Consider the following 491,838-nt stretch of genomic DNA (forward strand, 5'->3'; position numbering starts at 1 on the left):
CTTAAAATAAGTAAATAAATAAGTAAAATAAAAACTCTAGAAATAAACTTTTTATTCCTCTTATTTAGTATAAATAGTAGTAATAGTATTAATAAACTAAAAAGAGTTAGAATACTAAAAATAAGAGTAAAATAGAGGTATAATAGACTTTATAGAAAACCTTAGCTATATCTAAATAAGCCTAAATAAGATAGTATAGCTAAGCTTTATTAAGCTTAATTAAGAGAGATATTAAAATAAAAGTAGTAGTAAAAGTGCTAAGGATAAGAGTAGTTAAAGAACTAATAAAAAGTATAAGAGAAGTATTAATACTAATAATAGCCTTAGTAGTAACTTTAGTAGTATATTTCTCTTTAACTTTAATATAGATTTTATAGCTTTAAATAGAAGTAGTATAAAAGAGCTTTATATAAACTTTAACTTATATAGAGAGCTAATAAAAAAGTTAATAACTTTATTAGAATAATAAAGTAATAAAGACTTATTAAGGTCTCCTTATTAATATTATAATAAATAAGATAGTTATAACTAAAAAAAGTAAACTCCTCTTAATAATAAACTATACTTTTATTACTTTAGTAGATTATTAGCTTTATAGTATTAAAATAATAAAAAATAAATATTTATATTAATATAAGCTAATTTAATAGATTTATTAAAGTAGTAAATATATTAAGTAATATTATTTAAAGAAATAATTAGTTTTAAAATAAACTTAAAATATAAAGATAATATACTTTACTTAAGAATATTATAGTAAGCTATAATATTACTAAACCTCTTAGCCTTAGCTATAGTAGATATATATTTTAAATAAAAAACTTTATAAAGAGGTTTTTAAGTATTATTTAAGAAGATACTACTAAAGATAAGCTAATATAAATAAAAGCTTTAATAGAATATTAAGAAAGTAATAGAAGAATAAGATAGAAATATATAAAAATAGGTATTTTAATAATAAAGTAGAGGGAGAGAAACTAATTAAAGAAAATATATAAACTTTAACTTTCTAAAGTATAGAAGAGGTTATTAAAGAAATTAAACTCTTTAAGAATAAGCTCTTTATAGTTAGAGAAATTAGTAAAACTTAAAACACTTAGAAAATAAAATATTACTAATAATAATAGAAAGAGACTCTATCTCTATATTAAAGTCTAATAGAGTAAGCTATATTAAGTTAATTATAGTAAAATAATAGAGAAAAAGTAGGTATTTTTATATAAGTAATATTATTATAGAAGTAGAAAGAGTAGATTAATTAGATCTAAATAAGTTAGTAATTAATAAAAATTAGAGGCTAATTAACTTATATAAATAATAAGCTAAAAATATATTAGAAATATTATTAGAATAATAAAAAGTTAGCTAAAATAATATTATAATTAATTAATTAACTTATTACTATATAGGTTAATAAAAGAAAGAAAAATAAAAAGTAAACTAAATATAAAAAAAATCCTATTATTATATTATTTACTTATAAAGTATAAGGTAGTTAGTAGCTTAAATTAATATAGCGTTAGCCTTATTTATAGCCTATACTAACTACCTTTAGCTTATACTATAATTATACTTATATAAAGGCTAGAGGGGGGGGTATATATTATAGGCTATACTTATTATTAACGTCTAAGTAGTGCTATAAACCTAAGAGAATTTTACTCTTAGTAACTATATTTACTTAACTACTACCTTATACCTATTTTTCCTCTATATAAAGGGCTTCCTAAAACCCTCCCCTCTTTAGCTTAGATTCCTATAATTAAGGCACCCCTAAGTTAAACAAACTAAGGGCTAGCCCCTTATAATTAGTAACTAACTTATATAAGTTTGCTAGCTTTAATATAAGCTGAATTATTAATACTAAATTAATATAATACCTATAAGTAAAAAAGAATAAACTTATTCTTATTATAGCTATATTATAACTATTAATTACTAATTAAATAAATAGTAAGTAAACTTCTTAGTTATTTTAAGTAAAGTTAACTATTATTTATAGAACTACTTAGATCTCTTAGTTAAAATATTTAGTTACTCTATCTATCTATAAATAAAAAGTAGTACTTAAATATTATTTAATCTTAATAAGTATATAAAATTATCACTAGAACTAACTTATTTAGTTACTACCTCTATTACTAATAATTAACTTTAGTATACTATAAAACTAATAATAATAGTTTATAAAGCGTTCTATATATACTTTTATATCTATTAATATTATCCTTTTTAGTATTATTATCTTTAAAAGTTTATTAACTATTACTTAGAGGTATTTAGATCTTATTTTTATTATATATAAGAGGTTTATTATAAAGTTTATAATAAAGTTATAGTATAGCTATTTTACTATTAATAATAGCTAAAGGAGTTTATATTTCACTTATTACTATATTATTCCCTAGTTATAGCTATTATAGTTCTTTATAAAATAATAAATAGCTATAAACTACTTTAATTAGAAGTATTATTAAGCTAAGATAGCTAATATATTATTTTAGCTAAAATAGCTTATTATTACTAAGTTATAGTATTTCTAAATTAACTATATTTAAAAGATATTTTATAAGTAGTTTTTATTTATTAATCTTAATACCTAAATTTAATCTCTAAATATTAATTAGTTAAAAATATTTATACTATATTTAGTAATTTATAGTTTTAAGCTTAACTAAGAGGGAAAACTTTAATCCCCCCTTTTTATTATAAAGTAAGCTTTTTAATATTAATTATTACTTATTTATACTTTATTCTAAGTATACTAAAAAGCTAGATCTTTAAATATTAATATTTTAGGAGCTTCTATAAGTATTAATCTATATATTTTTCTTAAAGTAAAGTTAGAGATTATTTATATTACCTTTTTTTTTTTTATTTATCCTCTTAACTTTTTAAAGTATTTTATTTATAGTATAAAAGTATATTAAGTATAGCTATAAAGTAATTTAGTTAGTATTCTAAGAAGAAGTTATATCTTAAAAACTATTCTATTTAATAACTTTAGTATTCTATTAAATATTACTTTTATATAAAATATTTAAAGCTTTTATAATTAGTTAAAACCTTAAATTTAAAGTAACTTCTTAACTCTATATTTTATATATTTAAGTATATAATTACTACTAATAGCTCTTTATTATAGATTAAGTAGTTATATTAAGCTAGAGTTAGCTTTTATAAATAAAAAGTAATAAGATATTATTACTTTTATAAATCTTCTTAAGTTAATACTTCTCTTAGTATAAACCTTAAGTAGTCTATCTTAATAGTTATTAAAGCTTATAAATTAAAGTAGTATAATATTAGTATAGTTTAAAAGTAGTATTTAAATATTTAGAATATATCTTCTTATTTCTTATTTTAGATAAATAGGACTTCTTTTTTTATAAAGAGGGTAAGAGGCTTAATAACTCCTAAATACTTTAATATAAAGATTTAGTAATAATTAGTAAACTTAAGGAAATTTTATAGCTTTTTTATAAAAATAAATACTTTTTATTTAATAATTACTTATACTTTCTTTATATTATAAGTAATACTTTTTTTTATTTTAAGGATAAATTTTATATATTTTATTATTTTTATAGAGAATTTATATTTTATTAAGTTAAGGTTAAGGCTAGCTTCTTTAAGCACTTAAAAAACCTTATAAACTTTCTATTTATAGTCTACTTAAGAGCTACTACTATAAATTAATATATTATTAATATATATTATTATAAAGTTATTAAAGAACTTTTAGAATATGCTATTAATATATTATTAGAATATTACTAAGGTTTTATTTAGTTTAAATAAGTAGACTAACTATTTAAAAAGCTTATATTATATATAAAAAGTAGTTTTCTCTTAATACTTTTCTATTATATAAATCTTATAGAAAACTATTATAATATTTAGTTTAATATATTATTTTATTATACTAACTCTTTAGAAGGTTTCTTAGATTAAAAATAGAGAGTAATAGTCTTATTTTATAATTATATTTAATACTTTATAATTATAATAAAACTATAATCCCCTACTTAGTTTTTAGATAAAAAGGACTAATATACTTATAGGTAACTTATTAGCTTAAATAAACCTCTTATTAAGTAAGTTAGTAAGTATCTTTTTAAGTATTAATAACTTTTCCCTTAATATACTATAGAGGGAGCTTTAAAGTAAGGGTACCTTTTAGCTAGAGATATTATAATTAAAGTAGATTTTATAATCTATATTAAAGTAACTTAAAAGTAGAAGATATAATTTAGTAGCTTTAAAGAGCTCTATAAATTCTTTATAAATATATTATAGTAGTTTCTTAGAATAATTTTTTAGTTTTTTTATTTTAAGTACTTTTTTAATATCTTTTAAGCTTATAGTTTATATCTTTACTACTACTTTAAATAGCTTATTCCTATTAACTTTTTAGTAGATTATTATAAATAAGGTAATATTTAACTAATAAGCTTCTTAGATTTCCTTTACTTTTTAGAGCTTTTTCTATTCTTATAAAGTAACTATAACTCCTACTTTCTTATAAAATATATACTTCTCTATTATATTATAAATAATATTATTTTATTCTATTTATAGTTTCTTTAAGAAGAGGTTAGTATTTAACCTTCCTATTATATAAGTAAAAAGTTACTATATATAGTCCCTAATTTTAAGGTATAATATAGCTACTCTTTTTATAATAGTTTAAGCTAAATTATTAGTAAAGCCTTATAATTATTATACTTAGTAGTTAATATATAGTAAATAGAGGTAATAAGTATACTAATAGTCTATTATTATATAAATATTATAATTATAGTTTATTAAAGCGTTAATAGGAGTACTTTTATTAACTCTAACTGCTAATATTATAGAAAGCCTATTTATATTATATTCTAATTAAAACTATTTCTAACTAGCTTATTCTTCCTCTATTATCCTTAATATTTAATTTTATATTAAGGTTATTTATTTCTTAAGTTAAAAATATCTTCTTCTTTTTTAGTTTTTTTTAAGTCTAAATATATTATTTCCTTAATAGCTTTTACTACTCTAAAGCTATCTCTTAACTTCTTAGTCTTTTAGTAGTCCTTTTATAAATAGCTAACTTAATTATATTTAAAATAATAATATATTTCCTTATTAAGGTTTTTATCTATTTTTTTATATAAAGTATATATTAAACCTATTATTTTAATATCCTTATTTATATTTACTTTTAGAGGTAATAACTTTATTCTAAAGGTTTTAAGCTAGTATAAAATATTATAAATATAGTATAATCCCTCTAATTTTTATATAATATCCTATATAAAGCTTATATACTTAGTATATTTATAGGGGGTTAAGTAGTTAACTAAATAATTAAGGAGCTTATATAATAATACTTTATATAAGTAATTAATCTAAATATTATCTAGCTAAGTTATACTACTTACCTCTATAATAGTATATTTAAAGTAAGGAAGGAATAAAGTAAAAGCTTTATTATATTTTATTTTAAGTTCTAATAGTTTTCTAAAAGCTTTACTTTTTATATTTAGGTTACTATAAGTATAGTTTAGATATACTAAAAAGGCGTTTAGTTTAAATAAGCTATTACTACTTCTTAAACTATAGAAAGCTATAACTACTAGCTATACTTTAAGTTTTAAGTAGAAGTTAATAAGATATTATACCTCTTAGTTATTTAAGTAGAAGGCTTAATTTATTTTAATTTTATTATATATCTATTACGCTTATATAATATATTTATTATAGCTTCCCTTAAACTTAGGGGGGTTAAGGAGAGGCTTTAAACGCTAAATACTACTTATTTCTTAAGTAATATTTAGTTTAAAGAGTAATAGTAGTATTAATAGTAATACTAATAAAGTTATTATAAGGTTTAATATTATTAATACTAATATATTATTAGCTACTATTATTTATATTAAATTTATAGCTAGTTTATTATTAATCTATTATAGGATTATTAAGTTATTAAGCTAGTTACTAAGTTTATTAATAGCTATATAAATTATTTTAAATACTTCTTTATTTACTAATATTAGTTTTAAGCTAGCTACTTTTAGTTTAATTAGCTTTATTTTCTACTTACTATTTATTACTCTATATAATTAGTAAAATAAATATTTAAATTAAGTTTAGATATATAAAAAGCTAGCCTTTAGTTTATTTAACTTAGAGGTACTTTAATTATAGGAATCTAAGCTAAAGAGGGGAGGGTTCTAAGAAGCTCCTTATATAGAGGAAAAATAGGTATAAGGTAGTAGTTAAGTAAACGTAGTTACTAAGGGCAGAATTCTCCTAGGTTTATAGCACTGCCTAGACGTTAATAATAGGCGTAGCCTATAATAATAATATTATAATCTCTCTATTTATTAATAATAATACTAAAGATTAATTATAATAGTTATAAAGATATTTAAGCTAAGGTTAATATAGCTAATTTTATATATAAGCTTTTTTAACTTATATTTATAAAGATTAAGTATTACTAGCTTTATAATTAGCTTTATAATTTAACTTTTTTAATAAGAAGTAATAGTTCTTTTTTTATATTAATATTAAACTAATATAGTAGAAGCTTTTTTTATATTATAATAAGATAAAAGAGTTACTACTATTTTCTATAATATTAATCTTATATCTATTATTAAGTATTTTATACTTATAAGATATATAGTATTATAAATATTAAGAAAAATAAATTAATAAAGCTCTTAAAAGCTTTAAAAACTTCTTTAATAAGTAGTATTATTAATTTAAACTGAAAATAGTAATATTAGTATTAGATAAGTAGTTAGTAGTTATCCCTATTAATATTAAAACTTAAGATAATAATAATAATTACTATTAATAATAAATTAATAACTAGTATTACTATATATTACTTTAAATTAATAAACTTAATTTTTACTTCTAAAGTTCCTCTAAAGTTACTAATAATCCTCTTAAGTAGTAGATAAACTATTTAGAAATATACTTAGTACTTTTTAAACTAGTAATTAATATCTTTATTATCCTTATAATATTTATTAATTATAAGAAGGCTTTTAGTTAAACTAAGTTAACCTTTATATTATAGAAGTTTTTAATAAAGCTTAGTATTATAGAGAGTCTCTAGCTAATAAAGAACTAGCTAAAGAGGGGGGTTATACTACTTAGTAATAACTTTAAGCTATTAAGAATAATATAAATAGCTTTAAATAGGTATAATATAGTTTTATATAGTAATTAATTTGTTTTATTTATAAATTAGCTATAATTAAAAACACTAAAAAAAAGAGCTAAGTTAATAAGTATAGGGGTCAAAATTGCTTTAATTGCCCTTGTGGAGGCGCTGGTCCTAGATCGTGCTACGTTCTTTCTAAGGGACAGTCCACACGTGAATGTGGCTCAGCGGAACTCACTGGAAGACGGAATCAGTCAGGTTAAAAGGACGAAAAGCCTCCGTGTTTGTGTTGGCGATATCAGGCCTACGGAAGAAACTGGCTATGTCACATTCGGAACAGTTGGAGAGGCCATGCCTTTGAGTTGGCAGGAAAAGGAGAGGCGTTATGCGTGAGACTTGGGCTAGGCATCTTGAATTGGTATTCAAATGAGAGGTGTATTACTTGTCCATCACAAATGTTTGAGAGTACAGTTAGAATCTATCCAATCAGCTTAATGATGAGGAACGAGGCTTGCTAGGCGGCTATTGCCCTCTATAAGCGCAATGGAATTGTACCTAGTACTTCTATAAGGACGACAATAGTAAAGAAAACGAAAGGGTCAGTGATAATGATAACAACGATGAACGACGACGACGACAACGACGAAAGCGAGCACATAGGAAATATAAGACAGTCGCTTTAGCTCAGGATATGCGGATTACACGCGCGTGTGTGGAAACGGCCCGGACTGCAAAGCTCTGAGGATTGCAGTGTCTACTTGAGGCTTCTTATGTTCGCCATGACCCGTTCAAAATCTTCCACCGCCCTTCCTTTCCTCAACATGAAGTCCTGGGTAACAACCACTCCGCTGGGCGTCCTGAACTCCATGTAGTCCACCGGCTCAAACCCGTACCTCTCATAAACCGCCTTTGCCTTGGACATAGACTCCAGAAACGCAATCGATTCCCCCTCATCGGCCTTCTCACATCCCCATCGCAGCAACGGCGTCGCCGCACCCTTCCCTTGGTATTCCTTGCGGCAGACAATAAGTTCGAGATACCAGTGCCTCACGTCGCCAAGGATAGCCGCATGCTTCCTCCCAATACCGCCAAAGAACTCGTTCGCAAAGGCCGGGTTGCCCTCCTGTGGCCAAACGTCTTGCGGCGGCGGCGGCTCAACATTCACTTCGCCGTCCTGAGCCGGGTGCACCCATTTCGCCCAGGCAATGACAAGATCCGGGTCGTCCACGTTATCAGAGTCCGTGACGACGAACACGCTACAGCGCGGGTCTGTCGCTTCATCAGCGAAGGCTTTGAGGAGAAAGTCGCGACACTCTTGCGAGCTTGCTGGAAAACATATTGCGGCAACGGGGTTGTCGCTGAAAGCGGAGAGATAGACGGCGGTTAGGGCCGGTCCGTCCGCGGTTGTTGCGGGGCGCATTTTCAGCGGCATTTTGGGCGGTAGTGACTGGCGGTTGAAAATGGCGGTGGTTATGACAACTTTAGGTTCTTGTCCCGGCCTGGATCCTGAAAAAGACACGGCTGATTGAGCTACAGGATGGTGAAGTTGAATGAGAGTTTGATGCTGTGATGATGTGGACAATGCGCTTCTTTGTCCACGTACGACTTCGCCCTCGGCGCAAGGAGCTGCTGCTTTTGGTTTGGACCGCGGGTACTGCAGCCATTTTGGAAAGTTTAGTGCCGGGCAGCTTCATGCTCTGCTGGAGCGGTCAAACAATCCGATTACGGGTGCATCGCGTGAGTCAACCAGGCAGTCAATAGGTAGGTAAGAAACAAGCACGCACATACTGCGCGATTAGAAGGCCATTGCCCTGAAATATGCTCTCAAAATGCGCTGAAGCCTCTGGTGCGGGGTTTCAAATGTAACACGCAAAAGAAAACACAAGAACGGCAGACAACCTTGGAACCCAACAGAGATGCATGCCATCTGACCTCCGGCAAAACAAAGCTGTAGGACTGCGTACTGAACTTGAATGAGGTTCATTTAGTTCATGATTATTTGCGTGTGTGCGTCGCTCCGAGAGATTGTCACGTTGTTGTGTGGCCGTCTAATCTAGGGTGTACCAAAATGGACCCCTCGGCTACATGCGGTTCACAACAATGCAGGATTATTATTCTGCAATAAGATGGACAGAAAACACGGCGAAGTGCCAGAGTGGTTAATGGGATTGACTCGAATTACCACCGATATCAATTGGCTTCGGCCGCGCAAGTTCGAATCTTGTCTTCGTCGACTTCTTTTTTGTTTTTACTTCGTTTTGATAGCAAAAGACCCAGCAGCCACCTGCAACAAACCACAGTCAGTAGACAACTCTGGAGCTCTGCCATCATTGGACTTTTGTGAAAAGCAAGCAGCTGCAAGCTTAGGTTGTGTGGCAAGCATCATGACTCAGTTGTGGAGCGTGGCGTGGATCAGGATGTCTACCGCGGGCTGACAACCACGATGACCTCGCCGCCACTCCAGGTGAAGAGATCTTCTTGACCAAATGATAGACTGCCTGGCAATTAGTTGCTGGGTTGTCCAGACTTGCCGAGAAGAAACTTTGAATGAAGAGCAATTCCGGACGGTATCGCAAAACACGAAGCACAACAGCACTCAATTAACTAATCTTGAGCGCCGCTTGATGTTTCAACGACACTTCTAAATTGAAAATACCAACTTGAGAAGAGAAAGGCCGTATCCATGTTTCGTATAGTTCTTGTAGGGTGCTAATAAGACCACAGCCAACAGAGTAAGGCCCTCTTCTTCCTATATTGAAAGCTTAGGAAACTTGCAACTCCTAAATTATCATCACTCCTCGCTGTACCTGCTGTTGTAAAATTCACCCATAGGATGGTTTCGCTCGAACCAAGTCTCTCGTGGCGACGGTGGCGTCCGCGGCCGGCGGTATCCTTGCAGTCGTTGCCTTTCGATTTGGTTCTCCCTATCTCGTTCCGGAGTACGCCTGACTCCATAAAAGGTCAGATATTCACGCGGACCAGATTTCCCATCGGCGGGGTCGCCTTTTTGATACTGTCCGGTATCGCGATACAAGCCTCCTTCGCTTTCAGGTAAACATTTTCGATACTGGCGGACAGCACCGGCCGGAACCTTGACCTCCATGTAGTCCACGCTGTGGAACGTGACCTCCAAGTCGTGGTATTTATTCATTGGAACTGTCATCTTGCCCGCCTCATCTGGACCAGGGAAAGTCTTGTCTGGCGTACCAGACATGACCATGTTGCCCAGCACCAATCAGGGATCCAGTGTCGGGATGTGCGTCCGTTTCTTAGGGCTACCTCTTTCTAGACTGAGAGAACTGCCGAACATGGTCATGGAAAGATGCTCGTTCGGAAGCGCGATGACGGAGATGAGGTCGTAGCTGTTATCTCTGAGGCTCTTGACGGTTAGAGTCTCCCGAGGCTGACCCGAGGGCTGGCTGTGAATGTCCCTGATAGCTGTTTCGATCTGAGATAGCTTCTTTCGGCGGGCCTTCTCGTATTCCTGTTCGAGGATCGTCCTCTCACGCTCGCGGGCCGGCTCGATCGGTTTTTCCTCGTCGCGCAGCTCGCGCGTGCGGTCGGCGTGCTGCCTGATGATCTCCTTGTAATCCTCTTCTGCGGAGCTGTGCCCGCCGTCCAACGCCACTTCGGCATTATCTGGGTCCGGTGGAGAGGGCATATTGTGATGTGGGATTTGCTGGCCAAGTTGTTTTTGGCGGTCTGTCCTTTTCAACAGTATAATGCAGCTGCAATTTTTACAACTCTAGGCGTAAGTTGTTTCTCCTGATATTTATTGGAGTGCTGGTTGAAGTAGAAGCACCAAAGTAGGGAAGCAAGACCACTGGGTGAGTGAGCACTTTTGAACCTTAAGAGCTAACGACCCCCGCAGCGGTTGCTTCAATGACGCAAGCCGTTCAGGGATGCTGGGGTGCATTCAGACCACCCCGTTGTCCCAATGGAATTTTTTTTCCAGCTCATTTCTTTTCTGTGTATTGATCAAATGCTTTGCGCTCCGTCACAAGACCACCCTCAAGACACTGGATCCACTCCATAGCACCGCCAGACCCAGGGGATCGAAGAACTGCAAGCCAAAGCCAGGACCAGTTTGACCGGCTACGATACTGAAGAAGAGGAGAGTCTCGATGGGCAATACGACGCACTGCGAGATCCATATAGGTTTTATGTTCACAGCTAAGAACTGATCACTGAGCTAGAAGCTATAAAGTCCCCGCGAGAGTATGATCATGCATTGGTAAGCCCCTTGGGCTTCTTTCAAAAGTCCGAGTGCGACTCTAAAATAAATTGACTCGTCAAATAGATATTTTCCTAACGACCGTCCATATCCAAGTAGATACTAAACTTTTCGGTCCTAAAACCCTGCTCTGGGCTCTTTGTAGACCTCTCCAAAGACTGAAAACACGTCTAGCAGCGAATGTTGAAGTGGTCAAAGTTGATCTGTTTCACAGCACCAATGTTGTGACAAGACAACTGCCCAACTGAAGTCCTATTGCAGTCGCCACCAGAGAAGAAGTTGATTGTGCAGTTGCAGCCGCCTTCCTGGTCTGCGACGATTCCGCAAGCCCCGTTCGTTGCTGGAAAACAGCGGCTGGTTCCAGGTTGTGTCTGGTTTGCCCTACTTAAATGTTGACCGGTGCATCTGCCGACTTGACCTGTGCCGAGGTACGCCGATGCTTCGCAGTAAACAGCCAATGCTCTATGCGCGAGTGACGCAACTGACATAAACAAAGAGGCCTTCATAGCTGACGACAGTGATTACTTTGATTTCGTTGGACTGGGAACGATTAACTACTAGATTGTCACAGAGTTCGGGACAACGCTTGCATACCTCACGAGAGCAGACGATCCACGGGAGGAAATTACTCCTGTCTTCCAATTCGAAGACTGACGTATTTTCGTATGATTCAGTGGCCCCAAAATTCTTCAGGTCTTAGCGGATGATCTGCCTCTTGCCTAAAAATGTTCAAGCCAACCACCCATGTCTTTATAATCGCGAACGTGTTGAAACTCGACTTTTGTGTTTGCCTCGTGTTGTGTGCGACTGACGGGATGCCCGATCTCAAGTTACAATGCGTCCGACATAGTCTGCAAGTCGCCTATAACAGCCTTTCGACAAGCCCACATGATCTGGAAAGCCGGGTACGTGGTAGCACTCACATCCATGGTTATGGCCGCATCTTTAGGCTTTGAGGGTGGCGAAAATTTGCTTCCCTAAGTTGTCGGCTGTACTCTTCGAAAAGCAGCGTCGCTGGCAGCCACCAAAGACTCATCCCGGGAAGTTTAGTATACCACTGCTGCCGTAACATCTTACACATAAATAGTACTCGTCGCCCTGAGTATCAGACCACGTTTTGTGCGTAGGGCTGGAGTTCGAGTCTAGATGCTTGATTTGTTTGCCCCATCGGCCCACGACACGGATGCAAGGAACTGTGTGACTCCACACTTGAGACCATGTGTTGTTTACATGGAGAGCCTGGTGTGGGAATTCATATCACATTGCACAAGGACACAAATGGGCTTGATTGACGCATGATGTCACCACCACGTTCTTCTGTGCAACTGCTACTATCTCTACGTGGCTACGGAAGCTACCAGCTCCTATCACATTCTATTTGTCCTCATTCATCTGGCTGTACCTGGCTCTGGCAGCACCGGCCATCCCGGAGGAGGGGTCTTCATTTTCTGGAATACTTCCGGGTCCATTGAGTTATCGTTCACCCAGTCCAACAACACATCAAAGTTTCGGCAGACTTTGTGGTTCATGAAATCCGGGAACGGCTGGTTCCAGCTCTCTACCCAGTTGAACGTGATCATGTCAACACTACCCGTGCACTTGATTGCCTGAGCAAGTATATCGAAGCAGTGGCCGATATGTGCTTGATGCTGTGCTCCTCCTGGCTTCGGCCCTTCCTTTTCCTCGTAGTAGTGCTCGTAGGAAACCTCCCTCCTTAGCATGTCGAGACAGTGCAGGTGATGAAAAACCTCTGTCTGAGCAATGTAGGCGTCCGAGCCGTAGCCGAGATCGTCTGGGATCTTTACCGCAACGGCCGGGTCTTTCCCCAAGAGCCGGACGTCTTCCGCTCCAATGACCAGTGGCCATACGTGATCACCGATTCGGTGCCATTCATCGTCCACTTCCTTTCCGATACGTTGGCGAAGGATAGACGGCGGACTTGGGTCGTACAGCGTGCCGTTCGTGACTCGTGTAACTTTGGGAATTTCGAATCTTTCCAGAATGGGAGCTTTTTCTTCATCAACAAAATAACATCTCGAGTTGAAGGCTCATGATCATCAGCTTACAATAGAATGATGTTGCTTTCCAGAAGTCCTGATCCTTGAGGGTTTGCTTTGATAATGCACCTGACCAAACGATGCATGACGCGACAAATACCCCAATATTGAAGACTGTCAGCCATGTCGACGGCCGTACCAGGAGATGAGCTCTGCTTTGGCTGACGTCTCTCTTTGAAGACTCTTCCACTGAAAGCAGAGCCTTTTCCAGGTCGCCCGAGTCGTCATGGCTACTCAAAGGGGACTCGTCGTCTACCATCCCTCGAGAATCTGTCGACGGCCTCACGTGATGTTCCATCATTGATAAAATGTGTTAAATATAAAGTGGCATGTATGAAGAGAGGAGTTGGATGAGACATGAGCGTAGGCACAAGAAAGAGTTACGGGGCGTGGCTTCCTACCCGAAGGAAGCACATACTGTCATGAATACAAATGAAGATGCACAGAAGAGCTCTCCTCCGCTTCTGAACGATCTACGCAACAGGTAAGGCCCCAACGTTGATGCGTTCATTCTCGATGATGCTTAGCCGCGATAATCCGGATCCTGCTGCCCCACCACTCAATCCTTTGCTCCCGTTCTGGAAGCCCGGCACAATGGGCAAACCCAGTGGGTGTTGTTTACGCCGTCGAGCTCCATGAAGCTGCATGTTTTCCATTGCAACCTTCTACTTCTAGTATGCGTGCGGAGTCTTGCGGAATTGAACGCCCGCCTGGTCTTGATGTCGGGGTGTAAGCGGTGATGATGCCTGTCGAATCGCAATTCTGCAGGAATCCTTCGTGGCGTTTAGATACGCGATAGCGATTGGTGGCGGTAAGATAGCGCTGCATACCGCCATTGAGACCGTTAGGAAGATGGTGATGCAAGTGTCGGCGTCAAATCTCTTATGTAGTAGACTACGTCTCCGCCCTCGATGTCGAGTTGTCAACTTTTCGTTTCCCATCTCAATTTGCGATCACAACAGCTCAACCCTTCCTCTTGATCATCAATCACATTAACATCCACCTTGGAAAGAATCCGAAAGCTTTCAAAATGCGCGCTCAGTATCTTATCCTGGCCGCTATTGGTTTTGCTACCGCTGCTCCTCTTGGTATGATGCTGCTCTCGCTCACTATGTACATCTTGGACTGGAAGAAGACTAACTGATATGATGTTTGAAGATGTGAGAGGAGCTGACGCCGAGGCCGAAGCCATTCCCTTCTACCCCAAGAGGGGCGCTGATGCTGAAGCTGAGGGGATCCCCTTTTACCCCAAGCGCGGGGCTGATGCCGAAGCAGAGGCAATTCCGTTTTATCCCAAGAGAGGGGCGGATGCTGAGGCTGAAGCTATCCCTTTCTACCCTAAAAGAGATGCCGATGCCGAGGCAGAGGCCATCCCTTTTTACCCCAAGAGAGGCGCGAACGCAGAAGCTGAGGCCAAACCCTTCTATCCTAAGAGGGGCGCCGACGCTGAGGCGGAGGCCATTCCGTTTTACCCGAAGCGCGCTGCTGATGCCGAAGCTGAGGCTATCCCCTTTTACCCCAAGAGGAACGCCCATGCTAAGGCATAAGTCATTTTATTCAAGTTGCGTATGGAACGCAGGTTGAACTGGTGTTTGAAAGAAGGTCTGGGATGGAAGGTCTGGTCTGTAGTTCTCTAATACGCTCATTCATATCAACTATCACTCATTTCAGAGCCATGAATCAAAATGAAGCTCTCGCAATTGAATTGTGACAAAAGAAGTGTCGATTTCCGTTAAACTCTAGTAATTAATATAATATCTAATAATATGTACAGTAAAAGCTCCTCTTCCAGTTCTACACCTCCAAAATTCCCGTCCGGATGAAATAGAGAGAACGCCAAAACTAGCAATAATTCCCATTCCATCATCCAGGAACCATCATAGGCTAGTGATCCTAAGCACCGCAAGCATGATCATATCAAACTATGATCAAGCATCTTCTTGCCTAAAACAGGCAGCAACGTTTCTTTGCATGCAGATGGATCAACGACAAAAGTGCGCGTGCAACCATGCCGCGTCATATCAGCCGTAGCACTCATCGGCAACATTGCGTGCTAGATCCGACCCGCGAGGCGGGCCGAAGGCTGGTAGATCTTGCGATGCGAGCTTCTTCCTTTGGTTTAGGGCGCGGGGGTCCGCCTTTCGCTCTGGACAAGAGGTTGTCAGATTTGAGGAGTTGGCAAGTTTGCCGAATCCTTCAACCCGAACCGGCGTCTTGGCGGAATCCTGGCGTTAGGCGAGGTCTGCAGATGCTTATCTTAACGGAGGGAAACGACCTGAACGGGACCAATCGGAAGAGATTGAAGGCAATGATCTCTTATGACCTTGATTGTCCTCCCGATACCGAATACAGATTTCGTTCATTTCGCACTTTGAATGAAAATGCGTACTTCGTTGCATTCTCTCTCACCCACCAAAGAAGCCTGGGACAGTGGAAGTCGAGCGAGTACTCACCATGTCGGAATTGTAAGTGGATAATAACGATGATAAGATGGTTGCGCCTTTTAATCACTTTTGTTTGCAGGTTTCGAGGGATCGTCCAGCCGTGGAGAAGAGCAAGGAATGTGGCGTACGTCCAACTATCCGCGGATGAAGAAGCGAAGCCAACCTCCGAGGGAGAAGACATAGAAACTCTACCTACGCCTCCATTTTCAAAACGTCTTTGGGTCGTCGCAATACGCGCCATCATCATTATTCTGGCTGGTTATGGCCTCTTCTCCCTCCTAATACCCCACCTACCCTCAACCCAAAAACAACACTCTCTATCATGCAACTGCGGCGAGACCATCGAAGAAGCACGCGCCAACGGCTGTGTCTATGATTCTCTCGCCGCAGCATGGCTTCCACCACACTGCCGCTCCGCCAAGCTCACGGCAGAGTTTGAATCACTGGGCCCGAATAAGCCAGATTCCACGGGAAACACCTGGGGATACTGGCACGACCAGAACCAGACGCATCCCATGACGCTCGAGGAAGTCAGCCAGCTACCCGAGGCGGCGAGACGCGGACAGCATGCGCGATTCTTCACCACTCACGAATGGCACCTTGTCCATTGCGTCTTCTACTGGCGCAAGATGTGGGAGGCGGCGCGGTGTGGGCGGGGGATGGATGGGGCTTCGTGTGGGGAAGATGGGATGCTGGTGATTGAGAAGCGTTACGACACGTTGATGCATATTAACCACTGCATGACGATGATGTTGATGCGGGATCCGTTGGATAGTATTGCGGCTGAGGCTGGTGTTGCGCTGCATTCTGATGAGTTGCATGTTGCCAAGCCGCACAAGCATCAGGAGAGCGGGCATCACGGAGGCGGTGGGCACAAGTCGGGGGACCCGTACGACAAGATGGGAATGGAGCACCAGCATGGGAAGGGTGATCCGGATGATGAATGAAGCACGAAAGAAGGTAGCCTCCTTGAAAATGTTAGGGATACTTGATTCAATCCAGTCGTTGAGTGTTTCCGTGTAAGTGCACCGGTTTCGCAGCGGCTTGTATCGGGAAAGTGAAGCGCGCCCTTCGTTTGTCACTAGCGTGTTGTGAGGGGCTCCCCATGAAGAGTCATCACCACGATCCAACCTTCAATCATTGCACGACTTTGTACTACTCATCCTTCCGTCAACTAATAGGCACTTATTTTGAAGCCAAACATTCGCCAAAACCCATGACCAACCATCCAGCAAAGGAGCTGAAGGAGCTCCATGCCCCCTCAAAGCCACTCGTCCTTTCAAATGTGTGGGACCTCGCCTCCCTCAATGCCATTCTCTCCCTCAACACCAGCGACTCGAAGCCCGTGAAAGCGATCGCGACAGCCTCCTGGGCCATTGCGGCGATTCTGGGAATCAAAGACGAGGACCTCACGCTGGAGCAAAACCTAGCCGCTATCGCACAAATCGCCCCCGCCGTCAAGGCTGCAGGGCTTCCACTCACCGTCGACATCCAAGACGGCTACGGCGAAAACATCGAAGACGTTGTGAAGAGGGTCATTGAACTCGGAGCTGCGGGCGCGAATATCGAGGACAGCATCCCGTCGGCTGGGTTTGGACAGGGCATTGAGGGGTCGTTGTACGATGCCGACATCCAGGTCAAGCGTCTCAACAGGGCTTTTGCAGCGGCAAGGGAGGCCGGATGCCCTGACTTTGTGATCAATGCGAGATGCGACATCTTCAGGCTGGAACCGCACTACTCCAATGACGATGAGAGTGCATTGGAGGAGGCTGTTGAGAGAGGCAGGAAGTACCTCGAAGCGGGAGCGACGACGGTCTTCTACTGGGGCGGCATGGGCCGGGGATTGCGGACGTCGGAGGTTAAGGTGCTTGTGCGGGAGCTATCGGGTCGGGTTGCGGTGAAGTTGGGTGATCAACCTGATTCATTGTCAACGGACGAACTTGCGAAGATTGGGGTGGTTAGAATTAGCGTTGGCCCCAGTTTGTACCTTGTTGCGATGAATGCAATGAAGTATACGGCGAGAAGAATACTGTCAGGAGGCAAGCTAGCGGCATGAGGCTGAGTGCTGAATTAAGGTGTATCACAGGCACGCCATGCGTTTGATAAGTTCCAATAAAATTGCTTAATATGTTGTGGTTGGACTCATAATAGTCTCAAACCTGAAGTATATACATCAAATTTCTGATAATTCAACACGCCGGCTTAGTTGATCGCGGCAGGGGGCTCCTGGCCAGGAAGAGGAATGCTCTGAGGATGAGCAGTGAACATGCCCTCAGGGTCATAGACGGTCTTCAGCTGCTGCAGCTTGGCATAGTTCTTGCCGTACAGACGCTCGCTCCACTGGTCGACAGACAAGGCGGTGTCGCGGTAGTTGACGAAACCGCGCAGGGGCACTCCCTCGGTGGTCAACTGCTGGCGGAAGGGCTCAAGGCCGTTCTGCATGTACGTCAGGCCGTCGGCGGGGAAGTCGGTGAGGCCGGTGGCGAGACGGCCCTCCCAGCGGATGAGCCAGAGACTGTTGGCGTGGGCGAAGGAGGTGTCCTCGTCCTTTAGGGCGCGCGCGGGCTTGCCGCCCCAGAGGTCAATGAAGCCGAATTTGGTCAGGTCAGTGCGGTTGAAGGCGAGGGTGGTGTGCTCGTAGAGCGCGCTGGCGGACTCCTTGGTGAAGGGCTGGTCGGCGCGGAGGACGAGGGCCTGGAGGTAGAAGCTGCGCGGAGGGTAGGTGTCGACGGGGGTGTCGATGGACGGGGTGGCGACGTTCTCGGTGGCCCAGAAGTCGTTGATGTTGCGGGTGAGGTTGGTGCCGGCGGGGAGCTTGGCCATGAGGGGCGCCATCAGCGCGTCGAAGTCGTCGGGGTTGCCCCAGTAGAAGCCGGAGCCGGTGAAGGGCGGCGCGGTGAGGGACCAGCGGAGGGTCAGCTCATCGGGCCACTCGCCGGCGATGACGTGGTCCTGGATGGCGAGGAGGGCGTCAACGCCAGCGGTGAGCGAGGTGTCGTTGAGAGTGATGGTGTAGTCGATGGCCTTCTCGAAGGTAGGCTTCCAGGTCTTGGTGGTCAGGTCAAGGATGATGCCGTAGGAGCTGCCGGCGCCCTGGAGAGCCCAGAAGAGGTCGGGGTTCTTGGTCCGAGAGCACTCGGCAATGGTACCGTTGTACAGCATGTACGTGGCACCCTCGAGGTAGTCCATGGGAGTTCCGAGCATGCGGGAGAGGGAGCCGAAGCCACCTCCGATGGAGGAGCCGGCGAGACCGACCATGTTGGCGCGGACGTGGGGGAAACGGGCGCCGTGCTCCTTCCAGAGCCAGCTGACGACCGGGCTCACCAAGCCGCCGCCGCCGTAGGTAAGCAGACCAGTGGCATCGTCATAGCTGACGTTCTGGAAATGGGTCATATTGATGGTGAGGCCGGCAGTAGGCAAGCTGTAAGAGCCGTAGCAGTGGCCACCATCACGAGCGGCGACGAGCACCTTGGCCTCCCGGGCACAGGCAAGGGCGGCGGCCACCTCAGGTGTGGTGCGTGGCCAGGCGACACCGGCAGGGGTGGGGGTGATGCGGCGCTGCCATGAGCGGATGTCGTTAGGGAACGAGGCGTTGGTCTCGGGGAACGAGGTGATGAGACCCGCCGTCTCGAGACATGTCTCCAGGTCTTGGGCCTGGGTGAAAGGGACGAGGGATGCCGCGGCGAAGGCGACGAAGCTGGAAAGACGGACCATGATGTCGGAGGTCAGACGAATGAGAGACTGGAGTTGGAATTCCGTGCTTGGAAAGCTTCACCGAGCAGTCAGTGATGCCAGAGCGTCATGCTACTCTTTATACGCATCTCATAGAGCCCCCCTAATTCCCATGGTGATTTCTTGGCATCGACCACAATCATCACTCCCACCGGGTTACTCGCACCATACGGAGGTATTCGCCGGTCGGTCTCGTCAACCGGGACTGCCGGACTCTGGATGAACCATCAGTAAGGTTGTAATGGAAAGGGGCAGCTTGACTGTAGCAATTCCCCCATCGTCCCAACTTCAATCAAGATGCAGAAAGTTTCTTAGATTGTTTCCTCACTCTATTGAGATAGAGTTTGGCCCCCGCCAGGGATGTACCAAGCGGGCGGGCATGTCAAAAGTCCGCCCACAGGCGCTCGAGTCATTGTTCCCCCGAGATTTCTGGGGATCTCTGTGTTCATAACGCGCCGTAAAGCGCCCTAGAGGCCTCTGCAGGACCATTGAAAGTCGGCGCACTGCCACTCTGGAGCATCAGGCTGCCAAGACCTACCATCTCCTGAGAGATATTGCGGATGGCATTATAGGTTCTGGATGGGGAGAATTCGCACCAAACAGATGACGCAGGGCGCATTTCAGGCGTGTCCCGGCTGCTTGGTTTCAGGGCGCAGCGTGTCTTGAGAATATTCCAGTGCCCCGTCAAGGTGAGTGCCAAGACAACTCTGCGAGATGAGGTTGCAGTGCTTGCGGTCGCGGGCCCCAAGAGCCTCAACATGAATTGAGGGAGTTGTGGAGAGTGATTTTCCTTGAGCAGATTTTCGGCGAGGTTTCCGCCGCTGACAAGGAGAGGCGCGCCGATCACGTCGGCTTTACGCCAGTCGCAAGGCTTCATGGGCTGCTCTGTTCTCCGGCCAATCACGGAACAGGGACTCCGCCTGTTCAGCAGCAATTCTCGGTTGTGTAGTGTAGTGGTTATCACTCCGGATTTTGATCGTATCAAAACTTCCGGCAACCCCGGTTCGAACCCGGGCTCGACCTCATCTTTTGCCTTTTGAATTATCACCCCAAAGACCTTTATGTTCCACGATAGTTACGATAGCGTTGTGCGTTGATTTAGACCGGCTGGTGGCAGCTGCATGTTGTTTTCCCATTTTTTTGTTCGTTTCCTTTTTTACCTTTGTTAACGTGCCGCGCCTAGATACGGTATGGGCTCTTACCCCACGCTTAACACGAACCGAAGTCTAATTTTTGGTTGCGGGCCGTTGAGTTCATCCCGCCCATTTCCTTTTCTGCCCGTTCCAGTTTTCCAGCGCCCTGCTTGGCATGTATTTGGTTTGAAAGCTATATTGGCGCTCTATTAACCACCGCAACTAATGTTGTACCGTGTGTTTGAGAATTCTAAGGTCTCTGAAACCGAGTGAACACCGACTCAGTCGGATTGCCTCTTCCAGCATTTATGTGACAGACAGGCGCCATTCTCACAATTGTCATCATGTTGGTCCCGTCTTCCATCACAGCGCGCAATCCCCAAGTTTGCCGTATCAGAGTTTCGCTTGCCATGGGTATCAAGACCCGTCGCGTAGGATCGGTGCAAGCATCCCGAGCTTCGCCGTCCGCTCTGCGACGCCATCTGCCAGAGAACCCCTGCAACTCCCCCACGCACGTCCTCCCAACACCACTTTTCGACGACCAGTTTCCACCTGCCATTCATGCATCACGATGTTTGTCGATAAGGTGCGGTGGGATTCACGGACCAACAGCTCAAATCGACCAATGCCTGCCCCGACACTCTGGAGCCGACCTGTAGCAGCTCCATGTCGTCGTTGAGTCTAATACGGCAAGGCAGACTTGACAAGAGCGTACCATTCGTTCATTCTTGTGATGCGGGGAGATCCGTTTTGGAGTATGCATGTTTGCTTGATTCAAGACAGTGTGGTGGGACGAGAACGACCTCCCCCGCGTGGGTGACGAGGGTGCGGCTGGTCGAGGTTGGTTATGCTTATGTATAACCATGGCCGTCCTCGGAGTATTGGAGATGATGGCAGCTGTCTGTTGCTTGGTGTCATCTGAGCTCCATCCAATCTTCACATGTGCACAGCTTCGAGCTGAGCATGCGCTAGGAGTATGGGGTACTCGTTCTTCCCTCAGGCGGAGGCGTCTGTACAGCCTACTCCGAAGGTGACGTTTGCGAAGTCTCCAAAAGCAACGTTCAAATCCGAAATCGACGAGACGAAAGATTATTCTAAAAGCTACCTGCACCGGCTGCAGTATGGATTGGGGCAATACGGCATGATAATCATTGGGGGTGGAACGACACTCATACTAGGAATTCTCGGCTTTCTTCTCTTCCTGTGGTCCGGCGAAGGCTTCGAAGATGGGAGGACTGCCTCCGTCGCCTGGAGGCGGATCATGCTCGACCAATACATCACACAAGCAATCACCCTGTCAACCGTTCTTCTTCGAAGCGCAGTCACTGCACAATCAGCCATCTACACAAGCCTCGTCGCCGGCATCGTCTTGGAAAGACACGGAGTACCTCTGTACAGGGTTGCCGAAATCTCCATGATCCGCTGCGCGAACGACGGGCCTTTGAGACTGGCATGGCTGCTTGTGTCCTCTGCCCGCAAGTCTGTCTTGCAGGCAGCGCTCGTGATCATGCTTCTCCTGACTACTCTGGCCGTCCAGTTCTCTTCGACACTCCTGGTTTCAGACTTGGGGCTAGCCTCTTTGGTTGGAGATGCCCGCGATAGTACTTTGAGACTACACATGAGTCAAGAGGTGATTTCGCTGAATCGGCAAACGAATGACTGGATTTTGCGGCCCAGAGCGTACGTTCCCTTTGGTGAGGTGCCGTCATCAGGCAACTCTACGCCGAACAACCTGGGAGTAAGCGACACGGGGGTCGTAAACAGAGTATTCCTGCCCATTTCTTCGGAGAGAATGTCGGCACTGCGCGCCTACGAAGGCAAAGGATACGGGTTCGACTCCCGGTTCGTCTGCATGCGCCCCTCAGTCTCCGCCTCTTTGTCTATGACAGTGCCCCCTTCTTCAACCAGTCTGCTGTCTTTCTACCTCGCACTTGTTGGAAACATATCAATCCAGGCAACGTTTCGGGAAGCGGGATTGCAATTGCCACCAGGTTGTGAGGACGGGACGTGTTTCCCGTCGTCCTTGAATTGCTCCCTCCCACAATTCCAATATACCGAAGCACAAGTCAAGCAGGGTCTGACAAACGGGCTGTGCCTGCCGGATGGCAGCAACGCCAGAGCAAGCGCCCAAAACTTCACAATTTCGGGTGAACCCGTGACAGCTTGGTCGGAGGCATTCTTGTTCTTCCGCACGAATGGAACACACGATCTATGGAGGAGCTCTGACGGACGCTTCTTGAGCGTCAACCTCGCTTTGCCAAACATTTCATACACCGACGGAGAGTGGATCACATACGAACGCCCCATCGCCGAACTTACACCTGAGGGCAGACGGATTAATAAGGGTGTCCTGAGGCTGGACATGACCATCTGCTTCCAACAAGTCGCAATCAACTTTGCCGACGTCAAGGTCTCGAGTGAGAAGGACTTGACAGAACCGAAGGTGACCTGGGACGCCGACGGAAAGGTATGGGATACTCGCAAAGTACAGCGCCAGCTGGGCATTGGGCCTCGATCCAATACGACAACCCGGCGTGGCATATACAGCGTCGACTTCATCCAAAATCGGCAGCATCTCAACGCCACGCAATATCTCACCAACAAGCTCATCAACGATCTCTACAATTCGCCGCGTGATAATATCTCCATTTTCATGGACCCGCTCGGAAGCGGAATCTCCCACGTAAAACCTAATGTGGAATACCAAGCCATCTTCTCCGACATTCTCAACGCGACCAACAGGCCTGGTGTGGCGATGCAGTCCACCTTGACGGCGCTGTCAGGCTCGATCATCAACGACGCGCTCCCGCAGTTCGATGTCAAAGGAAACGCAGTGTTGACTTCGTCTCTTAATGTCCTGACGCCGCAGAGCTTTCGAGGTCTGATGATTGTTTTCGGCGTGGTTGCTCTGAACATGGCGGTCGGCCTGGCTGTGATCCTCATCTTCATGGTGCAGTGCAGGTACTCTAGCCAGGGTAACTACTGGCAGGGGATTGCCCAGATTGTGTCGGATGAAACCGCGTGGGTATTGGAGGGTGCGACGCAGTCGTCTGACTCACATGTTGAAAGTCAATTGAGCGATCAAGATGCTCATGTGCGAGTTGTCAGGTCGAGCCGGAGTGGACGGGTCAGGGCAGTTACTGTTGAGTCTATAAGCTAGACAAAGTAATGACTATTTTAACGCTTGTTCACACGAACTACCTATAGCAAACTATCTTGACGTTCGAAGTTTGATGCTTTCTTTCTAGTCAACAAATATTGTCCCTTAGAAGTATCTCTCATATGCCTTTGCAGCATCCAGCAGCGTCTTTTCAAATGGTATCCAGCTCTGGCCTGATGTCTTCACTGCCTTGCTCGCATCGACTTTCCTAGAGTCAGGGGGCTCGCTATAGTCTTCAAGATAGCCTTTCCCTGGTTCGCCTTCAACAATGATATCCCGCCTCTCCGGGTAAGCCTTACGAAGGACATCGCTGTAGGCTTGGACGTTGGCGAAGTTGCCACTACCGCCGGCAATGTATCGCTGCCCATCGGTAACGTCTGGGTGATCCACCGCAAATGTGATCAGCCGGGCAACGTCCCGGACGTCGACGTGAGTTCCATTGCCAGGTCCCGTTGACGGTACAGTCTGGCCGGCCATGATCTGGTAGGCAATAATCGCGGTGTCGCTTAGCTTGTTGGGGTCTTCCGGCAAAATCAGAGGCGGCCCCGCAACCCAGACTGGGTTGATTGCCGTCATGGTGAACTTGATCTTGTCTGCATTCTTAGTCCGGAATTCCCAGAATGCGCGTTCGGCTCTGATTTTGCTGACGACGTAGAGATTGTGGCCGGTGGCAGCGTCACCTAGTCTCGCGAGCGTGTCTTCTGCTTCGTCGTTCCAGTCTTCTTCGGTGACGCTGCGGCCTTGGTACTTTTCTCCCTGACCCCGCACAGCCACGATCGATGACATGTAGACAAATGACTTCAGACTCGGTTCTCGTAGTGCGGACTCCAGAATACCGGTTGTGCCTTTGACGGCCGAGCTGATGATGAGATCTGCGTCTGTGATTTTGAAGTTGACGGGGCTTGCAAGGTGGGCGATGGCCGTGACTCCCTTGACAGCCTCGTTGAAGGCACCTGGGACGGTGATATCGGGTACAAGAGAAATTGATAGCTGACCGGACTCGGAAAATTGCGGGAGTGCGTCGAGCAGACCAGAAGCCGACGATTGCGATCGGGTTACTGCCCTGACAGAGTATCCAGCATGAAGGAATGCCTCGACAGTTCGAGCACCGATGAATCCATTCGAGCCCGTAACAAGGACAAGACCTTTCGTGGATGACATCCTGAAGTTGCTGTGTGCGGTCTCTATTGGTGTTTCAGTAGGTATTATTCTCAGCATGACTAACATAATTGAGCTGCTGCAGTTGTGTTCTTGGTTTGATCCGCGAGTTGCAAGATCCAGGTGCTCTTATCAACGCCTGCATCTTCGTAAACCCGCCATTGCATCAACGGAGCGGCGGAACTAAGCTGTATCAAACACGGGCTTAACACGCGGTACGTACATTGAATCCGGGTTAACACCATTTTATCGCCGGTTCTTTGTCACTGAAGAATGCCACGGAACGCGACCGGCAATCCTAGACGCGAATCGGCATTCCGGCAAGCCATAAGCGCTAAAACTACGGCGAAGGATTCGATGTTCCGCGTCAAAGCTCCCTGCAGCTTGCATTCAGGGTCCTGCCATGACATCACCACTATTGCAGTCGAAGTACCTACGTTGATTGGTGTTCGCGGATGACCTACCGCATATTCCAGCAGTCTTGCTGCATTAACTTCCCGTCTCTCATCCCTGTACCGGTGCCGCCTTAATGCGCACCCGTCCCTTTCAATTCTCCCGGCTCCGGGCCCGGCCGGTCTTTGGGCGCAAACTCATTCGGCCAGGGCTCTCGTGAAATCCACTTCGCCATACCCCACAACACCAACTTCGAAAATTCTGCAGGCTAGGGCTCGTCAAAGTCCCCGGAATCCTCCTGGAACACCATCACAGATCCAAGGATCACGACACGGAAGGGTGGCCGAGTTGGTTATGGCGCCAGGTTAAGGTCAGCTTAACATCTGTTTCCTGGTGGGGCAACCCGCGCGAGTTCGAGTCTCGTCCCTTTCATTTTTCATTTTTGTTTCAAAATCAAAAGACGATGCACTCATTTTCTTTTAGTTAGATTGGCCCGCGGTCGGCCCGCAACCCTCCTGTCTCTATTAAGCAGATACCTTACCACGGTAATATGTAGAAGTTTTCTCTCAATGTGAGTTAATGGAACAGAGATCATGATGAGAACGACTATCGAGGCAGAAGTTCATCACGTGGGGCCTCGGAGATCGGATTCCTTAGGATCATGGAGCTTTGCTCGATATGGATATGTAAACGCCAAGCTCCCAAGATCAAAGCTTGGTCACCCTTGAAATTGACAGCGGCAGTGCGTTGATGGGTCTGGATAAAACTTCCCGAACGAGCTAGTGGATGGCTGGGCGTTACTCATTCCAACTACCATGATGAGTGGAGAGGCGATTACTGGTCAAACGGATCAGACAATACTGATAGAATATATGCTTATTGTTCTGCTGTGTTTTTTTGCACTCCCTTTTTGCGCTCTGAAATGCCCTGTGGCCTCCGTAGTTCATCCCATCCCATCCATGTTTGGATATTGAAAGGCTCGGCGGGAACGTCGGTGGGAGCAGCAGTCGATACTTGTCACACTGTCGGTGTTTTAGTCCGTCTGGAGAGTAACGCCTGGAAAAACAATGGCTGCTGATTTGAGTCGAAACGCTGTCGAACGAGAAACAGATTTGCTGGGCGTAGGGATCTGGCCAAAAGCTTGTTGCCAATTAGCTCCCGTCGGATGCATTTTGACTCCGTAGGGCTGAACAACCACCTCATCAAGTTTTCTCCTATTCTACATCCCTAAGCACGAGTCAACTTTACACTGCCGTAACGGGCTACACCCATGATTGCGGGTCCTCGTTCTCCCCGTTAGGAGCCATTGTAGCATTACGAGAAATGAGATTGACGCGCATGCCTACTAATGTCGAGAATTTGTAAGTGACCTGCCATTTGTAAGTAGACAGGAGAGAACCGGAAGTCTTCGCGCCCGAGACTTGAAGTAAGTACATAAGTTGCGCGATGTCCTCCTTCAAAGATCCATGAATAACAGGTGTCTCAAACCACAATTACCGGAGGTTTCTAACTGTCTTTTATCCACATCATCTCAGTCAAGATGGCCGCTTTTTTCACCTATCTACTGCCCCTACTGGCATTGCCAGCTGTCCAAGCATGCCCGACAAAACATCAAAACACGACATGTGAATCGGTGTCAGGAAACAAGACAGTCAACGCGTTTCAGCTCTACCCCGAGAACGCTGACTTTGACGAGAAGCGTTGCCTAGCTTATTTTAGGTAAGAATTCTTCTAACAATTTTCAAACAACCATTCGTTTCTCACGTGCTTTACCTAGCGTCCTCTACAACGCAAGCGTCGCGACTTGGAACCCCTACACCTCCGAGATCAAGACCATCGAGCTGCCCGGACTCAGTTTCGACGGCGAGCTCCACTCCAGCGGCGTCCGCGTCGATCCTCTTGACCGGCTGTCCATCATTATCGACGCCGGTTCCGCTTTCGATACGGCAGGACAGAACATCACCGGCGACAACATTCTCGTAAAGTACGACCTCACGGAGGAGAAGGTCCTCTGGCAGCGCAATTTGACCGAGGTCACCGGCGGCGTTTACGGCGGCTTCCAAGACACGGCTCACGGTCCCGATGGCACCACATATGCTCTCGGCACCTTCCCCAGCAGTATCATCCGCGTCAGCCCCGACGGCTCCGAGGCGACTGCGTGGTACCTCAAGACACCTGCGGATCACACCATTCACGGTTTCTCTGGCCTCGTAGCAGCGCCCAACGGCAAGTCGATCCTCATCGCGGACAGCTCCGATGGACAGCTCTACCGATTCAACCTCGACACCGCTTCTAACGCCACTGCTCCGACACCGACCCGGGTCCCATTGACCTTGGCGAGCACCATCGGCTCGGCGCTTGACGGCGCGTCGATCCCGTCGCGGTACAAGGGCACCGTCATCCTTGTCTCCGATAATGTCGATGGCACGGCCGTGCTTCACTCGGCGGATGCCAAGTGGGACTCGGCTGCGGTCATCGGTACCGTCCCCAATGCATACCTGGCTGAGGGTGGCTCGACTACGGCGACGGTGCAGATTGGTGGCAGTGTGTACTCGGTGACTGAGTGGTTCGGCGACGACAAGGTTGCGGGCACACTGGCCGGAAACCGTACGGAGTGGCCGCTGGTTGACATCACCGCCGACATTGACGCGTTCCTGGCAGCTCAGTGAGTGAAACCTCAACGTTCTGTTCCCGCGTCCTGTCTGAGGCGAACCCTACAGATGATGTAATTATCCCAAATAAGGACAACTTGTGTTCAATGTAAATATTGTATCCATTGTTATCTTTCTCTTAACCGGCGTCCTTCAAGATTGTGATCTTTGCCGATGCCTTTCCACTCAAGGCCGTGGCTCATGCCTTTGCAGTGACATTGACGCGAAATTTGCGACAAGAGAGCGGACCTTTCCCGACGGGCTGAAGCACGCCATCTTGAATATGGTCCCGTGGTTGGAACAATCTCGCGTCATCTTCCCGGCTGCAGATTGCCCTTGCCAAAAACCAACATCACTGATAACCGACGATCGCTAAGGTTGTCAAGTAAGGCATAGACGATAAAGTCTGGCTGTAAATGTCAGCAATGATTGATTTTGAATGATTAGCAGACATGCCTGACCATGAGCTGACGATGCCCTGGACTGAAGTCTGGCCACTCATCGCGCGATGTCGCCATGAGACCCGCTGAAGGCGACACTGGATTCGAACCCCAACCTACCGGTCCCCAGAGTAGGAGCCCATGAATGTGGCTATTGGCGTGACAGATAAGATCAGTGCTCAGTCTCGATCAACAGGCAAATGTCTCCATCAGGCGCAGTGCGTACACGTCCAAGGCTGTTGCAATCATGTCACTGCCTCAAGAAAAAGACGTGAAGAACGTTTCCGTCGTCCGGCATAGCAACGAAGAATCGCCAGTTCGTTCCAAGGACTCCGATCATGACACCACCAATGGCGCAAATTATACGGAGTCCAAGAGGACATGGAAGTCCTTCTTCTGGTCAAGTACGTCTCTCAACCAGATATCTTCTCATGTATCATCGTGCTGATCATTGCAGCCCTGGATGTCCCTAAAGAGGAGGCCAGATTTCTCACCAAGCTCGACTTGACGCTCATCTCTTCCTCTGCTCTGGGAGTGATGTGTCGCTACTTGGACCAAGTCAACATCACCAACGCGTTCAGTATGTGCAACAGTCAGAACTAGTCATGCGAAACGATAAGCTAAGACACCAATCAGATAGCGGTATGAAAGAAGACCTCGCACTCTATGGAAAAGAGCTCAACTACGCCAACGCTATCTGGAGTGCGGCCTATGTGTTTGGTCAAATTCCATCCAACTTGCTTCTCACCCGTGTAAGCAATCCTCAGAGCACCCGTAGATGACCACAATGACTAACGAGGGGCTTGCAGGTCAATGCGCCTCTTTACATCGCCTTCCTTGAGTTATCATGGACCGTCTTCACCTTCGCTACCGCTGGTGTCAAGGATGTCAACCAGCTCTATGTCTTCCGCTTCTTGTAAGCTGAACCCCTCATTTCTAACTCTAATTGTTTGCAAAGCTCACTATCGTACTCTTTTCTCAGCGTTGGTCTGTTTGAAGCGGGCCATTTCCCTGCGGTTATGTATGTCTGCTCAAGCTACTACAAACCTCATGAGCTAGCTCGGCGAAACACCTTGATCCAAGTTTTCACTTCTGTTGGGCCCCTCTTCTCGGGATTCCTGATGGCTGCTGTCTATGCCGGACTAGATGGAGTCAGCGGTCTGCCTGGTTGGAGATGGATGTACATGTGAGTTCTCCAACTAAACCGATGTTGCGGACCCACGAAGGTGGCGGCGAAGCTGACAACCTCTCAGCGTGTGCGGTTGCATTTCCTTTCCTTGTGCCGTGTGGACAGCCTTTGCGATGCCTCAGCTACCGGCCCGTGCGAAGCCAAATTGGTTCGTATCTGCGTCCTCCCCGGCCATGAAGGAAAAGTTCTCACACCTTGTAGGATATTCACCGAGAAGGAGGTCGCGTTAGCTCGTGCCAGAATGCCCAGCGAGGTTCGGCCAATGACTGGACTTTTCAAATGGAAGGACGTCAAACGATGGCATACCACCTGGCACGTCTATCTATGTAGGAGCACTCAGTTCATTCGTGAAAGTCTCATCCGCTGATACCAAAAGTCCCCATATTCTTCGCGTTCCTAGCACAACTTGGCCAATCTGGAGGATCCAGTAAGTGTCAAAGGAATTGGCATTCCCCTCATCCCGAATTAACAAATTCCAGTGATTTTCTGGGTGAAGAGCTACAATGTTTCCGGAAAACCTCCAGTGTTTTCAGTTGCCGAAATCAACATCATTCCTCTCGGCGTGAGTCCGACTATATGTAGTTGATATTGTGCTTGGCTGAGATCTGATTCAGATAAACATCATCTCAATCGTTTGCACCCTCATCAATTCATGGGTTTCCGACAGTCTTCCCGGATCAGCTCGATGGCCGGGCATGGTGTTTGCCAGCGTCATGGCTATCATTTTCCCCATCGCCCTTGCCGCGACTCCCGTGCATCCACCGAATATTGGCAGTCGCTGGGCTCTTTACTGTAAGGCCTTAGATTCATACTAATTCTTCACTACCGAAAATGATTGCTAACTATCATTCTCAGATCTAACCGCTCTCTCCGGCACGTGTGCCGGAATCACCTGGACCTGGGTGAACGAGACCAGCAGACATGATCCAGAAAAGCGAGCGTACACCTCTGCCTTGGTGAGTGATTCTACCTAACATCAACTCATCCCCTCTTCTCAGTGGGCCGAAGCTAACACGTGGATGTTCGTTGTCAGATGAACGCTTTCGCCTACATCTTTACGGCATGGGTCCCAATCTTCACATTTCCAGCAAACCTCCAGCCTTACATCGTGACCGGAAACTACATTACCGCTGGTTTCGGGGCATGCGCGGCCCTGACAGCGCTCCTGATTCGGCATTTCTACAACCGAGATCTCGCTAGGCAAAAGCCTGTTGGTGGAGGAGTGTAGACACTTGGTGCTGCATTTTGCGATGAATATTAGCGGATTCCAGACATCAGACAACAGATGTTTTTGAGGTGTGATGAGTACCTAATTATCGAATGGATGGGTCGATCAAAGTATGACCAGCTATCAGAACCTGGAAGTCTTCAACTCATTTCGGTCACTGAGTTCCAGGTCAAGGTTAGTTCTGGGACAACGCAGTGATGTAGAAATTATCAGCCTAGAGAGACACGACAAAAATATGATCTCCCTGACAAAACATTTTTGGCTTGAGCTCGACAGTCCATGTGTAAGCGCCATTGTTGTTCTTGGTCATGAGACGTCGAGTTGCTGTCGGGTGTTCTGACCGCAACGTGCCCCCTGTAACTAGGCCCTGCAATGCGTGTGCTTTAGCTGTGCGCTACGCTAGCCCAATCCATCACAGCGCATCGGCGTAGGTATCTCATAACTGTGCGGAGGAACACAACACCGTAGTCAACAGCGCGTGTCTTGCCAACTGGATTGGATATACTTCCATTTGAGGAGCCCAACAAAAGCCTCTGAACTTCACTAACCAACAGAAATTCAGCCGCTGCTTTGGTGGAGACGATCAATTGGTTTTATTACCCAATAAGGAAATTCGGCCAGCTGTCCCCTCCAGACAACAACAACATCATCACCATCACCGTTTGCTCCGTTCCCATCCATTCAATCTATATAAAGAAGCCCATCGCTCATCGCATTTCATCTTGATTTGTTGTTTCTTCATCTTTCTCCCTCTTAACCACATATCCAACCACCATGGTTCCCCCGGTTCGCACAGAGAAGAATGAAAAGGCGGTGGCCTATGCCAAATCCCTGACCCACGTCCCCTGGTGCGATGACTACGAGAAGATGATCTCCGGAATGCTCTACAGCTGCATGGCACCCGAGCTGGTTCACGCCCGGAACCGAGCACGTCGCATGGCTCAGAAGTTCAACACCTATGTCCCCGATGAGGAGGCCACGGCGGAACAAGTCGCCGACAAGAGGGTTGCCATGATCAAGGAGCTGTTCGGCAAGGTGGGCGAAGACATTTACCTTGAGCCGAGCTTGCAAGTAGACTACGGCTGCAACATCACCATAGGAGACCGGTTCTATGCCAACTTCAAGTAAGATCTCGCGTCCTCCCGAATTAGCCGCAGTGCTTTTCCCTGACATTGTTTAGCACTGTCATCCTGGACTGCGCACACGTCACCATTGGCGATCGCGTTATGTTCGCTACCGGCGTGAGCTTAATCACGGCAACGCATGAGACTAGCCTGCAGTCCCGGAGAGACAACATTGAGTATGCGGAGCCGATCACCATCGAGGATGACTGTTGGCTGGGAGCCAATGTTACGGTGCTTCCTGGAGTTACGATTGGCAAGGGCTGTACCATCGGTGCCGGAGCGGTTGTGAATAAGGATGTTCCTCCTTATTCAGTTGCTGTTGGAGTGCCAGCCAAGGTGGTCGGTAAAGTAGATCCGATAGATTAATTGTTCATTAGAGAGACGAAGATGTACATAACAATAGCATTGGTTTACTCACAAACTCATTTGACCTGGTGATCTGATGCTCTCTGCCGGATTCACGTGATTGAACTCCAGTAGGGACGGTCTCTTTGAAACTCGAATAGACACTACTGAAGGCCTTGTACTATCGTCACATTGCCTTGAATAGAGGATGAGCCTTCAGCGGCTTACCTAGCTTGCAATATTTTAGATCAGAGATCATCTCGATCAGTCCTTCTTATATGGCAACAGCGATTCCCATCTCTCGTGATGTCTCAAGGACCCTGCCCGCCTTCAGTGGCACGAGGCTTTTGTCCAGTCCATGAGTAGTAAGTTCCGTACGCATGAACCTCGGGGTCCCTGATCGCTTTGCGGACCAAGGCAAGGAAGACCTCAATCTCCGTCCGCTCCATGCCCAAAGCCGCCAAAGGCTTACTCGCCGCCGCACCCAGGAAGTCCTCAGTCACGGTTCGCATGTACATGCCCACCAAGCGCAAGGTCTTGTCCTTGGGCCAAGTCCCGACAGGGACCTTGTACGACTTCTTCTGCACATTGACGAAGCCTGCCTCCTCCATGATTTTACCTATGCGAGGTCCCACCTGTATATCGATGTTGAGCTTCGACATGGCCTGGCGGATCTTCTCCCAGAACTGCAAGAGGTACCAGTCCTCAGGCATTGTGCCGTCATCACAGGCGACGTTGGCGCTGAAATCCTGAGTCTCGACCCACGCACCAGGCTTGAGATTGCTATGAGGGAGCATTTAGCATCATAGAAAGGCGTGGGGAGCTAGGACTTTTGCATGCTTACGCATAGACACGTTCAAGTAGCTTGGGCAGGTCATGGACTAGAGATGCGAGGTTCCGCATATGGATGAAGTCAAAGTTGTCGCCAGACTGAGCACAATCAGCAACAGAGACTTGGACAGTTTGTATAGGAATCTTACAAGCCATTCGTCCTCGACGTCATCGACGATGAAGTGGACATTTGGGGGTACCCTTGAGAATGTTAGAGGGAGGGCTGACGCAGAGATTGAATTCATGTACATACCAGTCCGATTGAATGGGAGACAAGTCTAAGCCTGCAACTGGGCGAAAAAAAAGAGTGCACACCCCTCGTACCTCAACAGCCTGTTTAGCCAGAGTGACCACGACTCTATTGAGAGAAATATTATAATAGAGGATTCAAATTAATCCTAAAAATAAGAGCTACTTTCTAATTATTTTTTCGTTTATTTCAGTTAATTAAGGATCGAATAAGCGCTCTAGGAAGCTTAGTGTAAATGGTAGGGTATGCGCAGAATTTCTTCGCCCAGTTGGCCTGTCACTTCTGCGGAGGGATAGAGATCTCCAACTAGATAGCAGAGAGCCTATCAATTTATGCCTGTCTTATGGCACATTATATGACAGAGTTGCCCGTAAGACGTACCTTCTATCGCCCAGGTACCTATAAATCTGTAAATACACGTTCGTATTCTCAAGACAAGTTTTATGGGGTCGGGCTCACCAACTCCGGTTCCTAGATCCAGAATCTTCCCAGGTGTTTCTCCAATCGGTGCATGGAAGAGTTTCCCGTCGGTTAATTCCATGACCATGGCGTGCTTCATGTCCTCACGGTTCTGTTCAACATCGTCGTTTGGGATGGGATACTTCCCGTCCCGATAGTAGTGGTACCTAAACCTTGTGAACAAAGCCACGATGGTGTTTTTTCGGTATCCATTTCTTACCGTCTTCCGTTGGCGTAAGCATGCTGCAAGATGGATGACGTAACAGAAGCCGATCCAGAGGAGGACGATTCCCATTCCTGGGGTTCGAACTCGTCCTCACTCTGGCCAGCATCACCCGCCTCGATCGGTTCCGGGGGAGCTTGTTCGGTGGTGTCTGCCATTTTCGAAATTCAATACTGTGATATCAGAACTGCTTGACTTGATCAGCTGCGTCATGCATCGTGCTGGAGCCTCTGCGCGTGGATCTTGGGTGGGAGCAACGCTAGCAATCGAGGGGCGGGGAAGTTGAAAACGTCCAGCCAGTCCGTCGCTGTCACCGCGATGGGGCGCGCTGTGATTGGTGGAGACTGAAATAATATGCCTCAAAGAGTCGTCCGAATCATATCTCGTGGCGATAAGAGTCTAGACATTTATCCCTATCTTAGTGTCTTCGATCGAGAGAGAAGCCAATGATAGTCTCCCTTGCGCAATCACCCACGGGACCGCCCTTGATCCATACCTACCTTGAATGACCTAGAATGATGATCAAGCAAAAATGCCTTCCCGCCGAGCTGGCTGTATGCAGTTGCTCGGACTTGTCAAATGATACAGGATGCGGTCAAGGATGATTAATTGGGTAGATAGGATTGGTATTTGGTGATGATCGCCTCCAGTCTAATGCCTAAAATTACACGAGGGACAAATCCCTGGTCATGACACGCTCAACTATGCTGCCCGGTTCTTCGTGCCCAAACTTTACAATTGCCCAGAATATCAAGCTTACTCCTTGCCAAGTGCACGCAGACGGACGTAACAATCTTTGGGCTTAAACGTGAGGCCCTCCTTTGCGGCATACCCAGACAGCTCATCTGAACAACGCAGGAGCTCAAAGTTCCACACAATCAGCGTCACGATAATCCTCAGCTCCAGGTATGCGAGCCTGCGTCCAAAACATCCGCGCGTGCCGAGGCCGAAAGCAAGCTGAGGGCCAGCCTGCTGGTCAAACTCGCCGTCGACAAGCCAGCGGTCAGGCTTGAACTGGTCGACGTCGTCATCGTCCCAGACGCGCGCCTTCGCGGCGAGACTGGATTTGCTGCGCTTGGAGTCGTCGACCGGGATCGCGGGCTTCATCATGCTGGGTCCCTTGCCGAGCATCATCACGACGGTGCCTTTCGGGATGTGGTGCCCCAGGAGCTCGGTGTCGCAGGTGGCTTCGCGGTCGATCAGCGGGGCGGCGCCGCCGCAGCGGAGGATCTCTTCCATCGTGGCGTCCAGGTAGTGGATCTTGGTGCTCGTGATCTCCTTGATGCTGGGGCTGCGGCTCTCAGCTGCGGCGTCGGCGAAGCCGGCTCGGAGAGCGTCGCGGAGCTTTGTCTGCCAGTCGGGGTTGTCTGCTAGGAGCTTGACGCCCCAGCACATGGTGGTGCTAGTTGTATCGTGGCCTGCGATGACTACGCCGAAAACCTGTGGAGAGGTTAGCACGTGAACGGAGGTAGTGATCGTGAAAGAAGGGAGTACTCACCTCGTCAATCATTATAGGGCTGAAGTAGTCGGGCTGTCTGCCCTCGTTCTCTGCCATCTTCTTCTCTCTGAGCACAACCAGCTCGACAGCGGACAAAACCTTCGTCTCCTCCACGTTGCCACTCTCCTTGAGGCGTTGCAGCGCTTTGGCTATCTCCTCCTTGACGTACGCCTGCTTGATAGCCATACCCTTAACAATCTCTGGTCTCCTCTTGACAAACCACCACTTGATCCTGGGAATCGGTGATCCCAACAGATGCTCGATGGCGCCGGCCAAATCCAAAGTTCCCGTGATCTTCTCGTCACATTCTCCGTAAGGGAAGTCCATGGGCTTGTTGCCGGAGGTGGAAGCGTTTCGAAGTCGTTCAATATCTTCGGCCTTGAGACTCTCCACGGCTTCCAGCGAGGGCTGGATGGCGCTGATGGGGAAGTTGCCGCCAAAGGTGAAGGCATTCACGGCGTCCAGGGCTCCATAGTAGATGTCCAACTCAGCGGGGAAGGGCCGTCCGTCAGCCATCCGAGTCTTGTCGTTCCAGAGGTCGATGAGTCTCTGCACGCCCGCATACACAGCAGGGCCGGCAACTTCGTTGAGGAAACCCGGGGACATGAGGTCCTGCAAAAGCCTTCGGTGCCGCTTCCATTCGCTGTCCGTCTTCAGATGGATGTGGTGGTCCGGCGCACTGCTCTCCAAGAGATCGGCCGTCGCACGCGATCTGTCGAATTCTTTGCGCCGCATGAGGATGTCCTGCGCCTCTCGGAAGTCGCACAGGACCAACGTGGGCCGGTCAAGAGGACGGATGAAGACCTGGAAGAGCGGCGAGCCGAACTTTGCCGCCTGCTCCTGCAGCCAGAGGTTGAACTCTCCGGTGCGCTTGATGCCTTCCATCAGGGAGGGGATGTCTCCCAAGACGCTTTTTGTGGCGCTCACATTGTGCGGGATGTTGGATATCGGCTTGGGCAGGGCCCATCGGTAAAAGGCGTAGATGAGCACTACGGCCGCGATAGAGAGAAGGGCGTATGGCTTTGCGAGAAGGCTCGCGTCGGTTGAGCCAGAAGGCACGCTGATGCCTGGCATCGTGATGTCTGTGTGAGGTCGAAATTCCCGCGATGCGTGACGTCAAAGAGGGTTTCGGACTCTGCCAGCGAGCGGCACGGTGCTTTTTAAATCATCAACACGCGCGAGGGTTTGAGAGGTAGTCGGACATCTAGACGGAGCATCGGGCTGGACCATTCGTCCGTTTTCTAGATGAAGTTTAAGGGTCCGGTGGGAGAAGCATGGGGCAGTTCGCAGCTCGTCAGGCTCTCCGCGGGCGGGCAACCGGCAGAAACCCACAAGAGTTTGGTGAAGCCGCCACGGGAGCAGAGTGGGACACGAACGTCTTACCAGACGCGGCAATTCACTCGTCGCAGAAAATTGATGTGAGTAGGGATGACCCCCGTATGTGAGCCGTGTGGCCCCCGCGAGGCCCCGCCTGCGTCTACCAGGCTTTATTGTGCCATATTCACTGGGGAGCAAAATCTCTAAGAATGGACGAATGATATCGATCGAAACGGAAGGCTCCAGATTGTGTGCTCTATCTGCCATGAGCGGGCGTCCGCCGGACTGATGTTTGGTCTCGGTTCCGTTTGTACGGGAGAGCGGCTGAACACCGGACTCTTCTTGGTTCATCCTGTTAGATTGGAAACGGGCCAATCAGAGTCACTGGAAATGCGTAACTAGTCAGTTCTTTGAAGCGCGATGAATGAGGTGGGTTTGTTCCGACCGGATTTGTGTCTCTGCCACTCTGGTAGCTGAGAGTGATTATCGCGGTTTCGTCAAGAAGCCCAGGCCCCATGTGCCTGATGTCACCTAGTCCACTCCCGGCAGAGGCCCTTGCTTTTTGTGAGATGCCAGGCGATACACAAGCAAACAAGCGGTCAGCCCAGTGCCAAACGTGGCGACGGCGTCGAGGCCGTATCCAGTTTGAGGTGCATTCGCGATGCAAAACCGGACGCTTATGCAGACCTCACGCGATGTCATCTCTGAAATCTTGAGCTAAATGAGATCCGCAGATAGACACGATGTTAAGCGATCGGCAACATAGAGTGAGACGCCGGAGACATTTGTTCGTATTTGGTTAGTCTTGGGTTGGCTAGCAGGGGCCACGGCAGATTTGAATTGCGGCAAAAAATGAGACGAGTCACGGTGCACAACTTTCGGCAAGCGACATCAGATGGAAAAAAAACAAAAAAATATCAAAAGATAGAACCCATGGTGGATTTAAACCACTGAATCTCCCCGAGGTGGGCTCGAACCACCAACCTCCAGATTAACAGTCTGACGCGCTAGCCAATTGTGCCATCGGGGATGAGCTCCGAATGAGCTGAACAGGTTGTTGACGTCGCAGCGACTGAGAACATGTTATGAACCTTTGGGTTCCTTTTGGGCGGCTGTGCGGCAATCATGAACCCTAGAGTGTGGGCCGCAGACGTCGGTAGTGAATGTGGATGTGACTGTTTCTGACCAAAGAACGCGAGTAATTCGTCACCAAACTCCTGACAGGCGGACACCACAGGGGCTTTGCTCCGCTGTATTTCGAACCGAGGACTCAACCCCTTCTGCAATCTCGATTGATTTCTGCAGGAAGATGTGCACTGGAGGGTTTGGTTGAAGTCTACGTCTTGACTATTCACCATATATGTTTTCAAACGAGTCTGCAGTAGACAACTATGGTGATTTTAATCGTGCCTTGGAGATAAGCCTCGGTATCCAATGTCCAAGAATATGGTTTATTTCAACGCTTAGGCACGGACTTGGCAGTGAGAATTCTACACAGCAGCAGCCCATGATAAGTATTCCGTTAAAACTTCTCACCGCCCAATCCCTTCAAGTCATCTTCAGCGTTCTGAACTTCCGGTACAATAGTCTTTGCAAAAGCAGAAGACTTGATCCGTGATTCAAACAGAAAGTCAAGATCGGCGTGGGTTCTTCCCTTGGTCTCAGGAATCTCCAGCCACGACACAAAGAGCACCAAGATGCTTGTACCCGCAAAGAAGAACCCAATCTTACCTCCCCAATTCGCCTCGTCTGGATTGTAAAGATACGGCGTAAAGAAGCTGAAGATCCAGGCTGCAATAGATTGCGCGGCAAGGCCGATGCCGGCGGACTTGGACCGGAGCCGGACGCAGGAGACCTCGGAAGCAATAACCGGAACTGCGCTGGCGACGCCGAAGCTGTTGAAGAACCCGAAAAGAAGAAGGGCGACTCCAACGAACCTACAAATGGTATTAGTCACGAGCTAACGTCAAGAGAATATCCTCCAAAACTCACCATCCAGCCGCAGAGGTGTTGAAACAGGCGGCAATACCCATAGCAGCCCAAGAAAAGATATCGAGGACGATGCTGATCAGAATCATTGTTCTTCTGCCAAACCTCGGCACTGTGTACCACGAGATCATGTTCGCAACCATATTCGAGGCGACGCCGATGAGGTTGACCATGAGTGAGTACTTGGCGGACATGCCAGCCATGGTAAGGAAATAAGCCCCGTTCTGCAGCAGCGCCATGCCGACGAACTGCTGGAGGATGTTGAGGAAGATTATGATGCGTGTACGGCGCAGATTGACGCCCTGGAAGCATTCGCGATAGGTTGGGGGACCTCTGCCCTGGGCCGTGTCATCGTCCTCGTGCGCTAGTGTAGCTTGAATTCTCTGGAGCATATTCTGGCCGCCGGCGGTTCCAAGCTTTTGCAATGACTTGTCCGCTTTCTCTATGTTGTCCTGGGAGATCAACCATACCGGGCTTTCCGGCAGCAACAGAGCGGCGATGACGGCTACTCCGCCAAATGCCCATTGTGTAGCGAATGGGATCTGATAAGACTCAGAGCTCAGGTTGCCGACTTCATTGTAAACGATTGTGATTGCGAGGAGGTGTCCGAAAGACTGTTCAAAAATAACGTTAGCATCTCTCTTTACGGATCAACTTGGAGATTCGCTTGCTTACAACGTTGAAGGCATAAAAGCCCAGGACGACACCACGAAGATTCTTGGGTGCAATCTCAGAGATGTACGTCTGACAAGCAGACATGAGCACGCCGCAGCCCATTCCAATGATGATCTTGGCGAACAGGAACAAGACCCTTCTGTCAGTTGTACCGGAAGGCATGCCCGATGTGAAAGCTGCAGCTGTCCCTGCTAGTCCCAAGATGCCCCCGAGGAAGAACGTTGCCCGCCGACCGAAGCGGTCTTGGAACCAACCAGCAAGAATGGAACCTCCCGCAGCGCCGGCTTGGACAAGACCGTTCCACAAGCCGAGCCACAGCGCTGGGAGGATTGATGTTCTGCCGTAACCATCCCCAAAGTCTTCACTATTTCAAGGTATCAGCTCTATCTGATTACAAATAAGTTAGAGGTGAAAACTAGTCGCACTGGGCTATACCGGAACTTTGGAAGAGCTGAGATGGCCCCAACAACCACAAGATCGTATCCGAACATCAGCGGCCCGATGTTGGCAAGGATCGCGTACAAGACCACCTTGCGGTGGCGGAGAATGGCTCCCCATGGACGTTCAACGGGTGCCGACTCTTGCTGAACTTCGCTCTGGCCTGGCCTTTCGACCATTTCGACATTTGACTTGGGATCTGTGTCGCCAGCCATGATTATCGAAGAGCAGCTCGAAGATAATGGAAGCAGGGTCTGGCTCGCTCGACTCAAACTGAATTCTGCCCGCTTGTGTGAACCTTGCCTTTATAGTGCGTTCAAGCTATCAAACTCAATCTTGGAGAGACGCGGCCACCTGACATGCACCCCAGAGTTTTCGATCTGTTCCCCAGACTATCCCCCACGCTTTCACAATCCTCCCCGAATCCATCCCCCACTCCCCGCACGAACCCCAGAAATGCGGTCGCGTGTCCCTTGAACTGGGTCGCGCTACGTGTAATGCTCTAGGCGGATTACTCCGTCTCTTTCTTTTGTCTCTAGTTATGGCAAATGGCATTGGCAGTCAGGGCTTGTGAGTCCAACGGAACGGAAGCATGGTTGGCAGGCGAAGTGGGGGCTTCCGAGGTGGCGGGTGATCCTGGCCGGGAAAGCCGGCAGTGAGGGACGGCAACGGCAGATCGGAGCCCGACCGGCCGATACTTTGGCGGATGACCCGAAGTTTGTGTATGCCGTGTTTCGACAAATAGGGTGCGACATTTGACATGTCAAAAGTGCTTGCTCATCATCAGATAGAAGTTCACGATCGGGCGCAACCACATCTATAACCGACAAACCAGCCAAGACTTCTTCAACAAATATCATGCTCAAGCCCCAGGCCAACTCCACCAGGGAGCTGGTGTCTCTCGATGGCATCTGGAACTTTGCCATCGCTGACTCGGTCGAGATTGAAACGGATGCACCCTGGGCCAAAACCATTCCATCAACACTGCAGGTGCCAGTCCCAGCCAGCTACAACGACATCTTCGTGGACGAGAAAATCCGCAGTCATGTTGGCTGGGTCTACTACCAGCGCCAAGTCACGGTCCCCCGGAGCTGGGCTGCACAGCGTTACCTCCTACGTTTCGACGCTGCGACACACCACGGCCGCGTTTACGTCGATGAGAAGCTAGTCGCTGATCATTCAGGTGGCTACACCCCGTTCGAGGCGGACATCACCGACGTCGTCAAACCAGGACAGAAGTTTCGGCTCACCGTGGCTGTGAGCAACGAACTTACTTGGGAGACGATACCGCCCGGGCGGATTGAGACTCTTGCCAATGGAAAACGAAAGCAGCATTATCAGCATGACTTTTTCAACTATGCCGGGCTTGCAAGATCTGTGTACCTCTATTCAGTGCCTCAGAACCGCATTAAAGACATCACTGTGGTAACAGAGATTGGCGGTAACAGCCAAGGAGTCGTCGATTTCGAGATTGAAACGACGCATCCTGCAACAGATGACGTGGTTGAGGTCCTGGTCTTTGACGAACAAGGGTCTCTTGTGGCGTCTGCAAACACCTCCAAAGGCCGGATCGAAATTGAGTCGGCGCATCTTTGGCAACCCGGGGCTGCCTACCTGTACCAACTGCATGCCAGAGTTCTCTCCGCGCCTGGATCAGCCGATGTGCTAGATACCTATGAGCTCTCCTTCGGAATTCGAACAATCAAAGTCGAAGGAAACCGCTTCCTCATCAACGGCAACCCCTTCTACTTCACCGGCTTCGGCAAACACGAGGACAGCCCCATCCGCGGAAAGGGCTTCGACCCAGCCTACATGATCCACGACTTCAACCTCATGTCCTGGATGGGCGCCAACTCCTTCCGCACATCTCACTACCCGTACGCCGAAGAAGTCCTGGACTACGCCGACCGCCACGGCATCGTGGTCATCAACGAGACGGCCGCGGTGGGTCTGAATCTTGGCATTATCGCGGGCATGTTCGGCATCAAGCCGCCGCCGACCTTCTGCCCGGAGGCATGCAGCGACAAAACGCAGGCCGCCCACGAGCAAGCGCTCCGGGAGCTGGTAGCGCGCGACAAGAACCACCCGTCCGTGGTGATGTGGACCGTCACCAACGAGCCGGCCTCCGCTGAGCCCGGCGCGCGGGAGTACCTGGAGCCGCTCGTGTCGTTGACCCGCAAGCTGGACCCGACGCGGCCGGTGTGCTTTGCGAACATGGGCTTTGCCACGTTTGAGAAGGACCGCGTGACGGACCTTTTCGATGTTATTTGCTTGAACCGCTACTACGGGTGGTATTCGCAGACTGGAGACCTGGAAGCAGCGGAGAAGGTGCTGGAAGATGACCTCTTGGGATGGCAGGGGAAGTACGGGAAGCCTATTATTATGACGGAGTACGGCGCGGAGGCGTTATCTGGGCTGCATTCTGTGACCGACTTGCCGTGGAGTGAGGAGTACCAGGCTAGGTTCTTGGAAATGTTCCACCGCGTGTTTGACCGGATTGATAGCGTGGTAGGTGAGCATGTCTGGAATTTTGCGGATTTCCATACCACATCTGGTATCCACCGAGTAGACGGAAACAAAAAGGGGGTCTTTACGCGTGATAGAAAGCCTAAGAGCTCCGTTCATGTATTGAAAAAGAGATGGACAGAAATGCCAAAGAAGGCTGTCTTGAACCATGCTCAGTTAATAGAACCGTCGAATTAAGCATGCACTTCAAACAGGCAACATGGGTTTTAAGGGTTTTTAATCTCTTTTTAAGGTTATTAGAGCGTATACTGGTATCCATACAACCCCCAATAACATTACAATGGCCAGCACTTGATCGAATCATCCGAGTCCGGCACACAGCGCCCTTTTCATCTCGTGAGTTTCTCATGATCGACTCTTTGTCTCATCCCCTTTCATCCAATCATGCTAGTGTTGGTGGGCTCTCACACCCGAACACCCATGCCTTCCCGGTAATTAAGCCGATTATGCGGTGGAGGCGTTGAAGTCGAGGGCGGTGGAGGCGTTGCCAGCCTCATCCTCGTCCTGCTTGATGTTGTTGTCGAGCTTCTTCTGCTCAGTGGCCATCTTGTCGGCGACGTCCTCGCCCTGGGCCTGCTGAGCCTGCAGCTTCAGCATGGTGGCGGTGAGCTTGAGGACCTTGTTCTTGATCTTGCCGCGCTGTTGAATTGCATTATTAGTCTCGTCCTTGGAAAACTTGGCTGCTGGAAGATATGGCTGAAGTTCTTACCTGGAGAGCATCGGCCTCCTCGCCGGTGGCGGCCTCAATGGCAGGGTTGAAAGCCTCCTTCTCGGCGTCGTTGGCGATCTGGTTGACGCTGTTGAGGAAGTCCAGATCGGCCTTGCTGACGGTGCTCAGGTCGGTGGGGAGACCGGAGAGCTTGTCGAGAGCCTCCTGCTTGGCGGTGCCAGCGGTGCCGCCGCTGATGGAGAGGTCGTTGAAGGTCTGGGTGGAGAAGACGTTGTTCTGGCGGGCGGCCAGGGGAGCGGCGGCGGCGAAGGCAGCGAAGCCGACAGCGACGAGAGAGAACTTCATTTTGAAAGGTTGGAAAGGGGGGTTTGGTAACTTTGAGAAAGTTGTCGAAAGTTGAGAAGAGACGAAAAAGAGGGACACGGACCCAAGAAGAATGAATGATCAAGTGCGTTAGGAAGAGATTGAAGACAGCACAGCTGTTTTGAAGAGAAGAAGAAAACAAACAAGGTTGTAATGATTGTAGAGCGTGATGAGGAAAGGAAAGAAGAGGCGGATTAGAGGAAGATCGAGCTGATCTTTATAGATTCGTTCTTCAGACGATCGTCTTGTCCGTTCACACTTACGTGCCTGATTAAGCTGCATGGTTGCATTGGATCATTGGATGTTTGCCTCCCATCTTTCCCACTTTTGGCAGGCCCCCTCGTTCTCGTGATGGGGACACGAACGAGCAAGTGCTTCCATTCGGCCCCTCTCCCCTTGGATCTGATGTGCCCCAGCTGTCGCAGTCACCATGGTCGTAGCGGCCGCTGAACGCGCACCATTCAGACAATAGACTCAAGATGGGATGGCAGGGTTCGGAAGGGCGGTTGAGACGTCAAGGTCGCGAACATGTCATCTCAGAGGCTGCAGGTCAGCCCGCCAGCCTCGAAGGAGGTTCCAGAGTACGTGACGCATGGGTGCGATGAAGCTGCCAAGATGTTGCGGCTGCCTCTGCTAGACCTGATCGGGAAGCTAACTGACGACCGGATCTGGCGTGCGCGACAGGGAATGCCCTGCCTGAGCGCCTGTCGTTACAACTTTGAGGCTCGTGAGGCTCCGTGGAGTTGTGTTAAGGTGCAAAAGGGGTCTCTGAGTGGCTGACATGGACGACAGAGGGGGGGATGGATCATGGACGAGGAGAAAGATTGGGCCCGGGGTTGAGACGGAGGCGCTGCTACGAGAAACTGGGGCCCTTTCGAGGGACGGTCTTGGCGATAAGCCAAGCCAAGTCGGCCTCGAGCTCCGACACTTAGCGGTATTGTCCCATCCCAGGGTCCCGGGTCTCCTACTATCTGATCCGGCTGTATTACCCAATGGGAGATGCACTCGCAGACCGTCAATAATAGAGAAGAGTTCCGGAAGTCGACTGTTGGTTGATTGAGTTGGCGGGAAGGCTCCGAGCTTCCCCACCACCAGGGGGGTTTCACGACCCTTGCCTCATACTGCCAAGCTTAACCTTCAGACGCTGTGGAGGACAATATTGGGACGGCATCAGCTTCGTCCGTGCACACATCTGTCATGCCCATTCTTTTTTTTCTTCTTTCCTCGTCACAAGAGCCTCGGAGACGTCGGTCTGGCGCGGTTGGCTTAGCACCAGCTTTCGTCACCGCCTGGATGATGCGAGAGATGCGTGTTGAAGTGGGCTCTCTACCCTGTGTCGGTGATCCCACGGAGATCCCAAACACGACGACCGAAAGACGAGATTCCTTGGGCCTGCTGATGCGCGTTTGGCTGGGCAGAATATTCTTACATTTCGTCCCATCTTGCGCCAATGTCGCGAAACTTTCTTTGACGTCAGCTCTGACAACTTGTCAACTGAATCAACTGACACTCAGGTGAACACCTCATCCCGACGGCATCCGCGCACGGCATAAGCCCAATCTTAGATGTTTGGACGGGAACACGTCCTCCCGAGCACGGTGGACGAGTCGCCGGTGACGAAGACTGTCATTCGAAGACGCCCGCAGGTCCGGTCAGTAAGAGGAACAAGGGTGCCTCTGGCGATTCAGGAACCAACCTCGCATTTGCCCCCAACAGACTTTCGGGAAGCCAGGAGACTAAGAAAACAAGGTAGACGCGCTAGGTGCTTAACTGTCGCTAGTGCAGCCTGAGCCTACCGTAAATACTGGATCCCCTGTGCTGGCCTGCTTTTCCGGTCCTTTTGCGTATTTTTCCCACCACATCCAACGGCCCAAATGCCTGTCAAAACCCGCCCAGGGGCCGAGGGACACTGAAACGGCTCGTCGCCCCCTCAAAGGTTAAGCGCTGCGGGGTGGCATATTTTTGGGGCCAGGCGGATTGTCATATGTGTGTCATTATTGTTTGAATCGTGCGAATCCCTGATGTGGGTGCTGAGAAAGGCAACATCCCTAGGGCATACATACATACATACTCTCGTTCGACATACAAACGCGTAGTCTGGTCGTCGTACTCGCTTCTGAAACCATGCCTATATCGACCACCAAAAGTCATCCGCAAACGCAACATGAACCGGATATATCCTCCAAAGAAGCGACAGACTCGTGACCACGGGCCAGAAGACGGAAATGATCAGGGACGGATGTCCATCAATAACAGCTCGCTGTTATCTGCATGGTTATCTCATTCCCCGTCGCTTTTTCTGCCCATGATCATCTCAACAACTGAGAAAACTCTTTCGCATCTTTATTCTCTGTTCATTGCCATTTCTCACTGATCTTTGCGTGTCATTTTTCTTCCATTACAAGTAGACAGTTACGGCGACGCCGACAACCAGTGCAACACCGGCCATGATCGTTGGTAGCCCAGCGAAATTGCTGTTAGCGCCAGAACAACCATCATCGCCATTGTTGTGGTTAGTCTTGGGCTTCGTCGCGCTGTTGGTGCCGTCGTCAACATCGCCCGTCGTCGCGCGCTTGCACACGCTATTGGCTGTTGATGTCGCCGCCGATGCAGGCGTCGTCGACGTCGACGATGTCTTGCTCTTCGCGCTGTTCAACTTGTCGTGGCCGCCAATGATGGTGATCGCCGTCGACCACGAGGCAGACTCAGAGCTCGAGAGAACTGTCTCGGCGGCAGCGGCGTTGTTAGCGCCACCAACAGAACATCTTGCCGTTGAGCCTCGCGTGCAGTCGAATGTTTCAGATCTTTTCAGGTAATGTTAGTCCTTGCTGCCTTGAGAAACCCGCTGCTGCCTAGAACGGAGTTGGCGGCGTATTACCTGAACCCGATCTTCATGGTGCTGTTGCCGTAGGTCAGCGTCACGCCGCTGAACTGCGAGCACGACGCCGCTGATCGAAAGTTTGACGTGCATGCCAACAGGAACTCGGTCGAGGACGGAGCCGCCGTGATGACGGACGCGTAAATGTTTTCGCCGGCGCGTGTGGAGCGCGGCGGCAGCCACACGGTCGACTTCTCCGTCTTTGTCGACGACTGGGCTGCGACCGGGCTGACGAGGCCAACGGCGGCGGCAGGGAGTACAAGTTGTTGCAGAAACATCATTTTGTACAGCCACAGCAGTTTCAGTTTCTGTCTCTATCTTTTGCGCTGGGCGTTTCGACATTCACAGCTTGGAACGTGCTACCAGACGGTGATGCCGTTATATCTTATGCTTATCTCTAGGTACTTTGGCATCAGATGAGCGCCCGGGACAGTAGCGTTTTCGGTCCTCTGCCCTCTCTGATAGTCCTCCCGCCCGGGGCGGAATGGAGGCCTCGTGCTCCGCCCCGATCTGTCAGACGGCGAGGACGTTGATTGGCGCTGTTCATCCAGGCAGGCACGGTTGGTTGGCTCTATGCAGTTAGTTATGATGCAGTAAGAAAAGTCGCGTTGAAGACCGAACATCCTGGGCTGTGTTGCCGCCCGGTGTTGGTGTTGTTGGAAGACTGCAGCGGTGTTGGCGCTCTGCAGTAGGTGCAGCATGTTGGTCCAACGCGCTGAACAAACAACAAAACAGGCTGCATGCCAAGGAAGTTCCCCTCTGTAATTCTGAGGTTGGAGCAATCTCGCCAAAGCTGCGCCACGAGAGACTATTGGCCAGGGGGCCAGAAATGACTCTTCGCGTCACATTTCAGCGAGCTGTGCCGCTTATAGGCTACCGGGATTAAATGTTGAAGAAAACTCTGGCGATGGCGGTGAAACTGGTGCCAGACGTTGGACCCTTCCTTTGAGCACACCATACGGATAGCCGTGACGGTGGTTTGTCCGGACCCTCGGTGCATAAGCCCGGCGACTTCGGCGGCCCACGGAGACCGTCCGCCGCGGCGGGGCCACCGTCCCGGCCCCGAGGAAATCGGCGCTTGGTCCCGCTCGTGGGCTACACTAGAGTAGAGCGTGCTTCTATCTCTGCAATCGGTTCGTTCGGGAGTGTCAAGCATGGGTGAATGCGGCCAACGGAAGGGCCCGTTGCAATTTGAAATTGACAGGCCAGACACGTTGCAACTACAGCAAACCCCCATACATTTGTCACGACAAGATTGCTACACCACCTTTCCGTATCCACACCGGGGTGGTATGCTCCCACCCACATTGGCACCAACACGAATTGTGCGTGTTTGCGCGTCAAAAAAAGGGAGCACCGCCAGTGACGGAATGTCGGCTCGCGCCACCCACCGGGACCAACATGCGGCGAGCAGCCTTGGGAAAAACTGGCAGGCGTGAGGAGGCGAGTGGGCTATGCCCCATCAGATAGATGAGGCATAACCAATCAGGGCTGCAGGTCGCGTGACATTTCTCTTGTTGGGCCCGAAGCGCTTAGCAGTGGAGAGGCTCGGCGCGTCCCGTCCTCCCGACTCAATGATGAAAGCTTGCCTCTCCGTCGCATTTGCCCGCTCTCCTCTAGAAGCTCCACCGCCGCCCCAACTTCGTCAAACCACTCTTCTTCCCCGGGGCCCTGGGCTCTTTACTTTTTTTTCGTACTGTTTTCTGGCTAGCCTCAAACTCGCGACGAGAGCATGTCCTCCTCTGCCGTCAATCAGAGACACCACTCGCCACATCACGCTACTGCAAATAACTCACCCGCCGACGACGAGGGCATCGGCGACGATGACGACTACCTCCTGTTCAGCGCGGAGCCGGATGGGTGGAAGTCTATGACTTCGTCAATAAAGAACCATGTTCATTACGGAGGCAGACGGTACGAATATTCCCATTCGGCGCATGTTCAGACTTCACCGCCTGTTGCCTGGAGTCTTCAAGCTGATGGAAACCAACAGATATCACCGCTACAGAGATGGGAAATACCCCTTTCCGAACGACATGATTGAGCAAGGAAGAGAATATCTGAAGCATGATATGATTACGCGTGTGACCGAGGGCCGGCGTTTCCATGCGCCGATCGGGAGTCACCCGCAGAAGATTCTCGATTTAGGCACCGGCGTAGGTAAGTGAGAGCAAGGTGTGTGAAGTGTTTGCGACATGAGCTGACATTCAATATCACTGCAGGCGTCTGGGCTATTGAAGGTAACAAGAGTCTTCGTTAATGGCCTGTTGCATCTTGGGACTAAATTCTGTCCAATCTAGTCGCAGACACATATCCTGGGGCGCAGGTCGTCGCCGTAGATTTGTCTCCAATACAGCCAGATATGTAAGCAATGTCTGGATATTGCTTGCATGAGGACAGCCACTCACACAATTCAGGATTCCAGGAAACGTGGACTTTTTAATAGACGACATTGGAGACGAGTGGGTAGATCCTGTGAGTACCTGAAACCCTCATGAGATTTTACCAATTTCATACCGGAGGCCGTCTCTCATACTATGCTTTATCAGATAAGCAATGACTTCGACTTCATACATGCTCGAGACTTCCTCCCATACATAGCCAACGCTTCAATGATACTAGATAAGGCGTACAAGTTAGTTTATTCTGGTTCTTTTGTATCCAATCATATTATCAACCCCCACATCTAACAATTGTCATCAGTCATTTAAAGCCAGGGGGCTGGATAGAAACCCAAGACTTTAATGCCGTCTTGTCATGTGACGATGGCACAATGCCGGAAGATTTCCCCGTAACCGAATTTTGGGCGCATCTGCAGACGGCCCAACAGCGAGCTGCATGCGATCTTCGAATAGCAGCAAGGACGGGGGAACTCCTGCACCAAGCTGGGTTTATAAATGTGCAGTGCCGGACGTACAAGATACCAATCGGCCCCTGGGCTCATGACAACGAATTACAGCAGCACGTGGGAGGGCAAATGCGCCAGGTGTGCGCAGATTTTCTGGGGGCAGCAGGTGTGAAACCGTTCTCGAGCTTGGGAATGACGGAGACTCAGATTCAAGGGTTCTTGGCACAAGTGAGAGAGGCATTGAATGATGATAGCGTGCATACATATATGGTGTTTTGTTCTTGGGTTGGGCAAAAGGCGGCATAGCGATGGAATATTCATTTATCGATATCAATATCACGGGCACTTCCGTTCGTTTTTCCACATCATGGGGTCTGATCTTCAGGTTCTAAGATTGAACATGGTCACAAGTCTGACATTTTCAACCGCAAGGCTGGACGATAGTCGAATTATTCCGTTGTCTTCATCTTCGTAGGGAAGCTATCGCCACTTGCCCTGGAAATATGGAGAGACCTGTGATGTTCCCCGCATGACAAGGGGTATGTGGTCTTGTAGGGCAAATGTCTTGAAGCCACAGGCAGCCTTACAGGGCGCACGTTGTTAGAACGTGACTGTCGAGGTCCATTCACAAACCCACAACATGTTTTCTGCTCTGCGGAATTGCGCTTGGGATAATTGAGCTGGTACCTGTGGAACCCAGTCCTCGCCACGAAAGTGCCCATCTATAACCTATTCTGGCCTTATTTTTCTTGCATACCGACAACATATCCATGAGTTTCAGAAGCAGCGCGTTCGATTAGTTTGTTGGATGCGGCAGGTTCACTTCCTCGGCTGCCTTCTCTGGCATTAGGGAAGCCTTGAGATGCGTAACCGAATTTCGAACCTTCAATAATGGGTGGTGTGGCATCGCATAGGTCTCTGAACAGCGTCAGGAAAGCGTCGAAGAATGTAAACTCGACCGATGCTGACGGGGCCAAGACTAGGAGGTGCTGTCAGCCGCCCCCTTAGAAAGCCACATCTCGCATCACGAAACTCAGTGATTCACCTAGAGTCCTATGTGTGAGGTCATGTTTAAGGTTATTCGGCTCGCTCCGCTAGATTGACGTGACCACCAGCATGTGTCGATTATCCTGACATCGGGGTTCGGAGGGCTGCAACCTACACGCATTTTTTACTCCTCTTGGGCGCGTAGCTCTACTTGAAGTTTCCGAAAAGAGTACAAACCAATTCCTTGGGACAAATCTAACCACCACTCCCCAGCTAGCTCTAGGCCAAGATGAATCTTTCTTCCCTTCTAAGTTTTCTTCTTCGCAGTTTGCCGCCTGGAGGCGCACCTTGTTGACTGCCGTATGACTCTCACGGGGAAATAATCGAGGGCCAGGATGGCCTGGGCTAGAGAAACCTCTATGGCCACCTATGGGGGTATATGAAGAGAGCGCGAATCGCCAGGGGGCAGGCCAAGATGATTCGGGGGCAGCGCGGCACATGTCGATTCAGCCGTAAGGCTCAAGCATTCTGTTGTGTTGTTCAAAGTGTCTATCCCTGGAGCAGGAGAGCCAGCCAAAAGATCACGGTCAATGAGTGTTTCCATGGTATAAACTATTTAAAGGGAGAATATTTCGCCCCTTTCCCTCCCTTCATCAATCCATCTATACGCAGTCTTTAGCCTCACTCGTTCACCTATCAACTTAAAGTTCGTTACACCTTGACATTCATCCATCCGTTTGCACCATCATGAAGACATTTTCGGTCATCGTAGCCGTTATTGGCGCTCCCTCGCTTGTTTCCGCAGCCATCTGTAACAACAACTGTGGTCGCGCCGTCGCTGGCACAGCCCGGCAGAACCCTCCCTTCGCAGCCCGACAGTCTCTGTGCGAGGCTTTCGTGTCCGCCACAGTCACGGTTACTCCAGGGTAAGTCATGTCGGTCAAATCCCGCTCCACGAACCATTTTGCGTTGCTATGACAGAAGCTCATGATATGTAAAGGGCTGTGACTGTCACTGCGAACCCCGTTGCCCGCAGGAACGTTCACGCGCCCCGACAGGCAGCTCCCATCATCACCGGTGCTGTCCCCGCCTACGCGAGCGCTTGCGCTGATGCATCCGCGTACTGGTCGGCTTGTCAGTGTTTCTCCGGTGTCTTGCCTACCACCGTCACCGTCACGGCGGCGACTCCGGCTGTTACAGTTACCCGCGGTGCTCAGAGCTCCACCGACGCCGCCAGCTCTTCGGTTGTAGAGAGTTCTTCGGCCGTAGAGAGCTCTTCGTCGTTCGTCACGATCACACAAGTGTCTTCGTCAACTCGAACATCCACAGTCACGTCTGCAGTGGTGTCGTCTGTAGAGTCATCTGCGGAAGCTTCCTCTACTGAGGCGTCTTCCACAGAGGCATCATCCGCAGACACGCCGACTAGTACAGACCTTTCAACCACCGAGACCCCATCTTCCAGTTCCGCTACACCTGTCGAGTCCTCGTCCTCTACTACTCCTTCCGCGGACGGGACTACGGTCAGTGTCGGCAGCACCTGCACTCCTACTCCCATCTTGCCCAGTCCCACCTCTCTGATATCTAGCGGCGATGATACTTTCGGAAGCGCCTTACTGCCCTTTCCCGTCGGCGTTTTCGGATCCAATGCTACGACCGTCTATGCCAGCAGCAACGGATTTCTTTCGCTTTACGAGGGCTCTACGGCCTACGACAACGAGCCGCTTCCCTCCGATGAAATTCCGCCCGTTTCCATTCTGCCATTCTGGGATGACCTGCGCATCCAGTCTCCGAGCCAAGCCGTTCAATACCAGGTCTTTGGTTCCGATGCTGGCAGCCGGAACGTCACCTTCGAGTGGGTGACCGTGCACCTCGGCCGGCCGAGTCAATTCTACCACTTCACCGCCACCTTTGAGGAGGCCCAGCCTGGCATTGTCACTTACCGTTACTACACTACGTACGATCAGGGTGAGAGCGCGACTGTCGGTGTTCAAAACTTGCGGAACGGTAACAACTTCTCCGTTCAAGTTGGGTACAACTCGCTGGGGTCCGTGCCGGATAGAACATTCCTTCGCCTGGACACCACTGGTGCGGGCACTTTCACCACAGGAGCATTTGAGACCACTGAGTGCTAAGGCAACTATGCACCCGAGGAGGGCTTTTTTCATTTGTTCTCCTTTTGTCGGGTGTTGCTGAATCTCATTGTCAAAAAGCCTGCATAGAGTTTCCAACTATTGTTACGTTACTCAATCACAGAACCTAAAGAAGACGCTGTCCTCAATTCTGCTTGTAATCGGTGAAATAAATAATAATGCCACAACGACATGGAAACTCGGCAATCGAAGCGGCGCAATATAAGACCGCCATAATTTGCAGGGGCGCGCACAAATTCCGCTACGATCATGAGACTTGCGTCGGCCAATCCGCACATAATCTTGGCGAAGAGGGGAAGTTGCGCAGTCGAGCGGACATGTTGCCCAAATCGACGTTCTGGTTGAAAGCAACTTGCAGGAAAACCCTTTCTCATTGGTCCCAAACGGAAATCCCGGCTCTGTTGGTGCAGCGGCAGCAAAGCTGGGTGCAGGCAGATTGTTTTGTGTTTGTTCAGGTTTTATGCCGTTCCAACAGCGGGTTTGTTAGTTGATGCGTTGGTTAAGAAACTTACATGCTCAAAAGAACGTTCTCTCCCGTTTCTGATCACTTGCTTTCTTCTCTCTTTCTCATTGCCGTTCAATCCTCCACTAAAGAAGTGGCATCTTTCAAATCCAGAACTGCAACGTTAGGCCTCAAGTATGGGAATCACCAACGAACCTCCCGGCCATAGCGCTCCAACGCCTGTGCAGAATCCGGTATCAGCCGCCAACCCCCCTACTTCTGAGATAGAGGCAGCCTCGGTGCCGAACGAACCTTCGACAGTTGAATCAGCACCGCTCGAGGTTGATGATGCCACCGTAAATGCACCCACCCATGCAGTCGGAGCTGTAAGTCAAAATTCTGACGGCAATAGGATGACGACGGCTCTTCAATCGACGAGCGAATGTAAACGCGCTTGGTTTATAGATGCTTTCTTTCGCTGACCATCTCAGCACCACATACACGAAATCGCTTTCATCAAGCATCGTTGACTATCCAGTAGACTACGGACGAAGATATCATGCTTTTCGCCGAGGAGGTGAGTCTCGGTTTTGAGACGTGATCACTGCGTATTTCTCTAACCTCAAAGTAGCTTACCTACTTCCGAATGACGATGTAAGTTATCATTACAAAAAGGACTCGCACGTTGCTGATAATTGCAGCTGGAGATGGAGCGCTTGGAAGTGACCCATGCCATGGCAGTGAAGGCAATCGGAAACAGACTCTATCTAGCACCGCTTGAGAAAGACAAGATTCAGAGGATACTTGACATTGGCACAGGGATCGGTATTTGTGAGTATTGACCGCTATTTCGGTCGAAGTGATGGCAAGAGGTTGAATTGAAGTGCATAGGGGCGATTGAAATGGCCGACGTTTTCCCTAACGCCGAGGTAAAGTGCCCCAGGGGCTAGGCTCATGGCATTAATGCTAACAAAATTAGATTATCGGCAACGACTTGAGTGCTATTCAGCCCGGATGGTAATGCATTACGACTGGAAACTAGTATGAGTTCACAACTAAGACTGATATACTTAGGGTCCCCTCCAATGTCAAGTTCGAGATCGATGATGTCGAGAGTTCGTGGGCTGGAGTCGAAAAATACGACTACATATTCGTCCGACACATGCTTGTGTCCATCGCTGATTGGCCCAAGTTGGTTCGCAACGTCTTCAAGTAAGCTTTGACTCTCCCTGCGGATTCAGAAACAAGGTTTTATCTAAGTGTGGTGAACTTTTAGATATCTCAACCCTGGGGGTTGGGCCGAGTTCCAAGATCTGAATTCGGAGTATTATTCCGACGACGGAACCTACACCGAGGAGCATATCACACGCAAGTGGAATAAGCAGTTCGTGGACGCTTGTGAGTCTATGGGTCGGACTGGCTGTCCCGGACTAAAGCTGGAAGACTGGGTCAAGGACGCTGGATTCCAGAACGTGAAGCACTACAAATTCAAGTGCCCCATCGGGCCCTGGGCCAAGGACCCCCAACACAGAGAGGTCGGCATGCTGAACTTGATACAAACCCTTGATGGGCTGGAGGCCTTTTCTCTCAAGCTCTTTTGCGATGTCTTAGGGCAGACGAAGGAGGAGGTCCTTGTAATGCTGGCGAAGGTCCGACAAGAGATCAAGAGCAATGCGCTCCACGCTATGTTCGATCAGTATGTATACCTGCTAGGGATCGTCAAGAATCATGTCACTTGTGGTAAAGGCGCTAATACATCGATAGCCACGTTGTCTACGGACAAAAGCCGGAAGGTCAGTCCGAAGAGTCAGACGAAGAGTGAGAATGCACAGACATAGGGGTCTTCCTGGTGCGTCTGAAAGCTTCCTATGTGTACGGAACACCCGGAAGATATGACCCACCGTTGCTATGGTACGGGAAGCATTACATGTACCCAACTCGAATGGAAGCCTTCAGACCACGCCTGAGTACAAATGATGATATCCAATTTGCCTTTCGCTCTTGCGCTCGGTAAGGGTATTCATTTGCCTACAAATACAGACGGCTATCTGTACTCCTTTAATGCATCATTGGTTTCTTAGTCGGACGATGTCTTAACCACCACCAGATCAACGGTTCTTGAGGTGACCCTTTTGAAGTGCAAACGGTACAAGATTCATGACCCAAAGCTAGTGGAATGGGCGCCCACAGGTTGGATTTGATTTGTGTAAATAGGCCTACAATTTCAATCCTATATCTGAATAGGTTCATGAACAAAATTTCTTCTTCTGTTGCGCGCCAAGGGAAACATACTACAATTGGATACCGGTCAAATATCCTTTAAATCGAAGGACTATCACACAATTCCGATGTACCATTTCCTTGCGCTTTGTTTTAGACAGCCAACCAATCAGGTGTTGATGGGATCGAAGTGAGGCAGGCAGACACGCCCTCCATAATGACTGCGGAACACCGGGCTCACTCTTCGGCATAGTTCCGCTTTAGTGAGTCCAGAGATTTGCCGGTTTAACTACAGCGATCACGGGACAAGCGCGCGGGGCAGTCAAAGAACTCGACTACTACCATGCCCGGATCCGGACATCTTTGCCACGAGGTTAGTAATCGTAAGTTTGGTGCAATAACTTAGTCATTACTGTAGGCAATGCCGGAAATCTAGACCAGGGTCATGCATCTCGATGTCCTCAGGCCATCTTTATCGCGGCGGCGTGATGTCGTGTAGTGCTTCCATGTATAGAACGGCTCGGAGCATTAAGCTTAAAATAATCCAACGAGACCCAGCAACATGTTGAACGGTATGGCAACACCATAGAACCTATCTCCAGAGGTGTTGGCGAGGTTGTAAGACCTCCAGAATACCTATCGAGCCCCAACTATGTTCCTAGTGTCATCGCCGCCTGTCGACCTACAGTGCCGCCGGCGGTTCGCCGGCAGTTGGGTATCATCTCGGTCAACCCCCCGGGAATCAGTCGCTTTTATGGAACCTTCCGTCTCCATGTGTCCGGCGAATGTACTAAGGGTCCTTCAGGGCGTCACGCATGTATGGGCGCGTCGGTACGGCGTTGTGTGAATGCTGATATCCACGTTTTTGCGTGGTCCAGATCAGAAGGGGCGGCAAATTCCATCGCAAGCGCTCCGAGAAGTCTGGGCCTCCTGGTGCCGAATGCAAAGGGTGAATAACGTGGCAAAACGTTGTGCTGACAGTGCCCAGAATTTGCCTGCCTTGGCACTCCATGGAAGAATCGGCGGGATGACGGCCAGCTTTTGACTCTTGGCGAGATTCTTCAAGTCATTGACGTTACACGAAACCGGTCTACCTTGCTGCTCCAACCGTTCCATAGAATAGTCAATGAGGCATTGCCGAGGGTTTGGTACTGCTCGGGTAATCCGCCAAGAGACCTCTCACGTTTTCGTGCGAGGCAGTGACTGGAATCAGCCGTGTTCGTTGAAAATAGCCGGTGGGCACTTCGAGACACTGCCAGCAGTTGCTACTGTTTCGTCGAAGATTGGCGTGTCTCTGCCGAGATTGCTTCCAATTCCGGTGGAATGGCATCATACAGGCAGCCGAAAGCACTTGGCAACGTAATGATAGGAGCCTGGCAGCAGCAGAAAGTCGGATGCATCGTGTTGCTCCGGCGTTGAAACAACATGATACCTTGGACGATTGTCAGGGTCCAAAATGCTCGAGTTGGTAAACAAGACGTTTTTTCGAAATACGCCGTGTCTGAAAAATGATTCGGACCCTGAAAGGTTCGAAGCGCTTCGCATTCCGCGATTTACGCATTTGCCCGATGCCATTATGATCGATAATCATCTAAGGCGTGCCTTGTGTCCCAGCATCTTGGTTCTCAACGGGAGTTCGACTCCTATTTCGACGCCGTCTTCGCCAAGGTGCACCGCCGTCCTCGCGAAGTTCGTAAAGCAAAGAAAAACCCCCGAGCATCACGATTGCCAATGGCTGAGTTCCCAAAGATAAGTGAAACCATGTCTTAAAACGAAAAATGCTGCCGACCCCAACGCATTCCTTTCAGGAACACTCAAGACCATCTCTCCACGCTTAGATCAAATATGTACGCCACCAAAGCCCCCATCGAAGCTAGCCCCGCGACTAAGCCCTGGCTGTGTCCTCGGCGCCTCAAGCGGTCTTGAAGGGGGCTTGCGGTAAAAGAGGCACGCCGTATTCCGGTGACGCATTCAGTTAAAACATCTTGTCCGGAACTCCCATACGGTCGAGCCAGCCCTCTAACTCGGTGGTCCTGCCCGGTTTGTATGATACTGCCGACTGTCGAAAGAGGCTCGTAGCTTCAAAGCAGAACTCCCGACCAATCTCTGTCCCGCATTTGGATTTCACCACCTGGAATCAAGACTTCCAGCCAGTTCAAGGGCGCAAACATGCTTCGGCGGGTCGGAGCGAGGCTCGCCGAGAGGGCTCATCGCCGAACACACCCTCTCTGATCAATATGCTGGTGTCGTGACCGCTGTCATCTGAGACCCGTTCCTGATGCCCAAAAGATGTTCCAGGATCTCGGTCGCGTAACCAGTCTCCTGGTGCTCGCGGATAACGTGGGCCTACGTCCTTTCTTCTGTAGTCAAGTAATCCCACATGCACGTCCGGGCTTCCCAGCTGGCATTGCTCACACTAGGGTTGTCATGAACGGTAGCTTGAACTTGAATGACTTTGACAGCCCCAGTGGTCTGGGCCGGGTCTTCCGCACCCGGTCAGCCACCTCGCCATCGCTCCCGTGGCTTACACGACGTCGCCCCGTACGCCACGGCTGATCCGGACCTTGTCTGCTATCCACATATGTGGTCTACATACCCCATCCCGCCCTTGTCTGAAATGTGCTCTCGTCTTCTCTTTTCTTGCCCCGCGATCTAACAGCAAATTTGGTGTCTGCCAGAGCACCCTCGAGCCACAGCGCCCTGCCCTTTCGTCATGCTCTGATCGACATCACCGAACGACACGCCTCTATTATCGCTGCAATGAAGGCCTCGCTCTGTGCCCTGCCCATTCTCGCTTGCCTACCACTCGTGTATGGCCTTTACGATAACGTTCCCGACTGCGCTGTAGGTCTTTTCTCTGGGGGGTTCATTGGTGAAAATGAAGTTTGTGAGGGGTTCTCTGTTAACATCACGTCATAGTTGCCCTGCGTATTCGAACCCCTCGATTATACACCATGCGAATTCACGAATTCGACATGTCTCTGCGGAGACATGAACTACAACATGGCTGTCATTCACTGTGTTAGGATTCAATGCAGTGTACAGCAGGCGCTCAGTAGGCTGCCTTTCAGAATTTGTGTCACGGAAGGAGAAACTAACGGGGGAATTAGTCACGAAAAACCAGACCTGGGCATATTGCCACTTCACCTACCACGACGAGGGAGCCACTGCAACATGGGTTCCGGCTTTCCTATTCGGGACCGTCACAATATTCTTTGCAATGAGACTGTTGACGAAGTGGTTGCGGATGGGGACCTGGGGATGGGATGACTGGACAATATCATTCGCATATGTAAGTCATGAAAGTTGATTCTCGATACGACTGGTTTGACTGACGGTTGGGCTCGCAGCTTATGATGGTTGCGTTCTTGGTTGCAACGACTCTTGCAAAGCAAGCGGGGATTGGTCGAGATATTTGGACTCTGACCGTGGATCAAATTACAACATTCATTCGGGTAAGGTTGCACTTATTTTCGTATTGATCATCACTAGTGCTGACGAGAACACAGGGTTTTTTTGCATTCGAGATTGTCTACTCGGTTACACTCGCCTCGATCAAGGCATCGATCCTGTTTCTTTATCTTCGCATTTTCGGATCGATCACCGAAACGTTCCGTCAGATCTTATGGGGCACTCAGATTTTCAACGTCGCGGTCTGCATCACCTTCGTCATTGTTAATCTGAACCAATGCAAGCCTCTGAGCTACTTCTGGTATGGGTGGGACGGCAGGCATCCCGGATACTGCATCGACCTATCAGCCATGGCGCTATCGCATGCTGCTCTGAATATCGCGATTGATGTGTGGATGCTCGTGCTTCCAGCGACTCAAATCTACAGGCTCAACCTTCAGAAGAGGCAGAAGGCAGGAATCATGTCGATGTTTGGTGTTGGAATCTTCATCACGATCGTCAGCGCTGTTCGGCTGAAGAGCGTCGCCACCTTCAGCCACTCCTGGAACCCAACGTGTAGGTTGTATTTGTTCTCACTGCTTCCTTCTCTTACTGACCAGGGTTTCAGATGACTTCTACGGTCTTGCGATGTGGTCTCACACTGAGCTTTGCGTCGGCCTGATCGTGGCATGCATGCCCGCTGCTCGATCCCTTGCCCGGCGCCTATTTCCCGAACTTCTTTACGTCACCAAAGTCAGCACCACCCGGCAGTCCACGAGAGCCTCGGGGAACGTCAAGATTGTTTCTCAAGACATCGGCACCATTGCGACAGACGACGTACCCGAGAGCTCGACTATGTCTTCCCCGTCAAACGCGTCGAAGAAAGACTCGCTGGCTACCCTGACGCCGGACAGAGTACCACTTAAACGCCTGACCACCAGCGATAGCTTGATGGATATTTCGCCCAGCGAGCGAGGTACGTCGTTTTACAGCGATTCACAGAAAGGAGGCGGCAAACTCAGTGATCCCTGGGAATAAGGCAACGCAGGAGTATGAGAGGTGTGCAAAAGTGACTGACATAAATACCCCCTTTATAACGCAAGATTGATTAGATTACCATTAGCATGCCTGTTAGAAGCAACTGTTGTTCTCAATCTCTGTAATAATAACATCCCCAATGTTTTAATCAATGCCTTAGCTTCCTAGATATGCAAGATCTCTGCTGCGCGGGACACTGCCGATGCACTCTTCTCAACCCACTCACGTGCCTGCTCTTCGTTCTCGGAACTGAGACTGTCTTGAACGGCAGGGAAAACGTCAGCACCGTAGCCGTTGTCCAGGCCCGGCGCGCTGACCACGTTGTGGAATGTCGGCCGCCCGGGGAGTCCTCCTGCACTTGCGAACCCGCGGGAGAAGTCGCGGTACTTGCTGTTCACCACGTCGATAAGGACGGTGTCGTTGAAGGCCAGTGCTTGCTTGGCGACTGTAGCGATCCGCGCCGCTGCTGTCTCAAACTTCACGATCGCATCGTCGATAGGAGACAAGTCCAGGTCGAGGTCGGGGTAAGTCTCAGTGATGGTCTCGTTGAGGTCCTCGTAGTAGGTGCGGAGGACTCTCCCTGCGTTTGGAAGGTCCCAAGGGATAATCACATCGTCGGCAATGTGGTAAGCAATGAGAGTAAGCCATTGTCCCATGACTCGGTGGATCTTAAAGCCGGGATCTCCAAACTTGGCCATCCAGGCATAGGAGTCGTAGTGCCTATATGTATTAGCTGCCTGACGAACGAAGAATAGGAAAGTCATAATTACATACCCATGGTAGTGATACACTGGGTCAGTCTTGCCTCCATCTGAGCCAATGTCTATCTGAACTATTGCTTAGCAACCGATTTAATCATCGCATGGTAAGGAGACTTACTGCGCTGATTCCGTTGTGATAGAAAGCTGCGTAATCACTTCCGCTACCAAGAGGAGGAATCTCGCCTTCGGTGGTGTTGAACCACATGTCGTACAAAGTCGGGCCAACATCCCAATCCTCAGGGAACAGAACCTTCTTCATCATGTCAATTGCCAAAGTTTGAATCTCCCCAGACCCAGATAAAGCTGTACGTGGGCCAGATACCGCAACGTCCAGGTTTAGATAAGCCACAGCGTTGGTGACGAGCCAGGGCAAATGAGTCTCAACCCATTCAGTCGAGCCCTGAAGACCAAACTCTTCGGCGTCCCAAGATCCAAGGATTCTTGGAGACATACTAGTCAGTACATCATGCGATCTAGGTCAGACTTTGAGACCACTCACATCGTCCGTCGAGGCTTCCACCCGTTGTCAACAAGTTTCCCAAAAGCCTTCGCGAGCTCGATCAGAACAGCCGATCCCGAGTTCGGGTCGGCCGCGCCTCCGATGACCCATGCGTCACGATGGTTGCCGATGACCAGGACCTCGTCTTCTTTGGTTCCGTTAATGACACCAATTACATCCCAGGTGGGGGCAACTGTCTGATTCATGAAGTGAACCATGTCCAAAGTGGCGCCAGGTGTTGGCCCACTGCTGTAAGTGATGTCTGGCAAAGCACCAACCCAGCTGCTACGGTTGACCTGTTCGGCAGACAGACCATTTCCGTCAAGAGCTGCAAGAAGGGGGGCAGCATCTTTCATGCTGATGGGCACTGATGGAATGGTTGGGTTGTAGGGAGTAACATCGTTCCGTGGACCGTCTTTCTCTGAGGCGTAGCCGACAGTTGAGGGGTCACCTGAATAAAGCGACGAGAATCGAACGCTGCCTCGTTGGATCATTGACGGGTTGCGGGCAGGCCCATCTTGGCATCTGGGTTAGCTCAGACTAAGAGGTCCTGTCGACAAAATCAACGTACCTGGGTAGGCTGCGTAACCATTTGCGACAGTGATTTCGCCGTCGTCGAGGGGATCGGTAAACAGAACAGCGCCAATCATGCCATTGTCCTGTGCATTTTTGACTTTGGTGCCTCTGTAAATTGCGCCATACATTGAGAGGGCAATCTTCCCCTCCAGCTCGATACCCTGATCCTTGAGGGCTTCGAAGTCGGCTCGCTGGCCGCGACTAAAAATCCGATTAGTACTATTCTGTGGAAAGCGCAAGACCAAGTAAGAACATACCCCACATAGACATATTCCGCACTGATGTTTCCACTGCCACTCATCGCGTGGTAAGCTGGAATGCGGTTGGGATAGCTCGTGGTTGAGTCTTCTTCAAGCATGTCCTCGATCAAGCTAACCTCATGAACACTGCCGTCTGGTCTATTCAACTTCAACGTCGTTTCGAGAGGCGCCGTGTACCAGATCCAATACTCCTCGATGTGAGCATCCCACCCAGCATTCGTCCACTGCTCCTGCGTCCACTCAGCCATCGTGCGGTTGTGACCTCCGAGATGGTCTCCATGAGTGTAGTAGTAAGACCAGTCATCCAGAGCTTTACTGTCAAAGGAGTTCACGAGAATACTTTCGTGTTCAGTCAGCGATGGCGGGTACTCGACTGCAAGATCCCGTTTCTTGTGACCATGGTCGTGGTGCTTGTGATCGCTGATGCGCTTGTGGAGGGCCGCCCAATCACGCTGGCAAGCATAAACACCAGTCAACACGGCACCGGCTGCCAAAAAAGTTCTTCGCATAATGAGGAGGCTATGGTTTCACTCAATTGAAGAGACGGGTGGTTCCAACATCTCGGAACTTCACGAAGTGTGTTACCATCCCGGAGATTTTATGTGTAGATTGCTTACTAGCCTCAATTGCAACCATGAACCCCTCATCTTGGCCTTCAACGAATCTTTACCAGGGTCAAAATCCGGGCAGAACTCAACCGAAGGTCGTTGAGCGTTAGGCAATGGGCTTTCCGGGCGGGAGTCAAAAGATGACAGTTTTTCCGGCTTATCATGCTTGCGTGACGTGTTTTCAGCTTCCTATCTTGTATAGCGTTCATGTAATGTAACGAGAAAGAGCGGAGAATCGTCCCAGTCTCTGTTGTACTAACAGCAGATGATATCGTCAAAGGATTGGTTGTAAGTGAGGGGTATTCCGGTCGTGATCATGTCCAGCGTGGGGTAAAGCTTGGCGTACGTCTTCACGCACCAAAGCGACATTCGTCCTTCATCAAGACATGACATCTTACATTTTATTCACCAACATTTAGACCCAGAAGAACACACGAAGATTGCGCCGTTATCGGAGCTGACGATTTGCGGATTATCGGCTTTTGAACTGACGCCGAGATCGCGGACGTCCAGATAATGTCACATATTACCATGGAAATACCCGGCCTGAGAAGCCTACAAAGATACCGGAACGTTAGATGACCCTTTCAATCTTTCCGATATGATTAGATCAGAGCCAGCCAGCATGACATACTTTAGCCGCTTCTTGTTACATATGCTAAGATAGTGTCTGAGTGAGGCTCTGAGCTAGAAACGATTACGAGTATGTTCTCTACTCAAAGTTGCGGATCAGACACTTTTACACACATACAACAAAGCTACTGCAGGAACAGGCTCAACCTGAGCATGAGAAACATGTGATGTTCAGTGAGGTGCGTAAGGGTGACGGATGGTGATCATTTTAAAGAGTCATTACTCTCTTGTTCTTTTGCCAGATATATGTCCATCTTATGGAACCTTTTCACTCCCTTGTAAACCCTGCTCATTTGAGGCACTGAGGCCAATAGTCGATATTTGAGCATTTTCGACAAGCCGTTCCTTCACAAATTTGACTTCAACGTCTTCCAACGTCAAACAACTCGGACCAGACTCGAGCCCAAGACGAAGGTTCGGCGGAGCAGCGGCACTTGGGCGGAATTTCCCCGGTGCACAGGCCCGTCAGAGCTATGAAGTTGTATAAGTCGCAGTACAAGCATCGTGGCACAAATTGTGCACGACACAAAGTCTCGGATACCAAAGTCCCCCCGCCAACCCGCAGCTCCAACGCTGCACTGCACAGCACAAGCAGGCAGCTGCTTCTCCGCATCAAAGCGTCATCGCCTCCGCAGGGTCACAGTCTTGGGTCCTCTCCCCTTTTTGGTTTTGTTACCCAGTTTTTTTTTTAGTGTTCTAGAAAGAGATTTTATTATTATTAATAAGCTTTAAGGTATTGATAGATATACTACTATTTAGCCTTATCTCTTAAGATTATAGAGAACTTTAAAGGTAAGAATTAGTATAGCTATAAAACTAGCTAGATTAGTTATAAAGATTATAATATTATATTAACTTCTCTATAATATCCTTATTAATCTCTTTTAAAATAGTTTAATTTAATTTTATTAATATTTATAATACAGAGATAGTTATAGCTAGCTATTTAAATAATCCTAATTTCTAATAATATTCTCGCTTTTATATAAATCTTATTAAAAATATTAGTTTTAAGAGAATAGATAAACTAATCTTAGTAAATAGTAAAATAAACTATTATTAAAGAATTTAGTTTAGTTTATTAAGTTATATATAGTTTCTAAGGAGTTTAATAATAAACTAACTATATATTACTTATATATAAAAAACTTTTAAATATATATTAATAATAATTAATAATAGTACTTTATATTAACTTTTAGAGATCGCGTTATTAGAGATATTAGTAATATTAGTATAGTAAATAGCTCTATTAGCTAAGATATAGTAGTATTAAGCGTAGGAGGATTTATAGTAGTATAGCTATAAGTACCCTATTAATTAGTCCCAAAAAGTCTCTTTTTTTTTAAACCACGTAGCTTATATAACGCAGTTACCTGGGGCCTAGGCCCGCAGGTATTGGGTCCTCTCCCCCAGCTTTCCAAGCTCAAGCTCCCCCAAAGCAAAGCTCCAAGCTCCGAGCTCCGTTAGCTGCATCGGCCCACTCCCATTTCTCCCTCCCTCCATCCACCCGCATGCAAGCCGGCCCCATCGATCCAATCTCTCTCCTCCATCATATCTCGATGCTCAGCTGGCTGGGTTCGTCCATCGTCTTATCGCTCTACTAGCTTATCTACAATCAAACAAAGGTCCTGTCTCCCGATAGCGCCATCATGTCGGAGAAGGCGCCTCTCGTCTCCCACGAGCCCGTGAGGCCGAAGCAGCGCTGCCCGTATGCCGGACGCTGCTCAGCCGGCAAACGCGCCGTGAAGGTCCTCGTTCTCGGCGCCGTTGCCGGTCTTCTGTACTATGGCGTTCCGCATGGTGGGTATTTTCCACGGCGTTGTTTGACATGGCGTGCTGACAGAATCCCCCTAGCTCAGCAGCACTTCGCTGCCGACAAGGCGGACAAGATGTGCATGACACCCGCCTGTGTTCACGCAGCGTCCGAGATCTTATACAACCTGTCTCCCGACTACAAGGAGCTGGACCCGTGCAACGACTTCGAAGAGCTTGTTTGCGGCGGATGGCGCGATCGCCACGACCTCCGCTCCGATCAGGGCGATGCCTTCACCGGCACAATCATGTCGGAGAACTCGGAGCTTCTCCTCCGCCACATCCTTGAGGCGCCGTACCCCAAGGACTCCAAGGTAAGGGAGAAAACCAGTTCAAGCAGGGCGGCGATGTTAACAATGCCAATAGCACTCCTCCTTCTCTCCGATGCGGTTGTTTTCCAGCGACAAGGATGCCGATGAGGAGAACTTTGACAAGATGAAGGCCGTCTACGACGCCTGCATCAACGAGGACAAGATCAAGGAAGTTGGCTTGGAGCCTCTGACCCAGATCCTGGACCAGATCAAGCAGGCCTACCCTCTTGCGAACGCTAAGGACGACGAATCCAAGCCGACGAAGGACGCTATCTTGCTCCTCGCCAAATACGGCGTAGATGCCTTCATTGCAAGTGGCACTGGTGCTGATGATAGAGATCCCGACACGGTTGTGGTTTCCATCGCTGCGCCAGGCAGCCTTGGTCTCCCATCCAAGGAGCGCTACGAGGACGACAAGCTTGTCGAGAAGTACCGCAGCGTTGCCGTCGAGGTTCTCGGAAACCTGTACCCCGACAACAACAAGGACAACTTCGCCAAGGTCATTGATCTTGAGAAGTTGCTGGCTGCTGCCTCGCCAAGCACCGAAGAGAGAGAAGATGTCACGGTAAGTATTCCACGTCTCATAAACAGAACATGTTTGCTAACTTCAATAGAAATACTACAACCCCATGCTGATTGACGAGGCTGCTGCCCTCACTCCCGAGATCGAACTTGCGGCTCTCATCGCCGGCCTGGCTCCTGAGGGCTTCGTAGTTGAGCGTGTCATTGTGATGGCCCCTAAGTACATGTCCGAGCTCACCACCATTCTCGCCGAGACCGACAAGGAGGTTATCCAGAACTACTTCGTCTGGAAGGCTGTCCAGTCCCTCTCCCGCTACGTAGACGCCGACGCCGTTAAGCCGTACCGTCGCTTCGTCAATGAGCTCGCCGGAAAGGACCCCGAGTCTGCCCCTGAGAGATGGCGCACCTGCGTTGGCCAGGTCGATGATGGCGTCGGTTGGATTCTCAGCCGCTTCTTCGTTGAGAAGGCATTCTCCGAGAAGGCTAAGAAGTTTGGTGACACCATCATCACCGATATCAAGACCGAGTTCGCCAAGAAGCTCAAGGCTACCAAGTGGATGGACAAGGAGACCACCAAGAAGGCTATCAACAAGGTCCACAACATCATCCAGAAGATTGGCTACCCGACCAAGAGCCCTGATATCATGGACCCTCCCAGCCTGAACAAGTTCTACGAATCAGTCAACGTCAACCCCGACACTTTCTTCCAGAACGCTCTGGAGGTTCGCAGCTTTGCCGTAAGCGACGAGTGGTCTGCCCTCGGCAAGCCCGTCGACAGGGAGTCGTGGGGCATGACAGTTCCGACCGTCAATGCCTACTACAACCCTCCGGGTAACGAGATTGTATTCCCCGCCGGCATCATGCAGTTCCCCGTCTTTGACGTTGAGGTCCCCGCCTATATGTCCTACGGCGCCTTTGGCTCTGTCGCTGGTCACGAGCTTTCTCATGCCTTCGACTCCACTGGCCGTCACTACGACCAGAATGGCAACTACACTGACTGGTGGACCGACGACACTGTCAATGCCTTCCAGGAGCGTGCCGAGTGCTTCATCGAGCAGTACTCCAACTTCACCGTCCCGGGCCCCGACGACGAGCCCCTCCACGTCAACGGACGTCTTACCCTTGGTGAAAACATTGCCGACGCCGGCGGCCTCTCCGCCTCTTTCCAGGCCTGGAAGCGCCGTGCGCACGAGAAGCCCAACAAGAACCTGCCTGGTCTCGAGCACTTCACTCAAGACCAGCTCTTCTTCGTCACCTACTCCAACTGGTGGTGCGGAAAGTCCCGCAAGGACACAGCCATCAACCGCATTTACACCGACCCTCACGCGCCCAAGTGGGCCCGTATTCTTGGCACTATGGCCAACAGCCGCGAGTTTAGGGACAGCTTCCAGTGCAAGAGCAAGAAGCCCACTTGTGAATTGTGGTAATATGTCAAGGCGGGCCGCTGTGTATGAACGGTGTGAGGTTTATTAGTTAGGTTATATAGTATGTATGGTATATCACAGAATGGAAATCGTTGCTTGGGCCCCTTTATCTTTGCTTTGTGATACTGTGATATGGATAAGCGACGCCGGGCAAGGCACTAGTGTCAGCATACGGAGAGATATTCAGCCTTCGGAACGCACCGGATCGTGACGCAGGCCGAGAGCCCAGAGAGGCTTGATTGCGCAGCGTGAAGGCCGTCTCTGAGTGCCGAGCTGTAGTGATCGTCGGTACTATTGCTTATTCTCCAGTCTCAACGGCTTGTTCAAGACCTCTTCAGTCCCCCGGACTAGGGGCTCAGGTGTCAGAAGAAATCTATCACACTCCTCTTACAGATGGTTCTAAAGAAAGAGGCGTTGGTGTATCAGCCAGTGCGGATGCTACTGACAGGCGGCTAGGCCGTCGAACGCCAAGAGGTTCAACAAAGGGGACGAAAAATGTGAGGCGTACAATCGGAGCCACAACGAGATCGAGAGCCTAAAAAAGATGGGCAAAGTGATTCAGGGGTAGGTTTAATACTGTATTGTACAGAAGCTTCATCGCTACCAGACTTTACCCTCGATACCAATATATTCGGAGCTGAATGATCAAATGGATCGCCAAGTCCATCTGGGCCTTAAGGCGTGTACAGTTTACTCTAACCGCGACCAAATCAGAGAAGCTTATACAGAATTTCTCCTGGATAGTTGATGGCGAAGCAAACTATAATCTGTAGATGTATTCGCAAGCACCCGAAAAATTTTCGTGATGTTCACAGCCAGGCCAAAAAAGACACACCGGTGTCCTTCATCCTCCGTCCACTATTATCTAGATATCTTGAAATAGCTGCGACTTACAAAGTCACAACTGGACATCGAAACTACGAGATATCATTGGATACCACCAAAAAGCAACGCTGCTTACATGTACACGAACCAAAAGGAACGGTAGGCCTCTCTCGCTGCGTGCTGAGCCAATAATAAGTTTGAAACGTCTGCAACCTCTGCAGACAGGTTGCTGGATAGTGGGGACCGCGGATCTGAGTTGTCAACTCCTTGAGACAGGCCGGCCCGGGGTCTGCCGTTTCGGATTGTCGGGGCGCGGACGGTGGGGGTTCGCTTCTTGTTCCCACTGTTGCGGTTTTGTTTCTATTCTAGCTTATCGCGAAGAAAAATTTCGTTCTTTGGTGTAGTGTTGGCTCCTTTTTTGCTGTCTCCTTCCTTTTTGTGACGGCGTTTTGGTGTGTTCTAGTCTCTATCGTGGGGTCCCGGCCGGTTTTGTGATGAACTAGCGCCGGGCGTTTGCACTCTGTCCAATGGGTCCGGAGTCTGGAGTTCCCCGGACTGTCTTCTGAGACGAGCAGAGTCCGCGGTCGGGGAAAATAGAACGGGCGGTGATTTGGCCGGGCAGATTTTGTGGTTATGGATTTTCACATGTCGCTATTTTTGACTGAGTCAATGCTGCACCAAGCGCATTTTTTGGCGGTGAGGCTCAAGCACCGAACACCCAATATCACAACTCCAGGGCCACAAGACTTACAATTACGAACACGATAGCCTCGAGAAGAAAATTTTTTACATCAAGTTTTTTGATATTACAAGACCGCGATTCCATGGGTCGTTGGGCATCTTCCAAATGGCTGCGGTGCAATCGCCAGAGACAAGCACTTGCCAAGTTCTTATCGGTGTGCATCTAACACTCTTGGCTTGCCAGGTACCGGGTCTGCCGAAATTGGTTACACTGCAGGCCTCCCGTCGATTGGACACATTGAGGCTCTCAGCGGTTGCATCATGATAGATTCCCATGTCGCGATAGATTGTTCGCAAAAGAAGAGACCAGATTAAGCCCAGAGATGAAGATTTTTGCTGGACGTTCAGGGGCGGCCACGATGAACCCAACCCAACCAAACCCAAAAGTCTTTTCGTCCTGTTCGTGATTTATCTGAGGCCCCGGCGCTCCGAAGACAGCGGGCCGCTGTTCTTGGGACGACGGAGGTGCCAACCGGACCAGCGCCCCGGTGCCTTTTGGTGCGTGCGCCGTTGGAAAACCCATGGATTTACGCTGATGTTGACTCATGGGCTTGTGTCGGGCATCAAGGTTGTGTGGATTGCGACATGTGCTTCTTCTTCCAGGCCCATTGACAAGGTGTCGCGACAGCAGTTAGCAACAACCCGGTTTGTGGCCGTGTCGGAGGTTTTCGGGCTGTCTTTCGGTCCAACGTTCGCTGTCTCGAGCACTGCATGTTTTTGAAATAGCGGATACCCTCTTTTTTTCCTCAACCAAACGTTCGACGCAGCTAGCCTGCCGGGAATGTCGATGTCGATGCTTTGGAGGCTCCATGCGTTGAACAAAGGCATTGTACGAGTAAGTCGGAGGAGAAGGCGTCAAACACGATCACTTAGCGTCTTGTCCCGGTATCCCGCGGGACGCCCTACGGCCAAGACTTTCTAGCTATCTCTCTCACGAAAACGAGTGACGATGAATGGGAGTGGGAAAAGGGAAGGTAGGGAAATCGAATTCTGGGCAAATGTCACTTGGACGGCTGATCTGCAACTGTGCATGTCTTGCGCTGGTCCATAGCAATACCACTATCCCGTACTAAAGGTATCCCCACTGAGAATGCCACGGTGTAGACACAGCACGCGTCACAGCGTTTAGGGGTGGGCGGTGATGAATCAAGAAAGACATCGCCGGGGAGGTGTGCTATGTAGCCTGTAGGGGAGGACGACAAGGCAGGTTTGACGAATCGACCAGCCAACCGCCCACGTTGTCGTCAAATGAGGTCGCGGCGGTGGACATGGCGATGTCTTGGCGATAATGCCCATCGCCATCACGATCAACAGGGGGCGGTGCTCTTTGGCTCTTGGACCTAGTCGATAGTTCAATACTCTGGTTGTATGCGCTCACACGTGTGCGCACTCATTTCCACAGAGAAACCTTCCCTCACTAGATGGGAACGGAAGAGAGGGTCTCGCCAAGAGGTGGTGTCCACGGCCGCGACGGGCAGGTAATAGCTGCGTGATGTGTGTGATGTGTGTGCTGGCTTGCCCATCACCGGTGTAGATGCAGACGGACGGACAATCGTTGTGGGTGATGGCCGGCGGCGGTGCATTGCACGGCAGTGGATGCAGCCGGACGGGCTGGACCCATAGCAGCAAGACGCTTATCGTCGACGGGCTTTTGTCATGCTGCTCGCGCGTTTCGAGGGACGCTTGGCGATTGCGGCGCAGATGCCAGGAGCCGGATCTCATCTTGCGAAAGGCGGTATCCGTCCGGTAGGCCGCAGATTTTTGATGGGGATTTTCCCTCGGCGGTAGATCATGTCACCCAATCTGGCCAAGACTCGCCCGTAGAGCAGAGTTCCCACCGGGTCCCGGGATGATGCGGACTGCTCTCACCGGCGCCCTATTGAAAGCCAAGTCAGCAAGCGATGCAAATCGACATGTTGCTGTAGCGTAGCATAGTTCACTTTCTTGCGTCTCCCCTTTGGCCTCTCCCGGCTGGGCGTTTTGAAATTGTGGTTTCCCAGCCTAGTGTTGAGCTAAACAACATAGAAAGCTGTGATGCATCACCTTGGCTTTCCTGAAGAGGAACCTCTTTGATTGGGTCGTGATGGGAGGCCTAGTAGAAACGTGGAAACGCCGCGCAATTAGTTTGGTGGGGGAGTATCCAGTAGGAGATGCAGAACGCCAAGTTGTTCGAGGCGGGAAGAGATGGGTTCAAACAGAGGGGACGGTTGCATCATCATTGAGGCTTCGTTCGCGATAGGACTGTGGGCACGTTCTTTGGATAAGGGACAAAAAAGCCAAGAGTTCACGAGAATAGAAACGGGCGGTGATGGGATTTTGTACGTTTAGCATTCTCGACGTAGCGTCTGCAGGTCCAACACAGAGCGGCAGTGAGCCTTTTCGTCCCAAATTCGCAGTTGTGTTGTTGGTCAACTGGCTGGCGGTGCTCCCGGCATCGTGTGGTGGTATTCTAGTCTAGCCTCTCACAACGAGTGCATAGGAAAGCCACCACCTTCTGTTTTTAAAGGGTCAGATATGATTTGCGGTCGCACGTACACACACATACACACATACGCAAAGCGAAGATCTGATGGCGGGTGGCTTAACGGAAGGACGGATGGACGGCCCAAGGGCCAAGACAGCCAGACCACGTTTTGTGGCGGCCGTCTGTGTGTGTGTGATTGCGACTGTCAGCATCGACCATCTTACTCAGTCATCCGCGATGTGGTCGAAGAGCTGATGACAATTCATTGAAATAGGCTCGAACGGCACGGGTTTTTGGAGATTCCAGGCGTCGATCAGTGGACGAGGGAGGGCACATCAGACCAAGACCTGTGACGACAGACTGCAGCGAGACAAAGTGAACCCAGCTTTGTTCTAGTCCTCATCAACAAAGCCGAAGAGGGCTGCTGCTGTCCACCACAATGCAACTGGGAAGACTGGAACCAGCAGCTCGGCCAAGCGACCACAGGGCCTGCGAGACAGCCCAACCCAAGCCATCAGCGACCGGGAGGCTACCTGAAGAGGCAATTAGGGGGAACAACGGGATGCACGGGACCCTCTTTTTTGACTTCTATTTCGACGGGTGGGACAGCCGAGCCGTCAACGGGAAGCGAAGGATGTGTGTAGATGTGTGTGAAAGACGGGATGTAGACGGTAAGAAACAGGGCGTGGGACTCTTGCTCAAGTGGCGGCGTCCCTGGTTCCTTATCGCAGTACCTGGTCGTTTTCTTCACATGTCCGGCCAGAGCGGTGTTTCGTCCCGGTGGGCACAGGTCCCCTGAACCGTCCATCGACGGCGCACGCAAGAGATCGTTACCACCGAAGAGAGGCCTTCTACGGGCTGAATGCTACGCCCCGGCGGCACTCTGGCGCAGTAGCTGTCTGTACTGTATCTTTTTCTGTGTTTTCCGACACATTATCGTGCCCAGCGCAAGTGGATCGAGGCCAGTGTTTGGTTGTGTGTTTTGCTGGCATGCTGCTGCTGCTGCTACTGCTGCGGCTACGCCTATCAATGGATACACGATGTGCGTCTTTGACGTCTTCTCAGCTGCAACCTGCCCGTCTGTCTCGCGGCTGCAATGTTGAAGCGTGCGTGCGTGCGCGTCGTCGTGGCAGGACGAGGCGGACAGTCTGAATCGACAGCCCGGATGAATGTATAGACGACATGGTGACAGCACACAGCGTACGCAGTAAAGACTGAAGATCCATGGGAACACGAACGAACGACTGGCTGAGCGCGGTCTTGGCGGCGTGCGCAGTTCATTACGAATATCTGCAAAAGACGTGAAGCCAAGGCCAGGAACACGAGCTGGCAGATATCCAATATTGTTGAGGCGCGGCTTGGCTCTTGTCTATCCTCTGCACGACCTGCCACGATGCCGGGGGGCGTGTGCAGGAACAGCATCAGCAACAGAGAGTCAAGAGTCAGCGATCCAGAGAAAATGCCATTCATTGCCTCATTCTCACCAGCGTGTTTCGAGGTCCAAGGCGGGTCCTCCCATCTCTTGGCGGCCAGAGCTCCGATCGTGAAACGAATGTCCCGACTCGGACAGCCGGGGGTCCCCCGTGCGCCTTTTGGCTCTCGCCTTTCCATACAGAGTGCGTCGGTCTGGCTGTTCTTCACACAGGCTTGACGAAGCAGCAGTGTGTGGCGTTGACACAGGCATACATCACACACACGGGAGGGAGGCAGCGGTCCGCAGCGTGCGTTAGTCGAGGCTAAGAGACAAGACACGCGCGCGCAGGCGCCTTTCCGCCAGGATCCGAAGTCTTTGATGTTCCTAGACCTGCTTCATCTTCTTCACCTTACACTAGCTCAGAACATCCTGCAGCAGGCCTCTACCCTTCTGTCGTATCTCGACGATTCGATCAGTCGCAGCGATGCAGAACAGAACCAGGCGCGCAGAGTGTTCCAGCCAGCCGCCTGAAGCAAGCTTTGAACAGGCATATGCATGGGCGGGCTATTAATATTTCCCGATTCATAACAATGACAGGGCCCTGCCTGCCCCTGCACCCCTGAAGCCCCGAACACTGAGCGTCCAGCAGCAGCAGCGTCACCCCCCATCACCATGACCGATTCTCAAATCCATGCAGTGCTCCGGCCTACCGTGCGTGGGTGATCGACGTCGAGATGGCCCCCATGGACCATTGTTCAGATAAGGAAGCCCAAAAGAATGAATGAAGGAAGGAAAATCTCTTCCCAGCACGGCCCTCTCGAGACCGCGAGGGATGCGCGGCCCTGGTGTCCCTGGCGGCCCCCCGATTGGCCTTTTGGACCGTCTCCTGTCTTGAAGTCTTCAACTTTCCTTGCCTTTCTTCCTCCTTGGCACATATTCACTTCTTGGCATCTTGGCACGGCTGCGCCCGAACTGCTGTCTTCGCCCAAGGCCGTGACGGTCTTGATCCAGGAGTACCCCTCGGGCCCCAAAATACCTCGCGGCTTGTATCACATCACACTGATGGGACTGCCCCTTGACACCGTCGTGAGGTCTCTCGCCCGCGGCCGTGTACAATCATTGCCGGAATCGTCACTATCGCGACCTTCTGGCCTGCAGATGCGTCTACACTCAGCAGCAAGCCCCGGTGGACTGAGACGGTAGACGCCCTCAACCTGCTCTTCAACCGCCATCTTGCTGCATCTTGCCTGCCATCGCGCCGCCGTCTGCCGGGGCCCAGAGACAGGCCGGGCCCCTGGCACGAGTATCCAAAAGCCCCCTTCCTCTTCTGGCGAACCGTCGTCGCCCAACTGGGTCACCCTGTGCAGGGCCGTGGGGGTATCTTCCTTGGGCCGCCACCCAAACGCCAGCCCGCCCACGTTCTTCCTTCTTCCCAAAGAGCCTCAACGGGTACGTAGCGCTGGGCAAGGCATGGCAGTCTTGGTATTCCTACAGCCATGTATTTCTGCCCACAGCCAACTCACGGCCTGCCGCCAAAGAGTCGACGTAACCATATGTTACCCGCTGTGCGCGGTATCGCCGCCGCATTGGATCTTCATATCAGTGGATCCCGTCCGCCCATCCCTCTCACACTACGCGGCTATCCAAAACTCTACAACCCTTGGTGTGTGTCTATGGTGTCGTGAAGCGGGTCTCCCGTCTTAACTTTTGCCTCAAGCCCAAATTTGGTATCTGAAGAGGCGCTGAGTGTTGCTGCTGTCTCGTACGCACAGAAGCTGGCTGACGCAACAGAGGGCCCTACATTCGTGCAAACGCCTGGGGAGGGGGAGGGAGTGCACACCTCACGCACCCACATCACCCATCCACGCAAGCAGTAGGAAGAACAGAGTTGGGAGGAAGAGAGACAAGGCTCCAGTCGGCTCCAGTCGGGCTCTCCACCCCCTCAAACAAGGGTGCCCAGAACCACACATCTCCATCTACCGGACCTGTCTCGTCTCATACGCACACACTTTGGTGTATTTTTGTTTTCCCTCTACGTCTCTCATCTTCACTCACAGACGGACTGGCTCCACCGGACTGATACCCCGTTTTGCTAACCAAGTCAAGTGTAGCTATTCTAAGAAGCCCTTGCTTAGTCTGATTTCCTCCCAAGACTTGGGACCTCTCGAGCCACCGAGATATATCATCCCGTCCAAGACCTAATTTCACAGACAACCCACCGGAGCTGGAATCCCCTTGTCAGCGACATCAAGTTCTTTTCTTCCGTTGTATTTCTGTTTGCATTTATCTTGCCTCCCCCGTCACCGTCATCGTCAACTTCTCTTTTCGTCATCTCTACCCGGTTTCTTTACATCTCACACCAACTCTCGACACTCACTCTCGAGCGAACGACTTATTCTCTGCGAGATTCGGCGTGCGTCTTTCAACCTGTTTCCTGCTTCGACCGGTCCGATTTGAAATCACACTGCGAGCGAGCATCCACCAACCGTAAAACAACAAAAAAACAACACCCTTAAAAACATCAACACATTTTCACACACAATGGATCGAAGGGATCCAGTCCACCCGGGCCAACACTCGGCCTGGACCGAATCAGAGGTGTCGACGCGCAAGAACTCAGCGGAGTGGCAAACATCAAGGCCAAACTCCCCCAAGCTGGCACCACTGGACCTGACATTCAACGACGAGAAGCGCGGCCATGGTAAGGAGAAGGATGAGGCTTATAGCAACTCAATCACACCGGTGGTCGAGAAGGGCGCCTCCCACGGCCACGGCGAGCATGGTCACATCGACATCAACGACCCCAACAGGCCACGGATGGCTTTCAAGGCTCGCCTGCACCACTTCACCTGGGCATGGTACACCCTCACGATGAGCACGGGCGGTCTCTCGCTGCTCATCTTCGCCCAGCCTCACCAGTTCCCCGGCCTGAGGCAAATAGGCACGGTCGTCTACGTTATCAACATCATCCTCTTCGTCCTTGTCTGCTCGGCCATGCTGGCGAGATTCTTCCTGTACCCCGGCGACATGAAGAAGTCGTTGACTCATGAGCGTGAGGGCTTCTTCTTCCCCACGTTCTTCCTCTCCATCGCGACGCTCATCACGAGTACAAACCGATACGCGATCCCCGAGAACGACGAGACCCTCGTCTGGGCCATCCAAGTCGCCTTCTGGGGCTATGTCATCGTCACCCTCATGTTGGCTATTGGCCAGTACAGCTTCGTCTTCGCCAGGCACAACTTCGGTCTGCAGACCATGATGCCCACGTGGATTCTTCCCATCTTCCCCATCATGCTTTCAGGCACCATCGCCTCCGTCATTGCCGATACTCAACCTGAGATCGCGGCTGTCCCCATCGTCGTCGCCGGTCTCACCTGCCAGGGTCTCGGTCTGTCCGTTGCCGTCCTCATGTACGCCCACATGGTCGGCCGCCTCATGTCCGCCGGCCTGCCCAACCGCGAGCACCGCCCCGGTCTGTTCATGAACGTGGGCCCGCCGGCTTTCACCGCCCTCGCCCTCATCGGCATGGCTAACGGACTCCCCAACAACCTCGACCCCGACCGTGATGGCATCCTTATCGATGTCGGCATCATCAGGACCATCGCCCTCATGAGCGCCATCTTCCTCTGGGCTCTCGCCGCCTGGTGGTTCGGCATCGCCATCATCGCGGTCGTCTCGTCCCCTCCTGTCTACTTCCACTTGGGATGGTGGGCCATGGTCTTCCCCAACACCGGCTTCACGCTCGCGACAATCACGATCGGCAACCAGCTGGGCAACGAAGCCGTTCTATGGTTCGCCACCGCCATGTCCCTCGTCCTCCTCGGCACCTACTTCTTCGTCCTCTACCACCACGTCAGAGCCGTCGTCATCCAAGACATCATGTACACCATGAGAGACGAGGACTACAACGACCACTAAATTCACACTGTATTCATCACATCTTTTTTCATCACTGGGAAAGGAGGAAACAGCGGTGGGAAGCGGTTTGTTTGGCTGGACAGCTCACCGAGCGTTCACCGAGGAGAAAAGAAAAAACACGAGGTTTGGAACGAAAAAAAGGTTACCAGGATAATCGCGGCACGGATCTACGGATGTGTGCCTGCGCAGTCGTGGGCCAGGGTGGCTCACTGTTCATGCTTCAAATGTTCATAGCGCCAGAACTGACTCTGGGAGGTTTTGCAAATTATTTCCGCTCTGGCCAAAAACGAGCGAGAGGCGGCGTCATTTTTAATCATGTGTGTGTTTATCTTTGGTTTTTTTTAGGGGCATATTCCAGCGTGGAACGAACAACAATAGCGCGCGCGCTCATATCAAGCGTAGTCTCATTTTTTTCAAAGAATGGATTCTCTTTTCCTTGAATACCCTTTACGGTCTTTACTCCCGTTTGTTCGATACTCATCTTTGTAACTTTTGCGCACGAGGCATTGGATCATCATCATTCATACCAATTTTGGGGCTTCTTTGATAGACTTTGGGCACACATAGACTGGGGGAGCGAGAGGTTTAGGGCTGGGCCAGATTGGACGGCTGAACAGGACACCTTTAGAGGAAACACTTGACGAACAAGAATGCAAGTCATCCCCGCTAAAACACTTTGCTCTGACCCCTTTTTGTCCCCCTCCCAGTGTGTGTGTGTGTGTGTGTTTTGTGTTTTGTGAAATTGTAAGCCAGAATCAGACCACGAAGAAGGTGGTCTTTGGCACCCGCTTAGTAACTAACACCTCGCCATACATCACACCATCGCAGTACGCTTCCCCGACGAAATGATACGTGTTCTCCTGCCTCGTAGTCGTCCCATCTCCGGACGGTCTCAGGACGTACGGGATCCGAGAACCGAGCAGTATCACCACCACATCGCCCGGACGTGCGTCGGCCGGGCCCATGCCCACGTAACCCTGCCGCCGCGTCGTGAAGGGACGTTTGCCCGTCATCTTGTCCATGTTTTCGCCGTACATGGCCTGGCCAGGGCTTCGAGCGAAAAATTCCTCGAGGCGCTCCTGCCGGTCTTCTGGCGTGAGCGTCTCGTACTCGGTAAGGATTGTCAAGACGCTTATGCAGTCTTCATAGTCGCTCTTGTCGGTCAAGTTGGCTATGTGGTACGTTCTTGTTGGGGTCCAATACAGGTCACCAACAGGCACTCGCCACACTGCTTCACTTTGCCTTCCGGGGCTTTCGTATACGCCATGCTGCAGGCTCTTTGCGGCTGATTTCTCGCAAAAGGCCTTGATCGTCTGGAGATGCGCCGCGCGAGCCGCGTGACCTGCTTCCCACTCCCATACCTCACCCGTCTCTTCGATTATGTCGACTGCATAACCGCATATCCCGAGCATAGACGAGCCGTCCGTGTACACGATCTCAACCGTGCTGTCTCCCGCCGCAGCCGTGAGGAACTTCTCCGCATCGTCGTAGATGGCCGTGAAGGAGCGAGTCAGTCCGGGTCGCCAATCCGGGACCCAGGACGGCAGGCCGTCAATGTCCTTTGGCATCTGCGAGAAGGAGAGGATCTCGACGCGACCTGCCTGGATGAGAGCGCGGGCTGTCTCGACGAAGGTGGGATGGCAGTCTGGGCGTTTGTAGTCCGGGGTAATGCCAAGGCGATCTGCGTCCACGGCGATGCTTAGGAGACCATAGATCCTGTCTCTGGGGAGGGTCGCCTGGGCGTTGCCGTCAATGTATGTCTTTCTAAGGAGGTGAAAGAGATCGTCTCCGGGCCCCGCGCCTTTGACGTAGTTGCGCTGTCTACGGCGGATGGCTGATAGGGGGCCAACACGGCGATCTTGAGCAGTGAGAAGGAGTTGGTGCTGTTGTCGAGGAAGCTCATTCTGCTCAGCAACTCTACCGAAGCAGTGGTCGAATACCATTCCAGCCAGAAAGAACAGGTCAACATCCACTACCTTTGAGCCGCACACAAACACTGTGTCGGGGCATAAGGCCTGCTCCTGAATGATCCATACTCGGCCAAACCAAAGCCTCTCATTCCAGGCTATGACGGCCTGAAGAAGGTTAGTGGCCATGGGCAAAGCTTTGGCAATCAGAGCCTGGAATCTCCTCGTCAGTTCATCCTCCGGGTTACGATTCTCCAGCAGAGGTCTTAGTAGCGGCAAGCGCTCTTTGTTGAAGTAACTCTCAATATCCAGCTCGCGCGCACCTCGCCCGATCTCCTCCCAACAATCCATGAGGGCGTCAGACTCGTCCTGCGCTGGCCCGAGCCACACGAGGACCTGCTGCGCTTTGCTGTAGATCTGCGTCATCAGCGGAACCTGGTCAGTCTTCTCCGCGGCATCGTCTTGGTTGATGCATATCTGATCGATCCAAAGCGTGACCTTCTCGTCTCTACTTCGAAGGTGTCGCAGAGCCGCATCGAGCGAGGCCGTGATGCCGAGGCGCGACCCTAAGATTTCGATGGTGTGCGTCTTGTCTGGGCGCCCCCAGCTGTACGAGAGTGCCTTGAATAGCCGCGGCGTGGCAACCGGGGTGCTGGAGATTTCGCACACGAGCGGGCTCGAGAAGTGGGCGTCGCTGTCGCCTTCGTCTGTTCGGATTGCAGCAGCAGATGCAGGTTCAGGTCCTATTCCTGAGGAGGGATAGAGTTCGAGAAGTCTGATGTGTGTCGATGCCGACGGCAGGATCGCCAGGTGGTCGTTGTAGCTGAAAGGGACAGGGGCATGCGGCTCCGGAAAAGACGGCACGGAAGACATGGTTGCCGTGTGCGCTGGGACCAGACTGCGCGGCTATTCGAGACAAGGAACGCCCATGCACGATTGTTTGATAGCGTTTAGGTGGCAAAGTCGTTCTTTTAAAGTACTCGAGGAATCCTGCCCCGGTAATGGGCTGGGGCTGGGTATCCTGGGCTTCCAGATTGGGTGCGGAGATGGAGACTATTGATGGCGCTACTGCAGCTGTCATGCATCATCAAGCAACTCCTGCGGGCCCGACTAGTTACGATATACATAGCCATGCCTTTGAATCTGTCACAGTAAACAATGCAAGAGATCCTTTCTTACGAACAGTTCACGGTTCTCGCCAAATGAAAGGTATCATTTTGTGGTTTATGTGGGTTGCAGTCTTCAGATCAAGACCGCATAACCCATAGACTGCAAACTCATGAATGGGACAAATCGTGCCAGGAAGTTGTCTCACTTGAAGAAAAGCGACAGTGATTCATACTCAATGGCGTATGAATCAATATGACTATGTGTTATCCATCTTGCCCAAGGCAGTAAAATGTTTGAATTTGAAGTGGAAGTGAACGTTAAGAAGACAATCTCACACATTTTCAACGACACTTAAGTGATAATAAAAAGTCTGGACCTATTTCCCTAGTATTAATACTTCATATAACGGAACCGGCTGCTTGAGTGTTTGAGTGTTTAATGTTAGAAGAGAAGAGAGGCCCGATTTTCCATACATCACAAGACTTAGTGAACGAAGTTCTAATTATTCAAGAGAACGGAGCAAGCCAGAGGCCCTGACGTAAAGCAAGAACATACTGGGACACCTTCTCTGCAATAGATATGACGTCAGTGACAAACAGTTCGGTTTCATAGTCTATCTAGCTTTGGAAAGTATGGAGAACTATCAAAGTCGCTTTTGTGTTAGCTGGTAGTTGCTGACGATAGACCATGATTCTCGTTATTGTGAGACATGGTAAGATCACCTCTCAGGTGGTTGTCACGGAAGCTACCCATTGGTTTACCTCAGAAACTATCTTACCTGCGGGAGCTTCCCGTCTGCCGTTCGACATTCGACATGGCATCTCGCCAGAGAGTCGGTGAATTAAGATCTACGTGCAACACCAGGAGTGATTCAAATAGCAGTCGACAGGAACAAACGATACGTGGACTCTGTGTCTACCCATTGTGAGAGGATATTTATCCGACATGTCCACTATTCAAGCCTTGATCGCTCTGTCTACTCGATGAAGGAGCTCTTTAGCACTGAAGCCCTCACAATTATCATTTGTGTTGCTCATGATTTCGATGCTCGATAGTCCCCATGTCTTGGAGGCAACGAAACCAAAATGTGGGAGACTTGAGAACTTCTAGCTCGATGAAAAGCATCGGATAGTCGTACGTTATGTGAGACAGACGGATCCAGACCCGTGCCAGGGTTCGCTTTAGGATGTGTGCCGCGGAGCTGAACCTCATGTTCCACGGAGCTGAATTTCGTGGCTGGCTCAAACACATTCATGAGTCTACCGGCATGAGACATGGGGAACGGTCCCCCGCAAAAGCTCAACGTGGTATAAATCACCTACATAAACCTATCGAGAACGACTGAATTATGTCTATGTTTGGCCAAAGGTTCATTTCACACTCGGTCAATTCTTCTGTCAACTGCTTCTCATCATCATGAATACCTCCAACAACGTGCATACGAACCCTTCTTATGGGGGATCGAGCTTCCACTGCCGTGTGGGGAAGCCGCTTCTGTCGCCAAAGCCAACGAAGTCATGGGGGTATCCAACTCCAGGCGTACAATCTCCAACGGCGGCTATGGTCATGACCAAGGACTATTTCATTGAGTATGTAGAAACTGATCGAAACAATGACACAGAATGCCGATGGATGTTGTTTCAGCAATAACAAGTTCGACGGGATTCTCGACGATGGTGCATACGACTACGTCGTCGTCGGCTCGGGCTGTACTGCTCTGGCTTTCATCCAGGAGGCGCTCACGATTAACCCGCACGCACGTATTCTTTGCCTGGAGCGAGGAGGTTTGTGATTACTCCCGACAACTTTACAAGTTCTCATGCTGAACAATGGTAGAATTCTGGCTTCCTGCGCATTTCCAAAATCTTCCTCTCCCATTCAAGACGGTGCTGGGTGGGCCATCAGAGACCTTCCCATGGACGCTGTCCAAGAAGACTTTCAGCGATCCACTGCTCAAATACTGCCATGGATCTTGCCCCTTCTTCGGGGGAAGATCACTGTTCTGGTCGGCTTGGTCTCCTCAACCTAAGGTCGAGGACATGCGGGCCTTTCCAAAAAGTATGATCAATTCAACCAAAGAGCCAGAATTCTGGGACCATGCCAGAGACCTCCTTCACGTTACGAGCGCCGACAAGATTGGAGATTCCGTATATTCGGGTCTTCAGCGAGAAATTGACCAGAGATTGAAGGACCGCCTACGAGAGGTCAAGACCGCCGAATACAGCGAGCCTGCTCAGCTTGCAGTCGGTCGAGCCTCGGTCACCTCCAACCTCCGATTCAACAAGTTTTCTACGCCAGCGCCGTTGATGAAAATCTACGAGGAGCAAAAGTCCAAGAATGCGGCGTCTCTCGACATTCTTCTGAATTGCACTGTCAAAACGCTTGGCGCGGTGGACGATGATGGAGGCCATGTCCATGCAATCGAAACCACTCGAGGAACGATCACATGGCAAGGCGACAATACGAAAGTGATTCTGTGTGCGGGCGTAAGCAACTCAAGCCGATGCTGGTCCGCGTTCTGAGCTTGAGCTAACACTTGTTCAAAGGCTTTCCCTGCTGCCACCATACTCCTCAATAGCTTCTCGGAATGTCGCAAAACCGTCGGCAAGCGTGTGTCGGGCCATTTCTTGACGCACATTGTTGCGCGAGCACCGCTATCTGCATTCGAATGGCATCCCGTGGGCAGCAAGCCTAAGGATCGCAGGCTGGAGATCGCTGCCCACTATCTGGCCGGCAAGGATTCGACCAGCGGACAGCAGTATCATGTTCAGATTACAGCCATCCAGAGTCCGCACCCGAAAGAGGATGCAGAAGATGCGGCTCGCGAATGCCCGGATTATGCTGCTGCCGCTACTTACGAGCAGCTGTCACACTCAACGGAGCATGTCGTCATTGTGTGTGCCACTCTCGGCGAGTTTTCCGAGCTCAACGAGGAGAACTGGTTTAAGATGGACCCTAGCAACCCGGATGTGACTACGAACATGAAGCTGCAATACACCCTCACCAAGTCCGACCGACAGCTTTGGGATACTATGGATGAAGCGACCTACCAAACAATTGAGCAGATGGCCGCCACGGTTGGGTCCGAACCGCCCTCTGAGGGTCTCGAGTACTGGCATATCGACGAACATGAGCCCAGCAAAGGATCGTGGAAGCCGGCTCATCCGAAACAATCAGAGATCCGATTCCCAGGCATTGTTCATGAGACGAGCACCGCTTTCGTAGGACCAGCCTCGGAAGGCGGTTCGGTCAATCCAGACTACAGCGTCCATGGTGTTCCAAATGTGTTTCTTACTGGCGGTGCTCTGTTCCCGACCGCAGGTAGTTGGAACCCGACCTTGACGATGTGTGGGTTTGCTCAGGATCTGGCGAGGCAGCTGGAGAAGGGACGCCACTAAAATTGGCATCAAGAGGCTAAGATGGCTCAAAATTGTTTGTAGTCTTCAAGAGAAACTACCGTGAATGAAATTGGAGGGTTTGAATCATGTTCTAAGCCACATGGTATGGAGGACGTGAGCTCATTATGAGGAGTCAGTCCCACATCGAAATGGCGAGACCCTGAATTCCCCGCGACGAATCCCTGCAACTTGGCTTGCATGCCGCGTGGATACCGCACCCGTAGGTAGCCACACCAAGATGGATATTCTGTGGGCCATGGCATTTTAGTGAGTCCAACCAGCAGCCTCAGTGACACATTGTCGGAACGAGCTCAGGTGAGGACACGAGGACGGTTGAGTTGAATGATGATGGGTGGGCGATGAGGGGGTGGTTTGTGACCATGCATAAAAAGGGATTAGGGAAAATTGTGCAACATGCAATGATATGAATGCAGTCTGCTTTATGAACAAAAGTCATCGGCAGCAGGGCATGTCACTGTAGGATGCAAAACCCAGCGACAGCTCACAGCAGTGACAGACCACAGTGACGGCAGTGACAGGCGGCGGAGCGACTCGTCCCTGAACAAAGCTGAAAATGCCATGTTTTGAAAGATGGAGCTTTGGCCCCACTGCGGACACAGCTCCGTGATGTCTGATTCGGCAATCTGAGCTGCTAGCGCGAGCATGAAAAAAATTCAGACTGGCCCCGGTGGATTGGCCGATTAACGAGATTAGTCATCCGCCCAGGTTCACGCTTGCTTTTTCTCTTGTTTGTCACCACCAACCACCAGCAAAAATTCAGCAGGCCCTGTTTTTTTTTTTTTTTTCTTCTTCCTGGTTGCTGCTGTTGCTTCCTCGCCCATCGCCAGGTTCTTCCCTCACACCGCCCTGCGGATGTTCGTCACCATCTTCATCCTCTCCCGGGAATCTCGGACGGTATAGGAAACCACCCGCCATCTGGATAGGCCGACACACGAGGTGCCAATGTCGTCGGAGCAGGATTACCAGGACCTCTTCGGTCCGCAGGCCAAAAAGGCGAAACGGGGACGGGTAAGTCATGTCACCACCATCTTTTCTGTTCCTTGTCGTTGGTTCCATCTCCAACTCGTCTTTGCCGTCCGATAACATCTAAACATCGCCACGATTCAGCCGTCTCTCGCGCCATCAGCTGACGTTTCCTTCGAGGAACAGCTCCAGACCGACAAATCGGCCAATGCCATCCGGATCCGCGACAACCAGCGACGGTCACGCGCCCGGCATAAAGAGTTTGTCGACGAGCTGCAGCGAAAGGTCCAGGAATACGAGAAGCGGGGGATCGAGGCCTCGGTGCAGATGCAGAAGGCCGCCCGCGACGTGTCCATCGAGAACGCGCGCTTAAAATCTTTGCTGGCCAGCAGAGGTGTCTCCGGCGAACAGGTGGAGGCGTACTTGAGGTCCTTTGACGACGACAACAAAGGCTCACCAGCGGCACCGCCCGGGGTTCCTCTCCCGACGGGCATCCAGGGCGAACAGGCGGACGCTTTCATCAGGAATTTCGACGACGATACCAAAGCATCGCCTGCTGCACCCCTGCCAGCGACGCTGCCACCCATCCTCAGCAACCCCGTCACCCTCGAACCGTCGACGCAACTCCCGCCTCTGCAGGAGCATTTCAGCAAGGCGAGATTCCCGCCCGAACCTGAGCCCGAGACGAACGGCACCAAGAGGAAATACGGCGAGGCTTTGATGCCACCCGTTCTTACCCTGACGCCCACCCCGGACGTGCAGCAAAGCTCCCCGCTCGACAAGCTGACCATGCTTGCCAATGCGAGCCTCAATAGGGTCACGCAGCTGGCCCCGAAGCAGAAATTCCAAGAGTCTGCAAGGAGCCCCCATTACTACGACAGGAGGAGCCAGACGCCTCCCCGTCCGTCAGAATCACATCATCCCCCGCAGGCATCTCCACATGAAATGTCATGCAACGCCGCAGCGCAAATTATCGCCGACATGCAGGGCTACGGCGACCAGCGCACCGCCCGTATAGCTCTGGGATGCCGTTCCCAGGAGGACGAGTGCTTCGTCAAGAACACGGCCGTCTTTCGCGCCCTCGACCATCGGTGACGCGATTTCGTACAATCGTGATCCGCTTTTTTCGATGCGGGATCGATCAAAAATATCGTGCCGACTTGACCGGGATCACTTCAGCTCTCTCCACTCCGCGGATGCCGGCTCACTAATCCCGTCCGGAGCCGCCCGCGGCAATCACGACATCCCCGAGCAGCGCACGGCGCCGGGGGCAGGGATGCCCGTGACCGTGTCCACCGAATCGGCGATGAACACCCCCGCCCATACCCCGGAAGGATCCGGCTTTTGTCTCCATTGACATTCGTTGGAAGGCATCATGGAGACCGGAAATGCTTTCGAAAACCCCAATGTTGCCTACCCACACAGCTTGAGAGAGGTCAGAAATGACCAAAGAGAATTGTGTCTCGCCACGTCGTCCACTGGAGATGGATGGATCTCATGGGTACCTATTGTCATGGATCGCTGCTGTGTAATGCTTCGGTCAACCTCGCTGGCGCGGCTTCTCGCAACTGCTTAGCCGATCCATGGTCACGCCGCGCATCGAATGCAATGGGCTCATCGTGCTTTGCGCAATTGTACTATCAAAAACAAAATAATGATGTAATGTAAATAGCTTCGCTGAGTCGGCCGCCGTGTCGGGGCCAGCGTCGTCAATCAAAAAGCGTGTATACTTGTTCAGCCCTGCTCTCTGCCATTTGATGTCCGACCTTTCGATCCCCTTGCTGCTACTTTGCCTGTCCAATGAGAGCAACGGTCTGAAGACTGCGACCTCTCCAACGCAGCAAGCTTTGCCGCCTAGGCATACTGTTGGGCTTCCATAGCCTGCCTGTGCCCACAGGCAGTCGGCTCCCAACAGCTGCGCAAAGCTATAAAAGGCTTGCTCAGTGATGCTCCATTTAGCAAAGGCATGATTTGAACCACAGACGATTGAACCATGGCTGAACTTGCACAACCTCCACAACCTCTCCGCGCTCCTGCCCGCGCGCAGAGGTGGAGACACCACCAGGATGACCGCGAGCCAGACCGCACTGGCGATGGATGGAATCTTGCACTCATGAGCCACATTCAAAGACGCCAACGCGAGACTACCTTGCTTAACGTCATCAAAGATCTCACCGGTCTTCTGTGGACTAGGGATCGACGACGGCCGGAGTTGCTGCCGTCCTTCGCTCAAGATGCATTTGGCAGTCTTTCTGAGATGGCCTTTGCCGACCGGCTCTTAGGACCTTCAGACCCAGCGTTACAGCGCCCTCTTCATCCTCCTTCCCCGCCTCCCCCACGGGCCGAAGAGCCTTTTCGGGGGACGCTACGAGAGATAGGCGACTCAACTGCTGAGGATGACACAGCGAGTCAACCGCAAACGGCTGGGGTGAGACGAAGGAATGGGCAGGCCGGAGATGCAGCTGATGATTCAGCGGAAACGACAGCAACTAGCAACACAGGTCTCCCAAGAAAACTTGTGAAGATGAAGATCTGTTCTTCAGAGCAAAATTTGAGACTGCATCTGGACGCAACAATTTGGGGCGAAATCAATGCATCGCTTAAGCCCGTGGTTGACAGTTTCGACAAAGACTCTTCTTGTCTCCTGCTTTGCTCCGGGAAGTCAGACTTTTGCCGAATAGCACCGGTGTCTTTGGGCAACGATAAAGGGTCGGTTGATCACTGGAGGTCTATACAAAGAAAGGCGTGGTCCTTGCGGGGGGGATGGAGACGGCCTTACTGGGCTGGGAAACCGCATCTTGAGCTCGTACAGGTAGGTTGTCTCCTATCGCTAATGCTGGGTCGAAGCAGACTATTTACTAACCTTTCTTCTGCATAGATCCGAATTTTGGCGCTTCATCCTACTCACTCGGGAGATCTGTGTGGTCTCTACGAAGTCGTGGACCTCGAGACGAGGATCCGGGAACTGAGAGACCAAGTAAGTCACTTTGGCGCGATCGCTTCCAAACAGGACCACGAAGATGATGGCGACGATTATATAAATATAATAAGATGCTGCTACGATGAAGACAGATGGCAGTGCTGGCATGGCGTAGGCTGTGACGGCTTCTGGGGAGATGAAAATGCTGACTACTACGAATATTCTGGCTGTTCTTACGCGAGGTATTGTGGCATGGAGGAGCAAATGAGAAGGCTGGAAGAGATATCGAAACTGGAAGCCGCTGCCCTGTGGTCAGCCACCTTGGAAAACCCGATCCTGGCCGCTGGGAACTCCCTCTTCCCTGCAGGATTGGTGAAATCGCCCAAGTTCGTCGCAGCCCTTCTCTCTCCTCACCTGAGAGCGCGTTTTGCTCCATGTGCTGTGATCGCTAACCAACCTACTCTAGGGCTTTCTACGAAGATCTTCATAGGGCGCGTGGGACTGGCCACGTTCGTGGACTAGCACACATGAAATTCACAGGCTTTCGCGTCGTATGGCCTGAGGAAGAGCCAGAGTTCATCTTCGCTATGAGATGCTGCGGCGGTATTGTGCTTTTGTGTCTGGGGATTCTTGGAGCTCGCATCGCTTATGAGGATTGGGGAATAGCGTATACTGCTGGAGCATTTTTCGTGGCACTGATCGGGATAGTTCTGATCTGGCCTCGGCAGCCTGGGGCTCCTGCCGCCACTAAGAGCAAGACGGCGTGATTGTCGTTGGTGGCCAATACATTTTGGCTGCCTTTCATGTAGTTGTGGGTTCTAGCACAATTCAGAAATAGAAAACGACTGCATTGTCAGACGTAAAGCAATTTTCGTTTGCGAAAGTCGACTAAATACGTCCATCTAGAAAGGCCCCGTGTGTACGTTAACTTGTTAGAAGTTGAAGCTTATGCTTGAAATTTGGCCAGAGTGGTTGCGAACTGAAGATAGAGGAAAGCCACGAACGTATCTGTTTCTTGAAGCCAGGCTGGATAAGAATCCTTTGGAAACTGGCGCAGCCTGGTCAGCAACGTGCCAACACGCTTCGGGTCGCAATGCATGCGACCGCACCAACCTGCATGTAGGCAGATTGTGAGGCGTTCTACCCCTCAGTAGCCGAGATCCAGCGGCTAAAGGTATTACGGATACCTTTGATTATTAAAGTGAACCTTTGGGGATTCCCGTCCCTGAGTATCCCAGCCTTCTTTTCATTTTGTTCCTATCGTTTTCTTCTCAGCGTCAAGCTCCTATCGTCCTAAAACCTCACTCTTTAAACGTTGAGTCATGAGCGATTCTATCGTGGGTATGGCAAATCCGCCAGCAGTTCATCTAGAGAATCGCCGTTATGCATGGGAAAATAATGGTGATCTTCTGTTCGGGCCTCAAAGAAAAGTGTTTGAGGAAGAACAGAGTGGCCAAAGGGTCTTCGCCAGACTGGTGCCCGCGATGCTTGCCTGGGTGCCCGGTCTGTCCCTTCAGCCAAGTGCGAGACTTGAGCTCCCAATATCCGAAAGAACTGGTTCAGAGGCCTTCGACAAAGAGTCTGGACATAATCGCGGCAGCTCTCAGTGTATTGAGCCGCCTGTTCTCCCAAAGCGGGACGGAACAAAGGAATCTGCAGACGACATTCCCTCGTTACTTGAGGCCGACATCTCTCAGTTGGCTTCAACCGACGTTCAAGCTACAAATGAGGAAGGAAAGCGAGGAAGTCCAGGGATTCGAAAACGGCAAGCTCCTCCTGACCCGCCAGGTAAAACAGCTGAGCCTTTCCCCATGGAGCTGAGGGCTGCCCGTGTGGAGAAAATCAAAGAGATTCTTGACCCTCTGTTCACATCGGCCCCCTGCATTCTACTATGTACTGGGAAGAAGGAGAGTTGCCAAATCGACCCGATACATGTCGGAGAGACGGATGATGCCGTCGACCACTGGAGGGCAATCCAGCAAGCCGTGAAACAACGTCAACCCCGATGGCGGCGTTACTTTGGCTTGCCCAAACTTCACTTCGCAATGGTAAGTTTCAACTGACTCGAACATGAGTTTTGACTAATTGTAAATGATCAACCAAGCTTCGGATAGACGGCCGTCATCCGTCTGCTCCGAAATCTCTTTGGGGGGAACTACGACTCGTGGACCCTCAGAATGTCGCTGCGAACTTGGAAGACAACCTTCAGGGCCGGGAATCCAACGATATTCCACCGAGAAACTACGATCGTGGATATCACAGGATGAATGTGTTGGATAAAAAACGCAAAAAGCTGTCTCAATTCAAGATGGCGGGCATATGGCCCAAGGTACTAAAACACCCCGAACTGGCCTTTGCAAACGACTGCTTAATAGAAGGTTCTATATATTCTTCCAAGTATGTGAGCCCCTATTTTCAAGCAGTATCTCAAGTCATTTCTAACAGTGCTTTAGAGACATCATGCCTCGAACCTCTGTAGGCCATCACGTCGGGGAGCCGTATTACGAGTCCTTCTCCGATCTGCATAGTGTAAGAGAGATTCAGTATGCCGGATATTGGATGACAGAAGCACCGAATCTCAGCGACAGGCTCAGTTTATTATTGCCCGGGAACACCAAGATTATCATCTTCTTCTGCCTGGTAGTCTGGCTCTGGGGACTCATGCATGGCGGGGATTGGGGCACAGCGTATACTGCTGGTGCCTTTTTTGTGGCCTTGGCCGGATACGCATCGAAGTCTTTACAAGAGGCGCATTGACTCTGTATACCTGAGATCTATTAATATGGCAATTGGCGACATGACTTTCAAACCATCCCACAAGAATTACCCAATATAGCAATGATACAAAAGCCACCACATTTGCAAGCCCTGGAGTCCCGTAACATGTATGAAGATCCACCAAATGGATTTGAACTTCTCCTCTAACATCTATCCAACTTTTCAATCAGCCATGTCGATCGAGGGCTGGTCTGATGTAGCCCGCGTCTAAATTGGGCACGTATCAACTTTTTGAGCTCCAGTATCTTACAGTGAAGATCTGATACATGCAGAAGCCGAGTTTTCCTTTAAGTGATGTGACGGCGCATTAGTTCATATATTGATCGTGTCTAAATCTTTCGGCGTATTTGACCGGCTAGCATCTTTGACAAGATGCAGCTCGGTCTTGCGAATTAACAATGGCTGAGAGTATATGCCTGAAGATCTCCACGAAGCTTACAAAGTACGATTCATATTATTGTACGCCTGACGATTGAGATATATCAACTAAATTTCTCTTTTTGTTTTAGTAAGGCAGCTAGCTACCTTGACGCCAGCCTGACAGTGGTGAGTTGTCACACGGGGCCAAATCTGTATTTCAAAACCCACAAATATCTCGGCAAAAATGAACTCGATCCAACTGGTGTCCAGACTTCACGGAGACGGCTGCGACTTCCGGTGTCTATGGAGTTTCTTTAGCTTGGCAAAGAGGGGTAATCGATGCAAACATGCGTTTTCCCAACTTGTCCACAGCGACCAACAGATGAGGAAGTAGGCCCGAGCCGACAACGCCAATTGGCCTTGACAAAATAACCCTGGCCGATACACGACGAATCCCTACTGCAGAAATGCTGTCAATGATGGGAACAGTTCCACACACGGCTCCGCCTACCCATGTTCCCCGAGGAGTGGAAAGGTGATTGCACCGGCGGCTTACGCTGCCATAACCGATCATTCCCAACAGCTAAAAAAGGGCCTTTGCCCCAGCTCTGTTGGTTGCTTTCCATGTTTCTCACATTTTCTCCCAGCAAACTTAATGAGAAGCGGTGCGTTCCCTAGACAAAGAAGATCAACGCCCATCGAGAAGTGGCCACAGATAAGATGACTGGTCCCGCTACCAACCCACCGGCCAGGGAGCCTGGAAACTTGGATGCAGCCACAGCAACTTCAACCGCCGCTGCAAGCTCAACCAACACAGCCGCTCCAAGGGAGTCGCTGCCAACTGCCGCCCCAGCTGATGCCTCTCAAGCCATCTCCGAGCTTACTGTACCTGAATCTAACGAGATCGAACCTGCTGAAGAAGCTCCTGTCAGTTAAATCAGACATAAGTTTGCCTATTCTTGAGGGAAATAGCGCTGACCTGCACTTGCTAGACTGACGATGATGGTAACTCTGTTTATGAGAGGGTGTAAGAATCGACGACGTGTATGCAATGTCTAGCACCTACTGATGCTGCTATCGATTGCAGTTCTTCTTACAGTGCATCGCTGGTGTCCAGCGCAATCAACTACCCCATTGAATACGGCCGTAGATTCCATTCCTTCAGGGAAGGAGGTGAGTGTGCAGCCTCATCAATATGCTAGGAAGCCCCACTGATCTGACAGTCTATGTGCTTCCCAACGACAACGTAAGACATTCCCTCAACTGTCAGGCCATAGATTTAGATGCTAAATCTAGCATCTGCAGCTGGAGATAGAGAGACTGAACGTCGCCCACAACATGGTGGTCAGAGCCATCGGAGATAGACTCTATCTGGCTCCGTTGGAGAAGGAAAAGATTCACAAGATCCTGGACGTAGGAACTGGCACCGGAATTTGTATGTGCTAAGAGACAACACCATATCGTCGACCTTCTTGCTGATCTCCGTCATCATGCAGGGGCTATTGAAATGGGGGACTTTTTCCCCAACGCGGAGGTCAGTCTATCTCTCAATACGTCAAAAGTTATTTCCTTCAGCTACTGACTTCAAATAGGTCTTCGGAAACGACCTGAGCCCTATACAGCCCGAATGGTAACGGAAAGACCTAGTCATGATATAAAATATGTGACTAACAAGTGGCTTCCAAGGGTCCCTCCAAACGTCAAGTTCTTTGTTGAAGATGTGGAGAGTCCGTGGATCGACGACGAGATGTATGATTTCATATTCATACGACACATGTTGGTCTCAATTGCAGACTGGCCGAAGCTCGTCAAGAACGTTTATGAGTAAGTCAGTGTCAGATGCTTTCCCGCTAAATTCGTCTCTGAAACATGCTGGCTCTGCAGTCATCTCAACCCCGGCGGCTGGGCTGAATTTCAAGATCTGGATATTCAGTATTACTCTGACGACGGCACTCTCACTGAGGAACACGAAACTCGTAAGTGGAACAAGCAAATCGTGGCAGCCTGCGAAGGGATAGGTAGAACCGGTCGGCCAGGACCACAGCTCAAAGGCTGGGTTACGGATGCAGGATTCCAGCGCATTGCCCACCAAAGATTCAAACTCCCTATGGGGCCATGGCCTGTCGATCCTCACTATCGGGATGTTGGAACTCTCAACTTGTACCAGCTCTTGGATGGCTTAGAAGGGTTCACTTTGAAGCTCTTCTGTGACCACCTGGGCCGAACTAAAGAAGAGGTCTTTGTCACGATGGCGAAGGTCCGTAAGGAGTTGCATGATCCCTCCCTTCATGGGATCTTTGACCAGTGAGTTGCATTTTCCCTGGGGTACATGATATCACACGTTACTCACCCGTCCCAAGTCATGTGGTCTTCGCACAAAAGCCTGAGGTCAGCGACGAGGACAAAGGCGATGCGTAATTTGACCGGGCTGGCGTTGCAACTTAATCGACCAGAATGCGCTGCTTTCTGTCATATTCTTGTGGTTTATCGCGAGTTAATCAGATTGATCCCTAAAAAGACCACAAGATTCCACTTTGTCCACATTGATCTCGTGATATACCACTGGCCATTTGAGCTTCAACTCCCTCCCAGGGACCATTTTGATATTACTTGAATTCAAGACATATCAAGATTACGTGCAAAATCGGTGTACGCGTGAAGAGAATTATGTTCTGGTCATGAGGCTTCAGCATTCCACTTCAAGCTTTGCCATGAACCACGAGCAGATGCACTCAGAAATGGGACATTGTCATTTGTTGAGTAGAAGTCTTCAGGTACAAACCATTTAATCCTCCAAGGACAGTTTGACTCAATGAAACAGACTCAAGCATTTCGATTACTAACCTCGTGGCAATAATTTCCAGACCCGGGTGTAGTCACAGTCATGTTCTTTGATCACTTTCAGGAGGTTTCCCGTGATCGTTACTACTAAATGGGCGAATGTCTAGACCTACTAGAGCGGAAATAGACCGAAAATTGATCTCGAAATATCGTATGAAGTATTGAAAGGCTTTTGCGCTAGGCCCTGTTTCTGATTAGGCGACGCGACATGTTGCAAGTTCCATTGATTTGGAGTCATGATATGTCGAGTTACAGCGCGACTTCGCCCATAGCTATCGATGACACAAGTAGTTTTATTGATCCGCAGAATCCAACGAAGTGTTGTTGCCCCCTCTAGAAGAGCGAAATTGTGATCTTCTGGCCCTTGTTGGTGTTGATTGGATCAAACCCTGCAATCACCCCATCAGCTATAAATGTTGACCCTTCACCTATGCGAACTTTCAATGGGTTGCCCAAAAAAGAGGTAATCTCGGCTTGAACCACGACCCCGTTTGACCAGGTCATGTCGACCTCGAAGCCACCACGAGCAATCCACCCTCTGAAGCTACCGCTAGATAAGCCTTGACCCGCAGGGGGGATGGCCGGTCCGAGGTGGACGACGCCAGCATGGCTCTGTAGAAACATCTCCACGATGGCTGCCGTGAAGCCAGAATTGCCATCGATCTGAAAGTAGCTGCCGTTCCGGCTGAACAAGTTGTTGTGGACCCATCGGGATAAGAGTTCAATGGCGTATTTCAACGCATTCGTCGCATCGAAAAGGCGTGCGTGGAGCAAGCTTGCCCAAGTCACCGCCCAGCTGTTGCCTCCTCCGCCATTATTCATTCGGTGGCGAAGTAGCTTGTATGCCATATCTGCATAGTCTGGTGTCTCGAGGGGCGTGACCCAGGTTCCCGGGTGGGCGCAGACAAGGGGTGAGAAGTGACGATGGCCCGGTTGGTTCTCCCGGTACTCCCGGGAGTACTCGAGCAATTGACCGAACGAGCCTGCAACAGGAGGTTTAATATTCTCTCGAAAGGATCTGGCGCGATCAACTCCTTCATCAGAGCCAAGAGCTTCAGATATCTCGAGAAAGCCGGACATGACTTCCCACATGATTGCTCGATCGTTCATGGCCCCTGCATCAATCCCCGTAGTCTCTCCAGCCACAGTCATATTCTCAGGTATGTAGTAAGAGTTCTCCGGCGAGCAGCTAGGATTCGTGATCCACCAGCCGTCTGGCTGCGTGGCCCAGCTATAGATGAAGTCCATTGCGCCCTTCAAGATCGGCAAGATGCGCTCACGCGCGTAAGTCGTGTCTCCAGTAAATCTGAAGTATTCAATAGCTTCAAATGCGAGCCAGGCACCGCCAAGCGGATAAGGTGCTGCGATTGTGATGGCATGGAACGGCGTGCAGTCGCCCGTGATGTCAGTGTTGTGATGACAGCACCACCCGTCGGCTCCATACATCCCTTTTGCAACTTCACTGCCAGTCACAGCCAGTCGATCGAGAAAGTCAACAACCGGCTCCGCAATCTCTGGCAAGTTCAGGGGCTGCGCAGGCCAGTAGTTCATCTCCAGGTTGACGTTGATGGTGAACTTGCTGTCCCAGGGCGGTCCAAAGTCCCTGTTCCAGATGCCTTGAAGGTTGGCCGGGAGAGATCCAGGACGCGATGATTGGATTAGGAGGTATTTTCCAACATTGAATTGAAGCGCCATAAGTTCGGGGTCAGTAGTAATGTTACTTCCTCGCTTCCAGTTGTCAAGTCGGGCAATTGTGTCTTTGGTGCCAATCTCTTGTGATGTGCCGAAGTCGATGGAGGTACGGCCGTAATATTGCTTATAGTCCTCCACGGCTTCGTGTTGGATTGCTTCGTAGCCAGCCTCCTGGGCTGTTTCCAGTTGGCTGTTGACTATAGTCTCCAACTGTTCCATTGTTGCATCGGGGTGTCTGAAGGTGGTCTCGGCTGTGTAAATGATACAGACGTCCGTGGCATTCCTGATGTGCAAAGCCGTCCCATTGCTGACGATATCGCCAACTCCTGGCAAAAGAGATTAGTCACGCTCAGAACATGTTCTTGATATTATCAAAGCTTACCGTCAGAAAGAAATACCTGGGCCTGAGACACAAAGCGGTAAGTGTCGTCTTCCTCCCCAGTCCCATGTAGTTTGAGAATTCTTCCAGCAGCATCCGCCGTCAACTCAGTGACGTTTCTATCTCTTGACAGAGAGACGTCGAGGCTAAGAGACCCGGAACTGTTGCAAGAAAACCTAAAAGCCAAAATATTCTTTGGGGTATTTCCAAACGCCTCTCTGGTATACTCCACTCCGCCGAAGACGTAGCTCAGAGACGAAAGTCCGTTAGAAACGTCCAGGGAATGTACGTAACCTAATGTCTCGTTCAGAGTATGATTGAAGTCAAGTCTTAGTTCACCTGCCGGCTGGTATCGTCGCATGTCATCGTATTTAGGGGTGAAGTTGGCAACCCAATTCTGGTCAGCTTCTGTTAGGCGTCCATCAAGAATCTGCTCTCGAAGAGGCTCAAGTGCATCGAGAGCAGTAAGTGGTGTTTTATTCATCGGTCCTCCACTCCAGATGGATTCTTCATTGAGACGGATGAGCTCCTTGTCGGTATAGCCATGAATCATGGCTCCCAAGCGACCGTTGCCGATGGGGAGGGCCTCATAGAAGTCTCGAAGGGCCGGTTGGCTATACCATAGTGTGTGCGATGCTTCAGACGAGGCACTAACCAGAAAGCTCAGAGCTAGCAGCATGCAAGCAGCGACTGGCGAGATTGAATTCATGATGCCCCACCAAAATTGGAGTGAAGAAGCAACTGATACAACTCAACATATCATGCCTCCAATTGAAGTATCCTCGATACTTGCGTAATTTATTCTCCACTGAGGATTGGCACCAAATCATCCTCGGGGTATCATTAGAGCAATCTCTGCATGATTATTCCGCCGCAGATGACCCCGCTGACCTGCCCGCTTCTTGGCATCGAGGCGGCGCATATCTCTTTCCTCTTTGAGGACGGAGTCCAGCTTCCTCGCAACCATTGTGGCATCTCCTCTTGGGCTCTGTGAATCATAGAACCATTGTGGCCGGTTGGTCTGCCCAACTTGGGTCGACCACACATGCGTCAAGATCTGCGCCACACCTTACTGCACCCGCACAAAGACGAACATGATTTGCACCACAGTCGGCCCTGGATAGCAGTTTTCAACAACCTGTAGCTCTTTGCTTATACAACCTGCCTAAAGCAGGTGCACCAGACCCCCGGGTAGGTACACTGCGATACTGGATAGAGCCGACCGAGGTGGTTTACTGCTTCTTCTCCTTCTGCAAAACTTGAATGTGACAAAACCTTCGTGGGCGTGGCTTTTCAAATGCCATAATGATGATCTCAAACCTCATCGAAACTTTTTCTTATGGCTTACACGCCATAAGAACTCCCTGTAGTCTCCAGATGAGCTGTCATTCCACTTTTAGGCCGAAGGTAGCTGAACATGCGACCTGTTCTATGAAAAGCCTTTGGTCTCCGAGCGGACTGGAAGGATTTGCCCGTATAGCAAAACCCTTTTGAGAAGGCTTTGATACGGGTTCTTGTGCTAAGCCACGGCAGTCCTGCCCATAAGGTTTCAAGCCGTCCAGGTGTCTCAACGAAGTGGGCTTGACCATTCGGAGATACCTCAATCGTCGTCACCTATGTAGTTGTTTCAACTTGTACGTCGGCTCTTGGTTTTCGGTTAGTAACTCGCTGACCTGCAAAAGCCAACCTCTTCCCGTTTTTTCCCTCCTCTGTTTTTCAGTTCTCCTACCTACAAACAGCAGACAGTACCGCCGCTGCTAACACTGACCTCTGATACTGAGTGATACTATGCTCAGAATCAATACTCAATTACGACCTACTACGGAATGACCCGACTCAAGAAAACAACATGGACTGAGCCGACAAAAACATGACGAAGACTGCTGGTGATCAAAAAGCCAAGATTCTACAACTTCCTGTAGAGTTGGTGCTGATGATCACAGGGGAACTGCCGCTGCACGCGAGGTTTCTTCTATCGAGAACGTGTATCGCTTTAAGGGTGTTGACTGCCAGAGACTGTAACGAAGCAATAGTCCGGCTTAACTTTCAAAAGCGTTGTGACTTTTGGTTCGGGGTTGCGTACAGCCTTCCGGACTACTGGCCATGTAAAGTGTGCTGCAGGCTCCATAGGTTGGGCACATCTGACTTGCCTCAGCATGGGTCAGTCCCTCCATGTCAAAAGGGCGAAGCCGAGAGTTTGATTGCCTGTATAAGCTGCGACTGACTCACGTGCTGCTTGCCCTGAAGCTCTCTCGGCGAGGGGGTGGAAACCAGGAGTACCTCAGGAAGATGATGGCTCCTTTCACATTGAAGAAGGGTGCGCTGATGAATCGGTCCCTGCACCGCTACCAAGCCACGCCAAAGGTTGTCAACGGCCGGTTCCTCCTCAAGACGGAGTGGACGTTCCAACGCCACAATTACGAACGTGTCGTCCTCGACGTACTGGACGAATTCTGCGCGGGAGGCATCTGTTCTCATTTGTTTGTCAGCCCAAATTGGTCGTGGATGAAGCGGATTTGCCGCGGAAATCGGCTCAACTACAGTTACTTCTCGGACATTTCGTTCGAACGCAATATTCGCAAGGCTGAAAATGCGCGAATGAAGACACGAAGCTACTGTCGGGACTGTCACACATACTATACGATTCGTATCGAAAAAGACGCGGCTATCGTTTGTGCGTACTGCGACCTGGGCGGAAGTGGCAATGTCAGAAGCTTGTGGGAAGCGCACTCTAAGGAATACCGATGGGTGCGAAAATCTGGTCCGCCAAGGGCTACCAAAGATTTGTTTGAGCTTTGAGGAAGGCGTTGGAATGGTAAAAGTGTCATCTGAGGGGTGGATGTGAGGTCATGTCTTTCGAATAAGTCCTCGACTGGCCATGGAGGTTTCTCTCTGTGAGTCATCCTGGCCCTCGATATTTCACTGTCAGAGTCATACGGCAGTCAAAAAGGTGCACCCACAGGCGGCAAACTGTGAAAGAAAAAGTAAGAAGGGAAGAAGGAAGAAGGCCGTCCTGGAGTTCTGGCTGTTGTTTAGGCAAACTATCGTTGGGGATAGCATTTCATGCAGCGCTCAAGGAGTTCCACCTTGTTTTCAACGTGTTGCGCTAGACGCCGGAACATCTCTAGTTAGTTCAACGTCATGAGTGATTCGGTCCTGCTAACGCAAAGATAAATAGCTTTAAAAGTGTTAACACGTATTGGAGGTTTTGTCTCGCGTAAAGATGAGCTACAGATTCCATGTAAGTCGAATAAGTTTTGGCAAAATTCATTGAAGTTTGCTAGCGTTATCGTCGGGCTAAGCCCATCAATAAGCACTGACTGTAAGTACTCATGGCAATGTAAGGAGATGACTTTGTCGAGTATTTCTCCCACTAACGTACTTCGAAGGCAATGTTTTAGACCCCAAACTCACGTTTCCAAATACTACAAAAGAACAACAGCTTAGCAAAGAAGTTTATGCCCAGACACATTCTATCTTATTGCGCAGTTACCAAGTGGAACGTGGCTTCAAGCGATTGGAGACTGAGACACCGGTAACGAGTCGTATTGCGGTAGTTATGTTCCCGTTTAAGAAGAACCCCGAAAATTGTAAACCGTAGTTCAAGAGTTCGGGCGGTCTTCGGTGCAAGGAAACCCCCGATGCGGCGGCCTGCAACCGGCGGACAGCCCCGGAAGACCCACGCGCCCCGCGGTAGAGCTGCCGCACTGACACTCGCTGAAAATACCCCGCATCCCGTCATCACCCGCGTCCACTTTCTTCAGCACCTTTACCAAGCTCTACTTAACTCCCGCGGGACTTGCATATAATAGCTGCGACCTTATCTCAAAGCCGCATCATAGTTCACCTGTTTCCCAAACTGAAGACTGGTCTCACCCAACAAGATGGCATCCGAAGGTCTCAGAATCGGCTTCGTGCCGGAGCACTTCTCCACGCCCCTCTACTTCGCCAAAGAGCACTTTGGTCTCAACGCCACCCTGGTCCCGTTCCCCTCCGGTACAGGCCACATGATCACCGCTCTCCGCGGAGGCGAGATTGACATCGGTATTGGTTTGACGGAGGGCTGGATCGCTGGTCTGGGCAAGAAGGATGCTCCCGGTGACGGAGGCTACCGCCTCGTGGGCACCTACGTCGACACGCCTCTCTGTAAGTCACCCCATCTCACACAAATATGTATGCAATCACTGACACGAAACTTAGGCTGGGCCATCTCAACCGGCGCCAAACGCCCCGAGATCACCTCCGTCGCCTCCCTCAAGGGCGGCAAGATCGGCGTCTCGCGCATCGGCTCCGGCAGCCAGATTATGGGCTTCGTGCTCGCGGACCAGCACGGCTGGCTGACGCCCGCGACGCCGCAGCCCTTCTCGGACACGGTGATTCTCAACAACTTTGAGAACCTGCGCAACGCCGTCAACTCGGGCGCCGCGGACTTCTTCATGTGGGAGCACTTCACGTCCAAGCGGTACTACGACTCGGGCGAGATCCGCCGCGTCGGCGAGATCTACACGCCGTGGAGCAGCTGGAAGATTGTCGCGTCGACGGCGCTTGCGAAGGAGGGCGGGAAGCTGGACCCCCGGATCAAGGACCTGTTTGCGAAGCTCGACAAGGGCGTGAAGCACTTTAACGAGAACCAGGACGAGGCGGTCAAGTATATCAGCACGCATCTGGATTATTCTGAGGAGGATGCGAGGGAGTGGTTGAAGACTGTCAAATTCACGGACGGCGTTGAGGGGGTTAAGCCTGAGGTGGTGAATAACTGCGTGGACATCTTGAGGAAGGCTGGTGTTCTTGCTGAGGGCAAGGGAAGACAGCCAGACGCTATGGTTGTGAGAGATTAGGAGCTGCAAGGCACACAATAAAGATTACCTACCACTCAAACTTAAGTGCGGATTCATCTCAACGGATCGTTGGGCCATTGTAGTTGCAGCATGATGGATTCCTTAAAAGCAGTAACCGTCATGAAGAGCGAGCGTACTTGGGCTCAATTGAAATCCTGACTCTGATGATGCTAGGGTATCTACCACTTCCATCGTATGATTCTTCCACCATTATCATGCCCCTGAACTTTCCACGCGGGTCCCCACTCAAGCCTTGTTCTTTCTTCTCCTGCCCTTGCCCTGCAACAACTCGCGTTTCTCCTGCTTGCGCGTCTCCTTATCCTTCGTTCCGATAACGCCCTTCTCAGAGCCACAAGGCCACTTCGCGAGCGCAGCAGCTTCGTCTTCTTCGCTCCACTCGCGGGGCAAGACGGCAAAGACGAGGTATGAGGTGTGCGTCTTCAGCTCGGGCTCCGCGCGGTGGATGACGCGGCCTTGGAGCCACGGCTTGACGTTGCTCGCCTCCTCGGGTGTGGCATTTCCGTTCGTGGTGTTCGCCGACCGGTCAACGTCCATCGCTGGCGAGTCTTCGGCCGAGTTGGGGTCCGCCGGGTTGTGGAATTCTCTCGTGCGCTTCTCGATCTCGCGCAGCTTGCCCACTGCTTCGGTGACGTCGCGCGCTTGTGGGGGAATGCCTCTCTCGGGCTGACCCAGGCCGGCGCGGTCTCGGATGACGTTGAACTTCTTGTTAGAGATTTCAATCATGTCGATGTCCACCCAGCCAAGGGTTCGCATGGTGGTAACCGTTCTCGTGACCTGCTCAATGCAAGGGGAGAATGTGCAGATGTAGACGGACTTCTTGGGGTTTAACGGCGACACCCACTCGGCTGTGTCTGCCTCGCCCTCCTTCGTGGGCGCCGGTTTCCTCCGCGACAGGTGAGGGAGTGCCTCCCAGGGCGCGGGCAAGTCGAGGAAGACGGCGTCGGCCTCGGGACTCTGTCCGTCGACCAGGAATCCACCGTTGTAGACGTCGCGATGTGTAAGTTGCACGATACCCTCCAAGCCGTGCTCGACAATCTCCTCCTGCATCTTCTCGTACCGGTCCTTGTTGAACTCGAAGCTGTAAACCTTGCCCTTGCGCTGGGTCTCGTTCTCGGGGTAGCCGCTGTAGACGGCGCGGGCTGAGGCGTGGGAGAAGGAACCGCTTCCCGCACCAGCTTCGATCAATCGGCTGCCGGGACGGGCACGTATGCGCTGAAGGATGTAGCTATAGTCGGGGGTGTAGACGACCTGCGTGCGGTGCGGCAGGCCCGCGGTCCAGAGTTCGGCGGTGGGTTGAAGGATGTGAACGAAGCCACTTGCTGCGGCAACGGCCTTCTTCACGGGCGCGGCGGAGTCTTCGTCGGCCGCGTCGGCCGCGTCGGCAGCAGGCGTCGATGCGCCATCGGTCTCGTCTTCCTTTCTCTTGCGCTTGCGACCGCGCGAGCCAGTATCGACATTCGAAGCGCGGATCTGGGAGCCCCAGGGGACATTGATTAGGGTTGAATGAGGGAAGGAGCCGAATCGTGTGTTGAGAACTGCGCCCTCAGCGTAGCCATCGACGGCGCCGGTGGAGTCCTGGAGGATCAAGGGAACGAGGTTGTCGCGGGAAAGCTGGACGATGGCGATGGAGTTGGCCGATGTCCGCGCGCCAGGCTCGAGAAATGGTGATGGCTTCGCCATTGTGACAGGTAAGCACCGCAAGGCTGGTTGGCTTTGGATGGCCTGGTCTTGGATTGCGGCGGTTGGGGAGAAAAGCAGGCCGACGTTGGTGCAGGGAGACGGCACCAAAGAAAAACTTCGCGCGAGGCTGATAAGCCGATAAAAAAAAGAAAAAAGGAAAAATCAATTGGAGAATGTCAGGTGTGGCTTGACGCGGGGCAGATGTGGCTGGTGCTGTTTTTAGCCAGTCAGACAGTGACTCACCGCCCGGGGTCCTGCAAGGCTGAGGATGGTGTCACACTCTTTTTTCCAAATAGGCGACTTGGCTTTCTTACACCCCGCCCTGCGACCATCCCTTCCCTTTTCTAAGTGACTCAACCCCAGCCCTCCGCCCTCCCGCATCCCGCATCCCGAACCGCACCCTCGACTGCACCTCAGCTGGTGTCCCTTCACATGACCCTCCTTCTTCTTTAAACCCCCCTGTTCTGCGTTTAGTCCTGGATGAATCGCTTCCTTAGACTCACCAGACTTTCTTTTCGACTCTCCACTCAGATACCCAGATTTCGATTCTCCAGGTCCTGCGCAACCATCGCGACAATGGAGGCGTTGAAGTTGCACAACTCTCTGAGGCCCGGCCAGCCGGTGCCCTTCGTTCCGATCAAGCCAGGAAAGGTCTCCTGGTACGCTTGCGGTCCTACAGTTTACGACAAGAGCCATCTGGGCCATGCTCGCAACTATGTTTCCACCGACATTATCCGGCGCATCATGATGCACTACTTTGGTGCTGATGTGCAGTTCGTCATGAACATCACTGACGTTGACGACAAGGCAAGCTCTCAGCATGCATTCATCCCTGCTATTATACATGTTTACTGACAATTGCGCATGCAGATTATTATCAAGGCCCGTAGACAACGCCTGCTCGAGCTCGAGAAGCAAAAGAAGTACACGGAGGAGGAGCTTTACAACCTGGCCCTGACTGCCTTCCGTGCCTATGCGGAAAAGAGCTTGCCTCTCCTTGCCACATCCGACGGCCAACCCCTCGACGAGAACAACTACCTCGAGCGAAGAGATAGCGCATACGGCAAGGTTTTGGCGGGCGGCACGCTCACTGGGGAGGGCAAGCCTGGCGACGACGAGGCCAAGACGAAGATGCACATCAGCAACATGGATGCTGCGGCGTTCGCGATCAAAGACAAGAAGTTCTACCCGGGCATTGACGAAATTCTGCTGCCGTACCTTGACTCGCTATACAAGGAGACAATCGACACCAGTGATCAGACCATCTTCACCGACCTGACCCAGAGCATGGAGAAGCTCTTCTTCGACGACATGGATGCGCTCAACTGCTTGCGCCCCGACGTTATCACGAGAGTCACCGAGTACGTACCTCAGATTGCGGCCTTTGTAGAGCGCATTGCGGACAAGGGCTTCGCCTACGAGTCTGACGGTTCCGTCTACTTCGATATTACGGCTTTCGAGAAGGCAGGCAACACCTACGCGAGGTTGCGCCCTGGAAACCGGAACGACAAGTCATTGCAGGAGGACGGAGAGGGAGCGCTGTCAAAGAACCTGGGCGAGAAGCGCAACGAGGGCGACTTTGCGCTCTGGAAGAAATCGAAGAAGGGAGAGCCGTACTGGCCCAGCAGGTGGGGTCAGGGTCGTCCCGGCTGGCACATTGAGTGCTCCGTGATGGCCTCTGATATCCTCGGCGCGCAGATGGATATTCACTCTGGTGGTATCGATCTGGCCTTCCCCCACCACGACAACGAGTTGGCTCAGTCCGAGGCTTTCTACTGCGAGAAGGAGAAGGGCGAGCACACCTGGGTCAACAACTTCCTGCATATGGGTCACCTTTCCATCTCTGGATCCAAGATGTCCAAATCCCTGAAGAACTTCCAGACCATCCAAGACGCACTTGCGACAACGTACTCTGCCCGAGGAATGCGCATTGTGTTCCTCATGGGCAAGTGGAACGACGGTGTCGAAATTTCTCCCGACATGAGAGCGCAGGCATCAAGTTGGGAGGCCACCGTGAACGTGAGTATCTTTCCCTCATCAGCACCCAAGTGATACTAATTATCGGCAGAACTTCTTCTCCAACGTCAAGGCGCTCGTTGCCGATGTCAACGCATCGAAGGAAGGCGTCGAGTCCCTTTCCATTGCCGAGAAGCCCACCGACGAGTTGCTGGCCGAGCTCGAGAAGGCCAAGACCGATCTGCACACCGCCCTTACAAACTCTTTTGATACCCCCCAGGCGATGCGCGTCATCCAGGAATTGGTTAGCGAGGCAAACAAGGTCATTGTTGCTCAGGACGCCGAGGCGAAGCTGCCCGAGCTTGTGGCTATTGGCCGGTGGATCACCAAGATCCTGGGCATCTTTGGTCTGGACGAGAACGCCAAGGCGCCTTATGACGGCCTTGGATGGGCTCCTTCCGCCAAGAAGAACGTCGACCCCGAAGCTGCGGTGCAGCCGTATGCCGCCGTCTGGAAGAAGGTCAAGGCGGACATTGAAGCGTTGAAGGTGTCGTCAGACTCCGTTTCCAGCCTGCTCAGCCAGGACCCTGATGCCGAATTCGCATCCATTTCACAGAAGGGCGTTCGCGACCCCGAACAGCTCGCGCTTCCATACCTGCGTGCTGTCTCAAGGTTGCGTGACGAGCTGCGCCGTATTGTCTCATCGGTCTCGCCCGACATCAAGAAGGCCATTCTCTCGCTGACGGATCGCATTCGTGACGAGGACCTGACCGTGCTTGGCGTCTCACTGGACGACAGGCCGGACGGCAAGTCGTCTCTGATCAAGTTCATCGACGCCAGCGAGTTGATTGCTGCCAGAAACGAGAAGCTGGCCCGGGAGGCCGAGAAGGCACGGGCCAAGGAGGAAGCCAAGCGCGCGCGCGAGCAAGCGGAGAAGGAGAAGTGGGAGAAGGCCAAGCTCCCCCACACGGAGATGTTCAAGGGAGATGAGAAGTACTCGGAGTGGGACGCCGAGGGGCTTCCCACCAAGATCAAGGACGGCAGTGACGTGCCCAAGAGCCAGCTGAAGAAGCTGCAGAAGGAGTGGCAGAGGCAGAAGAAGGCCCACGAAGAGTGGCAGGCCAAGTTTGGCGGAGCAAAAGCATAGAGGGGTTGGCGCTGTTACTGCGATCGTGTTGCATCTTTTGCCAGAGGGCAGTTAACGATACACCTAGGGGAACATGTTCAAAGCGGACGGGGCAGAAGAAATGCCCATCGCAAAGTAGAGTTCGCGGATAGGCGCACCATGAGATCATCACAGTCTTACTCTTCTGCGGATGGAATAAAGGATGCATACCATTGACACGCCGTTATCCTGGCGTTGGAGCCATTGCCCGTGGGCAAGGTGAGATGATTTGAGTGTGATCAAGCCACGGTGAGCCGGCGTGGTAGATGAGCTGCGCTACCTGTGATGGTGGTGGTGGCTGTTGGAGTGTGGGAGTGTGAGTGGACACCAAGACCCCTGACCGTCTGGACCCTGCCAAGACGGGGGGCTTCCGATGATGCACGATCCCGCCCATCGCCAAGACAGACGATCAGCCTGACAGGTCTCGTCTCGGCCACCACGCAGGGCGATCGGAATCTTGAATAGACCTCATCGCTTGCTGTTCTGAGATGTGTCCTTTTGAACGCTCCTCATCATGTCATGAGGTCCAGCTTATGGAGCAGTATTCGTAAGATCAGCAGAGAGAGAGCATTGAGCAAGATGATAAGCTAGACAAGCGGTCAAAAGGAAAGGCGGGGATTGAGAGAGGTAGGAGGGAGGGAACCTGCGCGCGGCATGGCTGAGCTTGTCTACTGCCGAAGATACATGCAAGTTCCAAGGCAAAGACTCCAAACCTTGGGAAGACGAAAAGGAGGCGGGAGGGAGAACATGCCTCGGATGGAGCCGTCAAGGTTCGGTCCCCTCCTTCACTGGGGCGGTCTGGATCCCACGGTCCCCGACGTCTGGAATCGCTGTCGTCGTGGTGAGGGGATTTGGAAAGGCTAGAGAAAGGGCCGCGTTCCAATAGTACGGCATAATGAAGCACAAACACCACCCACCTCCCGAGGCCAGGAAGAGAGATGGGGGGGATCTAGCTACCCCTCACGATGACGCCACCCCCGGTTAGGTTCTTCTCTTGTTTTTCATCGCATCAAAGAAACTCGTCGGATGGTTTTTGAGACACCCGCTGCACGAGCCATCTTTGACACGTCATGTTGGCGAGAAGAATAACGGGTACGAAGGAGAAGGGGGATGGAGCTGGGAGCTTGGTCACCGCCGTCGTCTAAAATGCAGGGTATCGAACAAGCTTCTGTATCTCATCGAATGCCATCGATCGATTGGAGGGGGACCTGGGCTTTGTGGTCCAATTGACTGGCCCGAGTCTGTCTGGACGGCGGTTACTGGGCCCCAGATCAGATGCCTGGGAAAAGGGGTTTTGTTGTTTCTGCGTTACACGGCATGGAGCTTTGTTTGCCGATGTGCCGGTTTGCCGCGTCCGCAACAAGCTTTCTTCGCAGCTCTTTGCGTGGGTCCTTTTTTCTTTGGTTCAGCCCGGCAGGGGGTAGGCAGGGTCGCTGACGCATTGAAGATGCCGAATTCCCCGGGAAAGGCGGGGCTTCGTGCTGCTTTAGCTGCTGGCGGCTTAACCGGATGGCGACAAGCTTCGCTACTCCCGAACATCTCAAATTCCTCCCAGAGCCAACTTTTGGTAGGTATTACCTCTACCTTAGGCTTTCAGCTGTGTTCGTCCAGTGAGGTACGTAAACAGGACTGTCTCAGCCAATCGCGCCGTTTCAACAGCCGTAGCCTCTGCTTGTTTTCAATCTGAAATCCGGGTGTGAGGGGTGGTGTCATACTCATCGCATTGATGGTTTCGCTCGCTTGCTTGCTTCTCCTCTGGCAGCTGAGTTTGATCTTCCCAGCTTCATGTCGGATTACTCTGCGAATCACGGATCCTCGTCCGAGGACAAGTGTCAAAGGTAAGGCGAGAAAGCCCACTCGAAAAGCTCGGGTTCGTTCGTTCGTTCGTCCATGTAATGCGGCCTCCGTCTCCTCTCCACATCGAGAGCTGCCGATATCCCGAGCGACCCCGCCAAAACTTCCAAGCTGAACGGGCTTTTTACGTCAGGCCATGTTTGGGCAAGGTGCACTCTTCGTCAGCCCGCAACGGAACTCGACGTCAGTGAGTATCAAGTAAAGCTCCAATCGGGCTAGACAGCCACCAGTGACAAGCAAGACAAGACACCGCCTCCTTTGACGTCGTCCCTCCCCGCAAGGGCTTAGTAGGCGGACGGCGTTTAGTTCAGGCCTCCCGTCTGTTTCTCCCCAGGGACGCGGGCCGGGCGTGGGATATGCCATTTTGCATGGACGACGGGGGAGCTAGACCAGACGGGGGCGGGGGTTGCCGTACACACTTGCGGTGACCTTTGAGACGGTGGAGAGCTAGCTAGCTACCTTGTTGTCTACGTCGAGGAAGATCGGACCCTCCACCCCCTTGCTACGTACAATACATGTCATTGAGGCGTGGGCAACGGGATAGGGTGGGATGTTGAAGATCAGGGGCTTTTGGGTTTAGGCTCTCTCTCGCGCTCTCGCTTTGCTCGAAATAGAGCACCCCATAGCTTTGTAGCTGGGACCCCTCCTCATACCCATGACGATCACATGAGAAGCTTGGGGGGATAAGAACCCCTCGAGCTGCCCCTCCTTCTTGTGTCTTGGAGGTAGCAACATCCAACGCAACTCAATTGACTCCAACAACTTCACTCTATTTCCCACACATCACCAATCACCCTCAACACATTCAAAATGTTCGGATTCGGCGAGGCCAAGGAACACCGCGATGCCGTCTACGGCGAGCACGAGGCCAAGCTCTCCCACGAGGTTGTCGCCGGCGGCGCTGCCTTTGAGGCCATAAAGCTGTTCGAGGACCGCCAGCGCAAGAACGGTATGTCCTCCCCAAGGCTCTCTCCCCTCAGCTATGACCAGTATGCTAACGCGGATGTATTCACAGGCGAGCCCGTCAAGCACCAGTTCGCCAAGGAGATGCTCGCCGGCATTGCTGGGGCCGAGGTCGACAAGCTCTTCGAGACCAAGGGCCTCGACTACCTCGACCGCGAGAAGGCCAAGAGACACGCCGAGAAGCAGGCCGAGCACCTGTACCAGGAGCAGTACGGCGACATGGACGAGTACAACCCGTGAGTTGAGCCACCAAGCATTAGAATTTTGAGATGGTGAATACTGACGAGACGATAGTGAGCGCCGTGGACGCCATCAGCACATGGAGTACTAAGAAGCATGATGTAACGGCCGGATGGATTATATAGTATGACGAAATGAAACTATTTGGAACAAACATCTTACCATTGTGATGAGTGTCCCTTCAACTTGATCTATCCGTCTCACACGTAGTTATTGTTGAAGCTATCACCGTACCCCACGACGAGCACGTGAGCATATCGACAAAAACGACTCGTCTAGCACTGCGAAGTTCTAGGGCTTGAGTGTTCAACTCTTCTGACCGGACTTGCACTCATGATGCCATCGTCAAAAGATTCAGGGATATCAAACTGTCCTCGCCATCACTAAAAATGGAAGCAATAGCCACCGGTGCCGATCTTATCATTGATTCAAAACGCGAAAGCATAGTTCGATCAGTCTGCTCAGACATGCAAATAGGTATCAATAAGCTAAAAACACAAGTGTACAGCTACACACCGATACTCAGTTATCCCACGGTTTCGCCATAGACCCAGAAGCGGTAGCTATCCCGCCATAAGAACCCTTCCCTTCAGCCGCATTGCCAGCAACAATCTCGAACAGCCTCTCACGCTCCTTCTGGAGCGCCTCCCGAGTTTCGTCAAGCCGTCTCTCCCGCTCCCTGCCGTCCCTCATCAACCTCTCGTGCCGGTCCCGCGTCTCATGGAGGAATCGGCTCAGCACCTGCGTACTCTTTTCCACCGACATCCTCGACTTCTTGATCTCGTCGTGGAAAGCCATATCCGAGAAGATGTTATCAAACAACACATCCCCCATGAGATTCCCATGGTTGATGTTCACAGGCGGCAGATCCCCGATGTAAGGCGTCATCCGCTGCGCCTGCATCACCAGCATCCTCGCCTCCTGCGTCGCCGACTCAGCACGCTGCAGCGCGCTCCGCTCCATCATATCCGACATCGTCCCGCCCCCAAACATATCCATCCGCGAATGGCTCAGCGCATCGTCTATATTCCTCAGCGCGTCCCCCATCCGCTTCATCGCGTCCATCAACAGCTTGATCGCATGCTGCTCCGCCTCCGCCTTGCTCCTCGTGTCCTGGTACGCCCGCATCGCCCGCGAGGCCTCCTGCTCCCTGGCGTCCTCTTCGGGGTACCCGCTCGTCGGGCCCGCGAAGATAGCCTCGTACAGACTGTCCAGCTCCCGCTGCGCCTCCTCGTGCGTCTGCGCGGCAACCTCCAGCGGCTGTCGCGCGCGCGTCGCCTCGTCGAGCTGCGTGCGCAGGTTCTTGTTGATCTCCTTCTCGCGGTGCTCCTCCTGCAGCACGTCAAAGTACTCGCGCTCCTCGCGCGCGGCCTTCTCGTCGAACTTGTCGCGCTTGCCGACGGCCTTGTGCACGAAGCGCCGCATCACGCTGTCGCGGTACTTTTCGTGGTCCTTGAGCTCCTTGCGCCGCCGCGTGTCGAGCTCCTTGACGTGCTTGTCGGAGGCGGCGAGCTGGTGCTCGAGGTCGGCGATGAGGCGGCGCTGCTGGGCCAGGTCCGGCACGGCGTGGTTGGTGGAGGAGAGGGTGGAGAGGAGCTCGCGGTTTTTGACGGCCGCTTGGCGGATTTTGGATTCGAGGTCGGCGGTGGACATCATGCCGGTGGCCATCCTGATGGGAACGTGTTGGTTGATGAATTTGATTGGCGGTGTCGTAGATGATGATGCCGTGATGTGGTTGAGTGTCGTAGGTGTTGAGCGGTGTAAATGAGGGTGTTGTGAGATTACGGAGGATGTATTAGATCTAGGTCAGGGGTATCGTTAAATTTGACAAGAAAATCACATGGGCAATTGAGGGTATCTTCGAGATGTTAAAAGAGGATTTTGCCTCGTCGTAATTCTTTATGGTGAGATGCTAAACACGAATGACTCTTCCATCGTGAGGGGGGATGGCGTCCTTATGAGAACCACGAGAACCCAGGAACAAGACGGTCGCCCGTCGCCCAGCAATCCTTGGTGGCGCATATCCAAATGGCGTGCCAAGATCAAATCAACGGCACGAAGGATTGGAGCAAAACATCAAGAGTGTAATAGCATGAGAACACAAGGTCGGACCATGACATCAGACACCACACGCGCCAAGGGTCCGGCTGCCTCTGCGGCGCGGCACACGGAATACTACACCCAAATGCGGGACGCCTACACCTTTTTCTCACTGTAAGGCGTGGACCGGACGCTGGACTTTCTCCCTGATTGACGGGGATCATCGGTGCTTGTAGGGCTGCGCCACGGACCGAGACGGCGGGACAAGACACTTAGGCGCCCAGGCGCTGTGGACTGTGTGACTGAGCAGCAAATCATTACGGATACAACAAGTTCGCCTTATTTCTGCCTGTTTGTCCACTTTCTCACAGGCAAACGCGGATGATCTCCGTGTAATCTGCATCACCGCGGAGGTTTATGAGTGGCTCGATACGGGCGGACTGGACTGCCAAGGCTAAAGGATTCGCCCGGGTAAGCTTGCTAAGGAAGCCTAGTTTGTTCGATATCGCGGATCATGATGAAAGGGCTTGTGGCTGGTGAGGCGATCGGGGGCAAGCAGGGATCTTCGTTCCTGACGGTGAAGCAGACACGGCATAGTGCCAGGGGTTGGGCCTGGGAGTGAGGGCATCGTGGCTTTTGCAGCTACATCGGATTTTTCTTTTTTAATCATTGAGGTGAAAGATGCCTTCGTAATTCTGTGAGTTACTGGGTTACTCAGAATATCCGATGAACAATAGCATTATGGATGGTAACATTGGCCAAGTGAGGCATTTCAATGTCTCTTTTCTTCCGCGCTAGAAATACAACCAACGCAACCATTTTTCGAGCCCGAAAATGCCCAATTTCATGCGCGCTTGAACGGTCAACACCACGGTAACCCACCGCGACCGCCTTATTTCACTCTCCTAACGACCTCAGACAATCAAAGTGGACGGCAACGCTTCAGGGCAGCCTCGTTGGCCCGCCAATAGTGCAAACGTCGCCGCCACGTGGGCGAATGACAGCTGGCGCTGGCGATGCCAGCGAGGCTCACGATATCCACCATCCCTGACGTCTCACAAGGGTCAACCTCGTTGGCTTCATCATGCCATAGGCGCCAATCATGAATGTTGGCCCTGCCCAACACACCATGATAACGAAACAATGGCAGCAAGAGACATTGGGTCATTGGACGTTAAATTGAGGCCATCGCCGGAGGGGGGAATTGTTCTGGCGTTGCCAAGAGTCATGCGAAAAAACATTCGCGCCGTCGCCGGCTTGCGATACCTTTAATTCCTGTCTACTAATGCTAAACCAACCCTGCCTGCTGCCAATCCCTCGTCTATAACAAGAACGCCAATTACCTACTAATACAGTGACCTGAAGAACCAAAACAAGACTTTTTCACCGCCCTTCTACCGCCTCGGGGTCATAGTTGCGCCCACTCACGTCCTCATCATGGCTCTCCAGCTGAATCGGCCCCTTCTTCCTCGGCTCACTGACTAGTGACAACGCAGCCCACGTCAGCCCAGCAAGCAGCGAGACATAGAACCACGGCAACCCCCTCCAGGCCCCCTTCTTCTCCAGCCCGACCGTGAACGTCCACGCCAGAGCCGGGCCGCCGAGCGGGGAGCCCAGCGTGTCGACCATGCTGATGAGTGCGTACAGCCGCGACGTGTGCTCCTGGTCGACGAACTCTGTGATCATCGCGCGCACCAGCGGCCAGCTCGCCGAGCCGAAGGTCGTGACCGACAGGCCCGCCAGGAACACCACAATCTCCCAGCTGCAGCCCTCGATGAAGCCGCCGAGCGCGATCATCAGGTACGAGCCCTTGGCGAGCAGCGCGTCCTTGCCGAAGCCCGTGCAGCGGAAGCGGCCGCGCGGGTTCGTCAGCACCTTGGACAGCCAGGGGAGGATGAAGAGGATGCCGAGGTGGAGGAAGCTGAGCGGCGACAGCAGGAAGGACGTCTGCGCGAGGGTCCAGCCGAAGTGCTTGCTGACGTACTGCGAGAGCGTGCTGGAGTGCGAGGCGTGCAGCGCGCTGGCGAGCAGGGAGGGCACCAGGCAGAGGAGGATGTTGCGGTTGCGGAGGATGCTCATGGACTGCTGCAGCTCGCGCAGGCCGTTGGCGAAGGAGTCGCGGACGGCGTGGGCGAGAGGGACCTGGGGTTTGGGGGGGCTGTCGGTCTTGACGCGGAGGGTCTCGGGGAGGAGGGCGCAGATGAGGAAGATGGGCGGGGTGAAGAGGAAGACGAGCTTGATGGGCAGCCAGGGGCCGTACTGCTCCATGAGATAGCCGGCAGTGACGGGGCCGATGAGGCCGCCGAGGACGGCGCCGACGGAGAGGTACACGAAGTTGGAGGCGCGGTCCTTCTCGGTGCTGATGTCGGCGGCGATGGCGTACACGTTGTTGAACATGACGACGATGCCGCCGCCGATGACGCCGAAGACCATGCCGACGAAGAGGAAGTAGATGTTGGCCTCTGGGAAGAAGGAGAGCATAAGAGGGGCCCAGCTGAAGGTGAGGACGGTGCCGAAGTAGGCGAGCAGGAGCACTGCTTTGCGTCCGATTCTGAAATGTGTTGGCATGCTTGTGATCTTTCACACATGGGGGTGCAACAACTCACCTATCCGAAAGAATGCCGTAGGGAAACGCGACGAGCATGTTGATGATAGCGCCAAGCAGCGACTGCCACCCAAACAGCCACGCCATATCCTTCTGCACCGGGTCCACCTTACACTTCATCTCGGGGATATTCTCCGAGTGCGGCAGCCGGTAATGCTTGTGGCAGATGTCGTCCTCGATGAGCCGCAGCATCGGGATCATGAGCAGCGTCCCGCTCGTCGTGATGGAGAACTTTAGCAGCGCCAGCATGAGGATCACAGCGCGCGGCGAGCGCACCTGGAACCGCAGCAGCGCGTCGTTGATGCGCACCCCGACGGCCCAGAGCGCGCTTCCCACGGCGCTGCTGCCGTTGCCGCCGCCGGCCCAGCCGCCGAGCCCCGGGGGCGACCTGCTCCATTTCGACCGCGTCTGGTCAAAGGCCCGGACCGGCGCGGCGTCGGCGGGCAGGCCTTCTAGGTCGGCGAACTCGGCACCCATGAGGTGTGCGGCCTCCACTTCGTCTGACAAACGTGGCATTCTCACTTTTTGAGAAGGCCGGGTTGCTGGAATAGCAAACCCTAAGCCACTGGGATTAGAATAAGAATATAGAAGAAAGGGGAAAGGGAAAGTGATGATCTTGAGCGTACAAAGGAAAAATGTCAAAGGGAGCGGATGGGAGGAAAGGGGGAACGAGTGCAAGCTGACGACGCATCTGGAGATTCAAATTCCATCGCCAAGGTCTCTCTCCAGTTTCAGCTGCGCCCGCGGCGCGCGGGTGCCAGCTTTGGCCCCGAAGCTTGCCGGAGCAGGCCTCGCAGGGCGATCTGGGTCATCTCCAGGATGTTGGTCGGCGACCCCTGAGTTGCGATATGGCGATACTTCCATCGTGGTGTAGAATGACCCGATATGAGAGTATCTCACTAACACAAGCTTCCACAAGCCAATCTGCAAGCTCCGCTGATCCCCCAAATTCGCGCGTATTCGCCTAAGCAATGACAGCTTATTTTAGCACTGGTCAGCTCCCTAGCAGGGGCCTACCGTGCTGCCGGGCTCGCTGAACGCGCCGGACCGACACTTTTAAGCAGCCGGTCCGCAGCGGAGGTTAAAGCTTGCTGCTCCGTTCTCTCCGATGCACTCCAACAGCCCGCATGGTGCTCTTTGAAGCTTCCGTGGAAGTGATGCGGTATTTAATAGACATGAAGCTTTTCGATTTCCATCTGTCCAAAACCCAGTGTCATGAAAGAGCGCATGGAAGCGGAAAGGATGCTATTGAGATGAGATGTCTGGGCAGTGTTCACCACACCCGGACATTTACACCATTTGCTTTCATAATGGTAGCTTTGCCTGGCTAACGGCGATACATTGCGCTGCACTTGTAGCGGGATAATGAGCGCGCGAGAAGAGATAAGAAACCGACTATTGATTAAGCGTGCGGCGATAAACATGAGATTCTAAGATTTAAGGTCACAGTAGGTAGTGATTTCGGTAAGTCCATGTAGGGAACGCGTTGAGATTGTCCAGGTGCCAGCCGAAAGCCTGCCAAATTAGAGAGAGAAAAAAGAGGGAAAAAGCCCCTTATGAATATTCTCACCGATTCTCAAACATAGGGAAACACATCGCTACTATCACCAAGTGATGTAAAACATTCTGATATTGCTTTTCATATTACAATTTTAGACTAATCTCTTTTATCATTACCCTAGCTGGACAGATAAGCTCAGCCGCCTTTGACCGTTTGACGTGAATTAAGATCCAGTCGACCCATGAAACTGGATGGGTGTTTCATTCGTTAAAAATCTCCTGGATTGACCGTGAGGAGGCTCCTCTCCAAGGCATTCTTTCCAGACATCCCGAGATTGATGCCCAGTCATCATGCGTCTCAGTTCCATAGTCGTACCAAGCACGGATGACCATCGTGTACTTATCCGGGCACAAGATTGAGTACTCTGTTCTGTGGGAACAGCCCGCACACTTTCCTTTGAACTCCGTCCCAACGTTACATACCGCGTCCCAGAAGCCCCTATCAAAGGTTGTGCTTGTGCTTGAACTTGTGTTCTGTGGACGATGTTTCTCCAAGAGATCCCACGCTTTCAAGGAACTGAAACCGAAAGCTATGCCCATGTGATAGCAAGCTAGCGTCGCGTATTTAATTTGCCAATGTACGTCTTCAAAGTGGCGCCTGCCGCCACTTTTGAATATCCATTCTTTCCTCAGAAAATACCCGGCAGAAATGATCTTTGGTATGGCTGCGTAGTACTGAAGGTGATCATGTTCGTCGGGCTGACGGTTCCAGATGAATGGAGTCATGAGCTTCTCGAGATACCCCTGGTGAATGTTCCCGAGCCGAGATAATTTCAAAGCTGTTTGGACGTGTTGAGAACGTACTCTATACTGATTAAGCCTTACGTCTGGCCACAAATCGAGCGGCCTTACGACACAAGAAGGCCCAGTCTGATTCTGTGGCACGTCGTCCTGGCTGATACGATGCATTATCCAGCAATCTTGGCACACTGAATGGTTCGGCGAGTCGAAAGCAAGCTTGGCCCAGAACACGAGCTTGTCTTCGAAAAACAGTTGGCGAAGGAAAGGTTCCCAGTCCCGGTGTGCGAGGGCTCGAAAACGGGCGCAGGTCCTTGAGAAAATCACCACAGTGACATCATCAAGGTAGCCGATGATGTCCAGAAGTAGCTCTGAGGGTAGTCGAAGGAGATGCGCTCGTGCGGCTGTCTTGTGTGAATGCGTGTTGCCGAGATCGAATCCGTGGGGGGCTATGGTGTCGTCGATATCTGCCATGATGGGCGTGGACTTGAGTTGTTCTTTGGTAAATCATCAACCTGCTTTCGAAAAGAAACTGGAATCTAGTATGCATACAACGCAATTTCTGAGATCAATCTCCTATTTCCGAATAGAGTTTATTGTATATTTGCGGGCCTACAGTGCAAAAGTTGGAAGCATTTGTGTAAAACAGCACCAACCTTGAGAACCAATAGACTATCCACCTATGCGTCTTTGGTCGGGTGATGTGGCGCAAAATTTGATGCGTACGCTTCAGGTTGGATAGACACACAGGTAATCGTTCTGGTTGTGAACATCACAGCCGAGCAGAACCTAGCATGGTTGGCATTGGGATCCAAGTTGAAGAATTCGAGGTTCATGTTAAGATTTGACAGAATCAGTGACCTGGGCAGGCAAGTACCCTCTTTTTCACCAGCACCACAATATCTGTGATATTCTAATGGCAAAACCAGAAGCATAACCTAGGTTTCGTTACTGTCTTTTACTGTTCGATAAAGTGCAACAACAGTCCTCAAAGAGTCAAAGTCTCTTACGAACACTCGAACTATGGGGTGAAGGGGTCAAGTGAGCTTCTTCTGAAACAAATCATTATTATTGACACTGCTAGTATCAAACTTCACATAAGGTAGTGTGCAGTCAGAAGACAACTATCTTATTTATTGTAAAGTCTCCTAATCGAGGGGAAAGCCGGCCTTTCAAAATATTCCCGATATAGAAACCACTTATCACCCTCGAATCCATAATCGTACCAAGATCTGATGATTACCGTGTACCAATTTGGACACCATATCGCGTACTCCACCTTGCATTTATAGCATCTGTTACTGAACTTCTGAAGCCATGCCCGATACGACTGATAGCAGACCGGAAGTCGGCCTCAAAGTCGGGGTCCCGTAATTTGTTTGGTCTATGCCAGTCGATATAATGTCTCTCATTCAAACTGTGCGCAATGCCCAAGTGTGGGCAGACGAGCGGAACTCCCTCCAGTTGCTTATTGATGGCAAATATTTCCTTGTTCCAGGAATACTCGCAACCGCGGCTATCGAAGATGCTCTGGAATGTCCATTGCTTCTGCAAAAGGAAACTTCCATTGACGATCTTTGGCACGGCGCGGTAGTGCCTGAGACAGTTGCCCTTGAGGGCGCGGTGATATATGCTGTACGGCGCCATGTTCTTCTTGAGGTATCCTTGGTTGATATTCCCAAGTCGAGAAAGCTTCAAGGCCATTTGCACATGCTCCGAGCGCATCTGATACGGATCAAGTGAACTACGGCTAGCCCCACGACCGTTTCTTTGGCAAGATGGTGTCCATTTTTTATATGGCAAATACCTTTGGTTGATGGGTTCTATTCTGTGACATGAGTGGCAGAACCAGTGGTTTGGCATATCGTGGACGATTCTTAACGAGAAATACTCCTTCTGGTACTCCCACCATCCTCGAAATATGGGTACCCAATCCGTATCGAGAACGATGCGGAAAGAGGCGCAAGTTCTTGACAGAATCGCTTTGTCGAAGACTCCGAGGGGTTCGATTATTTGCAGCATAAGCTCCACAGGTAGTTGTAAAATAGCCGAGTTAATGTTGCTTGTTCTGCTTGTTACTTTGTGGTGAGCCTGACGCAGGCCTATGTTGGTCTCGGCGTCCGCCATTGTTGATTGGGACAAAGATTGTTCGAAACGAGATTTGATCAACTTGTAGGGTAGTGAGGAAAAGAAGAAGAACTGAAGTCCTGGAGCAGCGTTCGGGTTCCTTTTCTTTGTTCGAATAGGATGAAAGAGATAACCTCTGTGGATCATGGGTCTGTCTCCGATTCCATCATTCTGATTTTTTCCTCATAAGAAGCTTTAGAAATCTGACGGACTTTTGCGTTCTTTGGGTCTGTGAGCGTATTCTGTCAACTTTTACCTGTATGAATCTGCCGGAGACATACACGAGGACCAGGATGGATTGCAGAAACCTGTATAGCTATGCTGTGGAGGATATAAAGGGTTTCCAGCCGCCTTTTGAAGTTTTATCATATCGAGACAACTGATCCTTCCGTTAACTCAACACCAAGATGTGCATGTCATCCTCACTGAGCTACATCACAAACTTTTCCAACCGCCTCAGGGGCGGTTCCAGCCCCAACGTCACCGCCCAGAAGCACGATGCGGAAGTCAGCATGTCTCTTAGCGGAAGACGTAGCCCTCATACGGCAGGTTTGGCTCATTCCGGAACGCTAAATTCAAAGGACTCTAGGCAGTTATCAGCAAGCAGGGTAACAGGGGACGATCTACCGCCCGAACTAGCCACACAAATTCTTGAGTGTGTGGTAGCCCAGAAGGATGGCTACCCGTTGGCTCATCTTGCGGCAGTCTGCAAACTATGGAATCGGATACTAGAGCCTCATCTGTTTGCAGAGGTGACCTTCCGTCTGACGAATGCTAGCATTTTATCAGGTGATGTCACCCCTGACACCCTGGCCAGCACCATTCGAGGCTCGCGACTGCTATGTTTGAAAAAGCTGCGCCTTGTGATAGACGTGATAGACGTGGATGTATCGAACTTCACTACTATTGCCGATTACCCACGGCGTCGAATAAGACTGGGGGCTGACTTCGCCGATGTGATGGACGGTTTCTTCGACACAATGGCCGGTTGGGGGCGCGACGCATCGTTCGACTTGGATATCCACGAGGAGCAATCATGCGGCCATCATCTCAATCATTTGGGGAGCAAACTCGCTCAGGGCACTCTGCGGACAGTTCACTGCGTCCGCTCCATCCGACATCTGGAATTCAATTGCGACAGATGTCGGTGTTGTTCCTATCGAGGACTTTTGTCATATCTATGCTCGGCCATGAAAGGATCAAGCCACTTGAAAGAGATATCGTACGGGTACCAAGAGAGGGTTCGTCGCAATCGCTCGATACAATACGAGCGCTGGGACTTCCTTCCGCCTGCCGTCGAATCACTCACCGTTCGTGACATGGACGAGCAAGGATACTGGCGTCTCCCGTCAACAGTTTTCAGAACATCTCTTCTCAGCGCCAGGCATCAACTCAGGACCTTTCGTTGCTCAAACGCTATGGACGCAAGTCGTCTTAAGGGTCCACGATTGGTCTTATTAAGGTGGCCATTCCTTCAACATCTTTCGATGACCTTTTTTGGCCTAGGACTTGGCGCAGACGAAGGTCTTTTCGACCATCTGATGGTAATGATGGCTGAAGTCGCTCGAGGAATGCCTGAGATTAAGCAGTTTGAACTCTGGTTTACAGGACAAGATACAGGAGCACGAGATGCGGGCCACTTTTGCTACACCGTCGACAACAAGAAAGCTCATGCTGTATGGAGCATGAATCGGGACTTTGAGCTCTCTAACATTCTCGAGAGCGAATGGAACATTACGGCCAGACAACACACGTCGCGAGGTCTCACAACAGAGATTCTCAGGACGAATTTTACTCCTGGCGATGTAGCAGTAGCTCTGCCACCGGCTCGAGAGGCGGCAGCTTTCTTCGGCGAACGTTCTTACGCTGCAGATCCCTCTCAGAAGCAAAAGTTCGAAATGTCATACGGGCATCGCTTTGAGTATAGACGAGAGTATGAAATCTGGGGAGGTGACCAGTTTCATAGATGGGAAGAAGACGACAATTATCCATGGCCAGGAGACGAATCGGAGGACAATTAACCAATCGAAATCAAGTACACGCCTAGATGTAGACGAGAGTCATTTGGGTCTTTCCGAGAGGCCCGAAGGAACTGCAAGCGGGCTCTTTTGAACGGATCTGGTAATTCAATACTGAACTAGCTCAAATCATTTGTACATGTATCAACTGATGGTTTAACAGAGTTTCACAGGGCTGAATACGCTGTTCAGTGCATCTCTCTCACCAGTGCAACGTATCGTGACTCGTAGTTTCTGACCCGCTTCTTAGAACTGACCATACGTCTATGTGTTGCGACTCATGCTCCAAGCCTAGGTCGTTTTGTAATTTCCCCGGCCTAGGGTTGTACGGCGAAGGCTGATTGGTGTCACAAGCTTTAAAACCGTCCGGAGTCCAGACGGACTCCGGATGAACAGTTTCAGGTTGATGTTAAGTTGTAGATCTACCTAGTTCCGGACCATCATAAAGTCGCCGGTGGGTTGGTGCAATAGCCCGCCGGCAGACTGCGGACAGCTCCGTCAAAGGCACATCAGAGCAATTGAAGGCGACAATAAAAGGCAGAGCATGAGAACCTCAGTGACTCAAAGTTTTCATCTCATTTTCGTCTCATCACCCTGTCGCTTACCACCTAAAGTTTTATTATTCAATAACTATCGTTAACCTTCTTCCTTTTCACGAAGATCAATATGCACGTCAAATCCGTCGCTATTACCCTTCTGGCTTACGCCGCCGCAGCGTACGCGGCGTCGTGCAGCGGAGACTTTTGCGGCACCGTTGACTGCAGGAAGCAACCCGGAGAACCTAGCTGCATCAACATTTCTAGCGGTTGCACATGTCTTCTGCCTTGAGAGCATATCATTTCCTATGGTAAGTGTTGTGCTTACTGTTTGCCTTATTTGAACTGACTTAAGCTCGTGCCCAGGACTGCCGCATTGAGGCTGGAAGAAATACCTCGTCGCAGTATTGAGAACTTAGAACAATCAACTATTTTAACAACAGTGTGCCGCGCAACCCTGTGCTGACGTGTATGGTGTGCTCATCAAAATTCCACAATCAAAGTCTACTCCTATGTGGTTCTTTCTGTTTTTCTTGTCGTCGTAACTGGCGTCGTTCCCACCGTTCCTAGTGTCGTCCATGGCAGAGATGTCGCTGACTACGACATGCGGAATCCCGAAGTCCCTAATTTTAGATGACGGAGTACCGCTAAACGAATTAGATGATGAGCGCAAAACATCTGTTTTCCGGCTAAACGTGGCGATTCGATGCGCGTGTCCGAGGGCTCGGTGTGAGTCACCGGGCACGGGCTTTAAGCCTCCTCAACGCAGGGCAGCTTACTTGGTGAGATGGTGAGATATAATGGATATCAGGATTCCTGCAAAAGTCCAACGACAGTCTCTCTCGTTTTCTCTTGTGTATCATCGGATTACAGAGAGATTAATCACTTAATTTTGTAGCCATGGCGAATTTCAAACCCCGTCTTCTCTCGGAGTCCCAGCTACGGCGTCATGAAGAGTGTGCCGTCGAAAACGCCAAAATGGCCGACTGCTGGAGTGGCGAGCATGTGGTGTTTCTTACCTTCAACTTTTCGGAGGAATACAAAGGTCGTCAATACACGCTCATGCCATCGCTGCAGCTGGATATTATCGCACCCGTCGACAAGCCCACCTGGCCGTCATCGATCGGTGATGACAAGAAGCCCGTGCGACAACACTGTCGGCGAACAATTCGAATGCTGGAAGGGACAAAAAGCACCAAGAAAGTGAAACCAGATCCGTGGTGGTATATGCGGGTTGACTCGAACCAGACGTTTGAGCTGTACAGCGACGATGCGATGAAGAAGGCGCAGGGGATTATTGATGAGCTGTCGGCGGACTATGCGGCCATGTGTGTTGTGACGCATGACATCCGACACACGACGAGAGCGCTAGAAATCTTTGATATGAAGCTGCCGGCGAAAGCTGCACTGGTCGACTTGATCAAGGTGTTGGAACATCAGACTAGGGATGATGGGGTGCCGGAGGAGTTGGCGGCGTACACGGACGACAACATTGCGGTGCGGAACGGGCGGTATGATCGCAAGGCCGGAGTGTCAGGTGGACGGCTCGGGATGCCGTATATTCGGTTGCTGGAGATTGTCGGGCCAGCCGCCGAGGGTCATCGGCGTGATTTCCAAAAGGCCGAAAAGGAGGATACTGCGTTGAAGAGGATCGCTGGTCGACTGAGGAATGGGTAGATACCATGAAGGTCCTATCATTCTAGCTGAATGGCATTGGTTTTTGGGCTTCATCGAGTCTATCACATTATGAAAGAGCTGCGTCAAACTGTGATGGCATGACTTCGGCGGTTAAACGGATGAGATGCATCTGGGGTGAGAGTACGTAAGTGAGTGAGAGGGAGAATTGTGAGTGAGAGAAGAATCCCCCGCTCAGTTGAAAACGCCAATGGACCGTGCGGCACATTCATTTTTCGCTGCAGGAGCGACGCGTGGGGGTCCACTTTCCTCGTTCCAGTTGGCCGATTTTGTGTCTTCCCCCATCATTCTTTCAGGGAAAGGACGGCCGAGATGTGTGGGGAAGGGGGGCCTTTTTGGGGGAGCTCGCCCATTCCCCGCGTTGACCCAGCCGCCTGAGGCGGAACTTTGCCAATCTCATCCCCAATTTCAACGATTTCCATCGACACATCTTCAACTTCGCGGCGCACCTCACCGTGTCCTCACCGATGCCGACTCCACCGTGTGCGACGTCCACCGCCCATTGATACGGTGATAGTTCCTAAGCGAAGGCTGCCTCAGCCACGACGAGCAGCCCGCTGCCGCCGACCATGTCCCCATAGCCACCGTTCATGGCGAGCCACCCTTCTCCAACCCAGCATGGCGTTGCTGGCAACTACAAACGCGCCAGTCGAAAGGGCGCACCTCGACGCTTCGTGTGCGACCATCCGGGATGCGAGAAGCTGTACTCAAGGGCGGAGCATCTGCAGAGACATCAACTGAACCGTAAGAAGCTTTGAAGCCTATGCGCGGTCTCACCTGCGCGTCTTAGATGTGCCAAGGACACAACGATTGACGCGACTCGCAGACAACCCCAAAGAGATCTTCATTTGCGACGTGCCGGGATGCGACCAAAAGTTCGTTCGAGCTGACTTATTGAGCCGACACAAGAAGCGACACTCATCTTCTTACATCCCCCGTAACCGAGCACCAAGTTTCAGCACTTCCGCTGCCTCTAACGGCCTGTCTGGCGTCGCCGTGTCGTCGCCAACGGCTGCTGTCCCCGCCCGACCGGTATTCCCTCAGCCAGTCCAGCCATCGTCGTCGTCGGCCGGTCCGCACGATGCGGCCATCCTGCTGACTCCCGACTCTAACGCCACCCCAACGCCTACAACAGGCGCACCTAATGCATCATTAACAGCCAGAGTTGGCCAACCATCAACATGGCCATCAATAGACGATATCTCCGTCAACATGATGCGCCCGAAATCCGATCTATTCGGCCGGGATCAGCCGCCGATACCCGCAGAATCATCAATCATGCCGTCTTTCAATGCAATGGACTTTCAATCGGACGAAGCACTATCCCGAGAGAACTTTGCCGTCTGGTTGTTCGATCCTCAAGCAAGTTTCAGCGACTTCAATGGCGTCGCAAACCTCCCTTTCCTCGAGGGAGGCTTGGAATCGACCTTCAACAACAATATCCACTATGACTATGAGTCTTTGACCAGCCGTTCACAGCTAGACCCGACACCGCCAAGGCAAGCCGATGTCAGCGATGAACTCATTGGTGAATACCGACGCCAAGAAGTTTTGAGATGGCTGCAGGTCTTTCGTCAGAAGCAACCGAAATACGAGCACCGCATTATCAACTTGGTGCAAGAAAGTGGTGGAGATCTGCCCGCACTAAACCTCGACATGATGCGCGACTGTTTACAAGAGTACTGGAAGAACGTTTCGCCAAGGCTACCCATCGTCCATCAACCGACATTTGCAGCAAATCGATGTTCCATCTTCCTACTCATGGTCATGATTGCGTTAGGAGCTGCATCTTTGAGCAGCAGAGACTCGACGGGAAACCTGGAGCAATACGGAGGGTTCGCCGATGTCGTCATATCCAGTGTTCGTTGGGAGATTCTCACAGCAGAAGAGGCATCACCACCGGTCGGTCTGGCAATTGCGCAATCACTGCTACTCCTGGAGTTCTACGAGAAGATGTTCTCGTCAAGGCGATTCCATGAGCGAGCTCACATCTATCACTCCGCCACCTTGACCCTCCTCAGGAGAGGTAGTCCTCTTATTGGAAGAGCGGGGAGTGAATCGCCGCCGGAAGAACAGGCCCCCACCTCCAACGATGCAGCATCATTGGATTCTAGGACGTGGTGGGTGCGATGGGCTGAGTCCGAGGCGATGCATCGGGTCGTGTTTGCGGCTTTCATGTTGGACATTATCCATGCAGCCATGTTTGGCCACACAGCGGACATGGCACCCCATGAGATCCGACTTCCTCTGCCTTGTGATGATGCTCTTTGGACAGCTGCCACTCCTGACGTATTCCGCCAGCTCGATGGCAACTACCGCATGTACGGCATCAAACAGGTTTCCTTCCTCGATGGACTGAAGAGCGCTCTACATGGCCAGGAGGTTAAGACACATACCTTCGGGCGGATGATCATCATGTCAGGCCTGCTGAGCGTTGGATGGCACCTGTCCCATCGAGAATCCCACCTCAAGTGGCTTGACCTGCGTACACCGAGTACTGAGACGCACGACGGCTGGAAAAAGATCTTGCTGCGGGCTTTTGACGAATGGAAGGAGAGCTTCGACAAGGCCGTCGGTGCGAACGACACACCTGAAGCACCAGGTCAACCATCGAGCCCCAATGGTCCGATTCACTCAGCCGCTGCACTCTATCACTTAGCATACATCAGCCTTCACGTTGACATTGTCGACTGCCAGGTATACGCCGGTGCCAAGCGTTTGGTTGGACGTAAGGTGTCCACACGAGATCATTCAAATGCCGTTGCGCGGATGAGGACCTGGTCCAACGCAGCCTCAACACGGCAGGCCGTCCTCCACTCTTTCAAACTGCTCTACCGCGTCCTCGTGGACCAGAGAGGACCTAAACGACGAACGAGTAGTTTTGGCTCACTCCCTGAACCGGTTTCAGTCTTCTACTCATGCCGCACAGAGCCCGATCCACATCGGCCGTGGATCATGTACTATGCGGCGTTGACGATCTGGTCATTTGTGCAAGCACTTGGCATCCCAAATAAGAACGCCCCACCTGGACGGTACAGCGAGATCGCCAGGTACCTAGCCCACTTTGCCACCCTGGACGAGTTGAACGATGAGTCAGCGATGGACCTGAATGAGAGACTGCCAGAACTCCTCGACTTGTTGAAGACGAGCCTCGAGCAGTCCCATTCGGAGTTGCTGCGGGAAGCTAGTGACCGACTGAAGCTCTGCCGAGAAATGCTGCGGTAGTTCACGCCGACAAGATACTTATGCACAGGAAGTCAGTTGATGACGCACGCGATATGTACTTATTGATCACATCGTCTTATTTGTGTGGCAAACCTTATCATTGGTGGGGGACCTTGCGGGACGAACTTTACGTGATTACTGCGGCGGGGCTTACCCATACTTGAGAACCTCACTGGTTGCTCATATCTCGGGACTGGGTGGCCATGGAAGAGCATAGAAATTCGGGAGTTGGCTTCATCAATAATACCCTACCTAGTTCAAAACAATATGATAAAGGAGTCTTTGCTCACCTCTTTTATCGAACAAGCGGAGAGCATCTGGTAATGACAAGAGACGCCTTCAACTGTCTATAGCCGGGTCAGCTCTGCGACTAAGTGTCCAACTTGACCGTCTGATTATTACGTCGAGGCGCGATTTGGTCTCAGGGGCTTCATCATGAAAAGTGCGTATTCATCCCATGGATTTCATTGTTCAGTTCAACAGCTGAGTCACTGTAGACTGCATGAAAGTTTAGTGTTGCTATCTGGGCGGGTGCATGATATAGACGATGATAGGGACAACGACGACAGGGACGACAACGAGGGACGACAACGAGGGACGACAACGAGGGACGACAACGAGGGACGACAACGAGGATAACAATAGCGAAAACAACAATAGTAACAATAATGACAACAATAACGACGATTCCGGGTCATGAACTAGAGTTTTCAGACACCTCTCTGAGCTCGAGCTAGTACTCAATACCCACTTCCTTCCCATTCCCATTCGTTACCTCCTTTTTTCTTGTCAACTTCATTCTCATCATGGCGCCGTCTGAATCTGCGCACGCGATTGTCAAATACCGCAAACATACGACGTCTCCGGAAAAGGGGCGTTTCTGCACCGGATGCAGCACAATCTACGAGGCTAAATGTGACGAAAACAAGGAAAACTCCATCATCTATCAACTACCACCCGAGATTCTTCTCTCCGTTATGAAATGCCTGGATGCGCCTAGCATGTATATGGCACGGCAGGCATGTTCTCTGATGCGGTCTTTTTATAACGACTTCTCCTTCAGATATTTTCATTACGTGCTCAGAGACAAGCAAGACCACATCGTACCCGGAGCCCCCCTCGGTTTCCAACATTGTGTGCTCGTTGAGCATAGATCGAATATCATCAAACTTTTGCAATCTGACGAGAAATGTCGGCGCCGCCACGTATCCATAGTCTCCGAGACCTGTCGTCTGCCGGGCAATTCCCACCGTGGCGATGCGCGTCAGGTCGTCTTTCGAAGTGACGAGTGCTGGGACATCTTGGGGATTAGAGAAGGAGAGGAACAGCCGGCTATATATCAGAGATGGCCGCCGATGAACAACGAATGGACGATAAAGGTCGCGACTTTGACAGAGGGACAGGTCGTAACCATGGACCTGCTCCGACAGGGCCTGAGGAGGATCGATAGCTTGTTGTGTCCGCACACTCGGTCGCCACAGGAGATCCTGATGAAGCCGTTTTGCAGGCGCCGTTGCGTGTGCTTCCGCGAGTCGACCGGTGCAGTGCAGCGGTGCTACGGACACCCGCGCCCACGTCAAAGAACCGACTGCTGCGCTTGCCTGCAGGTGCTATCCAAGGACGAGGCTGCTGTTGGAATGTTCATGGCTAATAGCACGGCGTCGCATGGTGTTCGGTGTGCCAGCTGCAATATTCATTATGACTGGACTTTGGATGAGGGTCATGTCCTTCTGAGAGTGAAGGGACCTGTCGAGCGGTTTCCCGCCATGCTGTGCACACGGTATGTCAGGAGTTCTGTATGCCGGAGAATGCTTCGTGCCAGGATATTTTGGTGGGCCCTGATTCTTCTTCTGTTCTTATTCTATTTTTCGACGCCAGATCGCTCATGGGGCCGTACGTCGCGTAGGGCCACACCTACGTCGTGGCGGGCAACACCTACATATCCGAGCTAAAAGTATTTTACACTGTTACCACCCCTCAGATCAGGCGTTATTGGGTCTCACCTCCGGCATGTAGTATTTCTAGGAGATCACCTAATGTTTCTGTGTCTGCGGCGATATATTTCCTGTGTTCTTGGCTACCCCTAAAGTACCTTGTTAAAGACGATAGTCGCGACGACGACGATAACCAAAACGACGATAATGATCATATGACGAAAGAAACAATGGTAGCGACGGCGACGAAGGTGAGGTACAGTATAGCTACAGGAAAAGAAGTTGTCCTACCACCGAAAAAATAGGCAGCCTCATTTCTAGGCCCGGAAGCTGCCCACGCTACAGTGGACATCCTCTATTCCCGTCATAAGTCTCCCGAAACGCCGGGGTTGCGGAGGTTTAGGCCCCACTGATGCCGAGGCCCGCGTTATCGCAGACATCGGGGCGGGGGCATCGTCGTTGAATCACGGCGAGTTGAAGTTTCACGGTTGAGCAAGGGTGGTTGGAATTCATTCATACACACATAGAAATCCCCGAAATAATGTTCGTGCCATTAATTCGAACAATTACTATCCTTCCCTTTATCCTTCCATCCTCTTCTTTCACAGTAGGCCAGAGTATTCTTTCCAAAGTCCGGCCTAGGTGTTTCTTTGTTCTCCGGACTCTATTCGCACGCAGCCAAATATACCCAAGCCCAACTTCGCCACAAGCAAGAAATCCAACACTGCGACATCAAGGGTCACCTTGGGGCCTACCCGTCTAGGGAAGGCGGAGCACGACAGGAACCGGTGACACTTGAATGATAACGCGCGACGGATCCTCTGGAACCCCACTTCCCTCGGCCGGAGAGACGAAGCGCGCAGAGACGATTGGTTCACGACATGCAGGGACGGAGAATGCGACGCTGCTAGCGACAAAAGAGCGAATCCAGAACTCGAGGTCCTCCATGGGTTCCGGTCGTTGGAGAACCAGAGTCTTCAGCGAGGATCCTTGCTCAGGCGCGGGAAAAAAAGAATGGGGTGGTGTTTTGCTACAAATCCCACCCCGCCGCGAATCTGTCGAGAAAGAACACTCAACCCCGACAACCCGCGCGCCCGCCACAGACGACACAATTCGGAGAATTTTCGTGATATTTACATTTGATTTTTAATTTTGTGAAAAATGGCCCAGGAGTCTGAGACGGGACAGGTCGCTGCACCTCCGCCTGCGCCTGCACCCGCCGCAGCCCCGCCAGCGCCGCGACCAGAGCCGGCGGAAGCGGTCGAGATCGCCGACGAGGCATATGTCAGTCCCCGCTGCGACCCCGTCGTACCAGCCCCTTGGGAACAGCAGATCGCTGACAACACCAGGCTACGGACGACACGTCGTCCATGGACGAAAGAATGTGCGAATCCTTTTACTTTCTCCCTCTGATTGCCTTCTCATCATGCTAAATCTATCAGCTCATCCTATACTGCGTCACTCACGTCCAGCGTCGTCGACTATCCCATCGAGTATGGTCGCCGCTACCATGCGTATCGTCCCGGATGTATGTACACCTAAGCGTAACCTTAACTGCCAGTTGAGGGCCTTAGAAATCGCGTTTTGCTGACACCCTGTCTTCACATAAAATAGCTTACAAGTTCCCCAACGATGAGGTATGACTTTCACCAAAGAGGGAAACAATGCGGATATGACGCTGATTTTGGAGTCCCACAGTTCGAGATGGACAGACTAGACCTTGCTCACGCCATGATGGTCAAGGCGATGGGCAGCGTTCTCTTCCGCGCCCCGCTCAAGAAGGATAAGGTGCATCGTATCCTGGACATCGGGACGGGAACTGGAATCTGTAAGTCCGAGTACACTATGGTCTACGCCTGAGAGGGTCCGTATGCTCACCGTCCAATCTGTCAGGGGCTGTCGAGATGGGAGACATTTTCGAGAATGCCGAGGTAATTCGCACCCCGTCGTCACTCACCGATGAGACACGAGACTCAAGCAATGGCAGGTTCTTGGTATTGATTTGAGCGCTATAACGCCCGAATGGCACTCCCCAAACGTCAAGTTCGAGATCGACGACATCGAGGAGTCCTGGGTCGGCCACAAGAAGTACGACTTCATCTTCTGCCGATACATGGGCGCCTCGATCAAAGACTGGCCGAACTTGATGAAGAACATTTACGAGTGAGTAACCATGAGTAACACTCATGCCTCATTCACCTCACCACAGCGGAAACAAAACACTAATAACAACTTTAGCAACCTTGCCCCAGGAGGCTGGGCCGAGTTCCAAGACGTCAACACCACCTTCTACTCCCAGGACGACACCTACTCCTCGGAAACCGCGACGGCCAAGTGGATGAACGGCTTCATGGAGGCCTGCTGCGCGACGGGGCGCGACCCCAGCGTCGGGCCGAAGCTCGAGGGCTGGGTGCGCGACGCGCAGTTCGCCAACGTCGTCGCGGACCGCATCCGCGCGCCGCTCGGGCCCTGGCCCAAGGACAAGTGGTACAGCGAGCTTGGCATGATGAACCTGATCCTGACGCTCAACGGGCTGGAGGCGCTGTCGGTGAAGCTGTTCTCGGAGATGCTGGGCAAGACGCAGACGGAGATTGCGGTGCAGCTGGCGCTTGTGCGCAAGGAGCTGAAGAGCAACTCGTTTCATGCGATGTTTGATATGTAAGTTGCGTTGGTCATGATTCTTGAGTATGTTGCTGATTTTGATTTAGTCATGTTGTTTATGGCCAGAAGCCGGCTCAACCCTAGCAATAGGGGGCATGTATTCAATCGGCGAAGGAGCCTATCGCTGCATTATAAAGTTTGCGATTGAATTCAAGTCATACTACTGCTTAAATCTAGGCAATAAACATAAGAACGAAATGTGTAGTTAAAGCTGATGTCAAGCTGAACCATCAATAGCATCCTCCACGCTTTAATACCAGCTCAGTTACCACCGTACGTCTGCAGCCAAAACCCAAGGAAAGCATAACCCCCAGCGCAGCGCACATTGGAGTTGTTCGGGATCATGTACACAAACCCGCCCTGGTTCGGGCAGTACCCAAAGCCGTAGGTGACGGGGTTTCCGCTAGGCGAACCACTCGACTGGCAGTTGCCGTAGTAAGCGCCGTTCGTGCGGCCAGTGTAGGTGCATGTGATGGGATACCCTCCGGCGCCCTGTTCGGCGCTAAACACCCTGTCATTAGCCGTCGGGGGATCCGGGAGGTAGAAGTCCATGAGTAGCTTGGACGGGCTGTTGTAGTTGCGCAGCAGGCCGGCGTTGTCGACGTAGAAGGGCGTGGCGACCGAGGCGTCGCGGACGAGGCGGAGGGCGCCGTCGCTGTCGGAAGTGACGTAGAGGCTCCTGTCGCCACTGCCTTGCAGGATGAAGGGTGTAGGCGTGTTCGTGGGCGTGTAGGCGGCGAGGACGGTGCTGGTGGTCGTTACGGTTGTGGTTGCGGCGGGAAGTGTGGTTGTTGCGGCGGTGATGCCGTTGCAGGAGCAGGCGGAGGAGTAGCGCGCCGTGGGGCCAAGGGTGCCGATGGTGGACTGGCAGGCGGTCTGGATGTAGGAGGGCATGCTGCTTGGCTTGTTCTGCGAGGGCGCGCAAGACGGGCTGGCAGCAGAGGTGGTGACGGCCTGCCGGGCCTCAATCTCCTCGCGCCTGAGCTTGCGGAGCCCCGGGTAGGGGTTGCTCAGGGTGGTGGTGAAGGAGGTGATGGTGGCGGTCTCGGTGACGGTGGAGGGGCACGGCGTCTGGGTGATCTGCATGAAGGAAGAGCAGTCTGCGGAGGCGGAGGCTGGGCCTGGCTTCAAGCCGAGGAGTGCGCGGAAGCAGTTGTCGCGGGCGCAGGTTGCCTGACGGCCGAGAAGCTCGTCCATGGGGGAGGCGGCTACATGGCTGGCGATGATGCCGCTGACGAGCGCATTGAGGAGAGTGGACTTCATGGTGGTCAAGACTTTCCAAGGTTAGAAGCAAGAGAAGTGGTAGAGTCTCTGGAGTTTTGGGAAGGCCTTGTTTGTTCTGACTGTCGAGAGAGTGAGGACCAATGTCATTCTCCTCAGGGTGGGCTGACTTTATAGACTGTCATCGGGTATGAAGTTGAAGCAACAGAGCCCAATTTGAATACGATATCGCCAGAAGTGGATCGGAATGGTCCAGCTGACAGGAAGAGAGGTTCACCAAGCCTATCCGTCTTGAACATAGGGTCTCCCAGCTGAACATCGTGAAAGCTAAGGAAGCCCCATCACCTCGCTTCGCTGAATCCCATGCCTCGCGTAAATCCATTTTCGTGGAACTCTCCATTCGGCGGTTCCAGAAGCATGCAAAGAAAAGATAGTCATGGTGAAGTGGAGTTGCTGAGTTGCAGAGGTCTCGCCAAGCCCGAGTTCCTCTAAACCGCTTTTCAACACAAGCCTTGTATGTTCCCAATTAGACATGCCCATAGCTGAAAAGGGTAATGGGAAGAAGCATCTTCTGAGACTGAATCCCGTAGCTGAATGGCATGGGTATTTCAGCGGACAGGGGCATCTCACTTCCTCCGCATTCCAGACTCTGCCCAAATCCACTTTGCCATGTGTACCACCGGGGCAGACGGGACCCCGGACACGGTCTGGCCACCATTTCGAACGGTTGAGGCAGAGCGGGCCGCATGCTTTTTGACAGGCGTGGCGCTCGGTACCTAACTTCTCCGGCACTAGGTCACTCGTGCAGCTGTGTAATAGTGTGGGCGCTATGCCGTTAGTCTCCGACTAGCTGGCTTTGGTGGCGGGCTGAGTGCCGGGGTATCAAGAACTCCAACAAGTCCTTCTCCCGAATCGGAGTTGTCTAGGCTCAAGTCATCCAAATTGGGATATCAACGCGGGTCAGAAATACTTTCCAGAGGGCAATTTGTGCAGTTTACCTTCGTTTAATGGACATGTTCTGTTCAGAATTCTAGACTTTGTGCGAATTCACCCTGCACTTCATTGGTACACCGAACAGCTTTGCACCAAATGCATTCTCGGCGCGTCGTGTCTTGAATCCTCGCGAGGTCATCATTCAAGCCCAACGACACATCACGTGGTCAAAGCCGGCGAAGAGACTTCCTCGAGAACGGAATTGCCGTCTCGGAGCATCTTATCCTTCCAGCTTATAACCTCTGTTAAGGCAACCTACAACGGTCTTAGCCCCTTCAATCATAAGGTATTCAGCGTCGGAATGAGTCTCTCTCATCATGCCTCCACGAAAAGCCTCTCAAGTTCCGCATATGAAAACGACACGTCCCTATTTACACGGCATCACAACACACCTCGTTGGAGAATGCCCATTATTTCAGCTCACTAAGCTCCTTCCTCGGCCACGCGCTGTGAGTCGGCGGAACGAGCGTCTTATCCCACGCCCACTTCTTGGCCAACTTATCCTCCAAAGTCCCCTGGAGCATCTGCACCACATACTTGCCGAGGACGGGCAGGAACTTCCACCCGTGGAACGAGCCGATCGTGGCCACGTAGAGGTTCTTGCTCCCGGAGTGCGGCGAGATGATGAAGTCCTCACTGGGCGAGACGGCCTCCCTGGTTACAAACACAAATGTCAGCATCGTGGTCTTCCGCAGCATCACGATGTTGACAAGTCTTACCAGCAAATACGGTAGTTCTCCACCTTCCAATCGTCGCTCAGCTTGCCGTAGATGCTCTTCCCAGCAAAGTCGACATCCTCTTTCAGAGACTTGGGAACATCGAGCTGGGCGTAGTCGGGCCCAGACGGCGGCCTGGAGATTTGCGACCCGTTCGCGTGGGGCTGCGTGTTCCTGAAGATGATCTGCCCCCAGAATTTGAGCGTCTTGTCGCCCGAGTGAGGAACGCTGCCGTTGCTCGCACCTGTCGTGAACACCATCGTCAGTCACACACAACTCCCAAACACCATCATACTCGAAACTCACCCCGATCAGGGGGCACCATCGAAATCCCAACCGGGCCCCCGTAAAGCTTCTCGTCCTCCACAGGCGCAAACCCCTCCGTCACAGCCGCAGCCACAAACCTCTCCCCAGCCAGCACCTCCTCCCTCCCGCTATCAGCCAACAACTGCGCCGTGTACGCCCCCGTGCTCAACACCACCTTCCCCGCCGTGATCCTCTCCCCCTCCGCGGTAACAACCCCCGTCGTCGCCCCATCGCCATCAAACTCCAACCTCTCAACCTCCGCCTGGACATACCGCACCCCCAACCTCACCGCCTCCGCAATCGTCGCCTCAAGCGCCTCCTTCGCCTCCCCCCAGCCACTCTTCCGATTCACAAACACCTCCCTCACGCCCGTGAAATCCCCGCCCTCAAACACGCCTCCAAACTCCCTCCGCGCCTGCTCCACACTCAGCGCCTCCAAGCCTGACTCCACGCCCAGGATCTTATAATTCTCCCGCACGACCTGCGAAAAGTCCGACGGCGAGACCCAGCTGGCGCCGCTCTCGTGGTAAAACGGCGCCCATAGCGGGTCGGCCGCCCAGAGCTCCTTCGCCTCGAGCGCGAGCCGCATGTACTCTATGTCGGCGTAGTCGGCGCGCACGACCTTGTTCCAGTCCCAGGAGGCGGCGACGCGGATGGGCGCGGCGGCGGCGTTGCGGTCGACGAGGGTGATGCGCGCGCGGGGCGAGGCGCGGATGAGGTGGAGTGCGGTTGAGGCGCCGAAGACGCCTGCGCCGAGGATGAGGTAGTCTGATGGCTCGGCCATTGTTGTGAGATTTGGAAAGAAGCAAAAAATTAAGTGTTGCTGAGTCCTAGCAGATCAGTTGTCTACAAGCAAAGTGAGTTTTCTGAGTTTAGTGTTTGGTATAGGATGAGATAACGTTGTCTTCAATGTTGCCCGCGGGGCCGCTCGAGGTTCCCCATCTTATCATGTGACGTCATGTGATGAGACGGGCACGCAATCAGCAGACGGTGCATGTTATCCATTATTCCCGCGATCACAGAGTGATATTGCAAGTGGAGGAGAATATCGCGATTCGTGCAGATAAACAGTTGGTGATAGTACTTGTACTCTACCACATGGAAACGCCGAGCTATGCAGACTAAATCAACATGGCTAGAACAAACCGGGCTGAAATGACAATGGAATGATGACATGCTTCGTTCGCTCTCAAATGCATAAAAACCAAAAACACAGCTCATACATCTGTATCAAAGAGGCTCAATGCCATCTGTACATAAACAAAACAATCGAGCTTGCAGGACCTCACTTTGAGCCACCACTCAGAACCCACTTCTCCACCAAGGCCCAGAGCTCGGCGCCGCTGCCCTCGTTCGGCCCAGCGACGGCTCGATCGCTCTCGGCCAGCAGCTGCTTGATCTCGTCCCTGTCGGGCACCGAGTAGCTCGGCGGCTTCGTCGTTTCGCTCTCCTGGATCGCGAGCTTGACCCATGGCTCGAGGTACGGCTTCGCGGCCTCGGGAATGTCCTGCTTCATCGCCCACGCCATGGCCTGCGCGGCCTGCAGCAGGTGGACGGTCATGCGGACGACGCGCGCGGTGAGGCCGCCCATCATGCAGAGGCGGGTGAATAGGTCGTTCGTGGCGGCGTGGCCGTCGTTGAGGAAGGGGATGAGGGCCTGCATCGTGACGAAGAGCTGGCGCGTGGTGTAGGAGCTGACGGTGTACTTTTGGAGGTAGGCCTCGGCGAGGGTTGTGTCGGAGAGGCAGTGCTGTAGGGTAAGGGATTTGACGGTGGTGGCCGTGTCTGTGAATGGGGTGTCGAATTTGGTAGAGGGATGGAGGGAGGTGAGGAGGACGTAGGCGATTTCGTTTTCGTGCATCCTGCGTGTGTGGTTAGCTCTGAAAAATATGAGATAGGCACAACAGCGGCTCACCTGAGGAAGGCGGTGGAGGGAGTGAAGTTGAACTCCATGCGAAACCGCTTAGGGAGATCCGCCCTGAACTGTTGGAGCTTGCAATAGAGGCTCTTCCTCCGTTTTAGATCTTCTTTACTGCCTTTGATGTTGTCTCCTGATGTTATGTATTGCATGATTTCATACTGAAGGCATGCAATATTGCTGTTGATGGTGGCTATCCCAGGGACCAGGGGGATCTGTGTTGTCGATCCCAGATATGGCCGTCCCAGCACGTCTAGATTGCCTCTGTTCTCGAGTGCATCCGCTCCATTGTTGTCAAATAGTTTGGGTATCGGTGGAGGCGGTATATATGATACTTGGTGGTAAAAGTATGAAATGCGACTGCCAGTCATTGTTAGAGGGATCTCCCATAAGAGAGCCGAGAACAAAGAGCGGCCTACCTTTCCATGAAGAAAATCGCCCAGACTGCCTTTGATATAGCAAGTCTCTCGCTCCTTTCCTGGGGATCGTCCTCTTTCAGCTGAGAGAACCTCCTCTCTGGCCTGAAGCGCTTATACCGCTCCCACGCCATGTAGCGATACATCTTCGCCGTCGGCTCATCGCCGGCAATGCTGGCTGACCAGTCAATGAGCACAAGCGCGATGATGGTCGGCAGCGTCGCGCGGCCTTGGCTCTTCTCGACTAGCTGCATGACTTCGTCTCTGAACCGCTTTGCCAAGTCTTGCCCCGTAATGGCGCCAAACTGCTTGGCTCGTTCTACAAACGGCTTGAAAAAGCACATCGTCAGTCCCGCCATGGTAATGATACCGCCGCACTGGATCTCGAGCAGTGGGCACACTTACACTTCGCAGGGCGCATATGGCGTTGACGAGGATGGGGGAGCAGTACTTTGCCTTCTTGACGTTGCCGGCCCGCATATCCGCCACAAAGAGGTCGCGGTCGACGGCGGGAAAGGCGCTAGCGTTCTCCCAGCTGAAGAAGTCGGTAATGAGCTCAGATACGAGCCCGTCGTCTGCGATGGCTGTCCAGGGTTTCGCGGGGACGCGGATCAGACTATTTTCCATGGCCTTGTCGTTGAGCTTGGCTAACCTTGAATCGCTCACGCGCTCGTTGGCGGCGGGCGAGGGGAGCAGGATCTCGGCCTGGCGGATGGACTCGAGGACCTTGAGCGGGTCCCCGGAGACGCGGATGCGGCGGAAGATCTCCTGGGCCTCGTCCTCGGTCTTGCTGCAGACCATGCGGAAGAGGTCGCGGTACTGGGCGTTCTCGTTCTCGAGGACGTTGGCCTTGCGCTTGAGGGCGAGACTGACGGTCTCGCCCTGGTTCGCCTCATAGTGGCACTCGACGTTGCGTTTTGTGCAGTGCTGGCATTTTGGCCTGCTGCCGTCGCACTGGGATGAAGTGTCAATATTCGAGTCTTGGATGGTGGTGGTGGATGAGGCTCTCTCACCTTGGCTTTCCTCCGCCGACAGTTGTCGCAGGCGACGGCAATGACCTGCCTCTTTGACCCCGAAGTACCCGACCGAGGCTTGGCTTCGCCGGATGACTCGGTACTCGGACTCCTTGCTTCACTGCTATCGGACCCCTTCCTCGAAGGCTCAATCGGGAAGCCGTCTGGGCCGTGGGCGGAATGTGAGTGTGTTGTTGTCGTTACCGTTGCCGTTGTTTGCGGCGCCGGCACGATCCCGGCCTGCGTGGTCGTGGCACCTGGAGCAGGCAGGATCACACGGCGACGTTTGGAAGGGAGCGACATTACAACCGCGAGAGGGGCTTTCGTCGCGCAAAGCCTCGCTGTTTCTTCCGTGTCTTCTGAATCAGAACGAGCGTGATGACGGGTGAGTAGTGATGGGGACGTGAATCGAACGAAGGGGGAAAATTGGCTTCCGAGGTTCGCAAAGTGAGCCCGAGCCCGGTGGTCGTTCGAGTTTCCAGTAACAGTAACAGCAACAGCGCTGAATCTCGATCACTGATCAGTGGGACTGCCCCCTGGGACGCTGGAAACCGCTATGGGTGGGTCCGTCGGAGCAATGCTCCTATTGGCTGCGGCGCTGGCTCCGACCAATAGGAGGCCGTCGGAGCAAGCTCCTGCGCTCTTATGACGCCCCTCTGCCGCCGCCAGGGTAAAGGCACCTAAAAGTAAATAGGACAGGGGATGCCCAAGATGGGGCCGGAGGGCGACGTGCAAGTCCACGATCTGATTAGAGAATAATTAGAAAATAAACAAGTGTGTTCAACCGATCACGTGGACGCATGTGTCTGGCCAAAATCACGTTGGGCACCTTGAGCATTCTTCAGTTCAGATGCATCCAAAGTTGGGGCACTGTCTCCCTTCATTGGCTGGTTGGTGCGTGTGTGGCTGTCAGGTGTCATGATTCTCCGGGGCCCCAGGGGTAAAAGTCTAGACCAAGTCTGGAAGGACCAGTCAGAAGCCTGCCCACTCCCCTTTTGCCTTGTGTCCCAATCATCATTGACGCCTAACTTCATCGGCTATGTCTGGGCCAAGGAAAGGGGGCGTCGGAAGAGTGCACTTGGCTACGCGCGTGGCATGCATGTCTTGCCGTGTGCCGTGTTCCACATACACGCGTGCTTCTTTGAGAGACTGACGTAACTCCACCAAAGGCATCCAACTCGTCTGGGTTCTGATAGCCCTTAAGTAGACTTACTACTGTCTCGGGAGTTTACGGCACTGCGTCAAGTTGTCTTGCGTTTGGTGCTCTCACAAATGTCTTCATTCTCTGATAATGTTGATACAGCATGCAACACATTCTCAAGTAAATCATACTCTGGGTTTGTTGCTGGAAGCAATGACCCCCACTATCTCTATCAGGCTGACAATTCAGGGGGGCATTTAAGGTTGCCCCAGATTCCTCATGAGATCTCTTATTCAGAAGAGATGATATCATCTTATTACGAGCCTTTTCCTAACCCTTGGAATCCGAGGAAACAAGCTCTTAACACGTTCTCGATGGAAAACCATGTTAACGGTGTAATCCCCATAATCATCCGAATCAGCTTCTGAGGAGCTCGCGGTGTCTGCCGACCCACTTCCGTCATCCAAATCATCAGTGTCTTCGTTTTGTGGCACCTGTGCCTCAACCTCCTGGCCGCCGGTCGTTGTGTCGGGATTCTGTATTCCTTCTTTGCCCAAGACATCTTCCTCAGGGGCTTGGTAACTTTCTGCCCCCCTCTTGGGCATCTTTTCTAATCGAAGCCCTTTGATGTGACCAATTCGTTCATAGACCTCGTCATCTGGCTTCTCGGGGTCGTCAACCCTCATGAAAGTGATGATGAATGGCTGGACTGCGCACTCGTAGTCTTCAGGCGAGTAAAACACAACAACGGCCTCCCACCCATCTTTTGCCACCATGAGATCATGAATCGGCTTTTGATCCTTGTCATCAGGCAGAGTCTCTAGGTCAATCTTTCCCGTCAGGTGGTATTTGTAATCGCCAACGTCTATCGTAACCCTCCCTTCGTCAGGATGGAACGTCAAGCCGCTGCGAACTGACCATGCTTCCAGGTGTAGGTAACGAGAGAGTTGAGCGGAGGAATTCTGCGACATGTACTCTGACAAAGATACAATCTGACCGTCACAATATTCGAGCCGAACGTCGATTTCCGGGTCTGGCATCAACACAATATTCGAAGTACGGTCAGGTACATTCAGGAATCCAACATTGGCCCTACAGGAAGACCAAGACCATGTAGGAAACCCATGCCGTCTTCGAAGATCGGGGCTTGCCGAATACCATGCTAAGCTGAATCCAAAGATGGCATTTTCTGACGCGAAAGTGACGTGACTCAGGGGCCCAGGAGACAAGCCATCTAACACATTAAGGTTGGCCGCAAATGGCATTCCCCATGCATGGAAAGCTCCGTCCTTGGACTTATCCTTATAGTCATTGAGAGTGGCGGTGATGGCGTTGAGTGCGTCACTTTCGAACGTGAGATTTCGTTTTGAGTAGTGTGAGATGTGCTCCCACGCAGAACGATTTCGGACACCAAAAAGACGCTGTGAAGATGTGTTGACTTCCGACGGATGGGTAAGACTTTCACACTTCTGGCTCTCTGCACATACGAACGTGACCTGGTGGGTGTCGAATATAAGCTGCCTGACTGAGAACACACCCTCTTGGTATCTGTAGTTAGGATAGAGTTAGATTGAATTTGAGGAGCATTTCAGCGGTGCAGGAATTCGGGATGCAACACTCACGTCCACGCTCTAGTGTTCCACTTGATACTCTTTGAGGCGTTTGTGAAGGGCTCAAGAGCGGAGACCAGCAGACGTCCTCCAACGTTTGCATGAGCCTGTGCTTGCCGCCTTCTTATCGAGACACCCGGCAGCCCAAACGCTGAATCACTCCCCGCGGCCGCGATTATGGTGAAAATAGCCTTCCGGTAGATGACATGCATCTTGGATAAATGGTCGCCGAGGATTTCGCAGTCATCTTGCTTGATACAGTATCTAAGTTGTCAGCATCTAATCTTGTATCCCACCAACATTGAGCCTCTAGCTTACCTATCAACCCAGAGATACACGAGACCCATTTTCCTCACTGCGTCCATCGCATCTTCGATTACCAATGGCATGCTGGGGAGGCCGTCTGAAGGCTCCAATGATGCTTGGAAGTCATTCGATTTATCCGGCTGGCCCCAGACATAGCTCAGCGCCACGTATGACGCCTCAGCTGTCGCAGGCTCAAGACTCCTAGTGATGCAATTGATCAAACAAAACCCGGCTATGCTGAGGTCCTCTTTAGCTAACCGGCAGGCCTCGTGAGAGTCTCTACAGGTTCGCACGAAAGATCGCAGCAAATTCCAGTCGATAACGGGCGGCACGAGCCGGCCTGCTCCCGTCTTTGGTCCAGAGCTTGACACTGGGTAAATACTTCCCAGATAACTTGCAACACCACTCTTTTCATCTTTCAATCTCCCAACCTTCAGAGCAATGAAGCCTACATCGGGTATATCCATGTCGGCCGTCGTCGGGGGGCACCGGTCGTCGGCTGCGGCGGTGACGGCGTTAGCATTGCTGACATCGGACTTGAAAAACATCCCCTCGTTATGCATTGCGCCATTCAGGATGAAGCCGAGATAGCGCGCGTAGTCTGAATGGCCGATGCCCTCCCACCTGCTACTGTTCACTCGGTCTGCAAATAAGAAGTACCCGTGGACAAAGGGGTCGTCGGCCTTGGCATGATTGCACAAGAGGTCGCAAGTATCGTGGTATGATGTGAGTGATTCATCTGAGAAAGGTCTGTGAACTGCCTCAGCTAATAAACGACACAACGGGCATTCGCTTGAGAGCATGTCATGCGGCACGGCGCCCAGTTTTGCGACAATCTGTGGAGTCTCGTAGTTTCCAGCAAATACTTTGTCCAGATCAAGACTATCACATCTTCGGCAAAGCGTCTGAGCTACTTGGACATCCATCGTCGGATAGCTGGTAGCAGCTGCTTGGTTGGGCGGTGTTATAATTTCATGAAACCACGTGGTGTGAGACAGAGCAAGCATTAAAATGAGCGGGGTAAATTCTCGTGGTGGTGCTTGATTTGAATTACAGCCAATGACTGGGACCAGAGTCCCATAATGTTGACGCCTGCCTAACTCACTCTGAGTACGCAGTGAGGGCTCCACTCGGCGATGAAAATGATGACTTCGGCCAGCTACTACTAGGCCCGTATCAAGAACTCATTCTCAAGCAACTGGCCCGATTCATGGATATCAGTAGCATGAAAAATTGTGAATCAGTTTGAAGCCTAGTCTAGCGGGTTCTCCTGTCGTTTCGTGAATAAAATGAGTGAATAGCCAGAGATACTCTGAAGACCTAGCTCAACGATTCTGTAAGCCTGCCGACAGCCCAGCTTACGGATATACGAGAACGCTAAATGAACCTTCTTATGAGCGTCATGAAAATTTAAATGATAATCAATGCAAATCGAAAAGTCTATTGAAGCGTTTCTTTGGAAATCTTCACCTCGCTGTTATCTGCGCCTAGATGGTGGTGTTGCATGAGAAGAGCCAAAGAACTGAGAACGAGCCAATTGGGAGAAAAACGAAGAGCAAGCAGTATGCCGTATCAAAAGACTCCAGCTACGAATTATTCTCGGCTACACGCTACAAGGGAAAGAGATTTCGCACATCCGGCCTCTTACGAAGCGGGTCGAAGCGGGTTTACCCTATTGTCTCAGTCTCAGATTACTCGTGTCTTGTATCCCGCCCCCTCTCAACGCAGGAGGCTCCTGGACTCGCTCAACTCCACGAATAAACACACGACCAGATATTAACCAAGGGCTTGTCCGTAGTACGGACTCATGCTGACCGCAAGGCGGTCTGCGGCTCGGCAGAGTCCAGACCCCAACGAACCGGTGGCTCCTCCAGGATGAGGCACTGAGACCTCAGCCACGTGCTCAGATCATCGCGGGGTTCCTGCATACAAGTAAGCCTCTCAAACGTCCGTGGCTAGGAAATGACACACAGACTAGAAGGCCGTCTGAGCACAACCTGGGAGTACCCGGCCGTTGCTTGCCTTGCCAGGGTGGCCAATGGGATGTACTTCCCCTCGCAAAAGTCTTGGAGAAACTCAAGGCCGTTCGACGAGGCGTCAGCCAAGCCACACAACGCTGCTCGCCATATCAACCGCCAAGACAGAACACAGCATAACAAGCGTCCGGCGGTCGGCGAAGGGACGCTAGCGCGAGGCATTCTATTGGCTAGCGCCCATCGTCTCTTGTCAATTGATGCCTGTCCATCTCGTCTTTGCACCAACTCTGTGAGCCTGGCCTGTGGCCACCCCATTATGTAATACGCCCTCAGGGCAGTACTTAGATATATTAACCCTATTAGGTCCCATACTAGCAATCCATCTATCTACAACCACACTTTATAGTACTATACCTCATAGTAGTAGCATAACAAAAGTCGCTCTACAGCTTTAATTAAGTATTAATTTTTTCTTGCTGTATTAGCAGAAAAAACTAGATGTGAATATTATTAGATCGTAAGATCTACTATATTAGTAATTTTGCTCTAATTAATTCTATAATTATATTATTAAGGGAGTTCTTATTACTAACTGAAGTTTATACTATTTACTTTACTTTTAATACTACCTAATAACCTCTTTTAACCTCCTAATTATACCTCTCTACCTTTCTACTTACTCTATCTCCTACACCCTCTAGATTTTAGATTTTATTAATCTTAATCTATTTCTATCTTCTTCTCTATATTAGATTACTTTATATAATCTCTAATCTTTAGAAAATCTTAGATTTTATTACTAAGTAGCTACTACTAATCTGGACTTAAAACCTTATAATATTAGATCTTAATCTTAGATAAGATTTAGAATAGCTACTATAATTTATAGAAGCTTCTAGATTAGATTAGATTATAGTTAATAACCTAATTACTACTTATAAGATTATAACTATTATCCTTATTAACTTACTAGCTTTTGCTACTATAATCTACTTAGTAGATTAGAATAATAAGTATACCCTTAAAGCTTTCTTTTATAACTAACGCTATTAAGTATCTATTTTTAATAAGTTATAAACCTAAAGAGTAGCTTAGTAAGCCTTATTACTAGCCTTACTACTATTAGCCTTAATAAAAACTATATCTATGCTATTTTTACTAGAAGATATTAGTCAGCTAACTAACAGCCTTAATAAACTTAATCTCTATAAAAACCTAACTAGTCTATCTAATAAGCTATATATTAGACCTCTTAACTTCAGTTCTAAAGGTAAAACTATCTATTCTCATACTAAATTAAAATCTATTTTTAAATAGAAACCTACCTCTAATATTAAAGAACCCTATTAAGATCCACATTAATTTAGATCTAAATAGAATAAGGATAAGATACCTAAATCTAATAACCTAAGAGGAACTATACCTTAAATACTTACTATAGAAGCTGTAGTTATAATAATAAACGCTATAATACAGAATCAGCAGTACACTATTAACTAAGATTTCACTACTATAATAGCTAAAATATTTAGATAGAACTAAGCCTAAAACCTACTATTAACCCTAAATTTTTATTATAGTAGTAATAGTAATAATAACTAAAACTAATCTCTTAAATCTATAGATATCAGTATATTTAATCTAGAATTTAAAGATCTACATTAATTAAGTATAGTATTAAATAGTAAGATAACTATCTATATTAATATCTATACCTTTATAGATTATATTAAAGATCTAGCTATAATAAGATCTAATACCTAAGTTTATAAGATTTAAACTTAATATTTATAGGGATCTATATTAATATAATACTTATAAGTTCTAACTGAGGTTAATTAAGAACTTCTTTAATCTACACTTATATCTACTATCTTAGCTAAGCTGCTTAAGTAGTTTAAGCCTTATTATAGTGATATTATATTCTATTAGAAGTCCTTATCTTATAGATTAACTAACGTTAGTATTAAGGATATTATAGTCTATTTATAACTTATAATCTATAATATAAAAGCTTATAGTATAAATAATATTACTTCCTAACTCTACGTAATTCATAAATCTTTTAATAAAGCTATTAAATTAGTTATCCCTCCTCTAGATAATATAACTACCCTCAAAATATTTCTCTAATCTATTTGCTAATAAGAATCTATAATAAAGATATTAATATCTAAATAGTTATTATAGACCTACTGTTACAGCCCTAACTATAACTTAGTAGGTAAAAATATTAACATATATATTTTATATAACTAGATAGGTTAACTTATTACTTTTAACTAAAACTTTAATACTAATTAACCTTAAAATTCGCCTAATAGTAGATTTAGTTAGAATAATAAGCCTTAGATTAAGAACTAACTTATTAGCCTATATTAGCAGTAGTAAAACTAGAATCTAACCAGCTTCTAACCCTAATAAAACTAGCTAAATTAATATACTTAGTTCCTAATATTATATTAGTTCTATAATAGATAATCTAATCCTAATCTACAGCTAGACGTAGCATAATCTAGATTAATACTAAAGAATTACTATCTTAAGTAGAATTTAAGTGTTAAAGCTAATCTAGCATAATCTGCTTATTATAGTAATATAAATCCTATAATCTTAGGAACCTTAATGTCTCTAGATAGATTAGCCTTATACTTACTTTTTAAGCTAGATAATTACTACCCCCTATTAGTTACTAATAATATAGATAAGCCCTAAGTATTATTTTATAATAACTAGATTATAGATACTGCTAATCTAAAATAGATTAAGCCTAATAGAGATTTTAACTTTATATAGTTTAAAGATAGCTATAAGGATACCTACTTTATAGCTATAATACCTCTAGAGAAACTATACTTAATAACTTATAGAAAGTATTAGTTTTATAAGTAACTATTCCCTAGTAATAACTAACTCTATAAGTATATCTATAAAGATTATAATATTACTACCTCTAATCTAAATCTAACTACTATAGCTTTCTTTAGTAAATTATCCTCACATTATAGTAGTTCTTATAACTTACTAATTACCACCCTAAGTAAGCTAATCTAGCTTATCTAAGTGAGATTATCTATAAACTTATTAACCTAAGTTAGTATTAGATTTAGATTCTACTTATAGTTTTACCTATAATATTAGATCACTCCTAACCTAAATTAAGATCTATCTATACAGCTTAACATCTATAGAGATATAGGTTATTCCTTATTATTACTTAATAGAACTATACTTAAATAGTATTAACCTACAGCTAAGATTTATATTAGATTAGTTCCTCTTATAGTTAAAAGTATTAGTAAATCCTCTTATTGTATAGATTAATATGTTATTCTGGATCTATATTTTCATAGTACCTTAATCTCTACTAAATAAGAAGCTATTGCTATAATTTAATATAAGCTATTTATTATAGATAATCTATTTATAAATATGCTGATTAGTATAAATTATTTAGGTCTAAAATAATTTAATATTATTAATAGCAAAAGTTTTATAACTATTAGGTCTTATAGTGTTAAGATCCTTATAGCAATATAATGTAATAAGAACTGCTATAAAGTAAGAGTTACAGCTAAGTTTAAGATAATTATCTTAGCTTACTTAACTGTATTAGTCCTAGTTTACTATTTAATCTTAAATATTAATATTAGATAGGATATATTCTTTAAACCTATAGATCTCCTTATTATAACTTATACTATAATAACTGATATCTCTCTATTAGACATCCTAGTTCATAATAATATAGATTCTAATTAAGTCCTTAATTAGAACTAATTTATTAGCTACCTTATCTCTATTAATCTATCTGCCTAAGTATAGTATATTAATAAATCTAAATCTGCTGCTATATTAGAATTTATACTTAAAGAACTATACTAGCTTAAGAAGTATATAATTAAAGCCACCCTAATCTAAAATAAGTAAACTTATACCTATATAACTAGCGTTAAAGTTTATAACTGCTAACTTAATACTAATAGTATTAAGGCTATCCTTATAGAATTTAAACATATCTTTAAGGAATTTAGCTTTATTATTATTCCAGAAGATTAATAGATATAGGTCTATTTTAAATTAGATTAAGATAAATAGATACTATATAAATATAAGATCTACCTGCTTAGAGGTTTAGAATAAGGTATTATTAATTATATTATTAATAAACTAGGTGAAAAGCTCTATTATACTCTTATATAAGTTCCCTTTATGTTTCTAGTTTTTATTATCTAGTGAGAAAAGGAGATTAAAGTAGATCTTAAAGTTAAACTAGATTTAAATAGAAATAGCTCTAAGATAATTACTAGAACTATACCTATAAAACCTATATAATTAAAAGATCTAGCTAAAGATTATAAAAGCTAAATAGTTATTAATATCCACCCTCTTAATAATATAACTCTAACTAATACCTATCCTATAAAAACCTAAGATAAGATTATCATAAGGTGCGCAGATATAACCCATATCTTAATATTTAATACTATAGCGTTTTACTACTAATAGTATATATACCTAAGCTTATAATAAGTATTTATAATTATCACCTATAAAGGCTAATTTACCTTTTAATATCTAATAATAAGATATAAGAATTATAATACTTATATATAACGCTAAATAGACTTAATTCTAATAGATACTAATAAGGTGTTATATTATAATAATATTATCATCACTTCAAAAAGCATTAAAAACTATATCTATAATCTTTATAATATCTTCTAAGCCCTCTCTGAGGTTAATATCTCTTTAGGACTAAATAAGTTCTTTACTAGATTCCCTATAGCTATTATTCTTAGTAAGCTAGTTAATTCTTTTAGATTAAGCATACTTATAACTAAGTTATAAGCTATTAAGGCTATTAAGTTTCTAACTATTCTACGCTCCCTTAAGCACTTCCTAGGACTTAGATCTAGTTTGTATTACTATATCCCCTACTATACTATAATTATAGAACTATTAGAAGATTAGAAGATAATACTGCTTTATACCTATTAACGCCTTAATCCTAATAGATCTATAAAAACTAGCAAGATATTAAAACTAGCCTATAAGTCTTAAGTAACTATAATTAATATACTAATACTAACCGCTAAGGAATCTAATACTTTTATAGTATTAAAGTTAGCTCTTATATTATATATAATCCTAACCTACTTCTCACCTAAGTAATAGTTATATATTAAGTTTAATACCTCTAGAGATAGTATTAAAGTATAGGTTTTCTATATTAAAAACTTAGTTACTATAACCCTTATAGATAGGTAATACCTACCTAGGAATACTATAGAACTAATCTTATTTATTTTACACACCTTAAGTATTATAGAAAAAAGATATTAGTTAATAGAACTTAAAGTTATAAGATATATCTAGACTATTTTAAAAACCTAATATTAAATCTAATTAATATAACTAGCTCTAATGATCCTATTTACTAATTATAAAGCTATTATTAATATCTAATCCTATTAGGTTAATAATATTACTAATTTAATAGCATATATAACTATAAATAAGAAGCTAGTCTGCATAATAGAATATATATCATAATTTGATCTCTATATTATCTATAAGCCTAGAAAAAATTATTTAGTACCTAATACGCTTAGTAGACTCCCTACTAATAATGCTACTATACTTAATACGCTTAACGCCTTAGATATCCTTCTAGATAATCACCTAACTAATCTCACCTTTACAGCTAAAGCTAATTAATACCTATCTATTTATAATCTAATCTATATTAATATTAATCTAATCTAACTTCTACTTATTAGTAAATTTAACTACCTACTTTTAGAGCTAATTAAGGTTATTAGCATCTTATTAAGACTAAACCTAGTTATATAACTAGCTTCTATAATAGTAGAGATTTCACTAGCCTTTAAAACTAAGATCTAATCTAGCTATAAGACTAATTTAGTCTAACAAAAGATCCTTAATATAATCTAATAGAACATAAAGCTTAATCTAAATAACTACGCTAAGTTGCTATTCTAAATTAGATATAATCTCCTCTAGAAGATAGATTCTAATTATATCCCTTAACTTTATATCCCTTAATCCTACTTTAGCGATATATTTAACTTAATCTATAATAGTAACTACCTCAGTTATAATAAACTATTAGAATTTATATCTTAATACTATATTTATAATAGTTTTAAAGAATTATAAAAATACCTACTTAACTACCTATAATATTAAGTCTTCTAGATCTAACACTATAAAGCTTATAGTAACTTATAACTTATCCTACTACTACCTTACCCCTACTATATAATCTTAATTAACTTTATACTAATATTACTACTATCTAAAGAAGGTTTTAATATAGCTCTAGTTATAATCTATAAGATATCTAAAGAGATCTTTATTATCCTAGGTAAAATAATAGATACTATAGAGAAATAAGGTATATAACTTAGATACTAATTAATATCCTCTAACTAAGGCTTTCCTAAGGTGATTATATTAGATTAAGATCTAAAGTTCCTATCTATAATATAGAAATTAATCTAAAATAAAGCTAGAATAACTCTATTTTATATAACTACTTACTACCTTTAGATAGATAGCTAAACAGAACATATAATCTAAATAATTAAATCTATATTCTAGCACTATCTCTATTCCCTATTAAGTCCTAAATTATAGCCTACTTATTTACCTTAATTAAAGTTTAAATTTAACTATATAAGATCTATATTAACCTAATTATTACTTAATAAGATTATTAAGAGCTTTATACTTAATAATATCTTACTATTAATATCTTATAATTTATAACTATATACTATTTAGCTCTTATTAGCTTAGATCTCAGCTTATAATACTATTATAATATCTATGCTCATAATAAAATAGCATTATAATTATAGATATATAACTAAGTTCTTTAATATCTATAATAAGGTCTACTTATAATTATATAAAGGATATAATATCCCTAAAGCTACAATTCTAAGCCTAAAGTATAGATAATACTATGCAAACCTATTTGCTATTATATAATATATTAGCTATGCTACTTATAGACTTATATTCTTACCCTATTTTAAGATCTATAACGTTATATCTATTAACTACTTAGAACCTATAACCTATATAAATCCTTATAGTTATTAGTTACTACTAATTCTACTAATCTTAGCTAAAGATAAATCCCTTATTATTAATATAATCCTATAGGAATATAATCTGAAATCTAATAAGTAGTACCTTATCTCTTATAAATATCTAGGTTTAGATTATTACTAATAGATATATTAATCTAATCTCACTAAGCTTCTTACTTATAATAAGCTAATCTTAGTATAGAACTAAAATTACTAAACCTAATACTACTAAAGATATTAAGAACTAATTAATAGAAACTATAGATTAGCAAAAACTATAAATCATAATAGATTGAGGAGGAAACCTAGGATTTAGATATCTAGAAATAGCTTTAGATTAGATTTAGTAGAGAAATTAGTAACTAATGAGGGTATTAGTATTTTAGAGGGGGGTATACTATAAGCTTAGCTTATAGCTACCCTATTATATAATACGCCCTTAGGGCAGTACTTAGATATATCAACCCTATCAGGTCCCATACTAGCAATCCATCTATCTACAACCACACCTTATAGTACTATACCTCACAGACTCTGTGGCTCATTATTTCGCGAAAGAAAGTTCACTTCCGCTTCCAACAGCAAAATTTAGCTTTATAATTCAAGTGATAATGAGGGGTTCGCCTCGAGTGGCGGCAAAATTCCAACACAAAGTTTCCTGCCAGAATATTGCTCAGCGTCTGCTGTACTGCCATCCGGTGTTCCAGCGCAGAATGCTGTCCCAGTCCGCCGGTCCAGCACCCTAATTCCTGCGCCAAGCATCATGGGAAGAGAAACGCGGTGTCAAGGGTTCAGAATCTGACGATGGCTATGCCCTCTTTCCTTCCTTACTTCGCTAGCAGGTCTTGGCCGGCCGACTGCAGCATTTGCCCAACCATGCGTCGGGATCTCGCCGACCGTTTAGGAGGCTGCAAGCCACCCACCTCGGAGAAATGAACTTTCGTGAGATGCAGCTATCCATGGACCCCGAAAGCGCATGGAAGAAGTTTATAAGCCTGCTGCGAACCCTCAAGAAGTGGAATTATTCACCAATTCAACCTCATCTACCATCTGTTGCGCTGTCGCGATTGAGAGGCGAATGTTCTCTACACAGTCTGCGACCATGTTAATCTTGTCGTCTTTCGTCGGTGCCTTGCTGCTGGCATCTGAAGCATTGGCCTGCGCGGGCCATGAGAATTACCATGCCATGGGGATAAAACGACAAACTGCTCCTGTCCCTCCCAAACCGGCAGACTGGGCCTATGAGGCTTCATTCAATTGGGGTCGCATCAACCCGAGTAAGCGAGCAAGACTGATCTCATTTCTGAGCCTCACTCTAACCAGCCTCAGACTACAGTCTCTGCCAGACAGGCACTCAACAGTCACCAATCGCGCTTTCATTCGGTCTCGGCCTTGCTCTAAGCCACGTCTTAAAGTTCAACTACCCAAACAAAACCACTGGCAATTTCTACAACTGGAACTATGGGCCAGCGTTCACCGTCACGCACCCTGAAGGGGTCTACACGAATAACCCATCGTTTACTTACGATGACATGACGCTCTATCTGAAAGGCTGGCACATCCATTCCCCAGCAGACCACACCGTAAACGGCATGCGGTCCAAGGCTGAGTTGCACCTCGTACACGTGGACGAGGAGGGCCATGAGAAGGCTGTGCTGGCTATCCGCCTCGATCCGGGCAACGCCAACAGCACCTTTTTCAACCAGCTTCCAAAGATGATTGGGTTCAATGATGTGGGCATGCAGCAGGAGATTACAATCAATCACATGCCCGCTCTTGAGAGCGTCCTCCTCTTCAACGAGTTCTGGACCTATCAAGGTAGTCTGACGAGCCCGCCTTGCCACGAGGGGATCCGCTGGTTTGTGTCTCGTCAGGTCATGTTCACTGGTGTCGAGCAAATGCGTGATATTTTGGGCGCAAGCACGTACAGCGCGAGAGCTGAGCAGGAAGTCTGGCAGCATCGCATCAACGACTAGAGGGAATAATTGGATGCGCCTTGGGCTGAGGCAAGCAATGTGGCAATGAAGGCGGCGCAAATGGAGCAGGTGACGACAGGGGTGGAAGAGCAGTTGCAGTCGGTCGCGATGTCTCGCCTGTCGTGATGATCGACGCTTTTTCCTTGTGTTCTCTCAATATCTCCGCTAGCATCAGATACCATCTAGATCTCCTATCTCAAGTTGAACACAAAAGGACGTTTCAAAACAGACTGTCGGTATTGACGTGCGGTCAATTTGAGCTTAATTTCTCCTCCAGATGCTAAAACTTCTCCACTACCTTAGCGGAAACAGGCGGAATCGCCTTTCCCCTGGGCGGTGTCCACCTCGGCCGCTCCCTCGAGACCGGAGCTGAGGCTGACCCCGAAACAGCGAGAAGATCACTGCCGGTCATGAGTCGCGGCGACCCCGACAATTCATCTCGTCGTGAACCTTCTTGGATGCCAAGACCACAGTCTCATTTCTTCCTTTTTGCCCAGCCCCAGTCACACCACTCCACCCCTCGTAACGTCATGATGGTGTGAATCCGCGCAACTGTCTCCGGCCCAACCTTCTTCTCCCAATCTGCCGTTCGTCGGCCGGGCTTCCACGGCAGGGTTGAGCTTCGTAACACCAGCGAACCCCGCCCGTGTCGAAGAGCTACCAACCCGGCCGGCAGCAGATAAGTCTAAAAGCTTGCGCGTGCGTGTAAGCCGGTGTATCCCCCCATCACACACCACCGAGCCAATCCCCAACAGCCGATAAACCGAACGCGGATAAGCGTCTTGTTTCAAGTTGAGCAGACTTCTGCGGATTGGGCGAATTGGAAAGAAACGCATCTCCCCACAGGTCGGGTGGTGATCATTTCAACACAGCCCTGCTCAGCGCAATCACCGTGGCTGAGATCCCGGGCCGGGGTTGCTTGGCCGTTGGGACGAACCATCGCTGTTGGCTCGTTCCCTGATCCGCCCTGGCTTGGCAGATGCAGCTCTATATAATTAGCCCTGCCCAGCAATGATAGACCCATCAACTGGTGGATTTCGAGCGATAAGGTGGAGTTGTGATGGCGCAGAATTTTGCAGACGAGTTGGGAGTGAATTGATTGACACGGGACAGGACGGGAATTGTTGTTGACGTAGGTATTTCGTTGAATAGATCGGCAGGGCCGCGTGGTCTCCTCCGCGGCGGCTCTTGTCTTCCCCGCGTGATCTTCTCCGTTTCTCGACCACAAATGTGAGCGATCCTGCTCTTCTCCAGTCCGTTCCGGCGCGTGAGATTTTGATCCCAGTAAGAGGAAAACCCAATTCGGACGTCCGCTGCCAATCTCGATGCGTTCCGACACCGCTTACGCTGTCGGCCTTTTGGCCGGCCTCATCACCACTGCCGCCGCCCGGCCCGACCTTAGGTACCAACAGATTCGACGACAGAACGCTCAGGATTGTTTGGAGGACTTGGAGGATATCTTGGATGACGCGCCGACAACATCGCTATGGCCTGCGACAGCATGCGACTTCACATCGACCCTCTCAGGGGCTGAGCTCACAACCAGCTATGCGTCGTTCAGGAGTAAGATGGCCTCCTGGTACAGCAATGACTTGGACGACATTACCAAGCTTGAGAGTAGCTGCACGCAATATGTATCGGTATTCGACTCGATTCGATATTGTTATGTGACGGGGCCGTATCCAACAGAGTCCTCGTCAACAACATCGGCATCGGCAACGGCAACGGCGGCAACCACCACAGCAGGATCGTCGACGGCTAGCAGGACCTCAACAGGAGCTACGAACACATCAACAACAAGTGCGACATCAACTTCAACGCCGGATGATGGGGGAGGTCTAGATCCTGGCGCGAAAGCTGGTCTTGCCATTGGCATCGTCCTAGCCGTCGTCCTCATACTCTTCATCTGCTGGAAGTTCTTCCAGAGATACCGATCAAGCAGGTTAGATGGAGCCGGGGAGCATCCCATGAAGGGGGACGTCGAACCTCAGATGCATTCGGCCGCAGCGATTGGCACGGCTGGCGCAGCTGGGGCCGGTGCCGGCGCTGCTATGGCGGCGGCGGCAGCCCGGACGAAATTGGCACCGCCGGAAAACTCAGTATATGCGTTCAAGTCGGAGCTGAGCGGCGACTCGCGGCCGGTCTCGGAGCTTGACCCGGCGGCTGCCGTGTCTGCTAGACCATCCGACCCGCCCCGGCACATCGCCGAGCTCGATCCGGAGCCACCTACTCAATTAAGTGAGCTACCGGCCGATAACTACGACCCGACGGCGAACAATTCGCCCCCGCCAGCATACGTCTCTCCAATGCCCGACGGCTCCAACCGAAACACCCTCGACACAGCTGTATCGCCGCTTTCTCCAGACTCGAGCACAATTCAGGGACAGGGATTGGGAATAACAACTGGCGAAGAGATATCTCAAGGGTCCAGCAATAGCTCTGGAAACGCCCCCTTGGTGCCACAGACACAAAATGACACAGTACAACATGGATGGGGTCGAGGTTGGCTTCGCAGGGAATGAGAAGAAGAGGGACAGTAAAGAATAATGCCCAGTGGATGCAGTAAAAATGATTTGAGGACAACACACGATTTGAGAAGGGCTTGTCGGCCATCGCTCACAGAATGCCTTCCGCGCGGTTGACCAGGAGTAATCCGAGATGGAAGAAGCTGAAGCCATTCCAACATTGGAGATGGATGGGACTTGCCATGATGTGTCGCTGCGACACCAACCACTATTAGTAGATACCCTTCGAACAGTTGAAACTTCAAGAGCCATCCGCTCAATGTATACTTATCTGGCTTTGATCAAGATGTGTGCGTTTCACAAACTGGTCTGGCTCATGCACAATATTGCTTGGTTTCATTGCCCTTTTCACAGTAGCGATTGTTCTTGCATCGGGCCATGAGATAACTTAAAGAGTGCTGCACGAGGTGAGAGGATACGACCCTACATGCGACAAATCGCATGGTCAATCTGGGTCGAAAGGCCATCCGCCTTTTGGGGACTTTCAGCGCTGTGCAATCTCATTGGCTCTTTGTTTTGATTCCAAACATGTCCGAACTATGAGAGATTGGGGGCCATTCCTAACAACGTCCGTCTGCGAGCAATGCTAGACAGGTCTCACCTAAATGCTCTGCCTCATCGCCAAGACACATTCTCTTCCCAAAAGAACGCGCCAACATGTCATTCACGAATGCCCAGCAACAGTCTGTCTAATTTACTCTTGGTAGGGAGATAAGCTAGTTCGTAGCTGCCTCTTGGCTCTCCAAGGAACTACTTCGGATGCGAAGGCCTCCGTTATTTGCCCAGTACGCCAGCGAAAGTATTTGCAGCTTGCAGCATCATAGTCCGGAGAAAAGAAGACATGATCATCTACCCGGCCTAACGTTTGTTTCTTCTTTTCCATCCAATGGGCCATGTTCAATGTGCCCATTTTTGTTAATCAGGCTTCGGCACATCACCGTTGGACTGGGGGCCAAGCAACCGCCAAGGAGCTTGTCCAATATTTGGCGCTACCGGACAAACCTAGACAAGACACAACAACTCCCAATTTTTCTCGGTACAAGTCGCTTCCGCTGCCGAACCCCAACTGATCGGCGGTGTCATGACCGTAACCCCAGCACGGCGACGCGCGCGTCCCCGGATCGGGGGACCAGCAATGTTGCCAAGGGGCCCCGAACCATTGCCGGCCAGATTTCCAAGCAAGGTAGGAACTTCGCAAGCCTCTTGGCCCATTCATCACGACGGTTTCTCAAGGCCACAGCACCGGAGTTCAGTCCTGGATGATGTCGACCCGTTCCATAGCCCCTTGGCTCAACCAACATATCATCAGAGGCGGCATGTTTAGCTTGTGACGATCTTGGAATTTGGCGGAGGTATGGGATTCCGAGATGCGGTTGTTGCGGACTTCACCAACATCGAAACCGAGTATATAGAGTACAATTGTCTCCATCGTTGAATCAGGTTTCAATTGGAATCACACAGCATCACACTCTAATACCTTATTGTACCTTAATCCCATCACTTATCATTTATCTGCATTTCCCACCGAACATTCAATCCCAATTTCGTCACTCTCTGTACTCGAGTTCTTACAAATATCAACAAAATGAAGTTCGCTCTTGTTCCCGTGGTCCTGGCTGCCGCCGTTGCCGCCACCCCGATCAAGATCATTGAGGATGTCACCCACATCATCGGCTGGCACAAGAAGGGTTCTGGAAACAAGCAGGGCTGGGGCTCCTCCGGTCCCTTCCACTTCACCTCAACCTACCACATCGTCGCTACCCCCGACCAGGTCGTCGACAACAACAACACCGCTACCGGCGGTCTGGCCGGCGCCATCGGCTACTTCAACTACGGCATCAACTCCCAGGAGGATGTCATCTGCTACAACATCACCCTGGTGAACTTCCAGGGCGAGTACCAATCGCCTGCCTTGACAGCCACCCACATCCACGAGGCTGCAAAGGGCCGTGCCGGTCCTCCTCGGTAAGCTTGACGCCAGGACTGGTCCTTAGGGGTTAGTGACTGACTAGGATGTTTTAGTATCTCATTCCCCAACCCTCAGCCTGTTGAGGGCACCGAGAATGTCCGCCGCAGCATCGGCTGCTTGTCCGGACCCTTCCGCACTGGCGTCAACGCCACCGGTACCCAGACCGACAACGGTGAAGGGTTTGAGGTCCGCCAGATCGAAGAGAACCCGGCCATGTTCTTCACCGATGTCCACTCTAGCCTTGCTGTCCCGGGTGCTGTTCGTGGCCAGCTCAGCGACGGTGCCTACCGCAACTGCGACTAAGCTGCTGCGATGTAGTAAAGAGTCTTGGATCCTTTGTTTTCTTCGTATCGTGTTGATATAGACCCTTGGCATGATATCTTTTATTAATATACCACTACACATATTTCCGACAATCCGGTACCGTATTTTGAAAGAATCGTGAAGGCAATCACATAGTTGTTTGCGAGAGGACCAGACCATTGCGACGATCGTCTAATCGAATGGCGATTGAAAGGTTGCAAGGCAAGCTTCTTAGCTTCAATTACCGATCCAAGCCATATTCGACTCTAGATCTTGACCAGTTGGGATTGGACTCGCCCCGACATAGGTCGTCGTCTTACATGTATTTGTTCTTGTCTGCACTAAGCTACCGAATCCAATACAGTTAAGCAGGAGTATTACACTGACACCAGCCCTCCTAATAATCCTACGCTGAGCACCGCAGAGCACAGGTCTGTCACAGTTTCTCAAATCACACGCCAGAGATCTCCTCGTTGAGGTGGACACGGCCCTTCGAAATTAAACCAACCAGACATGGGATTTCACGCAAAGGATTATTCAGCGATGAAATTCGATATCCGAAATGAAGTATTAACAAAAACCTGGACTCATTTCTCAGTTGATTCTGAGTCGCTGTTCGCAAGGCATTTGGCAGTCCTGCTGTCATTACAGATATTGCCTTTCATGGACTAAGGTTGATAATTATAGCTTCCCCTCCCTTCTTCTCCCCATTCCACAAACGCTCCAAACACAACGCCTCTATGCACGTCCGGCAGCGCCGCCATTTGCTTGAGGAAGAAATACTGCGAACTCCCCATTCATGTTCGCCACCTTGAGTGTCAACTCATTTTCTTCGGCCTCAAATTCCAGCTCTCCCAGTGCTGGGTCGATGATGAACGCGTTTGCCTCAGGGAACAGGCGGCCGATCTGGCCTTTGCTAATGTCCAGCTTGTCTAAAGCTGTGTCAGCTTCGCTTATTGCAGACATCCAAGGCCTTCAAAAGCTTACTCCCGGGATTCAAAATGTAGTCAATCTTGGATAATGTCATGCCTTGTGCTCCCTCTGCCAGGTTCACTTTGAATGATACTGCTTCCACTGCCGTGAACCCTGCCGGAGGGGGTGCGGGCGCTCGGTTCTCGGTGACTGTGAGGGTTCGTCCGATGGCGTTTTGGAACTCGACTTCGAAGCGACCGTTTTTCTTATTTGTACATCAGCTTGTGTGTTTTCATTCTCATATTAAGGCGCAACTCACTCCTGGTGGGAAGAGGACGTCTTGCTTTACGCCTGCGCCGCCCAATCGAACTGGGACATTGAACGCTCCTTCAATTTCCTTCTCGTTTTCCTTTTTCTCGCCCTCGCCTCCTGCCCCGGCTTCCCCACCGGCTGCAGTTTCGTTCTCTGCAGCCCCTTTAGGAGTCTTCGCTGAGCCTGCTGCAGGTATCCTCTTGAAAAGGTTTCCTTCTGTTGTAGCCTCCTCGCCTCGGGATAGAACACTGATGGTCGACGTCGTTGAGATTGGCAATGATGTGGCGACAAGAAGTTGTGTCGAGAAGAGAAATGCCCGTGATAACCTCATGTTGGAATCCTAGATGAGATTGCTGCAGAAAAGAATTTGGGTGTACAAAACACCGACGCTGTTGGTTGAGTTGGCTTAGAAAGGGCGGGGAGCTTCTGCAATTACAAAGGAAATCGTACAAAGTAAGGATAAAATGGGCAACAATGAAATGTGGCTAAGTGAAAGATGCAGCGTGTTATATGCCCAGACGAACGCTTTTCCAGCAAAGTCCGCGTGGACAACTTTGTGAAAGCGTAGCTGGGAGGGAACAGCCCGCCAAGAGCAACGGCATCATGAAACCCACATGGGACTACAAGGATGAGGCCCTTTCCCCACCATCCGTGGCGCCAAGCGCGCCAAGAACCACTGAGGAGAGAACAAGCGCTTCGAGAGCCTCATCGAGCGCCTAATGTGGAAATTCGGGGCTTGATATGACTGCAGGAGGCGGCTGGTCAGGTCAGTTTTACTCGAGATCCGGCATTGGCACAGCTTGGCGGTATGGCAACTCGTCTCTACTTGACATTTCCGGACGCGGCTCATCATGCGGAGAAGTTTGTCACCAGATTTGGAAGACATGAGTGTTTTTCTTGCGAACTCGCATCCGTACGCAGTCCAGCGCGGCGACGATGTCATTCAAGATTGTGGTCTTCCCATTTCGCTGACTACCTATGTCGCAGTCGCGGATAGCGGAGGCACAATAGAGATTTAAGCTTAACGTTATTCGTCACCTGTCATCAGTGATGTCGCTGGTCGCCGTTATCTGATCCAGCCAGCGGCTGCACCTCCTTGGAAAACTTTTCCCCGCGAACCAGCACCAAATTTCGGTTGAATTTGAGAAGGGGAATCCGATCCCTCCTGTGAGTCTCAGATGACAGCTGTCGTAGGCTAAACTTAGACTCTCAAACGTGGTTCCTCAGACTGTCAAATCAGCACTCAGGTAATCCCTGTGCTCCGAACCCTTGTCACCACCTCCACAAGCCTTCCGAGCTCATGGGCCTCGAGCATGCGACCAATTGCTCCGTTCGGGGGCCGTTCTGGCCAACACCTGTCGGTTCAACCTTCTCTTTGCTGAAACACGGACCACATCGCCATGAGCAGCCGAGCCAACCCCGTAGTTGATTCACGCAGGGGTTTGGACTTCACTTCCCTCGTCTACAAAGAGTATCACACAGCAAAAAGAGGTTTACGTCAATCTCAAGTGATTGAGGGCCCTGTCTGTACCTTGCTCAGCAATCCGGTGGCTACTCAAGTCTCCGTGTCGCAATTGCAAAATTGATGTCATGAATCATGACCTCGACGACGGCCGGCGGCATTGCGTTCGCCTTGGCAATCAGCCCAGTTTGACTCGCCCCTCACATTCGGCGAAATCATCAGCAGCAAAGCTCCGGCAATCTGAACAGGCTTGTACCCAGACCAAAAGGGCGGAAAGCACGCCCTTTCCGCATTGTCCCATGAGGCTTTTCAGCGCTCGTGCTAGCATCTTCCTTGACATCAGAGCAAAGCTGTATTTTTGGCTCAGAATTAACACGATGACGATTGCGATTGATAAGAACGGAAGAATACCCATATTCACGTAAGTCGGTGGAGCAGTTTCGGAGCCGACGACTCCGGCCCTATGGGATTTAGCGGGGCGCGGACGGCAAACCCGGAGCGAAGTGCGGGGTCTCGGACCCGCTTACAGTGAACCAAGTACCCTATTCTCCTTCCTTATCAGTCAGTCCGACTTCGTCCAACGTCATCTAGTGCCCCTCACTTGTCTCACGCGAAGGTGAGTCACAGTCTTTTCAAGTCGCGGAAATATCTCCGAACTTTCTTTCCAAGCGTTCAAGCACCGCCATTGCGTACAGTTCTCAGAAATGGTGACCAAAAGAGTGGCGCGATACGGTGACTGGGACAGCCCCATCACGGCCGATACAGTCACCTCCAAGAGCTGGTCCGTCACCTCGCCCCGTGTTCATGTAAGCCTCGTGAATCAATGGCCATCGCCCTTTCTGACGTTATCTGTAGCGTGCATCCGGTCGCGCGTACTTCAACGAGTCCAAGGAAGATGGTCGCAATGGCGTTGTCGAAATCACCAGCGACGGACCCAAGGACGTGCTCCCAGCACCCTGGAGCGCCCACAACTCCGTCTACGAGTACGGTGGCTCTCCATACGATGTACTCTTCGACGGACGTATCATCTTCTCCAATAGTGGTGGTGATACCACCGGTGTTAACGTGCTGGATCCGGATTCTGGGGAAGTGAAACTAGTCACAGCGGGTCCTAACCTCCGATATTCCAACTTCAGCGCGAGCCCGACGACCTCTTGGGTGGTGGCCATTGAGGAAGACCACACGATAAACACGCCACGAGAAGTGAAGAACTACATCGTCGCCATCAATGCAGACACCGGAGAGACAAGGAGAATCGTGCAGGGCGCCGACTTCTACTATACACCTCAGTTTAGCGAGGACGGTGCAAGGCTGGTTTGGATGGAGTGGGACCAACCCAATCTTCCATTTTCTGCAAGCAAAGTTTTTGTAGCTGACTGGAGCCCGTCTGCTACCGTCGAGAACGTGACCCAAGTTGCAGGCAAGAACCGCGAGGGCGCTGCCGAGCCCAGATGGGGTTTGGATGGAAGCTTGTTTGTGTGCATTGAGACTGGTGGATTCCGTCAACTTCACCGCATTGCCCCTGGTCAAGTACAGCCCTCGCAGGTCAAGCTTAAAGACCTCGAGAATGCCGAATTTGGTGAGATTCGATGGTTTCAAGGAAGGTTCGTTACAGAAGAGCATCCATGAGAAAATGGGTATCGTCTAACAAGCTTTTAGTCACACATATGCCCCATTGTCTGATCGATATGTTGTAGCAGCAGGCATCTTATTTGGCGAGGCAAAGCTCATTCTCATTGATCTCGAGACGAATGACTGGAAGCCTATCGGGCCACCCGGCCTCTGTGCCATTGCGTTCGATTCAGTCGCAAGGTTGAATGATAACACAGTGCTGGTTATCGGAGAACAGAAAGCCTCCCCTTCGGCTCTCTACAAGGTTGATGCGTTGAGTGGAGAGGTTACCGCCGTAAGACGAACTTCTGATGCCGATCTGGACGAAGGGCTCTTCTCGAAGCCCGAACTTGTCCAGTTTCGTTCGAAAGGCTCTCCTTCCCGAATGATCTACAGCGCTCTGTGGATGCCGCGCAACCCAAAGTTCACGGCCCCAGATGACACCCTACCGCCGCTGATCATTTCGTCTCACGGCGGTCCGACCGGATATACGGGCTCTGGGCTGAAACTGCGCACTCAATACTTCACGGCTCGAGGCTATGCACTCCTTGCTCTGAACTACACCGGCTCGACTGGACACGGACGGGACTACCGTGAGGCACTCTTCCACAATTGGGGCATTGTTGACGCAGACGATGCTGCTGAGGTCGCCGACCATCTCGTGGCCGCAGGCAGAGTTGGTAAGGTCGGTATCGTCGGCGCAAGTGCGGGAGGCTACAACGTGCTGCAGGCCCTTGTGCGCCATCCACGGACCTTTGATGCGGGATTTTGTGTTTGTGGCGTCAGCGACGTCAAGAAACTTGACGAGTCTACTCACAAGCTGGAGTCAGAGTACATGGGTGCTCTAGTCCTCAATCCTGGCATGACAGATGAGCAAAAGGAAGAGAGATACAAGGAGCGAAGTCCTCTGTTTAATGCGGATAAAATCGAGTCGCCTTTGTTTCTGCTGCATGGAATCGAGGACACAGTGGTACCCATTGAGCAAGCACGTCTCATCTACCAGGCTGTCAAGGACAAGGGTGGAGATGTTCGCATCAGGGAGGTGTCTGGAGAGGGCCATATGTTTGGCAAACCGGGGAGCCCGCAAATTTGGCTGGCCGAAGAGGAGGCTTGGTGGCAGAAATACTTGTTGTAATTCTCTGGGAAGCCACTTCCGATATTGACAAGCTCGCCAAGTAGGTTTCTTCAATGTTTCAATTCTACTGGGCTCGTGACTCTAATTACTACTAGCTGATCAGAGCAATTGAAGAAAAAAGTGTGCATCCGCCTAAATATCTATCTTGACTAGATAGGTAAATGTAAAATTTGACTGAGACACGTTCCCACCAGCAAACTTTGGATTATTGGTGGTCGGTGATGAAAGTGGCAAGGCAGGCGAATGCCCCTGCCATAATCCTGAGATGATTGGCTCTATGCACTACGGAGGGTCACAGGTCTACCTTGCCATCGCTGCGCTGGCGCTTACACATCCCTTGGCTATTGAACTCACGAGTTCAGCCTGGTTCTCCTCCCACACAAACCCCCTCTTCTTTTCAAGCGTCCCTTGTCTTTGGGCTCACCCATCTGCTGTCTACAACGCCCGATATCTGACTTCGCTCTCATATCACAAACCACGAGATTTGCACGGCAAACTACCGTTAGCGTTGGGGATCGCCGCGAGAACACCTTCGTACTGTCATGAATTCCGAAAAAAGAAAACGAGACCAAGATGAAGCGGCCATCGAAAAGGAGGCGAAGCAGGCAGCACTATCGCACGAGGCCTACTCTGTAGGCTGGGTATGCGCCCTCTCCAAGGAGCAAACTGCCGCGATTGCAATGCTCGACCAACGCCATCCTAATATTCCCAACATGCAGCCCCCGACCGACACAAATGCGTACACCCTTGGATCGATAGGTGGTCACAACATCGTGATAGCCTGCTTGCCCAAAGGCCAAATTGGCGTTGTCTCGGCAGCGACTGTAGCCACGAACATGGTGTCGACTTTCCCGTCCATCAAGATTGGGCTCATGGTGGGGATTGGTGGCGGCATTCCATCCAACAAGGTCAGACTCGGCGATGTTGTTGTAAGCACTCCTACAGGAACACACCCAGGGGTGGTGCAGTGGGATCTTGGGAAGGCGAAAGAGGGCGGCAATTTCGAACGAACAGGATCTCTCAATAACCCGCCCACTTTCCTACTGACAGCATTGACGAAGTTGGAAACTGCGCACGAAATGCAAGAATCAAAATTCGACGAATATTTAGAAGAGCTCGGGAGCAAATTTCCCAAATTGGCTTCGAGATACTTGCGGTCTGAAGCTCTCCGAGATGTTCTATTCAAGGCAGACTGCGTTCATGTGGATATGGACGATACATCCTCCTCCGACGAAGATGAAGCCGATGCCTGTCGGCGTTGCGACAAGACGATGGCTAAGGAGAGAAAGTTGAGAGACCCCCGTATTCATTACGGATTGATTGCGTCTGGGAACCAAGTTATCAAGGACGGTATGTTCCGGGATAAGCTCAATAAGGATTTCGGTAATCATGTTCTCTGTGTAGAGATGGAAGCAGCCGGGCTGATGACGAACTTTCCTTGTATTGTCATACGAGGAATTTGTGACTACGCGGACAGTCACAAGGACAGACAGTGGCAGGAGCATGCGGCTGCCGTGGCAGCGGCATGTGCCAAGGAGCTTCTGGCTCAAATAGAGCCCGGGTCGGTTCAAGCAGAACGATCGGCGCGACATATCCTCAACGATAGTAAGTAGATAACGTACAGCTTTTCATGAAACTATTCATTGGACGAATCACTCATACTTCCAATAGTTCGACACAACGTCCTATCAACTGCGTCTCATGTAGAAGGCATTCACAGGCATTTACTTAAGGAGGAAGATATTAAGATACTCGACTGGCTCACACCTACCGATTACGGAAAACAAAACAGCGATTTCTTTTCGAGACGCCATCCAGGGACCGGCCAGTGGTTTCTCAACTCCAAGCCTTTTAAGACCTGGCTGGCTTCTCAGGGCAAAACGCTCTTCTGCCCAGGCATCCCTGGGTCTGGTAAAACAATAATCGCATCTGTTGTGGTGAATTTTCTCAGGGATGTGTATCAAAGTCAAACCATTGGTTTGGCTTACATCTACTGCAACTATCAAAGACAGAATGAGCAGGATCTGCGTTCATTCTTGGCCAGCATTCTAAAACAGCTTTCCCAGACGCTCTCTACCCTGCCTCAGTGTATCAGAAGACTCTACGACGAGCATGCAGACTCTAAAGAAGACCCACCCATTGGGAAGTTGATTGATGCTATAGTTATGGTTTCAAAATCAATTCTCAACGTCTTTGTCGTCGTCGACGCACTTGACGAGTGTCGAACATCGGATGACTGTAGGTCATGTTTCACATCCCATCTCTCGAGAATCCAGGTGGAGGCAGACATCAATATTATGTACACGTCACGACATGTGTTTGAAATTGAGACCTTATTCGATACCTGTCTGCGACAGAGGATAAGCGCGAAGAGCGACGATGTTGGCATGTTCATCGACAGTCGGTTACAAAATCTCCTGGAACGCGTACAAGGGGGCAGTCAGCTCGGAAAGACCATAAAGTCTGCAGTAATAGGGCTTGTGGACGGAATGTACGTATTCCCACCTTGATCCAACCCTTGATTGTGTCAACTAACCCAGCTTCCCAGGTTTCTCCTCGCACACCTTTATTTGGATGTTCTGCACGACACAACAAGCGTGGCAGAAGTGCGCAAGGCGTTGAAGCAGCTACAATATCGAAACTCAAAGTCAGACAGAGATGATGAGAAACGCCATATCCTGGAGCAAGCATACGACCAAGCTATGGAAAGAATCAAGATGCAGAAACCAAACTTCCGGAATCTAGGTATAAGAACTCTTGCCTGGGTAACATTCGCAGAGCGACCTCTTACCAAGAATGAACTCCAGCATGCCCTTGCTATAGAGGAAACAGACACCAAATTCGACCATGAAAACGTGAGGACGATTGAACTGATTCTGTCTGCATGTGCTGGACTAGTCACAATTGACGAACAAAGCAACGCAGTTCGTTTAGCCCATTTCACCACACAAGAGTATTTCGTGGCAAAGCAGAACGAACACTTTACAAGTGCTCAACGGGATATCACGTCCATTTGCGTGACTTATTTGCGTTTTGAAGGGCTCTGGAGGCACTTATTTGACAAATATGCAGAGAATGTTATAAAACTCTTCGACCACCTAGCCAACCACTCAGAAGGTTCTGTCAAAAGTCGATGGGAGGACTTACTCGGAAACCACTCAAAGACGTGTGCGGCTCCAATTTGTCAGTTGTGGCCGTATGCTGTCAGTAAATGGGGCTACCATGCATGCAAATCTTTGCATGTATTGCCGCATTTCATCGACCCCTCTACCAAAGGCAAATGTGTTACTTACATATGGGCATCTAGCAAAGGTTACAGATATGGATCAACCTGGAAATCTTTGCCTGAACATGTCCTCGGTGCTTTGGAATTGCACACAACGGATCGTCCAAGACCAACAGCCCAAGGTCCTGAGTTCAAGAATTTCCGGACTCCCCGAATGACCAGACGCGACCAAATGGAATATGGCATTCATGAGACCATTGAGTTCATCGAAGACAGAGCAAACATGAATGTTTGCAAGTTGAACGAGAGTGGAAAGTGTGCATTGACACGTGGGAGCTACATTGACAACGTAACTTGGGCAGCAGAACTCTCGAAGAAATGGCCGCCGAGGGAGAAGGACAATTTCTGCCCTAATATCCAAACAATAAGCGTTACATTTGCAATGGAGGATTCTCCAGTCGTTCTTCGATTTGGCGACTCGAAAAGTAATTGCGAAAGTGTTTCGGCTTTTCCAGTGTCAACAGCGAGGATGCACCAGCAGCTGCAACAGTGGCCTTGAAGGTTGTGGCACAAGACATAATCCATGTACATCAGAAGAAGAGGAAACGGCCACTCAGACAGGGTACCTGTTATCTTCAGATATCGTCTAAGCAAAACAGCATCAGAAAGAAGCAACATCATCTCTGCGCATCATAAGTCAAATCATTCGGGAACTTACGATTCATACAACGTTGTCGTTAACTCATGCAATTCAACTAGCCCTATGAAGCCTTGCTGCTCTCACCCTTCTCACCACCCTTGACCTTCTCATCATCTCCGTCATCCTCAATCTCAACCGTCGCCGCCGCTCCCTCCAAACCCTCCTGATTGCCGCTCTCCAGACCTCCAGACTGCGCCAGGAACCAATCCGCAACCTCCCTCTTGCCGTTGAAAAGCGCCGAGTCAAGCGGAATCTGGTCCTTGTCGTTCGCAATCGCAGGCGACGCGCCGTTCTCAACAAGCAGCTTGACTACCTCGAGGTGGCCGCCCAGACACGCCCAGTGCAGGCCCGTGTTGCCAAACTCGTTGGCGGCGTCGACGTACGCCTTCTTCTCGTCAGCGGGGCGGGGCTCGAAGGCCTCGATCAGCGCCTTAACGACGTCTGCAACGTATGTTAGCAACCGTATCGGAATCTTCGGCGTCAAAAATGGTGAGCGCAGGGGTTTTCGGGGGCGAAAGCTACCGATGTGGCCGTTGCCCGCGGCCATGTGTAGGCAGGTGTTCTTGCCCTCATCCTTGGCGGCTGTGATGACCTCGCCGACGGACGCGGCCTCGCGCTCCGACAGGGCCTTGAGGGTCTCCTGCAGGTCGGCGAGCTCGCCGGCGCGGGAGAAGTAGATCAGGTCGTCGATCTCCTCTTCTGATAGTTTTGGCGCCATTTTTGATTGAGATTGTCCGGGGTCTGGGCTTCTGGCGTCGCAAAGTGAGTCTTGAGAGGTGAAGTAGAAATTTTTGAGTGATGGTGGGTGGAAACACGGTGCGTAAATCATAGTGCGTACTCTACACTGTGCGCTGCCGCCTCCTCGGCGGGATGAACCATGCGCCAGTCTAAATGACGACCATCAACATTGAAAACAAAAGCAAAACCCCCAGAAAACCAGACGCCGCGCTGCCGAAGTCAAACTCTCGCCATATGTACATCCAGCCAGTTTGAAATGTCACCGGCATCATCCACCGCTTGTATCTCTGCCTTGACGTTCAAAAATAGCATGATCTGCAGTTCCCTTCGACACTCGATGTTGTACTCGTCAAAGTCGGCAGATATATTTCTCAGCAAGGTTTTCGCAATCTTTCGGTCTCTTTCTTTGAGTGCATCGGTTGCATCGAAGCTGCTTTCAGATTGCTGTTGCCTGGAAAAGGCAGAATCGTCGTCGACCTCCAGATCCCGGCGACCAAGAAGATCATCGCTCTTGATTCCAAGCCACTGCATGCTTGGAACAGTGACTCCGACTTCATGAGCATGGCCTCGGGATCCATGGCTGTAACAGCGCATGATATTGACGCCATACGGATCAAAGTCAACAAGGCCGTAGATGGGGATTTCTGGCTTGGCCGAGTGAAGTAGGTGAAGGAATTGCTTCGTTTGTAGATCGGGAACGCCCTTTCCCTGATAATGATGTTAGAATGGCATCAAATACCACGAATCAAAGCGAACATGCCGTAATTAGAATACCTTGCCCGGCAGATGACGTGTCCTAGTAGCGTGCAGCAGCGAGAGTTCGGAAGGTGGCCTACGCTGGTCAGCATGCCATCTTGACCAGGGATCTTGCAAGGACTTGCATCTTTCTCGACTACGAGCACCCACTCAGCATGCTGAAAATCGATTTTCGAGATGTTTCTCGTCGTCGGGATTGTGACTCCCTGGCTTGCATTAGATGGATTACGGTCCATGACGAGGATGAGACTTACAGTATCGCTCGCAGAGGCGCTCACACTAGACGAGTCTCTCATATGCAAAGTAATTGGTCCTGACAAAAGCCCTTTGGCACTGGCAACCTAAGAGGGGGTAAGCCTTGGTTAGGTATGGGGAGGGGGGTACTGACAATATTCAAGTCATCCCGCCCCATTCCCAAGGTGTGACTAATGTCGTCGACCAGGCCATCGACAATTGCTTGAGTCTTGAAGAGATCGGGACATTGGTAGAACAAGTTCCTGTGATCTCTCGCCTTCAGCAACCAGGCCTTGAGACAAGGGAGGCTAGATAATTACAGACCTCTTGGTGACCGGATTCCCAGACAGGAGGGAGCTGTGAGATAGGTGGATGATCTTCAACACCTGGGCTGGTAGGGCTCGTCAGCCAAAGACCCAACAGTGGAGATTCAGACTCGGATACCGAATTTGATGCTCTCGTTCTCAGTCCGGCCAGGAAATTGGAGGACGGAAGGCGCGGATCGAGAGCGGGTTGCGCGGGCTGCGCTAGGAGGGTTCCTCCGAGACCCTGGACGGGTTTTGTAGGGCACACGGAGGACTTCCTTGTTCTCGAGTGATTGGTAGACAGAGATGAGTATCTCCTGCAGCTTTGCGATGGCTATGCCGACAACATTGTTGTCTGGGTCTGGATCCGGTATGTCGACGATGGGGCTGGACTGGTAAGCAGGCTGTCGGGTTAGTTGGCCACGACGACCAGTCATGTGGAGTGTAGCATTGTCCATTTGGTCAACGAAGACTGCCTGACTTGAGCTGTACCTCAACGAACCTCCCGCAACTTTGAGGGCGGACGCCAGACCGTCATGGATGTTGGTGCATCACGATACGAATTCCCCCAAATGGCGGGGAGCCCATCGCAGCTGAAAGACAACGAAACCCGCCCCACCTCTTCAGCGATTGGCCAATGGGATGACGCCCGCCGGCACCCTCACCGTCACAGAAGGAAGGCACCGCACACCGAAGGGCCTGAGCATCGGTGGCTTCCTTCCCTGGTGGTGTGAAGTCAACCGGCAGATCGCCCCGACGAAACAAAAAAACGACACTGGACGGGACCGTGGGCTGGTTCGTGCCCACAGAGGCTTCAGGCACCCGAAGCCGCTGAAGCTTATCCCAAAGGGCCCCCTGGTGCCGCCCGCAACATGGCACCTGTCAAAAACGCTTAAGCGTAGCCGTTTACGTTAGGTTGGAGTTGCATGTGTCCATGATCTGCAAATTGGCGATGTACATGATCAAAAGTCAATTGCAGAGACGAACAGATCGAATTTTTTTGAATTGGATATTGCCTTGGCGTCCCCCTAGAAGCAGTTGATTGAGTGCTGACCTGCTTTCCCAGTGATCCAATGGGGGGAATACCCCTGAGCGCTCTGGTAGGTGCCCCCTGTGCTGATTAAATCATGATTGGAGCAGGGGTGTCGTACGAGGATGTGGTGGGTTATCGCCGAGCACATGCATCTTATCGTCTGGTCACTTTTTTTCTGGACACCGCCTCAGAGAGACACGCAGGGGACCGCGCTCTGTGTGCTGACTGGGCCGCTGTTTAATAAGTGCATGAACGCCCACCGTCACCAAGGTGCCTCTCGCCTTCCGCCCCCCTTCCGTGCTCACGACACCTTTCTCTCGACCCTCGGACCTTCACACTGCTTTCCCAGAGGTTCGAATCACCGCCAAAATGGTCGTCGAGAAGAAAGCGCCCTCTGTGGCCTCGAGCAACGGCACCAGCCTCAAGCCTATCCAGTCCCGCAAGCGTGTCGCGGAGGCCATCGCAGAGCAGGAATGGCCCAAGAGACCCCGCATCGAGGCCAAGACGGATCGCACTAAGTGGCGCATGAAGGACGAGGACGGTCGCCATATCTGGAAGTATCTCGAGGACGACGAAGCCTCCAAGGAGTGGCCGCAGACTGCCGCCGACAAGTACTTCTTGGGTCTCCCCACTGTCAGTAGAGCCCCTCACGCGACATGCGCCAAGTGCACCACTAACCTGTTGTACTTGTATAGGACCTCCCAGTCCTCCCCGAACCCAAAAATCCCCTCGAAGCTACCCTCAATGGTCTTGAATACGTCGAAAAGCTCCAACTGCCCTTTGGCGACTGGGGTTGTGAATACGGTGGCCCCATGTTCCTCCTCCCGAGTACCGTCATTGCGCTCTACGTCACCAAGTCGCCCATCTCTTCTGCGAAGGCGACCGAGATCAAGAACTACCTCTTTGCGCGCGCGCACCCTGAGTTGGGCGGATGGGGTCTTCACACCGAAGGCATCAGCACTGTGTTTGGTACCTCCCTGAACTACACCACTTTGCGACTACTTGGAGTTGACGCGGAGGAACCTGTCATGGTGAAGGCTAGAGCGAGACTCCACGAGCTCGGCGGCGCGACCCAAGGACCTCACTGGTCCAAGTGGTGGCTTGCCGTCCTCGGTGTCGTCGACTGGGAGATTGTCAACCCCGTACCCCCCGAGATCTGGCTGTTGCCCAACTGGGTGCCCATTCACCCCTGGAGGTGGTGGGTCCACATCCGTCAGGTCTTCCTGCCCATGTCGTACATCTACTCGCGACGCTGGAGTGTCGAAGAGACGGACGTCATCCGCTCTCTCAAGAAGGAGCTGTTTGTGGAGCCCTGGGCAGCGATCAACTGGAAGACTCACCGAAACGACATCGCCCCTGTGGATAACTACCACCCCAAGTCTTGGCTCCTCAACACCGTCAACTGGCTCCTGGTCAAGGTCTGGAACCCCTATCTGCGCACCAACTACATCAAGGAGCGGGCCGAGGCGTGGACCAGTGATTTGGTCGACATGGAGGACGCCAACACCGACTACCTCGGCCTGGCGCCTGTCAACGGCCCCATGAACCATGTCGTCTGCTATATCCGCGACGGCCCCGGTGCTTACACTGTTCGCCGACACACCGAGAGACTCGAGGACTCTCTCTGGGTCAACGCCGAGGGTATGCTTGGCAACGGTACCAACGGTGTGCAATGCTGGGACACTGCATTTATGATCCAGGGCGTTGTCGCAGCCGGTCTCGAGAAGGAGGCTAGGTGGCGCCCGATGCTTGAGAAGGCTCTGGGTTTCCTCGACCGTCAGCAAATCCGCGAGAACTGCAAGGACTCGGACAAGTGCTACCGTCAGCAGCGTAAGGGTGGCTGGCCCTTCAGCAACCGTGAGCAGGGCTACGCTGTGAGTGACTGTATCTCAGAGGCACTCAAATCTGTCATCATGCTCCAGAAGACCGAGGGCTTTCCTCAGCTTCTGGACGATCAGCGCATTTTTGACGCGATTGACTGCATCTTGGTGTACCAGAACGAGACGGGTGGCGTTGGCTCTTACGAGCAGCGCCGCGGCGGTGAGTACATGGAGATGCTCAACGCCGCCGAGGTTTTCGGCCGTATCATGATCGAGTACGACTACCCCGAGTGCACGACTGCTTGCGTCACTGCGCTCTCGCTCTTCCAGAAGTACTGGCCCGATTACCGCAAGGAAGACATTAGAGTTTTCATCCACCGTGCCGTCAACTGGATTCGGTCCCACCAGAAGTTCGACGGTTCCTGGTACGGCAGCTGGGGTATCTGCTTCACGTATGCCGGCATGTTTGCGTTAGAAAGTCTGGCCAGTGTGGGCGATATCTATGAGACGAGCAAGGTATCGAGGAGGGGCTGCGACTTCCTTGTCTCGAAGCAGAGAGAGGACGGCGGTTGGTCCGAGAGCTACAAGGTAAGGATTCCACCCCGTGTGGATTAGGACTGTCGACTGACATGACTAGGCCTGCGAGACTTCGGAGTACCACGAGCACCCCAGCGGTTCTCTGGTTGTGCAGACCGCCTGGGCCTTGATCGGACTCATGGAGGCCGAGTATCCCAATATCGAACCCCTTCGCAAGGGCATCCAATTCCTCATGGACCGTCAGCAGGCCAATGGCGAGTGGCTGCAAGAGTCCATGGAGGGCGTCTTCAACAAGAGTTGCACTATCATCTACCCTAACTACAAGTTCAGCTTCTCCATCAAAGCGCTCGGCATGTTTGCGCGCAAATATCCCGACGAGAAGATTACGCCTGGCATCAGCGGCAAGGAGTAAGGGCATAAAGCATATTGCCATTTCAAGCATACCTATCTTAGAGTATTTTTAATCTTAATGAGATATATGATGACGTAGGGTTATGATGAACAAAGTTCAGGAGTTGCGATTCGCTTCTTGCTATGCAATGAGGCTGATTTTGTTGGGAGCTTTGCAGCAGTGAGTTGTGCTGTCACAGTGGCTACCGATCCATTGAAGGAGCAGTCGGTGAGGGGCAACGGCTTCGGTGAGCAAGCCACCAACGGTCTCGGTCAGAAAAAGGCGGTCGCAGCCCAGAATGCGGGGTGGCCCAAGCTTGCCGGCAGAATCGCACAGTCGGCCCCACCACAGCTTCCAGAACAGTCTGACCCCTCCGCAAGGCAACCTCACCGTTTGCTTCATCTAGCACCCTTTGGGCCCGTACCCGTTTGCTTTACCACACTTCCATTGACCCTTTTTTGTTTACACTTTTTGCCGTCGATCAAGGGACTCGTAGGCATTTAAAATCACCACGAGCCGCTTGCAATCTCTGTTTTTTTCCACACCACACATTATCCATCCGCATCCGCATCCACGAAGCAAAGCCAACCCGAACCCCGCCAAGCATGTCTGGAAGCACAGCCGCCAGCGCAGGCATGGCCGCCCTCGAAAAGCGCGACTACGACACGGCCATCGCCAAACTCACAGACGCCCTCAAGACCTCCCGCTCCCCTCTCTGGCTCGCCGCCAGATCCAAGGCCCACATTGGCAAAGGCGACTTCGCCCGCGCCCTCCGCGACGCAGACTTCTCCTACGCCGCCGCCGCTGCTCGAGGCAAGCGCGACCTCATGCGCGATGCTCAACACCGCCGTGCCGTTGCCTACATGCGCCTCGGCCGCCTCGCCGATGCCGACGCCTGCGCGATGTGGGTGCAGCGCATGGCCGAGCAGGCCGGCGTCTCGCTGTCCGACCCGGCCCTTAGGAAGCCCGAGACCGACGAGAGAGGCTTCTCCACCGCCACAAAGCAGACCATCTTGGATTACAGAACGGCTATAGAACAGAAGAAGTTGGCCCAGGGGAACAGCTACCTCGCGGATACGGCGCCTGCTGGCCTTAATGCGGCGGTTGCGTTGCGTATGCAGATTCTGGGGCAGATGGACAAGCTCCCTGCGGACGATGAGAGGAGGAAGGTGACGGCCTCTTTTGCGCCTAATGTTTCGATCGATGACTTTGAGAAGGAGGAGGCGGCGGCTGCGACCGCCAAGACTGACAAGGCTGCGGACACGGAGGCCGCAAAGGAGGATAAGGACGAGATCAAGGCCGCTGCGGCTGAGTCGGTCAGAAAGCCTGCCGTCCAGACTGACGTGCGTACGGACTTCTACCAGACCAACACCGATGTCATGGCATCCGTCTATGTCAAGAATGTCCCTAAGGACGAGTTCAAGGTTGAGTATGGAGAGAAGGAGGTGAGCAGACACTCTGGCATCCGCATCCAAACGAGAACTAACGTTTCACAGATTCGTATGAGCCACATCCCAGGCCACGAACCTTGGTACACCATCCCTCTCTACGGCCCTATCGACCCCGCCGGCAGCAAGCACAGCGTCAAGTCTGTCAAGGTCGAGTTCCAGCTGAAGAAAGCTGCCGTCCTTAAGTGGCCCAAGCTCAAAGCCGACCCCTCCGATGTGAACACCACAACCACGACGCCGGCCCCTGCCGCTCCTGCGAAGCCTGTCGAGCCCGCCCCTGCTCCCGCTGCGGGCCCATCCTACCCAACTTCATCCAAGTCCGGCGCCAAGAACTGGGACACGGTGCTGGCTGACGAGAAGGACGATGATGAGGACAAGGACATCAACCTGTTCTTCAAGAGCCTGTACAAGGGCGCGACCCCGGAGCAGCAGCGCGCTATGATGAAGAGCTTCACCGAGAGCAACGGCACCGCTCTGAGCACGGATTGGAACGACGTCAAGGACCGTACCGTTGAGACGCAGCCCCCTGAAGGAGTCGAAGCCAAGAAGTGGGAGGCTTAGGAGATGGTCTAGTGTATTGAGTGTTGGTCGGTTGTCGGGTTATTTTTCATGAAAGGGATCACGGAACGTTATCTATCAAGGCATCAGAGCTCCAAGCTCAAGGCGTGGCGTTGGTATCATCGGGTAGTCAAAAAGTAGCTTCTCTTCAGTTGAGAGTGTTTTAACATGCAAGAGACAGAATGCCATCTGTCGTTAGTCTACTTAAATATGGTATCTGGATATATCGTGATATGCTCTTAGTATGCAACTACGTTCGGCTCTCTGCATAGCGAAACTCATGCAACTTGTTCAACGTGCTTAGGAAATCCTCGTTGGCGACGTACGTGCCCTTCAACCAACGACGGCCACTCCCGGCGTCGAACTCGCGGCGCCCGTGCAGCACCCTCTGGTTGTCGAACAGGACGCACTCGCCGGGCTGCAGCTTGCGCTGGAACATGTGCGCCTCGTCCTCGAGGATTTTCTGGAACATGCGCGCGCCGCTGTGCCACTCGCGAAAGCGTGCGCGCTCCTTGTTGTTCTTGGGGATGTGGAAGGGCGCCTGGAAGGGCGGGGACCACCAGACGTCCTGGACGTGCTTCTCATCATCGGCCCACTTGAAGACGGGGCGCTCCTGGCGGTAGAAGAAGCCGTTCTTGGAGTAGTGGTAGGGGACCTTGACCTCGCCGAGGGCCCTGAGCTGCGTGGCTTGGCGCTTGCGCATCTCGCGGGCGGCGAAGAAGGCGTCGCTGAAGATGGACTCGCCGCCGGAGCACGAGTTCTCGAGGCAGTGCAGCAGCTGGATGCGGGGCGGGGACTCGAGGTAGAGCATGTCGGAGTGCAGGCCGAGGTAGGAGGAGGTGTAGGCGACGTTCTCGGCGTCGGGCTTGGAGATGACGTCCCAGGTGCGGCCGTAGAAGGTCTCCTTGAGGGCGCCGAAGGTGAGGCCGATGTCCGCGACGGCGGTTTCCGAGTGCGGCACGCCGGTGAGGAAGACGAGGCCCGTGGCGGCGAGTTCCTGGGCGCCGGCGCGGAAGGCGTCGCCGCCGGCCATCCAGTCGGCGTAGGGGATGGTGCGCAGGCGCGGGGCGAGGATGGCGTTGTCCCAGAGGAGGCGCTTGACGGGGTCCTTGGTGAAGTAGACGCGTGTCGGGGCGAAGGGGAGGGAGTGTTCGGTGGCGATGCGGGACATGCTCTGCGGGCCGGCGGCGGGGAAGACGGAGACGTGGTTTGCGGCGGCGGCGCGGGGGATGTCGTGCTGCCAGGTGATGTGGAGGGAGCCGTCGGGGTGCTTGGTGACGGTGTCGAACTTGAGGGCCTCGGGGATCTCGGCGGAGGAGAAGGACTTGTTGCCGGAGGAGGGGCTGACGCACTGCGGGCAGGGGCAGCGGTCGCGCAGGTAGATTGCGCTGAGGAGCCTGGGCTTGTTGTCGTAGTCGAAGGGGCGTTGGATCTGCATGAGGTCGTCGGAGATGAGCTCGTAGGTCCATCGTTGCGCGATGCGGCTACGCTCGCGGCGGATTGCTGTCGTGAGGGTGTTGGCGTTGCGGAGGTATGTGCGGAGGGAGCGGTCGAGGTCGGCGAGGGTGGAGGACGTTGTGAGGGGTTCGTAGGGCTCGAGGAGGTCGGATTCGGAGGAGGTGGTGGTCTCGGGAGACTCTGAAGCTTCGGAGGCGGGGGGTTCTGGCTTTTGGCGACCGAAGACCTGGCGAAGAGAAGCGACTGCGCCCTCAGCACCTTGAAGTCTCGGGGAGGTTGTGTGAATGCGCGCGGTGGGGGCGTAGGTGTAAGGACTACTGCGTGAGCTGAAGGACAGCGCAGAGGCCGGCCTCGTCGCATTGAGGGCTCGCGATGCGCGCGCCGCGGAGGAGATTGAGGTCCTCATGGCGGGTCGTCGTCACTGGTGCGTTCGAGGGAGGATGGAGGGGGGAGAGACGAGGCGAACAGCGAGCACGACGCTGCAGCTGATGAAGGATGTTGGACCTGGAGACGTTTGCACTCTAGCTGGAGGGAGATTCCATGGTCTGCTGCTGTGTCGAGAACCGAGGCGGGGTGGATGGGCGACGGGAAGAAGAAATAAGTGGACAGTGGCACGATCTGAAGAGCTACGAGCGGGCACTGGGCAGGGGTTCGCGCTGGTTCGCCCAATGTCTTGCCGAAAAGCTGCCCCGCGACGGGAGCAGCAAGTGAGACCTCAGGGGAGCTACGGGCTTTTCCAGGGAAGCTAGTTGCCGTAAGGAGGGGACGAACCTCGGTCGGAGGGCAATTCTGGGGAAACAAAGAGGCGGGGGAATGAGGCACTGTGCCATATCGAGGAGCGAGTCGCTCTGTTTTTCACATGAATTTTTACCACCTGGGCAGCGCAAGATCTAATCTTATCTTTTTCATCAGCACCGCAACTTCAGATACATACTCACCTTTTTTTCCCGCAACATTTCCCATCAACTTGTTCATTACAACTGTTCAAAGATTCACAATCAATAACACTACATAAACTAATTACACCTACAAGCTTAAATACTACTTAATGCAAATTTTCACATGCTAAAGATGTGTTTAGCTTATTAGCGACCTCATGACCTCCACTGCTCCTTCAAGCGCCACAACCGGACGACGGGAATAACATGCGGCGCAACTTAGCCTCCTTCACATGACCGCCGCTATCAATCTCTCTGTGGGAAGAAAGCGTCTGGAACGTAGAGGGCCTCAGTTTTGTTTCTCTTTGATTTCCAACTCCACTTTACGATTTCCCGTTTCATCTCTGTGAATATTTGTTTAGCGACTGTCGCGGCTACACCTCATCTAACGTGCAGGGATGACAAACACACTATATAAACAGGTCTTTCTGGTGCTTTTGTGTCTACGCGGTTTCATTCCGTCTACTCAATGATGAGCACAATTCCAGTGTCCGATTGAAGACAACAGTGGATAGACGTAGCGATGATGGTGATGCTAATAAACCTAACAACGGCAGTAATGACGACGCTAATAGAAATAACGACGACGGCGATGACAATGATGACGACGACGACTATAGTATGATAACTACAGCGAAGCATGCCTGAGCTAACAGGAAGAATAGTTGGTCTAGCGCATAAAAGATAGGTGGTAAGCCTCTAAGAAATATAGGGACTGTGTTAGAAGAAACAGGTGAATAAGGCTCTTAATAAAGACTTATTATAGTATTAGGCTACTACTAAGCAGAGACTACTTCTATTAGACAGAATTCTTAATGCTTGCGTATCTTGCACCTAGGTAACGTCTTTAAGTCGTATAAAACTATTAAGTTTCTATTAGTCCTCCTATATAAGCTTAAACTATTAATAGATTCTTTTAGAAACGTTAGTATATAGTCTCTATTAGAGGTTATTATACTTATTAAGTATTAAATGTTATTATAAAAGTGCTTCCTATAAAGAAAATTCTAGTAATGCTAGCTAGCTTTGTTAGTCTAAGGTATTTGCTCTGTTTCTTGTGACCAACAGGCGATTCCGAATCTTGGATGGAACCAGGCGGCCTATTAATTTGACAAGCCTGTCTCGAGTTCTGTTCTCCCCATGTGCCACCGTCCTATTCGCACCGGAAGACTTCTGCGTTCCTCTGGTACTACCGTCAGAGGTTTGACTGTTTTGTTGCTCATGATTGTCCGACCTGTCAACGACAACAAGCTGTGATTGGGGTGATGCTTGGGGATTCTCTTCGTTATCTTGCGGATGGACACCACCTCTCATGGAGGGAAGATTCATATCCTCGAACGCTCTCTGGTCTATGCTCGAATTTGACAAGGTAACCAGGGAATAGCTTGGATCCCCAGTGGCAGGTCTTTTGTACCTATCATGCTCTTTGAAAATTGGCGGGAATGGGCTCAATGGTTCGGGAGGGAAGAAGTCGAGATCTTGGCGCTCATCAAGAAGGCTTTCCAACTCCCTCCGCACCGTCTTCATGGAGCAGCGATTGTCGGGGGAAATCACCATCATACGCCCCAGAATGAACGTGAGGAAGGCTTTCGATGCCGGAGAAGCATTGGGGTGTTGTTTCAAGAAGTCGACCCACTACAAATGGTTAGGTGAGTTAGATGAAGGTGTTAGTGCGAGATCCCACTTACTCGTCTGACAGAATTCTTCACCATGGCCTTGGGATTGTTCTGGAGGCTTTCATCGCGGTTGAAGAATTTGTCGTCAGGGTGGCCATACGGCTCGTCGTCGTCCCTAAGCCGCACTTCACTGAAGCTCTCATAGTCCAAACCGTTCGATTGCCGGAAACATCGCTCATAGAGCGCATCGTAACCAACATGATGCCATGTTACAAACTCCAGGAAAACGCAGCCCAATGTCCAGATGTCATATTTCTGGCTCAGTGAAATCCCCTCTTTACAATCCAGCTCAGGCGGGCGGTATGTCCTCGAAAAGCCCTTAACATCCTTCGCGTCGGTATGCTCAGTATTAGGGGCATGGAAGCGCATGAGTGTGAAGTCTGCAACAACTAGACGCCCGCGTTGACTTTGTGAATTGAAGAAGAGTATGTTCCTCGGCTTGATATCTCCGTGACGACCTAGCCTTTTACTGTCGAGGTCGCCTTCATTGACATCGTCCTTTTCGTGGTACCGATGGACCTCGCATAAACCATCAGCAAGTCCACGGCATTGCTTGATGAGCCAGATCAAGTCGTCCTGCTCCGAAGGTCGACTCTTATATTTCCTCCAGAACTCTAGTAGATTGCACTCTGCCCATGGAAAGATCATGAACTGGTCTGCTCCTATCTCGTAGGAGAACAGCAGTTCAATTAGGTTGTCATGAGTCACATTCGGCCGGCTGAATCTCTCCAACGCGTCTCTTTCCATCCGAAAGTCTTCGTTATCATTACGGTGGAAAGACTTGATGGCATAGACTTCTCGGCAATCCTGCGTCAAAGTTCTTTAGAAACATCTCTCGTGTAAACTTTCCAAATAAGCGAACTCACTGCTTGTGATTTCCAGATTTGATGATCCCGATGAATTCTGATTTTGGACACACTTCCGTGTGCTCCTGATTTCTTGAAGTCCAGGGCATCCAGGAATGGCATAATATGACTGCAGCTGAATTTGCAATGCAGCGTTGTGGTGAAGTCGAATACGGGCGCGAGGACCTTATATTGCCACTGGCAAAAGGTCCATACATGGCGAGACTCCCAGCTCTTGAAACAACCCTTATGTGTCGCAGCATCAAGCGGAAGTTTGTCGTCAGAAATGCCGTTTCGAATAAAGCTGACGATGTAACAGGGTCTGTCGATGAACATAAGAATCGCGAATATCTTGATGCGTTGGTTGTGCCCTCCCTCTCCGCAGATGTGTTTTTTGGCGTTAATGGGATCATGCTTGCATCCGGCGGTTTTTCGAACCGAGTCTAGTATCTCATGAATATTCTTGCCTCCGAATATCTTTGTGAGTTCGCTTTGAGGCAGGAAAGAATTTGAGTTCTGTCCCGACGAATCTTTGTCCGGTTTGATAAGCCTCTGGTCAATTAGTTTCACGACTGGGTGATCTCCTTGACCAGCTGAAGCTCTGGCCGCACAAACACTAGAAACGTCTACGGGAGCACCAAGATGTCCAGTCGCAGATTCAGGACCCATGCTGAAGTGATTATGTCGCCCGAAGGACCCACTGGTTGCAATGAAGTTGATGGCCCGCTCCTAGTCCAACGATAAGAGTAGACCTTCGAAAGTATTCGAGGGCAAGATGTGGCGAGGTGCGAGTTACAGGCTGAGCCGTAGATATGTTACCAAACCCAATATCAAGGCTTCGACAGCTTGGGAGAAAAGGAGAATGCAGCATTTGATAAAAACCAAACGTTTATAAGTTATACCCAGAGAGGGCTGTAGCTAGTCTTTGATTTTCTGCGGCAGGTCAACCGATATCTGCCGTCATTCTCAAGAGCTGAACATATCCAGTCTCATAGTCCTGGCTTCCATGGGCCGCGGCCCACTCAGGTGCTTATCATCCTCGAGGGTAGCTACTTTCCCACCTTTCTTTTCACAACGGCGCCTTTGTATTCGCTCTAGTTTCTGCAGAAAGGTGCTATTAAATCGCCCATAAGGGAATGTGGGTGAGATAAATGCAGTTTCCTGTTGAAGCTTGCATCTTGCTGCAGACCGGTCTGCACTGAATGGGATAACGATATGCACGGTCGAGGCAGGCTCTGTGAGGCAGAACTTGGCGCATAGTAAGCATACGTCGTTGTATTGCGGGGTCGCCGTACAGGCTCGGTTATCAGGTGAGCCTGATTGGTAAGGGTGATGGTCTTCAAGGCTATCTCTTGGTGCTGGAGGGCTCGCTTCAGTCTCCGCCATCAAGCTTACTGGCGCTGCAAAGTGAGGCGACTGAGTTCTACTTGTAGAGAAGAAGCCCGGGGCTGTGACACATGCATCCTGCATGTACCTAGCAACCAACTCGACGGGCGTGGCCCCCCACCAGGCTTCGAGTATTTTCGGTTTATACATTTTAAGCTCATTGGTGAATTTCATATCATTTTGTTGCCCACGGAAGAACTTTCGGCATTCAATTCTAAGGAGTACGGAAGGATATAAGTAGCAGTTTTTGGGCAGCCCTTCAAAATAAAAGATCATCGCAGACTCAAACATCCTCAAAACCCTGATTCTGATTGCTGGCTCTGCATTGTTCGGCACCAGCTTTCATTACTCGCCATGGACTCCACACGCATCGAACGCCGTATACAGTCCAGCTCTATCAAGAAGCCAGAACATCTCGCATCGAATCTCCGAATCTTTTGTAGGGACAAAGGCTTTCAGATGGAGAGTTTGGAGCTGCGCAACGACGTCTATGTAATTTCCATGCGACCTCTGTCGCTGGAGCAAACCCCGGAAGCTAGTTGTGTCTGCTAGCACGAGAGCAAGTTATGCCGAAGCCACGTTTCTTACTGACTACTGACGATGTTTCCAGACTTTGCTGGAAGTAACAATGGGAATTACACATTTCAGAACCATGTGGGCGCAAGATTGGTTTGTGGACTGCATATTGCATATGCAATGCAGAAGGGATACTCATTGTCTGGAAAATATTTGTTTACTGCTCATGTACGATATGTCTTGATTTCTTTGATAGGACACCTCGATTGGTGTTTTCTCTGGGCGAAGATGGAAAGCATTTCATGATCATCGTCTTCATTCGCAAAAGTGAGGGGTCATCTCGGGCACGCCGACATGTTCACATTTAAGTACTCTGCATTTGGTTGGCAGCTTGGAAAGTCATGTCATTTCTCACCCGCAGATTTCCACATGCCGCATGATACACGTCAGAGGGATCCGGCTAGTCGCGGGGATAAGAGGGCAACCTCCTGATGGGCCAGTCCACTGAGGCCTGCAGGCTGCGACATGAAGCAACCTACAGCTTCATTGGTGGAGGTTCGAGTATCCACACAACCAACTGCTTACATCTGGGCTGATTTGCAAAGAAGCCTACTACTGCGGCGTGCTGCGCCTTGTCAGAAGCTGCCCGCATGTGTGGCAATAAGGCGACGAGGCGCATTTCCCGGTTAGGTAGTCATCTGCCATAAGTTCATCAAGTTTTGCTCCCTCTCACCCTCGCAGTGCTAACATTTCTGTCGACTCAACGCACAAAAGCGAATCATCCTTCCCGATGTCGACGTGGCGAATCGATGTGGTCGGCACCTTGGAACACATCACTTGATACTAAACCTTGCAGGTCCTACGTTGATGACCCCTTTCCTTCCATTCACACACACGGGATACTCGCCATTGTTCTCAGACAGGCCGTCGCCTTGGTTTCAGCAAGATGCCAACGGAGCACACGCTAGACATGGTCGATTTCGACTGCATCAAGAATCTGTTGACTCAGGTACCAGAAGGTACCGACACCAGCATGCGCGATCATTGCAAGCCGTTTTTGCCGAAGAGGGCAGCTCGGGGATTGGTCCAAAGACGCCTGGTAGAAGCTACGTTGAAGGAAGAGCTCAGGTTCGGGGAGGAAGACAAAAGCATTATAGCGAACTATGTTACAGATAAGGCAAAAAAAGTGTTCTTGATACTTGTGTACATAGAAGCTGACAAGAAGTGCTGGGAAATTCTCAAGGACACCGCCTTTAGCTTTTCAGACAAGTGTCTCCCGATCCCTGGGAAGAAAGTTGGCTCGCAAGGAGACCCGACGACAGGGTCACTTGCGTTGTCTTCAAGAAAAAAGGCAGAGTTCTTGCGGGACCAGTGGCTATTCTTGGCGCCGACGTTCCAGAAACGTTATTTCACGTACGAATTCGACCATGACCTCATACTTCCCTTTGTTGTCATCCCGAACGCCATGAAGGATGCTGGACTCTTCGGAAAGGTCTATCAGCTGGGGTTAAGAGTGGATCACATAGAAGATTCTGCAGTGTCTGCCACGGTAACGTTCACACCAATTGGACCACAGAAACCGAACGCTAATTTATTTGAAGCCTGATGGAACACCGAAGGATTACATTGAAGTTGCGTTGAAAGTCACTACCGTTCAGCGTACCAGGACGACCGCTACGGATGTGGAAAAGTTCTACGATAAGGAGACGCACACGCTAGAATTGATGAGGCAGCTTGACCACCCTCACTTGATAAGAGCTATAGCTGCTTACAAGAAGGGGCATTACAGATGCTTTGTTTTTCCATGGGCTCAAGGAGGAAACCTCAAGACTCTCTGGAAGCATGAACCACGGACGCTTGACAGGAAGATGGTCACTTGGGCCTTCAATCAGATTCTTGGAATTTCCGAGGGCATCGAGAAGCTTCACGAACGAAACGTACGCCACGGAGACATCAAACCCCTCAACATTCTCTACTTCCCCAAAAGGTCTAATAGTGGCTTTTCGTGGGGGAACTTGGTGATAGCCGACGTAGGCCTTGCGAAAGTCCACGAAGAATACACGAAGGAGCGTGATCCAGGTACCACTACCAGACACAGCACCAACATGTATGAACCACCAGAAATGGCTTTCTTCTTGCCGGAAACGACCACAATCTCTAGAAAGTACGATATATGGAGTTTGGGTTGCGTCTTCCTCGAGTTCATAGTCTGGCTTCGACACGGTCCAAACGGCCATAAAAGGCTACACAACAAGTTCAAAGCTTCGAACACATGGAGATTCTGGGTGTCGGACTCAGCTGGCCGGTTGAAACTTCACCAGGCTGTGAGAATGCAGATTGAAGAGATGAAAGACGAAGCCGGCAACAACAGTGTGGTCGGGAAATTGGCCAATCTGATCTCCGAGAAACTTCTTGTTTTCGAATATGATCGCACCGATGCTGAGGCCTTGGTCAGGGATTTGGAAAGAATTAAATCCGAATGCCGAGTGGGCAGCTTGAGCGATCTAGCTCCTGACATGGAAATCCTGGCTAATCAAGCATCAGGACCTTTTCCCCAATTGAAAGATGACCAAGACCTAGAGTCGCCGTTCAACCAAGTATGTCATGACGGTTGATGGTATACATGCACGAGGTTTGCTGACAGAGGTGGGCCAGTACGTGAGTCAATCGCCTTTTCAATACTCTTGTTGCTTTTGAAACAGACAACCATAACACTAGATTCCTAGAATGTGAGTTGGTTACCCACTTTGGCACATAAATCTTCAACTGACTTTTCTGTAGCCAGTAAGTTCAGATCGAACCGATTAAAAGAGAGTTTGGAAATTGCCATGAGCTCACCAATGAAGCGCACAAGCAAGCTCGATAGCCAATGGCGAACTATACCCGAGAATAGATGGGCGCGCACATTGATCAAGCGTCTCGAATGGGCGACACTGAGACCTGAAACAGAGATGGCGGAGTTTTGCGCTGCTTGCAGGAGCATTGACTTTACGTCATTGCAATTGTCGTTGGGCCGGGGCCTCAACGATTTAGATCGAGGCGCATTGTCATGTCCCATGTGCCGCTTTCTCTACCGCTGTCTTTCGAAGTTTCTGGCCAATCATGATGACATTGTGGCTCTATCCACAGACATTGATAAACATGCATTCGTGCTGTCCCATGATGCTATTCCTGCTATATCCATGTACTTCGACCCGGGTACGTAGTCTTTCGCAAGAACAGGTCAGTTTCTAACATCATTCAGAATTTCCCCCTTCTTCCCTACCTGGAGCACAGCTTGGCCTACCAATTCTTCCCAGGCCGGGTAGTCCACAGCAACTCACTATTCTCAATGAGTGGATCGATATTTGCAACCATTCCCACCATTGCGTATCTGGTCAAGTTGATGTGAGAAAAAGAGACATTCTACCAACGAGGCTTATTGACGTGGGGACAAGTCAAAGCCCCGGCCTGCGGCTCATTGAAACGGCAGATAATAGTAAACTTGGTCGTTACGTTGCTCTTAGCCACTGCTGGGGGGCTTTGAACGACGATGAACGGGTCTGCACATACGCGAACAACATCAAGAGCTTCAAGATAGACATCCCCTTTCACGCTTTACCAAGGACTTTCCGGGATGCAGTCATAGTCACACGCGCGTTGGGAGTGCAGTATTTGTGGATCGATTCACTTTGCATTATCCAAGGTGATGCTAAAGACTGGGAGGTAGAGGCAGGGAAAATGGAGGATGTGTTCAGCTCAGCGTATTTAACAATCGCAGCCACTGCATCTAAGTCGTCCTTGGATGGATTTCTACTCCATCAAACTCGAAGGTCTACCATTGGTATTCAGACCTCACAGGGAATTCTCTATCTGGCCGAAGCCATTGATAATTTCCAGGCAGATGTTGAGAGAGCCATCTTGAACACACGTGGTTGGGTCCTCCAGGAACGAGCGTTATCACGGCGAACCATACACTTTACCGCTACTCAAGTGTATTGGGAGTGCGGAGAGGGTGTCTGTTGCGAGACACTAGCTAAGCTTGGAAAGTGAGTTTCTTCGAAAAGGTCTACCTGCGCAAACGTCCAACTGACTGGTGGCTCTCTCATAGCCGACAATCACAGTTTCTCGGCGACTCCAACTTCCCAACGTACGGACTCCAGCACTACAAAGACGAACGTATCCGACTCGTACAATACCTTTATCGAGTCTACAGTGGACTTATACTCACGAAGTCTTCTGACCGCTCAAGGGCGATCCTCGGACTGCAAACACGCCTAAGCTCCACATTCAAATCGAAAGCCAAGTACGGTATCATCTCGGCATATTTCGAGAGAACCTTTCTCTGGCAAGCGACCATCTCAGGTTCTATGTCAAAAATCAACTACGAACCGAATCATACAGTTCCTTCATGGTCATGGATGGCGGTCATCGGAAGAATCCAATACATGGAAATTCCGTTTGGCGGAGTGGCGTGGACGGGCGATGTTGAGACACCGTTTCAGCCAGGCTTTGATGATGCCAAATGGGATGGACGACTGGTGGCCAAGGCAAGGCGACTTGCGATTGAAGATGCCGAGTTTGATGAGAAGTGCCAGGTCGATTCGAGTCTTTACAAGTTCGACCCAAGTTGTTGGAAGTGCGTGGTTGTTGGGAAGAGTAAGGTTGCCAACGAGGCCGGCGACAAGAACCAGTATGTTCTGCTTATACGCGAGAGGTCATCCGGCGTGACACCTTCTGTTTACGAACGAGTTGGTGTGGGTATACTATTGCAGACTCATGTTGGTGTGGAGACTACCATAGTTCACATTATATGACGCCTTCAGGAATTTGAAGGTTTTCCAAAATGATATACGTTTCAATACTGCTAGGACCATTTGAGCCGACCTTTGCTACTGGAGCGGATGATTGTCTTCTTCTTAATTTCGTTCTTCTTGTTATTACACCCCCTGTTCATTGTCGTTATCCGCATCATCGTTGTCGTCAGGCGTCTACTTGCCCGGATACCTGAGAGTGAACGTATTGGGGAAGAAAGTCATAGGCTCACTAAACTTTTAAGTGAAAGAATGTCATTACACTGAGTCAAATTCGTCTGCCTGAATAGTAAGACTCTCTGGCTTTGGGGCATGAATAAGACGACTTATGCAAATAGAGATATTGCGAACTTTCGTCACTCGGTGGCCCATGCAGAATTACATGGCAGTAATTCACACCGACCTGAAGAAGCACATGAATAATAAAGCTCGCAAAATCCAGGTCTCACAATCAGCGCCCAAAAGCCTCGCGGGTTAGTCCATGTGCTCATCCAGGCAATTCCCAAGTTTGCGTTCAATCTTTGTACATTGTATCTAACAATATTTACATCTAACCACACCCTCAATTACGCCAACTCTAAACCCTCCGCCTCAAACAGTCGAGCTGTTAATCGCCTTCCAAATCTCATCGCTAAGCGTCTTGTTCGCGTTAAAGTACGACGCCAGCTGCGTCTCCTTCTGCAACACCAGGTCCGCCACAAGCCGGCCAAAGACGACGCTGCCCTCGGCGTTGAGGTGCGTATTGTCGTCGGCCTTGAGGTTGTACGAGTGCGCCTTGTCCTCGCCGATCGCCTGCACGAACTTGCGGCTGTTGAGGTTGAGGTCGATGTACGTCGTCTTGGTCTCGGTGGCCGCCGCGATGGTACGCTCGCGCTCGTTGGCGAGGTTGTTCGTCACGACGCCGTTGGAGAAGCTGCGGCGCGTGAGGGGGGTGACGAGGATGGGCGTCGCGCCGAGGGCCTTGATCTCCTTGGCGAGGTTGCCGAGGTTTGCTTGGTACTGGTCGAGGGAGATGTTCTTTTCGGGCTTTTGGTCGTTGTGGCCGAACTAAGAGGCGGTCTTCGTTAACAGCTTGTTCTCTCACACGATGTATCCTGATGAAGCACAAGCAGCAGAAGAGGTCTGGCTTACCTGAATGGTCACGTAGACGTCAAAGTCCTTGACGCTGTCGGTGACGGCCTTCTTGACAGTTGCCCAGTAGCCTCCGCTGACGTAGTCCACCGTCGTGCGGCCGTTGACGCCGTAGTTGGTTCCCTTGGCCGGGCTCTTGAGGAAGCTGAGGAATCCGTTGCCCCAGCCGCCGCCGCCCTCGGACTGCTTCGCCGTCGTCGAGTCACCGGCGAGGTAGAAAGCGGGAGGCTTCGCAGCTCGCTTCTCTGCTGGGGGCGCAGCCATGGCCATGGCCGGCAGCAGGGCGGAAAGGATGGTTTGAGCCTTCATGTTGTGATAGTCTACACGGGGGGGTTGTCCGGGCTGAGAGTCGAATAGCTTCAAGATACACAAAACAACACCGACGGGTACGAGGAACGAGGAGCAGCCATCTCGGCCTCTTATACGAATCCGGTTTCAAGACTCAAGGAAAGAGACACTCCGTAGCTTTCCCCCAGAGCTGCATGACCCTTACAAACCTAACCCTCGTCAACAGCATTGCCAAGCCATGCGACCAACCAGATGTTCGGACGCTCCTTTCTGCTTCTGGTTCGTTTGATCCGATGTGCGGTTGAGCCAGGGTTGCCATTGTAAACAGAACGGTGCAATGCAAGCTGTGGCCAGCTGGTCTCGACACATACATAGCACAGCGGCGTGGAATTCAGCGAAGCAAAAAAAGTTAGACCCCTGACGCGCCGGGGATGATGCTGGGAAACACGGAGATGTGCGGGGGACCCAGGCTTGCCAGGACGGGCATTCGCAGCCTGCAGCTGCACTTTTTTAGAGTTTCTCCGTCAATGGGAAGGGAGAGCTTGTAATGTGGCCCATGGCAAGCTGTGTACTTGGCACATCTCCAATTGGAGCTAAGCTTTTGAGGGGTGTTCAGTGAGGGGGGCACTGACATGGGATGGGTTGAAATGCGACGCTTCGTTCCGACGGAAAAAGCTGGGGGACCATTCTGATCTCGGATCTACGCTAGCTACGTAAACTTGCAGGACGCAGGACGCTGCAGCGGCAGTCTTCTCCCGCTTGGGAAAGGAAGCGCTGCATGCCGGACGAACGGACGGCAGTTTGTAGCTTCTCGCGGGCGAATCCGAAAAGTGAGCGAGAGAGATCGCGGGGAAATCCTTCCAGTGCGGATAGATTAAACGTAGATTGGGAACGCGAGCAGGGGCGAGTACACGAGGAGTGGAGTTCGTTCGGCCCTTGGAACATATTTCACCGTCGCAGTTCGTCCGATTCGGGCGCGAGGTTGGACTAGAACTGGATCGTGGAACTGGGAGCCGCCCGAGGGGCATCCCAAAAGAAGCAAAGTGAAGGGGGGGCTCCGGAGCTGGGATGCCTTGGTCGGTGAGCCGGCCACGATCACGCCGTAGCCCGTGGGATGGCCGTGATTGAATTTGACAGCCGTGACTCGTGGAAATTGTGGGACGACACAATATGTTTTGCAGATTGCCTCATTATCATCATACAGCTCTATACCGCAAACGGGTACGATGTGTTTGTGTTTTGAAGGGGGTATTCTAGTAGGAAGCTTCGAAATGGGCGTGCTGTTGCGCCGAAGATGCCGTCCTTCCCGGATGTCCCGAATTGCATACTCATACTCTTACAACAATGCCCTCTCGTCTCGTCGTCCCAAGTTCCAGATGAGAGGGCATGAATGTCCCTTAATTTTCGTGTTACATCATGTGTCCATGAAAATTCCGTCCATCCCAAAAAAACTCAAGCTGGTTGCTTGGAAACTTTTGTTGCCAGTAGAAAGCCACTTTGGTGTTTTTTTCTTTCCGTCCAATCCGTCCAACGCCCGCCCACACACAACTCATAAACACATACAATCGGGTTTAAATCATCGGTTTCGGTTACTAGACCACCGCTTGACCATGACTTCGCGGATCTTGTACAACTTGAAGACCTCCGCCGGGCCGCCCTTCTGGAGAGCCTCGTCGAACTGGGGTGGGGGAGGGATGTCGACATAGACAAGAACCAGACTCTTCTGCACGTGAGACAGAACGCGCACAACGCCGTGGAGCCATTGCCAAGTCTTGCGAGGGAGCTCGCGATCGCTGTCCTTCCACCACTGGTCTGAGTATGAGGGCAGGATGATGGCACCGAATTCGGCGTGATCAAAGACGGGGCCCTTGGCATACAGCATCCAGTCGACGCCGAACTTGATGCCGGCGCGGGGCACCCAGCCGAGAGAGCGGAAGTGGTGGTAGACTGCATAGTTGACGAGGAAACTGTCGTCGGGGTGCAGGTCGGTGCTCGCGCGAGAGGGGAAGTAAGAGTACTGGCGGAAGAGGTTTAGGAGCTCGGGGGTAGGGATGGGTTGCTTGTTGATTGGGTTGACGACGCGAAGAGCGCCGAGACCGAAGGTGAGGAAGAATGCTTCCTCGGAGGTGAGTTGAAGGTGTTCCTTGTTGACGATCTCAGTTGGTGTAGCCTCCGTCTGTGTAACATGTGTGCCATTCGTCTGCGGCTCTTGATCCGACTCCACGACACTAGGCCCTAGAGATGCCCCATTGAGGGATGGTATCGACTTGCCATTCAGCAAAGCAAAGCTAGGGCTAGGAGGGTCGGACGACAGGTAGGTGGCCGACTCAACCTTTGGAGAGAATCGCACACTCTTACGGCGTTTCATAGGTTTGGTAGGGGTTGAAGGAACATCCGTCGACGTTGTGCTCAGTGCCTTGGTACTCTCGGTGTCGGTGCCGTTGACAATTCTGTCGTGATCCAGAAGATCGTTGATCAGATGCCCAGTTGACGGCTTGGTAGACCCGTCATGCTTGACATCTTCAGGTATCGTCGACAGCTTTGGCGCGATAACCTTGGCCTTGCTGATGCCGTTCGTTGTGTCGTTCGACTCGTGAATAACAGCAACGTGTGCGTTCGGGAGTGACAACAGCTCCAGCGGGCCGACAGGCGCGGCGAAGATCGAGACAGGTGACGAGTGGCTGTTGACCGAGACGCCGGATCCGTTCACACCGTTCAGGGTGACAGACTCTGAGTCGCTATTCACCAGTGTCGACTCCGGACTGTGAATACCGTTCGTCGAGGCGTGGACGTAATCAGCTGCGGCCAACGACGCGTGCGAATTAGGCAGACGGAGGAGTTCGAGAGGGCCGGTAGGAGAGGACGATGCAGTAAGAAGAGGAGACAAGGGTTCGCCGAGGGCCTTGGCAATCTCGGTTGCTCGAAGAGCATCCTCAGGCTCGATGATCGTCGCCGATCCAAGGTTGGCCGTCAAGGGCTCAATGGGCGAAGAGACACCGTTGACTAGTCCAGTTTCGACGGCAGACAGAGAGTCGACAGACGCAGAAGGCACAACACCAGGCTTAAGCTCGGTAGGCGTATTTATGGACGCATCCTTGGTCACATCTTGGGAGAGGGATTCTTGTTCGGTGGCCGGGTCGGCAGGGACAATTGGTTCAGGCAACGAGATCGCATCAGTCAAGGCGGGTTCATGGCCGTTGACGGAACTAACAGTGGCATCGGTGGTCTTGGACGTGGCTTCCTGCGCTTCCTGGAGACGCGTTTGACGGATAGCTTCTTGCTCGGACTTGGCGCGCTCCCACTTCATCTGCCTGCGCTCTTCGCGACGATTGGCCGTCACGAGCTCGCTGACCTGACCAGGAACCAAGCCACGGCGAACCTGCTCGCGCTTCAGCCAGTTGGGCTCGCTTCGACTCAGGTTGCCCTTGCCATAGAATCCCTGCTCCCACAGCGCGCGCATGGACTTCGCGTCGAAGACGTTGACGGACTTGGACTCGGGGGACCAAATGCCTTCGTACACCACGGACGGCTCAGCAGGCGGTGGGAAGAAAGTCTGTTTCGTCCATGCGTACAAAATGTGGAAAAGAGAGATTGGATTACTCGGATAGAAGCTAGGAAGCGGAAAGGTTCGTATGGGCGCGGGCAGCTCGTAGATCTTGTGCAACGGCGGACCTCTCGGCCGCGGCGTCGAGACCGGGGTGCCCTGCTGGCCCGGCGTTCCAGCCGGCGAGGGCTGGGAAGCTGTATCTTTGGTTTGGGACATTGTTCTAGCAAGTCATGTCTGTCTTTTGGTCTGGTTAGCTGGATGTCCCCACGACGACAAGCTTGCAAGATCAAAGTAAAATTGAGTAGTTTGCGATCAGATACCGTTGTAGTCTATATTTGTAGCATTCATCGAGGTTCAATGAAGACGCCTCTTAGCACAAATGGGAAATGGTGTCATCATAGCAAGCGAGGTAGCAAAAAGGCAGCGAGGAGGGACCTGACTCTTTCCTGTGCGAGGATCGCGACGAGAAATAGAAGGCGATGCCCAGCCCTGCTGCCGCCACCATGGACGAAGGGAAGAACGTTGAGAGGGAAAAAAGCTTGCAACTTACTTATTTGAGGTATTCCACCCGTCCTGCCGACAGATCACCCGTCAATTGGGCCATTCAAGCCGAAAAATCACCTCACTTCCCGGAGGCAGCTCGATCCTGTTCGGCAGACGTGTGGTAGGTTGGGAAGAAAGCAGTAGGTCGCAACCGTCGCGCAGAAAATTTCTGAGTAGAAAAAGGACTCCGCCGTATCCATTGTCGCTTGTTTCCGTCCCCACCGTCTGACTCTTTTTTGTCCTCCGGAAAAACTCGGCATTGAGGTGTGGCTTGCTGACATAAGCGGTCAGGGCTATCATCAGCCGCAAGCGGACAGAGCTTGAGCCACACAGGTCTGTGCCACATCTCACCAGCCCCAGCTGAGTTCCTGCCCCAGGCGCCAGGCTTTAACCTGTGGCCCGTGCTCGCCTCCCCAATCTTAGCATTTGGAGATTTTGGTGGAGCTCGTCGAATTTCAATGCCACGCGACGTGGAAGTTGTTGCTCTCCGATAATGCCGATCCTTTGGGACTTTGGGATGCTGCAACCTTGTAACCCGCTTCCTGGCTTTTGCTGACGCTCCTTTGCTTTCCCTCCCGTCAACTTCAGACACGTCTTTGGATCGCCAGATTTTGCAATGACCTTCTGACAAGGGGCCCGCTACATTTTTTGCTTCATGGCGTTTGGTTCTGTCTTGTCTTGATCGCACCACTCTAATAGTCAACCTCTACGTCCTCCGCCTCAACGGCATCATCTTGCGCCATGATTAACCTCTCAATGGCGCCCCAGGCGATTGCTGGCGTATGCGTTGTCTGGAGCACGTTTGTTTACATTGTACAATCCATTGGGATTTTCAGAATGTAAGCTGAGCTCTCTGATGCTATTGCGCCAATGCTAACCATGGCGATAGCTTCAAATCCTACTCCTACCCGCCGAGACCCGCCGTGTCGTCTTCCCTCAAGAAAGAAGATGTCCCGCACATCACCGTTATTCGTCCCGTCAAGGGCCTCGAGCATGGCCTCTACGACTGCATTGCTTCCTCGTTCCGACAAAACTACCCCGCCGACAAGATGACCATCTACCTCTGTGTAGCCGAGAAGAGTGACCCCGCATACCCTGTGCTGAAGAAGGTCGTGGAGGACTTTCCCGGCTTCGATGCCCACGTACTCGTGGAAGATGAGGATCCTTTGCTGCACGGCCAGTCAGGCCACATCGATAACCTCGGACCGAACCCTAAGGTCAGGAACATTAGTCGTGCCTACCGCGAGGCGAAGGGCGACATCATCTGGGTCATGGACTGCAACATTTGGATTAGCAAGGGGGTTGCTGGTCGCATGGTGGATAAGCTTCTAGGCTATGAGGCCGACGGCAAACAAGTCAAGCCCTACAAGTTTGTCCACCTGCTGCCCATCGTTGTCGACACTGTTTCTCCTCGCGATGCTCCTACCCGGGAGACACAGACCCTGCTTTCGTCAGGCCCCGAACCCGACTCTTATCAAAGCCACAACGGATCCTTGTTGGACTACGCGCGAACCCAAGGCGGTGGACGTCTCGACGAGATGTTTATGGCTACGACGCATGCCAAGTTTTACGGCGCAATCAATACCGTTGGTGTCGCCCCTTGTGCTGTGGGCAAGAGCAATATGTTCCGCAAGTCACATCTGGATCAGGTGACGGATCCCGCCCAAAACCCAACTCTCCTCGCGAACAAGAACCTCCCCAAAGGCATCGACTACTTTTCCGAGTACATCTGCGAAGACCATCTCATTGGCGACCTACTATGGAAATCAAACCTGCCCGGGTTCAGGAACCATGGCCTCGTCGTGGGCGACATTGCTGTGCAGCCCATGGCTGGCATGTCTGTTCGAGCATACTTCAACCGCCGTGCCAGGTGGCTCCGGGCGCGCAAGTATACTGTTCTCGCGGCGACCTTGGTCGAACCTGGTGTCGAGTCCCTGCTCTGCTGTGGTTATTTCGCCTTCGCCGTGACCACGCTACCCTGGTTCGGCAAGACATTTGGCACTTCCCAGACTTGGGGTGCCTTCGGTCTTTACTGGTTGGCTTTCGAGTTCATCTGGATGACCTTCGACTGGTTCACCTACAACCGCCTTCATGCGGGACACACTATCGAGATCGATGAGAACACCCCAAAGTTTGCCAGAGGCACCGCAACTCCCGGCGGCGCCCCTGCCAGATCCTTCTTCGAATGGCTGCCTGCTTGGCTTGGCAGAGAATTCCTTGCTCTTCCCATCTGGACCTGGGCCGTTTTCTGCGGATCCACTGTGAATTGGAGAGGTCGGACCTTCAACGTCCGCACCGACATGAGTGTTGTTGAGGTTGATGAGACGCAGACGGGCTCATCAGGAAGCAGCCAGCGTTCAAGAAGTAAAGACCGTTTAGATTAGACGCGCGATGATAGACAATACCCCTACCTAATGTTAAATCCGGCATAGCCACTTTGATATCGAACTTCACCGTTCACCACTCGTGCCGTCCCAAGTCTCCCAGTCAGCTTCAACCATTAAATGTGGTACCCAGACTTTTGCATGTCATCCAACACCTTCTCAACTACCTCCCCGTCCGCCTTAAACGCCATCATCCCGGCTGCTTTCCTCGCATCAACCCACTCCAGCCTCATATTCTCATCCCAGGGCACCCTCTCCACATCCCGAGGAATATCCTCTACATCGACCCTCGCCGCAAACCAGAACACAATCTTCAGCGCACCAGTGAAGACGCACGGGTACACACAAACCGACGACGGCTCACAATTCTCCAGGCCGTCCGTCACATCAGCATTCTCGCCCACAGGAAAGGTCCCCTGAAGCTTGGGATCAGGCGTGGCCCGCGTGGCTACCTTGAGAGGGAGCGCCTCGACCTGCAACCCCGTTTCCTCGCGCGTCTCGCGCAGAGCCGTGGCAAGAAGGTCTTCGCCGATTTCTTTGCGGCCTTTGGGAAGCCAGACGGTGTTGTCTGCGATGTCGCGCAGGACGGCGATTTTGCGCGAGACGGGGTCGATGGGGACGGTGCCGCAGGAGATGAGGATGTGGTGCGAGGGGCACTGGCGCTGAGGAGTTTGGAGGAAGAGAGATCTGGATGCGTTGGGGTTAGCTTCGCAGGCAGCCATGATGGTGGTGTTTGTGCCGTGGGAAGAAGCGTGGACCGGGGTTCGTGTTGTTTATTGCGTTGATAAAGATTCGGCACCAACGGTTGCACATGTGAGGCTTGAGCTGACAGCATAGGATTGGTCCAGGCTTTGGTGAGTCAGACCGGAACCAACCAAGTCGTCGATGATGCGGCACTTTGGGTGTCATCGATTTCATTCTAAGCTGCCTACGGATTACATGTGCCGCTCCTTTCCGGGAGGGATCATTGAAGCTAGCAGACGTGATCAAAATAGTAGCATGAACGTGAAGGACTTCAGGGACAAGGAGGGCGTTATGAATCGATTACAGAAGCAACAGCATACAATCGCTACCTTATAGAAGTCAACCGGAAGTATAAGTCGAAGGCCTTTTACACAACCTATCATTCAACAGCAACTCAGAGACGGGATGGAAGATGGTGTGAAGACCAAGACAGCAAATCCAACAATAAATATTAACATTTAATCATGATCGTGATCGTAGATAACTTTATGTACATGATGAAGCATATCTCGAGGCAGTACAGCTTGACCGTTTCATACCGCCAGCCTGGTGCTCAAAGCCTCGTGTACAGATACTGGAACGAAGCCTAGTTGCCAGGCTTGCGGATCCAGACAAGCAAGTTTCCGTTGCCGTACGCATACTCGGCTCCCTGGACTGTGTTGTCCGCGCGCGTGCAGTAGTCCATCACGAACCCAGCACCACGAGCGACGTCGTTGCTGAAACATTGGGTCAGCTGATTTCTCGAGTAAAAACAAAGACGCAAATAGTGAGTGGACTTACCAAGACGAAGAAGTGGTAGTAGCGCCGCCGCCGGCGACACCAGTAATCTGAGCCCGTCCGGCCACGCAGAAGACGCTGGAGCGGTCAACTTGGCAGGCTTGGCCACCCTTGCGGGCGAGTTCGTTGATGCACGTGACGGCGTCGGGGACCTGGTCATTTGGGTTAGATACGACGCGCTTAGAGATACTCATTGCTTATGATTTATCATTTACTTACATAGGCCTCGGTGTTGGGGATTGTGTTGCAGTAGTACCTCTTCTGGAGCAGCCCGTTCTCGGCAGCAGCGCTGGTCTCGTTGAGGGACGCGTGCCAAGCCTCGACGGCCTCCTCGGGGGTGAGGTTGTCGCCGTCCGGGTTGGCGATGATGCCGTCGACCCACTTGGAGAAGGAGAAGATCTCGACGGACTCGGTCTGGGCGGTTGGGGCGGCGTTGGTAAGGGCTGCCAGGGCCAGAGTAGCGAGGGCGGGGAGGGTGAAGGAGACCATCTTGAACAAATTGGAGCCCTCGCTGGTTGTGGTGGGAGCTGCTGGTGGAGAGAGAGGATGAAGAGGGAAAGATTGGCAGCGAAATTTATTCGTTTATATATTCATTTCTTTGGTCAAGTTCTTGAGATACCTCGTCTTGCTCTGTACGCCGAAAGGTTGCCTGCCTGCCTGGTATCTGTGGAACTGCTCTTCTTCGATAAGGTAGTTCATACAAAAGATCTTTTTGATGCCCCGTATCTATGTCAGCTTCATTTACAACGTGGAAAGAAGTTGCCAGGGTCGGTAAGGCTCAGTTAAGCTATCCGCTTGAGCCGAATCAACGCTCCATGTAAGCTGGACATAACGGTATGTAATGGAAAGGGAATAGCTTCACTCGCTTGGAGGTATCTTATCCACAGAGTGAAGGCCAGTACCCACTGAACGGCCCGCGGCATGCCGTCGCCTAAGCATGATCGTGTTAGTTGTTGCTGGTTTAACCTGAAGGCCACCTCAGGACACCCCTGCCGCGAGGATACCAGTGCGGATCAGCAGCACCTGGCTCGCCGAGTTGAACCCTCGGTTGACGTTCGCTTGACTGCAACGATAGTCTTACCACGCTTACCAACAGGGCGTATTGGAATATCAGGACTCCATTGCCGATTCATTCTCTAAGCAATTGACGGCTTTGAGACTGTGAAGTGATAGAACGCATGGGCAGGCGAGAAGTCAAGTACCAACGGTTCATCGCGTATATGCGGTGTGACATCGTGGGGCGCTCGTTGGCGGCAGCCTAGAGTTAAACCCCGAAGTTCCCGCCCATTTAACCCACTGAAGCCTGGCTTGGCAACGTCGAGCGCTTCACTATTGGCGTGTCCAGTGCTCCAGCGGGTCCCTAATGTGACCTGCATTCGGTTGCTCGTCCGAAAGACGACTCGTATTTCGAGGACCTTGTATGTGGGGAGTGAGTTTAGCAGAGCCTTTCTGGGGCTGGGCAGACGTTCATTAAAGCAAACCAGTGTTCGGAATACCAAAGATCTTTTCATCCTCGCTGGTGGAGTTGACGACCTGAAAGCCCCAACTTTTTTGGTGACCCCTGGCCAAAATCTTCTCCTTCGTCGCTGACATACATAATGTTGGCTGAGGTCGGTGCTTCACAGACGCATGGGTCAAACGCGAGAAAGAATCAAGCATGAATCTGACAAGGAAGTCTTCATTCCAGACGCGAGAGACGATATTCATCATGCCCAAGAAGAAACGACAAATACGTGCAAAAGTCAAGGCCTCACGTTGAAACACTTGCAAGTTGCGAGTGAAAATGGCGTTACGTTTTCTCTATGGTGCATGGCATTCGACCTGGCTTATGGCCAACTCGTCAGCCAATGGACTTAGTAGCATGTGGTACGGAGTTGTACACGGAGCCGCAATGGCTTTTTTTTCGAGTAAGTCAGTGATACCAGGCGGCAGGAGATTGAAAATATATCGAAGCCATGTTGAAGAAATTCGCTGTGCTCATATCTATAATGTCGATCCAAGTCATAATACTGTTAGCCCAGTCAATTATGCATCGATACACCATCCGAGTCCTCGGGAATTTAGTGGGACACATCTAGATTGCGGATTGCTCAGTTAGCTCCTGCTAGACTCAATTCGACTCAATTCAACTCAATTCGACGCTCGCGTCGACACTCGCGTATTCTCGGGTTTACTCATGCAGCCGCGTTCGGTGATCAGGCAGGCTGACAGGCGACAGTGACGGAGCTGCAGGAAAGTTGCGTGTGCTAAGCATATGCTGAGTTACGAAAAGCACACGGTCCTGCTACTGGTGGCCTTCTCTGTCACAACGCTTTAGAAAAGCCCCCGTAAGCGCCAGAGCAACTACTTGGCCACGTACTTCCATTTAGTTGGTTACCTGTTGTGACGCAGCAAGGATAGTACGTCTGCCCCGCATTTTACATCGATGCAGAGCAACCCAATGCAGCCGTCCACAGATGCGGTATTTCTTGTCATTATGCACTTACGAGGGACATTTAAGGTCGAAGTCCTTCTTTTCAGTGTCAATTCCGTCCGGGCAAATGGCTGACACATGCGCATCCCTAATCTTGCTCCCACTCTTGGCAAATCTGTCTCGAGCTGTACCTTAGTTCAAAGCAGGCTTGCAACGGGAATGATAACCACATAGGCGACAAACATTAGCTAGCCGTTCGCAAAAATGGCGGCGGAGGTTCTATTTTTCAATGGTTCGTGGGCTCCAATCACAAGACTTGCGCTTTGAAATTGAATGTATCCCAGAAACAGATGAGATGTGGGAATGGACCCCTGCGCCAGTCAACCTGCTCCATGACAACCTCAGACTTAAGAAGAAATGCTACTTGTAATCCAAATGCCGTTAAAATGAATGGGAAAGTAATTGACCAGTTTGACCAAGGTTTCTCCAAGATGAAGTTTCGTTCAAAGGAGACGCAGACCCACGAGAAGGGAAGAAAGACCAGTCAGACGAGCACCGTCGCAAAGTCTTGCGATGGTTTAATGTCCCGGACTTTGTCAGCAACAAAACTTGCGCTGAACTGAACGGCTACTTCGGATGCAGGAGCTCAGCCAAAGATCCATCTCAGGGAAAATTCAAATCACTGAACAAAAAGCTGGACAGTCTGAGTATGCAGAAACGAGCCCTTCTTTACCCTGTTCTTTTCATATAAACAGTTTAGGAGCGACTAATACTTGATGCATTGCTAGCCACCTGGACTCGTATTCTTACGAAAAAGATTCTCGAAAGCAGCGAAAAATGTAGATACGGAAGTGGTAAGAAATATGAATGGTTTGAAATGGCGTTCTTCACACGGTGGACTTCAAACGGTACAAACCAGATTCTGTGCATCGACACACCCGGAGAATTGAAGGAACGCCTGTTCGAATCTCTGGCCTCCTCAGGCACTCTTGAGTTTCAGGATCCTTTTGCACTGTTCCGGCCGCTTTTAGACGAGATCCTCAAGATCAGTGACCAATACACCTGGCGAATGTCCAAAGAGATTCGAAAACACGAGAAGGTGAGGCACATGAGCCACCTCCAGCCCTCCGTTCATCACACCCGTTGTGGGCGGTCATGACCGTATTGACCTGTGCTGACTACATACAGAGCCGCTCAAAGAGACCTTCATTCGATGAGCTTAATGATCTTCGTAGACATGCGCGGCACATCGAAGAAGTACAAGAAGTTAGTGTCGAGACCTTGGAACGCCTGGCTTCTAGGCAAGAAGACAACTTTAGGCAGCTTGAACTGGAGGAGGACTACCAGTCCGAGGCAATCGAATATTTGAGATTTCAGCTGCAGATAATGAAGAGCCTCAGGCGACGTTCTCAAGCTAACTCCGAAAGATTGGATGGAGAAATGAACTTGGTAGGCTCACTGATTACCATTGGACAAGTATTTCATCGCGTCCAGGCTGCTAAAGTCAACCATTAGGCGTACAATGTGATCGCAAACACGGATAGTCAGATCATGAAATCCATTACTCTCCTAACTATGATATTTTTGCCGGCTACGTTCATATCGGTAAGCAATCTTACGCTAGTCAGGCCATCAAACATACTTCTTAGGCGCCCCCCTAATCATTTTCAAGGCTTTGTTCAGCACAACCTTCTTCGAATTTCACGAGTATGGATGGAACTTTTCCACTCGATTCTGGATATACTGGGTTGTAACGGTTCCTTTGACGCTTTTTGTCCTCGCCGTATGGGGGGCATGGATCGGGGGATCTGCCGGGAAAATCAGAGCAAAGATTCTCGGGGGATCTTCCAAGAACAAGAAAGCGTAGGCATTGATGCAAGACATCACAGAGCACAGAGGACCACTACAAATTCAAAGAGCAACGGTTCGATGGCTTCGGTCCAGTAGAGTGGACGACTATTGAGAACAACAAGACAGCAGGGTGACGGACACTGTGCTTGGTCGTTGAAAGTGACAGTGGTCATTCTGTTCAGTCTTATCGGTAGCATTCGATGATCTTGATATTAGACGGATGACGCTTTTGTTGGTTGTCTACCATGGTATCTGTATTTTGGCAATCGCCTCAGCTAGCAAGTCATATCTGGAAATACCAGCCACAACGCCGTGCCAATCGGCATGATCAAGCTGAGGAACACGAGCAGCCATGACTTTGCCCACCGTAACGTTGCCATAATTGGCATTACCGATCGTCCCAAACCTGCGAGCACGATCGACGTACCGAGGCGCGATAGTTACGCCGCGAGATGAAGTTGATCGCGTCTGGTTCATGGTGGCATTATGAACAACTGCAATCGCGAAATCAGCCGGGCGATCAATGTCCTCCGTCTGAACATAGTTTTCGATAGAGGCCGCGATGACTGATCCGATATTTTCTTTGGAAAATGTCTCGGCGTATTCTGGTGACTGAAGCCTCGCAAGGGCATTCATAATACGATTTCGAGCGCCTTCTGAGCCAGCAATACTGTAGGGCTGCTCTCCAACGCCTGACTCAACTGGGAATGTTATGGTATGTATTTGAGTGCCAGCAGGCGCTCTTCGCATGATGCTCGTTTCAAGGACCTCCTTCTTCTTGGCGTTTTCAGTTGGTATGACCAGAAGAACATTTTTTCCACGGGTCGGGAAATGATATGTAGGTAATGGTTTCGGCTGCTGTGTTGGCCTTGCGGGCACAAAATGCTCTGTGGCTGAAAGAGAGTCTATCGTCAATAGCGAAGAGTCGGTGTCAACTGCCAAATATCGAAGTTCTTTTGCGAGTAGAACCGCATTCTGGAATGATCGTTGATCGATATTGGTGTCGTCAGTCTGTACCGAAAATACGCATACGGCTGTCCCATGATGATACGTTTGAAGAACTTCTGATCACAATTCAGCTAAGGCAGATACACAGGCACCCAGAGGGCTCACGTAGTGCAGCCGATGGAAATGCCGGGGTAGCAGATAGAGATTCTAGAGTTATGTCGTAGTGTAGCTTTGGTTGGTCTCCAAGTGGGCTGCTCAAACCCAAGGAAACTGAGTCAGAAGAAGGGGCGGAATGATGAAGCGAAAGCCATCCCCCGAAGTCCCCGACCTCCGCATGAAGAACACTGACAGCATGTTGTAGCGGTGACACAGCGACTGTCTCCTTCCCAAGGCATGGGCTTAGGAATAAATCTATGGAGTTTGCGTCTAGCAGCGGCAGAGTGGGGATGGTTGTGACAACAATGCATTGAGTCGACGAGAGACTTGTTAATGTGTACTGTAGGTCGCCCGTGCTGAACACCTCATTGGAGGAGCCCAAAATGAGAATTTTCGCCGTTCCCCTGTCTGAGCTTATTGTGTTCGTTTCGGTGACGGGAAGTCCTTCGTCGTCGCTCCCGAGAACAGCCGCCGCGAGTGCCTCTTCCTCATGATCTTGACAGATGCAAATAATAGACGGAGATTCGGTATCCATGGTACGAGTGATATACTGAAGCGACTGCGGTCGTGGACAGGCAACACATCTCGAAAATGAGGAGAGCATGCGTGATCCTGGTGTGACGAAGCACGATGATGACATGAGCGATATAAGGAGCCACGGGCCAATCCAATCGGAATTAAATGGCGATTGGGGTCATGCGGCCCTAAAACTCGCGTGTCTCGTTTAAACGCATAAAAACGTATAGATACAAACCTTTTGAAGAGTCATTTGTGTAAGCCCTCACAGAAGCAGTATTCGACGCTGCGATGGTCGTACGTTCAGGACTTTCACAAGTTTCCTCAACCTCATGATGTTGAACTTTCATCTAGGGATTGATAAAACAAGTGCGAGTCCGATGCCGGGTTGCATAGCGTGGATCCAGCACACAGAATGCCTGGAAAACTTGAGTGAGGGTGATTCGGCGCACAGCCCTTCTTGTCCATGATGGAGGGGTTTTGGTATTGTTAAAAATGTGGCAACTGAGTAATACGATCGGAATCTCTATGCATGTCACGCTAATAATATGTCGCCAGTGCATGTTCGTCACGAGCGTGCTCAGCCACAAGCCGTTGAATTATCTATCCTCAGCTGCGATCCCTGGGCACTCGGGTCCAAGATTATAATATCGGCTCACGAGTGACTTGCTGGATTATGCCTTGACTCAAGTTGCGCGCCCCTATTAGTACTTAGGCAGTCAACAAGTCTTTTGTTGTTGAAACTTTGACTTGAGAGACTTGGTGGTACCGTTGATCTATCTTTCCACCAATGAATGCTACTAGTAAGACCTGGGCTTTGGATATTTTATTTAATCAGAAGACTAAGTGAGGCACCTGGAGTGTTCCGTTAGTCTTTGTGAAAATGCGGTCCATTACTCAGGTTCCCTTGCGGTTCGAACCGAATAAGGTTTTGGTGGCATTTGGCGAGATGAGATTTCATCAATTGCCAAATTATCCTACCGACGATGCCGAGAAGCACTGTTACTGAGAAGAGTAAAGATGGAAAGAATAAATACTCAGGTGATTCAAGGCACCCGGTTATTTCTCCCAGTCACCACGCACTACAGTTTCGGCTTCTCTTCAAGCAAAATAGGTAAGCCTGCATTCTAACAGATCTTAGGTAAATTTGGACTACAGGTTGACAGAATATGACGCACAGTCATCTTTATTTACCCCAGTTGCACTCAGCCAACATGCAAATTTCCTACTTCGCCATCCTGGCTACGGCCCTGCTATCTGGCAAGGCCCTTGCGGCATGCGGCGAGGGCACCTTCAACGGCAAGCCGAATTCATACCAAAGAGTGTCAAACTGCGGGCTCAAACAGAACAACGTCTACTTCTGCGGTGACTCGGGAACCTCCGTCGTTCATAAGCAGAGTCAGCTTGTCCTCCGCGCTGGGAAGGTCGACTCAACGGTCTTAGTCGCTTGTAACGGGTACGGCTTCCTTTACCACTGCTCTGCAGGCGAGACGGGAAGATTCAGAGAGCCTCAGTGCAAAGGCGCAGTGTGGGAGGTGGAGAATGTCAAGGAACTTTAACGGCTTGGTAGGAATAGGGAGGGGTTCTAGTAGGGGGTTGACCGCAAGTGATACCATGATGAGGAGATTATTGATATTATCAGCAAAAGACTTCGAGAAAGCCAAAGGGAATATGCCAAAATTAAGATGAGTTGTCAGGTTCATCGTATTGCTCCAAAAGCATACCCAGGCGTGTTGTGGAGAATTCATGTTTCGCACTTCGTGTGATGGTGAGAACTCCGGTGAATGCGATTGCAAAGTTCCGCAATTCGCCGTTTGCGGCTCATGCCTATGGAAGAAGAAAATGACGATGGATGTGCCGATTTGATATCTTGTCAACAGCTCGGGTAACCTCAAACCCACTCCCGAGGACTCCGTAGCACTTCAAGGAGCTTGCCCTCCCGACTATCCGGCTCCGGCTCCTCATACATGTAGTGCCATTGAGCTGTGACTGGGAGGCTGATGAGAATGCTCTCAACTCTTGAACCAGGCACATTCAATCCAAAAGCCGTTCCGCGATCATAAACGAGGTTGAACTCGACGTATCTTCCCCTGCGAATCTGCTGCCACTCCTTCTCCTGGTCATTGAACGAAAGGCCTTTCCGCTTTTCCACAATCGGTATGTAGGCTGGTATCAACGCATTCATAGTCGCCTGCACGAATGCAAATATCTGCTCGAGGTTCCCAAAGTTCTCATCTAGATCGTCGAAGAAAATCCCCCCAACTCCTCGCCTTTCCCCACGGTGTTTGATGGTGAAGTACTCGTCGCACCACTTCTTGAACTTGGGATAATAACCGACATCGTGTTCATCGCACGCCGACTTGAGTGTTGCATGGAAATGTTTCACATCCTCCTCAATGAGATAGCTTGGGGTAAGGTCACTGCCGCCGCCGAACCAAGCGGTCTGCGCAGAACCATCGCGAACAGTCTCGAAGTAGCGCCCATTCATGTGCACCGTGGGTGCCATCGGATTCTTTGGATGAACGACCATGCTCAGCCCCAGCGCGTAGAAGTCCAGCTCATCTGTATCAGTAGCTATGTTCTTGTGGTTCTGTCGCATCTCCTCGATTGCACTGCGGTTGAGCTTGCCATGGACGATGCTGATATTCACTCCGGCCTTCTCGAGGACGTGACCATCTTGTAGAACGCATGTACGGCCGCCACCGCCACCATTCGGTCGTTCCCATTCATCTGTGCGAAATGTGTTTCCGTCAAGTGACTCCAGGGCTGATATAATTTCTTTCTGCTTCCGCCGGATAAAAGCCTCCATGCGCAGGCGCATCGGATAAGCGTCGGAGGTCTCATGCGCCTTTAGACCCTGGTTAGTATTCAATAGACAAAAAGGAGAGCATCCACCACAGTGGAGACGTATTGCACACCATTTGGAATCACCTAAAAGAAGATACAGATGTCGGTTAATTCGCTGACATGAGAAGTTATGGTCCAAGTAGTTGAGGAAGCATTGACTGACAGGACGATAACCCCACTATGACACTGATATTTGATTGCCAAGCTCACTTGATGTTATCGGCCTATCAAGCGCATTTACTCATACCCTTGCTCATGGTGCTTGAGTGCCCGACACGCCGCGAACACCTTCCTGATTGAAACAAAATATCAGCCACCAGCCACACCAACACCGACTTCATTTTTGGCGGAGAGTATGAAACATAGTGCCAATGGATGATTCAAGAGGCCAAATAGATCACGTTGCACTTCTGCTACTATTGTTAAGAGGGGATGATCAATAAGACGCCTAAAGTGTTAAACCCCAACATCGGCTAAGAGGTTCGAGCCTTTGTGGACTCCATGGATTGGTCCAACTTGATCATCCGGTTTATGTTGTATCGCTCCTTTGTAACGATACAGCATACTTGTATCCAATTACCAGATATCTCTTCTTCTCCATAATAAATTCGCCAACATCAATAATGATGTCAAGAGTTTTGAAAGTCATCCCAACATCCTTACAGGGGTTACCATGTGGCTGGTATCTCCAGGAGTGGCGCAGTTAATTGGGCCTGCACAGTGTCAAAGCACGCGATAGCACCCCGCATGCACGCGATACCGCCGACCGCGGGTCCGAGAGTCTATGACAAATCCAACTTTCAACATCAACCGAGAGTTCACCTTCACTCCGATAAACCACAACTTGACGGTTTTCGGTGGGCTTCCAAGTCAGTAACAATGGCGTCTCAAACGGATCTCGAAAGCCAAAGAAAGGCGACCGACGAGCGCACGCCGCTTCTCGGGGCCTCGGCCGAGGATGAGGAGGCGACTCGTCCACCTCCGGCATACCAGGATCGGAGGACCGGCGATAACGAACACGACGAAGACCAGGATCCAGAGCAGGTCTACCTCATTGCACCGAGTCCTGATGAGGAAGAAAAGCCTAAGCGTACGACTGGATGGTGGCTATGGAGAGGATTTTGGGCTGTTCTAGCCATCTTCGTCTTGGTTGTTTTCATTAAAGGATGGGTTGACGCGAAGGATACGAATGTGAGTGAAACGAACAGCTCAGATCGCGATAAAGCTAGTCCAGCTGACAGTGACGCATAGTTTGATCTTGGAAAGGCACTCAAGAGAGCCCTGGGCGGTGGCTTGAGCGGCGCTGCTGCCATGGTTCTGCAAGTTTTGACGCTTATGGTATGCCCTCATATTTATTGGTTATGAGAATACGCCCTGACATCTTGACAGCCTCTTCGTACAATTATGAACTACCAGTATCGCTTTGGCACTGGATTTCGAACTGCTACGGCGACTCTCTACCATGACGGAGGCTTCGGTCGCTATTACCAGGGACTTGGCGCTGCCCTCATTCAGGGTTTGTCTCCAGATTGAAGCTTTCCATGCGATCACTGTGACTGACAATTACCAGGCCCCGTCTCCCGTTTCGGTGACACGGCAGCTAATGCCGGTATTTTGGCTCTTCTTGAGTCAAACTCATTCTTGAACCAGCTCCCAACGCTCATCAAGACTGTCTTTGCTTCGCTTTGGTAGGCAATTCCCGCTCAAGATTAAACTTTTGATCATGTTATCGTAAAAGTGTACTGACCCTTTATTGAAGCGCCGCCGCTTTCCGCATGATTCTGACTCCTATCGACACTCTCAAGACTACACTCCAAGCGCAGGGAGCGAAGGGTACTGCCATTCTTCGCCAGCGTGTCAAAACCAACGGTATCGGAAGTCTGTGGTGGGGAGCATTCGCGACTGCTGCGGCTACCTTCGTCGGACACTACCCGTGGTTTGGAACTGTGAGTTTCACTGTTGTCAATATCAGCATACCTCGCTGACCTTTGCAGTACAACTATCTCACCGCCAATATCCCCGAGCCTGACAAAAGCGATATCTTCGTTTGGCTTCTTCGTCTCGCCTTCATTGGCTTCTGCGCTTCTATTGTGTCTGACACTGTGTCAAACTCGTTGAGAGTTGTGAAGACGTATCGCCAGGTCAATGACACCAAGATCTCTTACAGTAAGTTTCTTTTCATGTGTCTTCGCAGGACTATGAGGAACATCTACTAACAGAATACTCCACAACAGCGAAAGCAGCGAAGAATGTCATCGAGAGAGACGGCGTTCTCGGCTTCCTCGGCCGTGGCCTCAAGACTCGCATTCTGGCCAATGGCTTGCAGGGTGTTCTGTTCTCAATTCTCTGGAAGCTCTTCCTTGACCTGTGAGTTGCCTTTCACACTGGGTATTGACTTTTATGCATTTACTGATGTTTCGTAGTTGGGAGAAGAAGACTAGCTCTTAAGAGTAGACCAGGGTATTATATAGTGCAACAAGGCCTTGACCAGTGCTACTCAGAGATATGGGGGCTATTTCGATCGCTCTCACCAAACGCCTCGTTCTCGGCATGGAAATTAGTGATCGACTTGTTGCATGGTCTCCTTCCGATCTTCAGAGTCCGACAATACGTAACTGGCTGCTTTGCGATTACCAGCTGGCATGGATTTTGATTGTTACTGGTCGTGGAACATCTTCTAACCTGTAATGGTTACATTCGGGCGCAAAGGCGTTGTTCATCACTATGTCCTCTTTACAGCGAATGAAAAGAAATGCCTAGGTTTTCTTGCGGCATCGTGTTCCTCATCTGAATGTATTCTTTTCGCCAAATCTGTCTAGAAGACTACCCCTCATGTGTACCAAGTAGGCTCAGGAATCTCGCCCAACAGCTGATATCTTCCAAGCTCCCGGTTCTTGTACGCAACAGGGTCATGCAAGGAGTGCGTTCGGATGTCTCTCCAGAATCTGTCCAGACCAATCTTGGACCCAGTAGCCTTCGCGCCAGTAACCTCAAAGATGCCCGATGTTACCCTCAAGCCGGTGTCAGTTGCCGTGATCTTGACACTTGCAACCCACTCAGCAGCCTCTCCTCTCTCTTGTGCGGTGAGCTTTGCTCTGGTCGTAGGGTCTCCAGAGTGCTTGTACACATTGCCAATCTCTTCGCCAGCCTTATCGGCCAGCGCCGTGGCAGCACGAAGATGAGCCAGGAAGTTGCCATACGTAGACAGAATGTAGAATTCATCTTCCGCCTTGTCCTTGTTCTGGATCGGAATCGCATCAGCAACCGTATTTTATCAGCAGGACTCATGGACTTACGTCTCCACCAAAGGGCCAAGCCCGGGTGTTCTTTCTGGTATATGCGGAAGCAAAGTCTAGTGCTCCCCATGCGATACCGATATAGAAGTTGCTGAAGACAAGCTGAATGCTAATTGTAGAGCCTGTCAGCAACTGAATGATGTCCGGCGTAGTAGACTATCTCACGTTGGTAGAAGCAAGGAGGCAAATGGAATCTTGAGAATCGCGGGATCAGGCTTCTTCTCGGCGGCGTTCCATCCCAGAGCATCAGCCCAAGGGGCTTTGACGTTTTCGATCTTGACGCTTCCGGACTCACTGAGTCGCAGACCGACGTTGTCCCAGTTGTGCGAGAAGATGATGCCTGGCTGATCTGTCTTCACAATGGCGTAAAGATGGTCCTCAGTTCCCTCCAAAACACCCTCGAGCACTGTTAAGTCAGAGATGACACCGCCGGTGTTGAAGTTCTTGAAGCCGTTGAAGACGACGGTATCGCCATCTGAAGTGATCTTATGGTCGCTGTCGCGAGGGTTAACAGCGCCCCCCACGAAATAGTTGTTCGAGATGATGAGGTCCTGAGTACGGTCTGCCTGCTCTGGACTTCCGATCACATTTGCGGTCGTTGACCAAAGCAAGTGATAACCAAGAAGCATTCCGATGGATCTAGTCCAGTTGGTTAGATGCTTAGAATGTCTACTTCCCGGGCCATGGCACTTACCCATCGCCTTTGGCAACTTCTCGGATCACCTTGTATCCCACGCTCCATGGTTGCTCGCCACCACCATACTTCTTCCAGCCGAGAACTTTTAACAAGCCGGAGTGCTTCAAAAGGGCGATCTCTGCGCGAGGTGATTTGTTTTCCTTCTCTCGAACGGCTGCATCTTGAGCCAAGACTGATGCGACGTCTTTGGCTCGCTGCAGCCAGCTGCTCTCGTCTGTTGGAAGGCTCGACCACTTCACCTTGAATTCATCGTAGACGCTAGGGTCCGTCGACGGGACGGAACGAGCGTTGCTTGTCATTTTGGGAGTGGAAAAATGCAGGTTCGGACGGATGAAGAATAAAGCGCTCGTATAGCAAAATACGTAGTAAGATCTCACAAAATGTCAATGATATCCCAATGCAATGCGACTTACTTAACGAATATGTACGGTGAGCTTCGAGAATGCGTCTCTTATCACTTCTTGAGTAAATGTTGAACCCCTCATCTTGTCAGTGAATGCGACAGGATAATGAGATGCCGGCTACGACTGACGCTCTCGCGCAACGCTCCACAGCTATGTTGTGATATGTCGCCATCGAATCCAAAGCCGAGCTACCCATAGCTCCCCACACTAGCTCGAAGAAACCCCATGTCAGCGATAACGCTTCATGCACGGACAGAGTTACTGCGGCCGGGAGACTTTCTGAGACCCATGTTCTGAAGCTCCGGCTAAATGGATATGAGCTCATTATGGTGGGTATGGGGCTACCCTTAGAATCTGGTAGGTTCACTTGATCAAGACGAATATGTCGTCATTCACAAAATATTCGAGTGACTAACGAACGATGCGACCGAATTTTATTACAGTTTGGCAGTTATTCCCATCTACGAGACACAAGTCATGCAATCCTACTGTCATTGTGCCCGCCCTCCAGCTGGATGAAACAAGCTCCCCGTCATGCACCGCCCCAGGTTTAGTCTACGTGTTTGCCCATCGGGTTTTCCTGAGGCTTGACATGTCTTAAATTTTACGACTATTCAACCTTCTTTCTTGTCTTAGGGAAATACTGCGATGTGTCTCCCAATGGTAGTTCAACGAGAGAATCCTTCAGCAGCAGGTGAAATGTCAGGTACCTAGAAGCAGCAGCTCATTAGTGGAAGTTGTGTAGATATGATAGAAGTCTTACCATCCGACAAGGCCTGCGAGAAATGCGAACACTCCTCCGGACTTCTTGAGACCGACAGCGGCAGTGGCGTGGCCGTCTGCTAAGGCGAAGTAGCTTGCAGCAACAAGAACGAAACACAACTCGACGAAAATGAAGATGAGGATGTAAACTACGTTGGTTGGAAGAGTCGCAACCAGGTACGCTAAGACGAAGACCGACCAGACTGGAGAAAGACAGATGTCAGATGTGTTCTTCTCAAAAGCGGATTGGCACCTACTGATCATGAAAAGACCAAGAGCATTGTTGAGCTGTTTTGTGTCATTACCGTAGGCTGCAGCAACTCCAAACGAGGGAGTCAGGATGGCACCATATCCCGCGTAAAATAGTCCTTCAGATCGTGTTAGATGATTCGTCAGACGCCCTCACTGCGGATCGCACGTTTCTGTCGATTCCAAATAAACAATAGACCTACCGAAGGCACTGAAAACACTGTAGCCAAAGCCATTTCCGCCCGTAAGCTCCCACTGGGCTGAGATGAAGAGCCCAAAAGCAGCGAGAAAGAAGAAGTTTGCGATGTAGACGTTCGTAGTTGTGACTCCTCTCCACTCCATCAAACTCAGCGAAAGTGTCGTCAATGTCGTCGAAAACGCCCCGATGGGTAGCGAAGTCTGAGTAACGTATCGTTAGCTAGAATAGCTCCATTGAGCTGAGAACCTAGACTTACAGCAGCTGTAGGCAGAGGCCGGGGTGCCGAAAACCTCGGATAGCTCAAATGGACGGTCTGCGATCTTTCCAGAGCCGGCTCAGGCCTGACGGTCTCAATTGCTTTCTCGCTCGTGCCATTTTGAACCGATGAATGAATAGACATGTTGACTAGAAGGAGTAGCAGAAAGCAGGAAGTGGTGAAGCTAAGTTGAAGTCTCGAAAGTGACGAAGACTCCAGATTATTGGATCACTCATACGAAGTCCAACTTGAAGGCATACTTGAACTAGAGCCCGACGGCGCTGTGTCCGAAAAAAATGAAATTGAGTTTATCTGCATATCCCTGTTTGCTGAACGCAACCTTGCGAATTGAACGCATCTTCGGCAGTTGAACTAAAATAAAGTTCGCAGATCTAAGGAGAATCACACCTCGCGCAATCCATTGGAGAAATGGGGTCTTCGAAACGTGGGGAAAGCTCCAATGGGCCGGGATCTGCCAGTCTCGTCATTCTGTCAACAATGATGCAATTGCCTCAGAAGATGGAGTAATTTGTTACACGCACCACACTTCTTACGATCGAATGCGCTGTTATTCGTCGTAGTCCGTCTAAGCTGGGGTTATCTGAGCTTTGACATGCATCGTCTGGTTGCACTGGAGATCACGACATAGCTGCTATGATGTTGACATTCGACTGGACCTTCCAAGATTACGCGGATTTCAACCAATTAATTAAATCGAGCAAACTCTCTCAGACCCGTTGATACATCTCGGCAGAACGGAATGGCAGATCTCTCGTCCCAATTATCGGGGTAAACAGATCGGCCCCCAATGCCCACATCCCATTGCCTTCAAAGCTGCAAGGGCGCACGCACCTTTGTCGCTCATGCAACACATGTTCGTGATTCTTGGATTCCATCTGGCCGGGACACTTAACCTCGAAGACATCTGGTACACCTCTCAACTGCAGCTTCGAGACGTCTTGCGCCTCTTTTGCTGAACATCTCTGGTCTCTACACCCACATTGTGACCTTTTACTTACCTATCAAGACAACATGGCCCAGCCGCATCCTCTCAACACCGACCCTGACCGTCTAAAGTTCGCGTATGTACTGCCTTCTACGAGATCAAGATACATCAGCTGACTAGCCTCTCAGCTATTGGGTACCAAACGTCTCAGGCGGCTTGATTATTAGCAAGATCCCTCAAAGGACAAACTGGGACCTCGCCAGCAATATTAAGTACGCCAAAGCCGCGGAAAATGCAGGCATCGAGTACGGCCTCACTCAAATTCGCTTCACGGCGTCTTACGGAGCCGCGAATCAACATGAGTCTGTCTCATTTTCTCAGGCCATTCTCCAAGGCACAGACACCATCAAGCTCATCGCTGCCATCCTCCCGGGTCCATGGAACCCCACCGTTGCTGCTAAGCAGATCGCCAGTATCGACCACTACAGTAACGGCAGAATCGCCGTGAATCTGGTATCAGGTTGGTTCAAGGTAGGTTTACTCGGGCCGCCATCGAAATGATTGACACTAAAGCCTTTTCAGGGCGAGTTCACGGCCGTGGGTGAGTGGTGGCTTGAGCATGCAGAGCGATACCGCCGCACGAATGAGTTCATCCGCTGCCTGAAGGGTATCTGGACCGCGCCCGAAGACACCGGCTTCACGTTCGCAGGTGACTTCTACCGCTACAGAGACTACAGGCTCAGCCCAAAGCCGGTACAGAAGCCTCACCCGGAGATCTTCCAAGGTGGCAACAGTGACGATGCTCGCAACAACGGCGCCGAGGTCAGCGACTGGTACTTCATGAACGGCAATGACCTAGACGGTTTCCGTGACCAAATTGCAGACGTGAAGGCTCGGGCGGCCAAGGTTGGGCGTGAGAACGAGGTGCGATTCGCTGTTAATGGCTTCGTCATTGTTCGCGAGACGGAGGAGGAGGCCGTTCGGGTGTTGCAAGAGATCCAGGGCAAGGCTGACAAGGAGGCCGTCAATGCCTTCCGCGACGCTGTTCAGCAGGCTGGAGCGAGCACTTCGAACAAGACGGGAATGTGGGCCAACAGCAAGTTTGATGACTTGGTGCAGTACAATGACGGCTTCAAGACTAAGCTTATCGGAACGAAGGAACAAGTTGCAGAGCGTCTGGTGCTGTTGAAGAGTCTGGGAATCAACTTGGTGCTCACTGCGTTCCTCCATTACGACGAAGAGATTGAACAGTTCGGGAGAGACGTTGTCCCATTGGTAAGACAGTATGAGAAGGAAGGTCGGGGAAAGGATGCGAACTTTGAGATCGAGAGAACTGGGGACGTGTACAAGAAAAGGTAAAATGATGACAAGTTTATACTGAACGAATCTGATAGTTAGGTTTCTAATTCTCATTCCCCAAAATTTATCATTCTACGTGAGGGAGGTGTGCATTATGATGACCTTATAGATGAGAAACTTGCTGCTCCAACAAATGTGCTTGAATATGTCCGAGCCAATAAGTAATTAATTGAAAAACACCCTAAACATTCAGCTCATTTCTGATGGCATTGTAGCCTTCCAACAGAGTTTGTGCTCTTTCAGAGCTTCTGACCTTGAACTGCATTGGAAATGGCAATGGTTCTAAGATCACGTTCGAGTTCGTAGCCTCCGTGTCAAAGGTCACGTCTTTACCGGTCACAGGGCATTTCTTCAGACCCATGTCGAAAGCCCAGCAGACAGCAGCTCCCGCGACGAACATCTCATCGTCCACGAGGTTCTGGCCGAGGCAAGTTCTCCGTCCCCAGCCAAATGTGTGCATGCCTACGCCATCCCTGAAATTGGGATAACGACTCAGGGGTTCTTGATACGTCGGGAAGCCCGGTTCTAGGTATCGATCGGGTCGGTAGTGGTCAGGGTCAGGGTACTTTTCGCAGACACGGTTGATATTCCTGAAGAAACGTTCATTAATACATCTCCCCAAAACGGATAGACATTGACTTACCATTCACAAGCAAGAATGATGGTGCCCTTCTCAATTTTGACACCGTTGAATTCTGAATCTTGTTCGCATTGATGTGGAACACCTTCAAATTGGTTAGCAGCTGCTTTGCATGGACACAACCTTAGGAAATCAAATTGCATTACCAAGAGGAACACCGGATCTCCAGCGAAGTGTCTCCTTCAAGCAAGCCCTCACCGTCGGAAGCTCTGCGAAATCGTCCCTGGTCGGCATCCGATCACCGCAAACCCTGTCGATCTCATCTTGGCACTTCTTCAGCCATTCAGGGTGAAGCGCCATGCACATCAAGAAGAACTGCATAGGTCCAGAGATCGTCACTACCCCTACAAGGCATTGGAAGCCAAGCATGCAGGCCGCAAAGTCTTCGTCCTTTTCACTTTGCATTAGGGTCTCATTGCCTGCCTTCTGCAACTGCTCGAAGTATCGGTATGTCCAGGTATCGCTTGGCAGCTCGCTTCTGCGGTATCGTGCCTTGGCAAGGCGGAACGATCGCAGCCACCATGCGCGCTGGTTCTTCTCCCGCGCCACCTCGTGGTTGCGCCAGGGGTTGTACCGTATGAGGTCGCCAAGGTGCCACAGCGGGGTCATGGTGTTGACGACAGGGCCAGACACTGACATTTGTGTCAGGGTTGCGATGGCGCTGTCAGTCTGTCACCGTACGCCTTGCCGAGGGAGGCGTCATCCCAAGCAAGGCGGCTGATGATCCGCCCCGTTAGCTCGCGGGTGTTACCGTGGAACTTCTCAGGGTCCAGTAGCAGTGTGACAAGCCAGCGCTTGACTTCATTTTCGATGTGGCCGTAAAAGTGCTGCTGGTGTGCTGCAGCCATTGCGGCATGGACCCATTTGCGTTGGAATTTCCAAGTGTCTGGTCAGGTGAAGCTCAGTTAGCTTCTAACCTTACCCATTGATAGTGTCGCGACTGATGAAAGCCCACCACTTACCATGCCGATCCATTAATGCGGAGTAGGCAGGTCCCAGTTTGTGGTCAATCAGAGCCCGGATCTGTGGTCTGCCGGCGAAATTGTTACCATTCTTGACGAGAAGCTCTTGAGCCATCGCTTCGTCGGAGATGATAACAAACTTCTGGCCAAGCATGCTGGTCTGGTAGATTGGACCGAACTCATCAGCCCATTCTTTCAGCTTCAGCCACATGGCAAATCTGGGTAAGTCATGAATACGACCGACGATGGGATACTGTTTGGGACCAGGGAACCTGGCAGACTTCTTGGGGCCTTTGGCATCGTGTGTCGACGCTTTGCTAGACCATCCAGATAATCGGCGAAGAGAGGAAAAGAGGAAGCCTGGCACCACGAGGATGCCCAGGTAGAATATGACCAGAGCAAAATTGTCCATCTCTCTGAAGAGAAGTCTTGTGTATGCAGTCTGGGTTGCTAGCGACGATATGAAGAAGCTAGAAGCGACTTTGCGAGACAGAGAGAGCGCGGTCTTGAACCTAGATATACAAGCTGGAGGATCGTCATCCGCAGGGCGAGACCGTTTCCAAGAAGCTGGGTGGGCTATGGAGCCTCCACACGCGCGCGTTTACACAATGTCACCTACCCTGTCTCTCGTCCGATGCATAGCTGCCTGCTGAACCTCTGTGCCGCATCTGGTTTCGTAAGTTGCATCCACTGAACATTGTATACACGACCGGTGGTGTGGTATGGAGTCGCTGATCTTGACTGTACCGGGCATATCTGTTCTGGACCCGTTTTCAGATCCACATGTCCAGCAATACCACCCCCCATTGTTCATGAGCTAGGAATGCCGGGAAACCGCTCGGCCCAATGGTGCATCCTCTGGATGGCTAGATTCTGCGAAGGGGATGATGCCTTGGCCCGAGCTGATGCGAGCATCATAAACGAAAAGCCTTGCAACACACCCCACCAGCTGAGCCGACACGATGGTGCATGTCTCAAAAGCACAGCGGAAGACATTTGGTGACTGATCCGAAGGATGGTGCGCAGGGATGGGAATCCAATATGACATGCGTCTGAGCCAATACAGTAATACTGTCGATTTTAGGATGACGATCTGTGATCATTTTTTCACATCAGGGAACATGTTGTATGAGTCCGCGAGGGCAGAGAAAACATTTTTTCTTATCTTCCGGCATGTTAGTCTCGCTGCCCTAGAGGAAGAAGCTTGTAAGCTTTTGGCAAATTGATTGTAACCAAGATTTGCTATTTGATGGTGAAAAAGCGATTATTCCGCTCACGAGACCAGGCATGAGGAAAAAGGTGCCTGCTCATTCAGGGACTGGTGATGTACGACCTTGCAGATGCCTGCTTCAGACTAGACCTGAATTCATTCAGCGAGAGAGACACCTTCCTGCAGGGAGGCTACGGAACCTGGACATAGACTGGGCCTCCAATCGTCGAATCCGAGGATGGATGGCGAGCTTACATGCATCCCTTTCGCCGCAAGTGGGTCATTCCAACGGTGCTCGTACGAGCTGGTGACTTCATGGTACCTCTACGCCTCTTTGAAATACGGCTCGTCATATTTGAGATTAGATGCTGATTTTGGGGCTAGTTGGTAAGTTAAGCTAGGCAAATGTGTTTCCCTGAGATGGGATGGCAGGTGCAGGCAAAACGAATCGGAGGGCTACTCGCCGAGTATGACATCGGGCGCGATGCCACGGACCGTACTTAGCTGTCACATTCATCTGAAAGCCCAGGGATATATGCGGGGAACGAAAGACCAGTTGAAAAACGTAAGGGCATCCTTTCGGTCTGTGACCCCAACTCCGGACAGATCAGTGGGAAGTCCGGACGGGTGGGGCCGACGCCGGATTTGCATAAGCGTCTTACGGTATAAGTTTCCGTACTGGTTCAACAGATGGTGGCGTTAAACCGGTCAAGCCACCCTCCCATACAACCAACGTCTTTTTCGATGTCGTTGTTCTGAAACTGTAATCGGTCAATGGTGTGGGAGAGAGATGGGATGGCACTCGTTTCCTGATCTCCACTATCCAATGCAGCCACAGTTCGAATGAGGCTCCCCAGTGGCTAGCAAGGGGCAAGCCGGTTGTCAGTGCCGGCCCCCACGGTTGATCATTTCGGGTCCGAGAGATACCTCATTGAAGACAGGAGCTGATTGAGTACATAACACGTTGTCTGCATTTGATCAAGAGAGATGGTGTGATGCTGCAAAACTCGACAACAATCACCAATCGTTCATTCGTCTTTCACTCAAAGAGCCTAAGAACCAATCACGATGATTTGAAATCAGGTAACAGGCATCGTATCGAACGAGGCGCCTCGCAGCTTACTGAAACGACTTTTTGTCTCCGACCTTGATGATTGGATGTCCATGCCTTCTGATATATCTCTCCAGCCCCGATGAGCAGGTTTCGGGGACATATCCTGCAATCGACTGCCCCAAGTTGTCTTGAGTTCGAATGATCGAGACACCATCCGGTACGCTTCGGTCCCGAACGGCGTAATAGTAAGACATGCAGCCAGCAGTCAAGACATTGAGAATCAGCACCCAACACCTAAGGTAAGCGTTGAAGGGCTTCGGCCTCGCTTTTCGCCTTTCAGTCTCATAGTTTTGCCGAGCCCACCATTCTTACAAACGGTGTTGGTGGCGACTGTCTCATAGATAAGCCTTAAGGATGCTTGTTAGTTGTAAGGGCTTGCCGTATTATGCTAGCCAGCCACTTACAATTCTCAGATGCGTCACACTAGGCAGCCAGTAAGCCGAGATAAAATCCACCGAAAAAAGTGGTTTTGTAATTTGTTCTTTCCCTGCATCCACGATTATGACCTTCACTTCCAGTCCAAAACAAGAACAGGAATTGCCACGTGAACTATGAGACTAGACGGATGTTTCTAATCATTGAGCCAGTGATGTTAAGCAACCCTTCGAGGTCGCAATATCAAGCTTGTCTACTGTATTAGATCTTCTCCACGTCCATCAGTAGATATATCGGAACCCCCTCTTCTCGTAATCGGTGAGATCCCCGAGCTGATCGACGACAGTGACGTCTACTTCGGTACCCTCCTTTCTGTCCCTGATTCTGTTTTCAATTATGCATCCAATTGCATATGCTACCATGCACGCGATAGCCACCACCTCAAACGCCATGATGGCGCTGTATCCGGTCGTGTAATTGGGAGCTTCTCTCTCGATAAAGACTTGAGGCCCTACAATGTTGGCAATGCAGTAAGCCAAGAACACGGTGGCATTGATGGTGAGCTTCTTGGTGTGGCCTGACACGTTCGCCATTGGGAGAGATAGTGCTGCATATTCTGTCAGAAAGCGTTGCCCGACTGTGGAATGCATTACTTACCTGTAGCGTATGGACCCCAGAAAAAGTAGAAGAAGTAGTATGCCATCAAACGGCCTACCTTGTTGTCATGTGGTAGCTCTGTCGGCTGTCAGTGACGGCATTCAGGCAACGGAGCGGGTACGGTACCTTTGATGACAATCGAGCAGACCAGGGGAACGAGACAACAAAGTCCTGCCGAAAGGCATCTCTTGTTTGTCAGCCATCTTTGCGGTATGGCTACCATGAAGCCAGCCAAGCTTTGCATCACCCCCGTCGGCATGCCGAGTAGGGTAGTTTCCAACTTTCCGTACCCGAGTCCCGAGACAATCTGGGCTGCGAAGGTCACCAGGCCACCTGTCGGTACGTTCATACTCAAGAAGAATATGAAGAGTATGTAGGTCTTGTAATCGGTAAAGGCTTCTCGAACTTGGTACCACTTTAACTTCTGTGAGGCACAGTCAGTCCCAATGTTCAAAGGTACTGAGGAATTAACTTGCCCTATTCTCAATACCAGTCATATTGTCCTTGACTCGGTCTAGTGCGATATATTTGTCTTTGCCGGTCAGGAAATTGTCGGCAAGTGGCGAGTCAGGAAGCCAGACGAGTAGAATGGCTCCCCAAAACACAGTGAAGCCTCCGATGACGAGAAACAGAAGCCGCCACGACGCAATTCCAGTCTTCGCATGACCTATGCCGTATGAGACTATCCCTGTCACGAGCTGTAAGCATGTTAGCCGCACGCTTCTTTGGTGATACTGGATAAACAAACGCTAGAGAACCCTGTGAACGTGATAGCCATGCGGACAGGCTGTTCTGATTTCTTGTACCACATGGTGTTCAGGATCGTAACAGCGGGAAACAGTGGAGATTCAAGAACACCCATCAGGAACCGAAGAACCATGAGGCCAGCTGCGTTCTGAGCGGCTGCGAGACACATGACGCAGCCGCCCCACGCTACAACCGCCGTGCCAACTGTCTTGCCGACCGGAAGCTTTTGAAGGACGGCATTCGCAGGGTATTCGGCGATCAGCCATCCGAAGTAGAAGATTGACCCAACTATTGAAGAATGAGCAAGCCGATTGGATGAAGGACGCAAGAACTTACCCCAGCTGTATTGTTGTCCCACCAGATGCGTGTCCTCGTTCATGCCGTAGAGTGCGGCATTCGAAATGAGGATTTTCTGGACTCCGAAATCAGTAGGTGTTACTCCTAAAAGGCTCGATGAGCAGGCTGAGATTTTAACGAACATCAACCGCGGCGATGATGGTGGTTCCCACGATGAGAGGCATCAAACGCCAGTCTATCTTCCGTAGAACTCGTTTGGCTTCAGAGGCTTCATAGTTGGCCCATTCAACTTCATGTTCTCGAAGAAAGATGGCTGCTTGATCGTCCAAGTTGTTCGCATCTTTGATGTCGTGCACTGAGCCAGCTGTGGGCTCCTCCTGGCACGGCTCGATACCAGATCCCGTCTTCTTGATGAACATGGTGTTTGCAATGCACGATTTGATGCGACCTCAAATCCTGTAGATGTCATACGAAGCCCCCAAGACTTTGATGATGTCTCTCTAAGAGAAGAGATCTCGAACTACGTGGAATTGGAATGAGATATTTGCCTGGAGGGAAGATCTGATGACTAGCTTCAGGTAGCGTGAAGCGTCCCGAGCTACTAGCAGCTCTCATTTCCCATTCCTTATCTTAGGCACATAATGTCGAGATAATCCGTCCTTTGCGGGCGTCACACCGATCAGGAAGAGGTGTTACGACAACGGCGGCGTACATTCGTCTGTCGGAGTTTTGTCCGACGTTGTGTGCGGGGTTTGCGAGCCATTGCGGGAGGCGGACTGCGGCTTGCCCAGCTCTCGCGACTGGCAATGATGCCAACTAAATCACTGTTTCGTCCTTCAGATATAAAATTCCTTGATTAGAGACTTAGTTTCGCCCTCTTATCATACAGTACCAGCACAAACAATACCCCAGTCGATTCAGACTCTCCTTCATTATGGCTATCCTTGACTATGAGTACGACTCCAACGCCTTGGCACCAGAAGTCAAGCGAGGAATCGATTTTCTCTACGAGGCAGCAGACAGAAAGGAGGCGTGCGCTGCTTGGGCGGGGTGCTTCAGCAAGAATGCCAAGCTCATTAAGGGTGACTATGGGCCTACTGGAGTTCCTGGTGAGACTTCCACTTCTTCACGTCATTAATTCAATGCACTGACACCAGCCTTATGTCAGAGCTTCAGAAGTACCTCGAAGAGAGCTGGAACAACACCGACTCTCGAGTGCATGATGTTAAGAAGGTCTCGATCATGAACGAGTCACCACTTACTCTCAAGATTGAGGGGGTCACCACGTATCAGAGATCCGGGGGAAAGGAACAGCAAGGTGAATGGACGGCAGAGCAGAGCTATGTCGATGAGGATGGATGGAAGAAGATCTCCCAGTACAAGATCAACTTCGTAAGTTTAACGCCATGACATGAATATTGCTTGGTGTCTAACGCTCATGTCACTAAGAACATGCTCTATTAAAGACGTCAAATGCATCCGTAACACAGGTGGAAGAATAGCCCGGCTATTTAAAATAGAAGCTCAGTCAGAAATTGAACAAATCAAAGCCAGCGATTGACATATTTGGCAAAAGACCCAATCCTTCATAATTCAGGTCCTGGTGCTGGGGTCGATCAAGCATTTCCTCCATCAAGCTGATTACCGCCTGATGAACATGCTGTACGCGTAGATCAACGATGTAGCTCTGCATCCGAGTCTTCCTCTCCCCCTCTAGGGCATATGGTGAACACAGTGACTGGGATGACGGCGACTCGAGCATGTTCGAATTACATGCTTGGCCACCGAAGGCAGGGCCATCGAACACCGACTCCGCCAGGAGCTGAAAGGACTGCAGAAATACTAGAGCCCGAGGCCACCTGATCGAGAACTTCTCCATAGTTCTGTGGCAGCATTCAAAGCCGGAGATGGTATCAGGAAGACTGAAGTTTGCCGTCCTAAGGAGCGGTGGCGTCATTGCGTAACAGTAAAGTAAAATGATCCCGAGTCTGAATTGGTACATCAACTGTAATGAAGTCAGCAGAGTAAGACAACCCGTGGAAAAGCTTGGACTTACGGCAGTCCAAGTCCGGTATATCACCGAGTCATTCTCCTGAGATGACAGAAAGGTACGACACGCCTCGCTGCAGCATTCCACTAATTGACCAACCTCTTCGTGGCCCATCATGCACGGCCGCTCTTGCACCAGGATAGATAAGCTGTAGTCGTACAGTTTTGACAGTGAACTAGGTTCATGGTATACCAAGTCGTCTTTCGGGCTTGAACTCGTGACCGCCTCGATTTTTTCTTTCCATAATTGAAGTTCATCTTTCAAGCGCAGTCGGCTAGTTTCTCTGAATGGATCTGAGGGATCCAGCTTCTGAAGCTTCTTGTTGAAGTGACGAATCTTTGATTGGATACACCTGAGTTGGAATATGTGCCTGTAGAATCCCGTCTCCGTTTCACCGGCAGGCATTTGGGAGGCAATTCGAAAGATCTGAAGTCTGTTAGGTTTGAGGTATATGCAATGAAAGGGAGATTATAGGTTACCTTTTCATCTAGTATCTCGAACATGAAGGGCTGGGGATATGTCCAAGCTGACGCCACGACCTCGTTCAAAATGTGGGAGCTCATAATAGTCATGTTACGGGTATGCTCAAAGTCCACGCAAAGATTTCCAGCGTAAAGATCGACCTCATGTTTGTCATCCATCAGATTTGCACAATTCATGAGAACCAACATAACACTTCCAGAAACAGGGTCTGGCGATGGTCCATGAAATGCATACAGAAGCATCAACAAGGAAGCTTGAGTTCTGATCAGTGGTGACGAATGTCCGGTAACATTGCCCAGGTTCTTGTTCATAGCTTCGTCATGAAGTCTGGATGCATGTACAAGGTGCGGACAGTCTGCGCGGAAGGAGCTGCTCACTAGAGCACCAATGGCTAACACCATTTGAATGACAAAATGGTGACATGTCGCAGCCTCAGACAAACTGGACGAGTGAGTCGCATACGCGTCTCGCCAAGCTACTTCGTCAATGAACGTCCATTGAGGCTGTACATGCCGGAAGTAGATGTTCGTATAGTGGTCCAGCCAATCTTTTCCAATCATTGACAAGACAGTTTGGGGAGTGGTCATGGAGCTGCCGGCAAGCGAGTTGCATGAGAACCGACGCGGCGGTTCATCATTCGGGATGTTGATCTCTGGACCCTCCATATCGACTTGACGTTGTTCTGATTGTAGAACTAGACGTGCACCTCGCGAGGTGTCAGAGATGTATCCACCACCATCAAATGGAGAAGCAGAATCATTATCTCCCTCGGAGTCCTCCGCAGCTTCTTGGGTGCCAACAACGTGGGCCATCATGTTGGTAGGAGGCGGAGATCTTTGCGCTTCCGCCGCGTGCGCCTCCAGCTGGCGGAGGTATGCCACCGGAATTGTCGCAAATGAGCCGGACTTTCTTGCGCCATACGGGACGCACTCCGATCCGCTTCTTCTGCATTCGCCGCATGTGGGCACGGCGTGGTCGCAACGTTTCTTCCGTGTCCGGCAACGAATACAAGCGATCCTCCGCGGGTTCTTGCTTGCTGGATGCATTCTCGAATGTCGAGTCATAGCGTGTTGTTAGATTGCGAGCATGAGTTGGAAGTCCGACAGTGAGTCTGAGGAAGAGCCGCGTGAGTGATTGGCTCTTCAGATATCGGCGTCTCAGTCCGAAATGCGGAAATGATAAGCTCAATACTCTCTTGAGAGGAGATAGTGCCTATCAAACGACATGCAGGCGTATCAGACACCCTTGTAATGTCGTGCTGGATTCGCCAATCAATGCCCCAGTATTCGCTGGAGCTCGCGGTGGTTGGGAATAGACCGGACGAACTGCCAGGGAACCGGCGGATAATGACCACGTCGAGATAGGGGTTTGCGATGAACGAACTCGTCACGAAACATCAGACCCAGTTCTGGCAACAGTAGCCTGTTAGTAACTCTCAGTAGGATGTCACCGTGAATACGCCCACTCATTTTGGACACATCGCGTGATCGATATCTCCTCCATGCACCTCCCCCGCACTCTGAGCCCCCGCAGTTCCATGGCTGTTGATCCACGTCGCTGACGTCTGTTGGTGCCGCTGGCCTCCGCCAAGATGGCGGGCGTGGCGGGCCAAGCTGAAGGCTGTCGGACTTTTGTCCGACAATGTTGGAAACGGCAATCATTGGCGGCGACATGGGCTGCTATTTCATGACAAGAATACTAGCAGAATAGAGAGCTATGTGCCATAGCAATCCAAAGTCATAGCTAATCTACCGTTAACATTAAGATACCAAACTAGCAATCACGATGACTTCTCCACAGGAGCCAAAATCATACATCAATCTCCAGCTGGGGTAGGACGAACAAGATAGTTGGATTATTCCAGTACTCAACGGCTAACACCATAAACAGCTGGCCTTCACCATCACTATTCCCTAAGAAGCAATTAGCCGACGCTGCCCAAGCAATCCTTCTCAACGATGACATTGCGGCCAAGGCTTTAGTCTACGGCCCTGATCAGGGCCAAGACTCCCTCAGAGAAGCGCTCGCCAAATGGCTCAGTGATTTCTACCAACCTTCTGCTGGCTCAATATCTCCGCAGCGCCTGTTTATCACCAACGGAGCTTCCGCAACGCTCTCCATGCTTCTCACAAGATTTACCGACCCAGAGTTTACTAGGGGCATCTGGATGATCGAGCCAACTTATTTCCTAGCATGTCCATCATTTCAAGAAGCTGGTTTCGAGGGCCGAATGCGGGGAGTCCCTGAGGATGACGAGGGCATTGATCTTGACTACCTTCGTAAGGGACTGTTGGAGATGGAAACCAGACAACCACCCGACCCCGCTTTCGTTAGCACCGTGGCGTCTCCAAAGGTCTACCGACATGTCATCTACGTCGTCCCAACCTTCAGCAATCCCAGCGCAAAGGTCATGTCTCTCCGCCACCGGAAGCAGCTGGTCGAGCTGGCCCGGCATTTCGACGCCCTGATCATCGCGGACGACGTGTACGACTGGCTCTGCTGGCCCGCAGACCAAGGAGCATCCGGTTCATCTGAGCTTCCCCCACCTCCCCCGAGACTCGTCGATGTGGACCGCGCCTTACCAGGCGGCAGCCCCTGGGGCAACGCCGCGAGCAATGGTTCCTTCTCCAAGATCGTCGCGCCAGGGGTGAGAGTCGGGTGGGTCGAGGGGTCTCCTGAGATGGCGAAGGAGTTGTGCAGACTCGGGTCCGTCAGATCGGGAGGTTGCCAGGGACATCTGTCGTCCATGTTCATGGGCCATCTTCTGAGCAGTGGGGCGTTGGATGAGCATATCCGGGGGAAGCTGATTCCGACGTATCAGGAGCGGTACCATGCTATGATAAAAGCTATTTCGGAATATCTGTCTCCTGTGGGTATCACTGTTGCGCCAAGGCAATCTGAGGTTGACAATGATGAACCCGGCATAGTTGGAGGATTCTTTGTCTATCTCAACTTACCTCGTGGCTCCATCTCGGGCAAACAGTTTGCAGAGTTCGCTCTAGAACGCCACAATGTGCGAGTAGCACATGGTGAAATGATGACTGTGGCAGGTGACCCGGGCAGTCTGGAGCGGGCAATGGCCAGCTTTGGAGTTGGATTTAGGTTATGCTGGGCGTGGCATGACGTGATTGAGATCCAGGATGGCATCATGAGGCTAGCCGCAGCATTCAAAGAGATGCAAGGGAATCCATAGAATAAGGTTGCATAGAGTAGGACAAAGGGTTCCCTTCCCCAGACGAATATCATGCACCTATCCCCAGCTTCCGATTAATACTGACATTCAACTATTTTGTGCTTTCGTCCATGGAATGACGGTTGACTAGTTCCTCAGTCAAATCGTATTTTCATTAGTCCCACGATTAGTTGATCAAGCCCTCCAAGCCCGAAACACACACAATGAAGGACCATCTCTGCTCATCTCAGAAGCAAAGCCATGCTCCCGACTACTAATACTTCGACAAACAACCACCGAACCATATCGCTCATAAACACGACGCCCTCACGATCAGACGGCGGCCACAGGTTGTCGGTCCAGCAGCAGGATCTCGGACCGCTATCCGCTGGCTCTTCTGGCACTCGGTGTGGATCTTTCCAGATTTTATTCCGCACTGGATGGATCATTGTGGACTCGGAACTCCGACCCCCCTGTCCTGATGTCGATCGATTGCAACATAAACCTCCCGCTGCCCCCTCTTTCTCTCGCGATGTGGGCGAGCAGCCCATCAAATCAATCTTATCAATCTAATCAATCAATCTCAATCGATCCTTTCAAGCACGGCGGCCCGGTTTCTCGCGTGCCTCATCAGTAACATGGTGTTTGAGACACACGCGCGTGGAGATCCATCACATTGAAAATTTTTCTCGCCCCATAAGATGGACCAAAAGCCTCATCGGCAGTTCGTTATTCGGAAGGTTCCTGCCTATCTAGGCTATCAACACCGAATAGCCCACCAGGAATGGTGTCACAATACTTTCAGTTGTCATGATACAGTACTGTTCGTTGTGTGATAAAGACTCAGTTGTTCTCACTTTGAGGTTTGAGAGAAGGTTGTGTCTTGATGCCAACCATCTTAGCCAGTAACTGTGCAGAAAAGCGAGCATGTGATGCTCATTGCTCTCACGAACTCGTTCCTACATGATAGGTATATTCAGCAGACCAGCATGCGATGGGACGTAACCGTCCAAGGTAGGTATTCTCGCAGATGTAAATAGACATCGGGCCCCATTTGAGGCCGATCTAATGCCCAAGAGACACCCCAGAGCCAAGGAACGGCTTTCACCCTTGGCTTTAAAGCTTGGCATCGGGTAGTGGGGGAGTTGCGAGAATTCGTCGTATCCATACCGCTTCACAAGCTCACACTCCAACATCACTGGTGGCTGATCGACATGCAGGCCGTGGCTTTCAGCTGTCCACATTCAACATCACGAACCGGGCCGCTACGGTGGGTCGCAACTACAACTACCGAGAGCCGCGACTGGGGGCTTGATATTTACAGTTGAACCCGAAGGAGGGTCGCGGACTCCTCCGAGCCCCATTTAACTACGAAACAGACCAGGAGCACCTTTTGGTATTTTGATCTGATAACTTTGCAGCATCACTACCCAATCATTGGAGTTACCCTCTAAACCCAGGAGAGGAAAGTAGTACTGTGGACCGTGGTGTTCGTCCAGTATTGGCTACAGCCCCCCGGTCACCAGTGTCCAACTCTATCTCGGGAATCGAGGTTGCCTCCGACTCCAGAAGGGATCTCCTCAGTCTCATACGTGATTTCGTAAAAGTGCGGCATGGATCGGAAATTGCAGAGTTTGCTGCAGCGCAGAAACACAACTCCACTGATGTGGCTGCTCTCCGGTCTCGGGTCAGCTCCGAGAACCATTCAGAGATTTGCGCTGAAGATAAATAGACTCCATAAAACATGTAGAATCACAGGCTTCACTGCATGAACAAAAATCTTCCCAACGTCGCTTGAAATCATCATTGCTGTGTTACCTTTGCTTCATTGACCCTTCTACTGCTTCTAGCCCGTATACTACACACACTTGATACCCAACCCACAAAAGAATCTAGAAATACACGCCGGCATCATGGGCTTAACAGCAGGGGGTGCCTCAAGGCCGATCACCGACGTCTTCACAAACGATACAGACATCGACCGCCGCAAACTCACCCGCGTAGTGCCTATGAAGGTACTCTGCCTAGGTCTCGGACGCACAGGAACAGCATGTACGCAGCCCGTCCCCTCTAACCCCCCAACAAGCCTTTCTAACCCCAAACACAGCCCTCCGCGCAGCCCTCAAACAGCTGGGCTACGTCGACACCTACCACATGCTCAACGCCAGCGCCGAGAACCCGCCTGACTGCCTCCTCTGGAGCGAAGCCCTCGCCGCCAAGTTCGACGGCGTCGGCTCCTTCGGCAAGGACAAGTGGGACGCGCTCCTCGGACACTGCCAGGCCGTCTGCGACTGGCCGGCCGCCTCCTTCGCGGAGGAGCTCATCGCCGCGTACCCGGACGCGAAGGTGCTGCTCACCACGCGCGACGTCGACCGCTGGCACCAGTCCGCCCTCGGCACCGTCAACTACCGCGCCAACGACCCCTTTCTGTGGGCGCTGTCGTACGTGGACTGGGCGTCGTCGATGTACTACCCGATGCTGCACAAGTACTGGAGCACTATCTTTAAGGGCGACTTTGAGAAGCACGGCAAGCAGGTGTTCCTCGAGCACAACGAGCACATCCGTAGTATTGTGCCAGAGGAGAACCTGCTCGAGTTCAGGATGAGCGACGGGTGGGAGCCGCTGTGCAAGTTTCTGGGGTGTCCCGTCCCGGACACGCCGTTCCCGTATGTGAACGAGGGGGACTCGTTTATCGGGCGCACGAGGAGGAGGAACTTTATGCAGCTGTGCAATGTGCTCTTTAGGTGGATGACGTGGGGTATGGCTGGATGGGGCATGTTTTCTGTTGCGCAGACGTGGAATGTGCACAAGTACTTAATGTAGATGTTCCATGAAACTTTCAGCGTTTGGATTTGGGTTACGTTCTTGAAGATCTACTTTGTGCTATCCAATGGTGATGAACGCTGCTGCAAGGGTAATCGAGTGCATCTTGAACACCAAACTTGAGGTTGATGAGGTTCTTTTTCGAGGCTCTAATTAAGTGGCATACTTGTGAGTGTAACAATTCAATCGCCATACGAAACTGTCGTCGTCCCCGTCGTCCCCGTCGTCCCTGTTGTTGTCGACGCTTACCATCCGCCCGGAAAGCATAACTAATACCCGACCACCGATCTACGCGCTCCTATTGACTCATTATACATATAATAGCATGGAAGGCATTAAATTATTCAATTCAATTAAGGGGTGGTGAGTTGAGTACTAAGGTGGTGATAATGGCGTCCCTTGCTTAAGTTGGTTGAATAGCCTCTCAAGTAACTTGCCCTTGCCGAAGCGTTGATGGTGATAACCTCAAACCAACTTCCGCCGTTCACCACACATACCGGAAGTGAATATTCTCTCTGTCAGTCAAGTCCTGAAAATCTGTATCCAGATGAACCCTCCGCCCGGCATCCTGGTCAAGTTTCTCCCTCCGTCTGTTTTCGTTCCAGCAGTACAACATGTACAGAACCATCGTAAAGATGCTGAGGGCATACGAAACGAGCATAGCACCCATGCCAAGCGGATACAACGGCGCCTGTGACGACTTGAAAAACTGCGGGCCGATGATGTTGCTGATGCAGTACGCAGCAAATACGATCGCGTTCGTCGTAACCTTCTTCGTGTGGCCGGCGGTGTTGGCGCTGTTGATGCCGAGAGCAACTATCAACAGTGGTCAGCTGCAATCCCTCCACGAGAAGGGACGAAGTATACACACCGATGTATGGCCCGAGGTAGAAATACGACCAATACAAAGCCCACAACCTCCCCGTGTAACTATCCAGCGGCAGAGTATACAACAACACCGTCGCAACCATCCCAACCACAAGCCCCCCAATCACAAACGCCCCCCTCAACTGGCGCCCCTTGAACCGCCTCACGCACACATACACCCCAAAGTTGCACACATAGCTGCTCAGCGTCTGCACCACCCCCGTCGGCATCATCAGCAGCGTGCTCCGCTGCGGCGAGTACCCCAGCCCGTTGACGATCAGCGGCGCGAAGTTGGTCAGCCCGCCGTTCGGGATGCTCACCCAGATATTGAAGAAAAACATCAGCCAGGTCTTGGGGTCGCGCAGCGTCTCGCGCAGCTGGCGCGCGGAGAAGGTCTTGTTCTCGATACCGAGCTGGTCGGCGCGCAGGCGCTCGATCGCGACGAAGCGCTCGCGCGGCGTGATGAACTTGGCGCCGACGGGGTTGTCCGGGAGGAAGACGCCGACGAGGACGCCGTAGAGGATGGAGATGGCGCCGGTGATGTAGAAGAAGGAGGGCCAGGCGTGGGTGGGGAGGAAGCCGACGGCCCAGCCGAGGGTGCCGGTTATGATTGTGGCCAGACCTGGACGGCGTCTAGTGTGAGTACGTGAAGATAGAGATGTCTGCAGTTTCTGGGGCGGCACCTACCGGTGTAGAAGAGGCCGGCTCGGATGGGTTGCTCCTCGCGGGTGTACCACATCGTCATGATGATGAAGTTCCCTGGAGCGACGGGAGCCTCAAGGGCGCCTAGAAGAACGCGCGTGATGACCATTGGGATAAAGCTTCGACAAAACCCAGCGCCAATGAGCACGAAGCCCCATATGATCATGACCGCGCACATGGACTTTGCGATCGGGAGTCGCTGGAGGATCTGTGAGGATGGGAAGCACCAAAGCAAGTATCCAAACTAACCCGTCAAAATCAGCCACTATACTCACCAGTTTCTCGAAAGTCCATGGTTAAGAGAAGGAAAGATGCTCACGTAGAACGCCGACCCGACCCACGCATACTGATCCCCCTTCAACCCCAAGTCCTCCCTCATCCCATACAGCGCCCCCGTCGACGGCGTAATTTTGTCCATGGCAGGCAGCGTGATATTAAGCCACAGGAACGGAATAAGTCGAAAGTCGAGCTTCCAGCGAAGCTTGACCTCTTCCCGGCGATCATAGTCGGTTTCGTTGGCGAACTGGTCCGCCAGGTGGGCGGCAATGTCCCTGCCCCCGCCGTTGTGAGAGCGGTGCCGGATCGTCTTGGAGTCTCCCTGGGAGACATCCGTCGCGTCTTGTGTCGTGTCTTTCTCGACCATCTTGCCGTCTGTGGGTAACATCTTGCTGCCAAAGTCTACCGCGGAGTGGACTTGAAAGGTGATCTAGATGTTCCGGACGATATCGACGGTGGTTTAAAACAGCCACCAAGAAGCCGCTTCCCAGCCAATTGGCATCCTGACGCTCTATCTCAGCGGTTGATGGACCTTATCTTCAGATGCAGGGGATGGTATCAAGAGGAACATCCCATCGGGCCATTTTGTCCCCGATGGTCGTCGGACCGCCAGCGGGGGCCTGCGGAGCGGGCAACGACAACTTATCATACCGTTTACCCCGGATTTGAGTGTGTTGGGGATGGCAGGGGTGATACTCATGCAGGCGACTACGTCACTGTCTAGTTGGTTGATAGGGTGTCGGACAAAAGTCCGACATTCGGGTCATCCGCCGCGGCTACGGACCGCGCCCTATCTTTGAACACAACACCGTGTTGATCTTCACTGAACTGACGAAAGCAGAAGCGACAACGACAATAGAACGCGAGCACCAAGCACATCAGCTCCGTAGGGCGATATCAAAGTATAGTCTCATTGTAACTCCTAACTAAGCAACTCAAGGTGAGCAAAGTAATGACACAACCAACCATTATCGATGATTTATCCACGGTTTCAATCCACCTGACAAGTGTGCGCTCAGAGTCCACATGAACACACAAGACCGCAACATAACATGAATGCTCTCAATCCCTCCCATAGGTACAAACGCGATTACCAGCAAAGAACATCCTGTGTGCATTGGCTCTCGACGATAACCTCGGAGTAGATAGGATGGAGAGCCTGGAAGGCAGATGCGATAGCTGAGTTGTAAGCATCGTTGAACTTGGTATTGTTGCACTCGTTGCAGTGGATTCCGAGACTGCGCTCCGGCCACATCATCTCGTAACCCATATATCCCTTGACCTCGCCACTGATGGTGTCGGTGACGGTGAGGTTGAAAGTTGTAGGGAGGACGACGGTGTCATCAGAAGTGTCGTTGGCAAAAGGGGCCGCTCCGTGGTTGTGGAAGAAGAGACCATCGGAGGCAGGAAGAGAGCCAAGGTTCTTAAAGACGTTGAAGAGGACCGGCAGGATGTTGAGAGGAGTGCCATAAGAGCCCTTGCATCGAGTTATGACCGACGAGTTCATGCGATTGGCGAAGGGGTTCGGGCTGCAGATTCCCTCCGTAGTGAAGATGATGCTGCTGAGGAAGTGATTGATGGTACCATACCAGACAGCAGGACGGGGGCTAACGTCGACCTTGACGCCCAAGATGCCGCCGAAGGACACGTTGGCAGGAGGGGCAGGAGGTACGGTGAACACAGTGCCGTTGTCGGGAGTGGTGCCCACAGACCAAGGCGTCGGGCCATCCTCACGGTGGTTGCAGACGAAGGCAGACTGGCAGCTGGTGGAGCCGGTTGCACTGGCTCCGACAGGTCGCCCACGGTAGGTGTAGCACCAAAGAGTGGTGCTACCATCTTTGGTACTCATGGCTTTGCCAGCACGGAGGGGCTCGGGCGTGCCGTCCTCGATCCAGGCAGACCATGTCTCGCCATTGGAAAAGGTGGCAGATGCACCTTTGAAGTTCCAGGGGTACTCGCCATCGCCGTAAGGCATCTCGACCATCATGTCTGGAGAGAAGAATCCAGTTTCGTCGGAAGAAGGCCAGATGGGACCCTTGTACCAGTTCATCTGGCGGGAGGTGGACCAAGATTCGTTGAGTGGGTTCGTACCAATGCCGCAGTCAGCCAGGACGAGATTCTGATTGGGGTTGGTCATGGCGAAGGACGGTTGGATGATGGAGGACATGGCCGACGCGGCGTGCAGGGTGTTGATGAGAGCCATTTCGAACGAGTTCAACAGGAGCTGAGGGTAAAACGAATGTGTTGGGAGTCCAAAAGGTCCAAAATTGAGGTGATAGGTGACGTGATTCAAGAACGAGAGGTTGAAGGATTGACGTTGTCGAGGTTGGAAAAAGATGGAGGTCAGAGGAAATGGGGAGAAGGGGACTCAAGAAAACCGGAAGCAAAACAGACGTCGAATATCAGTCCTTCCCGTTCGAGTTCGCAGCTTCCCTTCCGAGTCGAGGCTGTGTTTCATACCAAATCACGCCCCCTTGGGTTCCGAATCCAAATGAGGAAGCCATGTGGTTGAAGGTAGAGAAGGAAGCGACGTCGATAGCCACGTCAATCTTGTATGTACAACCCACAGACGGAAGCCACTCCGGCAAGCCTTTCCCCGGAGGGCTTGCTGTATCACGGCGCGGAAGGAACACGGCAACGTCCCGACGTTTTGTTGCACCCGCCTGGCAGGCGCATGATCGAGATGGGCGGCGCCGAAGGGCAGGTGTCACCATGCCATTTCAGATGTGACGAATGGGGGATCTGAGAAATGGACAACCACTCGGCTTTGACTGATATTTAGTACACGGGAATTGTAGAATTGCAGGCAAAGAAATACGAGTCTATTTCTAATGATAGCATCATTCTATAGCTATGTGATATTTATACCTGCGATCGTGGGTGATTTTATGACTCGAGTTGTGGTGGAATTCCACATAATCTAGCCCAGATCGCTAGAAAGTGCGGGCAAACGCGTAAGCTACGAACGCCCAGTAAATTTTGTATTCATCCGCCGGTTTCAACATCATGGGAACATAGTTCTCAACCCATTCTGTGTGCAGAGGCTCCGGGTATTGATTCATTCGCTTGACTTTGCAGTATTACCATTACTCTGGGTACCATCCCGCGTGTTCTCAGTCGATAATGGCTGCAATTCTCGGGAGTGGCCCTGGTGTCAGCATGATATATTTGACGGGAGAAGGTCGGCATTCGTGAACACGATGTCCTTCTTGTCGTTGATCCCAATGCCGCAAGTGATGAGGAATTTCTCGATAGCATCTGGTTCTTCGAATGGCCCTAAGCTTTCGGGAAAATCCCGAAGTATGATGTCGTTCAAGGGCTGCTTCAAGTGTTTCCCTGTGTAGATGAATGCCAGGTCAGACTCGGTTCGTTGTGCTTTTTGCAAGAAATAAATAGAACTCACCGATGCACCTTTCACTCTCATCTTGCTTCCAAGCTCTCCATGCATCCACCATGACCCTCAGCCCCTTACAGACATCCAGCCGTTCGTCTTCAGCCATCTCAATCCACCTTTCCTCCAGAGTATCTCCTTCGACCAAGGACATGTATATAAATCCCTGTCCTCCATCGTCTACCCAACCAAACACCTCAGGGACCGGCACTTTGCCTTGGAGCTTCTCACGAACCATGATTTGAGTCGAGGCCTCGACAATGGTCACGAAGCGACCATATTTGATGAAACGATCAAGATCACGAATGACGACAGGTGGTGGACTGTCGAACTCATCTGCGCAGGGATCGCCCGTTGCAATATTGATGGCTCTGACTTCGGCTGGGCTGGGAAGCGTAGCCCCGGGATGGTCTTTGAAGAAGCTTGAGTCTGTGTAGATTGTCATAGGAAGTGCAGTAGGCGAATCGCTAGAAGCCGTTGCCTCCCGCGAAGAGTCTGTGTTCTCGGTTGCCATTGTAGTTGTGGATGGATCTCAACTGATTGCTCTCATGCCGTCGAATTTTTAGATGTCTATTGGACGTCGTCTTCCTTGGACTGTTGGTCGATTCCAGCCGCCGTTGTCTCTGATGGCGGGGCAGTGCACGCGGATGCCTGCTCGAGGCATGCAAACCAGTTCACCTGATGCTGATAAAACCGATATGTTATTCACCTACAAACCACATGAATTCAGGCATTGAAGTTTGCACTTCACTTCCACACGTGGCTGGCTGGGTTGGTACTCGCAAGAATCGGCGACGTGGTTGATGCTATTTCCGTACGGTCTCGACAGGGACAAACCATGGGGATCATGAGCTTATTCAGAGCGCAGAGTTCAGCGTCACCTGCATCCAGTTGCCAATATTTGACAAAAGGTAAGACCAACGCATCTTACTACATCAAGTCGTGAGTTTTGTTTTAATGAAAGTTTGGCCATGTCATGAAAAAGGAGTCGGGCCGCCATCTGAAGAACTTCACAGTGTTCCGCTGTGATGCAGAAAGAAAGTGGACCTCAAGCTCAGCTCCAGCAGCAAAGGCGGGGCAGATTGCTGGGAACACTGCAAATCAGCGCTGCTCCAGGGCACAGACGTCGGTGAAGCAGCCGGCGGTGCCCCCAAGACCCCTAAAAATAAGAACCAGCCCACATGGGGGAGTGGGGCGCTGCTTGTTCACAGCGCACCACTGTGACCACGCCCGGATCTGAAAGGCTTCCTTCCTCAAGAAACGGGACCAACGAGAGACAGCTTGACGCACCTCAGCCGCACTCGGCCTCAATCGAGACTAGCTGACACCACCAATTCCTTCACTCCTGTGACTATCGGTTGAAACCATGTCGCCAAAAACGCCCTGCGCCACGTTAACTCCGTCGCCCTCCTCCTCGTTGTCGCGACGCGGGCGGCAGCGCTGTCAATCTTGGACCTTCTCTCGCGACGACACGATCATGTCTTCTCGAGAGTGCGACTGACGACTGGAATCTTGACGCAGCCAGCGGACAGATCTCTCTATCCGGATTCAAATTCTGCGGTGCGACGATACGAGCTGCGCAGGAGCTCCGGATCACCAGTCAACCAGCGAGCCCGGGAGCTCGACCTCGCACAATCAGCACCTCGACGACGACGACAACCTCAATCTCGACGAAAGCTTGAAGCCAGCAGCACGCCCAATACTTCAGCAGACAACATTCAGCAGCCATGGCGGCTCTTCCTCCTAACTGGGAATGGGATTATGATGGCACCCGCTGGTTCTACCGCTACAAGCCAAATGGCCATGTCCAATTCCACTTCCCCAAGGAGGGCGACGAGTTTCCCGACTTTTTCGACGCCATGTCCCCAATTCCCGACCTCTCGCCCGAAGAGAAGCTCGAGAGTCAGCAGCAGATGAAGAGACGGACTGGCGGGGACCCTGACCCGAAGTCCCAAATGCGTGCGACTGGAGGACCCCTAGCCGACTTTGGGATGAGCAGGAGCGGTTTCGGGGGGCCGCTTGACGACGACGATGGGGCGGGATTCTTTTACCAACCCGAGAACTTGATGTATCTCGGGCCTGGCGCATATACTGATATCAGCCCTCTAGCTGACGAGGATGAACGCGACGAGATCCCGAGGGATAGGCGCAAAAGCAGGGACAGCGCGAGCCCCAAGAAGGAGAGGACGACGCTGGAGCTGGCTGGAAGCGACAAAACGGGAGTGTCGCCTCTGCAAAGCGAGACAAACACACCATCCGTAAAGAACAGCGTCCCCGTCCGAGAGTCTGCTGCCGTACCAGAGTCAGTGGCAGAGGAGGCTGTGCTGATCATCAACACCCAAGAGCTTCCCGGGCCAAGTCAACCAGTGATCCCATCTCCCGGAGTACCACTGCTCGATTCCGTCGAGAAGCCCCATCCGACAGCCGACCCGGCCGTCCAGTCACCACCTTGGGACCCTGTCGGATTCGTGGCAGAGATGGCGACAGAACATACCGCGCCTGCGCACATTGAGACGCATCCTGACCCAGTCGAGATGGGCGACAACGCTGTCCTGGCACCGATAGAGACGCAGATCATGGATCCTGGCATTGCTGAGCTTCCCGAACGGACAAGTCCATCAGATGCTAAACCACCAGTCCCATCCACTCACGACCTTTTACATCAGACGAGCATGAGTGATCATGCCCTTTATGGAGCTACCTTTGGTACAGGTTCAAGACCTCAGAACTCTTCACCAACGAATTCCGGGAAGGTGAGGACCAGTACGCGGCCTCTTGCTGTGCCACCAAAACTTCCTCTCGACGACTCCCTACCAGAGGTCGTTCCACACCAGGCCCAAAGCTCTACGTCCACGCCGACTACCCAACCATTCAGTATCGAACGGAAACCCTCAAAGACGGGACCCAAACAGGGCACTTTTAAGCCATACGTCCCTGGATCTACGCCGAACCCCATTCCCGGCAAGTCGCAACCCAAAGAACCTGACTTTGTGCGCCGCGACCACCGAAATTCTTTGGCACGAGAGGCATCGTTGATGTTGGGCCCCCGCCAGAGCTACGAGACATCAAACATACCTTCGATCTTGCAGCCTCCGCAGATTCCCCCAAAGCAACCGTTGGAATCCACCCAAACGCTCATTCAACATCCCGTGAACCCTGCGAGGCCCGATGCAACACGAACGCAAACCGAACCGGCTGGGGTTCTCACCAGTGTGACGCAGTCTTCGGGGCCATCCAAGGGTCCCTTGCAATATGTACCATCCGTGCTAAAGCCTGCGAGAGGTCGGCCACAGGAGGCAGCGACAACTCTACCTCCACCACCTAGCACGAAACAAGTACTTTCGGGATGTGCCCAATTCTCAGCCTTCCGACCCGGAGTCCACGCCGCAACGCCGGCGCCGGGGCAAATCCCCCACCCCCTCGCTCCGACCCACGCTCCGGAGTCTCTCTCGGGTGCTCGGCCCTGTGTCCAGCGTGTCGAAACCGCGCCCGCAGATCATCATACGGCTGGAGATCATGCCCCTACGCCCCAATTTGGGACTCGACCTTCTGCGGTGCCGACTTTGCCTGCGTTTTTGCAGCGCCCTACGGGTCAAGGCGATTCGAGTCGTCAACCAGTCAGCCGGCCGCAACAGCATGCTTCGTCGTTTAGTGCACGAGCAAGATCGAGGTCTGATCTTCCCCAACCTCTTCACAATGCTCATAGTACATCTGCATCTATGATCGGCCAAGTTCAACCTCCACCAAGACCTGGCTCGGCGGCGATTCCTAGGGCTGAATCCCCGCCTAAGACTAGTACTGTTACTCGCCCACAATCGGCTATGGACTTTATGCAGGGCCGGCCTGATCCTAGGATAGACAGAGTGATCAACCAGACGACACCTACTCCGCCTCCAGATAGACCAAGACAGACCTCGTATGCGTCTAGCGAGGTGTCGTCATTAGGGCCCCCATCGGGAAGTCAATCGTCAGGGTTACCATTCCAGACACCCTCGCCTTTAGAAAGTAACGGGAGACGACCGTCGTCAGGCTTCTTCAGAAGCGCGGATGCGAACGCAAGCCCCATGGAATCTGCCATAACCCCAGTTCCTCAAAGACAAAACCCGTTTGAGATACAGACTCTTCCTCTTCGATCTCCGGCGTCGAGGCCGGCATCTTTCTCCGGCCCCTCTCCTACCTCGACACAGCCTACGACGCCTGGATCCGCGGGCTTTGACACCACAGCGGGTCCTCCTGAGGTTTCGGGCATGGTTTCGTCAAAGCCTTCAGCTGGTGTCTCGCAACATGCGTCAGGCATGCCAGGTGGTCGCGCAGCCCACAATGTTATTGAGCCTATTCAGTCGCCTACAGACCGTCAACACTCTGTGCCTGCTGAGGGGTTTGCTGTGATGGATTCACAGCCTTTACCTGTGCAATCGACGTCAAATGGGTCGTCTAAGTATGGACCTCAACAGCAACAACCACATCAGCAAGGCCAAGAGATCCCAAGGCCTCACTCTGCCCAGCCAGTCCCGTCCGCCCCAGGTGGTGGCAAGCAGCCAGGAACACATCCGCCGTATCCACTCGAAGAGGGCCAGAACATGCCCAGACCGGGTGACCGTCCACAGCGTCCAACGGTCACGCCACCAACACAGCAGTTCCTTGGCCCTACCAGTCCTCGAACACCTGGGCATATTCTTCATCCAATTCAAGAGCACCATGACTCTGGCGAGACCAACCAAAATGTCTCGGGCACCGCTGCGTTCCAGAACACAGATTCTGCTCCTCGAGCATCCCCTGCAAGTATCCGTCAAATGTCAAGAGGATCATCCCAGTATCCGTCATCAGCGGAGTCGCCCGGTGGGCAGGGCAACATGCTCGGCCGAGGAAATCTCACGAGCATGCCTCAAGCCATGTCACCAGTGGTCGCGACCATGGGTCAGACGTACTCTCCTGTACAGTCCAATCCGTTCCAAGTTTCCCCAACCACTACGAGAATGCAGCCACCGACTCCAGTGATGCGCCCGGGATCCACACCACAGGTCGTGCCACATGGCAAGGACAAGGAGAAAGGAGGCTGGCTTTCCAAGATAATGAAGGGTTCCGGTAAGCCAAACGTGCTGCAAAAGCCACCACCATCCCCGAATATTGGCCCAGCGTCGCCTCACTCGCCAAATACTACTCGACCGGCCCAAGGTCATAACACAGGACGGGTCGCAGCACAGCAATCCAACCAAGCAACCTACAATCAGCAAGCCCCAGCTGCATTTCAGCAAAGACAGCACCCTATTACGTCTGAGCCAGTGTCTAGACCTCAGAACTTCGTTCCACCCCCGGCCGGGCCCATTCTGGCGCCGCCTACCGGTGGCCCAGAGCCCATGATGAAGATGCAACAGGCTCCGGCAGTCGAGGCACCCCAGGTAGCTCCAAGGCTACAAGTCGATCAATCGCAACGAGCTGATGCCACACAAAGCGTGAAGAAAACAGTCTCTAGTTTGCCCCCTCGGGGGCTGTCACCGGCAACCGTGGCACCGAGTGAACACACAGCAGACAACATGTCCGATGCCGCATCCGTATCTGCCATCTCTGTCTCTACAATGGACGTATCCGAGGCTCAGGCGCAGCCTGTGTTGAAGCCCCAACTTGTCACGGTTGAGAAGGCTCCCTCGCTACCCGATAAACACCAGCTACCTTCGCGGGTTGCGGCAGCTTCCGGCTCGTTATCTCAGTCACCACCCAAGACTGCGGATCCGGCGACTAGCTCCCAGCCTTCTATGGACAGTGAGTTCACCGTTGAGCCTCTGTTTTCGAAGAGGAAGAGCATCGCCGCGGCCCCGCCGGTGCCCGTTGTGCCTCCAGCTCCTGCCGCTAACGACAAGTGGGCTAAGAAGCCTGCGGTGGACTATTCTGGTGACGATTGGGGTGATGACCCATGGGATTATGCTTGAGGTCAGAATTAAGAGGCGGGCAACATAGCGATCTCTCCTGTTTTCCATCATTCAGAAGCATACCCCCAAACAAATTGAAGAAATGTTTGCTCAATCGCCTCGGACCCTTTTGGACAATCGTGTTCACCATTATTAGACACTATATTAGCTAAATGTAGACGACCATCAACTGCGTCATCTACTCCTTCACCGGCAACAAATTTAAAATCCCACTCAACAAATCCGTCCTCAACGCCGTCCCGTTCTTTGCCCCGACATATCCCACCCCAGAGCTCGTACACCCCGGCACCAAAGCACACACACTGCTCCCGAGCCCCTCCCTCATAAAGTTCCCGCCCACCAGCACCAGCCCCGCCTGCTGGACATACCCCGCCAAATCGAACGGCGCGCGGGCGACGTCTTCTACCAGGTTCAGCGCCGGCGGCGTATACTCTCCGGGGGGCTGCCGGAAAAGCAGCGAGACGTAGCGGTGCGGCGCGACGGAGAGCGGAGTCAGCGGCATGTAGCGCGCTTGGGTTACGGGCGACTGGGCGAAGACGCAGGAGGGCTGGAGGTTGTAAACTAGGTGGTGGAGGTAGAAGCGCAGGAGCGGCAGGGAGGGGCCCGGGGCGTCGGGGTCGAGTTGGATGTAGGTGTATTTTGTGGAGGGGGGGTAGAGGGCTTCGGGGGGGAAGGAGATTGTTGGTTCTTGGAGGGTTTCTGGTGCGTTCATCATTAGTTGCATGTTTTAGCTTGGAGAGGAGAGACAGGAATGAGAGTAAAGGAGGGTGAGTGGACGTACGCGCAGCGGAGAAGGTGTTGCCGAGGTTCTCTGGGATGTTACCGTAGAGCACCTGTAGTTCGGTCGTGGGGTTGATGGAGGTGAGGATGTCGGGGATTATGCCGGAGGACTGGAATGCGGCGCGGACTTGGGCGGCGCGCGTTGCGGGGAGGCCTACTGTTGGGCATATTGGGGGTAGGAGGATGCTTAGGGGTGAGGCTGAGGAGAGGGATGCTGCGATGAGCGCGAGGAGTGGTGTAATTTGGGACTTCATGATGTCGTGTTGATGTGGAATGGAGGTAAGATAGGCCTGATGATGTTGGGATTCTTCCCGTTCAGCAGCTGGAATGCGCTCCGTTTATATACGTCTTGATATCTCCATCTCCAAGTGGTTGAACTGGACTGACGTCGTTAGGAACAAGTGAGACATCGCAAGCGCTAAGAGAAAGCCGTCCAGCCAAGACGACGTTGTGTCTGGCTCGTCTCCCCGAATGCGTTGCCAAGATAGATTTTGGAGGTTGTTTCTTCCGGGACGAGAAAAGATGATCGGCGGACGGGATGTTGAGGCTGAATCTTTTAGCGGGGGTGGGTAGTGCCGCTGACGGACTTGTGTTAGCGTGGAACCACATTTGAGGCGTCTTGGAGTGTGATATGACATCAAGTGTTACTGTGGCTGTTCATGTGTTGTTTTGGGACTGAAAACCCCGTCTTCTGATCAATTGCATGGATGGCACATTTGAGAAAACCATTTGACTTACGAACTTCATGTGTTGGACATCGAAGCAACTCTGAAAAGGTCTTCAATGTTAACTTCCTTTTGGTTTTCTGTCTTGCTGAAATCACGCTTACTCTATTCAGCACTAGCTCAACCCCTTTCTTCCATAACTAAAGGAACGACTCGCCTCGAACGTTCAAATATCTAGGCCATTTCATAATTCAATCCTCCCGATTACAAGTACAGGTTGACCATACAATTCCCAGAATCATCTGGCTGCCTTTCTAAAAGCTTTGATGCCTCAACCACTGGACCCAGAGTCGGAGTGGTGGATAGGTCGATGGCCCGTCTCAGACGCACGCATGGCATACCCGGACTATCCCGAGGACGTCCCGCCCATTCTTCGCATGGACGCCCTCCGCCGCTTATACTGGCCAGTGTACGAGGACATCTCGAACATCCAGGTCTTTGACGACCCAGAAGAGGACGAGCAGGACTCGCCCAAACGCCCTTTCCTCGGACATCCCTTGGCCGAGGAACACGTCACCAACTACGGCCTGACTGAGCTCCTGATCAGAATCGGCATGCAAGAGGGCAAAGAATGCCATACCCTCGACAACGAAGAATACGAGGACCCCAAGATGGTGGTCAAACGTGACGATGGCGGGGCGATCACGTTTGGGGACTTTGTGACACAGATCCATCCGTTTCTTAATGAACACAAGGAGGAGACTCTGCAGCTTTGGGAGGAGCTTCTGGAGAGAGTGGATGAAGGCGAGGTCATTCTCTTCGATTGTTGTTTGACCGGATATCCCCAAGATTTGGAGAGTCGAGAGGAGACACTGCCGGTGACTATAGAGCTTAAGAAAAGCACCCAGAAGTATGATGAGCGGTATTACCGGTGGAAGGCTGCCAAGGCTGCAGCGCGGCAGAAGGAAACCGTTCAAGAGGGGGAAGACACTGCAGAGGGGTGAGAATTGTGAAGAAGAAAGGACGCATTCTCATTTGATCATTATCTGTAAAGGTTGACGTAAGAAAGGCATATCAAACTATTCGACCTCTTCAACTTTGACCTCTGTCTTCAGCACCTCCCAGAACTCAGGACGAAGCTGTATGAGGTCTGCAGGAGTCATGCCCTTGTCATTCTGCAACTCTTGGTTGGCACCAGCATCGATGAGCGCAGCCACGAGACTTCGTTTGCGCTGTACCACCGCTAGATGCAGGCATGAGTTGCCGTGATCATCTTGCGTGTTAACATCCACTCCAGCTGCGATCAACCAGTTCGCTGCCACCAAACACGTTGATTTGTTTCGATACGCGCAGCACATCAGGGGTGTGGTGCCATCTGCTGCCTGGACATTGAGATCCGCTCCGCTGGACTTGAAACATTCTAGAATCTCTTTTATGTCTGCAATACTTTCCTTCTCATTCCGAAAGCGGTACGGCGCTTTGCCCATACGCCAACCCCTTGCGTCGCCCCATGCCTCCTAATAAAGAAAAAACATGTTAGCTGTGAAAGTAAGCAGATGACATCTCGCTTGCTAATGTTCCCAGGCCTCAAGATCCCTCGAATGCCAAGGTTGTATCGGTAAACTCACAGAGATGTGATAGTCTGCCTTGAATGATAGCGTAAGCACCTGGCTGGTCCAGAAGTTTCCCTCCCGTTCGAAAATTCTGTTCTTAGCAACAGTAAAGCTTTCCTGGTCACCTGCTATGTAGTGCAGTGGTTTAAACCCCCAATAATTCGCTAAGTCAGGGTTTGCGCCCCATTGCAGCACGAGGCGGGTGTGCCTGACGGAGTTCCTTCGAACTGCGATATGCAGCGGCAAGATGCCAAATTGGTCTCCCCGGTTTACGTCACAGCCTGCTTTGAGCAGGAGCTTCATGACTGAATCAGAGTTGAGGGAACAGAAGCCATCGTGGTGGGCACCGTACCCGAGATCAAGTTCGGCTGCCAAGAACAACGGAGTGCGACCGTACAAATCTTGAGCTAAGACTCGAGCCCCAGCCGATAATAGCAACCGTACAACTTCCAAATGGTCCATATACACCGCTCCATGAAGCGGTGTATGACCGTCGTCGTTGATCAGATTAGGATCGGCTCTGTAGTCAAGAAGGGCTTGCACGGAAGGTACAGACCTTCGTAGCACAGCGATATGAAGAGGGGTATTCCCACACCAGTCCCTTGAAGAAACTGACCATTCTCGCGGGAGGTGTCGCTGCTTCTGAAGCAGGAAACGAACCACTTCGCCGTGTTCACGCATTGCTGCATGGTGCAGCGCTTTCGTTCCTCGGAATAATCCGTGAATACCCCAGAAAAGACCCACAGGCTTGTAGTCAAGCATATGCTTCAGAATGGGCATGACTCCAAGCTGCGACGCAACGTGGATAGGATTATACCAACTTTTCAAACCCAGGCCAAATGCCAACGGCTCTAAAAAGAGTAAAGATCTTCTCACTAATTGTGAAAAGTCGCCGCCGCTGTCTTTTGCGTGATCTTCGAAGCAGTCTATTGCGTACCTCTGTACCCTGGACCCCTTTTCTCTGCATTTTCGAATGTCGTCAGCGAGGTCTTTTGAAATCTTCGAAGATTCCAGCATGTCCAGACAAAGACTTGCGAGCTGCAGATGCGCCTTTTGTTGTTCAAAGCGAAACGTCTCCAATCCTTGGCCAGCGTCCGACGACGGGCGATACAGGTAATCTTTCACCGACTGGTGCACCAACCGCATGACTCTCTTCCCAAGTATCGGGTGATCCATAAGAATCAGAAGGCTACCGCATTGGGCGACGAGTGATTCCGTTACTTCAGAGGCCGTTAGGTGAGCAGTAGGCTGGATACTCATAAGGGACTCCATTTCCTTGACATTCATCGGGTTGTAGACCGTTGTCACCACAGAAAGAAGGCGAGACACAGATCTCACGCTTTCAGGGTCTACTTTCCCCAGAATTCGTCTGTAGATGCCATTTAGGCCAGGAGGCAGGCTGTTAAGGCAAGTTTCGACATCAGCTAGTGGCCTCGTTCCGAGCTCCTGTACCGCAAGATCAACCCAGGGAAATGTTCCTTCTGATCTCTTTATGAAGGTATCTTGGAGGACTTGTCGAAGTTCTGGGGGATAGCCACCGTTATCTGACAGCTGTTGCACTCGTTGTTGGATGAAGGTACTGAGATCTGCCTTCACCTCCTCTTCCGCATCGGTATCAAGACGAAGGGGCACATACTTAGAGAGTGCGCTCGTCAATGACGGATGCAGGGTTCGACTTAGAATTATTGGCATTAATCTGGAGGTCCTCACACCCAGAAGGCTGTTAATTAGTTCGCCGCAGGTGTTGTCGCATTCGTCTAGGCCATCGATGACACAATATACACACCCAGCGTCTAGGTCCTCAACCATGTTGTTGAAAGTTCGACAGAGCGATTCAAAACGCACATTGTACGTCTTGAAACCCCGCTCGCGCTTCTCCTCAAATATCCCATGTTTAGACAGACCGGGGTTCAGAACCACGAGTTGGGAAATGAGACCTCGAAGTATCCCTTGGGAACAGCTCATCATCTGTCTTTGACCGTCGCAAAAAAAGTAGATAACGGACTCTGTCGCCGACTTCTTGGCCTTCATCTCAAGATCCTCGGTCAAGAAAATTGACATCATGGATTTGCCCATCCCTGCGCCGCCTGTGATCCACAGGCCTGGACATGGGGTGTCCATCCACGTGTTGTAGGCATCCGTTTCCAGTATCCACGAGCAAGTTCCGTCAACTCTTTTCCCTTTGGCAGAGACCAGGGCGGATCTTTCGTCACTTGAGTCGGTGATGAACACCGCTCCAAGAAACCCATTTACTTCGTCTTCACTAGAACCAACAGTGCTAACAGTGCTGGACTGGGTTTCTACGGCAGCAAGGTCTCCGTCATGCTCTTCGCCCATTTGATACCGGGCATCTCTGCCAAGCTGTCAGTCATCCAGTCATAACATGGTCATGAGATTTCACATACGAGATGGCAGCCGCTATTTGCAACTCCAACGACGCCTTCTCCCTCTGGAGTCTGTTAAAAAGACGGATGATCTCTTCCTCCATATCCTTTGAAACAATTGACTTCCAGGAATCCCTAAAGGTGTGATCCTTCTTGAAGGAGCGGATCTCCTCCAGAAGGACTTGGATATCTGAGACGTTGTCGGTACACCGTTTCAGACTGGCCCCAGTTTCGCGGTCGCGCCCGAGAACGGGATTGAGATCTATTTGGTCGCATATCTCACTGAAGCCTTCTAGCTCCTCCAGGCGCTTCTGAACCCAGTCTCTCTCCCAGTCGCGGCGGAATGTCACCATAAGTAGGGTTCCGGCGTGTTGCGCTGCCGCAATAGCAGCGCGAAGAGCTTCCATGATTGCCGACTGGTTAGGCGCAATTTCCGCGGGAGATGAGACAGAAGAGATCGCGTCTTTTTGATCATAGACGCAAGTCCAAGCCAGAGTCGTCAGAACGACTTCCAAATGGCCCGGAGATGTTTTGTGAAGAAGAAAAGAGATGCCGCCGCCGCAGCCTGATCCAAGATCAGTTATAGATGCACAGTCCCTTTATTGTCCCAATGAGAACGCGTACTCAATATGGGGCCGAATCATCTGCATATTGTAACGTCAGCACAGTTCCTATTGGCTGAGTGTGCGAGCAAACATCCAATGTTGCACAAAGACCCGTATGTGCATGTTATCGGAACCAATTTCGCTACTCAGGCTACACGAACGGCTGCTAACGCCAAGGCGGATAGCGTCATTGTGAAACTCAGAAAATGCACATTAATCGTATCAATTGAAACTTTCTCTAAATGTGTGATTCTAATGATATGGCGTTCCTCGACGTATTTCACTACACTTGTCTTTGAGGGTGAAGTCCGTTTTAAGGCTTGCAGACCTTCACCATCCCTGAGACCCGTCGATCGTTTGCCGTGTGACAGCTCCAGCGCGAGTAAACTTCCAAAGCCAGCTACTGAGTTGTTGAATAGAACTAAGCTACAAATGATCAGACGTACCAAGCTAACCCTTTTCTTCTTGAGCGATGGCAACTATCCTTGTTACACATGTTGTAGTCCCATGTGTCTTCATTGCCCTCGTAAGAGCTTGGATCCAGTGACTTGAGCCACAGCGGCAAGTCCTCAACTTTGGGCGTCAGCCAAGCCTCCTGCTTTCCCTTCGCGTCCAGGACCACTTCCATCTCTGAGACAACTCTTGTTCCAGCCAGCATCACCTTGTTTCCTTGTAAGGTCCAACGATACGTCGCCACGCATTTGTCGCACCTGGCGGTGTGGTAAGTATCAAGCTCACAGTCCACCATGAACTTTCCCGCAAGATTGTCACAATCGCCGCGACATATGCAGCACCTATCCGCCATGGGCAGTGAATGTTCCAGGCATGCATTTGGAGCCGCGGTTGTCCGAAAGCAAAGACAGCGGTTGGCATCGAATGGACGCAACAGAAAGCTGTCTTCGAAATCCGTATGTGGACATAGATAATCGTTGTGTGGCTGTAATTGGGATAGACCCTGTTTCAAGAGATCCTTGGTGACAACTTGGTTCGATTTCAAAGTACAGACCGTAAGCTTCCAGGACGCCATGACTCTATCTTTGGGCGTTCGCAGAAGTCTTGGAGGCACGTCGCCAACATTTACAAGTGCCTTTTTGCAATCTGTGCACTCAAATGTTGTGTTAACTCCGTTCTGCCGCCTCTTGTGGTTGATGGGTTCCGAGAGAGACAAGAATTTGTGGCGGCAAAGCCTGAACTTTCCTTCCCAGGCAATGCACATTGGACGTGACAATGTGTACTGAGTATTCGAAAATAACGTGCATCTATGGTTGATCTTGCAGCCGGTGCAGGGTGTCGGGTGCGGGTAGCCGTTCCCCCCATAAGGTGGGAAATGTGCACCGGGGAGACACTCGCGGCAGACATCAAGGCGAAGAAGATCCCTGATAATACCCTTGTGATGAGCCGAGATAATACTCTGGTTGAACTTAATGATAGGCTCGTGTGCGCCGGGGAGACTGGCGCTGTCGTGACCATTCGGCTCGTCAGCCTGCTGCGCTCGCTGGTATGTTGGGCGGCCACGATTGTGCTTCCCTGCCTTTTGGGGGCTTGCAGTTACGAACAGTCGGTTATGGCTCGTGAAGATGGATGCAAACCGCGAGGAAACTTGTCGAACGCAGTAAAGTTCGACAGGACCAAGATAACAGACTATGTCGAGAAGTACGTGGTCGGAAAGTCGGAAAATCGGGCTGTTCTCCTGGTTCTGGGCGCGCCGAGATAGAAAAGAAGTACAATATCCTGTGCTGTAAAAGGAAAACTGGTGACTATCTTCAGATTGGGGGCGGTATCTGACGGTCTCTTGCGACAGGATGCTCTCAGTTGACTGCTCCATGACTGTGACGGGTCTAGATAAAAATGACACGAACTGATCGATATTGAAGTCGATTAAGCGGTTAGAAAACACTTTTCCAGTTTCACGGGGGAGTTTCGTATCTATATATCAACAGCATTGAGATATCGGAGGAACATGTGGTCGTACGGGTAGTGATTACCCTGTAGTCGCCATATCGACCACTTTACTTCCCACCACACGGGTCCTTTGGTTTCCCTCCTCTGAAAAAAAAAAAAAAAAAAAAAGCAAAAAGGTAGTTCATCAAGGTTGAACTGGATGGCTCGCCTCATTTCACGTAATCTTTGAACCCGTCCTGAGAACAACAAGACAATTTCACGCCCTAGTGGACACATGTAGACAGAGCCGATAATGGACTCAAATCTGGGGGCGCTTTAATATTATCACATGGCACACTGAAATCAAGATTCTTTAGACAAGGAATAGACGTGCATACAGGTAGAAATGCATTGCCTAGACGTACTACCCATATAGCTTCTGAGGGCTATCAAGTTCAGTTGAAAATTTTGAATGCCTCTTCAGCTTCAGCCTTCTCAACCTCATGCTTTCCAGGATATGCTCGTTCGCATGCAATCATGGCCTCCAAAAAGTCATTGTCGAAAAGCCAGTCTCGTACAAACCTTTCGAATATCTCATAGCCCCAGGTTCCCCAGTGTCGGCATGCGCGTTGAATCTGTTTATCGATGACTCGTCTGCGTCTCTTTCGCTGGTCCATCTTTCGCCAGCTGGCTACGGCCATGGAAGCAAGGAAGTTCAAACGAACAAAATTGTCACCAGGGCGAGCTTCTGTCTGAAATTTCAGTTTTCGACCTTCCAGTTGCCTCAAAGAAATTATGTCTTGCTTTATGCTGAGTGTCTTGCCCTGCTTTGCTGATGGGTGAGTGGGATCGATGAGAAGAATTTTGTACTCCTTGATGGGGCTTTCTTGCCAAGCTTTGAGGCACTGTCTATGCTCGTCATCTTCTGCGTCCGAATCGTCGTCTGATTCACTGGCAAACTCATCGGGCTCAACCCCGACGTCCGGAACAATGCAGAGTACGCCATCCTTCAGACCCTGGACAATGTCTTCGTGAAGGAATAGACCCTTCTGAGCACTGAGCCATTGATCAGGTGTGTTTTCATCATATATCCAGTCGTCCAGTAAGTCTCGGTGACGTAGTGTACACAGATGCCTCGCACGAACAACTCGAAAACCTCCCCATTCATGCAGAACAGGATCCCATCGCTGGTTGCATTCGGGCGGGTTGGGACAGTATGCGCCGCACATGATGTGCGCGAAGGCTTCCTCCTGGGACACCCCTTCCACTTGAGTGCCGTCGTAAGTTTCGAAAAGACTGGTAAATTTGTCGAGTTTATCGTACCACCCATCCCTGGATCTTCTTTTTTCGGCGATTATGCTCAACCGCTTGAGAGCGAGCATTCGTGAGTTGAGTTTGTGGTTGTCCTTCCGCGTCATCCAGGCCTCAAGTCCGATGGATTCGCCGGCGGTTTTACTTTTCAGAAGCTCCTTTCGGATTTCTATGGCAATGTCATCTGCCCATGAATGCAGAATTCGGGCGACCATGCCCCAGTCGAGACGTTCGTATTCGTCCACACATACCCGGTCCCTGTCGTCAATCCCTCTTCTGGCTTGTTCGGCAACGATGATTGCTGCAGCTTCATGATTGGCTTTGGTGGTATCGAAGCCATCGTCAATCGTTGGATCAGCATGGTGCCCTGCAATCATGACTAACGACGTCAGAATGCTGTCACTGACAAAGGGCTTTCCGCGGCATGCCTGCCTCCAGAACCTTCCCACATGCATCACGTATTGGGAATGCTTGATAGGGCTCGTCCCGCCCTCATCGTCATCCTCAATGTAGACCCTAATATTGGACTTGTAGTAACCATGGGTATTCTTGGATCTCCAAGCAGCAGCTATAGCTGATCTCATGTAGTTCCATCACATGTATTGTGTCTTAGGTCTGAAACCGTCGCGAAAGGACAGCATGCGGCCTTCAACTTCCCAGAGAAACGTTACACCGAGCTCCGGAGTCGCACGGTCCAATCGTATCTCAAGGCAATCATGCCAGTAGTCGATCACAACGACTTGATAGCCTTTCGCATCGTCAAATTCATCTGGTATGAGAGCCAGAACACCCTCATCAAGAGCTCGACCAATGATAGGATGCGTCAAAAGTCCGTTGTAAGCGCTGGAGATATCTTTCGAGGCTCCTTCGCCAAAGATTCTGTCCATAATATTGACCCAGCGACTTGGAAAGAGACGGACTGGCCGACATCGATCATGTGGGGACCACTTGCCAAGCACATGATCCCAGTATTCACTTTTCTTTTCCGGTTCCTGACCGGCGTGGTATTTTTGTGCCAGCTGCTCCCGAAAAGTCTTCTCGTCTTGGAAGTTTGGCCGATGACTTGAGCCTCGGAAGAACTTCATGAAGTTTTCCTTTAGTTGCCCCTGGTCGGGATCAGACTTGTTAACTTGCTAGTTGCAAATGTCAACGGCTTTTTGGTGTGCTAAGTGGCGAGCTTGCCACCTGTACTGTGTTTCTGTCTCACTCAGCCAGGCTCCAAAGCGCGTGACGTCTATATCCTCGAAGTATCTTTTCTTTGAATCCTTGACGAATTGTTCGTGGGCCTCGAGTGCGATGCCTTGAACCTGAAGCTGTTCGATCTGCGCGTAGGAGAACCAGAAGTCCAAGTCGTAAGAGAAAGGCACTAACTTCTTCTCTAGGCCTTTAATTATGTGCAGTATGCGGCCGTGTTCTGCTTGGATCTCTTTCAGCGACATTGACAGGAGTTTGGACGTGTTCCAGGGAGTTTCCGATGCTGTTGATGGTTGCGTTGGTACGTCATCCTCCTTCTGGAGATCTGATGTCTCGGTTCTGAAGCATGTCTACCAACTGGACACAGATTCGGCATCACAGAGTGAATAACTCAGGGATGGTGACGGGGCACGGTCATCCATTTCTGCTCGTCTTCGTTGGATTTTATGCTTGTTGAGTGTATATGTCGTCCGTGATGTCAACGCTTTTGCTGATGGAAACTGTATCTGGGAATGAGAGGAGGGATATAACACCGATTGTTCCAAACGTGGAATGTGTCTCCTGGTTTATGGCAAGCTGCCTTCAGGTCCAATATTTAGCCACCTTTGTGGCCAACCTGGATGACTGGCCGACTCATTCCCACTTTACGCTATGACTTCGGAGATGCAAGGTCCTCAAAGACACCCTTTCGCCTCCCCCCCCCCCTTTTCCCTGTCTTCCTTTCTAGCAATGTTCGAATTCCGGACTGGTTGAAAGTTTCAAGCCTGTTCTGTGAACGGCTTTCGTGGCTGCATGTCATCTAAATGCACATGCTCTCATTTTTATTTGTTTTCCAAGTTGCTGAAAATGAAATGTTCACGGTTTTTGGGCCTACCTAGGTTATAGAGTGAACATATTAAAAAAAAAAAATAAAAAAAAAAAAAAAAGGCGTTCCGTTTTGGCCAATATTCGGCTGGTCATGCCTATCGTCGCATGCTCTTAGGCCGTTGTTGTGTCTTTCACTGCACATCATGGAGATCCAACCTGCGGTTTTATATACACGGACTTGAATATTTGATACCCCCAGGGAGCCAAACGGTACTGGGTGACTGGGTCTTGAATGCTTCATTACGTAGATCCCTCCACTTCGTGGACCCAAAAAAGCAAGTGTCGGAGACTCTACCCCCACCACCAGGACCCATAACTTGGAGACTTGGAGTCTACACTTACGACTTGGAGACGTGATAGAAGACACGTTTTGGACCGCAAATACGAATTCACATGACAAAAAACATATTGCTCATCCAATTGATTCGCTGCTTGGCGTAAACGTCCTCTGGATGAATGAGATACCTGACAAATCTATCGTGAGCCGAATGACCCTCCCAATCCCACGGCCAAAGCAAGACTTATGCCAAGGACTTTTGGAACAATATTGAGAACAAACAAGAATACGTTGGTAGCTGCAACACGTGTTATTGTTGGACAACGCCCACTTCAGACGTCATCTGACAAATTAGTCTCATCATCGCTACACGTAGAATGTGCTGTGAGGGTTGTAGTACGATAGCAGAGAATGCCACGGGTTATGAATGAGTCCTCTTCGTCTATTGACTATAAAATGAATCGTTGAGCAAAGGAGTTCCCATTCTTTGCGTCAACACACTTCCTTTCAAAATCAATCATCAAGCTCCAACTACAACATGACGTTGCCCGAACATACTTCAGGATGGATAATTCAGGGCACCGCACCTAACGATGGCTCGGCAGCTCTTGTCTGGAAACAAAATTTGAACTTACCGAAGCTCTCTGAGCATGGCGTTCTGGTTCAATTCCACGCGTGGTCTCTGAACTACCCTGAGATCGCAAGTAAGTTCTGGCCCTGGCAAGCCGCGTGACCGACGACATTCATAAGCTGACTGCCATTCAAGTCGCCACTGGAACTTACCCCTGGAAACAAGACGACCCAGCTGGCATTCCGGGTTCTGATGCAGCAGGAGAGGTCGTCTATGTGGGCAGCGGTGTCGAGAACCTTACTGTTGGAGATCGTGTATTCCCCATCTACTACCCAAACTTCGACTTTGGGTCGGCCCCCACTATCGAGACCGGGCGAGGAGTCTTTGGTCTGGATGCCCCGGGCGTCTTCTGCGAGTACGCTGTTTTTGATCAACGCGCTTTGTCAAAGATGCCGAAGAACCTTTCGTACAAGGAAGCAGCAACTCTTCCGTGTTCGGCGCTGACTGCATGGAACGCGTTATACGGATACAACCCGATCAAGCCTGGATCCTGGGTTCTCGTGCAAGGTACGGGTGGCGTGTCGATGTTCGCCATCCAGTTTGCCCTTGCTGCCGGGGCCTCAGTGATTGCCACGACGTCCTCAGAAGCGAAGGCAGGGCTCCTTCGCGAAATGGGAGTCGAACACATCATCAACTACAAAGAAGATCACGAGTGGGGGGAGACGGCCCGCAAGCTCACTCCTGGAGGCCTTGGCTGCGACCACGTCATTGAAGTCTGCGGGCCTGCGACAATCCGTCAGTCTTTCCAGTGCGTTGCCCGTGGCGGTATCATAAATGTTATCGGGTTCCTTGCTGGGCAGACTCAGGGGCCGGAGGATCCGACATTCCTCGAACCCTTGGTTCGGGCTTGTGTGGTTCGCGGCGTGGAAGTTGGAAGCCGACAGCAGCTTGAAGACATGATCAAGGCTATTGAGTGTCAGGATATCAAGCCTGTGCTGGACAGCGTCGAGTTTTCACTGAAAGAGCTTAAGCAGGTATATGAGCGAGTTTGGAAGAGGGAGCACTTTGGAAAAGCCGTGATCACTGGTATTTGAGAAGCTCGTTGTCTTGATACCCAGATTACGGTTGCTCAGTTAGTCATATCATTATGACTTCATGCATCCCTTTCATACAATAGAATTCATCGTCAACCTCTCATGCACCCTTAACTTAGCCATCGAGTGTTCGAGGGGCAAACAGGAGTCGACTGGGTTTTGGGCTCTGTCGCGTCTCCACCATCCAGCTTGGCGTCGGATAATCCGGTGAAGGCACCACCGCCCAGGGGTTCTCCGGGAGTATTGCTAGGGCACCCTTTCTCTGAACATCTGGAAAGACTTAAACCCGTTTTTTCCTGTCATTCAGGAGCAGAAGTAGTGTTTGCAGAGGCTCCCGCTCAATGTAAGCTAGCACAGTTTGACTTTGAACGTACGAAAAATGTGAGATCAACCGTAAGTTTTCACTGTTTTCTTACAATCCGAAGAGACGTCATTGAATAGATCTGAAAAGCATACGACGTCAATAGCTGGTCTTCTGGAATCGCATGGTTATCATCAACTTGATGCATGCGACAGTGTTGCATCGCTGCAGCGCAGCTTTCGAAGTGGGCCATGCTTGTTTAATGGTAACCTTAATTGAGCTTCACAAAAGAGAGGTCTTGGTCTGAAGCAAGTCGCCAAGACCGTGTTTAATCAAGGTACGCCGGGGCAGGCCAATGAAGTGCCCGGAGTGCTGGGTTTACTTGACTAAATTTGCGTGAAAGGGCAAGATTCGGAAACCTTAATTATCTGTAGCTCATTAGTCCAAAGTGCCAAGTCTCGGAGCTGTGTCTGTTTGTAGCGCTTTCAATTATTCAAGGGGGCACTACTAGGCCTAATTGTTTGGGATTGTTCACGATGGTGACACGAATGACCGGGTACAAAACCCAAAGTCCAGTCAGAAAGCGCCTCATGCTACACTGCTGCCGACATTCTTCCCTTCTTAAAATTCTTTTTCACAATTTGCCCCCTGTGGGCGCACCTTTTTGACTATCGTATGTTCCCGCGAATATCCTCGCTTTCCGGTCTCTTGATTGCCGCAGTCCTTGTCGCTCAACCAGCCAGATCCAAGATACGGACTGATCAATCATGGCGAAGCTGCTAGCAACTTTGTCAATAATTCTTGCGGCGTTGCAGATTGCCGCGGCAGCCTGCACTCACCCAAGCGTGCGGAAGCCTTGGTGAGTGATCATCGACCCGTTGATTGCCCTGATCAATGAGCTGACCAGTGACTTACTCAGGACATCATTGACGGAGGAGGAGAGAGCGTCTTACATTAATTCGACATTATGCCTCATGGACCCGGCCCAGGCTCCGGCCCAAGTCGGAAGCTGGGGAGCTAAAAGCCGGTGGGAAGAGCTGCTTGTTGCGCATATTGCCCAAGTCAGATACATCCACACAGTTGTAGGCTGAAATATTACTTTCATGAAGAGTTCTTACTGATGACGGCTTTTTGCACAGGGCGCATTGTTTCCATGGCATCGCTGGTACACTAAGATCCATGAAGACTTGCTTCGAAGCGAATGCGGCTACACCGGCCCCTACCCGTAAGTCTCTTGCTCCTGACATCCTCAGATATACGGGCACCCCTGCTGACATTAAGTCGTAGTTATTGGGACGAGCAAGCAGATCAGGCCATCAACCCTATTCAGAATGCGAGCGTCTGGGATCGCCCTGCCTCGAATACTTCAGCAGTCGTCGGCTTTGGCACTGGACGAACTGACCAGGACAACTGCATTCTCGATGGTGCCTTTGCGGGATACCGTGTAGAAATCTCAACGCAACTGACGCGCAACGAGACCGGAAGCTGTCTCACTCGCGGTCTGAACCAGACTGCCTTCGACACCGTGTCACAAAAGAATGTCGTAGAGCCATGCATGGCAGTGGCGTCTGACGACTATGCCGAGATGATGAACTGTTTGGGAAACACGCCGCACAGCGGTGGGCACCTTGGTGTGGGCGGTATTGTAAGTCGGGTGTTACAGACAACGGCCAATGTCATAGTTAACCAAGCGCTAGATGAGAGACCACGCCAGATCCCCGGCCGACCCTATCTTCTGGCTACATCACACGAACTTCGACCGCCTGTGGTGGAACTGGCAGGCAGCCAACTTGACGTCCCGTCTGTATGCTATGGGTGGCCCGAATGTGGCCAACGGGCAAATTTTCATTGATGCTCAGCCCACCATCCTCCCTATCGAAGCCTTCGTGCCGTACTTTGGAGACGGTGGCAACGTTACGACACTGGATCACGTCATGTGGATGCCTGGTCTGGCTGAGAACATCACAATAAGAGATGCGATGGATATTAGGAGCGACCTTATGTGTTTTGAGTACGTCTAGATACACGTTCGGAAGTATCGTATGGTGGTACATTCTCAACAGCAATAAGAAGAATTCGAAGGGTTCAAATAGTCTCTGGTTTGTGTTCATTCTTCGTATGATATGAGAGAGGCTAGGTTACCTTACTTGTGTCATCGCTGTCCAATCTAACCCAGGCTTATTTTCACGCAGCCATTGCGCCACCTTCTCTCGCTGCGCGTTACATGAGTATCATGTTCTGCTTTTGAATGGAACTGACTGTCGGAATGGTGCGATTACAATAAGAGTCGTCCTCGGGTCAATATGGTAAGGGTGTAGAGAGCTTCGTGCATTGCTTGCACTCAACGCTTTTCACAACCTGCTTGGGTGTTATAAGAAATCCGGATTCTTATTTTAAGCAGAGCACCTTTTATCTATCCCAGTCTATAAAGTCGAAATAAAACCAAACCCAAGTCTATCAGCAATGAAGCAGTACCAAATCTAGTGTAGTCACGGTGGCCATTGAGGATGCATAGTCAAGGATGCGTCTAGGCAGAGGCCTTTCCCTTTCCCTTGCCCTTGTCCTTGCCCTTACCCTTTCCCTTGTCCTCGGCCTTGGGCTTGAGAGCGCAGTTGTGGGGGTTGCCGCTACCATCGGCCTTCTCCTTGGCGCCGATGCCGCAGAACTGGAGGTTCTTGTTGTAAAAGACACGAATGGGGCCGGGAGAGTTGCCGCCCTTCTTGGCGTTGTAGTTGTAGGCCTTGCCGCCAGGCAGGACGGGGAGCTCCCAGACATCGCTGGAGCAGCCTGAAGCGAAGTTCATGACGTTGCCCAGGTTGCCGAAGGGCTTGGGGTAGCCGCTGGAGCCCTTGGTGGTCTTGGCGGCGGCGACGTCGCGCATGGCGTCGGCGAGCTTGATCTCGCCGTACAAGGCGCCGCTGTTGCTGGAGCCGGCCTTGCAGACGTAGACGTCCTGGAGTGGCGAGGTTAGCAATCTCATGGGTGAGTGATGGGCGAAGGCGCTGGGTTCAACTTACATCGCCGGCACGGATCTCAATGATGCCTTCTCCGTTATCAGAGAAGGAGACCGGGGAGGCAACAGCCACGGAGGCGGCGAGGAAAGTAAGAAGCTGAGTGAAGGAAACCATTTTGATTGTTGGAAGGACTGTTGGTGTCGTTGGAGACGAAAGAGTGTGGTGATATTATCGTTAGAGAGTGTATTGAGTGAAGAAAAGGAGTGTGGTGAAGATGTCTGAGTTGTGAGCGAATGATGAGTTGGATGAGTGCATTGAACGGGTGACTTGGAGGCCTATTTATCTTCTTCTTTGATACCTTCGTGATGCCAAAGTCCGCCAGTACGTCTCGTCATGCCATGCCAAGCCGCATGGCTGAGCTTTCGTCTTGGTTCATGGCCCATGTTCAGTCCATTGCGAAACTATTTTCAGATGGAACTATCCTTGTAAGTCGAAGTGATAGAAGTTCAAGTGCCAGCATAAATCAGCGGGCATTATTCCTGGGCCTTTGCACGAACTGGTGGGCCTGTCGGGCAGAATATTCCACTAGGTTGTGTCACATCGCTATCGTTTTGTTTTCTCACCGTGTTGACCGTACATCTTCAGTGAAACACAGAAGTTATCTGACTTGTATGTGTATTTTGCCCCGAATTTGAGCGATTCCCTACAACAGCAGCGTTTCACGGTTAAGGCAATCTTATGCTATATCTAGTCCCTGCATTTAGACGGTTCGCTGAACGGTGCATAAGCATTTTGATTCCAGGCGTGTCTTGACGGGTAGTGGTGGTCATACGACTGGAGTAAGTGAGCAGACTGGAAAAAGAATTTGTGAAATGCAGCGCAATGGTCCTCAATGATGACATTTCTGTTGGACGCTCATCGGGTGCGCCGTAGTTCTCCACAAACCCACTCAGACTGACCGACGGGCGAATTCTCGCGAACCCCTCTCTCGGGCCGCTCCCATTATTCCAGAACAATGTCGTGATGCCCCTCGCCAATCATGTAAGTGCGTTTCAGAAAGATGGCCCGCCGCGGATCGCGGCAGCACCTCCAGGTGCAAGCTGAGCTCTTAAGGTTTGGCGCCAAGTCTGTCAAAGGTCCCCAGTATCTGAACATTTGAACGATGCCGTGGGCCTGGACAGCGGCTGTGCCATACCCCGGACGTATCTGCCGGTCAGGCCGACGGTTGAGAGCCGAAACCTTAAATTGAGGCTTAGAGGTTGTCGAGCGCTGTTTCTTGGGGGCTGATGAATGATCCGCATCATCCGAAGTCAAATGCCAGAAGACGTGATCCCTACTCATTATTCATATTGACGGCCTGGACCTCCAGGCCTCGTCCGATCTCGCTTTATTTCTCGTCGACTGGCAGTTTCCATGTTATCTCGATGTTTCTGGGCTGGTGCTTTCGAGATGTAAGAATGTCACTGACTCACTCGGCGTATCTTGCTCATCTCGACTAGCGGCCTGAGCCAAGGCCCCCAAATGGAGCCGCCTGGTATTAATAGATCCTGACTTTACTGATCACTTCCTCGGCGACAAATACCTTCTTCAGCACATGCTTCGAATACTCCTGACATCAGGAACTATCATCGCTATTTCTCAATTGTTTTCTGTCAAACAAGCAGCCGAACTTTCCGATTTTTCAACGCCGAGACGTGACAATGTCGCCAGTGAAACTACAGCTGGAAGACCCTGGCGCCCCCGACTACGCTGGTGAGGTCATTGATATCCTCAATCCTGCCATTGCCTCAAACAGTCCCTCATTCCAAAAAGAGGCAGCACTGGCGATTGACGCACTCTGCAAACGAGAATGCACAGCAGCGGGTTCAGCAGGCGGTTTCTTGTGGTGGTTCTGGGATCTGGTTCACGACCTCTCACGCCAGCTTCCCTATGACAGCGAGGAGCAAGATCGATTGGCGGCAGTGATCAGGAGTCTCACTGACCTGCCGCCCAGAAAAGTCTCCTTGGGCGAAGAATGGGGCGGTGGTGATACGAGCACTGTTGAGCTGTGGACCAATCTACCCATGTTTGGCAACACCTTTCGTGAGAAGCTTGATGATGGTACGCGATGCTATCACACAATATTGAATGCTCGTTTGCTGACGGTAATCAACACAAAGACGACTCTGCAGCATCCTCAGAAGACCTCAAGAAGAGTCGACGCGTCAATCTCGATGCTTACGCAGCACGGGTTGCAGGGCTTTGCCAGCTGCCCTTCGAAGTCTACGCCATCTGGGCTTTGGTGGGTGCGTTGGAAGACACAACCGCCAACAATACAGGCCCTGCTCTAGAAAATCAGAGGGAAGGGAAAGCTATAGCCCACAACCTCATGAGTGCTGCGGTATGGATCATTCATGCCGGACACCTCCTTTACGGACGGGATGAGCAGATCTCGGGGGCTACTGCAGGGCCTCTGTGGAAGCAAGGGCACATGCTCAAGGGAACGGATGGGTTGAATCCTGAGCGGTGGCAACTATGGAAAGAGACGTTTGCAGTCTTTAGAGATGCTGACGGTTTAGACACAGAGTCTCGCCGTGTTGCTGGAGAGGCGTACGCCATAATGGAGAAACTCGAGAACGAGTCCCCGTGATAGCTCACAGCCGTATCAAATTGGAGTCTCGATGCATAACAGCACTCAGACCAACTTCACTGCAGGCAGGTGCAGTGACTGGCTTGAAGCTCAGCAAGAGCTAGTCTTAGTGACCAGAAAGACCATCTACGAATCTTTCTGACTGAGACTCACGTATAGTTAGACTCATCAAGACCTTTGATCGCGATTGCCATAAGGAGCGGTATGAAAACGAGAATGGCTGGCTCTGGAGTCGCCGACCATCTGTCACTTCGTTTGAGGTTGCTCGAATTTCGGCCACCTATGCCAAGCTTTGCGAACATCAGCCAGCAGCTTGGGATTGGCTGTAGTTGAATCAAAAAGAAGAAGACTTGAGGGAACTCGAGCACCGACTGCTGCCATTTGGGCATGAGAATTTCCCAGAGACCCGGCCCATTGTTGATGAGACGGCCAAGAATGACAAATGCCTCCAAAAATCGGCAACGTAGAAAAAGCAAAGATTGTGGGGCCTATTACACCTGGCCAATGCGCGGCCAGATTTTGCTTACCTAACACGTGATGTGGAGTCGGTGAAACCTTCTGTCGCGGCCCCTTTATCGCGTTCTCATGGTGAGATTCGACGACGACCATCGCACCGCCTACACTCACAGCCATGGTCAAGTTTAAGCCGGCCCGGGATGCGCTGGTCGGAAACCCCCGCCCTGCATCCCAGCAGGCGAGACAGGCCGCGATGGACTACATTGACGACGAGCGCAATCCCGTCGTGCTCGATGATGGGTGGGCCCCCAAATACTACGTGGTCTACAACCTGCGAGGGCCCGATGCGTACGGTAGGAAGTACGGCATCTTCACGAACTGGAACGATACCAAGGTCCAAACTGAAGGCTGCAAGAACAAAAGTACGTGCAGACTGGCTGTGTGGTCCGTCAGCCCCACCATGCTAACATGTGGGAATCAACCCAGACACTACTGCTTCGACTTTCGACCAGGCTGTAAGTGAATACCTCCATATTCGTGAGCTAGGAGACTTACACACATTAGATGAATCTTCTAGTAGAGGGGCTGGCCCTCGAGATCGACGATGGCTGTTTGTTGAATTATCCCCCGGTACATGCAAGTCAATCCACCGTACCCGCCCCTGCACCTGCGTCGGCGCCTGCCCCGGTCAAGCGGCCGAGGGAGGAGGAGCCCGAGCCTCACCCGGAGACTTCAGCTGCCTTTCTTGTTGACTTGCATCGATCTAAAAAGGTCAAACACGAGGAAAACTACCAATCTGGTACACCTCAGTCACCAATCATAGTCGAGGATGATTCCGATCAGGAGGCAACTGAAGAGGGGCAGAATTTCCATGAGGCCGCAATTAAAGGGGAGGGGGCTTTTGAGGACGAGGAAGAAGCAATGAGGGAAGCTGAGGGATTTATACCTCTCAGTGGCTACTCCAGTCAAACGAACGAGTATATCAAACGCGAAAATGATCGCCGGGGAGGCGGGGAAGACCCGCCAGTCGTAGAGGAGGCCCCAGAGCTTCCCCTCTGTCCTGAACAGCAGCACGCCCTGGATCTCGCCATGCAGGGCCACAATCTCTTCATCACTGGGTAGGTCCATTACTACGGAAAAAGAAATCCAGGGCATGACTGACCCTCTCAGATCCGGCGGCTGCGGCAAATCAGTCCTGGTGAAGGCCCTCAGCAAGGCCTTCGACGCCCAGGAGAAGACCGTCTACCTCGTCGCACCCACGGGCCAGGCCGCCACAAACATCAACGGCAGGACAACATATTCCTACGCTGGATGGAGCACCACCGCCCCGGCGGAGACACTCAGGACCCTCATCCAAGAGGCCCGTCGCAGGAGCGTGTGGGAGCGCATCATGAGTACCGACGTCCTCATCATCGACGAGATCAGCATGGTCGAGAGCGAGTTCTTCAACCGCCTCTCTGACGTCCTCATCGCGCTCCGACGGGAAGCGTTTCTCCGCAGCTACCCCAATGTCGTCGAAACCCAGACCGCGGAATCGGTGGAGCGACCATTCGGCGGCATCCAGGTCATCGCCGTCGGCGACTTTTGCCAGCTGCCCCCGGTGCTACCGTTCAGCTACTGCACTGAGGAGGTGGCGTATGACCAATTTGGCGGTACTTCGACGCCGTGTGGGAAGATGGATTTCGACAAGAAAGGCAACCTGCACTTCTGTCCTCGAAACAGGGAGCATCCCAGCTTTCGGGATAACGAAAAATGGGCTTTCAACTCGCGGACCTGGGAACAGTGCAACTTCCAGTAAGTATCATGATCCGTACAGACAGAGGACGTCGACCTGACATACTCGGCAAATAGATACATCCATCTAACCAAGATCCATCGACAAACCGATGAGCGATTCATCACGATGCTCCAGAACATCCGCCTCGGCCATACAACTGACGCCGATCTTGACGTCCTGCTGCAACCTCGCCAATTCAGGGATGGCATAGCCCTGTTCAGCCATAAGCAGAAAGCCAAGGATCACAACAACCGGGAGCTTAACAAGCTTCCCAGCCGACCAGAAAAATTACTTTCCGTGGACTACCCTAGAGACCTTGGCGACAACAACGACAAGCACCGTTTCGACAAACAATTGACCCTCAAGGCCGGCATGCCGGTTGTGCTGCTGGCTAACGTGAGTTCTCCCCCTTCGCCGCGCCATCGCGTACCTCGTCCCAAGGCAAGCTAGAACAACGCACTAACCAATAGGTGGCAGCTCGACGTCGAGAATGGTCTCTGCAATGGCAGCCAGGGCAAGCTCCTCCGCTTCGTACGGACGCTGCACGAACACAACAAACCCAAAATGCCCGAAGAGAAGAGTTACAAGGGAGACCACTACGCCTTCGAGCTCGCATGCGCTAGATACGACCAAATGACCGACTACATCAATGGCGCATCAGGCGTCGAGGGTTGTGAGTCCTCCCCATGTCCCGAATTCCCCAGAAAGCCGTAACCGCGAACCGCTAATCCTCGTCCCCACAGTCCCCGAAGTCATATTCGCAAACGGCCAGCGACGCGTCATCGTGCCTTACTGCAACATGCACGATATCGAAACAGCGATGGAGCAAACCCCCCACGGGTCGAGGAAGGCCCTGACGGGGTACTCGGCGCGAACGCAAATCCCCCTCGTCCCGGGCTGGGCCATGACCATCCACAAGAGCCAGAGCCTGTCGCTCGACCGCGTCATCGTCAACCTGGAGGACGTCTGGGACGGGAGGCAGACGTACGTGGCCCTGAGCCGCGCGCGGTCGCTCGGCGGTCTCAAGGTCATCGGGAACAAGGCCAAGATGAGGAGGACGCTGCCGCTGGACCCCGAGGTGAGGAAGTTCATGAGGGAGGTGGAGCACCGGGCGGCTACGGTGGCTACGGTAGACGAGGCGAGTGGGTAGTCATCTCTTTGAATTGCGGGTGGTGTGGAATGGGCTCTGAAGTGCTGTGGATGAGAGCGGGTGAAGGAGGGTAAAAAACACCCCTTGGGCCCGTTCCGAGCTGAGTTGGCTATAGGGGGCCAGGGGGGCAGGGGGGGGGGCGTATGAACCACCTGACTGGGCACTGGTCTCCAAGCTCGGTGGTGATTTTTGTTCGTGTAAGGAGTATTTGGCAAATTCTGTAGGATACCAGCTAAAGGACTGAGGCGAGGGCCTCGGCGGCAACGAGTATGCGCTGTCCATTCGGCGGTGTTTGGGGGAGGGGGGGTAGGCAAGGCTCATTAATGCGCACGACCGACCATACATGTGAGACTCTCTACGCATTTGAATACCGTGAATCTTCACCGTAGTTCGTGAACCAGTCTTACATGCAACTTCTGAGTTGTCGGCTTTGATGAATGAAACCAACAGCAGCGTTTGGTCACGTGCCCGGTTTCCGGATATTTAATACCCGGATACGATGGCATTTCCATCCATTCGTTTGACAGCCTATGTCGTCACGGCCATGAACCTCCCTCCCTGCCAGATCCGAACCCCAAAACTCACTGCTGCACAGGGCAATTTTCGATGAACATCCAGACTAATCAGAGAAAACGGGTCCTAACAGCCTGCTTGGCCTGCCGGGCGAAAAGAACCAAGGTAGAGCAAGTGCCATCAGCGCCATATTCTCCATCGCTCTAACCACTAGGCTTTCAGTGCGACGGCAACCCTATACAATGCTCAGCATGCAAGTACCGGGAGTCGGATTGTGAATACGTACACGCCCCGAATAATCGCAAGTAAGTCCTTTCCCCGGCTCGGGCGGACCTGATTTGTTGTCAGGTATAGGAGGAGCTGATTAGGTCGTGTGCAGACCCCCGAAGAAAGAATACGTGGCTGCGCTGCAGGCTCGTGTGAAGAGTCTTGAGGCCGAACTCGCCCGAGTGCGGGGCTCCGGTGAGAGTGGTGACTTGGCCCCCGTTGCTGATACCGAATCCCGGGAAGCCGGCGACGAAGATGAACGGATGTCGCCGGAGTCTACGACCAGCCATGGAACATCTAGGACAATGTCAGTGGCAATGGAAGAAGTGACTGATATCCTCGGGCGCTTTGCCATCGGGGACGGGGGAGAGCTCTGCTACTTTGGCTCCCGGAGCAATTTGAACCTCTTGAGGAGCGCGACGATCCGCTCAACGTCGAACATCGAGATGCAGCGCAGAGGCTACGAGGCGGCCAAGGCCCAAGTGGGACTCGTTGTAGCGTCTCAGGACCTTCAGACGCAGCTTTTGGATTTATTTTGGAAGTGGCAGAACTCTTGGCAGTACATCGTTTGCAAGGCGCCGTTTCTACAGGATCTGAGCAGCCATCCGGGCAGCCCCTTTGGGCGATTTTGTTCGCCTGCCCTGTTTTACACCATCTTGGCACTTGCTTCGAGGTACACCGACGATGTACGTGTCAGAACTGATCCGAACGATCCAAACACCGCGGGAGACGCGTTTGCGGCCCAGGCCCGGGTGATGCTGCACTATGAGTGTGAAGCGCCAAACCCGACCACCGTCCAGGCTTTGGCCTTGACGTGCTTGCGCGAGATGGCCGTCGACAAGGAGGCCCTTGGGTGGATGTACTGCGGCATGTGTGTGCGCATGGCTATGAACTTGGGGATGCACCTAGACTGCTCGTCGTGCCTCTCGGAGGGAACACTCAGTGCCGAAGAGGCTGAGGTGAGGAACGTGACATGGTGGGGATGCTACGTGCTTGACAAGTATTTGCTCCCGTTTATTCCTTAGCGATGTAGCCGTCACTGGCTAACCTGGAAGCAGGCTCTTCAACATTGGTCTGGGGAGGCCGTCCATGGTTCAGGCGCGGGATGTCACAGCTGAACTGCCGAGCACCTGCTGCGTGGAGGAGCTGGAACCATGGCAAGGGGTATCAAGTCTAGTCAATCCCATTTCGATCGCTGCGTCTCACAGTATCACAAATGCTATCTTTACCTGCAAACTCTTCGGCGCCATGGGCGACATTCTTGACGCTATGTAAGCCTCAAACCCCTACCTAGCACACTTTCTGGAGATGTGTGCAACATCAGATACTAAAATATATTCACACGTAGCTACACTCCGTTAGACAACAGAACCAGGACTCAAACCGAAAACGTGGTATCGGAAGGTCATGTCAAACTTCTCAGGTTTTTGGACGATTTGCCGCCCTGTCTCAAGATTTCCAAATCTTCACGTCACCCTTCGCCTCCGCATGTGTATCAACTTCAGTAAGCCAAACTTCATACCATGCCGTGTTTTGTAGTTCGAATTACTAACACGACGCATTCTTCAATATCACGTCATAATGATACTGCTTCATCGCCCCTTCCTCAAATCGACTGATTCTTCCCGGGAGTTCGCCTTGTCCGCAGCAGGCCAATCAGATGTCCACACGGTGGCGTGCCGCAAAGCTGCTCAATGGGTAGCTAGGATCTTTCGGATATACAAGAAAAATTTCTCTCTCGTGAGTATGCGGTCTCTCAGGGAGCTTCCCTTGTCGCTGATGTTGCCAGCGCACAATACCGATATCTGCGGTACATTGCGCCTTCACGGCCGCTGTGATATTCCTGGCAGATGCCACGTCTGGGGACAGTGAGCTTCGACAAGAGTCTCTGAAGGACCTCGAGACTTGTTTCGACAGCTTGCAGAGCATGAGTATTGCATGGGGATGGAGCAAGCGTGCCATATCTGCGTTGCAACAGATCGCTAGACGGTGGGACGTCAAGATAACCAGCACAGAGGGAACTTGTGTTTTGGACGAGACAGCCAGCTGTCCGCCCGATGGGGATGACGAAGACTCCTTTCCCCGTCTTCTTTCGGAAGCGACCGCGCAGCAATCGGCGGACAGTTGGTTAGACCTGGGTCCTTGCTTGAATCACCCTGCAGAGTGACTTGATCGCCATTCCATATGGCTTGAGTATCACGAAGTGGGTAACCCTGCAGACTCAGCATTGCGTACTAGCTTTGTTCCATTAGTTGTAGTATGGCAATGGATGGGTTGCTTTACCTTGCTCTCTGACATGATTGACTCATCTTCTTGTTACTGACTTATGTGTGCGATATGTTCAAGCAGCTGGCTTCGTGTCCGTCCAGCACCTAGTAGTCATGTACCCCACAACCCAAGGCAAGAGGAGACTCCAGACCAATGTATCAGGGAAGAACTAGGAATCCAGTCCCATAGCCAGCCGACATACTTTTACCTCAGATTTTCTGAAGCTTCCCCGCAGTGGGCCCTGCATATGCCATCCCCCGCAAATACTATCCGGGCATGCATTACCCGAGCGGTTATCCGGGTCAGCAGCACCCGGATTGAATCATGCATGATATCTCTTCCTATCGATTGTGCCCGCAAGAAGAAGTGGCATCTCTTCCCTGCGCCCGATGTTCCAATTCCCACATGGGTACTATCAGTACAAGGAACCAAAGTACTCTGATAGGGGAATAGGATGAGACAGTATTACTCGCAAATAGGATATTTGATCAATCATGGTATAATAACTGCAAAGATTTCCGGTAACTTAAAGATCGTCTTCCCCAGCCATTTGGAACACTCGCCTGGAATTCTACAGCCAGCATATGCGAAATCCTCCAGCACATTTTTCTCGTTTGATTGTAGCTCTTTGAAACTACCTTCATCATGTCTATTCGTCAATGGAAAGCCGCCATCTGCCAGTCGGAGCCCTGCTGGTTCGACAAGGACGCCACCATCGAGAAATCGCTTAAGCTCATCAGAGAAGCCCGCAGCAACGGCGCCTCCCTGATCGCATTCTCGGAGGTCTGGGTCCCCGGCTACCCTAACTTTCTCTGGTCGGGAAACTACAAGGAGAACATCCCACTCGTCCAGAAGTACATGCAGAACAGCATCACAGCGTATGGAGACGAGATGTTGCAGATCCGCCAGGCCGCGGCCGAGAACAAAATCTACGTGGCCTTTGGATTCAGCGAGCGTGTAGGTGCTAGCCTGTACCTGGCACAGGTGCTTATCAACTCCGAAGGCAATATCCTGCTTCATCGAAGGAAGACGAAGCCGACCCATGTCGAGCGGACGATTTTCGGTGACTCGACGGGCGACTCGCTGACCACTGTCGTCGACACGCCCCTGGGCAAGATTGGAATGCTGAATTGTTGGGGTAAGTCTTTCACGGGTCTCTTATTCAAATTATCATCACGCTGACCCCATACCCAGAGCATCTGCAGCCTCTTCTCAAGTACCACACCTACTCTCAGGGCGAGCAGGTGCACATTGCCGCATGGCCTTTCAACGGCGAATTCAACGGCGGCATCGAGCCGTGGTCGCTGTTCGGCGAGGCCAACGAACTCACCGCGAGCCGCATGTACGCCCTCGAGGGTGCCGTATACGTCCTCTGTACCAACCAGCCGCTGTCTGCCGAAGGCGCCCGCCTCAACAGCGAGGGCCAGGGCAGCGCTGACATGGAAAGCTTCATGCTGAGCGGTGGCGGAGGCCGGGCCGCCGTCTTTGGCCCGGACGGCCGGCAGCTTACCGAGCCCACGAAGCCCACCTACGACGGCCTCATTTACAGCGACATTGACCTTGACAAGATCGACTACGCCAAGACTCTGACGGACTGCGTGGGTCATTACTCCCGGCCCGACCTCCTCCGTCTCGTGGTGGACGACCAGCCCAAGAACTTCGTCACGAGGGTTTCGTCGGACAAGCCTACCAACTCGCCCTACATTTCAACTACAGGGGACGAAACTCTGCTTTCGACTCACAAGACGCTTCGCGAGATTCTTCAGGCTAGAAACAAATTGGAGGATTCTGACGGGTCCGCTGTCGACTTTTCGCAACCTTAGGTATATCATAAAGCTAGCTTAGGACTTCTGCTTCTCAGATTTATACGAAAGAGGAACCGATGTGAACATCCTGACACCAAACTTGAACAGTATTCCGTTCACATGTCGCCTCAACGGACCACCGCGTGGACAAGTCATAACTCTAATACTCTTATTCGTAACTTCAACCTTAGCCTGCGGAAGTAAGCCTAATTAAGTAAATAGAAGTCATTAAGTAGACCACTTCTTAGCAGTCTCAGTTGTCTTGAGGGCTGGGCCGGAAGCATGGCCGTACAGGAGACTGTTGTTTACAGGGTCCTCAGACGATGCGAGTGGCTTTGTCATGAGCTAGGTGTGGCAGCAAACCAGACCCGATGAGAGACCTACTGGCCGAGAGTCGATGCATGTCAGAATGACTGGGATGGATGCTTGTGAGGCGTCCAAGGTGGGTGGGCTTGGTTCAGAATCAGTTCATCTGACAAGCAACTGTCGCTTGAAAAGTAGTCTCTGCCGATGCGATTTGCACGGAAGAGGTGAGGTCGCCTTTCCCAATATGATCGAAAACTCCGGCATTCAATGTCGCGTAACCAGTCCCGGTGACCAACGATGGCCAGCCACTGGTTGATGGAATGTTCTAATCCTTTTTGCGGCAGGGAGAGAGCAGGAGTCAAAAAGCCGTCAATAGCCACGAGTGGCGCGGCCGTCTCCAAGCATTTGTAAGACTCAAGTAAAGGTACGGAGTTAATAAGGAGCTGATCAGGCTACCAGCTTCTATTGAACGCCAAAGGAGACCTTGCCTGTCCTGCCTATGTATAGCTACAATGGCCCTGTCTCGGGCTCTCAGCCTTGAATTGCCAAGGACGGCTATGCTCCATCCTCCGCGCCACACAACCTCTACAGTCTCGTCCCCCAGCCGCATCAGCTTTTCGGCTTTTCTGAGACAGACTGCTGTCAGTTTAAGTAGCAACAACATATTGGCTTCAGCTTTTGGTACACTGTGCTCAATTTTCCATCATGAAGTAGAACCTCGATATGTACTATAGTAATGCAAGTAGGTGGTTCCAGGCTGGCTTCAACTCCTTGATAATCTGGCTTGCTTGGGGCATCTGTGAAGTCAACCCATCCATACTCCATTTGACTCAGGTTGTCTTGCGCTGGAGGCATAAGGAGCGTCGCTGTTATGTGCATTGCATACATGATCTAATTACGGACTTCCCTTGTGAGACACGTCGTATTTCTGACCTCTCATAACCCGTCAACCCGTCGCTGCCGCTTCACTTCACACGCTATCATGTCAGATGGAATCTTACATGACTTACTACAGCAAAGCACTTGATTTTGATCGAAGTTTCCAGCCCGCGTGCTGCGCATTTATAGGCTTGCCTGCTACCCAAGGCCCGCTTTGCCCCCGCGGCACTTCCTGCTACGATAATCCTTCATAAATCGTGGCCAGGCATTTAAAACCATGTGTTCAACGGCATATCAGTCGGTTAACAATGTTGACATCGAACGCCCTCCAGATTTTGACTATGAGGCAATGGCCCGACAGCTACATTCCGACGGAAGACGCGACAACAATTTTGATTCTGAGTGCGGGCTGGTCGATGGCGGTGGTGCATTATCCTCAGAACCTGAGGGTGAAAAGCATGCCAGCTATGTTGAACTCGGCCCTGGCTTCGTCAGTCAAGAATCATGGGTCATCAAGCTGTTGTCGTGGACATGGGAAATTATCCTCACCGTCTTGCCACTATTCTTCATCTGTACGTTCTATTCATCGACCCCAATCTTCGCCCGGGCTTTCGGCTAAAACTGTGAACAGGTGTTTCCATCCTTGCCCTCAAACTTAATGAACAAGTAAAATCAACCTCAACCTACGGCGGCAAGCTTCAAGAGATCATGCGTCTCGGCCCAACAATATACCCAATCCTATTTGCCATGGTTGCAAGCCGGTTCTACAAGAACGTAGCTCGCTGGCGTCTCGAACGACCATACGGTATCACGGTCTCCTCGCTGGAGCAAATCATCGGTAGCCAAAGTTTCGCAAGCGCTTTAGAACGATTTATCATCATCCGCGCGCGGCTCTTGCTGGGAGCTCTGATCTTATGGAGTTGGGCAATGTCTCCTCTTGGGGGCCAAAGCTCGTCGAGACTACTCCGTGTTAATGGAATGAAGTACAGATTCGATAAAGATGTGTATTACGATAACAGGGTCTATCAGGACTCGATATACTACGACATGGACACATACAGGCACAAATACAAAGACATTATCACGACCATCTACTCTGCCAGTCTCCTCTTACCAAAACAACAGCAAAGGTCGTCTATGGATTTGTTAGGACGACCAAAGATTCCACAGTGGCCTTGGGAAATGGAACAAGAGGCTGACGAGTCCTGGCGCAAGGTCGATCAGCATGCTCTTCAGGCCGAGAACGATTACTATACGTCCCTGATAGGAGTCAATATACAAGGCCTGAACCTAAATAACAACTCAACGCAATACGAAATCGACGTGGACTCTGGCTACATTCATTTCAATTGTTCTAAAATTGCAAGAACAGAGTCGAGAGAAGACATGGAAAGGATTTCATTTCCACCTCACAAACAATTTTACCCTGCGGTCGAAAATCTTTGGAAACTTTACGAGAAAGCTATGGACGGCAAAGATAGGGCACAAAGCTTCATGTCTATTCCAGTACACCCTACGCCCATATCCACAAGCGGATACTTGCTCTATGCCAGCCGTGGAAACCTGACAAATCGAGAAGTCCTTACCGTGTTCAACTGCACTACTACTGCTATCAACCTCCGAACCAATTTGATGTGCACGGCTCAGGGTTGCCAGCCCCAACGACAGCATCGAATACCAACTGCTTCACCTACGAACTCAGCGTATTTCCATAGGCGACAAGGATCCCTCCACCAGGTCTTCGAAGAATGGCCCAACATGACAGGAGCAACGGGAAAAACGTCAGCAACTGAGAATTACATTGCCAACGACGAAGCTGTATACGGTGATCAACAAACGCAGAATTGGACGGGAATTGACACCGAAATGTTTTCAAGGAGGCTTACGACGGCTTTCAATACAGTTTGGGATGCAGGAATGGACCCGTATAACTTCACGAAGTCGTCTTTGGCCATGCCTGAAGACCCCAACGCTTTCTGGACCAATCGAACACAGGCAACAATCACCAGAACCGAACAAACATATTATGTGAATAAATTGTGGGCAGTTATTCTCATTCTTACGACAATCTTCCTGCAAACTCTCGCCATTTGCGGTCTGGTCCTAAAATGCTTGATCCGAGGCCCAGACATTCTCGGCTTCACCAGCTCTCTCACTCGAGACAACGCCTTTGTACCAATATCAGGCGGTTCATTCCAGGGCGGCGCAGAGCGGGCTAGGTCTCTCAAAAACATGCGGGTTCAGCTTGCAGATGTCCAGCCCGGAGAAAGTCGTGGCTACATTGCGCTAAGTGCTGTACCCTCCACTGCTTTGGTGGGAGAAGGCAACGATGAGGATGGGGAGAAGAGCCCTAGTATGCGACAGCTGGAAAAGAAAAGGATGTACATGTAGTAGTTGAGCTGATCAACTGATGTGATGCCTAATGAACCACGGGGTTCTTTAAGCATCTGCTCAAGACTTTTAGGCATGATGATGAAGCAATCTTAGGCTCTAGTCTTTGATAAATTGCAGGCCATCCGTCAATAAGACGTCCTCATGCATGCAGCATCATTAACATGCAGAAACTCCGGCACACGGACTGAAATCCCCTCGGAGCTCTGCTAACTGTTACTCGTCACCTCAATCAGCCAGCTCGGCATCCCCGACACCTTGATGATTCCCACCGCCACCACCAACGCCGCACTTACTCCCCCATCAAGCCCCATGGGTTACAATCTGATAGCATCTGACAAACCAAATCAGCTGACCGCGCATTAAACACAAAGGGGCGTTATTCCTGTGTATAACCATGATCATGTGAGCGCAGTCCCGCTTGAAATGCTGTAAGTTGCAGTGTAACAGTCTGCGTCTTGGGAACGGCGTAGTCCGGACTCTCGTCACATCGAAAGTGTAATTTTCCGCGTGATTACAGGGAACAGCTACTTTGAACCTCGGCGTAGAGGGATTATTTAAACCCCTTTGATATCTCCTTATCCTATATCAAATACCACCGTAATCACCAAACGCAACTACCTCAACCAAACCCTCCACGATGAAATTGATCCTACTCCTATCTGCAATCGCTCTCGTCGAGGCCTCCAAACGTCCCGACCCAGCCCCACAACACTCTAACGACACAGTCCCATCTTGGTGTAAGTAAACCCTCCATTCCTGTAGCCCTCACTACGTACCATATCTGACCGAAAATAACACCAGGTCAATGGGGCTGTTAATGCATGGGAAGGATTGAAGAGTGATTATAAATATGGTGAGGGAAAATGGGTGAGGCTTTTGTCAAATCGTTTTTGGGAGAGGATCCATTGCTGACAGAACGTCCTCGGGACAGGCGGTGGCGATGGCTCTTGTTGTGGATGGAAAATACAAGGCTGGTTCATTTCTGATACGGCGACGAAGATGATCACCGAGGCTCGCTATGGAAAATAAGTGAGGCGGGCAGGAGGTAGCACCGGGAAGTCTGACGACGAATTATGAATCGAGATCTCTATTGGGTATTCTACCCCGATTTCTTCTATCTGCTCTAAAGGAAAGGGTCGTCTCTCGCCTCTTTCGTAACTGCGTACCACACTTTTAATCAATTTCTATTCCGACGACAACCTGGGAGACCGGGTCCTAGGTAAATCCTGCGGACCGTCCAATCGTTCTCCGTCGTCTCCCATCGTCCCCCGTCGTCCCTGTCGTCGTCGTCCTTGTTGTTGTTGCTGTTGTTTCGCTTCGCTATGAATGGGTTCGGATTATGAATACCGCATTAAGAATAAACCAGTAAGATGGTATCGAGCCTTGCCGTGTGGAACATGGCTGAAAGGAATGAATGTGGAATGGAGAAGGTCATAACGTTCTGGTGTCGTTTACACGATATCACCTGTCCTCGCCCTGCTGGAACTGCGCGGCCTACCCCAGAATTTACGCCGTTGAGATCCGGTACCGGAATCGATACTCTGTCTTCCGGGGTGCGCTACCGAACTACTGCTCGCAACAGGCTCGAGATCAGCACGCTCTCGAATACTCTGCAGACGAGAAACGTGGGGCTGCTGCGCCTCCCTACGAGATTCGAAGACGTCCTGGAAGTCGCTCCAGTTCTCGTCGACAAAAGGAACGTTGCCGCGCGAATCGGCACGCGAGCGAGTAGCCACGGCGCGGTGCGGAACAGACCTTTGAGAGTGGCCTCCGTCGGGAGTCGCAGGCGGGCCGTCGCTGGGGCCTGCGTTGCTGGCGGAGTTGTAGGATGGAGGAGGGGCACTGCCAGTCCAGAACAAGGGGTACTCGCGGGAACCACCAGGCTGCACCTGCCAAGGACCCTGCATGCCAAGGTCGCGGATCTCGGCCATGAGCTGGGCTGCAAACTTGTTGTGTCTCTGGAGACGGAGCAGTTCGTTCTGGAAGTTGGTCTTGTGGAAGAAAATGAGGTTCATCGTGAAAGACTGGACTTCGTTGAGGGTTCTGACTTCGGTAATAATTCGAGGCTGGTAATCGCGCTTGTTGTCGAGGCAGAAGTTGAGCATGCGGGACTTGAGCTCCTCGATGAGAGCCGGGTCAGTGCCGAAACCAAGCTTCAACTCAATGGGATCGGCGAGACCAGCAGAACGACGTTGGTTGAGAATGAAGAGAGTGTTGAGCACGCTGTTGGGAGCTTGAACGATGTGACCCTCCATCTTCTTGAATTCGGTGTACAGGAGAGAAATCTCAGTAACGTAGTAGTCGTCGCCAGTTCCGAGAGTGCCCGTGTTGCCGTAGATAGTGACACGGTCACCGACATCGAAGGGGTGCTTGACGAAGACAAAGATGATGGACTGGAGAAACTCCTGAGCAGTAGCCTGAAGCATCCAAGCGAGACCAAGGAAACTAGAGCCAGCAGAGGCAAGGCCGGCGGCGGCGGAGCCAGAGAGGATAGAGATAAAGACGATGATGGCAATGATGACAATCATAAAGAGGAAGACCTTGTCAAGCTTCTTGATGACGGAGTCGAGATCCTTCAGGGAGGCAGCAATGGCCTTGCGTTCCAGGTGAATTTCGTTGCAGGTTCCCTCCATCTCGTCCATGGAAATATCACCGTTCAGATCCTTGTCAAAGATGCCGAAAGCGTGCTCAGCCTCCTCCGCGGTCTTGAAAGCAACCTGCATGTCCTCGAGGTAGATAGTGTCTTGGCCTTCCTTGACCAGACTGCGGAAGATGAGACGGGCCAGTGCGTGGGCAGAACCTGTGTTACGCAGCATCTCATAGACGATCTTGCGGGCATGGTTGAAGGCAACCTTTCGTCCTATGAAATCGTTGCCTACACGGGCTGCCACGCCTCCAGCCTTGTTAAAGGCGTAACGGACATTCTTTCCAACGACGCCCATGGGGGTACGGGAGCCTGAAGGACCTCCGGTTTCGGTCGTCTGCCAGATGGAATCCTCGCGGGCGATGCGCATCTTGGAGTGCTCGTAAAGGTGGACTAAGTGGTCGATGTCGCTCTTGTTGGTCTCGATTCTCTGGACGTAGGTACGCTGGTGGAAGGACGTAGCGATCCATTGGATGCAAATCTTCTCGACCCAGTTGAGGGCAGCCAATACCAGCAATGCGATGATAACCTTGCGGACGATGTCGATCCATTGAAGTGTGGGGAGGTCGGACGAATCGCCATCGAAGCCGTCCGGAACGACGCGGTGGTCCTCGATAATAGGGGAGAATGAGCAAAGGATGGCAAGCATCCACATAAAAAGGGCAGTGTGAAGTTCGAGACCCTGTCCGACATCCTTCCACTTCTTGTGGTTAGACGACCCCATTACAATGGCAATGCCGCCGAATATGAGGGGGATGAAACTCGTAATCATGCGGGAAGTCCACAGAGAGCACCAGATAACCTCAAGCCAGATACCGAACCAAGTCAGATAGACACCAGTTGCACCTCCGACGGTGGCGCTATCGGGGTTGACAACAAGAGCACCCATGAGAACGGGGATGAGTAGGAGGGCCGCTCCGGGGATCATGTAAACCGTGTATCTGAAGCATCGGGGAAACTTTCGAAGCCACTTCCAAATGGCGAAGGCAAAGGCGCCGGCCTTCTTCTCTGGTGGTGGTTTCTCTTCCTGTTGATTTGGGTTCAAGTCGCCTGCGAATACGTCTTCGGGTTCGCCCTGGTGGGTTCTTCCTTTGTGAGAGCGACCCTCGTGCTCCTGATTTGACACAAAGCGTTCGGCGCGCAGTAATTCCAGGTCGTCGTTTAAACGAGACGCCTGCTCCCTCGTGCCGGAGGGGGACATGGTCTGGGGGCGCATATCGTCGTCACCCGGCAAGGGCAACAGCTGATCCGTGTTAAGCCTCGACATCTTTTCACCCTGCGGGGGCGGTTGTGAAGGCTCCGTCGCCGTTTGTAAGGAGTCGGACGTGTGGGCGGAGCCCTTCTCGTCGTGCACCTCCGAGTCGGAGCGCTCACGATTTGTTGCCATACTGGGCGGTCTAGCCGCGTTGGCCGTGTCAAAATGAAGACCGGGGACGACAACGGACGACGACAGAGATGGAGGATGAAGACGAAGACGAAGACGATACCAGAGATGAGGGTGGTATTGGGGGCGGAATGGTAATAATAAAAGTTGTGATAAAGCCCAATTGACGTAGGACTAATAGGTTTTCTGGAGAAACCGGTGAAAAGGTTGAATGACGAAATTCAACCTGGATGAGCAGGAGGCGACTGTTTGGTCTGGAACCGTTGCGGTCGCTGTATTTCTCGGTGTGTCGATAACACCGAGCTGGCTGTGCAAGATCTGAGCTTAGATCTGACCTTTTCAGCCAAGAAGAGGTGAAGTTGTCGGTCGGGTATTCGGCAGGAGCAGTCCTCTTTCCCCGTGGGTGAATACCTTGAAAGAGAAGGTGCCGATGGGGAAGGAAGAGGAGGGACAAGACTGGGGAAGGAAGCTCTGAAGCTCTGAAAGGGAAGGGACGTGTTGATGAAATATCTTGGGTAGGCGCGACCGGGATGGCACCAAAAAGGGTAACCACCAGCAAATGTCAATCAGTCGCGGGAAGGAGCACAGGACAGTGGATCCTGGGCTGGGACTGGGACTGGGACTGGCAATGGGACAATGGGAAACCCAGCGCGGAGCGGAAATCTTAGCATCAAGGGCGCGGTGCGGTGGCAGCAGAGGCAGAAAAAGCTCCAGCATCTCCAGTCTTTGCAAGTCCCTGGCCTTCTCGGTCATTTAAGAAACAGGGACTCTACGAGGGAATTATGGAGACCTCATGGAGTCTGGCCGTGGTGTGAACCTACAACCCCAGCAATCCCGTGTTTGAGCTCAATGAACCAAGAGCGCGCGCGCTGGGACGTGGATGGGGGGATCCAGTTTATTCCACGCCTGCATCTCTCTGACTCTTGTCGTCGACGGTCGTCCTATCGACTCGCCTTGCCTCTCTACATCTGCACCCTCCTTGACGGCGGTGCCCAGAAAAAATTGGGTGACAGGATGCTGATCTCTGCTTGGGGTCCGTGGCTCGCTGGTGGCTCGTCATAACATTAAAAAAAAGAGCGGGTCCTCTTTTTAGAAGCACTGCCAAATGTTAAATGGAACCGAGCAGAGAACCGAGTTCGCTTCCATTGCATCAGGGAGCTTGGGCCGATTGCGATGGCTGTGACTGCGGCGGCGGCATGCAATGGATCATGAAGAGTAGCTAAAGTACGTATGATAACGACAACGCCGACTTACGACGACCACGACATCTGCTGCAGCTGCTCATCCGATCTCCCATCCGACGTGAGACGGTCCGGGCCCGTCCATTTGACAGAAACGACTGCGCGGACAGCGACCGGGTTGGACGATGCTTGATGTTTTCTTCTCTCTTCATGCCCATAACCCCCACCAACATGGCACCGGGATGTTGCTTCCATCGTTCCAGAACCACAACCCATCCTTCAGCCCATCCACAGGCCACAGCCCGCGGAAGTCGACAGCCAGGGAGGGAGCTGGAGCTCAGGGGAGGGAGGAGCTTGGGATTTTTTCCTGTGAATTCTGCAATTCTGCGAAAGGGGGGACCCTGAATCCAGATGGAAATATCTCTTTTCCCCGTCAGGTTGATTGCTCGGGGGCACCGCAGTGGGCGATAAGGCGATGGCTGGGAGCCGCGTTGCAACATTGCAATTAACTGAAGCGAGTTTGTATGGGTTCCATTCTCTTCATTCCTGGATCCCGACATCTACACCGAAAGTTTGAGGGAGGGAGGCAAGCTCGCATTCTGCAGCATGTGCAACAGCCGCAACAGACATGCATCCTGAGGCTTGCAGACGCGCATTGAGGGAGGTGCATAGGCTGGCTAGCTGGAGTTGCATGCATTTGATTTGATGCATTGTGTGCGTCCTGCCGTCGATCGACTGCCGCGACTGCCAACTGCCTGCCTCCCTCCCACGGAAAGCAGGTGCACCTTCCCTCAGGCTAAGGCAGGTCGACACCTTCCTTGGCCATCTGCCATCCCGTCGCGCCTTCCGCCGTGTCGCCTCACTGTTTCCTCGCGCTTTCCTCGGTCCACGGCAGGCCTAACCTGCAAACCCTCTAGCGCCTCAATGACCGTCAACGACACACCCATAGCACCCACCCGTCGTCATCTTCGCCATCACCAACACCAACACCACCATCATTGCACATGCACTCTGCGGAGACCATCGTCAGTCACATCCACAGATCCAGATAGAACTCTGCATTATTGGATTCCCGAACGCCAGCAACAATGCCCAAGGCTGGCGACCCACGGTCACCTGGCGGCCGACAGCAAAGCTGAAAAACAGTCCCACTGGGAATGAACCCACGATCTACCATGATCGCGATCCCGTCCGCCATCCCACGCGTCTTGCACAAACACCCGCACACTTTATCCCTGGCACACCCAGACATTGAGACACTGAGGCTCTCGGCCGCGTTGCACTGAACCGTCCCTCCCGCGAACAGACACTCGCCGATCACCAGTGCAACTGCCGCCGGTCTTCCTCCCGAGCAGCGGCAGCCACGAGCATATGAAGGCGTGCCAGAAGCAGTCGAACTACACATGGCCGCCACTACCTCCGGGTGCCAGTGCAAGCCACCTCAACAGAAACCCTAGCGCGATGGCGGCGGCGTGGGTGCTTTAATCACGGCGGAAAACCACCGAAGAGGCCGAGCATAACCACCGACAACGCCAGCCAGTGACGACAGATGTATTTCACAACCTGTCCAAAGAAACAGAATACCTTTGCGAGGATGGGAAAATACAAGAGTCCGAGGCGCGAAAACAACTGTCGAGCAGCACTAATCAAAGACCAAACGGGCCCAAATACGAGAACCGCCGCCAATCCATTCCTGGAGCAGCACCCTTCGCAGAACCGGCGTGTCTTGGCAGCGGCATCCGCTGTCGGGTGGTGCGCGACACTGCTCGACGACTGCTGCTCCATGCTCTCCAATCGCGAGCAATTGCCCACGGAACATTGATCGATCCCGTCCACTGGCAGCAGCCCGCCCCAGGGTTTCCTCCTTCAGAATCAGCGACGCACCCAAGCTGTGAGGGAATTCATTCGGCGCGGGTGAGGGACCCCCACTCCCAGTCGACCCACCCGCCACGGCTGACGTCACTTGGTCCTCCCATGTTCCGCATTCGAAGACGGTAAAACTGGTCCTTTGCCCGTTTTTCTTTCCCCTGCCAAGACTCCAAGGACCCGGCGCTGAGCCCCTAATCATGTTCGGCCCACCGACCCCCGAACCTTCTCGTCCACTGTTTCGATGCTCCGATGCCGTCACTGTCCTCCGTCCCTGCTTTTGGCGCGTCCACAACAGTCCGACGACATCTTCAGGCACGGAGTCGCAGTCTGTCCGACTCTTCGACGCTCCCCCAGATTCTCTGGGCCTGGACTCTCTTCTCCGCGGGTCCAACGCGAATCTCGGAGAACCAGATCCATTGTGAATGCAAGTGTATCACTCACAGATGGCCGACGACCAAGATGACAGCAGCGATCAGATGCAGGGAGCCCAAGGGTCTCATGAACTGCTGATTCATGCTTGATGCCAATGCTGCTGCAGTCGCATTTTCGGCCGTTTCAACCACCACCATTTTCAAGACCAACATCAATCAGTCCGTGAAACAAGACCTTATCACGCCTCACCACCCATCCATTTCCACGAAACGCCTTCTAGCGCCTCCAGAATCCGACCCTCCTGAAAATCTTTCTTTTCGTGCACCTCTAGCTGCCTTAGCGCGTGAGATATTCCGACCCTCACACCCCAAAACCACCACGTCACCGACGGCTTACCATCTTGGGCGTCCCGCTCGTCCGTCGGCCGGCTACTTTGAGATCTTTTGCCACCACTGTCGCGAGTGACATTCCGGCGGTAAGGCACCGTACCACCACCGCCAGGCGTGGAAGGTATGCTGGATGCAGGTACCAAACCTGACTTTGCCTTCTGCGCCGACGAATTTTTCTCTCGCCCGAATTCCCAAAATAGCTCCCAAGAGGTGTGCTAGACAATTGAAGTTGGTTTCGACGGGATAGAAAGGCAACTTGGCCAACATGTGAGCCTCAGTTCATCGCAACTCAACCGTGGCGATGCAGCAAGCCATCTTGGCAACGAACACAAGCCAAGAGTCTCCAATTCAGGTCACCAACCGGCGGAGACGACGACACATCAGCAAATGTCGTCATGGCCGAGCTGCAAAGCAGCGCGCGAAACCACTCAGATGCACCAGAGGCATTCCAGCTCTCATGTCAAGCTTTGTGATCCCAGGCGCGAACTGCGCACATCTCCCGAATAGTCATCCCACGCCCGCCTTCAACTCCCAGCGTAGCGCTGATCGGCGTGAATCCCAACCTGACAACTCAACAGCAAGCAGCTTCCCTGGCCCAAGCGGCCGTCAAGGCAGGGAATCAATCGTCGGCAACCGCCACATTCCCGCCCGCTTTTTTACAGTGCTTTTTTCACAGCCGATCTTCAAGCTCTCGCAACCTTGACCTGACACCCATGGTTTAATTCTCAAAATAAGATGAGAGAACTGAACCAGACCGCCTAAGCCCTGTTCTACTCGCTGAGCTTCCCGGACGAATGAGAAGACGCGGCCCAGGGCCCGTGGTGTCTTGCAATCCCAACATCACGCCTGCGTCCCCGGCGTTCCTTGCCCTACCAAAGCTCCCTGTCGTTCTGTGAAGCCGCCGGGGAACAAGCAGCCGCCCGTCTAGCGCAAGTGGCTAAACAAGCCCAATCGAGAGCCGCGCGACGTTTCTTCACATGCGCAGGGTCACCTAAAACCCCTAAACCAAGAAGCCCACGTACGACCGTGTGCGCGATAACGGGAATGAGAAAGGGGAAGCGAAAAAAAAAAGGGGATCCAATGAAGAGAGTTTCCTTATCTCTGCGTCTGCCCGCAACGAGCACGCTATGCATCATGCTGTCTCGGGTCCATGCCCCCTTGGATCTACTCTAGGTGAGGTAACTAAGCTTGCGCCATACGGACACTTTGTGATACTTTTCACCACAACGACAAGCTGCTCTTGGCGAGATGGTAGTTGTTGCCAGATATGCAATGCAACTTTCACGTGCAGATGCAAGGCATATTTGCACCATGACTCGGGAAAACGAAATGCATATTTGAGAGGGAGATAATTCCGACTCCGAAATTCAGCCAGCATCTCAGGGGTTAGGAGCAGTAAGGCAAACATCTTTGGTGGACATGATGATTGGATCTCCTCGTAGCCAACCTCACTATCCGCACGACGTCGCAGACGAGCGAGGCTGAGCCGCCTCTCGTCGCTCCTCTCGGGGCTCAACAAGTCTCCGGCCGGGGCCCAGCCAGCGGTGGTGGAATCGCTGGCTGTCGTGAATGAGGTTCCACGGGGTGAGCCAGCCCACTTCCGATCTCCAGCGTCCTCCGCTGCGGCGCTGCGCTGCGTGCAAACGAGCAAACGAGCGAACCCACCGACCGACCGTGAGTGACCAGGGATGCCCAACACGCAATTCTCGAAACCCGGTTCTAGATCCCTCCTTGCCCTTTATTTACCGAGATCACACTGGAGAAAGGGCAGTGTGGTCTTCATTTCCTTCAACCAGAGACCACCCAAATTTGACTTCCGTCTGCGCGGCTGCATCTCGTGTTGCTAATTAATTTGGACTTTTACAGCAATGGCGATAGGAGCCGCAACAACAGCAAAATTGAAGACGACGTCCACAGCGAATAGTAGAGTGTAAACAAGTTCACGGGATAGACAGGAGGTTCTCTTTAACAAAGCTTTTTAGTAAATTCTGGTCTGTCTATTGGATGGGCCGTTGTTTATCTGCTGTTTTTCCATCCTGGCAGCGATCCGCGCAAACAACCCCATGTCTACTATTCTTGGGGCCTTTTTGGTCCTTTCCTGTGATGAACACCTTACACCGCCCTTTGCCATGGTCATCTACAATGGTACGATGAAAGCAAAATCTAGAACCGATCCTCGAAAGCGCCATAGGTCTCAGTCACAGTAACTTCCTTGAGATCTGTCTTTTTGACCCAGGTCTTGCTTGCAGGCGCAATGGTTTTGCCACCAAGCTTCATGACCATCGGCCGTGCCATACTCTCTACCCATCGCACCTTCTCGACCCAAAGCTTCTTCTTCTCAACCCGGACCTTCTAGGACAGGTTGATGCTCCAGTCAGCACCGATACGGGCGGCAACCCTGCCGACGAAGGCGTACGCGGCGCGGCCCTCCTCGGCGGCGTGGTACTGCACGGGGACGGACCAGGTCTTGCCCTCCGACTCCACGTTGACCTCCTTGACGTTCCAGCCAGCCGGAGCTCCGACGATGACAATCTTGTCAACGTAGACCTCCTTCATGGCCTTGAGCCAGTTGCCGGGCTTGACAGACTTGGCGTCACGGCCCTCGGCGTCACGGCCCTCGGCGTCGACGGAGGTGAGCGTGCTACCGGAGAGCTTGAACTTGCGGTAGATGTACTGGCCCTTCTCGAACTCGAACGAGTCACCATCGTCGACGTAGAGCTCGCCCTCAGCGTCACCGTTCTTGCCGACGCTGATGACAAGGGTGTAGTCATCGAAGCGCATCAGTTGGGTGGAGCGACGGGGACGGTCGCGGCGGGGGAAGATGTGGCCTCCGCGCATGAGTACAGCAACCTGGTCGATGGCGACAGACTTGGTGATGTACTCGCCCTTCTTGGTGTCGAGCTTCTCGTAGTTGAAGTAGTCGTAGTAGACCTCGTCGTCAGGGATGAAGATGCTGACAACCTCTTGGTCCTTCTCGACAACAGGCTTGTGAAGAAGACCGGTGCTGCCGACGAAGACCTGGTCATCGATGGCAAAGCCGGCCTCGACATCGGGATGGGTCCAGAACATCGGACGGACGATAGGGCTGCCATCGCGGTTGGCGTGGAAGAAAGCAGTGTACCAGGAGGGCATCAGAGTGTAGCGGAGGCGAAGGGCAGAGGTGAGGATGCTCCTGAAAGGCTCCGCGAGCATGTAGGGCTCGCGACGGCGGGCGTCAATGTGGGCGTGGCCACGGAAAAATGGGTAGAAGGCGCCGGCCTGATACCAACGGGCCATCAGATCGGGCTCGGGGTTGCCGAAGAAACCGCCGACATCAGCACCGGCAAAGGGGAAGCCGGAGATACCCTGGTTGAGAATCATGGGAACGGAAGCGGCGAGGTGGTCCCACGAGGCCTGGTTGTCACCGGTCCACATCGCACCAAGTCTCTGAGAGCCGGCGTAGAACGAACGGGTCAAGACGAAAGGACGACGGAGCTCGCCCTTCTTGCGAGTGATGAGGGCCTCGAAGGTGGCATTATGGAAAGTCATACCGTTAATGTTGTGGACGTCACGGTGCTCCCAGTTGCCATAGTGGATGTTGTCCTTGGGCATAGTAACCTCAGGGCCGTTGAAGACGGAAGGCTCGTTCATGTCGTTCCAGATGAAAGTGTTCTCCATGGTGCCGGGGAACTTGTCGTAGTTGTAGAGCTGGCTCCACCACTCCAGGGCCTTGGGGTTGAAGCAGTCGACCCAGTTGGAAGATCCAGGCCAGCACCAGCCCTCGAAAGTGTTGCCGTCCTTGTTCTTGACGGTGAGGCCCTTGTCGTTCATCTCCTTGTTGATGTTGTAGCCACCCTCGTTCTTGATGTGAGGATCAATAATGACAACGAGCTTGCGGCCGTGCTCATCGAGAGCCTTGCCCATGTCGATGGGGTTCTTGAACATGTCGGGGTCCCAGGTGAAGTACTTCTTGCCGTCGGTGTACTCAATGTCGAGCCAGATGACGTCGTACGGAATCTTGAACTTATCAAACTTGCGGTCGACATCCTTGACATCGTCATCGGAGATGTAGTTCCAGCGACACTGGTGGTAGCCGATGGCAAACTCCTGAGGCATAGCAGTGGTGCCGGTCAGCTCGCCGTAGGTCCTTGAGATGTCCTTGGGGGTAGGTCCAAGGAAGACAAAGACGTCCAGGATGCCAGACTCGGAGATCCAGTGGGTGCGGGTGTCGGTCTTGGGACCGGCTCCCAAGGCCTGGGGGTTGGCCTTGGTCTCGCCCTTGGTGATGTCAATCCAGGTCTCGGCACCGTTGAGCCAGAAGACACCAACGGTGGAGTCCTTGCGGTGCGCCTGCATAAGAGGGATGGCGCCGTAGAGTGTCATCGGGCTGTCCAGGACGTACTCGAAGACATCGGAGTTGTACAGCCTGTAGGGCTCGTTGTGGTTGCCCTCGCCGCCACGAGTCTGCTTCAGGGACAGGGGACCAGTGTGCTCAGGGATACCGTAGACGTGGTCATATCCGTGGAAGGTGATGTCGAGGGCGACACTCTCAGGGCCGCGGGGCTTAGAGTCAGTGTTGCCTCCGAAAGTCTCATCCCACCAGGTGCTCTCGTCCTCGGTCTTGACGTCTGTGGTCACGGCCTCCTCGCCCTCCTTCTTCTCCTCGGCGGGCTTGTCGACCTTGGGACGCCAGTGTTCCATGTTGAACAGACCTTGGTCGTTGAACTTGATGTGGGATGAGCCATCGCGCTTGAAGTCGACACCAAATGGCGAGAACTTGATGACGGCCTCGAACTTGGCGTCGGGACCATACTGAATGGTGATCTGCTCCTTGTCTTGGTATGCCACCTTGGCCTCCTTGTCCAGGTTCAATCCGCCAACAATGACGTGCTTCTCGGCCTCATTGTAACGCTCCTTCTTGACGATGCTGTTGTGTCGCAGCTCGATCTCGCCCTTCTGGCGCTTCTCTTCGTCGACGCTCACGCGAGCGGTACCCGACTCGTGGAAAGAGACGGTGATGGGGAGGTTGACGGTGTCCTTCGCATCATTGATCGTCTTAACGATGACGGCCTGCAGCTGGCCATCGGCGAACTTGGCAGACTCGGGAGCGACGTTGTAAGGAGTCGCCCAGTTGGGACCCAGGGCGTCGGCATTATCAGCGTACTCGCGGTTGCGCTTGCAGAAGCCAGACTGGTGGCACTTTTTGAAATCGTTTTCCTTGACCATGACTGCGGTTGTCCATCAGCAAATGGTTTCATCAACAAAGAAGTTGAAGTAGTAAAAGGGTCATGGCGTCACAAAATCATGGCGTCACCGAATTCCTTACCGGCAGGCTGGATCATGCAGCTGAACGCCGCCAGCAGACCAAGGTAAGTTGTCCATTTGCAGGACAGCTTGCCTGTCGACCCCATGGCGAGGGGATCTGTGTCTGGTTGTGCGTATAAAAGATGTAGGGGGAAGTTTAGGGAGAAGGTAGAAAAATCACGAATAGAACATGAGAGCAGAAGAAGCCAGGCCTTCTTTGTTGCGCTCTCTCGTGGATGGATTCGAGTACTTGGGGGTGATGGGACGGAATGTCGTTGACGGACGGCCACTTGCCAATTGTGAGACGGCCGAAGTTCAACAGCTGTCCCCTTGGTAGCTCCCTTTCAGGTTTAGCGCTGTTCCTGGAGCTGCAACGGGGTGGGAACAGGGGTTAGTCGGAAACTCCGCATACTCGAATATGGAGGCACAGTTCTCCTTTGTTGCATATTTCTTTCTGATGTCACCTACCCCGCCATGGGTGTCGAGGACGGGGAGATGCTGCAGTCCATCAGGGTTCAATCCGCCAGACACGTGTGTTTTTCAATGGGACAACCATCGTATCTGTTTCACGATGGATCTGATATCTGTCGATTCTCGTGTTGTTCATGTATTCAATTGGATGCTGCTTGATATGCTAGTCAGGCGGTGAGGGGTCTCCAGATATCAAGGTAGACGGCTGATGCAGCTAAGAGTGGCCAAGCACCGTGTGTGCGTGGACTCGGAGCTCGGCGCACTGTCTCAGTGTCGGGTGCCTTGCATCAGGTCGCATCACCTATCAGTCGGCCGGGAGGGTAAAACGAGGTAAACAAACAAAAAACAACTCTCCGGTCCGGCGTAGACGCCATCAATTGCTCTTCAATTCGGACATCGAAGCATTGCTCTAACGAGAACCTCCGTCCTTGATTCGAATCGTCTCCATCAACGCCATCCCTCCGGTATGTTCCTCCAATGGCTCCTCCACGCCCTCCACCCACAGCTCTGGAAGGTTGCTTTGCTGAGCTGTCCGAATTTAGGCGGTCTGCCACAGTGCCCAGCAACAGTGCACCGCTGTCGTGTCACAAGCTTGATTCACTGTGCGCCTCAGCTGGCTTAGCGCGTCAAGCACCAATCGCAGCCACGCAGCCGCCATGGCCCAACCCGGACCCCACCACATGCCGCAGGACGAAGACCCCGCCTCGAAGCACAAGAAGCAACAGCATAACAATGCAGGCCCAGATGCACATCCCGGTGGCGGTAATGCACGCACAACTGGCGGCAGTCCCTTCCCTGAGTGGGCAGACATTCGCAGGAGCATCGAACAGCTGCCCCCACCAACTTTCATAATTCTCGCTGCCCTCTTCGGCTTGTACATAATTTTTTCCTCTAGCCAACAAAACCAGCGGTCAGCAGCAGACCTTTCTTCTCCCGTCGTCCCCTCCGTTGTCACAACCACAATCTACCAACAACAACCCTCTTCTACACCCGAAGTCGTCGTTGATCACTCGCCCAAGATGTCTACCGAGCAGACGTAAGTGCTTTTTTTTTTTCTGTCTGATGATGCCTTCGCATCGGCTAGCTGCACTGCTATGCCGCCTGTCTTTGTCTCGAAGCCCTGCCGCTACCCTGAAAATTACCCCGCCATGGTGGGAGGTTTCGGGCGGGCAAAGAGGGGCACACACCCAAACTTGAAGAATTTGAGCTGACCTCGAGATAGCTTCATTGCCATCAAGCCTGACGGCGTTCAGGTACGCTTTATCACCATGGCACGCTGCCAATTGACGGCAGCAGAAAGCTAACTCTCCATCAGCGCGGCCTCATCGGCCCCATCGTCTCTCGCTTCGAGAGCCGTGGGTAAGTCAGCACATCAACGCCCTACAATCTCATACGTGGCAACCAGTTCTGACTCGTTTCCTACAGCTTCAAGCTCGTCGCCATCAAGCTTGTCACCCCCGGCAAGGACCACCTCGAGGCTCACTGTTCGTACCCGCCGCTTTCCGCCGTCACCACGCATAGCTAACCGCCATTAGACGCTGACCTCAAGGAGAAGCCCTTCTTCCCCGGTCTGATCAACTACATGCTCTCTGGCCCCATCTGCGCCATGATCTGGGAGGGCCGTGACGCCGTCAAGACCGGCCGCAGTAAGTCCCGCATCACTCTCCTGCTCCTGCAACCTCCTGCTAATCGCTCTCCCCTCCAGCCATCCTCGGTGCCACCAACCCCCTTGCCTCTGCCCCCGGCACCATCCGTGGCGACTTCGCCATTGACGTCGGCCGCAACGTCTGCCACGGCTCCGACTCCGTCGAGAACGCCAAGAAGGAGATTGCCCTCTGGTTCAAGGACGGCGAGGCCGTTCAGTGGAAGACTGCCCAGTTCGACTGGATCTACGAGAAGCCTTAGATTTCTCATCTACCTCCGAACAAGCTCTAGATGTCCCAAACGCTCTCCCATACGGAGGGTGTGTAGGATACATGCCGTCACGTCGATAGGTTGATACAGAAAAGTCTTCAAAGGTCAAAAATATGAACAAAAAGGCACTAAAAAGCCACACCCAACACAATGCTCTCCAATTCTTGATTGATAGTGATATTTTGTTTCTACTTGTTGGACCTAAACAAACCTCTCGCCCTGCCCATCACACCAGCAAACCACGGTGTCGCCCACACACTAACCAGTATCCTCGCCGGCAGAAGCGCCTTCGTGATGCCCCACGCAATCGCAACCTCCACCACAACCTTGTACTTCCCATCCTCCTTCCACCTCTGCAGCACATCCTGCGTGCTCCTCGCGCTCTCCTCCGTCGGTCGGGTCGTCCTGTACTCGAAGCTCCCCGTGACCGGCCCCTCCTCCTTCGCCCATCTCTTCTCTACCTCGCGCGTCTCGAGCAGCCCCGCGCTCGCGTCCAGCTCACCCGTCATCGTGCCGCGGTCCTCCGCCCCGAACCCGAACCAGCCCTTGCGACTGAAGTAGCGCTCCGCCTTGCCGACGCCGTCGCGCACGTAGTCGGCCCAGTGCCCCGTGACGTACTCCAGCGGGAGCGTGTCTGTGTAGTGGAAGAGGCCGAAGAGGCCGAGCAGCGGGACGATGGCGGTGATCTCGTGGAGGATGAGGAAGGCGACGATGTGCGAGAGGGGCGCTTTGCGGAGGCCGGTGGTGTAGCGCTGGAAGCGCGAGGGGACGCGGTCGAGCAGGCGTTCGGCGGCGCGGGAGGTTGACGAGGTTGAGGTGTTGCGGAGGGGTGTGGTTGTGGTGCGTGGTGGGGTGCGGAGGGGTCGGAGGAGGGATGGGCGCGCCCGGGCGATGGCGCGGGAGGCGAGCATTGTTCTCAGCTTGAGGGCGGTTGACGGAGGTGTGAGAGGGAGTGTGCAATGTTGAGCTTCGCGGAGGACGGGATTGGGAGCTGTAGAAGGAAGCTTGGACTTTGGTGCTGGCGGGTGTGGGTCCTGATCGGCATTTGTTCACCGAGATGACCGAGGGCCACCGAGCAAACCAGTGAGAGCTCATACAGGTATCAGAAACAATACCTTCTCTGTTGCTTTAGGGAACCTAGGGGAAGGTGCGGGGAAGAGGATCCCGGTGATCGGATGGTGCACTTGAAACCTTGGGTTAAAACACTTTATTCTTACCATCACAAAGACTAGGTCACCAAAATCCTGCACTTGCGCCCGCTACCGAAATACCTGAGTTCCATTAGATAGTACATACAACCTACTAAGTTCTCTTTCTCCTCAAACCATAGCTTCAATAAGGCTTGCCATGACTCCTAGGAAGTCCTTAACTCCATGCATAATCTTCACCTAAGTGAGAGGATCTGAAATATTGCGAGGTATAGGGAAAGGGTGCTACTGTTAAAAGCTCAGATGATGTATCTTCGCCGACAGATTTCTTAGTCTCAAGCTGTGAAGACTTATTAGACGCACATGGAGGGTCAATACAGACTTGGTTGGAACTCTCGATGAAGACAAATCCTTCTCAGTTCCTTCTGCACTTCGGTAGGCCGCGTCCAATCAACTGGCTTTGGAGGACGATCTCTCCACGAATCGGTATAGGTGTTTCGCGAGTATTTATCCACGCATTCATTGAATGCAAGTATCAATAAGCTGAGAATCCAACAGATGAAACTTTAGTTGAGTCAATCATCCGTGATAGTGCAGTACACTTACCGATTGGCTGGGTCTCTCATCCACACGCTAATTCTACTGTTCTTGATGACCGTTTTAGTGCGTTCGTTGTTCGGATGTTTGGTTTCAATACGATCCTTTGGCAGCGGCAAGGCTTGCTTCTCGTTGAGTTTTGGTTCTGTCTCTTCAACGGTCAAATCTGCCGAAGACCGTTTCTCTACCAATGTGACGCCTTTTCCTGGAAAACGGTGGCTATAGATGAATCGCATACTACCGAAGAGTTTCCGTAATAGGCTTTTTTGGTACCAGGATTCTTGAGAAGATGCCAACGCAAGACCAGGAGTCTTTTCTCCCGCATGCTGAATGCTCATGCAGACTACTGCACCAACACTTGCTCCTACGACAAGGTTACCAGAAGAGATATTGCTTGCGTGGTTGTGAATCACCACCGGCACTGGCGCAGTATTGCCGTTGTGTGAAACAACTCGGTCCCTCGGCGAAAGGGCGCTCTCATCTGGGAGAGGAGAGACTCTCCACAAATCAGTGGAGGGTTGAGGAGCCATGAGCGATCCTCGATCGCTATTGAAGTCTTTCGTGAGCGCTCTTCGGCCCCTGGATGTTTGCCGCGATGGACACAGGAAACCCCGAACAATTGTTTCATCCGATGTCGCAGTTGCAATACGACCATTGTACGTCATGATTGCTCCTTCCTCCTGAGACGATGGACGTTCCTCGCAGCCAGATAGCTCTCTGGTCAAGTTGTATACCATGTCAATCTCATCCATACTCCATAACTTGCTCTCCGCGAAGAAAGGAAGGTCTTTGAGGAACTGGTAAATGGCTGTTAATAACTTCCCTAGGACCACACCGAAAGAGTTTGGAGGAACTTGCCAGAACGTCACAACCCAACTTCTTTGTAGCGTGAAATAGAGACGAAGGTATTGGGATAGCAACCGAGGACATGGAGTCATCTGCGAGGTTTAATGTCGAGCAATTGATGGTGACATATCCGCGTTCTGCGTCGTCGCAACATTTGGCCAAGCATCGACTCCATATCCCCCTACTTGTCGAAACAGCCTCGACTGTCTCATATCGAATGTGACCAGACTCTCTTCCAGCCAAACGATACAGATGATGAGGAATGATCTTATCTTCAGGCCAATACCGGTTCTCGTTTGTGATGTTTAGAAAGAAGATCGAATGGACATGTTTGAGCAGCCGAGCGTATGTAATGTCGGGAGCGGACGGCAGCTTCAGTACATTACATGAAGCCGCCAGAGATATCGCCTGGATCTGAATTAGCAGACTGCTATGTGATGAGGGAATAGACAGATCTTGCTTTTGAGAACACCAAGCCCCCATAAGATGTCGTGATAACAACAAACCGCTCTTGGGGAGACTCTTGCTATTTGTAGCGTTAACAACATTCCACCAAGAACATATGTCGCAGTCTTTTGCGGTCGTGTTTGAACATACTACTATGCGACCGAGAGCATTCAGCAGGTTCACCGCCTCGGTATTGGGGCCATCCTCATTGGCCAAATCTGTCACTTTGCAGACGTATCTGAATATTCCGCTTAGCTCCTGAATGACGTCGTTCCGATTGTCGCTCTCGAGATCTGTCTCGTGTATCAGGAGGAGGCTGCCATCCATCGTCAGTAACTCAAGACCATAGTAACTACAGGAAAGTTTTCACCTTAGATCGGTGGCGTGAGTGCGTCCATGAATCGCGAACGCAATGTTCTCCATATTGTGTATTCTCAATCCAGAGTGTATTACATGCGACAGGTGCCGAAGCGCCGTACAAAGGGTTTGGCAGAGCAGCTCCTGGCGTTATGCTTGAGAAGGAAATCAGGCTGGATGCTGTTGGCAAGTTTTGCTTGAAAAGGAGAAAATATGGCCCGCCGTTGCGTGCCCGTATCATTGGCCACTTTCCTAGGCGCGCGTGGTTTGTTGGACATATTGGCGAATTACATAAAAACCAGGGAGCTGTGCGTTATGACGTTAAATTTGCACTTTCACCCACCCTATCAGACGTTGCCCAGAAGATCAGGGCCAGTGTCATCCTAGCCCAGGCGCACATTTCTCTTTTGCTACTACCATTTTGTTGATGGATTTCAGCAGTTTGGGAAGAACAGCAAATCAGGCTGGAACAGTGGCAGATACCATCGCATCTTCAACAACTTCCCAATGTGAAAAGTGAAAAGTGCAAATAAGACTCCATGGCATTGGACCTGAATCCAGTTATTGCAGAATTGGGTTCAGTCCTCAACTGGAACCAACATGAAAATCACTGCGCTACATACGGGGTATACTCAATGCAAATGAAGTTCATGCCGTTGGAATGACGAAATCGAGAGATCCCAGGATATGTGAGCTCAATTCAGAAGGCCGATGGAAATGTTGAAAATCAAATCGCTTTCTTCGTCTCCTTGAACTATTTTGACTTGCAGACCAATGACAAGGATGGCGCCTAGCTTAATATTGCACGGAATGGCGATGCGAATCTCCTGTCCCCATACGAACTTGACTAGTGCCATTTTCAGCAGTTGCGTGTAATTTTGCTGCAGAGGTTCGCGGAGGAGATGGTTCACACAACGGAAGTGGTGTGGAAGAAAGCAGATATTGGGCTTTAATGCTGCTGGATGTGTCAAGGTAAGTCCGAACCGTTCCTCTTGGGGGCAATACAACATTGCCAGTCTCCTAATGCAGTGCTGAGTAACGTTCCTGGTGACTTCCAGCTGGATGATGAACGTGACTCCGTAAACATGGAAGTGCTACGCACGGCACTTGTTATATACGACCAAGTGACCAAGTGACGCCGTAACCGTTGTGGATGGGGAGTGACGCCCGAAAGGATCACCTCCGGCTACGGGACCGTGAACGTTCTCAACATTCAAGTTCAGAAGCGGGCTACACAAGCCAATCTGTTACCTAAGTCTTACCATGTTCGGCAGCACTGCTTATGCCAACGTCAGATGTCAGCATGGTCCAACATATGACAGGGGCTGATCCAGTGCTACAATCACCGCGTCTGCCTTGTAGAAAAGGCTCAAAAGGTATGTTTGTTACTCTGTACAGCATCATGGAGACAACCATAGGTAACTTGGTATCAAGCCAATAACGATGTGTATTATCGCATGCAAGTCGTTTGTGACAATGAGGAAGAGAGGATTCGCTAGACAGCGTAATTATGTGTTACCATCCTTCGCAAAGTGACTACTGATTCGCTGGCCATCGGATTCAAAGATGTCGAAACTCCTATAAGAGAGGCTCGACGACTGTCTGATTTTGAAAATTCTCAACACCATCGCTTTATCATACGCTTTGAAAACACTTGGCCCCTTAACAATTGTTCATTCTATCTGTCTTTCTGACATTCTCATTCTACACCGCTCATCATGCAGATTGCCAAAGTTGCTTTCTTTCTCTTCGCTGCTATCGGCGTGGCGGCGAACCCCGTTGATGTCGATGGCAGCGGCATAGACGCCGGAGTGTCTGGCGGGGAGGGCATGAACACGTTGATAACGTACACTGGGGTAAGCAAACTTCTTCATACTACACGTTCCTCAATCGCAGCATGGCTTGAGACTGATTCACATCTTTACCTTCTGTAGAAATGCACCAGAGGCAGAAACTACAAGGAGGACACGTGCAAGTTCAAGGGCCAAAAGGGCAAGACTACCATTGTCCGGTGCCCTCGATTTGCCAACCAGAGGGTGAGTTTCGATACACAGTACACAGGTCCGCGAATTGAATTGCCCTGACATACTGACCTTCTCCTCTAGTGCCCTCGGAATGGCAGTAAGTGCACATGGGACAGTTACAAGCGGACTACCAAGTGCAACTACAAATAGCTCCTCTAGGTTGGAAGCAGCTGCACCGATTACCAGGTCTCATTCTGAGGCATTGCTCAAACGACGGATGATTATTCAATCCTCGGATAAAATCTTTGGGGCGACTATGGGACTCGGGTTGTTGTCTGGGAAGCAGTGGCAGTGAATTCCGTACTGTTTTGGGGACTGTGAAGCATAGGATGGAGGGAGAAGAACGGTCTGTCACATTCTTTTAGTTTCTGCGATTCGGTCATTCTCAACAAGTAGTCGTTACCGCATTTGAACACCTCTTAGGTCTGCTCAATCATTTTTATGAATCATGCTCGAAGTTCTACCAGACAAAGAGTTCAGTTTACGTCCATTTGTGCAGGTGCTATTAATTGGCCGAAGAAAGACATTGGCCAGTCGAAGAACTTCAACGCTACAACGGCGTAGATTGTGGAAGACAGAAGAGTAGTCCAAAATACCATGAATTTTCACTGGATTACTTGCAAGAATCTGCTCCAGCATTTACGTTCATCTGCACAAACCAAGCCGGAGATGTTTAATTCAGCGTGTTTTATCATCGCCTTTCACATGCTCCAGGCACCGCAATTTGAGGGTCTCGTGGGAAACCTTGCGAGTTGGAGACATCAAGGGGGAGGTTTCTCAAAACCGCTATGGATCATGATTTTAAACAAAGCCGCTAATACCCCAGAACGTTCGTGCCCTCCAGGTAAGCAACCAAGGTTATCGCATGTCCTGGCGACAACGTTTTCTCAACACCAACTCCAATCGTTATTAAGAAATCTCTGCGACACCGAGATTCGCTGAGCGAATGGTTAAAAAGGTATCATCGAGCCTTTGACTAACTTGGCAGCCGTCTTTGGAATCATCGAACCAGAAAGCTGAAGGTCAGTCACATTCGTATAAGATATATTCCATGGACACCCACGACCGAGTTCATCGCGTCAGTTTCTCAAAGTCTTCCCCGTATAATACTTCTTTGTCTGGTACCCCGTCTAGTGTTCTTCCGTCTCATATCTCTCTGTCCAATACGGCTCACGGATTTCGATCACAATGGGCCGCCCACTCTTCTCAGAGGCTGTTGCTGTCAGACGTACGGTTCCTTGGACGAACGCCGACGAATATTTGTCATGGCCGATGGAAAAGTTGGTCCACGAAGTTAGAGAATACATAAAAGCCCTGGAGGTGAATGCGGATTCCATTGCTTCTTCCGCCGGCCCCTTTCATGGGCGAGACTTCTGGATTCAAAACATACAACGCCAGGAGTTGCGGCAGCGATCCATCGTATTCCTGGCCCACTTTAATGCCTTGCTTGCCGCGAAATATCAATCCCATCAAATCAGCAGCTTTGAGGATTGGATGGTCGACTTCGACACATCCCAGCTTTATCAAACTAGGTTTCTGGCGCACGTGGAGCTTGAGCGCATCGCCAGACGCTGTGCATTTTCAGCCACTGGTCCCACGGCCAGTCTACATAGCGACGGCTTTTCGATATACTCGATACGACTTCATGACCCACACCTTTGGGAGGAGCATTTGCGCGATGATGTTCGGTTCGACTATCAGGAAATGCGTCTGAAAATGGCTGAACTGTACTGTGGCTCCTCTGCTCTGGAGAATAACAACGTCTGGGATCCTGTACTCGGTGGTATGAACCCGGATTTGAGCTACCGCGATTCCATGCTTCTGTTCCCTTACAGGTCCAGAGATACCATGTTAAGAATATTCGGCTGCTTTTCCAACAGGGTATGCAAGGCCGACAACGGACTCTTCCTCCCTCCTTCCGTCTCGAGGGCCATTGAAGAGGGTGTTCTGGCGATCGTCCCTGATCTCGGCATGGAACCTCCGTCAAAGATCAGCCAAACGGAATTGTTTGAAAGCCGCTTCGATGAGTGGATGAACAAGGTCCAGGACTATCAGTTGATCGTCATTAATGAAGCGCACCCGCTAGTCCACGACACGTGTAAGATCACGACAAAATATGGGGATGTTGAACGCGAACTTGGTTCGCTTCACGGCCACAAGCTGAAGTTCAAGACGTCCATGAGACCGCGAGTCTCTTTCGTCGGGTGGTCATTCCTGTCTGCAGCCTTGGTGGCGTCATGGCGATGCCTGAGAAACTATGAGCATACAACCCACGCTGCGCACACCAAAAGCCAGGTGGAAAAGGCCATTCGTTACTGGGGAAAGAGCGCAGTGAATCTGTTAGAGGCAAAGGTTTTTATTGGATTTCTCCTTGCTATGGGGGTGACCGAGAGAGAGTCCTATATGCAGAACCGTGACGACCTCGGTGTCGCTATCGTCGCAATCGAGCGTGCATATCCAATGCAGAATCCTCATTAGCCAACATCCTGGAGACGATCAAGACTACGAATCGGTATGAGATATCAACATGATGGTTGTGGAAGGACTTGGTGATTGTGCGAAAGCTATGGCAGGATCCCTAGCTTAGCGTAGCAGATGCGAAAGCTAAGGCAGGACCATTAGCTTACCTAGCGTAGCAAATAACACACTCCTTGTGTCTCATGAAAACAAAACATCCATTGCATGTTACTGGATGTGAAACGGACATGTAGAGACTTGCAATCAATAGCATAGGACGCTGCATATCATATTTTCTGTCTCTCCATTCCTGGAGGAGAGATGTATGCTAAAATTCCTGTCCCGTCATAGCTGTGAACTTTCTGAACTTTACAACTAATCTTTCTTTGCTAAGGCCGTAGTTGTCCAGATGCACACTCCCCACAAACATCATGGCTCTACCAGACGCTATTCACCTTGCTTCACAAAGCCTTGACTCACCCCGATTCGACACCGGCTATTCATAGTATTCACAAACTCACCTGATATATCAAAAACCTGCCCCCAGAAAAACTCTTCAGGCGCTGACTACACCACACTAACTTGGAGAATTCCATTCTTCCCGCAACCTCGAAAATTGCCCTCACCTTCGACAACACTTGCTAGCGCGCTTCCCTTGGCAAGTCTGTACAATGGCAGACCCAAAGCCTGTCGTCGAGATGACATCCTCCTTCAACGAGATGGAAATCGATCGCGAGAATTCAACCTCTGCACCCTCCCCAGCTCTTCCTGCCGCCGCCCATGCGACCCAGAGCACCGAACCCATCTCGGAACGCGCGGTGCGCAAAGCGAGGGGACGTCGTGGCCTTGCGAAGATGATTCAGAACCGCGAGAAAAGAATCGGTATGTTCACCTCAAGCAAAGCCAGCGGATCGTCACTTCTGCTTGATTTTCAACATGCTGACCGATGCCAGGCGCCGCGGCCATCCGCACTCCTCGCCCCGAAATGAACTCACACGAAAAGCTGGGAAAGGGGCTCGCCCACCTGAGCCAGACGTTCAAACACGCTTTCAACGCCGGCTTCTACTTCGAAAACGCCAGACCCCTCGAAGCAGGTGTTTCCGACAACCTCTGCCGCAGTCTCGGCCTGGATGGCCTGCAGAGCGATCGAGTCAGCCTTGCGAAATTTGCTCGCACTCTGATGAGCGAGGCCAATAACCTCAAGTACAGCTACAGCAGACACAGCCAGAATCTCGACGGACGGCGCAAGGACTTCTTCGTCAAGCTGTCGAAGAGCTTGGTGACCAGAGTTGTCGGCGGCGGAACCTTGCAGAAGAACATTAGGAAGAACCCAATTCATGCCCCGACTTGCGACGTGATGCTGGAGGCGCTGGTTCAGGCAAGGCTCGCCTACCTTCGCATGGATATCAAAGACGACGGGGGAACGTCTGGAAGCGCGGAAGGCACCTACACGAGGAAGGCGACGAACCTTGTTAAGGCCGTGGACGAGTGGATTTCGACGGTTCAATCTGGCGCGACGAAGCCTCAGCCGGAGGTGCTTGATTTGGTCGAGGCTATTGGCCAGGCCGTTATTTGACGGAGGAAAGGTACCTTGTGGTCGCGAGAAAACGAGGGGCGGCAAGGGTTGCCCGAGTTGGGTACCTCACTGGGCTTTAAGTAGTCATACGCATCCCAAAATTGCTGGACAAGTGTAGAGCCTGGATAACGGGTGGATGGGATAACGCGAAGAGTTGTTGAAATAATAAATATGGCTAGATCTCAACAGATTCTAAGCCCTGCCCAGAATACATAGCCCCCCAAAACACAAGGACAAAATGGTTATTCGCTTCAGCATGACATCGACCATGGTTTTGACCAACGCCATCACCATGCAGCGAACAAAGAAGGCGCGGAAGGTCCCAGCAGCTCTCAGGAAGAACAGGCTTTCTCCTAGCTATGTCTCAGGGTGAAGATCCAGCTGAAAGGCCTCTCAAAGAGCGTCTGTGAACCCAAAGAGCTCAAGAACCTGAGAATTGCCTCTCAGTTGTATCGGAGACGTGTCAAATAAACTCTATCAAGGAAGGAAGGTAGGTCCCTTAGGTGATTTCGTCCGCCCACCACGTACCTGCCTGCTCTCCAGACTTAAAATTGGTCGCAGACTTTTCATCTTCGCCTGACGCCTTACCCATTCACCAGATTACAGCCCTCTTCCATTCTCAAACGGCAACCATTATCGCCGTTTTCGTCCGTCGTCTCTGTCCTCCTTCGCCGTCGGTAGACATTCTTTTCGCTGTCTTCGTCCAGCGTCGCTTTCTTCCTTTTCCGGCGCCATGGCAGAAGCATTTAAGGGCAAGGGCCCTGCGCCCAGTGTCCCTTGGTCCGACAGACTTCACATCCTCAACACCGGGACGCAGAAGGAGCTCGACTACCAGCGCCAGCTTCTCACGCATAAGTTAAAGGAGAAGCAAGTCAAGGTCCAGCCCTTGAAGTCGTCCGGTTCCCGCTTCTGGCCCGACAGCGCTGACATCGAGCAAATGCACATGGATGAGGTCGCAATGGAGGCACACGTCAACTTCCTTGAGGCCAAGGACAAAGGTGAAGTCAAGACTCTCGAGGACTGGCTAGCAAAAGACAACAACCACAGGTGGTCCACCAAGTACCTCGCTCATAAGCAGTCCATGGAGATCAACATCGCGGTCAGCAAACGTGATAATAAGGACCAGCTCGCATTCAGAGATCACATGCTGAAGAAGTACTGTCCTGATCGCCGGTACAAAAACTGCTGCTGGGATCCTGTACTTGCGGAATGGAATCGGAGCGAGATATTTCATACTGTACATCTCTTTCCACATCGTTTCAGAGACTCGATGGACACAATTTTCGGCCCGGGCACTGTCAAGGAGTTGTTCAAAGCGCAGAACGGCCTCTTCCTTCATAAGGACATTGAACAAGCCCTGGATGACGGCGTGCTGGCTATCGTGCCGGATATTGATCTGGAGCCCGCTGACCTCGATTTTCCCTTGAATGACACCGAGGGGCGCAAGCAACGCCTGCGCGATTGGGAGAAATCGGAGGTGAAGGAGTACAACATTATCGTTATCGATCCTTCCCATCCGACCCTCACCGAAGAGAAGACACTCAGCTTCAGTCAAGGTATTCATTCTCTTCTTGAGCTTCATGGACGTAAGCTCAAGTTCCTCACCGACTTTCGTCCTCGTGCTCGATATATCTGGTGGGTATTCCTGGTTTCCGTCACTGTCGCTGGCTGGCGGACGAAGACCCAGAACTCCGACGTGGCCAATGCCATCACCAAGGAGATTCGTGCGGGTATTCGCTGCTGGGGTACACCTGGCACATACATCACCCGCAATGTGTTGGAGTCATTCATCATCTCGATTGGACATGACGCCAGGAGCTTTGTCAAGGGCGATGAGGACCAGAAGAAGAAGAAGAAGATCAAGCCCGACTACTGCGCCCTGGGCCTGATTGCCCACGATCATGCCTTTTGCAATATCGACGAAGAGGATGATGAGATGGATGAGGATTGAAGCCCGTGGCCGTACTTTTTGCCGTTATCTTTGTTCTTCCAAGACGCAGTCCAGACACTCGACATCAGGGGGCTCGACCAAAGGATAGGCAAGGTATAATCTAGACAGGTCAGGCGGATAGAAATAGGGCTAGAGGGAGGGCCATTAAGCTTGTGTTTCTCGCCTCTGTGTGTTTCTCGCCTCTGGGCGATACGCAACCCATAGCCCACGATTGCGGAAGTAACGTATGCAGGACTGCGGCACAAAAGGAAATACACCACGCAACGAACAGGCAACAAGTCTTAAATACCACGTCGGTCCACTTTGGGCCGCGTGCATTAATGCCGATCCCCCTCGTACAAAAGATCACGCTCTTCAACGGCGTCCAGCTTTACTGCTTATTATTGCCAACTTCCTGTCTCGTTTCCACCAACGACTTTCTCAACCAAGAGCGAAGAGGCCTCGTTCGTGTTCATTCTCAAATAATTATCGCATACTTCACGCAGTCATGACCGGCCTCCAGGATGAGCCAAGCCACCTCTGCAGTCGTTGCAGCACCGTTCCCTTCGACGCTATCGTCAATGTTCCAACGAAGGCCGTGAACTTGGAGCTCGGTTTATTTCAAGAAATTGTTTCCAAAAGCGAACACTGCTTATTCTGCAGACTGGTTATCCAAGCATTCCATGCTCACCTAGATCCACACTGGCGACCAGGAGAGCATCCTAATCAGATGTGTTACCTACAAGTTGACGAGCAACAAGCTGGATCATCGTCGTCGCTGATCAAGGTATACTGCGATATGACATCCGATTCAATCCCAGAAGGACTGGTTGGAAGTTACAAACTACTAGGGTTCATTGGCGCTCCTTTGGAAGACTGTATTAGCGACGGCAACAAAACTGTGCCAACTGCCACCGCAGGGCAATTGAACTACGCGCTGATCAGCTCCTGGATCGAAGACTGCCAATCTCACGAGGTGTGTAGCATGGGACGAAGCTCGAATTCCGCAGTTGCTACGGATCTTTGGCTGGTCGACGTACAAGATATGTGCCTAGTCCAGCGGTACTGGGATTGTAGCTACGTTGCTCTTAGCTATGTCTGGGGGGGCCTCACAGCATTTCGGAGCCAGAAGGCCAATTTTCCCAGCCTGCAAATCCCTGGCTTTCTGAAAGGCGTCATGGGGGAAATACCACGGGTTATCCAGGACGCCATTGGATTTACCGCCAGCATCAAGCAAAGATATCTTTGGGTAGACTCCTTGTGCATTGTGCAAGACGATGACGCTTTCAAAGAAAAGTACATCCCACAAATGCACCTGATATATCAATCAGCCCTGGCAACCATCATAGCTGCATCAGGAAAGGATGCGAACGATGGTCTGCCGGGCGTCTCTTACCCCCGTAAGGAACCCAACACCCCAATCAAGTTTGGCGCTCGATCGCTGGAAGCCAAGTCTCCCGCTCTCTTGCCGCTCCTGTGGAAATCGAAGTGGAAGTCGAGAGCTTGGACTTTCCAGGAAGGTGTGTTTTCCAGAAATCGCATATACCTCACGGACTACCAAGCATACTGGGTTTGCTCCCATCATGTGGCTTCAGAAAGCAGCACTCAGTATCATTACCACGGAATGGCACTTTGGGACAATGTCTCAACTGGTCTGTTTTCCCGCTCCGTCCTCATGTCCCGACAAAAGTTTTATGAGAGTCTTGTCAACGAATATTCAGACAGAAGACTCTCTTATCATTCCGATTCGCTGAATGCCTTTGCCGGATTGCTTTCAAAGATGGGGGAGGTGTTTGGCTGGTCATTTGTCAGTGCTATCCCAGAGAGCAACTTCGAGTCCTTCCTTTTCTGGGGGCCGCGTCTCGGCAATACGCTTCGACCAAGACATAAAGCGAAGCAAGATTCGGATGCACAGCTCTGCCGCTCGCCTACCTGGTGCTGGACGGCATGGGAGGGGCATGTGTACTGGGATCCCTCGAGAAAAGAAAAATTCATGGGGAAAGCAGTGACTACAAAGTCTGAGGTTGAAGGGTACTGGATCAGCAAGACAATCGGATTTAGGAAGATTGGCGAGGCAGGAAGCCCCAACCATGGTGGCCAAATTCTTGCTTCATCACCGCCCGAGAAGCAGCCAAGTATGCCGGACTCTCATCACCTGGAGATTGATATCCCACCAAACACTCTTATGTTCAAGGCAAAGATCATCAACGCTACAGCCTTTGAGATAAAGTCCCCAGACTTCGACCCAGCTTGCAGTCGTTACTTTCGAGGGAATTTGACCTGCGCAGGTTGGTTGTATGACAGCAATGGCCGACATTGCGGAACCCTTCGTGGAATCAATTTCTCTGAACATCATGACCAGGAGAAATGGGAAATGATTTTGCTGTCGCGCAGCGATCAAGACGAGGTCTTACAAGCTGACATCGACGCCACGCCAAGCACTAACTTGCCTCTGGAGTATCCCTCCGCCAAAGAGTACTACGAAGAAATATTCGATACGACGGCGTACAAATACCGAAGGTGGTGGGCCCTAAACATCATGTTGGTCGAAAGGAAGGGTATGTGGGTGGAACGGGTTGCTGTTGGGCAAATTCATGCTGACGCGTGGGATTCCGCTCTTGGGCAGTCATCTCCGGAAACAATTTTCTTAGCTTGAGGTGCTCTGTCTGTCATGAGGAGTGGTATACAGCCTATTAAAGTACATCATTTGGTTGAAGAGAGTGGTTCACAGACTACTAATGTGCACCGTTCATTAGACAAATGACACCTTGGAATGTTTCTGCAGAAGAATAGCCACCCCACGCTACTGATATCATAGCATAGGCTACGAGAATTTATTGCCTTCCATCTCGTGAATTACTGGTAGGTAGCTTGCGACTCCCAGTTCTTTCTCGCTTGCGCCGCGCCGCGTCCGCAGCTTTTACCAGCTCGCTCCATCGTGCGACAACTCGCTTGCTGTTCGGACCTGTCTCGACCACTTGCAGTGTTTTCTGCGCTGCACGAATGTTGGAGAGCGGTCCAACAATCCAATCCGCCGCTTCATCGTCGCGCAAGAGAAACGGGTAGTCATTGGGGTTGAGAACGACGGTGACCTCCTGAAGGGCAGGCAACAACGCAGCAACAGCCAAACACGCCGGCTCCCAGGGGATGCGTGGAACGGTTGCAAAGAAGCGCCGGGGAAACATCGTTACGCGCAGAATATTCCTTCTTGTTTGCTTAGAGAACCTGCCGAAGAAGTCATTGACAGTTTGTTCGTTTGTATCTGATCCCAGGTCGAAGGTGCAGCTTCTGTAGAGCAACGGCATGGCCTCGGAGTATGTTTGCTTGTTCACTCTCAAGATGACAGTGTCAGGTTTGAAACGAGCTTCTGTTGTGTAAACCAAAATCCCCCAGGGTCTTCTCGAGAGGCTCACGGTTCCGCCGTAGTAGACCAGATAGCAGTATATTTGTTCCCGCAATTCGAGTGGTAGATCGAACAGGGGAAAGGGGTCGCTAGAACGCCGGACCGGATCCGAGAATCCGGTAGACTGGCAATCAACATCGCCCATTATTACTGCGGAAGATATCTTACTTGGTTGTCCGTATTTTGCTTTCCAGCTTCATTTATCTGGAAGAGATAAATATCTCGCCGGAACTGTTGGAAAGGGTGCCTAGAGAATAAAAGTGGTCCGATGTTATTCCTCAACTGAAGTATTGCGCATTCTGGTTACAACGATTTGATAGTCGTTGCGCTCCCTACATTGCATCAGCCAAAAGCGTCCACCATTTATGCACATTGAGTGGCTGAAGACTGTGGCGTCGGAGTGTGGCTTGCAAATCATCAAATAATTTCGATCCATGCTCGTATGCAAGAGCTACCCTAGCTGTGTTAAATCTACAACTCACCTGTCGAGCCCTGCCTCGATGGCCATGCGCCTAATTCGACATTCCTACCGCATCTGCTTCACAGCACATCAATTGACCGTTCGATCTATCACCACCAAAGCCTCTGCTCCCCCGACCGTCAGCACTCCGAGCGCGATTCCGTGTCAGCCGAAGCGCCTTCGGTGCACCGAGGTGGACGAAAATGGCGACGTGACAGTGCGATATATCTCGGCGAAGAAAACCGAGCTCACCACACGGTACGGCCTTGTCCCTCGGGACATTCGCAAGATTGAGCTTTCGACACTCTCCCACATTGGCATCCGGCCCTCGACCGTTCTCATCCACCTCTTCCACCTGAAGGTGTTAGTGCAGCGCGATCGAGCCCTTATTTTCGACGATGCGACGAGTCCCACCTCACGCGAAGCGTTTCTGCGCGACATCGGCGAAGCAATAAAACAGAGGAATGCGGCGTTGGCCGAGGTAGCGTGCGAGCGCAAGGAAGACGAGACATACGCGCAGCCGCAAGCCACCTTCGAGTTCCTGGCCCTAGAGGCTGTGTTGAGCTCTGTTGTAACGGAGCTCGAGGGAGAGCTCGCGGCTGTGCGACTTCCGGCTGATCGTGTTCTCGCATCTCTCGAAGATGATGTGGACCGCCGCGTGTTGCTGAACCTGTTCGGTCTGTCCGGCAGGGCAACCTGGGTTGCGGCGCAAGCGGAGCTGGTCCTCGGCGCTGTCGAAGATGTCCTCGATTGGGATGACAGCCTTGCCGCTCTGTACCTGACAGAGAAGGCAGACCCAAATGCCTTGGCAAAGACTGTGGACGACGACCTCACGGCGGCAGAGTCATTGCTGGGGTCGTACTACAACGCTCTCAATGAGATCGTGCAGGAGGCGCAGAGTCTGGTGTCCAGCATTCGGAACACCCAAGAGAGGTTTGTGTCACACACCATTGCTTCAGATTCTAGAACCCCCTCTGACTGTTTCTTCCGTCTTGGCCTGCCTCCAGCGCTAGCGCCATTCTCGATGCCAACCGCAACTCGTTGATGTTACTCGACCTCAAATACCGCATGGGGACGCTTGGCCTTGCGTCGGGCTCCTTTTTTTCTGCCTTCTACGGCATGAATATATCTAACTACATTGTAGACTACAACTGGGCGTTTCCAGGCGTATGCGGAACCTCGGCTGTTCTAGCTGTGATCGCTACATGTTACGGGTCGTCCGTCCTGCGCAAGCTGATGAGAGTGAGGATGGAAGGGCACCGGGAAGCCCGATCACTTGTCTCTGGGAAATGGAGCAAGACGATGAAATGAAACCAGGACAAATGTAACGACAGGGTCGTTTTCGCAGTCACGTACAAATACACAAGTGACGGTGAGGATGACATAGTTAATGTGTAGTAATACAGACATCAAGGAGCGCTGGAAGTACGCCTAGCGTTCCTTCTGGCAACTGATGAGGCGAACTAGCCCAGACAAATTGTTCGATCACCTGATATCTGCTTCAGTCAAAGATCAGCACTGGATGCGGCCGGTATTGTCTCTTTCGGCCCGTTCACCGGCCGTCTTGCTGCTCGAGCTTCTTGGACCCTAGTCGGAACCTTCGGACGGCATCTTGGCCAAGCCGGGGCCCAGGCGGCAGATTTAGGCTCACTCAGGGGCCCCAGTGCAGTACATCCAGACGTACACGCGGTCATGCAGAGCCTCAGTTTTCATAACAGTCATAGAGCTTTTCTGGAGATTGGGTATATGAATCAAATGATGATGTGTGTATTCCTGCGGACTTCATGTCAGCAAAAGAATCGCTACACAAGTACGCCGCAGTCAGCCGTGAACCCGAGGTTATGGGCGTGGAATTCAGGTACCGACCCGCTTCGTGCTGTCGTCCCTGCATGGCCATCAGGATCGCACCTTGAACTTTCCTCGCAGTCAAGAAACATGTGTAATTCTTGTGTTGCGATGCATACAGCTGGCTACATGTAGTACAAAACATGATTCATCGCACGGAATCGCAAGCCATTTTGCATAAGATCCTTCGGGATTCTGCATGGAACACGACGTGAAAACAGGAGACATTGTGTTGAATCAGAGACACTCCACCGCCATTTTTCAGTTGATGCGCTGCTGGGGTTCCAGTTACCGAGACCAGTTTTCAGGTCTAGAACACACCAAAACAGCGGGAGTAATCACGCGGAAAGGGGATGTCAAATTGGCGGAACGTTTCCCCGGCCGTCGATAATCTCTCTAGAATACCAGAAAGAAGCAATACTCAGGGACCGCAAGGGGCTGAGAGTCCAAGCTGAGGATCGTGCTGTAGGGGGGACCGAACAACACAACCCAGCCAACAGCGGACTGATGGGGCTCAATCAGCGCACATTATCGCCAAGACTGCCCCATTGACGATGAGCTGGACGGGAATGACGAGTTAGGAGGGGCCTAGACTGACGGTGCAAGTGGAGATTGTAGGCTGAGTCTGCCGATCACTACTAGCTGACTGCCAGGTCCAATACCATTCTTTTTTCACCTTTCACCATGTTTACCCCAATGGAAAACCGGTCGGTGACGGCAGTGAGATGCGTCTTGGCTGGCAAGAATACGAGCTCCACGAAGGCACGCGAGCGACGTCATGCACAAAAATTCTCTCGTGTCTGTCGGTAGCTATTTTTGTTGTACATGCTACCGAACATGTGGCGCACTTTAAATACCTTAAAGATGGCCCGACGTAAACAAATAAGGACCCTGAGATGCCCAGCTTCGACCAGACTTCCAGAAGCCCTCATCCATCCCTAATTCTCAATTATTATCTTTAGTTTATAATATCTTCAACATGTATCTGAGAGGAGCTGTCGCGGCCACCTTGGCCACCACCGTCTTGGCCCAGACCCAGCAGGGCTTCAACTACGGAGCCACCAACGAAGACGGCTCTTGCAGAGGCTACGATGACTTCGTGAGCTACTTCAACACCGCGAAGAGCTTGGCCGGAACATCGGGCTTCGCATCTGCCCGCCTCTACACGTCGATCCAGTGCGGCACGGTAAACGACCCGATCTCGGCTTACCAGGCCGCGATCGACACCGATACTCAGATCTTGGTGGGCCTGTGGGCCAGTGCCGGCCGCGGAATCTACGAGAACGAACTCAACTCTCTGCTGCGCGCCGCCGAGCAGTATGGCACCGCCTTCACCGACCGTGTCGTCGGCATCAGCGTCGGCTCTGAGGATCTCTACCGCAGCAGCCCCGATGGCGTTGCCGCCAACGCCGGCGTCGGCGCCACCGGCGCCGAGATTGAGGGATACATCGGCTGGTTGAGGGACTGGATCCGCGGCACCGCGCTCGAGGGCAAGCCCATCGGCCACGTCGACACCTGGACCGCGTGGGTTAGAGGCGAGAACGCCGGTGTCGCCGCCTCTGTTGACTGGCTCGGCCATAACTCCTTCCCCTACTTCGAGTCGACCAAGCCCAACGCCATCGAGCAGGCCGCCGACAACTTCTGGACTGCCGTGGGTAACACCGAGAGTGTTGCAGGAGGAAAGCCTGTGTACATCACCGAGACTGGCTGGCCGCACAGTAAGTTGAACCAGACCCAGCCTCACCGTTACGGTGCTACACGTCTCGAAATGTCTTTGACTAACATGTTTATCGTAGTCGGTCCTCAGTCGGGCGCTGCTGTCGCCTCCGTCGACAATGCTCACACCTACTGGTCTCAGGTCGGCTGCGCTCTGTTTGGCCAGCGCAACGTTTGGTGGTACACCCTTCTTGATGCGAACACTGCGCAGACCGACATCTCCTTCGGCGTGACGCCGGCAGGCAGCTCGACTCCCGTTTTTGATCTTAGCTGTTAAGAGCTTTGAGACTGGGAGAGGCAGCCTCTACGAAGGATATCCGGGGTTGAAATAAGCTATGAATAAGAGCACGGGGCTACGCCAAGATATGCCACGTAATAATGTTAATTTTTACTTTGCCTTCACGATAAGTCCGGGAATCCGGCCCATGGGAAATGGTGAAATTGCCAAGAATGCCTTCAAACTCTATTTTCCAAGCCGACATGCTGACCTGTCTGTTGACAACATGGCGAGAGTTGCATTCTACTCCACAAGCTGGAGCAGCAGAAGGAACTTTGGTCTTAAAAGCAACCATACTATCACACCGATACTCCCAGTTTTCTTCATCCCACTGGCCACTGACCGAGTTCGGTTAGCCGCTGATCTGCTGTCAGATTATTCGCTAAGTCATGCAGCTTTTGAACTGTCCCTTCTGTTGACTGCGACGATAAAAAACATGCACAAGCCCCGCACTTCTCTTGACAAATTATTTACCTATGTGTTGCGACTCACCAGTGGATGAGGGGACAATTTGCAAATAGCTTTCTCATCTCTTGAGCTCAAACTTGATTCTTTGCATATTTGACATGGAGGTACTGACCGCCGGCGTAGCCTGGGCGCTGAACCAGACAGTCTCTACCCAGAAGATCTTGGGCCGCCTCGGTCTCGCTTCACTGCTTGCTCACAACGTCGCGGGGTCTTGGACGGACCTTGCGGCGCAACTTTCGCCCCAAGCATCTATCTTGCTGCCCGATGAGCCATCATTCGAATCGTCTATAAGCAGATGGAGAGAGTGGCATGCGCCTAGCGTGGGTGCTGTCGTGAATGTCTTCAAGGAGAGTGATATCCAAGCCACGGTACGTATACACGAAGTCGAGAACGAGTTCTGGTCGACTGATCGTCAGTGGACTGAAAGACTGATTGATACCGACTTGCACAGATCCGGTACGCTAATGAACATGAAATACCCTTCCTCGCCAGGTCTGGCGGGCATGGCGCGACCGAAGCATTGCAGGATGCTAAAGACGCGATCATGATTGACGTGCGGGGTTGGAATCAAGTTGAGATATCAGAAAATGGAAAGACGGCAACTCTAGGCGGCGGCGCGAGCGTGAAAACGGTTGTCAATGCCCTCTGGGCGGCAGGCAAGCAGACAAGTGAGTCCATTTCCCCAGAATGTCTGACAGGGATCAGATGCTTATCTCCCCAAGCGACCGGCCTCTGCGAATGCGTCGGCTTTTCAGCACCAATCCTCGGAGGCGGCCATGGTTGGCTGCAGGGACAGTACGGCCTAGCCTCAGACCAAGTCATCTCAGCCCGGATTGTCCTTCCCAGCGGCGAAGCGGTGACGGCATCAGAGGAGACCAACCCCGATCTCTTCTGGGCCTTGCAGGGAGCTGGACACAACTTCGGCATTGTGACCGAGTGGAAGTACCGCGTCTACGATATCAAGAACAATGCTTGGGGCTACAGCATTTTCATCTTCCTCGCTGAGCATCTAGAAGAGGTAATGGAAGTGACTAACAAGATGATGGAGACGCAACCGCCTGAGATCGCCCACTGGATTTACTTCATTAACCTTCCCGACATTGATCCGGAGAGAGTACGTTCCCCGAATGCGGATCCACCTCCTTTTCATGGCTAACGTTGCTAGCCAATCATCTGGTACGCCATCATTAACGATGGAAGTGAAAGTGATACCATAGAGTATGCCAAGCCTCTTTTCGACATCGAGCATGTCAGTGTCGAAAATGGCTCTACACCGATGCCCGACTTGGCTGTGAAGGTGTTTACTAGTGAGGACAGCCTCGGCTGTGCCAAAGGCAACACTGGCCTCAGGTATCCTATCGGGCTAAAGAGATACGATCTTCCCGCCATTCGAAAAGTGTTTGATGACATGACTGAGATGTCTCTTACCGTTCCTGAGCTTGCGGGGTCGTTCTTCATGTTGGAGGGCTATTCGACGCAGGGGGTCAAGGCTATTGATGCCGAGAGCTCTGCCTTCCCGCATCGCGATGATGATCTCTTGGTCACTCCCTACGTCGTGTACAAGCCAAACGCATCTCTGGATGCTCTAGCTCAAGACTATGGAGAGAGGTTGCGGGGTCATCTACTGAAAGCGAGCGACGATCCGGAGCGGCTGCGGGCGTATGTCAATTATGCGCATGGAGACGAGTCTTTGGAGTCTGTGTATGGGTGGGAAGAATGGAGACTGGAGAAGTTGAGGGCCTTGAAGAAGAAGTGGGATCCAGAGAACCGGATGAGGTTCTACAATCCCATTGTGTGAGGTTCACAGCACTCAGAAAAATAGCCCCTGTCTCAGGGGCTGTGCTTCCCAGATCGAGGAATATTCCAACAGAAAAGGCAAGGGCAGCCGCACAATCTCGATGAAGGAAGATGAGCGTACCATCACGCACGCATGAGCATGTTTGTGGTTGAACGCGTATTGTATGCGAGGTCTTAGACGCAAGTGATGGAGTACAGACGGTATGACGGACCGCTCAGTCCGGGAACAACCACGATATCCTGGTCCGTAGAAGTTTAGAGCGACGATATGCCGATGATTACCCGTGCCTGACGTTTCGATGCTATTATTTGAACGCGTTGCGGAGTTTGTCGGAGCTGGATGGTGTAAAGCGCGGAGTTTGCCCGACACTCCGCGAGTCGTAGTATCCCCTGCGGTGAGCACTCACCGAATCAAGTCCAGACTCCAGACTGCCTGGCAACCAGCGAGCTATGACCACTCGCGACTCATTATGGACGATGAAGAATCCACCAGGTTGAAGGTGCTGCCGTCTTGGGAACCTGTCTACGCGGCGCAAATGTCCGACGACCCGCTCTTTCCCCCAACCTCTCCTCAAATCCCGATTATTTGTCGTAAGATCATGCGGGGAAGTAGTTCATCTCGCTTTCGGATTCTTTGCGCACGGCATATGAAGAACATAGACTTGCTGATTTACATCTAAAGCTTTCTTATCCATCTGTCAATTGAAGAACTACCTGAAAGCCTTTCAGACTGGAGGCCGATGCTTTGGTTATCGAGCTAGTACCTCTCCCAGGGGAGCTTTACCCCCCTGACCCGCGTACAGAACTCTTTAACGAATTCATGGCTTCAGCATCAGTCCTTAGATGGGAAAGGTGAAATCCGATATCATTTCAGGTTGAATGACGTTGCTATCTGGATCTAACCATGTGATGCGGTGACAAGCGGAGCCTCAACGCGGGAATGTCGAGGATTTAACAACAGCCCCGTTTGCCAAGGAGGTGAACTCTGAACAAGTGCTCGAAGCTCAGACCCCGATATTCCCCGAGGACGCTTCACCTCAACTGCCCCAGACTTACCCCATGTCAGACTGAGTGGTTTCCCCACGGGGGCGCTTGTAGTTCCCTGCCGTTGATGGAGATTCAACCATGAATTGGGACGATTGTATGTCTGTGCATCGACTTAAAAGTCCCGGTTCGGAAGCAATTAAGTAAGTCTTGTCACTACCAACTCTCTTGGCTCTTCTTTTCTCCCCGACCAGACTTCCGGCGCTTTTGGAGTCTTCAATGGTCCCTTTTGTTATTGATTCACGTCCCTTGACACTCTGAGAATATGTTCGGAAAGTCGAAGGGTGCTTCCAACAAGAGCAAGGGCATCAGCCCCGAGCTTGAAGCTGTCCTGCCTAAGGATGGCCTCCCATGGTACAAGAAGTCACATCTGAGATGGCTCAACTACTACTGCGTCTTCTTGGGCCTTTTGTGCGCCGCGAACGGATACGATGGATCGATGATGAACGGGTTGTTGGCTCTGCCTCAATGGATGAATTTCATGGACCAACCGAAAGGCGCCTGGCTGGGTTTCATCAACGCCGTTCAGTCCTTGTCGACTATGCTTGCTTACCCTGCGGTCGCCTATTTCGCCAATCGATGGGGCCGTAAGAAAGGCCTGTTCGTGGGATATGCCTTCTTGGTCCTCGGCTCTATGCTGCAGGCTTTCACTCCCAACAAGACGGGCTTCATTCTCGGACGGCTGTTCATCGGTCAACCTAGTGGTTGGTGGGGTGGTCTTGCACCTGTTCTCATCACTGAGCTGGCGTATCCAACCCACCGTGGAATCCTTACAGCGTAAGTATTACATCGTTCAAGCTTTGCCATGGCATGACTGAAGTGGCTTGACTACAGGCTTTACAACTGTGGTTGGTTCGTCGGTAGCTCGTTCGCTGCTTGGGTAAGTTGATAATAACCATGCTCTTTTGAATGTCGCTTACAGGACCAAGGTAACATACGGCACCCGAAACTACGACAGCACATGGGCTTGGCGCATTCCCTCCCTTCTTCAAATCGCCGTTCCGATCGTCGTTCTCCCAGCCGCCATTTTGGTCCCCGAATCGCCCCGCTTCTTGGTCTCAAAGGGTCGGATTGCGGAAGCGCGCAGGATCCTTGTCAAGCTCCACGGCGGTGGCGACGAACATTCCTTGCTGGTCGACTTCGAGATGGCTGAGATCGAGCGGGCGATCGAAGACGACAAGGCTGCGGGCGAGACTTCTTCTTGGATGGAGATGTTCAAAACCCCTGGAAACAGGCATAGAGCCTTTATTTCAATTACGCTTGGTCTGCTGGCTCAATGGGTAAGAGAAAAAGCGTACAAACATAGTACCATTTCACTGACGATTTCAGGGCGGAAACAACTTGGTCAGCTACTACCTCGCAGACGTCCTCAAAGCAGTCGGAATCACGTCGATTACGGACCAAACCATCATCAACGGCTGCTTGCAGAGTTGGAACCTGGTCATGGCAGTCTCGGCTGCCATGTCCGTCGATAGAGTCGGCCGTCGCTTCTTGTTCCTCACCAGTGTTCTGGGTATGCTCACCAGTTATATCATTCTTTCGGGTTTGAATGGTGGCTTCGCCACAACAGGAAAAGCATCGGTCGGCCTTGCGGTGGTTCCCTTCCTGTACATCTACTACAGCTTTTACGACATTGCATTGTAAGCATCACCCTTCCTGGGACCTCGGAATTTGTTTCTTGTTTAACGCTAACCTTCAAAACACAGTACACCCCTTATTGTATCATACCCCGCCGAGATCTGGCCGTACCAGCTGCGTGCCCGCGGCACCGCCTTGACGCAAATGTCTACGTATTTCGGAATTTTCTTCAATGTTTTCGTCAATCCAATCGCCTTCGACGCAATGGGTTGGAAATATTACCTTGTGTTCGTCGTCATTCTGATCATCGGAACGGTGATCATTTACTTCTTCTACCCCGAGACTAGGGGTCACACGCTGGAGGAAATGGCTGTCATTTTCGACGGAGAGTCAGCAAGGGTTACTGATACCTTTGTATCCGGAGACGACAAGAGAGCCGGAGTTACGCAACATCACGAGAGCGCATGATCAGACGGAAGATATACCAAAGCTGTCAAGAAGTTCTCATGCGGGATTTCATTTTAACTTGGTTCATGGTGTTGGTCATGGGATCTCAATAAACTCGACATTATGCATCCTACTGTTTCTATTGGACCTTTCCTCTTGAGTCCACAGTCCAAATCTCTTCAATAACCCCATTTCTGTGCGCATAGTAGAAGTCGTGAAGGTTGATAGTCGGATCAATGTGGCTAGGAATCATCTCAACCCGATCTCCCACGTTAAGCGCCGGCGTCCCCTCGTCCCACGTCAAGGAGCCATGCTCGTCGCCAAGGTTCGCATGCCTGTACCTAGGATCCTTGCACTCTGCCAGTCCACTGTCAGTCGTCAAGGATTTGAGGCCCGTATCAATCGTGACCTGACGTTCGCCCTGTTTGCTGACTACCGTCGCCAAAAGGGTAAGACTATTCGAGTAAAATGTGCCAACTGCGTTTCGATAATCGGTGTCCATGAAAATGAAAGAGCCGGGCTGTAGCTCGGTTACACCGGGCACCTGCGCACAGAACTCCCCAGTTCCTGTTCCTCCAGTGGTGACAACGTCGATAGTGAACCCTGCTTTTCGCAGTTGCTCTGCCGTGTCGACGAGCGTCTTCATCGACTCAAGGCACTGTTTCTTGCGGTCTTCACGGTCGTGAAGATGTTGAAGATGACCCTCGTAGCCCTGGACACCAATCAACCGCAGATGCGGCAGCGTCGCAATGTGCTTCGCGAGAGCCAAGGCCGGCTCTCCAGGCGCAACTCCGGTTCGGTGCAGTCCCACGTCGAGATCAATGAGGGTAGTTAACGGCTGATCGATGCCAGATTGGGCCAGGGCGTCATTGATTGCGGTTGCACCAACCTCGCTGTCCACCACAATTCTGATGTCCCTGTGCTTCTGGAACAGCTCGACAAGCCTCTTAACTTTGGGAGCACCGATGATTTCGCAAGTGATGAGGATGTCGTCGAAACCAGCCGCGGTGATGGCTTCCGCCTCAGACACTTTCGCCACACAACAGCCCGTTGCGCCGGCGGCCACCAGCTTGCGGGCAAGAACAGCGCTTTTCGTGGTCTTCAGATGAGGTCGTACTTTGCGACCAGTAGGCAGAAAATTGTCGAATAGCTTTTTTATGTTGGATTCCATAAGATCGAGGTTAACGATCATGGAGGGGGTGTCCAGGCTGTCAAGGCCATCGCCGACACGAGGAGAGTACATGGCTGCACGAAGTGAACGGTCGACTTTCAGTGATTGAATTCAAGAGAAACTGTTGACAGTAAATCTGCAAAACAAGAAATGTTGCGGACGCTCAAGAAATGTGTCTTCGGCGGACGGACGGCGAGGGGAGAGCGGAATCGGCGCTCCTTATCAGCGCCGTAATCATCGGGCGGGGTTGAAGCTCCCGGCCGTGCACAACAATCTCGCATTTAATTGGTTGGTGAAGTATCATGTGGACATGACACTACATTGAGGAGTCTCCGTCAACACGGAAAAGAGCAAGGGACATGGCATCGGCCAAGATAGCGCGTCCCGGCCGTTGACTGACACTGAGTAGCCTCCCAAGTGGCACTTCACCACCAACAGACGGCGAGCGCGGCCGTGGAACGTTTTGATCTCCGTTGGGGACTGCCAGGTTCCTCTCCGATGGTCCAGGAGAGGGAACACCCTGGCTCGCATTGCTCCGGCGCAATGTCGACTCGGACCGATTTGGAGTGGGGTTTCCCGAGTCCGGGGTAAGGAATTGCGGAGACGGCGAGGTTGCCCGCGGAGGAAGAAGGGCAGCCCCGCGAGGTGCCTCGAATCGAGATGAACGACCTTGATCGCCGCGGGACGGAGGCTTCTTCTGGGCTTCATCCCGCAATAGGCCCCAGAGCTGTTGAAGCCACCTTTGCTTCTCTTCGGGCTTCATCGAACGAAGGGGCAGGACTTCCGCGCCGCCCATCTCCCTCGTCGGCCACGGGAAGCTGACTGCCATCTCCCTCAATGTCTCAGAGTCAAGTTGTCGAAGAACGATTCGAAGTTGTGGCTCGACATTTGCTACTGGCTGAAACGCCCAGTCTCCTCGTTGCTCCAGACGCTCAGCAATCTGCGACATGGCTCCGACCAACCATTCAATGGCGACGTTGTCGGGTACTGTATTCGCCTTGCTCAAGAGCCATCCAAGCGTTTCCGGTGTTCCGGACTGGTTGAGGATAGGGATGCTGCGCTTATCGTGCTCACGATCCTGGAGTTTCATGATGAATTCGTTGTACTGCTGCATCGCCGTCAGAGGTAGACCAACGAATTTGCCCGCATTGAGAGCGTGGACAATCTCATCTCCTAGGGCGATGCCAGACTTAACACCACTGTTGAGACCACGACCTGGCCAAAAGTGCACCGTCATAGCAGCGTCGCCGGCGACTGCGACAAGGGCATGAGGCCGGTTGATAGAAGCTGAATCTGATGGCGGGAGGTACTGGATGCCTTCGCGCACAGCTTGCACTACAATCGGGATGCGCACGACGTTGATGACCTCGCTCTCCTTGAAGCCGAAAAGCTTCAACCCATCGGATATCGACCTCCACAGCGAACCTCCTCTGTTCTCCGACGGTGCGAAAACTTGGTTTTCGTTAAAGCCAGGCGGGATCGTCCCATCCGGCCGTCGTAGACATCCTGGATACCCAAAAGTGACAGGTTGACCATCCATAGCCAACATCTTGTGCCATTCCTCCTCGGTGAGCTGCATGTTGAGATACCCGCGACCATCGAAGTCACTGGCGTTGAGGAGATAACGGGTTTGGCCCAGCGTTAGAAACACGTTCAGAGGTTGCGACCAAGGAAGCCCAGCTGGCCGATCGAATGCCAAGCCAAGGGCATAACTCCTTCCGCGTTCGTTCTCGTAGCCATGGAAATAAGACTTCCGGGCCCAAGATGCTGCTCCGTCTGCTCCAAGGAGCACATGAAAGTCACCAACTTTGTACAAGTCTTCGCGTGTAACGCCCTCCGCGTGAAGGTGTATCAGGTCGTAAAACTCAGGCGCATGGCATCTTCGAAGCAACCGATCCTCGACCTTCCGGATCTGAATGTTGGCTGAACCAGGCCAAACACACTCGGGGCGCCCTTCGAAAAGTGCTTGCTGCGTTGCCCGGCTCATCAGCGTTGTGACTGACTCTTGCAGCGTGACGACCTGATCGCGTCTCCTTGCGGTCGGCGGATAGTCGACATAAGTACCGTTCGGGCCTGCCATGACCACCCAGCGCCTTTCATATACGTGGACTTGGATCTTGCCAGCACCCTTTTCGGCGAGCGAGATGGCTGACGCCAGAGCCGTGGGACCTCCACCAACTATGGCAACCTTGAGACGTCCTGTGGGGTACTTATATATGACTGCGTCCACAGGCGGAGGTTCGACGTTTCTGAATATCGTTGGGTCGAAGAAGAAGTCCATCACAACTTTGGTTTTGTCGGAGTACATGAAGTCCGGCACCTTGGCTTTGATGAGCATAAATCGGACACATTGAAGCAGTGGCGTAGGGGCAAAACTGGGATGACGATTGCGGAATATCCTCGTTTGAACCGCGAGAGCCAACGCTGTAATGTTGCGGTACTGTTGGTCTGTCGCGATGGCTTGCAGTTCGAAGCTGAAGACCGGGTCTGGGTTCATCTTGGCGAAGCGAAGCAGAAAGATCTTGGCTCTTTCCAGATCAGTGCGGCTGTCGCCGGGTCCGCCGGTACCCCAAGCATCTTCGTACAGTTTCGGGAATAGGACTTCCTCGTGTGAAGTTGTTCGTGTTTGGCCTTTTGAAGGGGGGTGGAACCCCGACGGCGAACGACTTTTGTTCATGATTGGCTCGTATGGATCAGCTTTAAAAAGGTTCAAGAACGAAGGTAAAATTGTGGAAAGACAATATTTCCAGAGCCGGCGAAGGGTCTCCAGGGATTAAATTAGACTTTATAGACTTAAACTGGTTCATCCGGACAACGTTCCAAAGTCCAGATGACTGCCGATAAGGAAGCGCCAATCTAACGTCTAGCCTCATCAAGGATAGAACCACTCCCAAAATACTTAGACTAGTACAGCAAGAAGAACTTTGTAAGAATCCTTCGAAGACAAGCGAAGAACCAAAATCTGAGTAAGATTTAAGCTTTTGGTCTTATTTTTACAACGGCAAAAGGGCATCCGCAATGTATGAACACAGGGAGTAATTGCGATCGGGCTAAGAAGTGCCAAAAATGGATATAAATATTAGACAGCAGCTGAGTTCTAGGGGGGCATCTGTGAAGTTTTCTACGTTACTGTGTTCCGCCTTGCTTCATACACTCCGTTGCGTTGACAGCGTCCGCCCCCCCTTTTTGCCGAAATTACGCACGCATAATCCCTGTATATACATGAAAATTTGCCCAACGCCACGTAGATATTCGTAGTACGGCAATTGACCTATTCTGATGGCTTCAATTGATCTATTTCTATTGAATCTCATTATCTGAGGGCATCGTGATGCCTCCTAAACGCCGCCGCGCGGCTCGGCAGGCGGATGATGACCCTTCTGGGCATCGTCCGTCACCCATCGCCAACGGTACGCGGAAACAACGACGTATACAACAACTGGCACAGGACGCCGCCAGAGATCCTCCTCAACGCTCTGCCTCGCCGTCGATCAGGATCGTTACGCCCGCCGAGAGGGCTCGCCGGGCTGCCGCCGCCGAAGAGGCCGCCGAGGAGGCCGCCGAGGAGGTTATCGTCGCCGAGGCTGGACCCGAGACTAATGATTTGGTGGCGGCTGAGTCTACATCGCGAAGAAAGCGTGTACTTATAGCCCCTCCGTCATCACGAAGAGCTCCAAAAGCGTCCTCTCGCCAAAAAGCAACGACAACGCAGAGGAAGCGAAAGAAGGATCCGCCGCATACGATCCGGCTCCGAAGTACTCTGCCTTCGTCGATGCCACCGTTTCGACCAGACTCGACCCCAGTTAACCCAACCCCTCGTCAAACCACTCGATTTGCGGACGATACGCCTACGGCCCCTCGCCATAGCGCTGATGATACGTTTATGTCGTTCCACGATGTATTTGAAGAGGAGGACGATATGGGTAACGAGGAACCAACTCTGCTACAAATCCAGGTTACCCGTGGCCCAGCGCTCAAGGGTAACGGTTTACCTGTTCTCGATCTAACCATCGAGAGCATCGCGTATAACAGATTCAGTATTGCTCCTGTATTAGATGCGAATAGTAGAGACTGGGAGGCAGACAGCGGCGCCCAACTTGAGGCAGAAGTGGCTCACTCGTATATTGTGAAGAAGGCCAATATCGCTGTTGTCGTTGCTTGGAGGAAGCCCACCAACGCATCTAAACCAACACCAATCTTCACTCGGGTCTATCCGTCTACTGGAGGGGTCACTTGGCCAAGTATTCCATGGGTTGATATTGTCCCCTCTCTTGAACAAGCTGAAGAGAGGGGTGAAGTCCACCTCACCGTCAAGTGGCAATACAGCGCCGTACCAATCTCTGGTGGTATAGTGACTGGCGTACGAACGCCTCGAAAAGGTGGCCGAGCAGGCGTTTCAGCCGGCATGCAAGAGGCGATCGATCGTGAGGCTAACGATCCTGCAAACGTCGAGCGTCGGAAGGAGGGTATGCACAGACAACTTCTCCGTACGCACATCTGCCCAGAGTACCAGAGATGTAAGAATAGTTCGGGCGACGAGAAGTTCAACTGGTGCTATATACTAGGCCAGAAGCACTACAAGATCAAATCTCACCATATAGAGAAGTGGGCGAAGGCTATTATGACTGGACAGGCTGGCGTTGACAATATGGAACCACCTAAAGAACTGCTTGGTGAGATTCTTCACGACCAGTTTATAGAGGATCAGAAACGCCAGGGCAAGAGAAGTAAGAATATCGTGGAGGTTGATGATAACCAGGAGACGACAGTGATGACGGAAGAGAAGGCTGAAAATGCCGCACTTCCATCATCAGGGTCAAGATCTGGCCTAACCAACGCCAACAGCAACGCCATCGTCAATATATACGGCAACGCGGGGGCGCCAGATCGTCATCTTCAATATCCTAACCCATACGTACAGCTGCCGCCGCCGGCGCCGCCGCCGCCGGCATATTGGCCATATGCGAACATCTCACAGTATTCGTTGCCAACTCTTCCGCCATTGAACCTTCCAAGCACTCGTCAACCAAGTATCGCACTCCCGATTCGTTCGTCCTCGCCAGTGGTACCGGATTCGCCTCGAAAAGCTCTAGATCAAGTGGCCAGCTTCATCAAGTGGTTTATATCCGTCCGCGGCAAGCGATATAACGTCGACGAAGGGTTCAGAAAGAAGCTACAGAAACTGCGATCAGTAGACAGTAGCTTGCGGGCAATTCGCAAGTTACCAGATATTTGGTTTACTGAACAGGGTTTTACTCAAGATCTTACCGAAGATGTCAGGAACTCGATCAAATCCTTCATAGACAACAGCGCCTACTACGGAGGGCAGTCTGACGCCCTCTCCGACGTGGTATCTCACTCTGAACTTCATTCAAACCATCGAGAGTCAGAAGGAGATGTTTATACAAGAATATACGCTGGATTGCCAGGAGGGACGGCGGCGGCGCCAGTTGAAAACTCTGCGGCGCTAGTTTCAGGCGAGTTGGGGTCATCCCGACATATCGACGCCCTAGTGCCACGTCAATCCATCGAGCAAGAGATCCGTGGTACGCCAGTTGAAGTTGGTCGACGTGGTGAGTGTATATAGAGCTGTTTACTGTCGAATATGGCTAACTTTGTAGGCGTTTCGGAACTCTTTGGTTTCGTTTCGTCACCACTGCTGTCAGCGTCGCAGATGCTGCCCACGCAGTTACAGATCGAACAAGACGAAATCGAGCAAGGCGATGAGGACAATCAGATTGAAATCTCGAGTGATACGTCGTCAACAGAGACGTATTACTCGGAGGAGGATAACGAAGAAGAGTGATACAGCAAGAGTGGTGTGAAGTTTGACTGTATGCGCGATTTTTTTGCATGACGTGTTCAACCACGGAAAAGTCTACCCATAGCCGTAGATTCAACACTGCCGCTCTATACGTATAAAAGCAATAGAATTACTGTTATTTTGGATCTGCAAACAATACACTTCGGTCCATCCCGATACTGGTTAGGGGCAGTTGAAGTCTCTGACTATGGTTGAAGTCTCTGATCGTGATGACGTGTCATCATCACAAATCATCGTCACAAGCATCAACAACGCGTTTCAGCCGTTATACAGGCAAAATTGATATGTATACGTAGCTACCGACGAAAACAATGGACGACGGTATATTTTTTGTGTTCTGGTGCGCTTGTGGCTAACCTTTTGGCAATCTTGTTGGCTACAATCATGGATTTGATGATTGACCATCATATGACGACACGATTAAGATCTATTGCGCGCGAACGCACGATGAAAATTTGGATTGCTTGCTGATGTTCAATATTGGCAGCAAATCCTCCCTTTTATAGTTCGATATCGTCAAATATATGCTCTGTCCCATCAAAGTTGACGAACGAATGGCGGAAATGGCCCTCGATCTGGGGTAGACGATACCCAATCTCCATAGCGCAGTCACGTAGATATTCCATGAAATCCCGAGTGTCATTCTCATCGTTGTTCCACTTCGAATACGTCTTCCTGATGTATCGCTTTAGATCGCCGAAGTACTCTTCGATGGGGTTGAAGTCTGGTGAATACGGAGGCAGAAACTCGAGATGGACACCTGATACCCGGCATAAACCCTCGATTTCAGGTATACGATGGCAGGAGAGGTTATCCATAACGATGACAGAGTTTGGCTCTGGAAAACGCCCACATTTCGGGATAAGGCACTCCTGTAGCCAACGAAAGAACCCATCGCCGTCAGTCGTACCATAATACGTAGTCAAGTGTAGGATACCGCTCAACGTGAGGGCTGGCAGGATCTGTACGCGAGAGTTCTGAAACCGATCAATCTCTGCAGTTCGAAACGCAGCAAGCCCTTTCGGCGCCCATCCAGTCCTCCGTATCCCAGTATCCTTATTGACGCCGGATTCGTCGACGAATACCAGCTGGTCGGGGCGATATCGTCGTATACGGTACAAGTACTCGTATCGTAGTTCGTCACTTCGCTGAGCAGCAATAATCTTGGACTTCTTGTTCGTCCAGCCAGCTGAGTTTAACTGTCGACTGATTGCAGAACGACTGATCTGGATCTCGAAGGCTTCAAATAGGAAATCTTGCATCTCTTCAAGAGATAGATCGCTGCGGTACTGCAGTAGTTCAAGAAGCTCTGTACGATGCCATATTTCCATCTTTTGTCGACTCTGGCGGCACCTCTTATATCTCTGCACTTCGCCAGTGATATTACGTCGTGATCTATGTCGTCGAATCGTTCGTTCGGTACAGCCAACGATACTTGCCAGCTCGTGGGTCTTTTGGTCTTCGAATGGCAGTATCATCGCGATCGTCGATAGCTGTAGATTCGATATTCTGGGCGCCATTGTATCGTCGTCGTCGCCCGGCGTCTTTCTCGATGTATCTGATATAATAAACCACGGACATGTACTGACCAGCGGCAAACTGTAAGTAACAGGGCACAATCTATACAGCAGTAGACTCTTGCTCAATATCGTGAACAAGCTGAGCTATCAGGAGAGTCATTAATCCTGTTGACTGCCAAAGCATTTGCTCTGAAGAACCGTATCAAGCCCCTTGGTATGCTTATATATTACTCAGAGCCATACAAACCGTATGCTGAGTAGATATATAAAGTCATACAGCAGGTCTCTTCTTCTGTTCCTCAGCAAATGTCATCTTGATCTCTCATGACGAAAATAGACCTTTTGTTGGTCGAATGGTATGGGGATGAGGTGACTAGCTGGGTTGGCAATGCCTCGATGGGTAGATTGACTGCTACGGAAGCATGAAATACACACCTTATGTCTCTATCGTGTAGTTATACGTTTGAATACTACTGGGACTATAGTGATTGACGGCAATTGAGGTGTTGGTGATGACTTTGACGCGTTTTGCGTGCGATGCAGAGAAATGCGCGTCACAGCGTAAAATTGGCTTTTTTTCATGTTTTTGCATAAGCGGGGAAAAAAAAGGGGGGCGGACGCTGTCAACGCAACGGAGTGTAAGCACATTGTCGACCTATCAAGTACACTACTGCACTAACTTATTTAGGATCTCGGGTGAACTTCAGCCACTGCTCTCTCACGTGGTCTTCAATTTCAACGGGTGGGAAAGATGGCATGGCTTGCATGTGGCTGTTGGACTAACGGATATTGTGGGTCTAGAATGTGATCAGGCTGGATCTCGCCTGTAGTTAGCGATAACGTGTATGGTGTGACATACAGAACGGTCAAATATTTCTCTGTTGCTCGGTTTCTGGTGAGGCATCAGGCTGCCCTAAGGTGGTGCAACCTGGGCCACAAATGTGCAGAAAATTCATGTGAGCAGATTCGCCATTGGTTAGGTTATCTATGCCTATGCAGGCGTGCCAATGACGGCCCGGACTAAAGCCATGATCTTCGCATTCCCCGCCAAATCTCATCCTTCTTCTGATCTCATCGTGATTGTCGACATGTGGCATTCGTACCAATTCTTCAACACGAAGCTTGGTTCCTGATACTGCCATGGCTGAGATACTTGGAATTGCTGCAGCTACCATCCAGCTCACAGAACTGACTATTAAGATCTTGTCAGAAGGCTACGCGTTTCTCAATAAGACCATTGGCGCACCGACAGAAATCCGCCAGCTCCTCACGGAAACCGCAGCCTTGGATTGTCTTTTGAGTCGACTGCGAGATCTGAGCCATCCAGCCAACCCAGCCTCGGTTCACGAGAATGCTCTGCTTCGTTTGAAAGATATCGGAGTTTTTGACGAATGCAATCACTTGCCAAATTCGATAAACCAGACCCTGACTTCCTTGAGAAGAGAGGACGGCGAAAGAGTCAGGAATATCGCCAAGAGATTAGCATGGTCTCTACGTGCGTAGAAGGAAGTACAAGAGTCTTTGGATCGTCTCCGGCGTATGAAGGAAACCCTTTCCACTGCTCTGGAGACTAATACCGCGTAAGACATGGTAATTACTTGTAGCATAGCGGCGATGCGACTAATCTTGAACTTCTCAGACTGGCCGTCGACAGAATCGAGGAAACAGTTAACCAGGCAGACTGGCAGAGAGTGTTTTCTTGGGTTTGCCCGGTGGCACATTTGCAAACTCAGCATGCATTGCACGACCTTCTGAGTAGACGGCACCCTGGAAGTGGGCTTTGGCTCATAGAATCCGAGGCATTCGGAAACTGGGTGAATGACCAGTCAGGGGAATTATTATGGATCACCGGACTTCGTAAGCTCTTCGCTACAGCCTAAGCTACATCTGAGAGGAAATAATAACATATCAATCAGCGGGCGCCGGAAAATCCGTCTTATGGTAAGACATGAAGGTTTCCGCCTGCTGCGTTGCTAACACAGACAACAGTGCCACGGCGGTTGAAGCTCTCTCGTCCAGAGTGCATTTGCCTGGTTCAATCATGGTATACTTCTTTTGCAGTTTCGAAGAAAGCGAAAAGGCTGCTCTTCACTTCCTGATGAGTATTGCCGCTCAATTTATATCACGATCGCAGAGGTGTTTTGACATCGCCTCAAAAAGACAGAAGGACAAGAACGGCTTTTCGCTCACGATAGGCGAGTACATAACTCTCGTTGAATCATTTATGAATGAGTACAATCAGGTTTTCATTGTCGTAGATGCTCTTGATGAGGTCGGAGGGATGGAACTGAATGAAAAAGAAGCCTTCGTGGCAGTTTTGAGTCGATTCATGAGGATACAGGCGGAACCAACCATCAGCAGCAATCGAGCGACAGCCCCTGGCCCGCAAGCAGGCAGAGGTAGGAAGGTCCTTCTAACGAGCAGAGAGGACGCATATATCCGGACTCAACTTGCAAACGAGTGTAAGTGTCTATTATGGAAACTAGACTCGCAGCAAGGAAACCGACTCCACGCGGACCTTTCGCACTTTGTCTGGGCCGAGCTGCAGGAAAGATTGAGATCAAAAAGAATTCGTGTCGGGGACCCAGCGTTGGTGTCAACTATCCGAGATCATATCCTTCGCACAGCTGGAACGTAAGTATGCCATAGTTCTCCTTCCCATCAAGCATGAATTTGACAACTTACCTTTATAGATTCCTCCAAGCCAACCTCCAGCTGGACTACATTACAGCGACAAGAACTGACCGAGAGCTACGACAGACTCTACAAAGTCTCCCAAATGGCCTCAATGCTACATATGAGCGAATACTTGTTTCTGCTCTCCAAAAATACCCACAGCGCACGTCCGAGATGAAGCAGGTTTTGCAGTGGCTTGCTGTTGGCTTGATGCCGCTGTCAGGGAAAACCTTAGCGGAGGTTACGTCTATTGACCAAAACGACACCGCCCTCGACTTCGACGCGATCGTCACAGACCCTTACGACGTTGTTGCGCCACTTGTCCAGCTGGTATCCTATTATCAGACGTCACGATATCGTTCGGATGCCGCAACAATCGTACAAATACATCATGCAACGGTCAAGGAATTCCTTACGGGCTCTGACATCCTGGCCACATCGGCATCCATATTTTACTTCAGTGAAGTTGATGCACATGCGTTCACAGCGGAAAGATGTCTTCAGTATCTTGCCTTCTCCGATTTCGATCGCGATGTGCCTGAAGATCCTAGAGACTTCAAGGCCTTTCTCAGCAAGTACTCGTTTCTGTACTACGCGGCCATGAATTGGGCAACGCACATGCGGCTTTGTAGCCTTACGTCTGGCATAAGCGATATTCACAGGTTTCAGCGGCACTTGTACTGGTTTCTGAACCCTGCTGAAAGCCCAAAGAGATACCAACTATGGCAGGCTGTTTTGAGAACAAGCCCGGGCCTGGCTGCCGCCCGCCACAGCGCTGCCCCCATCATTTACGCGATCGCAAACGATCTCCACGTCTTGATTGAAGCACTACTTCCCACATTGGATGACCTCAATGAACACTTTCCCGACGGAAGCACCTGTCTGCTTGTCGCAGCAATCGTGAACAACGTCAAGCTCGCACGCCACCTCCTGAGCCGAGGAGAAGGTGTTGACGTTCCCGACAAGATGAGGCAGCTGACGCCTCTACACGTGGCTGCAGAACATGGAAGTGAAGAAATGGTCGAATTACTATTAGAACACGGGGCATCGCCTTACGCTCGCAGTGATTCGGGCACAACACCGTTTTACCGAGCTGCACGCGACGGATCCACGAAGACTCTGAAATTGCTACGTGCCGCAGGCAGCGAGCTCGATGCAAAGACGTGGGACTTGTGGACTCCTTTGATGGAAGCCGTTGAAAATGGACATCGAGAGGCGGTAAGATTGCTCCTCTCTTGGGGTGCCGATGCTCGAAACATATCGAAATTTGGTACCACGCCCCTGGAACTAGCATCAAACGACCTGACACCTCTGATTACCGAGGCCGGGGGTGGCCCAGGAGTGGATAGAAGTGACGAGCTCCAGGAAGAGATCGATTCTCGTGGGGGAAATATCGACGCGTGGCGGCCGGCTAGGATCGGCTGATTAGATTGTTACAGGCGAGAGAATGGCATTTGCTACAAGATGCGCAGCTGTTAAGGTTGCTTTTCGCAGTACGGAATACTCTAGAATGAGCGAACTAGAAGACAACAGAAGGTTCAATCAAGCACCACAGTGTTAGTAAACTTGGTATCGCGCAGCCTGAAATCACTCCACGCAGTGTTGTGCGTGACCCCGCTGATATCATACATGGAGAGACCAAGCACATTCGAAATGTGACGTCATCATCACGCGAACCCAGCACTCGTCTCGTGTACTTAACAGGAAATGGAAATCCCCCTCAGGAAAATGATCGTGCGTAATTTACTGATTTCACTTGTTTTCAAATCCAAGCCAGTAACGACATATTCATCATGAACATTGACATCCCGGATCTGGTCAAGAAGGCGGTGCCGGAATCAGAAGGTCGCAACGCGCGCATCGTCTCAGATAATTGGACCCGTTCTAATTACAGAGATGTCAACTTTCTATCATCGGGCTTTCCTCGCTCGCGGCCAAAGCTATACATAACTGCAGAGAGTGACGAGTTCGATGAGTTGACCTTAGCTGAATGGCGCGATGAGGGCTTCGAAGTCGAATATCTGCCCATGGGGGACCCGAAGAAGTATCGGGGCAAGCTACGATCTTTGAGTAAAAAGAAGATGGATCCATGCCAGACATTTGGCATCGTCGGTCAGTGAACTAGTATGGCGCATGTTATGAGATAATTATGCTAATAACGAGCAGCTTACGGTGATGCCGCTGCTGTGTGCCTGGAGCATTACCACGTTCTGGACAACAACCCGGAGTTCAAACTCGGGCTGCTGATCGCGTACTATCCGACGGCTATCCCAGATCCCCAAGGGCATTTCCCCAGCAGCATCTCGGCTCTCGTTCATCTTGCCGCAGATGAGGAGATTGGCATCACGAAGCGATCCCAGATGGTTGGGATTCAAGGGAAGAGGCGAACAACGCGGAAGAAAGTGGAGAGCGGCATTGGCACAGGAGGAACCTTGAAACTTGCTTACCCAACCTACACTTACGACGCCGCGCCTGGTTTCGCCGAGCATGACCTTGACGACTTTGACAAAATCTGTGCCGAGCTGGCGTGGAGCCGGAGCTTGACCGCGGCAAGAAAAGCTTTCAACACCTACGCGGATTTGGAGCTTGTGTTGGAGGAGAACGTACAGGGTAAGTATCTAAGAGAGACGGAGGCAATGGGCCAAGCTGACTTGTGCAGGTAAATTCTTCACCCGAAACCTGAACCAAACGCTTTCATCGTACACGACGCATAAGAGCCCGCACGTCACTCATATCCCAACTTTGACGGGAGGAATTGGGTCATCAGAGCTCGAGCGTTTCTACTCCCAGTTTTTCAGCAACCCCCCGTCGATGAGACTGACCTTGATTTCCCGCACTATTGGGGCTGACCGAGTTGTCGACGAGGTTCATGTCCGCTTCAAGCACACCGAGGAGATGCCTTGGATCTTACCCGGTGTTCCTGCTACGAACAAAAGGGTAGAGGTCCTCGTGGTCAGCATAGTGGGATTGAGGGGAGGCAAGCTTTACCACGAGCATGTGTATTGGGACCAGGCTAGTGTTCTGGTGCAAGTTGGCTTGTTAGATCCGAACCTAGTACCCGAAGAAGCGCGCAAGAATGGAGTGCAAAGGCTACCCGTCGTCGGGAGAGATGCGGCAAGACGGGTTCTGAAGGGTTGGGACCCTGAAGAGGAAGGAGAAGCTGATAACGAGCTGATACCTGGTTGGGGTGAGGGAGAATCCGGAGACGAGAAGGATGAAGAGAGGACGGCCGAGGAGAGTGGACAGCTAAAGAATGGCGAACCATCTAAGAGCAGCGAACAGCCAAAAGACAGCGAACAGCCAAAGGACAGCCAACAACCAAATGACACTCAACAGTCTAAGGGCAGCGAAAAGCCGAAGGGTAGCGAGAAACCAAAAGGCAGGAAGAAGCCAAAGGGCGTCGGGCAATCCACGGACGTTGAACAGCCCAAGGATAACGAAGAACCGAAGCATAGTGAAGAACCAAAGGATATCGAACAACCCAAGGACGCTGAAGGACTCAAGGATATTGGACAGCTGAAGGAAAGCGAAAAGTCCACGGACATCGAAGGATCCAAAGACACCGAACGACCCAAGGATGCCGAAGGATCCAAGGCTGACCTAGGAGACACAGCTCTGCCGCAACGAGAAAAGCCTTCCACAACAGATACTACCAGCGCGTAATACTGAATAGCAGAAAAGGGACGATGGATAACGGCAGTTCATGGACATTCGATCTGGACGAAAATCAAATGTAATGCAGACAGCGACCGAGGGAGTCTCCAGAGTGTCATCATTTTCTTATAGTCTGATGAAAATAATCAAAATTCTATTTGACCTTTGCCAGGCAATGTAACCAGAGCGTTCTCGAGAGGCAATGAGTTTGACTTAATCTACCAAACATTTGAACGTGTATACATGCGCTGAAAGCTGGATATACTATTTAAGCAAAGAAACGTTAAGTGGATGGAGGAGCATCCCAACTCGCGATACACTGCCATCATTAAACACTGAACTCATTCCTCAGCCACTCCTCGACCCTCGAGTCTGTATCTGAGTAGATCTTTGTCTTGGACGAGTGCCCATGCTTTCGATCCCAGACAAAGGTAGTGTCTCCAGATCGAAGATTTGGAAGTCGCATCTCAATCTTCTTCGAATCCACATCGATGATTGCCGGAATTGAGAATCCTGCCAGCTTAGCAGCAGCGACGTCAAAGTCTTCAGAGTCAGATGTAGTGTCGGACATGGAAGCGTCGCTAGACTGGACATCATTCGCGGCTACATTGACTGGATATCGAGGCGTGTAGTCGTACGCAGGTTGCATGGGAGAATTTACGACGGGGCGGTAATAGAAGGATGGCGGCTCTGCCGTCAATTGTGGATAGGCGTATGTTTGCAAAGGTGTAGATGTAGCGTATTCCCACTGCATTTGACCTGAAAGTCCTCTGTTAGCTGGTGCCATAAACACGGCATGTAAATGAGACACACCTGTTGCTGTTACGCGATTTCTGAAGTAAAACCCCCTATCTTCACTATCAAGAGTCCAGGCAGACCACGGGCCCGCAACTGGGGCAACGTACGGCGTTGCTGCTGGTGCGGCAGGTTTGGGATTTGCCGGCGGCGGAGGACGCTTTGAAGGAGTATCTTCTTGAGCCTTTTTAATTGCATGCTTTCGATGATGGCTGTGACGTGGCGCCATATTTGCTCAAAGCCAGTGGCAGGCACTGAAGTCTGATCCGGTCAGAGATTGAGGTCGTTCAATTGAATGGCACGAGGAAGACTAAGGTTCTTTTAAGCGCTCACAAATGCAGCGGATCGCGGGGATCAAGTCATTAAATACTGACCACGCTACCACTGCCCGCGTCATTATGCCTTGTTTGGGGGCCGAAGAGTTGGAAAATGTCGCTTTGGAATTGACATGCATGAGACCCCTTCGTTGGCCACGGAGGGTCGCGTTATTGAACGGTAAGGCAGCCATGCCCGAGCCATGGGCAGCAATCAACACTGCCTTGCTAGATCAGATCGACGCTGCCATTGGCAAATCACGCTAGTTTGTCTCAGACCCTGTATTGATCTCAACAATTCCAGACTTCTCATGTGGTTGTGGCTAGCAAAACGCGAACAGGAAGTTGCACATTGGGGTAGGCATCGCAGGCACTGCCTGCCTGATCGTGCATGGCTGGTGTGTTGGAATCATGTTTCATTCGCACCAGCCATTCCGAGTCATTCCAGCCTAAATAGAAATCGTCATATGACCGGAAGTGATAGATGGCACAACACCGGGCCGAGTCGGACGCTGTGCTTATGGGGATTTATAGTTATTGCGGCCTGCAGTTGGGCGTGATCTAGAGCCTTACACCGAGGTAAGCCGGACCCTCGAACCAATGGGGCTTATGCTTACCCGATGGCGGACTACAGACGCCTGGCTGCCCAATTCTGCATGCACACAGTCGCCTGACATGACTGCATAAAGGGCGTATCTTTGGGTCATCGGTTACTACACCCGCGAGTTGTCTGTAGAGTTGTGTCGCACCCATAATTATGCATTTTACATCAGATCTGGGCTTCCCAGGCACCGAGGGTCGTCGATCGCCGCAAGCCGCATCGAAAGTTGAGCACGTGTTCGGAGGTCGGCGCGGTTTCCGGGCATGTCATCATTGAGCAGTGCAGACTTGTTCGGGGTGAAGTTTGGAACCTTATGAACGCTTGGTAGAACGTCTGGTCATGATTTATCACAAAGGGCTTTTTGGACGGAGAACCAATACGAGACCATGTGTCGATAAATCGACCTTCAGGGACCAAATTAGTCTTGAAAGATCACTGAAGGTGTAAGCTAGGCGACGAGCGGGTGTTGTCTTTGAATCGTCTTGTAGAAGGAGCTGATAGGATAACATTGTAGTTAGAGCGAAAAGTCCCGCTTTTCCCTGTCGCTAGAATGGCAACTTCTTCTACGAGGTGGAACTGGCAACTGAGAGGTAGGTTAAGTCAAATTACCGCTGTTGAGTTAGTGTCTTCCTAAATTTTCTAATAGTCGACGATTAAAAAGGAAGCAGCACTTCTGAAGTTCCATAACTCCGCTCAAAGGTTGAAACAAGGATCCTGAAATGACATCTACATGAGTAGGTAGTCAATTTAGGATTTCAACGACGAGGCGTTTGCGAGGGACCTAACGTAGCTTAGACTATGCTTCTCTCTGAAAAGAGTGTGTCTGGGTTAGAATCTCCCTGGCATGGTGGCCTGTCTCCGAGATCGCTCCGGCGTTCCGAATCTGGTCTCCGACGGCTATCGCCATCCCCATGTATTCCCTCCGGCACATGCCTTCGTTTTATGCCTGACAGGCAGCCACGCATATTTTGAAGCAAATCGAGATGAACCCCGCGGTCGAAAAATCATGAGCTGGACGTTGTTGTCATCCCGTGCTATCTTTGCTGATTGCGGCTTATCGACACCCAAAACACTAAGAGTTGGCCCTTCCGCCTCCTCCACCCCCACCCCCATTTTCACACCGTACGCACTCATCCAGTGGCCATGAAGCCTCTTCCCCACCCCACGATAGGTGCAACTACTCGGCTCTGGGATGGCTTACAGTTCCTGGGCCATGGACTTAAAGAAATCTTCAGATCCCAAGACTTGGTGAACAGACAGGATGAACGCTGCGAATCCATAATTCTTGTTCCAATCACGAGCCCAGCATCTGCAACGGCCTACAGAGCCTCCAAAACCTTACCCACTTATTCCAACTTCAACCTTCAACATGTGGCGCTACCTAGGGTTCTCATCAGGGACGGAAAACGCCAAGCCTGAACCTTCCCGAAGCCTCCCAGCTTCTTGGTACCGATCTCCTGAACTGCACCAACTTGAGCGACGAGCCATCATCTCCAAAAAGTGGATCTTAGTCACGCATTCCCTGCGATTCAAGCAAGCCGGCGACTATGTGTCTTTCAACTATGCCGACTTCCCCTTCTTTCTTATTCAAGACCGAGAGGGCAACATCAACGGCTTCCACAATGTTTGCCGACATCGTGCATACCCTGTCATTGAAAACAAGACCGGGAAAGCTAGCATCTTGAGCTGCAAATATCACGGCTGGTCGTATGGGTTCAAAGGCAATCTTGCCAAAGCCCCACGCTTCGACACAGTGAGAGGGTTCGACAAGAATCAGCATGGCCTTCTACCCATACACGTTCGGATTGATCCTGCCGGATTCATCTGGGTGAATCTTCAAGCAGGGGAGCCTGATGTGAAGTGGGAGGATGAATTTGGTGGTGTATACCAGAAGCCGAGGATGCAGAACTTCGACTTTGCGGGTGGCTACAACTACGACCATGTATGGGAAATGGAACTCGACGCAAACTGGAAGACGGTGATCGAGAACTACAACGAATGTTACCACTGTCCAACATCACACCCCCTGATTGCCGGCGTCTCAGACCTGACGAAGTACAAAGTCGAACCCAGCGGAGGCTGCTTGGAGCATGAAATCATCAACAAAAAGGCGCAAGAAGAAGAGGACGAGTTCAGGAGGTCCATTACCTTCTTCTTCCCTTCGACATCAGTAACTATCACGTAAGTGTACTCCCGGGACTTTGACTGCATGAGAATCCATATTGACCTTGACCGTAGTTCGAACTTCTTCTACATCCAACGAATGATTCCCGTCAGCGCCACAAAGACAAGGATCGAGAATGAAGTCTACCGGCACCATAACGCTGGCGAAGAGGAGTTTGCTGCTATTAACGCTTTCTACAAGCAGGTGCTGGAAGAAGACAAGCAACTCTGCATCGGAGCTCAGGAAAACCTCAGTGCAGGGGTGTTCATCAACGGCGAGCTACATCCCGAAAAGGAGAAGGTATGTCGAGAATCATCTTTCTGGGTTTGCGTGGTCTTCTAACAATAGTACAGGGCCCAATTCACTTTCAAAACACCTTGCGAGAAGAGGTCATGGCGCACCGAAAAAAGGAGTTGGACCAAGGAGGAAGGGAGATCTGGCCGGCAACGCCGAAGTTGTTTAGGGAGATGAACACGAACAAGTTGAGTGAAGAAGAGACTTTCTGTTCTGAGCTTGAGAAGGCAGCTTGCGGGGCAAGGCAGGAACTGGCTTGGTGATGGAGGTGGTGGGTCGTGAGCATCATGTAATCACTACGGTATTAGACGGTAGCAACCAGCGTTGGAATTCCTCAAACTTGTACAATCGTAGATTGATCTTATTCATCAAACTATCTATGGGAAGTCTTCTTGTGTTTTTAATTCCGAATAGGGGAATTTTGGAAATGAACTTTCTCCCTTGATGATTTAGTCGTCGTCTTGATTGTACAAAACATTCAAGGTTAGGTTGTGGTGGCATCTCCTGGATATCGCGAGTGTGCCGACAGCCGAAGCGACAGCCGAGTCTTGTCCGGCCGCCGACCATGCCCTCTTGGCAAGTGACAAGCCTTCGCCTTTGATATCGAAATTTACGTGGATGTCATCAACATGCGAGACATGTGGCTTGGGAGCTATTCTGGGTTGCACATGCCATTGTTATCTTGGGCCGCATCTTATCGTTCTCCGGCGTGAGGGGAAAGTGGGTGCCAGGGGGTGACACGGGAGGACCGACAACGGAAGTGAATCCATGCACAACATCGGCCACTCTACGCCACTTATCGTCCCCGCCATTCTGTTGACACATACTTTCCATGTGCCGTTTTCATGAGCGGCAAGTGACGCTATGCTAGTGTCTAGGATGGGTGCTATCTATGAGCCACCCCACTCTTCGAGTCTTCAACATTGATGCTCACGCGAGGGCGAGCTTTGTTCGGAAAGCCGAATAGTCGCGTTGTAGAGCGAACGATGACGGATGCACGAAGATGATGAAGAGTTTCATCTGACATCTCGAACTATATTTTCCGACGTTCATGGCATGGGAGATATGAAATTACTTTGAAAAGACAGACTCAAGCTGAAGAATCTGAAGACACACCACCTACAGCATTAGCTTGATATTTTTCGCAACACCACACCAGCCCTATTCAAGAGCCTAACTCACTGGAACACATCATGGCGCCTCTCGAGATTCCCATCATCGACTTCTCAGGTGAGTTCACCCTCCAGCGCAAGCCTACACATCTAGTGAGCACGTCTTCTTACACCGGTTTCTTCATGCAGCATTCTACTCGGAAGATCCAGCCGAGAAGCAGAAGGTTGTGGACCAGGTCCGCGACAGCTGTCTTTACAATGGCTTCTTCCAAATCATTGGTCACTCCGTGCCCCTGCAACAGCAGAAGGCTGTGATGGAGAACGCTAAGAAGCTTTTCTCGCTTCCCCTCGAGGAAAAGCAAAAGGTCGCCAAGGAGAACAACAGCTGGAACCGCGGCTACGAGATGCTGAGATCGCAGATCCTCGAAGAGGGCACGCAGCCCGAGTTGAAAGAAGGATTCTACATCGGTGCTGAGATCCCCGAGGACCACCCGTATTTCGTCAACAAGAAGCTCAACAGCGGACCTAACCAATGGCCCGAGGGTCTCGGAAGCGAGCTCGAGACCTTCAGATCCGCATCCATGGAGTACTACTCATCAGCTCTATCTCTGGCCTCTGACCTGATGAGAGTACTTGCTCTTTCCCTTGATCTCGAGGAGAGCTACTTCAGCAAGTTCATGGATGGTGCAGTCGCTACAATGAGAATGCTCCACTACCCATCGCAGCCTGCAGATGCGGATGAGAAACTTACTCGCGGCATTGGAGCCCACACGGATTTCGGTGCCATCACCATGCTCCTTCAGGACAAGGTCGATGGTCTCCAGGTCTGGGACCAGAAGAATGAGACATGGATCGATGTAAGTGCCAGCATGTCCCACACACCACTTTTGGTATTAATCAAAATTCAGGTCCCACCTACGGAGGGCGCATTTGTCGTCAACCTGGGCAACCTCATGGCCCGATGGACCAACGAGAAGTACAAGAGCAACATCCACAGGGTCATCAACAAGTCTGGCCAGGAGCGCTACTCTATCCCTGTCTTCGTTTCCGGAAACCCGGATTACCTGGTCGAATGCATCCCCACCTGCAAGTCCGCCACCCAACCAGCGAAGTTCGGCCCTGTCACTGTTGAGCAAGCAGTGTCGGCAGCCTACGCGGAATCATATGGAAGGGCCCAGTTGTACAAGCAGGGTTTGGAGAAGGCCTTGGCTGAGAAGCAGAAGCTTCTCTCACAGCAGCAGGCACAGCCGCCTCAAATTGCTGTGGCGTAACAACTGTATTCAATATCTGTAGTAATTTCATGAGTTTCCTATCGTAAAATGCGTTGAGCCACTCATTTGAAGCTGTCGATTGTGATGTTTGCAGGCCATGGGGGGTAATCCCTGTCTTAGACTCCCATTCTTCGGTTGCGCGCTCCCCCACTCTTGCCAGGTTATGCGGGCGCCCCATGATATCAATGGTACGACCCGATAGTACGGAACTCGTCATGTACAGCCTTCATGCAGCTGTAAGGATTTATACCCCAGACTACTGATTGCATGTGTCCGAAAGGCTTGCGATAGCGGCGTTTATCTCATATCTCCTGGCTTGGCGTGCTCAGTGCACCACAGGATACCCAGCACGAGGCGCCGCGCCCTAGCCTGGGATTGCACCAACCAGCTTGCACTTGGAACTTGACTGATATATATGTAAACATGGATATGCATGACTCTCACCTATGAGGCTCAAGGTCCCTGCAAACCTAATTCTCAAGTCATTCAGAATGAAGTCCACCACAGATGTTCGGACCGACAAGCCATCCGATTGTTCCCAGCAGGGGGATCATGAATATGGGTCACAAGTTGTCATTGATGCTGCTGTGGAGAAGTCATACGGTATGTCTCATCTTCAATAATCTGTGCTAATATGTATGACTTTACTTACGATGTATGCACCGCAGTTCGGAAGATGGACTACTGGCTCTTGCCTTTCATGAGCATTATGTACTTCTTCAATGCCGTCGACCGGGTGAGTTATTTCATGTGATTTAGTATAAGCTGCAAATCCTCTGACTCCATTTGATTAGAGTAATCTTGGCAATGCGGAAACGGATGGCATGAGCAAAGACCTGGGCTTCGTGGGGGAGCAGTACTCTCTTCTTATCCTGCTCTTCTACATCCCAAATGGTCTTTGTGATCTTCCTCTCAATCTTTTGACCAAAAGATTCTCTGGACGCATCATATTGCCGGCTCTAATGGTAGGGTGGGGTGCGATGGCGCTTTTACAAGCAGCCTGCAAGAACTTTGGCGGCATGTTAGCCATCCGCCTTATCCTGGGGTAAGCTTCAGACTCACCGATCAATCATCCGCCGTACTAACCCCGAAAAGGGCCTTTGAGGCAGGTTTCTTCGCCGGTGCCGTTTTCTATTTGACTCTCTTCTACACCCGTGGTGAACTTGGTTTCCGCATTGCCATATTCTTCGGAAGTGCTCTCCTAGCGTCTGCATTCTCTGGATTGATATCGTTTGGAGTCTTTCGCATTCAAGACCCACATGTTCATGGATGGATGTGGCTCTTCATCATCGAAGGTGAGATATTCTGAACACGATTATCTATGGAGGAGATTTCTAACCTCTATCTAGGCGCTTTGACAGTCTTATTCGGGATCGTCGCTTTCTGGTGGCTACCAGCGAATGCTCAAACAGCTTGGTTCTTGAACGATGCTGAGAGAGAAGTCGCAAGCTTGAGGTCTCTTCGTGATGGCACTCGGGAAGTTGAAGAGAAATTCAGCCTCAAGGAGTCTTTTCGCACTTGGAGCGAATGGAAGTTTCCCATTTGGTGCATCATCAGCTTGACCTACCCTGTTGCTTTTGCAACGACAGCCAACTTCCTCCCTCTTATCATCCGGCGCCTGGGCTACAACGCCGTTACCACAAACCTTCTTACGGTACCTCCCAATGTGGTAGGCTTCTTGGTCCTGTTGGCAGTCACGTACTCATCCGATCGCCACCGAGAGAGAACCTTTCATATCATAGGGAGTTTGACCCTTAGCCTGATAGGTCTCATCTTGTTGGCGGCTATCGATGCACAGGCACACGTTGGCGTGGCGTATTTTGCGTGCTTCCTGCTAGCTGGTGGTGCTTACATTCCAAGCTCACTGGTGCATAGCTGGCATAACAACAATAATCTCAGTGAGAACTCCCGGGCTGCCACGACAGGTCTGCTCGTGGGTCTCGGTAATTTGGGAGGAATTCTGTCAGCAGCCACATTCCGCACCACCTATGCGCCTCGTTATGCGCCGACGTTGATTGCCACCGCCGGGTGCAATGCTGTCTGCATCTTCTTCGTGTTGTGTCTCGGTATGTGGATGAGACGAGAGAATGCGAGGAAGAACAAGGAGCAGGGTATGACTTTGACGGCTCAGGATGTGGAGACTCGTGACTTGAGGGACGGGGAGAAAGACCCAAGATGGAGATTCTTCATTTGAGTCAGACTCGAGTCAACAACTGGCCTGCATAAACAGAATTTGTCAAGGGCACTTTAGATAGAAGTAAAGGACAAGGGGTTTCCACACGTGAGGGTGAGACTAGGCTTTGGGGCTGTAGTGAGAAGTTTGAACGCTGTTCACTTCATTTGACACTAGAAGAAAGGGTACGCTGACATAAAGTCATATTCTCCAAGAGGGTCAAAAGTATTTAAACATGCTCACTGATTTATGTATTCATAATAGCATAGATATAGCTCAACTATCGCTACCACTTCGTAACACCACCATCCACCAGAATATCACTGCCCTGGCAGTATCTAGAAAGCTGTTAGCGTGCCTTTCTTCTCACTTGTACCCTCTGGGAAGATGTCAACTTACTTACTAGCATCACTGGCCAAGAAGACGCACGCGCCTTTGATATCGTCTGGCTCAGCAACGCGACCGTTCATGATTTCGTCCTTCCAACTCTCCAGAAGGTGTGGGAAGGGTGCCGTCATCTCAGTCCTTACATATCCAGGACTAATAGAGTTCACACGGATGCCGTACTTGTTGAGCTCTGCAGCAATGGGTGCAACCATCGCTCTGACAGCTCCCTTGGTCCCACAGTAAGCTGTCGATCTCTGTGATCGGATAGCCATGTGAGACGCAATACTAGCGACGAATATAATGCTGCCGCACTTGGTACCATTTGCGATCATGGCCTTTGCAGCAAGCTTAGCCGAAAAGTAGAGACCCTTGACGTTGACTCCGTGTAGCCTGTCAAAATCCTCTTCGGTGGTGTCAAGGAACTCCACATTCTTGTTTACGCCAGCGCATGCGACAAAGATGTCGAGCTTGCCGTCGAAGTCGGCAGCAACGGCAGCGAATCCCTTCTCCAGACTTGTAATGTCTGTGACATCAACGACGTACGCCTTTGCCTTTATCCCATTGGCAGAAGACAGCTGCTCAAAGGCAGTAGGGTCTGGGTTGATCACGTCGAAGATGGCGACGTCCGCACCCGCCTCTGCAAGGCCTTGAGCGAAGGCCAAGCCGCAGCCCCTACCAGCGCCGGTGACGACGGCGACGCGACCCTTCAGCGAGAACTGAGTAGGTTAGCTTCCTGTCGTGGCATAGCTCTATCCACACTCAGCAAGGGTGGCCGTACGAACCTTTGACATTATGTTTTACGTCTTATGAGACTTGGTTAGGTTTGATGGGAGGCAACGAGGTATCTCGATGGTGCAACTGCTTTACGGATCGTTCGAGATGCAAACACCTGTTGAGAATCTAGACAAGGAACAGCAGGGTGATTGCCAATGTTGTGCACGATGTACACAGACGCTATCAGCAGAATTACTTAACATCATGACATTGTGGGCCTGTTTCGAATCTCCTCAGAACCGGACACCACCTCCATCCCACCTACGCGTATCTCTGCAACTGGCCCATTCCATACCTTTGGAGCTAACACAGCTGCGCGCTACTCATTCCCATGCCTTATTGATGCATTCACGAAGCTGTTCCCGACATCCACACACCCCAACTCTCGATGAAAGTGGAAGGATAGCTCAATAGTGGAAGATGATAACCGACTAGCTTCAGCCGTGGATAGCAGCCCGCGGACAAGTAGCGACTGTGAAGCCTATCGCGGGGTGAGTGGGGAGCTTCTGAGGGGTGGCTGATCCTTGTCTATCAAGAGTGAAAGTGGGCGAGCTCGAGAATGGGGGTGGGGTACCGGCCGGGACGGTGCGCCGGAGGTGGGATGAACGCTAGCTGTTGGACGGGAACCCCCTCTTTCACAGATCTGCTTATGATTTCGTGGCTTCTGATAGGCCCTATTAAGCGTTTTGTGACACTCACAAATCTTCAAACTAGAGCAGACAATAGAGGAGGCAGTGCTGGAATGGAGGGGTCCTGCAGATAAGGTGCATCGGAAAGCTGTGGGTAAGGACCCCTGAACGCGGGGAAAGCTCCTGTGGATTCTCGCCCCCAACTCCTCATGGATGGAACATTTCCCTATCACAGCTTGGAAGAGGAGGTTCCCGCTGCCGAATGTAGTCTATGTAATGAAGCAGCATAAAATGCGATAGTCAAGCCACTGTACCAAAGGCTATCTTCCAGACAAGCGACGGAATTTGGATTACAAATCAACATTTCAAACACTTTCGCACTTACAAATCGATACAATGGGCAAGAAGAAGGTTCTCGTATGGTAAGGGAGAATGCAATGCGCGGAGTGATTCATTCGTCTGACACGATCTTGTTAGTTATGGTGTGGATATTGATGCTGTCGCCGGATGGCTAGGCTCTTACGGTGGCGAGGACAGCACTAGCGACATCAGCAGAGGTAGGTCCTCCCATCGTTACTCTTGCCATGGCGGTATCTCCGCCTGGCGGACACTTGTTGACTGTGAATGGTCGTGTAGGATTATGGGCTGGAACCATCGGCACGCGCCGACTGCTATCCCTTTTCGAAAAGTACAACATCAAGGCGTCATGGTTCATCCCCGGTCACACGCTGGAGACGTTCCCAGAGGAGTGCGCCATGGTGCGCGATGCAGGCCATGAGATTGGTCTGCATGGGTACAGCCACGAGAACCCTGTCGACATGACCCTCGAGCAGCAGCGAGACGTCCTTGACAAGACGTGGAAGATGCTGACTGAGTTCTGCGGTGGCAAGCCGCCCAAGGGCAGCGTCGCCCCTTGGTGGGAGACCAGTGAAGAGGGAACCGAGCTGTTGCTCAGCTACGGTATTGAGTATGACCACTCAATGTCCCACCATGACTGCCAGGCGTATTGGCTGCGCACGGGAGACACCTGGACCAAGATCGACTATACCAAGAAGGCCGAGGAGTGGATGAAGCCTCTAGTGAAGGGTAAGGAGACAGGCCTGGTTGAGATCCCAGGATCTTGGTACATCGACGATCTGCCCCCTATGATGTTCATGAAGAACTCGGCCAACTCTCATGGTTGGGTGAACCCGAGGTAAGTCCGAAGCGTCCCTGGAGGTGCTTGACGGCTTGGCTGACCATGCTGTCTAGGGATGTCGAAGACATTTGGCGGGACCACTTCGACTACTTCTACAGAGAATATGGTAAGCTCCACGCCCACTCATGAAAAGCTATGTTGATGCTGATTGGCGGCAAAAGACGAGTTCATCTTCCCGATGACGATCCACCCAGATGTTTCGGGCAGACCGCATGTTCTCTTGATGCACGAGCGCATTATTGAGCACATCAACAAGCACGAGGGTGTTGAGTGGGTCACTATGGGAGAGGTAAGTCGTCCTTGTCAACACCAGCCACAACACCGGGGAAGCGAGAAAGATCTAACTCCACCCCAGATGAGCGACTGGTTCAAGTCTAAGAACCCGGTACCGGAAGGTGGTTTGATGCCAGCGAGCAGGGAAGAAGTCATGAAGAAGTACGAGGAGTGGAAGAAGACACAGGCGTAGACTTCGGTCTCGGCCTGTGGACAATACCAAGTAGTACATACATGCATCTAATGAAATGAATGACACCAAATACGTAATTCAAGTGTCCAAATATGCAGACTGTTCTGACTAATGTTACTGCTCTAAGAAATCTCATTGCCTTGGTCAAGTCTTCCGCTAGAGTCCCAGCCGATTACCGGGATGAGACTTGTAGTCTGGTAGATGAAAACCTTGATATGCGATACATCATAATAGTCCTAGTCTTATTGAAATGTGCATCCAATTCAATTAAGAACATAGCAATTATCCCACCATTCGCCATAGACCCGGGAGTTCTAACAATCATACGTCTATTCAGCGAAACGCAGCAAAGTTCTGAGCCGCTTGTATCAAATCATCTATGACCTTACCAGCAGCCAAGACAGTTTCCTCCTCCAACTTGCGACCAACAATTTGCAGTCCGACCGGGAGTCCTAGACTTACCATCTCCTTCCCATTGTCCTCCCAGAGCTTCTTGTTCCACTCATCTTCCGGCCCCCTGGTCTCATACGTCCATGACTCGCTCAAATCGCCCTGAGAGACATTGCCTCCACGGATCACAAGTGCTGGGTAGTCCAAGAAGTTCCACACCTTGGTGTAGCCAACCCAGCGGCATCCGGCATGGGGCACAGCGCTATGGGGCATCGGAGGCATCAGGAGAATGTCGACCGCGCGACCAGTCGTAGGCGACCGGATGGACCTCCACTTTTCCATGTAAGCCTGCTGCATGTCCCACTTGCGCCTGTTGAGTTGCCAGTAGTCGTAGACGGAGATCGCTTTTCCGCGGTTGATCAGACGCTCAACGTGCGGGATGAAAGGTTCGCCACCGGCGATTACGTCTTTGCGAATGTCCTCGCAGCCGTCGGCAGTGTAGTACAAGTCCTTCATTCCTGTCAGCATCTATCGCAGACAAGAGGCCCTTTAAAGTTTTCCACTTACCATCACTCGAATGCAGTCTTCGTGTAAGTCGGCGTTCCATTCCAAGACTTCATGCCCAGCAGCACGAAGAGACTCAACGGCAGATCGAAGGACACGTGTCAGGGGCGGATGAGGTCTGACGACGTTGTCATCAAACAGCACCCCTATCGTCAGGGGACGAGAGAGGGTTTCCTGATAGACATCTTCCCGCCAAGGAATCGGGACGCAGCGCGAGTCCATTTCCCAGGGCTTCTCGTTGATCAGGTGTTTCATCGTCATTTGTATGGTGCCCAAGCTGCGAGCCATTGGTCCGATAGATGAGGGGACATGTTCCTGGCCCTCTGTCGAGACAGGGACGCCACGGTAAGGCAGTCGGGCGCTCTTGATTGCTGATCAGCTGAGGTTCGCACAGTAACGTGACGTCGAAAGTAACGTGACGTCGAAAGCCCGTCGGTGAGGCTCGACAAGAACAGGGACCGTCGACTTACGCTTGGCTTGAAGCCATAGGTCCCATTCATATGAGACGGAATGCGAATACTTCCTCCAATGTCAGTACCCCATCCCAGCATGGATGCTTGGGTTGCGAGCAGGGCCGCCTCGCCTCCAGTGGAGCCACCTGGGGTGTACTCCTTGCTGAGCGGGTTCGTGGTCAGACCCCAGAGAGGGTTATCTGTCTCACACCACTATTGGACAAAGTCAGCGACCCTTTGCAGCTTGTTTTAGGGTCAAGAAAGCCTCACCATGATGCTCTGAGGCAAGTTGGTCTTCGCAATGACGACAGCGCCCAGGCTTTTCAGCATCTTGACCACAGCTGCGTCATCGGATGCTGGTGAGAAAGATCTGCCCACATATCCCAGTGTTGAATCGAAGCCTTTGACATTGAACTGGTCTTTCAATGTGACAGGAACACCATGCAATGGTCCCACTACTGCTCCGTTCTTCGCGAAGTAAGCATCCAACTCTCTAGCTCGCTCCAGTGCATCTTCAAAGAGAACTTCGGTCAAGCTAGGATGAAGTTTAGCTCGACAAACGTTAACGAGAGACTCTTGAACCATACCTGTTGGTCTGTGAGCATGGTGCATAAAGTTAGCATACGATCTGCACAGCATCTAGGCTGGACTCAGTAGGCGGGTTGTCGCACCTTTTCATGGGTTTCTACGGCTCTATATGTTTCAACTATCAGTACTTGAGAACTCCATGGTCGAGAACACACGCCTGAGAATGACAGCAAACAAGGGACAAGACGCACTTTTTGATATAAGCCTTGATCACGGCCCCGCTGCTTACTTCTCCCCGAGAGATCTTTTCAACTAGAGCCTCGGCATCAGCAATGGCAGTTATGCCTTCATTGCTGCTGCTGGTGTCTGTTGATACTCTCAGAACAGCTGTCGCGATCGCCTCCTGTCTCTGAAGTCTTTTCTTGGCAACTACCTCTTGCCAGGTTTGCGCCGGCTTAGAAGTCGTAACTTGCGTCATTATGCTCTTTCGGCCGATCGCATGCAGTTGACACAACCAAAAAAAGAGCAAAAGGTCGTTCCAAGACTAAGCGTGTCAAAGTTGTGCAGACTCAACACAAGTCAACGTGACTCTATCGTCGCGCCGTTCTACCGGAGAGATCCGGTATCCCGAGGAAAGTCGGGATGCCGACAATGGCCAATCAGACCAATCACTGGCGGGGAATTTGGACTGCTGGCGAGATCGGACAAGAATCGGCAAGCTGCCCCGAGTAGGGCTTATCAGTGGAGACAAGCAATCCCGGGGAGCTCTCTTATCTGCTCGGTAACCCCGCGGGTTTTGTTGCCTTCTCCAAGCCCATCCTGGCCATGCACGGTGTCGCGCAGCGCACCCTTCCGAGAGTGGGGGATGGTGGTGGCCCAGATGCTCGCGATGGGCTTGGAGAGTGGGAGAAGTGGGAGCTCAGCATAGAGGCTCGACTGACGACTTCGCGACTCGCGAGTGCGAGTTTGGAACGACAGGGCATTCTCTCAGTTGGAAAAGAAACTGTTTTTGAATATGTTACCATCGACCCAACATCGAACCATTTCCATGAAATGAGGCGATGAGTTTTCTTGGACGATTTGCGAACTGAGGATTCTGCGACATTCATCTCAGCTCTTAAACACCACAAGAAAGGCAGAGTTTATCTCCCAATCATTCGGATCATTCCCACGCCTCACTTCATCATTACAACCCTCCAACCTACAACTCTTGGATAGAATCAAGGGCGTCTTGCAGAAGCGCTCAAGCAATTCCAAGAGTGTCTTTAACCACATCCACACATTAAACATGACAACGAGCTCAGCAACGCCGCAGACCAATGGCGGCACAAACGGTCACTCGTTACACCCCCAAAACGGCAACTCAGCTGCCGGTGGGAAATCCGATGTTTGCGTTGTCGGAGCCGGCCCCGCCGGCCTGATGCTCGGGTACGTGCCCCACCCAGCCCCGGAATCCGGTCCGCGACTGACATAACCCGTCTAGTTCTTTGCTGGCGAGATTCGGCCAAAAGGTGGAGCTCATTGATGAGAGACCCGATCAGACAACGGTCGGCCGTGCCGATGGCATCCAACCAAAGTCTATTGAGACCTTCCAGATGCTCCGCCTTGGCGACGAACTCCTCCGTGATGGAGTGAAAGTGCACGACATTTGCATGTGGCAAAGTTCCAGCGATGCTGACCTCCATCGCATCAGCCGTTCCATTCACTACCCAGCATCAGTCGTCGACCTTCTTCAGCCGTACATCTTGCTGTGCCATCAGGGCATGATCGAGTCCGTCTTCATCGATGACTTTCGCAAGAGCGGCTTCGAGGTGAAGCGTAGCCACAGTTTCCAGACTTACACGACATTGGAAGATAGCTCCCTGCAGATTGAGGCTGACCACCATGAACATGGCCCAAAGAAGATCCTTACAGACTATGTCGTTGGTTGCGACGGCGCACGCTCTCGTGTTCGTCAGTCCATTCCCGACACCTACGCACAAGGAACACCGCACACATCCGTCTGGGGTGTTCTCGACGGCGAGCTGGAGACCGACTTCCCCGATATCTGGAGCAAGACCGTCGTCTTCTCGGAACAGCACGGTTCCATTCTCATCATTCCCCGTGAGCGTAACATGACACGCTTCTACATCGAGATGAAGGCTTCCACAACATCAAAGAACCTCGGTGAAGAATATGTCATGGAGCAGGCAAAGTTGATTCTCGCCCCGTACAGCGTGAACTGGCGCTCAGTTGAATGGTTTGGCAACTACCAAGTTGCGCAACGTGTCGCCGCCCGCTTCACCGACCCCTCCCAAAGAGCCTTCATTGCAGGAGACGCCAGCCACACGCACAGCCCTAAAGCCGCCCAGGGAATGAACACCAGCATCCACGACTCCTGGAACCTTGGCTGGAAGCTCAACCTCACCCTGCGCGGTCTAGCCAAGGACGGCATCCTGCTGGGCTCGTATGAAGAGGAACGAAAGAAAATCGCCCACGATCTGATCAACTTTGATTTCGAGCATGCCAACGAGATCGCTCGGGGCGATGCGAAGCGTCTTGCCGAGAATTTCAAGACGAATACTCGGTTCATTTCTGGCGTCGGCGTTGAGTATGGTGAGAATCAGCTCAACCGCTCAACCGCTGTTCAAGGCGCTGCGAAGCCCGGTTGCACCTTGCCGCCGGCGAAGGCCACTCGCTACATCGATGCCTGCCCTATTGATGTTCAACTGGATATTCCAATTCTCGGACAGTTCCGCATTTACGCTGTTCTGGACAAGGTTGCCGATGCGCCGGCCACGTCGTTCCTCACTAGCTTCAACGACTCTGTAGCGTCGGAATCTTCCCTGTTCACACAATTATCAAAGGTCGCTGCTCAATCATACAAGGAGAAGCCCAGGGCGAGGAGAGTTGACGATCAGCATGTGCGCCCTGAACGGTACACATCCGTCAGCGAGCTAAGCACGTTTGCTCTGATCAGTACGTAACAAGTTCGTCCTATCCAAATGCCGGTGCTAACTTAATCTCCAGCTTCCACGGATAAGAACGACTTTGAGATCTCGTCTCTGCCGCCGGTCTTCTCAAGGAGTGGCTGGACCGTCTACCTCGACGACGTCGCGCCGCTCGACACGCAAGGCCGCTCATGCACCGACAAGTGGCTCGGGGGACTCGCAGCAGACGAAGCTGCCATCATTATTGTCAGGCCCGATGGCTACGTCGGTTCAATTGGCCGATGGGACACGACGGAATCCACCAGTGGACAGTCCGCCGCCCAATGGCTCGACGACTATTTTGGAGGATTTCTGCAAGTCCCCGCAGCTAACTAATTTGAATTTTCCGAGAAAGCAACCTAAGAACAGCGAGAAAAAAATAAAGCGCATCGCGGGTAGGGCGGTAGGAATCTCAGGGTCTCACAGGCATTACGACACGGGCGCCACATATGCGTGCCCATTTTTAAACAGAGATTTCTCGTAGATCCCAAAGCACGTGCTTGAATCTCGGTCGCAACTGACTCTTTGTGATGGCATTCGGACCCTGAGAAGACCCTGAATTGATCAATGGGGGGCCTCAGAGACTCAATATCTGCATGGTCCCTTAGGTAATTTGATTAAACATGGAACGCGACCCGTTTTGTGCAAGTGGATGCCCCGGTTATGCCTCCATATGGGCCCGCCTCCAGCCAACGAGGGTCCGGGGAACGGCTGCAAGCTGCAAGAGTTCCATGTCTTCCATGTCTTAGTGTCCTACGTCATCAACAATCCCCCTGTTTTCTGCAAGCTCGTCCCCCGGAATGCTGCGCGCCCGACAGGCATGAATCACCAGTGCATGCAAATGGGCGCATTGTTTCAGGACCTTTCCCTGTTTGCCAAAGTCAAAACTCGGGCAATGCCAGAGTTGATTGGAGTCACGGGCTGAGCCATCCCAGCAGCGATACATGGATGAGGGCGAACAGCAAGTTTTGGCAGAGACGGTGCCTCCTAAAGTGGGGGTGGAGACCCGTAATCTTTCAGGCGTAATCCTAGAGCTTCGATTGGATGCGATATTGAACAAGGCCAATCTGGGGTTGCGATAGAGCCCACGAGGTTTTGATCATATCTACAGGGCAGACAAGACACACCGATAACACAACTCTCTCACCTTTATCCGTATCTCTCGGCCTCTCCCTGCTGCCAAGTACCTCCCTCTGCCACCTCAGCCAGACTGCTACACTCAGGTTACCTACTCTTTCCTCATCGGTGAGCCAACGGTGAAGAAGACTCCCCAGACGGCGCCACGGCAGATGCCCCCTGTCGATTGTTTTCCTACCCTAGACAAAGGGCTGTCAAAATCACCGTCGATATGTCAGCTGTCAAGTGATTGTCGAACCAGACCCTTGGCTTGCTGTACCACTCTCAGCTTGGCGTCCTGTACACCCTTGGACCTGTGTCTTCCCGTCCTCAATAAAGCTGAGGTTCGTCCGTCTCCTCGGGACCTAGCTTGTGTCACCAACTCCCAGATTGCAAGTTTCCCGTCTTTGTTTGAGAGAGCAGAGTCGGATCCTTCAGTCTTTCCCTCCCCCCTCTTTCACATCTCATCAACCTCTTCCCCTCCTGTCCCAAGATGGCTTCGGTCAGCGAGAAGAGCACCGGCAAGGGAGCCGCGGAGCAGGGCTTGACGCAGTCCCGCTCCAACTCCCTCCAGCACGGCGACGCAGAGTCGCTCGAGGACGCCGCCGTCGCCGACTTCTACAATGGCGCCGTCAACGAGCAGTTCCGCTTGAAGTCCGAGCTCGTCGCGAAACATCTCGGAGAGATCGGCATGGGAAAGTGAGTTTCTAGCGTCTGAGCGAGCGGATCGCCGTGCTCAATTGAGACTGGCAGTAGTCCCGTTGGCTAACCACAGCGGCTCCGGTCGCATTCCTGCAGATTCCAATGGATCCTCTTCGTCGTCAATGGCTTTGGCTGGATTGTCGACAACTTTTGGTCGCAGGGCATCACCGCCATTCGACCCCCGATCGGCAATGAGTTCACCGACATTGCCCGCCTCAGCTTCAGCTCGGTCGCATACTATGTCGGCCTCATTGTTGGCGCCTCGTTCTGGGGTACGACGGCTGATTTGATCGGTCGCAAGCCCGCCTTCAATGCTACCATTCTGTACGGTGGTATCTTTGGCTGTGCCGTTGCGGGAACCACGAACTTCACGGCCTTCTGCGCTCTCTGGGCCATCATTGGTACCGCGGCCGGCGGCAATGTGCCCGTCGACAGTGTCGTTTTCCTAGAGTTTGTCCCCCAGAGCCACCAGTGGATGCTTGTCACTCTGTCGGCGTGGTGGAACTTGGGCCAGGTCATTGTCTCACTTCTGGCTTGGGTCTTCTTGGCCAACTTTGCCTGCCCTGCGAGCGATGCTCCCTGCAGGATGCAGGACAACATGGGCTGGTGAGTGGAAATTGCCAAGTTTTCAAAGGGATAGCTTTTCTGACTGTGTGATGTTCCAGGCGCTATCTCATGATTACACTCGGCGGTATTGCGATTGCTTTCGCCTTGATCCGCATCTTGGTCTTCAAGATCCCCGAGTCGCCCCGATTCCTCATCTCCAAGGGCCGCGATGCCGAGGCGGTGGAAGCCGTCAACTACATTGCGCGCTACAACGGTCGCCCTGAGCCAATGACCCTCGACATGCTGCAGGCGATTGACAGACGTTTCGCCGAAGTCAGCCAAACAGCCGACGCGCCGGTCGATCCTGATGCCGTCCCCGTCACGTCGAAGCTGTCTTACATGGAGATTCTGAAGGAGAGCTTCCAGGACTACAATGGGGCAAACTACAAGAAGCTGTTTGCCGGTCGCAAGATGGCGCAGCACACCTCTGTCACCTTCCTGATTTGGCTGACCGTCGGTATCGCGTACCCGCTTTATTTCGCCTTCATCCCGTCGTATCTGGCGACCAAGGACACCTACTCCGCCAACTCGTCGCTCGATCACACGTACATGGTGTACTGCATTGTCTCGTCAGCCGGAGTCCTCGGCCCCCTTGCTGCTGGGTTCCTCGTGGAAACGAGGTTCGGCCGCCGATGGATGATGGCTGCGTCTGCTGTGCTGACTGGCGTCTTCCTCTTTGCGTACACTTCTGTCGGCACTGAGGCTGCGGATATCGGCTTCCAATGTGCAACTGCTATTCTTGGAAACTTTGGTAAGTCAAGTTCCTGTCATTGTGATTGAGATATTTGCTAATTGTCGGCCACATAGAATACGCAGTGATGTACGCGTTCACGCCCGAGTCATTCCCCAGTCCCGTCCGTGGAACAGGAACGGGCATCGCCTCGACGCTACTTCGTCTTGGTGGTCTGGTGGCTTCGTTCATTTCAACCTACGCCGGATACACCACTGTACCGATATACGCCAGTGCCGCGTTGTGGATTGTGGTTGGCGTATTCTGCTTCGGCTTACCCTATGAGACTCACGGGCATGCTTCGATTTGATGAATGTATCTTTAGACTTGTTTTCAGCCACATGTCACTTGGCTACTTTGTTGATACTCTCCGCGCGATTCCCGCGCCTGGATGAATATACTGGACCAGATATGAAGATGGCACAGTCAAATTTGCCAATGATTACTCATTTTTACGTGTGTGAAAGCGAAAATGACAGTCCCATGCAGCTAGCTGCATGACCCAGGCATACCTGCCCCTTCAATGTCGAATCTTTCAATGTCTTGTTATTGGGAATATAGTCTGCACAAGACACATTCGAGCATGAACGTTGAATTGGAGGAGCTCCAAACCATGAATAGTGTCCTCAGTCTCTAGCGTTGGCATCATCAGATTTTGCCAGAAGTTGGCTATTTGACACTATCGTGGCGGCACTAATGTCATAAGGTAGGCAAGAATTGAATTCAAGCGAACTGCTAAAGCAATGTCCTACTGGCATAGAAACGGCATCAACCTTGCGGTAGGAAAGGGGAAACAGCGTTTGGTGGGCTCTTCCCGCGTACTCGGTACCCAGCCGGCGGACACTAGTCATTCAGATCAGGTAGTTGACTAACCGAAATTCCTATCTCGTCCCGTTGAAGAGTCCAGAACATGACCTAGCTTAAGCTGCGTCACATCCGTGCCAGCCGCGCCAGAAACGCGGGGTCGGAGAATATCCTGCATATTCCACCTCCTGACAAGCCCCTGGCCAAGCTTATCAAGCGTGGGTTTACTGCTTTCGTCCCATTCCCATTCGTCAATGGCGCGGGAGTGGACTGGCAGTCTGGGGTAGTCGAGATAGGGGTATCGCCCGGTCAAGGTCAAGGGCTGTTGTCCCCCACTCTCGAGATAGATCCACCAGCTACCCCAACGTCGGGTGCTCCCAGCCTCCACTTCCACTCCCGGGGGATGGGGAATCGTGAGCTAGCACGCAATGGATCTACGGAATGATCTCTGGAAGTTGAACAGATTCAATCTTTTGTGGAGTGGTTGTGGCTTTACAGCTTGGATTCAAGCCTCAGCTCAACTGCTCAAAACCCGGCTTCTCCAACGGTCTTGACTGGCTTGATACGGCACAACCATTTCAGGACATCTAACTGAGATTGGTAGAGATAACCATCGTTCGATCTTTCACTCATACCTAGTCATCAACTACCAATATGCCTAAAGCCACCACCCCTCCCCCGGTCTACGCCGCACTCAAGGACACGGCCCTCTTCACCCCCTTGAAGCTTGGAGGCCTGAGCCTCCAGCACCGTATTGTTCAGGTACGTTGACCATCATCATCCTCAATCCTTGGCCATCTGACTGACGTCTTCAAGGCACCATGCACCCGTATGCGCAGCGAGTTTGAGTCTCGCGGAGTTCATGTCCCGGGTTCCCGCGTGGTCCAGTACTACGGTGCGCGCGCCAGTGCCGGCGGTCTCCAGATCACAGAGGCCACCGACATCTGCCTCAATGCCAGTGCCTACCCCGGCGTGGCGGGTGTCTTCACAGACTCTCAGCTGCAAGGATGGAAGAAGGTGACAGACGCCGTCCACGCTAAGGGTGGCTTCATCTATGTTCAGCTGTGGCACACTGGCAGAGCCTCATCCGCTGGCATGCGCGGCGGCGAGACTCCCATCTCATCAGGAACCCAGCCCATGGACGGAAAGTACCTCGACGGCACTGAGTGCAAGGATGGACCTCCCAGGGCAATGACCGTGGAGGAGATCAAGGCTCTCACTGCTGAGTGGGCGGCTGCTTCCAAGCGTGCCGTTGAGGTGGCTGGTTTCGACGGTGTTGAAATTCACGGTATGATACACCGTCTGGTATGAAGTTGAAGATGTACTCATGAGGGCAATAGGTGCGAACGGTTACCTCCTTGAGCAGTTCCTCCACGACAACATCAACACCCGCACGGATGCCTACGGCGGCTCCATCGAGAACCGCTCAAGATTCCTGCTCGAGGTTGTCGAGGCGGTCGCCGCCGCTATCGGCCCTGAGAAGGTCGGCATTCGCCTCTCACCTTACAACTACTTCCAAGGCACCAAGGACAGTGACCCCAACAAGCACTGGACCTACATCTCAGAGCGCCTGGCCGGGCTTCCTGAGAGCCAAAGACCTGCCTACGTCCACATGTGAGCTTCTCGATTGTCACTCATATAAAGCAATCGATGCTGACACCATGCCCAGGATTGAGCCCCGCTTCGATGAGGTTCTCGACGAGGAGCAGAAGCTGGCTTCTCTCGGCAAGCAGAGCAATAACTTGACCCAGTTCAGGGACATCCTCAAGCCTGCCGGTATCCACTTCCTCACTGCGGGCAACTTCAACAGAGACAACGCGCCGACGAAGGTGAAGAGCGGCGAGGCCGACGCGATTGTCTTTGGCAGGCACTTCATCGCCAACCCCGATCTTGTGGAGCGCTTGAAGAGCGGTTACGCCCTCAACCCTTATGACCGGACCACATTCTACGGCGCGGAGCCCCCTGAGAAGGGTTACAATGATTATGAGTTCTACAAGGTCGATAATGCGGAGGTCACGGCGCAGGTATAAAGGGTTTGAAAGTTTACGGGGGGTCAAAAAGACCACACCATTAGTCGTAAAGCGACGCATCATGATGATAGAATATGCATTGAGAAAATACAGAAAAGTTTAAGTTACTTTTAACCACACCGCGGTGTCAATACCACATGCATGTCTTTCTCAAAGGTCTTAGTAGTTGGCCTCAATTTTATCGAGCCAAAACGAGTTGAGGTAGTCAAGAAGGTTGAAGAGCACCCACACGAAGGGAAGAATGTCATCGCCGGCGTATCCCTTGGGTGGTCTTCCACATCTATAAGGCGCGATGAAGATGAAGCTGAAAGGCCATTAGGATATCGTCTGTGAATCATCAGTTCGCTACTTATTTATCAGTGTGATGGAGCACGGTGACGACTCTTAGAGGCAGCTCCACCACCAACAAATAGACGATACATGCATGAGGTGGGAATCAATGTTCGATGAAATTACGTTGTATTCTACAAGTGCAAGACCTTACAGACTCGCTCTAGGTGTATGCTCGCTCTGTGATGCAGCTTCAACTGGAGCGGACGGCCACTTTGACTCAATGTCCTTCCACATGTCATAGGTCAGCAGCCACCTGCCGACACCGTGGTACCTCCAGGGGAACGGGTCCTCCCCTGTCTCCTGAGATTCAGGCAGAACAGGCGACTCTCCGCTCAACCACTCATCATCCATCTCACCAAATTGCGTAAACTTCTCGTCGCGGTCAACCTGTTCCTCTCCGTCATGCAGGTGATACATCCACTGGTTGTATGTGCCGCGGCGCACAACCTTCTCCGTCCTTTCCCGACGGCAATCCTCATAGATCTTCAAAGCTTGCTTCTTTCCCGCGGCTGACTTGTCGGTCAAGCGAGCAAGGCACAGGCCGAGAACACCACCGTCCTCAAGTGCCATACCAGCACCACTGGCAAGGTAGGGGAGGGTAGCGTGGACGGCGTCGCCGAGCATGGTGAATGCGCCAGACGGGTGAGACCACGTTGGGTCGAGACCGGGCCTGATGCAAAGCCTCCACTTGAGAACCTCGTCGCACATCAGCAGCATCTTGCTGATACGGGGGTCCCACCCGTCATAGTGCGCTCGCATCTCCTCGATGTTGCCTTTGAGGGTGTTTCCTCCATCGACGGGCATGTCGTCAGGGACCAGAAGAACCATGTTGAACAGCTTGCCGCCCTTAAGAACGTAGTTGACGGCGTGCTTGTCGGGCCCGACCCAGTAGTTGACTTGAGGGTTCTCGACGAAGTGGCGCAGGTCGGGATCTTTGAGCATGTCGGCGGTGTTCAGAAGAAGCCGATATGCCAAGTCGCCGGTAAGCTGGGGCGGGTCGGACTTGCCGAGGAACTGCTCTCTAAGGTTGGAAGCGATGCCGTCTGCGCCAACAATGAGATCGGCAGTCATGGTCCTTCCGTCCGCCAAGAACACGGTCGGTGACATCTGGTCTTCAGACACAATGAATGTCTCAACCTTGGCGTTTGTGACCAGCTCGGCTCCCAGCTCGACGGCGCGCTCAAGGAGGCATCGGTGGAGATCGGATCGATGAAAGTCCCAAAAAGGGAAGCCACCTGCTGCGGCGGCGTACTTGTGGTAGTCCATGTCACCCAAGAAGTTGCCCTTCCAGCCGATGAAGTTGCACTTCTGGGGCTTGGTCGCATACTTCTCCAGCTTCTCCTCCAAGCCCCAGGAGAAGAGCACACGGGCTGCATTGGGCAGGACTTGGATACCAGCGCCGACCTCGCCGATGGCTGGCGCAGATTCGAGGACAGTCACTTCATGTCCGGCCAGCAATGTTGCGATGGCCGCTCCTAGGCCGCCAAGACCAGCGCCGACGATGACGACCTATTCGCATGGTTAACTATTGTCTACACTCCTAGGATTTCATCAAGCTTGTGCAAAGAAGAGAACAAGGGCATTCTTGACTTACATGTAGCCTGCTACTGACATCTCGCTGGATCTTTTCTTGAATGATGTAACTCCTTGCTGATGCCATGATGTTGACTAGTCTTGAATACAACACCAAACAATTTCAGGCGCAATTCAAAAGATGAGCCCTTGTTTACTCAGCAGATGAACATATGAGAAGATGCGGCTGGTATGGGGGCCCGAGAACTGACCCAATGATTGTTCGCGTGCATAAATATGATCAAGGCCCGGGAGGACCGCTTCCGCAAAGACGCAGAGCGGCGAACATATGGACACTCATGCGCCTCATTCCCTCACACATCAATATCCTAAGAGTGGAATTGATCGCATCATGGACACCACTTCGACTCAATCCGATGGTCGCACATAGCGTTGTCACGAATGCCGAGTCTGCGCCGTGCACAACGTGACCCCTCCTCCGGCTACCCATCTCCGAGTTCTCCTTGGTCTTTCGTAAACTCAACTGGTATCTCCAAACTATCAGACGTCCGCTCCAATAAGATAAGACACGCCCGCATTTGGAGTCTATCATACAAGCGTAGCCCCCGAAGTCGCCTTACCCCACTCTTATCTCTCGGGCGAGCTGTCCTGGGGTGGGATCGCGGAGAACCAATGTCTTATCAGGAGTGGCGTAAGTGGGGGAGGGGCATGCCGGCCATCGCCCTCCGTCAACCTGCGAATATCTCGCACTCCTATCAATACCCTCGTAGCAGATACGGGTTGCAACGCTACACAACATGCAAGATACCGCAACCGCGCAGCGCCGAGAGAGCCAGAATGCGGAGAAGTGGAACCGATCCTACGGCGTCGCACGGCCTATGACCCTCCCCATTCCCCCATCTCCGGCGATATGATCCAATTCACAACCCAGATCGTCCTATGCGCACATCCAGCTTTCTTTCCCAGCCTTCAGCAACCTGGCTGAGACCTCTCTACATCCTGTCAGGGGTGAAGAAATTGCACTGTACTCGGAAGTGGATGACCCCCATTGGACAACCATGAGCGACTCCCAGACCGCTATGGCGGGCAGCGCCAGCTATCGTCACAACAGCGAGAGCTCGGACGGTTACCTAGGTGAAGAGAAGACGTTCACCTGCTCTCACCCGGGCTGTAGCAAACGGTTCACTCGGGCTGAGCATATGCAACGCCATGCTCTCAATCATCAGCCTGGTGGTTTGAGTTGCGACATTTGCAGCGCTCACTTTAAGCGCCCTGACCTGTTGAGTAAGTTGTAGTAAACCCCTGAATCACGCAATAGGCAGCCTGGTTCAGTGAGTCTTATGGCACCATCATAACTAACACGACTAGAACGGCATATGGACCGTCACCGCCAAAAGGATCTCGAAGCAGGTGGACCAGGTTTTGGTGTTTTGGACACTAGGAAAAGATCTTGGAAAGCACCAGACGGCTCTGTTGTTGAAAAGAGACCCTGTCCGTACCCTCCAGGCCGGGGTAGAACCTCAGGACGCGCCCGCCCGCAAACCACTCAAGTACCTTCACCGGAACCGGAGCCTACCGACGGAGACCAAAGTGTTTCTTCTTTTGACGCAACTGGAGAACAAGACTTCTCAGTCGGAAGTATTTCACCGGACATTCACAGGCGTCACACGGTTGATCTACGACCTGCGAGCTTTGACTCAAACCATTCTTACCCCTTTGATCGTGGCAACCTATTCGCCACGTCAGAGACCGTCAACGACTTTGCTGGCTTCCCTCCAGCGCTACAATTTCATAATTTTGGAGCACCCGACAACCAATTCGACCTGGATGCCAATCAGCCCATTAACTGGGGCGACCCGTTCTCCAGCGAGCATCTGGACTATGACCAGATCTTCCAGCCGGATACTGCCAGTTCGTTTAATATGCCTTATACCACCGCCTTAGACTACAACTGGCTTTTTAACATGCAAGAGGCTGCTGGTCCCATGATTACATCCAAAACATCAACTCAAGAGTACAACACTCAACTACCGGAGAACCCGTCAATTGCACGGACACAGACCAACATTGCAATTACGCCTGAGTCTATGAAGAGTGCTCAACTTTGGATCGACCCCATGGACGTTGCACCAACCGACAACAGTGGCCAAGATAAGCCGCCAAGTTATAACACCGTTATACAATCTGCTCCACAAGAGCTACCGCCGAGGGAGCCTCCAAAGAGACCTGCGCCACGCAGCTCTGCGGAGAGAAACTCGGATATGAATTCCGCACGGCGCGCCGCCGAAGCGTCGGGACCGACCCGAAAGCGCTATACAGCAGTCAGTCGACCTGCTCCAATTTTGGAGCCAGAGCGACCTCTGTCATCCCTTAGGAAGCCTCTCAATACTCCAACTATTGATGAGAAGATTCGAGAGAGACTTCTTAATACCGCCGATGCAGCCAAGCCCTGTCTCCCCGATCAGCGTTATACCATCTGGGAGCACCCCCTGTTATCCGTTGACTCTCTCAACTCCTATCTTCACCTGTTCTTTACTCGCTTCAACACGGCTTATCCCCTGATGCACCTCGAAACATTCAACTGTGCAGACACCGAGCCACTTCTACTCCTCTCCATTCTTCTGCTAGGAGCGACTTACTCAAGCAAGGATTGCCACCAGCTAGCCGTCTGCATACATGATGTAATCAGGCCAAGCATATTCGCGCATGCTGGGTTCTCTCCAAGGCCAGAGTTATGGACGTTGCAGACGATCCTGTTGGTGGAGTGCTTCGGAAAGTCTCGTGCAGGTCAGAAGCAGCATGACATGAGCCACCTGTTCCACGGCCTCTTGATCAACCTCATTAGACGTTCTGACTGCCAATCTGTAAGACCGCCGGGGCCGCCACCGGTCGGTGGAGATGAGAGCGCCGGTTCTTTAGATAAGCTGTGGAAGAAGTGGGCCGAGGCCGAACAGAAGAAGAGGTAAGTTCTGCTCAAAGACTGTGTCTAGCGAAGACCACTAACTCAGTAGTAGGCTTGCTCTACTTTGCTTCATGTGGGATACGCAACACGCAGTGCTCTTCTGCCAGAGCCTCTGCATGTCCGCCTTCGAGCTTCGCCTCGAGCTCCCCTGCAACCAGAGCATCTGGGAGGCGAGAGACGCGACAGAGTGGGTATCTGCGTGGCGATCCAGCATTAGCGACCAGAGAACGTTCTACCTACCTGTCCTGAAGGCGTATCTCATGCCATCCGGTCCGAGAACCCATGGTCTCAGTGGCTTCTCTCGCATTCTTGTGCTCCACGGTCTGATGTCCGTTGCCTGGGACATGGGCCGTCGAGATCAGACTGCCCTTGGAGTAATTTCCGGAGAGAGTCCAGGTCCAGGCTCCGGATGGCGCAAGACACTGAGCTCAGGCTATGATGCTTGGAGGAGCGACTTCGATTGGTACTGCAACAACTTCTTTGCCCAAATGCCGCGAGGACCGCCATCGCCAGATGACGATGTTCGGAAGATGGAGTTCGAATCCTTTACGGCGGCATACAAGGCTCTGTATCACTCCGCCCAGGCGCTGTTGAACATGGACTTCTTGGATGTGCAGATTTATGCTGGCGCAAGACATATACTCGGCAGACCAGTCCAGCAGAAGGACTATATGCGGTCCGCGCAGGTCGTTAAGAGATGGGCTTCCGCAACGAATAATGGCCCAAGTGAGGCGCAGGGCTCAAGACCAGTGGAATCCTCTGCAGCAACCCCGTCAGACCAGAGCGTAGGACAAAAGCAGTCTGCCACAGCGGCCGCGTGGCATGCAGCGCAAATGTTGCGAGAGACCAAGAAGACTCTGAGTGGCACGGAGGCGATGAACCTCTTCCACGTTCCATGGTGTCTTTATCTGGCGACGTTGACGTGTTGGGCGTTCCATCATGCGCGGCCGAACAGGAACTACGGCGTGCCTTCGCGCAGAAACTTTGACGCGATGGGGGAGTTTGACGAAGATGAGGACTGCGAGGAAGACGAGATGATTTGGGACCCGCAGGGCGAGATGGATGCGTTGATCTCGAGTATGTCGGAACGGGTGGAGCGTAATGATGCGACGCTGAGAAGGGAGAAGAGACGGACAAATGGCTTGGTGTGGATTATGGCGGATATCCTGACGACTGTTAGATGGGGTATTGTGCATGCGGGCGTTGTTGTATTGCGGGGGCTTGTGCCTCAGCGGTTGATTAACCAGTACGAGGAGGCTATTTAACGATATCAAAATGATGAAATGATCAAATTAGACCTCGTTGAGGGCTTTCATGAAGCAGGCGCCTTTTCATTTCCATGAAGCAATGCATGACAATGATCGCAGATTCGTGATTTGAACCTGATCCCATTCTATATCATTCAGATTGAACTCCTCCCTATATTCTTTGATCTTGTCCTCTATCGACATCTTGTATAAATCCATGCTTTTGAGACTTGTCTCGCCCGGCGTCTCCGAAGATAATGCCGAGAGAAACCTATTAATCAAGCAGTACGCGGTTTTCCAGCATCCTCCGTCTGCTCGACATTGATACCCCTCTCCTTCTTCTCATCCAAGGTAGGTTCCGCACCCACCGCAATGATAACCTTGGTGCTGGCCCTACCGACACGGTACCAAGGCATGTTGAACAACTCCTCCATATGCTCCATCGACAAGCCCTTCGTCTCAGGGTACGCGAAGTACGCATAGACCGTCATACACAGCGTAACGCACGTGAAGAGGCAAAAGGGGCCCCACGAGTGCATCGCGAGGACCATGTTCGGCTGTGCTCGTGACAAGGCAAAGTTGACTAGGTACTGCCAGGCAATACAAATAGCCATACAAGTGGAGCGGATCTTGGTTGGAAAGGCTTCCGCGTTGATCATGTACGGCGCAACGGCCCATGAGAAACTGTAGCCGACGGCGAAAATGTAGATGAAAACCACGGCTACCAAGCCGCCGGCCTTGGATATCTCTCCGGACTTGTCGGACACTGCAAGGAAGACGGTGATGTAGGTGAGGGACACTAGAATGAGACCTGAGCCGACGAAGAGTCCGGTTCGGCGACCGAGTCTGTCGATGATAAAGAGGCAGTATAGAAGAACCGAGAAGAATTTGACCATGCCGTAAATGCCAGCAAAGAGGTAGTTGAAGGAGTTCGAGGTGATGCCGATAGACTCTAAGATCTAGATACGGCTGTCAGAAAAGCTATATAGAACAGTATTCATGTTTTGGGATAGGACATGAACTTACGGATGTCATGTAGTATGTCAAGGTATTGCCGCCAGAAAATTGAAACCCGATCTGCATCATCATGACCAGAGCAAGACGCTTTCGAACATTCGAAGACGCCATTTCCTTGAGGAAGCCCTTGAAGCCAGGAGCAAGAGCAAGTTCGTGTTCGAGTCCAGCACGGATGTCGTACAACTCCTGACGAAGGTACGCGTGATCTCTAGGAAGAGATCTCAAGTTCTCGAGTGCTGCCTCAGCGGCCTCCGACTTACCCTTGCTCAACAGCCATCTCGGCGACTCAGGCACGAAGAAAAGCCCGACGATGAGAATGATGCCGGGCAAGGCCTGAACACCCATGGGAACTTGCCATTGTGCATTGGAGCCGCCGAGGTTAAGCAGCGCGCCGTAGTTGATCCAGTACGCGAGGCCGACAGAGAGCATCGTGTTGGCGTTGTATGATGCGGTCAACCCGCCCCGAATAGCGCTAGGTGCGATCTCGGCCATGTAGTTCGTGCCGACGACGCTTGCTGCTCCGGATCCTGCCCCTGACAGGAACCGGCCGACGAGAAGCTCAGCTCTGCCTCCGGCAACCCCCGGGTTGGCGCTCATCAGTATGGCCGACACGGAGTAGACGAAGGCAGACAGGCCAAGAGACCATTTCCTCCCCAGCTTGTCGTTGATGGGGGCGATGATGAGAGATCCGACGCAGGAGCCGAGGATCAGCATGGAGGTGATCCAAGCCTTCCAATCAGCGAGGGACTCTTCCGACATGCCGCTCAGCTCGAAGTGCTTCTTGAAGGGGGAGAAGGCGAGGACGCCCGATATGTTGGCCGTGTTGAAGCCTGTTGGTGACAGCAACGGTTAGTACGCCAATGCTTGGCATGCGGCTGGTTAAAGCTTGTCTACGCACCATGGGCTGAGCCGGAGAAGGACAGGATGATTGCATAGCAGAGTATCTTCCACGAAATCGCCTCTTTGGGGGTTTGCTCGTAAATCTTCTTGTCGATGATGGCCATTGCAAAGGTTTAGCGAGAGTCCTCTGAAGAGTTGAAACTTCTCCAGACCTCAGAGAAAGATGGAAAGGGTTGGGCTCGGATTTGAACCATGGCATGGGAGGCGGGAAGACTGGGTTCCCCCTCTAGGTCGTGCCATGGGGACTCCGCAAATTCCTAAGTGGAGATCGAGCCACTTGAACCTCTGAGGCATCCCAAAACTGGATCTAGAGCCGTCTGACCCGAGTTCAAGATGGCGTTGCTCGTGGTGGCGTGGACTTACACATGCATGGCCTGTTGAAAGAGCACCAAGCAAGATAGTTTGTCCCCCATTTTCCATCCTACAAAAATGCCGCTGAAACTCGAGAATCATGAAAAGAACCTCTCAGTCAGGGTTCATGTTGGCAACAGGTTGTGTAAGTTGAGACTGGCTGGAGAAGTATTGCGGGAATGATCCGTCGCTGGCGGTGACCGTGCTTACACCCCATGGGCAACGCGTTCCTAGTACGGGGTAGACCCGCAGTCGTTCATTGTTCAAACAATAAGCTTAGCGGGATTGGATGGACTTCTCCGGGTCTCCTTCTGTATTCGGATCATTCCAGGTGCTGGCGTTGGTTCCGGTCGCCGGAGTAGTCCGTTGGGCCGGATGGCTCCGTCTAAACATCCCGGATTTTGGACGTCGACTGAGGCTCAACGCTCACGGACCGATTAGGATCTGACGATTAAAACTGCAATGCCATAAAGTCTAGGAATCATGAAAACAACAAGCTCTGGGGATATGACGGGCACAAGCATCGGTCCGTTGTCCGTCTTGCATTCCACCTATCTCAATGATTGTGGGGCCACCCCGGCTTGAATGCCGTAGCAGATGTCGTATAAAACATTCGATGCCCTGCATCTATAACGACTTTTTCCCTCTATTGATTTATTTCCAATCAATCACTCTGTTGGAGGTCGAGAGTAGGTAGGGTTGATGTGGGTCACGATGCTCCCCGTGGCATGGGGCTTTGACATTTAGCAAGACAAGCACCAGCATAGCGACGCTTTCTCTTCGAGTACCTACTTTCTCATAAATCTGCAAAAATGATTCAATGATACATCTTTGAGATGGCAGGGCTCTCTTATTATTGACCCTCACAACAACAAACCGACCTGGTCATTCTAGCCACGATTCTTCAGCATTGCTAATGTAACATCCTTGTCGAAGGCGTATTTATGGTCTGCACTTGTGTTCTCCGAATTCTCGATGCGAAGGCCATTGAACGTCATTGATGCCGACTTGGCGTCAAGGTTGTTCGTGTGCTCGTCCCCAAGCCTAGTACCCATTCCACCGCTCACTGACACATCGGTGAAGGTATGGCCTTCTGCCCTTGCCCTGTTCAGCAAGGCATCGCGTAGAAGCTGATCATGGTTTCCGAGAACTTCCAAAAGCTGTTGCATCGCCTGTGACTTGAAATGGCCCGCCTCCTCTGCACACAAGGAATTGTGTTGAGGCTGGACCGATGGGAATAGTTTGACAAGGGTATCAACAGCTTCGCAGATTGAGTCGATGAGGCTGTTGAAGTCGGTCTTGCGGTATAGCGCCCATCGCGTTTGACGGCCCGTCTCCTGAACCTTTCTGCGTCTCTTGATGGCAATTGTACGCATGCCATCGATAAGTCCTTTCAAAGGCTTGTCGGATTTCTCAAGTTCCTGAGTTGCATCTAGGACCTCCAAATCCTGTTTCTTGTCCTCGTCATCCAGGTTCAATCCCCTGAACTGCTCGGACTTTCTCCTGGCAGTCTCAAAAGCATCCTGGATTGTCTGGAGCCACATTTTAGCCTTCAAGAGTTCGCTCTCTTTCCAGGAACCCTGTTGAAATCTGGATGATACATCAGCATTCTCGTCCAGAACGCCCATAGCCTCCCCCCATCGCGTGAACTCCATTTTCGCAGCTTGAAGTTTGGCAACGCATAAGGCGAAATCCTGATGGGAGGCTCTTCCAAGCTGGACATACTGAAAACAATCCAGGGATGACTTGAAAAAGCCGGGAATGGCCAGCAGGAAAGCAAGATAAGTCATGGTGAAAACGACAGATTTCGAAGCAATTGCGATCCAATTCAGAAACTAAGTGTGAAGGAGGACCTTTTAATCAATACTGAAGAGGCGAGCTCTGTGTCATTTCAAGACCCAAAGTCTTCTCAAGTTCTGCCGCCGCTCTTGGGTCTGTACACACCCGCAGTTACGCCAAGGCGATCGGCCTCGGGCATCAGTCAATGTGCAGAAAACGCCCCAACAACTGCCTCAACGGAAATGAGATATTCATGCAGACATTGCCTCAAAATCCCGTCAGCTTCAAATTTCTGCTTGCGCTTTGCCGACAGGTACAACCGCTCATGCGCAATTCAAGCAGGCTGGGATGGATGATCTCCAATGAATTGGGTCTTTGCTCTAGCCCTTGGGTTGCGCCCAATGACTAGACCTTGACTCTCAGCCAATAATGCAGCAAATGTTGAAACAATCTTGATAAGCGACACGAGCGCCGACCACGATACGACTTCCGGTAGGAATGGCTGCTCTAGTCATCGCCAAATCTCAACACTGGCTACGTCTGAAACGTATGGCAGAGCAAGATGGCACACCTGCGCCGGCAAACCGTATTTCTTGCCACATGTACGTCCGCAGATTTGGCGAAGATTATTGGATAATGAAAGGTGGCTAGAGAAAGTTTCTCTTGCCAAACGACTGCAAAACTTGCGATCGCGTCGACAATTTGGACAACCTGTCGCGTCGTGTTTTCGGTCAACAGGACCAGAAATAAGTCGTGGTTAATCGAGTTGGACTGCCGTGACTGTATATTTCCGGGCGACGGTCTGGAGATGAAAAGCAATGACCAAGGCTAGACCTGGGCTATGATCTATTTAGTAATTGCGATGGCAACCTTCATCGGTTCGTTGGGCTTCGCCGCCACCCATCAGTAGCATCTGTTCATCAACCCAGAAAGTGGTGGTCAACTGCTTCGTTCGAGCATGTGCCATGAGCGGAGCCACCCCGCTGGCCGAAAGTGCCAAGAAATGGACCCTGATTGTACGCCGGACAATATTTCCGCTGAAGAACTTCTCCTGATTCCTTGGCTGAAGAAATGCCCTGGCTCCGTCAGCTCGGACTGCGCTATGGGACGAAATGGAGCTTGGACTTGCCTAATCAGGCATCTCGGCGCCGTAACCCACAAACTAACTTCAGCATCACCCCACGAAACCTCGGGAAAGGCCATGATGAAAAGGCGAGGTATTGTGTATTTAAGGAATTGAGGTTCATCTGGTCATGTTGCTTCTCCTAATATGTTGTTATCGTCATCGAATTCAGGTATCATCGATTCATCCTCCGTCGGTTCTCAACGCTCAGCACAATGACCGACATCAACTACTATCAGCGCCTCACAGAGGTGTACACCTTAGACAACAAACCATTGCTCATAGCTTCCGCCGTCAGTTATGTCGTCGGCTACCTCCAGTACATGTACGTCATCCGCCTCACTCTTCGTGAAGGCAAGGGTCCAATGCCTTTCTGGATGCACTCTTTCTACCTCGCCCACGACTCCACATGGTCCTACATTCTCGGCAAAGCAGCAATCCAGCACAACGAACATTGGTTTCTCAGAGGAACATCGACGGCACTGTCCGTGTGGACGACGCTGGAGATGTGGACTATCCACAGGGCCGTTACCAAGGAACGCGAAGCCAATTTCGCTTCGGTGCTCGGGAGTAATCCGAGCGTCTTCTCGGCGGTGGTCTACGCGCTGGCACTCCAGCTTGGCATGTACACGGTCGTGCTGCTGGGCATCGCGTTTATGGGCGAGGGCTGCGTGATGCAGTGGTTCTGCTTCACCAATGTTCTCATTGTCTTGGGGCCGACCCACCAGTACCTCAGAAACGGATCGAGGCATGGGCTTTCGCTTGGGTTCTGTTTGGTCAATATTATTGGAACCATTTGGACGTTTGCGCCGTTCAGTTTCTTCGTCTTGACGATTCCAGAGGTATTCGACAACACGCTGTATTATGTTGTGGGATGCATTCTCACGGTCTACTCGATTGGGTGCTATTTCGTGGTTTCGCAGTATCCCGCCAAGACGGCGGACATGAGCAAGCCTGGAAAGGGAGCTCCGATTTGGTAAACACACGGCAGGAGTGTGGTCTTGTTAGAAGAATCAGAAGTTCAGTATCAACTCAGTTTGAATAATTTAAAGTAAATATGACAAAGAGTCTTTGACATCCCGACGTGATGAGGGTGAATGGCTTGGCTTGCTGTGAAAGTGAAAGTGAATTCCAATTGATGATTCAGGGGCTTCGGATAGCTTTAGTGGGGCACATGCCTTATATAAGCCAGCCCGGGCCCATGCATGACGCAGCGCGTCCCGCCGAGGGGTTCAGCTGCTCCGACCGCCTCTCACTGCACCCCGCACTAAGCCCAGCTAAGCTCTCCCACGCGGCGCACAACCACTACTGCAACCACGACCCGACCTCTTTGGACGACCTCGGCCGATCTACTTACGCGACGCATTCCAACCTCGACTCTTCTCCCGCACATCGCGCCTCTCGAGGCCGTCGAGTCCTTCCCTCCCAATGCCGCCCATACCGCGAACCACGCCCCTCCCCCGCGTCATCACCTACTACCAGACACACCACACCCCCGAGGGCAAGCCGATCTCCATCCTCCCTCTCATCACGCAGCCCGACATTAGCGTAACCCACGTGATCCTCGCCGCGATACACATCAACGACGACCCGCAAGCCCTCACCCTCAACGACCACCGACCCGACGACCCGCGCTTCCTGACGCTATGGGCCGAGCTGCGCGTACTGCAGGCGAGCGGGGTGAAGGTGCTGGGCATGCTTGGAGGCGCTGCTCGAGGCTCGTATGAGAGGCTCGACGGCGACGACGAGGCCAAGTTTGAGAAGTACTACATCCCGCTGCGCGACATGGTGCGGAAACACGCTCTCGACGGCATCGATTTGGATGTCGAGGAGGAGATGAGCTTGGGCGGTGTGATTCGCCTGATTGACCGGATACGGCAAGACTTTGGGAAGGACTTCATCATCACGATGGCGCCCGTGGCTATGGCGCTGCTCGACCCGTTCAAGAACCTGAGCGGCTTCGACTACGAGGCACTCGAGGTCATGCGCGGGAAGGAGATCGCGTGGTACAATGCCCAGTTCTACTGCGGCTGGGGCGACTGCAGCAACCCCGTCATGTACGAGATGCTGCTGGCGAAGGGTTGGGCGCCAGAGAAGATCGTCATCGGCCTGGTAACAAATCCGGAGAATGGCGGCGGCTGGGTGCCTTGGGAGATGCTGGGGTCCGTACTCCTTCTGCTCCGAGGCCGTTATGAGCGGTTCGGAGGTGTTATGGGCTGGGAGTACTTCAACAGCTTGCCCGGCGGCAGGGAGAAGCCATGGGAATGGGCACAGTGGATGACAACGATGCTGCGATCAGAAAAGGCTTCATCATGGCCGGCACATGGAGTTTTGCCGGTGGAAACAAGTGAGATTGCCAAGGTGGTCAAGAAGGAGCTCGTCGATGAGGTCGACCCCGATGGACCCAACAGCAAGGATGCGCCGCTGCCAGCGAGCTTTGACTACTATTCAGACACCAACCTCGACGATGATTGAGCGGATCGAAGACAGGCATGGTAAGAAATCAATCTCGGATCCTTGGGCAGGGCGAAAAGTTTGGAGTACAATGCACTCGCAGGGAAAGGCATGACCTATTGACGAATCGAGAATCACGCGAAGACGATTGGGTTTCACGAACTTTTGGGCGTTCAGGTTGTTCCATCCACTTTCAGTTTCAAACTCAATTAGACTTATATAGATGGAAGAAGACGAGCTTGGTCTGTTCAAGCGAACTTTGCTACTCGATTGCCACACAACGAAAACGAACAAACAATTTGTATTCGACTTCGCGACCTTCCCGGAAAAGTTGACTTTAAAAGTGGGGCTTGTACATGTACAAGTCGAAGGTGAGAATATTTTGACCAAACATCGCTGGTCATACTAAAATGGGTGAGCAAAAATGAAAAAAACAATGAGCAGCTTCTGGAGTTATGTAGGGTCACCGAATTTCTCAACTAGCCGAACCCAGGCTTTCACTCAACTCCCACACTAGACCATGTTCACTTGAGCTGCTCCAATTGTTGAGAGGAAGGCAATCTACCTTGCCCATAAAGGCTTGAGCGTTCGAGGAAGGGAGCCGCCTGAATCCCACGCATGCACCTGCCGCACTCAATTCGTCATTTTATGATGCCAGAATTGAAGTTATTCGCAGATGATAGTCGCGCCGACTATTTGCAGCTAGGTTCTTCTAAGCTTTCCATCCTTGCTCATGCGTTTCCCATAACCGTTGTCGCCGCTATTGCTACACTCTGTTGCGTTGACAGCGTCCACCCCGCAGTTTTTAGCCCGAAAAAGGCAAAAAAAGGGGCTTTTTACCGAAAAACCACTAAATCGCCCTAAACTTCGTCTACTAATACCTCTATGCGTACGTAATATGGGTAAATAAAAAATATATTAATTAATAGCCCTTAATTAGGTAATTATAATGATATCTTTTTTATTCTTGCGCATTACGTACGTATAGAGTTATCTAAGTGTGAAGTTAAAGCTAATTTTGAGGGGTTTTTTAAGTAGATAGTTCAATATAATATACTAGGGGTTTCGTTTTTTCTTTTTAGCGTTATATTAAGTATCTACTAACCTAAAAACCCCCTTAAAACCCCTTAAACTTTATATTTAGATAACTCTATATGTATATAATACGTAAGAATAAAAAAGATATTATTATAATCACCTAATTAAGGGCTATTAATTAATATATTTTTATTTACGCGTATTACGTACGTATAGAGTTATTAAAACGTGAAGTTTAGGGGGTTTTAAGGGGTTTCTAAGCTAGCGGAAAATTTTCCTTCTGGGTTAAACTTGGGGGCGGACGCTGTCAACGCAACGGAGTGTATCGCTATCTTTTGCAGGATATTCACATATTATCCCAAAGCGCTGTCTGGGTGAAGTAAATGGCAAGTGCTGCTGGAAGTGAACAAGTCCCGAACTCGTTGTAATGCTCATGGAAACTTGCGATGTGATGCAGGTATCTGATCGCAGCATTCGTGGATATACGATCAATCCCACGCGCCTGGACTTCAGGTGATGCTCACTATTCACTTGCATTGGACAGACCTTGCTCGGAAACTTCTTCGTATTCTTCTATCAAGAAATGTTATTCTGGCACCCGAAGACGTAATGAATCCGTCCTTGAACACGACTCGCGTCGACGATGACCTCATCCCCCTGATCTACTCACCACACCATGTCTCATGTCTCATTTCTCGTCCCAAATGATCAAGGAATCACGCCAGTACACCTATCGCCATACTGCAACAACATGGCCATAATCATAGCTATCTAATCACAACATACCGTAAGCGACATATAGCGGTCCACCAACTTGATCAGAAATCTAGTCTTGGTGGTAGACCCCAAAAGCCCAGCATCCGCCGGTCCATCGGCTTGCAGGTACAGTTGCCGAGAAGCGACGAAGTACTGATGCAGCCTATCACACGCTTCATCCGAGAGAGGGGCCATCGAGAAGGTTTCCAAGGCGCCGCCGGTGACCCCGTCCCGGCGGATGGTCTGCGCAACCTCGGAAAAGTACTTGCTTTGAAGGTCTTCTTCATGATAGTCGATGATGCCGAAGACTCGTGTCTGGTAGTCGATGGCGGCAAAGAGGGCATGCGCGAAGGCGTGGATGCGAGGGATGTCGATGCGGGCCTGTCCGTGGAGACGCAGCGTGCTGCTGATGTTGCTGACTACCGTATCTGTTAGGATGTTTGCGATAGTGTTGTCGTCAGGGTGAGTGAAGCCCTCCGGCAAGGCTAGCTCAAGGGTCTCAATGAAGGTGCTTTTAGACATGACTCTCGTGGACGGTTGGTTGTCTGCGATGTTCAGGTCAGCAACAATTATCCCGGGCATGACAGGATGCGTACATCTTCGATGCTGCTTGTCTTGCTTCTTCGCCTGGGCCTTTTGGATTCCGCCGTATGTCTTGGGCTTCTTGCGTTCCCTAGTGGTCTGAGACCTCCGATGCCCGGGTTTCTTGGTTTCCCTGTTCTTTGGGGTAGGGACATCAGGCTGCGGTTGTGTAATGTTCGGAAGAGCTGCCTCGAGATCGGCCTTCAGATTGAAGAGGGACGCCATGTTTTGTGTCTGAAAGATTGTTCGGTCTTGTTGTTGCAATGAAGAAGTTGAGAGGATGATGGGATGATGGAAGGTCGGAGAGTCCATGGTTTTGTAGAAATAAATGAATCTTTCTCCGACGCGTGGGTCGCGCGATAAGATGGTAAATGTGAGAGTTTGGAAAAGTAAACAGTGACCTTGAGGTGGGTGCGAATATCTCAGCCCAGCAAGGTCAAATCGCCGCACCTTCCCTAGCTTTCTCCGTCAAATCCGTAGCTAAGCACCAAAATTTCAAACGGAGAAAGATTTCAAACTTCCAACACTCAACATGGAATGAATTTGCTTTTCAGTGACATTTTCTTTCGTTATGGTTAACAAAGGGGCTGGCTGCGTTGCATTTATCGTCTACAACCCTGACACTTCTTTGGTGCAACTGCCATTTCCTTGATGCCACTGCCTTGGAATGCTTAGATGCCAACTTCGTTCATATTTTCAACCAAGCCATCCTCCATCTCCTCGTCCTCCTTCGAAAACTCCAGCGGAGAAGGTCTATTGTCTTCGCGGTGTAGGTTCCCTCCTGCGAGTCCTTCGGGAAAGCAACAAAGTAGTCCTTGCGAGCCTTGACGAAACTCTCCAGCATCACCTTGCAGGTGTTCGTAGAAATGGCCTCCATGGAGAAGTCCTTGGCGTTGAGACCGCCGCCGGCAACGCCCTTGGTACGCACATGCTGGGCGATGGCTTCGAAGAACTCGGAGTTGTCGTCGGAGCCCTTCTTGTACTTGCCGCGGCATTCCTTGACGGCCTTCACGAGTGAAAGCATGAAGCCCATGAGGCGGGCGGCGTCGCGAGACTGAGTGCCCTGGAGGTGAAGGACAGCGCACAGGTTCTCAGCCTCCTCATTCTCGATCCAGTTGGCGACGTCGTCGATTGGGAAGTAGAAGCCATTCTCAAAGCCGGTCTGGAGGGTGTGCATGAGGTTGGCCATGGCCTTGACGAGCTTGGCGTCGCCGCGGATGGACTCGGAAGCTTTGTCGGGAAGAGCAGCCTTCGCTATGTCTTTATTAGATATTTACGATCGGATGGAATGAGTAAAAGGGCTGCGAAAACATACTTCCTCTCAGCACGCGCTTGCGCTCGCGGTTCCTCTGCTTTCTGTTGGCGAGACGGTCTGCGAGATACTTGTTCTTGCGCATCATGCTATGAAGCTTGCGCTTGTTGGCGGGTGTGTTATCGTCATTGTAATCACTTGCAGTGCCATTGACCGGACCGGTATCTTGGCTGACGGCGGGCAAGGCAGGCTCGAGATCCTCCTTCAGGTTGAAGGGCGCAGACATCGTGGCTGGAATTCGCAGAGGAATGCAAAGAAGCCGATGGCTAGGAGGGTGGTGATGGCGACAGCGACGAGCAAAGAGTCGGCTGGAGTGAGCTGCAGAAGCAAGGTTTCCTACAAAGGGAAAGAGCGAGGAAATGGAAAATCGGGACGCGTTGTTTACGCGTCTGCTGTATTGTCGGGGGCGAAGGTGAGGTGCTGAGCGAATGCCGAAAGGCAGTGAGCCGCTCCCAGTCACCGAAAAAAGGTTCATGGGTACCGTAATTCCCAGACCTCTCAACAAATCAAGCACTCCAAGTGAACATGGTTTAGTGGTGGAACGTGTAAGCCTGGGTTCGGCTGGAAATTGAAAATGGTGACCCTACATAACTCCAGGAGCTGCGCGATTGTTTTTTGCTTCTTTTTTCATTTTTGATAACGATGAGAAGTTTGTTCTCTATCGAAAACTTGCCTCGAAACTCTTTTCTGGGCGATGGTGGTTGTTTTTGAACTCGCGATCCACGGGAATCATCTTCGTTTTGGGAAAACCACCACCTGTGAAGCTGATGATGTCGGTCACGTTCAACCCCTTTTCCGTTGACAGTAAGAAATCCATTCAGCACACTGTATTGAAATCGAGGGAAATTCGTTGTGACAAGGCCGAAATAATCCAGTTCGGTGAGAATATTATCATTCGATAATAGTAACCCCTTTCTTCCCCGACTCTGCACTATTTCAACTTGTACATCCCACATACCTTCTGGTATGCTTCCCATTCTCCGTCCGACAGGCCAGGGGGCCGTGACTGCGGTAGATTTAGACTAGATCCAGTCCCCTTGCCGCCTCGACCCTTCGTGTTACCACGTCTTTGGTCACTCTCGTCATCCTCACTGTCCGTATCTGATTCTGACTCTTCGGTACTGCTATCTTGGCCAGAGGCAGGCATCTTTCTAGCAGAGGAACGAACATAGACCGGACGCTGCTCAGTAGTCAGAGGAACTGCTTGAGGCGGCATCTGTGCGTATGCAGGTATGGTAGTGTAAGGGTCGGCTCTCCAACGATCTCTATTAGCCCACTCGGCTTCGGAAGCACCCATCGCACTAACGAGATACTCGTCAAACTTCGCGTACCCTTCCGCCACGATCTTGAATTGCTCTTCGCCGAGGACAGGCACCGGTTCTCCGTCGATCCGTTTCTTGGCCTTGTGTTCCGCTAAAGCTATGGCTGTCTGAAAGGCGTTCCGGATTTGCCTGTGATTTCCCGTCAGTTCATTCCAATATCACTCGAAGTGTCTTCTCGGCTGGGGAAAAAATACTTACCTGCCATTCCATGTATCCCGGCCGTTCTTCTCGAGATCTCTGAAATGCTCTTTTGCAAAGTCCATGATTTCAGATTTCTTGATCTCGAATTCAACGTGGCCTCTAGACCTTTGCTCGTCCTTGGCGCGTTTGATGAACTTTCGGTAGAGTTCCTTGGTGACCTTGAGGTTCAGCTTGGGATAGAACAGTGATACCTGGATGCGAGATTTGAATGCGGGATCCATCGTCCCCACACGATTTGTCGTGAGAAACAAGATGCCAGCGTAGTATTCGAGAGTTCGGAGAAAGACGCTTGTAACAGCGTTGTGGCGTAAGTCGCTTCTCGTTCTCTTGGCCAAGAACACGTCGGCTTCGTCGAGGAGAAGCACGCATCCCCACTTGTGAGCCAGCTGAAAGTTGTACTGCAAGTTCTTTTCAACCTCGAGAGCTGTCTCGCCGATGTCACCGCAGGTGATTGGGAAGAGAGGGCGCTTCGTATCATCCGCAACGCACTCGGCCGTTGAGGTTTTGCCGACACCAGGTGGTCCATGGAGTAGAATCACGAGTCCAGCTCCTTTTCCTTTGACGAGATCCAGGCAAGATCCTATACTGAGGGGATTGCCAGTGAGGGACTCCGATGACCTTGTCGCCCGTAAGGATTCATGGGTGTCGACCAGCGCACGCACCGTTTTGCTGTGATTGTCGGGCAGAACTAGGTCGTCGAAGCTGTTGGAGAACTCCACGTCGCTGAGTTTATCGGTCGGCACAGTAACCCATTGCCGTGATCGTAATACGAACGCATGGACATAATGTTGCATCAACATGAGGTCATCCTCAGTCAAATCCTTTTCGTGTCGTGGCCCGAGATACCGAGACATCTCACCCAAGAAGATTTGAGAATTGAATTCATCAGTATCTCCGTCTCTGTGAATAACATCTCCTCCACAACAGCCTTGTGTGGTTCCATGCTTACACCATGAGTCTTGACGGGTCTCTCGTGGGTCTGGCCGGGTGAAGCTGTCCGTCGAAACGGAAGACTTCAGTAGCCAATCAGGATTTTGTGCGACGGCCAAGGCCATGTCAACGATGACCTGCGCCTCCAAGTCGTGTGACAAATCATCCAATGTCCTGCCTTTGAACATCTTGTGGCAAAAGGGACGGTTTGTCAAATTCACAAATCGTTTGCCTCCGTCAATGAACTTCTTTCGTAGCGTGTCATAGTTCTTGTCGAATCTCATGGGATAAACCGGTAGTGAGGTAATCGGCTTCCTTCCGAAAAACTTCTTGATGGACATTCGCTTGATTTTCGGCACGTACATGTGCCCATTGCTAGCCATGCTAATGCAGTCCAGCACGAATCCATCGACACGGATGGGCTTTTCTTCATTGCCGAATTTGCGATAGCTTAGGGGCTCTCTTCCACCGGCAATGCTGAAAATCCGGTAAGCATGGTGTTGCTCTTCCTGAGTAATAACAAAATCCCCTCGCTTGAAAAGATGCCAGAGATCGGCGTATTCAATTTCTGTTGCTGTTCCATCTGCAATCTGCTGTCGCAGGATCATCGTCGGCTTGAGATCCGTGTCGAGGAATTCAACTAGACACTCCAGATCTGGTAGCAGATCCTTGTACAAGTACATCTGCTGCAACTTCTTCCCTTTGTGCCGTTTAGGGAGCTGTTCAAGTACCTGGGAGGGGATGGCCTTCTTTGCTTCCTCAGCTTCTGCAGCTGATTTCACGGCTTGGACGCTGCCCTTGATATCATCTATGTGCCCCACGAAGAATTTAAATGGACGCAGGAAAACAATACTGTTGTAAACCTCAATATTTCCCACGACCTGTGGGGGCGACGTCTGAATCATCAGGGAAGCTCCGACCAGCTTATCGAGGTGCGAAAGAAGAGCGCGAGATCGGATGCGCAGCCGTTCAGGGGAAGATGAATATTCCACACCCGCTGAGGAAACGCTCTCGGAAATTTGAACCTCAAGAGCTGCTTTCTCGTTTGTGGGCAATGCGACATTATTTTTCGTTAGACGAAACTGGTCGAAGGGCACCCTCAGGAGTTGATGGCGGTGGACTGGATACATCTCGTCTGGGGTCGGTGGCTCCCACACGGTGTCAGCGCCGTTGATAATGGCTCTTAAGTCCTTGACTTGCTTTTCAAGCTCTTCGATCCGCATGTGTGTGAAAGTATGGTCCAAGACTGCTTGTTGGGCTCGGACTCCGAAGCGACCCATCTGTTTCTCTCTATCGAAGAGCTGCTTTCCGAGAGTCTTATGCTGTAGATGAGCGACATGTTGACTTAGGACTGCCTTCGACTCCGTAGGTCCATCCGCTGGCTTAGGTTTGCTTGGCTGGCCACGGGACTGAGCAGTCGCCGCATCTTCGCTCGGTTTTGCCGACTCAATCTTTTCAGTACTTGAAGGATGGTCTTCGTTGTCTTTTGTCTCGTCCTTTGAAACCAGTTGGCTCAGAATGGCTTTTTCGCCAGTATTGTCGGTTGTCTGGGGAGTTGGAGGAGTTGGACGGGGCCACAGCAAGATATCTCCCCCGCGGTTGAACGATTGGGGGGCTTCAGGCAGCATGCTGACATTTATGGCTCAATTGTCTGGGCAGAGAATCCGAAGACTGGACAGAATATCCAGAGAGATATTCAAGCGTCAAAGGATGGTGTGAAATGTGCACTTGAAAGCCAGCCAACGGTGCCTGATTGGTTTTAACCGAGGTCGCCCAACCTGGGAAAGCCTGAAATGACCAATGATGTTCTTTTGCGCCGTAACACAGGATACCCGACATGCGCAGGAACTGGGACTGCGCCACCTACGACGATACATAATTACTTGGTTGGTGAGCAATTTTCGCAGTGAATACCCACTCTGGCGCATGGTCTGCCGCAGCACACATCCGCTTCGAGTACCAACAGTGCTTACTGAGGGGCTATTCCCCCTGACCAACATGTGAGGGCCTTCCAACAGCCAACACATGGTCCGTCGTAATTGGGTATTTCCAGCGGCTGGTCCGTATCCAGGTCCACTTGACATGCAGATGTTGCTGCAGTCTTTACCTATCTTGGCGGTTGAGAATCGCAAGCAGATGGCCTGCCCTGTTCACCACACAAACCCCTCATATGAAGCAGAACACTCGCTGAATGTCACCGGACTTCACATAGAAGTATGTCGATGATGTAGAAGAGCACCCTAAGTCAATCCTTCGTCTAGTAAATACTACGCGTCCGTCCCGCAATGGCGAACCTAGACCGATCTACATTTCTGGCCTCAAGGGAGCGACAGCCCTCAAGCTCACCCATTAGATTCATAGAGAACCATGTGTGTATTTCAGGAGAGCCCGACCCGGTACATAGCCCTTGGGCTGGACGACTGGTCTCTCATACCGAAGCTGAGCATGGCGATGATCAAAGGTTTGCAATACAACGCGAATGGACACCAACAGTTCTGATCCGATTGATTACAGAAGTGCGCTGTGGAAGCAAGCCGATGACGAGATAGCGCAGCTCTTCAAGCTGATGTCGGAAGTGAGGTCGAAGCTGGAACGGAAAGAAAGCGGAACCCAGCCAATCACGAGATCATTGAGCCTCCGTGGGTGTACTTGGGATGAGGTCGTAGAGGAAATCCAAGCCACAGCTCAGAGATGGAAACAAAGAACCGGCAAAATAGGGAAGTCAATGGAATTCATCAACAAGATTGGCAATCACTCTGAGGCTCTGACCGCATGGCTTGGTCTTTTGCCAACTGGCGACTATGGATCTAGGTAAGAAAGATGTGACATCTAAACAGGTTGGGGTATGATTTTTACTCACATCTCTGGAATAGTATCTGTGGAGTGTTCAAGTTGATTATAGGGGTAAGGCATCATCTTCAGAGAAATCGCCGTGAATAGAAAGTCACTAAAGAGACATTTGTGCAGGCTACGGCAAACTACAGTAAGGTTGAGGAGGATATTTTCCAGGCGCTTTCGGAGATACCAGATGTGATGGAATCAACGAGACGATACGTCGCAATATGGACGCATCGTAACCAGCATTTTGAGCGACTAGTCTTCAATCTCTATCGCGCCACACTAAAGTCATTGCGCCAAATCATGCAGTTTTTCGCGGACAGCAGACTCAGTGAGATCTCGCAGTGCCCTCTCTCTTGCGCTTCTATTGGAATGCATTGATTGTGCTGATCACAATTAGGCAAGGTCTTCGGTGCCGTTATCAAACAAAAAGACTTCAAAATGGATCTTTCAATGAGCTTGAGAGAAATGCGGCAATGTGCTGAGAACATCGGAAAGGAGGGGCAACTCTACAACGCCGAGGAGACCCACGACACTTTTCTCATGGGAGAGCGAACCGAGCTGGTGGTGAACAAAATATTGCAGTTCCTTGAAACACATCCGCTGCTGCAGGTGAATACTGCAGAGCTGCGTAAGTGATGACCCAAGCATGGCCGCGGGGGCTTTCTTGCCGCCAACAACCCCTTTGCTGGGTACTCTGTCCTTGCTAAAGCCGTGTGATACTTCAGGCACCATGAAGGCCGCCCTCGAGCCCATTAGCCAGTACGATCTAGCGAATGTTCATCGCACATCTTCAGACGATAGCTTGAGAATCTTTGAGCTGCAGCAGCTAGCAGACGAGAAAGCCCAGAAAGACCGCCAGGAGAAGGCGGCCGCGGATAGAGGGGCTTTGCTGCAACTTATTCGATTCGACCCAGGAGTTGTCCAGCAAGACATCCTGAGATGTGCCCAGTCTGGGTACATCATGAATGATGAACAGAAGTCGAGAGCTGCGGCGATGATTCGAAACGAAACGTTCAAGTCATTTCTGCGAGATGCACATTCATCAAGAAGCCTGCTCGTCAACGGCAATGAAGACACTGCTCGCGCGGATGGGATCTCCCCCCTCAGTCTCGTTGCTGCCGAGTTGTCGCGGCTGTGTGATAGTGCAGGCGCTGCGGACGCCCCGGTTTTTGTCCTGAACTACTTCTGCGCAGAGCATTGTTCTAGTCCTCTGTTTCCGTCGTTGGAGACGTCGGCTGCTGGGTTGATGGCTAGTCTGGTAGGCCAGCTTGTCAGCCAAATGAAAGATAAAGGGATGACAGTCGACCTTTCATTTATGGCAGAGAAGAATTGGCGACGGCTGGCAAGATTTGATGTCAAAGCACTTTGCGATCTTTTCAAGAAGCTAACAAAACAGTTGCCGCCCGGGGGAATGCTCCTGTGTATTCTTGACGAGATATACTTGTATGAGTCGAGAGAAAACGTGGAATATGTTGTGTGGTTTCTAGCCGGTCTCGCTGAAAAGCAAAGATACAGTAGGGCGGCTTTCAAGCTGCTGGTAACATGCAGAATCCGAGCTATGGGGTTTGCGAAATATTTTGTCCAGAACACGGTGGATTTGGACGATGATGTTGAAGTAGACGATGCGGCCGACTGGGAGATGCAAAGAATGACAGTTTAAAATGAATTATTTGAGGAGTTATATAATTATGTCTGCCGCTAATACCAGTTGTTATTGTCACTGAATTGGCGTCATTCAACATGTTGGTTCTGTGGTCGAATAACCGGTAAGAGGCCTTTCTCGGTGAGTTCTCTCGGTCAACCTCCTCACCGAGAACCTCGCGTAGAAATAGTGGGTCTGTCTCAACTCGACCCCCGTTCAATCTTCTTGAAACGACCTTCTCCTCGATGTCATCAATATCAGCCACGAGATCCAAAAGCATATCTTAATTGCAAAAATATTGCACTATGATAGCATTCAATATCATGCCGACCAGCCGGATTCATTCACGCCTTACACCTCGGCAGCACGCGCCAATGCCCGGACGCCTGTTGCGCCGATCACCCGAGCTGTCATGTCGATCCCAACTTATGCCTCAGCAAACCGAGCTTCACGAGAGTCTGGCCAGACCAAAAGGAGCCACTGGCATCGCAGCGACTGGTGCGAAATCCGATCAAGGTTTACCGCCAAATGGGCAAGTGCCGACAACCCCTTCGAATACGATGTCGCAGCGACAGGGTTGCGGGAGCGTGGCACCATCTCGTCGGCCTGATCTTCCATTAAGTTCGGACGACCACCGCCTTCCATCCCGGGGTGAGGTTGCTTCGAGCGCCCTCGCTTGCCGCTGGCGCATTTGGCATTGCAGCCCCCTTTAAGGATGACAGCGTGTGACGATGTCGTCAATACGGGAGCAACGGCGTTTACACGGAGGGCATTCTAAGTTTAGCGCCCTGGATCGCCATGGGGGCCCCTGCGTCGGAGTGTTTCGCCTCTTTCCAGAATTGATGTTTCAAGCCAATTGTCGTTGGTGGAAATCCTGCTGGTGTGGAGGTCAGTTCATCTATCTCGAGGGTCTTGCGGGGCATCAGACAGGGTCGTGAGGCCGAGCTAGCTCTGGTCATCAGCCGACTGCCATCAACTCGACGCCCAGACAAGAGCGCGGATAGCTATTTGGGTATTTGAAGTGCGCAATGTCCCGGGTGTTCGTCTGGTCTGTTGGATGCTTCTTCCAACCTCAACCCTCCATTCCATTCTTTCATTTGCCAAGATGGTCTGGTTCAATCAAGCAGCCCTCCTCCTCAGCAGCGCGCTGCTCGTGGCCGACGTGCTCCCCGTCGGGGCCGTGCGGACCATCATCCCCAAGACGAGCTTCGACTCGCAGTCCAACTTCGACGCCGACTGGAACTACCTCTACCCCTGGGGCAGCGACCACAATGGCGGCGCGCGCATGACCAAGGACAACGTCAAGTTCAGCGGCGGCACGCTCACCCTCACCGCGAACAAGGTCAGCGGCCAGAAGCCGGCGACGCACGGCGGCCAGCAGATTGCCATCAATTACCTTAGCGGCGCGATCCACGCTAAGGAGCACTTCAACGTCTCCAAGGGCGGCGGCTACGACTTCAGCGCCGAGCTGAAAGCGACCACGACCAAGGGCACATGGCCCGCCTTCTGGCTGACCGCCGTGCAGGGCTGGCCGCCTGAGATCGACATGGCCGAGTGGAAGGGCAGCGGCAAGATCAGCTTCAACACCTTCAACACGAGCTCGATCGTGACGGCCAAGGACGTCAACTACCCGAGCCCCGGCAACTTCCACAGCATCAAGGTTGAGACGAGGGACCTGAACGGCAAGGACGTGCAGGCCAAGTTCTACATGGACGGCAACCTCATCACGACACAAGTCGGCGCTGGATACTTCGGAAAGCCGATGTACCTGTAAGTTTGACGCCTGATGCCGGATATCCGGTGGGAAAGTTTGAGGGTGATTACTGACTTGAAATGAAGGATTATCAACTTGCAAATGGAGGGCTCTTCCGGCTCGCCCGGCCCAAGTGGAAGTGAGTAGTGGAATAAGCTTTCTGTCAACTTAAATTGCGACGATGCTAACGAGTCGTGTAGGCACCGAGTTCCAGGTGCGCAACCTCGAGGTCCTCAGCTACAACCCGTGATATGACGAAATACGGGCATGAGAGCGTGATTTGAATTGTTCATATATGGATTCCCACTGTATTTACTTCGATACGGGCCCGTCGCGTCCCACGTACATATCTCCCTGCGCCACGGCGCATTGCATGATCAAAGGAAATTTCGACTTCAGACTTCGAATTGGTTCCTGATTAAAGTGCTTTTGATGTGCCTGCCGCCCTACTGACTCGAGTCCCTCGTGAGAACTCTCCTCGCCCAGCCATGATCCTTCCTCGAGGGCCGCTTATCGACAGGGAGCTCCCGCTTCCACGTGTCACGGATGTCTGTAAGCATGGTCTTCTGCTCCTGGCACTCGGATAAGATTAGTTATCACGTGTAGGAAGGTTCAACATACCATACTGAGGGGATGCTCTACTGGCGTTAGGATGATGAATTGCTCGTGAAAGGGGTTCTGTTCAAGTGAAGGTCAGCCCCAGACGACAAATCTTACTCCTCACTCACCCAGCTGACTGTCATGTCTTCTCGGGGACCCTGCTGGCGAACCGTATCTTGAATCTCTGTAACCTTGTTAGCGTAGTCTTGAGGGTTAGTCTTCCCCTTTTCCGAGAATCCCAGACAAAATGTCTCGCAACAGAGTGGTTTTCCCATGGCTGCGACTAATATCCTTGAAAGAGCTGAAATGTCTGCAGATAATCCTGCTTTCAATATCTGATACTTCCGAATTTGTGGTTGGTTTATGATGCTGGGCCACACGCTGGTCATGGATGACTGAAGCTGTTATTAATCGAATGTTCCATGGACTCATGGCATGTTCCACCTTTGAAGACCTCTGAGTGAATGTTTGGATTCTTCATATCTATGTGGTTCTGAATACATGTGGCTGAAAGTGACAGCGGAATTTGACTACAAAGCTGCTGTACTGACATGGCCGACAAGCACCTCGATAAGTCACCAAAAAGGCTCACTTTCAAGGGGTCTTCCATTAGAAAAAACAAGAAGAATCAAAAAGCAAGTTCATTTGTCTGAATGCAGCTCCCTTACATAATGTCAAAGGAGAAGTCTAGGTACAGCAAAGGAAAGGAAAGCAATCATTCACTTCAGTGGCTTGCGTTGCACAAAATAGGCAGCTATGTGTGCTGTGCATAAAGAAGCTCTGTGCACAAGGTGGTGCAGCTTACCTAAGACCTGCAACCTTTCTGAGCACATGACCTGGTGTCTGTTTCGCGTCCAGCCATCTCAGTCGGGTTCTCTCCCCTGTCACTTTTCCACCCGCCCCCGCCAGTCTTTCTCGCGCCTCTTTCTCGTCAGATTCTCTCCCAGCCTTGACCGACGATGCGAAACGACAATGACGCGCTCTAAAACCCTCGCAGCCGCCGAGAAGAAGGCCCTCGAGGGCAAGAACGAATCGCAAGACAGCCAGTACGTCCTGGACCAATACAGGGTCGTGTATGGGATCGGCGTGGTACGTAGGGCCATTTTTGCTTTTTCCTGTGGCGTTCCTCCAAGTGGAGGCGCTTTTTCTGCCTGCCCTGGACGTGTTTTGGGGCATTGCTGCCACTGGATTGATTGCAACATTTGCTAGCACTGCAACGATGCAGGCATTGCTGCGACCATGCGCTAACTGATTCGGGCGCCAATACAGACAAGCAGTTCGCCGCCGAGGCCATCAACATTATCGCGACAAAACAGTCGAGAGAGCAGAAGGCGTCGCGACTCACCTTCGACTTTCCTTCCTGATCCTCCGAGCAGAGCGACCGGTCAGCCTATTTCCCAATCGGTACTGAGCAGCGCGCCTCCAGCGACTGGAACCGGAAACGCGGTGGGTGTTTGTTCCCCCACCTGGGAAACAGGGATTCCTTGCCGGGATGGCACTGACCAAGACAGCTACCCCAGCAGGACTTTATTCGCGAGGGCCTATCGGTCGCGTCACTTCCCGCTGCCGCCGCTACGGATGCCGGAGGCCAAGATCGCGGCCCAGATCCCCAAACAACATCCTTTGTCTCAGCTCCGCCAGGGCCGTCCGACGCGACAAATTTTGTCAAGCCGCCGTTGGCCCCGATCCGCGACGACGATGCGATAGATCCTCAAACCGAACCCACCCCCGCACCATGCGCCCTCGACGAAACATCTCGGCAGCCGAAGAAAGTCAATGTCTCGCCTCGATCATCGCGCTCCGTGTCTCGCAAAAAAGCCAAGATGGACGTGTCACAGCAGTCGCCGACTCAAGATAACGACGAACGAGATTACCAGAACTACTACGATGGCCCGTCCTTCGTCGAGACGAGCCCCATCTCACAAGACGCCGTGACCCAGAGTTGCCCTCCCCACGACGAAGATTCGGGTCCAGTGAACTTTGGCAACCTCAGCCACCTGATCCAGGAAGAGACGCAGCCGGAGGAAGAACCTTCATCGATACCCGACGATGTCAATCTGGCTACGGGCCGAGGGGCCTGGCGCAGGTCCAGCTCCCAACAACACTCCTCCGTCCAACGAACCGATATCGACTCTCCTCTGCCCAACACGGCCCAACCGCCGCAGACACCCGCCAATAACCCCTTCGCGGGCATTAAGAAGCTCGGTGACCCTGCCTTGGTTGGATCGCAGTTATTTGGTCAAACCCAGTTTTCGTCAGCCGTCAAGCGATTCAGCCCTACCTCCTCGAGACCGTCTCCGCACGTGTACGCCCACAACTCCATCTCGCCAAACGTCGCTGAGACGTCACCGCTTAAGAATCGGTATAACATAGCGTCTTCTATGCCTCCGTCGAGCCCGCAAATTACTAGGACTGAGTCGCCGGGTCGTCAGGAACGCAGTCCGAGTGTTGGTCAACCCGATGATGGCACGGTACCCGAATCACCACAGTACGCACCGGCCAACACACGAGTGCGACCGGAGCCCCCAGCAGAATACGAGAGTGCGAAGGAACCGCCAAGAAGAAGGCTCAGCAACGAAGCTGAGGACGTGATGTCTGGGGACGATACGGATGATTTTGGGGATGATTTTGACGATGCCTTGAGGCGCAGAAGACTCGTTGCACAGAAGCAAGAGGCAGCGTCGAAACAGCTTGCCAATATCAGTGTCGGACGTCGCAGTGAGCGTCGTTCCGTCGAGGTGCCTTCAACGACTAAGAGAACAAGAGCCACTCGGGCAGGACGATATCGTGGACGACGTATTGCGACTACATCAGACGACGAAGCGGACGAGTTTACAGTTGCTGATTCTCAGGGACAAGAAGCCCAGCGGCCGCGTTCGCGGGCATCGCCCGATCTTGGAAACGGCAAACCGGCAATCGTGTCGAGTAACGAAAAAGTCCCAGACAGTACCGGTGCTACCCAGAAGTCGAATACTGCAGGCGCAGTCCCGGAAACGGAGAGTTCGGGCAACAGCTCGCGCCCGAAGGACGTTATTCCCGAGACGAGTCCTACCAACACGCAGTCGCATCCTGAGCCTGTGGTTATAGCATCATCTGACCAGCCTTTGGCGAAACGCCATGCTGAGCCTGTCGAAGAACGGGAAGTCCCTGCGGAAACCGCCAGTCAAGACAGAGCGCCCAGGGAGGTGGAGGGCGAGGTCGAGAAAAATACGGAAGAAGTTGTGGCAGAAGTTGAGCCAGCCAAAGAGCCCGACACCGAGCTATCAGAGCCTGCGCCTGTGCAACCGTCGCGCAGGTCCGGCCGCAAACCCCGACCAACACCAAAGGCTCAATCATTGAAGACCACAGCACGTGCAGCTGCATCTGTGGAGTCTGCTAACACGGAGGGTCGCGAGGGTCACAACTCGGGCGAAGGCGCTGCTCAGCATGCCATAGTTCCTGCGGAGGAGCCGATTATGGCGCCAGACGCAGTCACCAAGGAAGAGGCACCTGCCCCAGCAGATGCCCTCCCTGCTGAGGACCAACCTGCCCTTCCATCTTCCCCTCCCATTCCCAAGACTCGGTCCAAGAACAAGACGTCTCCAGCCATCATTAGCCAGAACAAACCAACAGAGAATACTCCCGCAACGCCAGATACCCATCAATCACCGACTGCTGCTGAGCCTCCTGGGTCGACCTCGACGTTGAGTGATCTCACAGCTACGCCAGCACCATCGGACAAGACCTCTCCGGCTACCCAAGAATCCGTCGAGCTTCCGCCGCTTTCCCCCGAAAAGCCGACACGTGGACGCCAGTCCGCAAAGTCCTTGTCGAGAGTCACCACAGGGTCACGCGTGGCCAAGCCCAGCACTCGAAGACAGAGCCGCAGGAGCACGCGTCTTGATAGTGCCTCGACTGACGAGCTGACCCGGTCACCTTCTGTTACGGGCTTCGAGAATAGTATCATCCAACCTCCGAAGCAAAGTGCACGCGGCAGCCGTCTCTCAATGTTGTCGTATACTTCCAAAGATGGCGGTGGTGCTAAGATCTTCGCTGGCATGGCCTTTGCCATATCATTTCAGTCGAAGAAAGACGGCGAGAAGCCGGACCAGTACGAGCACCGTTTGGGACAGAGCCGAGATGTTGAAAAGATGATTTCACAAGCTGGTGGACATCTGCTTACCAACGGCTTCGACGAACTATTCGAAGCAAACGCGTTGAAGAGCAGGTCAACCAGCCCGGCGTCGGATGGAACAGAGGTAACCCCTTTGACATTGACACCCTGGGCACAGTCACTCGGCTTCACAGCCCTGATTGCAGATGGTCACTCTCGAAAGGTTAAGTACATGCAAGCTCTTGCCCTGGGACTACCTTGCATTTCGGATAGATGGGTAGCCACCTGCGTGGCAAAGGGGACAGTGGTAGATTGGCTGCCATACCTTCTTTGTGCAGGACAGTCAACCTTCCTTCGAGACGCCATCCGCTCTCGCTCCCTGGCACCCTACTCGGCCACCGAGGCACGACTTGGCGATGTCATCGAACGCAGGCCAAAGATGTTGGAGGGAAGCAAGATCCTCCTGGTGATGAAGAAGTCCAGAGCGGAGGATAAGAAGATGCCGTATGTTTTCCTAGCACATGTCTTGGGTGCTACGCTGTCGCGAGCCTACAATCTCGAGGAAGCAAAGGAGACGCTCAAGCAACGAGAAGAGCTAGACGACCCTTTCGACTGGGTATATGTCGACGAGCACACCGGAACCGAGGAGGGGCTATTCAGCTCCGCCGCCCCCAACACGAAGCCCTCTAAGAAGAGGAAGCGGCCAGCTGCGCCCGCCAAGGACGAGGCAGACCGAGCCCCGAAGCGGATCAGAACCTTGAGCGACGAGCTGGTCATCCAGAGCCTCATTCTCGGCCGGATGATTGAGGAGGGCGAGCTCGATGCGTGAGCTCTGCATTGGAACAACTGTACTAGTACTGTGTATAAGGATCAAAAGGAGACAATAGGGTTTGTCAAGTTGCATCATTATGGCGTTGGGCGGAAGGGCAATAGGACGATACCTTGTAGGCGGGTTGGCGAACTCGGATAAGACGATACGAGGGCATGTGTACTATAGGCATGAATCAAGAAAGGCTTTAAGCCATTGCATACGTGGATTTTAGTCTCGCTCGGCTGTTATTGTCGCGATTGATAAGTTACTGGCGGTTCGTGACCTTGGTGGGTGGCTGGTCGTCCAGGTCCGCAACCCCTATTCTCTGAGTTCGCCCGTGTCTCCCTTCATTTCTGGTCGTCTGTGATCCTCGCCTGTCGGTCCCGTCCGTCGCACCTGTTTGTCTCCCTCGTCTCCGTCTCCGTCTCCGTCTGTATCTCCTGGCTCTGCATGTCGTCGCTGTCGCTTGGTACCGTCGCTGTCGCTTGGTGTCGCTGGTAGTCCTCGTCTGTTGTCCTCGGCTCTCGCCATCATCTCTCGCTATCGTCTCCCATCCTCGTCCCTCTCTCTCCCTGTTCCCTGGCTCCATGCGTCATCGCTGTCTCCCGATGTCGTCGCTGTTGCTGTTGCTGTTGCTGTCGCTTTCGCTGTCCTTGGTACCGTCTCCGATATGGTTTTGGGCCTTCCATGCCCTCCCTCAATGGAGGAACATGTATGCCCCCCCCCCCCCCCCCCGCAATTTCCCTGCCACAGGACTAAAGCAGCAACTTACTTTTGAATCTATTCGGAATGTGCGCCACCAGCCAACAGGTTGCCCACCCAAGAGTAGCACCGTAGATGGCTGCGTCCCGTATGTCTCGTCGTCAAGTGTATAAAGCCCCAGATCGCCCGCCAAGAAGCTCGTTCTGTTTCTTCTTCTTCTTTTCTTCGTCCGCTTTCAAACAAAACATTTTGCTTCGCTGTTTCGCTTTTTTTGCCACTTTTTCGCTTTCTTGCTTTATACACGCTACCACCGCTCCCAGTACATCACCACAGACAGAAGTCACGATGTCTCCCACTGCTCCTTCCCGCACCGCCCCCCGCCCCTTCTTCAAGTTGGGTAACCCCAACGTAAAGAGCACCATTCGGGTCGAGATCCGCCTCAAGACGGCAGGCTCGGGTGGTGCTCTGGGCAAGCGCTCGAACGCTCCTTCCCGCCCTCCTCACAAGCCCGCCCCGGCTCGTGTCGACAAAAAGACGCAGGTCGGCCAGGCGGGACGCAAGAAGTCGAGCAACCTGCCTCGCAATAAGTCGGGCAGGGCCCGCAAGGGTCCGAAGATCCTCGCCAACCATGGCGACATGCCCATCGCGCAGATGGCAGCGCCTCCTCCCGGTCGTCCCTTCCTCCCCTCTCCCTCGCTCTCTCCTCCTCCTGCTCCTTCCCAGGAGCATCGCCCCCCTGCTCCTTCTACAGCAGGCACGGTCATCAGGAAGAGGAAGGCGCCCCCCACGATGCTCCTTCCCACAAGAAGGCCCAAGCCTTACTCCAGATAAGGGGAGGCGCCTTCCTGCCTTCCTTCCTCTTTTTTCTTCAGCAAGGGAACGAATAAGCACTCGAGAGGGTGCGACAAGGACGACGGACGACGACGAGGACGACAGCGATGACCACCAGCGGTGTTTTTTACAGCGGATATCATTACCTAGCGTTGCTTTTTTTCACTCTTTTTTTCACACTCTTTTTTCACACTCATTTTCTTTCAGCGAGTGTGTTTTTTTCCTTCAGCGACACAAGCGACAAGCGGACCTGGTTTTTCCCCTCGCGGGGTTTTTTCCTTTTTTTTTTTTTTTTTTTTTTTTTAATACATCACCAGCGGGGATACTTCCCACCCCAAAACTGTTCCTGTGCCTTCCGTGAATGGTGATGTGTGATGTGTTGTGTTATGGATGTGCTGTGCGATATGATGTGCGATGTGAGATGTGTGAATTTCCTGACTGACTGTAATCCCTGACTGCTGTGACTGTCGTCGTCCTGCCTCGTCGTCCTGCCTCGTCGTCCTGCTTCCCCGTCGCTAGTCTTCGTCCCTGCCTGCCATCTCTGCCTACTGTCTCTGCTCATTGTCTCCGTCCATATCTGCGTCCCTATCTGCGTCCTCTGTCTGCGTCCTTCCTATTCGCTATGCGGCTCTGCTCCTTGCCTCTGCCTGCCAGCACTGTTGATATTCCAATCTCTATCTCTAGCTCCTGTCTCTGGCTCCTGTCTGTATCTCTGACTCTCATTACTGGCCCCTGCTTCCTCCAGATTCCCGTCCATCCCTGATCGCTATCTCTAGACACAACCACCTCTGCTCATCGCCATCTCTGCTTCCCACTTCTCCTAACCACTTCTGCTCTGCATCACTGTCCTGATCGTCAACTATATCTCTACCTGCACCTTGACCAGCATCTGAAATAGCGTATTTACCAATTGAAAAATGAACAGTGAATGAGAGCAGAGACGACAACGTAAGGATTTGCACGAGTTCATAAGATCGGCCTTATACACACTTCTCCTGAATTTGGAAATATCCCTCCGAGAATACCCAGGCTTGGACTCCTGATTGATGATGTCCCTTTTCCCGGAGGTTGGGGAAACGGCATATCCCCCATGATGAAGAATCGTGGAAAGTTGTTCACTCAGACAGAGGTTCGCAAAGTCATGTTAAGAACATCAGAGGGTTCATAAGACGAACGGAAGTCAAAGTGAGAAAAACCGAAAGGTAATTACCTTTCTCATGGCCCCGTCGCGTTTCAAACGAACCCCCTCCCGGAGTCACCAGAGCATCTACTGACGAGGATTTGTTTAGCTGTTTCTTTTACCAGCTAGACCATTTGGCCCAGCTGAAATGGTTGAAGGTGACTGAGTGAAAGTCGAACAAGTACTTGAATGGGCTTGGTTGAAGACGCAGGCACTGGGTTCAGTGAGTTGCGAGTCGGGATAGAGGCGCAGTTCTTCTCAAAATCATGTGAACTGTTAGCAAATTTCCAACTACTTCAATAAGGCTTCAATAACTGACTCAGGTTGCCCACGTTGCCGATGAGGGCTACGGCCAGCTTGAACTGGCTTGCGTTTTGGCGACAATGATGCCCCTGCTCCGGAGCCCTTCCGACAACGGGCATGCCACCCTTGTCACCATGCTTGGGAAGGCAGTTCGGGACAATATCACAAACGAGGATCGCCTCGCAACGGAAGGCCCCCACGGAACGGCAGCGCAAATCATCCGCCAGTACCTGGATCTTTCGGTTCCCACGAGTATGGACGACCCCATGGCGGTCAAGATCATGTACGCTCTGGACTGCGTCGTCAACCATGATACGGCCATCAAGAGGTACGTCATCTTCGGTGTTCTACGCCTGGGAGTAGTCGAGTGCCCGACACTAGCTTTTGAAGAGCTATTCGAGGAAGGTTGGGATCTTCCAGAAGGCTCATGAAGCCGGAGCTAGAATGAAGAAGGAGCACATTGTCGTGGAGCGGTGGCCGTTCACTTTGTTCCTTCGACCTGGCGAGCCCGGTGCCCGGGAGGAGATCGACCGCAAGATCGGTGGAGGCCTTTCGACTTTGATCGGCTACCTCGAGTGACAGGATTCTGAGGATTGGAAGAAATAGCGAAGCACGGGGAAGTTGAAATCAGCAAAGAGTGAGGCGTAGCTGGTATTGTGTATTGGAATTTGGAGGCAATCTGCCCTCCTTGGTACGGGTCTGAGCATGGCCCTGACAGTTATACGCCGCCACGGCAAATCGATGGTCATTAGATAAACACCCGAATCACCTCCTGCGTGAACACGGTCATCTTCAAGACTTCTCCAAAACACCTACGATCCAGTCCAACGCCTCCTTACTCGCTTTCAACCCATACCTAAATGTCAACGGGAAACAGTGCATCTGCCCATGCCATGATAGCCACTCGCCTGTCACACCATGCTCTTTGCACTTATTTCTGAATGCTACAGCTTCAGGCTCTAACACATCGTAAGACCCAGTCAAACCGTGAACCTTGACCCCGTGGCGAACGAGGTACGTGAGATCAGCCTGAATAGGGGACACGCGAGGATCCTCAAAGCTCCAATCCAATCGACCAGACGATGGCTTCTCGTGCGAACTGCTACCATCGCTCACTGGTCCAGGACACCACGTCTTCGCCGTGTCATGGATACACCCGTGGGTATGTATGGGATCAACCTTATCCGCCTTCTTGATCTCTTCCATCTGGTGTCGTAGATCTGTAGTTGGACTCATCGCGAGGATGGCAACCGGTGGCTTCGCAGTCTCTCCCTCTTGGAACCTTAGCGTCCACGTTACCACACAGAGGGCGATGTTGCCGCCTGAACTGTCGCCGGCCACGATGACCCTCTCCCCAAGCCTCGTCGACTCCATCAACAGCTTCTTGTGGACCCTCTCAATCTGAGGGAAGGCTACTGAGACCGGATGCTTCGGCGCCAAGGGATATGAGATTATCGTGACCCTCGTGTCAGGTAAGCGCCGCACTAGCTCGGCGCAGAAGGCCCAGTGGTGTTCGCTCGGGGGCATCTGCCACCCTCCACCCCCAAAGTAAAGAATTCGTCGCTTATAACCTGTCCCAGCACCTTCCTTTCTTTCTGTTGAGGTCTTCGGTGTTATATCGTAAGTCCAGACTCCTTCTACTTCATTCTCCGTGACGTCGCAGTATCTGCGCGCCCTCTTTGTGGCAGTCAATCGCGTCTTTTCATCTGAACCCTTCTTAGGTTTCATTAATCGGGGCTTGAGGGGCTTCAACACTGCCTGTACGACTCGCGTGAGAAAGTATCGCTCATTTCGCTCGGTCACGGTGAGACCGGCTGCGTGGGCGTGGTTGGAAGCTTCATTGTGATTGGGGAATTGGTCGTCTGATGTTGAAGTCTGCATGATGAGGACTACGAACTGTGTAGTTGATCGGCAGCTCCAACGGAACGGCGAATTTAGGAAGGAGATTTAGATGAAGCCGGAAATATTTAGATTCAACGGCGAGGAATGTTAGCTGTTTTATTAGATCACGCTTGGCTCGGATCCACGACGTCATTAGCTCTGGGCGCCTTGACGTCATTCGTGAGACCTTCAAATCAACACAAATCCTGGAGGCGCAATAAGGCCATTTCAAATATTTCCTAAGGCGAAAAAAAGTCAATTTGTTTTTGTACATATCTACTTATCTCATGGGGTCTCATTTACACAATACATCTTTCGCAACATGTCATGAGTGTCAAGAAAATGGGAGGCGAACACCACACTAGATACATTTCACGGCTTTCTCCACCTTATCCTGATTATAATGCTGGATAAAAGACCTGGATTAGTGTATTAATATAATCAATGAGCGTGTGAATGAGGCCGAACTGCCTCCATTACCACAGATTGCCTTCCCAAAACAAAACATTCCTCTTATTTGACACCATGTTGAATGGGCCAATGCTGTGCCATATGTTCTCTTCGTTGCTTTACATTCGCGCCGGAATGATTTGGCAGAGATACCTCAATGAATTCTGACCTCTTCACCAGTTGATCCAATGAACTTTCCGGGCAAATACCCGGCCCCCACACGTTCGTAGATCAAGTGCCCATCCTTGTGTCTCTTGTTCGTCGACGCCACAATCAAGAGGTAGTGATCTCTCATGCTGTTCGTGTTGTCTCCTAACGGAGCGATTGCCTTCTGCTTTCCTAAGACGACGCACTTTGTTGAAGGCTGGTGAGAACCACCAGGGCGGTCGAAAAAGATTTCACCCTGCCCATCGCGAAGGTTGAGAAGGTTGTAGTCTCTGGCCTCAGCAACCAAAGCCACATCTCCACCGCGATCATCTGTCTGTACCTGGCTTTCGAACCCACCAGTCGCTTTGGACCAAGGCGACCTCATCTTTTCCCAGTCTACGCCACCGAAAGACGGGCTAATGTAGTCGATTCCGCCATGGCATGCCATCCACGACCATGAGGGCACCTTCGCAATGGGATGGTCCTTGGGAAATGTGATGCGGTCTAAAGTAGGAACACCAGCTCCACGGCGCCATAATAAGCTTCGGCGAAGTAACCCCCTGTTTTGGCCATCTTTGTCTCCCTCGTCGAAGATTCCAAAGCCTCCTTGAACTCTGAGCGTCTTGAGAAGCCTGTCCTGTAGGCCGTCGATTGCCATCGTTCGATCGTGATCCTTCGAAAGACCGAGTCGAGAATATGTGCTATACAGATCCTGGTATCGAAGAATTCTTTCTCCTTGGTCAGCCTTCATTATTACTTTTGGGAAGTCCGGATCCCCGAGGAATGTGGCCAGTTCACTGATGTTAGACTATCAGTAAGTGAGGCTTCTCGAGAAACACCTTAGTAGTATGGGACTAGGGGATTTCGTACTTGGTCAACTTCGTCATTGTTTCGCAGCGAACACCTTCCCCACACTCAAAATATGTCTGATGATCAGTGAAATATACCGTTCGACGCGCTAGTGCATGTTCCTGCAGCACCCATCCTCTTTTGTTCAAAGACCCGTCCAGAACGTGAGATCCGAAGTTGTCAATGATCTCGGAGATGTAAAATGGCGCCGGTTTTCCATGCTGTCGCATGATAACAGTATGTCTCTGGTTCCTCTTCTGCAAAAATCCAGCGTAGTGGCCTGGAGATCTGCTCGACGCCAGGACGCAATACGCACCACTGTAGACTTGCTCCATGTTCTTAGCTTCTTGGTTGAAGTCGCCACCCTCGCCTTGTATGATGCAAAGTGAATCGATCCAAAGATATGGCCGCCCAAGAGCACGAGTCACTGTGACTGCGTGTTTGAAAGTAGCAGGTAGCAATTCGAAATCCATACCGTCGATGTGTGCCTTCAGATTAGCCGTGGTGGTGCAGAATTGATTCCCGTTGCCCCATTGATGAGAGAGTGCGATCCATTCTCCACGATCTTGGGGTCGAGATTGTCTAGTCTCCAGAAGATGCACCGTTTTGTCTCCTGGTTTTCCCACAGCAATGACTCGTGTGGGCAGGTAGTCCTGTCGCAATGCAACGTTCGAGTTTTCCCAATCGGATGTGTTTCCCGAGACAGTCCGGTGGCAGTTTCTATGGTGGACGTCACACGTATCCAGCCAATGTCGTATGATCTCAAAGTATGCCTGGCTACCAGCCTCAAAAAGATCTGGATACCCAACCTGAATATCGGCATCGATTCTTGTCATCAGGCCTAGTTCAAAACGTTAGATAACCCATTTCTTCTGTACCAAAGGGTAAAACCCACCCAGGCTTCTGGAGATCGACAGAACTGGCGGCCCTATGCCATTCATCTTGAGGAACGTTCCGGTCCTTTCAAATGTTACAGTTGACAGCTTAACCGTGGCTCGTTGGTAGGCTTTCCAAAGCAGTTGACAGAGATGGCAAGAGTCCTTTGCTGATGTCTCTAATTCGTCGGCTTCGTAGGTAACGCTGAATGCTGGCTGCCAGATATTCTCGGATATCTCTTGACAGTCTCCACAAAGGACTGAAAGAGATAGATCGTGAGGCTTCAGCAAATTCTTGGAACGAATAGAATTCAGAGTAAACTCAGCGAATTTGTTATCGACTTCAAGGTTCCAGTCGGTACCAAGCTTTAGCAGCGAACGTTAGAAGCGATTGAGATATTTCGCTTGACAGGCGGGTACCTACTTGCTATTGGAGAAGCATGTCGTAAGAAACACGTCTAAACTGGCACCTGACTTGGTGTTGTTCCAACTTACAGTCTACCATAGTTTATCAATGACGTGTCAATCTACTTCGTGGGCGTTACGAAACCCGCATGAATCAGGTTTGCTTACATGCTATAATAGATAGCAGTCAGCATGGGTTGTGGCTAACACTGTGGCCCTCGGGAATTATACTTACTCCCTGTTGAGAGTGTGAAGTGTTTTTAGTGAAGTGCAGCGTGAAAGGCCAGCTGAATTGACAACACCTACATACTGTGAACGGTTTGCAAAGTTCAGACTGGAGTTCACGGGCTACTTACGTCCTGGCAGCGATCATTAGCATAATATAACCGGATATAAATGAACATGAGGCAAAGAACGTACAACCTAAGAATCGAAGTTGCTGTTAGCCAATGGACAACCTTGAGCGTCAATACTGGAGGAGAGAGGCCTTGGACTGACTTGTTTCGCTCGCGGTGCAATCAAGCTTGCCGTACGCTGCATAGCTTGGGAAAATTGTCCATCGTTTCTCACTTTGGCTCCTGAGTCCGCCGATCGATATGTATCACCTTGCTTAATGATTCGGACAATATCGTCAAGAAAAGGGCCACGTGGAAGATTGGGGAGACCTGTGAACCAGTAGCTGTCATCCTCATCCTCACCTTCTATTTCAAGCATGGAGTCATAGAACTGATTTGAGCGTGCACGTTCCCGGCCACCTTTGGAGAATGCTCTGTTAGTGCCCGGATCGACTTCCTGCTTTTGTCCTGTCTCCTTGGCTCCCGGACCACTGACGACAATGTCAGGGGGTTCTAGTGCAATGTCTAGTGCAACGACGTGCTGGGCCTCGGTGGCGTTCGCTGGCGAATCAGCCGATCTGTTGACGATTGGCTCGCGAACGACGTCCTGCTGAGGTGCCATGGTGTCATCCGAAGTGATTGCTGATGTACCGAGTCGCTCGGGAAGCTTGACAACAAGCAGTCGAGTCTGGACAACTTCGAGGAGGTTACCCAGAGCAGTTTGGCCCACCTTGAAGATGGGATCTTTTGCCATGTGCTCCATCCATCGCACAGCAACATCGTGGACTGTAGCTATGAGTTGGTTGCTAGAATCACGCTTGACTTGGTAGAAGCGCGGGGCATCGGGGTTACTGAGATAGATTCTGGCGGTGAACTCTTCCAATTGTTCGAGGCCATAGACCAACCAGATCCAGAACTCCAGCGTGATACAACCCATGGCCCAAATGTCGTAAAGGCGGGATCTCTTCTTTCCGGACTGTCCCGGTACCAGGAGCTTCGCTCCCTGACTAGCCGCTTCCTCTGGTGGCTCATAGGCGCGAGTACCCCACCTAGTGGTGGTCTTGTTGCTTCGCAACTCGGTGACGAATCGGTGTTGCTTTGCAAGACCCCAGTCCCCAATCTTGAGCAAGCCAATCCCATCAACATCACCGCCGTCCTTGAACCAAAGGATGTTCTCTGGTTTCAAGTCACCATGTCGAAAGTTCAAGCCGGAGGTAGACACGGGATAATGTGCTTTGCTGATTGCTTCGGCTAGTCCCAGAATCTGGCGCAGTGTTGCCTTTGTCAAATCCCCTGTCAAAGTTGGACGATCAAACTTTCGCCAAAAGTCCCGGAGATTCCCACCGTTTGCCCATTCCATCATCAAAAAGTGTTCCTCTTGTCCGGGGGATCCTCGTCGGAAGGCCGTAAGAAACCGAACAATGTGGGGTTGGTTCAGTTGATTCATCTTCTGCAGGATGTCTGCTTCCCTCTCCCAGCTATGGACCATCTTTTGCCGGTCGGCTTCCTCGTCATTAATTCTTTTCACAGCGACGTACTTGGGGCAGTGAAAATCCTATGCGACTCAATTATTCAAGCTGCTCGTTGTGGCTCTCTTTAGCGACAGGCGAAATACGTACTTTGTCATTCGAATCGACGAGATGCGATGGATGGATTGCATATCCTGATACTTGTCCGAACGCTCCCATTCTACATTCCTGAATCTTGTCTGTGAAAGGTAAGACACAGTGAGGGCTCAGATCATGATTGAGCTTGCTGATGGAGAAGACAGGGGCCAGAAATTGCCACTGCGCGCGACAGAAAAGGTCTATCCTGGCAGGAGACCATATTTCATCTTCGTAGTCTTCGATAAAGGAAGATGTTCCGTCGGAATTGACGTGCTCCCCAGACCAGTATGTTGTATCTATGGGCAAATGCTGATCGGACATCTCTCGTTCCTGGCCTTGTCGCATTCCCTCTCTCAGCTCACTTCCAGGAAGTGCAAGCATTACAGCAATTGCGAAGATTGTTCTGGCATGCTTGAGAATGTAATCTGCGAGCTGCTCATCTGAAATTAGCTTAGGGCCCTCGTTCCTCCATTGCCGTCCTCTCAGAAAGGTGTTGAGAATTGACTCCTTGGTGACAAGCTCTTCCATTGACCCTTGCGACAAGAAGCGATGTTGAGAGTCAAATGCACTGCTTATGAAAGTGCCGAGAATCCTGTCTGAAAGGGTTTCAGTCGGGCGGCCGCGGCTCACAGCCTTAGGGCTTGATGGTGCCATGACAGCCAAGCAAAGACATATCGCGGTCTTGAGGTATGGTAGAACGCGATTGAACACCACGGCTGCGAAGAGAGCATAAGCGATTGAGGACAAGATCATGAGCTTCTTAGGACTCGGGAAGAATGTCGAGAGCGATGCTGTTGTGAGGGTTAGGGACACTTAGCACAGCGTGAGGCCCTGAAATTCCCAGAACCGTTCCGGGGACGATTCTCGCACTTTTGTCATCATACTACTCCGCCGCAATGCCATGACAGCCTCTTGAATACGAACGATTTAGTGGCCAGCCTTGATTCAAAGATACCACCTTTTCATGTATGTCTCAGGTGATCAGAGCACGAAGAATGTCACACTGCAGGCACTCGGAAGCAGGCTACGGCTTGAATTGACGCCTTTCCTATCAAATTCGTTATCATGCCGCAGATCGTCCATGTGGCGTTGGTCTCGATGACCCGTTTCTCTCAGCTGAAGGGGTCTATTGGTAAATTGCATGCCGGCCTAGACCGGACTTAGCCGACCGGCAGCCTCCTCTGAAAACCAAGCCAAGCCTCCTCCTCCTCAGCTGACATGCATGAGCCAACTGCAACCCATCAACGATCCGACCATACGAACATAAATATTGCGCCATGAACTCCTAGTATGTGTTGCATCATATCATACATAGGCAGGATGAACTGCTTGTGTTCCATGCCTAGATGCTACCTGCATTTGGCGATTTCAACCTGAGGGCAACAAGATCTCAGCGTGTGTTCAAGATGAAGAGCAGAGAAATGAGAATGAAAGAAGGTCTTGAACTTACATCTGTGAGATGTCTTTTAGCCTTGATGCTATAAGTATTGTGTATTAACTATAATTTGTCAGTAGGCATAGCTTCTGGTTGGAAGTTGAGATCACTAACGTCAACATCGAAAGGATCGGTTTTGAAGGCTTCTTTTAACATGTTTGCGAGTTTCTGAGGATCTACATCACTAACAGAGATATTTTGAGGAGGCAAAGACTTTGAAGCACGCGAGAAAGGATTCCTCAGTGTCATGATGTGATGAAATCTGGTGGACAGTAGAAGAGCTCAAGAAGAAAGTGGCACAGACAAGCCCAAATGATGGATGAGGGCGAAAAAGACGGTAACATAACTCGAATTTCAATTGAAAGCTAAGAGCATCCGAAGCCTTTATTGTATGTTGCGATAGATAACCCCAAAACCATTCTATTTTGAAATCTGCCCACCCGCTCGGCTAGGATCATTGATCAGGCTGCTCGGAAATTGAGACATGAGGCTGACAAGTGCACATCCTACTGATACACCCCCTCGACAGAAATTGAATCTTGAAACGTGTGATTGGCCGGGCCTGCCATGGGCGGATTGGAATTTCAGCCAGAAGATCCTCCAGCATTTCTGAGGGTGTGAGGGGATTAGTTGGAAATGGTGTGCAGGGCAGGCTGTGCATTCCTATTAGATATAGTGCCGCGGGTACGCGGAATGCCACACTTTCTGGAGGCCTCGAAAGTCCCAGATGAGGCAGTCACCTGTCTCGCGTTGCCTCTCGATAGTCAGGTCAGCCCTTGGCGCCTTAGCATGCGTCGGCAATTCTGTACAGTACTTTCCCCCCAAGCTGGTTTAACAGATATACTCCCCCTTGCCCAAGCCTTTTTCTACTTTGACCGCCAACCAGATGTCTGCATGCGACCATTCCAATGCCGACGAAAGCCACATCGTAGCGCAAGCACTCAGTCATGTCTAACAGCCAGAGAGCCCAAAACGTTGCACCCGAGCCAACGGGGATCACTAGACATGATGCAGCTCCCCCGAGATCGCCTAAAATACCAAGATGGAGCCATTTACAACTAATCCGGATAGTCAGCGGCATTCCTACGGCGACAGAGAACAAAGCTCAAAGCCCAGGTGACCAAGGCGGAGTCACACCTTCAAGCTCATCAAACCCAAGGTATGCCTATTCCGGGCAAGTTCTCCTTGATAATCAGGATGGGTTCTTCGCATCATTCCGACGTTCTAGAGTGAAATCAAACCCTGGCGGGAACTGGACGGCAGTAAGTCGCCAAACGCTCTATGTAAGAAAAGTTCAACACTAAACTATTTTCATCAGTGTGACTCTCAAGGTTCCTCCCCAACCTCTCAACTCAAACACCGTCTTATCGAAATTCGGGATGTGGTAGGATCATCAGCGGCTAAAACACGTCACAAGATCCGAACCAGAAAAGATTCGATTGTTTCGACATTGCCGAGGGATGGTGCTATCTCTGAAGATCATGAAGGAAGATGCAACACGAACCTTTCGGCCTACGACTTTGATTGTCCACCACTACATCATAAGCTCTACCGAGAAATCAGGAACAATCGTTTCGACAACAACAAGACCGGTTTCCTCCCCCAAAGTCAGCTTGTGACACTCTTATCTACAGATGTCGTGGCCAACGAGCTGAAGAGAAGCGACTCTTTCCTCGGGAGAAATCACAAGAAACTGGGGCGTCTTAGATTTCCTTTCCACAACCATCCTGGAGACGGAGCAGATGTTATACTCCAACAGGCGTGCAGAATCCACGGCATCTTCCCAGTACCTTCATCTCCGGGGCGCGAGGAAACCGCGAACTATGATTCTAATTCATCTCGCCAAGAAGCCCCAAAGTCATATCTAAAGATCCTAGCCATCCTGATTCTGATCGAGAGGCCGGCTAGGATCAAGTTGTTTGTCGACGCGGGTGTATCAGACGATGATCTTCCCCTTGTCAAACAGCCTCCTGAAGGTCGCTTTGCACTCCGTCGAAAACACATGCTCGATGACCCATTAGAATGCTTCGAAACGTGGTCTGATACTTCGATTGCTAGATTCGAAGAGTGGCAATGGGCGTTTCTTGCGCCCGTCTTCGAGTCTCCACAAAAGAGGATTGTCCCTCATCGACAATTTGGCCCAGACACGGTGTTACCTTTCAGATTTGCAACGAAACAAAAGGCCAGGACGGGAGGTTTTGGGACCGTTCGAAAAGTGGCTATTCATTGTCACCATCGCGAATTCAACAACGAAGATGTAGGTCTCTCCATTCAAACGCATTCAGTGATTTCGGTCGTTTCAATTGAATTGATCCTTGTACGTTGCAACGTGCTTTCATACTGACTCGCTGACAGCCTGAAAACTGGTACTTTGCCGTCAAGACGTTAAAGAATGGTCAATCTGAGGCCGACTTCAAAAGAGAAGTAGCAACATTGCGAAGGCTGAGTGGGAATATCCATGACCATCTCATCTCCCTTCTGGGAACTTATGAAAAGGATGGTGCATTTCATCTCATTTTCCCTTGGGCAGAAGCTGATCTCTTTGACTTTTGGAAGCGGGATCAGAATGACCCCGCTCCTCCTTGTGACCAAAGGTCTTCAGACGAGAACCTTACTTGGGTTGCTCGACAATGTCTAGGACTCGCAGAAGGACTGGCATTCATTCACCGTTACGAAACCTCTTCAGGAAGGACATTGCGACACCCAACTTCGTTCCCTGTCCAACAGGCTGACAACAACATCACCTCCACCTCAAACACACCTCAAAAGCTCCTAAGTCTTTTTGGACGTCATGGCGACATAAAGCCCGAGAACATTCTTTGGTTTCCTGACGCCAAACCCTCCAGTCGCGAAGGAACGCCTGGAAATGGTATCCTGAAAATTTCCGACTTTGGGTTCGCGGAATTCAGCAGTAAAGAAATGGTTGATAAAGGCAGACGTGGTTTTGTGGCCGAATCACTCACGTATTCACCGCCTGAAAGCGTACTTGACACCGAATTGGTCAGTCCATCATATGACATCTGGTCTCTTGGATGCGTCTATTTAGAGTTCATCACGTGGTTCCTCGGCGGATGGAAGCGTGTTGTCGAGTTTGGTAATTTGCGCCTAGAAAAAAGCCAGATTCCGTCACCCTTTGACGGAGAAAATATCAGAGTCAGGACCGATGTTTTCTATGGCGTAACAATCGATAAGGAGGGGAAACGGGACGCCCACACCAAAGAGTCGGTGATCAAGGTACGAGATCTCGCCAGAACGCAAAATACATCCTAACGTAGTTTCAGTTCATCGGCAGATTGAAACAAGATTCGATCGATTGCCACTTTATTCCAGACTTTCTGGAGCTGATTGAAAAGAGCATGCTCGTAGTCGAGCGATCAACGAAGAATGCGACTGCCTCGCGCAAAAGTTCAAAGAACATTGGGCTTCTCATTGAGGAGATGTGGGGGACAGAATCGACGTCCGAGAAGGATTTAAAGACTATTCCGGAATAGCCATGTTCGCATCGGCATTATGTAATGCATTGGGATGTAATTATGAGGCCTGAAGAATATGTTCCAGCCAAGTCTTCGCACTCGACATACCTAAGTTTTGGGAATTTTGCTATTGCTAAAAGCGGAGTATCTTGGGAACTACATTCAGCTATCATTAGGTCGAAAAGATCTGGCGGGACTCTGTTAAGCGATTTGGGGCTGTGGACACCACGGATATTGCTCCAACATTGTAGATATTTGCTCAGGGCCAACAAGGTTGCGATGTCGCCGCATTGGTACATGGATGTCCCTGTCCCAAAAGGGCATTCGATCACGACGGCAAGCATTCCCAAAAATTTGGACTGAGAATAAGGTTGATCGAGCAATTGCATGCTGTCTCCAACGATGACGCATCTGCCCCTATCCATCCCCGTCACTCCTTTTTCATTCGCACGTTCCGTGACAAGCGATCGCCATTGGTCCCGCGTCTCACGCCCTGTCATCCCCGACAAGAGCCCCGCACCAACTCATCAACGGCCAAAGAGCAAGAAATGGACTTTATGCGTTGTTCTCCCAAGAAAATCCCATCGTCCAATCTTTTCGCCGCTTTCTTTCACGCTTGCTCCCGCCCCACGTCTCCTGGTCCCGCCACAACCTGCCAATTCCAAAAATGTCGTCGGCTAAGCCTGCCCCCGTGCGACTTGGCAGTGCTGGCTGGGCGGGGTGTTCGCCACAGGCGAGTTACAAAAATAACGGGCGTCGCGTTGCGAGTGTTCTCCTGAATAGCCACACCGCGTTTTGTTCTCTGTTTCTTTAATCTTCGTTAAAATTCTTCGGAGCGATCATAATGGCTGTCAAGTCGAGCATATTCATCACGGCAGTTCTGGCTGCCGTTAGCGACGCGGTCAGCCTGGGGAGCTTTGACTACAAGTCACTCAGTCTGAGAGAAGTCGGAGCACGCAACACTGAGGTATGGAATTCTCGAAAAATCAAGAAACCCACTCAAAATGCTAAATCCGATGCTGTACAGGATTGGAGGATATGGCTCACAAAAGACGGCGACCCAATTTCATTTTGGCACGACATTCCAACATGGCCGGATGAGAATGACAGGCAAATCATCAACGTCGTCATTGAGGTTCCTCGGTGGCAAGACGCCAAGATTGAGATGGCGAGGGATGAGCCAATGAGTAAGTCCTAACAAATATTGCATTGACCTCACGCTAATTGTTGTCACCTTCAAGACCCTATTCTTCACGACTCTCGGAATGGAAGCCCCAGATACGTTGAGAACGTGTGGCCTCACAAGTCGTACCCCTTTTTGTACGGTTCTATCCCTCAGACATGGGAAAGCCCCAACTTCAAGCATGAGTTCACCGGCTTGAATGGCGACAACGATCCTGTTGACCTGTTCGAGATTGGCCAAGAGTAAGAGGACACAAAATAAAACGTAGAAGTTGAGCTTGCTGACAGACTGCAGTCCTGGGTACACTGGCCAAGTGAAGCAAGTCAAGATTCTTGGCGGTCTTGCCTTGGCTGATGTAAGTCGCCACGCCCTCGAGCGCTGTCTCATCATATTGCTGACAATTCTCAGGGTAATGAGACTGATTGGAAGATCATGGGCATCGACATCAATGATCCCCTTGCTCCACTTCTCAACTGTAGGTATTGTAGAGTTGGGCTGAAACGTGCAAAGCTGACATTTCAAAGCCTGGGAGGACGTTGAAAAGTACCGCCCGGGGACTATCAAGACCTTCAGAGACTGGTGGACCGTACGTTGAAGCGTCTACATATACTGTTCAGAACACTAACATTAGTCGCAGTACTACAAGGTTGCCCGAGGCGACCCAGTCATCGATATCGTCGGCGACTGGTACCAGAACGTCACCTACATGCAAGATGTTCTCATCGACAGCCATCGCACCTGGGAAGAGTTGATCAATGGCCAAGTCGACTCGAATGAAATCAACTACAACCAGACTGCGGACTCCGATGTCGCCAAAAGCTACGTCAAAAAGAGCAAGACGACAAAGAAGTTCGACATTCCCAAGAAGAGCAAGATCAAGCCTGCAGCCGACAAGCCCGAGAAGTACAAGGGCTGGTGGTACATTGATAGCAACTACACCTTGCTCGAGGTACCTGAAGTGCAGCAATTTTCATTCAACCGGCAGTCGGCTTGACAATGGGAATTTTAAAAGGGTTCTTTGGCTCTGGATCAAACCTGGGCTTTAGGCTAGTCACAGCATTTCTAGGGGCTCAGCGTCTTTTGGGTTGGTAAAGGATAATGAATGGATTTAGACTTAGGCATGATAATGAAAATGAATACACGATATAGTTGGGCTTTACTTGGCATCGGAGGGCGATGAGTGAGGACACCACCTAGAAGTAAATATCGAAAAACCTTCTTTTTAGGAAAGAAGAGGCGGACGGCTCTTTCCTGGGTCCCTGCTTCCGCGTCCCTTCCACTTGACCTTCGGCGCCGGCAAACGGTTGGTGGCCCCACAAATCGGCAGCCCTACCCGCAAGCTTAATTCTGACTTTTTTCTCCCCGATGTAACTGAAACATTCCGAGTCTGTCCATCTCAACGTCGTCCGTCGCTGTCACTCGCTTCCCCACACGATTCCTATCGGCTTCGGTTGACGGCGTCGTTGCTTCTTGGCTCTTTCTTGGCAGGCATTATTTATCGCGGTTGGACCATCCATCGCCTCTCACTTCCGACGAACGGCAGCGCTAACAGCGGAGCAGCAGATCAGCCGTGGTCTGACTCGCCATCCTCATCTCCCCTCACTCCGGGCCGCTCACCTCATCCCGTCACGGCTGCGGTCATCCTCCGGCCTCCGGTAGCCAGCTCCGAAGATGGCGCTGGTGGAGGACCCGGGCGATATGGAGATGCGCATCGACGACGCTACCGTCCAGCTCAGCACCCACCGTCTGACGACGCCCTTCCCTGAATCAGTCATATCTATCACCCGCACCTCATCACCGAACACATCCAAGGAGCATCCTTCATCACCAGAGTTCACCCCGCGAGAGCTCATCGAGCAGGCAAAGGCCCGGAGAGAGCGCCAGAACGCCCGCGATTCCAGATGGGTTGAGCGCGAAAAGGCGAATCGTAGCAAGAGCCCCATCGCGCCCAAGAGAGCATCGACGGGCGGCATCGAGAAGAAGAGATCCAGCGGCAAATGGAAAGCTAGAGCCACCGATGCCAGGCTCTCATCGGAGCTCGATCGCCTCCTCGTCGGCGACAGCGGCTCATCTTCGCCAACCAGAGCCGCGGACCGTCATCCACACCCGCTCCGTGCCGTGCTCCACAGCTTGCCCGGCTTCACCTTCGACACTGAGCTCGACTCCATCAAGTTCCATAAGAGACAGCGCGTAGCGCTCGGGATTGAGGACCTCATGGCAGAGGGTGGCAAAGACGCCGCCAAGGTGTGGCTCGAGGAGTTTCTTCTCCTGACGTTCGAGACGAAGGCGAAGGTGCTGGAGCGCTATCCCATGTGCAAGGAGCTGGACGATGTCCCGCTGGGCTTCACAACAATGGCGAAAGACGTGGAGACAACTATCAACAGACTAGCGTACGACTCGGCACTCAAGGTCCGCCGGGCTATGGAGCGGCGGCTCTGTCAGCCGTACGACATGCGCAAGCTGGTCGAGTGGACCATCAAAGCACGCTGGCGCTTCATCGAAACGAAGCCCAAGATAGTGCCTGGCTTTGGGGCGTTTGGTCAGATGTGCAGCGAAGAAGGAACGCCTCTGGAGAAGCGTCTGTGGGCAGTGATTGATGCTAGAGGAATTGGCATGCCTAGATCGCATGCCGGTTGAGGATGACAGCGGTTGCAACGCGATGATGAACATGCATTACGATTATGGCGTATGGGAGACATAGGTCATGCGAGGTGGCCCGGGGACTTTGGAGTTTAGAGGTTGCAAGTAGACATGAATGTGTATTCCTCAGCGATTCCTTCTACTTCTGAGCAGACTCGTGACTCGGTATTCTCGCCTTCTCGACTTCCCCCAGACCCCCCGAAACCTTCTTGGCAACGCATCGGCCAGGGTGCCACACCGCGAAGAGTATCACAGCCAACACCACTGGCGCAAACTCAAGCACGCCGAAAAAGACCTCGTTCGAGTACAGGTGCCCTCCCAAGCCCTCCGCAGTCTCCGCGAGACGAAAGCAGGTACGCAGGTACACAAGCAGCGTCGCCGCCGAAAATGCCGCCACAAAGACCGTGAGCCGGTGATCCCTGATCACATGCCTGGCCCTGAAGAGGAAAATGCCGGTAGTGACCACAAAGCACCCGATCGAAAACACCTGATACGCCAACCCACCCAACAAAATATTATTCGCCGTCGTCGGGTCCTCGCGGCGCGACTGCTTCACCCCAATCAGCGCAGCGCCCGAGATCTGCGTAATCGTCGCAATCACGTCCGACGTGATGAAGAACCACAACACGACCTTGGGCGGGAGCGGCGAGAAGGCGCGGCCGAGGCGGTGGATGAGCGCCGAGAAGATGGTGTAGATGCCCGCGGCGAGGAAGACCGGCGCGGTGACGATGAAGAAGTAGTTGAGGATGAAGTAAACGAGGTTGTAGGGGTTCTTCTTGGCGGAGAGCGAGCGCGCGACGTAGCCGACGATTTCGAAGAGGAGGCCGACGGGGAAGGTGGCGAAGTACCAGCTGCGATGGCGGACGAGTTGCGCGGTGTGGATGAGGAGGAGGATGAAGAAGAGGGCGGCTGCGAGGCCGGCGAGGGCGATGGATGGGGTGTAGCCGTAAATGATCACGGGCGTGTCCCATTCGCCTGTTGGCGGGGGGAAGTTTGGGTCGGTGTACCCGAAGGATCCTGAAAAGCTATTAGATGGGATGTAGTTGAAGCATTGAAAATTACTTACCTCTTTGTGAACTCATTGCCACTGGATTATCAGGAGCTGCCTAATAGCGCTGGTGCGTTGGTGGTGTGAGCAAGGATGGAGCTTAAAGGTGGTGAAGATGCGGGCAAAGGCTTTGGTATATATCGTGGTCCCGGCCAGAAACCAGGGTCTGCAACACAATCAGACATATCAATGATGAACGATCTTCCCAGAGCGGACACATAGACGCAGATCGAGAAACAGGGTTCGGGGCGGACTTGACAGTTTGGGGGCCACCTCGTCCGCGTGGGTGTTCGTCCCTTGACGCGCGTGGGAGTGGATACCGACGGCCTGGCACTTCGCATGCACCATCGAACCTAGCCCCCAGCCGTTCAGACGCCCAATGAAGCTGCAACTTAATACGGACCACACCTCCATTCTGGATGTCAACAATAATATCCCGAGTGCTATGGGGCGCCGCTCATACTTCCCATCGAGATCCATGCACGAAGCTGTTGTTCAATGGCCCCTGATATGCGTACGGCTGAAGTCTATGATTCATCATTCCACGTGTCTCGACAGTTTCAAGCCACTTCTGCGCTTATTTTGACATGCCTGCATGAGGGCGACCATGCCATGTTGGGAAGTGACAGGTGCAGCAACCCTAGCTGTTCTAACCTGAAGCATTCGTTCTCGGCCGATACCTGTCAATGTCTTTGCGGCTTTATCATCCGTCACCTTCCTCCTATATCAAATTGGAAGTTGGGTCCTAATGAGGCACTGATGCAATGATGGTTTGAGCACCGCGAAAGTCTTGTAGACAATACTCAACGCTTTGTGGAAAGGATGACGACGACAGCATCTGTCTCCGTCTCGTTGCATCCCACTCAATGGCGCTCTCCCGAATTACTTACCGTTTTCGTGCTCCTGTCCGGCCGCTACCTCGCACCTCGGCATTGCCAAGAAGTCCGAGGTCCGGGGTTTTGTGGGGCGGTCGTCCGACACGGCCACGGCAACGTCGATGATAGTACACGGGCTCGATGGCCCGGATGTTTGCTGCAGAATTTGAATATTTTCCAAATGAACAAGTACCGCTCAATCTTTGGATGAATATCGTGGCTAGGTTTGTTGCGAAGAAGATCAGTCGAAATCTTCAGACCCACCTGCTGTTGCTGTGGGTTGTGAGACACCTCGTCCTCAATGGCATACAGCGTCTTTGATATCTTCGTCGGGTTTCATGTTTGCCCAACATAAGCTTCTACCGTCGGATTGGATTATGAGACAAATTGACTTGAATTATACGAGTAAAACGTGCTACGTCTCCCCTTGCAGTCAAAATTGCCCTTCATCTCATTCCATGGTCGAGAACTGTTTGAACATCGCACAGTTGAGATGAACTTTTTAATCTGGCAAGCATTGTTGGCACTAACATCGTCTGCAAAGTCTGCATATTAGACCCATTAAGAGTAAGTAAGCTCAAGTATATATTAATCTTTCGATTGCCACACTCCCTACCTGGGCGCGAAAACGCACGCAGAACTTAGAGAGGATATTGCTGCGTTCCCTGCAGCCCGCTCAGCCACATGTGGCGTCTAAAACTCCTTACCGATGAGAATTATCTTTCATCATTCGGAAGTCAGAACGGTAGTAAGCCCTAAGCCATCTTGGGATTCGGTGGCTTGATAGGCAAAAGCGAAATATCTCAAAGCTTATTTCAGCCAATGAGGTGACTCGCGGGAGTTTACGTGGGGTCGATTTCACAACATCGAGCGCGCTCTGGTGTCTGTGTCGGTAGACATCACAACGTTGTGGTTCAGTTTTGTTTTCATCTCATATGCTCCATGACGATTGATTATCGGCTCCAATTTCAAGGATGTCTCCAAAGCGCAAGGTGCTTATGCTCACCAACTCTGAGTATGGTCAAGCCAACATCTTCCTGGCGACATGCCACGCGTTGATGGGCACAGCCCCAGACGTCGAGATCCATCTGGCGTCCTTCGCACCGATCAGGACTGCAGTAGCTGCTGCCTCTGAAGCCGGCATAAAAGCCCATCCGAACGCCAGCTCGATCGAGTTTCATGAGATTCGCGGTACGCATTATTTCAAGGCCTTGCTCTCACCTGAGGTTGGTGGCAGACGATTACTTGAGATTGCGCCGAGCGTCCGGACAATGCCCACTGTCTTGCAAATCATCGCTCGGGCAGCCATGCCGTACACCGGGCCGGAAATGGTGGAGAACTGCAATGAAATCCGGCGGATCATTGAAGAGGTGGAGCCGGATCTGACTCTGGTGGATAACATGTTTACACCGGGGTTGACGATGGCTCGACATATGGGCATCAAGTGGATGATCCTGTCACCCAACACACTTAAGGACCTTGCATTGCCGTTGCAACCCAAGGCAGCTTTCTTCTGGAAGTATCCATGGTATGAGACAGCCTCGCCCCAATCTGCAAGAAACGCTGTCTGATTGATGATAGTGTTGGGACTGCTCTCCCGTTCCCAATTCCATGGCACCTCATCCCACTGAACGTACTATACGTCTTCATTCTCATATTCTTCATGATATTCAACAGTGATGCGCGCAGGGCACGGGATCATGTGACCGAGAAGATCGGAGCTAGGATCTTTGATCAGCAAGAGTTCGGTAATCCGCAGCCAAAGTTGAAGATGCTTATGGCGAGCAGCCCAGAGTTCGACTTCCCGGTTGAACTCAAGCCGGATAACATCATCCCCTGTGGCCCTATCATGCGACCAGTCCCAGCAGTCGAGGAAGTCGATCCGGAACTGCATACCTGGCTCGCTCGAGGACCGACTGTGTTCATCAATCTCGGGACTTTATCTTGGACCACGGAAGACCAGGCTGTTGAAATGGCACAAGCCTTACGTTCGCTCCTCGCTGGTTGGCGTGAGAAGGGTGAAGACGGAAGGCTTCAGGTCCTATGGAAGTTGAAGCAGACCACAGACGGGCATATCGAGTACGACATACACGAGAAGGGCTGTCGTCTTGAGAGAATCCTGGGGAGCGAGTTTGACAATGACACTGTCAGAGTTGTAAAATGGGTAGAGGCCGAGCCGTATGCAGTTTTGCGAACGGGAAACATCATTTGCTCGGTCAACCACGGCGGAGCGAACTCATTTTGGGAAGCACTTTGGTGAGAGACCGCAAAGATCCAAGTTTTCGCAGAGAGCAGTAAAGCTGACATGTAACGATGAAGCACTGGTGTTCCTCAGGTTGTACTACCTGTGTGGGCGGATACCTATGACTTTGCTCAAAGGGTTGAGTATCTAGGTATCGGAAAATGGGGCAGTCCGACTACAGCGCCGAGATACCGAGCCGAGGAGCTTGGTGATGCGCTGACACAGGTGATCACCGGTCGTAGTGCTAGAAAGTTCCAACTACGATCAAAAGAGCTTGCAAAGCAGAGAATTCAGTTGGGAGAGGGTCGAGACGTGGTTGCGAGGCATATTGTTGAAAACATCTAGGTCTTTTTAAAAGCAGACATAGGTGAGTAATTCATTGTGAGTTTGCTATCTCCAACACATTCGCTTCTCAGTGGCCACGTTTGGTTGATGTGAAAAACAATTTGGTTGGTAGAGTCGAAGTGTAAATCAAATAGCGTTTCAAATTATCTGAAAAGATTCACTGACATTGTGATTTGTCAACCGAAGACACCATACATCGGCCTGCCTTCCTCACGAAGGTGGTTGAGTGTGGTTTCAAGCAACTTGCGCAACATAGAGATTGGAAAGAAATCCCCGCCAAATTCCCATACCATCTCAGCTTCTCTCCCTACTAACCCTGTATTTGTCACTGCTCTGTTCGTTTGCCTTCCCTCTGCACTGGGCGCGTTGATCAGGACGTAAAACCTCGTATCTTGCTGGCTTCTGTTAAGATTGCCTGTTTCCAGTGGGCAATGGCCTGCCTTCATACAAAACCGTCAACAGACGTGAAACGCCTACTAGGACTGAGGTCTTGGCTTCAAACAGCACACCAAGATACGGGCTTGGTAGCACCAGAAGTAGTGACTCCAATTCGCTCCATCTAGAGGTGAATAGAACGAGACAACCGGAAACTCCGATTCCCAGGATTGCGGCGGCTGCTTTCGCGTTGGCCACATGGGAGCGATTTCCAATTAATGGCACAAGTAGGGCCATGAGACACAGAAGGTAGCTGATACTGAGAAATACAATCCCCAAGGTAATAACAAGCATGTTTGCTTGGGCCCATGGGCTGTAATACATGCCGGCAACCCATAGCCAAGATGCCGCTGCGCCAGAGAGGATCATAAGACGCTCCCCAGCTGAGTGCGGCGCGTCCTCAGAAGGAAACATCCTCAGAGTTGAACCGTTCTCCGTGATGTTTGTGATATAGGTGTTGCCGACGCGTTTGGTTGAGTGTTTTGCACCGTTGGGGACGTAAACGCGAAGGATATGGCTGCTATCGAACCCAGACACGTAAAACGTCTACTGTTGAGAGAGAGACCACGCGTTGTAAAGAAGTCAAGGTAATGAGTGCACGGCGAAAGCTCAGAGACTGAGAGGTGGCGGAGATTTTGTATGCATTCTTTTGTGCTCTCCAGGTGCCCAAAGGAGTTTGAAGCTTGGATTAGCCACCATATACCCTGATGTCGAATAAATGGATGCCTAAAGACTGCTTAAGTCAATTCTCCGCAATTTCTCGGTCTGTCCGCGTGGCGCCGTTGTGATGGAGCCGAGCGGAACGCCTCACGTGCAGCCTCACAACTTTATGGGTCTGTCAAATGATACCTTTTATCAAACGTTAGAGAAAACAGCAGTCTCTTTCGTACATTAAAACTTTCAGTGTTGGCCGCGAAGGCAGCATAGTTTTCTCGAATGAATTATATCTATTCCATGGTCGAAGCAAACTTCTCCAGATTGCACTGACTGGGCACACCAATGCCATCTCCCTTTCCGATTTTCTGTCTACTTTCTGTCACCTCTGCCATCATACTCTGTCATTCAACTCCTTTCCTCGCGCCTGCTTTTCCACTGCCTCTATGATCCTTCTACTGTGTGATATCACTGTTCCAGCCGCTAAGGTGGTCAGAAGTGCTCGATGTGGACAGCTTGGAAGCTCCTTAGAAGCATCATCAGCCCCTATGCAGCCTGCAACCCGGATTCTTCTTCGTCCACTCTTAAGGGCAGTACTCTCTCTTCGTCTCTACAACGTGCAACGAGGCCACGAAGCGTGAATTTGACGTGCAGATGCGCGGGCATCACTAAGACTATTGTTAAATGTTCCATTGACGAGTTGGTGTTTTCAAATGCAGTGAAAACTGAGCTGCAAAACCGGGTTTGCTTAGTCCCCCTTTCCCGAGTTGAACATTGATGCACTTACCGAATCTGACTAGAACGAGGGGAACAAAAAAGACGAGCATCAAGGCCTACATGCATCTTTTGATAGAATGTTATCAAAACCGAGGATCTAGGGCGATGTTTCTCTCCGTGTCACGCGATAGCTGTGAACGCGTGGATATCCGTAAGTCCGTAAGTCCGTTAAACCCCTAGGCCCCTGTTCGGGTCACGTCCTGCAAGATCTCATCCACAATGACTGCTCTTACGTTGTCCTCGCCGTTGATGTCACTCATCGTAAGCGCCGTCAACGTTGATGGTAACTCTGAGAGGCCAGAATGTCGGAAGGTGTCACTGGGGTGCTGCGTTGTCGCATTTGGCCTGGTTCAACATGCGTCTTTCACGTTGCGAAAGATTAACTTTACGATAAGATAATTGACTTCTAGTACGTCTTGGCACTATCACATAGTTTAACCTTCTTTTGATTGACATCTCAAAGGTAATATGCATTTTACTTGGCAGGCACGAAGCACGTGCATCAGGAGCCACAATCGCGGCCTTCGAGAGATGCAGATCGCTCTCGTCGAACTCGTTGGGATGGAGACTACGAATCCCATGGAGTCTTCTCTCTTCTAGAAGATGCACTGCGGGATCGGTATTACGGTAGTTCGGACAGGAATTCCGGGAATTCCCGCGCGCCACAGAACATCCCGGTCCGGGACTCTTGGGCGGGTCCGGCGAACTGCCGAAGTGGGTCTTTACCGACCTGATTCCACCCGCATCCACGCCAATACCACGCTTCTCCCGCCGGATGATGACGATGCATTTTGGCCAGCCACGAACCGAGGAACCACTTTCAGTCAGCGCTGACGAGTGTGGGGGCGTTCGCATGTTTCGAGCCACAATTGCAAGCTGCCAAGAAGGAAGAGTAAACATGATCCGAGCCTGCCGGAAAACATCACAAGACGAACCAGGAGCGTGGTGAAAGGAACCAAACCGCCTTACATCCGAGGAGAAGTAATACGGATCTCTGCTTCAGGAATAGGGTTTTTTGTTTGATTGGTCGGATTATGAAAAAACTGACTGTCGAATCCGACAAGCTTACTCTCTCGAGCAGTAAGACGGCGCGTCATCCTAAATCCGAATGGGTGCCTAGAGGTTAAGTTATGCTTTGGCCGCTAATGATAACCAGAAATGATTAGAGGAACCTGTACGCAACCCAGAATAAAGTGCCCGTTCGTCGCATTTCAAATCTCCATTTGTGGAGATACTAGCTAAAGCCTGCCTCCGAGCTACCCACCAAGAAGCATTAGAGCATCGGCGGTCACGATGTCAGGTACCCACCTAAACGTCTTTCTGGGCCCATGGTGGTGTCCTCCCGGGGATTCCATGACCGCATCTTCCGCCTTTCTACAACAATGCTATCCGATGGCATCTCTCTGGATCCCCACATGATGGCAAAAAACGCCGGGCACATGATGGAGCTAGGAAGTGGTTGGCATTTCTCAAGGAATCTCACCCAATGCTGAGCGTTCGCTAGTTCAGGCATGCCGGAAGGCGCCGGATTGGCACGCTCGGATATCCACATAGCTCTACTGCTGCCGAAAGTACCAATCCAGATTCTGAATCTTGATAATACTAGCATCAGCAAACAATTGTGTGGGGATGGCGCTACTCCGAGAAAGTATTTAAACAAGTCAACGGCCCCGTTGATGCTCAGTCACAATCCATCATCCGACTGCAGCGAGAGAAGGCGTTTTTGAAGGAAAACCCGGCAACAGGCTTCACTCAACATGCATACCCTCAACTTGGTAACGTCTCTAGCGGCCTCTGTCGGTCTGGCCAGCGCTTCGTCGGTCCTCCTACAGGGTGGCACTATCGTCGGCTTCGATGACCAGACCAACTCTCTCAACATCGTCCGCAACGGCTCTCTTCTCATCACCGACGACCGTATCACGGCTATCTACACCGCCGAGGAGGCTGCGAGCCAGCCCGTCAGTGGTAACGACACGCAGGTTGTGGACGTGACCAAAAAGATTATCACTCCCGGCTTCGTCGACACTCATCGCCACGGATGGCAGACTGCCTTCAAGACCATTGGTTCTAACACGTCCCTCGCTGAGTACTTCACCCGCTACGGAGAATATGCCGCTGCTGGCCTTCTCAGTGCCGACGATGTCTACATCGGCCAGCTGACAGGGCTTTATGAGGCTCTCAATGCTGGTGTCACTACGACTCTCGACCACGCTCACCATACGTGGTCCAACGCCACAGCAGAGGCCGGACTGAAGGGCAGCATCGACAGCGGTGCAAGAGTCTTCTGGTCTTATGCCTTCCATAACGTTACCAATTACACAGTCTCTGAGCAGCTTGCGAACTTCAGAGACATCGCAACTAGGGCCGAGTTTGATGGGTCTGCCACAAGCCTTGGCGTTGCCTGCGACTTCTTCGGTCCCGACCCGGTCCTTGACCAGGTCAATGCTGTCGTCGACCTTGCCAAGTAAGATTTCTCACCACGAGACTGAAGCCTCGAGGCATTTGCTAACGTGCACTCAGGGAGTTCAACGTCTCGGTCATTACAACTCACAGTCTTCAGGGGCCTTGGGGCAGTAAGTTATCTATCAAACCTCCTCTCAAACAAGTCCAAGTCACTGACATCTCCTCTAGTTACCAACAGCCCTGAAGACCTTCATGCAGTCGGCGCCCTCAACACCAGCATCCCCGTCGTCTTCTCTCACGCTTCATTCTTGACCTACCGCGGCGCCTCTCTCCTCCGCTCCACAAACCAGTACATCTCCATCACCCCAGAATCCGAGATGCACTACGGCCACACCCACCCCAACAGCCACCTGATTCAGGACCAAGCCGCCATCGGCGTCGACACCCACTTCACCTTCTCCACCGACATCCTCACCCAGGCTCGTCTCTGGCTGCAGAGCACCCGCCGCTTGCTCTACCAGCAGGTCCTGGCCCACTGGAAGGTCCCGACCTCCACACCCATGACCGCTAATCAGGCCTTCCTCATGGCCACCCGCAATGGCGGCCTCGCCCTGCGCCGTCCCGACCTGGGCGTCATCGCAAAGGGTGCTAAGGCGGATGTTGTTGTATGGGACGGTGAGAGCCCTGCGCTGCTTGGCTGGATCGACCCTGTCGCTGCAGTCATTCTTCACGCCAGCGTTGGTGACATCCAGCACGTCCTTGTTGACGGAAAGTTTGTGAAGAAGGACCGCGAGCTAGTGGCTGCCAACTACTCTAGTGTCCGTACAGAGTTTCTGAATAGCGCGCGCAAGATCCAGGATACTTGGAGGAACATCCCATTCGAGGCTCTGGACGGGGCGTTCAGCGCGTCTGGCGCTGCTTATGAAGCTCCACTTGAGGTTGATGTTCTCACTGGTGAGCAGTCGGGATACGGAACGACGTTTGTCTAGTTCGTTCGGCAAAAAGAACACCAGCGTGTTATGTGCACGTAGGACATAATGTTTAAATTATAATTAAAATTAATCCAAGATTTTGTAGTGACTCACTGAGGTGACTGCTGGAAGATCATGTATCATAATCATTTGGGGGCATAAGCCAAATTTGTATTTTGAGATTAATGTAATAGGTTTAAATGGTAGTTGTGCTGTTGAAGACACGAGTAGTCAAGGGGGGATGTGTTGAAACACTAATCCGTACCTTGCGAGCTGTACTCGGCATGGTAGAGGAAATCCGATACGCCCTCTCTACTGGTCCTCCTTCTACTCTTCACGAAAAGCCTCTGCCTTCTTTAGTTGCCGTTGACCATGCCAGGCTCCCTGCCGTTGATGTATTTCCAGAGTCTGCTTTCATTGGCCACCTTGTTCTTGTCGCCTTTGCGGAGGCCTCTGCCCTGGACCATGGCGGCATCAAGGAAGTGCTTGTTGCCCCAACCGTCCTTGCTCTCAACGACACCAGTCAAAGTGTCGTTAAGAGGGAGGATTCTGTCCAGGTAGTGCTGGTTAAGCAGGTGGCCCCACTTGCCCTTGTTCTTGAAGAGAAGTCCGCTGAAGTTGTTCTGTCTGGCGGTAACACCGAGAATGCTGCCAATGGCAGTTTCATGCGACTGACGCTTGTGGAGGTGGAACTTCTTGGAGTGGTTCTTGGCCTCCTTGGCCTGCTTGGAAATCAGAGACTTGAAGTGGGTGACACCCCATTCGGCGACAAAGTCACCGTCGTTGGCGTAGTGCTCAATATGTCCGACGACGTACTCGCCCTCGTCGATCTTGGGGTTGTTGAAGTGGTTGGCAGCGTTTCCAAAGGTGTAGATCTCGAGCTTCTTGAGGTCCTTGCGGGCGCAGTGGGAGAGGAGCCAGTCGAGGATGATACTGCCCTCAAGGCCGCCCTGAGAGTGAAGAATGAGAACGACCCGATCCTTGACGGGATTGGTGAGAGCCCCGGCGATGAGAGCGTAGCACTCTCTGGTGTCGGTTGTGCCGAAGTAGAAGCATCTCTCCACGAGGCACTGGATGGTGTCGAAAATGATTCCAGCTCTGTCACAAATGTGTTAGACCGTGGATTTCTGATCGCCGGACTTCAAGTTACTCACGTCTTGTTGTGGACACCAGTGATGGGACGATGGAAGGTTCTCGACAGTCTGTTCAGGTTGCCCTGCAGCCAGTGGGAGCTTGTATCTTGTCAGTACGATCATCGAATTGGTTTCGTTTGAAGATGGACTGCTTACCCAACAGAGACACCGTTAAGGAAGATCCACTCCTCCTTCTCGTACTTGGCCCAGTTGTCGGATTCGGTGGTCCCGTGAGACTTGAGAATACCCTTCGTGACACCAGAGTTGAGAGGAATGCAGGCGAGGTAGTTGATGGTAACGAAGGCGATGGCGTAGGGCAGGACCGCGGTGAAGGGGAAGGTTGCGATGAAAGGGAGAGACAAAAGAAAGGCGAGTTGAGTGGCGATCAGGACGGTGTGAGCAGCCAGACAGATGAGGTTTCCGACGGAGGGGTAGAGCTCGTCCATCTCACCAGAGGGGTAAAAAGGGTCGATGAAATGTTGGAACCTCTTCTGGAAGTAGGTGACGGCGCGGTTGATGGCGCCAAATCGAATCATGTGAGGGACCCAGGCCTGATCCAGAGCCGGGTAATTGGTTTTGAGGCGAGGGGGGTAGGCCAACGGGAACACGACGACAGGGAGCTTGTAAGCCTTCAGGATGAAGAGCTTCAAGTCATCCCACAGAAGCTGCCATGGTGGGGCTGTGTGGTATGCCGGCAGCTCGACTTCGACCTTCTCAACTTGCGTTTCACCATCCTTGTTGACGGAGGTGACCTCGATGGTCTCTTTGATGTTGTTGGTCTCCACGGTCTCGTAGACCTCGACGCTGTACGCCTGTGCTGCGGGTGAGGCCATGGTGATGTTGTCGTGGTCTCGGATCACTGAGAGAACAACTGAAAACTGAATCAGATGAGATTGGGAGCCTGACCGAACACAACTAAACTCCGTGGCAGAATCTCAGCTTATATCATGGACGAGCCGTTGGCATATGCTCCTTCTTCACATGCAGTTTCTTGTTTGTGATTATTGTCGTGAGACCTTTCGATACCGATCCCCGCAAGCAGGATTCCTTCCAACGCCCAACAAGAATTGAGTTCGAGTTGGTGTCTCTCAATCACATGCAAAATGTTACCGTGTATGCGCAGAAAGTTTGTGAAACGTGAGACCAGATACTCGGTGATCGGCCAGTGTCATTTCTGAAGTCTTACCCTGATAGCCCAGTGGCGCCTGGCACAGCTTTCGAACACAGCGTAGTAAATATGCAGAGTCATTGCTATGTTTCTGCCTGTTGTTGTATTTTGATGCTGACAACTTGGCATGGAATTTCTTCTGGAATGTCCTGCCGCTTTGGGGTACTGCTAGTGTGAGAAGCTGATAAGGCAGGCGTGACAGGGGGAGTCGATCATCTGCATTGGGCATCCTTATCGCACAAGATGCGACTTTGTGTCTCGGATTTGGTGTCTCGGGGACTCCCGCCTAGCAATCGTACACATCTCAACCTGCAGCTTACGTGTTGATACCAATTTGATGTTGATGCTGGATACGAGTCCGAACTCGCGGTGGAAGGTAATACGACGAGCTCTGTATCCCTTCCATCGACAGATTTCTCAAGAGTGCCCTTGCTGAGGCCAAATAGTAGATGATTGTCCGAACCTCTGATGGCATTCCATTTCCTTGGGTCTTTCTGTTCTTATTCCCGGCTGCCTCGTAATGTGACACCAACATTCTGCAGTCGATCCCACGTGATCAGTTGTGCGCCATTCCTCGAGCATCACAACTAGTACACGTAAGATTCTCACCAGTGCCACCTACCAGTATCACCAACAAACCCCGCAATTTTGGCCACAACTGGGCAGCAGAAAAAAGTGGCAAGGCTGTTTTTTTCCACTGCAACAATCAAGAGTAATCATGACTCGGATTCCATCGGCTCCGCTCTAACCGGTCGTAGCCGAGTCCGTCCCTCATCCCGCGGCCGCCGCACGCAAAAGCCACGTTAGGGTCTGATTAGTATGATTTTTGTGTTTTAGAGACTCTGCTAAGGGCTACTTCGCTAGCGCTATATATAGCGTATATATCACGCTAGGTTACTATTAACTTAGATTATTACTATAATATAAATAGTAAATATCTTATTAATTTCTTAATACTTCTAAGAAGCTAAGATTATTTAAAAACAGCTTTAGTTTACTTAAATATATTATTTTTAATATTAAAAACTTCTATTTTTTATTATATTAATTATTTACTTTATAATTTACTTTATATTTAAGATAGTAGCTAATAGATAATACTGTTACGGGCTACGCCTATTGTTAACGTCTAGGTGGTGCTATAGACCTAGGAGAATTCTGCCCTCAGCGACCGCATTCGCTTAACTATCGCCCTATACCCGTTTTTCCTCCGCATAAGGGGCTTCTTAGAACCCTCCCCTCTTTAGCTTAGATTCTTATAATTAAGGCACCCCTAAGTTGAATAAACTAAGGGCTAGCCCCTTATATATCTAAGCTTAATTTAAATGCCTACCTTGCTAATTATATAGAGCGATAGATAGTAGGTAGAAAATAGAGCTAACTAGGCTAGAAGTGGCTAGCTTAGAACTAATGTTAGTAAATAAGGAGGTGTTTGAAGCGATCTATGCAGCTATTAATAAGCTTAGTAACCAGCTTAATAACTTAATGATCCTATAGCAGATTAATAATAAGCTAGCTATAGATCTAACATAAATAATAGCGGCTAATAATATATTAGTATTAGTAATGCTGAACCTTGCGGTAACTTTGTTGGCATTGCTGCTAGCGCTGCTGCTGCTCCTTAAACTAGATATTACTTAGGAAATAGGTAGTATTTAGCACTTAAAGCCCCTCCCTAACCCCCCTAAGTTTAGGGGAAGTTATAATAAGTATACTATATAGGCGTAACAGATGCATAATAAGATCAGGATAGATTAAGCTTTCTACTTAAGTAACTAAGAAGTGTGGTATCTTATTAACTCCTACCTAGAACTTAGAGTATAGCTAGTAGTTATAGCTTTTTATAGCTTAAGAGGTAGTAATAGCTTATTTAAGCTGGACGCCTTTTTAGTATACCTAGACTATACTTATAGCGACCTGAATATAGAAAGTAAGGCTCTTAGAAGACTATTAGAGCTTAAGATAAAATATAATAAAGCTTTCACTTTATTCCTTCCCCGCTTTGAATGCGCTATTATAGAGGTAGGCGGTGCGACTTAGCTAGATAGCGTTTAGATTGATTACTTATATAGGGCACTATTATATAAACTTCTTAATCGTCTAGTTAACTACTTAACCTCCTATAAGTATACTAAGTATGTAAGCCTTATATAGGATATTATATGGAAATTAGAGGGATTATGCTGCGTTTATAATGTTTTGCGCTAGCTTAAGACCTTCAGAATAAGGTTGTTACCTCTAAAGGTGGATGTAGATAGGGATATTAGGATGATAGGTTTAGTATGCACCTTACGTAAAAGAATAGGTAAAAACCTTAGTAAGGAAACGTATTATTATTTTAAGTGTAATTAAGTTGGCTACTTATAGAAGGACTACTAAAAGACTAAGAAGTTAAGGGATAGCCTTAAAGCAGCAAAAGCTGTTGAGAAAATAATATACTTAGACTTAGAAGAGACTAAGAAGGAAGAAGATACTTCTAACTTAGGAAATAAGTAACCTTAGTGTGAAATTAGGTATTAGGGATAATAGAGGAAGAGTAAGCTAGTTAGAAATAGTTCTAGTTAGAATATGGTATAAGTAGGCCTTTTATGATATTAGTAGTTAGAGTTAATAAAGGTACTCTTATTAACGCTTTAATAGACTGTAGTTATGATATTTATGTAATAGTAGATTATTAGTATGCCTGCTGCTTCTGTTTATTATATGTTAACTGCTGAGCGTAGTAATTATAAGGCTTTGCTAATAATTTAGCCTAAATTATTATAAAAGGAGTGGCTGTATTATACCTTAAAATTAGGGGCTATATAGTAACTTTTTGCCTATATAATAGGAGGGTTAGATGCTAACTTCTTCTTAGGGAAACTATAGATAGAATAAAATAATATTGTTTATAATATAGCAGAGAAGTGTGTGTTCTATAAGAAGGTAGGGGTTATAGTTACCCTATAGGGATAAGAAGAGCCTTAAAGGGTGAGGGAAATCTAGGAAGCTTACTAGTTAAATACTACCTTATTTGTAGTAATCTGCTGGAGGGTTAATAGGAATAAGCTGTCTAAAGTAGCAGTAGGGATATAGGCTGTAAGCCTGAAAGATATTAAGAAGGCGCTTGAGGTAAAGAAACTAGAAGATTATTCTAGGAGATTATTGCGATATGTTTGCAAAGAATTTATAAAGCTTTTTAAGGCTACTAAATTATATCCCCTGCCCCTAAGTTACCTTAGTGTAGATTATGAAATCTACCTTAATTATAATGCCTCTAGTTAAGAGGCGCTCTTACCTTAGGGCCCCCTCTATAGTATGTTGAGGGAAGAGTTATTAGTACTTAAAAAGATGCTTACTAACTTATTTAATAAGGGGTTTATTTAAGCTAGTAAGTTACCTATAAGTGTATTAGTCCTCTTTGTTTGAAAACTAAGTAGGGGATTATAGTTCTGTTATGATTATAGAGCGTTAAACGTAATTATAAAATAAGATTATTACTCTCTACTTTTAATCTAAGAGACCTTCTAGAGAGTTAGTATGGTAAAGTAGTATATTAAACTAGATGTTATAGCAGCTTTCTATAAGATTTGCGTAGCAGAAGGGTATTAGGAGAAGACTGCTTTTTGCACGTAATATAGGCTTTTTAAGTAGCTAGTCTGCCTGTTTAGGCTAAGTAGAGCTTTAGTAACGTTCTAATAGTATATTAATAGTATGCTTTAGGAGTTCCTTAATAACTTTATGATAGTGTATATTGATAACGTATTAGTCTATAGTAGTAGCTTCTAAGTAGACTATAAGTAGAAGGTTTATAAGGTCCTTTAAGCGTTTAAAGAAGCTAGCTTTAACCTTAACTTAGTAAAGTATAAGTTCTCTGTGAAAATAGTAAAGTATATAGGGTTTATTCTTAAGGTAGGAGAAGGTATTACTTATGATGTAGAGAAAGTGTAGGTAATTATTGAATAGGAAGCGCTTATTTCTGTAAAAGGGCTGTGAAGTTTCCTTAGGTTTACTAATTATTACTAAATCTTTATATTAGAATATTTAGGGGTTATTAAGCTTTTTACCCTCCTTATGAAGAAAGGAGTTCTGTTTGTTTAGGGTAAGGAATAAGAAGATATGTTCTAAACGCTTAAATGCTGCTTTTAGACTGCGCTAGTATTATGCTGCTTTAACCTATAAGCCCTGATAACTATTAAGATAGACTGCTTAGGGTTTGCGCTAGGAGGAGTATTAACCTAAGAAGACTTATAGGGGTAATAGCATCCTATTGCTTTCTACTTATAGAAGCTGACTTTAGCTTAATATAACTATTTAATCTATAATAAGGAGCTATTAGTAGTGATTATATGCTTGGGCGCGTGGGATGTGGAGTTAAGAAGCTGCTTTAGATTTAAGGTCTTAACTAACTATAAAGGTTTTAAATACTTTATGTAAAAGTAACGCTTAATAGAACGCTAAAGTTATTAGGTGGAATAGCTTTTAAGATATAACTTCTTCTTAAAATACTGACTAGGTTGCTTTATAGCTATGCTTAATATGCTCTTATGCTGCGAATAAGACGCCCTAAAAGGTTAGGAAGATAAATAAAAAAAAGGAAGGGTAATATAAATGATCCCTGACTCTGCCTTGGGAAAAGTATGCAGATTAATACCTGTAGAAGCTTCTGAAATGTTAGTATTTGAGGACTTAGCTCTTTAGCGCGCTTAGAATAAAGCATAAGTAGGTAATAATTAATACTAAGGAGCTTACTCTGTAGTAAAAAGGGGGGATTAAAGTTTTTCTTCCTAGTTAGGCCTGAAACTATAAATCGCTAAGTGTGGTGTAGATGTCCTTAACTAATTAATATTTAGGGATTAAATTTAGGTGCTAGGATTAATGGATGAAAACTACTTGTAGAACGCCCTCTGAATATAGTTAATCTAGAAGTGCTATAACTTAGTGATGATAGGCTACCCTAGCTAAAATAACATACTGGCTATCTTAGCTTAGTAATACTTCTAGCTAGGGTAGTTTGTAGCTATTTATTGTTTTGTGAGGAATTATGATGGCTGCAGCTAGGGAATAATATAGCGATAAGTGAAATATAGACTTTTTTAGCTATTGCTAGTAGTAGAATAGCTACATTATAACCTCACTATAGACTTTATAATAGATCTCCTATATATAGTAAAAATAGGATTTAGATACCTTTAGGTAATAGTTAATAGACTCTTAAAGATAATAATACTAAAAGGGATGATATTAATGGATGTAGAAGTGTGCGTAGAACGCTTTATAAACTATTATTATTAGTTCTATAGCGTGCTAAAGTTGATTATTAGTAATAGAGGTAGTAACTAGATAAGCTAGTTCTAGCGATAATTCTATGCGCTTACTAAGATTGAATAATATTTAAGCACTACTTTCTACCTATAGATAGATAGGGTAACTAAACGCTTTAACTAGGAGATCTAAGTAATTCTGCAGATAATAGTTAACTTTACTTAAGATAACTAGGAAGTTTACCTACTATCTGTTTAATTAGTAATTAATAATTATAATGCGGCTGTAATAGGAGTAAGCCTGTTCTTCTTTACTTATAGGTATTATGTTGACTTAGTATTAGTAATTTAGCTTACGCTAAAGCTAGCAAACTTATATAAGTTAGCTGCTAATAAGTTTGTTAGTAAACTGAGGTTAACTATAGAGTTAGCTTAAGCTGCTATTATAGTAGCTTAATAGATAATAGAGTAATTAGTGAACACTAAAAGGATGCTAGTAGAGTGCTATAAAATAGGTAATAAGGTTTAGTTATTATTAGTAAACTTCTATATAAAATAACTCTATAAGAAGTTAGATTAGTTACATCTAAAGTATAAAGTAATTAGAGTAATCTTACTAACTATAGTTAAGTTAAACGTTCTAGGTAAGGTTTATAACTATTTTTATATTAGTTTATTATAATATGCTGTGAATAACCTGCTTTTAGGTTAAAAGGTTAATAATCTCTAACTACTACCTATCTTTAAAGATAGAGAAGATGAATAGGAGGTTAAGTCTATTCTAGTGGCGTGGTGGAAACGCATAGGTAGGGGTAGACGCTATAAGTTACTAGTTAAGTAGTTAGGATATAGCTAGCCTACTTAGGAACCTCTATAATCCTTATAGGATAACTAAGTAGTAAATAAGTTTGAGGAAAAGTATAGCTCTATAAATAAAAATAATAGTAACCCTTAATATATAGCGTTATAGTTAAATAACAGTGGGTGAGCGTAAATAGAATGAGGAGAAGGGTAGTAAGGTGGTTTATAAGTAAAAAGATAAAGAGCAGCAAAAAGACTTTATTGCAGTATAAGGCTGTAGAAGGGTGTAATAAGGCTGAAATAAGCCTAAAATAAGCGAATAAGTAGGCAAAATAAAAACTCTAAAAATAAACCTTTTACTCCTCCTGCTTAGTGTAAGTAGTAGCAGTAGTATTAGTAAGCTAAAAAGAGTTAGAATACTAAAAATAGGAGTAAAATAGGGGTGTAATAAACCTTATAGAGGACCTCAGCTATATTTAGGTAAGCTTAAGTGAGATAGTGCAGTTAAGTCTTATTAGGCTTAACTAGGAGAGATATTAAAGTAGAGGTAGCAGTAAGAGCGCTAAGGATAAGAGCAGCTAGGAAACTAGTAGAAGGCGTAGGGGAAGCGTTAGCACTAGCAACAGCCTTAGCAGTAACCTTAGCAGCATGCTTCTCCTTAGCTTTAGTGTGGATCTTATAGCTTTAAATAGAGGTAGTATAGAGGAGCTCTATATAAGCCTTAACTTATATAGGGAGCTAGCAAAAAAGTTAATAACCTTATTAGAATAGTGAAGTAATGAGGACTTACTGAGGTCTCTTTATTAATATTGCGATAGGTAAGATAGTTATAACTAAGAGAAGTAAACTCCTCTTAGTAGCAGATTATATTTTTATTACTTTAGTAAATTATTAGCTTTATAGTATTAGAATAGTAGAGGATAGGTACCTATATTAATATAAGCTAACTTAATAGACTTATTAGAGTAGTAGATATACTAAGTAATGTTACTTAAGGAAATAGTTAGTTCTAAAATAAGCCTAAAGCGTGAGGATAACATACTTTATTTAAGGATATTATAGTAAGCTATAATATTGCTAGGCCTCTTAGCTTTAGCTATAGTAGATATATATTTTAGGTAAGAGACTTTATAGGGAGGTCTTTAGGTGTTATCTAGGGGGATGCTACTAAAGATAAGCTAGTGTAAGTAAAAGCTTTAGTAGAACGTTAGGAAGGCGATAGAAGAATAAGATAGAAATATATAAAAATAGGCGTCTTAATGATGAGGTGGGGGGAGAGAGGCTAGTTAAGGAAGGTATATAGACCTTAACCTTCTAGAGCGTAGAAGGGGTTATTAAGGAGGTTAAACTCCTTAAGAATAGGCTTTTTATAGTTAGAGAAGCTAGCAAACTTAGAATACTTAGAGGGTGAGGTACTGCTAATAATAGTAGAGGGAGACTCTATCTCTACATTAGAGTCTAATAAGGCAGGCTATATTAAGTTAATTATAGTGAAATAATAGGGAAAGAGTAGGTATTTTTATATAGGTAGCGCTATTATAGAGGTGGAGAGAGTAGATTAATTAGATCTAAATAAGTTAGTAATTAATAAGGATTAGAGGCTGATTAACTTATATAAATAATAGGCTGAGAGCATACTAGAAATACTACTAGAATGATAAAAAGTTAGCTAAAATAATATTATAATTAATTAATTAACTTACTGCTATATAGGTTAATAAGAAAAGGAAAAATAGGAAGCAAACTAAGCGTAAAAAATCCTATTATTATGTTGTTTGCTTATAAGGTATAAGGTAGTTAGCAGCTTAGATTAACATAGCGCTAGCCTTATTTATAGCTTATGCTAACCGCCCTTAGCTTATGCTATAACTGCACTCATGTGAGGGCTAGAGGGGGGGGCATATATTACAGGCTATGCTTATTATTAATATCTAGGTAGTGCTATAGATTTAGGAGAATTCTGCTCTTAGTAACTATATTTATTTAACTATCGCCTTATACCTGTTTTTCCTCTATATAAAGGGCTTCTTAGAACCCTCCCCTTTTTAGCTTAGATTCCTATAATTAAGGCACCTCTAAGTTGAATAAACTAAAGGCTAGCCCCTTATAAATACTTTAATAAAACCTTACTTAGTATATAAATAGAGGAAATAATCTTAAATAAAATTAAGGTTATTATATTATTAAATAACTCTAAAGAGGATTAAAGCTCTTTATTAATATTACTCTTACTTTTAATAAATTAATTAATAATATTTAAGCTTTACTAAAAACTTATAGTATAATAGAGGTTACTCTAGCTTATTCTTAATACTAAGATTAAAAGTTTATTAAGTAATAGTAATAAGATATATATATTAAGCTATATATTTACCTCTATTATATCTATTTTATAGAGAGAGTTCCTTAGAAACCTCTTTATAATTAAAAACCTATTAATAAAGTTTTAAAATATTAATACTTTATACTATAAAGTTAAAACGCTAAAAGATCTATTTAGTATTAGCTATAATAACTATATAAATATAATATTAATATTAGAAGAGAGATAGTTATAATAATATTAAGTTAACCTTAAATATAAGTAGGTAGAAAACTATAGCTTCTTTAGGATAAAGTTATTGATATGCGTCACGTTGGTAACGTGGTTATGGTAATGTATGCATTGAGAAGGTTGACCACGTTTAAGGCCTTAGGCGCGTTGAACACCCTGAAGGCCTTAAGGGCCTTTGCTGCGTTTAACGCGCTAACCGCGTTAATCATGTTGAGCGTGGTTGGGGCGCCTATCATGCTAAAGGTAGTGAACGCCTTCACTACGTTATATATTAATTGCTGCAAATGAAAGGAAAGAACGTCGTCTATGATGATGGGTATGATTTCTATTCATGCCTTATTGCGGCTAATATGACTATATATAACTTGAACCTTGCTTTTATATGTTCTATCCTATAATCTTGCTTTTACTAATGTGGCTTATAGTTGACTTCCTGTTTGCTTATCTGAATGTATGTGTCTTAAAGAAGGCGTTCCTGGTGTTGAATGCTGTTTAGATAGTGCTGCGTTTGTTGAGGGTGAGAACGTCTAAGGCTTCTTCCTCTTTATTGTTGTCCTTAATGGCGATGATGTTGCGGGGAAGGTTGGTAATGCTGACGTCGTAGGTGTTGGCTAGTTTATAATTATTAGTGAACACCTTAAGGTAGGTGGCCTTGGTGTTGGTGGTGACCTTGGGGAAATATTTGATTGCAGAGTCCTTGATTACTGTGATGGAGGCGGTAAGGTTGGCGACCTTGGCGTAGAATGCGTTTAAGTCTATGCCCTCATAGCGCTATATGAGTAGTGCAGCCTTGGCCTTATTGCTGTTAATGTTGATGATGCTGTGGGCTGCTTTTAGGTTAGTGTTTAACGCCTTAACTATATCTGTGGTTAAATGCTTGGCGGTATGAACAGCTGAGAACTTGACCTTTAATATGACTTTTATTACGAACTAGGGGTTGATGGAGCTGAACGTGGTGTTGGTCTTAATGTGATTCTTAATGAACGCCTTGAGCGCCTTGATGAACGCGTAGGGGCTGAATATAACGTAGGTGTTGTAAAGAAGCGTATATATCTTGTTGGTAGTGTGGGGAATAAGGTTGTTGATGGTGATGATGGCGATGTTGTGCTGGTATTTATGGAACACCTCTTGGTTGTTGATGGTGGTGTTGAGCGCTTTAGCTAATTAATAGTAACTATTGGCTTTGAACGTAGCGTTGGGGTCTGAGACGATAGCGTTTATGAATGCGTTGGATGTCTGGCCTGTTCTAGGTGTAGCTAGCGTCTAGGTGTTATCTACGTTTATGGCAGTGGTAACCTTCTTAGAAGGTGTAGTAATGAAGGGGTTGTTGAGGTTGGCAGCAGATGTGGTGTGCTTGCGCTTAAGGAAGGTGTTGGGGCTTATGCGACTAGGCGTTAGGTTGACTGTGGGCTTAGGCATGGATGCCTTTATCGCTTTGTTCTTAGTGTTGATGGTGTTGATAAACTTGGTAACGTTTGCGCTAATTTGGTTAAAGTTGTTGGTGTTGTTGGATATTATTAAGGCGTGAAGCTTGTTGTGGGCCTCGCAAAGGCCTTTAAGTAAGGTGGTAATGGTGTTGATGTGTTTACTGTGCGCCTCTAAGGTCTTGGCTATGGATGTGGGGGGTGTGGTGTTGGCCGTCTTGACTTTGTTGGCGTTCTTTGTAGTGATGGCGGGCTTCGTGGCGCTAGTGACCTTGGCGTTAGTAGGTTTGACTATGTTGGTGTTGATGGGGATGTTGATGAACTTGATGCTGGTGTTGCTGTTGTTGTCCGACTTGTTACCTTTAATGTTGGAGAGGTTGCTGCTAGTAATGTTGCTGTGGTTTTTAATGTTGATGGGTTCTGCAGAGGAAGGATGGTGTTGAGAGTCTTGGGAGGTAGGGTTGATAGCGTGTTGCTTGCGAGGGGAGATGACTAAAGGGAATTTTTAGTGGAACTCACTTGGCTTGGTGGGCTTAGGGCGATTGATGTTTGCTGTGTTAGTGCCTGCGTAGATGATGAAGGGGTGCTGTGAGACGTTCCTGTTGTAACTGCAGCAGTCCTGCTTAAGGTTAATAGTGTGTTGGAAGGCAGTAAGGTTGTGAATGTGGTAAGCAGGCTTAATATGATCTTTCTCTTTGATGTTGGGTGTGTAGTAACGTATAAGATTGAGAGTGTAAAGAAGGTGAGGCTTGTTGTTCTTTGCGTGGTAACTGTTTAGCTGATGCTAAACCCTAGGTATGAATGCGTTCTAATGATGATATGCTTTGAATGAGATGGAGGTGTTAGCTGCGTAGCTGGCGTTGAAGGTATTGAAAGGTGCTAATGGTGATGATTGTGATGAATAGAATGAAGATGATGATGGCGTTGATGGCTAAAGACTGTGCGATATGAGCGTAGAATGTGAAGGTGTTGTGTGTGTGGGAGAGAAGGGCGCTAATACTATGTTGAGAGGGATAGTAGTAATGAGTGTGGTGGTTGCCTAGTAATGTGTTTATTTTTTTGTGTGGGTGATTAGTTGCTTTGATTTTTGCTATTGGCTGATGGTTTAAGGTGGGGAATGACCTTTAGGTGAGGATGGTGGTTGAGGTTATAAAGGTTCTCACTTATGCTTATTATGGTGAGGGTGAATATATTAGGTTATATATGGCTTTAAGGTGAGTGTGAATAACTTATTATTAACTAATAATAGATGTCTTATGCTATATTTTATGGCTGTAAAGACTGAACTACACGTTTTGAATGATGAGCGCTTTATTTTAGATTAATACTTTATTAACTAGGTCTTTGATTTGGATTCTTTTTTGGTCTTCCTCTCTTGCGCGCTGGTTGTTTGGGTCTTTCTCTGGGTTTAAGGGATTATTCTTCCAGATTAGTGGTTAGTCTTTAAGCTTAAGCTTGTTGGCGTAGTAGTTCTATTTTATGCTTGCGTTCTTTAAAGGTGGAAATGAGTTTGTTTGCGTTTATTGCGTTTTTATCTATCTATATAGTGTAAGTAGGTGGATATCCTTTCTATTTGATTAAGTATTAAACTTTTCCTTAAGTAGTTGTTTACCTTTTAAGGATGCTCTTAACTTTAAAGTGTTTGTATGATTTAAGCTAATATGTGTCTTTATCTTCTTATATGTTAATAGGGCTATGGTAATCGTCTTGCTGATTGAAGGGGTTAGTGCTAGGTGTTAGTGCTGCTGTAAGTTGAGTTACTGATATTACTAGATATATGTTTATGTTTGGTGGAATATCTAGATAATAGGCTAATTTGCTGACTTAGTTAATAACTTTGAAAGGGATATGTTAATAGCTATATTTTGATGTTAGGCGTCCTAGTAGAAAATATCCTAATCCTATCTTAAGGTATACTTAATCTCTTAGTTTAAATGTAATAGAATGGCGTTTTTTATTATAGCGTTCCTTTATATAAAGCTGGGCTATAGTAATTGAGATTTTTGCTTCTTCTTGGAATATTTTGCGGTTGAGTTTTGGATTTGAGTCTCCTAAAATATTTAAGGTGTTGTTTGTGTTTATGCTGTAAAGAATCTGATTTAGCGAGTAGCTGATTACTTAGGAGTAGGTGTTATTTAGATTATGCTAGAGATTAGGAAGTAGTTTGCTCTAATTGCTGTCTGTGATGTTTAAAAAATACTTAATGGCTAGTTTAATAGTTTGGTTTTTTCTTTCTGATATTCTGTTAGTTTGTGGATGATATGTAGTTGAAAACTTCAGCTTGGTGTTGAGTTTGGTCTAAAGTGATATCTAAAATTTTGATAAGAATTTGTGATTATAGTCTGAAATGATTGCTTTAGGAATTCCCTAGTTTCTGCGTTAGAGTTCTTAAAGAAGTAAATGTCCTTAGATTTTAGTAGTATATGTTGAGTGTCCTAGGATGAGTAATGTTGCTTTTGAGAATTTGTTGTTAACTGTAAGGATAGTGTTAAGTAATAGGAAGTTTTCCTGTTTATAACTAGAGTATCTTAATGGTATTTTGGGAAGACTAATGATAAAGTCTATTGTAATAGTGTGAAATGGAATGGGTGGTGTTGAGATTGGTTGTATGGTTCCTAATGGTGGTTAATAGTTAGTGCTAAGTGTTTTGTAATAGGGATAGTTTTGAATATATGCTTTTACTTGGCGATATAACCTTTGAATATAAAAGTTATTGTTTAGTGCTTTCTATGTTTGTTGCTTTCTGAAATGATGATGATTGTTGTGAGCCTCTTTGATTAATAGTGTTGCTATTTCTTTTAGTATATAAAGTTATTGCTTAAGGTTATGGCGATTAATGTGATAAAGGAGGCTATTATGTATAATGAAGTTAAGCTTAATATTGTCTTGCTGGTTGCTTAATATATTATATATTTTCTTCCATGATTTTGATTTTTTATATGTTTGGATGAGTTTAGTTTTGAAATTATTATCTAATGAAGCTTTAGTTATGAAATTGACTCCTATTAGCATGTTGTCCTATATTTTATTAAGTTTGCTAATATTTTTTATTAGTACTTTAGTAGTTAGTAAATGTGATAGGGTGTCTGTTATGATGTTGGATGTTCCTGGGATGTAGTAGTATGCTAGTGAGAATTGGCTGAGGTATTTAGATGATAGAGTAAGATGTAGGTTTAACCTTATTTTATCTTTAGTTTATAATGATGTTTGCTTAACTATGTTATAAGTTGCTGAATAGTTGGTGAGAATAATTATAGGTTTATTGTGAGATGATTATATTAACGGTCTGGTTTTCTTAACTGCTTATATTAAATAGGCTACTTTAAGTTTAGTGGGCTAATACTTTTGTTTAGCTGTGTTAAGCGCTTTACTTATATAGGTGATAGGCAGTATATCTATTTGTTTGATAGCGTTGTAGGGTTTCTAAATAATGCTATCCTTAAGTTAGAAAATTAAGGCTGAATATTTGTGTTTTTTTGAGGAATTAAGCTGGATAAATAACTGTTTGTTAGGATTATAGTGAAATACTGTGTTGTTGTCTATTAAGGTATTCTTGATGTTGTTGAAGCTTGTGATTTCTTTTTTGGTTGGAATAAAATGAGTGTTTTAGCAGAATATTTTTCTGGCTGCACTTTTATCTTTGCCTTATGTGTGAGCTTGCGCTAATAATGAGGTTTTTTGTTCTTATAGTGGTTGTATATGATTGCTATATTGTGGTATGATATGTTGAAGAAATCTTGTGGCTCTGATCTAATGTTTAAGTTGATGAAGGTTGTGTGGGTATTTTATTTTTGTAATAGCGTTAATGTGGTTCTGTGTGTTGGATAGGCTAAAGGTGTTAATAGTAAATCCTAATAATTTAATAGATGGATATCTAATGAATGATTTTTGGGCAGATAGCGATAGACTGATGTTTGAAAACAGTTTGAAGATAGCATTAAGATGCTTTAGGTGGCTTTTAAGGTTAGTTGATGTTATTATGATGTTGTTGATGAAAGTATATGCAAACTCCTTGTAGGGCTGCAAAAGCTTGTTTGTAATGTGTTGAGTGTGTGCTGGAGAGTTGTGAAAACCTATAAGTGTGACTTTTGATTGCTTTTGGCCTTAATGACTGATAATTATGAAGCGTTCTCTATGTTCCTTTTTGATGAGAAACTGATAAAAGAATGATTGAGCGTTAATGACTGTAATTTAAGCCTTTCCCTTTAGGCGTTTAATAACGTCTTGCTGGAGGGGTATTGGATATACGTTTGGAACTGCAGCCTTATTTAAGGCATATAAATTAATAACTATTTGGCCTTTGCGTTTGCTATTAATAATATGCTACGTTATAAATATAGGAGCTTTGAATAGAGTAGGTCTAAATTTCCCTTATTCTATTTAGTCTTAAGCGTGTAGCTTATTAAGAATGGTGTCTATTAGTTTCTTGTCTTCTTTGCCTGCTGGGTATGGATGTTATCCTATGTTTATCTTTTGCTAACTATTAATAAGTTTAACGTATAAGTGTTGGTCTTCTGGAAGATTAATTGGACCTTGGTTGATCTAAACCTTAGGATAACGTGAGATCACTTCCTTAAGGCGTTGTATGGCTTCTTTGCTGCAATTATAGATATGAACGCCTTTATTGGTGATGATGGTGGGTAGGCTTTTTGGCTTAGTGATGCCTATCTTGCTGTTTATATTAATGGTTCCCTTGTAAATATCTCCTTATTTTGGCGTAGGATTATCTTTGGTGTTACCTTAAGCTGTAAAAGATTTGCTTGAGTTGGGGGCTAGGAGTTGGCCCTGTTTAGTGGCTGACTGCTTGGGCAATTAGACTAAGGTGGCTAGTTTTTAATCTGTGAGGTGAAAAACAGAATGATGTGTTAAGTATTTGTTTAGTAATATTAATATAGCAGCTTGTAAATAATTATGAGTTTATAGTTTAATAAAACTATTAGATTTAAATAGTGATAATGTTCTAAGTTTTGTTCTGCGTTTGATCTTTAAAGGGTAAGGAGCGTTATTAATAATAGGAATGAATAGTGAAGCGCTTATATATGTAAATATATACCTTTCTTGCTTTAGGCTGAATAGAAGGGATTCTATTTTAATCCTACTGGCGTGGTGATTTAAAGGGTTGCCTGATCGTATGGTGGTATTATTGTGTTAGTGGTGGTGTGTATAGTGAAGGTCTTTGTTAGAACCTTGGAATAAATCTGTAAAGGTATGTGAAGATTGCTGTAGGATAGAATGTGAATATAAGATTTAGAGTTTAGAATGTTGATGCTATTTGGAATATTGAAGTCTTGCTTTATAAGTAAATTAGCGTTAAGGTATGGTATTAGCTAGGCGCCTATTTATAGTTTAGCGGTTGCTATATATCTGCTTAGTAACTAACTGTAAATAAGTATTAAGAAGGTGACCTATATGATGGTCTTTAGGCTTCTTACTCCTTACAGCTTAAAGACCTTAGGGTGCCTAGTAATGATATGAAATTGGTGGAGATAGGCCTTATTGATTATAGATCTGTTGGCGCCTGTGTTAACATAAATCATAATTAGCGGTCTATCTTGAAAACCTCGGATAATAATTTTAGTATATATGTGCTTGTATGAGTGGGTGCTATTATAGTATTAGGGCTTAATAGGGCTGATAATAGTAGCGTTTAGCTATGGCGACGAAAGGGTTTGGTGTGAGAAGATACTATTGAAATCTGGGTATGGCTTTGTATTGTGCAAATAAGTGTCACACGAATAGATTTCTAGGTTAGTTAATATAGAGTTTGAAAATAAAGTAGTGTTAAAGAGAGGGTATTTGTTATTATAATGAGGAAGATATCTTAATATCTTTGAAGTGTAATTTTTATTTGGTTGAAATGAAATGTTGGTGTGATCTATGTGTTTAGCGTTATGATTGTCTTTGCCTTTATTATCTGTGCTAATAACTGAGTCCTTGTTGTAAGCCTCTGAAGTATTGGTAGCCTTATGGTATTGGATGTGATTGTAATTATTGTTGTTAGATGGGTTATTACTGTTGGTATTGTTGATCTGCTGCTTAAGTTTGGAGGCAGTATATGCAGATGGATGTCCTGGCGCTTTTAGATGTTAATTATGTTGATTGTAATAGTTAGGTTGACGTCTGCGTTTAAATTGCACTTGAGGCTTCCTAGGTTGAGCTGACTTATTGTAGGTTGATGGTGGTTTGATTGAGATGTTTGTAGTAGTTCTTATATTTTTTGCTGATGTTAGGCTAGAGACTTTTGGCTTTTTTGGTTTTGAATAGTAAGGATAATAATTTGAAGAGGATTTAGGTGTTGTTCTTGGTGTTAAATATGAAGATATTATCTCTGTACGCCTGCTTCTAGCGGTTAATAGTAAAAGGTTGCGCTATGATCTTTTAGTGACTATTTTGTATTAGCCTGGAACTATGCTTTATAGGCTAGCTATGAATTTATTATGGTTAGTTAATCTATTAGGCCTTAGAATACTTATAATAAGCTTGGCGTCTATCTTATTATATGTTATAGATAATATCTTTGCTTTAGACTCTTCTATGTTATAGTAAAGTTAAGCTACCTTAGTTGTCTAGTGATGGATATTGTGATGATTGCGAATGTCTCCTAAGGTGTATTATTCTTTAGATAACTGCGCTTTAGTAAGTTTACGTGGAAGGTGAAATCTGCTGAGCAATAGTTCCTTCTATTATATAATTCTAACCTGAGGGTCTTTTAAGGCTGACTTCTCTTTAATTATTAAGTTAGTATAATATTAATCTGATGCGTGGCGAAGTAATATTTAGTGGAGGTTTAGGGCTGCTGTGGCTACGTTGCTATTGTTAGATTTGATATAACTATTAATAGCGTTGATAAAGCGATGTATGTTTTGGTAAACTGTTTTAGAACTTCTATTGATATAGATATCATCTACTTCATTATTATATAGGGGTGGATTAAATAAGCTAATTATGTCTGTCTTAAAATGTGGAGGTGAACGTCTTATATTGTTTGTAGGAGAGCTAGATAGCGTATAGATAATATGGTCTCTATCTGAGGTAATAAGCATAGATAGAAAGTTGTGATTAATAGATATTTTATTATTAGACTGTCCTGGCTTAATGGGCCTCTGTTGGGCTTTAGAAGAGTGGCGGTTTGGTTGGTTTCTATTGCTTCCTCTTTTGTTATGATCCTTATCTTTATGGTTCTTCTTATTATTAGGATTACTTCTATTATTGTTGTCACCTAGATCTCTTTGTGGAGTAGAGACCTGTTTTATATCCTTAGTTTGCTCTTAGATGTTATCGTTAAATATAGGCTCTTTTCCTTTTGGTGTAGTTGATGAGGTAGGCTGAGGTTTGGGATAGATAGGCTGAGACTGTCCTTAACTATAATAACTTTGCGTATCACTAGATTCTGGTGTGCTGCTTTAGCTTTGGCTAGAAGGAAGTTTAGTTGTGTAATGGATAGTGTCTGCTATTGTAATAGTTGATTGTTCTAATAATGTAATTAAGGTTTTAGTGGTTAAGTTAGGTGTAGATAGTTAATTACCTAGTGTTTCTAACTTTGGAGGTGGGGATCTTAAAGTATTTAAGAATCTTTATCTGAAGTTAATATATTCCTCTAAAGTTAATAGAACTGCTGTTAATTCTTGATCTTAGGATGGAGTGTTAATTAAATATTAAGGTTTTGAGCTTTTTGGTTTCTCTATATGGCTAGCGTTTAGGGTCTTATAACCTTCTATCTTTTTGTTATTGCTAAAGGGTAAGGTGAGGTTAGGTTTTTGTTTTAAGGCGTTTTTAATCTTAATATATCTTATGCGATATAGTGCATTAAGATGATATTATTATTTAACTGAGTTAGTAAATGTGTTGGGATTATCTCTCTAAGTCTTTGACACTTGGCTTTTGAGTTTTGTGGTGTTAATATAAGCTTCTCTTTTTAGGTCTGCAGTTTAGATTTGTTTATAGCGGTTTGTTATATGGCGTTTAAATCTCTTGTAAGTTATAGCTGAAATTGTAGCTTGTATACTAAGGTTGAGCAGTAAATGTTTAGTTGGAGTAAGTGTTCTATAAAACTTCTCTAGGTAGTTTTTATAAGCAGCTTAGAAGTTAGTAATTATTATATAGCTAATAGGTTTAGGTAATTTAGCTTTAAGGTCTTCTACTACTTTAAGATTAGTTAATATTATTTAAGGTATAATAGTGAGGTTTTACGTCTTTTTAGGATATTCTTAGTTAGAGGAAGAGTTTAATATGATATTATTGTTGTTTAAGCCTTATGGGATTAGCTATGCGCTAGAACTTAATTATTAAACTTAATAGGGTTAACTGTTAATATAGGGTTAGCTATCTTCTTCGATTTAAGGGAGGTAGGCAACTGTTAAGGTTGTGCTACTAATTGATATACGTTATGTTGGTAACGTAGTTATAGTAATATATGTATTGAGAAGGTTGACTACGTTTAAGGCCTTAGGCGTGTTGAACACCTTGAAGGCCTTAAGGGCCTTTGCTGCGTTTAATATGCTAACCGCGTTGATTATGTTGAGCGTGGTTGGGGCGCCTATCGCGCTGAAGGCAGTGAACGCCTTCACTACGTTACATATCAATTATTAATAATATATTTATAGCCTTCTAAAACTACTATAAGTTAGAATATTACTAAACTTAGTCTTAGAGGTTAGTTAATATACTAGTTAAGATTTTTTAAAGAGAAAGTAAGGTCTCTAGTAAAGTAGTTAGCCTTATTACTACTTAATATAAGTAGCTTACCTTTCTTATAAGTTATAATAGTATTAAGAATAGTTAATCTTATAGTAGTATAAGTACTAACTATTACTTTAACTTAAAGGTATAAATATATAATATAATAGTAAGATCCTAATTAAATTAATACTACTAATATAGCTATCTTAGAAGTAGTATTTTTAGGGGAAAATTTAGTAGCTCTATTACTAATATATTAAAATAAGTACCCTTATATTAAAGTAATAAAGACTTAAAGTTATAAGTTATAGAGAATAAGTATTAATAAGCTAGCGCTATATATAGTAGGAGTAGATAATATAAAGTTAGTAGTAGCTAATACTTAGTAGCTATTTAAAGTTAAAGCTAAGTTAAAAAGCTTTACCTTTATATTAAACCTCTTTTTAATAGTATTAAGTAAAGTAATTAGGTTTTTAATATTAGAAAAGAAGGAGTTAAAATAAGAGTTTTTATTAATTAATAGTATATAGATATTAGTATTACTACTACTATTACTATAGTATTAATATAGTTATAAAAGGTTAATATAGTTATAATAAGTAGTTAATAGGTTAAAAAAATAAAGCTTAATAGGTAAGCTAGAGAGGTAATAAGAAGGTCTTTTTTTAGCTTTAGTTAGGATAGTATTTTTTAAATAGATTACTACTTAGATTAATATAATATAAATTTAGCTTATTAATTACTAAAGACCTATTTTTGCAAAATATTAATAGTAAAACTCCTATTATAATATAGTAATATTAAACTATACCTTAAACCTTAGTTATTAACTTACTTATATTATTACCTTTACTTTAGCCCTTTTAAGTATATTAATCTTTTATAATATTAACCCTCTTAATACCTCCTCTTTTTTTACTAAAAAATTCTATAGTATTATTACTATATATACTAACTTTACTTAGATACTAAAGTTATATTTATATATTATACCTCTTATAATTTTAAACTTCCTCTTTAATAACCTAAAAATATACTTAATAATACTATAAAGCTTTATATAGCTAAGATTATATAACTCTTTTTTTATCTATAGCTACTATTAGAGATTAAAATAATTATATAAATAATACTACTTACTAATAAATAGAGTAATAACCTCTAAATACTTCTTACTAAAGCTTATATCGCTTAAGTAAAATCTACTTAGTAGTAAAGTAAATAACCTTACTAAAGTATATAAAAGTAAAGATTTATTATTTATACTACTTTCTATACTAATAAGTATATATATAAAAGTATAGTTAAATCTTACTACTATAAAGACGTTCTATAAGAAATTCCCTTTCTTATTAAAAAACTAATATTACTAACTTTAAAGTATATAAGTAAATAGAAAAGTGCTATTAATTACTCTTATATAGTTATTAAATACCTAATTTTTTAGCTCTAATTTAATCTCTATTAAGATATTATCTTCTATTAATTAAATTACTACTTCTTTATATAGCTCTATAAGTATATTAAGTATAATATAAAAAATACTTAATACTATACTTTAAGTAACTTTAAAATAATAAGAAGTATTCCTCTAAAGCTCTCTAAAGTTTATAATATATAAAAAGATTATTAACTTATACTTTATACTTTAAAACTTTAAGTCTTTAATACTATAAAATTAAAACTATAAAGTTAGTATAAAGAAGGTTAATTTTAATATATAAAAAGTATTAATAAACTTTATATTTAACTTTATTAATAGCTTCTCTATAATTTAAGTTACTATTAGAGGGCTACTTAAGTAGATTAATATTTTATTAAAGATAGTAAGGATCTTATTATTAAAGTTATTATTATTAAAATTATTATTAATATACTTTTTAAAAATAATTAATAAAACTATAATAAGCTATTATTCCTTATTATTATTATTAAATACTTATTTAAAGGTGTTAAAAATATCTATATTAATAATTACTTCTTTTAATAGTTAAGTTAATAGATAGTATACTTTATTAATATATTAATATACTACTATATAAATATCTTAAATTAAAAAAAGCTTTTAGCTAAGCTCTCTCTAGCTATATATAGTATTACTATATTATTAAAAACTAATACTCTTATATAATAATAGTCCTAATATTATTAAATTTATACCTTAGAATTCTTAGTAACTAAGCTTCTTTAAATAAGCTTATTATTAATCTTATTACTTAGTAACTAAATTTTAGTTTAATATAATAACTTAGAGGATTAATAACCCTAAAAACCTTCGTTAAACCTAGTTTTAACTTATATAGACCTAATATAGTAAAGTAGCTTTAAAAACACTATTTTTTGTTATTTTATGCTAACTGTGGCGGTGGTGAGCTAGGGTCAGGAATCATACCGATCATACCCTTAATAGCGTGCTCTAACAGCTGTTTACTCCGCATGTCCAACTTCCGAGGGTAGTCTCAGCCACACCGGAATCTTAACTTCATTCCGAACGCGCCTCCGCCTCCGTAAAGAAGTCGGGGAAGAGCAACAACAACAAAGCTTGAACGTTTGTGGTTTGTTTACTCTCTCAGAATGACCATGGTCACTCAATCCACGCTGCCCGCGCCACAGGACGATTTGAAGACTGTCGTCGAGAGTCGGACTCGGGAGTGGCACTTTCATATCTACTTTCTGCTGCAGTCGCCCACTGAGACTGCCCGGGCGCTTGCGCTTCGTGATGCTGTGCTAAGGCTTCGCCGCGATGGTAACACCGGTCTACCACAATGCTCATGTACAGCCACTGACGTTCATGCACAGGCGCGTTCGTCGCTGTCCCACTGTTCCGAGTGAATGAGTATCCCATCGGACCTCACCCCGCCGGATCATACGAAAGTTTGTAGACCTGAAATTACATCAGCGCATCTGTGTTCAGGCTAACCGGTCGTATCTAGTCTGGGTTCCCGACTCATCATTCTCAGATGTCTTCTACTATTTGGCATCAAATCGGGGCAACCTAAGGTGCGTAGATAACCAGACAAAGAGGCCAATCATCACAATGCCCAAGTCTGTATCTAACACCGTGCTCAGTGTCCTTGTTCACCCTTTGACATCAAAACAACGCCGGGATCATGAGTCCAGTAATGCCTGGATGGGAAATCCGTGGCCCATTTACTTAGATAGTCTGCCCCGCGACGGTGAAATCCCGCTCCAGTACCCCGAATTAGGCCTTGGCTGGTCAACATCGCCTGAGCAAGAGATCTCCCTGGAGGAAAGGCGGAAACGAGGAGCAGAGCTTGAAGCACTTCTAGCCAACGATTCGGAAGCTGCGCCGGCTCCCAAGGACTAGTATGATGTTTGCTCAGATTGACAGTATATTCGGAACGACTTGACTGCATCTCCCGCACGTCCGAATTAGTCCCTCCCAGTACACTCAAATATTCAAATCAATGAAACATCCGTTAAGGAGAAGCTGTCATCGCCATGTAACTTCAAGTCTCTCGAACCACATCCTATTCGCTTAAACTTATTGTGGCCCACTTCCTCGAGAGTGAGAATATCAGTATGCCGTTGCCCCACGACAAGTGCCCAGCAATCCCGTGCCACTGCGCGGTCACGGTCCATGGTAATAGTCCCTCCGTAACGCGTCTCTCCTTCGAAGGCTAGACTGCCTTCGTGAACTGCATCACTACGCTTGGGCCTATTACCAGGAGCATATCGCATCTTAGCGATGAGTCCACGCAGCTTCAAAGCGCCTTCAACCTTTGGGGCCGCGAAGTCGTTCATTGCAACATTCATATCGATCCGCAGGATTTGGATGGAGGCATGCGGCTGCCAGGGTACCTTTCCTACCCTCATAGGGAACAGTATTTCCCCATCAATGCTAGCCCAACTCCAACTTGGAGCCCGCGGCTTCGCTGGTAACCGCAGGTCCGGAGGAAATTCCTTACCATACGCACCAGACGTACGCGCTCGCCACAAAATGCCTTGGAGGATTTCCTCTGCCCAAAGCCCAGCAACATACGAACCGCCAATTTTGGTTGATCCGAAACGACTAGCAACACCTGCCAGCGCTGGCAGCTTGTCTTCGCCAAAAGTCAGACTTCTTTTGCTAAACTCTTCCACAATTGTATACCAATGTTGCAAGCTCGTCGTAGTTCCGAGGGATAGGTTTTTACGCGCTACCTCAAAGCTCATGGGTGTGGCGTAGTAGTATGCGTCATGAGGAATCCCGTCCTCTCGAGCCGTGATGGTCGGACACTCCCAATACATCTGTTCGCGTCCAATGGACAGCGTGAACTTTGATAGTGCCCACTCTTGCATACACCACCCGCGGCTATTGAGGAGGCCCCCGGCGATTGCTTGGCGGTAGTCCAGTGGACGTTCGGAAAAGATGAATCCTTGGCCCAAATTGACCCTTTTATGGGACCTTGGGGCGAGGAAGCCAAGGGTGCTGCCGGCGGAGTCCAGCGCCGATATTGTAACTCTCGCGTTGCTGTAGACATTTGCCATTCTCGCTGCTTCCGTGGCCCAATCTTCGGCCGAGTCTTGTATGATGCACACGGCGTCGATCCACAAATACTGCAGGCCGAGCTCTCTAGCAAGTGTTATAGCATCGAGAAAGTTTTGCGGCAGGACGTGCATTGGAAGAGCATTCTGATAGGCGTTGAGATTGTCCTTTGTCATCTTGCATGGAATATTTCCGCCCCAACAGTGGCTTAGACCTGCGTAGTGCCCAGAAACGCCATTCGTGATGAGTAGGGAGGCAGGAGCTCCGGAGATGGTCCCGACATCAATAATTCTTGTTGGCAATTCGCGTGCTGGTGTTGAGCAGGCCGAGTGATTCTCGACACAATTCTTCATCCAGAATCGTGCGGTCTCGAACGAGTCTGACGACATGGAACTGTCCGGAATAGCTCGCGCAAAGTCAGGCATTTTCCTACTTGCTCGATCTGAAAGACAAAAGGAGGAAATTTCTCCTTCATAAGGACGTGTAATGCTTATATCGAAAGCGCAACCATGACTTGTCTGCCACCGATCGTCCAACGACGTCGCCTGGATGGAGCGTTTCGGTTCCGTTTCTACTGAATAATATCCAGCGAAAAGAGCGAGATGGCGGATCAGCAGCCGATGTTCCGGGCGATGGCCGTCCCAGATGGCGCGGCACATGGCACAGCTCTGAGCGCTATTTTCGAGATCACTGGCAGTCTTGTAGTGAATGAAGCCAGGGCCATATCCGGAAAAGCCATGAGTTTTCCCCGAGATCATTTTCTCTGTCCACATACCATCCTTGGGAAGCTCATAGCGGCGGCCGAAGTCCGAGGCTATGAGATCGTCCGTGAATCTCTGGCAGAGAGCGCAGAGCGGATCTCGTGAATGGTCGCCAGTAGTGTCCATGGCGATGTCCGGATTTTTACAAATTACCCCCAACATCTGCTGTAGGCGAGGCTAGATCTGTGTTGTAAAATGCAAAACAAACAACAACCTGTGTTCTTTGTGATATCAGGATTCAGGAATAAGCATGAGGCTGGCTGGTGGTTTGTGAGTGATATGCCAGCCTGATTCGGCATCCTCAGGGCTTACGGACCGCAATTGCGAAAACCTGTGATTGGTTGCAAAGACCACTTTATGCAATACCCTTGCATCCCACAACCGACTTTGCCGTGGATTGAAGGCTCGAAGTTACACTGAGTCTTGTTGAAAACCGATTGTATTTGAACACGTAATGTAAGTATGGAGGAAGAACGGACGCGGGTGATGTCTCGGCCTAGAACCATCTCCGGCCGTCATCTTTGAGTATCAAATTGATGATCAACTTTCCTTTTTCTTTTGCAGCTTTCTGGACAATTGGAAACGTTCGTCTGTGAGCCCTGTTTCCACGACGGTGAAACGTATTAGGAATGTCCAACCACCGAAGCTGGACCTGATTCTGAGATTTCGGATTCGTTTCCGTACCTGGCGTACCCGAAAAGTACGAGAGATCGGGTAGATACAAATTCTTGTGGGGTTCAATGTCAATACATGTAGATGCAGCTTTTTAACTATCGGTACCTTATCTAGCTAGTCTCTCCTGTGCGTGGGTAAGGCCGCTGCGAGTGAACCCGGCGATCGTCGGGATCGCGGCCCAACAAGGGTGCTAACCAAGATACGCTCAAGAATGGCATTTTTGGACCGGTGCATGTAACGTCGCCATATTCCCTCGACGGGATTCGCAACACTTGATAGGTCAGAGACGCCCAATCAGAGTTGGGCGAAAATTTAAGGAGACAATCTTGGGTCTCGGCCGACAGCACAAGCAGCATCAACGGGGCCTAGCGAGAAGCTTGATTCCGACATATGTGGACCAACATTACGATCATATAGAGAACATGGAGAGGGAATCGCGGCGTACCAAGGCGCACACCCCATCATATCCACGCGGCGCATTCTGAATAGCAAAAGGGGCTTAGTTGGGTTCACGAGGGGTGTGTCGTTTGCGGATAGTGCGGATATGCATCGTGAACCCGCTTCCAGAGGAGGATCACACGGGTATCTGTCTAGCTGAATGGGGGTTTGCGACGACGGCTTCTTGTCGATGTGGGATTATAACGCGTGAGGTTCTCTTCGATCACCTGGATGGAATGGGTACTGTTTGTGGATCTAGGCCTTCGTATCACGCACCTGGCGTGGAAAAGCAAGATCGCGAAGGTTGTGAGGGGCGACTACTGCCTCCTCGCTTAACGCCGGACAAAAGTACCATGAAGCCGAGCAACTCGGATTAGTTCGTGAGGCGTTACATGACATTCAGTCAAGGCTTTGTTGGCTGCAACGTTTCCAACAGAATGGCTTGAGTAACCATAGTTGGGAAATACCGTACATGTGTTAATATTACTAGGTCCCTTGTCTGTGAAGTAACGTATTGGTGGGAGCGTCCTCCACGCATTGCTGCTATTGTTGACCAGCGATATTTCAAACCTATCTAGACGATGTCTTACACGGCCTTCACAGCCGATAGAACACTAAGTACTTCGTGATTCATGGCGACTTGGAACTTCTTTCTAACCAGTGAATTCAGGTGAGGCGTGGGGAAATCAGGGGCACTAGAAAATCGGTAATCATCTTTATTTCAAAAACATCGAACGCTTGTCATATGTATCCAAACAAAACATCACAACCATAATTATACAACGGGGGAGGAAATCAGTCCTCTCCCCAAAACAAGCGAATGCCCGCTCGCTCCGTTGACGCCCTGCTAGTCCAAATCACAAAAAACCTGCTCCTCCCAAAACGCCACAACCTCGTCCAGCTCCGGCCGGTCGTTCGGGTCCCGCTCGATGCAGCGCATCACCATCGCCTTCCACGCCGCCGGCACGTCCTTGGACGCCTCCGTCCACACCGCCGCGTCCGGCGACTGCTCCACCTGCTCCAGCAGCATCCACATCGTCCGCCCCAGGCTGAAAACCTCCGCGAGCTCCGCCGCGCGCGGGCACGTCCGCTTCCACTCGGGGAACACGTTCCAGTCCGGGAACCCCCACTTCTGGTTCTTGCGCGGGGCGCCCTCGTGCGGCGTGTAGATGATGCGCGGCTTGTTCTTGGTGGCGTTCTTGAGGACGGCGGACTCTTCTGCCTCCTGGTCGATGGCCACCTCGGGCGGATGCGTGAACATGGACACCCCGCTCTGCTCCCAGTCGATCAGCCGCACGTTGTCATCCCCGTCGACGAGCATGTTGCCCGGCTTCAGGTCCATGTGGTAGCTCCCCGCGACCTGGTGCGTGTGCTGGATCGCGAGGGCCATCTGGTAGCACCACTTGGCGCGCAGCCCGAGGGGGAGGCGGGTGTTGGCCTTGTTGGCGCGGAGGACCTGCTCGTCGACGCTGTCGCGCGCCATGACGGGCTGCAGGAAGCCGCAGATGCGGTCTACGTCCCCGTCGGGGACGACGACGAGGATCCGCGGGCGCGGCATGATGTTCGGGTGCGGCGGCAGCGTGCAGAGGGTGCGGATCTCGTGGAGGAGGGTCTTCTCGACGTGCTCGCGGAAGTCGTGGCGGGCGACGTCGAAGTTGACGCCCTTGAAGACGAAGGGGGCGGCGAAGGCCGGGTGGGTCACGGTCCGGGCGCCGGTTTTGCCGGGGAGGCGGCCGATGTGGATGAGGTCGGAGAAGTGGACGAGGTCGAAGGCTGCGGCGGGGCAGCCGGCGGCGCGGAGGGCGGCGAGGAAGGCGGTGTAAGGGGTGAGCTGACGGATGTAGTCCTCCCTAATAGGAGACATGCTTTCCGCAGTCATGATGACCGTGGGGGGGGAAGAAAAAGGAGTTGAGAGAATTTGCGTGTAAGTTGGAGGATTTTGGGATATCTCGAGTTGCGGACTTTCTCTGGGTTTTTGTCTTCTTCGTCGTTTGGGGGGCGTGCGTGCGGTGAAGTGGTCAGGGGCGAGGCAAGGATGGAGATACAGATCGGTTGGTTCTCCCCCCTCCTCCCAAGCATTCCACAACTCTTCTCAAATAAGAAAGCTCTTCGTAGGAGGCCCGAATGTAGTTGATTCACTGCAGGACAGAGAGTCTGAGCTTCGAACAGTTCAGTCAGTATGGTGAACCACGTCGAGTGTAACTCGGATCAAAGACTCCGGGAATAAGAGGTGAACTTTGTTTTTTCTTTTCTTTGTGTCTTCTTTGGTTCTCGCCTTACCTTTGACAACTCGGTGAATAGAGAAGCATTAGGCAATCGTCAACTGTGATTGGAAACAATGTAATGTTCCATCCCATGCGGTGGGATCATGGTTGTTGAGGAGGGGTAGTATCCAAGATGCTTTTTCCTTCGATTTGACTGTTCTGTGACAGGCAAGATGTGCTGCTGGATGGGGTTTGACGGGTGCTTGAAGGGTTTAATTTACCAGGCAGACGGAAACTGCGACATTGGCATGCAGACCCGAGGGTTGATAATGGAAAAGGAGGAATACGTTCGGGGGAGGGAAAGGATCTTTGCCCAGGGGGTGGCTAACGTGTTCCTTTCAACTCCCCCCGAGTCCCGGGTGTGAGACTTTGTCGCTCTCGCAACAGAGTCCCAAGAAGGCGCAGTGATGGCATATCGCCAACGACGCTACTACTACCCTTCCTCCCCCTGCCCCCCACGGGGCTAGATCCTCCAGCAACTGTTTCCTTTGGTCCTGGGCTTGTGATGGTATGTCGTCGACTGTCTCACCCTGTCGCCTTGACACCGATCATATGACCGTGGACTGTTGGTTTTGGCTCTTGGGGGGCGTTTGGGGAAATGGCTGGCTGGCTGGCAAAGTGAGGCGGGCGTAAGATGATATCACGAAGCGCCATGGTCAGTGTCGAGGTGTCTGCCAAATCGGTCGGTGGGCAGGATGCATGACACTAGGCGGGAGGTGATTGGTGGTATGGGCACAAGGGCGCGTCGTCTCGTCCCGCAGCTGGTTCTGATTTTGCTCACATCTGATATCTGACAGGATGCGGGATGCTACGGCCCTTAGCGGGATCACCGTGTGATGTTGCCATTTTGTTTGGACTCGTTCTTTTCTTCTTCCTCGCCGTCCTTCTTGTCCTTGCCATGCCTAGATCTTCCCGTATCGGGTATCATTCGGCAGAACCCTGGATTAGCAAGGCTGGCCCGATGCAGAGTTCTTTTGCAAAAATACCCCTATATGCAGGGGATGCCAGCAGAATTCCTCCGTCCGCAGAGCTTGCCCCATCTGATGGCACGGTAGTCTTCTCTTGGATCCTGATCCCCGCCGGAAATATGTGAGCACTCAAGAGATGGTCAAGGCAAGTGCTCCACCCCCAATCGAGAATCCAATCGAGAATGGGCTTGGGGGAATATGCAGGCGGGAGATCGGGTCGTTGCTGTCGATGGCTGTTCAATCCCCCCGGACGGGTTTAGAGCGTGGGTGGGATTGTTGTCACATCTCATCGATGGGCCTTTTTTGTCCTTTCAGTTGGTGACGTAAGACACGGGAATGAGACAACAGGGCCTGGAGTGCTCTACCAGGGGTGAGGGATTGGAGGATCACCAGTGGACGTTCTGTGGTTTTCTGTACGGAGTAAGGTTGTGTTGGTCGTGTCTTTGAGGGGGGCGGGCCCTATGAGGAATTCCGGTGAGTCGCGGGCGATCTCTGATGTTACTCTTCTTCTTGATTTAATTTATTGTTGGGCGGGGGCCCATCTCGGGGACACGCAGGGCCGGCCGGGGGGTACGGGGAGGCGAATGTTGTTGTCGATTTGTGGATGCGCAGCCAGGGTTCACAACTATTGAAGTGTGTGTGGTGATATGAGTGAGGGTAGGTGAACTGCGGGAGATATTCCTACTGCCGCTAGGGCGGTATTTCTTTTGTGGAATGTCCCTTGTCTCTGGGTGGTGGTCCCTGGTTAGCTGAACACCCATCTCTGCATTGATTTTGACAACGTTGAGGGGTGGCTGAGTGTGTCTCAGTTGGTTGAGTGAGGATTGCTCGCATTCTGACGGTTCAGCGACGTTTTGACCCGCGTGGCATGATCAAGTCGAACGGCTGATGAGAGTGGTGGAAAGCATGGCTGCCAGCTGTGAGGAAGCGAGGTGATGCATGGCGTGGTGTGTCTGATGTCGCGCACACCGAAGGTGAGAGGTGAGAGGTGAGAGGTGAGAGGTGAGAGGCGCCAGTACGGGGAAGGGCAGGCGTGAATGAGTTCGGGTAGGTGGGCGGCCAATGACGGGGGCTGCCTTCAAAACCTCAAAAGTCAATGCTGGCGGCTTAAAGAGCCCCGAGGTGCCGAACACGCACCGATCTGACACTAAGTCCGGCGGGCAGGTGGCACGGCACGATACCAGCGGGGGAAACGCTCCATTGGCGGGCCGGGGAGCATCCGCTGGTCTTCCGGCTGGGCGGGGGCCACCGTCCTCACTCACCACACTCACCTACACAAGCATGACAAGGTACCTTGAGGTAAGGCAAAAGGTAAGGTAGGGGGGGACTGAAGACGCTTAGCCTCGGCGGCCGGCGAGAATTCCAAGAACAGACTGTGCCAGCAAACGTGCAAGCAAGCCTCGAGCCAACGATGTCTTAATTCTGGCCACTTATTTCTAAAGAAAGGTGAGATAACATGGGGTACGTTCATTGGATTCCTAAGCTGGGGGGTACATACGGATACTAGGTACTTACATACGCTCATATCAGCTCTCACATCATATCATGGAGTGAGATGAGATGCCCCTCATCTGATGAGAGCACAGCACCTAGTAAGTAGTAAGTAAAGTGTGAGTGAAAAGACTCGGTGTGACTGGAGAGTGAGTGCTTGCATGTCCCCAGTTTCCAGACTCCAGTCACTCAATGGTTGCACCATCTGAAATGCCCGTCGACCACGCGATAAACTCAGTGCCTTGCATCAGCAACCTACATACCTTACTTTGAGTACCCGCAACTCTCCCTCACACTAAGGTTGCTTAGGGTAGTGAAGGTACTGAAGGTAAGGTAGGCAAGATGGAACACTAAATGAAAAGTGCCGCCGGCAGTGCAACACTCGATCGCTCGCTCGGTGGGGGAGACCGGGCTGCCCGCATTCCAATGTGATGCCACTGCCCGCCCTTTGGTATTTCTTATTCCTTTCCTCCCGTATGTAGTGTACGCGTGCACCTTCACTAGCAATACTACGACACACAGTCAGTTCCTCTCACCACTGCAGAGTGAGTACAGAGTACTTGTACGTACCCATTTTGGTATGCAGCGGTCCCCGCCCGTCCGCTCCGTTCGAGGTGCAACCTTCCCGAAGCGGCATCGAACTGGGTCATTTTGCCCACTGCAGCTTCGCGGTGTTTGGTCTTGGCAACTTGGCTCTTCTTCGCGTGCTCGTGTTTTCTGCGTCTTCTTGCCCCGATGCCGCATCCCCAGCAGCGAATGATTGAATCTCCTGCTGTTTACTCTGCGGTACTTCCAAAATCCAATTTACAACAAAGTCTTGGGAGCTGGATTATCAGACCAACTTTGGCAGGTCGTTATGGACGCTGGGAGTAGTCCGCCGGGCCGGGTTCTTTTGCAGCTTGCTTCCATGCCCCCAGCCAACCTTTTCTTGACCAAACGAACCACTCACAGTCGCTGCCGAGACCAACAACCGTCATTGAAGCTGCGAAGCTCCAATCTTAAGTCGTCTTGGCACTCCGAGCACGACATGCATCGCCATGAACCTGTGCTGCTGCGACCGCCAGTTGGACCGCCAAACTCCATTAATCCTCGTGAAGCAGCAGCGGCAGCACCAGCAGCGGGCAATGCGACCTGCCTGATGCGCACCATTGCGAATGCTCCCGTTCAATCGCACGACCGCTGCACCTGCCGTCCGGGTTCTCGTCAATCATCGTCCGGGAAGCTATAAAGCCCCAGGGTTGCTTTTCTACGTGACCCGTCTTCCTTTCGAACTCTTCCGCTTCTCGCTCCCCTTCCCCGCCAACCTCCTCGACCCTATTCGCGCCGCTTCTCCTCCGCACAGAACGAAGCACCGCAGACAGCAATGGCGCGTCTCCTCAACGCCGTCGCGGCAGCCACCGCTCTTCTCGTGGGCGTCGCGACCGCCATTGACCGCGAGCCCCACCAGCCCTCCGGCGGCGGCGACAAGATTGTCACCTGGAACGAGACCGTCGTCTCTCCCCGCTTCGGCGCCAGCGCCCGCTCCGTCAGCTGGCTCTCCGGGACCGACGACGGCCGCTACATTGAACAGGACGACGCCGGCCTTGTTATCGTGGACATCATTTCAGGCGATAACAAAACCTTTGTGTCTGCCGACAAGTTCCCCGCTGGTGTACATGAGTACTGGATCCGCCCGGACCTGAAGAAGGTGCTGTTCGCCACAAACTACACCAAGCAGTACCGCTACTCGTACTTTGCGGACTACTCCATTTTGGACGTCGAGTCCGGCGCCCTCCAGCCTCTGCTGCCCGAAGCGCTCGGAGATGTCCAATACGCTGAATTCGCACCTGTTGGCGACGCCATTGTAAGTTTCGGCCAATTGAGCACGGTCTTGCAACCTCCCAGCTTACACGACTGCAGGCATTTGTTCGCGGCAACAACCTATACCTCAGCAAGAACGGCACCGTCTCTCAAATCACCAACGATGGTGGCCCGGATTTGTTCCACGGAGTCCCCGACTGGGTCTACGAGGAGGAGATCTTCGGTGGTCGCAGCACTCTGTGGTTCTCCCCCGACGGAGAGTACGTTGCCTACCTGAGCTTCAACGAGACCGGCGTCGAGACCTTCACCATCCCCTACTACATGGACAACCAGAAGATTGCTCCCCCGTACCCTAAGGAGCTGGACCTTCGCTACCCCAAGGTCGGCAGCACGAACCCGACCGTCCAGCTGACCGTGCTGGAGGTCGGCAGTGAGAAGTCGACTCCCGTCACCATCGACGCGTTCCCCGCTGACGACCTCGTTGTCGGTGAGTTGAAGTGGGTTACGAAGAACCACACCAGCTTCGTCTACCGCGCCTTCAATCGAGTTCAGGAGCAAGCGAAGGTTGTTCGTGTCGATGTCGATGGCTACGCATCCCAGACTATCCGCGAACGCGACGGTTCCGACGGCTGGCTGGACAACAACCTGGCCATTGAGTACATCGGCCCCCTGCAGAACACCACCGACGCGTACTACCTCGATCTGTCCGACCATACTGGCTGGAATCACCTGTACCTGTACCCCGTCAAGGGCGGCGACGCCATCCCTCTGACCAGCGGCGAGTGGGAGGTCGTGGCTGTGGTCAAGATTGATACCGAGCGACAACTCGTCTACTACCAATCCACCGAGCACCACAGCACCGAGCGTCACCTCTACTCCGTGTCTTATCCTGCGGGCACCAAGAAGGCGCTCGTTGACGACAAGGTCGACGGCATGTGGAGCGCTTCCTTCTCTGCCTCGGGCGGCTACTACATCCTCAGCTACCAGGGTCCCAATGTTCCCTACCAGGAGCTGTACGCCGTCAACTCCACCGAGCCCATCCGCACCATCACCAGCAACGACGCCCTCGTCGCGCGCCTCAAGGAGTATAAGCTGCCCAACATCACCTACTTCGAGCTCACCCACCCCGACGGATACAGCCTGAACGTGATGCAGCGTCTCCCCGCCAACTTTGACCCCTCCAAGAAGTACCCCGTCCTCTTCACCCCCTACGGCGGCCCCGGCTCGCAGCAAGTCACGAAGCGATACCAGACCATCAGCTGGTCGGCCTTTATCTCCTCGGACCCCGAGCTCGAGTACATCACCTACACCGTCGACAACCGCGGCACAGGCTACAAGGGCCGCGCCTACCGGTCCCTCGTCGCCGGCCACCTCGGCCGCCTCGAGCCCCTCGACCAGATCTGGGCCGCCGAGCAGCTGGCATCCAAGAACTCCTTCGTCGACGCCGGCAAGATTGGCATCTTTGGCTGGTCATACGGCGGATACCTCTCGGCAAAGGTGGTCGAGCAAGACTCCGGCGTCTTCTCCCACGCGCTCATCGTCGCGCCCGTCAGCGACTGGCGCTTCTACGACTCGGTCTACACGGAGCGCTACATGAAGAGCCTGGGCGAGAACGAGGAGGGCTACAACGAGACGGCCGTCCGCAACCCTGCCGGCTTCAAGAACATTGCCGGCGAGTTCACCATCCTCCACGGCACCGGCGATGACAACGTGCACTACCAGAACGCCGCAGCGCTGATTGATCTGCTGGTCAGCGCCGGCGTGCCCAACGACAAGATGAACTGGCTCTCCTTCACCGACAGCGACCATAGCATTGCGTACAACGGTGCAAACATCTGGTTGTACAAGTACATGACCGAGGCGTTGTTCCGTGAGAAGAAGCGCTCCGGCGATCGGTTGGTGCACCAGTGGACCAGGAAGTCCGAGACAAGCTTCGACTTTGATCGGGAATAGGCGCGCTTGCACAGCAAGGAATCAGTCATGAAATTCTTCTGTAAATAATTTCTAGCATGATCTAATGAGTAATTATTCTTATCAAATACCTCAAGGCTTATTCGCGTCATTAAATTTTCTGCTCTGAAGCCTTGAAGTACACATCAGGTGGTAATCACTATTTTTTTTTTTTTCCTCGGTCAGCACAGATACACCTTGAACACTTGAGCTACCTGTTGTACCCGGCTGTGACAGTCTACACCGCAGCATTCTGTAAATCCCCCCAAAAAAGTCAGCCACATACGAAATTGAAAGCCCTCGTTCCTTGCAAGGCATCTTCTTGCCGTCAGGTCCATTGATTCGTGTGTAATTATGTTATGGCATTTAATGTCCAGCCAGTAAGGTCACATCGTCAAATTCCGGCCGACTTCTTAGGTCCTCTTACTCTGGCAAGACCATGAGGCCAGATATACCTCTCACACATGAACATCTGTTGAAATATACTATGCAACGACAAAGGTGGATAGAAGAGTAAGCATACGGCGGAAAGAGGGGGAACATCTCGGTGTTGTCTCTACCACACTACGGAGGTCCCGGCAGAACAAGCCGAGCAACCCTCGTTAGAAATCAAAAGTAAAGCAATGCTTATATGTCAAGCTGGCGTCTGCAGCCGACCATGAAACGTGAATCAAATATCCGCCAAAAGGGCCTCATATCAACAGCCCATATTGCCCCCCATAACACCCAAGAATAACGCCAAACCTGAATTTCACACATCGCCAACCGCAGAAGCACTCCACACCTCGTCATCGCCTGGTTGTGTCACTTCATACTCAACCCGCCAAACACCCGATCTAGCTCCGCGCCCTGGTCATTCACCGGCATCTCGCTCGCGCCCGCCTGCCCCGCCGCCATCGTCTGCGCATCCTGCAGCTCCTCGCCGCCCGCGCGCTCCGGCTCGAGCAGCCGCGCGTCGCTGTCAAGCCAGCCCGGCGCCACGCGCCTCTTCTCGGCGAGCTCGCGCGCCTGGATGCGCTCCTCGAGTTCGCGCAGGTCGCGCTCGGCGTCCGCCTGCATCTTCTCGATGTGCGCCTGCAGCGCACGGCAGGAGGCGATGATGTCGTCCGGGTGGGCGGCGTGGCCGGACTGCGAGACGACGTATTTGGGCTTGGTGCTGGCGTCGGCGGGTTGCGGGTTTGGGTTGCCGGAGTCGTCGGGGCCAGCGGCGGGTATGCCGGTTGCGGAGGGCGGCAGGGCGGAGGGCATCGCTTTGTAGTTGTAGGAGAGGGTTGTGGCGGTCGGGAGGGAGATGAAGGGGGAGACTGTCAGGGGGACCTGCTCGAGGAGGGGGTGGGAGCCTGGGGGTTTGTGTTAGTGGTGATGGTGTTGGCGATGGAGGGAGAAGGGTGGCTTACGATTGCTGTACATGATGGGCAATGGGTAGGCAGCTTTCCTTTTGGTTCAGTTGTAGAAGCGAGAGTCCAATTTTTATGAGGAAGAAGCCGTTATGAGGGACGGGGTCAGCTTTGGGAGAGAAGCATGTGGTCTTGCGTCGCGGCTTCTTGTGCCTGAGACCTGCAAGAGATTCGTGGAGTGTCTGTGTGGTGTTGGTGGTTACTGTCGTCCCCGCGACGGCACCGACAAGGCGGAGAGGTCGGTGTGGTGTGGAGAGCTCAGGCCCCTCCGAGCATGGAGAAGAGGTACGTATTCCTCAGCATACCGCACAAGCATCTCACCGCCTTCCCTCTTTCCTCCTTCTAGATTACATCATCTCCGACAAGGTCTCGATACAGTCACGTGCTGATAGCGATAAGAGCTTCCCTCTGCCAGAAAGCTGTGTTTCCCTCCAACGCCAACCCCACCATGTCGCCGTTGAAAGGGTCCAACATCGATTTAACACAAATCCGGAAAGCCGTCAACATGCTGCCGGTCACCATCCGCACGCCGCCTGCGGTCGCGGATTACACCCCGATCGAGGAGTGGGAGTCGCAGACCCCGCAGTCCTTCACACCCGAGAAGGCAGTGTTGCATTCCCACCTTGAGGCCGCCAGGGCGTGGGTTCCCGCGTCGCAAAAGGGCGGCCTGGCCGTCGTGTTCCCGGCGGATGGCTCCACTGCTGCGAGCGCCCCCGAAGGCGCGACGTTGAGGGATGCTGGAGAGGAGCTGGTCGAGCAGACTGTGTCGGTCTTTGTTACTTCAGAGTAAGCTATTCGACTACTTGGGACACTCAATTGAGGTCGGAGGAGAGATGAAGCTGACGTGTGGATGCCAGGCAATTCATCATCTTCTCGTCAGCGGCAGGAGCAGGTGTCGGCATCTCGTACCCCGCCATCTCCATCCACGCCGTCAAGGCGGTCGGCACCATCGCCGACGACAAGCCGCTCCAGGCCATCTGGATGCAGCTCCAGCTCGCGGACGGCGGCGACGGCGACGGCGACGACGACTACGACACGGTCGACCTGACCATCGTCCCGGGCCTGACGGACGGCGCGCAAGCGGACGTGCAAAAATTCTACGAAGCGATCTCGACGTGCTCGGATCTGCACCCGGACCCGGCCGATGAGGACGAGGAGATGGACGACGACGCTGGCGGGCGCATTATCTTCGAGGGCGATCACGAGCCCGTGGAGGGGTACACGGGTGTGCTGCACGGCGCGGCGGATGGCGGGCTGCCGCCTTCGTTCCCGGGCAGCGGGGGCTGGATCACGGCGGAGAACGTGCACTTGCACTTTGACGCGGATGGGAACTGGATCGGCGGGCAGAATGGCGAGGAGGGCGGTGAGCTTGGGGAGGGCGCGGGAAGGGTCAGAGGCCACGATGAGGTCAACGGCGGCGGTGTGAACGGCCACGACGATCCCGAGAACAAGCGGCCGCGCGTGGATGAGCCATAGAGGGAGTGTGTTTGTGCAGTGGAGGTGGTTAGAGGCGGCATGATACCAAAACATCGGGACCTGGACTCAGTATGAGGTAGGAAATTCATTTTCTCAAAGTTCTCTTGCTCCAGCTGTTATGATGATTCCACGGCGTACTGTGAACCGCCGAGGCTAGGTCTCGTTGGGTAATTTGATCAGAGTGATTGTGCCATTTAAATTATACTAATACTTGTGTAGGTATATCTCGTTCCGTAATGTGTCCGATCTCAACACCAGAAACGACGCCCGCTGTCCCTGAAAATGATGGTTACAGTTAGAAAAATACAAAAGAAAGAACGAGGCCATCAAATCCTCAAGTTAGAGCCGCTCCTGCTGGGCCCGGCCAATCCGTCGGATATCTTCCTCGGAGACACCTCCATCACCTTCAGCCTCGATCCTCCGCTGTCCTCTTCATTCTTCTGCTTTCCCTTGTCAACCTTCTCCTCTGCGTCAATCCAGGCCCTCCTCGTGGGACTCTCCAACGTTCCCGTACTCGCCCGCGCTGCTCCCCTTACCGCGCTCCTCGGTGTCGGGTTAAGCGGTCTGGGCCCCCTGATGATACTATTCGGCCGCGCCGCATCCTCCTCCTCGTCGTTCTCATTCTCCTTCTCCTCCACCGCCGCCTTCAGCTCATCCAACCTCCCACTACCGCCAGGCCGGCTCCTAATCACGGCGATGGAGTTCCTCGCGCCCTTGATCGACGCCCCGCGCGGGTTCCGCTTGGCCTTCTGGCTCTGGCTCAGGCCCAGCGACAGGTAGTTCTGCCGCCCAATCTTGCTGATGCGGCTGTTGCTGCGATCCGGGCTGAAGCCGCCCCCGCGGAAGTTGGGCAGCGTCGGGCTGTCTGGATCCGAGACGGAGGAGCCCGCGCTGAGGGTGCTCATCTGGCTGTTCATGCGCCGCAGTTGTGCTACCGTCGACTGCAGCCCCATCACGGCGAAGTCCCGGTGTTGGAAGGAGCCGCGCTTCGGCGAGCTGTTCGCCGAGGAGGAGTTGCTATTGAGCACAATGGACGGGCACGAGGTGCTCGGGATGACCTTGTCGGTACGGTTGTCCCTTGGGTTTGCTGGTTGGCGTGACTGCATGCGCTCTCGGATGGGGCTGCTGGCCATGCCGCGGCGCTTATACCGTCCTGGCGTGGGTGAGCCGTGTCTCGCCTCGCTGGGGAGTTCTGGGCTGGGGAGAGGTCGGCGCGTGGGTGAGTGCGAGCCGCGACTGTCAAGGGAGTCTCTCGCTGTCGAGCGAAGGGTAGGGGATGTACCGGCAATTGTGAAGCCGCCCCCAGCGCTGCCCATCGCCAGCGCGTCGCGATTAGGCGATCCATGACCCGGTCGCAGGTTGAGAGGCGGCGGAAAGACGGGCTTCTGGCCAAAGGTGGCCCTCTTATTCGGCATCTCGGGGCGGCGATTGTTATCTTCAGGAGAGGTTCCGGGGCTAGCCTTCATGCTGGCCACGCTCGTGCTGGAGACCAGGAAGACGGGCTTCATCGACGCGACGCTCTTGGGGCGGATCGTCTCCGGCGACGGGGCGAAGTCGTCCGAGGGCAACATCATCGATAGCCGGCCGCCGTCTCTATCCACCACGCTATTCCGCTTCACAACATCCAACGGTCTGGGTACAGGCGAGTTGCTCGCCGATCTGGAATTGAAAGGGGGCTCGATCAGCACCTTGTCTTCCGGTGGCGACATGCGGCGGAGGGGAGGCAGGCTCGAGGACTGCCGCTTCGGGCTCCTCGGCGGCACAATGGGTGGCGAGATGAACGGATCACAGATGGCCGTGTCAATCGTCAGCCCCTTCGGCTTCCGGCCCCGTATTATGCCGCCGCCCTGGCCGCCCGTCTTGCTGTCGTCCTCCGGCTCGTTGACGCTGTACAGCGTCGACAGCGACGAGGACGCATTGCTCCCGAGTGAGGCCATCGACATGCACCGATCCTCCGCCTTTTCCCCTTTGTTACCGGGAGACTCGTGATCGGACCGTCGACTGGGACTTGACAGCCCCGTGGGCAATACGTGCTCAACCTCTGGCGTCGTCTCTCCGAACAAGCTATCTGCGTCCGAGACTGCTGACGACTGCGAGGTGTTGCGGCGGTGGTTGTGGACCGGTGTCTGTACCAACACCGGCGCAACCATCCTCTTGTGCGGACTCGGGGTGCGCGTCCTCTGCTGTTGGCGTTGCAGTTGCTGCAGTTGTAGCTGTTGCTGCATTTGTTGTTGATGCAAACTCTGCCGGAATTGCTGTTGCTGGATTTGCTGTTGTTGCAATTGATGCTGAAGTTGCTGCTGCGCGCTCGCATCCAACGCCTGTCCGACGTGATGGATTACAACGCTCCTCTCCGGCGACGACTCAAACTTGATCGGCGAAGACGGCTTCGTCGGCGAATGCGGCACCATCCTTATCGGCGACCCCGATACTGACCGCGGCGCCATCCTGACAGGCGAACCCGATGCCATCCTCACAGGAGACCCCGATACCGACCGCGGAACCATCCTGACAGGCGATCCCGTTGTCGACCCCAGCATCTTCACTGGTGACCCCGACTTTGTGGGCGATCCCCCTTTCGTGGGCGACCCCCTCGGCGTCCTGACGCTCGACCCCGCCGACGCCGAATTCGCCCTCTGCCGCGTCGCAGGCCGACTGTTGCTCGGCGTTCCATTCATCAACCTCTCCTCCGTCGACCGCAGGATCTCCGCCAAATCAGACTCGGTCGTCTTATGGCGCAGCCTTGGGAGTGGCGCCGGCCGCGGGCCCTGAGGAGACGGAGCCGGCACAGGGGGACCGCCCCTCGCGGCGGCAGCCAATCTCTCTGCGAGCTCGTACGAGGCCGTCCTCGGCAGCGGGATCCGAGGCGGGTTGCCCCTTGGCGCGGGCAGACTCACTGGCCGCGGCTGCGTGATCGCGTACTGGCCACCGCCGCCGCCGTCGCCGCCCAGCTCGCTCGCAAACGCCTCCTCCTCCTTAAACGTCGAAAAGTCCGGCAGCGTGGGCGTCCGCAAGATGAAGCTGTCCCGAATACTCAGCCGGCGGTCGTCCTTCTGCACCCTCGGCCCGTGGATGGCGTCCTCGTCGATCCAGCTGTTATTCCTCCGCAGATGCCCGCCGCGCTGCTGCCCGCCCTCTGCATCCGACGTCGTCCCGAACACGCTGAACGTCTTGCTCCGCGGGAGGCCGATGATGGACGCCAGGGACCGGTGCTGGTGCTGCCGCCGCTGGTGCTGGATCTCGGCCATGTCCATATACGACCGGCTTCTGCCGTCGCGGCTTCCCGGCTTCGCTTTCGTGAGGCGGCGCGGGCGCGGGCTTGGCGTGCGCGGGGACCGGTCCCCGGCTTCTGAGGCGCCGCATTCTGCGTCTGTACGCGGCGAGCACGAGGCCGAGTTGGGGTTGCTGTTGCTGTTGTCTGAGCGGGCGGCGGCGGCGGCGCGGTGGCGGCGGCCTGCGAGGGCGATGAGGAGGAAGGCGAGGCAGATGAAGAGGAGGACGCCGCCGCCTATTGCTATTGCGAGGAGGAGCGGGAGGGTCATGCCGCTGGTGGCGGTTGAGGAGGCGGTGGGCGCTGCCGGTTGGGTTGTCGTGCCCGGGGCGTCTTCGCGGGGGAGGAGGGATGTCATTGTGCGAACGCCGTTTCGTGGGTATCTGGCGTCAAGGTTTTGTGGTGTTGGAGGCTTTTACGCCCCTTGGCGAGAGAATCCGGAGAGGGTCAGAGTTGGTGAAGAGGTGATGAGGCTGCGAAGAGGATTCTCATGATTCGGCACTGGCTGGTTTGGCGTTCCCCTACTTCTCTCCCACAAGTACAATTTGTTTCTCGGTCGATGTATGATAGAAGTCCAAATTGGAAAAGGATGGGGAAAAACTACAGAGAGAAAGGAAATTCAGATAACGGTGTGTAAACAGAGTCAAAAGAATGGGCAAAACGGTCTAACCCTCCAAGAAGGTCAGGCAGCATAGAGGAGGGGATGCAATCACAAGATGCTGCTGTGTTGTTGTTCGCTTTCCAGGCCGCCCCATGAAATGAAAGATGGCTGGGTTTGCATTTCTCCCAGAGAAAATACACCTTCCAGCACCCGTGACAGGCTGGCTGGTTCGATGGTAGGTCTTTCTTTCCATGTTTTGACATCAGATCCCCAAAAAGAGAGATGAAGTGGTGGTCTCAGTCTAATCAGTCTTGTCTGGAATGCGTTTCCAGTGAGTTGTCCTGGGGAATGCATTCCAATAGAGGGATGGGGACGGGGAGGAGGGCAGAAAAAAAACAGCCTGCCCGCCCCCCCGCAAGACCAGCTACCACAACTTGGAAAAGTCTTAGAACGCTCGGAACCGCGGGAGGCCGACAAGAACGTGATGCAATATGAATTCGCGGTCCGGGCTGGGTGGCGGTCACTGGTTTTGGGAATAGCCTCGCCGGGTGCTGGCATGCGGGCGCGGCTCGATGTCATCTGTGTGAGATGAGCTGACATTGCTCTTGGCTTGGGGCGGTAAACAACGACCTTTCTTGGGCAAGGACGACACACTCTTCGTTTACTATTTATGTTTTGCCGTCTTTCTTCAATGGATTAGACAACCTTTTTGCTTTGATGGTCGGGTTTCTTGGGGGTTTATTACGATCTGGCCTTGCCGCTCCCCCTTGCATCCAGCTCCCGCCCGGCTTCATCTTCGCATGTGATCTCCCACTCTACAACCACTTCATCGCCCGGCCCAAAGACCTCTTCTTGCACTGCACCTCATTGATCCTCAGCGCCGCCGTATCGTGACTGCCAATCTCAACCGTTACCTCGTCCTCGAACACGCCCAGATCCTTGCCCGTCCACATGTCGTGCACCGCGTACTTCTTCCCGGCCTCCAGCCCCGGCACCTCGCCGAACACCACCGTCTTCTCCTCCGTCCCCTCCAGCGTATTGAGCACAAACACATGCGTCCCCTCCACGCTCTCCCCGGCCCAGAACTCCGCCGGGTGCGTGATGTTCCACGTCCCGTCAGGGTTCACCCCCCACTTGTACGGCTGCGCCGCCTGCCCAAACACGCCGTCCTGGTTAAACGCCACCAGCTCCTTGTTGACCAAAATCTCCAGCACCTCGGGCGCGATCCCGTCCAGCCGCGTGCCGATGATCAGCGGGCTCTTCAGCGCCGCCCAGAACGCAAAGTGGCTCCGGCTCTCCGCCAGCGTCAGATTGCCGTTCCCGACCTCGAGCATGTCCCAGTCGCCGTGGCCCCAGAACCCGTTGACCTGCGCCGACGACCAAAACGCCGCGTGGTTCAGGATCGGCATCAGGCCCCACGACCACTGGTGCTGGCCCAGCCACTCCGGGTAGATGTCCCCCCACATGCGCCAGCTGTGGCCCGTCTCGTTGCCCCAGGCCTCGACGTGCGCGTGGCCCCACGCGCAGAGGGAGTACTCGATCGTGCGGTCCTGCGCGAGCAGCGCGTCGCGCATGCGGCGGTAGCGCTCTGCGGTCTGGGAGGTCGACCAGTCGTAGCCGGCCGGCGCGGGCAGGCCCGTCTTGGAGTTGACCGGGTCGCCGTTGTCTTGGTTCTCGTTCGGCGGGCCGCCGAGCCAGAGCTCGGGCACGTATTTCCACTCGTCGAACCAGGATTCGGGGACGTTGCAGTTGTCGTACTTGAGGTCTGTGGGTGTGTTAGAGGTGATGTGTGCGGCTGAAGATTGTCACAGAGTGAGACGTTCTGGGGAGGGAGGATCTGGTGCAAGGGGGGTTGAGATCGTGGGCAGAGGGAGAAGGGGGGTTGTTGGATATGACGGAGGGGGAGAAACTCACAGTCGATGCCCCATTTCGCAAACGTCGCGGCGTCGATTTCCTCGTAGCCTAGCGATCCCTCATACCCTCCACACGTGGACGTCCCTGCAAGGAGTATGTCATCAGCCATCAGCTCGTCGTCACATCCGAAACACTAGCCATCGCAGCATTCCCTCCTTCCCAGAGCCTCACTTACACCCCTCCTCACACCGCGTACCGCGTCAAGACAACCCCTCCAAACTGCCCCTCACCACCTCCGTTGAAAGAGACCGGGGGACAAGAAAAGAACTCACCAGCATCGCTGTAAATCCCAACCTTCAACCCCATGTCATGAATCCGATCAACCATATGCTTCATCCCCAGCGGGAACTTCTCCGCGTCCACCACAATCTCCTTGGTCACGTTATCCCGCCGGAGCTCCTTGTCGCTCCAGCAGTCGTCGATGTTGACGTACTCGTACCCTAGGTCCTTCAGCCCGAGGTCCACCATCAGCTGCGCGACGCCCACGAAGACCGTCTCGTTGATGTCGCACCCGAACTCGTTCCACGAGCTCCAGCCCAGCGCGGGCAGGCGGCCCGTCACGCCGTCGCGCGAGACGAGCGCGCTGGCGGGGCCCGTGGCGGCGAGGGGGAGGATGACCTTTTGGGCGCGCATCCTTAGAGGGGAGGAGGGGCAGGTCTGTGTTATTGGTTTGTAAGTGCTGGTGAACACAGAAGGGCCTCGTCAGGAAGAAGAGAGGACTGCGCCGGTGGGATGAAGGTAGAGGGGAGGGTGAGGATGGGTTCTTCATATAACCCACCGCCAGTCCCCTCATCAAGCGACCTGCGTGAATAGCTTCAATGCCAAGGGAACAGAATGCAACATACCCCAAAACCGTCCCAGTCCCATTGTCGTGCCACCATCCCCGCAATGAACAAGAACACCACCACCCCAGTGACCTTTGACATCACCTCTCGGCCCATTGTGTTGTCTGATTGCTGCTCCCCCCCAGTGTGCTGAACCAGGGTACTGGGATCAAGAAGGGTTACGGTGAGGGGTCCTCGATATCGACGACCGAACTCGCGGGCAGCTCCAGTTCATCCGATGAGGGGAAAGGAAACAAACGTCAATTGTTGGTGGGCGACCCAGGAGAAATGCAACGCCATCAGCGGCCCAAGCCAGATGCGCGGAGGATCGCCGTCCGAGGAAAGATGGGGGGGGTGCGATGCGGGGTTGGAGGCTGCACGTCACGCAACGTAGTTAAAGGCCAAAAAGCGTCAGCCGTCAGATACGTTCACCAAGAAAGCTGCAGCGGGGTTTGCGTCCGACGACGTACAAGATAATAAAACGGCCCGCTCCCATGGCGTCGGGAATGGCGTTGTGTGATTCGATTAGAAGGAAAAACTACTGCAGGCCAAACTGCATGGCCGTTGAGCGATCCGGAAGCGGTCTAGGTCATGGCGGAAAAGCGGCGGAGTAAACGTCCTGATGCTTGGCTCGACGACGTCGCTTGTCGGAATGGCGGGAGAGGGGAATCAAGTGCGGGGAACCATGAGATGGTGTAAAAGTCGGATCATCACAGAGCGGGCATAAGGGGATCAACAGTCTCTACGCGGGTATATGGTCAGGTGGATGCCGTGAATGGGAATATTTTCAAACGACACTGAACAAGAGGTATCTCTCAGACATAAAACGCCTACAGGATGATGATGATGATGATGATGCACTGAGTCGTTACGAAAGCAAAAGCGAAAAGCAAACCACAAACACCGCCAGTCAATGGCTACGACGACGGTCCCCGACTACGCGCAGCTCACGAACGTCCACCGAGAAGAAAAACAGAAAATGCAAGAACCTGAACTTGATGATTTGCCGCCTAATGATCACCATATCTCATGACGCAGGCCATACCATGCCCATACCTTGCTAACTACCTCCAGAAAAAAGATGCGTCTGCTCATAATGTCCAGACAACAACAAAAGGTTTCCATGAGCAAGATACGGGAAAACCAATGGGGAGCCAAATCATTTCCGTGGTAAGGGTTCCTTTTGCTGAGGAGAAACGGACGTTGCATCCTGATGCTTGTCCTGCACAAACGCGATCCCAAACCCTAATTTTTTTCGCAACCCATAACCGAAATGGAGACGAGAGTCCCGGAAAATCGAGAAAGCAACGAAACCACTTAGAAGTGGTGGCGACGGTGGTGGTGAAGGTGACGAGCACGCATGGCAGGAGACGTGGGAGTCGCCGTGACCGTCTGAGTGGTCGTGATGTCGTCGTACTCGGTGACGTAGACAATCTCCTCCTCCCAGTAGATGATCGACACGGTGTGGCCGTTCGTGATGGTCTGAGTGGACACGAACTTGGGGGTCGAGGTGGGAGCCGAGGTGATGGACTCGAAGATGGGAGTGGGCGTCTGCTCGGGGGCGCTGGTAGCGGGAGCCTCCGAGGAAGCAGCCTCGGCAGCGACTCCAGAGGCAGTGCCGTAGCCAGCCTTGCCGCTCTCGTGGAAGACCTGGCCGGGAAGAGGGTTGGCGGTAGCAGTCTTGCCGGGTGTATAAGTGAGGACAGGGACGGTGGGAGTGATGATGGCAGTGGGCTTGATAGAAGAGCTGGCAGAGCCGCCAGAGCCGCCCTCAGAGGAGCCGTCACCGAAGGTGATGGGAACATTGCCGGGAAGGGCAGTGTCGGGGCCAGTGACGTTCTCAGAGGAGAGGATGGAGGGAATGCTCATGTGGCACTGCTTGACCTGAGCCTCAGTCTGAAGGTCAAAGATGGCGCAGTCCTCAATGCGACCAGAGCCGTTGGTGCAGGTGTCAACGGCCTCCTGGAGGAAGTCCTCATCCCAGCCGGACATGAAGTCGCCGTGGTATCCGTAGCCCTGGGTGTCACCGTTGGCAATGACGAAGCGACCGGCACGGTCCTTGAAGGCGTAGGTGTTCCAGATGGTCTCGTACAGCAGGTTGGGGGTGGAGGTCTCGAAGCCCTCGGGGCAAGTGCCGTCAATGACAAGGTCAGGGTAGGCCATGTGGGACTTGTGGTCAGTAGAATCGAGATCCTTGCCGTTCCAGCAAGAAGGGAACATCATCTCGAAACGCACACCGTTGGCGCAGTTGGCATCGAGGTAGGCCTTGTCGGGCAGGAAGTGGCGGTATAGAGTGCCCTCAGGAGCGCGAGCGTAGTTGAGGCAGTTGAAGCCGACAGCGCGCTGCTCGAGGACGGACTGCTTGGTCTGGCCAAGCGCGGCCCACTCAGACTTCTGGGGGTCGGGCTGAGAAGGGTCACCAGCGGTGTAGTTGCGACGGTCAGTGTCGCCAGCAACCATGCGGAAGCCAGGCGGGAATGCCTTGATATTCTTTCCATTAAGAAGATAATACCTGTCCATGTTAGCATGAGGCGCTCAGTTGACAGTTGTAGGATTGCAGGACTTACGCAAGCATTCCGCCGACTTGCTCGACAATCTCGAACTCGCCAGTGGCAGAGTCCTGGAAGTAGAGAGCAGGAGTCCAGTAGGCGGACTTGTCCTGGGTGACACGGCACGAGGTGCAGTCAGCGCCGGTGAGGGCAGCGAAGTCAGCAGAGGGCGAGATGCCTGTCTTTGTGTTAGTCCATGTACCAAGCAAGGCAAAGGGGGAATCATACCGCTGGAGCCGTGAATGGCGTGGACGTGAGTGGCAGCCTCGCCAGGGTTCATGAGAGGGTCAACACGAGCGAGACCGACACGGCCCTGGCACTCCATGCGCCAGAAGGCGTCAACGGAGCTGACGAGCAAGGCGCCAACCGAGACGGAAAGCTGGATTGCGCTGAACTTCATCTTGACTGATTTGAAGTGGTTGATGAAGGGTATCAGAGATAAAGTAAGGGGGGTAAGAAATGATGATACGAAAGATGGGGTATCAAAGTAAGGTATGCCGATGCGACAGAGGGTCGTTGGGTTCCAAAAGGAAAAAGGAGGGTGAGTATGCGATGTGGAAACTTGCCGGTTGGAAAGAGTCTGAAATCGCTACCTGAGCAACCAAAGGTCTCTTAGACAATAAAATATTGAATGAGAGTCCTGGTTCCAAAGTCCAGTTGGAGTGCAGAAAAGAACGAACCTCGCAAAGGTCGAGGCGCGCAAACGATACTTGGTGATCTTTCGGTTGAGGTGTTGTGGGTTGTTTTTGTGAAGGCGGAGGAGAAAGTTGTTGACGCGAGAGAGAGGTGGGAGAGTTGAGAGGCACCAGGTCGGCGTGAGATCGAAGAAGGGCGGGTGTGTGGGGCTAAGCGAGGCGCTAAAGGGCGGTCGTGGTGGTGAATGAAGCTGTTGATGGAAGGAGGTAGGTCGTGGGTGTTCACCGAGCCTTCCTTTTTTGGACCTTCCTCAACGAGTCGACAACACACTTTGTTGCTTCTTTGACACTGTTAGGAGTGAATCAGAACCTTCTTGACGAAAGAGATTCTGATTTTCAGTGACTGATTTTTTTTCCTAGCACGTGACGTGGGTTTGTTGTTTTGATGATGATGGTGGAAGGTGCGTCGTCGGTGAGGTTGGTGATGGCTTGACCTCAATATTGTCCAATAAGAGGCGGTTGACTTCGACGCTACGGAGATGCGACTTTTACGTTCTTGTCTTGCAGGCACAGAACCAAATTGGAATTCCGGCGTTTGATGCCCAGCACCTCAGTCAGAGTCCTAAATTGAGTGGTGGTGAGAGCAAGGAGTCGCTTTTCGGTGAGGCGGGTCGGTGCGGGAGTACGTCTAAGACGGGATGCGCGATGCGTCGTTTTGGCGGTAGAATCTAGCGGAGCGGGTTTACGAGTTCGATGAGTCCTCCTCTTTTACAATCTACGCTTGATACGAGTGACCGTTTTACGCAGTTCGAGGTTGACGTCGGGCGACTTGGCGTGAGGCGGTTTGCGATATGACGCTGTCGGGGGTTCGTGTAAGACGATGTCTGGCGATGACACTGGCCGGGCGGGAATGGAACCTGGGATCGAAGCCGCGCGAGGAACCGGAGGCTGGGAAAAAACCGATAATACCACAAGAAGGTAGTCTCGAAGTCGATCAGCAACGGCTGTCTTTTTTGCAAAAAAGTCGAGTCAAGAAACGAATGCGATCAACACACACACACAAACGGGGTCCAAGAGAAATGAACGTGCAAGACCTGCAAAAGGCAGCAGGGACTTGAAGCCAAGAAAGGAGCGGGATCCGCAAGTCGGTATTTCGGGAGGAGGGAAAAAAAGAATGGCTGAGGGCGACGAGCTGGAGAGCAAGCCACGAGATCAAAAAAGAGAGTGAGAGCGAGCGAGCGGCGGCGAGCGAGTAAGAGAGTGACTGTCAGAGACCCCGTGAAGGTGACGGATGGAGGGGGAGGGAAGGAGGGGAGAAGAGAGACTGGAATGGAAGTGATGCAGAAAGAGCACCGGGAGTGAGGGTCTTAGGTACACTCCGTTGCGTTGACAGCGTCCGCCCCCCCTTTTTGCCGAAATTACGCACGCATAATCCCTGTATATACATGAAAATTTGCCCAACGCCACGTAGATATTCGTAGTACGGCAATTGACCTATTCTGATGGCTTCAATTGATCTATTTCTATTGAATCTCATTATCTGAGGGCATCGTGATGCCTCCTAAACGCCGCCGCGCGGCTCGGCAGGCGGATGATGACCCTTCTGGGCATCGTCCGTCACCCATCGCCAACGGTACGCGGAAACAACGACGTATACAACAACTGGCACAGGACGCCGCCAGAGATCCTCCTCAACGCTCTGCCTCGCCGTCGATCAGGATCGTTACGCCCGCCGAGAGGGCTCGCCGGGCTGCCGCCGCCGAAGAGGCCGCCGAGGAGGCCGCCGAGGAGGTTATCGTCGCCGAGGCTGGACCCGAGACTAATGATTTGGTGGCGGCTGAGTCTACATCGCGAAGAAAGCGTGTACTTATAGCCCCTCCGTCATCACGAAGAGCTCCAAAAGCGTCCTCTCGCCAAAAAGCAACGACAACGCAGAGGAAGCGAAAGAAGGATCCGCCGCATACGATCCGGCTCCGAAGTACTCTGCCTTCGTCGATGCCACCGTTTCGACCAGACTCGACCCCAGTTAACCCAACCCCTCGTCAAACCACTCGATTTGCGGACGATACGCCTACGGCCCCTCGCCATAGCGCTGATGATACGTTTATGTCGTTCCACGATGTATTTGAAGAGGAGGACGATATGGGTAACGAGGAACCAACTCTGCTACAAATCCAGGTTACCCGTGGCCCAGCGCTCAAGGGTAACGGTTTACCTGTTCTCGATCTAACCATCGAGAGCATCGCGTATAACAGATTCAGTATTGCTCCTGTATTAGATGCGAATAGTAGAGACTGGGAGGCAGACAGCGGCGCCCAACTTGAGGCAGAAGTGGCTCACTCGTATATTGTGAAGAAGGCCAATATCGCTGTTGTCGTTGCTTGGAGGAAGCCCACCAACGCATCTAAACCAACACCAATCTTCACTCGGGTCTATCCGTCTACTGGAGGGGTCACTTGGCCAAGTATTCCATGGGTTGATATTGTCCCCTCTCTTGAACAAGCTGAAGAGAGGGGTGAAGTCCACCTCACCGTCAAGTGGCAATACAGCGCCGTACCAATCTCTGGTGGTATAGTGACTGGCGTACGAACGCCTCGAAAAGGTGGCCGAGCAGGCGTTTCAGCCGGCATGCAAGAGGCGATCGATCGTGAGGCTAACGATCCTGCAAACGTCGAGCGTCGGAAGGAGGGTATGCACAGACAACTTCTCCGTACGCACATCTGCCCAGAGTACCAGAGATGTAAGAATAGTTCGGGCGACGAGAAGTTCAACTGGTGCTATATACTAGGCCAGAAGCACTACAAGATCAAATCTCACCATATAGAGAAGTGGGCGAAGGCTATTATGACTGGACAGGCTGGCGTTGACAATATGGAACCACCTAAAGAACTGCTTGGTGAGATTCTTCACGACCAGTTTATAGAGGATCAGAAACGCCAGGGCAAGAGAAGTAAGAATATCGTGGAGGTTGATGATAACCAGGAGACGACAGTGATGACGGAAGAGAAGGCTGAAAATGCCGCACTTCCATCATCAGGGTCAAGATCTGGCCTAACCAACGCCAACAGCAACGCCATCGTCAATATATACGGCAACGCGGGGGCGCCAGATCGTCATCTTCAATATCCTAACCCATACGTACAGCTGCCGCCGCCGGCGCCGCCGCCGCCGGCATATTGGCCATATGCGAACATCTCACAGTATTCGTTGCCAACTCTTCCGCCATTGAACCTTCCAAGCACTCGTCAACCAAGTATCGCACTCCCGATTCGTTCGTCCTCGCCAGTGGTACCGGATTCGCCTCGAAAAGCTCTAGATCAAGTGGCCAGCTTCATCAAGTGGTTTATATCCGTCCGCGGCAAGCGATATAACGTCGACGAAGGGTTCAGAAAGAAGCTACAGAAACTGCGATCAGTAGACAGTAGCTTGCGGGCAATTCGCAAGTTACCAGATATTTGGTTTACTGAACAGGGTTTTACTCAAGATCTTACCGAAGATGTCAGGAACTCGATCAAATCCTTCATAGACAACAGCGCCTACTACGGAGGGCAGTCTGACGCCCTCTCCGACGTGGTATCTCACTCTGAACTTCATTCAAACCATCGAGAGTCAGAAGGAGATGTTTATACAAGAATATACGCTGGATTGCCAGGAGGGACGGCGGCGGCGCCAGTTGAAAACTCTGCGGCGCTAGTTTCAGGCGAGTTGGGGTCATCCCGACATATCGACGCCCTAGTGCCACGTCAATCCATCGAGCAAGAGATCCGTGGTACGCCAGTTGAAGTTGGTCGACGTGGTGAGTGTATATAGAGCTGTTTACTGTCGAATATGGCTAACTTTGTAGGCGTTTCGGAACTCTTTGGTTTCGTTTCGTCACCACTGCTGTCAGCGTCGCAGATGCTGCCCACGCAGTTACAGATCGAACAAGACGAAATCGAGCAAGGCGATGAGGACAATCAGATTGAAATCTCGAGTGATACGTCGTCAACAGAGACGTATTACTCGGAGGAGGATAACGAAGAAGAGTGATACAGCAAGAGTGGTGTGAAGTTTGACTGTATGCGCGATTTTTTTGCATGACGTGTTCAACCACGGAAAAGTCTACCCATAGCCGTAGATTCAACACTGCCGCTCTATACGTATAAAAGCAATAGAATTACTGTTATTTTGGATCTGCAAACAATACACTTCGGTCCATCCCGATACTGGTTAGGGGCAGTTGAAGTCTCTGACTATGGTTGAAGTCTCTGATCGTGATGACGTGTCATCATCACAAATCATCGTCACAAGCATCAACAACGCGTTTCAGCCGTTATACAGGCAAAATTGATATGTATACGTAGCTACCGACGAAAACAATGGACGACGGTATATTTTTTGTGTTCTGGTGCGCTTGTGGCTAACCTTTTGGCAATCTTGTTGGCTACAATCATGGATTTGATGATTGACCATCATATGACGACACGATTAAGATCTATTGCGCGCGAACGCACGATGAAAATTTGGATTGCTTGCTGATGTTCAATATTGGCAGCAAATCCTCCCTTTTATAGTTCGATATCGTCAAATATATGCTCTGTCCCATCAAAGTTGACGAACGAATGGCGGAAATGGCCCTCGATCTGGGGTAGACGATACCCAATCTCCATAGCGCAGTCACGTAGATATTCCATGAAATCCCGAGTGTCATTCTCATCGTTGTTCCACTTCGAATACGTCTTCCTGATGTATCGCTTTAGATCGCCGAAGTACTCTTCGATGGGGTTGAAGTCTGGTGAATACGGAGGCAGAAACTCGAGATGGACACCTGATACCCGGCATAAACCCTCGATTTCAGGTATACGATGGCAGGAGAGGTTATCCATAACGATGACAGAGTTTGGCTCTGGAAAACGCCCACATTTCGGGATAAGGCACTCCTGTAGCCAACGAAAGAACCCATCGCCGTCAGTCGTACCATAATACGTAGTCAAGTGTAGGATACCGCTCAACGTGAGGGCTGGCAGGATCTGTACGCGAGAGTTCTGAAACCGATCAATCTCTGCAGTTCGAAACGCAGCAAGCCCTTTCGGCGCCCATCCAGTCCTCCGTATCCCAGTATCCTTATTGACGCCGGATTCGTCGACGAATACCAGCTGGTCGGGGCGATATCGTCGTATACGGTACAAGTACTCGTATCGTAGTTCGTCACTTCGCTGAGCAGCAATAATCTTGGACTTCTTGTTCGTCCAGCCAGCTGAGTTTAACTGTCGACTGATTGCAGAACGACTGATCTGGATCTCGAAGGCTTCAAATAGGAAATCTTGCATCTCTTCAAGAGATAGATCGCTGCGGTACTGCAGTAGTTCAAGAAGCTCTGTACGATGCCATATTTCCATCTTTTGTCGACTCTGGCGGCACCTCTTATATCTCTGCACTTCGCCAGTGATATTACGTCGTGATCTATGTCGTCGAATCGTTCGTTCGGTACAGCCAACGATACTTGCCAGCTCGTGGGTCTTTTGGTCTTCGAATGGCAGTATCATCGCGATCGTCGATAGCTGTAGATTCGATATTCTGGGCGCCATTGTATCGTCGTCGTCGCCCGGCGTCTTTCTCGATGTATCTGATATAATAAACCACGGACATGTACTGACCAGCGGCAAACTGTAAGTAACAGGGCACAATCTATACAGCAGTAGACTCTTGCTCAATATCGTGAACAAGCTGAGCTATCAGGAGAGTCATTAATCCTGTTGACTGCCAAAGCATTTGCTCTGAAGAACCGTATCAAGCCCCTTGGTATGCTTATATATTACTCAGAGCCATACAAACCGTATGCTGAGTAGATATATAAAGTCATACAGCAGGTCTCTTCTTCTGTTCCTCAGCAAATGTCATCTTGATCTCTCATGACGAAAATAGACCTTTTGTTGGTCGAATGGTATGGGGATGAGGTGACTAGCTGGGTTGGCAATGCCTCGATGGGTAGATTGACTGCTACGGAAGCATGAAATACACACCTTATGTCTCTATCGTGTAGTTATACGTTTGAATACTACTGGGACTATAGTGATTGACGGCAATTGAGGTGTTGGTGATGACTTTGACGCGTTTTGCGTGCGATGCAGAGAAATGCGCGTCACAGCGTAAAATTGGCTTTTTTTCATGTTTTTGCATAAGCGGGGAAAAAAAAGGGGGGCGGACGCTGTCAACGCAACGGAGTGTAGGAATCAGACGGCCGAAGGCCCAGGTGGAGAGACATGGCTAGAGGATATGGGCAATTCGCATTCTGCTGGGGGGATGGGTAAATGGGGGCCGCTGCGCTGCTGCTGGGTCTGCTGGGTGTGGTGAGGGTCACGGTGTGAGGAGGTGGACAAGGTGGACTCCACGAGATGGAAGGTGGCCCACGGTCGGGTGCCGCCTTCCACGCCCCTTGAGTGCCGGGGGTGTGTTAGCCACGGACCACGGTGCTCACCCCCGGCCCCTTCCCTGCCTACCCCCTTCCTAAAAAGGCGACAGGGGGTCGATGGAAGGGAACGAAGGCAGGCACCACTTGCAAGTCAAGTCGCACCCTTCCTTCCTTCGACGACGAGCGACACCGAAGTCTGATTTTCGTGGCTAGCCATGGTGTCTTCGTGGACCATCTCCATCGACAATACTTTGGCGAACTTGGATCGAGGCTTTTCTGGTTGGGCATCATAACAGCATCGCGATGCTTCGCAGACATCCATTGAAGCATAAACATAGTTTTTCATAGTATTGGATGTGGCTGGGTCAAAATGTTGAAGAGCCATCTCCATTGATCACCATTTGACCTACGGAGCAGGTACCTAGGTACCTACCGCATGAGGCACCTGCCTCAGCCACCAGGAGGAACGACCGACGGGAGGCAGGCGGAAGCCCAGAGTTGACCAGTTTGGCCAGACGGGTTTGATTCAATTTGGTTTGGTTTGGTTTGGTTTGGCCTGGTCAGGTCATCAGGACAGACCAGACCAGGAGAGAGTGAATGAGTGACAAGGACAGGCAGACAAATGGCGCATCTCACTATCAATGCTCGTCCTTTTCTTCGCGAGTGACGGGGATCTAGAGACCACAATTGGATCTGTCTGCCAGTGTCGAGCGACTGTCCATTCGTGATTCCCTGTCTTCAATCAATCTGTCGGAGTGTTTCCTGGCGATCGTTGGAAAAAAACAAGCCCACTGTCGTTGATGCAACTTGCTTCTCTCGCCTCCGTTTGAGGGTCCTCGACGCAGGATCAGCAGCCAAACTCTGGCTGACAGCGGGCGACAACCGCCTCCTGTCTCCCAAGGCCCAAGATGCAGCCGCTAGAGTCTGCAAAATGCCGCTACCCTGCCATCTGGCCGCGGCATCTTACGGCGATATGCCCCAGGGCAGCGGTCGGGCGAACCGTGTGGGAGGGATCGCTCTCCATGTGGGCTGGAATAGATTAAGGTACTGCTTCAAGGGGCCGGGCCAGCGCGACGCGACCAGGATCCTGCTGGCTGTGCCACAGGGGCCGCCTTGGTACAAGCCTCAAGTACCTCTCCAGCACTGTGGCAGTTACAGTTTACTGCTCACTCAGTGTTGCAATCAGCCAGTCCAGTCATTCTTCTCACTGGACAGGCTGGCTTGCCGCTGGCCCCCTCATGTCACCAGGCGAGCCAAACATCGTTTCTGTGCTTGTACTCCAAACGACGGCGCTCACGGACGTCGAGGAGAACCAACTGAAATGTGGAGGAGGTGACAGGCGAGGTCAGGCGAGGAACGAAGCGAGAGGCAAAAGGTTAATGCAAAAAAGAAGGCGAAAAAAAGACGCAGAGAATGTGAGAATTCAGGAGTCGGAACTGTTTCCCCCCATGCTCCTCCCATATGGTCCCCATCGGCCGAGCAAGAGTGGGAAAATTCGTCAAAAGTACGCGTACGTCGTCAGGTTCACCGTAAAGGCTACGAGCATTGCAGATTGCTCACTGTGCTAGTGTATCCGTAAGGCCGGCTACCGGTATTCGTAATGCGAGATAAAATGAGATGAGATGTGAGGCTGCGAGTGACGGTATGTTTTTTTATTTGACTGTGCCGTTGAATGATGTGCTGGCCGGGGGGGCACACCCGCTGAATGCGGTGACGATGTGCGCTGAACAGCTGCGATGCGACGATTGCGATATGTTCAAGCAGCTAGCACCAACGGTTTGGCGCGAGTTGTGAGGGACCGGCGTCGTAGCCGTCTCCTCGGGGCGTACACGAATGAGAAGTGAAGAACATAGAAAGTGCCGCGGGTGGCTTCAGAGTGACACACGCGATATGCAGGTACAGGACGCTGCATCCACAGCTAAATGGGCGAAATGTCATTTGGTTGGGGGTCCCTCCATGGCTGCATGCAACTTCACATTGCGACTCCATTGCGACGCCCACTAAAGATGGGGAGAGGCGAGCGCGGCACTCGGCGGACACGAACGAAAAAGGGAAGGGAGCAATGCGAAGCCAAGAGGAGGGAAGGAAGGAAAGAGGGATTCACAAGAGGAAGCCCCTTCTTTCTTTCCAATCCGAAGATCTGCGGCCAATGACACGGTGGGAAGCATTCATCCGGTGTGGGAAGAGCGAAAAGGAGCGCGAAGAAAAGAGGGCAGGAGGGGACTTTGAGGGGCAAGAACTCGCGAAGGCCGTCGCTGAGTGGCCAGTCGCACTTTCCCCCCTCCAGTGTCCCCTCCTTCCAAGACGCAGGAACCACGGTAGGCACGTTGGTGGGTGCCCCTGTGCCCCTTTCGAAGGCGCGGGCCTAAGAGGGGCGGGAGGGGAGATCTTGCACTACCCCTTCGCCCTGATTGGCTGCCAAATCAGATGATCAGGGACGCCCCTGCCCCTGCCCTTTGGAGCCAATGGGGACTGCCACCACTCGACAGAGCAGCAGGTGGGGCCGGACAGGCGGCTGGGATCTGCGCTAAGGTAATGTCAGGCATCTGCACTTGCGCTGGCTGGCACACCGGAAAGTCCCTCGAGCAGCTGCTTCGGCACCAACACCAGACAGACAGGTGCAGGCGCCGGCTCCGAAATCCAGAGACATGGACATGGCCGGGGATGCGCTGGGCAGCGGCAGCGGTCTGCCAAACCCCTGCTGGCGGTGACTTCATTCGCACCAGGGGCACCACTCCGGCTTCACTTCGACCTCTCACGGACATTAGCCACCCCCGGATCATGCCCTCGGCGGCCCTCTTGGCCCTCTTTTAAGATGGAGTTCGAATCAATCCACGGCAGCCACGGCATGGCAATCGCCATTGGTACATGGAGATGGGTTCATCTGAATCCTCCATCTCACCTCCAACAAGCAATCAGAACAAAATTGCGCCGGGCAGAAACAATGGGCAAGACAAGGCGGGAGATCATGTCTCTCCTTGCTATTCGGTCGTCCTACCGAGAACCCTTCGTGTTCCTCCGCCAGGTACGGGTCAATGGATGGGTACACACACGCGCCTTGGCCGTAAATCAGATCAACATCCCGCCGTGCGTTCTCGTCTGCCAGGAACGAGAGACAAAACCCATGAATATTCCGAACGAGCCAGGGAACTACCAAGGAGGGACCGCAGCGAGGCCAAGCGTCATTTCAATTCCGAAGGAAACAGCCCTTTGGATCCTTTACGGCGCGGGGTGCCAACGGCTGAAAAATCGTATCCCGTTCTGCGCATGTCATTGGGAGACGCGGCATGCATAAGCACGGCAGCAACAGCTGGCCCTCGCACGACAGCGCTTAGCTGAGAACGACTCTCGAACCGCTAGCTGTGCGCGCGGATAATCGATAACCAAGAATCCCACGATCCATCGCATCGCACCGTGAAAACTCAGCATGTCCTCCTGCGCACGACAGCCCCTTCTGGAAACACCTCTCCTCTCATCTTACTCGAGGCAGTCGTTGTCACTTGGCACCTTCGTGAGACTGTGCCTTGCGCCCCTCAGTGGCTGGGAGAGCCAAGAGGAAAATCGCACGAGGAGAAGCAAGCATTCCAGCCGTGCCACGATGCCACCGGCTTCTTCCAACAGCTCCCGCGGCGCCACCTTTGCTTCTTCGCCTTCCATTTCAACGGCCGGCAGTCTCGGCAAATCACCATCCCGCCATACCAGCCAGCCCGTCCAATCGTCGATGGTCTGATACCGTTGCTTATACGAAGAGCGTGTCTTACAGGTGCGACAGATATTGTCCCCAGCGAAGCTTTTCTCCATCGTCAGTAATGTCGTCGCCGCTGATCAACCGCGAGTCGCGTTCGGGATTATCACTATCTGGACTATCAGGGGTGCCATTCTTGGATATCCAGACTGACGTGGACACAGCAATTTTAGCAGCGTCCCGCGATTCAGCATTCAGCCTGACAGCTTCGCGCTCAGCCTTTTCCCCTGATCGCCCACCTCCAGGGATGACCCCAGCCCTCGATATTCGAAACGAGTTTCAGCCCTTCGCTAACGGGGGCAATGCGCCAATCATCCGAACTGTTCCAAAAACGATCACAGTAGCCAAGGCCTTTCGTCCCATTGATGTTCAATGCATCTGGCATTCCCCAGAGGGCCTATTGCAAGGAATTCCCGCCGTTTGCGCTGCCAGCCAAACAGCTACGTTTGAACAACCTGCCTCTGAGAGTCAAATATTAACCTTAGAGAGAGTGCTTGTTTCTCTTACATCGAAACAGTTGTTTGCTGTCATGTACCAGACGAAAGCCAAGAAGAGTCCCTTGAGCCTTTCAACGCATATCTCGGATCCCTCTTGATATCACACTCTACGTTGCGGAAGGAAGAGGCATTTGCCCAATACCCAACGCTAGAGTGATTGCACGCTCCCGCCTCTGCTTGGTGCTCATCTCAGACCGGCTTGCCATCAGCAGACAGATAAGTGCTGTGATATTGACTGGCCGTTGTTAATGATGAAACGGACTTTATTCCGCGTGCGACGTCGCTCGTCAAGCCATACCACGTAACACTTCCATCGCGCCCCGTCTGACAGTTAGTCCGACCCGCGTCATTTGAATGACAGTCCGGCCGGCTTCCCACCCGGCAAGCAACATCCGCCCATCGTCGTGCCCACCAGTGAGTGTGCACTATGCCCTTGGCATTCGAGATGACTTTTGGTAATCTTCATCAGCAAGGTCCATTCAGGAGATTCGACAACCGGAGGGGAGTAGCCTTTGGCATTTGCGGAGGAATTGCTTCTCGACAGAGACCCAGATTTGCGCGGCACTTTTCGGCCGATTGTGCCGCAATTCAGTCTTACGGCGGCAATGGCCTGAAGGCCCGGGGTTTCGAAGTGATTGAGCTGCATCATCACCCTTCTGACCGCCGCCAGTCTCAGGCGACCAGCCTGAAGTGAAGTGGCTAGTGCCCGGAGCCACCACTCCATGGGATCATCGTAGCTCAGACATGCATTGTGTGATCTCCATGGCGAACTCGACTGCGCCTTCTGGAATACAAACACCACTAAACAGAAACGATCCGGTGCGCCGTGTTGGGAGTGGCTGTGGTTCGGAGGGCGGATAATGCTTTCATGCGATGGGGCTGACGGCGTCGTTCAGTGTAAAGGGTTTCCCCGCGACTCGCGAGAGATTCTCCAGACAGGTGCTCGGGATGAGCGAGGCAATTTGGGAATCGAGATGTGACAGCAGCGATGATCCCACACGGATGAAATTGTTTACCCCTTTTTTACTTTCGGCGCCAGCCGTACTCTGTGAAATCTCATGGGCCGTGCGAGGGGCAGCATCGAGTCTTAACACCGATGCTGGTAACGCCGAGAGAGATTGGTGCCTGAGAATGTTGCGCCATCTCAGGCCGAAGCTCAAGCCTCCGTAAAGCCACAGTCCCCCAAGCTTCAGCCACAGTGCCACATGCCACCTACGTCCACACGACACCGCAATCAGCCAGGCCCGATCCAGGGGACAAGGGCGAGACAATCGAAGTCTAGAAACAATCCGAAAACGATGCATTGAGCTCTCCTTGACGCCCTCACGACCTCACGAAATTGATGACATGAACGATTGCACCTCGAACACTCCCAGCACGTCAAGATGGATGATCTCTCGGGATTGGACTGGTCGTCGTCGTCGGCCAGCAAGCCTGGCAACAAGGCGCCGCCGATGAACCCCTCAGGCGCCAACTACTTTGGCTCCATGCCCATGCGACAGACGACGGCCTCGACGCCATCCCCGTTCCCCTCCGGCCGCAACACGCCATTGTCCGCCCAAGGTTCCGGAGCTGTCCCCGCCGCAGCTCAACCCCCGGCCGCGAAGCCGGCGGGCGACAGCTTCAGCAACCTGATGAACTTCGCCGGTGGCCCGCCAAAGTCGACCGCCAACCTGAGCTTGCGCGAGCAGCAGCAGCGACTCGAGGCCGAAAAGAGAAAGAAGGAGGAGGAGCGAAGGAAGCAGGCGCAGGCGCAGTTCGGAGGAGGATTCCTGGACACTCTCGGCTCGGGCTCCGTGTCACGGACTACGTCACCGGGCATCCTGTCCCCTGGCTCGTCTACCGGCAAGAAGGCCAGCGACGACGAAGATCTCTTTGCGGCTTTCAACGCGGATACAAAGGTTGACAATGCCAGTCACTACCCACCGCCGCCTCAAAAGAGCCCCTCGCCCGCACTGGCGCAAACGCCTGCGTTGGATCTCAGTAATCCGAGCGCATGGAACAAGCCTGCTGCCCCTGCAAACAATGGTGGCTTCGGAGACGACGATGACCCGTTCGGATTGAACCAGCTCAAACCCAAGGCTTCCTCACCCGCTCCGCCTCTGCCGGCCGACGACGACGATTTCCTCGGTGACCTGGGCCGACCTGTTGAGGAGGTCCGTCGCAAGCAGCCACCACCTCCCGAGCCCAAGCGGCCTGAACCTGGAAAGCCGATTGAGGCGTCTGATTCCAGCTCCGACGACGAGCAGCCCGCCCCGCGCGGCGAGATGGCCGAGTTTGATAAGGCTGTCGCCCAGCTTGTGGACTACGGCTTCACCCCTGAGAACGCGAGGCGGGGTCTGACGGAGAGTGGTGCGGGGTTGAATGTGCAGGCGGCGGCGAACTGGCTTCTGGATGATGCTCATCGTCAGGCCAAGGCCAAGGCTCAGGGCAAGGACCCCGCGGCAGCGTCGAGAAGAGGACGGGAGGATGGAAGGCATGATAGTCAGCGGAGAGCCGACACACGGTCGCCAGCCAGCGGTGAACCAGACTTCTCCAAGACTGCCGCTGCTGTGGGCAGCAGTCTGTTCAAGACTGCCAACTCCCTCTGGAAGACCGGCAAAAAACAGATGCAGCAGGCTGTCGCGGAGTTCAACCAGGAGGGAGGCGACCCGAACCAGCCCAAGTGGATGCGCTCCGCGCAGCAAGACCGTACTCAGGCTCCCGAGAAGCGACGCGTGGAAGCTACGGACGAGGCGATGATGTTGGAGTCCGGTGGCCGTCCACCCAGGAAAGCTGGCCAGTCGTCGCAGTCATCGAGACCGGAGCCCCCTCACCGAACTGCTTCGCCAAGGGACTTCTCCCCCGCAGCCTCGGCACCATCAAGCGGCAGAGGTACTCCAGTTCCGAAGTGGCAGCAGCAGGCTGGTCCGGCGGTGCCCGATTCGAGAACGCGCGCAAGCAAGCTGGCCATGGCAGATGACAGTGCAGCGTCGTATGTTAGTCCGCATAGAAGGAAGAAGGCTACCCCTCAGCCTGAAGAAGCACCGCCAAAGCAGGAGGAGCCGGATCTGCTGTTCAACTCCCAAGCCCCAGCATCAAGACCCGTTCAGTCGCAGCCGAAGCCACAGCAGCAGCGGCCCGCGCAACCCTCGCAGCCTGTCCAAGCACCCAGACGTCCCCCTTCGCCCAAGCCAGCTCCCCGGCCTGCGCGCCAGATCCCACCCATTACCCCAGCAGCCATACAGCAATCCACGAATCACCGCCTCGATGGAACAGCTCACTTCAAGCGTGGTGACTATGCCGCTGCTCATTCCTCATACTCGTCGTCCTTGTCTGCTGTACCAGCATCCCACCCCCTGGCGATCGTCATCCTCACCAACCGTGCCTTGACGGCTCTCAAGACGGGCGAGCCGAAACAAGCCGTCGAAGACGCCGACTCCGCGCTCAAGATCATCGGACCCGGCGGCGGCCAGGGCGAACAGGTGTCCGTCGTGGGCGACAACGGCGGCGACGAGAAGCGCGACATGCGCGACCTCTACGGCAAGGCGCTCAGCCGCAAGGCCGAGGCCCTTGAGCAGATGGAGCGCTGGGGCGACGCGCACGCTGTGTGGTCGACCTGCGTCAAGAACGGCGTCGGCGGCGCCACGGCCATCTCCGGCCGTCAACGATGCCAGAATGCCCTGGCGCCGAAGCCGAAGCCGAAGCCCAGGCCCGCAGCTGCTCCTGCGCGGCCCCGCCCGGCGGCTACCCCGGCCAAGAGCTCTGAGGCAGTTGACCGGTTGCGTAAGCAGAACCAGGCGGCCGCTGCGGAGGACGATGAGAAGTTTGCGCTGTCGGAGAAGGTCGATGCTAAGATTGCGGCGTGGAGGGACGGCAAGAGGGATAACCTGCGCGCTCTCATTGGCAGCCTGGACCAGGTGCTCTGGGAGGGCAGTGGGTGGAAGAAGGTGGGATTACACGAGCTCGTCATGGCGAACAAGGTCAAGATCAACTACATGAAGGCCATTGCCAAGTGCCATCCCGACAAGGTATGTCGTATTCTGTTTCTAGCTTGTTGAGGGGTTGATTTCTAATTGCATGTGCGCAGCTCCCCCAAGACGCCAGCACGGAGGTCAGACTCATCGCCGCAACGGTGTTTGCGACCCTGAACGAGAGCTGGGACAAGTTCAAGTCCGAGAACGGGCTGTAACCATCTTCATCATGATCATCATTATCACATAGCTGTCATCGTTAGCGCGACATTTGCCCACGGCAAAGGAGCGCATGGACTCCTTCTCTCTGCCGTAATTAAAGCATGAAATATAGAAGTGAACAAAGCGAATATTTCGATTTCCCCAAACGCCGTGCTATGCAAAGTAGTAGTAGCGTCTCTCTACCAGATGTCTACAACCTCTGTGACCGGATTAACCCCCTTCTTCTCGGCAGACCAGCTTCTCTCCCCTCCGCGGATTCACTCGTAGTCTTATATTACCCTCGTCATGGATACAGGTCGGTTTTACAAACCCAGAGAGCGCCTGACGCCGTCGCGGACCTTTTGCTCGTATTCGCCGCGGCGCTCGCGCCACATCTTGGCGGCCTCGACGTTGGCGGGGCTTTCGTCGTTGGGCTCGGCGAGCATGCTCATGACGGAGATGAGGATCTTCTCGACGGACTGGATGGGGGACCAGCGCTCGGAGGCGTGCTCGTAGTGGTTCGGGTCGTCGCCGGGCGGGTGGAGGATGGAGATGCAGACGAGGCCGCTGGGGTAGACTTTTGCGGGGTTAGCTTCCATTTATCATTGTATTGCGTCGTGGCTCGGAGAAGGAAGGACGAGGAAGCAGACGAGGATGTGATGCGACTCACTGTTGGGGTGCCACATGTCGACGAGGAACTTCATCGTCGGCGGGGCGAGGGGGTAGTCCTTGGGGAACTTGAGCTCGGCAGGGAAGACGCCGCCCTCGAAGGGGGTGCCCTCGGGGCCCTGGATCAGAGCCTCCCACTGGAGGAGGTCGTCCTCGGAAACGGGGCCGGCGGTGATGCCCTCCGGCGGGTTGTTCGTCAGGGCGCGGTATTCCTGGAGGAGGCGGCGGTGGGCGGTTGATTGGGCCATTGTGTCCGCGGATGAGCCGGGGGAGGGGTAGAGGTATGCGGTGTGCTGTCGCAGCGAGGAATGAAGGGGGAGAGAGAGCCGTTGAGGAAGGGGTCTGGTCGTGTAGAGGTGTGTGTTTGGGTGAAGATTGTGCCGGGCCGTCTTTTGGGTTTGAAGACACCGTTCGACTTACACAATCGTCGGGATGGGTGCTGTTGTCATGGAGTGAGCGATTGTCGGTGCGTCGGCAGCTGGGAGGTTGGCGGGGGTGGGCCCCCGTGGCTCCAGGTTCGGTGCTAGCAGCAGTAGGCACGTAATTCCCCGAGGTTTTGCCCCCCGGTGATGCGCGTGCAAATCGGAGCTTGGGTCGGCAGCCGCTGCTGCGAAGCATTTTTGGAGCTTTGTCCACCACAACCCGACTGCTGCACCTTTTTCTGCCCTGGGCCGACCTCACCCGTTTATCCCGGCAGCAACCTCCCAACGCAACCTCTTTTCTGCGGGAAAAGTTGCACCACACATAGGCAGGGTAAGGACACATCTTCACCCCTTTACCCTATGCCTCCCACGAAATGCCACCACGAGTGTCACTGAGGCCAATCGCCGGCCGGGCGGCTTCCCTCGCCGCAGGCAAGCAGCAACCCTCGGCGCCCGCAGTATGCCTGTTCTGCTCGCTCTCCACAGCTCCTCCGACACCTTCACGACGCACAACCAGCAACACTCGACGGGGACCCTCGAAGCAGCGCCGGTACTTCCAATCCTCCACGCACGCGATCCACTCCTCGGCAAGCAGCAGCGGCGTCGCCGCTCAAAATGCGCGGTCGGAGCTGATCGACGTCCTGCTCGAGCTGCAGAAGCACGCCGTCAACCACGTCAACCTGTCCCGTCTGCAACTCGCGCTGCAGGGCCTGCGCCAGGAACCCGGGCACGAGAACGTGCGCGTCGCGATCCTCGCCCTGGCGGACGGCGCAGGTGAACCCGGGAAGACGGCGAGGGAGCTCTTGAGGGTGCTGCTCGCGGACCCGCTGGGCGACGAGGCGGAGTGGGAGAGGGCCGTGAAGGGCCATGACACGACGCAGCCGCTTGTCGTGCGGGTCGGCGAGGCCAAGGGCGACGAGGGGAAGGGCACTACGCTGACGATATCCAAGACGAATCTGCTGCACGAGCTGGATGTGTCGTCGCCTGCGTTGAATGGGTGCGGGGTGGAGCTGCTGCTGATGGAGGTGAATCCTCTTTCTGCGTCGGCGGCGGCGGCTGGGCAGGCGGCGGCGGTGATGGATGTGGAGCAGGCTGTTTTGGTGCCGACTGTTGACATCCAGTCGAGCTCGGGGCGGTACACCCCTGTGACTACCCCGGTGCACAAGGCTATTGTTGTGTCGGAGGGGATCATGGGCGCCGCGGCTGTGGCGGCGTTGCCGTTGGCGGAGTACCGTGATTCCGTCCTCGCGGCGGTGAACTTACCAAAGTACCCGGTTGAGGAAGGCGAGCAGCTTGCGTTCCAGCCCATTGATGTGAGTGTCGGCAGCAAGGGTCTTGATCGCATCCGAGAGAACATTGGTAATGCGATGGAGTATGAGCGGGCGTGGTACAAGAGCAATGTGCCCGCCTTTGTCGAGTGGCTGAAGGCCGGGGTGGAGAACAACGCAGGGGGAGCTACGAAGCCGGTTGTCAAGACGCACATCGCCTCTCTACTGCGCAACGCACTCGCGGAGATCGAGGCCGAGCAGGCACGCCTTACGTCTGGACGGCTATCAGCAGAGGTTGCTTCGCCCAAGTTGGCAGTCATGAACGAGCGGCTGGCGGAGTGGTCACAATTCGCGCATGAGGAGCTACAGCAACAGCTTGACCTCGCGTTCGCAGGCACAAGATGGCGCAAGCTGGGCTGGTGGAAGCTCTTCTGGCGCGTAGACGACGTTGGCGTCCTCACCTCCGACATGCTCAACCAGCGGTTCCTCCCTGGCGCTGAGCGCGAGCTCGTCTTCCTCGCCGGCCGCATCGCCGAGTCTGGCGTCGTGCCCGCCATCGAGGCGCCCACCTACACCCAACCAACATCCGAGCTGCAGCCGCAGCCAGAGACCAAGACAATCACGAAAATCACGAGCCGCACGCCAAAGTGGCCCACGCACATCTCCTTCACCCGCCGCTACCTCCACGAGGAGACCGTCCCCGCGCTACAGGCCCTCGCACAGAAGCTTGTGCTGCAGGCGTCGAGTACCTCGGCGCTGACGGGCGCGCTCGCGGGCCTCCTCTACGTCTCGCAGTACGCGGGTTCGATCTACGAGGCGGGCGCCGTGGCGGCGCTCGGCATCATGTGGAGCCTTCGCAACCTACAGAAGAAGTGGGAAACGGCACGGACGTACTGGGAGGGCGAGGTGCGCGAGGAGGGCCGCAAGGCGGTCAGGGCGGTCGAGCAGAGTGTTGTGGAATCGCTAGACACGCCGAGGGATACGCCGATCGAGGGCGAGGAGGAGCTGCGCAAGGCCAAGGAGCTGGTGGAGAAGGCCGAGGACGCGCTGAAGCGTCTCGAGTGAGGAGGGGCTCTTGGTTTTGCGATCACGTTGTACCACCATCTGTATAATGTATAAAACACAAAAGTCACCATAGACAAAACACGACAAAAGCTCTTCCAAATTCCATAAAACGACTGTCTGTCAGCAGCACGCGTGGTATGGGCCGCTTTTGGAGGAGAAAGTTGGCCAGAAGTAGTACACGTTGTTAATGCACTTTCACGTTGAGGAAGTTTCATAGCCCATCCACAGAGTTGAAACAGTACGAAGCCCAGTAAGGGCACCTTAGCCGGTGATTTTTGCGTTGCGAGAGGCATCTCTTATTTGGCAATCATATTCCGGCATTGAGTCTCTCATCTTGGCTGGTCTGTCAGCGGATTGTAGCTTGAGTGTATGAACGGCTCAGAGTGAGGCCTACCCTAGCAAACCGCTGTATCCCTCTTCTAGAAAGCCTTTGGTTGAATGGTATCGTTACTTCTCCTCCTGACGTCATCCCCTATATAATCACTCTTGCGTAGCCCCTTGTTCAGAACCCAGAAACCGTAAAACGCCGTGAACTTTTTTCTCTTCGAGATTGGTGTGTTGGAGTTCCGCCCGCTTTTCCTTTGCTCAGACTGCCTTGCCCTTCTTCTGCTCGAATCAAAAAGTTCCTCCGGTACGCGTGTTGTTTCTCATGCTCGTGCGGAAAGTACCGGGCGCCATCGGCAGCGCCAGTTCGTGGCTCGATTCCTCTACACGGACCACCGGGACAGCGCTCTGCACAGAAAATCGGCCACCAGAAAGTCCCGTCAAACCCAAACAGGTTCTGCTGTTTACCTGCCTCCACGACCACTGGCGCGGGCCCTGCTGACAGTCGCGCGACCACGAGCCATACCGACACCGCGGCCGCGGACGTTACGGGAGCGGAACATGGGTGCGTTGCGGAGCATGTCGGGGACGATGAAGAAGCGGACGTGGGAGCCGCGGATGTAGACCTGGTCGAGGTGGGAGACGCGGCCGTCGCGGGCGGTGACGGTGATGTCCTTGAGCTGGACGTTCATGTTGTCCTCGGCTGAATGGCGGTGGGATGTTAGCAATTGGGTTCTGCGCATATAGAGTGGGAATATGGGGGGAGAAACATGCCTTCGAGGAGCTTGCCGCGGTAGGTTTGGCCCGAGGTGATTTCGAGGGTGACGATGTGGCCCTGTTCCGCGCGCTTGGTTAGGTATGTTGTTCCTTCTTTCTGTGGGGGACTTGGATCAATGTACCTGAGCCTCATTGAGGAGCTTGATGGGGATGCCGATTGTGGAAGTCATTATTGCGGTCGGAGAGGGGTGAAGCTGTTGTGGGGGTTGGTGGATTGGGAGGTCGGCTAGGCAGCTTGTCGCGATCGCGCGGGTGTTTGGTGGTGGAAGGACAAAATGTGAGGCCCGCGGTTTGGGGGATAGCTGGCGCTTTGGTTTTTCCGGACCGAGGATTTGGCCTCACCTCAGCTCACCGAGGTGTATGACCTGGTGGAGTTTCGGTGTGGGGCCAGATGGTAGGCAGCTGCAGCCAACGCAACAATCCACAAGCAACCAAAACTGGCAACATGTTGCTTGACATTTCGAAATGATGTAGCGAGGCGTCGTTCTTGGTTCTTGTCACCTTTTGAACAACTATTGGACAAGAAAGACACATCTGATCAGTGCCCACGTCAGCTTGTCAACATGTCGACACCCACAGCAAAGCCACCACGGAGTGTTCTTACATAGATGCATCACTATTCGGGACAAAATGATGCCCGAGATGTCGAGGTTCAAAGTGTATCGCTGACGCGTCTTGCAATCTCGCCGACTATGGACTCCGTTGATCAAGGCAGCAGCTCAGTGGGCAGCATTTACCGGAGAGCACAGTTCCCGAATTCGAACCACTCAACCAATCAACGTCATAAAGGAAGAACACGGCGATAGTTGCCCAAGCGTGCGGTCAAATAAGATGACTCAGCGGTAATGCGGCCCGTAGGATATCATGAGCGGCGTATCGAAACGGCCATCTGATAATGAATCATGCCAAAGTTTGCAGCGGTTCCCTCTGAATACGCGGGGAACACCAACCGACCGGACGAACAAAGCCACAACAAAATCCGTGATCGGCAGACTTTGGCGTGTCAAAATCCAAGGGAACGGTCGGCGGTCGGCAGTCCAGCCCGCCGTGCTACGCCCAAGCCACACACCAAAAACACGGTCGAATTAGGGGGCCGCGGCGCAGGCCTAGCTTCGGGATTTTCTGTGGGCTCGACCTCGGGTCCGATTTCCAGGATGGGAATCCTCATACTACCGAGCCCCTGTCACCGGGCCTCAGCTGGACCAACTCCCGACGAACACGGCAAGTCCAGTAGGATTCAGCTGTTTGTCTGTTTTGTTTGACGGAGGTGGATGCCGCACCGTCTCATATGCTGGCGCCTGCCGGTACATGGGACCAGGCTTCGGCTCGGGTGTCATTTAGGACCCGATTCCACCGTACGGACGGACAGCCCACGCCAACCGATTCTAGTCATAGGGGATCTGCCGCTGTTGAGATGGGAATTGTATTAAAAGAGAAGGTCGTCTGAAGTTGTTTGCTTTCGAATTGGTAGACATCAGTATTCTAGAAATCAACAACCACTTGACATTATACCATTTCATTTTCATCTTATTTTGCATAGCGATTATCACTTCAGAAACTCAACATGGGCTTCAAGGTTATTATTGCTGGAGGCAGTGTCTCTGGACTGTCTCTGGCGAACATGCTGGAAAAGTTCAACATTGACTACGTCCTCCTCGAAGCTTACCCTCAGATCGCGCCCCAGGTCGGCGCAAGTATCGGATTGCTGTCTAACGGCTTCCGCATCCTTGACCAGTTTGGCTGTTACGAGCCTATCCGCGACATTGCGGGAGACTTTTACCTGAAGGCTAGTATTCGCGGATCTGATGGCAGGGTAAAATCAGAAAACTCGCGGGCCTCCACTCACCACCTGGAAAACCGGTATGTTTGATCTGGCAACACGGCGCAAAGCATAGTCGGCACTAACAACATTTCAGACTCGGATACCCCTCCATCTTCATTGATAGACAGATTCTTCTTCAGGTTCTCTACGACAACTTGCAGCACAAGGAGAAGGTCCTCACGAAGAAGAGAGTTTCTCGAGTTGATCTTGTCAAGGGTGGTGTCCAGGTTCACACCGATGACGGATCCGTCTATGAGGGAGACATTATTGTCGGCGCGGATGGAATCCACAGCGCCGTCAGAGAGGAGATGTGGCGCATCGGAAAGGAAGAGACGCCGGGATACTTCCCCGAAGATGAACAGTCTAGTGCGTTGTCCTGAGACTCGTGGTATCCCACTTTCACCTGCTAACGCGTCTACAGGAGTTCCCGTCGACACGAAGTGCATCTTTGGCATCTCCAAGCGCCCCACAGATCTGCCGCCGTACACACAACAAATGGTGCACCAAGGGGGCCGAAGCTACCTAATTGTGCATGCGCCTGGCAACAGGACGTATTGGTTCTTGTTCAAGGGCACCGGCAAGACCATTTACGGAAGGGATATTCCTCGATACTCTGAAGATGACAAGGAGAAGTTGGCGAGTGAGCACAAGGACGACAAGGTCTACGATGACTTGACCTTCGGTGCCATCTACAAGAACCGCATCATGTCGACCCTGGTACCTCTCGAGGAGTACGTGTTTGAGAAGTGGCATTACAAGAGGATCATCACCATCGGTGATGCAAGCCACAAGGTGGGTGGCATTCAAAATCCTATCCATTCGAGACCGAGACTAACGAGTTCAAGATCGACCCCATCTCCGGTCAAGGCGGCAACGGCGCCATCGAAGCCGCAGCCCTCCTCATCAACGCCCTAACCGACATGCTCGAGAAGAACCCCAAGAACCCCACTGAGGAGGACATTAGCAACGCCTTCGCCTACGTCCACGAGAAGCGCCACGCGAGAGCCAAGGCCTTGGTCGCCAGCGCCCACAACCTCCAGATGATCCTGACCGGCAGGTCACCCCTTTCCACCATCGTCGTGAACGTCCTCATGCCCATCCTCGGCGAGGAGAGCTTCCTCAAGACCATTACGCCTATCGCCACAGCTAGCCACCACATTAAGAGACTCCCTCTTCCGAAGAGACCCCGTCTCATCCCTTACAACGACGAGCTCCCTGCCAGGCCTATCGAGAGCAAGGCAACCTGGGCGCCATTCGTTCTGTCTGCGGGAGTCCTGGGTGCCCTGTTGTACCAAGCAGCGTCGCCGGCGCACATCGCGAACGTCGTCCGTTCATTCCAGGCACTGCCGGCTCTGCTGAATGGTGCATCAAGCAACTCCAGCCTTGTTGCTTCATTCGCGGCACCTGCGGCTGAGAACACGGCGCAGACTATCCAGCTCCGAGCCAATCTTCTCTCTGCTCTCACAATGTGGTTCGTAGAGGGAAGCCGTGTTGGTAATAAGATTGCGGTTCTCTCTTGGTATGCACCCCCTTGATCGCTTAATAGCCATCGTATCACTGACAAAGACTGTAGGCCAGCAACCGCCGTCGCCGCGTACACCATCCTCGGACCCAAGGCCGTCATGCCCGCTTTCAGCTTGGCGACGCTCCTCCTGGGCGCCAACAACATCCCCGGCCGCCACGTTCCCACCAATGTCGCCAAGTCCGTTCTGCCCGCCATCGTCACAGGCTACGGCATCCCTATGGTTCTGGCTTCCCTGCCCATCCAGAACCCCCACCTCCGCCAAGCTGCCAACGTAGTCGCCACCGCGGCTCCTCTCCTCAGCGCGGCCCTCCTCAAGCTGATCCCCAACGCCATTAAGACCGTTAAGAACCTCATCAACCCGCCTAAGCCAGACGTCGAGGTCAAGGAGGAAGAGACAGAGGAGTTCTTGGACATGTACCAGAAGAAGGACGTGGCGCCCCTCAAGTCCACCTATGCCTTCACTGCGGGCGTTTGCGCCGTCGCTCATGTTGTTGGTGCCATCTACACCAACTTCGAGAGCCCTTCCGCAGTTGGAGCTGCTGGTCTGCTCACTGGTAGCAGCGCCTTGTTTGGTCTGGCCTCTGTCACCTTGTCTTCTTATTTGACCTGGGACTTGAGGACACAGGGATACCTGACCAATAAGCAAACCCTAGCCGCGGGTCTGGCTAACCTTGCTGGCAACGTCTTACTCGGCCCAGGAGCTGCTTTCTCTAGCTTCTTTTACTGGCGCGAGCACGTCATTTCTAGCTTGGGCGACACATTTCCTTGAGTAAATCAGCAGGAGCATAGACGCATAGAGACGTTGTTGTCATCTCATCATGGGTTTCATCTTCTTTGTTTGTAGCGTGGGCTTAGACTAAACGGTCTCTTCATGTCATAGAATGTAGTTTATATCATAAAATGGGAATTTAAGACGGAGATTATCCACATTTATTAGAACCTTTGCATCTCTGGTAGACATATGTGAAGAAACTCAAATTCTCACCCTGTAGTCAAACCATGACTGGACCAACAGAGATCTAGAAGCAAGGATGCAACCACCCGCCATGCAGAGAACTCCGACGTATAAGCCAGCCAGTGCCATACCGCCAATGCTTTCCAAAATCTGACCTCCGATTGGGACTGTAATCAAGAGAGCAAAGCTGACAGTGAAGTTCATACTCCCAAAGCATCGACCGTAGTCCTTGGTCTGGCATGTCTTGCCCATGCATGCAGGAATCAGGGATGAGAACACCCCCGAGCTGAAGCCCCACAGGACCGCAAACACGTACAAAGCCTGTATATGCGTTGTGCCGAATGGGAGTATCGTAACTGCGACACAAACAATTGTCACACATGTGCTCGTGAACAAAACATTGTAGTGCCCGAGCTTGTCGCCCAGGAACCCGGCCCCGATTCTGCTGATGCAGCCACAGCCGTTGACGATGGCTACGATGTTATATCCCGTGTCAGCAGGATACCCGGCCCAGTTTGCCAATGTGGGAAAGATGCCTGAAATGCCGAAGATGACGAACTCGAGAAGGAAAAAGGCCGCTGCGATGAGTGAGAAGGCGGGGACGCGGAAGGCGGCGAAGTTGATGGTCGCGCTTGCGGCGCGATGTCTCGGGGTGGAGACAGCATAGTCAGCAGATGGCTGTGAGGGAACAACGAGTTGCGTGTGATGATGGGTTCGCGAGAGCTTCGCAAAGGGGATGAAGCATAGCGTCCCTGGGATCATGACGCCTGCGATGGTGAAGCCCACGAACCGCATCGACCAGGCCCAGCCCCATTTGGGGAATAGCTCCCGCAGAAGAAATGGGAAGACTACACCACCGAGCGCGGAACCGGTGAGTGCTAGACCTATGGCGAGGCCGCGCAATCTCGTGAATATCTTGCCGACGACGGACACGGCGACCGTCGAGGCCAACGCGCCGCCGATGCCGCCGTAGATACCAAGGCAGAGCATGAACTGCCAGTAATACTTGCATTCGGCCAGGAGGAAGAAAGTTGGAAGGGTAAGAGCTGTAGAAAGAGGTGCGAGCACTTCGGTCCCATAGCGGTCAACTATGGGCCCTGCTTGGATCCCGAGGAAAAGTGTGAGGGCGGTGTAGAGGCCCGTCACCCAGCCGATGTCGCGGGCCGAGTATCCTGAGAGCTGGTGTTCTTGGAGATAGGCTTGGACTGTACCGATGGCCTGGGGAAATCCTGAAGTGATGTATTTAACAGACTGTTTCTTCGAAGATGGTAGTAATTCAGACTCACCGTATGATGGCAGCAGGAATATGAACGCTCCCAGAACGCATACCCAAGATGAAATCCTGTTCTCAATGTCTGCTGACCTGGTGTTTCGTAGACTTGGGGCATCTGAAGGAGGTGCTTGTTGACCGCTCTCCAGCTCAAAATTGGTTGACGCAGCTTCGCGCGGCATTCCGAGGTCGGAGTTGTTCTGGGCGCTTGGCGATGACATTGCCAACAGAGAGTAGCTTGGCCTCAACCCTTGAAATACGCAGAGTTGTATTGGATCACTTGAGAATGCGGAACAGAGAAGACTCCTCCAGATACACACACGGGGGGACTTGCGGGTTGAGAGAGTAGTGTTGGAAGAAAGGCGGTCGAGAAACTGAGATGATAGTGCGGGGATCGGCGGCGCTACGGTGTGGGATGCCGACTGTGGAGTCTCGCCGGTCCGGCCCGAGGTGGCCCACAGTCGGATCGAGTTCCGGGCGTGGATTGTGGCTCAGGCATCGCTACTGCGACGTGTGTTCAAAGTGGGCTATATCCTTGGGGACATGAGATATCGAAACTGTTGGTAAATGAGCAGACTGACTGGGACATTCAACTCTATGCGCTAATCTCATCTTTTGCCTTCCTTCCTCACCCAGTATCTACACGTTGATGATCTTCTTAATGTAATCTATAAGCTCATCTCCCTTGTGCTGGCCAAATTCGTCTTCAAATGTGCCAACCCGGAGTTGCGATTCGATCTCGTCTGCATCTGGGACCGGATGTCGCTCATAATTGACGGGCCCATCCGAGATGGAGTGGGGGATGAACACCGAGGCATTCGTCGTGATGGGCGTTCTGTCTTCCCGAACACCCATGCCCACGCAGTCGCCATCGACAAACCAAAGTCCCAAGACAGGAAAGTTGGACTGGCCCTGCTCATCCTTGAAGTCAGGAGGCAGCGCCAGCTCCTGCACCACGTAACCCTCGTATCCGTAGTAGCCCATGGACGCGTCCTGAAGCACCTCCCCGTCGGTCTTAAGAACCACGTCGGCTCCTTCGCGGGAGAAGATCGGCTTCCGTGCATACGTTGTTAGTGTAGAAGGCACCTCGTTGTCGAAGTAAGTAGGAAGCAACCACTTGGAGCGCGGGTCATCCTTGAAGAGCTCCCAAAGGACAGCGAAGAGTGCTTTGTTGCTCCACACCAGCTTATATGGTGCCTCGATCCAGATCGTGCCGCCGATGTACTGCCCCGTCGCGTCGCGTTTTCCGATGTTCTCCATGTCCTTGAAACATGCCTCTCCAAACTTCTGCACCACCATGTACTCCCACGGGTACAACTTGAAAATAACGTCAATGTGCTCGCCCTGCTTGTCGTAGAAGCGGCCGTCGACTTTGGACAGGCTGATTTCCTCCACAGTGATGGCTTTGGTCTGCCATCCTGCTTGTTGACATGTGTCCATCAGAAGCATCGTGTTTGATGCGTCCTCGCAAGTTGGCTCGCCTTCTCCCACGGCAAAGTGCACGGTGGGTTTGAAGCCCAGCTGTTCCTCAACGAGCTTCAAATTGCGCTTCCAGCCCTCGATCAGTGACTCGGTAATGTGATTGAATTGGTCGTTACCGTGGCCCGTTTGCTCCAACCAAAGCCACTGGATTGACGCTGCCTCGATTAAGGACGTCGGCGTATCTGCGTTGAATTCGTAGAACTTTGGTACGCGAAGCCGCGGATCAGGATGGTCTAGACCGCCAAAGCAGACGTCGAAGCGACCGTAGATGCTTCCCCAAGCAGGCTCTCGATCCCACGAGTCGACGATTTGTTTGAGGGTGTACGCGGGAACTGCCATCTTGTCTGTAATGATGTCTTTATGTTCAACGAGATAGTCTACCGCCTCGCAGCACATTGCAAAGACATCCTTGGATGCGGCCTCCAACAAGGCCACCTCCTCAGAAGTGAAGGAATAGTAGCGGTCATCGGGCCAGTATGGTTCTGTTCCGCCTGGCGTGACGAGGTCGGCGAAGACGAGACCTTGACTTTGAACGAGGCGTGTGGCGTTTGGCCTCTTCTGTACAGGTACGCGGCGCATGGTTGGTAATGTTGATGGTGATGATTTTAAGCTGATTGACGTTGGTGTACCTGTGAGAGAGCCGGTTGGGAGGACGTTGGTTCGAAGAGAGAATGGCGGGGAGAGTTGGACTGAAAACTACCGATCATGCCAAGATGCAACTGAGTAGACTTTGATATCCAGTGGCGCTGCATTCAATGCAAACTCTCTCTCAAACTCGTTGTAACCGAGCATGAGAATCGCCTGCTATTAAATGATGCCAAGACTTTTTTATGTTGGTTGCAGAGTGGGATGAAGTCGCCTGACTTGTGGCTTTGCTCTTTATCAGGAGACAACGACTCAGTGACATGGCGATCAAACGCAAAGTGGCAGCCGGCTCGACCGGCATCATCCCTACACATGCGATGAACCGCGCCCGCTCTTTCTACGCGCAGAATGCGAATGGCAGTTCGTTTTCGGACCCCGCCGATCTCTGGGCGCTCAATTTTGAGTTTAAAGGTCAGCCTGGGAAGTTTGAAGGCCTGCCGGTAACACCGTTAGGGTCTTGGCGCATTGCACAGAGGGAAGAAGGCCTGCCCTACAGCAAGGATGACTTCATATATTTAAAGCTTCTTTTTTAAGCTTCCAGGAACATGTCACAGAAGCACAGGTTTTGGAAAGATTTGGCGAGCCGAGGCACTGCATAGTAGAAGAAAAAGAAGGTCTTAATTTAGAAAAATCTATCGTCCCATGTATTCCAGTTTACCAACCCCACATGTTCTCAATATTGTTGCACCAATCGGTCGGGATTCCACAGAAGTTTTGGTCGGCCTCCGTCGGGGCCTTGACGCACTTGTTCTCTCCAGCCTTGTTGCGGATGCACACGGCCGTGACGGCCTGCGGGTTGGGCCACGCCTGGCGCATCTGGCAATCCGGGTTAAGTGTGATAGTGGTGCCTTTGTCACGAGAGTACCACTGCCAGGCGCCTAGGCAGTAGCCAGTAGAAAATCGGAATCCTGTGATAGCGTCTCCCATAACCGTTATATCTACGCATAAGCCACTAGCGTGAGCTAAGACAAATAGCGCTACTATAGAGATAAAAGAAGAAAAGTATATCTAGTATTATATTAGTAATTAAAGTTCTTATTTATATAGGAATAGTAACTAATAACTTATATTAAAAGGATTATAGTATAATAAAGATAGTTAGAGTAAATATAGTTAAAAGTTAGTAAAGTATTTAAAAAAGAGTATAGAAATTACTTAGAAATATAGTTTCTATTTAAGTTATTTTAAGTTTAAGTATTTATATTAAGAGAGATTAAAAATTTATTTTATAGAAAAAAATAAAAAATATATTTCTTTTAATTAAGATCTAAAATATTAAAAAATATAAAATTATACTTCTATTAAATATTACTCTTAAAAGTCTTATATATAAGTTATATAAATAATATAATTAAAATATTTATAGAACTTTATTAATAAATATTTAATAAGTATTTAATATAAAGGATATATATAATTAATAGAGAAATAATATATTAAGTTAAGTATTCTTAAAAACTTTATAAAATAATAGGAGTATAAAGTTCTTAAAATATATTAAACTCTAAAAATATAAATATAAACTTTATTTATAATATATCTTATAAATATCTTTATTTAGATAACTAATATTTATTCTCTAAAGTTTATTAAATATAATTTTTATTAACTATATTTTTTTAATTTTTTTTTTAATTATAATAAAAAAAATATTCTTTTATTTAGTTTATAAATTATAATAACTACTTTTTTCTTTATTTATATAGCTAAAAATACTAAAACCTATAAGAATTATTATACTAGCTTAAATAATAAAATTATAAACTTTAAGAATTATAATAGTAAATAACTTAAAAATATTAGCAGTTTAGTTAACCTATATAAGTAAGTATTATAGTTCACTTTATACTTTTTTTTATAGTATTAAAACCTAATAGCAGCACTTTAACTTATATTTAATCTTAATAAAGTAAATAAATAAATCTTAGTATATTAGTTATTAATATTTAGCTTAACTTATCCTTAGTAGAAGAGAGTAAGTAGGTAGATAGCAGAGTAGTAAAATATATTAGTAAGAGCGTTATTTATAATACTGTTATTTATAAGCATATTATTTATAACGCTATAGATAGTAGATTAGCTATAATAATTATAAAGGTGTTATTCTATAATATAGAACGCTAATAGTATTTATAGCTAAAGCTTAATAATAGCTTAAACTTATACTTAAGGGTATAAACTTAATAGTATAACTCTTTATATAGCTAAAAAGGTTCTTATAGCTATAGTATAAAAACTTAACTATTTAAATAAAGCTTTAAGCTTATTCCTTATATCCTCTTATATATATAATAACCTTATATAATATCTTTCCCCCTTATTATACCTATATATAAACTAAATAAAGTTACTTTAAATAACTTAACCTATAAAACTAAAGTAAATAAAATTAAAAGCTCTAAGTATAGTAACTTTCTATATATTAATAAAAAGATTCTATTTAAATTTACTTAGAAGTATTTACTTAAAATAGTTAATAAGTATAATATATTAGAGTTATATAGTCTTAAAATTAATATAGATATAGTTAAAGCTACTAATAATAATCTTAATACTTATAAATACTTTATAAGCTTCCTTAAGATAGCTAAAGTAGCCTAAGTAGTTAGTAAGTTAAGAAGGGTAAATCTAATATTAAGAGTATAGCTAATAGTAGTAAGGCTCTTTATTAAGACTACATAGCAGAGTAGAAGATATTATAATAGCGCGATAGTATAGAGGCCTTAAGGCTTCTATACCTAGTAGAGTAGCATAAATATCTAAATAGTAGAGGAGACTTAGAAGATAGGTATAGATTAAATATAGCGTAAAGATAGAAGCAGCTAGAAGAAGATAGTTAAGGCTTATTATAATAGTTAAAGTTATAATATCTAAGTCTAAAAGTTATATAACCTAAAGGTTATTAGCAGAAGGTAAGGGGATTAGTCTAGCTTTTACAGTTAATATTAGTTAAATTTCATAATATAAGGCTAGCAGCCTAGCTTTTTTAATATTATATTTAATATAATTAAGCTTATTAAAGTTTTAATTAATTTATAAAATACTTTAAATATACTAAAGTTTAAAACTTTTAGAGATTACTTTATACTTATATAAGTATATAAAAGTAAAGATATTATAAATATAATACTAATTAAGTAATAAAGTAATATATTTAAAAAAAATATTAATAATTATTAATAATATAAATAAAGTTAAGAAACTTAAGAGAGATATTCTTTTAAATTTTATAACTTTTTAGGATTTTTTTAGAGATATAACTTTCTTAAAACTAAATATATTAAATTAATTTATAAATTTATTATTAAAGATATTAATAAAAAAAGATATATAAAGATCTATATAATATTTATTTTTTAAATTAGAAATAATATAATAAAAGCTTATAAAAAAGAATAAAACTACTTAAAAAAAAGAGATTTTATTATTTTTATTAAAATTTATAAAATAAATAATTAATTTTTAATTATAATTATTAATTAGAGAAGTAATTTATATTTCTATTTAAATTTTATTTAAAACTTTAAATCTATTTTTAATATTTTAAACTATTTTTAAACTATTTTCTAAAATATAATAAAACCTATTAAAAATCAATATAGAATCTATAAAATATTAATAAAAATATAAAACTTTATTAATTCTATTATTTTTATTATTTTTAATTTTTAATTTAAATTATTAAATAACTTTTAGAAATATAACTTCTATAATATTAATTTTACTTATTATATATTTTATAAAAGAAATTATAGTTTAAAAATAACTTAGTTATAATATATAATTAAAAAATAAATTATAAAAAATAATTATTCTAAACTCCTTTTTAATTATTAAGTTTAGTTTATTATTAATAAATTTAAGTTATAAAGAAATAATAATATTAAAGAACTTTAAACTAAACTTAATTAAACTTTCAATAAATAAATAAATATTATAGATATTATAGCTAGAAATAATAGAAATTAAAAATCTACTAATATAAATTAAATTAAAAAGAGGGTTAAAAGGTTATATTTAGCTTATTTTAATTAGTTTTTAGTTATTTAAGATTTAACTTAAATTACTAAAAAAGATTTAATTACCTTTTTAAATATTTATAATTTAGATAACTTTATGAAAAATAGAGATTTAAACTTTTTAACTTATTAAGATAATATTAAAAAGAGAGATTATTTTATTAAAAATATTAAAAAAGAATAAAATTAATAAATTAAAATAAATTTTTTTAAAAACATATATATTAAATAAAAATTAAAAAATAAAAACTAAAATGTAATTTATTTAAAAAGATTATTAAACTAAATAATTATATTTTAAATAACTTCTTTTTAATATAAAATAACTTAATTAAAGATATTATTTAGAAAATAAAACTTTGAAATTTTTATTTATTTTTAATTATACTAAAAAGATATTTACTATTTAGTATATAATATACTAAAAAACTATAAAAAAAGAAAATATTATTTATATAAAGTAAGAGATAGTTAAAAATTTAATTTAAAGTAAAATTAATAATTTAAAAACTTTAAAAGTTAAATATAATTTTCACTATATAAAATAAAGCTAATTAAATCTTTATTTCTATAATATATAAAAAACTTAGAAAATATATAAAAAGAAGTAGAAAACTTAGAATTTTTAGTAATTTTAACTTAAAAATAAGAAGTTAAATAAATACTTTTATAAGTATTAAGTATTATTATAAAAAGAAATAATTTATATAAATAAATAAAGATTTAGTTAATTTATAATAAAAAAACTAAATAGATAAATAAAAAAATATATTTATTTTTATGTAAAGTTTTATTTTTCTTTAATAACTTTAATAACTACCTCTTTAAAAGAATTTTTAAAATTCTTTAGTTTAATTTATAGAAAAAGTTTATTAATTCTTATTTTTTAAAAATTAAATAAATATAAGTATTTCTAAGCTTTTTTAGCTTTAATTAGTTTTATTTTTAACTTTTATTTTAATTTTTATTATACTTCTTTAATTATTTAAAGTAAAAATAAAGTAAAATACTATAAAGATATTACTATTAAACTTCTTTTTAGTAATTTATTTTTTCTTAAGAAATTATATAATTTAAAGTATAAAAAGAGTAAAATATATAAATAAAGTATAAGTTAGTTAGGTTTATATTTATATATTTACTTTTATATTTTTTTATAGTTATCTAGAAAATTAATATAGAAGTATTTAGGTATTTTTAGAGGTTTTCTGCTTAAAGTAGAGTACTTAGTATAATTAATAAGTTTTCTCTCTTATTTTATTATAATATCTAAAAAGGTTAATAAATAAACTTAAAGGTTAATTACTTAATATTATAAAAAGCTTTTATATTTCTCTTTATTATTATAATTACTTTTTTTAATATAATACTAAGTTAAGTTACTAATAATAAAAAGCTCCTAAAGTTTATATAATTAGTAATATTATTATAAAAAGTTAAGAAATCTTATTATTATTTTAAATATAAGATATAAAATTATAAAGCTTAATACTTCTAATAACTTTAGTATAACTTAGTAATATTATTACTATTATAGGTAGACTAATATTTTAAGTAATTCTATCTATACTTATAAAATTACTACTTTAATTAGAATCTAATTATAAAAAGCTTATTCTTATATTATCCTTAATAGTACTAAAAATTTCAAAACTAATATAAATAATAAAAGTAATATAACTTACTAGAAGCTTTTATATAGAGTAATACTTATACTACTATATCTTAAGTCCTAAATATTAGGCGTTATATGTTCTCTATACGACTATAAATTATTAAAAACCCTGAGAGGCTAATTCTAAGCCCTCATCTGAACGAAATAGTTAGAGTTCTTCTATTGAACCTAGTACCTAGAGGATAGTGTAAATACTTTCCAGACCATCAATCTAGTCTCACATAAGTTCAGAATTAGTTATTAACCTCTCATTCTGAGGACGCATTTCCAGGCGCGCGTGCATTATTTTCCTGTTCTTATTAATCATAGATGAAGCCGTACCTGAAGAGACTAGAGCTGGCGCGATTGCACCTCATGTGAAGGCGATCTGAATGCCTTGGTGGACAATTTCAGGGGTTATTCCGCCCGACGGGATGCTCCGCCACCAGCTTCTCATTCGAATTGACATGAACCTGGCGAAGAGTCGCATCAGAAAGTCTCAAAATAACCCTAAGACACGCGCCAAGACATTGGAGGCATTGATTCTGATCTCTTGTTGCTCTCATGCTTCTGAGAAATTCAGCAGAATCCCCACGCTCTACGTTACCTAGTCAAAGATAGGCAGGAAATTCATTTTCAATTAATCCCGGACCCATCTCCAGTAAACGACCCAAGACTCGTGACATGCAAGTAATAACAGCCATAGAGACATGGTACGATTTATATGGCGGGCTGACATCAGCGAGAAAGATCTCATCGAGCCAACTTTCGGCGTCATCCTCCTCCGAGCTCGCCGAGTCGCATCGTGTGAAATGACTTGGACTAGGCAGAAGGAGCTGATTGTAATCCCTGTGCGGGGATTGGCCCCCAGAGGAAGCGGCACAATTACACTGCCTTGGGGCTTCGGTGTGCAGATAAGCACTTAACGTCACAGGCGATAAAGATCCCGACAAGATGGCTTCATGTCAGCAACCAACAAACCAATCGGCTGTGTGCAAGATGGCCTTTCCTCCATTGGCCCCTGAGACCAAGAAGGCTGAGCATGTTTGCTGCCTGGTGGACATCGATCGGAAAATCCCCCGAAGATCTACTTTCGGCGTAGGGCGTATTACAGGTGACGAGATTCTAGGTTCCAATCAGCCCTACGGAAAGGTATGTTGACCAACATGTTGCGCTAACATGCGTGATTCAGTGGCTGGCTGAAAAGTGGATCGTTTGCACTGCATCATTTGCCTACTTCTGGTATGGCACCATGATGAACCCCGGAAAGCTGATTAGGCACCCAAGACACCATTCTCAGTGGCTAGGCAATGGTGCAGGATGAGAATGCCGTGCCTCTGGCGGCCGTCCTAAACAGGCAAACGATGACTATGTTGGTGGGGGTACACAAGGCGATGCTACCTCGGCACATGGAGCTTCCTGGTGTAAATAGCGTGGCCTGCCTCACTAGCCAGTATATTTTTGCAGGATCGTCCACAGCCAGCCAAATTTTCATCCTCCTAGCCTTCATACATACTATTCCATTTATACAACTACTGTGTGAGGTCTGTAAAAGTCATGGCTTTCACTGAATTGATCGTCGGGTTGGCGACATCACGTCTAATTTGGGTGATCCCGACCATCTATATTTTGTTCAGACTCCGCAATTTTGGTCGCCGAGACAAATTCCTGCCTCCCGGACCCCCTACCGTCCCGATTCTTGGAAATGCACACTTGATGCCGCGGAAGAATTTCTATGCAAAGTTAGAATAATCGAATCAATCATATTTTTAGGTGACTAACTGGTCTTAGACTCAAAGAATGGGCCGACGAATATGGCTCAGTCTACTCACTGAAGGTCGGACGCACGACTATGATCGTCCTTAATGATAGACAGGCCATCCACGAACTGTTGAATCAGCAGGGGGCGCTCTACAATGATAGACCTCGAGACCAACAAGTTTTGGCTTCAACCAGAGATGAAAACCCTGCTCTCATGCATGAGGGCCCTGAGTGGAGAGCTGAGAGGAAGCTCATCGCTCAGTACTACTCGCCCAAGAATCTTGACAGCGATTTAAAGAGCATCCAAGAGGCCGAGTAGGTCCCAGGTTCCACCCCACTAAAGTTTATACTGACGGAGAACCAAGGGTCTGTCAAATGTTGCATGATTTGCTCGAGAAGCCAGAGAGTTTCAAAACACACGTGCAGCGAACCACAGCCTCGATTGGCACTGTCACTCTGTACGGGCAACATGCGCACAACTTTGAAAGCTTCTGGGCTCATGTAAGTCAAGTCTACTAGCTATCTGAACTGATGCTGATTTATCAAGGCTGTCTACATCGCAATGTTGGCAATATCAAAGGCTGTGGAGCCGGGAACTTACCTCCCAGTTGATCAGTTCCCCATCCTGAACCTCATCCCCGACCGCTGGAATAAGCCCAAGCTCCGTGGAATGGAGTATTACAAGACAATCACTGGTATTTGGACCGAAGCGTACGATCGCGTGGAAGCCAGACGTGCAAAGGGCGACAAGCGTGAATCACTGATTGACAGACTGCTTAACGAAGACATCAAGTCCGATGCGCCGCTTTCACATGCACAGTTCAACAACTTTGTTGGAGGTACACAGATGGGTGCGGCTGACACCACGGCTACACAAATTCTTACAAATATCCTCTTCCTGGCGAAGAATCCCGAATTTCAAGAAAAGGCCCGCGTTGAGCTTGATGCGTTGTGCGGGACCGATCGTCTTCCTCAATGGGAAGACTTCAATGACCTGCCGTATATCAACTGCATCATCAAAGAGGCCCTGCGAATCAGACCAGTGTAAGTTCGCCTGAAGCCCGAATAAGCATCCCGTGAGACTAATCTATTCAAGTGTTCCAACCGGCGTACCCCATCTCGCCAAGCAAGACGCCTGGTACAAGGGCATGTTGATCCCAAAGGGTAGCGTCGTGATGATCCCGCCCAGCGCTCTCAATCACGATAGCAAACACTTTGATGACCCTGAGTCATACAACCCAGACCGTTACCTTGCTTCGGCCTCGAAATTAGCTTCCGAGCTCGCTGCATCGCCGGCGTACGATGAGCGCGACCACTACACCTATGGTGCTGGGCGGCGCATGTGTCCTGGTATCCACATGGCCGAGCGGACTCAATGGCGAAGTGTCGCTCAGATGCTTTGGGCTTTCAAAATTGAGAAGGATGGCGAGCTGGATACGAGTTATGAGTTCTACGAAGAAGGCTTCGTGCATGCGACCAAAGATTTCAGAGTGCGCTTTGTCCCACGGAGCGAGAGGCATGCTGAGGTCATCCGGGAGAAGTTTGTTGAGACTCAAGAGTTCCTCAAGCAGTGGGACTAGGTGCACCCAAAGATAGTTACGAGAATTCTTGTATTTTATTGTTTAAATGAGCGGAAGATGCTATGATGTAGCCAGAGGGGTCTTTACAATGGTCATGCCACTGCGTTATGATTGGATGTGAGACCCTTCTCGTCGGGAGTAGCCAGTCTGAATACCAACGCTGCAGTTGCATCTTGGAGAGTCATATCATGTAGTGCCGCATACGCCGGTCATCTCGGTCCGTTTATACAGGATTTCAGTACTCGGAGGGTAGAGTGAAACTTATGTGGCATGTCAATCGGTGGCAGGCGGTGCAGAGTGAATGGAACAGTATTTCATTAGCCAAGATTTAGTTCGTATTATATCGCATCGGAGACCTCGGGTACAACAATAAATGACTTCCAAATTGGATCAGCGTCTTGCCACGTGCATCCTGTCACTATTCTAATTCAAAACTTGTGAATTCGACCCCAATCCGACGGAAGTCATCCTCAATCCCAGACACACCGTGATGCTTTGCTCCTTGTCTGGATCCAAACGACACTTTCTTCAGCAACGGGAATCTTGAATGGCGTTCCGTGAATCTCAGAAGCTGGTCTCGCATGCTGTTCACATGAACCGAAGAGCCATCGAGAAACCAGGAAATCTTTCTAAGAAGGCGTAAACTCTCGATGCTTCCTGGCAGCATGTTGGTCAACCATTTGACTGGCTCAAATGAGGACGTGTCAAGACTCAACATCTTCAACTTTTCGAATCCTGTCAGATCGAGAGCAAGAATAGAGAGGCTATTAGTCTGGGACAGAGAAAATCCCATATGTATAGTGAGCTCTTCTAAAGTTGACTTGTGCGCTGCCAGAGCGTCCAGAATTCCTGGCACTGTCGTTCTCGGCTCCTCCTCGAAATAAGACGTGAAATGTTGCATTTTGAATAGGAAGACCTCATCTGACAGAGCTTCCGTTTTGGGGTCGTATTTGAAGCTCAGAAGGGGCCCGCACAACAATAGGAGTTCCCTCAGCGAACGGTTGTTTATGCTCATGGAGTTCAAGTCTAGCCGTCGAAGGTTTCTCAGACGTAGGTGTCGGAGTCTCATGTTACCTAGTTCGGTCCTTCGTTCCAGATGTACGCTATTGAGATCTAATTCTTGAAGGTTTGGCGCCCAAGAACATATGAAGGGGAGAAGCATGCTGTCATCCGCGCAAGAGACTTGGCGTAACTTTGGCAAATAAGTACCCAAATCCGTCCGACCCAAAATCTTTGCGTCGCTCGAATAAATGCCTTCGTGTACGTGACCTGGCATACAAAGATCAAGTTTCACTAGTTCTACCGTTCTCAGGAGGATGTGCATCAGTGCGAAGAGGAACAACTCTGTCAGAATAGATGCAGTAGTTGATGCCACACCCCAAGGGATGCGAAGTTGACAGTCGGGCATCCCCGCCAGGACGTACACCTCCCATAGCATGTTGGGATCGGGTTTCCTGATGGGTTGTCTTATGGTGTTCCATTCCCACTTTAACGAGATGTTTTTGACGTGGTATGACAGGTCTGGTCGTGAAATAATCGTGCGAAGAAACAGGAATGGCTTGACGATTGCCTCATTATCTTGTCCAGTAATGTCGATCGTGCTGAAACTGCGGTACATCATGGGGGTTATGAGGTCGTTGAACCTTTTGCTGACACGACAGAGGGAGACCGCAACCTGTGAAAGCCTTTGCGAACGTTTTGGATCATCCATGATCATGAACAAAAGTTCGGTCGGCAAGCATGAGAGGCGGTCTGAGCCTTCTTCAGGCTGGGAATTGCAACCTGTGACTCTGTCTCGAGCACTCCCTCCGGATCCTCTGCCAGACTTGCGTTGAGCTGAGCTTTGGACCCTGTCTTGCTTTGGTTTCTGGACTCTGCCTCGGCCTTGCCGGCGTCCCGCGAGCTTCATTTGCGATGTGAAAGGTGAAGGACCGAAAATTCTTAGTAAGTCTCATATCCATGGATGCGTGTGAGGAATATGGGATACGAGAACAAGCCTGTTGGTGGCGCCCAGGAGTACGTAACGAGGCCTAGGGTTGGGTCATCCACGAGAATTCGAATATTGGAGATGGGAGATGTTCAGAAACTGAAAAGGCCGGAAAGAAATTTTATAGCAACCTTTTCTTCAATCTTCGATCCGGGCGTGAAATTAAAATAGAGGGGAGGGAGAAAGCCTAATAGTTTCAGTCACCTTGATGTCTTGGTGGCTTTTGAAACAGAGCATCCGTTCGCCTGACAGGTTGAGTCATAATCCAGACAAGACAAACATCTCCCTTGAATACCTCACCTTTCACAATCTTGAATGCATACACGGGGAAATTCTTTTCTCACATGCTCATAGGTCGACCACCCTTGTTCTTGTTCGTTTGGGCTTGAATTAAGAGACACGTTTCGGTTAGTGAGTTCAATCTCTCGTACATTATGTCGAAGGAATACAGCTTTCAGAGGCTAATAAAGTACAGATTGGATTATACTGTACCGCCAGGCTCCTCGTTGGCAATTAGCAAAGGTTTGAAGTATCCGCAATACTGGAACACGCCTGCTATCAATTCAAAGGAAATCAATAAAGCTTCGATTAAAACTATCAAGTAATTTGCTTATTCGACATCAGGTCATGTTCGTAAAACTTCTATCCATCATTAGAATCAAACTGCCATCCCCTATCATTCCAGAAATTATCCCAGTGATCATTTAGCCAATTGTTTATATCATGATCCAAGTCTTCACTAGAAAGATACGCAAGGTAATGGTCTAGCTCATGCCTGATCCATTTGTTCAGCTCCCCAACTTGTAACTGAGTATGTATGTGGGAGCAGGAGAAAACCACTTCTTTTCGACGAAAAGTGTCCCTGATGCGACTCAGCTTCGTGATATCTGTACAACTCAGAGCAGCGCAAGGCCACGGATAAAGAGTGACACTTCGAAGATGAGGAAGCCGTCGCCTCGAAATAGAATCGGCTAAATCCTGCAGCTCTTCATGCATAGTTCGGTGCATGCCAATCAACTGAAAGGATTTGAGATTTGGCGGTAGGAGTTCTGACAAAGAGTCTGTTGAATGATAGCAACAGGTATCCAGAGTCAGGTGGCTCAGACGCTCGAACACATTCATTGAGATCATTTTCTCTCGAATGGATTTTGGGCCGTGTGGGAGCTTTGCACCCACCATGACAAGGTTAAGATATTCAAGAGTTTTTTGTTGCGACCTCAAAGTTTCGAGTACGTCATTAGGCTGCGCCGTGCGCACGTCATTATGCCAAATATCGTCAAAGTCTGTAAAGCGGCATCCTATTGGCATGAAGTGGAAACTCACGAGCGCTTTGCATGAGAATAAAATCAACTTCAGAGGCTCAGGTGGGATGCGAGACTTTCCAAGATTCAGATGCGTTAGAGCTTGGAAGGAAAGCTCTCGTTGCGGCAGCCCATCCTTTGGGTCCCAAACACCGACGTTGAATGATAGGCGCTTCAGACTTGGTGCCATGAAAGACATCCATTCGAAAAATAAATACGAGGTACTGAAACTGTCATGCCGGGCTGACGAAGGCTGCGTCAGGTTCACCTCCTCTAGTTGAGATAGACGTCGATGGTAGTGAGAATGCAGCAGCGCCCTTCTCTTGAAATTAGCTCTCATGTTGTCCTCCATATCGCTGGCCTCATCAGAATAGTGTAATGACAGCCTTTTCAACAGGGGGGTTTTGAAAAGTATAAGGTCGTAGGCCATATCAAACCACGCAGCTAAAACTCCACAATACCTCCAGGCTTTGGTGTATTCGAGGAAACCACGATGGTGCAGATCTTGAATGACACTTGACGGTAGTCTGTAGTCGTTCCGATCCATGAAAATATTGTAAGGGCTTGGCATAGCGAGATCTAAGCTTTCGGTGTGTACACGGAGACTGTCTCGCTGCTCCAGGGTGGAAGAGAAGCGTTTCAAATTCCTGAACTGGTTCCCGCTA

At 50.6% G+C, this 491,838-nt stretch overlaps 157 protein-coding genes across 157 annotated transcripts; 85 read left to right on the top strand and 72 right to left on the bottom strand.

Annotated features, from left to right (window-relative positions):
* Positions 1–7,916: 7,916 nt before the first annotated feature.
* CGCS363_v005453 (uncharacterized protein) lies at positions 7,917–8,594 on the bottom strand (the record flags this gene model as incomplete). The annotated part of the gene is made up of 1 exon (XM_036637302.1): positions 7,917–8,594. The coding sequence occupies one exon, from the start codon at positions 8,592–8,594 to the stop codon at positions 7,917–7,919; it is 678 nt and encodes a 225-aa protein (XP_036497497.1).
* Positions 8,595–12,784: 4,190 nt separating this feature from the next.
* Positions 12,785–13,754, bottom strand: CGCS363_v005454 (uncharacterized protein; the record flags this gene model as incomplete). Its single annotated transcript, XM_036637303.1, has 2 exons — positions 12,785–13,404; positions 13,463–13,754. The coding sequence occupies 2 exons, from the start codon at positions 13,752–13,754 to the stop codon at positions 12,785–12,787; spliced, it is 912 nt and encodes a 303-aa protein (XP_036497502.1).
* A 729-nt stretch (positions 13,755–14,483) lies between these two features.
* On the top strand, positions 14,484–15,000 carry CGCS363_v005455 (uncharacterized protein; the record flags this gene model as incomplete). Its single annotated transcript, XM_036637304.1, has 2 exons — positions 14,484–14,541; positions 14,612–15,000. 2 exons carry the CDS (start codon positions 14,484–14,486, stop codon positions 14,998–15,000), a joined length of 447 nt encoding a protein of 148 aa, XP_036497503.1.
* A 935-nt stretch (positions 15,001–15,935) lies between these two features.
* On the top strand, positions 15,936–16,844 carry CGCS363_v005456 (uncharacterized protein; the record flags this gene model as incomplete). The annotated part of the gene is made up of 1 exon (XM_036637305.1): positions 15,936–16,844. One exon carries the CDS (start codon positions 15,936–15,938, stop codon positions 16,842–16,844), a length of 909 nt encoding a protein of 302 aa, XP_036497500.1.
* Positions 16,845–17,113: 269 nt separating this feature from the next.
* CGCS363_v005457 (Uncharacterized protein) lies at positions 17,114–17,953 on the top strand (the record flags this gene model as incomplete). The annotated part of the gene is made up of 1 exon (XM_036637306.1): positions 17,114–17,953. The coding sequence occupies one exon, from the start codon at positions 17,114–17,116 to the stop codon at positions 17,951–17,953; it is 840 nt and encodes a 279-aa protein (XP_036497501.1).
* Positions 17,954–18,099: 146 nt separating this feature from the next.
* On the bottom strand, positions 18,100–19,611 carry sorD-5 (FAD-linked oxidoreductase sorD; the record flags this gene model as incomplete). Its single annotated transcript, XM_036637307.1, has 1 exon — positions 18,100–19,611. The coding sequence occupies one exon, from the start codon at positions 19,609–19,611 to the stop codon at positions 18,100–18,102; it is 1,512 nt and encodes a 503-aa protein (XP_036497504.1).
* A 68-nt stretch (positions 19,612–19,679) lies between these two features.
* CGCS363_v005459 (uncharacterized protein) lies at positions 19,680–20,506 on the bottom strand (the record flags this gene model as incomplete). The annotated part of the gene is made up of 2 exons (XM_036637308.1): positions 19,680–19,844; positions 20,168–20,506. 2 exons carry the CDS (start codon positions 20,504–20,506, stop codon positions 19,680–19,682), a joined length of 504 nt encoding a protein of 167 aa, XP_036497505.1.
* A 1,232-nt stretch (positions 20,507–21,738) lies between these two features.
* Positions 21,739–23,922, top strand: CGCS363_v005460 (uncharacterized protein; the record flags this gene model as incomplete). Its single annotated transcript, XM_036637309.1, has 1 exon — positions 21,739–23,922. The coding sequence occupies one exon, from the start codon at positions 21,739–21,741 to the stop codon at positions 23,920–23,922; it is 2,184 nt and encodes a 727-aa protein (XP_036498307.1).
* A 105-nt stretch (positions 23,923–24,027) lies between these two features.
* ARI1 (NADPH-dependent aldehyde reductase ARI1) lies at positions 24,028–25,083 on the bottom strand (the record flags this gene model as incomplete). The annotated part of the gene is made up of 1 exon (XM_036637310.1): positions 24,028–25,083. The coding sequence occupies one exon, from the start codon at positions 25,081–25,083 to the stop codon at positions 24,028–24,030; it is 1,056 nt and encodes a 351-aa protein (XP_036498306.1).
* Positions 25,084–27,013: 1,930 nt separating this feature from the next.
* Positions 27,014–28,142, top strand: CGCS363_v005462 (Core trichothecene cluster (CTC) protein 14; the record flags this gene model as incomplete). Its single annotated transcript, XM_036637311.1, has 2 exons — positions 27,014–27,192; positions 27,251–28,142. 2 exons carry the CDS (start codon positions 27,014–27,016, stop codon positions 28,140–28,142), a joined length of 1,071 nt encoding a protein of 356 aa, XP_036498305.1.
* Positions 28,143–28,811: 669 nt separating this feature from the next.
* Positions 28,812–30,981, top strand: CGCS363_v005463 (Pantothenate transporter liz1; the record flags this gene model as incomplete). Its single annotated transcript, XM_036637312.1, has 12 exons — positions 28,812–28,968; positions 29,022–29,144; positions 29,201–29,316; positions 29,374–29,480; positions 29,547–29,750; positions 29,818–29,901; positions 29,955–30,079; positions 30,130–30,180; positions 30,233–30,315; positions 30,368–30,545; positions 30,609–30,709; positions 30,787–30,981. 12 exons carry the CDS (start codon positions 28,812–28,814, stop codon positions 30,979–30,981), a joined length of 1,524 nt encoding a protein of 507 aa, XP_036498304.1.
* Positions 30,982–31,755: 774 nt separating this feature from the next.
* Positions 31,756–32,471, top strand: at-0 (Sophorolipid acetyltransferase; the record flags this gene model as incomplete). Its single annotated transcript, XM_036637313.1, has 2 exons — positions 31,756–32,105; positions 32,162–32,471. The coding sequence occupies 2 exons, from the start codon at positions 31,756–31,758 to the stop codon at positions 32,469–32,471; spliced, it is 660 nt and encodes a 219-aa protein (XP_036498311.1).
* A 290-nt stretch (positions 32,472–32,761) lies between these two features.
* Positions 32,762–34,371, bottom strand: tdiE-5 (putative methyltransferase tdiE; the record flags this gene model as incomplete). Its single annotated transcript, XM_036637314.1, has 4 exons — positions 32,762–33,233; positions 33,295–33,380; positions 33,431–33,482; positions 34,211–34,371. 4 exons carry the CDS (start codon positions 34,369–34,371, stop codon positions 32,762–32,764), a joined length of 771 nt encoding a protein of 256 aa, XP_036498310.1.
* A 598-nt stretch (positions 34,372–34,969) lies between these two features.
* Positions 34,970–36,785, bottom strand: CGCS363_v005466 (Cytochrome P450 monooxygenase TRI13; the record flags this gene model as incomplete). The annotated part of the gene is made up of 2 exons (XM_036637315.1): positions 34,970–35,653; positions 35,712–36,785. The coding sequence occupies 2 exons, from the start codon at positions 36,783–36,785 to the stop codon at positions 34,970–34,972; spliced, it is 1,758 nt and encodes a 585-aa protein (XP_036498309.1).
* Positions 36,786–38,550: 1,765 nt separating this feature from the next.
* On the bottom strand, positions 38,551–40,345 carry fmqE-2 (MFS transporter fmqE; the record flags this gene model as incomplete). The annotated part of the gene is made up of 4 exons (XM_036637316.1): positions 38,551–38,965; positions 39,021–39,631; positions 39,693–40,056; positions 40,128–40,345. 4 exons carry the CDS (start codon positions 40,343–40,345, stop codon positions 38,551–38,553), a joined length of 1,608 nt encoding a protein of 535 aa, XP_036498308.1.
* A 643-nt stretch (positions 40,346–40,988) lies between these two features.
* uidA-0 (Beta-glucuronidase) lies at positions 40,989–42,833 on the top strand (the record flags this gene model as incomplete). The annotated part of the gene is made up of 1 exon (XM_036637317.1): positions 40,989–42,833. The coding sequence occupies one exon, from the start codon at positions 40,989–40,991 to the stop codon at positions 42,831–42,833; it is 1,845 nt and encodes a 614-aa protein (XP_036498303.1).
* A 267-nt stretch (positions 42,834–43,100) lies between these two features.
* On the bottom strand, positions 43,101–43,671 carry CGCS363_v005469 (uncharacterized protein; the record flags this gene model as incomplete). The annotated part of the gene is made up of 2 exons (XM_036637318.1): positions 43,101–43,295; positions 43,366–43,671. 2 exons carry the CDS (start codon positions 43,669–43,671, stop codon positions 43,101–43,103), a joined length of 501 nt encoding a protein of 166 aa, XP_036498302.1.
* Positions 43,672–46,087: 2,416 nt separating this feature from the next.
* CGCS363_v005470 (uncharacterized protein) lies at positions 46,088–46,848 on the bottom strand (the record flags this gene model as incomplete). The annotated part of the gene is made up of 2 exons (XM_036637319.1): positions 46,088–46,493; positions 46,568–46,848. 2 exons carry the CDS (start codon positions 46,846–46,848, stop codon positions 46,088–46,090), a joined length of 687 nt encoding a protein of 228 aa, XP_036497380.1.
* Positions 46,849–48,299: 1,451 nt separating this feature from the next.
* On the top strand, positions 48,300–48,827 carry laeA-5 (Secondary metabolism regulator laeA; the record flags this gene model as incomplete). Its single annotated transcript, XM_036637320.1, has 3 exons — positions 48,300–48,481; positions 48,561–48,727; positions 48,790–48,827. The coding sequence occupies 3 exons, from the start codon at positions 48,300–48,302 to the stop codon at positions 48,825–48,827; spliced, it is 387 nt and encodes a 128-aa protein (XP_036497381.1).
* A 2,322-nt stretch (positions 48,828–51,149) lies between these two features.
* CGCS363_v005472 (uncharacterized protein) lies at positions 51,150–52,534 on the top strand (the record flags this gene model as incomplete). Its single annotated transcript, XM_036637321.1, has 2 exons — positions 51,150–51,328; positions 51,403–52,534. The coding sequence occupies 2 exons, from the start codon at positions 51,150–51,152 to the stop codon at positions 52,532–52,534; spliced, it is 1,311 nt and encodes a 436-aa protein (XP_036497382.1).
* Positions 52,535–53,191: 657 nt separating this feature from the next.
* CGCS363_v005473 (Secondary metabolism regulator LAE1) lies at positions 53,192–54,816 on the top strand (the record flags this gene model as incomplete). The annotated part of the gene is made up of 11 exons (XM_036637322.1): positions 53,192–53,350; positions 53,407–53,438; positions 53,486–53,571; positions 53,626–53,648; positions 53,696–53,825; positions 53,886–53,923; positions 53,974–54,011; positions 54,069–54,206; positions 54,271–54,392; positions 54,438–54,690; positions 54,759–54,816. The coding sequence occupies 11 exons, from the start codon at positions 53,192–53,194 to the stop codon at positions 54,814–54,816; spliced, it is 1,077 nt and encodes a 358-aa protein (XP_036497383.1).
* A 3,401-nt stretch (positions 54,817–58,217) lies between these two features.
* Positions 58,218–59,642, top strand: CGCS363_v005474 (Satratoxin biosynthesis SC1 cluster protein 4; the record flags this gene model as incomplete). The annotated part of the gene is made up of 5 exons (XM_036637323.1): positions 58,218–58,269; positions 58,325–58,506; positions 58,565–58,669; positions 58,724–59,180; positions 59,233–59,642. 5 exons carry the CDS (start codon positions 58,218–58,220, stop codon positions 59,640–59,642), a joined length of 1,206 nt encoding a protein of 401 aa, XP_036497516.1.
* Positions 59,643–59,806: 164 nt separating this feature from the next.
* On the bottom strand, positions 59,807–62,247 carry CGCS363_v005475 (putative glutamate carboxypeptidase; the record flags this gene model as incomplete). Its single annotated transcript, XM_036637324.1, has 6 exons — positions 59,807–60,362; positions 60,417–60,469; positions 60,522–60,843; positions 60,903–61,419; positions 61,474–61,679; positions 61,736–62,247. The coding sequence occupies 6 exons, from the start codon at positions 62,245–62,247 to the stop codon at positions 59,807–59,809; spliced, it is 2,166 nt and encodes a 721-aa protein (XP_036498522.1).
* Positions 62,248–64,631: 2,384 nt separating this feature from the next.
* Ece1 (Endothelin-converting enzyme 1) lies at positions 64,632–67,054 on the top strand (the record flags this gene model as incomplete). Its single annotated transcript, XM_036637325.1, has 4 exons — positions 64,632–64,782; positions 64,837–65,108; positions 65,161–65,670; positions 65,720–67,054. The coding sequence occupies 4 exons, from the start codon at positions 64,632–64,634 to the stop codon at positions 67,052–67,054; spliced, it is 2,268 nt and encodes a 755-aa protein (XP_036497384.1).
* A 7,982-nt stretch (positions 67,055–75,036) lies between these two features.
* On the top strand, positions 75,037–76,413 carry mae1-2 (Malic acid transport protein; the record flags this gene model as incomplete). The annotated part of the gene is made up of 1 exon (XM_036637326.1): positions 75,037–76,413. One exon carries the CDS (start codon positions 75,037–75,039, stop codon positions 76,411–76,413), a length of 1,377 nt encoding a protein of 458 aa, XP_036497385.1.
* Positions 76,414–77,168: 755 nt separating this feature from the next.
* CGCS363_v005478 (Heterokaryon incompatibility protein 6, OR allele) lies at positions 77,169–79,193 on the bottom strand (the record flags this gene model as incomplete). Its single annotated transcript, XM_036637327.1, has 1 exon — positions 77,169–79,193. One exon carries the CDS (start codon positions 79,191–79,193, stop codon positions 77,169–77,171), a length of 2,025 nt encoding a protein of 674 aa, XP_036497378.1.
* A 1,653-nt stretch (positions 79,194–80,846) lies between these two features.
* On the top strand, positions 80,847–82,828 carry CGCS363_v005479 (uncharacterized protein; the record flags this gene model as incomplete). Its single annotated transcript, XM_036637328.1, has 4 exons — positions 80,847–81,019; positions 81,075–81,214; positions 81,267–81,916; positions 81,977–82,828. The coding sequence occupies 4 exons, from the start codon at positions 80,847–80,849 to the stop codon at positions 82,826–82,828; spliced, it is 1,815 nt and encodes a 604-aa protein (XP_036497379.1).
* Positions 82,829–83,791: 963 nt separating this feature from the next.
* Positions 83,792–84,907, top strand: CGCS363_v005480 (uncharacterized protein; the record flags this gene model as incomplete). The annotated part of the gene is made up of 2 exons (XM_036637329.1): positions 83,792–83,857; positions 83,957–84,907. 2 exons carry the CDS (start codon positions 83,792–83,794, stop codon positions 84,905–84,907), a joined length of 1,017 nt encoding a protein of 338 aa, XP_036497994.1.
* An 898-nt stretch (positions 84,908–85,805) lies between these two features.
* CGCS363_v005481 (uncharacterized protein) lies at positions 85,806–87,499 on the top strand (the record flags this gene model as incomplete). The annotated part of the gene is made up of 5 exons (XM_036637330.1): positions 85,806–86,240; positions 86,494–86,624; positions 86,691–86,779; positions 86,854–87,118; positions 87,199–87,499. 5 exons carry the CDS (start codon positions 85,806–85,808, stop codon positions 87,497–87,499), a joined length of 1,221 nt encoding a protein of 406 aa, XP_036497993.1.
* Positions 87,500–90,590: 3,091 nt separating this feature from the next.
* On the top strand, positions 90,591–92,288 carry CGCS363_v005482 (Secondary metabolism regulator LAE1; the record flags this gene model as incomplete). Its single annotated transcript, XM_036637331.1, has 10 exons — positions 90,591–90,797; positions 90,863–90,897; positions 90,958–91,043; positions 91,094–91,116; positions 91,176–91,305; positions 91,367–91,404; positions 91,463–91,500; positions 91,557–91,694; positions 91,755–92,174; positions 92,231–92,288. The coding sequence occupies 10 exons, from the start codon at positions 90,591–90,593 to the stop codon at positions 92,286–92,288; spliced, it is 1,173 nt and encodes a 390-aa protein (XP_036497996.1).
* Positions 92,289–93,044: 756 nt separating this feature from the next.
* FUC95A-1 (Alpha-L-fucosidase 2) lies at positions 93,045–95,749 on the bottom strand (the record flags this gene model as incomplete). The annotated part of the gene is made up of 3 exons (XM_036637332.1): positions 93,045–94,729; positions 94,786–95,451; positions 95,674–95,749. 3 exons carry the CDS (start codon positions 95,747–95,749, stop codon positions 93,045–93,047), a joined length of 2,427 nt encoding a protein of 808 aa, XP_036497995.1.
* Positions 95,750–98,666: 2,917 nt separating this feature from the next.
* CGCS363_v005484 (uncharacterized protein) lies at positions 98,667–99,620 on the top strand (the record flags this gene model as incomplete). The annotated part of the gene is made up of 2 exons (XM_036637333.1): positions 98,667–98,928; positions 98,983–99,620. 2 exons carry the CDS (start codon positions 98,667–98,669, stop codon positions 99,618–99,620), a joined length of 900 nt encoding a protein of 299 aa, XP_036497998.1.
* Positions 99,621–99,866: 246 nt separating this feature from the next.
* Positions 99,867–101,321, bottom strand: trm61 (tRNA (adenine(58)-N(1))-methyltransferase catalytic subunit trm61; the record flags this gene model as incomplete). Its single annotated transcript, XM_036637334.1, has 1 exon — positions 99,867–101,321. The coding sequence occupies one exon, from the start codon at positions 101,319–101,321 to the stop codon at positions 99,867–99,869; it is 1,455 nt and encodes a 484-aa protein (XP_036497997.1).
* A 576-nt stretch (positions 101,322–101,897) lies between these two features.
* YNL247W (Cysteine--tRNA ligase) lies at positions 101,898–104,424 on the top strand (the record flags this gene model as incomplete). Its single annotated transcript, XM_036637335.1, has 3 exons — positions 101,898–102,116; positions 102,192–103,340; positions 103,390–104,424. The coding sequence occupies 3 exons, from the start codon at positions 101,898–101,900 to the stop codon at positions 104,422–104,424; spliced, it is 2,403 nt and encodes an 800-aa protein (XP_036497101.1).
* Positions 104,425–107,106: 2,682 nt separating this feature from the next.
* On the top strand, positions 107,107–107,590 carry CGCS363_v005487 (uncharacterized protein; the record flags this gene model as incomplete). Its single annotated transcript, XM_036637336.1, has 3 exons — positions 107,107–107,245; positions 107,312–107,495; positions 107,554–107,590. 3 exons carry the CDS (start codon positions 107,107–107,109, stop codon positions 107,588–107,590), a joined length of 360 nt encoding a protein of 119 aa, XP_036497100.1.
* Positions 107,591–108,021: 431 nt separating this feature from the next.
* Positions 108,022–109,167, bottom strand: CGCS363_v005488 (uncharacterized protein; the record flags this gene model as incomplete). Its single annotated transcript, XM_036637337.1, has 1 exon — positions 108,022–109,167. The coding sequence occupies one exon, from the start codon at positions 109,165–109,167 to the stop codon at positions 108,022–108,024; it is 1,146 nt and encodes a 381-aa protein (XP_036497765.1).
* Positions 109,168–110,922: 1,755 nt separating this feature from the next.
* Positions 110,923–112,621, bottom strand: atnC-3 (MFS efflux pump atnC; the record flags this gene model as incomplete). The annotated part of the gene is made up of 2 exons (XM_036637338.1): positions 110,923–112,090; positions 112,146–112,621. The coding sequence occupies 2 exons, from the start codon at positions 112,619–112,621 to the stop codon at positions 110,923–110,925; spliced, it is 1,644 nt and encodes a 547-aa protein (XP_036497764.1).
* A 3,060-nt stretch (positions 112,622–115,681) lies between these two features.
* On the bottom strand, positions 115,682–116,146 carry CGCS363_v005490 (uncharacterized protein; the record flags this gene model as incomplete). Its single annotated transcript, XM_036637339.1, has 1 exon — positions 115,682–116,146. The coding sequence occupies one exon, from the start codon at positions 116,144–116,146 to the stop codon at positions 115,682–115,684; it is 465 nt and encodes a 154-aa protein (XP_036498746.1).
* A 3,955-nt stretch (positions 116,147–120,101) lies between these two features.
* On the top strand, positions 120,102–120,800 carry CGCS363_v005491 (uncharacterized protein; the record flags this gene model as incomplete). The annotated part of the gene is made up of 1 exon (XM_036637340.1): positions 120,102–120,800. One exon carries the CDS (start codon positions 120,102–120,104, stop codon positions 120,798–120,800), a length of 699 nt encoding a protein of 232 aa, XP_036497039.1.
* Positions 120,801–121,408: 608 nt separating this feature from the next.
* Positions 121,409–124,043, top strand: klf1-2 (Zinc finger protein klf1; the record flags this gene model as incomplete). The annotated part of the gene is made up of 2 exons (XM_036637341.1): positions 121,409–121,562; positions 121,645–124,043. 2 exons carry the CDS (start codon positions 121,409–121,411, stop codon positions 124,041–124,043), a joined length of 2,553 nt encoding a protein of 850 aa, XP_036498741.1.
* A 3,095-nt stretch (positions 124,044–127,138) lies between these two features.
* On the top strand, positions 127,139–128,722 carry CGCS363_v005493 (Secondary metabolism regulator LAE1; the record flags this gene model as incomplete). Its single annotated transcript, XM_036637342.1, has 9 exons — positions 127,139–127,261; positions 127,327–127,361; positions 127,420–127,505; positions 127,592–127,614; positions 127,676–127,805; positions 127,871–127,908; positions 127,965–128,140; positions 128,216–128,635; positions 128,686–128,722. The coding sequence occupies 9 exons, from the start codon at positions 127,139–127,141 to the stop codon at positions 128,720–128,722; spliced, it is 1,068 nt and encodes a 355-aa protein (XP_036498743.1).
* Positions 128,723–128,899: 177 nt separating this feature from the next.
* On the bottom strand, positions 128,900–129,901 carry CGCS363_v005494 (uncharacterized protein; the record flags this gene model as incomplete). Its single annotated transcript, XM_036637343.1, has 1 exon — positions 128,900–129,901. One exon carries the CDS (start codon positions 129,899–129,901, stop codon positions 128,900–128,902), a length of 1,002 nt encoding a protein of 333 aa, XP_036497304.1.
* Positions 129,902–131,262: 1,361 nt separating this feature from the next.
* fap1-8 (L-pipecolate oxidase) lies at positions 131,263–132,658 on the bottom strand (the record flags this gene model as incomplete). The annotated part of the gene is made up of 3 exons (XM_036637344.1): positions 131,263–131,506; positions 131,572–131,812; positions 131,875–132,658. The coding sequence occupies 3 exons, from the start codon at positions 132,656–132,658 to the stop codon at positions 131,263–131,265; spliced, it is 1,269 nt and encodes a 422-aa protein (XP_036498739.1).
* A 501-nt stretch (positions 132,659–133,159) lies between these two features.
* Positions 133,160–139,204, bottom strand: nit-4-7 (Nitrogen assimilation transcription factor nit-4; the record flags this gene model as incomplete). Its single annotated transcript, XM_036637345.1, has 8 exons — positions 133,160–133,736; positions 133,790–134,152; positions 134,212–134,537; positions 134,614–135,162; positions 135,222–135,385; positions 136,817–137,910; positions 137,985–138,236; positions 138,291–139,204. The coding sequence occupies 8 exons, from the start codon at positions 139,202–139,204 to the stop codon at positions 133,160–133,162; spliced, it is 4,239 nt and encodes a 1,412-aa protein (XP_036498726.1).
* Positions 139,205–148,483: 9,279 nt separating this feature from the next.
* ACA4 (Alpha carbonic anhydrase 4) lies at positions 148,484–149,357 on the top strand (the record flags this gene model as incomplete). Its single annotated transcript, XM_036637346.1, has 2 exons — positions 148,484–148,658; positions 148,711–149,357. The coding sequence occupies 2 exons, from the start codon at positions 148,484–148,486 to the stop codon at positions 149,355–149,357; spliced, it is 822 nt and encodes a 273-aa protein (XP_036498728.1).
* A 1,325-nt stretch (positions 149,358–150,682) lies between these two features.
* On the top strand, positions 150,683–151,879 carry CGCS363_v005498 (uncharacterized protein; the record flags this gene model as incomplete). Its single annotated transcript, XM_036637347.1, has 1 exon — positions 150,683–151,879. The coding sequence occupies one exon, from the start codon at positions 150,683–150,685 to the stop codon at positions 151,877–151,879; it is 1,197 nt and encodes a 398-aa protein (XP_036497041.1).
* Positions 151,880–153,467: 1,588 nt separating this feature from the next.
* On the top strand, positions 153,468–154,154 carry CGCS363_v005499 (uncharacterized protein; the record flags this gene model as incomplete). Its single annotated transcript, XM_036637348.1, has 2 exons — positions 153,468–153,847; positions 153,905–154,154. The coding sequence occupies 2 exons, from the start codon at positions 153,468–153,470 to the stop codon at positions 154,152–154,154; spliced, it is 630 nt and encodes a 209-aa protein (XP_036497042.1).
* A 738-nt stretch (positions 154,155–154,892) lies between these two features.
* CGCS363_v005500 (uncharacterized protein) lies at positions 154,893–155,709 on the bottom strand (the record flags this gene model as incomplete). Its single annotated transcript, XM_036637349.1, has 3 exons — positions 154,893–155,086; positions 155,142–155,331; positions 155,386–155,709. The coding sequence occupies 3 exons, from the start codon at positions 155,707–155,709 to the stop codon at positions 154,893–154,895; spliced, it is 708 nt and encodes a 235-aa protein (XP_036497350.1).
* Positions 155,710–157,544: 1,835 nt separating this feature from the next.
* Positions 157,545–159,586, top strand: dapb3 (Dipeptidyl aminopeptidase BIII; the record flags this gene model as incomplete). The annotated part of the gene is made up of 3 exons (XM_036637350.1): positions 157,545–157,646; positions 157,696–158,444; positions 158,500–159,586. 3 exons carry the CDS (start codon positions 157,545–157,547, stop codon positions 159,584–159,586), a joined length of 1,938 nt encoding a protein of 645 aa, XP_036497571.1.
* A 542-nt stretch (positions 159,587–160,128) lies between these two features.
* On the top strand, positions 160,129–161,199 carry CGCS363_v005502 (uncharacterized protein; the record flags this gene model as incomplete). The annotated part of the gene is made up of 1 exon (XM_036637351.1): positions 160,129–161,199. One exon carries the CDS (start codon positions 160,129–160,131, stop codon positions 161,197–161,199), a length of 1,071 nt encoding a protein of 356 aa, XP_036497572.1.
* A 2,374-nt stretch (positions 161,200–163,573) lies between these two features.
* On the bottom strand, positions 163,574–164,230 carry CGCS363_v005503 (Ankyrin repeat-containing protein; the record flags this gene model as incomplete). The annotated part of the gene is made up of 2 exons (XM_036637352.1): positions 163,574–163,953; positions 164,035–164,230. The coding sequence occupies 2 exons, from the start codon at positions 164,228–164,230 to the stop codon at positions 163,574–163,576; spliced, it is 576 nt and encodes a 191-aa protein (XP_036497636.1).
* Positions 164,231–164,469: 239 nt separating this feature from the next.
* Positions 164,470–166,003, bottom strand: rec12 (Meiotic recombination protein rec12; the record flags this gene model as incomplete). The annotated part of the gene is made up of 6 exons (XM_036637353.1): positions 164,470–164,958; positions 165,087–165,212; positions 165,261–165,347; positions 165,395–165,503; positions 165,565–165,631; positions 165,685–166,003. 6 exons carry the CDS (start codon positions 166,001–166,003, stop codon positions 164,470–164,472), a joined length of 1,197 nt encoding a protein of 398 aa, XP_036497637.1.
* Positions 166,004–166,947: 944 nt separating this feature from the next.
* Positions 166,948–169,347, top strand: ERG7 (Lanosterol synthase; the record flags this gene model as incomplete). Its single annotated transcript, XM_036637354.1, has 3 exons — positions 166,948–167,211; positions 167,274–168,986; positions 169,036–169,347. 3 exons carry the CDS (start codon positions 166,948–166,950, stop codon positions 169,345–169,347), a joined length of 2,289 nt encoding a protein of 762 aa, XP_036497638.1.
* A 584-nt stretch (positions 169,348–169,931) lies between these two features.
* Positions 169,932–171,335, top strand: CGCS363_v005506 (Protein SGT1-like protein; the record flags this gene model as incomplete). Its single annotated transcript, XM_036637355.1, has 2 exons — positions 169,932–170,771; positions 170,823–171,335. The coding sequence occupies 2 exons, from the start codon at positions 169,932–169,934 to the stop codon at positions 171,333–171,335; spliced, it is 1,353 nt and encodes a 450-aa protein (XP_036497639.1).
* A 247-nt stretch (positions 171,336–171,582) lies between these two features.
* BODG (Gamma-butyrobetaine dioxygenase) lies at positions 171,583–173,196 on the bottom strand (the record flags this gene model as incomplete). Its single annotated transcript, XM_036637356.1, has 1 exon — positions 171,583–173,196. One exon carries the CDS (start codon positions 173,194–173,196, stop codon positions 171,583–171,585), a length of 1,614 nt encoding a protein of 537 aa, XP_036497641.1.
* Positions 173,197–175,145: 1,949 nt separating this feature from the next.
* Hipk1 (Homeodomain-interacting protein kinase 1) lies at positions 175,146–176,918 on the bottom strand (the record flags this gene model as incomplete). Its single annotated transcript, XM_036637357.1, has 5 exons — positions 175,146–175,150; positions 175,291–175,363; positions 175,417–176,211; positions 176,271–176,801; positions 176,865–176,918. The coding sequence occupies 5 exons, from the start codon at positions 176,916–176,918 to the stop codon at positions 175,146–175,148; spliced, it is 1,458 nt and encodes a 485-aa protein (XP_036498766.1).
* Positions 176,919–181,871: 4,953 nt separating this feature from the next.
* On the top strand, positions 181,872–182,947 carry CGCS363_v005509 (uncharacterized protein; the record flags this gene model as incomplete). The annotated part of the gene is made up of 2 exons (XM_036637358.1): positions 181,872–182,179; positions 182,242–182,947. 2 exons carry the CDS (start codon positions 181,872–181,874, stop codon positions 182,945–182,947), a joined length of 1,014 nt encoding a protein of 337 aa, XP_036498767.1.
* A 588-nt stretch (positions 182,948–183,535) lies between these two features.
* Positions 183,536–184,384, bottom strand: yesY (putative rhamnogalacturonan acetylesterase YesY; the record flags this gene model as incomplete). The annotated part of the gene is made up of 2 exons (XM_036637359.1): positions 183,536–183,991; positions 184,076–184,384. The coding sequence occupies 2 exons, from the start codon at positions 184,382–184,384 to the stop codon at positions 183,536–183,538; spliced, it is 765 nt and encodes a 254-aa protein (XP_036497742.1).
* A 1,555-nt stretch (positions 184,385–185,939) lies between these two features.
* Positions 185,940–188,126, bottom strand: tsp-2 (putative tRNA-splicing endonuclease subunit tsp-2; the record flags this gene model as incomplete). Its single annotated transcript, XM_036637360.1, has 1 exon — positions 185,940–188,126. The coding sequence occupies one exon, from the start codon at positions 188,124–188,126 to the stop codon at positions 185,940–185,942; it is 2,187 nt and encodes a 728-aa protein (XP_036497741.1).
* Positions 188,127–189,209: 1,083 nt separating this feature from the next.
* Positions 189,210–190,837, top strand: GCS1-1 (Ceramide glucosyltransferase; the record flags this gene model as incomplete). The annotated part of the gene is made up of 2 exons (XM_036637361.1): positions 189,210–189,292; positions 189,343–190,837. 2 exons carry the CDS (start codon positions 189,210–189,212, stop codon positions 190,835–190,837), a joined length of 1,578 nt encoding a protein of 525 aa, XP_036497397.1.
* Positions 190,838–190,953: 116 nt separating this feature from the next.
* Positions 190,954–191,559, bottom strand: CGCS363_v005513 (uncharacterized protein; the record flags this gene model as incomplete). Its single annotated transcript, XM_036637362.1, has 1 exon — positions 190,954–191,559. One exon carries the CDS (start codon positions 191,557–191,559, stop codon positions 190,954–190,956), a length of 606 nt encoding a protein of 201 aa, XP_036497740.1.
* A 608-nt stretch (positions 191,560–192,167) lies between these two features.
* On the bottom strand, positions 192,168–192,847 carry CGCS363_v005514 (uncharacterized protein; the record flags this gene model as incomplete). Its single annotated transcript, XM_036637363.1, has 3 exons — positions 192,168–192,297; positions 192,362–192,510; positions 192,578–192,847. The coding sequence occupies 3 exons, from the start codon at positions 192,845–192,847 to the stop codon at positions 192,168–192,170; spliced, it is 549 nt and encodes a 182-aa protein (XP_036497746.1).
* Positions 192,848–195,648: 2,801 nt separating this feature from the next.
* On the top strand, positions 195,649–196,638 carry CGCS363_v005515 (uncharacterized protein; the record flags this gene model as incomplete). Its single annotated transcript, XM_036637364.1, has 4 exons — positions 195,649–195,870; positions 195,960–196,220; positions 196,287–196,376; positions 196,444–196,638. The coding sequence occupies 4 exons, from the start codon at positions 195,649–195,651 to the stop codon at positions 196,636–196,638; spliced, it is 768 nt and encodes a 255-aa protein (XP_036497745.1).
* A 2,818-nt stretch (positions 196,639–199,456) lies between these two features.
* Positions 199,457–199,801, top strand: CGCS363_v005516 (uncharacterized protein; the record flags this gene model as incomplete). Its single annotated transcript, XM_036637365.1, has 1 exon — positions 199,457–199,801. One exon carries the CDS (start codon positions 199,457–199,459, stop codon positions 199,799–199,801), a length of 345 nt encoding a protein of 114 aa, XP_036497744.1.
* A 332-nt stretch (positions 199,802–200,133) lies between these two features.
* Positions 200,134–201,063, bottom strand: CGCS363_v005517 (Oxygen-dependent coproporphyrinogen-III oxidase; the record flags this gene model as incomplete). Its single annotated transcript, XM_036637366.1, has 1 exon — positions 200,134–201,063. One exon carries the CDS (start codon positions 201,061–201,063, stop codon positions 200,134–200,136), a length of 930 nt encoding a protein of 309 aa, XP_036497743.1.
* A 905-nt stretch (positions 201,064–201,968) lies between these two features.
* CGCS363_v005518 (uncharacterized protein) lies at positions 201,969–203,537 on the top strand (the record flags this gene model as incomplete). Its single annotated transcript, XM_036637367.1, has 8 exons — positions 201,969–202,280; positions 202,341–202,427; positions 202,479–202,605; positions 202,660–202,777; positions 202,849–203,035; positions 203,084–203,255; positions 203,324–203,456; positions 203,513–203,537. 8 exons carry the CDS (start codon positions 201,969–201,971, stop codon positions 203,535–203,537), a joined length of 1,161 nt encoding a protein of 386 aa, XP_036497396.1.
* A 382-nt stretch (positions 203,538–203,919) lies between these two features.
* On the bottom strand, positions 203,920–205,381 carry soxC (Dibenzothiophene desulfurization enzyme C; the record flags this gene model as incomplete). Its single annotated transcript, XM_036637368.1, has 4 exons — positions 203,920–204,330; positions 204,386–204,494; positions 204,551–205,024; positions 205,080–205,381. The coding sequence occupies 4 exons, from the start codon at positions 205,379–205,381 to the stop codon at positions 203,920–203,922; spliced, it is 1,296 nt and encodes a 431-aa protein (XP_036498554.1).
* Positions 205,382–206,245: 864 nt separating this feature from the next.
* Positions 206,246–207,096, bottom strand: patA-1 (Acetate transporter protein patA; the record flags this gene model as incomplete). The annotated part of the gene is made up of 4 exons (XM_036637369.1): positions 206,246–206,451; positions 206,506–206,616; positions 206,701–206,896; positions 206,953–207,096. 4 exons carry the CDS (start codon positions 207,094–207,096, stop codon positions 206,246–206,248), a joined length of 657 nt encoding a protein of 218 aa, XP_036498832.1.
* An 888-nt stretch (positions 207,097–207,984) lies between these two features.
* On the top strand, positions 207,985–209,257 carry sfnG-1 (FMNH(2)-dependent dimethylsulfone monooxygenase; the record flags this gene model as incomplete). The annotated part of the gene is made up of 3 exons (XM_036637370.1): positions 207,985–208,034; positions 208,087–208,429; positions 208,481–209,257. The coding sequence occupies 3 exons, from the start codon at positions 207,985–207,987 to the stop codon at positions 209,255–209,257; spliced, it is 1,170 nt and encodes a 389-aa protein (XP_036498833.1).
* A 181-nt stretch (positions 209,258–209,438) lies between these two features.
* On the bottom strand, positions 209,439–211,271 carry psoD-1 (Cytochrome P450 monooxygenase psoD; the record flags this gene model as incomplete). Its single annotated transcript, XM_036637371.1, has 5 exons — positions 209,439–209,847; positions 209,901–209,982; positions 210,044–210,529; positions 210,574–210,783; positions 210,860–211,271. 5 exons carry the CDS (start codon positions 211,269–211,271, stop codon positions 209,439–209,441), a joined length of 1,599 nt encoding a protein of 532 aa, XP_036498830.1.
* Positions 211,272–213,839: 2,568 nt separating this feature from the next.
* Positions 213,840–215,678, bottom strand: CGCS363_v005523 (putative transporter; the record flags this gene model as incomplete). Its single annotated transcript, XM_036637372.1, has 7 exons — positions 213,840–214,165; positions 214,216–214,293; positions 214,342–214,639; positions 214,725–214,913; positions 214,964–215,250; positions 215,299–215,374; positions 215,442–215,678. The coding sequence occupies 7 exons, from the start codon at positions 215,676–215,678 to the stop codon at positions 213,840–213,842; spliced, it is 1,491 nt and encodes a 496-aa protein (XP_036498831.1).
* Positions 215,679–216,193: 515 nt separating this feature from the next.
* On the top strand, positions 216,194–216,723 carry CGCS363_v005524 (uncharacterized protein; the record flags this gene model as incomplete). The annotated part of the gene is made up of 3 exons (XM_036637373.1): positions 216,194–216,368; positions 216,428–216,651; positions 216,709–216,723. The coding sequence occupies 3 exons, from the start codon at positions 216,194–216,196 to the stop codon at positions 216,721–216,723; spliced, it is 414 nt and encodes a 137-aa protein (XP_036498836.1).
* A 168-nt stretch (positions 216,724–216,891) lies between these two features.
* Positions 216,892–218,607, bottom strand: CGCS363_v005525 (uncharacterized protein; the record flags this gene model as incomplete). The annotated part of the gene is made up of 4 exons (XM_036637374.1): positions 216,892–216,896; positions 217,033–217,264; positions 217,316–217,735; positions 217,789–218,607. 4 exons carry the CDS (start codon positions 218,605–218,607, stop codon positions 216,892–216,894), a joined length of 1,476 nt encoding a protein of 491 aa, XP_036498837.1.
* A 970-nt stretch (positions 218,608–219,577) lies between these two features.
* Positions 219,578–220,985, top strand: CGCS363_v005526 (Uncharacterized protein; the record flags this gene model as incomplete). Its single annotated transcript, XM_036637375.1, has 2 exons — positions 219,578–219,624; positions 219,683–220,985. The coding sequence occupies 2 exons, from the start codon at positions 219,578–219,580 to the stop codon at positions 220,983–220,985; spliced, it is 1,350 nt and encodes a 449-aa protein (XP_036498834.1).
* Positions 220,986–222,877: 1,892 nt separating this feature from the next.
* CGCS363_v005527 (uncharacterized protein) lies at positions 222,878–223,787 on the top strand (the record flags this gene model as incomplete). The annotated part of the gene is made up of 2 exons (XM_036637376.1): positions 222,878–223,016; positions 223,072–223,787. The coding sequence occupies 2 exons, from the start codon at positions 222,878–222,880 to the stop codon at positions 223,785–223,787; spliced, it is 855 nt and encodes a 284-aa protein (XP_036498835.1).
* Positions 223,788–224,271: 484 nt separating this feature from the next.
* CGCS363_v005528 (putative transporter) lies at positions 224,272–226,020 on the bottom strand (the record flags this gene model as incomplete). Its single annotated transcript, XM_036637377.1, has 4 exons — positions 224,272–224,603; positions 224,659–225,276; positions 225,342–225,600; positions 225,676–226,020. 4 exons carry the CDS (start codon positions 226,018–226,020, stop codon positions 224,272–224,274), a joined length of 1,554 nt encoding a protein of 517 aa, XP_036498838.1.
* A 702-nt stretch (positions 226,021–226,722) lies between these two features.
* Positions 226,723–227,835, bottom strand: CGCS363_v005529 (uncharacterized protein; the record flags this gene model as incomplete). Its single annotated transcript, XM_036637378.1, has 1 exon — positions 226,723–227,835. One exon carries the CDS (start codon positions 227,833–227,835, stop codon positions 226,723–226,725), a length of 1,113 nt encoding a protein of 370 aa, XP_036498839.1.
* Positions 227,836–228,786: 951 nt separating this feature from the next.
* On the bottom strand, positions 228,787–229,537 carry CGCS363_v005530 (uncharacterized protein; the record flags this gene model as incomplete). Its single annotated transcript, XM_036637379.1, has 2 exons — positions 228,787–228,968; positions 229,036–229,537. The coding sequence occupies 2 exons, from the start codon at positions 229,535–229,537 to the stop codon at positions 228,787–228,789; spliced, it is 684 nt and encodes a 227-aa protein (XP_036497801.1).
* A 1,213-nt stretch (positions 229,538–230,750) lies between these two features.
* CGCS363_v005531 (uncharacterized protein) lies at positions 230,751–234,950 on the top strand (the record flags this gene model as incomplete). Its single annotated transcript, XM_036637380.1, has 1 exon — positions 230,751–234,950. One exon carries the CDS (start codon positions 230,751–230,753, stop codon positions 234,948–234,950), a length of 4,200 nt encoding a protein of 1,399 aa, XP_036497800.1.
* A 132-nt stretch (positions 234,951–235,082) lies between these two features.
* CGCS363_v005532 (OV-16 antigen) lies at positions 235,083–235,984 on the bottom strand (the record flags this gene model as incomplete). Its single annotated transcript, XM_036637381.1, has 3 exons — positions 235,083–235,089; positions 235,319–235,649; positions 235,732–235,984. 3 exons carry the CDS (start codon positions 235,982–235,984, stop codon positions 235,083–235,085), a joined length of 591 nt encoding a protein of 196 aa, XP_036497803.1.
* An 803-nt stretch (positions 235,985–236,787) lies between these two features.
* CGCS363_v005533 (uncharacterized protein) lies at positions 236,788–237,399 on the top strand (the record flags this gene model as incomplete). The annotated part of the gene is made up of 1 exon (XM_036637382.1): positions 236,788–237,399. The coding sequence occupies one exon, from the start codon at positions 236,788–236,790 to the stop codon at positions 237,397–237,399; it is 612 nt and encodes a 203-aa protein (XP_036497802.1).
* Positions 237,400–239,644: 2,245 nt separating this feature from the next.
* Positions 239,645–240,799, bottom strand: CGCS363_v005534 (Vegetative incompatibility protein HET-E-1; the record flags this gene model as incomplete). The annotated part of the gene is made up of 3 exons (XM_036637383.1): positions 239,645–239,728; positions 239,854–240,361; positions 240,414–240,799. 3 exons carry the CDS (start codon positions 240,797–240,799, stop codon positions 239,645–239,647), a joined length of 978 nt encoding a protein of 325 aa, XP_036497798.1.
* Positions 240,800–243,333: 2,534 nt separating this feature from the next.
* On the bottom strand, positions 243,334–245,628 carry CGCS363_v005535 (uncharacterized protein; the record flags this gene model as incomplete). The annotated part of the gene is made up of 3 exons (XM_036637384.1): positions 243,334–244,763; positions 244,812–245,318; positions 245,397–245,628. 3 exons carry the CDS (start codon positions 245,626–245,628, stop codon positions 243,334–243,336), a joined length of 2,169 nt encoding a protein of 722 aa, XP_036497797.1.
* Positions 245,629–247,065: 1,437 nt separating this feature from the next.
* Positions 247,066–248,192, top strand: CGCS363_v005536 (Zinc-type alcohol dehydrogenase-like protein; the record flags this gene model as incomplete). The annotated part of the gene is made up of 2 exons (XM_036637385.1): positions 247,066–247,231; positions 247,294–248,192. The coding sequence occupies 2 exons, from the start codon at positions 247,066–247,068 to the stop codon at positions 248,190–248,192; spliced, it is 1,065 nt and encodes a 354-aa protein (XP_036497799.1).
* A 1,068-nt stretch (positions 248,193–249,260) lies between these two features.
* Positions 249,261–250,514, top strand: orsC-6 (Tyrosinase-like protein orsC; the record flags this gene model as incomplete). The annotated part of the gene is made up of 5 exons (XM_036637386.1): positions 249,261–249,352; positions 249,413–249,575; positions 249,633–249,718; positions 249,781–250,138; positions 250,191–250,514. 5 exons carry the CDS (start codon positions 249,261–249,263, stop codon positions 250,512–250,514), a joined length of 1,023 nt encoding a protein of 340 aa, XP_036497841.1.
* Positions 250,515–251,020: 506 nt separating this feature from the next.
* CGCS363_v005538 (uncharacterized protein) lies at positions 251,021–251,621 on the bottom strand (the record flags this gene model as incomplete). The annotated part of the gene is made up of 2 exons (XM_036637387.1): positions 251,021–251,446; positions 251,511–251,621. 2 exons carry the CDS (start codon positions 251,619–251,621, stop codon positions 251,021–251,023), a joined length of 537 nt encoding a protein of 178 aa, XP_036497805.1.
* Positions 251,622–253,147: 1,526 nt separating this feature from the next.
* Positions 253,148–254,076, top strand: CGCS363_v005539 (uncharacterized protein; the record flags this gene model as incomplete). Its single annotated transcript, XM_036637388.1, has 2 exons — positions 253,148–253,547; positions 253,607–254,076. 2 exons carry the CDS (start codon positions 253,148–253,150, stop codon positions 254,074–254,076), a joined length of 870 nt encoding a protein of 289 aa, XP_036497804.1.
* Positions 254,077–254,707: 631 nt separating this feature from the next.
* pif1-1 (ATP-dependent DNA helicase PIF1) lies at positions 254,708–259,514 on the top strand (the record flags this gene model as incomplete). The annotated part of the gene is made up of 10 exons (XM_036637389.1): positions 254,708–254,954; positions 255,019–255,047; positions 255,097–255,650; positions 255,703–256,326; positions 256,384–256,705; positions 256,787–256,982; positions 257,053–257,451; positions 258,187–258,277; positions 258,352–259,239; positions 259,298–259,514. 10 exons carry the CDS (start codon positions 254,708–254,710, stop codon positions 259,512–259,514), a joined length of 3,567 nt encoding a protein of 1,188 aa, XP_036497509.1.
* A 306-nt stretch (positions 259,515–259,820) lies between these two features.
* CGCS363_v005541 (uncharacterized protein) lies at positions 259,821–260,406 on the top strand (the record flags this gene model as incomplete). Its single annotated transcript, XM_036637390.1, has 2 exons — positions 259,821–259,979; positions 260,029–260,406. 2 exons carry the CDS (start codon positions 259,821–259,823, stop codon positions 260,404–260,406), a joined length of 537 nt encoding a protein of 178 aa, XP_036498604.1.
* A 746-nt stretch (positions 260,407–261,152) lies between these two features.
* On the top strand, positions 261,153–262,330 carry CGCS363_v005542 (Arylacetonitrilase; the record flags this gene model as incomplete). The annotated part of the gene is made up of 2 exons (XM_036637391.1): positions 261,153–261,645; positions 261,702–262,330. 2 exons carry the CDS (start codon positions 261,153–261,155, stop codon positions 262,328–262,330), a joined length of 1,122 nt encoding a protein of 373 aa, XP_036497511.1.
* A 5,012-nt stretch (positions 262,331–267,342) lies between these two features.
* Positions 267,343–269,922, bottom strand: msy1-1 (Mechanosensitive ion channel protein Msy1; the record flags this gene model as incomplete). Its single annotated transcript, XM_036637392.1, has 1 exon — positions 267,343–269,922. The coding sequence occupies one exon, from the start codon at positions 269,920–269,922 to the stop codon at positions 267,343–267,345; it is 2,580 nt and encodes an 859-aa protein (XP_036498757.1).
* Positions 269,923–275,893: 5,971 nt separating this feature from the next.
* gls2 (Glucosidase 2 subunit alpha) lies at positions 275,894–279,120 on the bottom strand (the record flags this gene model as incomplete). Its single annotated transcript, XM_036637393.1, has 3 exons — positions 275,894–276,082; positions 276,137–278,937; positions 279,036–279,120. 3 exons carry the CDS (start codon positions 279,118–279,120, stop codon positions 275,894–275,896), a joined length of 3,075 nt encoding a protein of 1,024 aa, XP_036497506.1.
* A 1,020-nt stretch (positions 279,121–280,140) lies between these two features.
* ndk1 (Nucleoside diphosphate kinase) lies at positions 280,141–281,389 on the top strand (the record flags this gene model as incomplete). Its single annotated transcript, XM_036637394.1, has 6 exons — positions 280,141–280,520; positions 280,707–280,737; positions 280,800–280,843; positions 280,910–280,968; positions 281,020–281,130; positions 281,190–281,389. The coding sequence occupies 6 exons, from the start codon at positions 280,141–280,143 to the stop codon at positions 281,387–281,389; spliced, it is 825 nt and encodes a 274-aa protein (XP_036497507.1).
* A 197-nt stretch (positions 281,390–281,586) lies between these two features.
* CGCS363_v005546 (Uncharacterized protein) lies at positions 281,587–282,309 on the bottom strand (the record flags this gene model as incomplete). Its single annotated transcript, XM_036637395.1, has 1 exon — positions 281,587–282,309. The coding sequence occupies one exon, from the start codon at positions 282,307–282,309 to the stop codon at positions 281,587–281,589; it is 723 nt and encodes a 240-aa protein (XP_036497508.1).
* Positions 282,310–286,511: 4,202 nt separating this feature from the next.
* afp (Antifungal protein) lies at positions 286,512–286,967 on the top strand (the record flags this gene model as incomplete). Its single annotated transcript, XM_036637396.1, has 3 exons — positions 286,512–286,649; positions 286,728–286,829; positions 286,899–286,967. 3 exons carry the CDS (start codon positions 286,512–286,514, stop codon positions 286,965–286,967), a joined length of 309 nt encoding a protein of 102 aa, XP_036498821.1.
* A 1,038-nt stretch (positions 286,968–288,005) lies between these two features.
* CGCS363_v005548 (uncharacterized protein) lies at positions 288,006–289,295 on the top strand (the record flags this gene model as incomplete). Its single annotated transcript, XM_036637397.1, has 1 exon — positions 288,006–289,295. The coding sequence occupies one exon, from the start codon at positions 288,006–288,008 to the stop codon at positions 289,293–289,295; it is 1,290 nt and encodes a 429-aa protein (XP_036497518.1).
* A 650-nt stretch (positions 289,296–289,945) lies between these two features.
* On the top strand, positions 289,946–290,850 carry CGCS363_v005549 (uncharacterized protein; the record flags this gene model as incomplete). Its single annotated transcript, XM_036637398.1, has 2 exons — positions 289,946–290,156; positions 290,228–290,850. The coding sequence occupies 2 exons, from the start codon at positions 289,946–289,948 to the stop codon at positions 290,848–290,850; spliced, it is 834 nt and encodes a 277-aa protein (XP_036497519.1).
* Positions 290,851–291,583: 733 nt separating this feature from the next.
* CGCS363_v005550 (uncharacterized protein) lies at positions 291,584–292,801 on the top strand (the record flags this gene model as incomplete). Its single annotated transcript, XM_036637399.1, has 1 exon — positions 291,584–292,801. The coding sequence occupies one exon, from the start codon at positions 291,584–291,586 to the stop codon at positions 292,799–292,801; it is 1,218 nt and encodes a 405-aa protein (XP_036497604.1).
* A 709-nt stretch (positions 292,802–293,510) lies between these two features.
* On the top strand, positions 293,511–295,436 carry CGCS363_v005551 (uncharacterized protein; the record flags this gene model as incomplete). Its single annotated transcript, XM_036637400.1, has 1 exon — positions 293,511–295,436. One exon carries the CDS (start codon positions 293,511–293,513, stop codon positions 295,434–295,436), a length of 1,926 nt encoding a protein of 641 aa, XP_036498503.1.
* A 1,247-nt stretch (positions 295,437–296,683) lies between these two features.
* MRS2-1 (Mitochondrial inner membrane magnesium transporter MRS2) lies at positions 296,684–297,954 on the top strand (the record flags this gene model as incomplete). The annotated part of the gene is made up of 2 exons (XM_036637401.1): positions 296,684–297,576; positions 297,651–297,954. 2 exons carry the CDS (start codon positions 296,684–296,686, stop codon positions 297,952–297,954), a joined length of 1,197 nt encoding a protein of 398 aa, XP_036497602.1.
* Positions 297,955–299,467: 1,513 nt separating this feature from the next.
* Positions 299,468–300,481, top strand: eglC-1 (putative glucan endo-1,3-beta-glucosidase eglC; the record flags this gene model as incomplete). Its single annotated transcript, XM_036637402.1, has 2 exons — positions 299,468–300,206; positions 300,285–300,481. The coding sequence occupies 2 exons, from the start codon at positions 299,468–299,470 to the stop codon at positions 300,479–300,481; spliced, it is 936 nt and encodes a 311-aa protein (XP_036498511.1).
* Positions 300,482–301,047: 566 nt separating this feature from the next.
* On the top strand, positions 301,048–302,747 carry chyH-2 (FAD-linked oxidoreductase chyH; the record flags this gene model as incomplete). The annotated part of the gene is made up of 4 exons (XM_036637403.1): positions 301,048–301,317; positions 301,401–301,617; positions 301,672–302,063; positions 302,115–302,747. The coding sequence occupies 4 exons, from the start codon at positions 301,048–301,050 to the stop codon at positions 302,745–302,747; spliced, it is 1,512 nt and encodes a 503-aa protein (XP_036497601.1).
* A 1,308-nt stretch (positions 302,748–304,055) lies between these two features.
* Positions 304,056–305,836, top strand: CGCS363_v005555 (Lactose permease; the record flags this gene model as incomplete). The annotated part of the gene is made up of 5 exons (XM_036637404.1): positions 304,056–304,567; positions 304,625–304,670; positions 304,720–305,070; positions 305,120–305,430; positions 305,497–305,836. 5 exons carry the CDS (start codon positions 304,056–304,058, stop codon positions 305,834–305,836), a joined length of 1,560 nt encoding a protein of 519 aa, XP_036497600.1.
* A 118-nt stretch (positions 305,837–305,954) lies between these two features.
* Positions 305,955–307,058, bottom strand: DTA (D-threonine aldolase; the record flags this gene model as incomplete). Its single annotated transcript, XM_036637405.1, has 1 exon — positions 305,955–307,058. One exon carries the CDS (start codon positions 307,056–307,058, stop codon positions 305,955–305,957), a length of 1,104 nt encoding a protein of 367 aa, XP_036498506.1.
* Positions 307,059–307,302: 244 nt separating this feature from the next.
* Positions 307,303–309,663, bottom strand: CGCS363_v005557 (uncharacterized protein; the record flags this gene model as incomplete). Its single annotated transcript, XM_036637406.1, has 1 exon — positions 307,303–309,663. One exon carries the CDS (start codon positions 309,661–309,663, stop codon positions 307,303–307,305), a length of 2,361 nt encoding a protein of 786 aa, XP_036498505.1.
* A 3,647-nt stretch (positions 309,664–313,310) lies between these two features.
* CGCS363_v005558 (uncharacterized protein) lies at positions 313,311–314,141 on the bottom strand (the record flags this gene model as incomplete). The annotated part of the gene is made up of 1 exon (XM_036637407.1): positions 313,311–314,141. The coding sequence occupies one exon, from the start codon at positions 314,139–314,141 to the stop codon at positions 313,311–313,313; it is 831 nt and encodes a 276-aa protein (XP_036498530.1).
* A 3,039-nt stretch (positions 314,142–317,180) lies between these two features.
* Asb14 (Ankyrin repeat and SOCS box protein 14) lies at positions 317,181–318,431 on the top strand (the record flags this gene model as incomplete). The annotated part of the gene is made up of 1 exon (XM_036637408.1): positions 317,181–318,431. The coding sequence occupies one exon, from the start codon at positions 317,181–317,183 to the stop codon at positions 318,429–318,431; it is 1,251 nt and encodes a 416-aa protein (XP_036498527.1).
* A 368-nt stretch (positions 318,432–318,799) lies between these two features.
* On the top strand, positions 318,800–320,669 carry CGCS363_v005560 (uncharacterized protein; the record flags this gene model as incomplete). Its single annotated transcript, XM_036637409.1, has 3 exons — positions 318,800–319,118; positions 319,173–319,616; positions 319,666–320,669. 3 exons carry the CDS (start codon positions 318,800–318,802, stop codon positions 320,667–320,669), a joined length of 1,767 nt encoding a protein of 588 aa, XP_036498693.1.
* A 319-nt stretch (positions 320,670–320,988) lies between these two features.
* CGCS363_v005561 (uncharacterized protein) lies at positions 320,989–321,684 on the bottom strand (the record flags this gene model as incomplete). Its single annotated transcript, XM_036637410.1, has 2 exons — positions 320,989–321,419; positions 321,474–321,684. The coding sequence occupies 2 exons, from the start codon at positions 321,682–321,684 to the stop codon at positions 320,989–320,991; spliced, it is 642 nt and encodes a 213-aa protein (XP_036498694.1).
* Positions 321,685–323,739: 2,055 nt separating this feature from the next.
* Positions 323,740–325,091, top strand: yeaW-1 (Carnitine monooxygenase oxygenase subunit; the record flags this gene model as incomplete). The annotated part of the gene is made up of 3 exons (XM_036637411.1): positions 323,740–324,551; positions 324,609–324,834; positions 324,888–325,091. The coding sequence occupies 3 exons, from the start codon at positions 323,740–323,742 to the stop codon at positions 325,089–325,091; spliced, it is 1,242 nt and encodes a 413-aa protein (XP_036498691.1).
* A 930-nt stretch (positions 325,092–326,021) lies between these two features.
* Positions 326,022–327,211, top strand: hxnY-3 (2-oxoglutarate-Fe(II) type oxidoreductase hxnY; the record flags this gene model as incomplete). Its single annotated transcript, XM_036637412.1, has 3 exons — positions 326,022–326,058; positions 326,130–326,797; positions 326,849–327,211. The coding sequence occupies 3 exons, from the start codon at positions 326,022–326,024 to the stop codon at positions 327,209–327,211; spliced, it is 1,068 nt and encodes a 355-aa protein (XP_036498692.1).
* A 491-nt stretch (positions 327,212–327,702) lies between these two features.
* On the top strand, positions 327,703–329,405 carry hxnP-2 (Major facilitator-type transporter hxnP; the record flags this gene model as incomplete). Its single annotated transcript, XM_036637413.1, has 5 exons — positions 327,703–327,814; positions 327,880–327,947; positions 328,006–328,256; positions 328,307–328,506; positions 328,561–329,405. 5 exons carry the CDS (start codon positions 327,703–327,705, stop codon positions 329,403–329,405), a joined length of 1,476 nt encoding a protein of 491 aa, XP_036497635.1.
* A 265-nt stretch (positions 329,406–329,670) lies between these two features.
* Positions 329,671–330,562, bottom strand: CGCS363_v005565 (putative NADP-dependent mannitol dehydrogenase; the record flags this gene model as incomplete). Its single annotated transcript, XM_036637414.1, has 3 exons — positions 329,671–329,722; positions 329,784–330,487; positions 330,554–330,562. The coding sequence occupies 3 exons, from the start codon at positions 330,560–330,562 to the stop codon at positions 329,671–329,673; spliced, it is 765 nt and encodes a 254-aa protein (XP_036497159.1).
* A 1,008-nt stretch (positions 330,563–331,570) lies between these two features.
* Positions 331,571–332,838, top strand: pgdA-1 (Peptidoglycan deacetylase; the record flags this gene model as incomplete). The annotated part of the gene is made up of 6 exons (XM_036637415.1): positions 331,571–331,596; positions 331,652–331,731; positions 331,811–332,369; positions 332,426–332,478; positions 332,534–332,661; positions 332,728–332,838. 6 exons carry the CDS (start codon positions 331,571–331,573, stop codon positions 332,836–332,838), a joined length of 957 nt encoding a protein of 318 aa, XP_036498689.1.
* A 321-nt stretch (positions 332,839–333,159) lies between these two features.
* Positions 333,160–335,250, bottom strand: amdS-4 (Acetamidase; the record flags this gene model as incomplete). Its single annotated transcript, XM_036637416.1, has 8 exons — positions 333,160–333,167; positions 333,228–333,738; positions 333,796–334,155; positions 334,263–334,457; positions 334,515–334,779; positions 334,832–334,839; positions 334,916–334,937; positions 335,024–335,250. The coding sequence occupies 8 exons, from the start codon at positions 335,248–335,250 to the stop codon at positions 333,160–333,162; spliced, it is 1,596 nt and encodes a 531-aa protein (XP_036498690.1).
* An 810-nt stretch (positions 335,251–336,060) lies between these two features.
* PHHY-3 (Phenol hydroxylase) lies at positions 336,061–338,077 on the top strand (the record flags this gene model as incomplete). Its single annotated transcript, XM_036637417.1, has 3 exons — positions 336,061–336,200; positions 336,256–337,730; positions 337,782–338,077. The coding sequence occupies 3 exons, from the start codon at positions 336,061–336,063 to the stop codon at positions 338,075–338,077; spliced, it is 1,911 nt and encodes a 636-aa protein (XP_036497157.1).
* Positions 338,078–339,350: 1,273 nt separating this feature from the next.
* hxnZ-1 (Major facilitator-type transporter hxnZ) lies at positions 339,351–341,205 on the top strand (the record flags this gene model as incomplete). Its single annotated transcript, XM_036637418.1, has 4 exons — positions 339,351–339,556; positions 339,656–340,165; positions 340,225–340,916; positions 340,973–341,205. 4 exons carry the CDS (start codon positions 339,351–339,353, stop codon positions 341,203–341,205), a joined length of 1,641 nt encoding a protein of 546 aa, XP_036497158.1.
* A 1,148-nt stretch (positions 341,206–342,353) lies between these two features.
* Positions 342,354–343,729, top strand: hxnT (Flavin oxidoreductase hxnT; the record flags this gene model as incomplete). Its single annotated transcript, XM_036637419.1, has 4 exons — positions 342,354–342,461; positions 342,516–342,987; positions 343,040–343,313; positions 343,369–343,729. 4 exons carry the CDS (start codon positions 342,354–342,356, stop codon positions 343,727–343,729), a joined length of 1,215 nt encoding a protein of 404 aa, XP_036497666.1.
* Positions 343,730–343,888: 159 nt separating this feature from the next.
* On the bottom strand, positions 343,889–345,722 carry OpS4-7 (FAD-dependent monooxygenase OpS4; the record flags this gene model as incomplete). Its single annotated transcript, XM_036637420.1, has 3 exons — positions 343,889–344,033; positions 344,214–345,571; positions 345,657–345,722. The coding sequence occupies 3 exons, from the start codon at positions 345,720–345,722 to the stop codon at positions 343,889–343,891; spliced, it is 1,569 nt and encodes a 522-aa protein (XP_036497665.1).
* A 931-nt stretch (positions 345,723–346,653) lies between these two features.
* Positions 346,654–349,822, top strand: hxnR-1 (Nicotinate catabolism cluster-specific transcription factor; the record flags this gene model as incomplete). The annotated part of the gene is made up of 3 exons (XM_036637421.1): positions 346,654–346,879; positions 346,964–348,557; positions 348,610–349,822. The coding sequence occupies 3 exons, from the start codon at positions 346,654–346,656 to the stop codon at positions 349,820–349,822; spliced, it is 3,033 nt and encodes a 1,010-aa protein (XP_036498935.1).
* Positions 349,823–350,082: 260 nt separating this feature from the next.
* Positions 350,083–351,825, bottom strand: qutD-13 (putative quinate permease; the record flags this gene model as incomplete). Its single annotated transcript, XM_036637422.1, has 3 exons — positions 350,083–350,763; positions 350,831–351,651; positions 351,720–351,825. The coding sequence occupies 3 exons, from the start codon at positions 351,823–351,825 to the stop codon at positions 350,083–350,085; spliced, it is 1,608 nt and encodes a 535-aa protein (XP_036498934.1).
* A 1,137-nt stretch (positions 351,826–352,962) lies between these two features.
* On the bottom strand, positions 352,963–353,862 carry het-s (Heterokaryon incompatibility protein s; the record flags this gene model as incomplete). Its single annotated transcript, XM_036637423.1, has 1 exon — positions 352,963–353,862. One exon carries the CDS (start codon positions 353,860–353,862, stop codon positions 352,963–352,965), a length of 900 nt encoding a protein of 299 aa, XP_036498937.1.
* A 1,435-nt stretch (positions 353,863–355,297) lies between these two features.
* On the top strand, positions 355,298–355,954 carry CGCS363_v005575 (uncharacterized protein; the record flags this gene model as incomplete). The annotated part of the gene is made up of 1 exon (XM_036637424.1): positions 355,298–355,954. The coding sequence occupies one exon, from the start codon at positions 355,298–355,300 to the stop codon at positions 355,952–355,954; it is 657 nt and encodes a 218-aa protein (XP_036498936.1).
* Positions 355,955–356,402: 448 nt separating this feature from the next.
* CGCS363_v005576 (uncharacterized protein) lies at positions 356,403–357,449 on the top strand (the record flags this gene model as incomplete). The annotated part of the gene is made up of 1 exon (XM_036637425.1): positions 356,403–357,449. One exon carries the CDS (start codon positions 356,403–356,405, stop codon positions 357,447–357,449), a length of 1,047 nt encoding a protein of 348 aa, XP_036498939.1.
* Positions 357,450–359,237: 1,788 nt separating this feature from the next.
* CGCS363_v005577 (uncharacterized protein) lies at positions 359,238–360,029 on the bottom strand (the record flags this gene model as incomplete). Its single annotated transcript, XM_036637426.1, has 2 exons — positions 359,238–359,767; positions 359,819–360,029. 2 exons carry the CDS (start codon positions 360,027–360,029, stop codon positions 359,238–359,240), a joined length of 741 nt encoding a protein of 246 aa, XP_036498938.1.
* A 463-nt stretch (positions 360,030–360,492) lies between these two features.
* On the bottom strand, positions 360,493–361,342 carry CGCS363_v005578 (uncharacterized protein; the record flags this gene model as incomplete). The annotated part of the gene is made up of 2 exons (XM_036637427.1): positions 360,493–361,058; positions 361,120–361,342. The coding sequence occupies 2 exons, from the start codon at positions 361,340–361,342 to the stop codon at positions 360,493–360,495; spliced, it is 789 nt and encodes a 262-aa protein (XP_036497668.1).
* A 791-nt stretch (positions 361,343–362,133) lies between these two features.
* CGCS363_v005579 (putative AAA family ATPase y4kL) lies at positions 362,134–365,197 on the bottom strand (the record flags this gene model as incomplete). The annotated part of the gene is made up of 3 exons (XM_036637428.1): positions 362,134–362,138; positions 362,194–362,567; positions 362,637–365,197. The coding sequence occupies 3 exons, from the start codon at positions 365,195–365,197 to the stop codon at positions 362,134–362,136; spliced, it is 2,940 nt and encodes a 979-aa protein (XP_036497667.1).
* A 1,097-nt stretch (positions 365,198–366,294) lies between these two features.
* CGCS363_v005580 (uncharacterized protein) lies at positions 366,295–368,070 on the top strand (the record flags this gene model as incomplete). The annotated part of the gene is made up of 6 exons (XM_036637429.1): positions 366,295–366,380; positions 366,443–366,473; positions 366,537–366,738; positions 366,808–367,038; positions 367,136–367,668; positions 367,807–368,070. 6 exons carry the CDS (start codon positions 366,295–366,297, stop codon positions 368,068–368,070), a joined length of 1,347 nt encoding a protein of 448 aa, XP_036498443.1.
* Positions 368,071–369,157: 1,087 nt separating this feature from the next.
* Positions 369,158–370,055, top strand: EN3GAL (Galactan endo-beta-1,3-galactanase; the record flags this gene model as incomplete). The annotated part of the gene is made up of 3 exons (XM_036637430.1): positions 369,158–369,822; positions 369,892–369,944; positions 370,006–370,055. 3 exons carry the CDS (start codon positions 369,158–369,160, stop codon positions 370,053–370,055), a joined length of 768 nt encoding a protein of 255 aa, XP_036498444.1.
* Positions 370,056–370,251: 196 nt separating this feature from the next.
* On the bottom strand, positions 370,252–370,680 carry CGCS363_v005582 (uncharacterized protein; the record flags this gene model as incomplete). Its single annotated transcript, XM_036637431.1, has 3 exons — positions 370,252–370,377; positions 370,427–370,483; positions 370,534–370,680. 3 exons carry the CDS (start codon positions 370,678–370,680, stop codon positions 370,252–370,254), a joined length of 330 nt encoding a protein of 109 aa, XP_036498445.1.
* A 697-nt stretch (positions 370,681–371,377) lies between these two features.
* On the top strand, positions 371,378–375,327 carry crb2 (DNA repair protein crb2; the record flags this gene model as incomplete). The annotated part of the gene is made up of 2 exons (XM_036637432.1): positions 371,378–371,494; positions 371,917–375,327. 2 exons carry the CDS (start codon positions 371,378–371,380, stop codon positions 375,325–375,327), a joined length of 3,528 nt encoding a protein of 1,175 aa, XP_036498446.1.
* A 1,029-nt stretch (positions 375,328–376,356) lies between these two features.
* CGCS363_v005584 (uncharacterized protein) lies at positions 376,357–376,842 on the top strand (the record flags this gene model as incomplete). Its single annotated transcript, XM_036637433.1, has 1 exon — positions 376,357–376,842. The coding sequence occupies one exon, from the start codon at positions 376,357–376,359 to the stop codon at positions 376,840–376,842; it is 486 nt and encodes a 161-aa protein (XP_036498447.1).
* A 1,563-nt stretch (positions 376,843–378,405) lies between these two features.
* On the top strand, positions 378,406–378,904 carry CGCS363_v005585 (uncharacterized protein; the record flags this gene model as incomplete). The annotated part of the gene is made up of 2 exons (XM_036637434.1): positions 378,406–378,653; positions 378,769–378,904. 2 exons carry the CDS (start codon positions 378,406–378,408, stop codon positions 378,902–378,904), a joined length of 384 nt encoding a protein of 127 aa, XP_036498448.1.
* Positions 378,905–379,117: 213 nt separating this feature from the next.
* Positions 379,118–380,206, bottom strand: CGCS363_v005586 (uncharacterized protein; the record flags this gene model as incomplete). The annotated part of the gene is made up of 1 exon (XM_036637435.1): positions 379,118–380,206. One exon carries the CDS (start codon positions 380,204–380,206, stop codon positions 379,118–379,120), a length of 1,089 nt encoding a protein of 362 aa, XP_036498449.1.
* Positions 380,207–383,533: 3,327 nt separating this feature from the next.
* On the bottom strand, positions 383,534–385,528 carry air-2 (Aurora/IPL1-related protein kinase 2; the record flags this gene model as incomplete). Its single annotated transcript, XM_036637436.1, has 3 exons — positions 383,534–383,537; positions 383,606–384,822; positions 384,887–385,528. The coding sequence occupies 3 exons, from the start codon at positions 385,526–385,528 to the stop codon at positions 383,534–383,536; spliced, it is 1,863 nt and encodes a 620-aa protein (XP_036498450.1).
* A 5,098-nt stretch (positions 385,529–390,626) lies between these two features.
* IPP1 (Inorganic pyrophosphatase) lies at positions 390,627–391,959 on the top strand (the record flags this gene model as incomplete). The annotated part of the gene is made up of 7 exons (XM_036637437.1): positions 390,627–390,749; positions 390,810–390,969; positions 391,024–391,207; positions 391,260–391,320; positions 391,374–391,440; positions 391,490–391,551; positions 391,603–391,959. The coding sequence occupies 7 exons, from the start codon at positions 390,627–390,629 to the stop codon at positions 391,957–391,959; spliced, it is 1,014 nt and encodes a 337-aa protein (XP_036498451.1).
* Positions 391,960–392,636: 677 nt separating this feature from the next.
* CGCS363_v005589 (uncharacterized protein) lies at positions 392,637–393,602 on the top strand (the record flags this gene model as incomplete). Its single annotated transcript, XM_036637438.1, has 1 exon — positions 392,637–393,602. One exon carries the CDS (start codon positions 392,637–392,639, stop codon positions 393,600–393,602), a length of 966 nt encoding a protein of 321 aa, XP_036498452.1.
* An 8,136-nt stretch (positions 393,603–401,738) lies between these two features.
* mtaD-1 (5-methylthioadenosine/S-adenosylhomocysteine deaminase) lies at positions 401,739–403,373 on the top strand (the record flags this gene model as incomplete). Its single annotated transcript, XM_036637439.1, has 3 exons — positions 401,739–402,445; positions 402,502–402,554; positions 402,613–403,373. 3 exons carry the CDS (start codon positions 401,739–401,741, stop codon positions 403,371–403,373), a joined length of 1,521 nt encoding a protein of 506 aa, XP_036497712.1.
* Positions 403,374–403,711: 338 nt separating this feature from the next.
* Positions 403,712–405,321, bottom strand: CGCS363_v005591 (uncharacterized protein; the record flags this gene model as incomplete). The annotated part of the gene is made up of 3 exons (XM_036637440.1): positions 403,712–404,453; positions 404,510–404,587; positions 404,645–405,321. 3 exons carry the CDS (start codon positions 405,319–405,321, stop codon positions 403,712–403,714), a joined length of 1,497 nt encoding a protein of 498 aa, XP_036497711.1.
* Positions 405,322–426,931: 21,610 nt separating this feature from the next.
* On the top strand, positions 426,932–427,685 carry DODA-1 (DOPA 4,5-dioxygenase; the record flags this gene model as incomplete). The annotated part of the gene is made up of 4 exons (XM_036637441.1): positions 426,932–427,103; positions 427,157–427,231; positions 427,291–427,357; positions 427,427–427,685. 4 exons carry the CDS (start codon positions 426,932–426,934, stop codon positions 427,683–427,685), a joined length of 573 nt encoding a protein of 190 aa, XP_036497710.1.
* A 3,882-nt stretch (positions 427,686–431,567) lies between these two features.
* BLUS1 (Serine/threonine-protein kinase BLUS1) lies at positions 431,568–432,599 on the bottom strand (the record flags this gene model as incomplete). The annotated part of the gene is made up of 1 exon (XM_036637442.1): positions 431,568–432,599. One exon carries the CDS (start codon positions 432,597–432,599, stop codon positions 431,568–431,570), a length of 1,032 nt encoding a protein of 343 aa, XP_036497428.1.
* Positions 432,600–436,806: 4,207 nt separating this feature from the next.
* dpp4 (putative dipeptidyl peptidase 4) lies at positions 436,807–439,196 on the top strand (the record flags this gene model as incomplete). The annotated part of the gene is made up of 2 exons (XM_036637443.1): positions 436,807–437,286; positions 437,343–439,196. The coding sequence occupies 2 exons, from the start codon at positions 436,807–436,809 to the stop codon at positions 439,194–439,196; spliced, it is 2,334 nt and encodes a 777-aa protein (XP_036497716.1).
* An 801-nt stretch (positions 439,197–439,997) lies between these two features.
* CGCS363_v005595 (uncharacterized protein) lies at positions 439,998–440,441 on the bottom strand (the record flags this gene model as incomplete). The annotated part of the gene is made up of 1 exon (XM_036637444.1): positions 439,998–440,441. The coding sequence occupies one exon, from the start codon at positions 440,439–440,441 to the stop codon at positions 439,998–440,000; it is 444 nt and encodes a 147-aa protein (XP_036497715.1).
* A 597-nt stretch (positions 440,442–441,038) lies between these two features.
* On the top strand, positions 441,039–442,066 carry CGCS363_v005596 (Uncharacterized protein; the record flags this gene model as incomplete). The annotated part of the gene is made up of 2 exons (XM_036637445.1): positions 441,039–441,376; positions 441,448–442,066. 2 exons carry the CDS (start codon positions 441,039–441,041, stop codon positions 442,064–442,066), a joined length of 957 nt encoding a protein of 318 aa, XP_036497714.1.
* A 326-nt stretch (positions 442,067–442,392) lies between these two features.
* CGCS363_v005597 (uncharacterized protein) lies at positions 442,393–445,695 on the bottom strand (the record flags this gene model as incomplete). Its single annotated transcript, XM_036637446.1, has 1 exon — positions 442,393–445,695. One exon carries the CDS (start codon positions 445,693–445,695, stop codon positions 442,393–442,395), a length of 3,303 nt encoding a protein of 1,100 aa, XP_036497713.1.
* Positions 445,696–446,753: 1,058 nt separating this feature from the next.
* aglB (putative alpha-galactosidase B) lies at positions 446,754–448,485 on the bottom strand (the record flags this gene model as incomplete). Its single annotated transcript, XM_036637447.1, has 3 exons — positions 446,754–447,703; positions 447,853–447,936; positions 448,125–448,485. 3 exons carry the CDS (start codon positions 448,483–448,485, stop codon positions 446,754–446,756), a joined length of 1,395 nt encoding a protein of 464 aa, XP_036497439.1.
* A 1,508-nt stretch (positions 448,486–449,993) lies between these two features.
* On the bottom strand, positions 449,994–451,625 carry CGCS363_v005599 (uncharacterized protein; the record flags this gene model as incomplete). Its single annotated transcript, XM_036637448.1, has 3 exons — positions 449,994–451,188; positions 451,244–451,403; positions 451,454–451,625. 3 exons carry the CDS (start codon positions 451,623–451,625, stop codon positions 449,994–449,996), a joined length of 1,527 nt encoding a protein of 508 aa, XP_036497438.1.
* Positions 451,626–456,407: 4,782 nt separating this feature from the next.
* Positions 456,408–457,238, bottom strand: CGCS363_v005600 (uncharacterized protein; the record flags this gene model as incomplete). The annotated part of the gene is made up of 1 exon (XM_036637449.1): positions 456,408–457,238. The coding sequence occupies one exon, from the start codon at positions 457,236–457,238 to the stop codon at positions 456,408–456,410; it is 831 nt and encodes a 276-aa protein (XP_036497341.1).
* A 6,640-nt stretch (positions 457,239–463,878) lies between these two features.
* On the top strand, positions 463,879–466,664 carry ucp7 (UBA domain-containing protein 7; the record flags this gene model as incomplete). Its single annotated transcript, XM_036637450.1, has 2 exons — positions 463,879–466,503; positions 466,563–466,664. 2 exons carry the CDS (start codon positions 463,879–463,881, stop codon positions 466,662–466,664), a joined length of 2,727 nt encoding a protein of 908 aa, XP_036497340.1.
* A 306-nt stretch (positions 466,665–466,970) lies between these two features.
* Positions 466,971–467,564, bottom strand: ubc7 (Ubiquitin-conjugating enzyme E2-18 kDa; the record flags this gene model as incomplete). The annotated part of the gene is made up of 2 exons (XM_036637451.1): positions 466,971–467,224; positions 467,318–467,564. 2 exons carry the CDS (start codon positions 467,562–467,564, stop codon positions 466,971–466,973), a joined length of 501 nt encoding a protein of 166 aa, XP_036497339.1.
* Positions 467,565–468,112: 548 nt separating this feature from the next.
* Positions 468,113–470,071, top strand: CGCS363_v005603 (uncharacterized protein; the record flags this gene model as incomplete). The annotated part of the gene is made up of 1 exon (XM_036637452.1): positions 468,113–470,071. One exon carries the CDS (start codon positions 468,113–468,115, stop codon positions 470,069–470,071), a length of 1,959 nt encoding a protein of 652 aa, XP_036497338.1.
* A 788-nt stretch (positions 470,072–470,859) lies between these two features.
* On the bottom strand, positions 470,860–471,342 carry smd3 (Small nuclear ribonucleoprotein Sm D3; the record flags this gene model as incomplete). Its single annotated transcript, XM_036637453.1, has 2 exons — positions 470,860–471,093; positions 471,295–471,342. 2 exons carry the CDS (start codon positions 471,340–471,342, stop codon positions 470,860–470,862), a joined length of 282 nt encoding a protein of 93 aa, XP_036497345.1.
* Positions 471,343–472,736: 1,394 nt separating this feature from the next.
* Positions 472,737–475,288, top strand: andE-4 (FAD-dependent monooxygenase andE; the record flags this gene model as incomplete). Its single annotated transcript, XM_036637454.1, has 5 exons — positions 472,737–473,032; positions 473,089–473,360; positions 473,416–473,786; positions 473,840–474,513; positions 474,568–475,288. The coding sequence occupies 5 exons, from the start codon at positions 472,737–472,739 to the stop codon at positions 475,286–475,288; spliced, it is 2,334 nt and encodes a 777-aa protein (XP_036497344.1).
* Positions 475,289–475,492: 204 nt separating this feature from the next.
* MCH5-2 (Riboflavin transporter MCH5) lies at positions 475,493–476,965 on the bottom strand (the record flags this gene model as incomplete). Its single annotated transcript, XM_036637455.1, has 2 exons — positions 475,493–476,703; positions 476,761–476,965. 2 exons carry the CDS (start codon positions 476,963–476,965, stop codon positions 475,493–475,495), a joined length of 1,416 nt encoding a protein of 471 aa, XP_036497343.1.
* Positions 476,966–477,383: 418 nt separating this feature from the next.
* Positions 477,384–478,805, bottom strand: ygiC-1 (putative acid--amine ligase YgiC; the record flags this gene model as incomplete). The annotated part of the gene is made up of 1 exon (XM_036637456.1): positions 477,384–478,805. One exon carries the CDS (start codon positions 478,803–478,805, stop codon positions 477,384–477,386), a length of 1,422 nt encoding a protein of 473 aa, XP_036497342.1.
* Positions 478,806–479,525: 720 nt separating this feature from the next.
* CGCS363_v005608 (uncharacterized protein) lies at positions 479,526–479,798 on the bottom strand (the record flags this gene model as incomplete). The annotated part of the gene is made up of 1 exon (XM_036637457.1): positions 479,526–479,798. One exon carries the CDS (start codon positions 479,796–479,798, stop codon positions 479,526–479,528), a length of 273 nt encoding a protein of 90 aa, XP_036497347.1.
* Positions 479,799–486,101: 6,303 nt separating this feature from the next.
* patI-1 (Cytochrome P450 monooxygenase patI) lies at positions 486,102–487,885 on the top strand (the record flags this gene model as incomplete). Its single annotated transcript, XM_036637458.1, has 5 exons — positions 486,102–486,286; positions 486,336–486,620; positions 486,671–486,806; positions 486,853–487,349; positions 487,402–487,885. 5 exons carry the CDS (start codon positions 486,102–486,104, stop codon positions 487,883–487,885), a joined length of 1,587 nt encoding a protein of 528 aa, XP_036497346.1.
* Positions 487,886–491,838: the final 3,953 nt, after the last annotated feature.

Source organism: Colletotrichum siamense (assembly GCF_013390195.1).
Source record: "Colletotrichum siamense strain Cg363 chromosome Unknown KSG_Cg363_contig03, whole genome shotgun sequence".
Classification (NCBI taxonomy): Eukaryota; Fungi; Ascomycota; class Sordariomycetes; order Glomerellales; family Glomerellaceae; genus Colletotrichum; species Colletotrichum siamense.